At 45.3% G+C, this 548256-nt stretch overlaps 5 protein-coding genes and 1 long non-coding RNA gene across 19 annotated transcripts; 2 read left to right on the forward strand and 4 right to left on the reverse strand.

Moving 5' to 3' along the window:
- Positions 1-5006: 5006 nt before the first annotated feature.
- AKNAD1 (AKNA domain containing 1) lies at positions 5007-68075 on the reverse strand. Its single transcript, XM_075002664.1, has 19 exons — positions 67897-68075; positions 64144-65348; positions 63376-63435; positions 62770-62911; positions 62479-62624; positions 62305-62364; positions 60695-60828; positions 49751-49919; positions 48844-49016; positions 48296-48398; positions 47567-47673; positions 46197-46297; positions 45931-46075; positions 45108-45208; positions 43734-43835; positions 35241-35327; positions 20211-20295; positions 19309-19456; positions 5007-5812 (listed from the first exon to the last, which is right to left on the reverse strand). Exons 2-19 carry the CDS (start codon positions 65287-65289, stop codon positions 5660-5662), a joined length of 3162 nt encoding a protein of 1053 aa, XP_074858765.1. The 5' UTR covers positions 65290-65348; positions 67897-68075; the 3' UTR covers positions 5007-5659.
- A 525-nt stretch (positions 68076-68600) lies between these two features.
- Positions 68601-169541, forward strand: GPSM2 (G protein signaling modulator 2). 6 transcript variants are annotated; one of them, XM_075002412.1, is made up of 16 exons: positions 68626-68638; positions 74838-74915; positions 87624-87929; positions 125263-125484; positions 127095-127230; positions 130878-131020; positions 131782-131905; positions 132140-132255; positions 134023-134178; positions 145262-145370; positions 148082-148211; positions 150110-150180; positions 160711-160887; positions 163287-163443; positions 163591-163808; positions 167972-169541. In XM_075002412.1, the coding sequence occupies exons 3-16, from the start codon at positions 87868-87870 to the stop codon at positions 168146-168148; spliced, it is 1998 nt and encodes a 665-aa protein (XP_074858513.1). In that variant the 5' UTR covers positions 68626-68638; positions 74838-74915; positions 87624-87867; the 3' UTR covers positions 168149-169541. The 6 variants fall into 6 exon arrangements, with proteins under 6 accessions (XP_074858514.1, XP_074858513.1, XP_074858516.1 ...); XM_075002413.1 differs by lacking the exon at positions 74838-74915 and having other exon boundaries at positions 68601-68638; XM_075002415.1 differs by lacking the exon at positions 68626-68638 and having other exon boundaries at positions 74617-74915; positions 163591-163725; positions 167972-168119.
- On the reverse strand, positions 168748-210193 carry CLCC1 (chloride channel CLIC like 1). Of its 5 annotated transcripts, none has more exons than XM_075002419.1 (13): positions 209945-210183; positions 205496-205520; positions 203251-203361; positions 201686-201796; positions 194708-194929; positions 192772-192912; positions 189030-189123; positions 186014-186111; positions 185780-185926; positions 178899-179180; positions 176898-177170; positions 172290-172528; positions 168748-169651 (listed from the first exon to the last, which is right to left on the reverse strand). In XM_075002419.1, exons 2-12 carry the CDS (start codon positions 205517-205519, stop codon positions 172331-172333), a joined length of 1701 nt encoding a protein of 566 aa, XP_074858520.1. In that variant the 5' UTR covers position 205520; positions 209945-210183; the 3' UTR covers positions 168748-169651; positions 172290-172330. The 5 variants fall into 5 exon arrangements, with proteins under 5 accessions (XP_074858520.1, XP_074858519.1, XP_074858518.1 ...); XM_075002418.1 differs by having other exon boundaries at positions 201764-201796; positions 205388-205520; XM_075002417.1 differs by having other exon boundaries at positions 205388-205520.
- A 490-nt stretch (positions 210194-210683) lies between these two features.
- Positions 210684-256942, reverse strand: WDR47 (WD repeat domain 47). Of its 2 annotated transcripts, XM_075002409.1 has the most exons (16): positions 256708-256942; positions 255666-255765; positions 249775-249941; positions 246574-246657; positions 246022-246106; positions 235327-236129; positions 233675-233801; positions 231347-231525; positions 230143-230400; positions 225446-225521; positions 224449-224606; positions 222511-222680; positions 216194-216364; positions 215294-215425; positions 213891-214109; positions 210684-212940 (listed from the first exon to the last, which is right to left on the reverse strand). In XM_075002409.1, exons 3-16 carry the CDS (start codon positions 249930-249932, stop codon positions 212798-212800), a joined length of 2763 nt encoding a protein of 920 aa, XP_074858510.1. In that variant the 5' UTR covers positions 249933-249941; positions 255666-255765; positions 256708-256942; the 3' UTR covers positions 210684-212797. The 2 variants fall into 2 exon arrangements, with proteins under 2 accessions (XP_074858510.1, XP_074858511.1); XM_075002410.1 differs by lacking the exon at positions 255666-255765.
- Positions 256943-257184: 242 nt separating this feature from the next.
- On the forward strand, positions 257185-305004 carry LOC142017438 (uncharacterized). The gene is made up of 7 exons (XR_012646526.1): positions 257185-257686; positions 263392-263533; positions 265040-265167; positions 291319-291377; positions 293830-293902; positions 294032-294253; positions 304867-305004. It is a non-coding gene; the product is annotated as an uncharacterized LOC142017438 (long non-coding RNA).
- CAMSAP2 (calmodulin regulated spectrin associated protein family member 2) lies at positions 278784-464039 on the reverse strand. Of its 4 annotated transcripts, none has more exons than XM_075002276.1 (18): positions 463342-464039; positions 429942-430201; positions 367984-368145; positions 365541-365624; positions 345202-345234; positions 339592-339733; positions 336010-336149; positions 316318-316411; positions 314794-314887; positions 305779-305861; positions 305209-305278; positions 301790-304001; positions 300133-300269; positions 293326-293546; positions 292147-292219; positions 284933-285048; positions 282855-282973; positions 278784-281813 (listed from the first exon to the last, which is right to left on the reverse strand). In XM_075002276.1, the coding sequence occupies exons 1-18, from the start codon at positions 463478-463480 to the stop codon at positions 281508-281510; spliced, it is 4485 nt and encodes a 1494-aa protein (XP_074858377.1). In that variant the 5' UTR covers positions 463481-464039; the 3' UTR covers positions 278784-281507. The 4 variants fall into 4 exon arrangements, with proteins under 4 accessions (XP_074858377.1, XP_074858376.1, XP_074858379.1 ...); XM_075002275.1 differs by having other exon boundaries at positions 292147-292246; XM_075002278.1 differs by lacking the exon at positions 345202-345234.
- Between the last annotated feature and the right edge of the window lie 84217 nt (positions 464040-548256).

The following is a 548256-nucleotide window of genomic DNA, read 5'->3' on the forward strand; positions in this document are numbered from 1 at the left end:
AGCATGAGGGATAGCTCAGTGATTTGAGCATGGCCTGCTAAACCCAGGATTATGAGTTGAGTCCTGAGGGTGCCATCTAGGGATCTGGGGCAAATAGATTTAAAAAACAAAACAAAACAAACAAAAAAAAATCAGGGATGGTGGTAGGTCCTGCTGTGAATGCAGGGGACTGGACTCGATGACCTCTGAAGGTGCCTTCCAGTTCTGAGATAGGTATATCTCCATATATTAGTGAATATTTTCAGTTGAGCACATGCTGGTATTTACTTTTCCAGTGGTTTTCCTAGGAAAAAAGGTGCCAGAACTCTACCCTCCCCCCCCACAGCCCCAATTTTCAGTCATGCTTTACCCCCCACCCCTCCAGCCCAAACCTGCCGCCAGCCTTAAACCCTCTTCATTGTGAGGCTTAACACCATGTCCTTCCCACCCCACTGGCCAGGCTTTAAACCCAAGGCCCCAGTGTGCTGCTAGGCTTTAAACCCCCGCACCAGCTTTAACTCCTCCCCCATGAACAGTCTTTAGCCTCTCCGCCCCCCATCCTCCACCAACCTTTAACCTCTCCCAACTGCCCCCCAACCCAGGTTTCACTTACATTTCAAAAGGAGCCCCACAAGCTGCTGCTCCTTTGCCAGCCACCATGTTCCCTTCTGTACAGCTGTGTGGCTCCCTACAGCTCCCTATACCATGTGGCAAGGGCAGCTCTCTATCCTGCCATGCTGAAAAAGCAGGACTGGATTTAATTGTTCTAACAGCTGGTGCTGGCCATTTAAATGGAGTCCTGCTCTTTCATTGGCAGGCAGAGAGCTGGAAACAGAGCTGCAGTAGTGGCAGAAAACACAGAAATGCTTGTTTTCCTTTTCTATCTAGGAGAATGAAAACAAGGTGGGAATAGGTAATATCTAACTTTTCAAGATTCAAGGTTATGGGGCCAAATTTTCAACTTAATTCCTGTTGTTTTAATAGGAATTAGGCACCAAACTTGCTTGGATAGTTAAAAATTACTCAAAATACCTATCTTTGACAACATTACCATATTAGTCCAAAATAATAACCTAGTTACTCACCTTTACCACTTCCGCTAGGCTGTCATTAATAGTAATAGTCATTTCCTCCATTAGTTAAAAAGGCTGCATATGTATAAACCACAAAAAAATTAGTGGGCTCACTGAAAGTCAGAGTAGGGTGTGTAAAACTTGTATGAATTGTAACCATCTCATTGTCTTTATGGGACATGATATAGTTCACCATTTAACACCCCCCCGCCCCAAGTATTTCTCAGTATCCTAGGCCCTTGGTTTATTTAGCTGTGGACAGAATCTTTGAGACTAGTGATTAGACTTTGGTCCCTTGTGCATGTGTGGGGGTAAACAAAGTATGTATATATAAATATGTATCATATATACTTGTTCATAAGCCAAATTTTTTTGGTTAAAAATGTGAATGAAAGAGCAAAGGTCAGCTGAAGAATGGGGTGGGTTGGCTCCCAGCTTCCTAGGGAAAGCTATGGGCTCACCTGGACCTTACGTGAACCTGGAGCATTGGCAGGCATGGACCACTGGTCACAGCCAACAGGAACAGCTGGAAGTGGCAGTCAGCACATTCCTCAGCCTGTGTGGCTCTCCACAGCTCCAGCTGGCTGGGAGTGGCAAACGGCAGCCACTGGGAGCTGAAGAATTCCATGCCTGCTGCCATTCCAGGCGCACACCTTGTCCAGGTGCACCAGCAGTTTTCCCTGACAGGCTGGGTGCCAACATTTACTGACCCCGCTGTACTTTAAAATTTGGAGTCAAAAGATAAAGTTGTAGAAGATGTATTTTAATATAACAAAAACCCTGCTTCTAATAGCTGAACAAATAGGTATTCACATGCTGTCAAAATGTCAATGTTTTTAAAGAACCATTGCTGATTTTGAAGTCTCAGCTCATTCTAGTGTACTTATTTTAAAAGTCTTAAAATCCTTCAAAGTCTGACTGTCTCCCAATTCACCAGTTTAATAAACTCAGCTTCAGCCATAGCTGCTTCTGCATTGTCATCGTAGATGTCAGCAATGCCATTTTCAGGCAGATTCCTTATCAGCCTCCACAGTATCATCAACAAATACGGTGTCCTCTTCTGACCCATCAAGCACATTACTGATAGTGTTTCCGAATTGATTTTTGTCATTTCCAAGGGACTGGACATGTACTCATTCTTGACCTACTTGATGACTGGCTTGATTTTCGGCTTCATAGGATTCCCACCTTTTGTCGTCTTTGCCATGCCTGAGCACAGCCAGTCTGACCACATTTTGCATAGCTTCTGTTTAACAGTTTTAGCAGCTGTAGAACAGAAGTTAGCCTCCAGGTATTACAAGCAAACTAGCTTTCATTTTTTGGCCACATATTTATTATCTTTGAGAGGTACCTGTGTTGGTCTATATCTTCACAAAAAAAAAGGCAGTTCTATAGTACTTTAAAGACTAACTATAATTTATTAGGTAATGAGCTTTTGTGGCACAGACCCACTTCTTCAGATCTGGGCCCTGAGCATAGCAGGTTTCTTGAGAAGTGCTCCTGGTCTCTTATTCCACACTTGTTCCAGCCATTTGATAGTCCCACTTTTCTCCATCCATCCTTTTCCATGTGCATGTATAATGACACTTGCAGAAAACATTATTTTAAGAAGAACCTTGCCTAAAAATCAGTAAATCTTTAACAGACCAGAAATAACATGCTGTCTTCAGGCCCCCCACCCCCACCACCACCACCAAATAAATACTCCTGACTTGCCAGAGCCACAGCTGTCTGGGCTGGAGGACCTGACAGGGCTGCTGCTGGAGCCACCATATGCTCCTCCCAGCAGGGTGGGTGCTTGGACCAGACAGCTAGCAGAAGTCATGCCAGCTGGAGTGCTGGGCAGATGCATGCCTGCTCCAGGGAAACTTATTACTAGGGGAATGCCCAGCATTGGGCAGGTGATTGGCTTGTGGCAGGTGAACCCAGAGGCTCTGCTGTGTAATCAGCACAGAGCCCACTGCTGCACTCTCTCCCCCAAGCCCATTGCATTCGTCACAGATCTTGTTTGGAGTGCTCCCTAGTGCACCTTGCAAAGTGGCTCCAGTCCTGCGGATTCGGATTTAATAGCTGTTTGGCATTAATGGACACTCTATTAGTCTGTTAACTTGAGGGTTTACTATAGTCACAGGAGGGAGTGTTGACCCATTGGCCAAACATGATAAAAACCACTGTAAAATGGACTCCCCCCCACATGGACCGTGGTTTTAATTAAAACTTTTTTCACTAATGCCAGTTATAGTTCTGTTGCTGGGCAGCTCAAAGGTCACTGGGATGTCTTTCAGCATTTGCAGAGCACACAGACAAATTCCAGTTCTAGTGACACGATACCCATTTTGTCAACATTCAACAACTCAGTCAATGAGATCTTTCCCTGGCCAAGGAAATGAAGCACACCTTGTTGGATGTTTCTCTTGCTTCTTGGCGTGTCAGTGTTTTTTTTTTAATCACGCTCTTACCTGCTTCTCATCGATACAAATTTCAGCAGCAGCAGCACAATTATTGCTTGCTTCTGCATATTCAACAACAACTTTTAAGTTTGGCCACGGTAGCTTAAGCAGACCTTGCCTTTTGATTTTTTTACAATTGTTTAGTTTAAATACTAATATGAAAAGCTTAGCAAATAATCACTATAGGTTTTGTAGGACCTTTACCTAGGAATCTCACCAGTTATCACTGTCAAGTTTTTGTTCTTTGTTCATTTTTAAAGCAGCCCTGTAGGTTGGCATGTGGAGATAACAGGTGCTGCACATTTTATTGCAGATTCCATTAATTCTACACATTTTTTAGATTGGCTTGAGACTTAGGAGGTCCAGTGGTTGACATGCATGAAGAGATTAAATTACACAACAGCAGACTGATGCCATTGCCATAGCACTATTGGTTGCTTTTTTTTTTGTGATTGGCTTGTAAAGCCTAGCAGTTTATGAAATGCTGGTCAAATTTCATGCAGCCCTACAGCATGGCTTAGCTAGCATTCATTTCAAACCAAGCTATTTGACTAAACAAAGCCTTTGCAACATTAAAATTGCTACAGTTTTGCTTTCAAAATTATTTTACAATCACTTTAAATACTGTATGTGCTACGAAAGTACCAGCAATTATAATCTAGTATTGTAGCAGTATGATACTAGAAGACGCAATCCTACTACTAGGTAAATTTAACTTTAGGGTGGCACATGGTTTTTAAATGAGTTGTTTGTGGGCGTAAACTGAAATTGAGGGAATTACCTTTAAGTGATTTGTTTATGTGGGCATAAATGATATCGGTATACATACATTGTATGTATATTAATACACTTTTTTATCTCAAGTGTAAAATAGCAAATATACAATTTAAATAACATTTCAGCACTTTTTAAAAAGAAACTACAACGGGGTCAGGAAACTTTGGCTCTCACCCTGTCAGGGGAAGCCACTGGTGCGTTTTGTTCACCTGGAGTGGCAGCAGTCACTGTTCTCCTTAACTCCCTGTGGCTGCAATTTGCTGTTCCCAGCCAATGGGAGCAGCAGGAAGTCGTGTCGGCTGAGGGATGTGCTGACACCCCCCCCACCAGTTGGCTGGGAATGGTGAATTGTAGACACTGGAAGCTGCAGGGTTCCATGACAGCTGACACATCAGGTAAACAAAAAGTCCCTGGGCACTAGCTGCTTACCCTGATTGTCTGGGATCTGAAGTATGCCAAACACTGAAACACAGGGTTGGCTTACACTGAGTTAGAGCAAGTACCCACCTTTGGGGGAGAGGGGTCAGTTTACGAACAAATGGGCTAATGATCATTTTTTTTAATGGTATGTCTCCCTAATATGTGAGTTAGTTAAGAGGAACTCTAGTAGTGTTTCATTTGTATGACTGGTCCTTAAAACTAAATAATTACATTTTAGACTACATATACAGTCAATTTATTAGTGAGAAATTTCCTTACAGCCATAGGAGGCTTTTGGCCTATTTGCAGTTTTTTATTTCATAATGCTGAAATAGCTGTAGCTTTGAATTAGCTGTATTATGAATGCCAAATCCAACAAATAACATCTCAGTACAGATAGTGACATTTTAGAATAATAGCAGGGTTGATGAAAGACAATTTAGTGAAATGCACAAAAGGAAATATGTAACAATTCAAACTATTCTTTGAATATGTCCTTCAAAAATTGACAATGTCACAGGTAACATCTTTAAAAAAGATTATCAAAGAACAAAGGATTTCAGTCATTTCCCTGTATGATGTTCAGCACCAAACAGGATACAGAGCTGGACTTCTCTAGTGCTGAGAACATTCAGTGACAGACGAGATAACACCTTCTTGGCCCCAAATTACACATATGAGACACTGCAGTTAGGCTTGGTTACCTAAAACAATTCTATAAAGAATTACCATAATTGAAGGCTGAGGGAATTTTGCTGTATAATCATTCTTCACTAATAGATGTGACAAATTTCAAGGAATCTTCATTTATGAACTTGGCACTCCCGTTTGTTTTTCTGATCTTGAATCATTGCTACTACCCCACCTAAGGGCAGCTGCGCTTCTAACTTTTTCAATATTTGTCAATCCACCTTTTTCTCATCTGCAACATTCTGTCTTTACCTTTCAGCTGACAAAAATTCAAATGTTTGAAGTGGACCAGTTAAACAACTGCTTGCTTCGATGAGTTTTGACTTTAGCTAGATCTTCTGCAACTACTTGTGCCATTCGTTCCGTAGTTTCCTTCAAACAGATTGCAGTTTGTATGGCATGATCCAAAGTAGAGTTTAACATCTGGGTTTAAAACAGTCAAATTACTGAATAGTTGATATTTACTCTCTATGGTAATATACACATTTTAAAGATAAATGGTGCCACACATAGAACAACTGGCAAGGGAACAGAGGTGTGATGGGATAAATCGCAGAAATCTCCTTAGAGTTGTTCCCTGACGTGTTGATCATGCCACTGACGACTGCTTGCCTGTTCTCTGGGGCTCCCCACCCTCCCTGGCCTGCTGGGCCAGATCGTTTGCTCTTTCCAAGGCAAGCAAGAGAAGTGGGTTACCAAATCCCTGCAGAGCAACATAGACACTGAATTACTTTGGCTCTGGGAGGATTCAGCACCAATGGTCCCTCTATTTTTTAACATCTGGGGCAGACAATTTTGGCATGTGCGCCAATACGGAGATAAGGCGCACCTAGGCACCACCAGTACAAACAAACAAATGTATATATTTAAAAGTTCATAGACACGGAAGACTATTAAAAACAAGGAATAACTAACACAATACACCCATCCCTCGCTATACAAGCACAATTGGTTCCCAAATTTCTGCTCGTAGGCAAAAACTCATAAGAGCAACGCTAAATTCCCATTAAAATGCGTGTAGAAGTCTCCAGTTTGTTCCAAGTGCTCGTAACGTGACATGAACCAGTTGCATTTAGGTGCTTTTCTGATGTATTTGAATAGTTTGGCACCAGAAATAGGATGTAGTGTATGTACGTAGAGCTGGGGTTCCCAGCCTATGAGGCAAGACCCAAACATGGGCCCCAGTAGATTTGTTAAAGGTCGCCAGCTGGGCACTTCCCAGCTGCATGTGGGTGTTAAAAAAAAGCTATTTGCAGTTTCTTAACACTGCTGCCTCAGGCAGGTATCTATCAATAGAGAGAGCTGCTGGAAATGGCAGCTTTCTCTATCATTAGGGATAGCAATTACCTTATGCCTAGGTGCTGAAACCTTAACACTTGAGTTAATTGGTTTTAACCACTTATCTGCTGGGAGCAGGAGGGGTGGGGGAGCCACCCAGCTTAGCAGCCTGGGTGAAGAAGTTGTGGAGGGGGAGGAGGAGGCGTGGATAAGGCTGGGGCTGTTTAGGGATGCGGGGGAGTCTAAGACTGGGGGAAGGTTGGGGCTGCTAGAGGGTGTAAGGCTGGGGGTGGTTTGGAGCTGCTGGGGGGGGGTGTAAGCCTGGGGGCAGTGTGTGGCTGCAGGGGGAGTTGAAGGCTGCGGGCAGTTTGGGGCTAATGAGGGGCTGTAAGGCTGGGGGTGTGTCTAAGGCTGGGGGCAGTTTGGGACCTTGGGGAGGGGGGTTTAAAAAACCTGGTCACGGGTGAGGTCTGTGGGGCAGGTGGTGGGGATTAATACAGTAAACACTTGAGTTACCCAGGTGTTATTCCTGCAACCCCTGCGTAACTCCAATTTTCCTGCAAGGGGAGGGGAGCCAGGAACCACCAAGACTGGTAAGTTTCCTGTCTCCCAGAGTGGCAGGAGCTGGGAACCAGGGCCAGGCTGGTTCCAGTCTCTCCATGGCTTGCGGGACCTGGAAACTGATCAGCTCATGGCTGGTCAGTTTCACGTTCCTGCCAGCACAACAGGGAACCAGACAAAGAGCCTTCTCCCTTTCTTCCTCCAGCCGCAGGGCTGTCAGCTGCGTGTCTGAGGGAAGAAAGGGAGACGGCTCCAGATGCAGGACTGTGGGTCTTCCCGCCCCCACAACCAGGGACCCCATGGCTAGAGCAGAGCCAGCTGTGGGGCTGCAGGTCTCTCTGCACCCCAGGCAGGGACCCCAGGGTGGGCTTATATATATGGGGGGAAGTTCACTCATTTAGTGAACAAAGGGTGGTATTGTGTGTCCCTCGTTTTAGCAAGTACTCGTAAGTAAAGTACTTGTTAAATGAGGGATGAGTGTATATAGCTTGAGATATTTAATTGGAAATTAAATAAAATTAACACTGCTTTTGGAGTGTATGTATTTTATCATCCCTTCGAACAACTCAAGCTGGCAAACACACCGAAGTGTGGTACTCAAAAAGGTGATAACAAGGCCCAGTTTACTCCTACTTTCCATAAACAACCAAATCTCTCTCAAAAATGAAGCAATAACCAAAACAATACCATTCTCTGGATTTTAGCAGTTCACAAAACCATCCCTGTTATATGCATATCAGCTGCACATGTAGCTCAGCTTTAAGATGTTAAGTAAATATATGAGTCATCTAGAATTAGTTATGCTCTCATTGCAAGTATCAATAGTTTCTAATTCTGTAAGGAGAGCAAAAGGTATTCACTCAGGCTTATACAAATTCTAAGGGATACCAATTTAATATAATACCTCACAAACTATTTTAAAAATAAAGCAACACAGCACAAACAAATGAAAACACTAAATACAATGGGACATAAATCAAGTGGTTTGTTTTTTTTAAAGGATTGTTTAGAGCCCAACACTGCAAATGCAGAGAAAAGGCAAAATTTTCCCTGATTTCAGATTTTTTCACCAACTTAAAAAATCAGAGTAGATAAAGTTTCAAAATACCCTTTGAGAAAAGGGAGCACCTTAACATGCAGCTTTAGCGTTTGCCATCATGATTCTAAAAGCTTGCAAATATGGGCTTCATCCCAGAAAGCTTAATACCAAACCTCGCTCTTGCTACTTATGAGTCACTGAAGTGCTCTGAAGAGCCAGAACTAACCTAGATAACAAAGATCTAGCCTTAATGGTTTTTAATACCTGTCCCCAAACAAATTCTAAAACCTTATGGAAATCACCTGTCTGGAGTCTGAGTGATTTCCATTAAGTTTTAGAAATTGTTTGGGAAGAGGCATCTCTCCTGGACACTATCACTGCAGCCCCTGAGCTGGGTCTCAGACTTGACAGGTTAAAAACACAAGCGTTTGGATTCCTTTTAAAAACAAACCAAACACAGTTTCTGCTCCAGCCAGAACTTCTCTCCTCCCAGCCCGCACTGTGACTTTCAGTGTCTTTCAGTCCCCAGGCCGCCCAGATGAAGCTGAAAGAGTCAGATTCCCCTCTGCCTGCAGCTCCAGTGCAGGTACAGCTGGGACTTTCAGGATTCTGCCGCCAGCAGCTTAGCTGGGACTGAAATGAAGTCTTGAGACCCATCTGCCTGCCTGCAGGCTGCCACTGGCTTTCCCTGGCTGTCACAGACAGCTTGGCTGGGAGTGGAATGCCCCAAACTTAGTTCCCAATCCCACCTGATCTTCACTCACCTCCCTCCTGTCCTCCTATTCTGTCCCTCCCCTGCCCTCAGTTCACCCTCCTCTTCTTCTCTATGGTACAGGAGGCACCTAATTAGTGAAACAACAGGCGACTCCACTAGTTAGATGCATGGCCCTTCATTTCCTCTTGCATGGGCACACAGCTGCACAGCCTACAGGGAACTATGCTCAGCAACCAGGAAACCAACCCCCAAACGTGACAAAAATCCCAAACAAATCCATTTTACCCTGTGTAAAACTTTTACACAGACAAAGCTCAGAAGTCTTCCCTCTTGGTCAATGAAGGCGAGAGATGCACTGAAGTTGGTCCCTCCCCCAGGTAACATTTATTTACACTGGGGTTGATAATAAACAGAAGTGTTTTTATTAAATAGAAAAAGTAGGATTTAAGTGGTTGCAAGTTGTTCTAAACATCTATTTTACAAAATAAGGAGCCCCCTAGTTTGAGCCTGAGCCTTCCCCTGTTCAGTCTTAGATGTTTCTAAACAGCATCTTAGATGGTAAGGGGGTTGAGGAGGGGTGGTCTCCTGGTGTCTGGCAACTCTCTGTTGTTTGTCCCCCTTTCCCCATAGCTCTTTTCATAGAATCATGGAATCCTAGGGCTGGAAGGGGCCTTATGAGGTCATCTAGTCCAGCCCCCTACCTAAAGCAGGATCAACCCCAACTAAATCATCCCAACCAGGACTTTGTCAAGCTGGGACTTAAAACCCTCTAGGGCTGGAGATTCCAACACCTCTCTAGGTAAAGCATTCTTTTGCTCAAGGTGGGAATTTTTGTGCTTAGTTCAAACTTTTCTCACCTTGTGCAGAAAATTACCAGACCCAAAATGGATCTCAGAATCAGGTGCCCTGGCCACTTGTTTTTCTAGGACCAACCATAGCTTGGGTTTATGGGACAAACAAGGCTACTCACATGTTGACTTGATCAGGAAGCCATCCAGGTTCCAGGGTATCAGTGATGGCCTTCATTAGCACACTTAAAATTATATAAACAGCTCCACAGTTCATATTTCTAACTTCACATACAAGGATACATGCACAAAAACACAACCTACACATCCAGCAGATAGTAACATTAAAACTGATGTTATGTAGGATACTTAGTCTAAAGCATCTTTCAATTAATCATGTTCATAAGCCAATTTTCATAAAGCATGGGAGAGCCCTGTGGCAGGATGCTCAAGCTAAGATCTATGTCACATTCCACAGTTCTACTCTCAAGTATTTCAAGAGTGCTGCAGAGAGACTGTTTCTGTTGTTTTTTCTTGGCCAGAGCAGGTGCTTGTATCCGTTTGTATGCAGCTTATTCTGTAGCCACACATAAAGCTGTACAGCTAAGAAAATAATGCAGAGTGTGGGAGGAGGATGTGTACTGGAGAATACCAGGTCTGCTATATGTCATTCTCTTCTACAACTACAGAGAAACTCTTCCATAGCATAGAGAAGCATGATGCCCGCCCATTACGAAAAATAAGAGGGAGAAACAGGAGTAAGGGCTAATTTAGCCTCCTGATTCAAGGGATGCACTATATTAAACAGTGGACACTAACCAACCCCGGCACTACCACCTAATTCAGCTCCAGTCTCTAGGGCGGGGAGGCTGGAGAACAAGCAGCAGCTCCTGGCCTGCAGGGCCAGACCTGAGTGGTGTTTTGACCTGTGTTCTCTGTAAGCTGAGTGCCTGGGCGACCTCCCAAGAGAGATTCCACTGCCATGCAGCTGATTAGCAGAGCACCCAGAGTCACCCACAGCGGTCAGCATGTGTTGCTATTGCTGGTGCGCATCTGCACCTGCCTTGGTACACATGACAAAATGTATTCTGCCCATTGATGGAAATAATTAGCAGAAACACCGGCTGCAACTCTGTCAAAGGAGCTGGACAGAGCCACATACAACAGGGCTATGTCTACACTAAAGAGTTTTGTCAGTAAAACCAGGGTTTTATCGACAAAACTCATGGAGCGTCTACACACAAAATGCATTTTGTCAACAGTCTGGCGACAAAACTAGGCACTTCCTCCAGCAGCGCTCTGCCTCTCTGCAATGATGAACAACATCTTTCTTGACAGTCTCTGTTGACAAAAAATCCATGTAGATGCTCCAGACAGGGGCCTCTGTTGACAGACGGGGTTTCCGGTTCACTGAGCAGCCCTGTTTGCTGTGCTTCTGCTTGGCCATTCTGTTGAGAAAGTGGCCAGGAAGTGTGGCTGCTCACTACTGACAGAGCAGATTGCTCTTTTGATCAGCTTTTGTACGCGGAGACGATCTGTCAACAGAAGTTTTGCCAGAAGATCTCTTCCAACAGTAACTTCTGTCAACAGACGGGTGTAGTGTAGACATAGCCTAGTGGTTGCCAATATGAACTGAGCTTGCTCTAAAACCCACCACTACGCCTCCCCTCTGCACTGGGCTTGGACGAGTGTACACTGGGTTGGTTTTTGGATATTTGGTTTCCTGATTTGTGTGTGTGCAAATTAACTCATGAATTCCCACTAAAAGCCACCGCTGAAGTAATGTACACAAATGTTAGTTATAGTCAACATTAAATATTTGAGAATTAATCTGTTCCCTGCCTGTTGTGTGACACACTTGCCATGAAGACAGTGAGAGAACATCTAAAATAAAACTTTTGATAGTCCTGTACTACAAAGGTTAGAAAAGCATATCCTCAAATAACATTTTTTAAGTCTACATTTTGCCAATAAAATCTTGATGAAATTAATTTCTCAACTGGATCAATATAAATTGCTTGTCCATGAATGAGGACTCTTTTCTCCTCTGGCAGGGACTGGAAGAAAAGGATGCTAATGAGGGAGCTGTAAGCCATTTTGGAAGGAATGGATATCTAGTTAAGCATCTGAGACCTTTCTGGGGACTAGGAAAAAGCAGCAGTAACCAGAAGGCTTGTGGGTATTTGGTTCAAGAAGACAGCCAGCTATCTGAGCCTGATGGTGGGGGCAGGCTGGAGTCAGTAGTTGAGAACTTGGCTGCAAAGAACTAGGGGAAAAGCTGAGTAGAGACACAAGCTGTTAATAACAGGAAGCAGTATTCTGTGGCCAAGAAGCATGATGCAATTGCATGTACGAACAATAGGCAGGACAACTGAAAGAAGTCCTGCATGAGAAGAGACAATGTGACTGAATACTGGAACCAGGAAAGGGAGGGACTGTAAGCAATAAAAGTAAGTTGCCCTTCAGGTTACTCTTATGTGAAGTCCTGTGCTGGACTGCCTTGATCTAAGTTAGCCAATACTTTGTATTTTTTAAACTGTTTAACCCATCACACCCAGGGAATTTCCATACTTTTCTTGTGCCATTCCTACAAAGTATCCTTTCCCATTGCATGTGTGTGGCATTTAGGAGCCACGTAAGGCTATAGCCTGGTGCATGAGGTGTATGGAGTGTGACTGTTGCTTAGCTTGTGTTATATAAAGCATAACAACTGGGATGAGAGCTCTACTCCAGGTTTAGCTACTTTATTCTGCATGAAAGGACCCCTAAAATCCCTTTGTCCACCCAAAGAGAAGTTATTCACCTGTGTAGTAACGATGGTTCTTCGAGATGTGTCCCCGTGGGTGCTCCACAGTAGGTGTTGGGCTCACCCCGGCGCCGCAGCTCAGAAATTCTTCAGCAGTCTCCGTCGGGTCGCGCATGCACCGATGCGTGTCGGCTCTTCGCGCGCTTACGGTCACGTTTGCGATCCGGTCCCCACCAGTTCCTGATCAACCGCTCCGGACGTCTCTGAAAAACACAAACAGAGCTCCGAAGTGGGGAGGAACGGGTGGGTAGTGGAGCACCCACGGGGACACATCTCGAAGAACCATCGTTACTACACAGGTGAGTAACTTCTCTTTCTTCTTTGAGCGGTCCCCGTGGGTGCTCCACAGTAGGTGACTACCCAGCAGTAACCCCCCACTCCCTGAAAAAGGAGGTGGGTACCTGATTTATGCACAGCTTGCCCTTGAAAGGACTGCTGTCGACAGGCGTGTATCCTCATCAAGCATCCTGTGCATGGCGTAGTGCTTGGTGAAGGTGTCATAGGAAGACCACGTCGCCACTCTGCAGATGTCTCTCAGCGCAATTTCCTTGAAGAAGGCCGTCGACGCCGCCATCACCCTAGTGGAGTGGGCCCTGGGCGGAACTGGTAGAGGAGTCTTGCGAAGCTCGTAACACAGTCTTATGCATGACACAATGTGATTTGAAATCCTCTGCGAAGATAGTGCTTCCCCTTTTGACCTGGATGCAATGCACACCAGGAGTCTGTCCGTTTTCTGGAAAAGTTTAGTTCTATCGATGTAGAAGGCCAGTGCCCTTCTTACGTCCAGTAAGTGCAACCGTGCCTCTTCACTCGAGTTGTGAAGCTTAGGATAGAACGAGGGCAATACTATTGGTTCGTTGGTATGAAAGTCCGAAGAGACCTTTGGAACGAAGGCTGGGTGCAAACGTAAGACCACCGCCTCCTTTGAGAATATCGTGCAGGGTGGTGTGGACACTATGGCTGCAAGCTCGCTCACTCTGCGAGCTGACGTGATTGCCAGGAGGAAGGTTGTTTTAATGGTAAGTAGTCGAAGGGGGACCGTAGCCAATAGTTCAAAGGGCGGTCCCGAGAGCGTGTGTAGAACTAAGTCTGAACTCCATGACAGCGGTACTGGTTTCCGAGGGGGGTACAGATTTACCAACCCCTTTAGGAAGCGTGAGACAACAGGATGGGCAAATATGGTTGATCCATCCTCTTCATGTCGAAAAGCTGATATAGCTGCCAGATGAACCTTTATAGAGGATAGAGAGAGTCCCTTTTGTTTGAGTTGTAGCAGGTAGTCCAGAATCATAGGTATAGTGGCGTCCCGAGGTGTCAGGTGCTTGGAAGAGCACCAATTGGAAAAACGTGACCATTTGTGTTGATAACTCATTCTGATGGAAGTTGTCCGACTACATTCCAGGACTTGCTGCACTCCCTCTGAGCATGTAGTCTCTAGGGCGCTGAGCCATGGATTAACCATGCTTGTAGCCGGAGTCTTTGCGGGTGTGGGTGCAGTATTGACCCCCGAGCCTGTGTGAGAATGTCTGGCACTGTTGGTAAGGGAAACGGCCGATGCTGTGCCATGCGTAGAAGCAATGGGAACCATTGTTGCCGATCCCAGGTCGAGACTATGAGTATCATGCGTGCTCTCTCCCTTTTGGCTTTCTCCAAGACCTTGTGTATGAGTGTTGTGGGAGGGAACGCATAAAGTAGAGGGCCCTTCCATGGGATCATGAAGGCGTCCCCCAAAGACCCCTGTCCCATGCCCGCTCTGGAGCAGTATCGGGGACATTTCTTCTTGTCGCAAGTGGCGAACAAGTCAATTTGGGGAAAACCCCATCTGCGGAACACTTAGTGAAGCAGGTCTGAACGGATCTGCCACTCGTGTGTGGGCGCAAAGTGTCTGCTGAGTTGGTCCGCCTTTACGTTGTGGACACCCGGTAAGTATGAAGCTTTGATGGTTATATTGTGGGCAATGCACCAGTTCCACAGTCGGACCGCCTCCGCACAGAGTGTAAAAGACCTGCCCCCCCCGTCGGTTTATATAAAACATGGTGGTGGTGTTGTCGGTATTTACGCCGACTATTTTTCCGCGCAGATAATTCTGAAAATGCCTGCATGCATTGAACACTGCACTGAGTTCTAATATGTTTATATGCAGTGTCTTCTTTGCGGGGGACCGTAAACCTTGAGTGGTTTTGTTGTCCATGTGTGCCCCGCATCCCGTATGGGAAGCATCTGTTGTAATGAAAACAGTAATTTGTGGTTGGCGGAAGGGCACCCCTGTTAGTAGATTCTTGGGGTCTGCCCACCATGTTAGTGACCTTCATGTCTCCGTTGTGAGTGACACCATCTTGTGAACGGTATGGATTGATGGTTTGTACACGGTTGCCAACCAATGCTGCAATCCTCGCATGTGCAGCCTGGCGTTTTGTACCACAAACGTGGTGTTCGCCATATGCACCAGTAGTTGTAAGCACGTTAGGACTGAGACAGTGGGGCTGTATGTTATTAGTTGTAATAGAGACTCGATGGCACGAAAACGGGCATCAGGCAAATATACCCTTGACATGACAGAATCTGTCCGAGCCCCTATAAATTCTATATTTTGCGTGGGGTTGGTCTTTGACTTTGAGAAGTTGATGATGAGGCCCAGTGAGGTAAATGTGTTTGTGGTAATGTGTATCATCCGTAATACCTCTGCCCGGGAAGCTCCCTTTAGCAGGCAATCGTCCAGGTACGGGAAGATGAAAACACCCTGTCTGTGCAGGTATGCTGACACGACCGATAGGGTCTTGGTGAAGACTCTGGGCGCTGAAGAGAGGCCGAATGGAAGGACTCTGTACTGAAAATGATCTGTGCCAACAATAAACCGGAGGAAGCACCTGTGCTCTGGATGAATTGCGATATGAAAATACGCATCCTGTAAGTTGAGGGCTGCAAACCAATCTCCGTCGTCTAGTGCCGTGATTATTGAAGCCATCGTCGTCATCTTGAAGTGCTGTCTGCGCAGATATTGGTTGAGTGCCTGTAGATCCAAAAGGGTCTCCACCCTCCTGTCTTCTTCTCTGTCAGGAAGTACCTGGAGTAGAAACCTTTGCCTTGAAATTGCTCCGGTACTCTCTCCACCGCCCCTATGAATAGGAGGTGGTCCACCTCCCGCCTTAGTTCCAGTAGGTGAGAGGGGTCTCTGAGAAGGGGTGCGGTGGGAGCATTTGGTGGAGGTAATGATTGGAAGGGGATCGTGTATCCCGTGTTTACAATCTCCAATACCCACTTGTCCAAAGTGATGCTTTTCCATTGTGGGTAGAATGGCTTGAGTCGGTGATGGAACATGTACTGAGATTGGCACTGAGATACGGTCTTGGTTTCGCGACCCTTGACGTACCCGTCAAACCTGCTGTCTTATATTTTGCCCTGAGGAGGCGTTGCCTTGTTGAGGTCGATGTCTAGGGGCCTTGTAACGTGGCTGTTGATGATGTCCCTGATCATACCCCCGTTGAAAGTAGGTACGTTGCGGTTGGTAACCATAATGGTGTTGCTGAGGATAAAACTTTTTCCTTCTGTATGGTGGGGTGTATATCCCCAAAGTCCAAAGTGTCGCTCTGGAGTCTTTACTAGAGTGTAAGACTGAGTCGGCTGATTCGGCAAATAATTTCATTTTGTCAAAGGGAAGGTCTGCTGATTTTACTTGTAGTTCCTTGCGAATGCCGGAGGTGTGGAGCCATGATTCCCTGCGCATTACAACCGCAGTGGCTACGGCAAGAGCCGCTGTGTCCGCTACATCTAATGCAATCTGGACGCCTGCTCGAGAAGCCGCGTAACCTTCCTGTACAATTGCCTTAAGGATCGGCTTCTTATCCTCCGGGAGGAAGTCCATGAGGGCGGTAAGTTTGGAGTAGTTGTCGAAATTGTGGTTCAACAAATAGGCAGCATAGTTAGCCATGCGAAGCAACAGGGTAGATGATGAGTAGGCCTTTCTACCAAGCAGATCCAGTTTCTTTATATCCTTGTCCAGTCCCCCAGATTTATACTGGGACGTTTTGGATCTATGTTGAGAGGATTCAACCACTAGCGAATTTGGTTGTGGATGACTAAACAAGAATTCCATACCTTTAGCAGGGACGAAGTACTTTTTGTCTGCCCTTTTGTTGGTAGGAGGAGCGGAGGCCAGAGTTTGCCATATGTTAGTGGCTGCCTCCATAATTGCATCGTCCAATGGTATAGCTATTTTAGAAGAGGACGGGGGCCTGAGGTTTTTAAGAAGCTTGTGGTGCTTTTCCTGCACTTCCGCCACCTGAATGTCCTGAGATTGAGCTACCCTTTTGAACAGCTCCTGGAATTGTTTTAGGTCATCTGGGGGGGAGAGTGTCCCCAGGAACCACCGCTTCGTCTGGAGAGGATGAGGAGGCATCCCTGTGGTATCTCTCCTCCAGTTCCTCAGGATCCTGGCTGTATTCATATGGTTGCCCTTTTGAAGCTTCGAGGTGAGGCTCAAAATCTTTTGATCCAGCCTCTGATTGGGAAACTTGCGGTGTTCCCCCAGGTGGAAGCTGTGCACTGTGGCGTTGAGGAGAAGTTGACGGAGATCTATGATGAGATGCAGACCTCCTATGTTGATGTCCTGTATAATGGTGGCGGTCATAGCAACAGGGACAGGGTCCCGGTGATGGGGACCTGGACCATGACCCAAAGATCTAAGGGTGATGCAGGGAATGCCGTGACCGTCGAGATGACACCGATGTATGGTGAGACCCTCTGTGAGAATACTCATAGGGGTCTCTGCTAGATGATGGTGAGAAGCGTGCAACTTCATGAGATGGACTTTGGAGAAAGGGAGATGGACGTCTGTGGCAGGCTGAAGGTGTTGCTGCTCGTCGAATCTCTGGTGGGGATTGCGGCGATAATGGCAGTGCAATTACCTCAGGGGAGGGACTGCGGTGCCGGGTCTTTCCTTTAGCTTTTGCTCTTTCAGGCATCACGGGTGGTCTGATCGGTGCCAGAGGGCTCGGCACCGTAGTGGGTGCCGTGCTAGTTTCCGCTGCCCCTGGTGCCGTCATTCCCGGTGCTGCTTGGGGTGCTTCGCTCAGCCCCATAGGGCTTCGTGCCGAGTGTTGCTCCGGTGCCGTCGGAGCCGAAACTTTCGGTGCCGCACAAGCTGGTGCCGGTCTGTCCGGTGCCTGCACGGCCCTCGGTGCCGTTTCCTTAAGAACTGTGGGCCCCTGCGCGGGTGCACGCGCCGCGGCTTTCTCAGCAGAAGAAGCCAGCGTGCCCAGGCCCTTTGTTTCGCTCATCCCGCTCCCAGAGGTAACGGGCAGGGATCGAGCTGGAGAAGCTTTTCTCTTCTTCTGCACAGAGGAGGTCAAAGAGGCAGCCTTCCTCTTGTGCAATCCTGAAGAGCCCTCCTTATGGGCTTCTCTGATGAGGCAGGTTGTCTCTCTATCTTTCCTAGCTCTATTTGTTAATTTAGAACAATGGGAGCACTTCTGGGGAACGTGGGTCTCCCTTAGGCACCGGATGCATCTGCTGTGGCCATCCGAAGCAGGCATGGCCTCCCGGCAAGATTCGCACTTCTTAAAACCGGGGGACGACATTGTTAGAATTTAACTCTCTGAGTCCTTAAGTGTTAACAGCACACTTAACAGTCTATTTGCCAAACAATAGCAACTGTTGGCCTTTGAAGGCTTGACAAAACTAGCGGGCCCGCCCAGAGGTGGCCGCTCCAATGCTTAAAACAGTCTTGTACTTCTAAAACCAACTATAAACACGGTAAACTAATACTATAATAACTATGTAACTGCTAACTATTATTATTATAACTATTAACACGAATAAAATGAGTTTATCTGTCTCGGGCGTTGGAGCCGGAGAGGATTCCATCTGCAGCCGTTGGCGGTTGAGAAGGAACTGGCGGGGACTGGATCGTGCATGTGACCGTAAGCGCATGAAGAGCCGACGCGCATCGGCGCATGCGCGACCCGACGGAGACTGCTGAAGAATTTCCGAGCTGCGGCACCGGGGCGAGCCCGACACCTACTGTGGAGCACCCATGGGGACCACTCAAAGAAGAAGGGAGGATTCCCCCAGTGTAGGTGTTGCAGTGAACAACTGTAAGGTTGCCTTCCAAGGATACTTTCCCAAGTCCCAGTGCAGGGGAGGGACAAGTGTGATGAGGGAGAAGTTCTATATCGGAGATTCTGGGCATCCCAGGCAGATTGCTGTAGTTTAGACAGACCTCCAGGGCAGTCCAAATTCTACTGTAGGCAACAAAGCAGACCCAGAGATCTAGAAGGTGCAAAAGTGGCATAAAGCCACCTTTGCCTCCTTTCTACCTAGGCTGGAAGTTCTGTGCTGTGCATTTTAGAGGCATAGTACTCAATCTCACTTGAGATCTCTGAGTGACTGATGCGTCTCAAAACCCTCAAGGGCAACCCACAACTGGGTCAGTGACAATACCTTAGCCTTTTGTTGAAATTTATTTGGGAATATATTTCTTTTACTGGGGCAAAATAGAACTTACTGAAAAAAAAAACCCCAAAAGTTAAGAATGACAAGTTAACAAATAACACACTTTCATATTTGAAAGCCAATAAAACACAGCACCTGACAAAGTACTGAATGGGAGACAGGTTAGATTATAATCATTCGCATCTATGGGTGGGATTTTCATAAGTGCCACTGAAAGTCAGTGGGAATTGTTGATCCTCTGTCATTTATGCATTTTCTAAAAATCACACCCTAAATTCTTACCTTTACATCCATATCATTGGTGTGTCTGTTTCTGATATTGACCAATGAGTTACTTCCATAAACCTTCCTGTTGGGTAGGTATTGATGTGAAAGAGTAAGTGTATCATGCATCCCTGAGTAGCAGGTTTTGGGAGTCTCTAAGTTGTGTCTAGAAGGTAACATATAAAATATTTGCAAAAACATTTTATAGTTACAAAACAAAAACACCGTTTAAACAATGTGCATTCAATATCTGTAACTTTTTAGCATCCTTGCATTATAATTTCAGGAGGGATCCTCATTTGTTTAACCATAAAATACCACTGCATAATTAGTATTACATTTATAACATGTGTCTCTTACAGTCACAGACAAACAAACCTTCAGTGAAGGGGAAACGACTCTAGCATCAAAAGCCTAAAAAACTTTTAATTTTTTAGCCAACCTTCCCTACCTCTGCACACATTGTCATCCCCTGCCCTTCTTCAGATGTAATATTAGTAACATGTACAAATAACAAAAAAAAAAAATTCTGAGATAAATAGCACACTGCAATATCATTATTGCTTAAGACAACCTAACCATCACTACAAAGCTGGTTATCTGGAATGATAATGATACATTTACTTAATGAAAAGACACCTCTGCACTAAAAACTACTCTAAAGGAATTAGCTAAATTTCTAGTTCTTCAATGGTAAGTGAAAGGTTTCAAAAAAATCTTGTAAAATCTGTTCATGTTTTACATTTACATTATATAGTTTACTCTTATTAATTACTAATCTTCAAATATACAGTATAATATTGCATAGGCATGAAGTTGTGCCTATTTAGGACATCAGTGTGTACTTGGCTCACAGTGTATCTTCAATTGATCATCTCCTCTGTGGTGGTAATTTATATAAAGCTACTGATAACACTTACATGTCAGAAAGTCTGTATGCAAACTGATCTGGTTGCTCACTTTTGCAAACACTGCTGGGAACAATTCTTTTCTTCTGTGAAGAAACTGAATTTTTGGAGACCATAACTAAACAAAATATAACAAAATACATAGAAAACTACACTTTCTTGTATTTAGCACAATTGCTGTTTTTTTAAATGTGTGTGTGCTCAGTTACAATGGACAACTTCAGTAATGGCACAAATTAAGCATGGCATTACATAACACATTAGTTATGTATAATACAGACACAGCTTGTCTGTTCTTAGATATGTTAACAGAGAGTATCATACAATCCCTGCTATGAATTACAGTTGAATAAATGTTCAACAGAAGGTGGATTTTAACAGTTTGGTACTCCACAGCTTTGGCTCTCAAGATCTTTTGTGCTGACTGACATTTGCTAATTCAGCAGCTCCAGTCAATGGATTACGGCCAGACTGTCTCCACTGGAAATGCCGACTCTAGTTCTAATTTTCATTAGAAAAAATAGCAGCAAAAATACCCAAAAGAGGCATTTCTTCACTCAATTTAATAAATGAACCCAGCCGTCTTTAAACATGCTGTGTTGCCAACTTGCATGATTTTATCATGTCTTTATTATGACTACTGTTTCTCTTAAAGCTCCAATTGCAGAAGACATTCACATACTCCAGAATCTCAGAATTCATTTAAAAATGATCTTTCTAGTGCTTATAATTGTAGAGAGAAGAATGAAGTTGTGGCCTAAATGCACTCTAAATGTTTCAAAATGAGAAGACAAAATAACTCAATTTGTATTTTAAAAAATCACAACCTTTCAGGGGAGACCTGATTCATATTTTTTAAATATTTGAGGCTGGAAATATTCCATGTGAATGCATCATCATCATCTTTAGGAATAAATGTTGTACTGGATGATTGCTTCAGAAAACTGACATGAGAAAGATGATAAATCCTGAAAAGGCAAAAGACAAAGGAGGAGGAGGAACACATTAAAAAGGATGAGAAGAAACTGAAGTAAATGACAGGAAAAGAAAGGATAAGGTGAAATAGCTTGATCCACCTCTCATCTTTTTTCTTGCCTCTTCTCCTCCTATTCCCAATATACTGCATTCATCTTTTCTACTTTTTTATAATGTGTACTATGTGTAAGCTGTGGAAGTCAGGCCTCCCTCTTGAACAGCTCCCTGCACAGAGATTTAAGAGGTTCCCTAAATATCAACCAGGAAAACAGAAAGGAGTGTCTATATTATACCTCAATAATGTTCAGAGCGACCCACTAACTGGTAGTCACTGTGGGACCCTGCATTAAGAATAGAAAATAGCCTAATCCTAGATTCATTTCTCAAACTCCCTGTGTACCATATTTGCTGCTCATATAACCACTCAGCAGTGTTTCAAAATATGTGGCCTCTTTACTTTGTTTTCGCTTCTTTTGCCAAATCCATTCCTTGATCGAATCAGACCGCCATTTAATATGGTACGATTCATTAAAGGAGAGGTTACTCACCCTGTGCAGTAACTGGAGTTCTTTAACATGTTATCCTTGTGATTGGCTCCACCTTTATGTGTGTCAGTGCCTCTGCACCTACTGGCCATAGATTTGTAGGTAGAAGTGTCCCTCCCTTGGCAGCGCACGTGTGCAGGACACAGGCACAAGATGCCTTTAACACTTACTGTGCATGCGCAGGCAGCCAATTCCTCAATTCTTCTCTGATCTGGAAGCCAAAAAAGGAATCTGAAGCAGAGGGGAGGTGGGTGGGTGGTGGAGCAGCCACGGGGACAACATCTCAAAGAACTCCAGTTACTGCACAGGGTGAGTAACCTCTCCTTCTCTGAGGGTCCCTGTGGATGCTCCACTTTTAGGTGTCTACAAAGCAGTGTCATTTGAGTGTCACTCAAATTCATAGGGGCTCTTTTGGATTGCCAGACAGCCACAGTCTCGCTGACTCTACACAGACTACAGGTGATCCAAATCTACGGCTCACCTCATCATCATGCTGCAGGTCAGCCCCAGGAGTGAAAGTGTGAGCAGACGTCCACATCGGTGGACATGCCTCAGAGGAAGACTGCAGAGGCAGCCATTGCACATGTGGAATGGGCACAAATGCCCGCCGGAAGTTCTTTATTAACCTTATTGTAGGCGAGTCTTATACATCCCGAGATCCATTTGTACAGCCTCTGTTGGAGATAGGCATGCCAAAGGAACTTTCGGCTAAGGAGACTTCTGAAATGGCCGCATTCCCTGCAGGGAGAAAGCCAAGGCCCAAGGGACATCGGGGGTATGTATGGCTCTATCTCTAGTGTCAGTCTGCAGTTTAAGGAAGAAGACGGGTGAGTACACTGGCTTGTTGCAGTGGAAAGAGGTAAGTACTTTTGGGAGGAATTTTTGGGTGGGCGTGGAGGATCACTTTGTCCTTGTAAAAGGTTGAACACGGTGGTTTGGACATTAGTGCACTGCTCTCTCCCACCCTTCATGCCGAGGTGATTGCCACAAGGAAAGCTACTTTCATGGACAAGTGCAGCAAAGAGCAGGTGGAGATCAGCTCGAAGGGTTTGCCAGTTAGGGCCTTGAAGACCAAACTGAGGTGCCATGCGTGTGTTGGCTCTTTAATTGACAGCAAGGTGCTGTGTAAGAGAGAGAGACAGACACCACACTATGGGCTTGTCCACACTACCACCCTGCTTTGAAGGAAGGATGGTAAGTAGGGTGTTGGGAGCTTACTAATGAAGATCTGTGGTGCATACGCAGCACTTCATTAAGCAAATTCCCACCACCACCCCACGGCAACTTCGAAGTTTTAAAACTCAAAATTTTGAGGAGTAAAGGGACTTCGAAGTTGCCCCGACACTTCAAAGTACTGGCGGGTGAGCCGTGGCTAGACACGAGCTGCTACTTTGAACTTAAAACTTTGAAGTTGCCATGGGGCCGGGTGGGGGGATGGGATTTGCTTAATGAAGTGCTGTGTATGCAGCGCAGCACTTCATTAGTAAACCCCCAACACCCTACGTACCATCCTTCCTTCGAAGGAGGGTGCTAGTGTAGACAAGCCCTAAAAAGCGTTGCCATTTTTGTATGTGTTCTTTGTTGCAGGTCACCTACTGTTTACAAGGATCGTTTGGACATGAGGTGGGCAGTGCAGCTCTGAATCCACCAGCCCACAAGGAATGATACATGGCAGTGAAAGCAGCAGATGGCTGGGTGGCAAATGGACCTCTTCTGTTAAGAGTGAAAAGATGGAAGGAAGACAATATGGGGGACATCTGGACAGCTACAGATGTTCGAGGAACCAGGTCTGTGTGGGCCATCTGGGTGCTAGTAGTATAACCCAGCCCCTGTACCGCTTTATCTTCACCACGATCCTTTGAATCAGAGGGATCAGTGGGAATGCTGAAGGTGCACTCCATGTGATGTTGAATGCATCCCCAGTGAATTGCGGCCAAATTCACGTCTGGAGCAATAGTGGAGGCAGCATGTGTTGGCCCTTGAAGCAAACAGAGCCACCACTGGGAACCCTCATCTGCAGAAGACGTGGCACCCATGATTGGGAGGGAAACTGCGGCTGAGGTTGTCCATAAGTATATTGTTCTTGCATGGTATGTAGGCCGCCACCAGGTAGATATGTCCATGGATACACCATTCCCACAACTGCACTGCTTCTTGGCAGAGTTGTCTCAAGCGTACACTGTCCTATTTGTTGATGCAATGCATTGTTTGCTGTATTGTCCATCGTTATGAAGACTGTATTGTTGGTGATCTGCGAGATAGTGGGAAAGTGTCTCTGGAAGGAAACCCCTTGACATAGGTTCTGTGGCTGCATCCACCAGCTGAGGGAGCCTCTGACTGTAGCTGGGATACTCAGTGTTTTGTTCAGTGGATGGATATGGGGCCTGAACACTGCTCTGAACAAGGCTTGCACTGGTCTTATCCAGTGGCGTGCACGGGTGCAGAGGAGATTGCTGCTGCCATATGGCCAAGGAGAGACAGACACTGTCTGGCAGTTGCACTGGGGCTGACCTGCAGCATGATGATGAGGTGAGCCGTAGATTTGGATCGCCTGAGCTGCGTCTACACGTGCACGCTACTTCGAAGTAGCGGCACCAACTTCGAAATAGCGCCCGTTGCGTCTACACGCGTCGGGCACTATTTCAAAGTTAACTTCGACGTTAGGCGGCGAGACGTCGAAGTCGCTAACCTCATGAGGAGATAGGAATAGCGCCCTACTTCGACGTTCAACGTCGAAGTAGGGACCGTGTAGACGATCTGCGTCCCGCAACGTCGAGATTGCTGGGTCCTCCATGGCGGCCATCAGCTGGGGGGTTGAGAGATGCTCTCTCTCCAGCCCCTGCGGGGCTCTATGGTCACCGTGGGCAGCAGCCCTTAGCCCAGGGCTTCTGGCTTCTTCTGCGGCAGCTGGGGATCTATGCTGCAGGCATAGGGTCTGCAACCAGTTCTCAGCTCTGTGTATCTTGTGTTGTTTAGTGCAACTGTGTCTGGGAGGGGCCCTTTAAGGGAGCGGCTTACTGTTGAGTCCGCCCTGTGACCCTGTCTGCAGCTGTGCCTGGCATCCCTATTTCGATGTGTGCTACTTTGACGTGTAGACGTTCCCTCGCTGCGCCTATTTCGATGTTGGGCTGAGCAACGTCGAAGTTGAACATCGACGTTGCCGGCCCTGGAGGACGTGTAGACGTTATTCATCGAAATAGACTATTTCGATGTCGCAACATCGAAATAAGCTATTTCGATGTTGGCTGCACGTGTAGACGTAGCCCTGTAGTCTGTGTAGAGGCAGCGAGACTGTGGCTGTCTGGCAATCCAAAAGAGCCCCTATGAATTTGAGTGTGCATTTGGTGTCAGGGTGCATTTTGGCACGTTTATGCATGGACCCAGATTGAAGAATGGTGTTCTGATCACAGCTGTTGTCTGTTACTTCTGAGCTAAGGGGTGGCCTCTTTTTAGACAGTCATCTAGTGGGGAAAGATGGTTACTCCCTGTGTTTTTAGATATGTGGTGACCAGTGCCAGGACCTTTGAGAAAATCATTGGTGCTGTGTGAAGCTCAAAGGGCAGCACCTTATATTGGAAGCGTCATTTTGCTATCACAAATCTGAGGAATCATCTGTGCGATGGGTGGATGGCAACACGAAAATAAGCATTCTGTAGGTTAAGAGTGGACAGCCAATCCCCTTTCTGTAGTGCATGGATGATCGTGGCTAAGGTTGCTATCTTGAATCTTTGACAAAGTACACACTAGTTTAGATTTCCGAGATCTTGTATGGGTCTCCAACCTGCTGTTTTCCCCTGTGTTCAGTGGGTACCTCTTCTATGGCTCCCAGCTGTAGAAGAAGTTGTGTGTCTTGCACGAGGATGGACTCATAAGAGGGGTCCCTGATGTACAATCATTAAGACCCACTTGGTGGTGGTTATGGCTTGCCATTCAGGGTAGAATGCTGCTAGACTTGAGCCAAAGGTGGCATGTGGCTTGTCCTGGAGCCCACTAGCTGTGGGGCTGGGTGACTCTTGACCAAATGCTCAAAACGACTGACGAGGCAGAGCCTGTATGACCAAACTGTCTGTTTTGTTTACTGTTTGCAGCCACCGTTTGGATACCCAGAGTACGTAAGGTGACCCATGAATCTCTGGGGGAGTGAAGCAGCACATTAGTATTTTCTGTGAAGAATTGAGACATTCTGGAGAAAGATCCTCAGTGGTGGTTTGGACCTCTGCAGGAAATGCCAGATGGTTGTAGGCAGAGCACGCACTGCATTACCATTGCAGGCACTAGGGACCTAGTGACAGTGTGTGCTGCATCCAGAGCTGACTGTAATACTGTTTGTAAAATGAGAGAGCCCTCTCTCATGATGGCTTTGTATTGATCTTTTGAATTGTTTCAATAAAGGTGAAAAGGTGGTCAATGGCATGGTGTGTATTTTGCAAGCAATGCCCTATAATTAGCGATGCAAAATTTTAGGCTGTCCGATGGGTATGACTTTTTCCACCCCGGTATCTAGTGTTCTGATTCATGGCCTCTACCATCAGTGAGTTAGAGGGTGTGTGGGAGAAAAAGAATTCAGCACATTTTGAGGCCCCATAGTACTTTTGATCCAGCCTCTTCAACGTAGATGGAATGGATGTTGGGGTGTTCCCCAGAAGCCTGGCTGGATGCAGGAGGGCTTCATTAATTGGTATTGCCACTCTGCTCTGAGTGGATGAGTGTAAGGTATTAGACAGTTTGTAATGTGTATCCCTCAGGGTCAAGAGGGATATCTCAGGCCTGCCTAAGACCCTCCTGAAGAGGTCTTGAAAACACTTGGGGTCATCACCCGAGAGAGGAGTAGGTGCTGGTATTGTGGAGCCTGTGAAGGACGATGAGGGAGAGAATTGCGGTGCGGGTAGAGAATTCAAGTGATCATCTCCTCTAGTTTATGCACCATAGTCCTCAACATCTGAAAACTCCAACTTGTCCAGTGCCTGAATACTGGGCGGTCGTGGTCTGTATATCTGTACAGGTTGAAGTAACAGCTGGGGAAGGGGCTGGTGATGAGAAGCTGCCCACAGATCTCAGTATGGCCATCTGGCTGACACGGGTGATGGTACCCCCTACTGTTGCCACTGTTACAATTGTACAGGCTTTGACAATTTTCTCCCAATTCTCTGAGATGTGTCATCAACTGAATCAGAAAATCTTGCGGAACCAGACACTTGAGTAAGTCCATGCTAAATCCTTGAGCTGCGTAAAGAGCCTTCACTAAGCAGCAGGGTGCTCAGCACCAAGGTGATATACTATGGAATAAATGGCGGAGGAGGCATCAGTACTGGGACCCGCTGTGCTGCTGGTCCTGAAAGGCCAGGAGCGGCTATGGCCGTGCTAAGTGCTTTTGTGCACTTCACCGGTGCCAGTTTGTCAGTTTCAGCAGTTGCTGGCACCGGTGTATTGCTGGCAGAAGCAAGCTGTAGCTCCTTCTTTTCCAGCTTGCTCTGCAGTACTGGGATAGCGGCTGGTGTCAAAGAGATGCACTGTCTTGTGTGAGGATGAACAAGCCCTCTCCTCCTGTTGCTTTTTTGGCGAAGAACTCGAGGCTACCCCCTTAACCAGAGGGAGGGTGGCAGTGCGATGCTTGGAGCTGGTCAGTTTAATGCTGGGAGACAGACCTGAGGTGTGAGACTGTTAGCTCCAGGGGATTTCCCCCTTATCCCTAGGTCTTGTCATTGTCAAAGCCCTGTCAGAGATCTCGACCTCCTGTGGGCTATGCATAAGGGGGGAGTTGTTGTGGTCCACTGGTGTAAGAGCATGTTCCATCTGTCAGATCTGGAGCTGTTGCAGTTTCACTCTTCTGGACCGTTTAGTCAGTTTCCTACAGTGTAGGCAGCTGTCTGTCTTGTAGTCCTGACCCAGACACCATATGCAGAGAATGGCCATCAGAAACTGAAACTGAAAGGCCACAAGCAGAACATATTTCAAAAACCCCATCAGCCAGGCATGAGTGAAACTGACTTGCCTGGCTGTGCTATGGAGCAGAGCTGCTGAAAGGGGCTGGAGTCACTTGGGAATGACGTCTCTGTGGCTTTCCCTCATTGTCTGCTTGATCCTTGTTTTAAGTAGCTGTTTCAGTCTGCGACTGGAATTAACAGGCCATAAGCAGCTGCGCTACGGAGCGGAGCAGTTAGTAGCGCTGGTGCTGCTTAGAAGAAACTGTATCTGCGGTTTTTCTCTGTCTCCCTTTCCTTGTATTTCGTTGTTCCTTGAAGGTAAGTTATTCTTTTGATTTGACAACTTTTTTTTTTTCAGGTGACTGAGGTGAGGGACTTCTGTTGTGACCGAAGCCAGCAGCAATCAGAGAACTGAGTAGTTGGCTGCCTGTGCATGTGCAATAAGTGCTATAGGTGTCTCATGCCTGTGCCCTGTGTGTGCAGGCAGCTGAGGGAGGGACAGTGCTACCTACAAATTTACGGCCAGTGGGCACAGGGGTGCTGAGACACCTAAATGTGGAGCAACCATGGGGACACTCGAAGAAGAACCAGTGTTTCCCAAACTAATTTAGCCATGGAACACTTTTGGGCTTGGAATATATTAATGGAACACACGCACGCATGCGCCTCAGGCAGAGTCCATAACGAAAAACTGCTGCAGGTAATGCTCAACAATTGATTTAAAGGAGTTAGTTTTTTAAGATGTCTTTTATTTTACAAAAAAAAAAATCATCTGAATAAACAACTAATGTCCTTCTGATAGGAGGCATTCAGCAAACCTATAATTAAATTTAAAAATTACGTACAACCCCAAAACCAAACATCAATATAACAGGTGACCTGCGACCTGGTGCTGGAGCCTGCAACCTGGTGCTTGCGAACAGGGTGATTGCTAACAGGAGGGAGTTTTGAGAGGGCTGTCCTGGAGAAGGAGGAGGCAAACCACAGCAGCTTGGGGTAAGTGGCTCTCTGTAGCGTGTGGCTCTTTGTGTTTGGGGGGCTTGTGTCTGTCCATTTGTTTGGTGTTTGGAGTGCTGAGCTGTGTTTGTTTGAAAGGCCGTGTGCTCAGGGTGGCAGTTGGAAGCTGTTAGCCTTGATTAGGTTTGAATCGGAACACTGTGTGCTGATTGGCTGAGCTGAGCTGTAGTCAGAGGGAGGAGCTATCAGGAAGGCCAGAGCATATAAACCCTGCTGGCAGGCGACCAGGGTGATTGCTAACAGGAGGAATTTTTGAGAGGGGAGTTTAGAGGGAGCTAGTTATTCTATTGCCCTCAAACATAAATCTTTATAATAATCCCCCACCTGAAGCATTTACTTAAAATCCCCATATATAAAATTAAATTAAATTAAATTGAATCAGAGCAGGCAACGGAGGCAGAAGCCCAGCAGCACAGCGGGGGCTATCCTGTTTATTGTGTCGAGTGTAATATGTACAACTACCTGCCCTGTGGGTGGGTGGCATATGTGTGCACTCGATGCAAGGAACTCCTGACCCTCAGAGACCGAGTGCGGGCTTTGGAGGCCAGGGTGACTGAACTGGAGAAGCTAAGGGAGGCAGAGAGCTATGCTGATGAGGTTTTCTGGGACATAGTAGGGCTATCCCACCTCCAGTCTGACAGCCCTGATGCTGTTAAGGAGGATGAGAGGCTCGGGGAAGGACAGCAGTCAATGGGAGCACAGGGAAACCATCTCGTAGTTAGGACCCTCCTTCCAGACGGTGCTATGTTATCCTCTCGCGCCGAGGATGCCTCTCCGGGGGAGGAAACACCAGTTGTTAGGAAGAGGCAGCTGTTAGTAGTGGGGGATTCGATCATTAGAAATATAGATAGTTGGGTTTGTGATGACCGGGATAACCGTATGGTGACTTGCCTGCCTGGTGCAAAGGTTGCGGATCTTTCGAGGCATCTAGATAGACTTATATGCAGTGCTAGGGAGGAGCCGGTGGTCGTGGTACATGTAGGTACCAATGACATAGGGAAGGGTAGGAGAGATGTCCTGGAAGCCACATTTAGGTTGCTAGGAAGGAGACTGAAATCCAGGACCTCTATGGTGGCATTCTCAGAAATGCTTCCAGTTCCACGCGCAGGGCCAGGTAGACAGGCAGAGCTTCAGAGTTTCAATGTGTGGATGAGATGATGGTGTAGGGAGGAAGGGTTTAGATTTATTAGGAACTGGGGACACTTTTGGGGTAGGGGGAGCCTACACAGGAACGATGGGCTCCACCTAAAACGAGGTGGATCCAGACTGCTGGCATTAAACATTAAAAAGGTCATAGAGCAGTTTTTAAACTAAGAGATGGGGGGAAAGCCGATTGGTGCAGGGGAGCACGTGGATTGGACGGAGACTTCTCTTAGACAAGACTCCATTGATAGAGATTTCCTATCCTTTCAGTCAGAAAGAGAAGATGGGAGATGGTAAAGTATGGGCCAGATCAGATGAGAAACAGTCACATATAAAAAGAAAAAATCCAATGCATCAGTGAAGGGCAGACATATAGATAGTGGTAGTTTTTTAAAGTGCTTTTACACAAATGCTAGAAGTCTGTCTAATAAGATGGGTGAACTAGAGTACCTCATATCAAAGGAGGAGATTGACATAACAGGCATCACAGAAACCTGGTGGAATGAGGACAATCAGTGGGACGGAATCATACCGGGATATAAAATATAAGACAGAATGGGTCGTGCAGGTGGTGGAGTGGTACTATATGTAAAAGATAATATAGACTCAAATGAAGTAAAAATCCTAAATGAATCAAATTGTTCCATAGAATCATTATGGATAGCAATTCCTTCCTCTAATAGGACTATGGCACTAGGAATATATTATCGATCACCTAACCAGGACAGTGATAGTGATGCTGAGATGTTAAGGGAGATTACAGAGGCTATCAAAATAAAAAATTCAGTAATAATAGGGGATTTCAATTATCCCCATATTGACTGGGTACATGTCACCTCAGGACAGGATTCAGAGATAAAATTTCTCGATGCCTTAAATGACTGCTTCTTGGAGCAGCTGGTACAGGAACCCACAAGGGGAGAGTCGATTCTCGATCTAGTACTGACTGGAACGCAGGATCTGGTCCAAGAAGTAACTATTACAGGACCACTTGGAAATAGTGACCATAATATAATAACGTTTAATATTCCTGTGTTGGGAAGAACACCGCAGCAGTCCAACACTCCGGCATTTAATTTCAAAAAGGGGAATAATACAAAAATGAGGAGGTTAGTTAAACAGAAATTAAAAGGTAGAGTAACTAAAGTAAAATCCCTGCAGGCTGCATGGAAACTTTTCAAGGACACCATATTAGAGGCCCAACTTAAATATATACCCCAAATTAAAAAACACAGTAAGAGACCTAAAAAAGAGCCACCGTGGCTTAACAACCATGTAAAAGAAGCAGTGAGAGATTAAAAAGGCATCCTCTAAAAAGTGGAAGTCAAATCCTAGTGAGGAAAATAGAAAGGAACATAAACACTGCCAAATTAAGTGTAAAAATGTAATAAGAAAAGCCAAAAAAGATTTTGAGGAACAGTTAGCCATAAATTCAAAAAACAATAGTAAAATGTTTTTTAAGTACATTAGAAGCAGGAAGCCCGCTAAAAAAGCAGTGGGACCCCTGGACGACAGAGATATAAAAGGAGCAATCAAGGAAGATGATGCCATTGCAGAGAAACTAAATGATTGCTTTGCTTCAATCTTCACGGCTCAGGATATTACAGAGGTTCCCAAATCTGAGCCGTCCTTTGTAGGTGACAAATCTGAGGAACTGTCCCAGATTGAAGTGTCAGTAGAAGAGGTTTTGGAACTAATTGATAAGCTAAACGGTAACAAGTCTCCAGGACCAGATGGCACTCACCCAAGGGTTCTGAAAGAACTCAAATGTGAAACTGCAGAGCTATTAATGGTGGTTTGTAACCTATCCTTTAAATCAGCTTCGGTACCCAATGAACATAACATAAGAACATAAGAATGGCCATACTGGGTCAGACCAAAGGTCCATCCAGCCCAGCATCCCATCTGCCGACGGTGGCCAATGCCAGGTGCCCCAGAGAAGGAGAACAGAAGACAATGATCAAGTGATTTATCTCCTGCCATCCATCTCTTGCCCTTGTTCTGAAGGCTAGGGGCACCATACTTTATCCCTGGCTAATAGCCATTTATGGACCTAACCTGCAAAAATTTATCAAGCTCTTTTTTAAACCCTAATAGAGTCCTGGCCTTCACAGCCTCCTCGGGCAAGGAGTTCCACAGGTTGACTGTGCGCTGTGTGAAGAAAAATTTCCTTTTATTAGTTTTGAACCTACTACCCATCAATTTCATTTGGTGTCCCCTAGTTCTTGTATTATGGGAAAAGGTAAATAATTTTTCTATATTCACTTTCTCCACACCATTCATGATTTTATATACCTCTATCATATCGCTCCTCAATCGCCTCTTTTCCAAACTGAAAAGTCCCAGTCTCTCTAGCCTCTCCCCATATGGGACCCGTTCCAAGCCCCTAATCATCTTAGTTGCCCTTTTCTGAACCTTTTCTAATGCCAGTATATCTTTTTTGAGGTGAGGAGACCACATCTGCACGCAGTACTCAAGATGTGGGCGTACCATAGTTTTATATAGGGGAAGTATGATATCTTTTGTCTTATTATCGATCCCTTTTTTAATAATTCCTAACATCCTATTTGCCTTACTAACTGCCGCTGCACACTGCGTGGATGTCTTCAGAGAACTATCCACTATAACTCCAAGATCCCTTTCCTGATCTGTCGTAGCTAAATTTGACCCCATCATGTAGTACGTGTAATTTGGGTTATTTTTTCCAACATGCATTACCTTACACTTACCCACATTAAATTTCATTTGCCATTTTGCTGCCCAATCACTCAGTTTGCTGAGATCTTTTTGTAGTTCTTCACAATCCCTTTTGGTTTTGACTGTCCTGAACAACTTGGTGTCATCTGCAAACTTGGCCACCTCACTGCTTACCTCATTTTCTAGATCATTGATGAACAAGTTGAACAGGATCGGTCCCAGGACTGACCCCTGGGGAACACCACTAGTTACCCTCCTCCATTGTGAAAATTTACCATTTATTCCCACCCTTTGTTTTCTGTCTTTTAACCAATTCCCGATCCATGAAAGGATCTTTCCTCCTATCCCATGACCACCTAATTTACATAAAAGCCTTTGGTGTGGGACCGTGTCAAAAGCTTTCTGGAAATCTAGGTATATTATGTCCACTGGGTGCCCCTTGTCCGCATGTTTATTAACCCCTTCAAAGAATTCTAATAGATTAGTTAGACACGACTTCCCTCTGCAGAAACCATGCTGACTTTTGCCCAACAATTCGTGCTCTTCTACGTGCCTTGCAATTTTATTCTTTACTAGTGTTTCTACTAATTTGCCTGGTACTGATGTTAAACTTGTTAAAAATGTTAAAAATGACTGAAAGACAGCTAATATAACGCCAATATTTAAAAACGGCTCTAGAGGAGACCCTGGCAATTACAGACCGGTAACTCTAACATCAGTACTGGGCAAATTAGTAGAAACAATAGTAAAGAATAAAATTGTCAGACACGTAGAAGAACATGATTTGTTGGGCAAAAGTCAGCATGGTTTCCGTAGAGGGAAGTCGTGTCTTACTAATCTATTAGAGTTCTTTGAAGGGGTTAACAAACATGCAGACAGGGGGGATCCAGTGGACATAATATACTTAGATTTCCAGAAAGCCTTTGACAAGGTCCCTCACCAAAGGCTCTTATGTAAATTAGGTGGTCATGGGATAGGAGGAAAGATCCTTTCATGGATTGGAAACTGGTTAAAAGACAGGAAACAAAAGGTTGGAATAAATGGTAAATTTTCACAATGGAGGGGGGTAACTAGTGGTGTTCCCCAAGGGTCAGTCCTGGGACCGATCCTGTTCAACTTGTTCATCAATGATCTAGAGAAAGGGGTAAGCAGTGAGATGGCAAAGTTTGCAGATGATACCAAGCTGTTCAGGATAGTCAAAACCAAAGTAGATTGTGAAGAACTTCAAAAAGATCTCAGCAAACTGAGTGATTGGGCAGCAAAATGGCAAATGAAATTTAATGTGGGTAAGTGTAAGGTAATGTACATTGGCAAAAATAACCCCAATTATACATACAATGTGATGGGGGCAAATTTAGATACAACAGATCAGGAAAGAGATCTTGGAATTATAGTGGATAGTTCTCTGAAAACATCCACACAGTGTGCAGCGGCAGTCAGTAAAGCAAATAGGATGTTAGGAATTATTAAAAAAGGGATAGAAAATAAGATGAAGAATATCATACTTCCCCTATATAAAACTATGGTACGCCCACATCTTGAGTACTGCGTGCAGATGTGGTCATCTCACCTCAAAAAAGATATACTGGCGTTAGAAAAAGTTCAGAAAAGGGCAACTAAAATGATTAAGGGTTTGGAAAGGGTCCCATATGAGGAGAGGCTAGAGAGACTGGGACTTTTCAGTCTAGAAAAGAGGAGATTGAGGGGTGATATGATAGAGGTATATAAAATCATGAATGGTGTGGAGAAAGTGAATATTGAAAAGTTATTTACTTGTTTCCATAATACAAGAATTAGAGGACACCAAATGAAATTAATGGGTGGTAGGCTCAAAACTAATAAAAGAAAATTTTTCTTCACACAGCGCACAGTCAATCTGTGGAACTCCTTGCCGGAGGAGGCTGTGAAGGCCAGCACTCTTACAGAGTTTAAAATAGAGCTTGATAAATTTTTGGAGGTTAGGTCCATAAATGGCTATTAGCCAAGGGTAAAGTATGGTGCCCCTAGCCTTTAGTCAAAGGCTGGAGACAGATGGCAGGAGACAAATCGCTTGATCATTGTCTTCGGTTCATCTCCTCTGGGGCACCTGGCACTGGCCACTGTCGGCAAACAGGATACTGGGCTTGATGGACTTTTGGTCTGACCCAGTATGGCCATTCTTATGTTCTTATGAAAGAAAAATGGCTAGTGTCATTCTTTTGTACACAAATAGAAAGCACAATATTGCGCAAAAAGCATCTGTCCTTCCTTACAGCTTAAAAAACATTTTTATGACAAACACAAAACAAATTAAGTATGGAAAAATATTTTTAAGTTTTGTGTTTTTATAAATGTTTCTTTTACGGGAAACTACTGGAAAATAAAAATAAACATTCAACAGTTTTTTTTTTTAAATGGGAAGAGTGTTTTTGAATCTCTGTTTCGGCACAAATCCCATAATATTATTCTATAAATGCTATAAATATGAACATACCTGTAATCTAAATACTGTTCAAATAACTTAGTATTTTGGTGCACACCATAACTTCTTATTTAATATTTTGAAGAAAAATATCACTATCATTGAAATTTTTTTTACAGAACACCTGTTTGCATCATGTGGAACACCACATTTTGGAAAACACCACATTAAACTGTCTATACAATGTGTCTTTAAAAAGCTTTCACATGATCTATGAAGCATACCTGTCAAGCAAAATATTTTTAATAAAATTAAGACTGATGGTTTTAGGATTACTTACCAATATTATCCTCATCAGATTCCCTGGCACATTTGTTTCTTTGACAATTAGTGCAGAAATTTGTATTCCAGTCTTTGTATTGTAAGGCTGTTGAGAAACATACTGTAATGACAACTTAGCATTATCAGAATAAATACATTAATATGATGTAACACTTACATAACACTTTATTTTTCAAACACATACAAACATTATCTAATTTATATTCTCTGGTCCTATAAAGCATCCATGTACAGGTTGAACCTCTCTAGTCTGGCATGATCTGATCCTGCCAACATCCACAATCGAGCATGATTTTAATTATCCAGATGACCACTTATCATGTATTGGGGAACCCCAGCTGCAGGAGCCCCAGTACCACCGGGGCTAGGAGCCATGCGGGGGCGGGGGGAGGTTAAGCATGGAGGTGGTTTGGGGCTGCTGCAGGTGTGTGTGGGGAGGGGGCTAAGCCTGATGGGAGGGACAGTTGCATTACCTCTTTTATTAGAAATACTGCACGGGTGTGGCCAAGTTTCCCGTGGTCCCATAATGTTTGTTTACAGCCACCAGTCCTGGCTCTCAGTGTTCCGTGCTGTTAGTTAGCTCTCATTTACTTCTAAATATCTCCTAAGAACCTAATAAGCCGTGAAAGACAAGTTACTCACCGTAGTAACGGTGGATCTTCGAGATGTGTCCCCGTGGGTGCTCCACAATAGGTGTCGGGCTTGCCCGGCGCCGCAGATCGGATCTTCCAAGCAGTTTCTGCCGGACCGCGCATGCGCCGGCGCGCGCCGCTCCCTTGCGCGCTCCTGGCCATGTGCGCGATCCGGTCCCCGCCAGTTCCTCGACCAACCGCCTCGGGTGCCCCTGCAAAACACTAACAGAGATCCGAAGCGGGGAGGATGGGCGGGTAGTGGAGCACCCACGGGGACACATCTCGAAGAACCACCGTTACTACGGTGAGTAACTTGTCTTTCTTCTTCGAGTGTCCCCGTGGGTGCTCCACAATAGGTGACTACCCAGCAGTAACCCAAGATAGGAGGTGGGTAATCGGATTATGTGCAGCTTGCCCCCGAGAGGACCGCTGCAGAGAGACGGGTATCCTCTTGGAATACCCTGTGAAGGGCGTAATGTTTGGCGAAGGTGTCATAGGATGACCAGGTCGCCGCTCTGCAAATGTCTTTTAATGCAACGCCCTTGAAAAAGGCTGTTGATGCCGCCACCGCCCTAGTGGAATGAGCCCTGGGAGTGGCCGATAAAGGAGTCTTTTTGAGCTCGTAGCACATTTTTATGCAGGATACAATGTGCTTTGAGATTCTCTGCGAGGAGAGACCTTCTCCTTTCGATTTGGGAGCGAGGGAGACTAGGAGTCTATCCGTTTTCCGGAAGGACTTGGTCCTGTCTACGTAGAAGGCTAGCGCCCTCCTCACGTCCAGGAGGTGTAGGCGCGCCTCTTTGTTGGAGTTATGAGGCTTTGGATAAAACGAGGGTAGAACAATAGGTTCGTTAATGTGAAACTTGGAAGAAACTTTGGGAACAAAGGCTGGATGCAGCCATATGGTTACTGCCTCCTTGGAAAAAACAGTGCAGGGTGGCGTTGCCATGACTGCTGCGAGCTCGCTCACCCTACGAGCTGACGTAATTGCAAGAAGAAAGGTCGTCTTTATTGTAAGGAGGCGGAGGGGAACCGTGGCCAAGGGCTCGAACGGTGGTCCCATTAGCGTGGTAAGCACCAGGTCCAAGTTCCATGAAGGTGGAATCGGTTTCCGAGGGGGGTATAGGTTTACCAACCTGGTAACCATAGGGTGGGCGAACACTGTGTGCCCTTCCTCCTCATGTCTGAACGCCGAGATGGCGGCAAGGTAGACCTTCAATGAGGATAGCGAGAGTCCTCCTCTCTTGAGGTCCAGTAAATACTCTAGTATTGTAGGTATAGGCACCAAAAGGGGGGGCCAGCTGTTTGGTAGAACACCAAGCCGTGAAGCGAGTCCATTTTTGATTGTAGGTCTTCCTGGTGGAAGTCCTCCTGCTACTTTCTAGGACTTGCTGTACTTCCACTGTGCATGTGCTCTCTAGGGAGCTGAGCCATGGATTAACCACGCTTGCAGTCGCAGGCTTTGGGGGTGCGGGTGCACTATGGACCCCTGGGCTTGCGTGAGCAGATCCGGCGCCACTGGAAGAGGCATCGGTGGACGGTCCGACATGCGCAGGAGTAGGGGGAACCATTGTTGTCGATCCCACGTTGGGACTATCAGGATCATCCGGGCCCTTTCCCTCCTGGCTTTCTGCAAGACTTTGTGGATCAGCACTGTGGGAGGAAACGCATAAAGCAGGGGGCCCCTCCACGGGATCGCGAACGCGTCCCCCAGGGACCCCCATCCCAGTCCTGCCCTGGAGCAGAATCGTGGGCACTTCTTGTTGTGCTGAGTGGCAAACAGGTCTATTTGGGGAAAACCCCATGCGTGGAAAATCGGCCGTAGCAGATCGGGACGGATCTGCCACTCGTGTGTGAGTGCAAAACGCCTGCTCAGCTGGTCTGCCTTCACGTTGTGCGCACCCGGCAAGTATGAGGCTTTCAAGATTATAGTGTTGGCGATGCACCAGTTCTATAAGCGGATTGCTTCCGCGCATAAGGCACGAGATCGAGCTCCTCCTTGCCTGTTTATATAAAACATGGTGGAGGTATTGTCTGTACTGATCCTGACGACTTTGCCTTGTATGCGGTCTCGAAAGTGTCTGCAGGCGTTGAACACTGCTCTGAGCTCCAGTATATTTATGTGTAGTGACTGTTCTGTGGGTGACCACAGTCCTTGAGTCACCTCTTCGCCCATGTGCGCTCCGCACCCTATGAGGGAGGCATCTGTAGTGATAAAAACCGATATTTGCGGCTGGTGGAAGGGTACCCCTGTTAGCAGGTTCCTGGGGTTTACCCACCATTGTAGGGATTTGCGCACTCCGGCTGTGGGCGACACCACCCTGTGAACGGTGTGTACTGCCGGTTTGTATACGCTCGCCAGCCAGTGCTGCATGCTGCGCATGTGTAACCTGGCGTTCTGTACTACGAATGTCGCCGCTGCCATGTGGCCCAGCAGCTGCAAGCACGTCAAGACCAGCACCGTAGGGCTGAAGGTGATGACCTGCACGAGGGAGCCGATGGCCCGAAAGCGAGTCTCTAGTAGGTATACTCTCGCTGTAACCGAGTTTATGCGAGTCCCTATGAACTCTTATGTCCTGTGTGGGGTCTATCTTTGATTTTGCCAGATTGATAACCAGGCCGAGCGAAGAGAACGTGCCTGCTGTGACGCGTATCATGTGTAGTACCTCCTCCTCCGAGGCCCCTTTGAGTAGGCAGTCGTCCAGATACGGGAATATAAATACCCCCTGTCTGTGCAGGTAGGCTGACACCACTGCCAAGGTCTTGGTGAAGACTCTGGGGGCCGAGGAGAGGCCAAATGGTAGGACCTTGTATTGGAAGTGTTCGTTGCCTACCATGAACCGGAGGAATCGCCGGTGAGCCGGATGGATAGTTATGTGGCAGTACGCGTCTTGTAAATCGAGGGCTGCGAACCAGTCTCCATCGTCTAGTGCTGTAAGGATGGAGGCGATTGTGGTCATCCGAAAACGTTGCTTGCGCAGGTACCTGTTGAGGCCGCGAAGGTCTAAGATGGGCCTCCAGCCTCCTGTCTTTTTCTCCGTGAGGAAGTACCTGGAGTAGAACCCTTTGCCTTGCAGTTGCTCCGGCACTCTTTCCACCGCCCCTATGAGCATGAGATGGTCCACCTCCTGCCTGAGCCTCGCTACATGGGAGGCCTCCTGGAGGTGGGGCTTGGGTGGAGGTCGTGACGGCGGGAGCGACTGGAAGGGGATGGCGTACCCCGTGGCTATGATCTCCAGCACCCATTTGTCTGTGGAGATCCTTTGCCACTGGTCGTAGAATGGTCGGAGGCGATGGTGGAATAGTTGCTTCGGATGACCTTGTGCGATGGTAGTGATGGCGCAGCCCTGGATCTGTATGTCAAACTTGTGGCCTTTGGCTCCGCCCCGAGGACGCACGGCTCTGTTGTGAACGTCGCCTGGGAGTTCTGTACTGCTGGTGCTGTTGATGTCGCCCTTGCTCGTAACCCCTGTGGTACTGGGGGCGCTGTTGCTGGTACTGGTACCGTCTTTGTTGAGGGTAGTACCTTTTCTTTGTGTATGGAGGGGTGTAAATCCCCAGGGTCCTGAGTGTGGCTCTTGAGTCTTTACTTGAATGAAGGACCGAGTCGGTTGATTCAGCGAACAGCTTCTGCGAGTCGAAGGGAAGGTCAACTATCTTCGCCTGCAGATCCCTCGGTATACCCGAGGTCTGGAGCCAAGACTCCCTTCGCATCACCACTGCTGTTGCTGTGGAACGTGCTGCTGTGTCCGCAACGTCCAGGGCGATCTGAACTCCCGTCCTCGAGGCCGTGTAGCCTTCTTGCACTATGGCCTTGAGCACCGGCTTTTTGTCCTCTGGAAGCGAGTCCATGAGGGAGGTTAACCTGGAATAGTTGTCGAAATTATGGTTCGCTAAGTGCGCTGCGTAATTTGCCATGCGCAGCGTTAAAGTGGAGGAGGAGTAGACCTTTCTGCCGAACAGCTCTAGCTTCTTGGCATCTTTGTCTGTTCCCCCTGTCTTGAATTGAGATGTCTTTGATCTCTGTTGCGACGACTCCACCACCAAGGAATTTGGCTGTGGGTGGCTGAACAGGAACTCCATGCCCTTCGCCGGCACGAAGTATTTCTTGTCCGCTGTCTTTTGGACAGGCGGAATAGTCGCAGGGGTCTGCCATATCGTAGTGGCGGACTCTAAGATCGCTTCGTCAAGCGGTATTGCTACTCTGGAGGAGGCCGGAGGTCTCATATTTTTGAGGAGCTTATGGTGTTTCTCTTGCACCTCTGCTGTCTGGATGCCTTGCGTGAAGGCCACCCTCTTAAACAGCTCTTGAAACTGTTTGAGGTCGTCCAGAGGATGGACGTCCCCTGGGGCCGTAGCCTCGTCCGGGGAGGAGAGCGAGGAACCGCTGGGATACGTCTCTCTGGACCCTTCCGGTTCCTGCTGTTGATGGTACACCCTCTCGCTAGAGGTTTGGGAGGGAAAGTCTCGGGGTTCCATAGCCAGTCCCCCCTGAGATGCTTGAGTCTCTGTCCCCGGTCGCGATTGCCCTCGGGGGTACGGGATCGTCTGTGGGGATCTTTCCCTAGTAGATTGCCGATGGTGTCTATGCCCCGCGTGGTAGGGGCGACCATGGCAGTATAGGCACTGTTCTTGGGAGGGTGACCTAGACCACTCCCTTGGTGCATACCCTCTGCGTCTGGGGGAGGGAGATCGTCGAGACACCGGAGAGAGCGATTTTGCATAATAGTCCAGCGGTTCAAACCCCAGGAAGGGTGAAGGTGGTTCCAGCCAGGGTGAGGCTGGTTGCAAAAATGGAGAAGGGGGCTCCGGGTAGGCTAGGGGGGACCCCTGCCTTCTGGTTGGAGTCTGCAGCATAAGCGGAGGGCTGTGAGAGGGCAGCTTCACAGCCCTGTCCGGAGAGGGGCTGCGATGTCTCCTCTTGTGTGCAGCCTTCCCCCTCCCTGGAGGAGGTAACTCCGCCCCCTGACGCACGGGGGATGCCGGCCCCGTCCGCACCGTGCTAGGCACGCTCGAAGGTGGTGCCGCACGTGCGGTGTCCCTCGGTGCCTGCAGGCTCTGTGCCTGCGTGCTCTGCACCGCCGGTTCCCCGGAGGTCGGTGCTGCTGCCTGCGGTGCCGCCGGTACCGGCGCTTGTTTAGCCGCCGCCCTGCCTGCGGTGCGGGGCGGCTGGCTGATTATCGGAGGCTGAGCCGCTTCCACGTGGCTCTCCGTGCCGCCGCCGATCAGCTGTTGCTGCGGCTGGGGGCTGCTCGCTCCTCCCGTCCCGCTCGCTGTTGCTGCCGGCAGGGATCGGGCTGGGGAGGCTTTCCTCCGTTTTTGCGCTGATGGGGTGAGGGAGGCAGCTTTCCTTTTATGGGCCCCGGAAGGTCCCTCCTGCTGCGGCCGCTCCAGCACGTCTGGCTGGAGGGCCTTGTCAAAAAGCAGCATTTTAAGCCGCATCTCCCTGTCTCTCCTTGCTCTGGCTGTTAGTTTAGCACAGAAGGAGCATTTCTGTGCAACGTGGGACTCCCCAAGGCACCTTATGCATAGACTGTGCCCATCGGACGCTGGCATCGCCTCTCGGCAGGACTCACATTTTTTAAATCCTGAAGAAGACATTGTTGGTGAGTCTTTCAGGTGTTAAACGGGTACTTAGCACCTTCTCTGTGCTGTTTTCCCCCTTCGATGGCCTGCCGCAGCAGGAGGGCTGATGGCCCTATGCTCCTGGCCTCCGGCGCTTGTTACTGGGACTGGTGAAGCTGTCCCGCTTGTAGTTTGCTTTTGGTTTTTTTTTTTTTTTTTGTAAAAATAACAACCGGCTAACTTGCAGTAGCCTAAGTACTTGAAAGAAACTTTAAAAGAAACAGTTAAGTCGTTGAATACGCTACTTGGCCTTAGCCTAGTTGGATTCCGTCTGCAGCCGACGGCGGTTGAGAGGAACTGGCGGGGACCGGATCGCGCACATGGCCAGGAGCGCGCAAGGGAGCGGTGCGCGCCGGCGCATGCGCAGTCCGGCAGAAACTGCTTGGAAGATCCGATCTGCGGCGCCGGGCAAGCCCGACACCTATTGTGGAGCACCCACGGGGACACTCGAAGAAGAAGGTGTTGGTAATGTGCTAGACAATATTGACCTCACATGGTCTGACAAATTCTCTCGTCTGGCACTGGTCAGGTCCTGAGGGTGCTGGATGACAGAGGTTCAACCTGTACCATCATTTCCACTGTATGATGGGAAACCTGAGGCAGATATTTGAGAGACTTCAATGGTTGCTGCTGGTACTCAACATTTCTGAACACCAAGCTGCTTTAAAAGAGTTTGGTTTTTAGATGTCTTTAATTTTACAAAGAAGAAAAAATAATACGAGAAAATCATCTGAATGAACAACTAATGTCCTTCTGATAGGATGGATAGCAACCCTATAATTAAGTTTAAAAATTAAGTACAAACCCAAAAAAAACCCATCAATATAACACCTGAAGGAAGGATGGTTAGTTTTGTTCTTTTGTACAAAAATAGAAAGAAAATATTGTTTAAAAAAAAAGATGGTCCTTCCGTAAATGTTTAAAAACATTTTTATGAAAAAGAAATGCAAAATAAATTAGGTATGGAAAAATATTTTTAAATTTTGTGTATTTATACATTTATTATTTTTACAGAAAACAACAGGAAAATAAAAATGAGCAACATTTGACAGGTTTTTTTAATGGAAGAGTATTTTTGCATCTTGTGATTACAAATATGCTTAATATTAGGAATGATGCTGGAGAGTTGGAACCTCATACGAGGTGCAGCATTACATGATTTCTCTGAACATGACTCGTGCTGAAACAATCCGAATAGACAATAATTATTTCAGCATGAGTCACATAGTAACAACTATACTATTATGAATGTTATAAATATTTATATACCTCCAATCTAAATACTACTCAAATACCTAGTATTTTTGATACACTCATAATTTCAATATTTAATATTTTAGAAGGAAAAATATTACTAGCATCAAAAATTTTTCACAGAACAACTATTCACATTGTACAGAACACAGTTTGGGAAATGCTGCTCTAAACCACACTACATGGGGGCCCAAAACAAAGTGAAAATTTGAATAATGATGCCTGTGCCTTTGGTATTTTGAAAACATTGATAGAAAACTGGAAAGGTCATGCCTCCCACCAAGTGCAAAATGGATAGTTTCACTGTGGTTGTGAAAGAATAGAGGTGAGGCTAAACTATGGGTTACTGCTCCTTACGCAGCTTTGAAACAAAAGATTTAGTTCTTCTTTCAGAGGTGTTCCCTACATGTACTGCACATATGTTGAAGAAACCTCCAGTTACATTATATAACCTCCATTTACACATGGGAGCAGGTGTGTGATCCCATAGCATTCTGTTTTGTTAAAGGATTCTAATTTGCACTGAGCACACATGTGCTTCCTCCATCCTATGGAACTACGTAGTTCTCAAAGAGCAACTAACGTGTGTGTATAAAAAGTGAGTTTGCCAATCCTTCTCACCCAGGATTTATATACTACGCTGGACTTGTGCACTGGTCTGAGTTAGTACAACTCCACTGACTTCTGTGGCCCTTCAACTCAATGCTGGTCTATGCAGTATGGATTTATGCCATGTAAACCTTAGTGTGTGGTTTGTAACTTTTCTGGCAAGACACTATACTCATGAATTGAACTGTGGCTTTTATTTCTACATAAGGTGAAGGACTGTGCAAATTCTTTATAATTCCTAAGTTTAAACCAATTATTTGCTTCCCCAACTGTGCCGACAGCTGAGACCAGCAAACAAGTGATATAGGTAAAATATTACACTGCAAACATTTCCACATAAACATGTTTTGATAGCTCTGAAATCACTATACCTTTGCTTTGTTCTTGAAATCCTGCTCTTTGTGATTTATAGTTTTTAGTCCTGTGTGATTTATTAAAGGAATCACAGATTGAGATATCTTCCAGATTGCTGCCTAAAAAAATTGTATCAGAGGCATTATAAAAATATTATAGTTCATAAGCTGGACACAGCAGAGCTAGCTACCCAAAAGGCTTCCAGCACTCTAGGATCTGAGTGCCTCACAAACATGAGTGAATATGTCTCTGAAAAGTGTTATCTCCATTTTATAGAGGGGGCACTGAGGCACAGAGGGATGTGATGATTTGAAAAAAAGTCACAGATATGGCCTTTGTCGAAGCTAGGAACTAACCTCAGATCTCACTGGTTTCAGGCCTGTGCCTTTATGCAAGACAAGCCTCCTGACCTAAGATAGATAGTCCCACTGAAGTCAGATTTGGTAATTTTTTCCTTGAAATAACTGAATGTTGGACCTGCCCCTTTAGGACCAATAGAAACGCAGGGAATCACAAAAGATAGTGTAGGAGAATGATGAGTGTGGCATGCATATAATGACACAGATGACAACAGAAAATTATTAGCTCCCAATATTCATCTAAATAGAAAGGCATCACAGAAAAAACAGGGGCAAATAGCAACCCAGAACTCAGGTGAGACAAGCAGCCCACAACCTGATCTGATATCAAACCCAGAAACAACTCATGCCTTCCTATTTACACATGGAGTACACCCACTTTCCCGGTATCATTCCAAACCAGGACAGTGCAGCAGGAGGATGTAGAGTAAGGGCTGACTGCAGGTAAGACTGCCTATTGTCTTTCCTCTGCTCCCAGAGAAGTGAAATGAACTTTTTAGGTCTCTGGGGCTGCCCTACCCAATGGAGCACAGGATATTTTTGTCAGCATGGCTCCAGTGGAACTATTAAGGAGATGGGGAGGCCACAAGGGTTGTATGAAGGATCCATGAGGGATGCCAGGCAGAGATTTTTTCATCAAAATCTCCTCCATCCCCTTTTTCACAAAGGAAATAATTTCTGGCACAGAAATTTTGAAATGCTAAAAGGGGCCAACTTTTCAAACTATCCTCAGATATATGTTGAATTCAGGAGTGCACTAGTTAGCGTGTAGAAAAACCTGCATACGGCTGAGAAAAATAGAATTTTGTACATGCCAGTGCCTTTCTGCACATGGAAATGTCATGGGTGCTTTTTAGAAAACATACTTGAAAATGGGTGACTAAGTAGCCTAGCCAGTAAAGCTTGCTAAAATTTCATTAAGATTGTCATAATCGGCATGTCTTGTGAGATGGTATCAAATTGCTGTAAGGACTCAGAAGTAGTTAAATATACTCTTCTGGCCACTGCATCTCTAGATACAAAGGTTAGTACCTGACAAATCTAGCCCCACTGCTTTTTCCTGAATGAAGACTGAATATCTTCCAGATTTTGACTTGTCACTATCAGTTTTTCTGTCCTCTGTCTTTTTATTTCTATGAATTAAAAACAGATATGTTACAAGATCTGAATTAAATGTTAACAATTGTATGAAAGATTTGAAAAGATGTTTGCTATTCATACTGCTGAACTATTAATTCTGAAAAAGCAGATTTATTCATAATAGGAAATATAACCATACTACATGGTCTGATCTGTTACACCTTGAATTACACACACATCATGGCACTGAGACCCTGATTCAGGAGAGCACTTAAACACATGCTTAAAGTTAAGCATACACGTAACCCCACCTTTACATAGCAAAGCACTTAAGAAATCTTATGTGTGTATTTATACACATGCACACACACTGAATGCATCTACACTAGGAACTAACTTTCAAGTTCACTTCGAAGTTAGGCGCTACTTCCAAGTAGCCTGCAGAGAGCCTACAAAGTAAGGACAAATGTGTGAAGTTAATTTTGAAGTAAGGGAGCCAAACTTTAAAGTCCTTACTCCATTCCCAGGAATGGCATAGTGCCCTACTTTGAAGTTTAACTCCAAAGTAGGGTGTGTGTAGATGCTCAGCTTCGAAGTCTGTTCCTTCGAAGTTGTACTTCAAAGTAAGCAACTTTGAAGTTATTTTTGTAGTGTACACACGGCCGTTGAGAGGCATACTGGTTTAAAGGAGACAGTTGTTCCATTAACAATCTCCAGACAAGATTTGAGGTTTGTTAATGTTTTGGAACTTAGAGTGATAGTCAGACATGCTCACCTACTTATAGAACATGAATAAGGCTCTTTGTTTGCATTTTCTGACCAGTGTATTTTCCATTTAGGATATAAAGGAGCATCACGTGCATTTGAACAGTTTTCCACCCTTCCACAAAAAAAATGATCAGGGGGATGTGGAACATTTCCTAGAATGACAGGGAAAAAATAAAGAATTGGGCAGTGGGTGAGTTTAACCAGAGTTGTGAAATGACACAAATTACTGAATAAAATGGAAGGAGTCACACAGCATTTTCCTATTGCTCCTACCTTGCTCTTGCTGCACATTTATATTAATAATTTTGTGTTTCAAATTGCAGATATTGTAAGGCTTGGCTTTGGATGATTTCATTTGCCAAAAGTTAAAACTCCTGAATAAACAAAACAGCATTATTTTTATCACATTGGTGTTTCTGTAAGTAAAACAACCAAACTTAAGACTGAAGGTCTACACAAATGTATCTTTTACCTCGTGTTTGTAACTCTTCAGAGAAGTAAGTCCTTTTTTTAATTTGCATGTTGGAATTTGTCTCCAATATTTTTAATATGGTTTTAATTTAATTACCATGGGTGAAATTCAGTTCTGAGCAGAAGGTGAACACAGGACCCTTGTGCTACTTAAGCCCTTAAAATAACGTATAATTGGAACTTTAAGTGACACAATAGGCCTTGTGATTGTCCTCTGAGTATGGCTGAATTTCACTGAATGAAATACTGTCATTGAAGTCTCAAGGAGTATTGCCATTTTTTATGAAGTCAGGATTTTATCCTGTGTGATTTATTCCTTTGTAAAATGTAAAAGATAAAATTACTGTTTCCAACTAGATCTTCTCATATTCAAAGACAATCAGATTTACTTTTAGTTCAGCCTAGTAAAATGCATATACTCATTAATGCATACACTCATTTTGGCTTTTTACAACTATTTTCAATCACACAAAATAGAATCATAGAATCCTAGGGCTAGAAGGGACCTCAGGTCATTGAGTCCAGACCCCTGCCTAAAGCAGGATCAACCCTAACTAAATCATCCCACCCAGGACTCTGACTTAAAAACCTTGAGGGATGGAGATTCCACCACCTCCCTAGGTAACAGACTCCAGTGCTTCACTACTCTTCTGGCAAAATAATTTTTTCCTACTATCCAACGTACACTTCCCCCTCTGTAACTTGAGACCATTGCTCCTTGTTCTGCCATCCGTCACTACTGAGAACAGCCTCTCTCCATCATCATCTTTAGAGCCCCGCTTCAGGAAGCTGAGGGCTGCTATCAAATTGCCCTTAACTCTTCTCTTCTGCAAACTAAATAAGACCAAATCCCTCAGCCTTCCCTCATAGGTCATGTGCTCCAGACCCCTAATCATTTTCGTTGCCCTCCACTGAACCCACTCCAATGTGTTCACATCCTTTCTAAACTGGGGGGCCCAGAACTGGATGCAATACTTCACATGTGGCCTCACTAGTGCCAAACAGAAGGAAATAATAGCTCCTCTAGCTCTGCTGGAAATGTTCCTCCTAATGCACCTCAATATGCCGTTACCTTTCTTGGCTACAAGAGCATGATGATAACTCATATCTAGACTCTCATCCACTGTAATCTCCAGGTCCTTTTCTGCTGTACTGGTACATACAGTACTTACCCTTTTGGGTTTTTATGATGAGTGTTATGATTTTGACTTGATGTAAGTTGCCTATGGGATTCCAGGGCTCCAGTTCCATTGTCTGCCTTAAGTGGAAGGAAGCACTGCTGTACCACAAACCAGAACATAAGATTTTTATACACTTACTCACATTATTGTGTGTTTTTCAAGAAATACAGTGTGAGTCACATATATATTTGAATATATTTTTTTATGGCTTTAGCATTGTTTTTTCTTGCTTTACCATCCACTCCCAATTCTAGGCTATGTGAAGTGGACGGAACAGCTTCTGCACATTTATCCCCATTCTAGAGATAAGAAAAGTTGAGATACAAGTGAAACAACTTTGTTAGGTTGTCATGGATTCATTTTTTTCCTCACAGCCTTAAACAAACACAAACAAAACTTCTTAAATCTAGGAGATGTTTATGCATCTTTTTTCAAAACAGTTACCCTCAGAATAAAAGCACATTATGAATGTGTCACGTGTTTTGAGAGCAACATTCCTAAACCTCAATCATCATACTTGGCATTTGTACAGCACTGGTCTAATACATTGCGTACCTCAACAATCACAACAGTTGAGTCAGTCTGTTGTGCAAAGTTAACATCGGGACAGAAACTTAATAGTGGTACAGTAGAATATAATCTAATCTAAATTATACCATTGGATTAAATAAACAAAAAGCTCATCCAAAAATCATTTATGCATGAAAATAGACCTTGTACCATTACATCTGAAGAGTGGTTATTTGCTAGCCGTTGTGCTTTTTCCAGAGGTTCCTTTCCTTTTACAAAGGCAGATGCATCACTTTTTTGTAATCCCACCTGGCTAAGAAAAAGCAATCTTTATTTTAAAATGCTGTTTTTCTATACATATTGGCAAGATTACTATCATATGACTTTCTAATAGGGAAGGATTTAACACAGATGTAACTCATAGAAATATAAATATTCTCCTAAAGAATGGAATATGTAGTGATTTTGGATACTGACATACCTTTAAACTGTTTTTAAAAAAATTATTTAAGGGAATAATTATGCACTGGCAGGATGGTTGGATTAGGTCACCCAATAGGCCTTTTCCATCTTGAATATCCATAGCCAATCAAGGCCATGTGGTGGCATAATCTAATGGCCGATCAAATTAATTAATTATTTTGACTTCACCAGACATTTGATCAAATATGCCAAATATATTTCTTCAGATTTAGTAAGGAATTATAAATCTATTTTAGAAAGTGACTTCTTTATCCTTCACAAAGTTTAACACTTACATTTCAGGAAAAGGGTCACAAGTGTGATCTTGTAAAGAAAGCTGACTGTTTTTCTTAGGAATCACATTGATTGCATGACTTCTGTTCTCTCCCTTGTTCCTTTTATTATTATGAAAATCTACTTCAGTAGCAGACCTTTCTGGAGGATCACTGATGTTTGAAGCCAGGGAACTCTGTACAATGTAACCATATTACAGATCACATAAAGATTCTTACTATAGGTGGGTTATTTACTGTATTCCCTAAAATTTTGTCTCCTGCAACCCAAGACTTCCTGAATATCTAGACAATTCAGGACTGAGTGAAGAACTCTTACAGTATTTCAAACAATTAGAACAGTTCTTATACATTTGCTTGGTGATGAGTAGCAGAGTGGGTACCATCAATTTTCACTTTGCAAGCATATGATCCAGGACTAAATATTACCATTTTCACCAGCTTCTATGGCATAAAATAATGTGATCCTTTGAGGCAAACTGTGATTTTTATGGATGTCACCGAAACAGAAAGTTACCATTTTCATAGCTTTTCTCAATTACAGGATAGTGATTCACTTGCAAAAAGTGCTTTTCAATTTTTGCAAAGATAAGAACGTTTTGCTTTTCTGAAAATAAATCTGATTTTTTTCCCTCTGCACTGAGAATCTTTTCTCCCAACACAGCTGTCATCATATATTTAGGTTTTGATCAACATGAATAATGCGATATTTTAAAGCTTAAATTCTGAAATAAAATATATTACTTTATTGAATTAACATTCAGCATTGTAGTAAAGATATACCTTCTTAGAAAAACAAAGGCATATTCTTCTGTTTGCTATATTTGCACAATTCTGTTGAAATTAATACGGTTTCCATCAGTACAACTGAAAGAAGTGTTTGATTTGTAGATTACAGAACTTGAGTTACCTCATCAACATGAGAAGAGGGTGAACACACAGATTCACACACAGTGAGCAAAGGAGATGTAGGTGATGTTGTGAACGAAGATGGACATGGACTACATATATGGTCATCGATTTTCTCTTTCACATCTTCAAGCAGCATTCCAAGCCTAAATATTTCCCCCTCCAACTTTCTAAACTCAAATACAAACCACAGTGTCAGACAATCAGTCCTTCAATGAACTTTTGGCTTTTTGTATAATCACTACAGTAATAAAGTTGCAGGACTATCCAAAAACAAAACAGTAACATTATAGATTAAATGAAACTAGAATTAAGTGCTTGAATCTATAAAAAGGGAATATAAGGGCAACATAGGGAATTACAGACTGGTCATCTTAACTTCACTACCTGGAAAGACAACAGAGCAAATAAATGAGCAATAATTTTCAAACAGGTCGAAGATACAAAGGTGATAAAAGACAGTAACCTGTTCTATAACTGGTGTTCTTCGAGAAGTCCATTCCAAATTGGGTGTGCGTTGGTGCATGCCCAGTCACCAGAAGCTTTTTGCCCTAACCAGTAGTCACAGGGGTGGTGCAGTGTCCCCTAGAATGGCGCCGATATGGCAACCAAAATGTGTACCGCCACCCCCTGCCTGCTCAGTACCTTCTTGCCAGCTACTCCAATAGTGGGGAAGGTGGGAAGGTTTTGGAATGAGCATGAGCAACACATCTCAAAGAACACCAGTTACAGAACAGGTAACTGTCTTTTCTTCTTTGAGTGATTGCTCATGTCCATTCCAAGTTGGGTGAATACAAGTCAAAGCCTAGGAGGTGGGGTTGGAGCCCCAAACGAACTTCAGGACAGCCCTGCCCACCGCAGTGTCTTCCCGTGAGTGCTCTGTCAAAGCATAATGTGCTGTAAACGTATGAATTGAGGACCAGATGGCCATCCTACAGGTGTTCTGGATAGGCACCTGCACCAAATACCCCACAGATAATGCATGTGCTCTCATGAAGTGTGCCCTAAATGTCGGCAGAGGAACCCCCATGAGCTTGTAACACTCCTTGATGTATGTCATTATCCAGGACAAAATCTGCTGGGAGGAGACCGGAAGGCCCTTCATCCTGTCACTGATTGCCACAAAGAGTTCCTACGTCTTCTAAAGGGCCTAGTCCTATCCATATAGAAGGCCAGCGCCCTTCTAACATCCAAGGTATGTAAACATTGCTCCCTCGGGGAGGCATGGGGCTTTGGGTAAGATACCGCTAGGGAAATGTCTTAAGATGAAACGCAGAGACCACCTTAGGTAAAAACACAGGGTGCAGTGTCAGCCTAGCTTCATCCTTGTGAAACACTGTGTACAAGGGGTCGACTGAAAGTGCCCTCAACTCAGATACCCTCCTGGCTGAGGTGCTTGCCACCAAAAATGCTGTTTTGTAACTCAGAAATAGCAGGGAGCAGGTAGCCCGGGGTTCAAAGGGGGCCCTCATAAGCTTAGCTAACACCAAATTGAGATCCCACTGAGGCAGTGGTGCCTGAACCTGGGGCTTGATTCTTTCTAAACCTTTCAGAAACCTTTTGACTACAGGGGTTGAGAACACAGAAGATGTTCCATGATCCGGGTGAAAGGCTGAGACAGCTAAGTGCACCCTAACCAAGGTGAGGGACAAGGCCTCCTGTGCCAGACCCCATAGGAAATCTAAAATCAATGGGATGGGGGCTTGCAAGGGAGATAGCCCTCTGTGAGACACCCACACCGAAAACCTTTTCCACTTAGCCAAATAAGTAACCCTTATGGAGGGTTTTCTATTATTTAACAATACTTCCTTTATGGGATCTGAACAGGCCAGCTCCTGATCCCTCAGCCACAGAGCATCCACGCTTTGAGGTACAGTGACTGGGGACTGGGATGTTGCCATCTCCCCTCTTGCTGTGTCAGCAGGTCCAGCCAGATTGGCAATGTCATCGGCTTGTGGATCGACAAGTGCAGGAGGGTGAAGTACTAGTGCTGATGGGCCCATGCCAGTGCCACCAACAGGATCAGTGCCCCTTCTGAGTGAATCTTTGGGAGGACTCTGTGAACTAGCAGAACTGGAGGGAATTCATACATCCGCCTGCTCAACCAGGGACTCTGAAGGTGTCTGCCCCGGACCCCAGGCTCTGACTGCAGTAGGAGCAAAACGTCCTGCATTTCACACTGAGGTGGGAGGCAAATAGGTCCACTTGGGGATACCCCCACTTCCGGAAAAAAGAATGAACGACCTCCAGGTAGAGAGACCACTCGTGATCCGTGAAGGACCTGCTGAGGTGGTCTGCCAGTGAATTGTGCGCACTTGGCAAGTAAAGGGCCTGCAGTGTGATGCTGTACTGTATGCAGAAATCCCAGAGCATCATGGCCTCGTGATACAAGGGAGAGGAGCGTGCACCCCCGTTTGTTGATATAGTACATTGCTGTTGTGTTGTCTGTATTGACTAACAAGCAATGTCCTGCCAGATTGGCCTTGAAAGTCACACATGCTAGCCTGCTGGCCCTGAGCTCCTCCACGTTTATATGGAGCCAAAGGTCCGAAACACTCCAAAGAGCCAGGGTTCATAGCTGACCCCGGTGCGCTCCCCACCCCCGGTCTAAAGCATCCGTTACTAAGGGAAGTGAGAGCTGCTGAGGGGCAAAGGGAACTCCTGTGAGGGTGACTCCCTTGTCCAAACACCAGTGCAGGGTTGACAAAGTCTGTGTCAGTACTATAACCACCAAGTCTAAACTGTCTCTTACAGGGCGATACAGCGATGACAGCCATAGCTGTAGAGGGCACATCCTCAACCTGGTGTGCTGTACCACAAATGTGCACGCTGCCATGTGACGCAGCAAATGCAGGCTGCACCTGGGCGTTGTGGTGGGAACTTCCAGGATGTCTCAGATGATGGCTCCCATGAACCTGAACCTGTCATCTGGCAGGAACACGCTGGCACACCTGGCATCTAGTCATGCTCCAACAAACTCTATTGACTGAGATGGGACCAACACCGACTTTGCCTCGTTGATCAAGAGAGTGAGAGGCTTACAAAAATTTGATGGATCAACTGTACATGCCAAATCACCTGATCCCTGGAACAACCGTTCACTACACAGTCATCCAGGTACGGGAACAGCTGCATTCTTGGCCTGCGTAGGTGCACTGCTACTACCACCATTCATTTGGTGAAGACCACTGGGGCCGCAGACAGACTGAAAGCCAGTACTGTGAACTGATAATGGTTCCAATCTGCCACAGACCTGAGAAACTTCCTATAACGAGGGCAGATTGAAATATGGAAATATGCATCCTGTAAGTTGAGAGATACGAACCAATTCCCCCAGCTCCAACATCGGGAGTATGAGTCCCAAAGATATCATATGAAACTTTATCTGTTTTATAAACTCGCTGAGACCTCTTAGGTACAGGATGGGTCTCAAGCCCCCATTTGGTTTCGGAATTAGGAAATATTGGGAATAAAACCCCCGTCCCCTGAACCTGGGAGGAACTTCTATGGCCCCAGAAGCCAGTAGAGATTGCAATTCCTGCTATAACAGGATATTGTGAGAAAGGTCCCTTAAGAGGGACAGGAAATGGGGGTAGGAAGTGGGGTACAAAGAGAACTGAATGGCAGGTCCTGGATCATCTGGTGGACGTCATGAGGCAGGCCGGAAACCTGCAATCAAGCCCTCTTGCACATTGCCACTCCAGAGGCCATAATCCTCATGGTCGTGTCCACAGCCTCCAATGCTGCCTGAAGGGCCGCCCTTGAAATCAGTTTGTTCTCCTCCACCATGGCTGTGAAGTCCTGCTTGGCTTTGGGTGGCACCATCTCAGAGAATCTAGACAGGGCATTGACTGTATTATAAGCACACCTGCTAACCAGAGCCTCCTGGTTAGTAATTCTTAATTGCAACCCGCTCATTGACTTGACCTTCCTCCCATAGAGATCCAAGCATTTAGCTTCTCTATTTTTCGGGGAAGGACCCTGGAACCCTTGGCGCTTTCTATATTTAGCAGTATCCACAACCAAGGAGTCAGGTGGGGGGGGTGCGAGAACAAATGTTCATTGCCCTGGGATGGGACAAAGTACCATCTCTCATTCGTACAGGCCGTAGGAAGGGTGGAAGCAGGGATCTGCCAAACTGTTTTAGCCGTAGTGGCAACTGTTTTGATTATGGGCGGAGCACCCTGGTGGGGCCTGTGGAGGACAAAATGTCTGTGACAAGGGTCCATTTCATCCCAGACCTCCTCTGCTAGCAATCCCCAAGTTTTGGGCCAGTCTCTTATGGAGCTGTTGAAATGCCCTGCCATCCTCCAATATAGGTGAGGCGAAAGAGTCCACCACCATCTCACCCATGGAGGAAGAAGATGATAGCTCTAGCACCTCCATTTGGAGAGGAAGGGCAGTAGTGACCTCCTCAGGCACTTGGACCCACATGGAAATTATGGGCAACCCAGGGGGCACTGTAAACAGAGCTGGCATAGGCACTGGCTGACCAGAAAACCCCACAACAGGTGGCACAAAAATCACCATTACCGCTCCCTGCATTTGAGTTGGTGCTGGTGCCTGCCCCGTTGGCACTGGAGGTACAAGTATAGATGGCGCTGGCACCAAAGGGGTTTAGTTCTGCTGTGACGGTGGTGATGACGGCGTCGAGGTAGACACCAATGAGGTAGACCGAGACGGCTCCACGATGACCACCCCTTCCTATTGTTGTTCTGGTGATGAAGCGCCCAGCAACGCCGACAGTGACGAGTGTGGGATTGGCAGAACTCCCAGAGCTATTACAGGCACTCCAACAGCCTGGCCCTGCGCCTCATGAAATGCCCACGGGGTCCAGAAGGGCCACTGTCGAGTTGCCTTCGAAGCCGGTGGCCAGCCTGTATCACCCGAGTGACAACTATGGTACCTGCAACAGCTATGTTGCGACCTTCTCGAGCTCCTGCTCCATCCAGAGCTCGAGTAGAAGGCGTCTGACTCTGAAGTCGATTCAAAGGCATAGATGACCACAGCAGGGCCATGGGAGTCCTTGCTGATATGCACACCAAGGGTGATGCCAGAGCATAGGGCACCTGAAACTGACCCACAGTCTGCTGGCTCAGCACTGGAGCGCTGACATAAGCACAGGGTTTGGCACCGTTGTTATGTCCATGAGCCCCCATCGCTCTGTTTCAGTGCTACAACACCTGTCCTCCATAGACGGAGAAGGACCCAGCACCGTCATCTACAAAAGCAGTCCTTGTGACGCTCGAAATGCCTCCAGCACTGAAGGCAAGTCTAGTGCCTGCGGGCCCCCGCTCTGCACAGGTTTCTACATACATGCCTCCTGTCCTTCAGCAGTGCATGCCAGAGCCTTGGACTTGAGGCCAACCCCCTTTGACTTCAGCGAGCCATGCCTCTCATGCCTCTTCTTCTTCAGCACTGGAGACCGACTCCTACGGCGCCGAGAAGGTGCCAGTGCCTGCACTTGTTTCTAGTGCTGAGAGCCTTTAAGTGGTACTGTGGTCGAGGGCGCTAGTACACTTTGCACAAAGGAGGCTCCTTTCTCTTCTCCTGCTGGAGATTCTTGAGGCTTAAGAGCTGCCTCCATTAAGAGGACTTTAAGGCATTGGGCCCTATCATTTACAGTTCTGGGCTTAAAGGCCTTATAAATTGAACAGTGATCATGTAAGTGTCCTTCCCCCAGGCAAATCAAACAGGCTGAATGTGGGTCACTTTTGGGCATACGTCTACCACATTTTTAACAAGTCTTGAAGCCTGGGGAGCCAGGCATTCCCCAGTGCTGAGGCGCCAAGGGGGACAGAAAGCCCCACCTCGGCTATTAGTTAAAACACTATCAAATACTAAAACTATTAACACTTGAAGAACTATTTACACTACCATAGGCTACTAGCTAATTATTTGAATAGAGAAAGCAAGAGCTCCAACGACTGGCAGCGTGGCGAGAAGGAACTGAGCAGGGGTGTTGGGCAGTGCTTATATTGGTCTCCGTATTGGCACCACTCCAGGGGGTGTCACACCAACCCTATGGCTACTGGCTAGGGCAAAATGCTTCCGCTGACTGGGTGTGCACCAATGCACCCCCCAACTTGGAATGGACATGAGCAATCACTCAAAGAAGAACTAACAGTCAGCATTGATTTGTCAAGGACAAATTGTTCCAAACCAAATTAATAGCTTTCTTTAACAGGGTAAAGAGTTGTGAATGGAAGTGGTGTTAAATGGCATAAGGCTTACCAGTACGCGTACCCAGAGCCGCAGGCCCGGGGCAAAGTGGAAGTGGGTAGGGGCAAGAGCAGAAAGGGCTTAGGGGAGTCAACTCTGCCATCCACCGCACGTGGAGCAGAGGCACAGTGCTCTGCAGAATTTGAAAGGGGTCCAGAGTTTCAGCTACTGTGGTGGCAGCTGGAGCTCTGAGCCCCTTTGAAATGCTGGAACGAGGGGCAACTGCCCCCTGTGCCTCCCTGCACCCCATTGGCAGGCCTGTGATTAATTTGCTGGTGAATTCTGGTGGTGTCCAGCCATGCTGGGCTGGAGCAGCGCTGCCCATGCAGGGGCCAGCAGGCCAGGTAGTTGGGCTCCCTGGTTGCATCAGGATCTTACAACCACATCAGGACCAATGGCAGGACCATATAGCCATGACTGCAGTGGAGCTGGATGGCAGGCCCTGAGTTAAAATGATTAACTGGTTAACCAGTCTAATATCACTAGTGGATAAGAGGAACCAGTAGATGTGGTATAGCTTGAGTTTAGTAAAGTTTTTGATATGAGCTCTCATAACCTTCTCATAAATCAGTGGTCCTCAAACGATGGTGTGTGTGTGTGAGAGAGAGAGAGAGAGATGAGGCAGGGGAGTGCAGCCCCTATGGGAGGCAGGAAGACAATGGAGCCCAGCCCCACCCAGCCTTAGCTCCCACCTGGGGCTCCCCTTCTGGCTCTGGCCCCATCCTTGGTCTTCATACCCCACTTCATGTCCACACCCCAACTCACAATTATAGGCCACTTTTGGCCTGGTCTCTGCATGTGCATGTATGCAAGCATTTCCCAATTTAATTTGGCCATGGAACCTTTTTAAACTTGAAAGAATTTTGCAAAATCCCTAACAGGCGATTGCACCACTGACTGATTATATGCACAGTGCTGAGTGACATATTTGTGCCCACACTCTGGCTAAGTTGGCATTACACAGGGACACTTATCATGGCAAACACGAATGACAATTGTTTTTAATAAAATTCATAAATGCTCAAATATTTTTTAAAATCATAAAATGTTATTGTAATGGAATTTTCTCACAGAATGCTTATTTTCACTTTGTGGAACCCCAGGGTTCTACAGAACACCATTTGGGAAACGTTGATGTACGCAGAAAGGAGTAAGGGTGGCACAACTCTGAAAATTTGGGGAACCACTGTTATGTACTAAGGAAATACAATTTAGATGGAGGATAATATAAGATGGTGCATAACTGGATGGAAAACTATTTCCAGAAAATAGGCATCAGTGGCTCACACTGAAATTCAACGGACAAACTGACACTTGTAAAGTCTGAAGATGGTAGTAAGTTGGGAGGGCAGGTACTTTACAGCAGCATTTCCCCAACTGCGGTCCATGGCCCAGTACTGGCCCTTAGAAAATATACAAATTATCTCTATATAGTGTTAGTATTATGAATAAATACTAAACAGTAAAAAATTATTCATATTTCCTTTTTTATATGGATTTATATTTTTGGGCCACAAAAAATAATGAAAAAAAAAAACCAAGTCCCAAATATATAAAGTTTGGGAAACACTGATTTAGAGGATGGGATTAAGATTCAAAATGATCCAGACAAACTGGAAAGTGGTCTGAAGTAAGCAGGATGAAGTACATTAAGAAAAAAAAGAAAAGTATTCCACTTCAGAAGGAACAATCAGTTGCACAACTGGGAAATGACTGCTTAGGAAGGAGTATTTTGGAAAGGGATCTGGGAAGTCATACAGGATCACAAGATGAATGAGTCGACAGTGTAACACCGTTACAAAGTAATGTAAACTTCATCTGGGATTTCGCCACTGCAGTACTAGTGATTGGTATCAAGCGGAGTCCCCCAACGGTCCATCCTGGGGCTGATTTTGTTCAACACCTTCATTAATTACCTGGATGAGGGAATGGAATGCACCTTCAACAAGTTTGCTGATGACACTAAATTAGGGGGAAATAGGTAGATACGTTGGAGAGTAGGGATAAGGTCCAGAGTGACCTAGACAAATTGGAAGATTGGACCAAGAGAAATCTGATGAGGTTTAACAAGGACAAGTGCAGAGTCCTGCACTTTGGACATAAGAATCCCAAACACTTACATGCTGGGGACCCACTGGCTAAACAGCAGTTCTGCAGAAAAGGACCTGGGCATTAAAGTGGATGAGAAAATGGACATGAATCAACAGTAAGCCCTTCCAGTGAAGAAGGCTAATGGCATATTGGGCTACATTAGTAGGAACACTGCCAGCAGATCTAGGGAAGTGATTATCCTCCTTTATTTGACACTGGTGAGGCCACATCTGGAGTACTGTGTCCAGTTCTGGGTCTGCATTACAAAAAGGATGTGGATACACTGGAGAGAGTCCAGTGAAGGGCAACACAAATGATCAGGGAGCTGGAGCACATGACTTATAAGGAGAGTCTGAGGGATTTCGGATTATTCAGTCTACAAAAGAGAAGATTTGGGGGGATCTGATAGCAGCCTTCAACTATCTGAAGGGGGAGTAAAAAGAGGATGGAGAGATGCTGTTTTAAGATGAGAGATGACAAAATAAGGAGTAATCATCTCAAGTTGCAGTGGGAGAGGTCTAGGTTGGATATTAGAAAAAAAAAATTGTTCGCCAGGAGGGTGGTGAAGCACTGGAATAGGTTACCTAGGGAAGTGGTGAAATTTTCATCCCTAGAGGTTTTCAGGGCTTGACAAGGCCCTGACCGGGATGATTTAGTTAGGATTGGTCCTGCTTTGAGCAGCCGGTTGGACTCGATGACCTCCTGAGGTCTCTTCCAACTCTACGATTCTATTACTCTACTGAGTCTATTCCATGCTCATTAGGCCTTAATTGGAATATTTCGTCTGGTTCTGGCACCACATTTCAGGAAAGATGTGGACAAACTGGAGAAAGTCTAGAGCAGAGCATCAAAATGATTAAAAGTATAGAAAACAGGAGCCATGAGGGAAGATTGAAAATGTTGGGTTTTTAGTCTGAAGAAGAGAAGACTGAAAGGGGACAGGATAACCATTTTCAAATACATAAAATGTTACTACAAGGAGGAAGGAGAAAAATTATTCTACTTAACCTCTGAGGACAGGACAAGAAGCAATGGGTATTGCAGAAAGGAATTTTAGACTGTGTAACCCCAGAGGCACTGAGACCATTGACAAGGCAGGGTGAATTCCCTGCTCCACAGCCTAAGCTGAGAGGTAGCTGACTTTTAGCTCATGCTGTAGAGGAACGTGGCTTTAGCCTCTAAGGTTGCAGGTTAATTACTTTCTGCCGATTATCCAGGTCCATTGGCCTTACAAGTGGGAGCTTGTCCAAGATGAACTGCAGGGAGGTCTCAGAAGCTCAAGATATGTTTCCTTAGCTGAGGGAAATATGTAATCCCAGAAGCACTGAAACCACAAACAAGGGAAAGTAAAGCCTGCTCTATAGCCTAAGCTGAGAACCAACTGCCTTTTAGCTCATGCTGGAGGCATGTAGCTTTAGCCTCTAAGATGGCAGGTTCATTCCCTCTAGCCAATGACCTGGTTCTGACAGCCTTACAGATGGACTTTATGGAACCTTCCTAACTGTAAGAAATTAAGAATCAATAAGAGGAGTCAGAGAGACAGAAGCCAAAAAAGCAGAAAAACAAAACAAACAGGAGAGCCATGTAGTCGCCTGTGAGCACTGTCTGACCCTGGGGAAAACTAGAGAGAACTTTTGCGCCTGCTGTCTGAAGAGGTTTTGCTGTAAGCTACAAAACTGCTTCTTTTGTTCTGAGCTCCTATGTTTGCAAAAAGCAGGACTTTGTACATTTCTTGTAACTAAATAAGACAGCATAAAGGGAATACCAGACTCAGAAAAATTGACAAACTAGCCCCTCATGTTGAAAATGTGTAACAATATTATTTCCTGGAGGGGTAGCCGTGTTAGTCTGGATCTGTAACAGCAACGAAGGGTCCTGTGGCACCTTATAGACTAACAGAAAAGTTTTGAGCATGAGCTTTCATGAGCACAGACTCACTTCATCAGATGCTGGTCTTGAAAATCTGCAGGGCCAGGTATAAATAAGCCAGAGCAAGGGTGGGGATAACAAGGTTAGCTCAGTCAGCAAGGGTGAGGCTTACTACCAGCAGTTGATCTGGAGGTGTGAACACCAAGGGAAGGGAAGCTGCTTTTGTATTTAGCCAGCCATTCGCAGTCTTTGTTTAAGCCTGAGCTTAGGGCATTGAATTTGCAGATGAAATTTGCAGCTCAGAAATTTCTCTTTGGAGTCTGGGCCAAAGAGAAATTTCTGAGCTACAATTCACCTGCAAATTCGACGCCCTCAGCTCAGGCTTAAACAAAGACTGCGAATGGCTGGCTAAATACAAAAGCAGCTTCCCCTCCCGTGGTGTTCACACCTCCAGATCAACTGCTGGTAGTAAGCCTCACCCTTGCTGACTGAGATAACCTTGTTCTCCCCACCCTTGCTCTGGCTTATTTATACCTGGCCCTGCAGATTTCCAAGACCAGCATCTGATGAAGTGAGTCTGTGCTCACGAAAGCTCATGCTCAAAACTTTTCTGTTAGTCTATAAGGTGCCACAGGACCCTCCGTTGCTAATATTATTTCTGTACCTCACAGGGATATTGTGAGGATAAATTCATTAATGACTGCTAGATTCTTTTATACTATGGGAGCACAGACAGACATGTTATATAGCAGGCACCTCTGACCTGTCAGGATCAAACTCGCCAATGCTTATGGATTTGTGATTATAGTTCTGTAGCTGTAAACCACGATGCTCTTCCTTAGTAGCTAAATAATTCCGTTCCAATGTGTCAAGGCATTCTTTTAGTTCCTGTAGTACCTTCACCAATAAAAGAAATTAAATAGTGAATGACTTTCCCATTTACTTATTACATAATCAGACAGAACAATTACTAACACTCTATGGTCCATATTAGATGTACAAATAGAGGGTTACATTGTGGGGCTTAATGATGCTGAGTAAGGGCTGCCTTCATAAATGGAGAAGTTGCCTTCATAAACAGAGAAGCTACTTCTAAGCTGCTGAGAATTGTCAGCAAAAGATACACAAATTGTGGAAGGCATTTGCATATCTCCTGCCAACAGTTCTGTTTGGAGAGCCTTTCCCAACATTTGGCCCTTTCACACAGGGCCAAAATTGCGGAAAACCTCCTCTGCTGACACCCCGCTTCTTCCTTGTGGAACCTGGACAACCAAGATATTAGCAGAAGGTTCCTGGAGTGGCAGACTTCTGTCATGAGACCTCAGGGCTTCTGACAGAAGCCTGCAATCCAGACACAGCATTGGGTTGAGATTTTCAAAGGATTCTAGGAGACTGAGACACATACTGTCAATCTCAAATATGACCTTGGTCTTTTTCATGATTATAATTTAATTCTGGAATGGAGGAAAGGGGCTAATTTGTTATTTTTATTATATATATCTTTCTGAACCACATTAAAAGTTTCTCCATATTATAAATACAGGTCCAATGCCATTTAAAGCACTTTTTAAATCACTACAATATGTGTATGCAGGTCTTTTTTACCTGTCAGAATGCCCCAGAATGACATTCCAGCACCTTTTTCAGGGTGCACTTAAGTTGGCAGTGGTGCCATTTTAAAAGATGGCTGGGTGGCTCCATCCAAGATGTATGTGGCTCTTTACGAGCCATTTGTAGCTCTGTATGCTGCCGCCTCCAGCCAACTCCTCTTCAGCTCCCTCCCCACCCTGGCTGCTGCACTGAAATGCTGGCAGAGGGGAGCCATGCAAAGGAGGCGAAGACAGCAATGCATCAGAGTTAGGGTGTGAGGTAGGGTGGTAGGGCAGGGAGGAGTGGCTTGGGGGAATGTGGGGTTTAAGCTGGGAGGTGGGTTGTGACCACGCAGAGAGGTGGGATTAAGCTGCCAGGGGGCAGGTTGGGACAATGGGGCAGGGGAGGTTTAAGCCATTGGGAGGCATCCTGGTGCTAAGCTGCTGGGGGGTGGCTTGGCCACTCTTTGTGGGGGGTAGCTCAGGCCCCACCATGGGGCAGTTAGGTCACTGCAGGGGTGACTCAGGCCCTGCCAGGGGGCTGCTCAGCCACCAGGGAGCAGCTTGGGCCACGTGTGCAGGGTGGCTAAGCTGCTCAGGGGCAGTTTGGGCCCTGCACGGGGGGCAGTTAAGACATGCTGGGGGGAGGTATGGGTCCTGAACAGGAGGGATTAAGCCACTGGGCAGGGTGCTGGCCCTGTGGGTGTGGGGAGGTGGTTTGGGGCTTAAGTTCTGCCACTGTTTGTTCCTGGAAAAAAAGCACTGAGTGTAAAAAATAATTTACCAGACAGTGATCTTGCAATGGGAAGGCCTCCGGCGTTACACATTTAGAAAACTCTTCTACCTTCAAAAGAAAATTGGTAGATTTTGTTTAGGATTTTAGACTTTACAAAAACAACAACCACCACATCAGCACCAATATTAAGTAGGTGTTGAAACAAATCTCTTTTGTTATTACTTTAGCTTTCAGATGCTCTGCCTGCTCCTTTAGCCTTTGAGACATCTTTTCCCCTTCTGTTGTACTTTGCAATGAGTTTGAACAGTGTAGTTCTCCTGCTGCACTGGCTGATGGTAATGATGAAATCATTCTCCCAGATTGTAATCCTATACAACAATGAAAATAAAGTATATACTGGAATCTCTGTATACAGTTTTACATACTGTAGATCACAATAACAGAATGCACAAGTATGTAAAAGAAGGAATCTTTGTTATTTGTTACTTGCATAACTGCTGTGATTTCAACTACCTGAAAGAGATGCTTGGGACACACCAATCATAGGCTGGATAGGAACAGTAAGGGGAGAAAATGTAGAGTCTTCAGAAGCTGCAGCCACACATCTTGAGTGAGTCGAAAGTTTTGGATTAGGAGAACCTGAATGAGAATATATCTGCCACAAATATATAAAAGAGTATTTCAAAATAAAACAACAGCTTTATATATAAAAATATGCATTTGGAATACTGAAAGGAAACTATTTTTAATACTGTAAAACCTTACAGAAGTTGGTTAGAGTTATTCAAATTACATATAAAGAACATGGAATAAGGTATTTTCCCTTTTTTATGAACATATTGAGAAGTATCAACGTATCCATGTTTGTTTCCCATAAGTATACAGACATATGAACATGATATATCTAATTTGCCCATTTATGGTTTAGACATCTAAAAATCTCAGGTTATATAGCCAAATCTATCTTCAGAGAAGTTCTGTTATCAGGAACAACCATATAAAAGACAGTTTAGAAGATTATATGGGTCACATCAGATATTGAAAATTAGAGAGAAAACGTATGTACTGAGAAAAAGCTCCCCTAAACCATTTACCAATACAGTATTCTGGAAGTTTTACCTTTGGATCAAACCTCAAATGATCAATACGATTCTGATCCTCAGCATGTTTTGTCAGCAACTTTTATTAATCCAGAAATAAAAAAGAAAAAAGTATTAATATGTTGTAGTAAGTCCTTTTTATATATTAAGGCCCTCATCCTAACAAGATTTAAGGATGTGCTTAGCTTTACACATGTGGGTAGTCCCAATGACATAGTATAAATACAAAAAGTGACATTTAAATGATCTACTTAAAACCAAAATAATGGAAATCCTAAAATACCAGGACAACTAATTGAAAGGGAATCAACTGGGCAGCACAATGTTTATAAATTTTCAAGATCCATTGCAAAAATCACCATTGATGTAAATGACATCTGAGACAACTACAGCATTAACACAAATCTTTAATTATTTCAATAACAATAATTTTTGGGAAGGATTTAAATATTTTCTTATAGCACTAGAAACAACATTTTGCTAATATGTGAAACAAACAATGAAATTGACTATAATCAATTTCATATTTTGAAAGGAAATAAGTGATTAATCATGAAGATATCACTCCCAAACATCATAAAACATATCTGTTTATGAAAGTTATGGACAGAAAGTCCAATCCTACAAACCTTTACTCATATAAATAATTCTTAGTTAAATTAATAGAACTGCTGAGTTCAGCAGAACCACATAAAGGACTATGCATGTTATGCTTAGCTGAACTCTTTCACTTCCATTGGACTATTTTTTTAAATCCTGGACTGATATCTGAAAAGATCTCATTTACCTCTATCTGTTGTAAAAGTTCAGGTATTCTCATTCCTTCTTCTTGATTTTTTACTTCAACAGAATCAAAACCATTCATAGTTTCTAAAACATTTTTCACAGTTGATTTACCCACCAAATTAGGTGAGAATCTGGTTCTTTTCATTACGAGAGCTGATTTATCATTGTTATTTCTTTTTGGTATTTTGACTTTTGGTGCAACTTTGGAAAAGTCAGGAAGACAATAATTAACTTGGCCTTGGCCATACTTGAGTTCATGAGATGAACCTGTTCTTCGAAACAAACATCTTTTGGTGACTGTAATTTTTTTTCTTATGTTTTGGAAATTATCTGAATCTTCATTTTCAGCTATCAACTGTGAATTTTCTTGTATGCAGTCTTTTTCATTGTCATAAGAAGTAGCTTTGTCCTCTACAACAAATTTATTTTCAGCTAATAAATTTTTATCTTTGTAATCATCTTCATATATTTCTCCTTGACTGTTTAAATTATTGTCTTCAAAATTCTTTGCCCACCATTCTGTAAGGAAAGTGGCCTTTGAGCATTCTGAAAATCTACTTTTAGTGAGGACAGTTTCATCAACACTTTCGGTAAAAGATAATTCTGGGATAGTCTCACAATCAATTAACTGATTTGTATTTGATAACTCTTCTTTGGAAAAGTGGCGCAAAAGAAGATCAGAAATTTTGGAGTTGGTGTAATCTTCCTTACTATATGGGCTTCTAAAAGCTCCCCTGCTTAATTCTGTCCCCAAAGACATTACACTCACATCTGTTGCCTTATCAATTGTTATTCCATTTGTTCTTGTGGCAGGTGTACTGTGGCTCAAGACCTTTTCTTGAGGCAGCTGCTGCATTTCATAATTTATTTTTTCATTTACACTTTGGTTAATTTCAGAGCATGTCAAATTTAAGAAATTATCAGAAATATTTTCTACAGAAGCATAGGATTTCAAGTTACTGCATTCCTTATTGTGATGATAAATTCTTTCTAGATCTTCATCATAAGGTAAGTCTTCTTGTTCCTCATCAGTTGCATCCTCAGGACAGTCAATATTATCAAAAAATACATTATTTACTTGTTTTATCAGATGGTGAGTTTGGCTGTTTTTACTTGTCCTATTTTGTGTGTGTTGATTATACTCCATTTACATTTCATTTGTTCTCAGCTGTCATGTAGAGCTTGTACTATTAGACATATCAAGTTCTGTAATATATAAGAAAACCAGCTTACATTTAAATATATTCAATAATATATCAAATAAAAGTATAAGTATAAATTTTAGAACTGATCCTGAAGTTCTTCTTCACACAAATGTTCATAGTTACAGTGGTATAAATCAGGATCAACCCTTTTGAAGCTACAAGAGTCGCCCAAATATCAAATTACTGGGAAAGGATGTGGCCCACAGTCTACAGTACAGTTACCTGCCTTCACAAAATGAGTGAAGTCAGCAGTGGAGCCAAAAAACAGTAAACGCAACTATTTCATGCATAACAAGGTCCAAGATCAGCATAAAATAAAGCTGGATTTTTCTACACACAGAGTCTTCCCTCACTACAGCAGTAAAGGCACCTTAACTATCCAACTACCCATATAGTAGTATCAGGAGAAGATGCTGTAATAACTGCTTGCAGACAATTGCAGCTAGCACAATTCAGAGTAATCTGAGTGCAGTGTAGTTTGCTATTAGTCACCTTAAGAAAAATAACTTTTCTAATGAGCTAGAATAAAAAAAATCCTTTAATTGCATACTGAACACTTCACACAATAACTTACACAGTTGCTTTCTTTTTTATAGGTATTATTTTATAACCATTATTTGAGTGCTGTGTGTTGAACAAACATATACAGAAATATGGAGTAATACATATTCACATGCTTGAAAGGAAGAAAGAAAGTTAGTGTTTTAAATGTGTGAAGCTTGTAATTCTCTATCACTTAATTTGAAAGGGTTCTGGCAATGACAATTCCTATACTGAATTCTCACTGGGAATGGCAAAGAAGGAGGCAAATCACCAAGGGATCTTCTCTTTTCTTGCATCTTGACCCCTGAAATTCTAAGAAATCCTGATTGTGAGTAGAACTTTTAAAGGAACTTAACACTGGCCTGCTTCTACTCCAATAGCAACATTTCCAAGATCTTAGAACTCCTTGGGCCAAGGACCATTTTATCATTATGTGTGTGTATGGAGCCCAGCACAGTGGGTACCTAATCTTGATAAGAGCTTATTACCATTACAACAGTAATGATACTTCACTAGGAAAGCAGTCTTCCACATCATGTCTCTATCAAAAGTAGAATAATGTTATGCATCAGAATAATAGGACACAAAACATGTGTGACTGCTGCTCCCCTCCCATCAGAGACTATTATTGCTGCCTTAGGGAGGATTTCCAGAGATATTTTCAACCTTTGCGAGTACATCTATAATCGACTAGAAATACAAGACAAACACAGGGATTTAAACAGATGTTTTCTTCAGTCTGAATTAAATTTGCTATGTAATACAATTTTATTTCTCATTCGTCACTCACAGAGCATAATGCATTTCTTACACATCTGTACTCACGGATGATCCCAACAAAGCCTTTCTTTGAATCCATTCCTGTTCTCTCGTACTTTGTCACATAAAGCATTGTAGATTCTTTCAGCACACTACCCAGCAATCTTCTTAACTTTGTGAAGTAAGAGTAAAATTGTATAGCTAATATTCACACCATATTTGGGAGTAACATAAACTTCAGCAAAAATAGACGCAAACTTACTTCAGTCATTAAAAATGTTGACTTGAATTGATATGCTGCAGTAAGTGGAAAAAAACAAACAAACAAACCCTGAAAAAAGCTCCCATATAAATAACCCCTAATACCAATTGTAGGTGAATGGTTACATTTCCTTAGACCACTGCTAAACTTATACTAAATGCTTTAGAAATTCGTACCTAAAGTAGGTATTAAATTTTTCAGTTCTAAATACTTCAGTGTACACATATGATACTGGTGCCCTTGTGCACAGTGGGGCATTTGGTTACATTGGTTGTAAACTTATCTCTAATGCAGCCAGGTGAATACAAGTGCAGTTTCTCAATAACTGTAACCATATAACCTAGCTACCTGGCATGATTGTTCCATTCAGTTGTGGTTCATTGGTTTCAGCAAGGCACAGAAACATAGCAAACATTTGCCATTTCTTGGTGGGGAGAATAAATTAGATATATTCACTATTCAGTGACATTTTATATACATTAATATATATAAAAGTATTAATTTATATTATCTTATTTTAGGCCCCATGACAAGGAACAAATGTTTGTGGGATTCCTAGATTAGTACTTAGTAATTAGTAATTTTAATTGAGACAAAGAAAAATCCCTAACTTGTTTCCAAACTTGTGGCATCTGTGGAAGGAGTAAAAATTCTAAACATCATAGGGCTAATCTACACTGGAAATGCAGAGTAGCGTAAGTAGTTTCTCATGAGTGTGCAAAACCCACACCTCTGAGAGATGTAGCTATGCCAACCTAGCATCTGGTGTAGAAAACCCGAGATTGATAGACAAATTCTTCCTTCTACATAGCTATAATTCCTCATCCTTAGTCAATAGTGCAAATTCATTTTGGTATAAATATGTCGCTTAGGGGTGTGAAAAATCCACGTAACTGAGCGATACAATTACACCAACCTAACATCACTGTGTTAACAGGAGGCCCCTGCCCTGCCACAGCGACCGAGGCTTAAGGTAGAAAAGCACCTTTGTCAACTGCGAGTGCGGACAAGGCCTCAGAGAGATGGATACGCCACAGCAAGAGCAGAAGCTGACATGCAGGCGAGAGCGGTCCAGCAAATCTCCCTCCCTAGGAGGCCGGCCGGGATGACAACCCCAGGCACGCTCCTCACCCCGTCCACGGCTAGACGGTGGAGCAAAAGCACTTCTCCTATAATGCACTGAGGGACGGAGTCCCTCTCAGCCCTTCCTCCCGCCCTGACGGAAACTCCCCACTGCAAACCCTACTACTCCCCCCTCCTCGTACCCTGCCCAACCATCCATTCCCGGTCCTACTACACGGACCTTGCTTCCCACGTGACTCCCGTCCTCGAACAGGATCACAGCCCCACACAAAGCCCGGCATCCCATTGGCCAGTGTGAATGATGCCGGGCTCTGCCGGGCGTGAGAACGAACACTGGGAGGGAACCCTCGACGCAGGCGCAGAATGCCACAGTGTCCGTGCTGAGGACAGCCGTTAAACTCGCCCGTCACAGGAGGCGGGGAACGACATGGATGTAAGAGTGGCGGCGAGCAAGTCGCCGGCTATTGGCGGGTTCGAGTGTGAGGTGCGAGGGGGGCGGGGCAGCGTCAGGCTCTTCGCAACCTTCTCGCGCTGCTGCGGCGCTCGTGCTAGTGCTGGCCTATCAGCGAGGTGGGCGGGGAGGTGCTGCGGGGGTGTGTGAGGCGAGCGGAACCGGGGGAGGCCGGCGGCTGCGGGCGGCCGAGGTGAGGTCCGGTCTGGGGCAGGTGGGAGGGGGGTGTCGCTCTCCGAGCCCAGCAGCCCCAGGCAGAGCGACCCTGTGGGTGAGGCGTGGGGCAGGCCGGGGACGCTGCTGGGACAGTCTGTGGTGTCGCGTTGGTTGGGGTAGCTGAGGCGACAGCCGTACGTGGGGGGGAGGGGGCAAAGGGGCGGTGCGTGGCTGAGGGTGTCGCTGGAGGGACTGAGAAGGGTATCGATTACTGCCGCGGGGGCGGAGGTGGGCGAGGTGGGGATGGCGGACGTGGGAGCTGATTGGAGGGAGGGGGTGTCGAATATCGGAGAGGGGCTGGCTCGAGTTGGATGCTGATGGGTGGTGTCTGGCTACACTGGGGGAACCCATTAACGAAGGCACAGGTTGGCGCGGGTGGGAGGTGCTGATCCGCGGTGGATCGCTCCGGGAGAAGTGATGAATTGTTTCTGCGGGGTGAGGTACGCAAAGATACCTTGGGGCAGGAGTCGGTAGCACTGATGAATGTGCCCTTGGTTGTGGGCATGGGGCTACGGTTCCTTGCATGTTTTCTACTAGTGCAGCAAGCTGATGGACCTGGTCTCACTGAGAGGAACATTCTGGGCTCTTGCTCCCCCAAAAAACTAGGTAATTTCTCTGCATCTATTTTGCATCAATCTGTTCCCAATCACAGCATGAAGTCAGACCTTCTTGTGGCTGCTGAAGAGTCCTCACTACAGTACAAAGCAATGAAGTGTTAAGGCAAAACAATCTGGGGCTTTAAAATTATGATCAAACGGTAAACTCTGTCATATCCGGCATTCTGTTATCCAGAATTCTCAAATACTTGGCAATTTTAACCATAAGTAAATTGTCGTTACGTTTTCCATAAGTATAGTATAGTGAACGTAAATACAAATAAATACAGTAAACCCTAAAAATGCAAGATTTCAAAGTGCTCTTAACTTTCATTAATATGAGTTAAGTGCAACTCAAAATCCTGCTCCCTATCCCCTGCGTGGCTCTACTACAAACCCCGCTTCCCCTGCCCCAACTGCAGTTCAAACCCCCCTCATGGCCCAGCTCTGGCTCACTGGCCCAGCATGTGGCTCTGGCTCAACCTGCCTGGCCCCTGTTCAACCCTCCCAAGTGTGGCTCCAGTTCAACCCCCACATGGCCTGGCTCTTCTCTGGAGCATGGATCCAGCTCAACCCCTGCCCCCTTGACCTGGTTCAACCCCACCCCCCACGGCTCCAGCTTGCCTGCACCCCATGTGGCTCTGGCTCAACTCCGCACCCCCTCCCATCCTGCAGCCCTAACCCACCCGAGCCTTAATCCCCCTATCCGCACTCCCATGGCCCCAGCCCCCTGCCAGGCTTAACTCTCCCCAAGTCCCCCCCCCACCCCAGGACTTAACCTTTCAAAAGGAGCTCCAGGTGCTCCTGCTGCTTCCCTGGTTGCAGAAGGTGTGTTCTGTCGTGGGGGAAGCCCTCCCCCCACTTATGCGTAATTTGAGTTAGGCAAGGGTGTGTTGGAACATAACCCTCGTGTAACTTGAGAGAATACTGTACAGTGTAAGTTTACAGTGTACAATACCACTGTTGTTGGTAAATAAAGGACTCTGCATACATTTTTGTTTGTTTTTTTTAATGTATAATCTTGCTTTGATTAAATGTTTCGCATTGCTCCGTATACCTCTTTAGTATCCACGCTATTTGAATTTCCAGCAATCTCATGGTCCCGGGGCTGCCAAATATGAAAGAGTTTACTGTACTTACTAGCACCATAGTGTCACTTGTTTGAAAAGTGTAACTCATGAAAGATTTTGTTTGGCTGTGTCTGCTATACAATAATGAAAATATGATGGTGGTTAATTTCCAAATCCAAAGCATAGTACAGTTGTTTTAATAGCTTTGAATGTTTTGTGCAATTGTTTAATATTACATTCTGCCTTACAAAGCAATAGCAACAGTCTCTTGTAGACCCCCAAACAAATACAAGAAGGGATTCTGGTTCTGTCATTGCTTGGAAAGGAAAATTAAGTCAATTTGCCACCAAACCAGCTCTTTTTAAAAATGATCTCTGAAGCATTAACTTCTTGATTTCTCCAGTATAAGACACAAACATGATGGTATCACATTAAGTATTTTCTGTCCTTACACTTTCATTCAAAAAAGCAGTAAGTGTAGGTCGGGGAGAAATGAAATAATGAAATGAAATAATCAAGACTGTTAAATACACCATAAAACTAAAACAGTGATCTATATGAAGCAATCCTTAAAAATGAATATGGAGCAAAATCCGTAAAACATTTTAATAAACAGAAGTGGAAACTTTTACTAGTTCAGGTTGCAGCAGATGCCGTGGATCTAGTCCCTGGCCTCTTAAAAAAGGAGATACGTATACTTGGGAATCCTTGTGTTTTGCTTACACTTCTTTACCATTTTGGCAGTGTAGAGCCAGACTTGGACTCACATCAAATTGCAGCTCTCTTAGAGGTTTCTGGCTCCTGGTTAGCTTCTCCCCCCCAAAATGCATAGATCATGCAACTCTCCTGAAATGGTTGTATGAAATTATGGATCTGCCAACACTTATGTCACAAAAGTCTTTTAAAGGTGCACTATAAGATTACCCTTATTGAAAAAGTTGTGTAGGGGAATACATGCTCATTCTGGCCTATTTGTCTCTCTTTAGCTCCTTAGGTTTTCTCCTTTTATGTATGTCCACAGTAGTCTTTGCAAAACACTTCACTGGGAGAGGACACCACTACTTGCAGCAGTAGTGGGCAGTCTGTGGCCCACCAGGGCTCCACCAGCAGCCTGTGAACCCACTGGCTGCCCTCATGCCTCTTGCTTACTGGGACCCCAGAGCCCTGCACTTCCTATGCCTCCCCAACCCTCCAAGCACTTTCATAGGGGTGCAAGTCACCTGATATGTGCTCCATCTCTACTCCTCTCCCACCCTCCAAGAACTGGAATGCCATAAATCAGCTGTTTGTTGCGTTCCAACTTTGGGAGGGAAGGGAAGGGATGGAGTGTCAATTAGGTGATCCGCATCCTCTGAAAGTGCTTGGAGGGAGGTGGGAAACAGGCAAGTGTGGGGCTCCAGTGTGCTGGTGCGTGAGAGGCACACAGTAGAAGAGGGTATATGGGGGGGCTGCAGGGCCCACTAAGGTGAAGAAAGGCCACTCATGGTCCGAAAATTTTGTTTGTTTGCCTTTGCATTGTGTGCTTTTGAAGCAAATAGTGCTTAAAAGGAAAAAAAGTAACATATAAGCTTTCTTGCAGTAAATGAAGAAAGAAACAAAAGTTTTGATTTTTTTTTGTTTGTTTGTTGTGCATTCCTGACTTCAGTTCCAGAAACACCTTTTGTATTTCTTCTTGGAAGCATTTTGCTCTTTCCAGAAGTGCTACATAGTACACGCATGCCACTATATTCTTAAAATAAGATCTACTAAATATAAAAAGATAAAAAGTCATTCATATGAAATATGTCAGGTAAAACCTTTGCAAATGCCCAGACAGGCTTCTTGTAACTTAGTTACAGAGAAGGAAAGACTCTAATGTGCCAAAAAAGTAAGTCCTCATTGTGTGCATTCCTGCTCACTACAGTCAGAGTGACGGCTTCTTACTGCTATGTCCAGAATGACCTCTAATGACAGTCTTGAACCTTCTTATTTCCTGTTGATCCAAGACAGCACATCTCATTTTTTTAAATTAGTTTTTTCCAGATCTGTATACATGCAGCAGAAGTTGTGGGAGCAGCTGCACTCCCAACCCTTCAGGAAATGGACTACTTGGTGCAAGATAATCATCTGAAGACGGCTCATACATGCCTTTCAAATGCTTCTCTTCTGAACTCTAGTTTGACTTTCCACAGGTCCTTCTGTCTGGCTGCACTGTTCATTCAGCTTTTTGTTTCTTAAAAATTTTGTTTGTTTGCCTTTGCATTGTGTGCTTTTCATGCAAATAGTGCTTAAAAGGGAAAAAAACCCCAACATTTAAGCTTTGTTGCAGTAAATGGAGAAAGAAACAAAAGTTTGATTTTTTTTTTTTCTCTCCTTGTATGCTCCCCCCTCAGCCTATTAGTACCACTTTCCTCCAGAAGCAATCCTGTTGTTCCTAATCTTTTTCCATTACAATGGGACTAACTTGTGACTGCTCATTGTGAGTAAAGTTAGAATCTGGCTCTAAAATTGGACTATTAAATTAACTGAAAGATTTTGGAGACACCCAAACAGACCCTCATGATTGTAATCATCCACTTTTTTTTTGGGTATGTCAGTACGCCTAAGAACACTGATGAACTTCTTTCTGACCAGAGGTGGTAAGAAGCTCTTGCAATAGTTTTCTTAATTGAGAATTGCTTGTTTGTGACGTGAATAAAATAACTAGATCCCTTTGTGTAGATAGGAGTGAATCAGTATATTAATGTTGAGGTTGGTAACATGACTAATACTAAGAAGACTGCTTGGCACTTGTATAGCATTCTCTGTCATCTAAATACAGTGCAAACAAGACTCCCTGCCAGGTGAGGGAGGGAGAAATGAAGCATTATCCACATTTGGTAAAATTGAGTATACAGAGGTTGGATGACTTGGTGTACAGTCAGGATTACACTCATCCCTCGTTAAACGAGTACTTGCTTAAACAAGGGACACACTTACCTGCCCTAGTTCACTCTACGAGTGAACTTCCCCCACTCATATGAGCCTTACCCCCCTCGGCTGCCAGCCCTGCAGCTGCAACCTGCTGTAGCCTGACCCCCTGCTGGCCCCACAGCCTGACACCCCACTGCTGCCTGTACTCCCCGCAGCCCCAAACCTCAGTGGCCCGATGCCCCTGCCGGCCCCGCAGCCAGACCCCCACAACCCTAAACTGCCCCGCCCCCACAGCTTTAACCCCTCCCCCCGCCTCGTGTTTTCCCTGCCAGCCCCGCGATCAGACCCCATGACCACCTGTATGCCCTGCAGCCTGACACCCCTGCCAGCCCTGTGGCGGCCTGTACACCCCCCACGGCCAGACTCCACCGTAGCCAACCCCCCCCCCCCGCTGCTTGTATCCCCTCCCCCCCGTGGCCAGACCCTCCTGCGGCCACCTGTACACTCCCCCTGGCCCAACACGCCTGCTGGACCTGCAGCCAGACCCTGCTGCTGCTTGTACCTCCCGCAGGTGCCTGTACCTGCTGCGGCCCTGCCCCGCCTCCTGTAACCCCTGTGGCCCTGACCTGTGGCAACCAGGCCCCCTTACTGCCCCACAGCCTGAACCCCCCCCAAACCGCCATGAGATTTTAACCCTCCCTCCTGCTCACAGCCCTAAACTACCCCCAGCCTTTAACCCTCCCCAACCCAAGGTTCACTTACCTTTCAAAAGCAGCGTCACCTGCCACCACTCCTTCCCCAAGTTAGGAGCCCTAGGAACTAATCAGAGACTTTTACATGTAATTTAATAGTAATTTAGTGTCCCTCTTACGAGTTTCTGCTTACGAGCAGAGAGTTGGGAACCAATTGCGCTCATAAAGCGAGGGATGAGTGTACTGTTTGGTAGTAAAACAGAAGTTGTGTTATCCAGCTCTGTACCAACTTGAAAGCTTTGAAAACTGGTCTACCTAATCATCATAGGAAGTCCAGTTTATGGTGTGGTTGGAATAGGGCTGGCAGATTCCCTACCTGGATCATCTGCATGGCTCCCCAGAAATGTTGATGTGCCCCTTTTACTCCTGGTTAGTGGAATGTCTTTGAGGGGTTCAAGGTGTGGGATGGGGTTTGGAGTGTGACGGGAGTGTAGACTTGGGAGGGAATTTGTGTGGTTGGAGGCTCCTGCCAGTGGAATAGGGCACAAAAGGGGGCTTGGGGTTCCAGTTTCAGAGGGCATTCACTGTGGGTTTCTCCCTATAAGCAGTGACCTTTACCATCTGCTCCAAGGTAGAGGTGTGATAGGTGGCTTCGCAACCTATGTCTGCCTTGAGTGCTGGTTCCACAGCTCCCATGGACTGTGAGCTGCAATGGTCGTGCTTGTGGGCCCAGGCAGTATGCAGATCAAGAGATGTAAAGACAGGTGTGGAAGGGAATCAACTGAGAATCAGATTAATGTATAATTAAAATAATTGTGTATTAATGTTTCTGTTGGAAATGACTACTTCTAAATGTATCTTTTAAAAAGTGAGGATTATTTGTGATGCAGCTACTACCTTTTTCCTTCTCTTGGCAATCTCCCCAGGTCTGTGGGCTATTGGAGATAACATAGCTAACTAACTAGAAGCACTTCAAGTGTCTGAAGAATCCTTAATGTGAGAAGGTAACAACTCAGTCCTGTACTGCATTTGCATAATGAGCTCTGCAGATTGTTTTTGGCTATTAGTTTTGACATCTGCACGTTCAGAAAAAGAAACTAACCAGGTTTACATGTAGGAATAGCTAATCCTAATATGTTTGCCTAGCCTTAATCTGTCAGAATGGTTTGTTTCTAATCCCAGAGCAATAAGGCGTTAATGGATTCTTATAGAACAGTGGGCCTTTTTGGGGAAAAAAAAAGTTCAGACCTGTAATCATACAGTGGTGGAAATCCAGCTTTATGAAGTGTCTGGTTGATGAAACACCTGCATTGCTCAAGGAATAGACAGTCAAATGTAACATACTCAAAAGCTACATCTACACGAGGGTTTGTCCAGCAAAACTGGGCTTTTGTTGGAAAAACCCGCAGTGTCCACATGCAAAATGTGCTTTGTCAACCATCTGCCGACAAAACTTGGCACATCCGCCGGCAGTGTCATACCTCTCCACGTTCAATGTTCTGTTGAGAAAACAGCTGTGTAGATGTTGTTTTGTTGACAGACAGGGCTTCCAGTTCACTGGGCAGACCTGTTTGCAGAGCTTCTTGTCAGCCATTCTGTCACAAGAGGATTGGGCAGTCTCTCGACAGAGCAGATTGCTCTTTCAATCTGCTTTTGTGTAGACACAATCTGTCGACAGAAGTTTTGCCAGGGAATCCCTTGTGACAGTCACTTTTCTCAACAGATGTTTCTCGTGTCGACATAGCCAAAGAGTTTGAATATCTTAGGATGTTAGTGTACACCATTTTACTCCCTGTTTTTGGATGGTCTGCAGTGTTACATAAAATACATAATACTTATTTTTAAAATGTGTTCAACTAAACATGTGGATGATTGTAAAAACAAACAAAAAGCAGTTTGTGTGTTTTTCCACAACCATGATAAGCACACAAAACATTTACATTAGCATTAGTCTACATGTACGCTGGTCTGATTGTTGAGTGATCACACACTGCACCATTGTGCTGGGGCTCTTCTTCCATGTTTGAAGTGGCTAGAAGCTCTGTGGAACCTGCTTTCAAACATCTTGCAAAGGCGGGGTACCTTATATAGTTATCTAGTAAATCTGTGTCCCCTGCACTTTCCTTTAGGCATATCTGAAAATAATAATTTATTGGCCTCTGGAGAGATCTGCTTCCTACCTGTTTACTGGAAGAATATTTACCACAAAATGAGTCTCTTTACAGTTAGACTGTGTGTTCTCAAGATATCTTTCACTCTGGAAACACTTGCTTAATGTGGAACTAAACAAATGGGTAAGGAAGATGTCTAGTACAGTAAGGTCTCGGAGTATGCAAGGTTCTGTTCCACGCACCCTCGCATAAACTTGGATTTTGCATAAGTGGGGGTCTGGCTTTTTCCCTGGCAGAACACATGTTCTGCAGCCAGGAAAACAGCAGAAAGGTAAGTCCCGGGCTGGGGGTGGTAGTTGGGGAGGGTTAAACGTGGCAGTGGGTTGGGACTGTGGGAGGCGAGCGAGGGGGTGGGGAGGCTAAGCCTGGGGTGGGTTAGGGCTGCAGGGGGGTGAGCTGGGCTGCCGGGAGAGGGGGAGCTGAGCCAGAGCCGTGCCTCGGTGGTGAGCTGGCAGGGGGGTTGCACTGGAGCCATGGTGGGTGGCTTGTGAGCTGGCAGGGGGGTTGCACTGCAGCTGTGCGGGGTGAGGGGGGGGAGCAACGGTGGCGGATGGGCAGCTTGTGAGCCAGCAGGGATGGGGTCGCACCAGTGTTGCGCAGGGCAAGTGAGAAGCTTGTGAGCCGGCAGGGTGGGGGGTTCACCGGAGGCGGGCGGGCAGGCAGGCAGGCAGGCAGCTTGTGAGCTGGCGGGGGGTTCGCACCGGAGCCGTGGGGGGGGGCGGGGTGGTGGTGTAGCTTGTGAGCCAGCAGGGGAGGTCACACCGGAGCCCCATGGGGCAGGGGGGGCAGGCGGGCAGTTTGTGAGCTGGTGGGGAGGGTCACACTGGAGCCCGGCAGGGTTGGCGGGCAGGCAGCTTGTGAGCTGGCAGGGGAGGTTGCACTGAAGCCACGCGGGGCAGGGGAGGGTGGCTTGTGAGCCAGCAAGGGGGCTGTTCTGGACCCGCGCTGGGTGTCGGCTTGAACCAGAGCCGCTTGCAGATGGGTTAAACCGCACCAGGGGGTAGGGTCATGGTCAGATGCGTAAGAGTGGGGTTGTGCACTCTGTGTTCGCGTACTCTGAGACCTTACTGTATACAAAAAAAATTTTCACCAGATCAACACTTTCCTCAGTTAAATCTCAAAAGCATCAGTTAATTTGTAAAAGTACCTCTTTTATTCTCTCTCAGCTTACCAGCTGAGGAGAATGAACTTGGAACTCTTAAGCTGGTGTGGAGAAATTTTATAGTAATAAAAATTCCAGGGTGAATCACATTTCCTTTCTTAGTGCAGTGTTTTCTTTTGTCCAGAATCCATAAAGGTGTTCAAAACTATAGATAACTTTGAGAGACACATGGTGGGTGAGGAGATATCTTTTATCTATCAATTTCTGGTAATGAAAGATGTGTTTTATCTCCACAGAGGTCTTCAAATGGAATCTCAAAAGCTTGCCCCATTTACCACCTGCAGCTTATCCAGTAAAAGATATTTCTTCACCCACTTTCTCTCTGTAATCATAGGACCAAAATAGCCACAGTGGCATTGTAAATGACCTTGTTATGTCTAACCACCATGTGCTATTTTATATTCATGGTACACAAGTTTGTGTTGTCCAAACACATTATGAACAGCTTTTTGAGTTGCAGTCATGGAAGATCAGCAATTAAGAATGAATAATGAATATTTTTTCTGCTAATTGCAATACACATATTAAACTCAATGTGATAATGTTGCTTCAAATATAAAGCTCCATGTCTTTGCTTTAGTGAATCCACTGTTTGCCTCACTATTGAAATATGACTACCCTCATCGGTTGCTATACGAGCACAACTGGTTCCCAAATTTTTGCTCGTAGGCGAAAACACATAAGAGCGACTCTAAATTTCCATTAAAATACATGTAAAAGTTTCCAATTCATTCCAAGTGCTTGTAACTTGACATAAACCAGTTGAGTTTAGGTGCTTTTCTGATGTATTTAAATAGTTTGGCACCAGAAATATGATGTAGTATGTGTGTAGAGCAGGGGTTCCCAACCTACGGGTCGGGAACCAAACATGGGCCCCAGTAGATTTGTTAAAGGTCACCAGCTGGGCAGTTCCCAGCTACACGTGGCTTTTAAAGAAGCCATTTGCAGTTTCTTAACACTGTTGCCTTAGGCAGATATCTGTCAGTAGAGATAGCTGTCATCTCCAGCAACTGTCTCTACCACTAGGAATAGCAATTACCTTATGCCTAGGTGCTGAAACCTTAACACTTGAGTTAATTGAACAACTGTTACCTGCTGGGAGCTGGAGGCAGGAGGACTGGGGGAGCCACCCAGTCTATCAGCCCTGGTGACGAGGCTGTGTGGAAGGAGGAGGAGGAGGAGGAGTGTCTAAAGCTGGGGCTGTTTAGGGATGCAGGGTGGGGTCTAAGACTGGGGGAAGTTTGAGGCTGCTGAGGGCGGGGTATAAGGCTGCGGGCGGTTTGGGGCTGCTGTGGGGTGCGTAAGCCTGGGGGTAGTTTGAGGCTGCAGGGAGAGTTTAAGTCTGGGGGTGGTTTGGAGCTCCTGTGGGGTGTAAAGCTGGGGTCGGTTTGGGGCTGCTGGGGGGGGGTGTAAGCCCGGGGGCAGTGTGGGAATGCAGGGGGAGTTGAAGGCTGAGGGCAGTTTGGGGCTGCTGGGGGGCTCTAAGGCTGGGGCTGATTTGGGGCTGCTGGGGGGCGGGGTCTAAGGCTGGGTGCAGTTTGGGACCTTTGAGGGGGGTTAAAACCTGGCTGAGGCTGAGGTCTGTGGGGTGGGTCGGGGGACTAATACAGTAAACTCGAGTTATTCAGGGTTGTTTCTGCAACCCCTCCATAACTTGAATTTTCCTGCAAGGGTTGGGGAGCCAGGAACCACTAGGGCTGGTCAGTTTCCTGACTCCCAGAGTGGCAGGAGCTGGGAACCAGGGGCAGGCTGGTTCCAGTCTCCCCATGGCTTGCGGGATGGGGAAACTGATGAGCTCATGGCTGGTCAGTTTCATGTTCCTGCAATCGCAAGGGAGGGAATCAAGCTAAGAGCCTTCTCTCTTCCTCCAGCCACAGGGCTGTCAGACAGCTACATGTCTGAGGGGAAGGAGGGAGAAGTCTCCAGCCAAGAGGCTGCGGGTCTCCCCACCCCCCCAGGCAGGGACCTGTGGCTGGCTCAGCTCCAGCTGTGAGTCTGCATTTCTCCTCGCCCTCTGGCCAGGGACCTGGGGGCTGGAGCACAGCTGGCTGCGGGTCTACCCACCCTCTCGTCAGGGGCCTTGCGACTCTCATGTAAGCGGGGCAGGGTCACTTGTTTAGTGAAAAGAGGTAGGTATGTGTGTCCCTCATTTTAGCGAGTACTTGTAACTACAGTACTTCTTAAATGAGAGATCAGCGTAATTCAGAACAATTTATTTAAAATACTTTCATATTTTGTCTTTTAATTTCAATCTTCTAGTTCTTCTCTGTGTTCTTTGCACCATAGCCAATAGATTGTGCACAAGTCTAAAAATATGGGCCCATACTAACATCTAGATAAAGAAAGAAACCTGTCAGTATTTTTATTTTATTTTATTAGCTGCTTTGGTATGGTTTTATCTGACTTTAAATTCAGCAGTGCTTGCCAAATCTCTGTTTTTCAGATGATCTATTTTGAGCTTGCCTTTTGATTTTTTTTGTCATTATTACAATGTGAAATAGTAAATTCTTAAAGGAAAATTCTTTGTACTTCAATACATTTTTGCGTTGATTTAAGAATGATTAACACTGAAACTTTTTAAGCAGGAACATTTCCATCATTCCATCATTTTATGACTATTGGTCTCCCATATTATGCTAAGTATTAGAGAGGTAGCCATGTTAGTCTGTATCTTCAAGAGCAACCAGAAGTCCTGTGGCGCCTTATAGACTGACAGATATTTTGGAGCATAAGCTTTTGTGGGCAAAGAGCACCTTCATCAGAAGCATGAGTGAGGGTGGGGTTCAGAGGGTATTTAAAGGAGTATTCCAGTAAAAGGGAGGGCCAGAGCTGACAAGGTTTATTCAGTTAAGGTGGAAAAGGCCCGTTATCAGCCCATGTCCCCCTGTCTGATGTGACTTTTTTTTCCCTCTTTTGATACATACTGCTGATAATGGGAGGCAGGATTCGAGGTGCTATCAGAGCCCCAGAGACCATGGATGACTTCGGTCTAGACAGCAGACACCTGGGGACCTCCCTGTACTGGGTCCTCAGATACAGAGGGAGAGCCTCTAAGGCTGGCACGGAGTAGGTGTCCCTGCCTCTGGGCCAAGTTTCAGCACCAGTGGCACTGCATCCCTCTGTGATTCCGCCCTTGCTGGGATGGCTGCAAAAGTGATGGCCAGTGCTTGGGTGTCCTTGGAATTTGGGAGGGTTCACTTACCCTCCCAGATAGAATGCTTGACCTGGTGAGTCTCACAGTGGCCTTCACCCTCGCATTACCACTCCCCGGCAAAGAGTGACTGCTGAGAAGGGCCCGACGCTGAGCCAAAGGAAGCCAACAGCCTGCCCCACAAGAGGAGGAGACAGATGTGGTAGCATTGGCATCCACTTCATCCTACCTGCAAGAAGCTATTGCATGCCCTCTACATATGGTACTGCAGGAGGATGCCAAAGCGCATCAGTGGCTGAAGCAGGTAGCAGCTAACCTGAGGAACCAATGAAGAAGTTCCACCCTTGTGTCAGAACAGGGGGTTCTGTTCAAATATTTCCTAATCCCAAAAGCCAGGGGAGGCATGTGGCCAACCTGAGAGGCCTTAGTGTGTATTTGTGGAAAGTCAGCATGGTCTGCCTAGTTGTGATTATCCCCTCCCTTGATCCAAGAGACTTGTATGCCACCCTCAAACCTGGAAGGATGCTTACTTCCACATGGTGATTTTCACTGGGTACACATGCTTCCTCTACTTGTTGTGGGACTCTCCCACTACCACTTCATTGACCTCCCTTTTGGCCCCGCCTTGGCACCAAGGGTACTTACCAAGTATATGGTGGTAGTGGCAACCTACCTCACACATTTGGGAGTACATATTAACCCTACTTTGACAACTCGTTGGTCAAGGGCAGCTACAGATCCCTGGTCCAAACAGCATAGTGGTCCTTCTGGTGATTTGCCAGTCCTTGGGACTCCTTGTCAGTGACAGTCATTGTTCTTCTTTGGTCCCCATTGGTGCTCCACTGTAGGTGTCGGGCTTGCCCCGGCACCGCAGATCGGAGATTTCCAAGCTGTATCTTGTTGGATCGCGCATGCATTGATGTGTGTCAGTCCTTTGCGTGCTTCTGGTCACATGCGCAATCCGGTCTACACCAGTTCCTCTCTACTGCCAGCGGCTGCAGATGGACTTCGCTTTGGCTTCAGTGTCTAAGACAGATGAATACGTTATTAGTAACCATTATTAGTTCCTTGTGTTAAAAATCGTTCTCTTACAAACTGTTCTTAAAGTTATTCCTGTATATGTTTTTTTTTTCTGAAAAAAAAAAAAAAAGGGAAGGCGGGAGAGAGAGAAGGAGCATCCGCTTCTGTGGCCTGCTTATCTCTACAATAGACTGTTGAACCTTATCTGTTTAGTAGCTGTTAAGTACCCTTGTTAAAGTACATGTTGTTAAGTACTTATAAGAAGGAGATGTCTCCAGCGGGTTTTAAGAAATGCGACTCGTGCGGCCGCTGGCCATAGCGAGTGTATTCATTGTCTGGGAGAGACCCATGTTCCACAGGAATGTCCTCACTGCTCTAAGCTGATGAGAAAGGACAGGGAAATGAGACTGAAAATGATTTTATTTGACGAGGCTCTTCAGCCTAAGCTGTCTGAGACACCCCAAGGGGGATGGACCCTCGGGGCCACATAAGCAGAAGGCAACCTCTTTGACCTCCTCAGCACATAAGAAGAAGAAAATATCCCCTACTCGGTCCTTGCCGGTACTCCCTGCAAGCAGGACAAGTGAAGAACAGAGTCAGGAAGTGCTCGCTGTTAAGGGCAGCGCAAAGGCTGGAAATCATAAGACAGTGCCTGGTGCTCAGACTGGTAAAGAAGCGGCTCTGAGGATCCCACAGGCACCTAAACGGCAGGCACCAGAGGACTGTGGCACCGAGAGCACTGCACCTCAGGCAGAGGCACCGGGCGTGGCACTGATACCTGCACCGAGATCTCAGGCACTGGATGTAACATGCGTCAGCACCAACTAAGCGCGGGAAGGACTGGCGCACATGAGTGCATGCGCGATCCAACGAGATACAGCTTGGGAATCTCCGATCTGCGGCGCCAAGGCGAGCCAAACACTTACTGTGGAGCACCCACAGGGACACATCTCGAAGAACCATTGTTACTACACAAGTGAGTAGCTTCTCTTTAGTATTAGTCTAGAAGACAGAATCTGTTAATTCGATTTGCTTAAGGGTCCTCTTTCCCCAGACTGACTCCAAGCCCCGATGAACCTTATGAGAGATGTCTAAGTTTCCCCAGACCACAGCCAGAGTCTGCCTGCATTTGTTAGGTCACCTGGCAGCATGCATGAATGAGGTTTGCCACGCCAGACTTCATATGTGGCCACCCGAGCGGTGGCAGACCTCGGCTTACTCCAGTCTCAGGACCTCTTGGACAAGGTGGTCACAATTCCCTTACAACTGCTAGCTATCCTCTAGTGGTGAGCAATTGTGGACAGTGTTTTGGAGTCCTGTTTGAGGACCCCACTTCCTCTCTCATTCTAAGGTCAGACTCCTCAGATCTCAGCTGGGGAGCCCAACTCGGCGATCTCTGAACCCTGGGGCATGTGGGTCCCCAAAGAGATGAGGCTCTACATAAATATCAAGGAAATCAGAGCAATTTGTCTTGCCTGAAAAGTCTTTCTACACCATGTGTCAGGCTAGGTGGTCAGAATCTTCCTGGACAATACGACTTCCAATTTCTACATCAACAGGCAGGGATGGGTGTGGTCATCAGCTCTGTGCCAGGAAGTGACCTACCTCTGGGATTTCGTCAATCACATTATCCATTTGGAGGCTACCTATCTCCAGAGAGTTGACAGTGCTCTGGAGTATCACCTCAGCATGGACTTTTCTTGTCTTGATCTTTCTTGACCATGAATGGTCACTCCACCCATATGTGGCCAGTGCAATCTTCCATGGGTGGGCTCTTCTTCTTGTGCACCTATTAATCACTGAGCAAAACAAAAGATGCCAGCAGGTTTGCTCCCGTATAGGAGGAGAGCTGGAAAACATCTCTGTTTCAGACACATTTCTTCTGCTGTGGTCTGAAGATCTGCTGTATGCTTCTCCACCAGTTCTTCTCATCAGTTAGGTCTTGTATGGGATCAGACGAGACAAGGCTCAAGTGATCTTGATCGCTGCAGTACTAGTTTGGCATGCTCATGAGCATGGCATTCCATCATGCTGCCTTTGTATTAGCAAATGATCAGCTAATGCTACCAGCCACCACCTACATGGTAAAGCTCTTCATCTTTATTAATGAAGCTATTATCAGTCTATTAATGATTTTAAAAAGTGTCACCTGCACTGGAACCATACCTAGAGGTCAAAAGGTCAAATTTCAGCACTCTGCCTCAGAAAAATTGCTGACTGCTGTCCTACAACTACTTCCAAACTGTGCAAGCCACACAGCTACTCACACTGTGTCTCATTTCCTGCTCCCCTGGAAGCACGTGCTGAGCTGTCTTAACAGCTGCTGAGACTGGCTGTGCACTTCAAGCAGCCCCATTGGGAGCTCCATATCCTCATTTACCTCTATTGCTTCATTAATAATTTCATCCTCCAGATTTGGGCCTCTTACCACAGCCTCCTTTCTCTCCAAATAATCCACAGAGCTGTTAGTGGTGAAGTTGGGGTCATCACGGAGGTTAGTGTCCAGTTCCTTACAGGAAACAGCAGGTGTTAGGTGAAGCACCACGGTGGCAGTTTGCCTTCCTCACTGTATGGTATGCCCACCTCAGCACCTTTTATTTTTATTCAGCACTGCAGCATGTCCCAGTCATAGTCCTTTTTGCATAAGCTCATAAGTGTCTGAATTCCTGTGGATCAAGTGCAGATAGCACTGCGTAGTCTCCTCTCTTATATATACCAATCAGATCCAGCATCTCCGCAGTGGTCTCAGCTACAGAGCATTTGGTGTGCTAGCCAGCCGTAGTCAACAGGGAAGAGGTGATGCGACCTCTTAGTGTCAAGCCAGCAAGCTGACTTTGAAATGGCTTTTTCTTATCAAAAGTCTCATTACAGTGTGTATTCTGTAGAAAGGTGCCCCTTTGTCTTCATTTAGGTCCATCACCTTTGCCTCCCAGACTGTAGGGTCTGGGCTGCAGCTACCTCTGCTGTTCTGGTCAGTGGCCGGTCTCCTCCTCTTCCCCTCCCCACCAGCCAGGCTGACAGCTCTGGCAGGGAGAAGAGAACACCACCACTCCTCCCTCCCCAGCTCTCTTATGGGCCCCCTCTTGCCTCCTGATCTGCTTTTGATTTCTTCTTATCTCCCTCACAATGTCACTCAAACACCTCTACCACCTCTCATTCTCTCTCTCTCCCCACCCCCCAGCTCTTGTTTTCCTCAGCTGCTTTTAAGCCTGCTGTCAGCTCAGCTTGTCCTGGTTAATTGAGTGCCTGCTGCCACACCCTATTGTCTCCACCTGGAAGCTTAATTAACTTTGTTCTTCCCCTCACCCAGGCTGGGTCCTGGGCTTCCTTCCACTTGGGGTCTGCTGGCCTGACCCTGTTACCATACTCCGTGTTTTGTTGCCAAAAAGCAGTGTTTGTCAAGAAAACTTGGTAGAGTGGACAAGGTATAGGGTTCACCCACATTGCATAGACAAATCGAAGTCAGATGATCTAGGTGCTAAGACTGTCTGCCACATGTATTTCTCTATGTAGACATGCTTAAAAATGAGATTTCTCCCATTGGAACAAATACCACATTCACTAAATCACTTAGGTGCTTATATGGGTTTAGCTTTTCTAGTGGTACATTTACGCTGCATGCTATGCCTGGGCCTTCACTCAAGGTTTGAACCTAAGCCCCCAGCTTCTGTCCACATACAGTCTGACTTGGTCAGTCAGCATTTAGGACTCAGGTCCTAGTACCAGGGTGTGGGGAGGGTGTAGGGCAAGGTCAGAGGCCAAGTCCTGCTGAGTTTCTGGTTCAGGACCTGTTAATTTGCAGTCTGGATGCAGATCAAGCCAAAATGGTATGGATGTGTTGCCATGGCTGTGATATCTGGGTCCAAGAATTGTAAACTAAATTTATGATGCAGTGTAAATGCTCAACTGTGGGCTTGGAAATGCAGAATACACAAGCCTAGGCCCTGCAGATCTGGAATTAGTATGAAATGCAGACATACTCTTGAGTGTCTAGGGATTCTCATGTTTTCCTTTGGATTGTATTTTAAACAAAAAATTGTTTATTAGAATGTGATCATTGAAATTCAAATAGTGCACTTATTTTCAATTTCCTTTTGCTAGTTTTTTTTCAAAAATTCAGTATGCAAAATGCTGTGATATAGACATATATGTAATAATTGGATAATTTAAAGTTGTTGGAAACCACAGCAACTATAAATTGATCCCTTGTGTGTTCCTTTGTATTGTTGTTTATAACATGAATTTTTATAAAAAGCACAGTGTGCATACACAGTGTAGTTTGAGGAGGCTAAGTTATCACATGTATGGGTAATATAACTCCCTCTTTCCTGTGTATTCAGAATCTTAATCATGTTGTTGCCTTACTTGGGCAAGGCTGTTTTTTGTCACTTCTAATATCTAGGTTGTAACTAAGGCCTTCCCAATCTATTAGAGTTGCAATTATGTATGCGTTACACCCGTGAATTAGGATTACTAACAGGGCCCACCCATTTGTAGTGTCTACAGCCGAAGTACTTATTTGGACAGGTAGAATTAGTTGTTTTTGACATATAAGCCACCATATATCCTGTTGGTCCTTCAATAAACCAGGGGTGAGCAAACTTGTTACGTTGGGCCCCACTTTATGTCCCTGCAATTAGCAGTGCCCTGCTAATGTGAGGGAGGACCACAGGAGGAGGTGCTGGGGACTCGAAGGAGGGGCACATGGGGTAGGGTAACTTGAACGGGGGAGTGGGGAGCAGCGGAACTCCAGGGCCTTAACTTGCATCACTACCTCCACCTTGTAGGCATTGCTGCTCTAATGCCCATGGAACTTGGTGCCACTCTAGAGCACAGAGGTGGTGACCCTGGACTGTACCATGTTAATGGGTGGCAGCATCAGCATCCTGCACCGACACCCTACCCCCGGCGGCAACACCAGCCCCTCACTGGCATCTTGGGGGGCAGGGGGGTGCCCCATGTGCCAGCTGCCTCTGGGGAGTGCACTGCCTGCCTTACCAAGCCAGGAGCTTGCTGGCATCTTCAGCCCCAAGGATCTGGCCGAAGAAAGCCCAGCAGCCCCAACCAGAGGGGCCCAGCCAGGGCTGGGAGCTGGCAGGGACTCTGAGTTCTGCCAACAGCTCCAGCCCTGTGGAATCACTTGGGGAAAGCCCAGCAGCCCTGGGGCTGGAACGTGAAGTTCTGCCAGCAGCTACAGCCCTGGGGACCTGGTCATGTGAAGCCCAGCAGCTCCAGACCCAGGGATGTGGTCAGGGTTGTGGAACCCTGGAAGCCCTATCTCCAGGGACCTGGCCAGCAGCCAGGAGGGGCAGGGCTGAGCTCCCGCCACATACCATTACAGTCGGATGGATGGATGCCTCTCCTTTTATAATAGTATAGATGAATAATAATTACAGGCACTTATTGAGACTAGGACACTTGTGACCAAGTGTATGAAAGGTTGAAACAACTATCTGACTGGAAGAGGGTTGACACTTTGGTTATGCCTGGAGTGGTGGCCAGAGATGAAGTTTTGGCAGGACTGGGTAGCGGAAAATACTCTAGTGTAGGCAAATGGGAGCATTAGGTTGGAATTCTAGGTTATGTAAATAGTTGATTCTGGAATCAAAAATACAAAGAAACTTGGAGGGAAGAAGTGTATGTGGAGAGAAGGAAGGATGCTGTGTGGAAAATTTTGGGGCCAAGACTAAATCTATGAATTAAAGTTAGATCGAATTAGGAGCTTTAGAATTCCCTCTAGGTGTTCTGGTGAGTGTATAAAGTACTTGAATTTTGCTCTCGTATTTTGACATCTCTAAAATCTTTTGCTGGAATGCATAGCCGTATAATTCAAGAATACCTGTTTATGTGTAAATCATGCTGACATGAAAGGCGCTATATTAAAACCAAATTCATATATACATATATATCTTTTAAACTTGTCACTTGGAATTGTTCCCATTAACAAGACAAGCAACATAATGGTAGCTGATTCAAAATCTAGCTGAACACAGATGGCTTTCTGTTGAAACTTTCGTATTTTTTCAGCTACTTGCATACAAGTATTTTCATAGTTACAGTGAAATGCTTTGCCGATTTCACTTAAAGTGATTAATACGATTTAGCACTCAGCAGGGATAACTTTGCTTTTGCATAAATTAAAGGTAGCTAAGAGTTCTTCTTTTTGAAAATGAGACTTCAACCCATGCCTCTTGTGTTCCCTTTGTAGAAATGCAGCTGAGTGGAACTGAAATGGCCACAGACACAAGAATTCAGGACACGTTTATGGAGAGCTAAGCGGTGTGGCGCTGATCTCTTCTTCCTTATTCATAAAGAAGAGTATTTCAGCAGGAACTTAGAATGTATTAACTCCAACTTGTTAATATATTAATTGGGAATAAAGTATTGACAACAATTCTCTATACGAAGGCACTTGTACTGCCTGCAGAATGCTTTTCTGATAATGCAAGTCAATGGAAGAAAGTGATGTTTTGATAAGCATGCGTGAAGATCATTCCTTTCATGTTCGCTACAGGTAAGACTATGTAATGTTTTGTATAAAAATTTAAGTACCATATTTTACAATAAAAACCTTATGTGAATATTCAATATTATTCTTTTTAAAGAGTAATTGTAAAATTAAACATTTCAACAAGAACTAATTTTTTACTTACTAGCAGGGCTGTACTTCTAAAACTGAAAGAAATACGAGAATATTTGTTACTTCTTAATGTTTAGTCTGTTGGCTTTCTTCTCTTTTTTTAGCTAGAATAATAAAAATAAGCTGGTTGGTTGCCTAGATGATTTCATTTTTCCCCCTCTTCCGTTAATGTAATGCAAATGTGGAAAATATTTGCACTGGATGAGGGGAGCTTTTCTTTTTTTGGTTTTATCAAAGCTTGTTTTGCAAAACCTAAAATTTGGTTGAGATTAGACCTAATAGTTCCTTTCTTACTGCATGTGAGGCTGTTAGTATTGTCACTCAAATACCTGTTGCTATGTCATAACTCTCTAGTTTTCTTGTGTAAGTTAGTTGTAAAAAATTGGATTTGGAATAACCATTGTTTTAGTCAGTGAGTGTCAAGCAGTCTTCTGATAGAGAAGGGTTCTTCTCCTGCCTTTTTCCCCTACAGGGTTTAAGGGAATGAAAAAGTCCCAGGGCTTTAAGCAATGCAGAGACTGCTTAAAGTCCACATCAGTGAATGACCCTCACAATTCCTGCCTTCATTGTTTAGTGAAGCTTCTGAAACAGACACATGCTGTATCTGTAGTGGTTTGAAGCCCCAGACTCATAAGGAGCATGACTTGTGGCTCCATCAGCTCCTCATGTAGTTGGCACTCCAGCCTCTGTGGGAAGGGGTCTGCACTTCCTTCCTCGATGTGCAGCACGCAGTCTTTGGCTCCAGGCCCAGCACCAAGAAAGGACTCAACTTGCCTGAAGTGTCTGGTGCAGCACCAATCCCACTGTCTGGTATGTGCCTCTAAGACCCCTAAGTTGTCAGTACTGACACTATTTGGCGCAGAACGCACCAGATGCTCCAGGAGCCCAAGATCCTGATTCCCCAGCATCATGTGTACTGTGCCTCATCCTGTTCTCGTCCAGAGGTGAGCCAGTGCCGGTTGGTTCTTCATCGATACCAAATACATACTGGGTGGCAGGGATACTTATTAAGATGGTGAGCTCCCTGGTGCGTACAGAGTACCCTGTCCCTCAGCAAGTCTCTCAGTGTAAGCCTGCTCTTTTGGCCAAACCTGTTCATGCACCAGTGCCCAACTGTTTAGGGTCCTGACCTCTCTGAGTCCTGGCATGGCCATTTAAGAAGGGTCAGTTGCATTCACGGCTTTGATTTCCGTACCGCTTGATGCCTGCCTGTTCTCAGTCCAAGGCCTCTGTTGCGGGTGGAGCTGATTCTGGCTTGTCTGCACACTCTGCCTTCCGCACCTGCACTAGTTGCTGCTTTGTCAGGCCCACTTCCATCTTCTCATCATTTGACTTCTGGCTCCGGAATCCTTTTGTCTTGGCCTCATCCTGCAGCAGCTGTGGACATGCTTCAATACTTCTCATTCCAGAACTGGGTCCTGTTCTCTGCTCCACTGTGGTTCCACTTGTCAGGACCCTCACAGACAGCAGACACCAAGAGCGTAACCCATGGCGTGCAAGGCTCTGCCTTCTCAGAGCCGGTCCCATTCTTGCTGCTGTACCAGCCTGTGGCACTGCCCTTCATCTGGGCACCGATCTCATTCCTGGTCCCTGTCCCAGCACCTCTCTGCTTCTCCTTGTCCTGACTCCGTGCAGTGTTGTCTGTTTTTCAATGCTGGTCTCCTTCTCAGCACTGGTCCTGCTCTCAGCAATGCTCTTGCTGTCCTTACTGGTCTTGCTTGCCTTGTCAGTCTCATGGGCTTATGTGCCCCAAGCTCAATGCTGGCCACGTTCCTCCATGTCCTTCCCATTTGGCCTCTCTTGCCAACCCCATTTATGAAATTTCATGCCCTGCCCCCGGGGGCCTGTTCCCCACTTTATGCACCACTGGCATAGAAGGCTTGCTGCTAGGGACAACCCACTGCACTGGCCCTGAGCAAGCTTGCTCAGCAGGATTCAACAATGAAGACACCACACTGAGAGGTAAAGGGACTGGACATCCAGGTTGCGAAGGCAGCTGTGGTTCTGTGTGATAAGGTCCAGAAACAGGGAAAGCCAAATGGGCAGAAACACGGAGAGCTCCATCAGCATGAGGTACCATTGCTGACAAGCCCATGCTTGAGGATATGAGGCTCATGTCCACCCTGCCCCTGAAAACCTTGAAGAGCACCTTCTGCACAAAGGGATATGGAGGAGAGATATAAGGCAGTCCTGTGGTCTGCAGGATGAGGAATATGTCTGATATGGAGCCCTGGTGGTTCTATGATATGGAACCCGAGAGGATTCTGTGGTGTCTGACCCCTCTAACCTGAAGAGGACTCGGGTGCCTCTCACTGGCCTCCTTCACTGAGGCTGTTTTGAACACCATGGGCATACCACAAGGTGTAGGGCACTACACCTCTTGTTTGGTAGCTTACCTTGGCTACCTCACAAGCTCCTGAAGCTATAGTTAGCCACCTCCCTCTAGACTCTTTTCCTCCTGCTTCTCTGGAGGTGACGCCCTGTGCCCCGTTTCATCAGCCAGAAGATCCGGCACCAGTGGCGCCTCCCTTCTGTGATGTGGTGGCAGACGCATCAGTCTTGGGGCCTCTGACCACTGACTTCTGAACACTTCAAGGCCTCTTCTGGTAGGCATCTGCCAGCCTCAACCTGCCAATGGAGAAAGTTGCTGAATCTGTTGACCCTACCTGTGGCATCCTTATCTCGGAGGGACCCTCATGTATGCTCCTTCTGTTTAACAAAACCTTTATGGGTACCATATGGGAAATGCTGGTCTCCATTTACCCCAGTGATCATGGAGTGGAGCACAAATACTATGCACTGGTCAAAGGGTATAAATACTTGTATACTGATCACTTGCTCTGGTCCTTGTTGGTGGGCTTAATTAATGAATAGGAGCGTCAGGGTCAACGAACTTCAGCCCTGGAGCCCAAGGATGCTAGATGCTTGGACCTCATTGGGAGGAAGGTATATTCCACTGGGAGCCTAATGCTCTGGGTGGCTAATCAGCTGGTCATCCTGAGCTGAGTCCTGGATTGCAGCTCTCTTGTTCAAGAAGTCATTGCCTGAGGACTTGAGGGAGGAGTTCTTGGCCCTTATGCAGGAGGGTAAAGTGGTGCTTGCAGGCAGATGTGGAGGTTGTGGCAGCCCAATCTACCACCTTGGGAATTGCTATGCACTGGTTGAATTGGTTACAACTGTTTGGCCTTCCACTGGCAGCCCAGCAAACAATCCAGGACCACCTCTTTGATTGAGTGGGGCTGTTGGCGCAACAAACTGACTCTCGTAATGCTACAAAGTCCTTGGGCATGCACACCCTGGTTATGCAGTGGAAACCCTTTAAACTGTAGCAGCAGCCCAAGCCTTTTCAACCATGTGGGTGCTCAGACTTCTACTGGCTCCAAGCCCACTACTCTTGCCACAAGCCTTCTCCTCAGCAGTCCAGGGCTGGTTGTGGCCAGTCCAAGTTCTTCTCCAGGCCAAGCACTCCTTTTAATGTGGGATCTGTGACCGAAGTACCAACACCATTGGATCCTACCCTGCTATTTCTTGACAAACTCTGTCCCTCTCTCCCAGCTTGGCCAACCATTATGTTGGACCAGTGGGTCCTCAGGACAATTGCCTTTAGATACACTATACCTTTCCATCCCTCCACCCCTCTCACGGTCAGCTTCTCAGAGAGGTGCAATTGCTTCTGTACTGGGGGGCAGTGGAAGAGATGCTCCCTCCGTATAGTGGCTGGAGGTTCTACTCCTGCTACTTTCTGTTTCCAAAAGCAAACGAGGGTCTGCAACCCATCCTGGACATCAGATAACTCAATAAGTTCACTGTTTTGTATAGTGTCCATGGACACCATTATTCCCTCTGCGCATCCAGGGGACTAGTACAGTATGCTTGACTTAAAAGGATCTCCTGTAGAAAATTCCCATGGCTGCTGGGTTACATGGTGGTGTATACATATGTGGTTCAGTTTGCCAGACTTCATCTTTGCCCTCTTCAGATGTGGTTGGCCTTGGCATCCCATCCCATCAGGGATAGTTTATACATGGTCATCACAATGCTTTGTCATGTCTCCAATGCCCTGTAGCGGTGGCTGTGCCCACAGAATGTTCTTGTGGGTGTTCCCTTTTGTGCTCCTCAACATACCGTGTACCTAGTCATAGATATGTATGCTTTTGCCTGGGAGGGGCCCACCTGGGGTATCTCGCCACTCAGGCGAGGTGAACAGCAAAGGAATTCTCACCACATCCACATGTGCAAGCTCCAGGCCATTCACCTCACTTGCCTGGTGTTTCTACCGCCTTTCTGTGGCCGTGGTGTGGTGGTTGTGATGGACAATACTGCTGCCATGTATTACACCAATTGACTGGGGAGGGTGGGGGCAGTGCTCCTTCCCGCTCTGTGGCTGTGGGAACTTTGCATAGCCCACTCCATTAACTTGGAGGCATCCTACCTCCTGGGGGTCCAGAACCATCTGGCAGACTGCCTCAGTTGTTGGTTCCTTGCCCACAGTGGTCAGTTTGCGTGGGGACATCCTCCACTCAATCTTCCAAAAGTGGGGCTTTCCCCGGCTGGACCTCCTCACATCCCAGAGCAACCACAAGTATCTTGTATTCTGCACCTATTGGGCCTCAACCCAGACTCCAAATCAGACACAGTCTTCATCTTGTGGACTGCAGGACAGCTCCATGCTTTTGCTCCATTTCTCTTTGTGCACAAGGTGGTGGTCAAGGTTTTCAGGGACACGGTGGACATGAGACTCATATCTTCAGCATCGGCTTGTCAGCACTGGTACCTCATGCTGATGGAGCTCTCTGTGTTTCTGCCCATTTGGCTTTCCCTGTTTCTCTACCCTATCACACAGAACCACAGCTGCCTCACTACCCAGATGTTCAGTTCCTTCACCTCATGGTGTGGTCTTCATTGTTGAATCCTACTGAGCAAGCTTGCTCAGGGCCAGTACAGTGGGTCGTCCCTAGCAGCAAGCCTTCTATGCCAGTGGTGCATAAAGTGAGGAGCAGGCCCCCTTGGGAGTGGGGAGCATGAAATTTCATAAAGGAGGTGTAACACAATGGACTACTGGGTCTCAGGCTTATCCATCTCATTAAAAATGTTGAAATCTCATACTGTTCTTTATGTATGTGTTCACATTTTTATACCGATTTAATAAAGGGTTTTTTTATATTCTACATACTTGTATTTTTGCAAATCCCGAAAAGGCTTTCTCCGCCCCCCCCCAACCCCTATGAACATAACCAAAATTTCCATTTGTTTAGATTACATTAAACAGGTTGTGTGGTGTGGGGCTACTAAGTGCAAGGACAAAAGGTGGGGCCTGACATAAAAAGATGGCTCACCCTGGTCCATGTGATGGTCTTACTTGGTCAATTGGACATACTTCTCCTGCTGGTGCAGTCAGTGTAACCTTGCTCCTGTCTGTCCCTCTATACCACAGGGGCTCAACTAACTTGTTTCTCTGAAGTAGCAAGGCTTTAGTTCTTCCTCGCTTAACATCTGTCTGATGGCCACCTCAGCCTTCCATCCTGGAGAGGGCAGGCACGCGTTCTTAATTCACCCTGTGGCAGAGCATGTCCTCAGGGGCCTGGATCATCTCCAGTTGCTGGTCTGCAGGCTACCCCACTTCCCCCAGTACCTTAACCTGGTGCTCTGGGTACTTACGGGCCCTCCCTTCAAACCTCTGGCCACTTGTTCCCTCCTCTACCTCTCCTGGACTACTCTGATTTGAAGGACTCCATTTCTGAGAATGGAGACAGGTCACCAGTCCATCACTCCTCTTCCTCACCCAATGACACGGTCATCTCAGTCTTTCCACTGCCTGCCAACTCATGGTCTTTCCAAGAACTTTTTCGGAGGGTGGTATTGTCCTAGGGGAAGGACCTGCAGGAGGTGCAGATGAAACTGTACCAGCTGCTTTGCGTACCCTCCATCCACCCATGCCCTCCAGGATCACACTACCAGTGGCCCAGGGCCATTATGTATCCAGCAGAAGTTGTATGGCAGATGCTGGCTTCCATTGCTCCTACCAACAAGCGGGTTGACAAAAAGTACTTTGTGGCCTCTAAGGATGCTGATTTTCTGTTCAAGCATGCTCAACCTATTTCACTTCTGGTGGATGCAATCTGCCATAAATCTAAACAACCTTCCATCAAATCAACCCCACATGACAAAAAACAACAGAAAGTGGGATATAATGGGCCAGAAGTTTTACTCCTTAGGTCCCCCTTTCCTCCGGGCAGCGAACTATGCAGCCGTGCTGTCCGATTACAACCGCTCAAACTACTTCAAGCTTTAAGAGTTGGTCCTGGCTCTGCCAGAACACCAGCTCAATGTCATTCAAGAGGGGCATGTTATTGCCCGCACGGCACTTCAGTCCGCTATGGATGTGGCAGATATATTGGGTAGGATGACAACCTCTGCCAGTGGTAATATGCTGCACATCCTGGTTGCAATCTTCAGGGGTCCCAAAAGATCTTCAGCAAAAGGTGGAGGACCTCCCCTTCAACAGGGTGCACCTGTTTGTGGAAATGACCAGTGAGGTCCTTAACTCTATAAAGGACTCTTGTAGTACCTTGCTCATGCTTGGTATGTATGCTTGCCCCTTCAAGAGGGCCCAATACTCTTCCTATTAAAGACCCAGAGAGCAGTTGCAGCAGCAACCACAGTCTTGTGATGCCAGATAGAGGCACAGATCCCAGCGGCTTAGGTCTTGCTGCCTGCAACATCAGCTGTTGGCTGCTTCTCAACCCAAACCTTCCAAGGAATAATTTTGAGGCTTTTGCCAGGAGCCTAAGATATCTTCCTGTTCTAGCTGTCTCGTGCTCTGGTCACTAGCAGTTCCACTACCACCTCCATCCCGTTTTCCATCAATGGGCTGCCATTACATCAGGGAAGTGGGTCCAAAAACTTGTGGCTTGGGACTATTCTATCCCATTCATGTCTATGCCCCTGACCTGCCCTCTTACCCTGTCCCTCTTCAGGGGCCCTTCTCCCAAGAATCTATTTGATTAAGAGGTTCAACACCTCCTCTATCTGGGCCCTGTGGAACCAGTCCTAACGGAGCTTCAGGACAGAGGGTTCTACTTAATGTACTTCTTAAAAAAGGGGTTGGGGGGTGGATCTCATACTCCACCTCAGGAGGCTCCACAGTTACATCCTCTATCGGCATTTGAAGATGGTGACCCTAGCAAGTGTTATTCTAGCACAGGACAAAGAAGACTGACTCTCAGCTCTTGACCTACAAGACGCCTATTTCCATATCGCAGTGCACCCAGTGCACAGGCACTTCCTGCATTCCACAGTGGGGTCCCACCATTACCAATACTGGTTCCTCCTGTTTGGGCTTTCAGCTGCACCCAGGGTATTCTCAACGCCTGGTGGTCATGGCCTCGTAACTACAATGCCTTGAGGTCATAATTTTCCTGTATCTGGACAATTGCCTCATAAAGGGACCTTCGTATAGGGAGGCGCTTTGCATGGTCCATGTCACAACAGATCTGCTTAGCCTGGGTTTTCACATTAAACTGTGAAGAATCAACACTTCAGCCCACTCAGAATCTAGAGTTTATTGGGGCCCACATGGACGCTGCCAGAGCCAGTCTTCCCATCCACAGATGAAGCTCTTTGCAGTCTTATTCTGGTTGTGTGATTGTCCCGCTAGCTTCATGGTACGTGTTTGTCTAAAGCTTCTGGGACACAGTGGCCACTACATTCGTGGTCAAACCGTCCATACCGCTCAGGTGGTGTCTCCTGTCCAAGTCAGTAGCTGTTCCCCGTGTGTTCTTTCCTCCTTCCAGTGGTAGACAAATCCAGACAACATCCTAACTGGGGTGCAGTTTCATCAACTGTCTCTTTCTATTACCCTTACTACAGATGCTTCCCTTATGTGTGGGGGACCCATTTCCATTCCCTTACAGTCCAGAGCAAGTTGTCCTTCACGAAACCAGCTCTTAACATAAACCTGCTAGAGCGCAGGGTGGTCCATTATGCTTGCCAACATTTCTAACAACACCTCACAAGCAGGATGGTCATTATCCAGACAAAGCCACCTGCATGTATTACATCAACTGGCAGGGTAGTGTCCAGTCTGCCTCCCTATGTGTGTATGCTCTAAAACTATGGACTTGGTGCTTTCTGGCACTGCATCACTGGTGGCTGCATACCTCCCTGCGGTACTGAACATGACCCTTGACGCCCTCAGCTGCTCGTGCGGAGATTTCCATGAATGGGAAATAAGCATGGTGGCCCCCAATCACATGTTTAACTTGCGGGGGGGGGCAGCCTTTCATAGACCTGTTTGCAACCCAGGTCAACAGAAGGTGTTACCAATACTGCTCCTGAGTGGGTCTGGGGAAACACCCCCTCAGGGACACTTTCTCCATCAAACGGTATGTGCCCCTCCTCTAGATGTTTCTTCCCCTTCCCATGATCCACAGAGTCACACTAGACCTGGCTCGCCTGATCTTAATAGCCGCACGTGTGGCTGAGAGAAACTTGGTATCATTATTTCTGCCGGCTGTCCGTAACAGATCCGTATCCTTTTTCTCCCTGTTTCAGCCTTCTGTCTCAGGAGTTCGTCCTCATCCTTAACCCCGATCCACTCAGACTGTCTCCCCACAGGGGCTCCTCTGTGTCTCCAGGATGCTAAAATTGCATGCTCTGAAGGGGTGAAATGGATTCTTGTTAACAGTAGACAGGAGTCCACTCGTAAGTCTTACCTCTTCAAATGGATGAGGTTCTCCCAGTGGTTGGGCATGAATCATCCTGTGCCCCTTCACTTCATATTCCTTCCTGTCCTCCTTGACTACTTGTTGCACTTGTGTGAGTAAGTCCTAGCACTCAGTACTGTCAGGGTGTACACCACAGCTTTGGCAGCATTCCACAGAGTGGAAGACAGGACTCTTTCCTTGCCTATGCTATCACTACACATTTTCTGACAGGTCTACGAGTCCTTATGTGGGACCTTGACCAGGTCCTCAATTGCCTCTTGAGGCCACCCTTTGAACCCCTGGTGATGTGTTTCTGGCTTCATCTGTCAATGAAGGTTTTGTTTCTAGTCACCCTCATGTCAGTCAGGAGGGTCAGGGAGCTTGTCACTCTTATGGCTGAACCTGCGTGCACAGTGTTTTCTGAGGATAGGCTCACACTCCAGCCTCATCTTAAGTTGCTCCCTAAGGTTCCTTCTCCCATTTCATATGAACAAGCCTATTCACTTACATGTGTTCTCCCTGAAGCCACACTTTGATCCTGCACATGTGATGTGTTGTACCCTGGACATTTGTCAGGCATTAGCCTTTTACATCTATTGCACGAAGCCTTGGTGCAAGTGTCCTTGGCTTTTCCTCTTGTTTGCAGAATGTTCCAGGGGCCATTTGGTTTAATCTCGATGGCTTTCCAAGTGGCTCTCCACTTGCATACGTGCCTGTTACACACACTTCACTGGAAGGCTCTTCCAGGTGCCATCACCATCCAAACTACAAGGGTTGTGACCTCCACAACTACCTTTCTCAAGAAGGTACCCCTTCGGGATGTAAGCAAGGTGGTGATGTGATCGCTTCCTCCATCCAAACGGGTCAAGTAGTTCTATTGACTGTAATCATTATTGGGTTCCAAACCCAACTCCAAAGAGCGATTACTGCTTTATATTCACTCAGAGTGGAGCAACAATGGGGACGCTGCTTGAAGAAGAAAAGTTAGTTATTCACCTTGAGCACTAATGGTTGTTCTTCAAGATGTGTCTCTTGGGGGTGCTCCACTTCCCTCCCTCCTGCCTGCGCTTTGGGGTGTCCCACTCTGTTTGCTGGGGTAGAGAAGGAATGGAGGGACATGAGGAAACTATGGCTATTAAAAAATCTCTAAGCACTGGTGCGAGGATGCACTGACACCCATAGTGGAGCACTCATGAGGACACGCAGCTCGAAGAACCATCGTTACTGCACAAGATGAGTAATTTCCTCTCTTTCTGCATACTGCTCTGTTACCCTTCATGTGGTTTGCTCCACTATCACTTGGAGTCCTTTCTACAACAGACAGAGGATGGGAGACAAGGAAAATTACCTAGACCAACTTGAGAGGGATGTCTTTCTTCTGGACAACTCTTCATTGCATGCGTGTGGATGCTGTGCAATATTGTAGCTTTCCCATAGCGATTGAGTGGTTGCCACAGTACAAATTTGAGTAGTCCCAAATGAGGGGATTTGCCTGACCAGGAAAGGTCAGGCCTCCTTGCTGCCATGGGGGTGGGCTGACAGCCTGCTGCCTGGGCTCCCCTCCTGTCTGCTGTTGGCTCCATGTCCCCAGGCTGCCTGGAGGTCTCCACTCTGAAGGGGTCAGCAACCTTTCTGAGGCAGCATGCTGAAATTTGACTTTTGACCTCCTATGTACGGTCTGAGTGCCAGTGTTATTTTTTAAAGTTACTAATAATCCTCCTTACAATATCTTCATTAATAAATAAATTAAGATGCAGAGCTTTACCTATTTAGGTCGTGGTTGGTAGCCTTAGCTGGTCTTTTGTTAATCTACAGGTAACATAGCTTTGAGCAAGCTCCTGGCTGGCTGCATGATGGAGAAGGGGTGGGGCTGAGCTCTTGCCTCCTATGCTGGTGAAAATGGGCATGCGTGCCACTCTTGGCATCTGTGCCAGGGGTTACTGGCCCCTGACTCTGGTTCCTTGCTGCCAGCCACGGCTCCCTGCAGGACTCCGAGCTATGGGGCTGCCATTGGGTTCTGTGCCCCAGCTGAGCTCCTCAGCTGGTTTCCTGGCAGCGTGGGTGTGGTGCTGCCCTGGCCAGGCTCCCCGTTGCCATGGGGATTCTGTCAGAACTCCATGCCTCAGTCAGGCTCCCCACCCGGCTTCCCAGTGGTGGGGTTCCTGATCCTGATTGGGCTCCCTGCAGTGGGACTTCCTAACCCAGGCTGTTCTCCCTGTAGTAAGGCTCCTGGACCCAGCACCCCACCATGGGACTGCTCCTGGTGTTCTGCAGGGCTCCCTGGCACCACAGGGCTCTGCTGCAGCCCTGCAGCTGAAGCTTTGTCTCCAGGCATTCTCTGGTTCAGCAACATCTGTAATCCTCCTGGACCAGGGATGTTGCCTGATGTGAGAGTTTCAACTTGTAACAGTTTGCTGCAGCCAAAGGAAAGGATATTGCAAATAGTTAAATTGCAAAGTTTTCTGTTTTCTGGCTGCAGCCAAAGGTAATGAGATTCCAAATAATGAAGGAAAAAAGGGTATATTTTATTATTAGCAGAGAAAATTCAAAAGAGAAGATAAAAAGGGAGGGGGGAAAATGTGCCAGAGGCGATGAATTACATAGTGACAGAAGAGGGAGAGGTAATTTCACAAATAAGAATTTCTGCAAGAAAAGCAGGACCAGGTGTGTAAGTGGAATAATAAAATGAAACACTTGTGTGTGAATATTTCAACAAAAATTGTTAGAGCATTATGGGGTGGGATAGCTCAATGGCTAGAGCATTGGCCTTGAAAACACAGGCTTGTGAGTTCAATCCTTGAGAGGGTGCCTTTTGAGGTTTTGGAGCAGGTTAAATTAAAAAAAAATAGCAGGATGGTGATAGGCCCTGCTGTGAGTGCAGGGGACTGGACTGAATGACCTCTCAAGTTCCCTTCTAGTTCTATGAGATGTACATCTGTTTAGCTGGAACAGAATTTCCTGAGAAACACGTGAATGAAGCTTGTTCTCTAGTACTTCAATGTATCCTTTGTTATGCACTGGGTTAGTGAATAATGAAGTAATTCAAGTCTGACAATACAGCAGACAGGAAGAAATGAAATTACTTTCTCGTAACTATTTAATGACTTCTTAAAAAGTTGATAACCCAGCCTCACCTTGTCTGCCTGCATGCAATTTAGCCATGTTAGCAGCAGAAATTTAATCCTGCTCCAAGAGCATCCGAAAAAACGGGATGTTTTTGAAACTGAGAATAGAATGTATTCAGTAGTTCAGGCTGTTCCCATACCTAACTAATGGGAAGGTTATGTAAAATTCTGTTTTTAATGATCAGCTTTTAGGCACAGAATGTAAGTCTGTAAACAATATGTTGGCCCAAAACTACAAAGGTAAAATCTGAGCGCTGGATGGTTTTATGTCTAGGACAGATTTTTTTTTGAAACTGGTCAGTGCAGGCCCCTGAAATTAAGGTGAGACAAATCCTTCCTAACTATTAAGCCAGACCCCAGATTTGAAATAAATTAGTAAGACAGCAATCTAAATAGAAAGTAATTCTTGGATCTTGGCATCCACTGATTCCTCAAGCCAGCCTTAATATATTAGTCTTTATAAAAGATTAATTCAGACCGGAAATAAGGTGCACATTTTTAACAGGGTAGGTAATTAACTATTGAAACAATTTATCTAGATTTGTGGATTCCCCATCACAGGATGGTCTCATTGCCTGCATTGTACAGGAGTCAAACTTTCACATTGTCCTCTTCTGTCCTTATGAATCTACATAGCTGTGTTTTGTAGTATTATTTTTAAAAAACCTTAACTTTCTTGTGGTTTTTCCTCTGTAACTGAAACTACTGTTGCTCCCTGTTCTCACCTTCCGTAATGAACAGAGCTAAGCTCAAATATTACACTACAACTAATTTAGAATTTTTATATTTCAATAAGCTATTCAGTGCTCTTAAGTTCTGCTGCACTTTAATCAACAAGACAACTTGATAAGAATAATTCTTTGAGTGATTGTGCATGTCTATTATATTGTGACACATCCAGGGTACAGTCACCTGAAAATTTTCTTTCAGTGCTTCCCATCAGTTTATCCACCCCCTTGGTACCCTGAGCACAGAGTGCTTGTATAAAGGATTTGGCCAACCCTGCACCCTCTCATTTCCTTTTTACTGCCCATGACAGTTGCTGGAATCACTCTGCTTGCTTTAGCAAGCTGTTTTCAGTGGTCTTTGTTCTTCTTCTTTTATTCATATTTTGCATATATACAGTTAATATGTTTGTAGCTCTTTGAGTGTTGCATATGTCATTCCATATGTGTGCCCTGTGCACAGCTGCTGGAAACTGTTCCCCTAATGCAGTGTTTTTGCAAAGTGTGGTAGGCATACCACTGATGGTACCTGAAAGAATTTCAAGGAGTACGTAGCATTAAATAAATTACTAAACATTAGAAGATAAGCAGGAGAGGAGGTACACTGATAACACCGAAGTCCTGAAAGGGGTATGCACATATTTTAACTTTAGGAAACACTGCCCTAGTGAGCAACAAGAAGTCTCGTGGCACCTTATAGACTAACACATATTTTGGAAAGCCCAAGGTGCCACGAGACTTCTTGTTGTTCTTGAAGCTACAGACTAACACGGCTACCTCTCTGATACTGCCCTAGTGGTAGCTGTTGGGTTGACTCTGGTGCCCCCTGGTGCTCCATGTTTATAGTGCAGGGCCATGCTGAGCACACACTCCTCCTCAGTTCTTAGAGTGATTGCTCATGTGCATTCCAATTTGGGTGTGCGCTGAGCACATGCCCAGTTGCCGGAAGCTTTTTGCCTTAGCCGGTAGCGTTAGGGTCAGTGTGGCGCCCCTGGAGTGGCGCCCGTATGGCCACCCATATATGCACACCCCCCCCCGCTCAGTTCTTTCTCGCCGTTCTGTCGGTTGCTGGAGCTTAACTCTTGTTGAGAGTTCGCTGGTAGCTTTTGTTGTTTTAATTAGTTTTAAATAGTTTAGATCGTTATCTTTGTAGGAAGATAGTGCCTTTAGCACTTAGTAAGCCGAGGTGGGTCTTTAACCGCCTCGGCGCCAGGTGATGCCTGGCTCTCTGGGGTTTAAAAACTGGTCTAAATGTGGCAAACGTGATCAAAAGTGACCCGCATAAAGCCTGTCTGGGCTGCCTTGGTGAGACTCATCTCCGAACATGCTGCTCTATCTGCAAGGCCTTCAAACCCAGGACTCTAAAAGACTCTAAACTCAAGGACTGAAAATTCTTCTGATAGTCAGCCTTGTGCCTGGACGGTTCCTTGGCGGGAACGCAGAGCGCCACATCTTCGGTGCAGCGTGCTCCAGCACCATCGGTGCCGTAGGAGGGCTCCTGGCATTGAGAGCTGGAGTTGGTGCCTAGCGCCTCCCGGCGCCATAAGAACCAGTCCCCAGTGCCTCGTAAGAAGAGGAGACGGGACCGGGGCCGTTCTCGAGAAAGAAGAGGGCGAAGACAGGCATTGGGACAGTCCACCAGATTGCACCGTGAGCAAGGTCATGAAGTGCAGGTGTCGACTCCAGTGCGAGGCAGGAGCTTGCGCTCTCCCAGGCTGCCCTCAATGCCGGAGGCCTTTAGTGCTGCACAAGGCCTTCTGCAATTTATGGTGGCACTAGAAACGCCGCACCAGGAGCCTTCGTCACCCTTGCTCCAGGGACCCCGGCACGGTTCCCAATGCCGGTGGGACCCCAACAAAAGATTGGCACCGTGCAAGCGGTATAGAGCCCGCAGGAGCCAATGAGAGGTATGGGACTCTCGGCACCACCATGGTCGTCGGCGTCAGGGTCCGCATTGTAATCAGACTCCCTTTACTCCAGCTTGGTGCAGAACGAGAGTACAAGGTCATCTTGACGCAGTGGGCACCGGCGCCACTCCCCACGCTCCCTAGAAGGAGAGTGGCAAAGGCCCCATCAGGGGGCACCGCAGTGGCCCTTCTGGACCCTGTGGGCGATCCACAAGGAGCAAGGGCGAGATGCAGGACTCCCGTTCAGGGTGCCGGGCACTCCCCAGGTACTTAGATTGGTGCCAACAGCATCTCTGGGAGCCCCGCTGAAGGAGCAGGCGGAGTTGTCGACACTGGCACCGAAGGCAGAGCCAATGCCAATGGCAGCACCGGCACTGTCGTCGGCGTCAACGGGACAGTTAGAAGCGACCCAGGCATGGGCACCACCCGTATAGGCACTGGGAACTGTGGTGCAGTGGGCACCAGCGCCAACCGAACTGGTGCCATCCCAGGTGCAGAGTGGCCCCGTCTTCATGGCACCGTACCAGGGACCGCTAGGGGGCCCATCACCCCAGGTACCGAGCATTGCACCACATACAGTGGTGCCAGGGACTCAAATAGCAGTGTTGAAAACCTCCGCACCAGCGGGCTTGGAGGGCATATTGACCTCATCTTCGTCTTCTCCAGGTGAGGCATTAGCTGGATCCTCCGCATCCCCAGTACTGGAGGATGGAGGCGCGTACCAGCAACTATTGAGGAGGGTCGCCCAGAGTCTGAGGGTACAGGCGGAAGAGGTCAGGGATGAAGTAGACCCTGTTGCAAGCATCCTCTCAACCTCTGGACAATCCAGGGTGGCACTGCCCATTATAAAGACAATTGCCAACACAGCTAAGACAGTGTGGCAAACCCCAGCCTCAGCCTTGCCCACGGCTGGGAAAAACAAATGCTGATATTTTGTCTGGTCACAGGGAAATGAACATCTGTTCACCCATCCTCCCCCTGACTCCCTTGTTGTGGATGTGGTGAACAATAGGGAGAGACGGGGTTCAAGGGCCCTCCCCCAAGAACAAAGATGCCAAAAGACTGGACCTGTATGGTAGAAAAGTTTACTCCACAAGTGGTCTACAGTTGAGAATTGCTAACCAGCAGGCCATAGTTAGCAGGTATGTGTACAATATGGCCAGCTCCATCGACCATTTCACTGAACTGCTCCCACCGGACGCCAAGACAGAATTTACAGCCCTGGTAGCAGAGCAGAGGCTCATATCCAGAGCAGCACTGCAGGCTGCCCTAGATGCAGCTGTTGCAGCTACTAGGGTCATGGCCTCGGGTATTGCCATGAGAAGGGGAGCATGGCTTCAGGTCTCAGGACTATCGCAAGAAGTGCAGCAGTCCATTCAGGACCTCCTTTTTGAAGGTCCCTCTTTATTTTCAGAGAAAACTGTTAAGAGACTTCATGCATGAAGGACTCTTGGTCCACGCTACGCTCACTGGGTCTATACACACCAGCGACCCAGAGAATACAGTTTAACCCTAGGCCTCTGTTCAGGCAGTTCCCCCAGCAGCAACGGGATGGGAACAGGAGAAGGGGCTGCCATAATAGGAGGCATCAGGGTCACCAGACACAGGACCAGGGCCACCCAAAAACCCCTCCTGGGCCTAGACATCAATTTTGACGGGGCGGTCAGGAGCAATGCACAGTCCACTCCCATAGTTCCAGCCCAGAGTTTATTTTCACTCTGCCTATCCCCATTCTGCCATGCATGGTGCAGCATAACTTTGGACCAGTGTGTCCTCCGCACAGTAGAAAAGGGATATGCTATCCAATTTTCTTCTTACCCTGCCTTCACAACCCCTTTCCTTGTCCCTCTTCAGGGACCCCTCTCATGAGATAGTTCTCAGACAGGAGGTAGGAATCCTCCTCCAAAAGTGGGCTATAGAGGAAGTTCCCCAGGAATTCTGGGGACAGGGATTCTATTCCCACTATTTCCTAATCCCAGAAGTGAAAGGGTGGCTGAGGCCAATCTTGGACCTACGAAATCTGAACAAATTTGTAAAAAAGATAAAGTTTCGTATGATATCCCTGGGCATAATTATCCCAATGCTGGAACGAGGGGACTGGTTTGCCACTCTCGACTTACAGGACGCATATTTCCATATAGCAATTTATCCACCTCACAGGACGTTCCTCAGATTTGTGCTAGGGAAAGACCATTATCAATTCACAGTCCTCCCGTTCGGACTCTCCTCAGCCCCGAGAGTCTTTACCAAATGTGTGTCAGTAGTGGCAGCCTTCCTACACAGGTGGGGTGTGCATCTGTTCCCTTACCTTGATGACTGGCTGATCAGGGGTTGGTCACAAGGACAGGTGTCGAATCATGTACAGCTAATAAGAGCAACATTCAACATGTTAGGCCTCCTAGTAAACGAGGCAAAGTCTGTGCTTGCCTTGACTCACTTCATGGAGTTCGTAGGTGCACTTGTGGATGCAGAGCAAGCCAGAGTGTTTCTGCCACACAGCAGGGTCCAAGCAATGGCGTCTTGCATACAAGTCCTAATAATAAGGTTCCCAACCACAACAGCCAGGGGATGCCTCAGTTTGTTGGGGCACATGGCGGCGTGCACATTTGTAGTCCAGCATGCCAGATTACTAATGCGCCCCTTTCGGATGTGGCTTGCCTCAGTATACAGACCTGTCAGGGACAACATAGACAAGTTAGTCACAGTCCCCCCTGAAGCATTGATGAGACTGCACTGGTGGCTGGAGGACGGGTCAGTCTGCATGAGAGTACCCTTTAATCCCCCACAATCCTCCCTCTCCCTAGTCACAGATGCCTTAGACCTGGGCTGGGGAGCACATATGGGGGACTGCCAGACACAGGCCCTGTGGGGCATAACCAATGCTCATCTCCACATAAATGTGCGAGAGCTCAGAGTGGTTCATCTGGCATGCAAAGTGTTTCAGAACAAGCTGAAGGGGCACTGTGTTGCAGTCAGCACAGACAACACTACAGCAATGTACTATATAAACAAACAAGGGAGTGCACGCTTGTCGCCCCTGTGTCTAGAGGGCCTTGCCGTTTGGGATTTCTGTATCCAGCACCAGATTCTCCTGAGGGTGTTCTACCTGCCTGGGACTCACAACTCTCTGGCGGACCACCTCAGCAGGTCCTTCATGGACCATGAGTGGTCATTAGACGCAGAAGTACTGAATTCAATTTTCCAGAGGTGGGAATGTCCCCAGGTAGACCTCTTCACCACACATCTCAATGCAAAGTGCAGGACATTCTGCTCTTACCAGAACCGAAGTCCAGGTTCTTGGGCAGATGTCTTCAGCATCCGTTGGTCGGGCCCATTGCTGTACGCATTTCCACCGATACCGCTCATCCACTGAACACTGTTGAAAGTTCGGTTGGACTGAGCATCAGTAATCCTGGTGGCCTCGACAACATTGGTACTCAGCCTTCTTGGAGATGTCCACTCACGCCCCGGAGATGCTTCCGCTGCGCCTGGACCTGCTGACACAGGAAGAAGGGAGACTGCGGAACCCCAGTCTCCAAGCGCTGCATCTCACAGCATGGAGGCTCCATGGCTGAGACTAGTTGAGCTGGCCTGCTTGGAACCTGTCAGGGAAGTATTGCTGAACAGCAGGAAACCTTCTACAAGGGTAGCATATGTAGCCAAAATGAAAAGATTTACCATTTGGGCCACCCAGAAGGGGATGTTGCTGGGAGAGGCCCCAATTCCAAGTGTCCTAGATTACTTGCTGGCTCTGAGCCAGACGGGGCTGTCAGTATCCTCCCTAAAGGTACACCTGGCAGCCATTTTGGCTTTTCACCCAGGGGGCGGGAGGTTCTCGGTCTTCTCAGAGCTGGTGGTAAAAAGGTTTATGAAGGGAATGGAGAGAGTTAAACCACAGGTTTGGGCCCCCCTTCCAATGTGGGACCTTAGTTTGGTTTTGTCTAAGCTGATGGCTCCCCCTTTTGAACCTCTCGCCTCTTGTTCTATGTTGTTCATTACCTACAAGGTGGGATTCCTGGTGGCCATTACCTCAGCCAGAAGGGTGTCAGAGCTATGGGCCCTGCCAGTGGACCCAATTTATACAGTGTTCCACAAAGACAAGGTTAGACTAAGACCCCACCTGGCATTTCTGCCTAAGGTGGTCTCCCCTCTTCATATTAACCAAGACATCACCTTACTGGTGTTTTACCCAAAGCCCCATGCCTCCCTTAGGGAGCAGAGTCTACACACCTTGGATGTCTGGAGGGCACTGACCTATATGGACAGGACCAAACCCATCCTGAGGTCGCAGCAGCTGTTCGTTGCAGTGGCAGACAGGATGAAGGGGCATCCAGTCTCCTCTGAGCGGATCTCCTCCTGGATAGTAACCTGTATCAGTGAGTGTTACAAACTGGCGGGGGTTCCCCCTCTGCCAATCAGGGCGCGCTCCACAAGGGCACAGGCGTCTTCTGTGGCATTCTTGGCCAAAGTCCCTATCCAGGACATCTGCAGAGCAGCCACTTGGTCCTCCATTCACATGTTCACAGCGCGTTACGCAGCACGCACGGGAAGACGCTGCGGTGGGTAGGGTTGTCCTGCACTCCTTTCGGGGCTCCAACCCCACCTCCTAGACACTGGCTTGCATTCATCCAAATTGGAATGCACATGAGCAATCCACTCGAAGAAAACCCTCCATTCCAAAACCCTCCCGCCTTCCCCTCCATCAGAGTAGACGGCAAGAAGTAACTGAGCTGGAGGTGGGTCGAGCGGTGCATATATGAGTGGCCATACGGGCGCCACTCCAGGGGGCGCCGCACCAACCCTAAGGCTACCAGCTAGGGCAAAAAGCTTCCAGCAACTGGGCATGCGCTCAGTGCACACCCAAATTGGAATGGCCATGAGCAACACATCTCAAAGAACACCAGTTACGGAACAGGTAACTGTCTTTTCCTTCTTACAGTCTGTGACAGCTGTTGAAAGTTCAGTCCTTTCTTTGGGAAGACTCGGTTGGTTTTTCTTTCTACTTGGCTGTATGTGATCAAGTATTTATAAGTATAGAACTAATAGTAGTTTGTTTTTTGGGGGGAGACCACTTGATTGCTGGAAAGGTGTCTGTTCGCTGTCAACGTGATTTAAACCTCTCTCCTCTTGTGATAAGCCAGTGTCAATAAACACCCCATACTTGAGCTACCTCAGGTGTTTGGGGGGAATCCATAATACAACTATCAGATCTGCAGGGAGTTCAGACCCCACACTTAAAAAGACTGCTGTGAAACTGAAAGTCCTCCTTCAAGTCCGACTAGCCTTGGTGCCAAGTTTTGATACTGCTCTGAGTTCTTTTTGGTGCACTGTGCAGTCTTGGTATTTCTCCTCTTCATTAGTGTCCAAGAAGAGACGCTGTTGGCACTGGGACGAGAGCCTATCCTTAACGCCAAAGAGAGAAGGCAAGAGACAAAAGAATGGAGCAAGACCCATTCTGAGCATCTCTCTCTCTCCCCAGCACTGCTTTAGTCAGTGACCACATTGGTCCTGCATACTCCGCCTAGGAATGCACCACAGCCCACTGCTAGACAGCATGTGCAGAGCTTCGTGGTAGAGCTTCATGGTCTATGCCAGAAGCTTATGTAGCTGCTAAAGAGTAAATGATTCTTTTGGGACTGTGACTTTTAGGAGATCAAGAGGTGGCCCTGCCAGCAGACAGAGTGGTCTCTTCTAATGTTTCCTGTAAGCAGTACACTTGAGAGGACACTTGAGAGAGTCAGATACTTCCCAGCTAACTGGCCAACCACCCACAGCTGGCAGCATGTGTTTCTGTTGGTGGTGGTTATCCTCTCATGCCTTGGTCCATATAACAAAATTTCTTCTGCATGTGGATGTTAAAAATTAGAGGGAATATTGGTTTCTTCTACATTCAGACTGGTGCTGAGACTGGTTTCTAGGGGAACCCCTCCCTTGTACATCTTGCCTAGAGCTTCTCATTGATTCAGCTGAGATTAATGTATTGATTGTGCTTTTTGGTTACCAACCAGCAGTGTATCATTGGTCTGACCTGAAAACAAACAACGGGCAGACAAATAAACATGTTTGATTTCTGTTTTATTTGAAGTTTTAATTTACCATCAACAGAATGCTGTGTATATAAAGTGAAGTTTTCAAGAGCTTTGTTACTGCATTCTCTTGAGAGGCATTCCCCACTCCCAAAAATGAGCACATCAATACAGCCACACATGCTAAAATCATGAATTTTGGTTGACCCACACATGAGGTATACATTGGATTATTTTTATTTACCTTTTTATCATTAAGACTTTAGGACAGGCGGTGGTTCAGTACTGCTATGATTCCTCCAGCACTGGGTGGCTCAGTACTGCCATGATTGCTCCATTACTCTTTCATCCCCTCTTTGCAAGCAGAGTCCTGCTACTCCCAACTTTGGAGCTACTAAGAATGCCAGCACTAATGTCTGCACCTGCCCAGCCCAACTGGCTTGGCAAATGGCACTGTGGGGACCTGCACTCTTCTAGTGGCATTTTAGAGCTCTTGACAAGGCTTTGGCTCGAGGAATTCATGTTCTGTGGCCTTGAAATACTAAGCCCCTCCATTGTAGCAGTGATACCCTGGAGTCCATACCTGGTACCGATCACAGAAAGGAGCCCAGTATAGACCATGTGGAGAAACTGGGCACAGAACAACAGGAGCAGGACTTTTCTGGCAGAGGTACGGGTGTACATTACGCTGGTACCCCATGCTTTCTTCTCACCTGATGAAGCGTTGTTGGTGAAGAAGGACCTTCCCCAGTACAGGATGATTATAAGATAGTGACTACCCCATCATGTGTTTAATGGGCCGGCCCCATATTTAAGCTCTCTTATAGATGTCACACCATTTTCCAAAAAAAGACGATTCTCCCTAGTGGTCAGTCAGCACAACCCCAGGCACCTCTGCAGATGGTGGATTAATGGTGTAGGCAGTGGCCTGTGGGTGACAGCATGTGGTGCCTTCAGGCATGGTGCAGAAGTGGAAAGACAATGCCATATAGGTGGAGAGGCAGTCATCTGTGTGGTAGAGTGATAAAGGTGTGTGGGGGAGAGGCGAGTATGTCACCCTTCTTCTTCGAGTGTCCCCGTGGGTGCTCCACAATAGGTGTCGGGCTTGCCCGGCGCCGCAGATCGGATCTTCCAAGCAGTTTCTGCCGGACCGCACATGAGCCGGCGCGCGCCGCTCCCTTGCGCGCTCCCGGCCATGTGCGCAATCCGGTCCCCGCCAGTTCCTCTTAACCGCCGTCGGCTGCAGACGGAATCCGAACTAGGCTAAGGCCAAGTAGCGTATTCAATGACTTTAACTGTTTTTCTTTAAAGTTTTTCAAGTACTTAGGCTACTGCAAGTTAGCCGGTTGTTATTTTTGCAAAAAAAAAAAAAAAAAAGCAACAAACAAACTACAAGCGGGACAGCTTCAATCCAGTCCCAGTAACAAGCTCCGGAGGCCAGGAGCATAGGGCCATCAGCCCTCCTGCTGCGGTAGGCCATCGGAAGGGGAAAACAGCACAGAGAAGGTGCTAAGTACCCGTTTAACAACTGAAAGACTCACCAACAATGTCCTCCTCAGGATTTAAAAAATGTGAGTCCTGCCGAGAGGCGATGCCAGCGTCCGATGGGCACAGTCTATGCATAAGGTGCCTTGGGGAGTCCCATGTTGCACAGAAATGCTTCTTCTGTGCTAAATTAACAGCCAGAGCAAGGAGAGACAGGGAGATGCGGCTTAAAATGCTGCTTTTTGATAAGGCCCTCTAGCCAGACGTGCCGGAGCGGCCGCAGCAGGAGGGACCCTCCGGGGCCCATAAAAGGAAAGCTGCCTCCCTCACCCCATCAGCGCAGAAACGGAGGAAAGCCTCCCCAGCCCGATCCCTGCCGGCAGCAACAGCGAGCGGGACGGGAGGAGCGAGCAGCCCCCAGCCACAGCAACAGCTGATCGGCGGCGGCACGGAGAGCCACGTGGAAGCGGCTCAGCCTCCGATAATCAGCCATCCGCCCCGCACCGCAGGCAGGGCGGCGGCTAAACAAGCACCGGTGCCGGTGGCACCGCAGGCAGCGGCAGCGACCCCCGGGGAACCGGCGGTGCAGAGCGTGCAGGCACGCAGCCTGCAGGCACCGAAGGACACCGCACGTGCGGCACCGCCTTCGAGCATGCCGAGCACGGTGCAGACGGGGCCGGGATCCCCTGTGCGTCAGGGGGCGGAGTTATCTCCTCCAGGGAGGGGGAAGGCTGCACACAAGAGGAGGCATTGCAGCCCCTCTCCGGACAGGGCTGTGGAGTTGCTTTCTCACAGCCCTCCGCTTATGTTGCAGACTCCAACCAGAAGGCAGGGGTCCCCCCTAGCCTACCCGGAGCCCCCTTCTCCATTTTTGCAACCAGCCTCACCCTGGCTGGGACAACCTTCACCCTTCCTGGGGTTTGAACCGCTGGACTATTATGCAAAATCGCTCTCTCCAGTGTCTCAACGATCTCCCTCCCCCAGACGCAGAGGGTATGCACCAAGGGAGTGGTCTAGGTCACCCTCCCAAGAACAGTGCCTATACTGCCATGGTCGCCCCTACCACGCGGGGCATAGACACCATCGGCAATCTACTAGGGAAAGATCCCCACAGACGATCTCGTACCCCCGAGGGCAATTGCGACCGGGGACAGAGACTCAAGCATCTCAGGGGGGACTGGTTATGGAACCCCGAGATTTTCCCTCGCAAACCTCTAGCGAGAGGGTGTACCATCACCAGCAGGAACCGGAAGGGTCCAGAGAGACGTACCCCAGCGGTTCCTCGCTCTCCTCCCCGGACGAGGCTACGGCCCCGGGGGACGTCCATCCTCCGGACGATCTCAAACAGTTTCAAGAGCTGTTTAAGAGGGTGGCCTTCACGCAAGGCATCCAGACAGCAGAGGTGCAAGAGAAACACCATAAACTCCTCAAAAATTTGAGACCTCCGGCCTCCTCCAGAGTAGCAATACCGCTTGATGAAGCGATCTTAGAGTCTGCCACTACAATATGGCAGACCCCTGCGACTATTCCGCCTGTCCAAAAGAGAGCGGATAAGAAATACTTCGTGCCGGCGAAGGGCATGGAGTTCCTGTTCAGCCACCCACAGCCAAATTCCTTGGTGGTGGAGTCGTCGCAACAAAGATCAAAGATCAGGACAGGGGGACAGACAAAGATGCCAAGAAGCTAGAGCTGTTCGGCAGAAAGGTCTACTCCTCCTCCACTTTAACGTTGCGAATGGCAAATTACGCAGCACACTTAGCGAACCATAATTTCGACAACTATTCCAGGTTAACCTCCCTCATGGACTCGCTTCCAGAGGACAAAAAGCCGGTGCTCAAGGCCATAGTGCAAGAAGGCTATGCGGCCTCGAGGACGGGAGTTCAGATCGCCCTGGACGTTGCGGACACAGCAGCACGTTCCACAGCAACGCCCCTCCATACACAAAGAAAAGGTACTAACCTCAACAAAGACGGTACCAGTACCAGCAACAGCGCCCCCAGTACCACAGGGGTTACGAGCAAGGGCGACTTCAACAGCACCAGCAGTACAGAACTCCCAGGCGACGTTCACAACAGAGCCGTGCGTCCTCGGTGCGGGGCCAAAGGCCACAAGTTTGACATACAGATCCAGGGCTGCGCCATCACTACCATCGCACAAGGTCATCCGAAGCGACTATTCCACCATCGCCTCCAACCATTCTACGACCAGTGGCAAAGGATCACCACAGACAAATGGGTGCTGGAGATCATAGCCACGGGGTACGCCATCCCCTTCCAGTCGCTCCCACCGTCATGACCTCCACCTAAGCCCCACCTCCAGGAGGCCTCCCATGTAGCGAGGCTCAGGCAGGAGGTGGACCATCTCATGCTCATAGGGGCAGTGGAAAGAGTGCCGGAGCAACTGCAAGGGAAAGGGTTCTACTCCAGGTACTTCCTCACGGAGAAAAAGACAGGAGGCTGGAGGCCCATCTTAGACCTTCGCGGCCTCAACAGGTACCTGCGCAAGCAACGTTTTCGGATGACCACAATCGCCTCCATCCTTACAGCACTAGACGATGGAGACTGGTTCGCAGCCCTCGATTTACAAGACGCGTACTTCCACATAACTATCCATCCGGCTCACCGGCGATTCCTCCGGTTCATGGTAGGCAACGAACACTTCCAATACAAGGTCCTACCGTTTGGCCTCTCCTCGGCCCCCAGAGTCTTCACCAAGACCTTGGCAGTGGTGTCAGCCTACCTGCACAGACAGGGGGTATTTATTTTCCCGTATCTGGACGACTGCCTGCTCAAAGGGGCCTCGAAGGGGGAGGTTCTGCGCATGATACGCGTTACAGCAAACACGTTCTCTTCACTCGGCCTGGTTATCAATCTGGCAAAATCGAAAATAGACCCCACACAGGACATAGAGTTCATAGGGGCTCGCATAAACTCGGTTACAGCGAGAGTATATCTACCAGAGGCTCGCTTTCGGGCCATCGGTTCCCTCGTGCAGGTCATCACCTTCAGCCCTACGGTGCCGGTCTTGACGTGCTTGCAGCTGCTGGGCCACATGGCAGCGGCGACGTTCGTAGTACAGAACGCCAGGTTACACATGCGCAGCATGCAGCACTGGCTGGCGAGTGTATACAAACCGGCAGTACACACCGTTCACAGGGTGGTGTCGCCCACAGCCAGGGTGCGCAAATCCCTACAATGGTGGGTAAACCCCAGGAACCTGCTAACAGGGGTACCCTTCCACCAGCCGCAAATATCAGTTTTTCTCACTACAGATGCCTCCCTCATAGGGTGGGGAGCGCACATGGGCGAAGAGGTGACTCAAGGACTGTGGTCACCCACGGAACAGTCACTACACATAAATATACTGGAGCTCAGAGCAATGTTTAACGCCTGCAGACACTTTCGAGACCGCATACAAGGCAAAGTCGTCGGGATCAGTACAGACACAATACCTCCACCATGTTTTATATAAACAGGCAAGGAGGAGCTCGATCCCGTGCCTTATGTGCGGAAGCAATCCTCTTATGGAACTGGTTCATCGCCAACAATATAATCTTGAAAGCCTCATACTTGCCGGGTGCGCACAATGTGAAGGCAGACCAGCTGAGCAGGCGTTTTGCACTCACACACGAGTGGCAGATCTGTCCCGATCTGCTACGGCCGATTTTCCACGCATGGGGTTTTCCCCAAATAGACCTGTTTGCCACTCAGCACAACAAGAAGTGCCCACAATTCTGCTCCAGGGCAGGACTGGGATGGGGGTCCCTGGGGGACGCGTTCGCGATCCCGTGGAGGGGCCCCCTGCTTTATGCGTTTCCTCCCACAGTGCTGATCCACAAAGTCTTGCAGAAAGCCAGGAGGGAAAGGGCCCGGATGATCCTGATAGTTCCAACGTGGGATCGGCAACAATGGTTCCCCCTACTCCTGCGCATGTCGGACCGTCCACCGATGCCTCTTCCGGTGGCGCCGGATCTGCTCACGCAAGCCAGGGGTCCATAGTGCACCCGCACCCCCAAAGCCTGTGACTGCAAGCGTGGTTAATCCCTGGCTCAGCTTCCTAGAGAGCACATGCACAGTGGAAGTACAGCAAGTCCTAGAAAGTAGCAGGAGGACTTCCACCAGGAAGACCTACAATCAAAAATGGACTCGCTTCACGGCTTGGTGTTCTACCAAACAGCTGGCCCCCCTTTTGGTGCCTATACCTACAATACTAGAGTATTTACTGGACCTCAAGAGAGGAGGACTCTCGCTATCCTCGTTGAAGGTCCACCTTGCCGCCATCTCGGCGTTCAGACATGAGGAGGAAGGGCACACGGTGTTCGCCCACCCTATGGTTACCAGGTTCCTCAAAGGGTTGGTAAACCTATACCCCCCTCGGAAACCGATTCCACCTTCGTGGAACTTGGACCTGGTGCTTACCACGCTAATGGGACCACCGTTCGAGCCCTTGGCCACGGTTCCCCTCCGCCTCCTTACAGTAAAGACGACCTTTCTTCTTGCAATTACGTCAGCTCGTAGGGTGAGCGAGCTCGCGGTAGTCATGGCAACGCCACCCTGCACTGTTTTTTCCAAGGAGGCGGTAACCATACGGCTGCATCCAGCCTTTGTTCCCAAAGTTTCTTCCGAGTTTCACATTAACGAACCTATTGTTCTACCCTCATTTTATCCAAAGCCTCATAACTCCAACGAAGAGGCGTGCCTACACCTCCGGGACGTGAGGAGGGCGCTAGCCTTCTACGTAGACAGGACCAAGTCCTTCCGGAAAACGGATAGACTCCTAGTCTCCCTCGCTCCCAAATCGAAAGGAGAAGGTCTCTCCTCGCAGAGAATCTCACAGCACATTGTATCCTGCATAAAAATGTGCTACGAGCTCAAAAAGACTCCTTTATCGGCCACTCCCAGGGCTCATTCCACTAGGGCGGTGGCGGGATCAACAACCTTTTTCAAGGGCGTTGCGTTAAAAGACATTTGCAGAGCGGCGACCTGGTCATCCTACGACACCTTCGCCAAACATTTCGCCCTTCACAGGGTATTCCAAGAGGATACCCGTCTCTCTGCAGCGGTCCTCTCGGGGGCAAGCTGCACATAATCCGATTACCCACCTCGTATCTTGGGTTACTGCTGGGTAGTCACCTATTGTGGAGCACCCACGGGGACACTCGAAGAAGAAAGACAAATTACTCAGCGTAGTAACGGTGGTTCTTCGAGATGTGTCCCCGTGGGTGCTCCACTACCCGCCCATCCTCCCTGCTTCGGATCTCTGTTAGTGTTTTGCAGGGGCACCCGAGGCGGTTGGTCGAGGAACTGGCGGGGACCGGATCGCGCGCATGGCCAGGAGCGCGCAAGGGAGCAGCGCGCGCCGGTGCATGCGCGGTCCGGCAGAAACTGCTTGGAAGATCCAATCTGCGGCGCCGGGCAAGCCCGACACCTATTGTGGAGCACCCACGGGGACACATCTCAAAGAACCACCGTTACTACGGTGAGTAACTTGTCTTTCCCCCTGTGAAATCTAAAGCAAGGTTCCTCAATGGATGGTCCATCAGCCCTTGTAGTCCCCTCATCTGAATCATCAATTTCTGGTGCCTCCTCAGGACCGAAGGCATGGCACACAACACCTCCCACCCCTAGCCATGAGTTGCGGGTCTGAATTCCGGATTCTCAATGCTCCCTGTTGGAGAGAAGCTTCCTGAGCCCCTTGGCAGAATTGGGTGAGCACCAGCAAGTGCATGATATTTCAGGGGTCAGCCCCAAAGCTCCTTTTCTTCTCACCCCTGCTAGATTGGAGGCAGGAAGCCAGAGCCACAGAGCAGCTGCTGCTCTGGCTGGTGCCATGGAGCAGGTAGCAGTAGTGTTCCTCCTCTCCTGCTGGTGTAGGGTGTTTGAAGTTGCTCCTCAGCTCCCAGCCCCCTTTGCTCACACAAGCAGTAAGAGCTGCAGGGCTGGGGTACTTAGCTCTGTGGTTGTAGAGTCCTCAGGGTAAAGAGGCTTCAAGAGAGCTCTCCTTGTACACAGCCTCCAGCTATCCCTTCTCTGTACCCTGAGCTACAGCCCTGACCCTGACCCCCATCCACTGCTACCAGTTACCCCTCTTACTTGGCCCTGAGCTACCCTTTCATGGCACTCTGAGTTGTTTTCATATTTTCTCTTCAGGCTCCAACATGTGGTGCTGGTTTGAGCCCCATGACCCCTGTCAAGAGAAGTCATTCTAGCCGTCTGTGCTTGAGGCTCCAGCCTGAAGTCTCAAGGCTCCCTTACCTAACTGGATTCTGGTGTTTTTATAGCAGGAGGCTCAGGAAAAAAAGAACTGAGAACACTCGCCCTAAAGTCTTAATGATAAAAAGGTAAATAAAAAGAATCCAACATATAGCTTGTGTGGGTCAACCAAAATTAATGATTTTAGCATGTGTGGCTGTACTGATGTACTCATTTTGTGTGTGTGTGGTGGGGGAGAATGTGTCTAAAGAGAATACAGTAACAATGTTCTTGAACACTTTATATATACAGCTTTCTGTTGATGGTAAATTAAAACTTGAATATGTTTGGTTCCTGTTTCATTTCATTCGTCTGTCAGTTGTTTGTTTTCATGTCAGACCGATGATACGTTGCTGATTGGTATCGAAGCAGCACAATCAATATGTTAATCTCAGTTGCATCTGTAGAGGTTTCAGGTATATATTTGACAAGCCTGGCAAACTGGCTATGAAACCTTACTAGCTCATGCAAAATGTCTACTCATTTAGTAATAATAAATAAAACTAATATTTTACTGTTCTCTCCAAATTATTTTTCCAGGATGAGTAGAATCTTACAAGTCTGCATTAAAGGTTGTATTGGCAGTTACTCATATTATCATCCAGCCCCCATCTCTCCATTACTGGTGGAAGTGGTCAGCCACTGTGAGCACCAAGGCAAACCTGCCACAACTACAAGACTAGATCTGTGTGATTGCAATATTTATTCTTCTTCCAGCTTCCCATTTCATATGGGATATCATCAGGCCCTGATTGCCTGCTGTTATTTAAACATGTCATAAAATGTTAAAATTCAAGGCATCCCTGCTGGAGGCTACTAAGATATAGTTTTGGGTTCTCATTGATGAAGGGTGAGATGCGTTTCAAGCAGCATCTCATAATAGTGTTAGCCAATGGTCAGGTGGCGTACCACCTATGCCTTTGTTTTCATCTGAGTCTTCAACTGCTAGGACAGAATCCCTTCGCAGCGAGCAGCCCGGGCAGGCTGACGGATGCCCCAGGGTCCTAACAGCCGAGTCTTTAACTGCTAGGACAGAGTCCCTTTGCAGCGGGCAGCCAGGAAGGCTGACAGGTGCCCCAAGAGCCTGCTCCGTGTAGGCAGCACGACTCAGTGCTTGGCTCTCAATACACGCCACCAGTGACCAGGCTATTACAGCTGAAAAGCAGCTGGGCTCTTTGTTTTGTGTTCGGTTTGCACAGTAACAGGAGGAGTCAGGTTACTGCTTAATCAATTACTTGTTTATTTAACTAACGAGTTAAGCTCTTATGGTTACAAGGTTTATACTTTGATTACAAATAGCTAGCATACACTTTAATTCATAAATCTATACTTGTTAAATGCGCACAAAAGCAAAAGGTAAAATACCTAGGAGGTCTTATTCTCACCCCTGCGTTACCAATGTGGCGTGGCCAGGGTCTTCTCTCAATTGCTTGGGAAGAAGTCTTTTTCCCTTTTTTCGAGGAAACGGGCGTCCCCTGGGACCTCGGGAGGCAAAAACCTTCCTATCCAGCAGGCAAAGGTAATTGGAGCTCAAAAAGGGGTCTGCCAGACTCTCCTCTTATACCTCTTGGGTCACGTATGCTTCTTCCTTATCTAAAAGGGTCCCAATTGAATTAAATCGTCCCATGATGCTGGTTCTCACAGGGAGTTCAAGGGCTTAGTTAGCACCTGTGAGGTGGAGACAATTTAGGGCATATTTTCTTAATGGGCTGGAGAGTCCTCTGTCTGGGACCAAGTGGGCATATTAATCACCGGAACCAGTCAAGGGCAGCCTGAGGCCCTGGCGGTCTGTTAGTCCGTTGTCCTTTGTTGTCTGGTTTCGGCCCATTCAGGGTCAGTCTGGCTCTTGCTCCGGAGCATCAAAGACTTGTGCTAGGAGATAAGCACATCTGTGCTCTTGGGCATTCCAAGACTGGGCTGTTCCTTATAACACTTTCGTGCCTGAAGCACCTAAGGAAAGCAAGATGGAGTACATCAAAGGTGGGGGGGCTTTGTCTGGCTACATATAGCAGACTGCAGCATGATCAATGTCATATGCTGTATCCATGCGCCAAGCAGCATGGTTGCTTCTGTAAGAGCTATTCAGTGACCTGCAGCAGTCCATCTAGGACCTCAGATTTGATGGATTGGCCCTGTCGCACAGCTCACAGACACTAAATTGCATGAGCTAAAAGAGGCCCGTACTACCCCCAAAACTTTGGGCTTGTATGTCCTGTGGCCTGAAAGTAAGATGTTCAAACACCAGCCTTCTTGGACCAGAGGGTTCTACTCACAACAGGTCCAAGCCCAAGGAAAGACCAATCCTATAGTTGGAGGCTGAGTAGGCAGTCACAGTTCACTTCCCAGTTAGGCTTTAGCCACCCCAAGCCAGCTGACAAATGCCCCTTTTGAGGGTGTACCTGGGGGTGACAGACCTTTTGGACTACTGGATCCTCCCATTTTGTTTTCCTCCTGCCTTTCCTCCTTGCTTGGTGCTCTATTGCAGTGGACTGTTGGGTTCTCAGTGTGGTGCAGCATGGGTATACCCTCCAGCTCCTCTCTATTTCTTTTCAATGCCCCTCTTCCCCATTGCTCTCCAGGGACCCTTCTTATGTGAGATTGCTCATGGAGGCAATAAGGAGATAAAGGGATTGATTTGGATGGTTGTGGTGGTGGAAGTTCTACTCCATTTAAAAAAATGGGGCTTTTACTCCTATTATCTAGAAAGCTAAGGTGTGGGTGGGTGGGTGGGTGTGTCCTTAGACCATTCTGAACCTTTAAGAACTGAACCATCAGTCGTTAAACTCAGACTTCTGCTTAGTCTCCCTACCTGCTATCATGCCTGCTCTGGATCTGGGGGTTTGGTATGCCACCCTTCAGCTCAAAGATGCATATTTGCCCATTGCAATATTCAATGGGCATAGACACTTCTTTCAGTTTACAGTAGATGTCAACTATTACCAGATCCCAGACTACCGTTTGGTCTAAGAACCTGAGGATGTTCACAGAATGCATGTCAGTGGCTGTGGCTTATCTGAGCCATCAGGTTTACCCATATCTGGATAACTGACTTTTCGAGGGCAGTCTGTGGGGATGTCAGTATTTCTTATATGCACATACTGATGTCTGGGCCTCCTAGTAAACAACAAGCAGTTCATGTTAGTCCTGGCGCAGAGAATTACATTTTTTTGGTGCAATTCTGGATTCGATCTCTGCCAGGGCATTGCTACCTCAAGACAGGTTCCAAGTGCTGGCAGTATCATTACATAGTTCTCTACCTTTCTGCTGACCACTGCCAGAATCTGCCTTCACATCCTAGGCCACATGGCAACGTGTACTTACGTGGTGAACCTCACTACACTCAGGACGTACCCCCAACAGCAGTGGCTGCTGTCAGTCTACTAGCCTACTGGACACTCTCTCTATATTGAGTAATAAACATCCCATCAGAGTTCCTTTTCTCTACCTGTTGTGGTGAACTGCTCAAGAAAACATGACGGGCATACTATTTTGGACAGCATCACATTCTGCCAACCCGATGTCTGATGCCTTGAGTTGGGGTTGGAGCACCCATCTTGGCACCATGCCTATACAGAGAGTGCCGTGTCAGGACAAAATGGCTCATCTTATAAATGCTGAGTTCAAAGGGGTTCTTAAGGCATTCAAAGTCTTCCTCCCTCACCTCTCGGGCAGAGTGGTCTGAGTCCTGATGGACAACACGGCCATGATTTTCTACGTGAACAGAGAGGAATGGTACTTATAGTCCCAGCGTGGGACCAACAGCAATAGTTTCCCTTGCTCCTGTGCATGTCATGCTGCCCACCACTCCCCATCCCCATAGTACTGGACCCTCTCACACAGAGTCACGGGTCCATAGTGCACCCACATCCTCGAATGCTCCGCCTACAAGCGTGGCTAATCCGTGGCTCAGCGCCTTAGAGAACACATGCTCAGAAGGAGTAAAAGAAGTCCTGGAGTGCAGTCGGCGGGCCTCCACTAGGAGGACTTACGCGCAGAAATGGAAACAATTTATATCCTGGTGCTCGTCCAAGCATTGGCTCCTCTAGACGTCTCTGTTCCTGTAATTCTTGAGTACCTGCTGGAGCTCAAACAAGACGGACTTTCTCTATCCTCATTAAAGGTGCACCTCGCAGCTATATCAGTGTTCCAACATAGAGAGGAAGCGCCAACCATATTCGCCCATCCCATTACCACATGGTTCATAAAGGGGCTTGCAAACCTATACCCCCCTCGGAAGCCGTTACCACCTTCATGGAGTATGGACTTGGTCCTCAACATGCTGTCTAGACCACCCTTTGAACCATTGGCCACGGTACCCCTCCGGTTGCTTACCATAAAAACAACTTTTCTTCTCGCAATTACATCAGCCCGCAGGGTGAGCGAACTCGCAGCAATAATGGCAACACCACCCTACACAATATTCTCAAAGGAAGCAGTGATCTTACAATTACACCTGGCCTTCATTCCAAAGATTGCCTCAGAGTTCCACATTAATGAACCAATAGTTTTACCTTCGTTTTATCCTAAACCGCACACCTCCAGCAAGGAAGTGCGGCTGCACTTACTAGATGTGAGGAGGGCGTTGGTCTTTTACATAGACAGAACTAGCCCTTCCAGCAAACGGACAGACTTCTGGTGTCTCTCGCACCCAGATCAAAAGGGGAAGGCCTATCCTCACAAAGAATTTCAAACAACATTGTATCCTGCATAAAACTGTGTTACGAGCTCCGTAAGACCCCTCTGCTAGCTCCGCCCAGGGCTCGCTCCACTAGAGCGATGGCAACATCGACAGCCTTCTTCAAAGGATTTGCATTAAAAGACATCTGCAGAATGGCGACTTGGTTGTCCTACGACACCTTCGCCAAGCACTATGCGATGCACCAGGTGTTGGATGAGGATATGCGTCTATCAACAGCAGTCCTTTCAAGGGCAAGCTGCACATAAATTGGGTACCCACCTCCATATTTGGGGTCACTGCTGGGTAGTCACCTAATGTGGAGCACCCACGGGGACCACTCGAAGAAGAAAGAGAAGTTACTCACTTGTGTAGTAATGATGGTTCTTTGAGATGTGTCTCCGTGGGTGCTCCACTACCCACCCGTTCCTCCCCGCTTCTGCTTTGTGTCTTTCAGGAGCATCCAGGGTGGTTGATCAAGGAACTGGTGTGGACTGGATCGCGCACATGACCGGAAGCGTGCAAAGGATCAACACGCATTGGTGCATGCGCGACCCAACGAGATATCGCTGGAAATTTCCGATCTGAGGGGCCAGGGCGAGCCCAACACCTAATGTGGAGCACCCATGGGGACACATCTCGAAGAACCATCGTTACTACACAAGTGAGTAACTTCTCTTTTCTAGATCATTAATTATTTTTGTTGCTCTTCTCTGGACTTTGTCTGGTTTGCCCATGTCTTTCTTGAAATGTGGTGCCCGGAACTGGACAAAGCTTCAGTTGAGGCACAATCAACACAGAGCAAAGAAGAGAATTTCTAATGTCTTGCTTACAGCACTCCTCTTAATGCATCCCAAAATGTTTGCCTTTTTTGCAGCACTGTCATACTGTTAACTCACATTAACCTGTGGCCCACAACAGTTTCTAGATCTCTTTTTGCCTTATTCTTTCCTTGGGAGTTCATTTTACATTTTGTATGTGTGCAGCTGATTTATCAAGTTAAATGTTTATTTACTATGAAGGTAGTAATAACTAGGTTTCAGTTCATAGAACTGAAATCAAGCCATACACATAGCTTATTTCCCACAAATATGAAACTCCAGGACAAAGAAAATGGCAAACATTTTAAGCTAAATTCTACACAAAACCTTAGGTGATTGTGTGACATTCTAAATCTTAGCACCATATTTTCCAAACATCAAGTTAATTGGGTATGTCAGTTAACATGAGGTGCCCGGAGAGAACCTCTTGGGATAGGATTAGTTAAGATTACACAGTGAAGAGTGTTAAATCTTTTGTTGTTGATGGTATAACATACTGTACGTAATCATTTCTGGCTTTCCCTAAACAATGTTGAACACACAACCTGCAATAAAATGAAAGAAGATGGCTATGTGTCTGAGCAAATAGCAGTTCTTGTACTTGTCCAAACATAAAAGTAGTGGATGTGTTATGGATATCCATTCTGAGAAGTTGGGCCTGGGGAGAACTCCATGGTTGAAATATTTTTATTTTTCTTCAGCAGCTTTACTGGCTACCAGGCATACATTATATTTAATTACAAAAGCTAAGAATGTCTGTTATGTCACTCTGCTTAAGTTGTGGAATGTCAAAGACTACCAGGTACAGTACAATTTTGTTAACTCATTTTACTTATGGCCTATCAGTACTGTGGTTCTCCTGAAGAGCAAGCCAGTGGAGGATTCAAAAAAATACTTTGTTCCTGCTTAGGTTTATGAAAGGTTTTGTTACCTACTAATGGCTTAATATTTTTAATATAAAAGTCACATTAACCGTTTTTCAGTCCAGTGTTTGCCTTGATATCTATTTAGTATTGCCAATGAAATAGCTGTTGGTGTTTGGGTGTATTATTTTTAATTGCCAACATTAGTGATTTTGCTTTTTAATTTAAATATTGTTTTGACATTATATTAATTCTCACTGTGATAAAGATTTGCCTTGGTGTTAAATGTTTTCCAAGTCACTAGGGTGTGAGCACATAATTAACTGTAGTAGCTGCTCTGTGCAATAATACCACCAATGGTTAAATTCTGCCTGTATCTCCAGTTTAAGCAAAATATTATGTAACATTTTCAAACTTCTACGAGACTATGTTCTTATTTCCTCAGATAATAGTTTTGATGTTTAATAAGGTTCATGTCCTTGACAATAAAAACTTCAAATAATTTAGAGACCAAAGAGTTTTCCATTTAGCCTGGAAAAGCATGTTGCAGTTGTATAGAATAATTAGTAAATAATAGATTGCATCATTTAAAGAGTTACCACCGTTTGTGTGGAAAGGAACACTAATAATGGAAAATGTTTTTAATTGCGTTTAAATGTTGAGAATAAGCAGTTATTAGATTCTGAAAACTTGATTCTGGGAATGAAAGCTAGTTTGGTATCAAATAGCTGTTATCTTTGTTGTAAACAAAGTTAAAGAGTAATTTTTAGAAGTTACAGATATATTTTAACGAGTAGTTTTCCAGAATAATATTTTAGTCGGTGAAGTTTTTTCAGAACTATGGAATTTTATTTTATTATTGTAATTTATTAGCGTATACTTTTTAAATGCTTATATCGGTATCTATAAGATCTATCTATCTATCTATCTATCTATATATCTATATCTTTTTTCAGAAATTAATAAAATAAAGCAATGTCATTTGTAGCAGTAATTTGTTCCTACTTTGCTTTGTAATTCTTTTATAAATTGATAGTAATGCTATATTGTATGCAGTACAGAAAATAGCTATAGCTATTTGCATTCTTGGCTTACATTAGTGAAACATCTTCCAAGTATCAGATTGTGTGTTCAGAGTAAAATGACCTGCACTGAAATATATGCTGTCACAGTTGTCATCTCAGTATTCTGGTAGTTGGCACACTTTTTTTACAGTGCCATTTAGTTTCCATAAATTTGCATTGAGATTATGAAGCATCTAATGGCAAGTACCATTGAAGTGAATAGAAAATATTGTACCTAAAACTTCAGAAAAGTAGCCTATGCACTTGTTCAATAGTTAATTAAATGTTTCCCCATCAGCTTTTTTTAAAATTCATAAGACACTTTGCATGCAATTATGGTATCTAATTTAAGGTATCTTTTGAGGGGCACAATCTCAGCAAGGGAAGTCAGTGTAGCTCTGCTATTTACATCTAGTGAGCATATGTTAAACTGAATCCTTTGGAATTTCTTAGCTAGTCTGAATCATGAATCTATTAAAATTGAAATCATTAGCTTATACTTGGTCCAAACCAAATGACAGTTGATAATTTTGATGGTAGAATTCTTTAGCTTGCCTAAATAGTGTAACTTTTATAAATTTGTAAAGTGTGTGAGTCCTTAAGGTTTACATAAAGCAAACTATATGATAAATCTCTAGAAAATCAGTCTGAATTAAAGAAAAGAAAAAAAGCCAATACCTCTTTAGCTTTTAACAACACATTCTACTTGGTTCCAATATTGATATGGATTTAAGTTTGAGAATCAGCATATTTTAAAAATCCTAATTTGGTGTTGAACAAATCCACTTCTTCTCTTTACTTCAGATTGTTACATTTCCCAAGCAAACTTTTGACTGCTGAACACTAAAGAGGGCTCTATGGGACTTTGAAAAACCCACTCTGCTGCATTCTCCTGATAGAAATGGGCTGTGTCATAGGAAACTTTCATTTTTGTTGTGTGCTATGTAGTTTTCTTGCAAAGAACAAGAACAGGGTTGTGTGTTGTGAGTTAGATAAAAAGAGCTGTTGAATGGGCTGAATCCTGAGCTCCATTTTCTCTTTTCTCTGTTATTACTAAGGCAAAAATCCCATCTGATCTTAATAAAAGCTTGCCCTATGTAAGACCTTTGACTCGTTTCCAGAGATTTCAAAATTGTACTATAGTCGTATTTTTGGTTTTTTTTTGCGGGAGTGTGGGAGGTGGGAGTGGGAAAGAGGTTTCGTTTATCTGTCAAAACTTGACATGGTTTCTCTCAGTAATTGGCTAAGACATATATCCCTTTACCCAGATTTTTGGGTTTAGATTTTGAGAGATTTTTCTCTTACTTTGTGTAGAACATTTTGTATCCATTACCAGCACCATTTTACATAACATAAACATAGTAAACTTAATTCTTGATTGGCGATAAGGAAACATTGTTCGAAACAACCTTATAGAGTTTTCAATGTGTATGTATAATGAACACTGGTTTCTGGTATTAAGAGAGAGTTCCTGTGCATAAATGTTCTCATAATTCAGTCTCTTACAGAAAGAACTATGTTTAGGCTGAACATACGCTTTTTCTCCCTCAAATTGTGCAGAATGGAAGCTTCCTGTCTGGAGCTGGCCTTGGAAGGCGAGCGGCTATGTAAAGCAGGGGATTGTCGAGCTGGTGTGTCTTTCTTTGAAGCTGCAGTTCAGGTTGGAACAGAAGATCTAAAAACACTTAGTGCTATTTACAGTCAGCTAGGCAATGCTTATTTCTATTTGCATGAATATGCAAAAGCTCTGGAATACCACCACCATGATTTAACTCTTGCAAGGTAATTTTTTGTTCCTTTAAATATATTTTAAATCTCAGTCATCATCTTGTGAAGATGAACAATGGTTTGTTCGGTGAAACATTATTGTTAATGCTTGTTTGAGACATTGACGTGCTAGTGGTGGGAAATTGGACGGTGTTTAGTGTTGTGGCAAATAATTTGCCTATCACTTCAGTGGGGAGAGCTAGGTTGACAGATTTGTGGATAAGTAGATGGCTTCCTCTTTAATTCTATCCACTCTTCCCAGTTTCTAAATCTACTTCTCCAAAAATTAAGTTGCCCTTACTGTTTACTAGACATAACTCACTAGTATATTTTTCTTTAAAACTAGTAATGTGATGTTGATTAAAACAGGTGCATTTCCTTTGGTACTTCTACAGCTATCTTTCAATAATTTAGGATTTTTATTACTGTTTTAGTTCTTTTTTCATGCCCTTCTAGTCTTGACACTCATTAAAATTTTGAGTTTTCAGCAGCGTAATCTGAAGAAGCTGTTCCTATACAACAGTGAGGCCACGTCTACACAAGATGCATCTATTGACAGATGTCACTGCAGAGATGTCCCAGCAGGATGCCTGTTGACAGATTTCATCTATACGTAGAAGCAGCTCGAAACAGCAAGCCTCTCTGTTGACAGAGAGCAGCCAGAGTGCTTGGCCCTCTCTCGACAGAACAGCTGACCAGAAGCTCTGAAAGGGGTGTCCCAGGAACCAGAAGCCTTCTCTGTTGACAAAAGGGGCCCCGGAGCATCTACACAGCTGTTTTCTCAACAGAACACTGTTGAGATTGGCTTTATACCTGAACAGGGAGAGGTGTCATGCTGCTGGTGGATGTGCCAGCTTTTGTCAACAAACTGTTGATAAAGTGTGTTTTGCGTATAGATACTCCGTGTTTATTTTTTTTCCCAACAAAAGCCCATTTTTACGAGAAGAAGCCTCTCGTGTAGATGTGGCCTGAGAAAAAAATTATACCTCAAGTACAGGAGGTCTGGATAAGTATGTTGGACTGTTGCACTGGAAACTTTTCCTCCCTCATGAAGACAATTGTTTTAATAGAGTTTAAATTAGGTTCATGAGCAGGCACGAATGTAGTGCTATTACACCTATTCTTTGCCAACTTTGTATAGTAAAGGTTTTGAGAATTGACACACTAATTTTTGTTATTTCATTCTGGTCTCCCTCCCTGCCCCCTCAAGACAAATTAAAACAGGCAGAAGTTGTAGGTTCAAACCAGAGATTTCACATGTCCTAGAAAAAACGGATTCTATCTTAAGTACTTCCTAATTAGCTTGCAGGGTACTAGGTTATTTGGTGTAAGTAAGCAGCGCCATAAAGAGTCCTATAGTAATTTTAACAAAATTAAAATAAATGTCCCCCAAACGGTTTCTGTTAAGATGAATTCTGCCACTGAACACTTTATATGTGCATACACTGTATTTATAAAATTTAAAATAAACATAATCTCATAAATGGCGAACAAAACATGCATTTCATACTATTGTAGATTTTTCGTAGAAAGAAAAATACCTTCCATGTAATTCTGTTCACAGTGCATTGAACATAATCTGTTGCAAGTGTGCAGGATTTACTATTTTATTCTTTTAATTGCAGAACCATTGGAGACCATCTAGGTGAAGCTAAAGCTAGCGGTAATTTGGGAAACACTTTAAAGGTTCTTGGGAATTTTGAAGATGCTATTGTTTGTTGTCAAAGGCACTTAGATATTTCCAGAGAGCTTAATGACAAGGTAAGAATAGTGAACATTCAGTTGTTGTCAAGCTGACATTAATTTTCTAGAATAGTAATGATAGATGTACTGAAATATACTGATGAGCCCATGTCTAGTGGTCTTGAGTAGCTTGTTGCATAGTCACTTAAATTATAAAGATAGTTGCAAGTTTGAGTGCTCCTACTTTAGAATTACTACAGGCACAAGCACCATAGGTGTCACAAAAACAGGCACTGCTGCATAGTTGATCAGGCTGGCAGCAGGTCCCAGATAAGAACTCAGAGAACAATTAATTTCCATAGTAAAAATACTTTATTGTATGTAATTATGGTAACAGTTTAAAGACCATGTTTAAATTGAATAGTTAACAATTAGAAAGCAAATCAAAAATAATATGCAGCTTGAAAGGTTAATTGTTGAATTTTTATCTCAATTTAACAGCCTAATTTTTAACCTAATTAAATCTCTTGTCTTCTTGGTGGTCACTAGATAATGGTAACTTCATGTCACCCTCCTATTTGTGAGTCTCATCAGCCCGATCCTGAAGCTTTAGATCTTACCACAGAAAAGGCAGCTACTGGAGGGACATGGGGCAGTTTTTGACGTACTTTTTGTCTCTGCCTCTCCTTATCTGCATTGCGGCAGGATCTCTCAGATTGCTCCACTGCCTCACAGATTATCACTGTTCGCTGGGGATGGTCTTGAGCAAGGTTCTTCCAAGTGTGGACACTGATGCTGAACTTTTTCATGTGTGCCTTCAGCACATCCTTTTATCGCTTCCACTGGCCCTGAACACACTTCTGTCCATCCTCCAATTTGGAAAACAGAATCTGTTTTGGGAGGCACTGATCAGACATCATAACCATGTGACCAGTCCAACGAAGTTGTTGATGAAAGATAATGGCTTCTACACTGGTCATGTTTGACTCTTCCAGGATGCTGTTTGTGCACGTGTTCTCCCAAGAGATATTTAGGATTCTCCTGAGGCAGTGTTGATGATACCGTCCAAGTGCCTTCAGAGGGTGCTTGTATGTTGTCCAAGTTTCACATGCATAAGTAAGCTTTGGAACAACCACTGCACAGTATTCAAGGACCATGGAGTTCTTGCTTTTAGTTTTCAGTCTTCTGATGCTGAAAAGCTTCCTGTTCATTCTATAGACAGTCTTCACACCATCTGGAAGCTTGCCATCAATGAGGTGAAGGGTCATGATAATAAAGATGCAGAACAGTGATGTGACAATGAGACAGCCTTGGTTGACTCCCTTTTTGACCTCAAAACCATTTCTTTGGAATTCATTATTGCCGAATACTGTGGCAGTCATGTTGTCATGAAGTGCTACGATGTACTGCGTCTAATGTTTTGGTCAGGTTGATGAAACTTGTGTATAAAGCTTGGTTTTGTTCTTGACATTTTTCTTGGGGTTGCTGGGCAGTGAAGATCATATCCACTGATCCCCGGAATGATTAGAAGCCACACTGTGTAATTTCTTCTGAGAGTGGTAGGAGTCAGTGTGCAAAGATTCGAGCTAAGATTTTCCCTGCCGTTGCCAGGAGAGAGATGCCATAATAGTTTTCACAGTCTGAGTTTTCACCCTTCTTGAAAATACTGATGATCAGTGTGTCTCTGAAATCTTGTGGCATCTACTCCCTATCCCACATCTTGAGAATCAGGAAGTGGAGCTGATTGTGGAGCTCTGGCCCACTTTCTTTGAAGACTTGAGTCCATTTGCCTTGTTGCACTTCAGTGCTTTGCTTGCAACTTGGACGTCACTGAAGGTACGAAGTGTTCCAGCGTCATTTCTAGACAGTCGCTGAAGGATTTGGTTAAGGGATTCTAGGACCACACTGGAGGGGTGGTTCAAGAGCTCATTATAGTGCTCCCTCCAGGAAGACGCAATGGCTTCATTGTCCTTCAAGAGCTGGGTGCCATCCTTTGATCTCAGGGATTGATTCCACGGTTTCTCGGTCCATAAACAGCTTTGGTAGCATTGGAGAAACCTCTTGCGTTGTTGATGTCTCTGAAATGCTGGAGTTCTCATGCCTTCTCAGTCCATCACTGGTTTTTCTGAGTCCTTGTCTTATGTTGGACTTCTGCCTTGGCCTTGGCATGCGCTTCTCTCTTCATCATGCAGTTGCCAGGTCCTAAAGGCTTTCCATTTTGCCTCAATCAAGCATTCAATTTCCACATCATTCTCATCAAACCGGTCCTGATGCTTCATGGTCAGGTAGCCAGTGGTGTCTCCACAAGTTCCAATGATGGCATTTTTCAGTTGACACTGGTGTTCTTCTACATCCTCAGGGTGTGCTGTCAGCAGCTTCCTTTGGAGTGCTATCTAGAAGTCACTTCATCTTTAATCTTTTGTTGGATCTGTTTCCTCTGACTTCTCTGTTTAGTGATAATCCTAACTGCCATTGTAGATCGAATGAGGTGGTGATTGGTCCATCAGTCATCAGCACTAGTCATTGCATGTGTGAGGACAGCATGCCGATCCTGAATGCAGATGATGACGTAGTCTGTGAGGTGCAGTCCTGTGATCAAGGTTGTTGCCATGAGGTCTTAAATTTGTTTTTCTGGCAGAGCAGGGCATTTGTGATGACGAGCTTATGTTCTGTACATTACTTGCCTCCTTCTGTGTAATTCTGCTTTTCTCAGCATACCCAGTTTTGTTCTCAAAGTAGTAATGAAGCATAATTCACCAGGGCCCTGGCTTAGATCCTAAGTGATGAACAAGTTCATAATCCACCAGGGCACTGACTCAGGATGGCCTCTCTTCAGCCCACTTACCATCAATTCACTCATGTCAACCATTCACACTATTCACTTATGCTAACTACCCATGATTTGTGACACATTCTCCCTCTTGATACCTGAACCATGCTCATGTTACACTATTTAAGCTTGATAAGCATTAATATTTATGTAAATGTAAGAGCATTTCATTGTTTGTCGCAGTAGGAGCACATAATACTAACCAAGCATAGCAATACAAAGGTAAGAATAGACACTATATAGAGTAACCAATATGTACTTTTTGTATTTTGGGTAAGGATACAAAGTTTGTTATGAGGTGAGCCCAAGTGACCATATATGCGGGCTGCAACCAAAGCATTTGTCTGACTTGGGCAACCTTGGCTAAATCATTAAAATATTTAAATCATTTAGTACCCCTCAGTCCAGGAGGGTGTGTGCCCTTGACTGATTTTCAAACATCCTGCTTACGTCAGCCCAGTTTTGAGTGCCTCAGCCATTGCAGATGAACAACAGTGTCCTTGGTGTTTGTTTCTTCCTTGTTAACTTTTTATCTAGGAGCTTGTCTCCTTCTGTATAATTCTGCTTTTCTCAGTACACATAATTTTGTTCTCAAAGTGGTAAACAAGGCCCTAATCCACTGGGGCACTGACCTGGGATGAGCTCTCTTCAGCCCACTTACTATCAATTCACTCATGCCAAGTATTGACGTTACTCATTCATGCTAACCACCCAAGATTATTGACAGAGGCACAGGCACAGTTGCTTTGTTGGGATGCTTGGGATGTAACTCTACAAAATATTTCCCCATTAGTAGTTGAGAATCTTGCATTCTCTGTCCGATTTTAATCAATGGCACTGTGCACAGCTGCACAGGATTTCTAAATATTTTCAATGCACTGGTATTGTCTTCTAGGTTGGAGAAGCAAGAGCACTTTATAATCTTGGAAATGTCTATCACTCTAAAGGGAAAAATGTAGCCTGTGGTGGGACTCATGATCCTGGGGAACTTCCAGATGAAGTAAAGATTGCATTACAAAAAGCTGCTGATTATTATGAGTAAGTAATTATTTCAGAATGCTGTGGCTGGAAAAAGAGAATTCATTTGCTCAAGGTGCATATAAATGGTTTAAAATATTAGGAGAGCTTCAGCGTTGTGAATTAAATTATAGATTAGCACCAGTTAGTGGTACCAATTAGTTGCCATGGAATAAGTTAATAAAATATGAAAGGAGGAAAGAGTCATGCCTGGTTTTTTGGTGGAGTGAAGATATGGTGAGGGGTGACTTTGTTTTATTCCTGTAATATGCTTGTCTGTAGTACTACATAAGGATTGCATATTTCTACCTGTTATACATTACTGCAACATCTTGGGGCCCCTCCCATCTGCTCAGGAACCAACTAAAGAGAGGAAGAGGTAAGACCTGTGCATCAGCAAGTCTGAGTTGATAATCTGGTTTTTTTCCTTGATTAACCACTTCCCACTTTTGTGATGGAAATGCCACAGCTGTCATCTTGTCACATGAGAGTGGATGTACTTTGAGAGTGGCTAGCAGTTTCTGAGAGTATAATCTTCCCCTTTTCCATGAGCAGAGCACACTAATCTGGAGAGAATAAAACAGTCTGATATCTGTTGGTAACAGCCTTGGTAATGCTTAGTGCTCTGTCAAGGCCACCAAGTCAGCCAGCAAATGGAAAATAATCTCTTCATTTGTAGCAATGGGAAGACAGATTATTTAATGACTTGTAGTTTCCTATGAACAACCTAATATGTCTTTCTCTTTCTCTCTTACATATATATATTAAAAAAAACTAATCAGGGAAAATTTGATGATAGTGAGAGAGCTGGGCGATAGAGCAGCCCAGGGACGAGCATATGGAAATCTGGGGAATACGCATTACCTTCTGGGAAACTTCAGAAGTGCTGTTTTAGCCCATGAACAGGTACAAGACACTATTTCTAAAACAAAATTGTTTACTTGAGCAAAACTCTTTTTAGCTGCTGATTGATTCGTTGTATACATGTATTGTCTCTCTAGGCTTTTAAATATTAGTTTATTACACTTCATTGTTACTTTATAGTACAGATTCAAGCTCTTACACAATCTTTCAGGAGTTATTTGCTTGAAGAACAATTAGATGTTTAGAAGTGGTGAAGCCCTATTCTGTATTTTTCAGCGTCTTCTAATTGCAAAAGAGTTTGGTGATAGAGCAGCTGAAAGAAGAGCATACAGCAATCTTGGAAATGCCTACATATTCTTGGGTGAATTTGAAACAGCTTCTGAATATTACAAGTAAGTTGATTTATTTCTTATAGATACATATTACCAATCTTTTTTTTCCACATAAACAAAACAGGCAAGTTGTTAGCTTTGTTAATAGTAATAATGTTTAGTGCTTCAGGTTTTTACTAATCATCCTTACCGTGCAATAGGGAGCAAAATAATTATGTAATGCATAGTTGAATTTTTTTAATGTTTTAGTTGTTTGTTCAGCTGTAGTAGTAAGCAGTAGTAGACGGTAGTAAGAAGGAATTTGTAAAGTGATATTTATCAGTAGTATGGTTATGGCTTTCTGTTGATAGATTTTACAAACTTTTTCCTGGTCCTAAGCATGTTGCCTTGATACCCTCCAAATTCTAGGATGCTGAACCATAGAACTTAAGTACTTGTATTGTGATGGGTAGTGCATTAGGAAATAACTGAAACGTGCAAGAGGCAGTGTTGCATGCTGGGCTGTATACTCCTACTTTGTTCATGAACATCTTTTATCTCCTTGGCTACGTCTACACGTGCAGCCAACATCGAAATAGTCTATTTCGATGAATAACGTCTACACGTCCTCCAGGGCCTGCAACGTCGATGTTCAACTTCGACGTTGCTCAGCCCAAAATCGAAATAGGCGCAGCGAGGGAACGTCTACACGTCAAAGTAGCACACATCGAAATAGGGATGCCAGGCACAGCTGCAGACAGGGTCACAGGGCGGACTCAACAGCAAGCCGCTCCCTTAAAGGGCCCCTCCCAGACACAGTTGCACTAAACAACACAAGATCCGCAGAGCTGACAACTGGTTGCAGACCCTGTGCATGCAGCATAGATCCCCAGCTGCCGCAGAAGCAGCCAGAAGCCCTGGGCTAAGGGCTGCTGCCCACGGTGACCATAGAGCCCCGCAGGGGCTGGAGAGAGAGCATCTCTCAACCCCCCAGCTGATGGCCGCCATGGAGGACCCAGCAATTTCGACGTTGCGGGACGCGGATCGTCTACACGGTCCCTACTTCGACGTTGAACGTCGAAGTAGGGCGCTATTCCTATCTCCTCATGAGGTTAGCGACTTCGACGTCTCGCCGCCTAACGTCGAAGTTGGTGCCGCTACTTCGAAGTAGCGTGCACGTGTAGACACAGCTCTTATCTTGTGCACAGCAAGGCACATAGAGTAAAATTAAAATATCTGCATTCAGTAGGTTAGCTATGTGACCTACGTTTGGATTCAGATTTCATCTGTGAAGCTCAGACACCTCATGTTGTCAAAAGAGAGTGGCACTGACCTGAACATTGGTCGACCAGTTAACTTAGTAATTAAGACAGTCCTTGTTGAACAATAGGGACTGGCAGTCTGAGTAGCTAGGGAAGTGTCCTAACACTTCCTACTCCTATTGATTTTAGAATTTTTTGTATCTGTTATCTTCTAAAGTTGGCATCAGATTTTGTGTCAACTGCGCTCTGGATTTTTTTATACAGGGAAGAAAATCATCATAAATAATGCAGTAATGAAGCAGCTGGCTAAAGCTGGAATAGTCAATTTAAGGGCCCAGTCCTTCTCATTGAAATCAATGGGACTTCTTTTTCATTTCATTTTTCATTTTAGAGATAATTGGGAAGGGGAGAAACTTTAAATTATGCTCTTGTGGGATGATTATTAGCAGCTGATTTGCAAATAAAAGGTAGAATTTTATCATTTTACTCATGCACCTGTATTGATTTCAATGGAATTTCTTAAGTATGGCTTGAGAACAGAATTTTTCTTAGAGTGATTTGTGAGCCTAATAATCCATTCTCTTAGGAAGACACTACAACTGGCTCGACAGCTTAGAGATAGAGCTGTGGAAGCACAGGCTTGTTACAGTCTTGGAAATACATACACTTTGCTCCAAGACTATGAGAAAGCAATTGACTATCATCTGAGGCACCTTACCATTGCTCAGGAACTGAATGATAGGTGAGTCTTTGGAGTCAATATTATATTTTTAACTTAGATGGACAATAGCATTGGCCCTTTGTCTCCTGTAATTATTCTATATATGGAAGTTGAAATCAATGAGTTCCCAGCATGCATTGGTTATAGGATTATACACTTCTTAGGAACATGTTTTAGTCTTAAAGGGGTCATATTAATAAATCCTAAAATGAAAAGTGGACTTGTACATTTGTATTTGAGATGAATAGTAACCTGTGACTTATGGATTAACTGGTACACTTAGCATCACTTCCTCTTGTGTCAGCTTACTGGCACCTTCTTTACAAGCACCGCTCAAATGAGCATCCTCGGAGCCGAGATATAAACACTTGGCACTGGCACCATTGGCACCATCAGCTCCCTCAAGCCCAAAAATAGCTAAGGCAGGGTACACTAAGCCCACAAAGATGTTGGCTCTGCCCAGTCGCAATCTCAACACCAATCTGTGTCACCCTGTAAACCTAGTGTTGAAACGCTGCCCCACTCCTGTGACACCCAGCAATACCGGGCTAGTGATCTCTTGGTACCCTCTGCACCAAAGCATTGAGCACTGATGAAAGCAACAGCTGAAGCAGCACCTTGCACTCATGTGCTGCATCCAGCGCTGTCCCCATGACAGTTACCCTCTTTGGGGCTGCCTACTTCCCTGTGCCTTTCTCATCGCTCAGTGTCATCCTGCGCTTCCTCCACCAGACACCTAACTCCTGGTTCTTCTTCGAGTGGTCCCTGTGGGTGCTCCACAGTAGGTGTCGGGCTCGCCCCGGCGCTGCAACTCGGAAAATCTTCAGCAGTCTCCGTCGGGTCGTACATGCGCCGATGCGCGTCGGCTCTTCGCGCGCTTAGGGTCACGTGCGCGATCCGGTCCCCACCAGTTCCTTCTCAACCGCTAACGGCTGCAGACAGAATCCTCTCCGGCTCCAACGCCTGAGACAGATAAATCTTATTTTTCCTTGTGTTAATAGTTTTTAACAGTTCATAGTTAGCAGTTCTATAGTTATTATAGTTAGTTACTCTGTTAAAAGTTGTTAAAAGCTAAAGACTACCTTAAAACCGCAGCGGCCGCCTCCAGGCGGGCTCACTGCTTTTGTTTGTCGGCCTTCAAAGGCCAACGGTTATTAACATCACCTAACAGACTGTTAAGTGTGCTATTAGCACCTAAGGACTCAGAGTTAAGTTTTAACAATGCCATCCCCCGGCTTTAAGAAGTGTGAATCTTGCCGGGAGGCCATGCCTGGTTCGGATGGCCATAGCAGATGCATACGGTGCCTCGGGGAGACGCACGTTCCCCAGAAGTGCTCCCATTGTTCCAGGTTGACTAATAGAGCTAGAAAAGATAGAGAAATGAGGCTGAAGATGCTGCTACTTGACAAAGCACTTCAGCCCGCCTCATCGGAGGCAACGCATGTGGAGGGCTCTTCAGGATCGCATAAGAGGAAGGCTGCCTCTTTGACCTCCTCTGCGCAGAAGAAAAGAAGAGCCTCGCCTACTCGATCCCTGCCCCTTATTGTTGGGAGCGGGACGAGTGTAACAAAGGGCCCGCGCACGCTGGCTTCCTCCACTGGTAAAGCCGCGGCGCATGCAACCACTCAAGGCCCTGCAGCTACCGGGGAGACGGCACCGAGAGCCGTGCGGGCACTAGTCAGTCCAGCACTGGCTACTGCGGCACTGATCGAGACTTCCCCAGAGGCACTGGAGACGACGGCACCAAGGACATCGGCACCGGGATCAATGGCACCGAGGACGATGGCACCGGCAACAACGGCACCGGGAGCAAGGGAAATCAGCATGACACCTGCTCCGGTACCAAGTTCACCAATAAGACCATCCGAGAGGGTAAAGGCTAAAACGAAGACCAGGCACCGCAGCCCCTCTCCTGAGGTAATTGCGCTGCCTCTGTCACCACGATCACCACCGGAGATTCGACGGGCAGCAACACCTTCAGCCTGCCACAGACGTCCTTCTCCTTTTCTTCGGAGTCCATCCCAGGGGTCTGCACGCTTTTCTCCATCATCTAGCAGCGATCCCTACGAGTCTTCTCACAGAGGCTCTCCTCGTACGTTGGTATCATCTCGGAGGTCTCGACATTCCAGGCACCACCCTTACATCCTTGGGTCATGGTCCAGGTCTCCATCGCCAGGCCCCTGTCCCTGTTGCTACGACCATCATCATTATGCAGGGCGTCAGCATAGGAGGTCGACGTCTCACTATGGATCCCCGTCGACCACCCCTCAACGCCACAGTGTTCTGCTTCCACCTGGGGGAACACCACGAGTTCCCCAATCAGAGGCTGGGTCTAAAGGCATTGAACCCCACCTCGAAATTCCACAAAGGCAATCACATCAATACAGCCAGGATCCAGAGGAATTGGAGGAGAGATACCATAGTGATGCCTCCTCATCCTTGCCAGACGAGGCTGTGGTCCCTGGAGACATTTCTCCCCCAGATGACCTGAAACAGTTCCAGGAGCTGTTCAAACGAGTAGCTCAATCCCAAGATATTCAAGTGGCGGAGGTGCAGGAGAAACACCACAGACTCCTTAAAAACCTCAGGCCTCCATCTTCTTCTAAAATTGCTATTCCTCTGGACGATGCAATCATGGAGGCAGCCACTAATATATGGCAGACTCCAGCATCCGCTCCTCCTACCAACAAAAGAGCGGACAAAAAGTACTTCGTCCCTGCGAAAGGTATGGAATTTCTATTTAGTCATCCACAGCCAAACTCGCTAGTGGTTGAATCGTCCCAACACAGGTCCAAATTGTCCCAGTACAAATCTGGGGGATTGGACAAGGACATAAAGAAGCTGGATCTTCTGGGTGGGAAAACCTACTCCTCCTCTACTCTGTTGCTCCACATGGCCAACTATGCCGCTCATTTGTTGAATCACAATTTCGACAACTATTCCAAGCTTACTGCCCTCATGGACTTCCTTCCGGAGGATAAAAGGCCAATTCTTACAGCAATTGTGCAAGAGGGCTACGCGGCTTCTCGAGCAGGTGTGCAGATTGCACTGGATGTGGCGGACACAGCGGCCCGCGCCATGGCCACTGCAGTGGTAATGCGGAGAGAGCCATGGCTTCACACATCCGGCTTTCCAAAGGAGTTACAGGTCAAAATTGCAGACCTCCCCTTCGACAAAATAAAATTGTTTGCTGAATCGACCAACCTCAGTCCTACACTCGAGCAAAGATTCCAGAGCAACACTTCGGACTTTGGGGATATATACCCCACCGTTCAGAAGGAAAAAATTTTATCCTCAGCAATGCCGTTATGGTTACCAACAGCAACGTACCCAATTTCAATGGGGGTATGATCAGGGACGTCATCAACAAACACATTATAAGGGCCCTAGGCACCGGCCTCAGCAGGGCAACGCCTCCGCAGGGCAAAGTGCAAGACAGCAAGTTTGATGGGTATGTCGAGGGCCACGAAGCCAAGACCGTACCTCAGTGCCAATCTCAGTACATGTTCCATCACCGACTCAAGCCATTTTACCCACAATGGAAAAGCATCACGTCGGACAAGTGGGTATTGGAGATTGTAAACATGGGATACACGATCCCCTTCCAGTCTTTACCTCCACCAAATCCTCCCACCGCACCCCTTCTCAGAGACCCCTCTCACCTACTGGAATTAAGGCGGGAGGTGGACCACCTCCTATTCATAGGGGCGGTGGAGAGAGTACCGGAACAATTTCAAGGCAAAGGGTTCTACTCCAGGTATTTCCTGACGGAAAAGAAGACAGGAGGGTGGAGACCCATTTTGGATCTACGCTCACTGAACCAGTTCCCTCGCAAACAGCGCTTCAAAATGACTACGATGGCTTCAATAATCACGGCACTAGACCATGCCGATTGGTTTGCAGCCCTTGACTTACAGGATGCGTATTTTCATATCGCAATTCATCCAGCCCACAGGCCTTTCCTCTGGTTCCTTGTGGGCACAGATCATTTCCAGTACAGAGTCCTCCCATTCGGACTCTCTTCAGCACCCAGAGTCTTCACCAAGACCTTAGCGGTGGTGTCAGCATACCTACACAGACAGGGAGTTTTCATTTTCCCGTACCTGGACGATTGTCTGCTAAAGGGAACTTCCCGGGCGGAGGTATTACGGATGATACATATCACCACAAAAACATTTACCTCACTGGGCCTCATCATCAATTTCTCAAAGTCAAAGACCGACCCCACGCAAAATATAGAGTTTGTAGGGGCTCGGATAGACTCAGTCACGTCAAGGGTGTATTTACCCGAGGCTCGTTTTCATGCCATCGAATCTCTTGTACAGCTACTAACGGACAGCCCCACTGTTCCAGTTCTCACGTGCTTACAACTGTTGGGGCATATGGCAACCACCACGTTTGTGTTGCGAAACGCCAGGCTGCATATGTGAGGATTGCAGCATTGGTTGGCAACCGTATACAAGCCCTCAATCCACACCGTCCACAAGAGGGTGTCACTTACAACAGAGGCACGAAGCTCACTAACATGGTGGGGAAACCCCAAGAATCTCCTAACAGGGGTGCCCTTCCGCCAACCGTAAATTACTGTGTTCATTACAACAGATGCCTCCCATATGGGATGGGGGGCTCACATGGACAACCAAACCACTCAAGGATTATGGTCCACTGCAGAGAAGACACTGCACATAACCATATTAGAGCTCAGGGCAGTGTTCAATGCGTGCAGGCATTTTCACAATTATCTGCGCGGAAAAATAGTTGGCGTGAATACCGACAACACCACCACCATGTTTTATATAAACTGACGGGGGGAGCCAGGTCTCGTACTCTTTGTGCGGAGGCGGTCCCACTCTGGAACTGGTGCATCGCCAACAATATAATCATAAAGGCTTCATACCTACCGGGGGTCCACAACGTCAAGGTGGACCAACTCAGCAGACACTTTGCGCCCACTCACGAGTGGCAGATCCATTCAGACCTACTTTACCAGGTGTTCCGCAGATGGGGTTTTCCCCAAATCGACGTTTTCGCCACCTGAGGAAACAAGAAATGTCCCCAGTACTGCTCCAGAACGGGCATGGGACAGGAGTCTTTGGGGGACGCCTTCATGATCCCATGGAAGGGCCCTCTACTTTATGCGTTCCCTCCCATGACACTTATACACAAGGTCTTGGAGAAGGCCAGAAGGGAGGAAGCACGCATGATACTCATAGTCCCAACCTGGGACTGGCAACAGTGGTTCCCATTGCTCTTGCGCATGGTTCAACATCAGCTATTTCTCCTACCAACAGTACCGGACATTCTCACTCAGGCTCGGGGGTCAATACTGCACCCGCACCCGAAGAGACTTCGGCTACAAGCATGGTTAATCGCCTTAGAGACTACATGCTCAGAGGGAGTACAACAAGTCCTTGAATGTAGTCGGAGAACTTCCACCAGAAAGACTTATCAGCACAAATGGTTGCGTTTTTCCGAATGGTGTTCCTCCAGGCAACTAATACCCCAGGACGCCACCATACCTACGATTCTGGATTATTTGCTACAACTCAAACAAAACGGACTTTCGCTATCCTCTATAAAGGTGCATCTGGTGGCTATATTAGCGTTTCGGCATGAAGAGGATGGATCAACCACATTTCCCATCCTGTTGTCTCGCATTTCCTAAAGGGGTTGGTGAATCTGTACCCCCCTTGGAAACCAATACCGCCGTCATGGAGTTTAGACCTAGTTCTACACACCCTCTCCGGACTGCCCTTTGAACCACTGTCTACGGTCCCCCTTCGACTACTTACTATTAAAACGACTTTCCTCCTGGCAATCACGTAAGCTTGCAGAGTGAGTGAACTCACGGCCATAATGTCCACACCACCCTGCACGATCTTCTCAAAAGAAGCGGTGGTCTTACGATTACACCCAGCCTTCGTTCCGAAGGTCTCTTCAGACTTTCATATCAACGAACCAATAGTGCTACCCTCGTTCTATCCTAAGCCTCACAATTCAAATGAAGAGGCACGGTTGCACTCACTTGACGTAAGAAGGGCACTGGCCTTCTACGTCGATAGAACTAAACCTTTCGGGAAAACGGACAGACTACTGGTGTCCATTGCATCCAGGTCAAAAGGAGAAGCGCTATCTTCACAGAGGATTTCAAATCACATTGTGTCTTGCATAAGACTGTGTTATGAGATTTGCAAGACTCCTCTGCCAGTTCCGCCAAGAGCCCACTCTACTAGGGCGATGACGGCGTCAGTGGCCTTCTTCAAAGGCATCGCGCTGAGAGATATCTGCAGAGCGGCGACATGGTCTTCCTATGACACCTTCGCCAAGCACTACGCCATGCACAGGATGCTTGATGAGGATACACGCCTGTCGACAGCAGTCCTTTCAAGGGCAAGCTGCGCATAAATCTGGTACCCATCTCCTTTTTCGGGGCGGGGGGGGGTTACTGCTGGGTAGTCACCTACTGTGGAGCACCCACGGGGACCACTCGAAGAAGAAAGAGAAGTTACTCACCTGTGTAGTAACGATGGTTCTTCGAGATGTGTCCCCGTGGGTGCTCCACTACCCACCCGTTCCTCCCCACTTCGGAGCTGTGTTTGTGTGTTTTTCAGGGGTGTCCGGAGCGGTTGATCAGGAACTGGCGGGGACCGGATTGCGCACGTGACCGTAAGCGCGCGAAGAGCCGACGCACATCGGCGCATGCGCGACCCGACGGAGACTGCTGAAGATTTTCCAAGCTGCGGCGCCGGGGCGAACCCGACACCTACTGTGGAGCACCCACGGGGACACATCTTGAAGAACCATCGTTACTACACAGGTGAGTAACTTCTCTTTCTGAGTGCCCAGGTATGTTCTCCTTGCAACACTCCAGTCTGGTGCACTCCATATGAAAGGATGTGTTGCCCACCATGCTGTATCCACCCCAGCTGCTGTGGTTTGCTCATCACTACTCTCACCCAGAACAACAGTGGCCTTCATGGCATTCCTGATCTCCACGCCCCCACACCCAGTCAGCACCATCCAGGGCATTCAAACCTTGCTCACCATCACTGCAGCCATGCAACTCGGCACCATACCAACCATCCTTAGACCCCAGCACCAAGGGCTCTTTGTCTGAAGGGAAAAAAGGTCCCCCTTGCACCCTTCTTCCTCCTCACTGGATGATGCAGTGCTTACCCTGTCGTCCTGTCCTACGGATGATCCCAGGGCCTTTCAAGAGCTCTTCCCCTGGGTGGCACAGGACAAGGACACACAGAAGGTGCCTGTAAAGCAATATCGGCTTCTCCACACCATGCAACTGCCTTCCTCGTCCAGGGTGGCACTAATGGGCTAGACCATAAAGAACCTGGTCACAGTGCTCTGGCAAACCCCAGCATCCATTGCCCCTACTAGCAAACAGGCAGAAAAGAAGTACTTTGGGTCCTAAGGATCCCAAATTTCTATTCATAGACCCACAGCCCAACTCTTGTCATGGATGCGGTCCACGACAAAAATAGGTCATTTCGTTTGACCCACCCAAGACAATCAGCAAAAATGGGATATCATGGTCTGAAAGGTTTACTCCTCTAGCACCTTGTTGCTTCAGGTGGCTAATTACATGGAAGTGCTGGCTGACTATGACTATCTAAACTACTCTAAACTCCAGGAAACGGTCCCAGTTCTTCTAGAGCAGCAGTGTCAAGCCATCACTAGCGTTCTCAAGGAGGGGCACATTATCACCAGCTTTGCTGTGCAGTCCACAATATAACAATGTACATTATGGATATAGCAGCTCGAGTCAGAGTCGGCAGTGGTCTTGCGCCATGCATCCTGGCTCATACCCTTGGGATTTCTAAAGGAACTACAGCAGAAGTTTGAGGACCTCCCATTCGATCATCAGCACCTTCTTGCCAAGAAGATGGATGACGTCCTGCAGTCTGTGAAGGACTCCTGGTCTACCTTGCGTGCGCTCGGCATGTACACCCCCCACCCCTCAGTCAAATGGGCCTGCTATTTGCTGTACCAATGGCCTTGAGAGCAGTCCTGGGAGCAGTACTGTTTCAAGCCCCGCCAGAAGCATAGGCCTCAGTGCAGACAGTCAGGCAGGCGACACCAGGGCCAGCAATCCTCAATGCTTGATCCTCTGCTGCCTAAACAACAATTTTGAGGGTGTGGTCGAGAGTCTGATCCATTGTTCTCCAGGCACTACGTAGTTACAGCCATTCGATCATCGCCTTTGCTCCCTCCTTCCTCAGTGGAGGGCCATCACCACGGACAAATGGGTTCTAGAACTTTTGGCACAAGGATACTCCATCCCCTTCACTTCTACACACTCTACCTGGCCTTCTGCCCCATCCCTCTTCAGGGACCCCTCTCATGAGTGTATGCTCGACCAGGAGGTCCAGCATCTCCTCTGATTGGGGGTTGTTGAGCTGGTCCCCACGGAATTCTGGAGCAAGGGGTTCTATTCTACTTATTTCCTCACTCAGAAGAAAAGTAGTGGATGGAGATCAATCTTAAATGTCAGGAGGCTCAACAAATGTACCCTCTACTCATGTTTCAGGATGGTGAGTCTTGCTACCATTATTCTGACTCTGGATGAAAATGATTCTCTCTCAGGTCTTGACCTTCAGGATGTGTATTTCTACATCCCCATCCGTCTGGACAGGGACCTGCTGTCCAAGGTGGTGGCCATCCCACCACACGTTCTCACCTTTCTGCAATGGTGAGCATGCATGGGCAGTGTTTTCACTGGTGTGTCCTTACATTAAGCACCACTGTCCGTCACTCTCATCACAGATGCCTCCCTGCTGTGTTGGGAGGTGCATCTAAGTCCTTACGCGGTGCAGGGCAAGTGGTTATTCAACGGAACAAATGCACCACATCAACCTTCTGGAGCTCCAGGCGGTTCGTTACACCTGCAGACGCTTCCAGCAGCTCCTCACTCGCAGGTTGGTCAATAGTGTCACCGACAACACCACCTGCATGTATCAATTGCCAATGGGGAGTGGCACTTTTCTTGCCCCACCCGTGAACACGGAAGCCATAAAACCTGTGGAAATGGTGTATCCGGCATTGGGTACTCCCTGTGCTCACCTACCTCCCCAGAGTTCTGAATGCCTTTCACCTTCGGGGCAAACCATAATAGACCTGTTTGCAACCAGGGTCAACAGGAAGTGTCATCAGTGCTGTTCCAGGGGAGGAATCAGGAAGCACTCCCTCGGGGGTGCCTTTGCCATACCATGGCCGGTGCCTCTACTGTATGCATTTCCCTCTCCCCACCCCACCCCACTTCTGTTAATCCACAAACTGCTACTCAAGGTCAGGCAGGACTGGGCCCATCTCGTACTGGTGGCCCTGGCATGGCCTAGACAAACTTGGTACCCTTACCTCTTTCAGACATCAGTAGCAGCTCCTCATCCATTTCTTCCTCACCATGACCTTCTGTCATGGGACTTTGGCCACACTCTTCACACCAGTCCTTTAATTTAATATGGAGCTATACGTATCTCATAGGACTGGAAGAGACCTTCAGAGGTCATCAAGTCTAGTTCCCTGCTCTGACAGCAGGACCTATCACCATTCCTGACTTTTTAAAAAAAAAAAAAAAAAAAATATTATTTGCCCCCCACAGGTCCCTAAATGGCCCTCTGAAGGATTGAATGCACAACCCTGGGTCTATCAGGTCCGTGCTCAAACCACTGAGCTATTCCTCCTTCTCTCAAGCTGCATTTTCATGTGTGGCTCCTGCATAGCTTCAAAGTGCCCAAACTCCCTGTTCTGAAGGGGTGAAACACTTTCTCATTAACAGTAGACAAGAATCTACACGCAAGTCCTATCTTTACAAATGGTGACATTTTTCCCTCACACCATTCTCTTGCCTATCCTTCTGGACTGTTTACTCCACCTGCGTCAGTCAGACCTCAGCCTTACTACTGTCTGAGTGCATGCTGTGGCTTTGTCGGCATTACACCAAACAGAGGATGAGTTATCGTTTCTGTCCCAACCCATTACCAAACAGTTCCTGTTGGGTTTCCAGACTGTTTCTATCAGTTCAGTCCCCGATACCCATTTGGGACATCAGTTTTATTCTTCAGTGCCTCATAAAGACATCCGTTGAACCTCTGGTGACATTCACCTGTCCATGAAAGTCTTGTTTTTCGTGGCCCTCGCGTCGAGCCAGCAAGTTGGGGAGCTCACTGCTATGATGACCAAACCTCTTTACACAGTTTTTACTAAAGACAGAGTTACTCATCCCAAGTTTCTCCCTAAGGTTCCTTCTGCGTTTCACATTAACAAACCTATCCACTTACCAATGTTTTTCCCAAAACTGCATTCCGACCCCATTCATGCAGTGTGGCATACCCTGGGCTTCTGCTGGGTGTTGGCCTTTTACGTTGACTGTACGAAGCCACGGCATTAATCTCCTTGGCTATTCCTGTCTTTTATGGAGCAGTCTAATGGTCTGCCTGTATCATCCTAACAACTTTCCAAGTGGATTCCTACCTGCATCCATACTTGTTATGCAACTCATTATAGGGAGCTACTGGCTGCCATAACTGTCCAGGCAACCCCGGCGGTGTACTTGTCTACTGCCTTTCTCAAGAATGTACCGACATGGGCATTTGCAAGGTTTTCCAGTAGTATGTCTGTGAAACATTATGCTCTTCGAGATGTGTGTCCCCATGGGTGCCCTGCTTCCCTTCTTCCTTTCCCTGCTCTGGAGTGTCCTGCTGTATTTGTCAGGTAGAGAAGAAATGGAGGAGCCTGCACTGCATGTGCGCCAAATAGCATGAGGAGGCGCTGCTGCACACGCGTAGCGTGGAGAACTATGGCTATGGAAGAATCTCCAAACACTGGCATGAGAACACACCCATACCCACAGTGGAGCACCTTGGGGACACACATCTTGAAGAGTTATTGTTATTGCATAAGATAAATTACTTTTTCTTAAATCAATTGTTTAAATACTTTGTTAAATGTCTTTGAGTATTATCTTGGTGCTGGAAACAGGCATTTTCCTATGCTTACTGGGCCCAGCAACAGATTCTGCCCAAGAAGCGATAATATGAGACCCTGACTTCTTGTGGTTGCAACTGAATATTTGTTTAAATTGCATTAACAGAATTGGTGAAGGAAGAGCCTGCTGGAGTTTAGGAAATGCGTACACAGCATTAGGAAATCATGACCAAGCTATGCACTTTGCAGGAAAGCATTTAGAAATTTCAAGAGAGGTATGACTTGCATATTCTTATGTCTTGGCTGTTGGCTTTTCCTTTTGAAGCTCTAATGTCACACACCCAGGCTGTATGGCACATCGTGTTTGGAGGAAGAAAATAAAAAATCCATATCACAGTAATGTCATCTGGGTAGGGTAGTTGATTTGTGTATTTACAGTGATCCCAGTAAATATGTGTGAAGAGGAAAAATACTCAGGATGAAACATTGTGACTGTGCATGTTTGTGTCTAATGCATTAGTAATAGGATTCAGGAACAGTCTTTCTGTCTGGTGCCATAGATAAATAAAATAATCATGTTATGTTCTTGGAAAGCAAAACTATAGCATTTCTAGTTTTTTTAAAAAATACTGAGAAAAATTGGCAAAAAAGAGCAACATATGAGTTGTCAGTAGACTAATTCTTTGCTTTCTATTTTCTGTCTTCTTGTAAAATGCTATTTACTTTTTCTGGGTCACATTCTGCAATTGTGGACTGAGGGAGATACATCTGTATCTGTATATCCACATATCTCCCTCAGCCCACAACTGCATATGAAAAATCTCACACACACACACACGTGTGTTCTTGGTATGTGATTTTTACTCATGGGATAGGTGTTCAGAGCATGCAAGAGATATCAGTAGGCATCATTTTAAAAAATGGAAGTTAAATCCCAGTGAGGAAAATAGAAAGGAGTGTAAACTCTGTCAAATAAAGTGTGAAAACATAATAAGAAAAGCCAAAAAGAAGTATGAAGAACAGATAGTCAAATACTCAAAAAATAATAGCAAAATGGTTTTAAGTACATCAGAAGCAGGAAGCCTGCTAAACAATCAGTGTGGCCACTGAATGATCAAGAAGCTAAGGGAGCAGTCAGAGATCATAAGGCCATTGTGAAGAAACTAAATTAATTATTTGCTTCAGTCTTCATGGCTGAGGATATTAGGGAGATTCCTAAACCTAAGCTATTATTTTTAGGTGACATATATGAGGAATTGTCCAAATCTGAGGTGTCATTACAGGAGGTTTTGGAACAAATTTATAAACTTAGTAGTAACAAGCACTGGGACCAGATGGCATTCACCCAAGAGTTCTGAAAGAACTCAGTTATGAAATCGCAGAACTATTAACTGTGGTTCGTAATTTATCCTTTAAATCAGCTTCTGTACCTCATTGACTGGAAGGTAGTTTATGTGATGTCAATATTTAAAAAGGGCTGTAGAGGTGATCCTGGCAATTACAGAACAGTAAGTCTAATGTTAACTGGGTAAATTAGTTGAAACTAAAGTAAAGAATAAAATTGTCAAACACATAGATGAACATAATTTGTTGTGGAAAAGTCAACATAGTTTCTGTAAAGGGAAATCATGCCTTAGTAATCTACTAGAATTCTCTGAGGTGGTGAATATGCATGTGGATAGTGGGATTCAGCAGATATAGTTTACTTAGATTTCCAGAAAGCCTTTGATAAGGTCCCTCACCAAACCCTCTTATGTAAAATAAGTTGTCATGGGATAAGAGGGAAGGGCCTCTCATGGATTGAAAACTGTGGTTAAAAGACAGAAAATAAAGGATAGGAATAAATGGTAAATTTTCAAAATGAAGAGAGGTCCTGTTAGCCTTTTTATAAATGATCTTGAGAAAGGGTTAAACAGTGAGGTGGCAAAATTTGCTGATGATACTAAACTGCTCAAGATAGTTAAAAACAAAGTAGACTGTGAAGAGCTTCAAAAAGATCTCGCAAAACTAAGTGATTGGGAAACAAAATGACAAATGAATTTTAATGTTGATAAATGTAAAGTAATGCACATTAGAAAAAATAATCCTAACTGTGCCTACAAAATGATGGGGGCTAATTTACCTATAGCCACTCAAGAGAGAGAGATATGGGAGTCATTATGGATAGTTGTCTGAAAATGACTGCTCAGCAAATAAAAGAAGCAAACAATGCTAGGAATTATTTAAAAAGGGATGGAGAATAAGACAGAGAATATCTTATTGCCCCTGTGTAAATCCCTGGAATGCCCACATCTTGAATATTGTGTATGGATGTGGTTGTCTCATCTCAAAAAACATATATTGGCATTGGAAAAGGTTCAAAAAAGGTCAACAAAAATGATTAGGAGGTTGGAATGGGTGCAATATGAAGAAAAAATTAAGGGACTGGTACTTTTTAGCTTTGAAAAAAGGAGACTAAAGGTTGTTATGATAGAGCTACACAAAATCATAACTGGTGTGGAAAAAGTGAATGAGGAAAAGTTATTTACTTGTTCTCATAACAAAAGAAGTAGGGGTTACCAAATGAAAGTAAAGGGTAACAGGTTTAAAACGTTTTTCTTTACAAAGTGCATAGTAGGTTTGTGAAACTCCTTGCCAGAGAAGGTTGTACAGACCAAGACTTTAACATTGTTCAAAAAGAACTAGATAACTTAATGGAGGTTAGGTCCATCAGTGAGACCAGGATAGGTAGGTCCAGTACAGGTAGGAATAGTTTCCTTAGCCTCTGTTAGAGGTTGGAAATAGTTGTTAGGAGAGGGATCACTTTGATGATTACCTGTTCTCTTCACTCCCTCTGGGGCATCAGACACTGGCTTCTGTTGGAAGACTGGATACTGGGCTTGATGGAACTTTGGTCTGATCCAGTATGGCCATTCTTATGTTCTTATTAGAAATTTTGAGGAAGCAAATATAACAAATATAAATATTTAAATGCACTTGATTTCAGGTTGGTGATAGAACTGGAGAATTAACAGCTAGACTTAACCTCTCAGATCTCCAGATGGTGCTTGGTCTTAGCTACAGCACAAACAACTCCATGATATCTGAAATCCATGCTGTAGATAGTAGTTTGAATGGTAAGTGCTTCCTTCCAGCATACTTTTTTTTAAGTGAAGTTGGAAGAAAAAATATAATGCTCCTTTATTATTTACAGAGGCGCTCTTGCATTTGTTTTTACTCCCCTACCTCCATACCTTAGTGGACCTTTTTGTCCCTTGTTTGATAAAGGGATCTTTGTATGTTTGAAAGACCTGCATCATGATATCAGACAGGTCTGTAACACATTGTCCCTCTCCAGAAAATGAATAGCCTAACTATGAATTTAAGGAGGGAAGAGAAGCTGATGTTGCTAGGCAGCTCCTCCAGATATTTCTGTCCTCTAATAAAAAGGGAAATTGACAACCTGACTTTTCCAAATTAGAGGAAAAAATGCTTAAGCCAATCTCATTTTAAAAAGTAAACACATTCCTATGCATTTCAGTAGAGCTGGGAAAGACACAAAATTTTGGAAGGTTTTTGGTTTGTTTTTTTTGGGGGGTGGGTGTTGGACTTCATGGTTCACTGTTTACATTTCATCTATTTTAAACAGGAGCAAATATGTAACAGCTTTTCTAAACTAAAAAAAAAATCAAAGACTGATTTTTATGCACCAGATCTCAGGTTTTGCCTTGCCCCTTTCTCCATACCTTTCTTCCTGGCATTAGGGAGCTGACAACAAAAAATAGTGGGTTTTTCTGGTGTTCCTCTTCCTCTGTTGAGGTCCCTAATGATACCTTTCTCTCTCTGCCCCCAAATACCTTTGTGTAGCCTCTTCAAAACCAGAGTTGAAATCTGTGCCTGTGTAGTGTAATGCCAGTTATTTTTAGAAAGTGTGTGGTGTTTTGATGCCAGAGCATAGCATTCTTGGATATAAGAATCTTATCACAAAGAGATCGTCTGCATTTGTTTTTTTTTAAGGTATTTAGCCTTAAACTCTGAAGTGCAAGCCAATTGTGTTCAGCTGGGGTACTTTACAGATACTTATTTCCTGCTAATATTTTTGACTGCATAATTTTGGAGTTTAGAAAAATGCATCATTCCCCTTCATTGGCAACTCAGTTATTTAGTTATCATTTCCAACAGCTTAAGATAAGTTATTAATCCCCTTTATTTGGAACTGGTGAGGCCACATCTGGAGTATTGCGTCTGGGTCCCCCCAAGTATACAAAGGATGTTGATGGATTGGAGAGAGTCCAGCAGAGGGCAACCAAAATGATTAGGGGGTTGGAGCCCATGACCTGTCAGGAGAGGCTGAGGGATTTGGGCTTATTTAGTTTACAGAAGAGAAGAGTGAGAGGTGATTTGAGTGCAGTGTTCAGCTTCGTGAAGGGGGGTTCTGAAGAGCATGGAGGAAGGCTGTTCTCATTAGTGATGGATGGCAGAACAAGGAGCAATGGTCTCAAGCTACAGTGGGGAGGGTCTAGGTTGGATATTAAGAAAAACTATTTTAGTAGGGGTGCATCTACACTGGCAACTAACTTAGAAGTTAACTTTGAAGTTAGGCACTACTTCGAAGTAGCCAGTAGAGAGTCTACACACATTTCCCCTTACTTCAAAGTTAACTTTGAACTTGGGCTCCCTACTTCAAAGTTAACTTCGAAGTAGGGAGCCCAAGTTCGAAGTCCTTACTTCATTCCCAGGAATGGGTGTGCAGGGTGTGTTTAGACACTCAACTTCTAAGTTATAAGTAAGCAACTTTGAAGTTATTTTTGTAGTGTAGACACAGCCTAGGAGGGTGGTGAAACACTGGAATGTGTTACCTAGAGAGGTGGTTGAATTTCCATCCCCAGAGGTCTTTAAGTCCTGGCTGGGATGATTTAGTTGGGGTTGATCCTGCTTTGGACAGGGTGCTGGACGCAGTGACCTCCTGAGGACTCTACTATACCTAAGATTCTATGATTTCTATGATTTAGTCTTATTTCATCTCTTCCCAAAGGTGCAAGACCCAGAGTAGGACGTCGTCACAGTATGGAAAACATGGAACTTATGAAATTAACACCTGAAAAGGTTGATATTCCTTTTCTTTTCTTTCTATTCTGGGTAGAACTGCAGTAATGTTTCGTAGCTGTCAGTGCTCTGAAATGCCTAACATTTATCATTCAAATAAATTCTTCATTCAGATGATAGGAGCATGAGTGTCAGGCCAAGAGAATCAGAAATTGTGTATCAATAGCTAAATTGGCAGTAAAATCTTGATCAGTGAAATGAAGTGTCAGATACAATCTTGAGAAGTCAGAGCCATATTCAAAAACTGACTATGGCAAACAGTATTCATGTTCAAAAGCACAATGCTATCAATCCTGTATAATGGTTTACTGGAGGATGTTTCTTAGGGATGTAGGAGGGAAAATATTTTCTATAGTACACATGAGAAGAATAAAGCATTCTCTGCATTTGCTCTAAGAGCTTCAGTTTGCCTGGCAAGCCAAGAAGGGATTCAGAGGAAAAGGACAGGGAAACTGTTCAGAGACCTTGGTAGTACCAGTCGTTCTTCAGCTGTGAAACAATTTTGTCTTTTTATTTATTAATGTATCATAATTTGTATAATATATTTTGGCTGAGGCTCTCAGAACATTTGCAAATAATTAAGCTTTTCAACATCCGTGTTAAGTAGATGTATTATTTTAGAAATGCAAAAGGTTCAGTGACATCCCATGTTCACACAAGAAGTCTGTCAGAGCTGGAAATAGAACAGAGGTTTCCTGACTAGTAGCAATAACTCTTGCCCATGAGGTTAAGGTATATCTAAAGTGAAACTGTGTGCCTTACAATCCAAGTTGGAAAATTTGTGTAAATCCATATTTCCCAAAGATTTTAATAGGAGGTTGGAACTTCTGCTTCACCCTCCATCCTGGGACACTCTTCATCTCCATAATTTCCAATGGTACAAAACTTGTTCACTAGTTTTGCGGGTAAGATGATTTAATATCTTCTAGAAGTGACATGTTGGGTGGCTGATGGTGCTCAAGTTTTATTTCTTGCACTCTGAGCCCCTGCTGGCACTAAGTGGTTAAATGGTAACATCCTTAAAGTATATTCCACGGGGGCTCCAGCTTTGCATGGCAAACCAGCAAGTGGTCCTGTGCTGCTATGCTTACAGTTCCTGGCCATTTCTGTCTAAATTCCAGGTGGTGTTAGTTGCAGACTCTTATCTCAGAGTTTGCTGTAATAGTGAAGAAGGGTAAGGTGGTGATCAGGACCTCTTTTCAAGCCACCCTGGTCTCATCAGACATGCCCATTTGTGACAGGGCCATTCCTGTGAGGTGTTCACAGGCCAAGGTGGGACTGCCACCCCAGGCCTCAAGTTTTGTGGGCCCCTGTGGCATCTACCTTAGCCATCTGTGGATGGGGGTGGGAAGGATTACCTGGGGCAGGGCATGGGCAGGTGGTGACAGCAGCAGGGGATATCCTCCTCCACTCCCATCTTCCCCCACCCTGCAATCGCCAAGCGGTGTGAGCTGCAGCCTGCTCTGATCCACTGTGGCCTTCCACGTGAAGTTGGGTTCGGCAAACCAAGAGGCTTTGGTGGAGCAGAACAAGCTGCTTCTTGCATCCTGTGGTGGGGAGGGAGGCCAGGATTTGGTGACCCCCTGCTGCTGCTGCCACCTGCCTCTTGTAATCCCTGGTCAGATTGGTCAGGGGGCAGGCAGGGTGTGAGTGGAGTGGGAAAGGGGTGAGGCGTGCGGCACTGGGGAGATGCTGCCAAGGGTCCTGCTCCTGGGACACTGTGGAGAGGGGCTACTCCCCCTCAGGATAGCCCTGGCTTTAGGTGTCAAGGCTCCTAGCAGATATACAGAATGCAGTCCAGGACTTGCCATTTGACTGTGCTGAATTATTCACCAAACGAAAGGACTTGAGATGGAACTGTCTGAAAGATTTGAGGGCAACCCTCTAATCTTTGGGAATCCACATCCCAGGATCCCAGAGGAAGCTGTTTATACCTCACCCTTCCTCAGGCTTCTATTATGGATCCCCGAGGCAGGACTTTCATAAATGCTGGAGCTGGAACAATAGCAGCCGACCATCTCAATCCTCTCTCGGGCCAGGGTTCATCTAAGCAGTCCCCTGGCTCAAAGCAAAACTCTTGAAGATATACTCGAGTATGAAGCCCCATCCCCATATCTTGATCCTTTCCCTCCATATATGAACCATCTACCCCACTTCTGCCATGCCTGGGTCCAGATTATCTCTGCTTGTGGGGTCCTGAGAACAGTAGAGGTAGACTGTTCTATTCAATTCTGTTCTCTCCTCCCTACCGACACCCATTCCCTCTGCAGGGACTCTTCTCACAAACAGCTACCGGAAGTTTAATTGCTCCTCACTCTAGGGGTGATAGAGGAGGGCAAGTGGTTCAACTCCCAGTATTTCCTTGTCTCCAAAGCCACAGATGAGCTGAGCCCTATCATAGATCTGTGAGAACTCAATGTATTCATGTTATTCTTTCTCTGACTCCCATGGACTAGTACACCACCCTTGACTTGAAAGATCCAGACTTTCACATCCATATTATCCTGGCCCACAAGCAGTTTTTCTTTATTGTGATCAATGGCCAGCACTGCCAGTTCAAAGTGCTTCTGTTTGGGCTCTCAGTGGTCCCATGGATATTCACAAATTGCATGGCAGATGTGGCATCCTTCCTCCTCAGACAACAGGTGCAGGTCTTCTCATATCTAGATGACTGACTCATCAAGGGCAAATAATGATCACAAGTGGTGGAAAACAAGACACTGGCACATGCCACGTTCTTCAGGGTGGAGGTCATACTAAATGCACCCAAGTCAATGCTATTCCTGACTCAGAAAATAGCATTCATCAGGGCCTTCCTGGACTCCACCTAGCCCGGGCTTTCCTGCTTGAGTTGCACTTTCAGTGACATCATTGAAAGCCTCTGCTGTTTTCCAGCAACAATGGCCAGAACATGTATGAAACTACTGGGGCATATGTTGGCCTGCAGTTATGTAATCAAGCATTCCAGATTCTGACTTTGCCCCTACAGCATGGTTGATGCAGGTGTACAGACCAGTCAGGACTTGGCAGAATAGGCATGCTCCCTCCTCCAGTTCTCAAGTCCCTCTGTTGGTGGCTGCAGCCACAGGTGGTCTGCTTGGGAGCGCCCTTCTCCAAAATATAGTCCTAGCTATCATTTGACATGGATGCCTTGGCATTGGGATGGGGAGCTGTCAGGGCTGCTTCCCCACTCTGACACTCTAAGTGCAGAAAGTAGGGACCTGCACAAACCTTAAAAATGCCTTGCTTCTGTAGGCTCTGCTTTGGGAAAAAAAAATCTCCCCAAGGTCACAGATGCCTTGACCTTGGGAGATAGCTGCCAGCACCCAAGTGAGAAAACTCCTCTTTAGAACCCAGTAGGACACACTTGGGATGTCTCCCTGTGGGGTAACCACAAGATCTTAACCCTCCCTTACGAGAGAGCTTGAAAACAATGAGGAAGAAAAATTTTGCTGTAATCTGATAGCTGACCTTGCTTTTGGCTGGCATTCACACGTACTCTCTCTAGAACACAGAAATCAAAAACATTGCCTTACAAAAAGAAATTTATTCACAAAACAACAGATGGAAAAATACCAAGGAAATAACTAAACCCACTTTGTTGCTGGATATAATAAAACAACTTAAAATATTCCAGTTGCAGTATGGAGAATTACTTCCCTCGGATTCAGGTTCGAAGTTCCAGATTACAGGGGGAAAAAATCAACTCAGCCTGAGAAGTTCCACACCAGTTCCAGAAATAAACATAACCTGATCGTGTATAACTAAACATTTCCATTCTATTTACATATCTGCGCTCTGATTATGATGTGGCCTGGAGATTTTCTGGATTCATTCCAGCTGCTTAGGATCAGTCCCGGTTTTCTCTGCATCAGCCACACAAAGACCCCTGAGGCTGCAATTGTTCTCAGTTTAAAAGAATTTCTCTTTCTTCCATTGGCTTACCTGACTGCCCCAACAGAGAGATGCCTCTAAGGGTTAACCCTTTTGATATTGTTCATTCATGACAGGAGCACATCCGGACAATACCAGAACACAAACTTGTGGTACCAGGCAGAATGATAGTTGCACCTCAGTGTCAGAGAAGTGAGGGTGGTCTGTCTGGCATGTTCGATATTCCAGGCCCATATTTAGGGCAAATGTGCATCAATACTGATGGCCATCATCACAGAAATTTCTATTAAATGAACAGAATGGTGCCCACTCCTCTCCTTTGCCAGGAAGCCCTTGAGCTGTGGAACTTCTGTATTGTCCATTCATTCCAGCAAGAGGCATCATACCTGCCAGGGATCCAAAAGAAGCTAGCCAATCAGCTCAGCTGCTCATTTATCAGCCATGAATGGATATCAGAGTGACTATCACCCTCACTATCTTCCAGAGGTGGGGCTCATCCCACGTAGACTTGTTTGTTTTGTGGAACAACAGGAAATGCCAGCAGTTATGCTCCTTTCCAAGCATCAGCCCCAGGTCCTGTGAGGACAATTTTCACTTTTGCAGATATGTCATCTGCTATATGTGTTGCTGCCCTTCCCTCTCGTGTACAAGGTTCAGCAGGTTAGGGCATTGGTGATCTTGGTAGTGCCAGCACGGTCCTGCCAACACAGATTCAACAGCATGGTGAAGAAATCAGAATGAAAAATCCATGGTTGAACTAGTCAGAACTTCAGTGCTTGGATTCAGTTTTGGGAAGTAGAAAACCCTGCATTCAACCCATTCACTTGGCAAACTAGAAACAGTTCTTGCTCTGGTGTCTACAGAAGAATATACCTCCACAACAGACTTTGATTCCTTTTATTTTAGAATACGTGCTGGACCTGAAACAGCAGGGTTTGGTGACCTCGTTTATCAAGATATACCTGTTTGCCAGTTGGAGTCTTTCATCTGTGGTGGAAGGTAGTTTGCTTCCTCAAGGAATTGGACAGGCTACACTCACAGCCTCTTCCTCTTCGGGACTTTACTCTGATTCTCTAAAGGCTTATGTGTCTTGCCCCGTTCACCCCGCCCCCACCCTTCAAACTTATGGCAACTTGCTCTCAGCTCTATGTCAATGCTCAAAGATAGCTTTCCTGGTGACGATAAATTCAACCAGAAGGATCTTTAAATTCAAGTGGCTGACATCTGAGTCCCCCTACTCAATCTTTTTTTATAAGGACAAGGTGCAACTATATTTGCATCCTACATTTCACCTTAAGGTAGTCTCCCACTTTCATGTAAATCAGCACATATTTGTACCTGTGTTCTTTCCTAAACTGCATGTCAATGAAGGAGAAATGTGTGCCTCCATTTCCTGGATGTTAGGCTTGCCCTCACCTTCTAAATCAAATGCACAAAGAAAGTTTCCACAGTTCTTTGTCACTATTTCTGAGAGGGTGAAAGGACTTCCCATCTCTTGCTAACATATCTCATCCTGGAACACATAGTGCATCAGAAGGTGCTATGATCTGGTTAAGACTCCAGCCCTGAAATTAACAGCACACACTACAAAAGCTCAGGCTTGATATGCTGCATTTGTCATGCAGGTCTCCATTCAGGAGATATGCAGGACAGCAACATGGTCTTTCATCCACACTTTCACTTCACATTATACAATTACTCCACAGGCTACAGAAGACACAGCCTTTGATACGGAAATACTGCAATCTGCAACAGGGCGAACAACAACAAGGTGAATGCCTTTTCCCAGGGCATTGCTTGGGTGTCACCTAATTGGAATGGACATGAGCAAGCACTTGCAGAAAAAAGGTTATATATCTTATTGTAAAGACACTGTTGCTCATGTCCATTCCAAATCCAACCATCTCCCCTCTGTTGGAGTATCCCCACAAGCAGGAACTGAGCAGCTGGCAGTTTGGCAGAGACCAGTATAAAGCCCCATGAAAACACCACATCCGAGGCTCCCCAGCTGACTAGATGGGCACCACTAGGGCAAAACCTGATAATTTTGCATGTGGTGCATGTGCACACGCTTAATTGGAATGGACACGAGCAATATGTTTTGAACAACAGTTATGAAAAGGTAGTAATATTTTCCCAAGGTGTCTTTATAATACAACAAAACTCAGTACCATAGCTGTAACAAAGGACTTCTCTCAAAAATAGGTGGCATCTCCTAAAATTGGCACTTTCTAGTCCAGCAATATCCCCTGTCTAGCAGGATCAGAGATGTTCCTGGTTCAGAGTGCTGGGCAGTAGGGAAAGTTGCAGTCTTCATCCTCCAACAATCCGGAGGGGATGGAGCCAGCATCCCTGTCAGCCCCTGGGGGGGCAACTGTGTGGGTCAGAGCAACCCCGGGTGTGGGGGCACATCACAGACATCCCCACAGGTCTGGAGCAAGCTTCCCTCATCAGCCCTGTGGGGAGCAGCATAGGCAAGAGCTCCATCTAAAGTGCAGGCCTTGGCGCCCACCAAGCAGGGGGTGGGGGTGGGGGTGGGGTTGTGGCTAAGGAGCCAGTGGCTGGGAAACTCCCCTTATCCAGCAAATTCTTTTGTTTAGGATCAGTCAGGTCCCAACCATGCTGGACCAGGAGGGAGGTGCAACCTCTACTACTGTTACAGATTTGAAGTTTAACTGATGAGGTTCTAAGGCCCTAATAGGGGAGGGATGGAGAAGGCCCAGCATAGAAGCTTGTTCTCTGAATAGGAATCTGGTGTCTCACATTTACTCATCTTATGTTCCTGCTTTTTTTCTGTTTTGGTAGTTGCCTTTCCTTTCAGAGACATGCTGCTATCGTTGTCTGGCATCTGTGCAACAAAGGAGAAGTCAGGGTGAATTTTTGTTTTAGAAAATAATTTTGAATGGAATTTGTTGGAAATAGAAATTTGTTTTGTACTTTATTCTGTTAGGCGAAGAGGAAGACTGTGAACGTTTCCTTTTTGGTTGCTTTTGTGATAGATCACTTAGGCTGTGGCCACACGTGGCCAAACCTTCAAAATAGCCATGCAAATAGCCAAATTGAAGAATACTAATGAAGCGCTGGATTGAAATTCAGCGCCTCATTAGCATTCGCATGCCTTCGTCCATGGTGCTTCAAAAGCGCACAGCTCAGCGTGGCTACGTGGGGGTCCTTTTCGAAAGAACCCCGCACATTTCAAAATCCCCTTATTCCTCTCAGCTGAGGGGAATAAGGGGATTTCAAAACGTGCAGTGTCCTTTCGAAAAGGACCCCCGTGTAGCTGCGCCAAGCCATGCCTATTCAAAAGCAGTGGGAAGCGTGTGAATGCTAATGAGGCGCTGAATATTCAATTCAGCGCATCATTAGTATTCTTCGATTTGGCCATTTGCATGGCCATTTTAAAGGTTTAGCCAAGTGTGTTCATAGCCTTAGAGTATCTCCTTTATTGCCATTTTCTTCTCTAAGCCTGACTGCAGAGGACTTTCTGGCCGTGTCTACACTAGCCAAAAACTTCAAAATGGCCATGCAAATGGCCATTTCGAAGTTACTAATGAAGTAATGAAATACGTATTCAGCACCTCATTAGCATGCGGGCGGCCGCGGCACTCTGAAATTGATGCGGCTCGCCACCATGCGGCTCGTCCAGATGGGGCTCCTTTTCGAAAGGACCCCAGCTACTTCGAAGTCCCCTTATTCCCATCTGGTCATAGGAATAAGGGAACTTCGAAGTTGCCGGGGTCCTTTCAGAAAGGACCTGTTTGGACGAGCTGCATCAATTTCGAAGTGCTGCGGCTGCCCGCATGCTAATGAGGCGCTGAATATGTATTTCAGCGTTTCATTGGTAAACTTCGAAATGGCCATTTTGAAGTTTATGGCTAGTGTAGACATAGTCTCTGTGTTTTAGAGAAGAATTCAGTGTAAAGCTGGTTGGGTATATGTTGAGTCCTGCATAGTTATTTTACCAGATTGTTGGATTAGACTGGGCATTTATAATTCTAAAGTGTGGGAAATGTCAGCAGTCTGCCAAATCTGCCTGCATACTTCAGGCATCCATACTGAACAGCTTTCCTGCCCATTGTTATGTAGGAAATGCTTCCTGTTTGTTTCTAATGTAAATGTCGTCAAATGTGATGTTTTGTCAACCGGGTGTCAAATTATGATTCAAATATATTATAGTGTTTCCTGTTAGTGATGTGCAACTGGGTGTCAACTATGATGGGGGCTAATTTAGCTAAAACTAATCAGGAAAGAGATCTTGGAGTCATTGTGAATAGTTCTCTGAAAACATCCACACTGTGCAGCGGTAGTCAAAAAAGCAAACAGGATATTAGGAATCATTGAAAAACAGAGAATAAGATGGAGAATCTCTTATTGTCTTTATATAAAACCCTGGTATTCCCACATCCTGAATACTGTGTAGAGCTGTGGTCCCCTCATCTCAAAAAAAGATATATTTGGCATTAGAAAAGGGGAACTAAAATGATTACGGGTTTGGAACAGGTGCCACATGAAGAGAGATTAAAGAGACTGGGACTTTTCATCTGACAAAAGAGGAGACTTGGGTGGGGGGGATATGATAGACGTGTATAAAATTATGAGAGGTGTGGAGAAAATGAACAAGGCAAAAATTATTTACTTATTCCCATAATATAAAAACAACGTGACACAATGAAATTAACATGCAGCAGGCTTAAAATGAATAAAAGGAAATTCCTTCACACAACGCACAGTCAACCTGTGAAATTCCATGCAGAGGAGGTTGTGAAGTCTAGGACTATAACAGGGTTTTAAAAACAGCTAGATAATAAATTCATGGAGGTTAGGTCCATTAATGGCTTTTAGCCAGGATGGGTAAGGAATGGGGTCCTTAGCTCCCCTCTGTCAGAGGCTGGAAATGGATGGCAGGAGAGAGATATTACCTGTTCAGTTCACTCCCTCTGGGGTACTGGGCATTGGCCGCTCTTGGCAGACGGCATAGTGGGCTAGATGGACCTTTGGTCTGACCTGGTATAGCCATTCTTATGGTTCTTCTCAGAAGACAGGCTTTCAGGCTCCATATTCCCAGTGTCAAAATCTGAAACAGGCAGAACTAAATTCATCTCAGTGTAGCCAGTGGAATTGCATCTGATGAATTTGACCCATAAAGTTTGTTACAGATATGAAACCATTCATTTTTACAATCGTCTGCTGTGTAGAACTTGTACTGTTTGTAAAAAGACTTTGTTCAAGTTCCTGGCATTGCTGAATTAGAAGTATGATTAATTAGGGTTTTTATTATGAACATAATTTTGGGTGACTTAACACTGCCTACACTGTAATCTGAGAAATGCAGCAGTGTCAAATTTGGTGGTGTTAGGCTGATGTTTGTGCAGGTTGAAAATGAAAAGAGAAGCTACTGGTGTCCCTGCCAGGAGCCCTCCTTCTGGGAGGAAGGAAGAAGAATGGCCAATTCTGGCTTGAGGGGCAAGTTCTTTAGGTGCTGGTGGATTAACAGCACTGAAGACTCACAGATAGCACTTCTAATAAGGTTGTAGCTTGCGATTCAGCCCAGTGCTTGAGAGTAGAACCCTGAAAAGTTATGGATATCCACTTTCTATCTACACCTGCAAACCATCTGTGTGGATGGTGGCTGGATGTGGATACAAATTTTATATCTGATGACCTGTAAATTTGCATATATCCACAGATTTTTTTTGTGGATAGCAGATTGTTTGCAGATATAAATTCTGTATCTGCATAGGCTTCTATTTAGAAGAGTGAAATTAATCAGATGCCACACATGTAGGAATACCACTTTTAATTTCTGTTTGGAACTAGTGAGGGATAGAAGAGTAAATTTATATGTAGGTTTCTTTTAAAAAATAACATCTTAAAAAGAAAATCTGTGTTGCTTTTTGGAACAGAATTTGGGGATCACCAAATAAAATTAACAGACAGAAAGTTTAAGACAAAGTATTTCTTCACATAACATGCAGTCTGCCTGTAGAACTCTTTGTCACAGGATGTTTTGAAGGCCGATACTGTAACAAGATTAAAAAAAGGACTAAAGTTCGAAGACCATAGGTCTGTCTATGGCTATTAGCCATTAATAGGTAAGGTTGCAAAACCACCCTGTGAAGTGACCCCAGCATGCTGATTGCCAGAAGCTGGGAGTGGGCAACAGAAGCTAAATCACATGAAATTACCTTCTTTATTCAGTCCCTCTGAAGTACCCTACATTGGTCTTGTCAGAAGACAAGAATATTGACCTAGATGGACCACTGATCTGATCCAATATGGCTGTTCTTGTGTTTATGTTTAGGAGGTTTGACTGTCTGAGGGAATGAAAAGTTTACTACTACTTATGATACAGTACTAAATTTCACTGGCAAGATTTTAAGTCTATTACTGTCTCTGAATAGAATGTTCTTTGATTCACTGACATTGAGCTCATATCCTATAGTGTAGTAGTATTGTATGTTAGAGAGTCACAGGCCAAGTGATGTAACCCAACAGTTAAATATTGTTCATCCATCTACTGAAAAGAAAATGCGTAATCTAGAAATTCTTTACTGATGGGGAGGAGTGAAACTAATCAGATGATAGGCAGCAGCAAATGCAAAGAAAGTTTGTTTCATATGACTCTTATTTTCTTAGATTCAGAACTGGAACAGTGACATTCTTGCTAAACAGAAACCCATAGTCACCAAATCTTCAGCAAAGCTGCACTTTGTAAACCGACTAAAAGGCAAAAAGTACAAAAATGGCACATCCTCTAAAGTTCTGCAGGATGCCAGTAATTCTATTGATCATCGACTTCCAAGCTGTCAGAGGGTATGTTTGGAGAATTAAACAGGTTTAATTGTTTGCTTCATGAAAATTTCTAAATTACAAAACAGTGCTTCTCTCTGGAGCTGTATTAATTTTGGTTCTTATTTGTTCACTTGATTAGAAAAATGTGTGTGAAGTACAGAATTTGCTTTATCACAGGATTAATATATAGGTTCAGTTACACGTTATATTGTAAGAGAGAAGTAGCTGTTTTAGTCAGTATTCTAACAAAACAAGAGCAGTCATGTAGCACTTTAAATACTAACAAAATTATTTATTAGGTGATGAGCATTTTTGGGACAGACCTGCTTCTTCAGATCTATATAATTTCCAGTCCAGACCCAGATATATATAGTACAGAGGTCCAAAAATTGCAATAAAAACTGACAAATCAAATACATGAACTGAAAAGGGGGGTTGAGGAGTGGGGGTTGTTAAGTGTCTTGCCTGAGATCATTATGAACCTTGAAGGGATTCAGTCCTTGTAATGCATGAGATAATTCTTTGTCCATACCAAGTGTTAATGTGTCATATGTGAATATGAAGCCCAGTTCATAAATCTCCCTATGTAATATGTTTTTAAAGTCTCTTTGTTGTAGGACACATATTCTTAGGTCTTTAACAGAATGGCCCACTCCATTGAAATGCTCACTGACCGGCTTATGTGTACTGAGATTCCTGATGCCCGCTCTGCGTCCATTCATTCTTTGGAAAAGTGTTTATCCAGTTTGTCCAATGTACATTGTAGAGGGGCATTGCTTGGACATGAGGTACATGAGAATGAGCCCAAGCTTATAATTAACATGGTTACGTCCATTGCTGGTATTCCCAGAGTTAAATATGTAGACAAAGTTGGCAATGGGGTTTGTTGCAAGGAAAAGTTCCAGGATTAGTATTACTGTGGTGTAGCCTTGTGATTACTAGTGAGAAGCTTTCTAAAGTTGGGAGGTTGTCTTTTGGAGAGAACAGGTCTGGCACCTAGGGCCTTCTGGAGTGTAGCATCATGATCTAGAATAGGCTGTAGGTTTTTAATGATGCATTGCAGGGATTTGAGCTGCGGGCTATAGGTAATGACAAGTAGTGTTCTGTTATTGGCCTTCTTGGACCTGTCTTGAAGTAGCTGGTTTCTGGGTATTTGTCTGGCCCTGTCAACTGGCTTTTTTTAACTTCTCCCAGTTGGTAATTCAGTTTTATGAATGCTTGGTAGAGATCTTGAAGTTTTCGGTCTCTGTCAGTAGATCCAGAGTAGATGCGATTGTATTTAAGGGCTTGACTATAAATGATGGATTGTGTAGTGTGCTGGGTGGAAGCTAGAGGCATGCAGATAAGTGTAGCAGTTAGTGGGTTTCTGGTACAGAGTGGTGTTGATGTGGCCATCAATGATTTGTACTGTGGTATCCAGGAAATGTCTCTCTCGTGTGGAATAGTCAAGACTGAGATTCATGGTGGGGTGCAGGATGTTAAAATCTCTTTGGAATTTTTCCAGAGTCTCTTTACCATGGATCCAAATGATAAAGATGTCATCTATGTAGCATACGTAAAGGAAGGATAATAGAGGACAAGAGCTGAGGAACTGTTGTGCTAAATTAGCCATAAATATTGTGGGACCATGCGGCTGCCCATAGTCATGCTGGTAATCTGGACATATAAGTTGTCCCCAAATTGGAAATAATTGTGGGTAAGAACAAAGTTACATAGGTCCGTGAGCATTTCAGTGGAGCGGCCCATTCTGTTAAAGACCTGAGAATATGCATCCTACAAAAAAGAAACTCTAAAAACATATTACATAGGGAGATTTGTGAACTGGGCTTCATATTTAAATTCAACACAATAACACTTAGTTGTTGTCTTTGTTCATACCATCTCATGCCTTACAAGGAGTGCTTCCCTTCCTTTGAGGTTCGTAGTAATCTCTGGCAAGACACTTAACATCTTCCACCTGGTTCCTTCAGTTATATAAATCTGAAGAAGTGGATCTGTCCCACGAAAGCTCATCACCTAATAAATCACTTTGTTAGTCTTTAAAGTGCTACTTGATTGCTGTTTTGTTTTGTTACGTGTTTGTTTGCAAGGTTAAAAAAGAAAGTTAATAAGGTCAGAGAAGTGACTATTTGTGCTATGGCGAACTAGTGCATTATCAGAGAAGATGTCTCTGGCTGATAACCTGGCAGCTTCATTTTCCTGGTGACTACTAACTCTGCCAGATAATGCTCACTCTTCAATTGTTTTAAAAAATCTTGCACAATCGGACTTATTTTGTTTCTTGATCATTGTATTCCATTGTAACCTTGTGTTTAAACAATATCCCAGTATCAAACATGCATGGATTAAACTGCTGTATCTCCTGCATTAGAGTTCAGTAACAAACAATCATAACCCGACTTTCTTGCCTGTCTTTTCAGAAAAACAGCCCTGATATGACTGGAGATGAAGGGTTTTTTGACTTGCTGAGCCGGTTTCAGAGCAACAGAATGGATGACCAGAGATGCTGTTTCCAGGAGAAGTGCAAAATAACAGCTGCAGCAGCCTCCTCCACTCCACCCAAGACAATGAAAAAATGTACTTTTTTTATTGTTTGAAAACGTCCATCCAAATCATGTGCCTCTCTTAGGTCGATGTTAGTCTTTTAAACTGTTTTAACACACAAGATTTACTGTTTCTTGCACATTTCCTGACTAACATGTTTGCTTTTCCTTCTGTCTTCAGCCTTTTCTACTTCCATGGTGTCACCACATACTGATGAATTTTTAGATCTCCTTGCAAGCTCACAAAGCCGCCGCCTAGATGATCAGCGAGCCAGCTTTGGCAATTTGCCTGGTCTTCGTCTTAATAAGCACAATAGTGAGTCAGTCTTTGGCCACCTAATGACTAGCAACAACAGAGAAACAGATGATGACTTCTTTGATATATTAATAAAGTGTCAAGTAAGTCAATAAGAATAGTATGTGGGAAAAAATTGTGCTTAGTAACAAGGAGTAAGACATCAGACTGAAGGTCAAAAATGGGGATGATGACTATCTGTAGAGCAAAAAGTGCAAAGTGCTGTAATATGTGCAGATTGGAGAGAGAATTCTGTGAGTTGTTCATTTTTTTTAAATTTGTCACTGCTATATTTACACTCAACATCAGTGAGACACTGGATACTAGTAATATTAGGCTCTAATTTCAATCTGTTAATGAAAATTCCTATTTAATCTTGAAAACTGAGCATATTGAGGTTCTTAGAATGCTTGTTCATATCTATTCCATGTTAGATGTGTGCACACAACATGCACAGTTGCTGAGAATTTTTTTCCATAGTGGTATCTATCCTACACCTGGGGCCTGTTCACAGCAGCCATACTGAAGGCATCAAGAAATCTAGTATTTTTCCTAGTGTCACCCATGCCCTAGATCCTCAACTAGGCTGTCATTGAAGGTGACCCTTCCAGACAGAAATCCTCCCTCTGCCACCTCCATGGTCTCTGACATGGCATCTGTGTTCAGTTTCACAGCACTAATCCCCAGGTTTGTGACTCATATTCCCATCATATTCCCAGACTAATGGTGACTGGCTCCCCAGTACCACTCCAGCACATGGAAGCAGCAGTGGCTCTACCATGGTCTCTGTGGGAGGAATTCTCATTGGTGTTTAAGGAGACAGCAGCATTAGCCTTGTGGCACTGGACCCTCCTCAGGTGCTTGGCCATTAGAGCAGTGGCTGGTACAATGGCAAACATTGGAACCAAGGATCCTGCTCACACGTTGTCTTTGGTAGTGTCCCAAGAGGCAAAAAACAGCATCACCCCAGTTGCTGCTGAACTTGGACTCCAAACCTGGTACCAAGACACTGACAATGGTCCCAGTGGAAGCAACCCCAGCAGTGGAGGAACCAGCCACTCCGACAGAGGTAGCCTCTTTCATCTTCTTCCCCACATGGAGGTCTTGAGTCTTGCCAGTGTACTGCTTCCGTATGATTTCAGGGTTCATCAAGAGCTCTGCAAACTGGTCACCACAAGTTGGAGGTGGAGGAGCTCAATGGGAACCCAGGGATAGTTTGTCATTTTAGCTGCAGAGGTCCCTTCCTGCTTGGTTTTATCAGCCCATGAAGAGGTATTGATGCTGGTTAGGACACTCAGGAACACTCCAGCTTCCCTACCTCTGACCACAAAAAAGGCAGAGGAAAAAAAGCCCCCCTTTTAAGGGGTTCAAATGTATGTACTTGCACCTTCTTTTTCAGTTTTATAGCACAGTCTTTAATTAAGAACATAAGAATGGCCATGCTGAGTCAGACCAAAAGGTCCATCTAGCCCAGTATCCTGTCTGCTGATAATGGCCAATGCCCAGTGCCCCAGAGGGAGTGAACCGAACAGGTGATGATCTCTCTCCTGCCATCCATTTCCAGCCTCTGATAAGCAGAGGCTAAGGACCATTCCTTACCCATCCTGGCTAATAACCATGAATGGACCTAACCTCCATTAATTTATCTAGCTGTTTTTAAAACCCTGTTATAGTCCTAGACTTCACAGCCTCCTCTAGCAAGGAGTTTCACAGTTTGACTGTGTGCTATGTGGAGAATTTCCTTTTATTCATTTTAAACTTGCTGCACATTAATTTCATTTTATGTCCCCTAGTTGTTATTTTATGGTAATAAGTAAATAATTTTTGCCTTGTTCACTTTCTCCACCCTGTCATAATTTTATATACCTCTATCATATCTCCTCTTTTCTCAAATCAAAAGTCCCAGTCTTTTTAATCTCTCTTCATATGGGACCCATTCCAAACCCTTAATCATTTTAGTTCCCCTCTTCTAATGGCAATTTTTTTTTTGAGATGAGGGGACCACTGCTGTATACAAGATGTGGGAGTACCAGAGTTTTATATAAAGACAATAAGATACTCTCCATCTTATTCTCGGTTTTTCAATGATTCCTAATATCCCGTTTGCTTTTTTGACTGTCACTGCACAGTGCGGATGTTTACAGAGAACTATTCATGATGACTCCAAGATCTCGTTCCTGATTAGTTTTAGCTAAATTAGCCCCCATCATAGTGTATGTATAGTTCGTTATTTTTTCCAGCGTACATTACTTTATATTTATCCATATTAAATCTCATTTGTCATTTTGTTGCACAGTCACTCAGTTTTGTGAGATCTTTTTGAAGCTCTTCACAGTCTGCTTTGGTCTTAGCTATCTTGAGCAGTTTAGTATTGAAATCACAAAATTAGTGATTTAAAAGGAATGACTTGAGCCATACTTCAGATAGATTTAAATGTTTAGTTTTAATACATGCTGCAAATGAAAGAAAAGTAAGGTAATATCTAAAACAATCGAGCGTGGGCAAGGTGGTTGGTTGAAGCTACAACATAATAGTAGCTGCAAGCCCCTCTTTACAAGAAAAATATTCCTAATGAACAGAGTTCTGAAAAGAAACAGTTTTTAAGCGGCAAATGATGTGATCCAAGATTAAAATATTAAGGACTCGCACCTGCTCAGATAGCAAATATTGGAAGCTTTTCTTCTTTAATCTTCCTTAATGGCAATGTTTGGGTTCATTATGCTATCTGACCATAGCTCAGTCCAGTGTAGTCTCAAAGTACTCTGAAAGATGGAAGATTCTTCCACTACTGTCATCAGCTTTATGCTTCATTGGTGGTATGGCTTACTGAAGGAAGAAGATATCCAGCTTCCCTGTACAATTCATTAGAAGGCTGAGGAAGATTGCTTCTGCTTACTTGCATTAAGCACACACTTATTATGATAGCTAAATGCAAGTAGGAATTTAAAATATGGCTTGTATTCTACCTGATATTCTAAAAACATGAATAAATCTACAAAATAATTGGAGATAGTGGAGGATTTTAGTGAATTACAGCTGAACATGCTACTGTCAGTCTCAATGGAAATCTGGTTTTACCTAATTAACAATCTGGAACCTTAGAAGGACAAAACTTCATTTCTATTATTTCACATGACTGATCCAAAATAAAGATCAGGCTGAGTTCCTGAGCAGTAAAGAGGATTCAGTGGAATATAAATACTTTAGTTTGTCTTTTTAAATACTGAAGAGCCTGAATTCTACCCTAAGTCTGTTGTTGTAGCATCAGCCTTTGCATCATACTGATGACAAATTGTGGAAACAGAAAAGATTATGTAGATTTGTATTCACTTTTAAAAGTAACTGCACATGCTTGTGGTGCCAGCTTCACATTGATATAGTCATACAATTGCAGTAGGCTAGCTGTTTTAAAACAGGGGTAATCTTCTTTTGTTCAGGATCAAAATCCAGAGAAAACTGTGCAAAAACAATAGTAAAAGATGTTGTGGTCTGTTCAAAAGCATCTGGTGGTCTGGCTTTGGCCTACTGAGTAGCCCTGCAAGTGTAAAATAAGTTGGTAAAATCCATGGTTTTCCTGTTTGATTTTCCATTTTATGCCTGTGTTGCATAGTAAAACACACAGCTGACTTTTTTTTTCTGGCAGTATCCTTCATTATTTATAGGAAGGATATCAAATAGAGAAATCAAGATGAGAATGTAAATAGTTAATTGCCTAGCTTAAATGCCCGCATTTAATAGAGGAATGGTACCAGTAAGTGTGAGTGTGTATCTGGTTTCCACATCGATTAAAAAAATCGAAATACAAAACCAAAATAATTGTTCCCCTTTCTGTCACTAAGATATGCCCCTGCAGAAGAAGTTTTTAATACTTACTGCTCAGACCTCAGTCAGGTTATTAGAAACTAAATTTAATCACTTCAACATAGAGTGTGTGTACTAACATAGGATGTCTCTGAGACATCTTCAAGGGTAAGTTACACTATTTCCTGTCCAAGTGCAGCAGGGAGGGGTTTGGAGGGGACTGCACAACTGTATTAGGCAATATACCATTAGTATTAACTGTACTAGTGTTCTAGTTTTACAATTGTATTAAACGCTTATTTTACTAATAAGAAATCCTGATGGCTTTTAATGAATCTATTTTGTGCCGTAAGACAACAGCAAAAAAAAAGTGCTGAACGAAAACCGTGAAATAGTGATCTGATTGTATGAGCTTTTGCACAGCTCTAGCAGCCACTGGTTACTTTCTTGCTTGTTAAATCTTTAGGGTTCCAGATTAGATGATCAAAGATGTGCCCCACCATCAGTTGCCTCAAAAGGACCAACTGTACCTGATGAAGATTTCTTCAGCCTTATTCTGAGGTCACAGAACAAGAGAATGGATGAACAAAGAGTCCCTTTACCCTCCAGTATGAAGAGAGAAAATTCTAACAAAGACTGTTAGAAAGAGAAGGCTTGTTGGAATGTCAGCTACAGAACCAAGATCGGGGGATCAGTTTGTACTGTAATTTAACAAAGAATCTGTCACTTTCCTTTTGTGCAGGGAAAACTATAAACATGCCTTTTAAAGGAAAAGGAGTGTTTTTTGTAGCACTAACATGTAGATGTTCCATTCAAAGTGAATTATGTAAATAGCTTTACTTTTTTTAAAATAGTGCTAGTAAACTGACAGAACTATGCTCCTGTGATTGTTCTGCAAAAGGTACAGTTGCTAGTAGTGCTAGAGATTAACTGTATGTCAAAGCTAAGGCTCTGGCCCCACTTGGCCAAAACTTCAAAATGGCCATGCTAATGGCCAAATCAAAGAATACTAATGAGGTGCTGAATTGAATATTCAGTGCCTTGTTTGCACGCTTCTGGCCATGGCACTTCTAAAGTGCTGCTTTCGAACACGCATGGCTCGGCGGGGCTACACGGGGTCCTTTTTGAAAGGACCCCGCACATTTTGAAATCCCCTTACTCCTCTCGGTTGAGGGGAATAAGGGGTTTTCGAAATGTGCAGTGTCCTTTTGAAAAGAACCCTGTGTAGCTGCGTGTGTTTGGAAGCATGGGAATGCTAGTGAGGCGCTGAATATTCAGTTCAGCGCCTCATTAGTGTTCTTCAATTTGGTCATTAGCATGGCCATTTCGAAGGTGTGGCCACAGCCTAAAAGAGTCACTGAGGAGTACTTTAACTGTCTAAAGTGGATAGCATTGTCATCAGTAAAGGTACTCTGTCTCATAGCTGTAAATGTCTAGTTTTAAAATCAGCTTAAATTAACAGTAAGTATAGAACTATGAAATTTGTATATCTTTTGTAAAAACTTTTTTTCCATTTTATATGCACATTTCCTGAAAAGATCAAGTAGTCTCTAGACTTTTATACCAGTGGGTTTTTTTAGACCCACAAACTGAGGAATAACTTACCTCTCAGACTGAAGTTGCACCTGGAATCTACTGAAACAATTTAACTGGAATTGGGAAAAGTTCTATTAGGATGAGCTAAGACTGGTAGCTCACTTTGGGGGTGGGGCGTCTTTTTCCTATCTAATTTAGAACACACTTTTTACTGTATCTCCTAAACATTTATTCTTATAGCTTAAGTTGAAAAAAAATCATACACCAGCAGCTACTTTTCTGAAAAACAACCGTAATTAAAATAAATTTCTTGCTTTACAACCAGGCTTTGTTTATTTTGAAAGACAGAGCAAAAACAAAGCAACTTTCACAATACTTCTATAAAGTAGTGAAGATCCATGAGTAACACCACCACCTTGGAGGATGAGCATTCACTAGGAATCCTGTAAAGTGGCTGGGAACACACAATGCCTCACTTGAAAACTGGCATTTAGAAATTACTGTTTAATTGCTGCACTTTCACCTACAGGTATGGTTCCATTGTGCCAGTAAGTTAAAATTAGGTTGACATTTCTGGAAGGCTTTACATAGTAGTCTGTTGCCATTGTTCCTGTAATGAGAAAATTCAAAATTTATTAAACAGCAAGTGGATCCTATAAATTAAAAATATTCAAGTCTCATATCCCAAATGTTTTCTGAAAGTCAAAATAAATTCTACCAAAATGTGTAGGTATTTGCTGTGGATATGGCTACTTGTAGCTCTTTTATGGGCTCTTTAAATCTAACCTATTTTGATCTTGTTTTATTTCCCAGTTGATTAGAGCAGATGAGAATCACTTTACACCCTGCCCCTTCATACAGGAACTTATTCTCTGAATGTCTATAGCAGAACTAAATTAAGCTGTTTTTTTCAGATGACCAGATAATGGTTTTAGAAAAAGCAGTTAAACTGTAACACCTTTTTCATAATGGAAAATTATAAAGATCTGCACAGTTAAGTTTAATAGTGAAAACTAAATTATTCTAGGCTTAGATTAAATAACTATTAAAAATGTTCAATCATTAACATGCACTCAATGTTACTGTGTGATGCTATTCTCTTGGTCGATGTGGTGTATCATCTGCCAGGAGAATGCCAGCATTTCTGTTGCCATTTTAAAAAGTTTCAGGTAGGCATCTCTTCCTGAGGAGACTAACATTTCCTCTGTACTTTGCATCTGAATCACCTGCACTATAATTTATTTGTTCCCATTGCGGTCTGTCATTTGGAGGAAGTAAAGGAGATGGTTCCTGCTCAGGACTCTTTAAACTGTATCTACACTACAAAAATAACTTAGTTGAACTTCTACACACAGCCTACTTTGAAGTTAAATTTTGAAGTAGGGCACTACTCCATTCCTGGGAAGGGAGTAAGGACTTTGAAGTTGGGCTCCCTAACTTTGAAGTATGGGAAAATGTGTGTAGACCCTCTGCTGGCTACCTCAAACTAGTGCCTAAGTTTGAAGTTAGTTCCTCGTGTAGACATACCCTTAATGTAGCAACTAATTTTCCTGCAGAGCAGTAGAAACCCTAAAGAAAAATAATACACTGCTTTCTTAAACATTTACTTCTGTAACTTGCAGAGATTACTTCTTTCTTCAAAGATAATTTTACATTGCATACCTTTTCACATGGTAGTATGCAAAAGAAAAATTGCAGTATACGATTTACTATTTTCTCAAAAGCTTTCCTACCACAGAGAATTATTCTTCAGTTTACATATTAGTTTAGTAAGTGCATACTTTCACTACTTTGAAAAAGAGTTTAGAAACAAACTTAAATTAATGCATCTGAACAAGTTTACCTACTTTTGTTACAATCCCTAAGATTACCGTAATTGAAAGATTATTGGAAAAATACTTTCAGGTTTTACCGTTAAAGTCAGTGTGATTTCAGAGTGTGCTGTTCTCTACTGGTATGTTTTTTGGTGCTAATTTCTCCAATGCTCTCTTCTAATTACTCTTCAGTACAAAATGCCACTTTCTGTGGTGGCTCTATTACATGGTCCAACCAAAACTAATGACACAAAACTCATTTTCATTGTATTTCCTGAAGATTTAAGGAAGAGTCAATACAACTGAAAAAACAAACACTGATTTGCAATTCAGTAATATGTTGTCTTGCAAAAGGCTATAATGTAGCTATCCAAACTAAAGGAACTATGTAATTTCAGCTATATAGTTTAAATGTTTTCAGACTCAATATTTTATGTTAAACGATTTATTTAATTTATGGTAAATTCTATTTGGATGGGGATTCAAATGTAATTAAACACAGAAAAGCAGCACTTAAAAATGGTTTTAAATAAACCCACCTTAAAATGTGTTAGCATCCATCTATGTAACTGCAGCTCACTATGGCAAACATATCCATCAAACTAGAGTAGAGTAAGTTACATCTGAGTCTAGATCAAATCTGTGATACCGGCATAAAGGGGGCCATTCTTTACCCCAGTAGCCCTGAAGTGCCAGGTCACAGAAACAGCATTTCAGGTGTTTTATTTTGAAATTCTAATTGAAACATTCTGGAACTTTAAGATTCTGTATTGAAGCTCTAGCTTTTGAACAAAAGCTAAAGTTTAATTTGGGAGCTAAATTTTACTTATCTTAAAAAAAATGTACAGTTTGTATTCAGAGCATGTTCTTGCTGTTTAACAGAGAGCATTAGGGTTATTGTCCATATTTAACACATGCAGAAACTGGAGCACCATTGAATCAGCAATGATAACAGGCTCCCCTATCACAACTCCCAGATATTACAGGCCCACCTGAAGTAGGTGCCTATCTGACAAAGGAGTATTTGGCTCACAAGGACCTCACATCAACTATACAGTTTGGCTTAAGAGCATTAGTTTTTTTTATTAAGTTGGTAAACATCCATCAATAATTTCATGACAAAATGATGAAAAAGTATTTCCATTAATAATTAAAATTTACCCAAGGAAAAATACTGACAAAGAACCTATATGATGATATTTACTTTGCATATTTTGACACAATGTTGACTGTACAACTAACTTTTTAAATATCAAGGTATGTCTTTCAATAATTATCTGACCCACAAGTGTAAATTTAAATTTATAAAAATGAAAAGTTTAAAAATAATCAAATTCCACCAATGCTACCCCTGGTTCAATAACTTACTAACTGTAAAAATAAGTCCAAACAGCAAAGCAGACATACATTAATGAAAATGTTGACAAAACTTACAGCAGAGTTCAAAGATTCTTATGTTCCCTGTGTTCCTTCTGTTAATCCCTGTGAACTTCCCTTTTCCTCAAGATCTCCTGTTCTATCAGTTGAGTTTCACAGTTCTTTTCAGCTACTTGCACAATTCCATGTGTATGGGGTTTTTGCTCGTCACGTGCAATCTCTCCAACATGGCTCTGATCTGCATGGGTTTTTACTGTACAAACAGTCTGATCTTGAGACACAGGGTTCAATCTGCACTGTAAAAGAAATAATGTGTTGTTTGGTTAATTACTTGAACATATTATTTAAGCAATTTAACATGAGCTTAAGACCGGCTGGTACAGTATCACATGATCTAAGGCAAGGGCGAGCAAACTTTTTATGATGGACCCCACTTTTCATCCCTGCAATTATCAGGGCCACCACAACCTATCTAATGTAATCCAAACTGACAAACTTTTGGCAGATACAAGAAAATAAATATGTAAAACACAAAAACTTCATTTATCAGAATATAAATGTAAATGCACATACATAAAAACAGCAACGTATTTCAACAATTTTAATTAGACGGATGTGCCTGAGACCCAGCAGCCAATTGTGCTGGGCCCCCTTATGAAATTTCAGGCCCCCATGAGGGGGTCACCCCCCCACTTTGCACACCCCGATTGAAGTTATCAGATTGAGAAGTAGGCCTCCAAAACTTAAGATTTTTGTGTACAATACACATTAAATATGACCTACACATCACAGATTTGTCTAAGTGTCGGTTTCTTTAGTTGGCAATCCTCTTGGTCAACCTGAGGGTTTAGGGATGGTTCAGATAAGATTATTGCTTTGGGTATGGCTCGCCAATCTGATTTACAGATTAAAGGTTCACACCTCTGCCCTCAGCTGATCCCAGTTCCACAGCACAGCCTATGCTCTGGATTTGAGGAGGTCCTCAGTATCCCTGCGATTACACAAGCAATACTTTTTTATACTATCATACTGCTACAATAAACCAAAAGTGAGTAAGTACTTAGATACAAACTGAAGGGTACTGAGCCAGAGAGTCAATATCTGATTACACAATGAATTGACCATTCTAATACAGCCTGTGTACCTAACTACACTTTTGGTTTGCATGTATACTCCACACTGTAAGAAAACATACAGTCTTCCCCCGCCTTACGAGGGTAATTCCTTCCTGAAAAACCCCTCTTAGGGCAAATTCTTGTAAGTTGAAAACAATTACCGTTAATTTCAACATGAAAAAATTTTATGCGTTCCTGAGCCCCACAATTTACACCCATTTATGCTAAAACACCACCAAATCCCATTAAAATGAACACAATTACTTCAATAGTTAACATTAGTTATCATAACAACATAAGGCATTTTCCCTCCATTAATTACTCTATAATATGGCTATTTTCCTGCTTTCAGGGGGCAGTCCCAGGTGCAGAGATGGGGCTGTCAGGGGAACGGAAATCAAACAGTGCCTGGGAGGGGGGCACAAAGCCGGGTAGCTGCCCACAGCTGCAGAAGCGGGGCCAGTGCAAGTGGGTGGGCAGGGCAGAGCAGGGCGGGGGAGGCAGCCCAGCCTGAGTGCAGCTTAGGTTAAGCGGGGAGGGGGCAGTGCCAAGGGGCTGGCCATGCGAGGAGCTAATCAGGCACAGGGGACCCCTGGCTGGTGAGGGGCGATGCCTCGATCGTATGGGGCTCTGCGGCAGAGAGGCCCCGCCAGTGGCTGCCGAGGTGGCAGCGGCAGGCGAGCCAGGCACTAAATGGAATGCTGCAGTTGGCAAGTGGTACCCAAGGCGCAGCTGCAAGGGGTGTGGGTGGCTGCAGCCCCCTAGTCACCTGGTGGGGGTGAGCGACAGCGGTGGGACCAGGATGGGCTGCGCGCCCAGCATCCACATCTCACAGAGTGGCATGATCTACTGCTGGGACTCGGACGAGTCCACCTCCCTGCACCACGCTGCCGCCCCCCTGCACAGCCTCTTCGTCAAGACCGACATGGCCGACTCCATCCCCTCGGTGCTCGCCTACCAGAGCTGTCAGCCTCCACCTGGCCCCAGCCCATGCCGCCAGGCATGCAGGGAACCCACGGCTACTGGCCGGGCCAGGGTGCGCTGCTGCTGCAGCACTGAGGCAGATACCCAGACCAGCCACAGCAGTGTCAAGGTAAAGGCAGGGGTGGGCTGAAGTGCCCAGGGTGGCAGCTCCGCAGCTGGGAGCTGTCCCCTCCTCTCCCAGCTCTGGAGAGATGTGCCGGGCGGGCAGCTGTTGCCTGGAGCCGCAGCTTTTCTCCTGCTACAGCGCGCAAAACCCAAATCAGTCCTCGTAAATGCGAACAAATGCCTCATAAGCCAAAGTAGGGGTATTAAATGAAACTCCTTGTAAAGTCGAATTCTCGTAACCCGAATGGGTGTATCTCAGGCTATGACTGTACTTACTATTGCCTCAAAATCCTAGGAGTTGAGATCTGCTTCACTCCACAGACGGGGAGGGGAAACATGACAGCCCCAGTAGTAGTAATGGGTATGATAGAAGAGAGTGGAAGAAAGAAGCACGTAGGAGATTAAAAAGAGACTGGTACCAGAATACAGAGATTAGATCTTTAGAGAAAGAGCAGTGTGCTCAAGCGTGTGTGAGCCCATCACAGTCCCTGCCATTGGACCTTCTCACCACTAGCTATGGGGTATTATAGACTATTTTGCATCACTGACTCAATTACCAATACCAAATTAGATATATATACACCCTAGGAATTTATGAGTACACAGATATGATTGGTGGAATTAATTCAGGTATCATTTTGAACATGCATGAGGTGTGATGCTAGTCCTTGCGAGCAAATTTCAAGAAGAGATCAGGAGGGTACGATGATAGATATTTGTCAGCACTTGCTTTTCATCCCTTACATTTGCCATAAATAGCGAAAATAGGCATGGGCAAATAACAAAAGGAACACCCCTTCACCAAAAGCCCCTTCTTGCAGACTCCTCTGCAGTTTTCTTGCAGTTATTGCTAAATTGGACAGAGAAATAACTCTTGCCCTTTGGTACAGATTAACTAGACTACAATATATGCATAAACCTTATGGGATTAATAAGTATATAAGAGCAGAGGCTCTAATTAAACTAATGTGTTCTATAAGCTAGCAGGCTACATCATTCACAGAATGACTTGGAAGTGAACTCAGATCACATATGAAGAGATTTCAACTTTTAAGCCACTTTCGCTATCATTAAATTAAGTTAATACTTTGTAAATAAACAAGCAGTGTGTAGCATCTTAGGGACTAACAAATTTATTAAGTCATGCGTTTTCGTGGGTAAGACCCACTTCTTCCGAGGATTAGGAAAAAACATAGAATCCAGGCTTTATATAGCAGGAAGGGAGGGGGAGTTTTAAGAATGCTTGATAAAGATCTTTTAGGCTTTTACCTCTGTCTTTATCAAGTATTCTTAAAACTTAATTACCCACTTGGGTAAATAAAACAGATTGAAAGACCCAAAAAAGTACCCAGCAGTCACCTACCTCACAACAGACCCAAAAAGGGAAAACATATCATCACTTGTCATCATCACTAGAGGTTTTTAAGTACTGGCTTGACAAGGGCTTGGCTGGGATGACTTAGTTGGGGCTGATCTGCTCCTCAGGTCCCTTCCAGCCCTATGCTTCTATGATTCTAACAACCCAGGACAAGAAACCCCATTTCCAACTCTGTCCAAACATCTACACAAGTGACACCATCACAGGACCTAACCACGTCACCCATACCAGCAGGGCCTCATACACCTGCACATTTGTTAATGGGATACATGCCATGCGCCATTTACATTAGACCAACCGGACAGTCTCTGTGCCAAACGATGAATAGGGCAGAAAGTGGACATCAGAAATGGGAAGATACTTACAGGGGAACACTCCAAATTCCCAGGACATTCAATAATGGATTTAAAAGTAGCCATTCTTCCACAAAAGAACTTTACCACAAGATTACAGAAGGAGGCATCTCAATTGGAATTCAGTGCAAATTTGACACATTTGACCTCTGCCTTGACAGAGGTCTCAACTATCTTATACATTACAAGGGCAACTTCCCCACCTTTGATATTTGTAGGATTGTGACATAACCTACTTAATTTTCTTCATCAAGGTAACCTTCCTTCCCGCCCTACCCCCACTATATTGTGGGGTAGATTCAGTATTTTTGTCCTATTCTAACAATCTGAAAAAATGGGTCTTACACATGAAAGCTCTTGACACAATACATTTGTTAATCTCTAATGTACTACAAGACTGCTTGTTTTTTATGAAGTTATAGACTAACACGGAACTTAATACTCCATAGTGTTCATTCTTTCATAATGCTACACATTACCAGACATATTAATCAACAGACCACTCAGAGGAATTTATTTCCACATCTGTACAAGAACAAAATTAAGTTGCTTTTTCAGATGACCACATAACTGCTCCAGAAAGAGCACTTAAACTACAAACACCTTTTCAATATGATAAATTGAAACAAATTATCTAAACAGTGAAACTTCACAGTGAAAATTAAATTATTCTAGGCTTAACTTGAATAGTTATTAAAATGCACTACGGTTAATGTATGCTTGATGCTACCTTGTGATGCTCTTCTCTTTGTACATCTCGTACATCATCTGCTGGCAGAACTTCATGGTTATTGCCATTTTGAGGTCTCATGTGATCACCTCCTTTCTCATAAGGTTCTCTACTGAAGGGATCAACATTCCTTCTATAACTGGCATCTAAATCATCTGTACTACAATTTGTTCGTTGCCTTTGCTGGCTGTCACTTGGAGGAAGTGAAGGAGATGGTTTCCTCTCAGGAACTGTTAAATATTTCAATATAGCAGCTGCACCAATACACAAACCCTAAAAAAAAAATATTCTCCTTAAGTATTTCAGTACAAAGTTTACTCTTATACTAAGAGTCTTCCTCCCTCAGAAAGTAACTGTGAAATTGACAATGCGTTTTTTTAAAAATATAGGAAGTCATTGGTTTGGAATAGAGTTCAGGAATAAATGTATAACACTGCAGCTGATCAGACTTACTTACTTTTGTTACAACCCCTAATATTACAGTAACTGAAGGATTATTAAAAATTATTTTCAGGTTTTTACTGTCCCATTTTTTAGAACCAGGGATTTCACAGGATACTGCTCTCCACTGGTCAGGCAGTGTGGCTAAGTCTACACTAGAAGTATGTGTCTACAGAAGTTACTGTCAGAAGAAATGTTCCAACAAAACTTCTGTTGACAGATCGAATCTACACATAAAAACAGATCTATCTTCTGATCTGCTCTATTGACAAAAGAGCCCCCCAGTTTGCTGACAAAATGCATTTTGTGTGTAGATGCTCCGCAAGTTTTGTCAACATAACCCCAGTTTTGTCTATACTAGAGAGTTTGTAGACAAATGCACAGGCTATAACTGATTAGAGTCAAAGCTCCCCTAACACTTCCTGATAATTCCAATGCTGTCCTCAAGTACTAGGAGCCACTTTCTGCAGAGGTTCTGTTACACAGTATAGCCAGAACTGGTGAGACACTAAACCCATTTTCATTTATCATGCAGACTGGGATTTTGAACCCTTAACTGAAATAATTTTTGTGCTTATAAAAGATGAGAAACTTTTTTCACTATAATTTACATATCATTACTATGAAGAAAATTTCACATTGCTATGTTTTAAGCAGGAGTTCAACAAATACCTGAAAAAAATAAATCCAATAAATAACAATTTAAAGATCGTGCCAAAGGATGAAAGGACATAAATTGGACATCAGGAATGGGAAAATATACAAACTTGTAGGAGAACACTAACTTCGCTGGACATTCAACAATGGATTTAAAAGTAGTCATTCTTCTACAAAAGAATTTTACCATCAGATTACAGAAGGAGGCATTTGAATTGGAATTCATTTGTGAATTTAACCTATTTAATCTCTGTTTTAACAGTGATCTCAAGTATTTTATGGATTAAAAGGGCAATTTCCCCACCTTTGATATTTGCAGGATCGGTGACATATGCTACTTAAACTTGCTTTATCAACTGGTCCTACTAGCGACAGGTAACCTTTTCACCCACTTCCTTCCAGACTCCCTCCTTGCTATATAAACCCTGGACTCTGTATTTTTGTACTACTCTAATCATCTGAAGAAATGGGACTTACCCATGAAAGCTCCTGCAATAATAAATTTGTTAATCTCTAAAGTGCTACAGGACTGCATGTTAATTGTGAAGCTACAGACTAAGACAGCTACCCCTCTGGACTTAATACTCTGTGGTATTCATTTTTCCAGAACGCTGTATATTATAAAACCCTATACATGATCATAGCCAAAAAGTTGATTGATCAACATACCACCATTATAGAAATTTATTCTCTTAATATCTGTAAGAGAACTAAATTAAGTTGATTTTTCAGATGACCACATAACTGATCCAGAAAGAGCACTTAAGCTACAACACCTTTTCAGTATGATAAATTGAAACAAATTATCTAAACAGTGAAACTTCACAGTGAAAACTAAATTATTCTAGGCTTAACTTTAATAGTTATTAAAATGCACTACTGTTAATGTATGCTTGATGTTACCCTGTGATGCTCTTCTCTTGATGCATCTGGCACATCATCATCTGGCAGAACTTCATGGCTGTTGCCATTTTGAGGTCTCATGTGATCACCTCTTCTGTTGCGAGGTGCCCTACTGAGTGGATCAACACTCCTTCTGTAATTGGCATCTGAATCATCTGCACTACAGTTTATTTGTTCTCTTTGCTGGCTATCACTTGGAGGAAGTGTAGGAGATGGTTCCCTCTCAGGACTTGTTACGTGTTTTATAACAGCACCTGATCTTCCTGCACCATAGCAGAAGCCCTTAAAAAAAAAAGTCTCCTTAAGTATTTCAGTACAAGATTTACCATTGTCTTTCCTCCCACAGAAAATGTGTTTATTAGTTTTTTTTAAAAATACACAAAGTTTATTACTTTAGAACAGAGTTTAGGGGGAAAAAAAAAATTTATAAACAGTGCAGCCAAACAAATTTACTTACTTCTGTTACAACCCCTACAACTGCAGTAACTGAAGGATTATTAAATAAATATGTTCATGTTTTTACTGTCCGATTTTTTAAAGTCAATGGGTTTTCATAGGGTCCTGCTCTCCGCTAGTCAGGCACTGTGGGTCTAACTGATTAAGAGTCAAAGCTCTCCTACGCTTCCCGCTATTTCCAATACAGTCCTCAAGCACTAAGTGCCACTTTCTGCAGTTCTACTATGTGGTATAGCCAGAGGTTGTGTGACACTAAACCTATTTTCATTTATTATGCATGCTGGGATTTTGAACTATTTTAATTGAAATGTTTGTGCTTATACAAAAGGTCAGAAAGAGAAGTTACCCATCTGGGTGGTAACAATGGTTCTTTGAAATGTGTCCTCTTGAATGCTCCATATCAGGTGCTGGGCCAGCCCCGGTGCTGCAGATCAGAGATTTACAAAGCAGTTGCTGTTTGGATCGTGCATGCACCCAAGTGTGCCGGGCCCTTTGCACACTTCTAGTCATGCGCGTGATCCAGTCTGAGCCAGTTCCTCAAAAATGCCTTGGAAGTACACACCTGAAAGACATAAAGACAAACAAAGACAAACACTGAAGCAGGAAGGAAGAGTGGGTAGTGGAGCACCCACAGGGACACATCCTGAAGAACCATCGTTACCACCCAGGTGGGTATCGTCTCTTTCTTCATCAAGTGTTCCCCATGGGTGCTCCATATCAGGTGACTACGCAGCAGTGGCCCACCCAGGAAAATGGAGGTGGTACCGGAGTGAGATTTCAGTAGACACTGAGAGCACAGCTGTTGAGAGACTCGTGTTTTCAGCCATCTGCCGATGCATGGCATAATGCTTGGTGAATGTCATAAGACGACCATGTCACTGCTCTGCAAATGTCCTTCAAAGGGATGCCCTTGAAGAAGGCCATGGATGCTGCCATTGCCCTAGTAGAGTGAGCTTTAGGAGAAACAGGTAATGCTGTCTTCTGCAAAGAATAACATGTAGTTATGCATGATGTAATGATGTTTGAGATTCTCTGTGACAAAAGCACCTTGCCCTTAGATCTCTGTGCAAGAGACAGTAACAGCCTGTCTGTTTTTCAGAAGGGTTTTGTTCTTTCTAAAGCTCTTCTCACATCTAGACAATGCAGTCTTGTCTCCTTACTGGAAGTATGCGATCTTGGATAAAAAGACGGAAGTATGATTGGCTCATTCAAGTGGAACTCAAATGTGACCTTTAGAACAAAGGCAGGGCATAATCGAAGCATCACTGCCTCCCTGGTAAATATCACATATGGCGGAAAGGCCATGAGGGCAGACAGCTCGCTAACTCGATAAGTGGATGTGATAGCCAGAAGGAACACTGTTTTTAAGGTAAGAAGATGTAATGGAATAGTCGCTAATGGTTCACACGGAGGTCTAGATATTGTATCCAGGACTAGGTCCATACTCCAAGGTGGTGATATAGGTTTATGAGGCGGGTACAGGTTGATGAGACCTTTAGAAAACGTGCTGTGATCTGGCGCACAAATACTGAGGCCCCATCCGTCATGCGTCTAAAAGCCAAGATGGCTGCTAAACACACCTTTAAAGATGGCAGAGCAAGTCCCTCTTGCTTAAGGTAAAGTAAGCAGTCCAGAATGGACTGTATGGGGGCTTCTCCTGGATGCAAGTCCCGTGTGAAGCACCATGCCACAAAGCGTTTCCACTTGTATGGATATAGTCTCTCATGGAAGTTCGCCAACTGTGCATCCAAGTGTGTCTGACCTGTTCAGAGCACAAGGCTTCTGAGGGATCAAACCAATTGTCAGCCAAGCCACGAGGTGAAGTGTGTGCGGCTGTGGGAGTGTCAATAATCCATGGCTCTGAGTGAGCATGCCCAGAACGATAGGGATCAATGCTGACATGCACTGCAGGATTGAGAACCACTTTCGTCAAGTCCATGCCGGAGCTATGAGGATTAGATCGACTCCCTCCAGTCTGGCTTTCTCCAATACTTTGTGGATGAGGACCATTGGAGGAAAGAGGACTTTCCACGTGATAAGAAAAGCATCACTGAGAGACCCCCTGCCCTGTGCCTACTCTGGAGCAATAAAGACAGCATTTCTTGTTGCTGTAGGCTGCAATCAAGTCTATGGACAGTGTGTCCCAAGACCAAAAGGTAGGATGGAGAATGTTGGATTGTAACTCCCATTTGTGGTCTGGTGCAAATTGTCTGCTCAGCAGATCCACCATGACAGAGTTTACCCCAGGTAGGTATAAGACCACCAGTATTATACCATTCTGTATGCACCAGTTCCATAATCAGAAGGCCTCCGCACAGAGAGAGCAGGATCTCACTCCCCACTTGCAGATTTATATAATACTTTGTAGTAACATTGTTGGTGAATATTCTTACCCAGGCACCTTGAATGCAAGGCAGAAAGTGCTTGCAAGCATTGAACACTGCTCTTAGTTCCAGAAGGTTTATATAAAGGGCCATTTCCCATTGAGACCATCAGCCCTGGGCTGATATGCTGCTCACTTGTGCACCTGAGCCCACGCTGGATGCATCAGTGGTTATGGATATAGCAGGTTGGAGTCGGTTAAAGGGGACCCTGGATAACAGATTGCTGGGTCTTATCCACCACTGCAGGGATTGCAATATCTGTGCGGCTGGGGATACTCATTTGTAAATTGTGTGCCTGCTGGGCGTATAGATGGTTGCTAGCCAATGCCATAGGTACCAGAAGTGCAGCCTGGCGTTCCGTACTGCATATGTAGTGGCAGCCATGTGACCCATCAACTGTAAACAGGTCATTATCTGCATTATAGGACTGCAAATGAGTACCCTGATTAAGAACTGGATCACTTGGAAGTGTTGGGCAGGTAAGCATACTCTTGCTGATATCAAGTTGAAACAAGCCCCTATGCACTATGTTCTGCGTGGGCGCTCATTTCTCTAAATGGACAACGAGGCCCAAGGATTAGAACGTCTCTGGGGTGACAGATATCATCTGGAGGACATCCAACTGGGAGCATCCTTTGAGAAGACAATCATCCAGGTACAGGCACATTAGAATGTCTAGACGACGTAGGTATGCTGACACCACCATAAGGGTGTTTGAGAAAACTCTGGGTGCTGTCGAAAGGCCGAAGGACAGTACCCTGTATTGAAAGTGTTCTGTTCCCACTGCAAACCAGCAGAAGTGTCTGTGAGCCAGATGAATCATTATATAAAAATGTATGCATCCTACAAGTTGAGGGCTGCAAACCAATCTCTGTCACCCAACACAGTGCTTATGGAAGCAACAGTAATCATCCTGAAGCACTGTTTATGTAGGTAGCAGTTTAATGCCCTTAGGTCCGAGATGGGCCTCCATTCCCCTGTCATCTTCTCTGTAAGGAAGTACCAGGAATGGAAGCCTTTCCCTCTGTATTCATGAGGTATTCACTTCACCCCTCCTATCGCAAGGAGGTGGTTGACCTCTTAACAGGGTCTTGAGAGAGGGGTCCCTGAAGAGGGACAGGGTGGGTGAAGTAGTGGGTGGTACTGCATGGAATGAAATGGCATAGCCCGTTGTAACTATTTCTGCACCCATTTGTTTGTAGTGATCTTGGACCACTGATGGTAAAAGGGACACAGCCTATAGTGAAAGAGATGTTGAGCTGGTGGTTTGTGTTGGACCATGGAAATGTTAGCACAGACCTCAATGGGGGAGTCAACAGTTGCTGCCTTGGGTTTTGATGAGGTGGACTGAGCTGTTGATTACGCCTTCTGGGATGGCCTATGGGGTTGTCTGGATTGATCATCGCCCCTCTGCTGATAGGATTGCTGCTGGTACGGGTAATTGTATCGCCAATCATATAGGTAATACCTCTTTCTTTTATACAGTGGAGTACACATCCCTAAGGTTCTAAGTGTTGTTCAAGAACCTTTCCTGGAATGCAATACAGTATCTGTAGCTTCAAATAATTTGCTTTTGTCAAAAGGCAGGTCTTTGACCTTGGTCTGTAATTCTTTAGGTACACCGGAGGTCTGGATCCAGGATACTCACCTCATAACCACAGCTGTCACCGTGGAACGTCCATCAGTGTCAGTAACATCCAAGACTACCTGTACACCTGTATGAGATGCTGCATAACCCTCCTGAACAACTGCCTAAAGAATAAGTTTCTTGGAATCTGGTAAGTGATCCACGAGGGTTGTTAGTTTCATATCGTTATCAGAGTTATGATTAGACAAATGCGCAGCATAGTCAGTCATGTGCAACAGGAGGGTAGAAGAATAGACTTTTCTCCCAAACACATACAGCCTTATGGCATCCTTGTCAGAGACCATGTATTTATATTGGGGTGCCTTAGGACTCTGCTGTGATGCCCCTACCACCAGAGAGTTAGGCTGAGGATAGTTGAATAAAAATTCAGTCCCCTTGGATGGTACAAAATACTTTGTCTGATCTCTTGCTAGTGGCTGGAATGGAGACAGGGGTTTGCCAGATATTATTCGCTGCTTCTGTTATGGTATCATCTAATGGAATGGCAATCTTGGATGGTGCTGGAGGTCTCAAATTCTTTAAAAGCTTATGCTGTTTTTCTGAAACTTCGGCTATTTGAACATCCTGACTCTGAGCCACTCTTTTAAATAGCTCTTGAAATTGTCTCAAATTATCAGGAGGGGAAGAGTCACTGAGACAACTGCCTCATCAGGGATGAGGAGGATATAGCTGTCTGGTATGTTTCCATTCATTGCTTTAAGTCCCCGATTGGTCCTCCACCAGTTCCGATAGGGTGGAAATTACAGATTGGGCCTGTGGAGATGGAAGTGATGGTGGTGGCAGAGAGGTAGCTAAACACCTGTACCCTTGTCTAGATTAGGGAGAAATATCTCTAGATTTGCTGTGATAGTGGTATTGCTGCTGGTGACCCTTGTGGGTGTGGAGGTAGCAGCAGAAGCAAGTGTCTGGGTAGGAGGAGTGAGAGACAGAGCATCTCCTGTATTCATGATTATGATGGTAAGAGTAAGACAGCTATGACAACCTTAACGATGGCGGAGGTGAAAGGGACCTGAGGTAACCATGTCTGTAAGTATGGTGCAGTTGTTCTAAAAAAGGTGGTGGTGGTCTTTGGAATGGCAACGGAGAAGACATTGGATGTTGAAACAATGACAGTATTGGGAGGGAGAGCATGGAGACATGGGTTGAGGAGATCATGTCAGAATTGGTGAACATGGTATGGGATACAGTGCCGAGTCTTGGCCCGTGACTTCTTCCGTTCCCTCCAGGAGTCAGTGCCCATTGGCGCTTTATGAGGTGTCAGATAAATTGGTGCAGATAACCCTGGTGTCGTAATCGGTGCTGAGACCGTTGGTGCTGCCGGTAGTACTGGTACCAACTGATCTTTGTGTGTCGGCACCAATGAGCTCTGTGAACCCATCAGTTCTGGGTGGGATTCTTGCAATGACACCGGTGGAACTGGTTTCTTAGACTTAGGCTGCTTGTCTCCTTAGTTAGCAAGGAAGCTCGGTTCTCAATATGACTTGTCTAATCACCAGATGAAATGGGCAAAGATCGAGCTGGAGATTTTTTTTTTTTTTAAATGGCCTTCCAGGGACACAAGTGAGGCTGCTTGGCGTTTCTGACCTACTTCCATGCCTTCAGATGTTTGTTGGTCAGTGGTATCAGGCTGGAGAGCTTTTTCAAAGAGAATCATTCTCAGTCTCATTTCTCTGTCCTTTCTAGCTCTCACTGTGACTTTAGAGCAACACAGACACTTGTGAGGCACATGGGACTTTCCTAAACAGCATGCACATTGAGAATGGCTGTTGGAGGCCAGCTATGCCTCCCGGCAAGCACCACACTTTTTAATACCTGATGCAGGCATTTTAACAGAACAATAAAGCTGCTAACAGCTTAGCTCTCAGAACTGCAAACAACGAGGTAACACAAATATTAAATGTACTACAGACCATTATATACATATTTTTTTAAAAGTTAAAGTTGTATAACTAGTAAATATAAAACTACTACTATTAGAAATTTGTTAAAAACTATGAACAATAAATAAAGATCAAAAATTGTTTTTCAGACATGCTGCTGAGGCGCCCAGAAGGCTGTCTGCAGCAGAGAGCGACTGAGAGGAACTGGCACAGACAGGATTGTGCATGTAACTAGAAGTGTGCGATGGGCCCGGTGCGCTTCTGCACATGCACGATCCAAACGACAACAGATATGGAGCACCTATGGGGACCACTTGAAGAAGAAACATTTTTCCACTACAGTTCCTGTATCATTAATATGGAGAAAAATTCACATTGCTATGTTTTAAGTGGTTCAACAAATACCTGAAAAATAAAATATATCCAAGGAATAAAACTTCACAGTTTTAGCCTCAATGTTACCAACTGTTGTCCAGATCTATATATATAATGGGATCAAGAAAGTATACTAACCAGAACAGCCAGAGCTATGATGATTAACACTGGAACCTGTAGTAGCATAGGTATCTCTTTCATAAGGGCTTTAATAAATTCACCAATTCCTTGCCCTATGTATTTCAATGGTTCTGTTACAAAATTGGTAAATGTAACAGCCAATGCCTAAACAAAGAAATAACAAGATTATTCTTCTTCAGTTTCCAAGTACAAAATACAAGGGTGAATGATTTCTTTAGAAAAAGCACTTACCTTTGTTGGGGGGACTAACAAAATGGGATTTACTACTATCGTTTCATAGTACTTCTGACAAGGATCATCCTGGAATGTCCATGTACTTCTCCACCACTCTACAGTTTATGAGATATGAAAATAAAACAAGTATATAAAAAAAGCATCAAATGCATTTTATAATGTTGCAATCAAGGATTAGATGACATGTACATTTTATATCCGGTAGTCTGTTAATTTTAAGCCTTCCCCTAGAAAAATTACCTATAATTTTACAAACCTGGTTTTAAGCTCAGAAGTTAAATATATTTTCAAAAATGTCATCAATCCAGTTGAAAATTGAAGTTATACAAATATAGAAGGGAGCTGAAAGGAAAACTTTTCTTAACATTAAACCTTAGACATCAACACTTGATACAAATTAATCCTAAAAGAGGACTAAAGGGTCTGCAATTTTTGCATTATCAGTGATGAAATATCTGGCATATTTTGCACAGTCACTGGAGTTTGGGGCATTTCATTGTTATTTCTTGCATACCTGTGATGAACTGATTTTTGTGAAAGGTACTTGGAAACACTGTTGTAGTTTTGTAACTGTTAGGAGTTTGGCTCTGTCTCAAGGATGAGAGTAGAGGAGCATAAGTATATGTAAGGTCGTATTTACCTAGTTCAATACCTTAAAGCAGTGGTTCCCAAATTTGAGTCCATAGAGACTTTCAAGTTTGTCTGGGTTCTACGGATGTCTGCCCCCCAAGTCAGGGCTGAAATATGCTGCAACCATGTTCTACAACTTTTTGCACACACTGTCCACTGTTTTGTCCTCTGCTCATGTAACCTTGCATGCCCTATGCATGAGAGGCCATGGTGGAGAGGGGAGTTCCCATTCTGGCACAATAGTAGTGAAAATGAATGGGACTGGGGTACTTGGTAAGATGCCAAATAAGTCCTTGGAGAAAAGCTTGGGAACCACTGCCTTTAAGTATTTCCAAAGAGTCTTTTGTTTTGATTACTTTGGAGAATACAGCAATTAGCCACAATCAAATTTATTAAATGGTTATCAAAAAAGCCCTAACTAATATATGCACTTATTACAATGGCAACTACCCTCATTCTGAGTGGAATGAGCTGCTGAGAACATGTAATATTAATACCAGCATCTACGGGCTTATCTACCCTGCATAGCAGTACAGACCTAAGAGAAATGAAGCAAAAGTAACTGTGGATGCTGCTGATGTGAACTAAAAAGTACCTAATTTGTGCTAATGCAATTCTGTTTGAAAAAGGACTAGGGTAACACACCACCACAATCCAGGCACCTTATAGTCTACACCAGCTATATCCACTTAGAGCAGTTAGCACACAACATTCAGATAAGCTCGAAATTCTGACCCTTATAGTCTGTACTGTAGCTCCGTATTAGCTGTCTACAAGCGTTCCAGTTGATAGTTATCTTTTAAAACTTTAACAGATCTGCAACCTAACTTCCACCCTCACTCCCCAACTACTCAGATCTCTCAGAGACTCCTGATGTTAGTTACTGCACTGCCAGGGCCAGTGGGAAGGCTTTGGAGTGCATCTTCCTCCCTTTAGTATTCATCGCTGTCAAACCTAGCTAGCTTCAGAGCTAAATGGACACTCTTTGATCCCTCAGAACATGGTTGCTAACATTTTCATAGACAGTGAAATTAATTCTTTTGTGCTATCCATCATGGGTGGTTTTACAAAAGACACCACGGATGGAATATTTTAAACTTGTAAGATCGCTAGCTGTTATGGCAAGAAGTGCAGTATCAAATTAAGATAAATAATTTCAGCCATTTATTATGTAAAGTAGTTGGATTCATGCTGCAAAAATACCTGGCTACAGTTTGAGACAAAGAACATTTTTGTATGAATTCATTTGTATTGGTGAGTTAGTGTGGCCTATGTATTCACAGAGGCTCTGTCTATATGGACTCCTTCTGTTGACAAAACTGGCCGAGCATCTACATGGTTAAAGCACTCTGTCAGGAGTTTGTTGACAAAACACCTGTTCAGTCGGCAGCATTATTCCTCTTCTTGATCGGGTATAATGCATCTGTTGACAGTGTTTTGTTGACAGAGTGCCTGTGTAGACGCTTCTATTGACAGAGAAAGCTTCTGGTTCCCTGGACAGCCCTGTTTGCAGAGCTTCCAGTTAGCCATTCTATCAAGAGAGGGCAGGGCAGTCTGGCTGCTCTCTGTCGACAGAACAGCTTGTGTTTGATTTGCTTTTGTACATAGATGCTATCTGTCTACAGAGGTACTGCCGAGATTTCTCTGCTGACAGTGACCTATGTCAACAGAGGCTGCCTGTGTAGACATGGCCAGAGTGAAAAAACGAGAACAGAAAAGTGGAATTCAAGTCAGGGATTCCTTTTCTTAGTTTAAGATACTTTGTACTGAACTATACAGAACAGCTCTGGAAATGCACTAGAGAAAGATATTTTAGATACAGATTCCAGTAGTCAGTGCCAGAAAAAGTTTAAACAAAGGAACAGGTGACATACCATAAAAGGTTGTGATAATTATGTATCTAATAGTTTTAGAGACCAAATACAATACCATGCTAATTGTTACATGCCATGCCATGCTTATTGTTACATAAAGTAGTGGTTGACTCACTAAGTTATACCTTCAGAGAATTTTCAATTCAAGATTAGTTAAGATATTATCAAGCTACTTCTTGGGCGATATTGGATAAATTCATGGAGGTCAGGTCCATAAAAGGCTATTAGCGAAGGGTAGGAATGGTGTCCCTGGCCTCTAATTGTCAGAGTCTGGAGATGGATGGCAGGGGACAAATCATTTGAACATTGTCTTTGGTCCACCCCCTCTTGGGCACCTGGCATTGGCCTCTGTCGGCAGACAGGCTACTGGGCTGGATGGACCTTTGATCTGACTCAGTATGGCCATTCTTACGTTCTTATGACACCAGCACTGGCTCATGTCTTATTTTATCACTACCAGTTTTAATTTAGATAAAAGAAATTAGACAGGGAAAAATTAAACAGCTTACCAAACAGACTCCCTCTCCAGTCCATCTTCTCAGCACATACTTCATCAAAATTTCCCATTTTGGCTACATCAGCTTGATTCTGTGCAAAGGCTACCTGCAACAGAAGTCGAATTAACCTTTATAAATACTGCTTACACAAAATAAATGACTATTAGTTTCACTTTCTCCCATGAATCAATAAGTCATCTAAAACGTATTAAAAATAAAAATAGGCAAAAACACTAGAGCAAATCAAATGCAGCCAAAGCCTATGATCCCATAATGGAGGAGGGTGGGGGAAGAATAATTTTTTTGGCTAGATAAAATGCATGGACTGCTTCCTTCACAACAAGAAAGTGTGAACTGTAACTTCATCTCTATAATTGGGCTGTACCTTGACCACATACCTATATTACTGGACTATGAAGAAGATATAAGAAGTCAAATGAAAAACCAAGAATGTCCTACCATTTTCAGAGCCAAAACCATGCAACATTTTCATTGTTTAGTTTAAAATTCTAGATGTTAACACTCATCACATAATTACAGTTAGTTACAGTAAAAAACCTGTAACTCTTAAAAAAATCCTCAAGCTACTGCGTAACACAGTGGGTTACCATACTATGATTGCAACACTGAGGTTGGTAACATGCATTTTGGGGTTTCTGGTGTATTCTCCAGAATGTGCATTTCCATTAAAAATTTCTAGCTCTTCTGTTAGCAAAGAGATCCTTCTAACTATAAATAATTGTAAACTGGATAAAAAGGTACATATGATGAATTCAAGTTCCCACTTGTGATTATATAACAATGAATTTTACAAAAACATTATTTTGTATTACAATATTGGGGGTTGGTTAAGATAGCACAAAGGATTCCGAGATAAAAGTATTACACACAGAAGGAAAAAAAGAATGTATGTGGTATTATACCCAGCTATACATGACAAAACAAGTTACAATTTGTTTAAGCTCCCAATTGTTTCCCACATGCAACACAAATCTACTAGAAAGACTGTCAATGGATGCAGCAATCAGTAGGTTTAGCTCAAGATAAGCAGCATCCTAACTGAGGCAGTTATATAAAAATACCTTCTGAAAGACATTACCTCAAAAATATTTTCTGCACTAAAATTTACTAATCACGCTTGTATTAGTTTCCATCTCAGTTTTCATATGCAACAATACATGCAATGTCAATAAAGACAGCTGATTATCTTTTATTGCTACAAGTGATCAAACGTAAAGATTTTTCAAAATTTTATGGTTATTAGCTGCCCGAAATAACGAATACAGTGGCTACATCTACAATAGAAGCATCTGTCTACAGAAGCTACTGTCGGAAGAGATGTTCCTACAAAACTTGTTGACAGATTGTGTCTATACATCAAAAAAAGAGGACTGATCATTTGATCCACTCTGTTGACAAAAGGGCCCCCAGGAGCATCTACTACACAGCTTTTTTATTGACAGTTTCTGCCAACAAAAATACATTGTTTGTCTGCAGACACTCCACAAGTTTTGTCCACTTTCTAGACCAGTGTGACTCATTTTAAGAGAGGTCAATAAAACATTATTGAACATTGGTAGACTGCAGATTGTTTTTCACCATAAAGTTAAACAATTATTATTATTAACTATTGGGCATTAATAGGGAATAAATATATATATATATTTTCCCTTTAACTCTACTCTCCTTTGGATCTGTAGAAAGCCCCTCTACTAGTCACTTACCTGCAGCATATATTATATAGAAAACATGGACACAATAATGTACATGAAAGAGCAATGAAGAATTTCTTGGGGAAGAATCTAGCAAGCAGTTACCCTATTTGTGTTCTTTTCAAAATATCATTATAGCAGTTTTTTCACTTAAACAGCTCAACTTAAATTGACAAGTCATTTTTGTAGTTCTTCAGTAGCAGTAGACGTTCATTTCCAAGAGCTTCAATACATTACTTTTTAACTTTAGAGTTGTGTAAAAATTGTATTAAACATAAGTTTATAGCAGTGTTTTCCAAACTAATTTGGCCACTGAACACTTTTGGGTTTGTCACATTCTGATGGAACACATACGTGCTGGGCTTGGTCTTTTCATACTGCACATCTGCTACATGTAATGCTCAAAAGTTCATTTAAAAAATTAGGGTTTTTTTTCTGTCTTATTTTACAAGAACAAAAACAAGAGAAAATCATCTGAATGAACTACTGATGTCCTTCTGATAGGAAGATGTTTAGCAAACCTATTATTAAATATAAAAATTAAAGTACAAACCCCAAACCAAACACCAATATAAGACAAAAGAAGGATGGTTAGTCTCATTCTTTTGTAGAAAAATAGAAAGGACAATATTGTTCAAAAAACACTGTCCCTCCTTAAAGCTTAGAAAACATTTTTATGAAAAACACAAAAATTAGGTATGGAAAATTTTTTACATTTTGTGTTTTTATAAATTTGTTATTTTTACAGAAAACCACTGGACAATAAAAATAAGTAACATCTGCCAGTTTCCTTTTTTTTTTTTAAATGTGAAGCATGCTCTTGTATCTCTGTTTCAGCAGGAGTTGCATAATAACTACTACACTATTATGAATGTGTTATAAATATTAATATACCTCCAATCTAAATACTATTCAAATGCCTTAGTATTTTGATACATACTATAATTTCTTCGTATTTTAGAAGGAAAAACACCACCATCAATTTTTTTTTTTCATGGAACACCTATTTGCATCATGTGGAACAGCAGTGTTCCGCAGAACACGGTCTGGAAAACACTGATTTAAATGGGTATGTCCCTTGGGACTGCTGCCTGATGCACTGAGATACTACTGAACCTGCCTGTCCCATAATAACCTGGGCACTCTGCAATCCTATCTTGCAGAGCAGTTTTCCAGTCAGCCCCAGTGCAGACACACGGAAGAGCCAAGCCCCTCGGCTTGTAATACAGAGAGCAGACAATACTGTGAGGGACAAATTCTCAGCACACAGTTATAGAGACACAGCCTGAACTCTAGATAAAGCCATCGCATTCCATACTGAGATTTATACAGTATAAGCTTATGAAATTCACCTCTTTCTCAATGTAAAGAGAGAGATGCCCACACTCCTTGCCCCTCCCCCAGGCAACAATTATATATAGTGGGTTTAATAAAATCACTTTTGTTTATTAATACATATGAATAAAAAAGTAGGATTCAAGTGGTCACAAGAGATAGCACACAGAAAAAAAAAAGCAGTCAAGTAGCACTTTAAAGACTAGCAAAATAATTAGGTGAATAAAATAAATTATAAATAAATTATTTTGCTAGTCTTTAAAGTGCTACTTGACTGCTTTTTTGTTTTGATAGTATATAGACTAGCACAGCTTTCTCTCTGTTACTAGAAAAAAATAGGTTACTTAGCAAAATAGAACATGCAAACCAAGCTTAATATTCTAAAGAAATTAGCTGCCCTGAGTATTCTTGCCCATTTTTGTGGTCTTTCAACAATATTTCCCAATTTTAAAAATGTTTTCTCCCCTTGTTGATATGTAAAAGATGTCCACAATAAATCAAAGAAATTAACCATACACAGGAACAACTAATAAAACTAAACTAAACCTAAACTAATAATTTGTGCAAGCTGAAGTCTCTATCACAGTATTCAGTTTGGCAATCAAATGCATTTTACAAATGTAAGAAAACCAGCAACTGTGATTTAGCATGGTTTTAACACTTAGTCTGAAGGAAAAAAAAAGAGCCAGTATTGCTGATTAATTTACCTTATATAAGTAGAACCAGTTCCAACCAAAACTGATGAGAAAACTGACGAATAAAATACGTTTTATCTGAGTAACCCAACCAATGTGTGTCCACAGCTCAGTAGCTACAATTACCATAATGCACACGGAACACAGGAGTACCTGAAAAGGAAATGATGGAGGAAGTCATGAAGCAGATTTGAAATCTGTCACGCCTATTGAAAAATTCAGGCCAATACAACTGAGAGAGTTACAAACTTCTCTCCCTTTTCATCTTCATTTACCTAACTTGCTTCAAGACAGAGCTTGGTAAGTTTATGGAGAGGATGGTACAATGGGACTGCTCAGCCAATTTGCAATTGCTAGCAGCAAATATACTCAACAGCTGGAGACGGGAGACTAGATGGAGCTGGGCTCTGAGTTACTACAGAGAATTCTTTCCAAGTATCTGACTGGTGTGTCTTGCTGACAAGCTTAGGGTATAACTGATCACCAGTCATATTGGGAGTAAAGAATTTTCTCCAAGGTCATAGTGGCAACGACGCTATGGAGTTTTTGCCTTCCTCTGAAGCAGAAGGCACAGGTCATTTGCAGGATTAAGATAGTGTAAATAATAGATTCTCTGTAACCTGAAGGCTGTAAATTATGACTGAATTTCAGTAACTCAGACAAAGGTTAGGGTTCTACTACAGGATTGGGTAGGTAAGATTCTGTGGCCTGAAACATGAAGGAAGTCAGACTAACTGCTCATCAAAGGGAAAGTGATGAGAGGCCGAGAATGAGTGAGGAAAACGAAAGGGCACTGAGGAACAAATGGACAGAGGAGTTATGGGACTGAACAAAAAAAAAAAAAAAAAGAGGATCATGAGAAGGAAAAGAAATGTTGAGAAATAACGGAACAGATTCAACTCATCCAGACCACATTCACATTAGGAGACCGTTGCCTCTTTTGAAGAGCAGATCCTCTGCACTGTGGGGAAATATTTTCTATGCGATGAGAGTTACTACCATAGCAAAATACAAGAGTCATATCAAATCAGCACTGGAACAGCAAAATGTCTGATGCTCACAAACAGAGAATTGCATCTGCAGCATGCCAGCAAGGCAAAGCTATTGTCAGTGGTTTAAAGCAGAATAACAAAGTGGCAGCAAGACTCCTCTGCAGGGCCTTGCAGGGAGTAAAGGAGAGACAGCACAAGGAAAGAACAATGAGAAAGATAAAAAAAAGCACCAGCGTGGGCATGATGTATCAGATAAAGAATAATTAACCATCCAATACATGGATTTTTACTTTGAATCAAATACACAGGCACATTTTGAATTATAAAGACATTTAAACTTATGAATTTTAATTCCACAGAGTCTCTGTGGTGAATTAATACCTCTATAATCATATATGATTAAATCTAAAGACACAGAACTATCAAAAGCTACCACATTTAAACAAATCCTTCTATTTTTAACCCCACCATGAGCAAGCACATGCTATAAATCAACCCCAAGGGCAGAATCAGAGTCCAAATCATAGCTTTCTAAGGGTATCTCTGAAACCCTATAGGTTAAGATCCTAGGCCACAATATCTGAAACTGAAGACAGGTTCTAGGACTCTGAAAGATGCACAACGAAATGGGCCATGCCATACAAAGATCCAAAAGATGGAGGAGAAAGAGAAAAAACTGTGAGGCCATGTATGAGTTTCAAGCAGAAAGAGGGATGCGAAAAAGGTAGGAGGTAAAACAAAAATTAAAAATCCCAAGTTTTAGCAGATAAGTCATCTTTACCTGCTGGGATGGAAGACATGAGCAGTGCTCATCTAGCACTTTATGGGGAAAAGAGCACAATAAGTTTTATTTATTTTGATCTTCTTCTCTTTGCAGGATAGACTACTCAATGATGGCTTGGCCTATTAAAGAACCCTGGAAAATACAATAGTACTGAGAATCCCTTATTTCTTACCATAAGCATATTGTATGGATCAACTCCAAACGTGTCCTCAAACTGCCATTTCCACAATTCATAATCATGATGTTTAAAATTAATCAGAATATTACTAACAGCATCATCCAAAGCGCCTGATTTCCATTCCTCCTCATTGAGAAATCTATTGATCTCCAAAAGAGCCTGACTTGTAAGGATGATCTCGGCATCATAGTGCACAGTGTCAATGTTTCCATCAGGCTAAGAGAGAGAAATACAAACAATGGTTAAACAATCTATGTGCAATAACAAATCAGAAGGACAAATAAAAACCATGAAGAACCACAGAACACTAGAAGGAACCTCGAGCAGCCATCCAGTTCAGTCCCCTGCATTCATGGCAGAACCAAGCACCATCACACCATCTCTGACAGACATCTGTCCAACTTGCTCTTAAAAATCTCCAATCACCCGAGGCAATTCATTCCAGCATTTAGCCACCCTGACAGTTAAGTAGCTTCTCCTGATGTCCAAACTTAACTGCCTTTGCTGCAATTTAAGCACATTGTTTTTTTGTTCTATCATCAGAGATTAAGGAGAAGAATTTTTTCTCCCTCTTCCTTGTAACAACCTTTTAGGTACTTGAAAGCTATTATGTCCTCTCTGTCTTTTTTTTCCCCAGACTAAATAAACCCATTTCTTTCAGTCTTCCTTGATAGGTCATATTTTCTAGACCTTTAATAAATTTTTACTGCTCTTCTCTGGACCTTCTCCAATTTGTCTAGATCCTTCCTGAAATGTGGCACCTAGAACTGGACACAGTACTACAGTGGAGGTCCGACCACAGCAAAGAATGGAATTACATGTCGTGTCTTGCTTACAACACCCCATTAATACATCCCAGTATGTCTGCTTTTTTGCAAGGGTATCATAAGGTTAATTCATATTTAGCTTGTAGTCCACTATGACCCCGGATCTTTCTGCAGTACTCATTTCTAGACATTCATTTCTCATTTTGCATGTGTGAAACTGACTGTTCCCTACTAAGTGGTATACTTTGCATTTGTCCTTATTGAATTTCATCCTATTTGCCTTGCACTGTTTCTCCAGATCATTTTGAATTATATTATCCTCCAAAGCCCTTGCAACCCCTCCTAGGCTGGTATCATCCACACACTTATAAGTGTACTCTCTATGCCAAGGGTGCACAAACTGAGGGGCAGGGGGGAGAGGGGTTGTGTAAAATTTCAAGGGGAGGGGGCACAGCACAACTGGCTCCTCCACACATACACCCCACGGCCTCACTGCAGCCTCTGTCAGGTCTGCAGTGCTGCCTGCTTCCCTGCCTCCATCCGTTGGCTTCACTTCCAGTCCTTCCCCCACCCTCCTCACAGGGGCTTCTGCAGTCTTGCTATAACCTCAAGCACAGTCTGCCACCATTGTGTTGTGCCCCTTTTGTTATCAGCGATTTCTGTCTCAGCCCACTCCAGGTGCTACAGGGTAAAGTCCTGTTTCAACCTTCTGCACTTCCTCGCCCTGCCTCCCATGCTGAGGATGCCTGCTGGAAAGTGAAGGTCAAAACTGAGACACAATTCACACAACACACTTACCTGTAGCATGAATAGGTCTCTGTCTTTACAATTAGTGAAATGTTCTTTTTACAAGGCCGCTTAAGACTTCTCACGGATGACAAGGATTCAAACTGTGCATTGCACAAACCATCACTTATCCACACCAATTCACTGTGGACATGGCAAGCTACTGTCTGCTTCACTAGTGGTGGGTGCAAAGCAGGCTGGTGTCCTGGAGCAGGGGGAAAAGTTTTTTCTTTTGCTGGAGCAATCCCCTGAAAGGAAAACCTACCTGTACTGGGCATGCCAGTGTCTGGGAGCAGAATCTGCAGAGCCTGGCAGCTATGTGGTGAGGGGGAAGGGTTTGATTCCAGCCACATGAACAGCTGGGTGAGGAGGGATCCCTGTAAAGTGAAAAGAAATGCTGGGCAGGGAGCAGGGTGGAAGATTTCCAGGCACATGCCAGTTTCTTGGCAGGCCCCAGGGCAACTCTCAATCAGCAAAAAGACCACATAAAGCAGGGAAAACCAGCACCGGACATGCCGATGTGTGGCACCAGGGTCCACAGAACCCAGCAGCCACATGGCAAAGGAGAAGGGTTTGATTCCAGCCACGTAGTAGTAACGATGGTTCTTCAAGGTGTGTCCCCATGGGAGCTCCACATCAGCTGCTGGGCTCGCCCTGTCACCACAGACTGGATATTTTCAGAGCAGTGATTAGCTGGGCCATGCATGTGCAGGAGCGCGATCACGTGTGATCCAGTCTGAGCCAGTTCCTCAAAGCCATTTCAGAAGTGTGTATCTGAAAGACTTAACAAGAAAAAACTCTGAAGCAGGGAGGAAGGGCAGATAGAGGAACACCCACAGGGACACACCTTGAAGAACCATCATTACTACCCAGGCAAGTAAACTTCTTTTTCTTTTTCAAGTGGTCCCTGTGGATGCTCCACATCAGGTGACTTCACAGCAGTGCCCTTAAAACATGGAGAAGGGTACTGGAGTTAGATATTGTCTGTCACAGAAAGATGCGTGTCTTCAGCCAGTTGGTGATGTATAACTTAGGGCTTGGCAAATGTCTCGTAGGACAACCACATTGCTGCTCAGCAAATGTCCTTTAAAGGAACACCTTTGAAAAAGGCAGACAGTGCCGCCATTGCTCTGTAGCGTGAGCTTTGGGTGGAACAGGTAATGTCGTTCTATGCAACGAATAGCATGCAGTGATATATGAGGTGATAATGGTTTGAGATCCTCTGTGATAACAGTACCTTGCCCTTAGATCTCTGTGCGAGGGATACTAATTGCCTGTCTGTTTTTTTTTTTTAAAGGCTTTGTCCTTTCTAGATAAAATGCGAGCTCTTACTTCCAGAGAATGAAGCCTTGTTTCCTGACTCGAAGTATGCAGTCTGGGATAAAAAGCCAGCAGGATGATTGGTTCGTTTATGTGGAATTCAGAAGAAACATTGGGAACAAAGGCAGGATGTAGAAGGAGCATCATTGCCTCTTTGGTGAATACTATATATGGCGGAGTCGCCATCAAGGCAGTCAACTCGCTAACCTAATGAGCAGATGTAATAGTCAAAAGGAACATGGTCTTAAAAAGGTAAGATGTAGTGGAATAATAGCCAATGGTTCACATGGTGGCCTAGATAGTGTGTCTAGAACCAAGTCTAAATACCATGTAGGTGAGATAGGTTTGTGAGGAAAGTACAAATTGGCAAGGCCTTTCAGAAAATGCACCGTGTTCAGTTGTGTAAATACTTTGCTCCTTCACTCGTGGGTCTAAAGGCCAAAATGGCTGCTAAGAGCACCTTTGAGGATGGTAATTTAAGGCCTTCCTGTTTTAAGGTGGAGTAAATAGTCCAAAATAGCATGTACAGGGGCCTCCAGTGGACTTAAGGCCCTGGTAGGTATACTCTTGCTGCTGTAGAGTTGAAACAGGCCCCTATAAATTCTACGTTCTGCATGAGCTTGGTTGTTGATTTTTGTAGACTGATAATGCAGACCGAGTGATTGGAATATCTTCACAGTGACAGATATCACAAGAAGGATGTCTGAGGGTGAATGTCCTTTCAACAGGCAATTGTCCAGGTATGGAAATATTATGACGTCTAGTTGATGGAGATAGGCTGATGCTACCAACAGGGTCTTTGAGAAAACCCTGGGTGCCGTAGAAATGAAGAGTAAAACCCAGTACTCAAAGTGCTCTGTGCCTAGAGTAAACCGTAGAAAACGCCCGTGGGCAGAGTGAATAGTTATGTGGAAGCATGCATCTTGTATGCTGAAGGCTGTGAACCAGTCTCCGTTGTCCAGCATGGTGGTTATGAAAGCAATCAAAAACCATCTTGAAACACTGCTTCTGAAGGTAGCGGTTTAGCACTCTAGGTCAAGAATGGGTCTCCATCCCCCTGTCATTTTCTCCATGAGGATGTATCAAAAATAGAATCCCTTCCCCCTGAATTTGTGAGGTACTCACTCTACAGCTCCCACGGCACGGAAATGACTGTCCTTTTGTTTCAAAAGAATCTCGTGAGGGGGTCCCCTGAAGAAGGATGGAGTTGGGAGTGGGTAGGTGGAATAGTGAGGAATGGGATGGTATATCCCACATAAACTATTTCCAGTACCCATATGTCTGTGGTGATAATGAACCATTCTTGGTAAAAGGGTCGTAAGCAAATGATGGAAAAGATGTCGAGCAAGTGGTTTGTGCTGGAGAGGAAATATGGTAGCACAGACCCTGACTGAGGAGTCAAAGCTGCTGTCTTAGATTACACTGCTGTTGATTGCATCTTCTAGACAGCCTGTGTGGTTGTTCAGTTTGATCATAGCCCCTTTGCTGATATGGTTGTCACAGATATGGATAGTTATAGCACATCTGATATGGGTATCCTCTCTTTCATCTATATGGCAGGGTGTACGTGCCCAATGTTCTGAGGAGTTGTTTGAGGGTCTTTACTCAAATGCAGGACAATGTCAGTAGTCTCAGCAAACAGCTTATTTTTGTTGAATGGAAAATCCTTAACTTTGTAACTCCTTAGGTACACCTGAGATTTGGAGCCAGGAGACGTGTCTCATAAGCACCGCTGTTGCCATGTAACATGCAGCAGTATAAAGCAATATCCAATGCTATTTGGACCCCTGTGCGGGAGGCTGCATAACCTTCCTGGACAATAGCCTTCATAATAGGTTTCTTAAAGTCTAGTAAGTGGTGCATCAGTGCTGTTAACTTTGTATAATTATCAAAATTATGACTGGATAAATGTGCTGCTAATTAGCCACGTGCAATAAAGATGGATGATGTGTAGATCTTTCTCCTTCATTGGTCCAGTCTTTTAGCATCCTTGTCAGAAATGGCTGATTTGTAGTTTGGCGCTTTGGATCTCTGCTGAGATGACTTGACCACCAGCAAACTCGATTGGGGGTGATTAAATAAAAATTCTATACCCATCAACGGTACAAAATACTTTTTGTCTGATCTCTTATTAGTGGTCAGAATGGAGGCAGAAGTCTGCCAGATATCATTTACTGCTTCTGTTATAGCACCATCTAGTGGAATAGTAATCTTGGATGATGCTGAGGAGTCTCAAATGTGTTGTTTTTCTGGAACATCCATAATTTGCAAGTCTTGACTTTGGGCCACTCTTTTGAAAAGGTCCTGAAATTGCTTCATCTGGCAGGGAAATGTTGCCCAGAATAACAGCTTCATTCACAGATAAGGAGGAGATATCTATATGGCAAGCCTCTATTTATTCCACCGCATGCTCTTCCATTTGATCTTCCATTGGTTCTGATAGGTGGGCCGTTTCACAACTCTTCACCATGGGCACAATCTGAAAGTGGTGGTGGTGGAGTTCCTGATCATCTGTCTTTCAGCAGCGAATCGGGAGATCTGTCCCTAGACCTGTTGTAGTAGTGGTATCACTTGTGATGGTTTGTATACTGGTAAGCATGAGCATAACAACAGAAGTGAGCACCTGGAGAAGACGATTGAGAAAGAGAGTGCCTCCTATGTCCGTGATGATGATAGGAATAGAGTAGGTAAGAAAGTCTGGAAGACATTGGAGGTGAAGGAGATGTTCGATAAGTATTAACTGTGAACATGGTGTGGTTGCTTTAGAAAAGGTGATGGTGGAGATACAGGTAGTTGAATGACTGACAGTACCAGAGAATGACGAGACAGAGGTGACTGAGGAGAAAAGGCTGCCATGACTGACTGTGATGATGGACTACAGGGCCAAGTCTTGGCCTGTGCCTTCCTTGGTTCCCACTGTGAATTGGCACCTCTTGGTGCCATCTCTGGTACCATAGGAGCCAGTGTGGGTAAGTCTGGTGCCGGTATCACTGGTGCTGCAATTTTCAGTGAGGGTTCAACAAACGCTGGTGCCGGGGCATTAGGATACAGTGGCAACACAGACTGCATCAGTGCCGTGGAATCTTTAGCTGCCAGCACTGCTGAAGTTTGGAAGCCTCTCTGTTCTGAGTGAGATTTATGTGCTGGAACGGGGGCCACTGATCTCTTTACCTTAGGCTATTTGTCCTCCTTAAAAAACAAGGGATCTCGGCTCTCAATGCCACTCATCCTGCCACCAGATGAGATAGGCAACGATCAAGTGGGAGATAATTTCCTTTTCTTATGGCTATTAGGCAAGGCTGATGAAGCTGCTCCATGCTTCTGACTCACTCCCATGCCCTCAGAGGCTGGTAGATCAGAGGTGTCAGGTTGAAGGCTTTTTCAAAGAGAGTCATTCTCAGCCTCATTTCTCTCTTTCCACACTCTTGCTGTGAGCTTGAAGCAATGTGTGCACTTGTGAGGCACAAGATTCTCCCAGACAGTGTATGCTTTGTGAACGACCATCCAGGCCGGCATTGCCTCCCAGTAAGAGTCACACTTCTTAAAACCCGTCACTGGCATTATGAAAAAACAATGAATGCTAAAATTTTAAGATTCTAGTATTACTACTCTCCATTTTCTTTTAAAGTATAGAATTATTATCAAACAACTATGACTAATAACTTGTTAAAAAACTATATACAGCAAGTAATAAACATCAAAATTCTTTTTCAGACATGCTACTGAGGAGCACAGAAGTCTTTCTGCAGCCAAGGGCGGTTGAGAGGAACTTGATCAGACTGGATCATGCATGTGACCAAAAGCATGTGAAGGGCCCAGCACACTCCTGCACATGCCTGGTCTGGCTAACCACCACTCTGAAAATCTCTGGTCTGTGGCACCGGGGTGAAATGCAACACCTTTTGTGGAGTACCCACGGGGATCACTCAAAGTAGTATTTACAGTGAAGACAGCTTGATTTTTTACAACGTCACCACCTTATATTTGACTTTATCATGAAGTGTAGACATAGCCTGTAATTACTATACTGCTTTAAATTAGTAATCATGAAGTATCATTTAAAATTCTACCATGTTTTCATTAACACATGAATACTCACAAGGCCAAGTCTTCCAACCTCAATTAAAATCTTATTCAAGTATCTCCTAAAAACATGAATGCTATGACTTTCACTTAACTTGGTCTTCTCTTTCTTCTCATATTCTTCAATCTGGAGAAATAAAATAAATTCTAAATTACAGTCTTTATTGATAACACATTAATTTAAGCAAGGGATGAATAAAATTTCCAGTGAATGAAACAAGTTTCTACAGCTTACTGTAAGTTTGTTGTAGCTAATATAGCACATAAAATCAGAGATGAACTTAGGAACAAGTTTTTGCACTACTTTCCATAGCATTTGTTTCATAGTTGTAAATGCTGTGGACTTTTAAACCTCTGATGGTGTGGTCTGAATTCTAACCTCAGCATATCCAATAGACTAGAAAAAGTAAAGATTTGTTCAATCCTCTATATTTTGAAGTTCAGACCAAAAGAAGAGCTGTATCAGTTTAGTTATAAAAATAGTTATGGACCATATAATTATATTTATCTATCCTTTAAAAAGTGAGATCTGTGCTGCATCTAAATGGGCACAGCAGAGAACTCTCAACATGAGGTGAGATGTGTAGGGGATGCATCCAGATAACCATGATGGCTTTAAGCCATATTTGGAGGTCCTACATTGGGGGGCTTCTTTGCATGAGATAGAGCAAGAGGACTTCCACATCATTTATTTGCCCTGCAAACTAACCCACATTACAACAGTCTTCTGAGGCTGCCCTAAAGCTTGCAACATCGCCTAGAATCTCAGCAAGACTAATGCAGGGGGATAGTGCCTGGGAGTAGGGAGGAATGCAGAGCTCCGTTTGCCCCCAGGAGTGAAGTGCCAGATAAGTGCCCCAACCCCACAGTGTCCTCTCTGGCTTGACAAAAATCTTTATTTGGGCATCCTTATTTCCCAAGGTTGATGGATTTAAGAGGTTCAAGTTTATTACACAGACAGTGAAATGGAAGTAGGTCATTTTCCCTATTTCTACATAGTTTAACTTTTTAGTTCCCAAGAACTAACACACAAAATGGTCCAACACTTTAGAGCTGCCAACACTGAAGGGGAAGATTTAATTCCAACCAAAAATCTATTCTCCCATTACAATTTAAAATTTCACATACATATTCCTACTAGCATTATCAAGGTTTGCCTATTTAAAAAAACAATCCAGAATGTACACAATCACACAAAGAATATCCATTTTGGATACTACCTTCTTGACAATATGACAGAGCTTTAGCAGATTAATCAAATTAAAAGGCTGAAATATCAAGCACTTCTGCACAAAAATAAATTGAATGGCTTTAATCAGAAGCAGTAACACACACACTCCCCTCAAAAAAAACCAACAAAAAAAAAACCAACAAAAAAAACCCACCAGAAACCAAAAAGACACCACCAAACTGATTCTCAAGTAATCCATTTGTTCTAACATTTCTGAATGCTGAAGAACTGGTAAATGATGTCAAAATGGAAAATTCATGATTGTGTACATATTTTGTATGTAATTCTTCACATTTATACATGATTTCTCGGTGAAGTTCTAAATGATGACTATAAAGATATAAGCAAACCTTCTGACGTAAGGATTCTAATTTCCTATGGCACTCTGATAATCCTGCAGTGCTTGCCAAATTCACAACAGCATCTGGTATATTTTTATTCTTAGAGTCATCATAATTTACCTGCAGTTACAATAAAGAAAAATATTTGTATTACAGTTTTAGGCAAGATTTTGGTTAATGCAGGCTAAGGTTATCTTTTAATCAATCAAGTCATTTTATCCAATGCACTACAATGTAAAAGGAAAAGAAATCTAACAGAGCTAAAATCTGAATTTCAGTCCACACAACCTTCCTAAAAATCCCTTCGTACAAGAGCATCAGAGTCATGCTAAAAATAAACAGGTGGTTGGGGTTTTAAACTAAACGTTTGGGATCACAGGATAATCCTCTGTGATATTTTATGGCTCCCACTGAAGTCAACAGCAAAACTTCCACTGACTTTAATACATGTAAGCGCTCAAACTCTCCAATGCTTAACACGCTGACCAAAATTACAACCATCTAAAGGGATTTCATTCTTAACAAAATTGCAAATGACTCCATGATGAATATTCAGAACATCCTCAATTATACACTTATTAACATGAAACTTCCATTAACAAAAGTCTTCATGCTCAAAGAAATCTCTAAATTCCTAGTTTAATATATCAGCACAATTTATTGCTGTTGAGTGTAAATCTAATTTCTTTTTAGAAAAAGGAAAAATATGAAGATCAGGAAGAGGAAAGCTTTGCAAAGACTTGTTGAGATTATTACATCCTAGGTAACAGAAATAAAACGGTCAAAAAGCCTGTTTGTTGCTTCAAAACCCAGAGATCCCAGTCCTGACTGGCCCACTCCAACTTTTCTGTTCCTGTCTGTCAACTTGCTTCCAATGAAACATCTGCTTCAGACTGAGTTTTTGGGAAAAAATTAACTAGAACATTTGCCTGATTTCTGAGAATGAGGCCAGGGTAAAATACATTGTTTTAACCCAATTAAATCCTGGCATCCTGTTCTTTGCATCCTGTTTCTCTAGTGCAGTATTCCCCAACCTTTGTTTATAGAGTACCTCTTTTAACAAAATAAATAAATAAATTGTACATAGCCCCAGACTTCTCTTTTATACCCTTAAGGGTACACATACCACCAGTCAAGAAATATGTTCCTAACGTAATCTGAGGTCTTGAAACAAGTGCCATTCAACTCTTTCAGATTACCGTACCCTTCTCAGGAACCACATTTTTTTCTGCATACCATCAACTGAAAAATTATTTACAAAAACATTATACTGGAGCGTAAGATTTCATGGGCAAAGACCCACTTCATCAGATGCATCGAAATGGGACTCTGCCCGTGATAGCTTATGCTCCAATATAGCCGCTGGTCTACAAGGTACCACTGGACGACTTCTTGTTTTTGAGGATGCAGACTAACACAGCTACCCCTCTAATACAGAAACTACTGAATACTTACTATCATCTTATTATCAAAGAAATGAATTAGAATAGAAACACTGTACTTACATTTCAGCATAAAGTATGAGAAGCAACAGAAACAAGTGACTGTCTAAATGAATTTTTACATTGTATTGATTTACCAGTGAAAACAAAAAAGTAGTCCAGTAGCACTTTAAAGACTAACAAAATAATTTATTAGGTGATGAGCTTTCGTGGGAGTGGGTCCGTCCCACAAAAGCTCATCACCTAATAAATTATTTTACTCATCTTTAAAGTGCTCCTGGACTGCTTTTTTGTTTTCATATTATATAGACTAGCACGACTCGGTCTCTGTGACTTTACTAGTGTGTTTTATGTAGCCTGTTGGAAAACTAGGCGAATACCTAGATGAATATCTGGAAGACCTCGGTGTACCCCCAAGGGTATACGTACCCCTGGTTGAGGAACACTGTTCATCAGAAACTTATTAGAGCTTTGTAGCTAAACCACCCACTAAAGAGTACTTCCTCTGTGGGCATGATTCAGCCAGGGCATATCTGGGAGACAGAACTGAAAATATGGACAGTGAGCGACAGAACTGAGAGTACATACCCTGTGGAAAAAACAGAATGTGATCATGATCATAAATGCACTCAAAAGGGTAGGGAATTAATCATGTTTTTCAACATAAATCTTATTGGTAATATGAAGAGACAGACATTTTTAACCTTGGAAAGTTCTCTCATTCTTCCTGAAGCTGCATCATAATTGAGCATATCTGTAGGGTCAATCCATTCATCACCTTGAACTTCACAACCTCCTACAATGACACTTACATACAGTACCAAGGGAACCAGCATCCTGAGTACAAAAAAATCCAGAAGTTTAATTAAAACTGTGAACTGTATAGGTAGAAGTTGAAAAAATTTATAAGACATGAACATTTTTCGGAAGATTTGTACATACTTGTTTCATGTAAAACAGATTAATCTTTCACTTTGTATAAATAGTTTAATTGTTCTGGCAAAAAGAAAACGACTAATAATTTATACTGTATACACAGTGTTAGCTCACCAGACCATTCAAGAATTATAGGCTAAGAATACAAAGATCACCATATGCAAGAGTCCAAAGTTGACAGTGTTAAAAAAAGAAGTTTTACTTAACTTATAGATTACAAATCTCCCTTTGACTGCAATGGGAATACGACTGGGACCTTTACCAATAAGCAAATATCTTGACAAAGCCACAATAACTGAAAAAGACTAATATTCTACTAAACTCCACCAAAAAAAAAACCCTAAGTTAAAATCTAGATGTTTCCTCATTTGTTAGAAGATGAATTCAGTCTTACCACTAAGTTTTGTCTGATCACGCAAACTCCATTTCACAAAAGGAACATCCACCCACTTAATAAACCTCGTTTTCAACACGATTACTGCTATGAATAAAAGTCACTGCAGCCTGCAGGACTGAATACCAATTTTGCCTAATTTTTTTCCCTTAATTATGTTGCATTGGCTTTACCCATGTCATTCAAGGAGTGTGACCTGGACATGGGTGGGGTGAGGGGAGAAGGCAAAAAAAACCACCACCATCTTATTTTCACCAAGCCAACTACATGGCTTTAGCAAGATTTTTGAAGTACAAGCGTTTCTTTGAAGTGAAAAGTTCCAGCTGTCATCATTTGCTTTTGTAAATATTATTTCTATAAATTTGAAAACTAATAAATTGCTTCTTGTATATGTATAATGTACTGTAAATTTTGCATTGCCTGATGGCCCCTTCTTGTCTCGAGACACAGTGGTTTGCAGCGGGGGCAAGGATCTATGGGCAGTGTTTGAGTTTGCAGCTTCTCTTGTGGCTTATCTGTCCAATACTCGATTTGCACGGTCGACTGCAATAACTGCACATCAATCTATTTCCACATTCTTGAGTCAGAGTTTTTCCTTCTAAGATGAAGTTCTTTTGTGTGACTTGTACATATACTATCAAAGGATGATGTGCCCTGTCATAGCACTTGCTACCACATACTTCCATCTGATGATATAGATTCCCAGGAGTTTAGACAGATGTTGAATTTTTTCCTGGCATTTTTGCATGTATCCTTGACCCTCAGCTTGGTCGTCTTCTTGTTCTCAACCCACATGACAGTTCCACAAAGAGGATTTCTTTGGGAAGACATTTGTCAATCAATCAATCATTCTTCTCACATCACCCAAGCCATCATAGTCTTCTGTTGCTGAAGACTGCTACAAGGCTGATATAGTGGATCTTGACAGGACATCTGCATTTGAAAAGTTATCTTGCCAGTTGATATTCATAATTCTGCAGAGACAGCGAAGATGGAAGCCATTCAATGTTTTCTCCTGGTTTGACTAGGTGGTCTACATCTCAGATCCATATAGCAGGATACGCAATACACATGCCTGGTAGATTAGTATCTTTGTTCTCACTGTCAGTTTAGGATTGTTCCATGCTTGTTTTGTAAGTCTGACAAAAACAGTAGCTGCCTTCCCGATTCTGATGTTCAGTTCTTAATCCACAGATAGGTTTGTGGTGACAGTAGATCCAAGGTAACAGAATTGTTGAACCACATCTAATTGGCTGTTATCCAGAATGACACTGGGTTGCTGAGCTATACTTTGAGTGACTATAACTGTTTTCTTCATGCTTATGTCAAGTGAAAACAACTTGCAAGCTCTGCATAGAGAATCCATCAGTGACTGTAGCGTGTCTTTATTATGAGCAACACGAGCTGCATCATCTGTGAAGAGAAGTTCCCCGATGAGAACTTTCTTAACCTTAGTTTTGGCCTTGAGTCTTGCCAGGTTGTAGAGAGAGCCATCTAATCTTGTGTGGAGAAATACATCGCTGCATGAGTTTTGAAATGTGCAATTTAGTAAAATTGAGAAGAATATACTGAAGAGGGTAGGGGAAAGAACACACTGTTGTTTGACTCCACTGTTCATTGCAAACGGTTAAAATGTATGTTCTTATGTTTTCATGAAAGCATATTACGAGCATGAGTAGAGTCAGTGGGCAGCCAATATTGGTTAACACCCTGTAGAGTCCTGATCTACTAATTGTGTCAAACGCCTTTGTTAAGTTCACAAATGCTATGAATAATGGTTTTCCTTGTTCTCCGCATTTTTCATATAGTTGTTGGAGAGACAAAAATCATATCCATTGTTGACCTACCAGCCCTGAAGCCACATTGTGTTTCTGGATAGGTTCAAACTGCAAGTTTTTGCAGGCATTTGAGAATGACATGGGCAAATGCTTTTCCTGTGGAGCTCAGCAATGAGATGCCTCCATAGTTGTTGCAGTCACACTTGTTGCCTTTGTTTTTATAGAGGCTGATGATATTTGCATCCTTCATGTCATGTGGGACATCTCTCGCTCTCCAACATTTTAGGAGTAAGTCATAGAGTAAGTCATAGAGGAAAGGGGTGAGCAGTCTTATTTACCCTCAGGAATTCAGCTGGGATTCTGTTGTTTCCTGGTACTTCTCCATAGCAGGGAGCATCAAGAGCTTAAGAAAGGAGGCTTTGCATCTAGCTCAGATATTTCTGGAAGAGTTGAGATGAAGGTGTCAAGTTCAGGTTGTGCTGTACGCTTATGGGAATAAAGACTTGAGTAGTATTCCACCCATCTGGACATCTGCAGCTTTTTGTCTGTGATCACCTGTCTATTTAAATGCTTCAGTGGGGTGACTTTAGTAGTGTTTGGTCCAAGTGGTTTCTTCAGTCCATCATATGTAGCTTTCAGGTGGCCCAAAGCAGACGCCTTTTGAATATCAGAACTTAAATTGGCCCAATACTTGTTCACACACAGCCTGGCTTCTCTCTGAAGAACAGATCTTGCATGTCAAAGTTGATCTCTTATGCTTTGAGTTGTGTTCTTTATGTTATTCAGATGTGCCTTGTGTTCTTCAAAAAAAGAGACCTAACATCGTCAGCATTTTCATCGATCCAGTCTTTGTTAGAGAACTTGTGTTCCAAAGGCAGATTTGGCATATTCGTATATTGCCTCTCCCAGCATGTACCATGTTTCATCAACAGTTCGTTGGTCAGGTTTGCGTTCCACTTTGCGAGTGAAATCACCCGAGATGATAAAGCATTTCAGCACATCTCTGGCATTGAGAATACTGATCTTTGGCCTTCTGCATTCCTTTGTCATATAGAGTTTCTCTGCAACAATTTTGTCTCTCTGCTGATGACCACGGAGCGATCAGTGTCATACTCTGCGCTGTGGTATGTGCATGTAAATTTGATGGCATTGAGAGGTTTCTCCCATACCAGTTCAAGGTCAAGTTGATGCCAGTGACTGGATCTGGGGTGATACCATGAAACCTTGTGATGCTCTGTCAAATATTAGTGATGCAGAGTTGATTCTGAGAACTGAATTCAAGAAGCCTTTTTTGCATTAATTTTGCATTAAACACACATAAAAAGTAACAGGTATATAACCTCCTGCATAAGAAATCACTCAGAAGATTAAATAGGTATAAGCCAATACATGAAGGTATACGGTCAGATTTTTATTTACTGAACAATGGCACAATATAGCTCCCCAAGTCCTGAAAGTTGATCCTTGGTGCTCTATGTGCTTGGATAAAATTACAGGATTGGAACAACAATTTGTGAGGACACCAAACAAGACATTATCAAAAGGATTAAAATATTGCATGTTATACTAAGCAAAAATATTAAAACATGTCCTATCTATATTATGTTTTCCTTTTCCCAATTCTATGCATGTTGAGCACAGAGCGAGAAGGGAAATAGCGAGGGTGAGGTTTTTATTTCATACATGGGCATGTGTACAAGCACTGGACACTTATCTACAAATATGGGCTGTCTTTGCGTGCCAACTTCTGTCGACATTTGCTACCAGCAGTAACTCACACCGACCATTATTACTCAGTGACAGATAAAGAACAAACCGGGACCGCAAACAGCAACCTAACACGTGGAAGAAAATACAACTTCCCCTTGTTTTCTTTTCACGGCGCCACACTCCAGCTGCAGCCTGGGGCGGGGTATGCTACGCCCAGCCACCCTCTGCCGCCACCTGCAACAGGCACCAGCTCACTGGCATAGCGGGGAAGTTCCTTGCCCTGCCACGGCCCCCAGGAAATCGCCCCCGCGCCCCACCTCATCCCCAGCCCCTCGCCCGACTCCCACAACCCCCCGCGAGGGAGCGCCCAACACCCCCCTCCCCCACGCCGGGGCTCCTCAACCGCCTTCCTCAGACCGCCGCGTCCAGGCCCGTCCGCACACCTGCTCTGCAGGCAGGCTCGCGCCAGGCCCAGCTCCGCGCCCTCCGCACGAAGTGAGGGGGTCAGCAGCCTACGAGCACCGAGCAGGCGGGCTCCCAATCTATGCGCTCGGCACTCCTCGCTCTCCGTCACAGAGCGACGCCGGCGGTGATGGAAACCAAACTATACAGCCCAGGAAGCCAGCAGTTCGGAAGAGCAGGCGGGGAAAGTCGGAGCGGGTGGTGGAGGCGCCGGGAGGAGCTACGTCTCAGGACTGTCTGGGGGTAACCTTTGCCCAGGCTGTCTCGCCCAGCGAAGGGTCGTGTGACGCCACGACTGCCTCCGGGCGGAGGATCCGGGACGAGCTCCATCGTTCTGCCCGTCTCCGGTGGGTTGTTCTTGTGAACCGCGCCAATGGGGGCTGAGGTAGCCTACGCGCCTGGCGGTCGCGCCCCTGCGCGTCACCACGTCCGGAGCGCTGCAGAGCGCACACGACGCCGCTTGCAGTCAGATGTCAAAGGATCCGAGGGCCGTGGGGAGCTGTGGCTCGGGCCCCCGTGAGCGGTGGAGAAACTGAACTCAGTGCGTGACACGAGACAGCTACGCGCATGGAAACAGCTAAAACTCAGATTCACTGCCGAATCGGGGCTCCGTAGGTAGAGCAAGAACAGGCTCTGTAACCTAATTTGCAGTACTACAGTAGCGCTGCTGAATCAGCAGCCAGAGAGGATGTGGAAGGTGTAAAGGAGGGGTCGGCAGCCCGGCAGCTGTGCCTGGCTTGGCACGCAGGTCGACTTTAACTGGCACGGAGTGGGAGCTCAGCACCACTGTTTCCCTGTGCTGCACGGGAGGGGGCCAGAGTCTCTGCTGCGAGTTGGAGCCCTGGAAGCCCCAGCTGCAGAGGCCCATGCCGCAGGAGAAAGTAGATTCACAAAGCCCTGTATGCTGCCTCCTCTGTAACCAGCAGCGTCCAGCTTGAGGAACGTTTCCCCACCTGACCTTGGGCTGGAAAGATGGCATCACTAGAGCAGGCTAAAGTACTAAGGAGCAGTGCTCACAGAGCTTTGCTGTATGGGGCACGTATTACCATGGTCCCGACTGCAACAGCTTATTTAGCTGCCCCAGCAAATCCCTAGTAAGCTCCCATGGCACTGGGATGCCAGCTGGTCTTGCCCGTTCAGCATCCATTGTGGCCAGGCACCAGGTTGAGACCTCACCCCTCATTTTGCATATGGCTTTCAGACAGAACCAAATGAGGCAGAGCAGCCACTTGCAATGGTGCCTTTGTGCTGCCAGTGAGGCCTTTGGAGGTCCTGCTTCCCCAGGGCTGCCCAGTTCCTCCCCCTCAGCTCCCTTGTCCCCCAGCAGGTACCAACCCCACTTCTGCACAGCAGGGCTTTCCCTCCTGCCACCAGCCACAGCCAAACAGTAAAGCTCTGCCTCTTTATTTATTAATTAAGCTGTTGTAAGCAGGATTGTTAGTGACTTTAAAAAATATCGCCAGCACTTGGACCATATATAGAGGTCAAAAGGTCAAATTTCGGCACTCTGCCTTGGCAAAGGTGCTGGCCCCTGCTATAAAGTTATCTTTCAATGACAAACCTAGAGTTAAAGTTTGGAGATCCATAAAAGTAGTATGTGAGAGATCAGATTAGGAGAAAGTGAAATAAGCAGCAGTTCTGCTTTCAGGTGTCAGAGGCCTTTATTGGGATTATAGCAGAGATACACTTTCATAATAATTTTTTCACTTCTATACAAGTACTGAAAGTGCTTGCTAGAGTGAACCGATAATTTAGTAATTATTAGAACCAAATAACTGAATTTAAAATAAATAAGCTAAATTTAAAGTTTTAATTTAACTGTACATTATGAAAATATAACAATACTTAAACATTAGAATCTAAAGTTTCATAGAAATAAAACCACAATTCTGCATTACATAAACAGTGCAAGAAATAAAAATCCAAATACGCTTCAGGATTGGGAAGTTAAATCATTTTTAAATAATCATGCAGACAGCATTTTAAGCCATGCTGTTAATAAGTGTTAATGATGCCATTTTAATTTGAGAGAACAGGTACCGTTTAGCTTATTGTGACAATTGCTGCCGATCTATTCTCTTCTACAGTATATTATAAACAGAGGTATTCTGTTGCATTCAAAATGGAACATCACATGGTTTCTGGAGCAAACTGAACATTTTATTTTTTGTTTTCAATGTCTAAGCTTGCTGAAAACAATATCATGTAGTAAAACCAGCAACTTTCCCCTAGTTTAGATGAAAAGCAAAAACACACATATAGTGGACTATAATCAAGAAGCAGTTACTGCCTAGTCACCTTTAATTTTTACAGTTATATGTACTAAAAATGCTGAAAGTGTGGAAAGGGGAAAAGTCTGACCTCTGTTTGACAAGTGAGGCATTCATTAGAAGTGTGAAACAGCAGATGTAAATTTTTATCTTCTACATTTATGTGGAACTAATTACTGACTTGATTGAAGTGTAATTCGGTTTAAGTTTCTATATAAAACTGTCATTGAGGCAAAGACCAAGGAATGCAATTAATACTAAACTGTAAACACATCATTAATCTTACTTTGAGTGCACATTGACAACATAAGAGCTTGCCCAACAGACTGGCAACAAGACTACAATAGGTCACAGCAGCAAGAGTTCACATGGAAGACTGAAAGCACTGCAAAGTAATACTAACACACCTAGACCACTTAGCAATCAGAAACTCTGTGACAAGTGCCCCTTGGTAAGACACTCTCCTGGTCAGATGCTGCTCTTTGAATCTCTAAATTTTTAGTTTTAAGTCCAGTAATCTTATTTCTCTGTGCTTCATTTGCATACTTCGCCTTCAGTGGCACTCTAACCATTGTAGGTCCAAAGTGTTACAGTTCTGTCTGCAGAAGATGACAAGAAGGATAGATCTTGTGTATGCCACCTACACTGAATCACTTTGTCCTTATGTTCCCCTACCACCATAATAGGAAGTTGCTTAGTAAGGTCCCCTAGGAGAGAGGAATAGAAATAATTATTTGTTTCATGAACACATAATTTTCTTGAATAAACTCTACATATCTAGTCATAAAGGGGTAACTGTGTTAGTCTGTATCTTCACAAAACAAAAAAGCAGTCTTGTAGCACTTTAAAGACTAACAAAATGATTTGTTAGGTGATGAGCTTTTGCAGCACAGACCCACTGCTTCAGCTCTGGAAATTCGTATCTAATTCATTTGTTGAACAATTTACTTCCTTAAATGATAATTTAAAGGTACCTAAAGAATATGGTGAGAGGAAGAATTCACACAAACCCTTTCATTCATATTAAAGGGGAAAGAGTTTGGTCTGGAAGGCCCATGACAGTCTTCCTTTCACATTTTATACATCAATAATACAACTACTATAAATAAATATTTAATATTTATATTGTAGTCATGCTTAGAAGCCAAGAATACCAGGGTTCCTTTGCATTAGGTACCATGCAACTGTTTGCAACACTGCTATTTCATAACGTTTAAATACAAATTAATGGTCCAAAGGTTTATTGGAGAACTTGTTCAATTTCTTCCATTTGACTATTCTTGATCAAAAAAAGGTTAAACTAAGCATACATTTTGTTTTGCAAATTTGAGTTTTCTGTGCACCCCTCAAAGCAGAGGCCTAGTCATTATACTGCTGTGAGTTGTTTTCTTATCTGCACTTATATTCTTTAACCATATTTAGATGTCAGACTAGTCTTGACAACAATAAGAGTAATCTTTTGCGAGCTAAGAACCACCACAGGTATGTGTATTGTAAAACCTGTTACATTTCACTTTATAGCCACAACAGATTTCAGACTTGCTATATTATCAGAAATGAATTTCTCTTCATTGAAACTTTCTTACAACCTCCGATTTTAACAAACCACACTTCCCTGCTCAGTTTTGCTTAATGCAGTTAATCTCACATGACTTACCTTGCAAGTCTGTCACCTTTATTTTCATATCATAAGATCCTGTGAGCAAGTAGTGAGCCCCAGGAGAGAAGCGAACAGAACGAACATCACTGGAATGAGGATGATAGCTCTGTACCATTCGTCCTCCTCGAATATCATACAACATGCAACTAGAGTCCTCTTGCCCTGTAGCTAGGAGGCGACCACTAGGATCTACAGCTACAGATGCCACAGCACTACCTATAAGAAGAAAACACTGTCCATAAACTAATACAGACTTACCGAATACGTTCTATAGTCTTTTGAACACAGAAAGGCTTTTGAGATGTTTGTAAAACTGACAATATAAAAAAAGGTAAAGAACACATCTAGACAAGTTACATGTACTTTCATCTAATTTTGTCTATATTAAAAGACAAATCTTATGTTGTAGTGCCCTAACTGTAAAGTTTGCCTTGTAGTTCTTAATGGCAGAGTGGTAGCAAAGTCAGTTAAAGCTGCATCCAAAATTATATTTAATAGCAGAAAAATATTAGGAGTATCTCCTTAATGCAATACCATAGAAAAAAGGGACTATCCAAGAGGATTGCATGCTTTTAATTTTCTGCATAGTTAGAATCTATAACAGAATAATATATTTATAAATATATTGAAAAGAAAGAAATTGTTTTGGAAACAAGTTCTGTACCTGACTTGCTTTTTTCAAAACACTTGTGTAGATTATGGTACTTCTGTAGGTTAAACAAGCACCATCATTTGTTTGCATTTTGGAGTTTGAGAAAACATGTTTTTATTTCCTGACTTGAGCTGCATCAGTTTGGAAGTGGTGCCTTAACTAAACGAGACCATCAGTTGCTAGGTAAATAGTCTCATGGGTAGCCATATTAGTCTGTAGCACTTTATAGGTTATAATCTGAAGAAATGGATTTTACCCACAAAAGCTCGTGACCTAATAAATTTGTTAGTCTTTAAGGTGCTACAGAACTGCTTGACTTGCTAGATAGTGTCCTATGTGGTTTAGGCAACAGCAGATGTGCCAAATTCCAAGATCTAACTCCAAGGCTGACATTTAATAACCTAGTATTCCTTGCAGCCACAATGTTTACAATTAAATAAAAAAATCACTGATACAAAGAATGAGACTCTTTGTAAGGCAGTTTGTCAACCTAAATGTTGATTGGGGCAGAAGGTTTGTACATTTTCTCTATGTTAGAGAATCCTGTAAGTTGAACAGGGTACACAAAGAGCTTTTAATATCAAAAGAGCACAGAGCAAATAACCAGGATATACCAAGTTTCTGATTTAAAAATGAGCAACTGGGGATTATTTCGAACAAGCCTGAAGTGCTCAATTACAGTGCAAAATTCCTGTTTTCAACAAAACAAGAACCATCATTAAAATACATAATTGTGCAAAAAGTTTACCAGTTCCATGAAATGTTGTTCCAACTACGCGAACACAACTTGGTACTCTAAGATCCCAGAATCTTACAGTCTTGTCTTGTGAACCAGATGCAATCATCCACCCACTCCATGTATAAAGGGCTAAAATATGACCTGTGGGTAAGAACAGGTTTTACTTTACTAGTATTACTCACTGTTTAAAGATCACTACCCATTTCTCCACATATCATTATTCCAAATATGCACTTACATCTGAACTAGGGTCATCAACAGCACACAACTAGTAGATTAATGTTATATTTAGGTTTAAAGAAAGCAGTAGTTTTGGAGTGATCAGAGAGTCTGAAGTAATCAACTCGCTCCCTTCACGGTACGTCTATACTCACGATGCACCGCAATCCATCTTCCAGAGATTGATTCTGCCACATACGTAAAGATACAGCAAAATCGATCTCTCTGGACTTGGTGTTGACCCTGGTTCTCCACACTATTGCATGGTGAAAGGGACATTGGCATGTGCCCAAAGAGCCTCGATCTACACTATGGAACAAAGTCGATCCTGACACATCCCCAATGTAGACCAGGCCTCAGAGTTTTGATAAGCAGTTTCCTGTAGGTCTCAAGTTATTATTTGATTACATCACTTGCCTGCATCTCTTGGGAAAGGTTGCAATGTGGCATGCACTGAAGAACTGCCACTTGTACAATGACATACTGCTCTACATCTTCTCTAGCATTAACACAGCAGGGAGAAAAAGGGCTTAAATGTGTACAGTATAAAAGGAAAAAAAAATAAAACCTCTCGAGCTCACTGTAGATAGGACAGAAGTGCTGTCCATAAGAGTGTGATTTGATCACTGCTGTTACCAGTGCTTGTTAAAATGACAGTGCATAGATAATGTTGCATTTTTACAAACATACCAGTATGACCACTCAGAGCATGTAGGCCTTGACCTCGCTGGCAGTCTGTTGTGTAAATATTACAGTCTCCAGCTCCAGCACTAATTAAAATAGCACCACCACTTTCTGGGCCTTCCATAAATGCAAGATCTCTAATTGTCCCATCATGCATACTGAACTCCAAGTCTGGTCCTGAAATAATGTAAAATAAAGCCAAGGACAGAGTGAAATACACTTTGTTTAGTGCACATTAATTATCTAATCATTTAAGTAGTTATTGCGACAGTGCATCAGTATTAATTAAAAAGCCTGAGTCTGATACATGTAAAAATTTCAAAGTTGAGAATATAATTTCAAAAACAGATACAATTTCACATTGATCAGGCAAACTGATGATTTCCATGTAACAGAGTATAGCAAGTTTCTGTTTCTTCAATATTAGTTAATATCTCTGTGAGTGGGAAAATGAAAACATGGCTGACTTGTACCAGCTGACTTGGCTTGCAGGGCTCAGGCTGTGCGGCTGTACCCATTGCTGTGTAGACTTCTGGGCTTGTGCTGTAGTGCAAACTCTGGGGCCTTCCCACCTCAGAGGATCTTAGAACTCAAGCCTGGAAGTCTACTGAGCCATGCAACAGCCCTGCAACCCTAACTCCTTGAGTCAAAGTCAGTTGGCTCAGGCCAGCTGTAGGTTCTTCTTGGCTGTGTAGACATACCCTTGATGCTCACCCAAGAGTTTATTCTTAATGCCACTGCTAGATTTCAATACAGTAAACCCTCAACATACGCGGCTTCAAGCGGCGCGTAACTCGCTTTAACACGAGTTAAGCACAACTTCATGCTGCTCTGCAGCCCCTTCTCCCGGCCTTCCCCCAGTGGCACGGCTGTCAGACATGCTGCTGGGGAAAGGCAGGGAGAAGCAGCCAGGAAACTGACCAGACCTAGTGGGCTGGTCAATTTCCCGGCTCCGCAAGTAGAGCGGGGCTGGGAATCAAGCGGCAGCCTGGTTCCCATCTCCCCCTGACTTCTGCGAAAATGTGAGTTATGCAGGGTTTGTAGGAACACCACCCCCTCCCGTAACTCAAGGGTGTATTGTATGCTTATTCATGGTTTATTATTCCAGTTAACAAAAAAAAAAAGTTATCAAACTGAAATATTGTCAATACTAAAGTGACGTTAAAATAAAACGTATACTTATGCTTGCAACAGAAAGACCCAAGTCCCACAAGGTTACCAATACTTCTGCGCCTGGATTATGCTGTACTATATTTATCAAAGTTAAAAATAGGCTCATGGTCTTGAAATTTCTGACCAAAACTGTCATTCTGCTGCTTTATTATTTTCAAAAAAACCAGGCATCACAGAATAAATTCTCACCTGCATACCAGTCTATAGTCTGTTTTGCTGACTATCTTCTAACACGGGTGGGGAACCTTTTTTGGGTTGGGGGCCAGACTCACAGAAAAAATTGTCGGGAGTGGGATAGGAAGGAGCATATCACTGAAATGAGAAAAACACATGTAGAAATCCACAAAACACCGTTTTAGGGTGGTGCTCTTTTTTATTTAGTATTTTAGTCTGATGACTGACTTTGCTTTTCCTTGATGATTTGATATGTCTGCTGGAACTGAAGATGTTGCTATTTGTAACTGGTTTTCCAGGTTTTATGTCTGTTAATTTGGCGTACAGGTAGTTCTCCACGAAGAAAGTTTCGTAAAGAGATGCTCACAGCAGTATATACTGCCAAAGGATTCAATTTTCAGTGCACGTCTCCATTACTTTGGAAATTCATCAGCACCTAAGTAGGGTCTGTAGAAGTCCAGCAGAGGCAGGTTGTGGTATTTAGCCCTAAGTTCATCATTGCTTTGCATTTCAATAAATTCATGTTGAAAGAATTCAGGAACATTGACTACTTCTACACTGAATGGCCTGAAAAAAATGTTGAGATTCCAGTTCCTTTGATCTCAAGGCTTGAAACTGGACATAAAAATGTGTAAAGTAAATTTGTACACTCATTGGCATTTTCTACTGTTGATGAAGGCTTTGCTCCTTCAGTGATGGAAAAGGGTAACATGCTGCATGTCCCAGGTGCATCTACCACAGCTGTAATTTACCTGTGAATGTTTTATCAAAAAAAGAGTAGTCAGAAGCTGGTTAGGCCTTGCAATTTGGCACTGAGTTCTGACAAATACTGAGTAATGTCAACCATGAATGCAAGACTACACAGCCACTTGGGGTCACTCGGGACAGCCACAGGTTTTCCCCTTCTTCTCCGTGAAAAGTTTCACCTCATTCCTCAATTTATAAAACAACATTAGCATACTCCTTTGGCTCAGCTATCATACTTCATGATAATAAACCAAATCACTATACTCCACTGAAAGGTCTTTTTAAACTGGCAGCTCTACTTTTGATAAAGTTGATGCTTGATACTGCACTTGACATTTAAGATGCATGACCTGTGCACACAGATTCTCTTGATGAACAATGCAATGACACAGTCAACTTACTTGGATCAAGATCAACGCGATACATTTCTTGCTTGAGCAAGACAACTCACCCCTTCCGAGAACGAACTATAGCTGGAGAACTATCAGTAGTAAGACCACTCAATTTTTCAAATGAAAACTGAAGCCTGTGCAGTGTGGATGCAACCTTCTCAAAAATGTCTTCACCTCTAACCGTGTCATGCGTTGGTACTAAAGAAAGTAAGTCCTCTCAAACCTCAAAACCCGGTATGATTCCACAGAGGAAAATTGCCAGCTGGGCTGTACACTCATCCCTTGATAAACGAGTACATTATTTACAAATACTCACTTAAACGAGGGACATATTTACCTACCTTAGTTCACTCTATGAGTGAACTCCCCCCTGCTAATATGAGCCCCCTCCCCATGGCTCCAACCCACAAGCCACCCCCCCCCACCCCCGCAGCCCCAACCTGCTGCAGCCAGACCCCTTGCTGGCCCCACAGCCCCAAAGCGCAGCAGCCTGACACCCCTGCTGGCCCCACAGCCAGACTCCCACACCCGCAACCCTAAACAGCGGCAGCCAGATCCCCTTACTGGCCTTGCAGCCTGACACTCCTGCCGGCTGTAACCCTCACTGCCCCACAGTCTGATCCCCACCGCCGCCTGTAACCCCCATGGCCTGACAGCCTGAACCCCCTGCAGCCTTGTGCCAGACCCCAACAACCACCTCTAACCCCCACAGCCAGACCCCCCATTGGCTGAACTCCCCCCGGTTAGATGCCCTCCCGCCACCTATAACCCCCACAGCCCCGTGGCTACATGCTCCCCACCTGTAACCCCCATGGCCTGACCCGCCCCACAGCCTGATCCCCACTGGCCCCGCGGCTCCGAACCGTGGCAGCCAGACCCCTCTGACACCTGACCCCCATGGCCCCGCTGCCTGACCTCGCCCCCCCCATGGCCCCGCAGCCCCCAACAGCAGCAGCCAGACCCCCTTACTGGCCTGCGGCCAGACCTCCCTGCTGCCTGACCCCCTGTGGCCCCACAGCCTGACCCCACCCACCTCCGCCAGCCTCAAACCGCAGCAGCCTGAACCCCCCCGTAACCTGCCACCAGATTTTAACCCTCCCTCCCACTCACAGTCCCGAACTACCCCCAGACTTTAACCCTCCCCAACCCAAGGTTCACTTACCTTTCAAAAGCAGAGCCACCTGCTGCCACTCCTTCCCCGAGTTAGAAGCCCTAGGAACCTATCAGAGACTTTTACATGTAATTTAATAGGAATTTGGTTTCCCTCTTATGAGTTTCTGCCTACGAGCAGAAAGTTGGGAACTAACAGTGCTCGTGTAGCAAGGGATGAGTGTACTTGTTATGTCTGTCATATCAACATCCAGAGACAGAAGTCAAAATCAGCTGCAGGATATTTCAGAGATATTTCAATATTCTGAATTCTAATAATGTCTTACAATTTAAGCTCACTGTTTCAAATAATTTGAGTTTCTCTCGCGCCAGTAAAGCTGCAGCAGTAACGAGGCATTACTTTACAAACTTCCCTTTTGAAAGAGGCTGAAGGTTTTTTTTGCAATAAATTCAGTCAACACATGACTTGTTTGTGTAACACCATCCATCTCCTTTTGCACTTTAGTGAAAAATATTTGCTGCATAGACAAATTCTTATTAAGTTCCTTAATTTTGTCTCTATGTAGCTGTCCATGATATTCTTTGTATTTGATGCTTTGATTCGTAGTGTCTGTCTAGGTCTGATTTTTGAAGACAGAAATTGCTTCTCCACAAATCAGGCAAACTGTCTTGCATTTTACTGCCACAAAAAATTAGTCATTTTTCCATTTTTCATTAAAAACATAACACTGTGCATCTATTTTTCTTCTTTTGCTTGAAGCAGCCATTTTTAATTTGAATCTTTATTCTCAAGCAGCCACCTTCACCATCAACACATCTGCAATGAGGAAAGGCACTATGTGCTGAAAATATTACAGAAAGGTCAGAACCACCCCTTTTCCCCACCCAGAAATAAAAAACAAAAATAAAAGATAAAAAACCCTGTTGCAGCTGCCCACACTGGAGGAGAGGCTTGGGGGTTTGCCCAGCTGTGGTTGCCCCTTCCCACCTCCATTTTCACAGCATCCAAGCTAGGAAGGAACTCAGGGCTTTCCCAGCTGCGGCTGTCCCTTCCCCTGTGTCTTCCCAGCACCCACTCTGAGAAGGGCTTGGGGGCTTCACTTCCCTGCCACTCCCACAAGGGGTTCCCTCCCACTCTGTAACCATCCTTACCTGATTTCAGGAGGAGCTGTTGTTCCTGGCATCTTCAGCTGAATGCTGTGGAAGCTGCTGCTGGAGTCCCTGCTGCAGCCACTGCAGGTGGGAGAAGGGCTCCTGACGACCCCTTTTGCCTGCAGCCTGGGACAGCTCTGGGTGGGGAGTGCTCAAGCAGGGAAGGGCGCCTGCCTTGGCACTGGGCAGGGAGCGCTCTAGCAGCTCCTCCCAGGAGTGCAGAAGTGGCCTGGCTGCCCACATGGTTGCCCCTTCCTGTCACCTCACCTGCAGTCTCCTTGCCTACATGCAGGACAAGGAGCTGGAAGTGTCCGGCAGCAAAGCAGGTGAGTCAGGTGGATAGGAAGATCAGCAGCTTCCCCACTCTGGACCAGTGACTTCCCCTGCTCTTGGGGTCCAGATTCCACATGATCTTCACACTCCAAACAGAAGTGTCCAGGGGCCAGATCCAGACTGCGGCCTGGGAGTTCCCCACCCCTGTTCCAGCATTTCCCTTTCCTCCAAAACAGGAATAAGTTCAAATCAGGTACAGGTTATACTTCCCTGGTCTGGCATACTCAGAACCTAACTGGTCCTGAACCACCAAATCTGCTGGACCAAGTGAGGTTGATGCTGGTGCTTATGTTGCCACCAGCTGAAAGACTCCACTCTGGCGGCAACAGAGAGGCTAGAGGGTGGGGCAATCGAGGAGCCCAACCCCTGCAGCCATCCTGCCTCATCTCCTGAGTGCCCATCCCTCCAGTCCCCAACTCAGCCAATGATCCTCTGCTGTCACCAACTGTGGTGCTGCACTCCTGGCTCCTAGGCATGGCTGCAGCCAATATACCTCTTCCCTTGTGTGTACCCCATCTATGCTCCTCCCCTTCTCTCTCTGCAGTAGTCTGGAAACTGGGAAAGAGCAGGGGAGTAGATGCTGAGTGCGGGAAGGCCCAGCTTTTCCCCATGATTTAAAAAGTATGGGAGAACCCTTGGGGATACCGGACCACAGATATTGCCAGACTATGGAAATCCAGACTACAGGGCTATGGTTACACTACAGCAATCTGTCTACAGAAGTCACTGTTGGAAGAGATTTTCAAAAAAAAACTTCTGTCGACAGAGTGCAGCCATACACAAAACCCAACTGGAAGAGCGCTCTGCTCTGTCTACAGAGTGGCTGGACTGCCTGGCTGCTCTCTCAACAAAACAGGCACCTGGAAGCACAGCAGACAGGACTGTCCATTGTTCTGGATTCCCTGTCTGCTGAGAGAAGGCCCCCCAGAGTGTCCACACAGCTTTTTTGTTGACAGAATCTGTCAACAGCAGTGTTATGCCTCATGGCTGAGAGGCAGAACGCTGCTGCTGAAAGCGCTAAGTTTTGTCAGCAAAACTCGCAAGTGTAACCATACCCTAGAAGTCCACACAGTAATAAAAGCCACTGATCTGGAGCCCATGTTTGGCAGCATTCTAACTTCCCATTGGTTCAGGACTAGCTGTGATATTATAATCCACCTCATTACAGTAATTACAGGCATAGCTCAAGTGGTTTTGTCATTTGTCACTAACATGACCAACACACACACAAACAACCCTTACCTGTTGCATTACAAGTTTCTGCATTAAAAGGTAGTACTTTAACATATTTATCATTAGACCCAGTAGCCAATAACTGTCCACAGGGACTCCAAGCCACACAGTAAATTGATCCTTTGTGGTGTTTGTTCCTTTTGAAACGAATTGCTGGTTGTTTAGGGGTATTATAAGCACTGGGAAAAAAAAGAATTTATAAATATATTTTAGTTTGCTTATTCTGTAAGTCAGTTATATTATTTGATGTAATACAAAATCTGAAGTAGGTAAGAAAATTAGTCCTTTAAGTTTTGACTTTTTTATAAGATATTTGGTAGATCAAGGTCACAGGCCATGTCTACACTACAGCAATCTTTTGAAAGAAGTTCTTCCGGAAGATCTCTTCTGAAAAAAAACTTCTTCTGAAACAGCACATCCACACACAAAAAAGTAGATTGAAAGATACAGTTCAGCATCTAGACTTGATAGACAGTGTCCACAGAGCCCCTGATCTTTCAAAAAAACAGGCCAGGGACTGGAAAAATCAGGCGCCACGAAGACTGTTCTTTCAAAAGAAGGGCCCCATGGAGTATGTACACACACTTTTTTCTGAAAGACTCTTTCAGAAGAAGGTGCCCTTCCTGACCTGGGAGCAGAAGAGGGCCTCTGAAAGAAGTGCCCCATCCATTCAGTTTAATTTCAAAAGAACACATTTTGTGTGTAGACACTCCTGAAATCTTTCAAAAGAGCCCTGGCTCTTTTTGAAGGATCTCGCTAGTGCAGACGTGGCAATAGTGAAAAATTTAGTTTTACATACTTTTATCTTACAGGTTCATAATTAAATGTTTCACTGTTTTAATGTACTGGTTTATTTTCTAACTGTTAAATGAATATTTAAAAGCTACTGAAGAGAAAAGTCTTCCATGGATATTATGGCACTCCCGTGGCCATAGTAAGATTAATGTACATCGTAAATAGTCTATTGTGACTCAGAGAAAGCTGAACTCAGGGAAAACTAATCGCATTTGAGTGCATAGCAAGTCAAACTTAAGTTGATTTCCATTTCTCCCCCTCCACCAAATGGTAAGTGATAGAAGTTAAAACAAAAGTGTGCAAGGTGTAGTGTTTTGCTGCTACACAGAAACTACGTTCTCTGAACACACTTGAGCTTCCATGCATTATGCAGACCACTTACTGTGGTCTGATTCCTTACAAGCATAAGCAAGTACACTAAAGGGCAATGAAAATGGACAAGTGTGAACAGCAATTTAAACTTTTCCTTTAAAAGCATTTAGTTTTAATGCTGGACGCAGCTAAGAGTAAAATAGTGGGATAAAAGAGAAACCACCGGGCATGCTTCTCCCTTGTACTCCAATATTTCACTACAGAAACTGTCCACGTATGCCCTGAAATGGATTGCTACAACAAACACTGTCATACACCAACCATCTTGAAAAAAAACTTAGAAATAATCAACCAGAGGTATCTAGTTTGACACAGATAACACTTAGCTATTAATAAAAAGGCATTTTCTTAAAAACCAAAAAACAAACTAAACTACTCCCTCCCTCACCACAAAATACATTATTTTTAGAGTCTAGAACAGGTGAAAACAAGTAGTATTCCCTTTTACACAGAAGTTACGGGAAGGTTGCGTTCCTGGGCAACTTTGCATAACTTAAATTTCATGCACGTCAGGAGGAGCTGTGAACCAGGCAGCAGCCTGGCTCCCAGCTCCCCTGTGCTTGTGGGAGCTGGGAAACTGACCAGCACTGGTGCACTGGTCAGTTTTCTGGCTCCCAGAGTGGCAGGGAGCTGGGAACCTGACAGCAGCCTGGCTCCTGGCTCTCCTCCACTGGAAAGAAAGATTTGAAATAACTACAGACAGCTTTGAATATCCAGTGATAGGTAGTGGAATAGAAACGATTTTGGCAGGACAGTATGGTCATTTATTTTCCTTCTTACCTTGGGTCAATTACTTCTGGATAGGCACACACTCTCAGAGTTTTGGAATTTGAGCCAACAGCATATAAACTTCCACTTGGATGAAAAGCCACAGCTCTGACAGCTTGTGTGTCTTCTAGAGTATTAATACAAATGAACTGCTTTTTTGATTTATCATCCTGTTGTGTAAAAATTTAACAGACACAATAGGTTCACAAACATTTTAACAGCCTACACATATTTCCAATGCTGAATACAAAACTCCATCCCCATTAAAATAAATAATATATTGAAAAGTAAAACTTACAGGGGAAAAGAGTAGGAGGAACACCCCTTGACTGTGATATGTACAGTAAAGATATCATAGCATCTTGTTCTTAGCAAAATCATGGAAGGAAGAGATTTTCAAAAGTTCTTCTAAAACATCTACAAGAAGGCTCACACAAAATTAAATTGAAGATGGCCTTACCTCGCATATTTCTGAGCAAAGAACTTGAAAACCTTTTAAGGTTTTAATTATTAAAAAACACAGTGTTCATCTTTGCAAGTTGTTCTTCCTATTTCATTTACTTCCAAAATTGGCACCAGTAAAATGCTTCTCTTTCCTTCCTCAAAGCCATCCAACTAGTGCAGTTTTACAAAATTCATCCTAATATTTTATACACAGCTGTTAGCTAACCAAGAAACATGGAAGACTTGGGGGTTAAGGGAAAGGCTCCCACATTGATTGAGTGACATTTCACAAGCTCTGTTTTGTGCTACTTATTGTAGTCCACGTAGAGTTTCATGGAATAAAAAAGTTGCTTTGGGGGGAGTATGAGAGGGACCTGAAATTCTGCTGTATTCAGCCCCCTTGCACTTGAATTTAATTATCACCCCATCTGCATTTTTTTCCATATTGAAACTTGACATGTATTAGGTCATTACAAATATTATTGCTCTTAACATCTGATGTGTAATCAGATTCAAAGGCTGCATCCTGTAAGGATAACTTAAATACCCTTTTAAGAAATCTCACCTGATCACTTCTTGTCCTACTTAGATTCCCAGAAGAATCTTCAAGTTGTGGCTGAATGATCGTATGTTCTGGTATGCTGTTTAGTTTTTAAAAAAAAATAAAAAAAATAAATTCAGTGCAATATACAAGTTAAGCAGCTCTTTCTCATTTCTAATTTGTGTGTGTTATGAATGTGTTCTGACTAGAACAATATACAATCAGGCATTCAGAAATAAGTCATTAATTTATACGCACAACAACAGGACTTATATCTGACTCATTAACTAAAAGTAATTATTTTACAGAATTTTTAAATGTTTTTGCAAAGGCAAAGTAAAATAAAATATTAAATATGTAACTAAAAAGCAATACTATCATCTTGAAAATTACACTTGTCTGGGAGTGTCACACTCTTACTACAAGAAACATCTAAAAAAGGAAAGAGCAGGTTTCCTCCCTGACACTTTACTTTCTGCTTTATACAGAAGGCATATAGTCAGTTTTACTATTTCCCTGTGTAGGCAGTCATTCAGTAAAATGGAAAAATGACTGATAATATTTATATAAATAAGCTGTGTCTACACATGCACGAAACATTGAAATACATGGCCCTTTTTTGAAAGAACATGAGGAGCGTCTACACGTGCAACACCTTCTTTTGAAAGAAAATTGAAGGAACAGGGCACAGACGTTGAAATCTGAACTCTGATCCTGTGTCGGGTAGATCGTCCCCTTTCGAAGAACTAAACTGAAAGAGTACACATGTAGGCACTCCACATCCTGCTTTTTCAGGAGGGGTCTGCCATGGGACTGGTCAGCTGGAGCACGGGCTGCTCCAGCCAGCAGCAGCGGGGCTCTATGATCCCTGTGTCCAGTCACCTTAAAGCAGCACGTACGCAGGAACCCTGTGGCAGGAAGCTGAGAGCATACTAGGAGCATCCCTTGCACGTGCTCCAGCCCTACACTCCAAGGGCAAAGCCACGGCCAGTAGCTAGCCCCCATGTAAGCCCCATGGTCCCCCTGCTGCCAAGCCCTCACAGGGCTCCCAGAGTTCTGGGGGTGTGAGGGGGGAGAAAAAAAGCCCTCCCTCCTGGACAGGTCAGGAGCTGCGGGACCACCTGAGCCTCTGGAAAGAGACGGAGGTCCTCCACAAGATAGGGGTGAAGTGGCGCAATGCCGCAGCATTCGCTCACTTGGCCCAGGGCCTCCTCACAAGGAGCCACCCAGAGAGTACAACAGATATCTCCAAGGTGAAGGAGCTGTGGCAGGGCTATGCCTGGGCCCAGGACAAGTCCGGCCACTCTGGGGAAGCCCCAGCTGCCTACCCTATTTCGGGGAGCTCTGGGGCATCCCAGGGCCCCAAGACAGCTCCCTGCCCCCAGCACTCCTGGACACATTGGCCAATGAACCACAGCTGGAGGTGGAGAAGCAGCCCAGACTGGGGACTTATGAGGGCGAGGGCACCACAGAGTGGTTGAGCGAGGAGGGGGATCTCACCATCTATATCCACTCCCGCTCACCCAGCTGGGTGACCAGGAGCCAGGCATCCCTGGACGTCACTGAGGGACCCTCCAAACATGCACATGGCAGGGCACACGCCTGCTCTGTAGTGTAGGGGCAATGCACCGGCCAGCTGGCCATACACAGGAGTAGTAGTCCCAGGCCACACACATGCTGGCCCAGCGTGGTACAGGGCTCCCTGTGGTAGTCCACCAGCGATACCCAGGACCCGTCTCTAGTGGCAATCGCTGTGAGCCGCATGCAGAGTGGCAGCCAGTTGGTGCTAGACAGCACCTGGGGACTGTGCAACCCCGGGCTGGGAAGGCCCACCCATGTGAGAGGCCCCGTGGCTGCATTGCCACAGGTGGGCCTGCAGCCCTGGGGAGAGTGGCTTGCGGGGAGTTGACCCACAGCCAGACCTTCCCCTGGCCATGGCACATTACTGACATGCTGTCTCCCTCTCCATACAGCTGCATCATGCGTGGGCCAGGAAAGCCCAGCACCTTCGCTGGTCCCTGAGAACCCCCCGGTGGATGTCGGAGGCAGCCAGACAACACCCTGAAGCCAGAGAGCTCGCTGCCGGGCCATGGAGGACCCAGCCAGCCACTGCGAGGCCGAGGCAGCTGAGCAGCACCTGTGGCTCACGGAGGCTGAGCTGGAGTGGCAGAGGGCGGCATGGGAGAGACTGCTGCACACCCTGGAGGGCACTGGCCAGATGCTCCAGGAGCACGTGGTCAATGTTGCCTGCCTCCTGGGCCCCACAGCAGCTCCCCCCAACAAACCTGCTCCCGTCACCCCTACTGAGCACCCCCTGGCCTTACCTGCTGGTGCCCCCTGCCAGGGACCTCGCACCTGGGGAGCCAGGTAAGTCAGGGGCCAACGGGGCTCGTGGCCCACCAGTCTAGCCCCAGAATGGGGGACCCCCCACCCCTGTTCAGGTTCAGGGCCCCCCACCAGGTTCAGGGTCCCCCAACCTCCCCTCCATACCACATCCCCCCAGCTGTACATAGTTCCACATACCGTCCCGTTCTTGATAAATGTTTATTTTCTATACACCATCTTGTGCTGTGCTCCTCAGGGAGGGATGGTGGGTGGTGGATGTGTGAGTGCAGTGCTGGTGGGAGCGATGGTGGGGACAGCAGGTGGCAGATGTGCATGGGGGGTGATTGTAGGTGCAGGTTATAAGCAGCCATCCACAAAGCCTCCCTGAGGTCCTCCCTAATGTGGAGGCCGTCCTAGTGGGCCTGGCAGAAGTGGGCAGTTCCCAGCTGCTTGTAGCTGGTGCTGGCTGCATTCTCCTGCCTGCCCTGTGGACAAAGGCATCCCCCTTTCTCACCACAACATTGTGCAGGATGCAACAGGCACCCACCACCTGGGACACGTAGAGGATCCAGACCTCCAACCGCATGTGGAGGCACCTCCACCAACCCTTAAGGCACCCGAAGGCTGACTCCATGACTTTGTGGGAATGACTGAGGTGCTGGCTGAATGCCTCCCGGGTGGAGTCAAGGTGTCTCATGTACGGCTGCATGAGCCACGACTGGAGGGGGTACACCGCGTCTGCCACCATTCAGAGACACATGGTGACGTCCCGCGCACTGGGATTGACTGCTGAGGAATGAACGTGCCGGCCCCCATGTGCTGGTGGAGCCCAGACTTCTGGAAGACCTGGGCATCATGGGTGCAGCTGGCCCAACCCACACAGATGTCCATGAACCACCTCCTAGCATCCACCAGGGCCTCAAGCACCATCGAATGGTAGCCCCTCCTGTTGACATACTGGCTGGCCCTGGGTGGCGGGGCACAGGTGGGGATGTGCGTGCCATCCAAAGCGCCGACGCAATTCAGGAAGTCCGCAATGGTGATACCTGGATCCCCTAGGCGGACAACCCTGTGCAGCACCATCGCGTCGATGGCTCTGACGACCTGCATGGGTGGGAGGAGGACATGTGCTCTAGTTCGGGTGTGGCAGGCCGTCCCCTGCCCCTCCTACCCCTAGCCCTGGCCTGCCCCCTGCCATACTGCCCCCTGAAGCCAGGGGTTCCCCTCGCCCTGGCCCCCCCACTCACCCATGGAGGGCATGTGACGCAGGCCTGCTGTACCTCCATAAGTACGCCTTAACAGTGGCCTTGCCCACCCCGAACTGTTGTCCTGCGAAGTGGTAGGAGTCTGGGGTGGCTAGTTTCCGGATGGAGATCACGACCTGTTTCTCCAGTGTGAGAGCGGGCTGCATGCAAGTGTCCTGATGCCTGAGTGCTGGGGTGAGCCAGTGGCAGGTTTCCTGGAAGGTCTGCCTCAATGTGGAAGTTCCATAGCTACCTTTCATTGTCCCACTACACCAGCACCAGGTGCTCCCACCAGTCGGTGCTGCTGGGGTGGGTCCAGATGCGCTGGGGCAAAGTACAACAGCAAAGTAATTCAATCTGAGGCTTAGTCTATACTAGGAAAATATGTTGATTTCAGATATGCAGTTCTAGCTATGGCAGTGGCATAGCTAGAATCGATGTATTAGAAACTGACATACCTGATTGTCCTCACTAAGGAAGACTGAAGGGAGGCATTTCTCCCTCTGACCTCCCTTACTCCTTGAAATAGCGAGGAGTACAGGAGTCGACTGCCAACCCCAGAGGGACCGATTTGCACATCTTTACCAGACTTGCAAAATTGTACTCTGGAAGATTGACCTGGACTGGATCAATCTTCCTGGAAGTATAGATGTGCCATAAGTTATGCTACTCCAGCTACCCCAAATGACATAATTGGAATCAACATACATGAGGTTGACTTATCACAATGTCTACACGACACTGCATTGATGTGAAATGCTCTCCCATCCACTTATCTTATTTCTCTTGTCTCGCAGCAGCATTGATCTCCAGGAAGTGTAGACATGACCTAAAAGGGCTGCAAGCTCTAAGCATATTCACTTTGTAGCCTGCGCAGTGCAGCGAGGTGTCATCAGACAACAGGAGTGGACATGCTCCCTTCGCTGCAATGATTGCACAGCAGGAGGAGGAGAGTCAACCTAACATCTGTTTTCCAACCCAGTCAAGACCTTAACACTTTCAGTCAGGTTTCATCACAGTCAGGTCAGGTCACAGGGCTCTATACATCACCGCACATACATGAACATTCTAGTTTTCAAAATACAATACCCTTCCACATAGTATTAAGTGAAGATTAGCAACGCTTCCGGCTCTGAAAAAGTGAGTGCTTACACTTTACTCCCACGAACAGGTGATTCTTCAAGAATAGGTATCTGATTTGTTGATCCACATTTCTGAGGGGTGCTTGTATTAACATTTTGGATATCAGCACCTATTCTCTGCCTAACGTCTGGAGGTGGTGATATGAAGCTAGTTGCTGGTGTGTTAGATGCATGCCCTTTGTTCCCATTGCAATGCTGGCTGAGCATCTGCACATCATTTCCAAGAGTATCTATACCAATGTTCAACTCTCCCAACTTCTGAATAGACCTGCAACAAAGTTGATGAGAACAGACAAAAATTAAACAGCTTATAATATGGGAACTTCAGATTTTCAGAAAAGTGAAGCTGCACCCATATCGCCCAGTGGCATGGCAGGTATAATTAATCTGTGAAAAGTTTGAAGATTACAAGCAATTACAATGGTGTTTGACCCAAAGGCTGTTAAGCAGCCCTGTTAACTTAATGAATGATGATATTTTTGACATCTTTCCCCCATCACGGCAACAGAAAGACAAAGTATTCGCACATAAGTAAAGTGACAAGATGTCATAGTAAAACAAGCTTTCCCATAATTTTTGAGCAGTTAGTGGGTACTATATTTGAGGAAGGATTTATAGCTTTAGAACACCAATACATCAACAACACTCGTAATTTTTAGATCAAAATACCAAAATTAAGCCTGCTTTTTAGTTCATTATATTATAAAACACAGAAAAATGAAAATGAGCCAGTTATTTTAATTTCCAAAGAATATGACTATTAAAGCAGATTTGTTCTTGTTTAATTGTTGGTTGGCTTTCTTTATGATTTTCATATCAATACACCAAATCTTAGCCATGAATTTTTATGTAACTATAAACAACATGGAGAAGAGCTCTCCCAATTACTGAGTTATCTTACTACAAAACATTTAAAGAGACACCACAAACTCCTCTGACTATCTATATATAAGTTTGTTGCTATTTCACTAATTTGTTTAGTGAGTTATTTTTCATTCCTGCTCAAGACAGAAGAGTTTATTCTTCACAAAGGTGTACTGACAAGCACAAGTTTAGCCCAGACAGTTACTCTGGGGTACATCAGACAAAAAAAAAATCCATATTGGGCATTCTGAATATCTAAGAAATATTAAAGCAGCAGATTAGCATCCGGGGCAATTTACTACTGAGGCGCATAAGATAACATGTCAATGCAAGAGTCAACTAAAGCCAACCTGTTAAGAAACTGTTCAGTAAGGTTCTGTTGCTGGTCTGTCCCATCTTCTTGGTTTACTCCTCCTTCAAGCAACATTTGCTGATACATTTGTCGTTGTTGCTCTTTCTGTTCCAGATGCTGCTGGTACCGTAATCTTTGTCTATAATATTCTTGAAACTGTTCCGTTGAATCACGAAGCTTAAAGACGTAAGGGTTATTTGTGTTAGACACAATTAGTCTTTAGAAGGATTAGAATTTTAATGGTAAATATTGGTCAAGGTCCTTTTCACTCTACAAACATAATTGACAATTATCAATAATCAATATTTACAGATAGGCAAAGTAAGAAAATAGTCCTTGAGGAAACAGTTGATGTTTGCTCTATATATTTTAACATGTGATGTGACAATTTGTGCTTTAATGGTTAATATAAAGTTTTAACTTTTTGATAGCTTTAGAAGACTGAGGAATGAAATGATTTGGTCACTCTAATAAGCAAATAAGACTGAATACGCAACACATAAGAAATTAATCTGATGCTTAAAGATGCCATTTCTGAAGTTTTCAGAATAGTTTTATTTTACTTTAATAATATAAGTGAAAAGCTACAGCAACCCTACAAGACAAAAATTTCAAAACACTGGAATACCACAATTTAAGGTAAAAAACAAAATTAACCAGAAAAAAATATTTCATTCTTTTTTTCAGAAGCACTATAAGTGGGACTTCTTTTGTCAACCCATACTTATGCTTACATGAAACCCAAAGTACCAAGACCTTCATAACCCTTGATGCTGTATGCTATAACAAAATGTCTCCACACAACTAGACAAGCTGGTGGATATTTTATTGATACATTAAGAACAAGAATCTGTATCTTGTACAATTAGTGTCATGGAACACATAATCATACTGTAAATTCTAAAAATTGTTTTCTTAAAAAAAAGTTTCTAGTCCTAACAGTAAGTAAAAGATTCTTACATGCAGTAATGCACAGTGTCATCACAAACCCACAGGTGCCTTAAAATAAAAAAAGCTTTGAAAGATGCAAATTATTCCCACTCACCTTACCAAGTGTTAACTGTGATGTATAAGCTAAGTACAAATGGAAATGTTGTTGTCTATCATCTCCTGATCCAGTCATCCCTTCTGGATTGAAACCTGGCAGCTGTTAGTTTGATCCAGCTGCTGAATCCCACAAGCTTTTAGTGGGAGAGAGTCATTCAGTACTGATGGCTACCGACAGCTTAGTCTTCTTTGAGGTATCCCTCTAGCTTGTATTACCTTGCTAATGTCAGATTGGCTTTCAACACTATCTTATTATGTCTTTACTCACCATGGAGATTACAGCACAGAGTTAAGATCAGAATTAAAGTTACAATCACCAAGTGGTGTTTTCAGAACAAAACAGGATTCACACTTTGATCCACATACATGTCCAATTGGTCATTATTTCAATAACACTAATTTTAACACACATATCTAGCTAACACTGCAATCCATGGTTTTGAATAAAGAGAGAGATATTTGGGCAGTGGAAAGTGAAGGAGACTCTGTTCTGCGGAAGCAGTGAAATGAACAACAGTCATTTCACTTCCCTCTGCTGCGTGGAGAAGCCTTGGTAGAAGGCCCATGGACGTCCCTTGGGATCATGCTTAACACTTTCAGGTTCTGTCTGCTAAGTTTAGTTCTCTGGCCAGCTGATAAGTTTTTTTAAGCCCTTACAATACCTTTCTGAAAGTTTAACGAAACAAAGAAGTGGGATAATTTAAAACTGATTTACCTTTTAGTGAACACAGGTGACAAAGCTTCTGTCATTCACTGTGGGCTTGTCTACACTACCACCTTCCTTTGAAGGAAGGATTATAATTATGGTGTTGGGAGTTTACTAATGAAGCGCTGTGGTGCATAGGCAGCACTTAATTAATCAAATCCCCGCCCCCCCCCGCAGCAACTTTGAAGATTTAAACTTCAAAAATTTTGAGGAGTAAAGGGACTTCGAAGTTGCCCCGGCAGGGTGAGCTGTGGCTAGACGTGAGCTGGTACTTCGAAGTTTAAAACTTTGAAGTTGCCGTGAAGGGGAATTTGATTAATGAAGTCCTGTGTATGCAGCGCAGCACTTCATTAGTAAACTCCCAACACCCTACTTACCATCCTTCTTTCGAAGGAGGGTGGTAGTGTAGACAAGCCCCTTATGCTGCAAACATATCACTTACAGCAAAACAAGATTCAAAAGCATCTTTGTCACACACGGATGAACTTTCCAATAAAGCATGCAAATTGTTATGCAATTTGTCAGAGTGGGCAGCTCAAAAGGCCTTTTTATGTGGATATAATCAAATGTTACCTCATTTTTTTCTGGCTTGGCGGGTGCTTGATTCTGTGCTCCATTTGCTGGCTCATTTTCTGGAACTGAATTCTGGCACACTGTCTCACTGCCAATCGAATGCTGTGGCTCCACAGGAGTATCACTTCTTTCAGTTACATGGAAAACAGAGGTTTATCTGAGAAATCTAATAGAAAATCTTCTAATAAGTAAATACTTCTAGAATAAATTTTGAAATGACCATATACAATCTATTACACCAACAATTGCTAGCTTTAAAATAGAAGTAATATCCTTTGTTTTCAGCTTTTTAAAGTATATTTTGGAGGTCCCATTAGCTTTCATGTTCTATTTTTATGCCTTCCATGAAAGGCTGTCCATTCCTCAACAATCTAAATACCATCAACAAATTACTCAAGCTGTTCATTAAATTTTCAGCTATCTCCCACTTTTGAGGGTAATTACATTTCTTGGCTTCTCCCACTTTTCACTGAATTCTTAGGAGGGGAGAAAGCCTGCATTCATCACAAGGCACCTCCACAGCTGCCTCCCATTCTATAGTGGATAATATTTCTTTAAGCTACATTTAAATGACATTCCACATAAGAATCTTCTAGCTTCCCACTTAGCTATGCAGGGAAAAAAAAAAAGAGTGCTACTAAAATCTGTTCTCATTTAATTTTGTATTTTATAGGGACTTACAAAATTAGGGTAACAAGTATTTTGACGTGGAATTATTTCAGAAAACATTTCAGTAGATAGTAAATATGCAGAATATATTAGAAAATGTTGGAATTTTTGAAGAGTATTCTAACCAGATGCAATTGTGTATAGTTAATGGTTTAGAGCAGTGATTCGTTAAATCACATTTGAGTTACTGGTTTATATGTGCATTAGCAAAATCAATTTAAACTAATTAATAGACATGTTGGTTTTAAGTATTGTCCTTTTATCTACTGAACAAAACAGGAAATGTCTCTTTTACAGGTTAGGAAAAATGCCAAGAGCTCCCATTCTTGCAAATCTGGCCAGTTAATTTAGGTATCCATTCCCAGCCACTTGGAGCTGTGGGGGCCCACACCTGTGGATGGTCAATGTAAACAAAATGTTTCACAGCCAGACAGTGGATTATCCTCATGGGCTGTGTGCCAAAGGTTGCCAGCCTTTAGGTATATTTAGAAAAATATTCAAATATTTCCAAGATTACTTCTGCACTACACGCTATTGGTGCTGGCAGGTAGAGTGTGTGTTTCTACCAGCAACAGGGAAAAGCAGGTTGCATCTAGGCTGTAGCTATGTTTCAATAAAAGGCTCTGGCTAGGAAGAGGCAGAGGAAGAGGTTTCAGCAGCTCCCTACTGACAATAATTTCACTCAAACCAGGAAAGGAATTGTCAGCAGGGAAAGGCTCAACCTTTCTCCAGGAGAAGGAACAGAGCCTTTCCTTGCTGAATTTGCCTGTCATACCTCACCATCTATATTATTTATTCCCATGCAAGAGCAGCGATCAGAGTATATACTCTGCATGCTGCTGAAAGAAGCATGCAGTGTAGACATACTTGGGGGCTATGGTTACACTAACAAGTTTTGCTGACAAAACCCCAGTTTTGTCAACAAAACTGGTGGAATGGCATTTTGTCAACAGTTTAAAAACATGTAGTTAAGTGAAACTTACCGCTCAGGTGACTCCTCATAAATGCTATGGCAATCTGTATTCTCAAGCATGAGACTTCTGCTAAGATTCTGCACTCCTGGGTAATGGAAATTGGCAAAGGAGTGTGACATCGGAGAAGTTTTATTTCCAAGGTCTGTGATTCGCTTATCATGACTGGTTAATCCACAGGACAGCCCATCTAAGGCAGGGTTTAAGGAACGAGTCATGTAAGCATCAGCTGACTGAGGCCGTCTCATTGGGGATGATGGGTAAGGAGAAAGTTTGCTGATAAGAGGTGTCAAAAGATCAGCATATGCAGCTTTTGTGGGCTTCAAGAGTTTATCAACATGAATATTAAGCATCTTTTGTTCAAAAGCACAAGAGAAAACAGAAGCTGGCAGATTCTGAAGCCATGACAACAAGCTCAGGTCCAAGTCATCACATCCATTACCACATAAAAGATCAATGCCAAGCAATACTTCACTTTCTGTAATTTCTTCTCCTGTTGCTTTACTCTGACAGAATTCCACACAACATTCATAAAGTAATCCCTTCATTACGAGCTGAAATAAACGATTACTACTTGCTTTGAAACCAGCCTCACTTAGCTTCCTGTCAGCAGGAATAAATTCTGCAACCATGATGCAAGCTTCTTCAAAGCAGTGAACTCGCGCAGTGCTAGGGTTCCAGTCTTTGAATTCTGCATGGTTGGTCAGACGGGGCAATGTGAGTAACAAACACAGTTTACTATAGTCTTCTTTAGAAGGACAATATTCTTCCAATGCGTGGAGGCACTGTACAGCTTCTTGCATTGTAAATTCCAGCTATAGAAGAAACATTAAATACAACAGAACGTGGCTGTCTTTAACATTACCAATTTATTTTTCTACAATAAGCACAGTTACTTGCAGAAGAATAACATGCAATAGGATTTTCCTTGTTTTTCCTTTTGCTATTACTACTGTTTTAATTTAATTAGCATACAGGGAGTCTGCAACAGCTTTCATGACAGCAGGTCTAAGACCAAATTCTTCTTAAGGCACTCCAATTTCATATCAGTTGATTAATATAAGGAAGATCATGTTCATGGGGCTATTTACACAGAAGCCACTACTTGTTTTAAGCTTTCAGAATTTAATATCTATAGCTGAACAAAGTTGCTATAACGGTAGATTAAGGAGGCATTTCCACTTAAGGAGATGGATTTTCTTTTCAGAGCAAAAAGAGGAGAAACTCCATTTAAATTAGAATATTAAGCTGTCATACTGAGTGTTATTTGTTTTGATGTTTTTTGCTTATTCTCAGACAATACATGGTGTATGTGTAAAACCAAGTGATGAAAATCTGCATATCTCTTTGCAGATCACACATTCAAATAAACAGAGATGCGTTTGATAGAATTTGTGGAAAATTAAAAACAGAAGCAAGCTTAAATGCAACATTAAAATTGAAATTCTAGATTCAGAGAAAGGAAAAACTTTGAAGCTCTCAACAACTTTTCCTCCCAACGGGCTTGTCTACACTAGCTCCCTACTTCGAAGGGAGGATGGTAAGTAGGGTGTCGGGAGATTATTAATGAAGTGCTGCGCTGCATATGTAGCACTTCATTAAGCTAATTCACCACCATGGCAACTTTGAAGCGTTAAACTGTTGAAGCCGCCACGGCGGAGAATTAGCTTAATGAAGTGCTGCATATGCAGCACAGCACTTCATTAATAATCTCCTGACACCCTACTTACCATCCTCCCTTCAAAATAAGGAGCTAGTGTAGACAGAGCCAACGTGTATTATGATGACCTTTCATTACTCAATAGAATAGGATATATAACACTGTGAAATATTCCGCATGCAAAATTTCAAGAAAGTGCACCTTTTTCTACAGTGTTCTCCAGTAAGACCATGTAAAACTATGATTAGAGTATTGTATGTTTTAACTACATCCTTCTTCCAACCTCAAATGTAGAACGTTGTACTATCGCCTGCATGTGGTCAGGAAAAGACCCTTCCCTACCATACAGGGCAGTGGGACAAAGAAAGTCACCAAAGCAACATTATTATTTTAATTGAGTAAATAATACTCATTAGAAACATATTTTATATAAAAGATTCAAATGCCTTTGTGCTTAAAATGTTCATATATGAGCGATATATAAGGTACAATCCTATACAATGAATGAGCCAATAGCCTAATGATGCTACAGTTCTGGTTATCATTTAAAACCTTTTGCAAACTAAAACCCCTTATTCACAACTCCTCCTCTCTGCTGTTCATGCATCCATTGAACTCAGTCCTCTGTGACACTGAACAGCATTGCATCTTTGTCCATAAAAGCAGACACAGCTAAATACACTGAATATGTAAATTACACACTAACATCTGAATGATCAGTTCAAGCTTAAAGGGGAAGTCCAATCGACAGGTCAAAGCTATTGTTCCAAAACACTTCAAAAATATTAATCAAAGATTCCTCTTTTAGGGGATACAGAAAACAGGTAAACAAATTTAAGAAGCCTAATAAGATTCAATGTCTTTGCAAATTCCAAGTTATTAATCTAAAACTGAGTTCTAGATGGTTCAGTGGGTAGAGGTAAAAACTAACCTTTCACCTCTGCAGTCCTCTCTTAGACTATGTCTATACTGCAGGAACTTGTCAAAATAAGTTTGTTTTGGAAGATATCTTGCGACAAACTCCTGTTGACAGTGTGTGTCCAGACACCAAGGCACAGCGAAGGAGTGATCTGCTCTGTCACACAGAAAGCAGCCAGACAGCCTGACCGCTCTCTCGGCAAAATGGCCACCTTGAGCCATGTTAGCAAGGGTTGCAAGTCACCAGTTCCTTCCAAGAGCCGGTGATGGAGCCCTGTGGAGATGCACTTAAAGGGACCCCTCCCAACAGCTATTTCCTGCCCCTTCTGTGGGTTTGCCTAGTCCTGTGAGAGACAGCAAAGGTCTCCCAGTGCCCACTGTGCTTGCCCTGCATTTGCAGGCAACACAGCTGGTCCCTGGGTGCCATGTGGCCGGAGCTGCCCCTGGGATTGCAATAGCCCAACATGGACGTGCTGCTCAGCTTTCTGACAGATGCCTTCCTGTGCCTCAGTGAGGTGGACCCCAAGATCATCTTTGGGACCACTGTCCTGGCTGCAGGAGCTACACACTTGAACCCACCCCCGCTGGTGCACAGGCTGCTCTTGAAGCACCAGACCAGTTCAGACCAGTGGGACTGGCTGGACATGCAGCAGTGGGACAACCAGCAGTAGTTCCAAAATTTCTTGGAGCTCTGTGCCTGGCTCACCGCTGCCCTCCAGAGACACCACCCAGCTGCAGTCCTCCATCCCCATGAGAAAGTGGGTCACAATTGACTTCTGGAAGCTTACCAACCCCAATAGCTACCAGTCGGTGGGCAACCAGTTTGGCATGGGGAAGTCCACCATCAGGCCCTCCTCATGGAGGTAGCGCACCCTCAGGCTGTGGTCCCTGCATGGAGGTAGAGGGGACTCACTAACGGGCGACACTCAGGAAGCAGGGTTAGGAGTGTGAGGGGTGCAGCTAGGGCTGGGGTGAAGCTCTGTGCCCAGGGGATCATGCTGTCCCACCCTCACAAAGCCCTGCTGCTAGAAGGCAACCTCACAGGGGGTTCCTGGAGGGCCATGGGGGAGTGGACAGGAGGCGGCCAGGGACCCCCCTAAGGGCCCAGATACCCGCTTCCCTCAGTCCCTGTCATGTGTGTTCAGTTGCCTCCCTCTGCAGGTTATGAGGACCATCAACTCGATCCTGATGTAAAGGGTCATCCATCTCGGATACCTTGACCAGATTGTGGCCAGATTCACGGCCCTGGGGTTTCTGAATGGTGTTGGAGCCATCAATGGGACCCACATCCTGCGCCCTGGAGCACCATGCAGCCATGTTCATCAACAGAATGGCTACTTCTCCATGGCGCTGCAGTCCCTGGTTGACCACCATGGACAGTTCCCGCACATTTTCATCAGGTGGTCCTGCAAGGTGCACAATGCCCACGTGTTCCACAATTCCAGCTTGTGCTGGAGGTGGGCACATTCATCCACCACTGTGAGCTGGTGGCTGGGGACGTACAAATAGCAGTTTGCATCACAGGGGACATTACCTATCCCCTCATGCTGTGGCTGATGAAGCTGCACACCAGACAACTGGACCCCAGCAGGCAGCAATTCAACGACCACCTAAACCACACCAGGATGTAGGGTGAGTGCACCTTCAGCCGCCGGAAGGCACAGGTGACGTGCCTGCTGACCTGCCTTAATGAAGGGAGTGCAACATCTCTGACCTTGTGTTCGGAGCCCCCATTGGGGCTGGCCTGGGGCTGGGACTGGGGGAGGTACGGACAAGGTGGAGCTAGGACAAGGGCTGGGTTGGTAGGGGGATGGAGAGGCATGGGGAGCGGGGGAGGGGGCATGGCGATCGCCCAGGGAGGAGGGAGGGAGAGAGGGAAGCAGGCAGGCAGGCAGGTGTGGGGCAATGGGGGCAGCATGTCCCACCAGACTCTGGTGACTGAGTCACAGTGGGACACCAGCTGGTGCCGCGACCACTACTCCACATCCTCCTGGATGCAGTAGGCCAGGATGCACTGGATATTCTCGAGGATGGTGACATTGCATCCTCATGAACACCCCACCTCCTCCTCTTCCAGCTCCAGGGTTAGTCTAGCGGTGATGTTGGGATGGCCCAGCCCCCAGTCAATGCAGGTCAAGCTGTATGGAACACAAGGAGGAAGAGACAATGGGTCAGTCATGCAACACAGGCCCTGAGGCTGTGCCCCGCACCATGAACAGTGACCAACAACTCTTTGGACAAGGGAGGGGGATGTCCCAGGAGCAAAGCCATGTGTTGCCTGCTGCAGAGGGTTTCTGAGGTGCCTCAGGAATTGTGCTGGTTGCTGCCACCACCCAACACCAGTCAATGGGGTAGAGGCCAACGGGGGTGTCCGGCCACAGAGGAGTCTCCTCGTGGGTGGTGGGAGAGCTGGGAGCAGCTGTGCTGTCCCTGGGGCACCTCACACACCTGTCTCTTCCAGCCCCGCCTGCAGGAGCAGGTGCTGTCTCACACACTCAAGCACGTCTGTGTGCCTTGTGCTGCATGCCTCAGTAACCGCGTCTACACGTGCCAGCGACTTCGAAGTAGCCGCGCCAACTTTGAAATAGCGCCCGTCACAGCTACACGTGGCGGGCGCTATTTCGAAGTTGACATCGACGTAAGGCGGCGAGACGTCGAAGTCGCTATCCCCATCAGGAGATGGGAATAGCGCCCTACTTCGACGTTCAATGTTGAAGTAGGGAACGTGTAGCAGTTGCACGTCCCGCAACATCGAAATAGCGGGGTCCGCCATGGTGGTCATCAGCTGAAGGGTTGAGAGACGCTCTCTCCAGCCCCTGAGCTTGATGGTCGCTGCGTGCAGCGGCCCCTTAAAGCTCCCCGCCCCCTGCCTTCCTGTGCAGGAAGCTGAGAGCGCGTGCAGGCAGCAGCACAGCCACGTGGCCAGCCTGCATGCTCCTCTGCAGCCACACCAACCCCCCACTGCTGCGATGGCCACTCCCCAGCCCCCTAAGTGCCCCCAGGGCACCCCCCCCAAGGGGAGCCAGGGCTCCCAGACCGGCAGCCAGGCTGGGAAGCGGCAGTGGGGCCCCTCCTGGACAGAGGCCGAGCTTCGGGACCTGCTGGGGCTCTGGAGTGAGGAGGAGGTGCTCCAGGTAATGGGGAGGAAGAGGCGGAACGCGGATGCATTTGCTCATCTGACCAAGGGCCTGGCCGCCCGGGGTCACCCTGCCCGCACTCCTGACCACGTCAGGAGTAAGGTGAAGGAGCTGCGGCAGGGTTACGCCCGGGCTCGGGATGCGGCCGGCCGATCTGGGGCCGCCCCCGTCACTTGCCCCTTTTACAGGCAGCTCAGGGCCATCCTGGGCCCCCGGCACACCTCCTCCCCTCAGGCCATTCTTGATACTTCAGCTGACAAGCCCCAGCAGGACCCAGAGGCGGAGTCCGCCCCGGAGGCAAGCCCCGCACCCCGGGGGCCCCCCTAGGAGCCCACCCCTGGGGCACCGGAAGAGGAGAAGGAGGGGGTATCCTCCTCCAGCGATGGGGGGCTCTGGATCCACATCCCATCCCAGAGCTCCAGCAGGGCATCCGCCCATCGGGTGTCCCCGGACCGTGGGAGCGGACCATCAGGTATGTACCCCCCCCGGTGCACACCCCCGGGGTTGAGGGGCAGGGGTAACAGATATGACCAGGGCCCTCCACATGCCCAGATGACCATGGCCCCAAGGACAGCAGTGGCATGTCCCTCAGAAGAGTGCATCAGCCCCTGCCCCCCCAGCACGACAGTGCCATGCCCCATCCCTGGGGATGGGGGGAGCGGAACCTAGGGTCCCCCGGGGGGAGGGGGTGGGACACCCAGCAGCAGCAGCATCTCCCGGGGACGGGGATGGGGAACCAGCAGCAGAGGGGTGGGGGGGACAAGGGCCACAGCTCGGGGGCCACACTAACGGCTGTCTCCACTCTTCTTCCCCCCCGTGTTCCGCAGCTGCACCATCGGAAGGACCGGAGAGCACCGGCGAGGTGTCAGTGGTCCTGGAGAGCCCACTGGGGCCATCACTCCAGGCCAGCCCCTCGGCAGAGCACCAACCGGCCCCAGGGCGGGGACGACGGCGGAGCCAGCACCATCCGAGGACGGCGACGGACCCCCAGCTGCTGGCCATCCTCCGTCGGCAGCTGGAGGTCTCTGAGCAGCGCCTGCGGGTGGAGGAGCGGCGCCTCCAACTCCAGGAGCGGGCGCTGGCCTGGTGCCAGGAGGCATGGGGGGCCTTTATGTGCACTTTTGAGAGCATCACAGACTACCTGGCCCCCCATGTCGCTCCGGCCGCCGCTCTGCCCACCCTGCCTGCTCCACCCCCCGTCGCACCGCCATCCGCCACCGAGGGCCCTTCTGCCGAGGGGGACCTGGGGCCAGCTGACACCACCGGCCTTATCTCCCGGTCCGCCAGGCCCCCAGCCAGCCCCAGCGTGGGCTGCGGCCGAGGCGCGGGTCGCGGCCGCCCACCCCCAGCGCTGGACATTAGGGGGTGTGGGGCCCAGGACGTGGCCCCCCCCCTTTGTATATATCCCCTTCACCTATCTTTTGTAAATAGTTTGTATTAGACCCCTGTTCTGTTATGATGATACCTGCCCCCCCATGTAAATAGTTCTCCCCTTCCTTGTCTTCCCCTTTTTTTTCCTTTCATCTTATAATACATATATATATAATATTTATTTTGGCTGTACATAGTTATGATATAATAATGAGTTCAACATATATATTCTGGTTTGACGAAAAACATGTCTGTTTTTATTTACAAGAAAAGTGGTGGGGGGTGTGCTCTTGGGTGCTCTGTGGTGTGGGCGTAGGGGCAGGGAGTGTTGTGGAGGATGGGGGGGTGCAGTGGGGGGCCTGCCAGCGTTCACCCCGCGGCCTCGTCGAACTGGGCCTACAGGACCTCCCAGACCCGGGTCCCTTCTGGGTCCACCTGGCGACTGGGGGCAGCGGGTGGCTGCACATCGGCCCTGCCGGCCTCCACAGCCCAGCCCTGAAAGAAGGCCTCCCCCTTGCTCTAGACAAGGTTGTGGAGGGTGCTGCACGCGCCCACAATCTGGGGGATGTTGGTGGGGCCCGCATCAAGGCGGGTGAGGAGACACCTCCAGCGCCCCTTGAGGCGGCCAAATGTGCGCTCCACCACCTGGCGCACGTGGTTCAGGTGCATGTTGAAGCGCTCCTGGCTGGCTGACAGGTGGCCCGTGTACGGGTGCATGAGCCAGGGCCGGAGGGGGTATGCTGCGTCTGTGATGATGCAGAGGGGCACGGTGGTGTCCCCGCCTCCAGACAGCGGCACAGGCCTGAGTTCCGGAATACCCAGGAGTCGTGGGTGCTGCCAGGCCAGCCCATGTATATGTCCAAGAAATGGCCCCGGCTGTCCACCAAGGCCTGGAGGACTACTGAGTGGTAGCCCTTCCTGTTTAGGTAGCGTCCTCCACTGTGCTCTGGGGCGCGGATGGGGTTGTGGGTCCCATCCAGAGCCCTGAAGCAACTGGGGAAGCCCAGGGTGGCAAAGCCCGTGATGGCGGCATCCGGGTCCCCAAGCCTCACGAGCCTGTGGAGGAGCAGGGCGTTGATGGCGCAGACGACCTGCAGGGGAAGCACATGGGAGAGCACCAGTGAGGGGTGTGCAGGGTGTGCGTGGCCCTCCCCTGCCAGGGCCCCCCTCCCCTCCCCTCTCCTGCCAGGGCTCCCCTCCCATCCCAGGGCTGCCTCCCCCTCCCCCCGTGGGTCCTCCTACCTCCATGAGGACAGCCCCGACGGTGGCCTTGCTGACGCCAAACTGCTGGCCCACGGATCGGTAGCTGTCTGGAGTGGTCAGCTTCCAGACAGCGATGCCGACCCGTTTCTCCACACTGAGGGTACGCCGCATGAAGATGTCCTGGTGCCTCAGTGCGGGGGTGAGCCACTGGCATAGCTCCAGAAATGTCTGCCGGCTCATGCGAAAGCTCTGGAGCCAGTGGTCATCATCCCACTCTCCGAGCACCAGCCGCTCCCACCAGTCGGTGCTCGTGGGGTAGCTCCACAACCGGCGGTGTGTGAGGCGGGGGGGGCGGGGTGCTGCAGGGTTGGGGGTTGCTTCCTCCTCCCCTGCGGGCAGCTCCTCCTCTGTGGCTAGGATGTGATCAGCTGCCGCCTACATGGCATGGAGCAGGGCGAGCACTGCTCCTCCAGGGGCGGCTGGGTGGACCTCTGGCTGCTGCTGCTGCTGCTGCTGGGGGTCCATGACTGCGTCGCTTGAGGTGTGCGTGCCTATGGCTCTGCAGACTGCGTGCTGTGCAGGCTGAGTGTGTCTGGGAGGGGCCCTTTAAGGGAGCGGCTAGCTGTTGCCCCGGAAGCGCTAGTCCGCCCTGTGACCCTGTCTGCAGCTGTTCCTGGAACCCTTATTTCGATGTGTGCTACTTTGGCGTGTAGACGTTCCCTTGCAGCGCCTACTTCGATGTGGTGCTGCCCAACGTCGATGTTGAACATTGACGGCACCAGCCCTGGAGGACGTGTAGATGTTATTCATCGAAATAGGCTATTTCGATGTAGAGTTCACGTGTAGACGTAGCCAGTATGTCTAGGTTCATGTCAGTGCCCTTGTGGCTAGCCTGCTTCCAGCTATGGCAGGGGCTGGGAGGGCTGGGAACTGACACTCGTGCTGGTAGCAGAATACCGCCCATGACCTGGGGCTGTCTGTTGGGTCCAGGTGGCACACACTACTGCAGCGCGGGGTCCCACCCGAGCTGGCCAAGCGACACACAGAGTCCACCATGTCTGCGCCCACCTCCCATGCCCTGGGATATATGACAAACAGGGCACTCACCGGGGAAGCCAAGCTCAGAAGAGGCCCATGAAGCATCCTGGCTGCTGGGGACCAGGTCCAGGGTGATGACCAGATTGCTAGTCTCTGAATCCGGCTCCTGCTGCTGCCCCTATCGTGGCTGGTCCTCCTTGGGCTCCTGCTCAACAAGGAGGGTATCGAGCCCCGAGTCGAGGCTGAGGATGGGGGTGATGTGCTCCCCCCTGAAGGATGCAGTGCAGCTCCATGTAGTAGGGGGAGGCTAGGCATTCTGCCCCCGAGAGTCCTGAACCCACACTCACCCCTGCTGCAACTCCTTCACCTTGGCACGCACCTGTTCAAGGGTACAGCAGGGGTGGCCTCGTTGTGCCAGGGCATCAGCCATTCAGCTGTAAATATCACATTGTAGCACCTGGCTCTGGGGTACTGCAGGGTTTCTTCTTCTGCCTACAAATCCAGTAGGGCCTGGATCTCAGCCCCGCTCCAGAATGGGGCATGCTCCTTGGAGCCCTGGGGAGGATCCAGTGACCCTTGGGGTTGCTCCCCCAGGTGCATCTGTGAGGGCGTGGGGGAGAGCTGCATGCCACATGTCTGCTCTTATGCTCTCTGCTTCCTGCCACAGGGTTCCCCAGGCTCCCTGAGGCTTTAAGAAGGCCCAGAGGCAGGAATCAGAGTGCTGATTGCAGTGGACAGGGTGTCCACCAGGGCACCTATGTAGCACTGTGGCGGCCTCTGTCAACAGAAGGTCACCCAGAATGTCCACACCTGCCTTTTGCCAACAGATCTCTCTCAACAGAGGCATTCTTCTTCATGGTGAGTGGGGTGCAGCTGTCAACAAAACCATTCCATTCTGTTAACTTACTGTTGACAGACTGCACTTTGCAACATGGTTGCTGCCCGGGTTTTCTCGACAAAACAGCTGTTTTGTCAACAAAACCCTACAGTCTAGACATAGCCTTAGGTCATAAACATATACTAATTTAGAGGTTTCAGTTTAACTTTGCATATTTGCCCGCCTCATGCAACTGCTGCACTGTTTGGCACCATTGGATCAAGTAATGGCAAAGGCATTTTAAAGGAAATTTGAGTTACTCAGTTAGAATTAAATGGGCAGAAGTTGCCCAGAGTGCATCCAGTACTACTCCCAACTATAACCCTTCACTTTCAGAGAATGTTGTTTTTTTATGTCATACATAAGAACTTTTTGCTAAAAAAAAAAACCAAAAACCTACTATAAGACTTGAAGAACAACAATACCGTACTATTGATTTCCATAGTCTAATCAATCAATAAGAGGTTTACAAAGAATTAATGTAGCCAAGTATAAAATCTTACATGCTGAGGCTCATCTTCTGCTGACATTGCATTGTTCACACACAAGGCTTCTAAAAACTTCTGCTTCAGTATTATATAGCGAAACCTGCACAAAAGAAGAAGTGAAGTACAAGATCTTAGTACATTCCACAGATAACTGCAGCTGCAAAACCTTTGCTCTGAAAAGCCAGGTAATAAAAGAATTGTTTCTTTGGAGAAGATTTCTTTTTCCAACTACTTAGTTCCAAAAATATTACATGTTAAAATAATTGCTGATTCATAAGAGAAATGGGGAGACTGGTTGTGACTCTTTCTTGAATACCTGGATTACTCTAATTTGATCTACAAAAATCCCATTTTTTAAAAAAATCAAGCACAAATCAAATAAAATATCTGGATGTATAGACTGAAAAAGTCTATAAAGTCCTACAAATAGAATTATAAATTGTTCTCAGATTCAGTAGTTGCAGTTTATTTTTCTAAAAACTTTAAAAAGTCATATTCTTATTCTTAGACAGTTTCCACCTTACCACATGATTTATAATGCTACTACCTGAGAGTTCATAATTTTACCTTTTCTTATCAAATTTTTCCATACACTCAAGAGGCTGAATGAACTGAAGAACCTCATCCCACTGTCCATCAAGGATCAGCTGTCTATAAAAAAAAAAAACTCAGTTTAGTTAGTTAGACATTTCACTTTTATATTTTACAAATATAAATTTACATATAGCTTATTACAGCTGACCAGTGAGCTCTGTAAAGTTAATGTTTTGCAAAGCATATTTAAAACAGAGATAAATGTCAAACCCAAATCCTTTCTCAATACTACCTTTTTAGTTACATACTTGATTTCTAAAGGGACAAATGGAATGAATAAGATGTATGTATTTAAAGAGGTACAAGAGAGCTCTTCAGATATCTTCTGTTTTTATGCTTATAGGGATTTCTCCCAAGATGCTTCATTCTTTCTCCACAAATGAGATTTTAAGTCACCATACAAGACTGAAGACAGCCTGAAAAATGCTGGATATAGACCTAAAATTTGTAACTGCCTACAGGGGTCATGTGCAAACAGAACAGTTGTGCAGCAGGGAATTCACAGTACAGCAGAACCCAAAATTCTATTGTGCTAGGCCTTGTACAAACACAAAGTGGACGTAGCCCCTATACTAGGAAGCAATGTGTAAGTGAAGCATTTGTGGGAAATCTTAGTTGGATCTGGTGGCTCAAAACTCCAAGGGAAGCAGAAAACCTGTGGCCTCACCCAATAAATTGGAACAGCTGGCAGGGCTGCATTTAAGCCCCATCCCCCACTGAGTGGGAAAATACTCTTTCTTCATGTCCTCAGAATGTTTTCCCTCAGAAAGCCTATTAACTTTGATAGGGAAAGGAAAATTTCACCTTAAATGAATACTCCTGCTATCACTAAGAACACAGGTGAATTAAGGATGAAGACCCTCAGCCCAAAATTTGTCAATTTATGTACCTAACTTTCATATTTACTTAGCTTTAGCAGTATGTGCTAAATGCCCCACAAGACCATCATAATTGGGAGTGGGCATGAAATGTTAAAGAGATTTTAAAGATCATATTTAATATTATTTAAGCATAGCTACGTAAATTATTTCCTATGCTTGTGGTAAGCTATAAAATCGCTTAATATATTATAAACCTCATTTGTGCTTAATGGCTTCATCATGCAAATATGTATTTAGTAAATTTGAGATATTAAAAGCCTATTTATTGTGCCTGCACAGTAGTCACTTCTCCTTCTGAAAGGTATTATTATGGGAATGGTGATAGCTTAGAAGTAGTAATTATGCTTGCTAGCACAATACTGGTGAGGGCTCGTCCACACTAGGAAGTTTTACCAGAAAAACTTGCGTTTTTGTCAGCAAAGCAAAAATCCCAACTTAATCACCACAAATGTTAGGTTCATATTAAAACTTGTAATCAGCCCTATATTATTAAGTTTTCGCCTGAGGGAAACTGCTCAAGAACAAGGCTGGAATATCTGTTCAGCCACAGATGAAAAAGAGTTTTGATAGTCCAAGTCCAAGCTACCAGCATCCACAACTTCACCTTTCCCCATCTCCTCCACCAAACAAAACAAATTCCTTCCCTATATTTATTGCATCATTTAGCAATCTGTTTTCATACAAGTTGTCCCCCAGGTCCTTCCAGTAAACATTTTACTGTACAACATATACCATCAATGTTGTTTTGATAAGTAGAGTCCATTTCCAGAGTTAGACCTTAGAGAAAATCTCAGCATCTTTTTGAAAGACAGATGACATCTTACGGAAAACATTTGATTTAAAGATCAATGTCAATCTTAGGATTAGAGCAGTGGTTCTCAAACTTTTTGCCCTGTTGCCCACCCCACTCAGCCCAAACCTTTCCGTGGACCACCAGCCAGCCACCCATGATGATAAAATATCTTCATTTATCTCTAAACACCTTAAATACTAAACTATTCATATTAGGCTACTGGAACTATAACTTCAGGGGGTGTCTCTAATGGTAAGAATGGAAATATTAATAATCAAAATCATTAAATAGATTAGGCACTAACTTTATTATGGTCGTTTATCAAACTTCATTTAAATAAAAATATTAATTTTTGTTCAAAAAAGTTTCAATGTTGTCTTTATTTATGGCAGGGCAGGGAACCTTTTTTGGGTTGGGGGGGTCACTGATCTACAGAAAAATCAGTCATGGCCCACATAAGTGACAGGCATCCCCCCAAACAAACAGACAAAGAACATCCTCCAAGCCTCCCTGCTGTGCCCCACAACTTAGATATATCACTCCCCTGGTGCTCCAGAGCTACTGTGGTGGTTGGGAGGAGACAAGAAGGACCAAGTTTCAGGGCTTCCCACAGCCCAGATTAACTCTTTTGAGGTCCCAGGGTCAGTAGATTTTGTGAGCTCCCCCACAGCTCAGAGGCCAAAAATGAGGGGGTCAGTGCATGGAAGGGGGTTGCCAGGCAGTGGGATAGGTATGGAGTTTACGGTGGGGGTCTGGAGCAGGCTGGGAGTGGAGGTCCAGCCAGGAAGGAGGGTGCAGGAGCAGGCTAAGGGTGGGGTGTCTGGAAGGGTGTGAGGGTCTGGGAGTGGAGCATCTGGAAGGTGGGAAGGTGTAGGCAAGGACTAAGCGTGGGAGGTCTGGAAGGCAGATGAGGTGCTGCAGTGGGCTGGGGGTGGAGTGTCTGGCCAGGAGGTGAGATCAGGACCAAAGGTGGGTGCAGAGTCTGGCCAGGAGGAACGATGCAGGAGTAGGCTGGGGGGAGGAGGTCTGTCCAGGAGAGAGAGGGCAAGAGCAGGCTGGGAGTAGGTGTCTGACCACGGGGGAAGGTGCAGGAGCAAGGGTGGATGCAGCATCTGGCCAGCAGGGAGGGTGAAGGAGCAAGGGAGCCTAAATTTTGAAGGCTCCAAGAGCTTCATGTGGCTCAAGAGCCATATTCACCTGGCAAGTGGCAACCATACCAAAGATAGACAGCTCATCAGACTGAGTTACCAGAATATTTTATCAAAATATTTTACATTTTTATGAGCCTCTCAGGATATTTTAAAAGCCCACCAACATCCTAAGTGTTTAAATGCTACAGACAAGACAATTTACAATGGAGACACAGTACTTGAAGAGAGAATGGTTATAGCAAAAATGTTTCCACACTTTTCATGGCAGTCAATTTTTTTAGCTTTGTGAACACATGGCCAACAGATATTAAGTTACTTTATGTTGTACAAATTACATAAAAATTTCTACCTCAGAAAAAGCATGTCATCTGAGAACAGGCCATTAATGACTCCACTTTCTTTCTCAAGAGCCAGCATACTGATATGAAGTTTCTTCGAGTTCAGGAAATCTAAGATTAGTTTAATTATTTCAACTTCTTTTACATTCACTGTTTCTTCAGCCGTCATGATGGCAGCCTAAAAAGAAAAAACAATGTAAGTAATATGGTCAATATCTTGTCTTATACCTTGTCATCAAATGCTGTTAATCAGAGATTGCAAACATATGTTTGTTTTGACAACTCTGAATATTGTAATACTGTATTCCAAAATTGATTAGTGGGATTTAGGAAATCACCCTCATACATTTGAGCGTGCAACCATAACTCAGACTTGATCCTAAAACTGTGATTACCCAGTTGTATCCTGGCTCATTTCTGCAACATGTTAAATGTCTCATGTCTCTTGCATATCAGTTAGGGTTGAGGGTTCTCAACACCTTGGAAAATCTGACTCTAGAACAATGGCTCCCAAAACATTTTCCACTTGGCACTTGTTGGTATTCTGTAGAAGACTTGTACTTGCATAGTACCATCTTTTCAAGAGCTCTTCATTGTAAAGAGGAGCCTAGAGCAAGCTGCAAGGATATATCTAAACTGCAGCAGCAGCGCACCTCCCAGCCTGTAGGGAGGACTAAACAGCAACTTGGACATGGACCTTAGGCACTCAAGCGTACATGGCTCCCTGGTTGTCCACAGATGCTCTGCAAAAGCTTCAACATCCAGACTAATATTTTGAGTCCCATTAGCCCAACTGCATCTACTCAGGCTCAGAGGCCCATTCCCTAGTGTAGTATAGACTAGGGGTTCTCAAGCTTGTGGAACCCACAGTGGGTCAATGGGGTTGTCAAGGCTGGTGTTGGACTTGCTAGGGTGCAGGACTTAAGCCCAAACGCCTCTGCCTTGCAATGAAGCAGAAGCCCATGCCCCTGCACCCTTTGCGCTTCAGCTTTGGCCCTTAGCTTATGATGGCAGAACTCAAGTAGGCCCAGTCCCTCCTGGGATCATGTAGTCATTTTTTGTTGTCAAAATGTCACAGCGCAATCAAGTTTGAGGACTGCTTGTACAGAGTTATCCTAAAAGCAGCAGGCAACAAAAGAAAGGAAAGTGAAACTACTCTCAAGAGCTGAAGCCACCAGACTGTCCAGGAAAAGAGGGGACGAGTGACAGGAGGCTGGTCTGCAGAGGACAAGGGGTTGATGAGGAAGAAGAGAAATATGAGTAAGAAAACAACCAGAGAGAGTAAGATGAAAAAAGTTGCCTGAAGTAGGGAGGGCTTTACTTTTTTCCTCATTATTTCAAGAATGACAAAAAATACGATAGACATATCTAAAATATGAAACACTTTTAATGTAGAGGGGCTCCACTTAGCAGCAGGTAATTGGTAATACTTCCACTTTGGAAAATATTGAAAAATAATAAAAGGCAATAACTAAAAATTAAAAGAAGTTAGCTATGTCAAGTTTAAATAATCATTTTAGCTTGATTTTTCCAAGTAAAATCTGTTACGAGTGAACAGATGAACTATTTACCAGGGACAGTCAAGAAAAAAATTCAAATAACACACATTTGAATTTGAAAGCTCTCATTGCTCACAGTAAACTTAACCTGCTCAAGTCTAACATGAGAACTCAGAACTTTTTGTCATTCCACTTAAATCATAGCATTTTCCATATACCTCCTCCAGCTCTCTGACAGTCTATTTTAAATGATTCCCCCCACCCCACCAGGAACACTTGACTGAAAAATGAATTAGTTAACTGCCTAGTTTATTTTGTAAGACTGCATTTTTGGTCATGCCAGCTAGAATAGTTTGCCTTCTGTTTAAACGTGACTAGTTTTAATTCATATTTTAGTCACAGTCATTAAATATGCTGGTGACTCCAACAACAAGCAATCACCATTATTTAAGCCTACGCTATCAGCAGAAAAGAAAGAAAAAATTAAGAGTCAGGTGGCTTACAGAACTTTTTACGTAAATAATGGAAATAAACAGCATTACATACTTTTGTGTTTGCTTCAAAAAGCTGTTGTGCAGTAAGATATCATTCCCTCCCTATTGCCAACAGCTGTTCTTCTTTCATCATTATTCTAAATTGTCTTTCTACGACTGTGAAAGACTTTCTGGTCCTACAAAATAATCTAGTCATAGCCTTTCGGAGAGAAGTAGGAAACTTTCAACTATATCAAAATACCCACTGTAATCTTTAAACATTAATACCTGAATCCCTAACCACATTTTCTGAAGTAAGACTGTATATTTCAGGTTTGTCTTTTACTATGTTTTATGATATTATGATTCGTACTGAATTTTAAATAATTTCCTTGGAGTCAGTTAAAACTAGTTTCTTAAAATAGTCTCTTCAACAGGGTATTACTAGTACATTTCATGCAGAATAAAAACCTTCAGATGAGCAATGATGCATTTATTTTGGACTTCTATTGGGTTGGATGGCATCACAGATTAAAACTAAGCAGAAGGCCAGGCTCTACACACTTTCTACAACTACATTACAGTTAACTATTTACACACCTTATTAATGCAGACACAACATAACATACTACAACATTCTTGGAAGTACAATTACTTTAAGGCTGCATCTACATTAGCAAGTTCCTTTGAAAGCTTTTTCAAAAGAAGGGGGCTCTTTCGAAACATCCCGTGGAGCATCTAGACACAAAACGTGTTCTTTCTAAAGTAAATCGAAAGAAAGAAATGCTCCTTTCAAAATTGCTCTTCCTTTCCTGTTTCAGGAAGAGCGTCCCCTTTCGAAAACTTCTTTTGAAAGAAAACATGCGTAGATGTTCCGCAGGCCCTGTTTTTCAAAAGAACAGTCCTCATGGGGCCTGATTTTTCAATCCCCGGCCCAGTCTTCCAAAAGCGCGGGGGCTGTGTGGATTCTCTTTTGAAAAAGCCAATTGCTCTTTTGATCTGCTTTTTTGTGTGTGGACACTCTCTTTTGAAAGAAGTTCCTTCAGAAGAGATCTTCCGGAAGGGCTTCTTTTGAAAGATCTCTGTGGTGCAGACATAGCTTAAGTGAGAGATCTAATGACTGTCACACTAAGACAAGCTACTAGCACAGAAGACAGCCAGCTGTAAGCCAGGAACAGCCCTTTTTCTACAAAGTAATTCAAGAGAATTCTATGGCACTACAACATGTAAAACTATTAATGACCCACACAAGTAATTTGGATCTTTGAATGCAAGTATCAAGTTCTACAGCTATAAAATGTTTCTAGATTGGGGCTACAGAAGAGTAATTGTGCTGTATAGCTTTAGAGATAAGTAAACTAACAATTTCAGTGGATCAAGATTATCAGTTTTGGTTGTATTTTTTATAACGAGGCCAAAAATGCTACCTGTTTTGGGACACTGAATTTCTAAGGAAAAGATGCAATATGCTCGGAAATTTGCTAACATGACTCTGTCTGAAATCATAGATGAGACAGATACTGCAAAATTGCTAGTCCAATGACAATGAACTAGAAATAAATGGGAGATCTACTACAGGAGAGCTTTCATTTAATTGAAGGTTTTTAAGGGTAACAAGAAAGATTTACTACACTCACATGCATTTTAGGGTTCACTGACACTAGCCCCCTCCTTCGAAGTGGGCATGTAAATAAGCCAGATCGGACAATAGCAATGAGGTGCCGCGCTGCATATAAAGCACCTCATTAGCATAATTCCCGCCATGTGAACTTCTAAGTTGCTAACTTTGAAGTGTCGGCAAGCAGTGTAGCCGCAAGCACTTCAAAGTACCCACGCAACTTCCAAGTTCCCTTACTCCCAAAACGTTTTGGGAGTAGTAACAGAGAGAGAGCCATGCCAGTCTATACACTATCAAAACAAAAAAGCAGTCAAGTAGCACTTTAAAGACTAACAAAATAATTTCAGTAACAAAATGAGCTTTCGTGGGACAGACCCACTTTTTCAGACCATACCCATACCAGAACAGACTCAACATTTAATATTGCTATTCTCCGATCTGGCTTGTTTAAACTCCCCCTTCAAAGGAGGGGGCTAGTGTAGATAAGCCCATGCAGTTATAAAGTATGCAGTGTAAAAAATGCAGAGGTGTGCACACAGGATCGTGTGAGATGTGTGTTTACACATAGGATTTTGAAAACATTATAGCTATGAACACAGAGCAGCAAGAAAATTGATGGTTAGAGTTCAAGCTGCATCTTGTTACCCTGTATTGCCAGCACATATGGCACATGACGTCACCAATGACCTTATTTGATCAACCACTAATACTCCAGAAGGACTGAGGTGCAGGGCTAGAAGTTTAAAAATTCTTTCTTTGCAATTATACACCAAGCTTTCGGATTTTCTTTAAAAAAATGTAAAACAACAAACCAAAACCAGAGTGTTGTAAGTATCAGAAGGGGAGTAAAAAAAAAAAAAAAAATCAGGAAACATCTATTCTTGGGGGTGTAATTTAAACTTAAATGTTCTGTACAGGTTGCAGATAAATAGAATGGGAACACCAACTGTGCAACCTTGTATCTATGGCTTTTTAACACAATTTACTTAAAGAAATTCATAAGGGAGTTATTAAAAATTGTTCTATTCATTTGAAATAACAATGCATTTCTAAAGCAATGTTAAAGCCCTTAGAACACAATCAAATTTGAAAGTCCAAAATAATGGATGTTTGAACTGCTTCTAAGCAACAGTTATTTAGAAATATACAATTAACAAAAACATGTTCTTAATTTGCAGAGGATTTTGCAAGACAGAATATTCACCCTTCAATTTGTGCACGAAGTTATAACTCCAAAAGACCTCCAACATATTTCTTTTGTATTTTTTCTGCATACTACAGATATTTCTATAATGTCCACATAAATTTTTGTACACAGAAGAGCAATATACATTCGTAAGTCTTGTTTTCTTAACAGGTGTAAATCACTTGCTGTAAACCATTTTAACTTGCAGACACTTCTGAAAATACTCCATTAAAATAATAATTGCAGCCTGAATAATTTGAGCTCAGTAAGTAGTAATAAAGAGAAAAAAACATTTAAATAAAAAATAATAAAAGGGTTCACATCTTGATATGAAATATTAGACACATTTTTTACTCATTCTAGAGAATCATTGCCTGACTCTGCAATAATTTCCATGTGAGCACAAGAGTCTATCAATGCAGATTTCATTTCACAATCTGGGCCCAAGTCAGTAACCTGTGGCTACATTTTCATTGTCTTCAAAAATTATAAGAAGCCCTAAAGAAAAGCAAATAAATTCAGGATACATTCTATGGGCCAAGTTTTTATCTGAATTAATTCCCAAGAAATGGAATTATGTAGGTTGGAAATCACTAAAGATCATTTAGGCCTTAGGGACAATGCATCTGCTGGCCACAGACCGGGAACACACACGACACTCAGACTGTACGATACCGGAGTCTGTCTGGGACAGGGTAGGAGAGCTGGAAGATGAATGGGCTCTTGCCAAAGCAGCATCAAAGCAGCCAAGCTGTTGTCTCACCCTCCCTCTACTATCTGGCTCCCCCTTCAGGACTCTCACTGTCATAAAATTTTAAAAATCATGTGAACTACACTACAATACAGATACTAAGATTTTAATTTAAAAACCCTGTGTATAAGGAGCAATTATGCAATGCATTTCCCCCTTAATTGGCCCCCGAATGAACAGGATTTACCTCACTGGTTTAACATTTTTCCCATTCTGACGATCAGTTGTTAAAATTAAGATTCTACCACGCACCGTACTCTTCCTCCATACCCAAGGATAACATCACAGGGTTTCATTTTACAGGCCATTAGGAGGTGCTCCATGGCCCAGTGTAGAGAGATGCCATATACCATATTTAATTAAAATTTAACTTACTATGTTTGGTGCCTGACTGCCAGATTTCCTTGTATTTATTTCTTTTACATCCTTAATGTTCTTTGTCTAGATTATACATACATATTATTCAGAGAAGTGTCTGGATGGCAAAAAACAAAACAAAACAAAACAAAAGAAAGTGAAATTAAACCCTGCAACCCTATATATTGTGGTAAAGAGGGAAAAGGAAACAACTTTTACTAAAAATAAAACAATCTAGCAAGTAGCTAACATTTTCTGTCACTGGTGCATCACTTTTACACATCAGCATACTTCATTCCTTTTTTACCCCAGATGTAAGAGTATTTTCTCCTTTTTGCTACTCAAACCCCGGGACTTAAACAGCATCATGACACGGAGAATATTCCATAACGTTTACTCAGAAGGACTAAGAACATGTGGGATTTCACACTGAGATTGTGGTTCTTAAATATCAGGGTTTAGCGCAGCATATTTACACATCCCATGTGTCAGCACTAAAGGCAGAAAGGAAGCAGCATCTTGTCCCTGTAAACCCGCATAGTAGGAGTCGACTCGTCTTATGTCCAAGACACCGAACTGTGGGGGACGTGCCTGCGGACGCCACAACAAAGGGAAAGCGGCCCTGAGATGCCAGGATCACAACCAGAAATCAGGCTAGAGAACCACGGGATCCCGGCTATTGCCGAGGGAAACGCACAGCTTCCGCGAGCCGCAGACCGGGGAGAGCACCGCGCGCGGGGCGGAGGATAACGGGGACGGGCTGGGGAGGGGTAGGGGATGAACCGGCTCTGGCCAAACCAGCATCAAAGCAGCCAGGCTGTCATCTAGCCTCGTCCTCCAGCACCGCCTGCCCCCTCCCCCGTCAGGCCAGGGGCCCTGCCATCCCCGGGGCTCCCCCTTCAGGGCTCCCGCTCTCATCCCGCCCGCCCCGGACTCTCTTCTCCCCCTTCTCTGACAGGCCCCCGCCCGCAGCCACTCTCCTCCCCCGTGGCTCTCCCAGGCAGCCAGGCCTCCCCGGCACCAAGCCTGGGGCTGCTCCCCCGCGCCAGCGGAGACCCACCGGAGCCGGGTCTGGGACGCACGGAGCGGATGGGAGGGGTGCAAAATGGCGGCGGGTCCCGGGAATAAGGGGGTCTGGTCCGCGTCTGTCCCGGCCCTACGGCTCCGGCTCCCCGACTGCGGTTGTCAAGCGGCTCCGCCAATCGCAGCTCGGCAGCGCCTCCGCTCAGGCCCCTCCCTGGCCGCGCCGGGGCCGGGGGACGGCGCAGCCGCCGGAATGGAAACGAGGGGCGGGGGAGCCGAGTGGGGGCGCTGCCTACCTCCGTCCCTCCCGGGCCCGCGGGAGCTCAGAGGCGGGGCTGGGACGTTGCCGGCCCTGGGGGCGTTGCTGCAGGAGCACGAGCACGAGCTCGAGCTCGAGCTCGAGCTCGCCGGGAAGGTAGCTGAGGTAACGGCCGGCCCTTTGCAGGACGCCGAGGGGAAGTTGGTGTGACGTGGTCCCTGGGCTTGGGCAGGGCGGGAAGACGCGACTGCTGGCAGCCGCCTGGGCGAGGCGAGCGGGGACTCCCGCCGTTAATGAGGGAAACGGCCACCGCCTCGTCCGGGGTGTGTCTTTGCTTCGCCGCTGAGGAAACCAGGGCTCGTCTCCCAATGGCTCGTGCCGCCTCGCCTGGAGTCAGCTGCCGCAGCTACACATTTCAGCGTCCCGGCCCTGGTCACCGCTTCCCGGTCGCACGGACTGATCCCTCCAGCGCTTCTGCCCTGCGTTAGTCAGGGTGCGCCCCTTCCACCCCACCCGGCTACGATGAGCCTGGACGTGTAGGTAGGAGCAGGTGGATGCGCTGATGTGTTAGGCGGAGAGGCCGGTCGGCAGGGAAGGGTTCGTGGCTGCGGCAGTGGACTGGGACGTAGAAGATGTGGATCGTGTAGGTTTGGTCGTCACTGTGTGCCTCCCACCCCAGCTGCAGAAGGGGGTGACAGATGGAATGCAGTCTCCCAGGGGTCTTGTGTGGATAACTCTGTGTTTAGGAGGTGCCAAGGTATGTGGTGAATCTCTTGGAAAAAGTGTATGAATTACCCAGCAGCCAGGAACAAAAGTCCCCAGGTGTGGTACCCACTGCAATCGCCAAAGGGAAGGTAGCCCGCGAATGAGATCTTGCTTATAATTATAAGTTGATGGCATGTGCATCTGTTGTGATCTTTGTGACACATCCTATCATAAGACAAAGACCAGAAAAGTGTCAAAAGAATGAAGGCACGATCAAAGAAAAAGGTCCCTTAAAGCTTAGGTATCTGTCCTTAACTAGTCAATGAGTTGACCACCAGTCAACCTGTGGGAGTAAATTGTTAGCAGAGAACATCTGGAAGGATGAGGGCAAGGGCCCCTAGTATAAGCAAACTGCAATAAGGGATTGACAAAGGAGAATAAGTTTTAGGGCCAGAGACAGCTGGAATGCCTAACATTATTGAACTTTTATTCTGTGCTGCATATCACCATAGTGTTCTCTTTGTCACCCACCATGTATGGAGGTATATTCATACTGTTGGTGTGTATATACATTTACTCTCCAATTGTCCTGTATACTGGGGATGTGAAAAGTACTATCAGCTGCGTGGTGAGTTCCTGAACCTGCGTGCCATCACTGCGAGAGGTGGGGAATAGTTTGGCTTTTCCAGGAAAGAGCAGTACTGCCAGCTACAGTACGCAGTGTTGGCAAAACAACTGGCTGGCAAACACTTGCCTTTGAAGCTGTGTAGCAATGATGGATAGGTTATCTATCTTACCTTCTTTCTGCTTGTCTTTGTACTAACTTGAAGTATAATGGCTGCATGCATGTGCTTGCATGGGAATTACAATGCACTCTGTGTGCCCTGGTTTTCCATACAGCCCCAGATGGTAACTCCATAAAAATGAATCTTGAAACCTTTGTTGTATTACAATATAGCTTCTTAAATCTTTTTGCGGTTTGTCTGTACTATAACATTGTGTATGCTTGCTTAAATATCTTTAAAAGGACTGGAAAAAATCACCTATAATTACAGAATAGATGCACTTGTTTCCTTTGCAATAATACATTATGAACACCAAAATGTGAACACTGACTGTCATGCTGTATTTACCTTGCTCATGCAGTGGAGACTAACAGCTTGTTGGCAAAATATTTCATTAGTAGGTATGAGCTTCCTGGTTTCCAGGTTAATATTGGATCTCTCTTTTGCTGTGTACTACAGCAAATGTGTTTTGTCTTTTATTTAATTACTTAGAATTATTTACCTAGGATTGCTTGGGTCCTCACTCAATTAATTTTGGGGTTTAAAAAATACAATGAAAATGCACATGCTTCATTGAAATCGTTGCTCTGATATGGGGCTGGGGATGAGAAGTTCAGTATGCAAGCTGCCCTGTGGAGAGAGGACTTCCTTAGTCCTCCCGCACTGCAGCAGCTTTCAATCCAGGTGAGACATGCCTCTCGAGGGCTGTTGCAGCTCCAGCAGGCACAGCTTGGGGAAGGGTGTTTGTCTTCCAACTGGGGCAGGTCCAGGTTTGTCTAACCTCTGCACTCCCCAGCTGGTGAGGAATGCAGCAAACTGAGCACTTCCCCTGGCTCCCTGACAAAGGGGATGAGCCAACAATTTACCTATAGGAATTGTGTGGGGAAACATCAATTGGCACTGGGGGGCTGGGAGACTTGAGGCTGGGTAGTCCTGGATGGTGGGGGGAGGACTTTCCTTTCACCTGCCTGGTGAGTGTTTCTTTTCTGCATGGTTTTATGTATCCTGAGGCAATTTGGGAAAGAGGGGGCCTTCAGCATCACCACCACTACCACCTCCTCCCTAAAGTGCTCCAGGGGGTGGTGGAAGGCTTGGGGTTGATTCTCTTTTCTGTATGGTTTTATGAGAAGCAATCTCATTCCTAGCGTATCCCATTTTCCTGGCACAACGAAACCCTCAGCTTGTGGTGTTATAAAAGGTAGCTGTATACCAAATTTGGTGGTCCTAGCTCTTAGCATTTAGGAGGAGTTCTTGAACTAACAGACTTGCAGACAGATATACACTCATCCCTCGATAAACAAGTACTTTACTAAGGAGTACTCACTTAAACGAGAAACATGTTTACTTACCTTTGTTCACTGTAAGAGTGAATTCCCCCTGCTAATACAAGGCTAATCCCCTCCCAGCAGCTCCAACCTGCCCTAGTCTGACCTCCCGCAAGCCCTGAGGCTCCAACCTGCAGCAGCCTGACCACGCCCCCCCGGCCAGCCCGCAGACTGGCCCCGCGTCAGCCTGACCCTCCCCACCCTCTGTTTCCCCGTGACAGCCTTACCACCCCCCCCCCCCGACTGAGCCTGCAGACTGGCTCCCACCTCCCTTCCCCTCCCCACCAGCACAGTAGACCTAACCCACCACAGCCTGACCCCTCCCCCGCCAGACCACACACCCAATCTACAGCAGCCTGAACCCTACCCACCCACCCTGCATACCCAACCGGCTACCAGGTTTTAATCCCCCCTCCCACTCATGGCCCCAAACTGCCTCCAACCTCTAACCTTTCCCAACCCCCAAATCCCAGGTTCACTTAACTTTCAAAAGCCGTGCCACTTGCTGCCATTCCTTTGCCAAGCTCTAGGAATCAAATGGAGACTTTTACCTGTATTTTAATGAGAATTTAGTGTCCCTCTTAAGAGTTTTCACCTACGAGCACAGAGTTGGGAACGAACTGTGCTCATAGAGCGAGGGATGAGCATACTCTGAAATATATGGTAGATAACCATGCTTTAAAGTGTCAAACTGAGGCAAGTCATTCTTGAGACCTTTAATTTGATTAAATAAATGTTTTCATTTATTATATATTTTTATTTTTTTCATTGCTGGTTATGCATCTTTCAGTTTCTTAATATTAAATGAATTGGTTGCATGAGAGGAGGAGCAGAAAAGAGTACCTTAGGGTATTCATTGCAGCATTTGAAGAACAAAACACAATGTGCCAACACCACATGGACAGGTAATAGATATTTCTCACTTCTGACCCTTATGAAACAGATACATATAAGGACTTGGTGGTGGAGCGGGTAGAATGGGAAAATATGACTATCAAAGCATTCCATTGGTGTACTGGAAAGGTTATCTTTGATTTCAGTACCATAGGACTGGGACCTCTCTGGAGGCTGTCATTCTATTAGGTGCTCGATACTCCCAAAGAGTCATACCCTGAGGTAACAAGAAGTTTGTTTTATCTAAAAATAGACAACACGGAGGGAATAAACTGTGACCATAAGGACTAAAGCCCTGTGCTGGACCACGTGAGCTAAAAGCCATCTGGATTTCAGCCAAAGCTGTAGAGCAGAATTCACTCTCCTTTGTCAGTGGTCTCAGTGCCTGTGGGGTTACAGGTAAAAATATGAGAACTAGAAGAAGTCCTGTGAAACCTTATAGACTAACAGATATTTTGGAGCATAAGCTTTTGTGGGCAAACACCCGCTTCATCGGATGCATGAGTTGGGGGGGGGGTGTTTCAGAGGGGTATTTAAAGAGTGGGGTTCCGGTAAAAGGGAGGGCTAGAGCTGACAAGGCTTATTCAGCAAGGTGGAAATGGCCCATTATCAATATACATATCAAAAGAGGAAAAAACAAGTCAGATCAGACAGGGGGATATGACCCATTGTCAGAGTCTAATGGGGAGATGTTAACACCCAGGGCAGAGAAGCTGCTTTTGTAAGGTGTGAGCCACTCCCAGTCTCTATTTAATCCTTAATGGAGTCAAATTTGTAAATAAATTGCAGCTCAGAGATTTCTCTCTCCATCTGATGAGACCAAGGCACAAATGGTGGTGGAGCTTTGTGACTTTGTCCTCACCCACAACTATTTCAGATTTGAGGACAAATTATACCTTCAAATCAGTGGCACTGCTATGGGCACCCGCGTGGCCCCGAAGTATGCCAACATTTTTATGGCTGACCTGGAACGACGCTTTCTCAGTTCTTGTCCCCTAGCACTCCTCCTCTATCTGCACTACACTGATGACATGTTCATCATCTAGACCCACGGGAAGGAGGCTCTTGAAGAGTTCCACTGTAACTTCAACAGTTTCCACCCCACCATCAACCTTAGCTTGGACCAGTCCACACAAGAGATTCACTTCCTGGACACTACTGTGCAGATAAGCGACGGTCACATAAATACCACCCTATACCAAAAACCCGCGGACCGCTATGCTTATTTACATGCCTCCAGCTTCCATCCATTGTTTACAGCCAGGCACTAAGGTACAACTGTATGTTTCTGTCTGATGGATCAGAGCAAAAACATCTACAAGACCTTTACCAAGCTTTCCTCAAACTACAATACCCACCTAAGAAACTGAGGAAACGGATTGACAAAGCCAGATGGATACCCAGAAGCTACCTGCTATGAGACAGGCCTCGCAAGGAAAACAAGAGAACACCACTGACCATCACATACAGCCCCCACCTAAGGCCTCTCCAACACATCATCAGTGATCTGCAACCCATCCTGAACAATGATTTTTCACTCTCACAGACCTTGGGAGGCAGGCGTGTCCTCGCTTACAGACAGCCCGCCAACCTTAAACAAATCCTCACCAGCCAGTATAAATCACAAACCAGTAACTCTAAGCCTGGAACCAGCCCCTGCAACAATCCTCGCTGCCAACTCTGCTCACATGTCTACACCAGTGACATCATCACAGGACCTAACATCAATCATACATACCATCAGGGGCATCTTGACCTGCACATATACTAATATATTATATGCCATCATGTCCCAGCAATGCCCCACTGCAATTTACATTGGCCAGACTGGACAGTCTCTACGTGAAAGAATAAATGGACATAAATCAAAAGACATCAGGAACGGTAATGTACAGAAGCCTGTGGGGGAACACTTCAATCTCCCTGGACACTCAATAGCAGATTTAAGGGTGGCAGTCCTGAAACAAAGAAATTTCAAAAATCAGGTGGAGGGAGAAATCTCTGAGCTGCAATTTATTTGCAAATTTGACTCCATTAACGAAGGATTAAACAGAGACTGGGAGTGGCTCACACCTTACAAAAGCAGCTTTTCTGCCCTGGGTGTTAATATCTCCCCATTAGACTCTGACAATGGGTCATATCCCTCTGTCTGATCTGACTTGTTTTTTCCTCTTTTGATATGTGCTATTGATAATGGTCTATTTCCACCTTGCTGAATAGACCTTGTTAGCTCTGGCCCTCCCTTTTACTGGGACCCCATTCTTTAAATACCCCTCTGAAACCCACCCCCCCACTCATGCATCTGATGGAGCGGGTGTTTGCCCACAAAAGCTTATGCTCCAAAATATCCGTTTGTCTATAAGCTGCCACAGGACTTCTTATTGTTCTCAAAGCTACAGACTAATACAGCTACCTCTCTGATACTTGTCACCATGCAAGGTAAAAATATGAAGACTTTCAACCTTCTTATGTTCTCTTTATTTTCTAGAAAGGAAAATACATAAAAGGATGCTAAACCCTGTCCTGTGAAGAGTGATGCAGAGAGTGCCAGCTACTCAACAGCAACAAAGGGTCCTGTGGCACCTTATAGACTGACAGAAAAGTTTTGAGCATGAGCTTTCGTGAGCACAGACTTACTTCATCAGATGCTCATGATTGCATCTGATGAAGCGAGTCTGTGCTCACGAAAGCTCATGCTCAAAACTTTTCTGTTAGTCTATAAGGTGCCACAGGACCCTTTGTTGCTGTTACAGATCCAGACTAACACGGCTACCCCTCCGATACTGGCTACTCAACAATGACTCTGCAATTGAAAGCCTATGAGTGGGCAACTTCAGAAAGCTCTTTAGCAGGATTACAGTTCTGATATTACATTCCATGTAACTTGACTCTTAGGTAAGACAGTGAATGCCTCCATTTACATGTAAAACTATCACTCAGGTTCAGACCTCTCTTTTTGGAATGAATGGGCATTACCGGTGCTTAACAGAAACTATCACTTTTAAAATACTTAAATACACTAATTTAAAAAATGGAAATATTGCACAATACATCAGCAACTTGACAGTGCATAAGGAAATAGAAGTGTCTATAAACAACTGGGAACTGAAGCTATTTAGTAGTACTGCCCAAGTTAAGAAAAATGCAAAAAACTATCTATCAGCACACACTTTGAAAAGATTACTTCATGAAGTGAGTCTGTGCTCATGAAAGCTCATGCTCAAAACTTTTCTGTTAGTCTACAAGGTGCCACAGGACCCTTCGTTGCTGTTACAGATCCAGACTAACACGGCTACCCCTCCAATATTTGAAAAGATTAGATTTTTAAATGTTACTAATCTGTCAAAGCATTAGAAGAAACACAAATATGAACGAAAGGGAAAGTCTGCCTTGAAGTTTTATTGTGCCTAATCCAGGGATGGACAGACGTTTTGGCCAAAGGCCCACAATGAATCTAAAAACTGGAAGGGACCTCTCAAGGTCAAGTCCAGTTCTCTGTGCTCATGAAAAGACCAAGCACCAACCCTGGCGGATGTCTGTCTCACCTGCTTTTAAAAATCTTGAGTGATAAAGATTCCCGACATTGCCAGGCAATTTATTCCAGTGTTTAACTTCCCTGACCAGAAGTTTTTCCTTCCATCAGACCAAAACCTCCCTTGCTACAATTTAAACCCATTACTACTTGTCCTATCCTCAGAGTTTAAGAAGAATTATTTTTCTCCCTCTTCTTTGTGACAGTTCTTAAGTATTTAAAAATCTTCTCTTTTCCAGACTAAACAAACTCAGTTCTTTCAGTCTTCCCTCCTAAGTCACGTTTTCTAGCCCTTCATTCATTTTTGTTGCTTTTCTCTGGACCTTCTCCAATTTTCTTTCTTCAAATATGGTGCCCAGAACTGGACACACTACACCAAATGAGTCCTAAGCAGTGTGGAGTAGAGCAAAAGAATTACTTTGTCTTGCTTACAATGCTGCTGCATCCCAGAACTATGTTGGCTTTTATGCAACAGTGTCATGACTCTTAACGCTATAACTGTTAGATCCCGTTCTCTAATACTCCCTCCTAGACAGTTTCCCATTCTGTATGTGTGAAACTGATTGTTCTTTCCTAAGTGGAGTACTTTGCATTTGTCCTTATTGAATTTCATCCTATTTTATCTTAAACCAGTGGTTTCCAACTTTTTCACCTGAATCACCCTCCAAAAAACATTCATGAACCCCCACCAAAACCACCTGTAGCCACTCTGTACACCTAATTAAATGAAAAAGGAAAGTGTAACATAGCTCTTTGGGCAACAATTAATAACATTATTGGAAGACATTTAATTTAAAAAAATGATTGTAACTTTGCAATTTATTTAAACTTTTCTATGATCATTTTTATTTCTTCTATTGTTTTCACAGACACACCCCCCACATACCCTCATGGACCCCAAGTTGGGAACCACTGCCTTGAACCATTTTATCCCGGTCATTTTGAATTATCATCCTATATTCCAAAGCACTTGAACACCTCTCAGCTTGGTATTAGGGTAAGTGTAAGTGTACTTCCTATGCCATTATCTAAATCACTCATGAAGATATTGAACAGAACCAGTCCCAGAACTGATCTCTGCAGAACCTCCACTGATTATGCCCTTCCAACGTGACTGTGAATTATTGCTGACTAACGGAGGGGTCTGAGTGGACAACTCACTGCAGCAACCAAAAATCACAAGGCTACTCAAAGGCGTTCCACCAGTGGCAATCTGCCCCAGGTTTTATCCCGCAACCTGTCTCTATGTCAACGGGGTTCTAATCCAATAAGGTTTACAGGGTTGTGACGTGCTGCTCCGTTCCCAGGAAAGGACAACAGGGATGTGTTTAACAAAGAAAGCTATTTATTGGGAGTAGAAGTATTTGCTTCTTTTAAAATCATATATTTCTTTTATATTGAAATGAATTATGTATTTCTTTTACACTAAAAGCTACAACTAACTAATTTCCCTATCTTTCTAGGCCTAGCACAGGATTATTTTACTTATGGACTAATAGCCTTCAAATTAATGTATTATCACAATAACAACACGACTAACTAATGCCTCCTATTACTTACTTTGGATCCGGAGGTACACATATTACTCTTCTTCGCGTGCTGTGAATGGAAGAATTATTGCAGAGCTGTTTATTTTTCTTATTAATATCCCCGGCTCTTCCTGAGGTTCACCGGAGTCGCTCAACCCTAGGCCGAGTTACCTGGGGGAGCAGATCTTATAAGATAAATTTACCTATGCTATGCTATAGGATTTCTTCTTATATTAAAAGGGTTGCCCTGCTGGCCAAACAGGGCAGAGCCCGATAAATATAGGGTTTCCACAAAGGTACTTCCCTTAATAATGGGGTTTTCCTATTTAAAGGTTATCCCCTCAATTACCCTTAAAGGGTTGATATGCTGGGGTTATCCCAATTAATGGGTTTGCCCTCAGCTGCTCTACCCCTACTAAATAGTGGGGGAGCTGACAGCTCTGTATATAATGTAAATGACTAGAGGCTATATCAACCTATCTAATCTTCTATATGTATGTGTTATTTTCAGGCTAGGTCAATAAGACCGGCCTCCTGTGCTTTACAACCGGCCTTTAGAAAGTGAGGGTCACAAAATTTAAGACGCGTCTAAACTCTCTTTATATCCCTAACTCTTCATGCATATAACAACAACAAGGGATTACAAATAACAAAGTAACTAAAAGAACTAACATAGATAACACGAAAAACAAATATCCTGTATCCATTCCTAACAACAATCTAACAAACTTATCCAGTTGCTCATGTTACTGGAAGATCTAGTAATTTTAAATACCTCCACTATCCTGTTCTGTTAGTCCGGGCGCTGGGCCCGCGGGTCTCTTCCCTTGAGGCTAGGAAAGGATGACCCTCACGGCGCGCTTTTATGGCAGCCGCGGACAGGTCTGACAGGAAAGTGAAGGGGAGAGAAGAAGCCAGGAGGAAAAGACCGGCTTGGTGAACAAACACCTCCTGGAAAAAGGCAGCCTGTGTTTCCACCGCCGGCCTGCAGGGGTCGGCGGCTGAAAGGGCAGGGCTGCTTCCGCAGCTCACCCGTGCAGGGTACCTGCCAGCGCGGTCTGCCAGGTGAGCCCCCCAGATAAAAGCAGTGGGGCCTTTAAAAGTGATTTCAGTTCTTCGTAAGGCTGGAGCTCTTCAAAAAGGCTTCTAAGCCGGAGCTCTTCGAAAAGTCTTCTACAGCCCACGGCGGCTAGCGTACGATGATTTACATGACGCTCAGCTTCGGCCTTTTCTGCCTGGAATGTTCAGCTACAGGCGAGAGTCCAGCTCTTAGCACAGTCTCTTTGGTCTTCTGATCCGCTTCGTCCTCCAGCGGACTGCCTGGCTGCAGGCTGCGCTCCGGAATTTATGGAGCCAGGGCGGACCTGGTTGGACACCTCCACCTGCCAGGTCTGCACCTGCATTGCCCCAGCAACCAGGATGCATTCTCTAATTGAATATTCATGAGCATCCAAAATCTACCTATCAGGACACAGGATTTTAAATCTTAACTCATAAATATTCATTACCCTCATAAATATTCATTTTAACCGGCCTTTCCAACGGCCATCCTATATCCCTTACCTATACCTATGTGTATAATCACTTTATCATTGTATTTTGAGGAGAATTTTTCTTTATTTTTGTTTTATTTTCGTACGGACTGATAGAGAATAAAGTCAAAAAACCAAAATGTAGGTTTTTTATTTTTAAAATGCTCAGCTCCTCTAGGCTGCCTGAAAAGGGTAGTGGAAGGCACACAAACCTCACAGCCCATGGCCAGGGACATATTCTCTTAAAAGAGGAATTTACAACACTGACTGCTCTCTGGGAGTGGTTATCCAACCAGTTATGTACCCACCTAGTTAGTAGCTCCATCTAGGCTGTATTTTGCTAGGTAGTCATGAGTGTATGGAAATTCTGTGGAGGGCTATGAATGCTCATGAAATTGGAGTGTAGGTGAGGGCTCCAGCTGGGGTTGTAGGCTCTGGGGTGGGGCCAGAAAGGAGGAGTTCAGGCTGTGGGCTGAGACAGTGGGTTGGAGTACAAGATATGTCTGTATGTGAGGGCTTTTGTGGGAGTGTAGGCAGAAGGATGGGGTAAAGGAGGCGGCTTACACCTGTGACTAAGGGGTTTGGAGGGTTAGAGAGGGATTAGAGCTGGGATGGAGGAATGGGGCCAGGCGTTCAAGCTCTGGGTCGTGCTTGCCTTCTCAAGCAGCTCCCAGAAGCAGCAGCATGTTTCCCCTCCCTCTAGCTCCTACATGGAAGCAGCTCATAGGAGCTGTGGGAACAGTGCTTGGGGTAGAGGCAGTGCATGGAGCCTCCAGCTGCTCCTTTGTATAGGAGCTGCTTCCAGGAGCAGTGTAGAGCTGGGAGAAGTGCCCCACGCCTGATCTTAACCCAGCCCCACCACCTCTCTCTGCAGCCAGGAAAACAGCCCCACCCTGATCCTACCACTGCAATGGATGCAGCTCTTTTCCAAGGCCCTGGCCCCCAGCCTTTGAAATGCTGTTGGCCAAGGAAAAAAATCCCTGGCCCCAGTTCATGCTGGGGTTGGGGAAGAAGCCCACTGCCAGCAAAGAGTCCAGCCCTAGCTTCCAACAGAGTGGGGGAAGGTGCCTACCCCACAGGAGCCATAGTGAGGGCTGCAGAAGTTGGCCCAGCCCAGGGCCTCCCTCCTCTCCCAGACTCTGGAGCCAGAAACTGCAACATGGACCCCACTGAGGAGATCCTAGAGCTGGGTAGGGCAGCCTAAGCTCCGCCCCCCGCCTCCCTGGACCAGCTCCACCTTCCCTGCTGTGGTTGCCTGAGACCTCCCAACCCCTTGCTGCAAGCCCCAGTTCAGTAACCCTCTCCACACACTGAATTCTCTGCCCTCATTCCACTACCTACCCTTTACCCTGCACTCGCCAACAAAACCTATGTTGCATCCCCACCTGTGCCTCAACCCTTCTGCACAGTCTGAATCCTTTGCCCTCCTCCCAACCCCTCCCTTCCCCACACAAAGGCCATCCTTTCCACTAAAGCCCCTGGCCACAGCCCATCCCCACGCCCCACCAAACCCTCAGTCTTGCAGCCCCTGCCCCCTCTCTACCACACTCCCGCTGCCGGGAGCCACCCCCACTCCACACCACTGCTGTGACATCTATACCCCCACACCTTCCCTGACCCCCCCCCCACAAACACTGTGTTCTGAGTCCCCTCCAGCATCTCCCACACCCAGTCCTGAGCCTGCCACGCCCAAACCCCTGCCCTCTTTTCTGCCCTACCCTCAGCCCCACCACACAAGTCCTACCCCTACCACTCACCGTATGAGTGACTGCAGCACATTCTACCCCTGCTCTGCACCTCCAACTCTCCCAGCTCCCTAGTCTCACTCCTACACCATCCACCCCCTACCATCAGGCACCTACCCCCTCTATTTATTCTAGGAAAAGAGACTGTCCACTGACAAGCTCTGTGTAATCTTTGAATCACTTTGACATTTATTAATACAAACTTTTTTCCTTCATTTTCTAAAAATCGAATAATTTTCCTTTTATTTTCCAAATGGAGGGCGGTGGGGTGGGGGGGGCGCGGGGACCCTTACTTCACTTAAATGTCCGAGCAAGGCTGGGTCAATTTTCCTGTTTTACAATATAATTCTGATAGGTATTCATCAAATTAGTGGCGGCAAAACACGCGTGGTTTTTCTTTGCATGCTTTGGCTCACCACAGTGACTTGAAAAAGGATATACCTCACCACAATAGGGACAAGAAACTTGAATTCAGTTAGATGACATGCCAGGCTAAATGTGTTGTGATGGACACCAGCATCTGCTTCCTCTGATTCAGCCAGTCTGAGGGCAGTTGTAGACTTCAGCTGTTTGGTGTGAAACAGCTTAAAAATTGCCAATTGTGCACTCTGAGCACATTTCACATACTGGCTTCATGGCAACAGCAACATGATCTGTGCAAATCTGCCACTGATGAGCAGAGGCAGAGAACAGACTGCAGGTCTTTTGCAGCGTGATGAAGTGGAACATGGACTCTGCTGAAAATGTTGCAGCATTCCCCCAACCACTAGATGGAGTGAGTGGCATTCACATGGAATGAAAATTGCTCTTGGGTTTTAAGGATTCTTGCTGTACTCCCTTGTTTTTCCTTTTCATGTTTGCACCATTATCATAACACTGGCCCCAGCAGTCTTGGATATTTGTGAAATTCCTTCAGAGTAGAGAGTATAGTATCCGTTAGTCCTTCCACTTTGGACTCAGCCACCGTTTTATAATCAGTGACGTGTCACTTCTCCCTCTTAACAGTGAAAGATGTCTTTTTCAGCATGGCTCACATCTGAAGTGTAGTCCAATAGCACAAAGTTGCACTGGGCACTCCTTAACCCTTTAATAAGGTTTCTTCAGCTCTTTCTTTTCCAACAATTGAATTATCTCATTCTGAATTCTTTTGGCAGAGTCGTGATCTGTCATCCCCCTGGAAAGCATGGTTTTCAAATTCCCCTGCAGTATTTCATCATACTTTCCCAGTGACTTCACCAAACCCAAACAGCTCCTGTTGTTCATGAGAAGCACTGTCAGAGGAGCCTCGGAAAGCTATGTTACATAAAGTGTCATGAGTCACTTTATAACATTCTTCCTCTGTTTTGTCTCTTGTTTAATCACTCATTGAAGCTCTACATCAGTTCAGTTATTCTGTTTTAATATTTGCACTACTTCTACCCATGTTTGAAAGGAATTGGAGTGACTAGGTAGCTTTTCACATCACACAATAATCTGAGAGATGTTTCCAATTATTTGGAATATATGACCCTTCCAGTGCTAGAGGTGATTTTTGAATTCAAGTAGAAGAGCTTGCAGAAACAGAAAGCCCCATCAGTGGAGTCTGAGCAAAGCAGCCAGCCGCTACTGTAGAACTTCACCATTTTCAAGCTTTTTTATTTCAAGCTTTTTGAATAAAAACATTGTTGAAAAATGTTGATTTTTGCTTATCCTACTGCAAATCCATGTAGTTCCTTTATGGACTGTGGGGTCTTAGCAGATCTTTTTTCGGGCTGTTAGATTAGGCTATAAAGCAGGATCAGAAATGACATCACCACTGCCTAGTATGGTTGTCTTTGTTTCTCTTGTACTAGTTCATCTATGTTGAATTATGAATGACCTAGACGTTTTGTGACAGAGTCAGGCCAGAGAGCTGTAAGAGAGTGGTTGAAGAAAAGTATACTCACCCTAGATTAAATAAGTCCCTTTTCCAAAGGTGAACTAATTAGGGCTCATCGAGAAACAGCAGGGCAGTTGGTCCAATTTAGACACCTAGAATCAGTTAGGAGAGTTGCAGAATCAAGGGGGACTGGCTAGTCAGGACACCAGGGTCCAATGAAAACTCAATTACTACTGGTTGAAAAGGGCTCCTCTTCTGTTAGTTCACAGCATGGATGGAACTGGGGAGAGAATGGGCTGTAGGGAGTTTGGGTCTGGGAAGGACACGTGCTAGCAGATACCAGGAAGAAGAGCCTGTAGGAAGGAAGGTGCTGGCCAGGGCCACGGGCACGTGGCCCAGGGAATCACAGCTGACCCTGGAGATATTACAGACTATTGCAGTCACAGGGGCTCTGGGCTGGAATGCAGAGTTGAAGGTGAGGCCAGGATCCCTCCATCCCCAACTCCCTGTTTGCCCTGGGAGAGCTGATCACAATAGTGGGATGCACCACAGCCATATAAGAACCACTTTGGTCTGTTCAGTCCCTGAACCACTTGAAGGGACACCTCCATGAGAGGAACAGCTAACAACACTGGGTGGCTGTTTACACTGGTGCTTTACAGTACTGTAACCTGATGCACTGGGGAGGGGGATTCACACCCCTGAGCAAGAACGTGCCAGAGCAGTAACTTGCCAGTGTAGACAAGCCCTAAGTTTAAGGGCCTGACACAAAGTCATAACAATCGCATATTCTCCTCAGTTCCTCATGCTAGCAGCACGAATGCCAGTTACTTCCAGAGGATGAATGAGGTTTGTAGTATATTAAGATGGGAGCAGAGGTGAGAAAAGTACCCAAAAAGTCATTTTAGTAAAAGTGCAGCTACTTTGATTACAGTAAAATGTGACCTCTCTCTCTCTCTCTCTCTCTGTGTGTGTGTACACGTACACTTTTCCACAAGTGGTTTTCCAGAGGGACACTGATGACTTGTAAGTACAGTCCCCTTCTCCCAAAGCAGCTGTATTTCTATTCAAGTAACTTTTCAGGTACTTTTCCCACCACTGGATGGGAGTAAAAGAGAGGAGTTTCCTTAATTATTCATCTTGAGGCAGCATAGAAATGTACACAACCTGAGCACATAGGCTGGTTGAGACAGCTGTCCTATATGCTGCACTTTGGGGTCCCTGTAGGGGCCAGTGCAGACGGGGGAATTATTGGGTGGCCTGAGGCTGGCAGCAGGATCCTGGCCAGCTGCTTCGTTCACCACCAGTGAGTGGAGTGACCCTCTCCCAGACTGCTCTGCTCCACCATCTTCCACTCAGGGTGCTCTGCTTCACTCTGGTGGTGGACCCCCCCCCCACCAGTGTGAGGTTATGTGGGGGGGGGAGGGATTCAACTCCCTGCTCAGCATGATACTCACCTGCACAGAACTAAATGTGTACTCTAGCTCTGCCTGGCCTGGATCAGGTAGAATCTTTGGGGGAAAGACCGGGGTGTGCGTATGACCCCAACCTGCTACTAATACACAACTTAAATAGCAGGGCTACTCCAACCTCACAGCCAGGTAAGACACACACAAAGCCTCCTTCAGTACCACCCGCCCCCCACAGCCCATCCCAGATACCAAATTGGAAGCCTCTTTTAGCAAAGCCCCATCCACTTCCCATGGTTTCTATTGCAATGGGATTCTCTGCTCTGGGGAAGGGGGGAGCCACCCTGTGTAGCCACCCCCCTGCTGCTGCTTCCACCAGAGGTGTTAACTTGAGCAGGTGCCTTGTTAAACGGCAGCTTGAATGTAGGGTGGGTTTTGTTTTTTTTTTATTCTCCCTGGCAGGGCTGGCTTCAGTGCTTCCCTGGCTAGTGTCAGGTAAGGTCACATGGGCAGTATCAAATGTACATGCATATGTGTACACACACACACACACACCCACACACCCACACACACACACACACCCCCCCCGAGCGAGCGAGCACATTACCCTGGACAACTGCCCTGTTCACTTTGGTCAAAGGCTAGACACAAGTTGGTTCAATAAGACATCCTCACTTACCTCATCTAAGATTTGTCATCTGTAAAGGAGCTAGAATTGTTTACAACCCTTCAGCGAAACTTACTAACCTTTCATTTCTTTGCATTAACAATTCCAGTTTCAAGGTAGATCAAACAAAAGAAATATTGAGCCAACAAAAGATAATCTGCACTGGAGCATTTTAATAAGTGGTGACTTGTCAAGTCTTGTTATATCAGGAGTTCTGTCTCTGATGTTGAGGGATGGATGAGGCAAATGTTGCTTGATACTTTCATAGCTCTTCAGCTTTATGCCAGGCTCCATTAGCAGTGACATGCAAAACGTAAGTAGTTATTACCTGGTATGGTTGCCGCACTATATATACATAAATCTTCTCTACCCTACACCTAGTACTTTGTGACATGCCTTATGCAGCTCTCTCAATTTTTGTCTGGATAGTTATTGCTTTCCTGTAGCTGATTTAGAGTTTGTCTACATGGGAAGTGATTCCAAAATAGTTACGCCTGATAGTTAATCTGTGGATGCATTTAGTCTAAAATACAGTGATTTATTCTGCAGTCACTTAATCCATGAAGTAGATAAAGTACTTATTCCTGAATAAAAATCTGTTATATAGCAATTCTAGAGTTGGCAGAGACCTCAGGATGTGATCAAGTACAATCTGCTGCTGAAAGCAGGACCAATCCCACGTAAGCCAACCCAGCCAGGACTTTGTCAAGATGGGATTTAAAGACTCCTAGTGAAGGAGATTCTGCCACCTCCCTAGGTAATACATGACAGAGCTTCAGCTCTCCTAGGCTGTGTCTACACTACAAAATAACTTTGAAGTAAGCAATTTTGAAGTAGAGCATCTACACACACCCTACTTCTATGTAAGGTACTACATTTACAGGAATGGAGTAAGGACCTCAACGTTGGGCTCAAAGTTAACTTCAAAGTAAGGGAAAAATATGCGTAGGCTTTCTGCTGGCTACTTTGATATAGTACCTAACTTCAAAGTTAGTTCCTAGTGTATATGCACCCATAGTGAAATTGTATTTTTTCTAATATTCAACCTAGACCTCTTTGACCACAACCTGAAACCATTGCTTTGTTCTGCCATCTGTCACCACTGAGATAGCTACTACAATATAAATTCACAGCCTACTTATGCTTGATTAACTTTTGTGTGTAGTTGAGGCTGAGAGAGTTTTGGGAGGCATTTGCAGGGATTTCTTGTAAACATTTTAGTTGAACTCAGTAGAATCCCATTTCCCACTTTTCTGCCCTCTATCTCCAGTTCCCATTGCTTGATCAGACTTACTAGCAAGGAGGACAGCTCCCCTGGGAAGCTCAGTATCACTAGGAATCCTAGAAATCTGTTTGCCACAGACAAATGCAAAATTGGTGTTTTTAGAGAATCTTTAGTTTTTACATTTTGTGAAAAAATATATTAACTATTTAAATTTTACTGAAAGTACTAATGCCATTTACTCAGTAAATGCAACCTCCCTCTCTTGTGGTTGATTTTTGAATGTACATTTAATTTACAGAGCTAAACTCCAATAAATTGCTTCTGCTGTATACAGGTTAATATTTTAATGCATCACTTCAGCCTGAGTTAATTAAATATATGAAAAGATGACAAAAACGTTTAAAAATCATCCGTAAAGACAGTGTCATTGAGTTTGGCAAGAGCAAATTTCATGTTGATGTGAATGTCCTGTTCTATAGACAGCAGAGCTGTATATTACTTTTGAAAGCAAACATTCAACACATGAAGAGCACTAAAACTGAATGAAAAGAAATGACAACAAAAGACCCGAAACAGCAGTGCATTCAATGACACTAAATATACAATGCACTGTGACTGGATCACTCTTGCATTTTTGTGCATTTTAAAGAAATAGAGACTACAGACAGCAATGTTTGGTGTAAGAAAGAGACAAATTGCAGTTCTGTTTGATTATAATGATTAATGATACTGTTAGGCTTTGAAAATTGTAAATATAACTTTATAACTGCTACCCATTTTGGCTAGGGAAACCAAAGGTCATTGTTTAATCATGCAAAACCACAGATTTTTTTATGGGAGTTTTTAATCAGAGAATTTTGGCATTTTTATCATGGAAAGCTGGGATCCCTGAATATTACTTGTAAATTACCATGGAAAGTCACAAAAGAGTAAGGACTGAAGAACTCCCTTATCTAAAAACAGTTAAATCTGAATGCTTTGGCTCCAGTTGTTAAGCTCCTTAGGATAGCTGAAGAAATAAGAGCCATCCCCTCACGCGAGGCTGATCGGAACCTGAACTATGTGGGCAGAAGGGTTTTGCTGGGCATTGTTATGGAAGTATTTCTGGGAACAGGATTGCATCAAAGAAATTCATATGTTGTATTCAGCAGTATCTCCTCCAAAGAGAAACAACTCAACCTCCCGTACATTGGGTAACTGCTAAGGTGACATGAGTCATCACCCCTTACACAGGGGGCTATTTAGTGTCGAGTGGAGCTGAATGAATCAGGCTCACAGAAATTACCTTTAAATTAATTTAACCAGAATGTGTGGAGAGTAAGAAATTGTAACAATGAAAGTGCCTCTGAGTGCCTTTTTTGCCTTTGTTTAGCCAATGAGATTTTTCAGGTGCTCAACATCTATGAAATTCTGGCCTTTATAGCAGTCCTCCAATTTAAAAAAGAAAAGAAATTGACATTAACATTCTGGTAATAGTGACTATCATTTTTGGTAATTTCTTACTAAAATTACTTTATAGTGATTGTTGTAATTTTTGATATTCTTTGGCTTAGAAAAACCATCCAGATTACACAAGTATTGTATAGTTTTATGGTAAAATTAGTATTTCAATGTACTTTGTTGAAGTACATGAATGAGAATCCATTTGACCATGGAAGAGCTCAAATAAAAATTGTGCTGTTTCAGAATTCATGGTTTTGTGAGGGAATATACTCAATTCTAATTTACAAAATTAAAAATTCTAGTTATAAGAAAAAAATCATTTTTCAATTCCTTTGAAAATCATTGCCGGATTGTCTGCTGCCTAATAATTTATTCCCCAGATGTGTAGATATGTCAGAGAACAAAAATGTCCTATTTATCTCCTCTACAAGTTATTCCTTTGTATAAGATGAATTTCTTGGGTCTGCACTCAGTAGGCTTTTTCTGCCACATTGAGTAGAACCAAAATATCTCCTATAAGTTTCTGGGACCATCATAGAGGTGATTTTGCTCTCTTTTTGTAAAGATAATGTTCTTGAAATATCTTATAGTGCATATTTATAGAAACAGCTTCTAACAGACCAAAATTAAATACAAATTTTAATTTAGAATGTCAATGGGCTGCATGATTAAAGTTGTAATTATATTAGATAGAAGTTTGTGAATATTTGATTACATGTATCAGAGGGGTAGCCTCTGATTTTCTGATTACATGGTCAGTCATGCTAACAATTGTCACATGCAGTGTATCAGTATAGCTAGCACTAGTTGTAGATTTAGGCTTTTTACCTTACTTTCATCTGCTCTAGTGAGAGAAGAAACTTATGCAAACACTGTAAAAAAAATCCCACAACCAAATGCTTAACACAAGTGCATATAAGTATTCTAGAGAGTACTTGACCATCATTGTAGCATCAAATGTTGGTGTTTAATGAACCTGTACGACGAATCCCCAGCGGGAGGTTGTTTAATAGTTACCTTGCTGATTCAATAGCAGCAACATTACTTCCCACAGACTTGAACCACGAATCTTCTGGAATACAACCACCATGTCAGCTTATTTTAAAGTCTTGTTTGAATGAGGTCAAGCATTGCCCCATAACTTTGTATGGTGGACCTCAGAGCAGAGAACCAGTGACGTGTTTGTATCCAATTTCTGATCTATTTACAGAATTCTTACTTTCATCCATTAGATAGGTAAAAAGATGCTGTCCAGCAGGCTCTTTCTACCATGACCAGATTATCCAGCATATTTTGTTGTAATGTCTTTGGTGTCTGACTCCCCAAGAAAAATATCTGACTTTTGTTTTTGACTGGAATATAAGAATTTGAATGTGATTTTGCATTTTCAGGTTGTTGTTGAAGTTAACCAATTTATGTACTGCTTAACAGTTTTAATATATCTTTGTTCTGTTTATAGCTTTGTCACCCTAAAGTAGTACCTGATCAAGGTGATTTAGGTACCTTCTTCTAACACTCCTGCAGAAGCGAAGCCTCAGAATCAGTGATAGACAAACATATTTTAAGTGATTTTCTGAACCAGTGCCTTATTGAGTGTTATAACAGCTATTAGATTTCCTGGCTTCTCATATTTTTAGCAACTCCATAAACTAACAGGAGAGAGCTGAAGCCTCAGTTGAGTCTCTAAACTTGGCTGGAAAAATCCACTGGTGAGTTTTATATTTTGTAGATTTGAAAACCTAGCCCTCAAAATCAAGATCACTGGTATTACAGGAAAGTATGCAGAACAGACCATAAAGCTTTAAAAAATAAAATCCAATAAATGGCCATAGTTTAGCCCAAAATATTTAAATTCCCAAGGTACATATGTGGAAAAAGAACTTTTGGAAACTTCTTCTGACAAAGATACACATCATTTGGGAAGTACAAATGATTTCACAGAAAGCTGACAACTTTTAGGAAACCTTGGTTCATTCAAAAGGCAGCAGCCCTTCTCTGAGTGAACACCAATAACTGGGTACACTTTACCCCAGGTTCTGTCTTTCATACCATTTCCCTTTAAACAGCAATGAAGTACAAGACTTTAATTTCAAAAAACCCTCCACAGGATGAACCAAAGCTATTAACATGAAAAGAGTACTTTGAATGATAACCAACCATAATTAGACTAGTCCTTTAGAATAGTGGAAATTAACCACAAGAGTGAGACAAGTATACATGAGACAAAATTTTCTTGGCAACTGGCCTGCAACTGTGAACTTACTTTTGGAAAACATTAGGATTATGATTACATTTCATACTCTTCATTGCTCTTCTTCTGATTATAGAACACTGAGTTCCATGTTAAATAAAACAAACAAATACAAAGTGCTTCACTTAGGAAAGAATCAGTTTCACACATACAGAATAGGAAATAACTGTCTAAGAAAAAGTACTGCAGAAAGGGATCTGAGGATCATAGTGGACCACAAGGTAAATGAGTCTTGACTGTGACTCTGTTGTAAAAAACATACATACATCATCCTGGAATGTATTAATTAGAGTGTAATAAGCAAGACTAGAAATAATTCTTCTGCTCTAAGTCTGTGCTGATTAGGCCTCAGCTGGAGTACTGTGTCCAGTTCTGGGTACCACATTTCAGACAAATTGGAAGAGGTCCAAAGAAAATAACAAAAATGATTAATGGTCTAGAAACCTTGACCTATGAGGGAAGATTGAAAGAACTGGGTTTGTTAGGCCTGGAAAAGAGAAGACTGAGAGGAGACAGGATAATAGCTTTTCAGGTAAGTAAAAGATTGTTAAAAGGAGGGGGAAAAATATTCTCCTTAACCTCTAATAATAGGAAAAGAATCAATGGGCTTAAATTGAAGCAAGGGAAGTTTAGGTTGGACATTAGCAAATACTTCCTGTCAGGGTAGTTAAGCACTAGAATAAATTTTCTAGGGAGGCTGTACAATCTCCATCATTGGAGATTTTTAAGAGCAGGTTAGACAAACACCTGTCAGGGTAGTCTAAGTGGTGGCTGGTCCTGCCATGAGTGGGGAGACTGGACTTGATGGCCTTTCACAATTTCTTCCTGGTCTATAATTCTATGGTAAATGGAGGATGAAACGAAAAATAGAAAGCTGTATGTATTTTTTCTGAAATTTGTAAGGGGTCAGCTACCACAATGAGCATGCCTTGAACAGATAGGTAAATTGATTAATCACACTTTGAGTTTATTTTCAAACATAATACAAGAGAGTGTGAGAAAAATGTATGATTTTTGGTGCCATGCTTTTATTTAAATGAAAGGAAAAACTACACGGTACCACATAAGTAGCAATATGACAATATTTTACAGCACATTATTTGAAAAAATATGGAAGCAAAGATCCACAGAAGTGGACAAGCACACAATACACTGTACATTTCTCAACAGTGCCCCATTAAATCATAGTTAAATAGCTGAATTTGGCTTTAAACAGCCAAATGATAAAAACAAACAGTCACACTAAAATTTAAAACATGGTTTCAGTAGCAGTTATGACTGTTAGAATTTGAATTTTGCTCTGGAAACTAACTTGAGTGTTTGGCAAATTCAATCATAGCAACAATAATAATACCCCCTATGAAAGCACCAGTGTGTTCTGAAAAGATCAGTGATAAATGATGACCTTCAGAAAAACCCTTTTTCCTTGTATATTTTTTTTAAAACATGACCCAAAGATTTACTGTAATTAGAAAATGTACAGGCTTAAAAAGGAAAAAGCATCCATCTTCACTTTTCCTGTATTTAATAAAATTTTAGATTGTGAGCACTTAACCGAACAGCTGCATTATTCATACTCTACCTGTAGACTGCTTTTGTTTTTTACTCCATAGACAAATATGAACATAATACATTCAATTATAGTTTAAATAATTCAAAGAATCCATCTGGCATGTATTTTAACTCACTATCTTTAGATGGATGTCAATGTAATCATGAATGTTGCAAGTCTTCAGTCAAACCCTTGGTTAGTTAAAAAAAAAAAAAAAAGCCTCCCATGATAAACTTTTAGAGATGTATTCACCATATATATCCCCATCTCTTAATTCCATCCATTGGCAACTATACCAGCATTATCTTTTCTTGAACTAATTTTTATTACACACGTGTTCATATAACAGTAGTTTTTTGAGCTATCTTGCAGGCAGAATATGCAAACCCTCTTTTCCCCTCATATTTAATATTTTATAATATATACACTGTATGTATACACTTGAAATATAAGAGAGTTAGATTTCCTGATCATATACATGCAAACAATAAGAATCAGCTACCCACAAGTAATTCTCAGCCACATACATCTTTAACATGTATTTTAAAGTGTTCTTCTTTTTACAGTTTTAACAAATATACATACATATAAGAACATAAATTATAGTAAAATATTGACAGCATTTGAGAAAATGTTGATAAACAACCCAATGCGTTTATGCCTAAGGCCTTATAGTAATTAAAAAAGTACTGTTCTAGCTGTTTAAGGACATCTCATTCCTGTTACTCTTGTATAAGTAAATGAATACATGATAGTAGTGAGGCATTATTTCTCTCTAAGCAGTTCAAAGAGAGAAATGCACATAATTTTAATCTCTGCTCCCCATAAAATAGAATAAGCTACATAGTTATAGCACAATACTGTCCTTATGCATACACAATTGTCACAACACAAACAGAACAAGATCATAAACCATTCAAATCTTTTCCTGAGAATGAGTTTGCTCTCCTCCCACCAATTAATCCTCTGGTACACTTTGCCAAAAACCCACAGATCTGGGGGAGGTTTCAAGTCTGTAGTTTTTTTTGTTTTTTGTTTTTTTTAAGAACAATACTACACTGGAAATAATTATACAAAAAACATTAAAGCACAATAATGACTAATGTAAAGTAACGAAACACTGTTATGAAATTAAAGTACAGCCCTTCGTAAATAATACTGAAATATGTTGCAATGCCTATTTTCAAAAATGTTTATATTATAAACACTGAAATATCAACCAGGTTCTTTGCCATACTTATTTAAAATGGATCAGAAAATTCTTAAAATGTCATCTGTCAGAGTATGTAAAAAAGTGATTTACTTTTTAAAAATCTGGACAGACTGAAACCCAAATCAGCTGTCTATCCACAGCAAAATCTGTTTTAAGGCTGAATTAGATAGACCTAAGCTGAAAAGAACAGAATTAATTAGTGAAATCCGTGACTCTCTTGAATATTTTATTTGCCAAATAAATAATTTAATCTGAAGGAATCTCCCTTTAAGCAGCTCAAAGGATTCCCTTAATATTTAGTTTAAAAAATATACAAACTAGTACTCAGTGGAATGAGTCTTTCTGTAATCAGGAGAACATATGATGAGGGTCTTTCAGAACAAGACCAGGATATCTTTGAATAACCATAGAATGTTCTGTACCTCATAATAAAACATTTTTTGTTTGTATTTTAGGATGAGATTCATTAAGTAAAATTCAATGACATTGAAAATAATAAGCAACGTGAAAGAAAAAGTAGCAAGAAAATTAAATTTCAAGACAAACAAGCACAAAAGCATAAGGCAACAAATGTAAAAAAAAATCTATTTCAGTCACTGCAGATGAACAACATTCAGTGCTTATCTAACCAAAATATAGAGCAAATGTACCCTATAGTCTGCATAAACACATACAAATCTCCACACACAAATCAGACATTTCCATTGTCACTTGTAGTTGTATCACCTAAGTGACAATCTTCTAAAGTACTCCTAAATACTGTCTTTACATTCCAGTTGTGCACGATAAGGGCATTTTGTCCAATTTCAAGTTCTCTAAGTCTTGTTGGCAACTAGAAACCTATTTTCTATAGGCAGTAAAGAAGAAGTGCAATTTTACCAGAACTGTCTGAAGAAAATATTTTCTCCATCTACTATGCCTTGGTAGGTAAGAGTTTTTTAGGAGTTACTGGTCTCTTGGTTTGCCACAAATGGCTGTGAATGGTAATTGCATCAACACTGGCAGACATTGTTTTAGCAGGTATGTGGCTAAACTGCTTTCTATCAGAGTTGTATTTATATAGTCCCTCTATCATTTTCTTTGTGATTGATTTGGGGCCTATCCCAGTCAGCTTATTGATTTCTTCAGTGTCTGGGCAGTATGTATACAGAGACCTGAACTGGCATCCTGAATCCCGGAAGAGGATTAAGAAGTTATTGGCATCAGATTTCTCCATTTCCTTTAAAAGAAAAAAAAAAAGCGTTCACAATTTGAAATTTATTTAGCATGTAGAAAACCCTCAATGCAAAGTTGTACGAGTTTTTATTTTCAATTCCCAGTATGGGCTGAACTATAATAATTCATGTCATACAATACTTTCCATAAGACCCCATTTTCAGATGATTTCAGTTTTCCCAAACTTCAACTGTTGGAGCTGAATTTTTGCATGTTGGATATGTGCCGTAGGAAGGATTTTCAGTTTTTTAAATAAAATTAAACAAATAAGCTATGCCAGTTCAGCTGTTCCTAAGGACGTAAGGGGAAATAATTTGTTGGGTTTTTTCGCCCGGGTTAAAATTTTTTATACCTGTAGGATTGAGAAGGTCTAGCACCTTCCTGCTTGGTAGTAGTGGCAATCTGCAAGCAGAAGGCCTTACATACTAGAGCACCATGCTCATCCACAATCTGGAATCGAACCCAGGATCTTAAGTTTTGACATTGCTCTGCTCTCAGCAAATAGCAGTAAGGCCACTGGCTAAGTGTTTGTGTCATAACACTCAGGTGGCCCATATACATATTGAGGATAACAGTTTGCTCTCACTACCAGGTAGCTTAAATAGTAGACATTGGGGCTGTGGATCTAAAGATCCCCACTCTGCTGATGACTCATACAGGTTCCACAAAATGTGAAGTGCTTTTTTTGGTTTGCTTAAAAAAAACTTAGAAAATAACACTGTAAAGACCACAAAACAGGTGAAAAGAATGATGTTGCTAAATCAGGCATTTAAATTAGAAAACCCCAGAATTAAGATTGCCTGTGCATATAATTTAGTCTTCAGCATAAATATTATTATATTCTTTAATTACATGATCTTATCCAATTGTTTCCATAATATCTCTTGATCTTTTGTACCTTCAGGCTCGGGATCACAGACTATAGCCAGCCACAAAGCATTTACACAGCATTGGGAGGAAGATTTCTTTCCCCTCTTCCCTCCAACCTTTTGTCCAAATCAGGATGGATCAAATATTTTAATCATCAGAAGCAAAATTTTCTTACCTCCAGTATTTTCTTCTTCTGACCTTCATTTACTTTTCCAGCTAAGCAACAATGAGCCAGAGCATTCTGAATAATATGCTTATTGGATTTTGCACTGGGCTCTTTATACAGCTTTGGGCCTATGAAACAGAATTGACAAAGATCAAGCTACGTGATTCCACAAGCTATGTATAGAAAGCCATCTTGAACACTATGAATACATTCTCCATTTGTCATTTGTGTAGGTAACAATACAGTCCTAGCACCCACAAAGGAAATAAACTGAAAAAATATTAAAAAATGTTACTAGATTCACTCAACATTATGTCTTTCAGTATTACAGCATCTTCATAGGGGCAGTTTAGTAATCTACCTTGAAAAAGCCTCATAAAAACTAATTCACACCATAATATACTCGTGTTCAGATGTTTGTATTAAAAAAATCCTGTATTCAACTAGGAGGATGACTTGTTTCATTTCTTCTTTTGCCCCTAGTTTTCAAGTGAGAAACAGACAAGTTGTCACAGTGTTTAGGTTTACTAGTTTCTTGCCTTTTGAGATTGAAAGTGGAATCCCAGCTGTAATTTGTCTACAATGACAGCAGAAGGACTTGATGTGGACTCTGACAGGTGATTCAAGACAGCCTGAAGGGCATGTTTCATCAGGAATAACTAGAAACAGTCCCTATGACTAGAGCCATGCTACTGCAGAAGATCGACCCACTCAGGGTTGATCTTCTGGGGTTTTGTTTCATGCACGCGCACGAAAGTTCACCCCAGAACTCCTTGTGAGGAATAAGGAAGGTTGATGGGAAAAAAAGCTCCCATTAACCTTCCTCCATGTAGACAGGAATGGAAGTTGATTGCTGATAAATTGATTTTTAGCTACATAAATGTCTTTTTTTAAAAAAAATACTGCATTTAAAAACTAAGTCTGAAGAGTTAAAAAAAATCCAAGTTTTATGTAGTGGGTCTTGTTGAGAGAATTAAAGGAGACAACCTAAATTCAGTGTTTGTACTTGTATTACATTAAACTCTGAGGAGATGACAAGAAGCAATTAAGTTGGTTGAAAGTGATCTCAGAGGCTGCTTCTACACTCTCACTCTCCTGTCAGAGGTGGCATTGTAATGAGGCAATTAAAAGCAGGCTAATGAGATGCTTACATGCATATTCAACACTTCATTAGCATAATGACAGCCATATGAATTTCAAAGTGCAGACTGCGAATTGCAGATTGACAGGGTAGATGGGGGCAGCTTCAAAATAAGTGCCTCACTTCGACATTCCCTCAGTCTGATCTAGTTTTCGAAAGAACTTGCTAGTGTAGATGCAGCCCTAGAGTGGCACAGCCCCATAGATCAAAATTCACCTCTTTAAAAATTTGTTCATCTACAATACCCGTTGACACTTCAGACCTATATTTTTCTGGACTGTGCAATATTACACTGATAAAAACCACAGATTTTATTATTATAGTAATGCAAGATATTCTGTAGTATCACATGCTATACACAGAAAAAGAGGATGAAGATAATGTCATTATTGTTAAAATCATAGGGCAATGAAATATTAGAAAGCAACATTTTTTAATAAATCTTTAGCTTTTGAACAATTTATTTTAAAATATTTTGAAACAAGATGTACACTATGGTACATCATTGGGTTAAAAAATTCTTCAAATTCTTTTATATTTAAATTTATTTTACTGAACAGATGTTTTCTCCTGTAGTAATTTATATTTTTCTCTTTGAAGTTTTTTGGTTAAGTACTAATCCTATGTTTTTGACACTCTTTTCTCCCCTTGCCACAGAAACAATTTTAATAGAATGTACAAAAAATTACTCGTGCAATTGTTTGTGTGATTTGGCCTACTTTTGTAATTTAGTTTATTAAATCTACCACATTTCCTATAGTACCAATTTCTTTTTGTATATTTTGAATCATGCTATTTTTAGACAGTCTAGACATATATATTTTTATGTATATTATGCTAGATTAATTTCAAGCCTATAAGGAAGAGTCCTCAGTCACACTGTAGGAATGGCAAATGGAGAACCAAAATTACCCATACACAGACCCTTCTTATGCCTGAATATTACCTGTGTATTCTGTAGCAGAGGCCACTGAAGAAGTTGTAGATGCATTTTCCCAATCTTTTTCCCCATTGCGACTACCACAACGACTTGGAGATAAGAATCCTTCCACAGACTCAGACCTAAAAAATGTACAAAAATATGTTTTCCTTTCAGAACTAAGCAGAACGTAGCTATAGAAAAATCCTCCTTATTTTCAGCAGAGTGGCTTTTTAACATAGAAGGAAAACTTAGCCTATGTTACAGGTTGACTCTCCATAACCCAGACTTCCCTAGCTCAGCAACACTCTGGTCCAACATTTTTGGGAGTACTTTTGTGGAGAAACTGGCAGGCTGGGGCCAGGACTGTTGCTGCACTATGGGGCCAGGAGAATGGAGCCCTTGACTGCTGGGGGAAATCAAAGCAGACTGTGAAAAATAGGGCCTCTGGCAGCCTGAAAAAAATGGAGTCCCTGGCCAGCATTGATCTGCCGTGTTCCAGCAGATTCTCTGGGACTGGTCAGGCCCCATAGGTGCCAGACCAGAAAGATTCAATATGTACTATGCTCGAAGAAAGCAGGATATGAAATGTAGATTAAAAGCTAGAAGATGTAATACTACCAGAAGAATTAGAGGAGCAACTGCCTAAATTTATCTTCTATTGCATGCATTATTTCAAGTGTTCCAAAAAGATATCACTAAAAGTAACAGTAGTAGACTGTGTGTCAAGGAAAGAGTTCTAACAAAATCTGTTAAACTGCAACACAGTCTTACTGAATGTTGCTTGACTCATTTAGAACTATGCTGAAGAAAACATTGAGAATATTCCATAGGGAAAAAGCCTGCTCTTGAGGATAAATAACTAGAAATAAAAATTGTTTTCCCATTTCTACTGATGATGGCATTGTTATAGCAGTTGCCAGTAAGGACTGTTATAGTCAAGGTAGCAAAACAGTTTCCATTATAACCTATTTTCACAAACATTAATCTTTGGGGCTGAAAATGTTCAATACTTTATTTCCTTCAAATCAGGGGAGCCATGGAGCCAGAAAGGGAGTTTTCCCCCTTCACCTTTGTTTTCTCCCAAAAATGTTTCATAGCCCTACAACCAGAATTTGTGGGACATAATGTAATGACATACAATGTTTTATATGCTGACATATATAGAACACTCGGCTCCAATCAGTAACCCCTGTATTTTTATGAAATGACATCCTTGCTCAAATGTGAATATTTTTATTTATGGAAAGCGTGAGCAAAATCCCTTCAACGGTATTTCTTTTCAGTTAAATTCTAAATTTCTTTGAACAGAACAACTGCAAAAATTGTTCAAGTTTAAAACCTGGCATGGAGGTAGTCCTGAACAAGAGAAAGGCCTTATTTAGAGAAATTGAGAAAGAATGTGATTTAAAACTTTATCTGAGCACATTTAAACGACATCTGGTAAAATCTGAGCAGCTAATGAAGCTAATTTCACTTAAAATATTACTGTACATTGACTCTGCTTACTTGGGGCATGAAGGAGATTGCAAAGTGTGTTTGTGAAATTCACACAGTACAATCCTGAAAGAAACCCCCTCCATCTCACTGACATGAGAAAAAAGGGGGAAATTATGCAATTCCACCTTCTCTACCTCAACCTAAATAAATTTAGATCAAGGAGCCTGCAAATTACATGTCTCTCATCAATTTTTACTAGATTCTACAACATTCTGAAAATTCAAAGCTCTGAGTCAAATTTAAAACCATAGCAAGATGAATGGATGTAAGTCATTTTTACTTCAGTGCAGCATATCTGCACTAAGTTTTTGCATGAATACAGGTACGTCCATGTGGCTAATATGGTGTAAATAAAACCAGTGTAGCCAAGTCTATTTTCTTCTGTAGAATATCTAACTATAATTACAGTACACTTCCTAAAAGAAAAAAAGTTATAGTTGCAAGAGATTCCAAATACACAGTAAAAAGAATTTTTGCACTATTGTGAGAAGCAATGAGCCAGTGCTCACACCATAAAGAAAAGTGAGACAGTACCTCATGAAAGCTACAGTATAAAGTGGGGTTAAGTCTGAGATGAGCCTCAGAAGGAGAGGCTACTCATCCTGTGCAGTAACTGGAGTTCTCTGAGATGGTTGTCCCCATGGATGCACCTCCTTAGGTGTGTCAGCACCACTGCGCCCACAGGCTGAAGGATTTCCTAGCTGTGCCCCTCACCCAGCTGCCTGCACATGCAGAACACAGGCTTGAGACATCAGAGAGCTACTGCTCATGTGTGGACAGCCTGTCACCTGTGTTCTTCTCTGATCTGGACACCTAGATAGACATCTGAAGCAGAGGTGAGTGGGTGGTGGAGCACCCATGGGGACAACCATCTCAAAGAACTCCAGTTACTTGTACAGGGTGAGTAACCTCTGCTTCTTCGAGGGTCCCCGTGGGTACGCTACCTTAGGTGACTACAGAGAAATTCTGAGGTTTGGAGGTGGGACCTTCGGATTTTATGCGTCGGCCGATAATAGTATGGAGTGGCCGAACTTGGTCTGAGAGTCAGAATAGAATTGTATGGCATAGTGACATGTAAAAGTATGTGCAGACACCCACGTTGCTGCTCTGCATAGGTCTTCTGTGCATACACCCTGGAGAAAGGCAGCAGATGTGGCCATTGCCTGTGTGGAAGGTGTCCAAAGATTAGCAGGACGCTGTTTATCTGTGTTAGCATAAGTAAGTCTCATGCAGCTGGAAATCCACTCAGGGAGTCTCTGTTTGGAAATGGGCATGCCATGGGATCTGTCAGCCATGGAGACAAACAGTCGAGTTGTCTTGTGGAAATCTTGTGTTCTTTGCAGGTAAAAGGCCAGTGCTCGCTGAATGTCCAGGGTACGCAGGGACCTGTGCTCATCATTGGCACATGGTTTGGGGAAGAATACTGGTAGGTAGACTGTTTGGTTATAATGGAATGAGGTGAGCACTTTTAGGAAGAACTTAGGGTGTGTACATAGTACCACTTTGTCTTTGTAAAACATTGTGTAGGGAGGCTCTGACATGACAGCGCTCATCTCTTGTACTGTGCATGCTGATGTTAGTGCCACAAGGAAAGCTACCTTCATGGAGAGGTGTAATAGGGAGCAGGTGGCCCATGGTTGGAAGGTTTTCCCCATAAGAGAACTAAACTAAGGTCTCATGCCCGTGTTGGGTCCTTAATCAGAGGAAACAGGTTTTGAAGACCACTCAGGAATCGTTTGACTGAAAGGTGAGTAAAGACTCGGTGCTAGGACAACGACCCGAGCTCTGTCTCGCTTTATCTTGGCTATCACCCTCTGACTGAGGGGTGTCAGTGGGAATGCATACATTAAAAGGTGCATTCCATATGATGTTGAATGCATCCCCTAGAATTGCAGGCTGTTCCATGTCTGGAGCAAAACAGTGGGCAGAGAATGTTGGCAGCTGTAGCAAACACGTCTATCATTGGGAAGCCCCACTTGCGGAAAGCGTGGTGGATGGAGGACTTGTTGATTTCCCACTCATAGCCTGTTGAGAAAAATGAGACAGAGACTGTCTGCCGGTATGTTGTTCTTGTTCGGGATGTGAGCTGCAACAATGTGGATCTGATGAGGGATACACCACTCCCAGAGTAGTATTGCTTCCTGGCAGAGTTGTTTTGAGCATTCCCCACACTGTTTGTTTGTATAATGCATGCCTGTCACATTATCTGTTATTATGAGTACTGTAGTGTTGGAGCTCTGGGTGGAGACTTACATGCACATGTACTGAACTGCTCTCAACTCTAGGGGATTGATGTGTTGCAGCTGCTCATTTGGGGACCATGTACCCTGGGCTAATTGGTCCCCAAGATGAGCACCCTATCCCAAGAGGGAGGCGTCCAATGTGATCGTGAGTGTAGGAGGGAGTCTCTGGAAAGGCATTCCTACGCGCACATTGCTGGGTTGCATCCACCAAGTGAAGGAACTCCTGACCTTGGCTGGGATGCTCAGTGACTTGTTCAGTGGGTGTAGGTGGGACCTGAATACCACTCTGAGCCATGCCTGCATGGGTTTCATTCGTAAACGTGCATATACCACCGATATCGCTGCTGCCAAGTGACCTATGAGGCACAGGCATTGCCTGGCAGGTACAGTTGGTGAAAGTTGAAGACCAGTGACAAGGTCTTGTATCATCTTCAGACTGTGTGGTGGGAGAGAGGCTGTAGCAGTCTGGCAGTCTAGGAGAGCCCCTGTGAATTCAAGTCTTGGGGTCAGCGTACAGGTGCACTTTTAAAGATTTATGCACAGGCCGAGGCTGGAGAAAGGAGTTCTTGTAAACGACACTGTCTGCTCGTTCTGTGCCTGGGATTGGCCCCTTATCAGGCAATTGTCTAGACAGGGAAAGATAGTTACTCCCTTTGTTCTCAGGAATGCAGTGACCACTGCCACCATCTTTGAAAAGACCCTCAGTGCTGTACATAGGCAGAAGGCAAGCACCCTGTATTGGTAATGTTGATTTGCTATGGTGAATCTGAGGAACGTCCTGGGTGAACGAATATATGGAAGTATGCATCTTGCAGGTTGAGCATGGACAGCCTTTGCTTATAAGCACCTTGTATTGTTCTGCTTTGTTGTCAGGAATTGCATCAGAGAAGGTGTACAGCTGGTCAAAAACATGATGACTTAATCTGGCTAGCAGGGCTAAACTGCTATAATTGGCAATTTGAAATTGTAGGCTGGGTGAGGAATATGCTTTCTTCCCCATTGCGTCCAGCTTTTTCCAGTCTTTGTCCTCAGGGTTGACCCTGTAATTGTGTTGCTTTCCTCTCTGATTTTCTGCATCCACTATCAATGGGTTTCAGTGCGGGCAAGTGAGAAGGAATTCTGCACCTCTGGGGGCAACATAATGTTTGTGTTCTAGCCTCTTTGAGGTGGGCATGATTGAGGCCAGGGTATGCCAGAGGAGTTTGGCTGGCTCTAGCAGAGCCTCATTAATTGGAATTGCCAGTCTTTTATGTGTAGATGTCTGGAGAATGTTGGTCAATTTGTGTTTCAAGTCCCCTGATGTTGGAAGGGGTATTTTGAGTCTGCATGTGACTCTCTGAAAGATGTCCTCAAAGGACTTGGAATTGTCATCTGAGGTGGCAAGTTGTACTACTGAAGCAGTCAAAGACAGAGAGAACAGGTGTGGAGGCAGGGGAGAGGGCGAGCGGTCCTGCCCCCGGAGTGTGAGGCACATTCTTCAATCTCAGATAGCTTTGACTTAGTAGACAAATGCTTGCTCATGCGGGGTCTGCCCCTCCGCACCAAGAAAGGTTGTGTCATGGGCTGTGGCCAAGGCTGTCATCTGAACGCCCCCCGCCCCCCCCCCAATGGAACCCAATACAGCAAGGCTGGGTGTTATGGACGGGGGTGCCAAGTAGTGTTGCCAGTGTTGTGGCTGTGGCAGGTTAGGATGCCTCCTTGTACTGCTCAGAGGTGGCATGTAGTCCTCTGAAACCAAGGAACTAGAAAAACCAGTTGCAGGGGTGTCACAGTAGGAGAGCCTCAGTTCACAGAGCAGTGCTTGGAGTAGAGGTAATAAACAGCACCTCCATCAACATGTAAAGCAGGAATAGTGGGGTGGGGGGCATTGGTACTGGAGGCCCCACACTCTCCATACCAAGGGGAGAGAAGCAACAGTAGTGGCTGACAGAGTTTTGGTACTTCTCCAATACCACGTTCTCAGTGCTTCTCCCTGCAGAGGCAGGAGAAGTGAAAGCAGATGCCAGTGTGGGCTAGGTCTGCTGAGCTGAGGCAAAGGACTTGTGAAAGAGTCCCACTGCTTTAGACAAGGAGGGTTTGGACTTCTCCTCTCACTTCTTCCATGAGGACACCTGGGCTGCCCACTTAAGTGCACGGAGGGCAACAGCGCAGTGTTTTGAGGTGGTCTCTTGTGCTCTTGGGAACACAGAGCCCTATAAGGCATATGACCTCTTCTTGCCTCTGGGGGGATCTCCCCTCTCTTTGTAGGGCTTGCCTGTGCCAGAGCCCTGTCAGCGCTCTTGACCCCTGGTGGGCTGCATCTGAGGGGGGGCAGTCCATTTGCTCTGCAGGAGCCAAAGCCTGTTCCACAAGCCAGACGCAGTGAGGACAGCCTTCGGTTTTGTGCTGGTGTCCCAAGCACCAGACACAGCAAGAGGGGCTGTCTGACAGAGGGACAGACGCCACAGACAGAGCACTCTTCAAAGCCCAGGAAACTGGGCACGAGTGAGTGGCTGGCTGTGCTTTAAAGCGGACCAGGCAAATGGCTGGGGCAGTTTACGAAGCAGCCTTGTCAGCAGCTCTCCTTGCTGTGTTTCTTTCTTAAGCTTTCAAAGTCTGTTTCACGTTACAGAGCCTGTTTAAAGACTATTCTTCTTCTCTCAATTGATTGCTTGTATGTTTGTTTTTCAGGTCTGAGGGCCGGAGAGGGAAATGCCACTGGAGCCCGGGGCAAGAAGAGAAGAACTGAGGTGAATGACTGGCAGTATCTGTCACGGACATCTTGAGCTTGTGCTCTGCAAGTGTGGGCAGCCGGATGAGGGGCACTGCTACAAAAATCTTCGGCCTGTGGGCCGAACAGTGCTGACACGTGTAAGGTGGAGCACCCACAGCAACCCTCAAAGTAGTATAACACCTTCCTTTTTCTTCTCTCCTCTCTTTTTCAATTTATTTATTTAATTCAATATTTCACTATATAATTTTCAAATGAAAACCACAGTGATTTTTAACTCACAATATATTCTGGTGTTCAGCCTAGGCTGGTGGGGAAAAAAATGCCAGTTAAGTTCTGGTGAGCTCCTGATTACTTTTGAACAGCAGCTAGGAAAAAAAATGCAACCGACAAAAACAACAAAACCCCCCATCAGATCAGCAGAAAATAACTATGGCATATATGCTGGTAGTATATGAAAAAAGAATCTACAGGTTGAACCAAAAGCTCAAGGGAGGGGAGGTAGAGAGATCACACTGATAAAAATCCAGTGAATGTGCTCTTTTGCACTCATGTACAGCCACCCAACCAGTTTTATTAGCAGCACCTGGGAAAATTAACATATATGGCTCAGTTCTTCATCGTCCAACAATGTAAGGATCAGTTTCTCAGATCAGGAAAGAGTATCAGTTGTCAGAATACAACATATACAACTTGGTTACTTTGAGCATTTGATACAGTCGTGGAATGCCAGTTTCCTGAAGGTAAATATTAATTCATGATAAATAAAGGTCTTATTGCAGATTTACCTTGGTGTTCTCTTGCCTGACTGCAGACTTTCACTGTCTCCTGTGTTCAGCGATGCTAATGAAAGACTAGACACTGAAAAAACACGATAAAGTTGTGAACCTGGATAAAAACAAAGTTAAAATTTATGAACACACAGAAACAGCAAAGAGTCTGTTCATTAGATACAACACCAGCACAGGAAAATTGATAAATGTTCTTATTCCTATACACAGTATGCCTGCATGCATATGTCCCACAGCTAATTCAGGTATTTACATACAATACCAATGAAACTTACTTGAACCCAGAGTTTCCTGAGTCTAAACATTAATGTGAAATACAGAACTAAATCATGGGCGCTAGATGATTACAGCTGCAAAAATCAGAAAAGTGAGGCTAGCTAAAGTTCAGTTAATTACCCATTATAAACTAAAATTTTGAATGGATTGTCATGGAGTATTTTAATTGAACCAAAATGAGATGGAGGTAATAACTAGCAATGATACAGCACACATGACATGACAGAGAAGGATATGGAAGCCTTACTGCTAAAAACACAAAGAAGGAACCGCATACTTTCCTCTAACTGTAAATTGTTAATATTTTCTTTGAAATTGTTATTCTATATTATTAAATAATTAATCCCATGCCACAGTTTCCCACAGGACTATTTTCACAGGGATCACAAGTACACATGCACTAAATCAGGCGAGTGGGTGAAGTAGTAATAAAAACACTGGAAAATAAAGGTAACTTATCAGATGTACTTTAATTCTTGTCTATGATGATGCAGCAGCTTACAGACTCTTACCTTATGGTCACATTTTATTTATTAATATCACATCTCCGAAATGGTCTACTCTTTCTTAGTTCTACAGGTGCAAGGAAGAAGTTAGTGGCTGGAAAGAATACATGAGCATGCATAAAATTGTGCCAGACATTAGCATTTTTGCTTGTGTTCATCTAGCATACCTTTGTGTTTGTTTTTGTATGCATGCATGCATAATATAGCAGCAACATTTGTCATCTTTAACTTTCATTTGTAAATTCTACCTTTTTCCAATTCAGTCACATGCATCTTCAAAAATTGTACATCAGTTTAGCCTGAGAAGCTAATCAATGCACATTTTGGTTAGTACCACAAGTCAAGCTGGTGTTTTAGCATGAACAGACTCTTTATCTACATTGGTATTTGTTACCTGGTGGACCTTTAACTGGAGTTTTGGGTGATTCAATATGATCTCTATGAATAGATTTTGGACGTGGCTTTTTTTGTTTGGCTGAGTGGGGGCGTGGCTTTATTACAGTATCCATTTCTTCCATGAGCTTTAGCTGTTTCCGTCTCATATATTCTTGCTTAATAAATTCTCTGCGTGCTCTTTCATCTTCTTTCTTTTGACGTTCCTCTTCTGTCTTGCGCCTAAGAAATTATGAAATAAAGTTTTAGTAAAAAAATCTTTTCCTCATAAAGACCAGCAGTTGTAAACATAATGATATTAATGACATGGAAAAAGTGGCTATAGGATTTCCAGAATTTTCCAGTTCTCATATACAAAGAAGAGGAATTGGTCTAGTCACAGTTCTGGAACAGTTCAAAAATGTAACATATCTGAACATAGCTGCTATTGGAAAAATTAGTACCATGCTTCAGACTGTAGGATTTCTTTTTTAAATCCATTTATATTATATTTCTTTCACCATAGATTTTGGACATGATTTTATTTGTATCAAGGAAAGCAGAAGATTTGGGTCCAGATCTTCAGCTGATATAAATCTGTAAGTTTTCACTATCTGAAGACCTAAACTCCTCCCCCCACTGTAAATATAAAAAACAGGATGAGGAAACCCAGTTACTTTCCTCTGTAACTCTTCTTCAAAATGTGCTCCTTCTGTCCATTCCAACAGGTGTTCACACACCCCTGTGCACGACCAGCAGAAGACTTTTCCCTAGCAGCACCTATCTGATTGCCTGTGGCATCCCCTGCAGTGACATCTCCCTGATGTTGCATATATACCCCTGCTGATTCACACCCTGATCAGCTCCTCCTTGACAGAAAAGTCCGATGGAATGTGGGAGGGTCTGGAATGGACAGGAGCAACACATCTCAAAGAACAACAGTTGCAGAGGTAAGTAACTTTTATTTATTTATTTATTGCTTTGAGCACTTGCTCCTGTGCATTCTGATATGTGGCTTACCAGCAGTATGAGTGGAAGAGGGGTTGGGCCTCACCTAGTGCCAGACTGCAGCACCACTCTGCCAAACACAGTGTCGTCCCGTGCGTGCTGGGTGATAGCACAATGCATAGTAAATGTATGGACAGAAGGACACATTGCTGTCCTGCAGATATCCTGGACCAGAACGTGAGCCAGGTAAACTGCCGAAGAGGCATGAGTCCAGATGCAGTGTGCTGTCACCTGTGAGGCTTGAGTCTTAGCCAGGTCATAGCAGAGGTGATCCAGGATGACAGGTGCTGTGATGTGAACAAAGGCTCTTTGTATGTTCTAAAATCACTTGTGGAAAGGCCTAAGCAGAAAGCCAAGACCCACCTCATGTCCAGAGAATGCAGCACCTGTTCCCAGGCAGTAGCATGAGGAAAAAACACTGGGAGGAACATGTCTTGCTTAATGTGAAAGTTAGCACTGCATCTTGTCCTTACAGAACACAGTATATGGGTAAGGGTGCACCACATGTGGCTGAAGTAATACAACAGGTGGGCCAAGGGGCATGTGACCAATAGTTCAAATGGGGGAGCTATTAGGCATGAAAAAAACAAGTTCAGGTCTCATGGTAGATCGGAGCCCACAACTGGCGACAAAGTCTGTCTAGCTCCTTAAAAAAGCAGCTCGCCACTTGGACATCAAACAAGGAGCACACCCCCACCCCTGGGTGAAAGGCAGAGATAGCTGCTAAGTACACGTTAATGGATGTCACCACCAGCCCCTACTGCTTTAGGTGCAAGAGGTAGTCTAAGAAGAGAGAGCAACGAAGGGTCCTGTGGCACCTTATAGACTAACAGAAAAGTTTTGAGCATGAGCTTTCGTGAGCACAGACTCGCTCACGAAAGCTCATGCTCAAAACTTTTCTGTTAGTCTATAAGGTGCCACAGGACCCTTCGTTGCTGTTACAGATCCAGACTAACACGGCTACCCCTCCGATCTAAGAGGAGAAGCACCAGAGCCTGCACTGGGGAAGTGCTGTTTGGAAGGCACCACATGGAAAACCACTTCCACTTAGTGAGGTAAGTAAAACAAGTAGATGGTTTGCAGCTTCCAGAAGAACCTCTCAGACCAAGTCTGAATACTGCAGCTCATGATGGCAGAGCCATGGATCTACCAAGCCGTGAGATGTAATGTAGTGTGGGATTTGGATGCCAGAGGTGGCCATGGTCCTGCATAACCAGATCCAGGTAGAGGGGAAGAGGTATTGACTCAGCCACTGACAGGAACAGCAATACAGTGAACTCATATTTGTCTGCTTCAGTCCAGGGCTACAAGTACGACTGAGGCCCTGACCCTGCAGATCTTGAGGAGGACCCTGGGCAGGAGCAGGAATGGGAGGAAAAGCCTAAAGAAACTGCCCTGTCCATATTAGTCAGAAAGCCTCCATCAGGGAACCCCTGCTGTGGCCCTGAAAAAAGCCAAAGCGGACACACTTCCAGTTGTGTTGGGTCATGAACAGGTCCACCTGGGTACGTCCTCAGTGCTGGAAGGTAGTGAGGGCCATGTCTACTCTGAGCGACCATTCATGTGACTGAGAAGAGAGACTCGGGTGATCTGCAAGGCTGTTCTGCGCCCCCTGGAAGAGATGAGGCCTGAGGAAGGACTGAATGCTCCATACAAAATTCCCAGAATGAGGGCTTCCTGGCAGGAGAGAGAGGAACAAGCACTACCCTGTCTGGTGATATCAAACACAGCCATTGTGCTGTCCATCAGGATCACCATATATTTCCCCCTCACATGCTGCAGGAACAGCTGATGTACCAGGCAGACTACCTGGAAATCCCAGACATTGACGTGCAGTGACAGCTCTGCTCTGGACCCAGTGCTTGGATGTGCAGGTCAAGTAAGTGCACGTCCCACCCTGTGTCTGAGGTGTCTGTGACTACAGTGACCTCTGGTTGTGGAGTGACAAAGGGAACTCCCATAGGTATTACTTGGGCCTGTAGCCACAAATTGAGTAAGGCAAAAATCCCTGGTGGGATCGTGTGCACCAGTGTTCCCTCTAACTTCTTCCACCCCTGGGCAGAATAACTTTTGTTAATTGCATAGAGGCACGAGTGGATGTGCACCACCATAAAAACCCATGCTGCTCACTGTGGATGGCTGTGAGGGCTCTGCTAATCAGCTGGGCAGCACGTGAATCTCTCCTGGGAGGCCCCGGAGGCGCTCAGCTTACAGAGAACACTGATGAGCACCCTGCATGGGTGGTTCTGGGATAGCCTGAGTACTGATGCCAGACATCCTTGAAGCTGGCACAGGCAGAGGTGGGCATGACATAGGAAATAGGTGCAGACCACCATATATCCAAGTAGCTTCATGCAATTGCATGCTGTCATGATTGGGCAGCACATCAGGTCTGGATGAGACTGGCCATGGTACGGAAATGGGCCTTGGGTAGGGAAGCTGTCACCCAAGTTGAGTCGAGCAGGGCCCAATGAACTTGATTCACTGGATTGGTGATCAGGATGGACGTGGGCATTGAGAATAAGGCCAAGCTGGGAGAAAGTGGCCTTTGTGAGATCCATGTGCTGAAGCACCTGCTCCATGGAATCACACATAATTAGCCAATCGTTCAAACATGGGAACACCTGCACATGGTGCCTGCATAAGAAAGCAGCTACCAGTGCTATGCACTTTGTGAATACCAGGGGAGCTGTGGCCAACCTGAGGGGAGCACCCTGAACCGATAATGGTGGTTTGCTATGATGAACTGCAGGAATCGCCTGTGCACCAGGATAACGGAAATATGAAAGCATGTGTCCTTAAGATTGAGGGCAGTGAACCAGACCCCCAGATCCAGTGAAGGGATAATCAGAGCTGGCGAAACCCTGGTAGGAATGGGACAGACAGTTTCCAAAAAGAAGGGAAGAATCGGGTACTGAGCCTGGTGCTCTCTTCCTGGGTGCTCCCTCCAGACGCTATTTGCCTTGGAGCCGCCCTGAGGAGGATCGAGATGGCCCTCTCCTATTATTATTTCTCCTGCCTTTATGGCAGCCATTGTCTTATCTAGGAGTTTGAGAGTAGCAAGGCAGCAGCAATTGTCAGTATTGCCTCTGCTGTGGAACAGGAGTGTGGACTAAGGATTTAAGGATGATCCTTGAGACGATGCAAATGTGAGCCTGTCAAATGGCAGGTCCCAAATAGTGCACTGCTCCTAGGCTGGATACTTGGAGCCAGGAGGTACACTTCATGGCTCTGCCCATTGCCATAGTTCAAGCAGCTGAGTCTGCAGCATCAAGTGCCACCTGTAGAGCTGTCTTGGAGACCATCTGGCCCTCCTGGATGATCACAGCAAAAGTCCAGCCTCCCCTCATAGGGAAGTAATTCCTGGAATTTTGCCATGATATGCCAGGAATTAAATGCGTAATGGCGAAGGAGGGTGTGTTGGTTCAAGACCACTGGAAGAATAAATTTTCTTACCAAACAGGTCCAGAACCTCAGCCTCTATTTCTGGGCATGGAACCAGGTTGGCATTGGCATTTCTTATGGTTAACCACTGCCACTACCAGGGAACCCAACAGGGACTAGGTATACAGACATTCAAAAGTCCTGTGTGGGACAAAGAAGTGATGCTCCATGCCCTTAGCCATGGGTATGACCAATGGTAAGGTTTGTCACATGTCTTTAGTATTGGTTTGAATGGTCTTTATAACAGGGAAGGCCACCCTGCCTGAGCCCTCTGGCATCAGCATGCCCACAATCGGGTCAGCATTTGTCACGACTTCTTTGGCCTATGAGTTCAACCTCCGGGCCACCCATCTTAACAGGTCCTGCTGCCCCCTCATGTTCACAGACAGGGTGATAGGGATGTCCCTGCTGCCACATAATGTGCAGAAGACAATGAGGATGTGTGCAAAGGGACCTGATCCTCCTGCCCTTGTGGATCCTCCAGAGCCTCCATCTCATGTGGGGGAGCCTGAGTGATAACCAGCAGGAGCACCGCGAGGTTGGAACCTCATAAGGCGCTAGCATATCCAGTACTGGTAGGGGTGAAGAGGTCACTGAAATGACCAATGGTATAGCTTGGATCTTGCCACCAAAGTAGCCCTGGCTGGTGGATCTTGCCCCTGGCTCTGTTAGTAAGCCCATGGGGTCCAAAAGAGACACTGGGGCAGGGCCTACAACTGTGGCAGCCTCATCTGCACTGGTGCCCTTGAGAAATCTGGGCAATGGTGCCCTGAGTGGTGCTGGAAATGGTCACAATCTATACTAAGAGTTGCTGGACAGAAAGGACTCCGCATCTGAGGCTGACGAGTACTCCAACTCAGACTAGGATGGAGTAGATCCAAATGGTTGTGGGGAATGGTGCTGCGAAGGTCTCTTGTGCCATCATTGCTGGAGGGCCTTGGTGCTTTGGTGTCGGCCATGCTGAAACCACACTCAGTGCCAGCACAGGGAACAGAGGCAAAGAATGCATTGGGGGGCACTGTCACCAGTCTCTCTGTTGATGCCATGTGCACTATTGCTGATGTACTTGCAGTCCCAGTGTGACATCAGTACTGGAGCCTGCTCCAAGGCTGGTGCCAGCGAATGTCTTGGCATGGGCTGGTGAGGTGCCAAGGCTGTCAACTTAATAAGGTCCCATGCCTCCACAAATGTATCTGACATGGAGCGGAAGTTAAGCTTCCATCCACCACTGGGGCCTCCAGAGAGTCCCTAGATACTGGACTCAATGGCCCTGGCCTGGGCACCAAAATCAACTGTGCCAGGGCCAAGACACTAGGCCTCACTAGGGTTGGTACCTCATGGGCCACAGCCAGGGCCTTCTCCATGTGCCAAGATGGGAAGCGGCTTCACTTGATCTATTTCTTCTTCTTCAGCATTGGACAGAGTGAGCAGTGCTGGAAAGAGGAGCCGGTTCCACGTGAGCAGTTCTGGTGTCTGCAACACTCATCTCAAGGCAGCACCAAGGCCTCTCACACTAAGGCCAATGCACTGTGCACACAGGGAGTGGAGGCCCTCTCCTGTGACTGCAGCTGCATTGCTGACTCCATGAGGATAGGTTTAAGCTGTTGGTCCCTCTCGCTTTTAGTTCTAGGCTTAACCCCCCTACAAATGGAGCACTCATCACGGAGATGGCTTTCTCCCAAACACTTAAGACATGCAGCATGTGGGTCCCATGCTTTGAACCAGGCATGAAGCTATGGGGCTGCTGCTGCATGCCTAAAGAGCTCTAAAACAAAGCAGAGAGGGAACCCCAGGCTGCTAACTAGTGAACGGCGAACTACAGAACAATAAAACTAATCTACATTACAAACCTGGTGAACTAGAAAAATAATGAAGAACTTGCAGAGCAAGAACAAAGCTCCAATGACCATCACTGCAGAAAGAGTGAGGCGCAGGTCAGCAGCGAGATGTTGCCACAGGGGATGCTACAGCTCACTCAATGGGAGCCACTAGGAAAAAGTCTTCCAACAGCTGGGCATGCAGGCTTGTGCACACGCATACTGAAATGCACATGAGCAAGCACTCAAAGAACATATACTCGCATAGTATGAATGAAACTCTACGCACAAGTACATAAGAAAAATTATTCTTTCAATTAGGAACGGCTACAACAGAATACTGTCTACATTTTTAACTCATTTTGCAAACATAAGAACACCCTCAAATCAATTACGTAAAACGATTTATGTAAAATATTGGGCTCACCATGGGAAAAGGATTTGTTTCACAAAACAAAGAAGGAAGGGTGGCCTCAATGTCTGAAATTTTAGCCACAGCAAAGATTCTCAAATATATTATTACTGCTTATGTTGCACTCAGCATACACAAGTAGTTTTACCTCGTCTCTTCCTTCTTATGTTCTAGCTCTGCTTCCAACTGCTGCTTTCGAAGCAGAGTCTCTCTTTCCCTTCTCAATCGTTTCTCCAATAATGCTGCCCGTTTCACTGCCATATCATTTTCTTCCTTTTGATCATCCTAGTTGCAACAATATATATATGATAAAAAGATCAGGATATGTTAAGATAACCTCATTTTTCATATGATATACCTCGGCTCACTAAAAGTCTACATTTTAAAGACTGTTTTAATGTACTCTATTAACTGTCCATATTGATAACCTTCCAATGTCTTCCCCTACCTTATGGAAAACAAACCCCCAAAACCCTCTATCAGTACACTTGGAGTTTACTTAGGCGTCATATTTCACTTACATCAACAATGGACATATTGGCTTAAAACACCCCACATATCACCATGCATATCATATACCCTTGCAAGAAGGCTATGAAACAAATTTTAAAATGTTATTAACATTCATAGAGTGCATTGAACTTGTCAAATCCTGCACAGTTAACGTGACAGTCTTGGCTATTTTTATGATGTATTGGTGTCCTAGGAATTTCTTTCATCTTATTTCAGATGTCCCAGATTTTCAGTTCATCATGTGAAAGTGACTGTCTGTAAATTCATGATCTGAAAGCTGCTCTGAGGTTTGGAATGTAAGCAAATATGGCTGAGAGGCAGAAATGAGTTAGCAATCAGAATGCATCTGAGGAAGACTCAAGCATAAAATGTGCCTTAAAGTGACTTTATGCACTGAATAGTCTCACTGAATTCAGGGGGTCTGGATCTAAAGCCCTTTGAAGTCAATGGGAGAAGCAGGGTTCTTCCAGGTCTAGTGGTGAACAGAAGCACTGCTGCCCATTTCTATGGTGAAAAGGAAATTCTGCAGAAGTCTGCATTGCACAATTGCTCAGAATTCTCCCATGGAAATGTTTTAGTAAAAAGTGAAAAGGGGAATAAAATATGTAAAGCTGTGTTCATTGGTCATGAAAGGGCAGTCTTAATTCAGTATCACTTTACATATGGTATTCAAATGCAGCAATACATTATTTTTTCATGCCAAGAAAAATTCTGAAGCCCGCATTCAAAATAGGAGTGGCTTGCAGTGTCTAAACTGCCTTTTAAAAACACATATTTTGATTAAAAGATTGTTCCCATACAAGCATTTTAGTAGACATCACGTTCATTTCAAATGATATATATAAAACGTGACACTTAAAATACCCAGAATACTCTGAGTAATTTCTGAAATGATATTTAACTGGTTGTCAGGAGGTAAAGGACAGGAAAGAAACTTTTTTAAACATGGGCACTAAAGCTTGCGTTGAAAGAAAAAAAATAAGAGTGCCTATATTCAATGTGCTGCTTCTAGATTCCCGCCCCCTTCCCCCCTCCTTCCCGCTCTGCAATATCCCCAAGCACCCTTTACATGTCATGAATTGAAAGAGCTAGTGAGAATTGCTGGCAGAATTTGACAATCTTTGTGATCCCAAATCAACCAGGAGTCACAATGGCTAACACACTTTTAATCACTATATGCAGTTGACCTCAGTGGAAAGGGGTTACTGAAGGCCTCTTTGAAATAAAAAAACTTGAAAAACTAAAATGCATCCAACAGAGTTCAGACTCATACACTGTTCTTTTTCACCTACCTTAAAAAAGAATCCACAACACACTTTTTGGTCATCCTCGAATTGTTCTCTATCACTCTCACCTTCATATTTCTCAACAGACACTTCAGCCTTTTCTGGTGGTTTCAAATCTGAGAGGGAAACTTCAATTAGGTTAGCGGTTTTAGGAACTGGTGTTGGCAAAATGGGTTGGCTTAGCTGTTCTTCATTTGGGGTGAGGCAAACAGTTTCTGTGATGGGCTGAGATAACACTTCAGAAACCTTAGATTCAAAAGGCTTAATCTCCTTTTCCTTGATTTTTTCTTCACATTCTTCCAAAGCTCCTTTCTGCTGTTCTTCTTTTGCTATGTCTTCTGTAGGTTTGACTTCTTTCAAAAGATTACTTTGTAACTGAGGTTCAGATATACGTTCTCCATCATCTCCAAAACACACAAATGATCTAGTCTGAATGGGAACTTGACTTGGAGAAAACCTTCTCAAACGAGGAAGACTATCAACAGACCGTGGAGCAGTCAAAGTGCGATTAAAAGGTATTATTTTGAGTTCATTTGGCCTAGGAGTCCTTTGCATTTTAACAGGGAAAGAGGCATTCTTCCTATTAGAAGACTGTGGTGATTGATGAGTAGGGCGAGGAGATTCCAAAGTAAATGAAGCAATGGGAGATGATAGTCCTGTTTGCCTCAATGAAGATTTAAGCTCCCGGATTTGTTTCTGAGGAGAAGGTTGAGGAGGTGAAATAACCCAGGCCTGCTGCTCCCTCATTTGCATCAGCATCTCTTGCTGAAGAGATAGGCGTTGCATTTCCTGCTGTAGAAAATGTAGAGAAGCATTTAGCTTTTCAATAGATTTTGTATATTCTAAAATATCCCCTTCATTTAAGGTTTCCTCTGAGGGACTTGCTAAATTCCATTGCTTTTCAACATCTGTAGGCATGTTAGGGGACTTTAACCACTTGGTCTGAGAATTTTCAGCACTCTCCTTTATTACCTCTGCAGTCTTATTCATCTTTTCAACTGGTTTTGGTGTGTCTTTTTCTTTCAATCTATTACTATCAGTGACTACTTTTTCATCTTCGGCTCCAGCTGCTTCTTCTCGAAGAGGTGATATTCCATCACCCTTCTTTTTGACCACATTAAGGAACGCTGTCCTTCCCATTTTCTGCCTCTGCCTGGTAAAAGCAGCTTCCACTTTCTTCTTCTGTGCTTCTATGGCTCTCCTCTTTTCCTCCAGTTTCATCCTAAGATGGACCATTTCTGAAGCGAGCAACTGTGTAGTGTCTCTTCCTTGAGGGAGAGATGTTTCCTCAGGTATATGAGTCCAAGCAACAACATGAGGAATATTCAGCTCAGAACTTTCTGGGGTAGTTTTCTGAGAACTGCTTCCACTACTTCTGCTATCTGTGTTATTGAGTTTCCTGAATTTCTGCTCTGCAAAGCTAGTCATTTTGACTCCTGAGCTTGAAGAAGCACTGCTACCAGCTTGTGATTTGGTACTTATTGAACTTGGGCAGGGACTTAATAGCTCTCTGTGGTTGCTAGCTCGTACATCATAATCTTGAAGACATTTGGGCGGGTCTTCCATGTCAGAGTCCATACTCACAGTATAATCTCTCAAAGAAGAATCCTCATCCATAGTTTCTGGAATATCATCTGAAGGAACATGTATTCCAGTGTCCACTTCAGTATTGTCAGTCACAGGACTCAGAGCACCTTTTATGTCCGTAATGATATCAGGGTTTGGCTGATTTTGTTTAATATTTGAATTCAAGATGCTAATTTCCTGGTTATGAAGAAAGAACCCATTTGTAATTTGGTCTGGCTGGATAACACTGTGAGATTTTTCAGTATCATGAATTATCTGCAACGCCTCTTCAATGCTTGGAGTCTCAATCTGATTGCCAAAATCATCCATAGCTGCCCTGTTTTGCAGAGCTCCATTAGGAAGCTTATATTGGCAGTTTTCATTGGCATTTCTTTCATTTGTGTTAAGAGATGCACTGGCCTTTGGATCATTTTGAGGTACTACGTCCTCTTCTTCAATATCTTGAGTTTCCTCTTCTCCATTTACTGGCTTGAAGGACAGGTTTTTCCTAATGTGTTTGGACATGCGGTTGGTATTTAGCATAAGGCCTTCATTACTAACAGATCTAGTTATTCCCCTGTTTGGAGTAGGTATCTGAATGCTGTTTTCATTATCAAAAGAGATGTCAAAAGAAACTCCATGTGTAGAAGATCTAAAGGGAATTAAAATAAAGCTGTTGAACAACTCATTATTTAATACAACAAATAAAACATACATTAATGTGAAAAAATCTAAACTTGTAGTGCTTTATGTATACTAATGAGATAATTAGCTTCATTTGCTGGCATTACAAAAGTATTCAATTAAATAGATTATATCATCTGATTCAGACTAATGTTTTTATTGTTTATTCTACTTGCTTGTGTTAAATTATAACCATATGTATGCTTCTGTTTTCATATGAAAAATATGCTTATACATTTTGTGTGACTTTAGAGAGAAAAAACAACAATCCCACCAATCTGTAATAAATTTAAGAGATTTCAGGATTATAGGAACTGATCATATTGAATTGTATTAGCGATTCACTAAATCCAGCATCTTTTATTTCTGATTGGAGCCAATATCAGGGTATGTCAACGTCATCTGGAAGATCAACCCCCACAGGGTCAATCTTCTGGGGGTTTGATTAATGTGCCTGGTAGAGATGCGCAAAAATCGAACTATCTACAGGTGACGGTCAACCCCTGTACTCGTCGATACTGTGAGGAGTAAGGAAGGTTGACATGAAAGTTTCTCCCGTTGACCTCTCTCTATGAAGACAACCAGATAAGTCAATTGCCATAGCTAGAATCGCGTATCTGCCATTGACTTATCTGCCTAGTGTAGACCAAGCTGCAGAAACACCAAAGGAAGGGATAAAAAGCCATGCAGTGAATAACTGCTGAAGAAATTTTCAGAAGGGGATCTTATTCTAACTAATCAGCTAGATTCTGGTCTATACATACTACATAAAAGTTTATATCCCCTCTATTTTGTTCTGAAACCCTCTCTTATCAGTCTTTTCTCATCCACAGAAAAGTATCTACTCATCTCGTGATCTCAACGACTTCAATTCGTACTGTAAGTATGTTGTGTGCAAACAAATATATTTAACACCACCCGTTATAACATGAAATACTGGAGCATGCCAATCTTCACCCTTCATAAGGTTGAAACTCCACCAACTATCCTCACTTTTTTTTTCTGTTAGTTAGCGGCTACTCAGTGATACTACTTTATCTCCTGCTCAGCGTAATTTGGTTTACTTAAAAGTTTCTTGTCAAAGGTTTTTGAAAGTCCAAATATGCTAAATATATTGTTTAATGCCTGATCCAAAGCTACTTCTTAAATAAGCTTCTGTGTAACAATGGGCTTACCTTTTCTCTTTGGGCCAAGTCCCTACATATCCATCCACGTAAGACATAGATGTGGACCTTCTAATGACCCCTAATTGGAATTAAAATAGAGTATAATGTAACTAAGTTACAACTTATGTAAATAATTGGAAAAAATCAATTTAAAACAATCAAATCAGTTCAGCAAATCAGTTGGTTTCATTGTTTCAAACATTTCAAATGTAAACTATCCAATTTTTGGAGTTTTTTGGTATTATGAAATAATATTTTAATATAAACAAACATATGGCAATCATGTACATGAATTATATCTTATACACAATACACACCACTCAGTAAAGAGCTAAAAGTTAATAAATTGCTGAATACAATATTAATTATGTTACATATAACTGGTGAAAGCCATATTCCACTTAGAGGTGAAACAAAAAAAACACTCTCTTGAGTGTATGCTTATCACAAGAAGTTACAGACCCAACCTTGTACGCTAGCCATGGAAACTCTGCATGAAGGTATCCTGCAATAGTATCAACAAAACAATATTGATAATATTTTATCCAAAAAAAAAAACCCTCCTTGCTATGCTGTTACCTGGAGGAGATGAGTAAGGCTGATGGTGTGTATGCCTAACAGGTAGATGCTGATGTGGTAGTGTAGAAGCTGGCTCCTCCCCACTGTAAAGCAAAACAAAATAATTCAGAAATAATAGATAGAAGCCATAGAATACTGCCAACTTTGTGTACTAGGAGAATACAAGAAGTCATTTATATTTTGTATGAGAGTATACAGACGGATGTAATTTTGCACTTGAAATATAAATGTATTAAGAAAAAAGTACAAGCATCTTAATTCCTACTTCTAGAGCCAAAATAAACCTGCAAAGAAATTCAAATAGAAAGCTTTTCTGTAGTTTTCAAAAAACACCTATTTGAAAATGTTACTTTTTGGTATAATGTGAATTTTCACTTATTCTGTCCTAAGGTTCTTTTAATGAAGGTCACTTCTTTAGCTTTGATCTGGGTAATAAACATTACAACATAAAATGTAAACACAAAAGCAGAGGTTTCTTGCTGTCCACAAGATTACAAAGGTACTTTTGTCACAAACCCCTCTTTTTAGTTGCTATAACTTCCTGAAAATATTTCTTTGAGTCTGAAACTTTATATGTATTATAAGAAGACAGAAAAAAGAGGGTTCTACTGAGGAATATCTTTACAGATATAATGGAAGCGTGCACTATCATAACATTACTTGCAAATAATAGCTCTCTTTCTGCTGATTTTAACAATAGGTACTGATTTGTTTGATTAAAAGAAAAGGACTTTACTAAACTAGGATATTAGTTCAACTAGTTCATGCATGTGCTGTCTCCATGTCAAATGACAGACAGAAAACAGTATCTGGAGTGCTTCTAAAGTAACCAAACTCAATATACTGGATTCAGTATTATGTTTGGTATTCTGTTCTCATACATGAAGAGGAAAATAAGCAACATATTCCAGTTATTAATCTTCAATCTATCCTGGTTCTCCATGCATACTTCAAAACACTTTTTATTCTGTTTGTATCAGTTGAATAGAGCTGACATGTAATCTGATTTATTTACATGGCATAGAGGTCTATACCTTTATTTTAGATTTCAGTTTTAAAAATGCTTATTCCATAATCTAGGAACCTGTATATTATTACAAATGATAATCTCACTTTTGAAAAGATTTGTAAAACATTCTGTTCATCTGAAAAAAAAAAAAGTCCATCTGCTTGAAATCCAATCACACCATCCATTTAGGATAAGCCTGGTGTTGGCAAGAGCTATTCACTTTCTAGCATTATAAAACCAACCCCGTGGGACCGAGGCCATACATTTATTTGCTATGATGTACATGCACTATTGACATACTGTACAAAGTACTTAACTGACAAAATCAGACTCTGCAATTAAATAATCAGTTAGTAGGCTCATAATACCCCAAACACAAAAACTATACTTAATCCTTACAGAGATTTGGTCTTGTGAAATGGATCCTACTGTGAATTTAAAATATATGTCCAAGCATATGTTTGGGTAGCTTAAAAACATTGCTTAATTCTGAAGTCATAATAACAATAATAATAATTAAAAATAATAATAAATGTAAAGCTTTCTAAGATCTGGTATCTCTAGGACCATTTTACAAATGGAATTTGAAGTCTGTCCTCTTCATTCTGGAAGCCAAAATCATCTAGACACACAGAATTCCCCACACTGAATGCAAAGTGCATCTGTTTGGTATAACAAAAGTGCTTATGTCACCAAAAGACTATCAGGGAAGAAATAAATCCCTTCTAAAGGTCTTCAACTATTTTTAGGGAACTACAGTGATGTAAATCAGGAGCTAACTGAGAGGAGAATCAGGCCCTACTGCCTAATAGTCATTAGATATATTACCCCGTTTGATAGGTTTCTCTATACTATCACTCAGAAGAAACTAAACAGGATTAGTCAGATTAGCTAAATAAAGAATATACCAAAAAGCCAATTAACATGCTAATTTTATCCTGCTTCTGGGCCCCAAAGCCATAATCAATAAGCCTATTGTCCATATTGAAATAGGACTGTCATACAACTCCTGTTCAATTGAAGACCTTCTCTTGTGCCATCAAAAGCAAGATGAAGCAGGGATAAGTTGCAGTTTTCCACATGCATTGTACTGTGAATAACAGAATAAAATGGAAAGACGATGTACTATTACTCCACAACTGTACCTCAACTTAACTGAGAGATGTAAGTCAAAATGAATTTAAAGATTTTAATATGAACAAAACCAAAACATATTAGCTACGTCTACACTAGAGAGCTCTTCCAAAACAGAGTGGTTGAAATACGCCCTTTTGAAGGGTAGCATCTACACACAGGCCAGGGCTGGCACCATTGACAAGCACCGTCGAAAGGACCATGCACTGCACCAAAAGGGGCCACCCAGGATGTCGAAAGAGTGTCTATACTTATCAACAGCCTCTTTTGAAAGAAAGGGCCAGGAAACACTGTGGACAGGGTCGCAGAGCAGCCAAGCCCTTTCGGGGCCGCAGCAAGCTGCCCCTTTAAAGGGCGCCTCCCAAACACACTCGGCCTGCACAGTATGAGGCCTGTGGAGCTGCCACAAGCCCCACAGACACAGCGCCCAGAGGAAGGGACATGGACCAGTGGCAGCTGGCAACCCTGCTGGCTTCCACCAGCAGAGCAGGAGCCCTACTAGCCACGGCACCAGGGTCTGCCCAGCAGCTCCTGGCAGGGTCCTCCCACACCCCCAGGGCAGAAGAGGATGCCTCAGACTATGAGGTCCTCCACCCCCATCCCTGTGTGCTCCGCTGGCTCTGGAGTCACCCCTACAGCTCCGAGTGGTGGGAGCAACTGGTCATGGGGGAGTGGGATGATGACTGGTGGCTCCAGAATTTCCGCATGCAGCGGCAGACATTCCTCGAGCTCTGCCAGTGGCTGTCCCTGGCCCTGGGACACTAAGACAGCTGGATGTGGCATGCCCTCCCCATGGAGAAGAGGGTTGTGATAGCTATCTGGCAAATGGCACTCCGCACAGCTACCACTCCGTGGAATGCCAATTCGGTGTAGGCAAGACCACAGTTGGGGCCATCATGATGGAGGTAAGGAAGCCAGGGCGTGCATCCACCGGAGGGTGGGGGTCCCAGAGCGGGGCTGGGGTGGGGTCAGGCACATCCCATACACCCTCACAGGTGCCTATGTCCCTCCACCTCAGGTGGTCTGCACGCTAAATGCCATGTTCCTCCAGAGGGTCGTCCGCACTGGGGACCTGGACGTGGCCACCACAGGCTTTGCCACACTGGGGTTCCCAAATTACTTCGGGCCCTCAACAGGACCCACATACCTATCCGCGCCCTGGAGCACAGTGGAGGACAGTACATAAACAGGAAGGACTACCAGTCAGTGGTCCTGCAGACCATGGTTGACAGCTGGGGCCGCTTCCAGGACATATATGTGGTCTGTCCCGGCTGCACCCACGATGTGTGGGTCTTCCACAACTCGGGCCAATGCTGCTGGCTGGAAGCAGGGACCTACATCCCCCAAAGGGAGATCCCGCTGGGGAACACCACTGTGCCCCTCTGCCTGGTGGCTGATGCAGCATACCCACTCCAGCCCTGGCTCACATGGCCCTATACAGGCCACCCCACCCCAGCCAGGACCACTTCAATGGCCAGCTCAACCACCCCTGCCAGGTGGTTGAGTGCACCTTCGGCCACTTGAAGGGGCGGTGGTGCTGCCTCCTCACCCGCCTGCATGTCCTCATGTTGGAGCAGAAACACTTATTCTCTTTGCATATGGAGCAGAAATCCTTATTCACTGTACATCCATATTCTAAATTTGGTATTACAACACTAGATTGTTACAGACTAACACATTTAGCAATTTGTTCCTGTTATAATTACTTTTGTTAATCTTATTAATTGTACTCCTGTAATATTTCATATATGCCTCCAGTTTAGTTAGCTTAGTAAGTAAAAAGTTAGAGTTTCTAATATTGTGCCCATGTTAATGAGATTAGAAGAATGCTGGAGGCCAAAGCCTAGATGCTTGAAATACTAGGTACTTTGGAAGTCCTTGTAACACTGATTGTGTGTGAAAGTGGAATGCCTGTGTTGAGATAAAGGTGTGAAGAGTATCCTTAAAGCCAGACAGCCAAGGAGGGGCAAAGCATGGGTGAAGATAGATTCAGCAGGAGGTCAGGAAAGAACCATCAGTATAAGGAGTGGTTGGATTGGCAAACGGACGACTCTGAAGAATGGAGCAGACACCCCTAAAGACAATTAATTACAGAATGAGCCTCTTGGAAATGTTTTGGGAACAAATGATATCAGAGGGAAAACTATCAGTCACAGACTGACACAGCAAGTTCCACCAACTTCAACAAGGAAAAAGGATTATAAAAGCTGGGAGTTTTGCCATGGGACTTTGGGTTCGTCCTGCCACCAACGCCAGGAGAGCACTAGATCGCAACCGACAAGGCCCTGCTCCCCCTCTGTGATTGATCTAGCTGGCCACTAGATTGATCCAGACGCTGGACTGGTAATTATAACATTGTCTGGCGTGACTGTATGCATGCTGTGTGTATGTGATTGAAAAGCATATGCTGCTGCTGTATTCTCAATAAATGCGGCATACTGCCTTTTCCCCTTCAAAAGATCTCGTGTGCTTCGTTTAAGCATAACACTTGATGTCCCCCAGGTCGTGGGTGCCTGCTGCACATTCCACAATATCGTGGAGAGTCAGGAGGTGGCCTTTGTGCAGGGGTGGGCGGTTGAAGCAGGCACGAGCTACACCCAGCCACCAGGTCCACCGGGATAGGATCTGCATCTGAGAAGCCCTGCGCTGGTACTTTGACCAGGGGCCCCAGTGAGCGCCACCCTGGGCACCTCTGGTGGGCTTCCCAAACACTCCTCCCCACCAAGCACAAAGGAGTTTTGGAAAAATAAAGCCATGTAATGTCAACTGCTAAAACTGTGTGGGTACTACCTACTGCAAAACATAATGGAACGACCAACTATGTATAGTGGGGGGGGAGGCGCAAACTATTTACAGTGGAGGGGGAACCTAGATGGCTTGCCCAGTGGGCCATCACTCCGGGGCAGGGGTGGAGGGGCATGAACTGCACTGGCCCTGGGTCCCACACCCCCAACTCATCCAGGGTCCCTGGAGGGACTGAGTGGAGGTGGGGAGTATGGGGAGATAGGGCCGGGTAATGGTCTTGGGCTGGTGGTCCAGGCCAGCGGGGTCCTCTCCCTGGGGACTGGGGGTGCAGCCACAGCAGGAGGGGCAACGGGAAGGCAGCGGGGGGGCAGGGCAGCTGGGCCAGTAGCTCCCAGTAGGAGGCTGCAATGTCCCGGGAGTGCCCATAAACTCCCCCAGGCTGCCTCTCCCTCCTCAAACTGGAGCTGGCGCTCGGCTAGCTGCACTTGGTGCCAAATGGAGGCAGTGAGGTGGAGATCTTCTGCCAGCCATCTCCTGCTCCGCCATGACCGGGCCTGTCCTGGCACTGGGTTGACTCTGGCCGGTCACTGTCTCTCGCCTCTGTGGAGGCTGTCTGGGACCACCGATGGGGTGAAGCTATCCTTGCCCTCGAACAGTGCGGCTGTGGACACGGGGAAAAAGAGGAACAGGCCGTGAGTACTGACCCCTGTCCTGTGGCCCACGCCCCCCATAGGCACCGGGTCCCTGTCTCCTATCTGCCATTTGTGGGTGCAATGGCCCTGCAGGCAGACCCTTAATGTGGTCTGCCTCCCCACACCTCTCCCCGGGGCAGGGCACAGCGCTGTCCACGGGAGTGGATGTTGGCAGGCACTGGCGGCCGTGCCACTGTCCAGGGGCCATGGTCCGGCTGGGCCCAGGCAGGCTGGGGTCTGCTGGAAGTGTGGGGAGCCCTAGTCATGTATGGTGCCCCCACCCCATGATCCAGGGTGTGAGCCCTGTTGGGTACATACCTGAGTGTCGATCACGAGCTCCCGCTCCTCGCAGGACCAGTCCCCGGCTGAGGCTGGCCCAATCTTTGGGCCTGGTGGCATGGAGCTGGCCGACAGTTCCAGCTCCATCTCTTTGCCCAGCTGGGGCTCCTCAGCCACGGTGTCCAGGATGACCAGTGGGAAGGAGATGTCCTGTGGGCCCAGGATTCCCCTGAGCTCCCTATAACAGGGGCAGGCAGTGGGGGCAGCCCCCCATAGCTGGCTGAGTCCCGAGCCCGGGTGTAACCCTGCCAGAACTCCTTAACCTTACACCTGAGCTGGTCATGAGTGCGGGCAGGGTGACCCCGGGTGGTCAGGCCCTCGGCCAGCTGGGCAAAGGCAGCTGCATTCCGCTGCTTGCTCCCCAACATCCAGAGCACCTCCTCCTCCTGCCAGAGCCCCAGCAGGTCCTGGAGCTCAGCCTTGCTCCAGGAGAGGGCATGCTTCTTCCCCCCGGCTGGACCTTTGGGAGCTCTAGGTGCACTCAGAAGGAGGGCCCTGAGGCTCTTGAACTGCCTGGGTACTGGCCATTGCAAGCAGGGGGCTGCTCAGGGTCACGCTGAGGTGTGCAGTGGGAGCATGCGTAGCAGCTGCTGCCAGCACGCTCTCAGCTTCCTGCAGTGGGGTTTCTTGTTCCATGCAGCTTTAAGAGCCCCTGCATGCATGAACCATAGAGCCCCACAGAGGCTGCACAGCACATCTCTGCTTCACAGCTGACTGCCACCCTGGTGGACCCCACTCTTGCAAAAGAGTGGGAGGCGGAGCCTCTCCACGCATCCTTTTTCAAAGTAAGACGCTGAAGGAGCGGCCTCTTCCTATTTTCTGTTTGGAAGAGCAGTTTCAATTCTTGCAGTGCCTAACATCAACTTCATCTTCAAAAGAGTGCACAACATGCATAGATGTGCCGCGTGCTACTTTGACATGGGGCCTGGGCTTTCGAAGGACCAGGCTAGTGTAGACGCAGCTAGTCATTTCACTGCTCTGGACTCCCGCTGGTTTCACAATTAGGAATTTCCCCATAATAAACTATGCCACATTTTGGTTTTGCCTGTGTTAAGATTTCACAACTAAGAGATCATATAAAGATGTGCTACTGTGAGAACAGCATTTGGTCTTTTTCTGTATTGTTCTCTCTCTTCACTTTCTTTGCAACCTTTGGCAATACTGGAGCAAGCTATTTTCTTTGCATCACATATGTTGAACGAACCTTAACATAGTTCAACAATTGTCTGCCAGCAAGAAAAAATCAAACCTGAGATATTCTCCAAATTTCTGAGTGCAAATCTAAATCCCCCTCTGACACAATTATTCTACATCTTAACACCAAAGGTAGCATTATAAATCGTTTTCTAGAGACACCATTCACCACTATATCCAGGTGCACTATCAGTATGACTAGTTTGTGTGTGTTCCCCCCTGCACTCTCCATGAACGTGATCTCTAGCACTTCAAGAGGCTCTTCCATATTGAGGCACTCGCATTCCTCTGCTTTGAATGGCTAGTTCTAACTCACTGTTTTAAGAGCACATATTGCAAGAATACTAAAAAGCAACAAAACAAATAATCATCCTGCTGCTTAAACGCAGGTATTGGGATAGGCCAGGGGTCTGCAACCGAAACAGTGAGAAGAGCCATTATTTCAAATTCAGTTACAAAATCCATACTTCACAAGCTGCAATGCATGCAAATAAGAGACAGTCCATAATAAATAACATCAGACCATACTTTCTGTCAGCTCTATTTTAAGGACAGCACACACATATTGATTTGTACCAGTTAGAAAGCTGTTACCCCCACCTCCAGCTTTACCCACCTTCACCCTGAAATCTGTCCCTGTATCCCCAAGCTTTACTCCCATTGCTGCAACTCCCTCCCATCCCCATGTTTAACTCCTCTCAGCTGCAAGCCCACCCACTCCCGTCCCTAGGCTTAACACTAACAGCCCCAAAACCACCCACACCCCTGCACAGGTTTAACCCCTTGAGCCCCAAACCTGCCCCCTCCAAGCCCCAGGATTAACCTGTCTCAGCCAACCTGATGCTGCTCCTCCACGACCCCCACCTTTCCCCCCTCCACCTCCTCCATGTGCATGGCTGCGCAGCTCTGGTAGGGGCAGGCTCAGCTGCCCCTCTCCCTGGCTCTCCTGCAGGCTGACTTTCCCAACGTGGAGCCCTGCCAGCTTCCTCTTCCAGGGCTCCTGCCACTGCTGACTCCACATGTGGTGCTGAAGACTGCTGCCACTTAAACAAAAAACCCTAAATCCACTTTTACCTACGGGCTTTGTTTAAGCAGTGGCAGCCTCCAGAGCCACATGTGGAATTACTGGCAGCAGCTCTCAGAGCCACCAGTGGCTTCAGGGCTGTAGGTTCCTGACCACTGGGATAAGCTCTGATGCCTGATAACACACATTCAAGTCTGGAAGCTGCTGGAGTTGAACAAACTGACTGTTGTGATTTCTGAATCTCCAGATTCAAGGGTTCCTCATGGTACAGTATACATGAGTGCACTGGTGACAAGAGCTAATCCTCCAGATTATGACTCCTAGGCAACTAAATTTATTATTCCCATTCTAGTCTCCACTGTACATATGATGATGAAATGCAATTCCAGTACTGTGAGGTGCTAAGTAGATTCACTTTCCTCTTAAACTAGAGTTGCCTGCCTTCATGATTTGCAGGAAAAATTATAAGAAAATCTAGAACTGGAAATGCAAGTATGGCAACCGAGGCAGAGCTACGTGTGACAGTCTTCTTCCATGTTACAAGCAATTCTTGGTCTAGCTAGACCTATCAGTCTTGCACTTCTAGAATTAAATTTATTTTCAGAATTTAACATGGTTTCTCAATCTTTTCACATGTGATTCCTACATAGAAAGAAAAGGAATCAAGGGAACCAGGTTCAGAAAGTTCTATAATTGTTAGCTGTCTTTTGCTTTACGTTTACAGTATCACGTATATGAAATTTGGGTTCACCTATTATTTGTTAATGCACCCCCTGGATATTTCTGGAAAGGGTATCGGAAAATGTACTAATTTTCATGCTTGATTTGAGTGGAAAGGGGAGAAATGTAAAAAACAGTACCAAAGAGACTGATATTACCTGGCTATAAAGTCCGAACCACATGAACTAGCCATATAATTTCTTCTGTTGGCATTCAAAACAGGAACAGAAGATGCATCTTTCACAGCTTCAGCTGCAATAGAAGACAAAACATCCACATTATTTTAGTTTAGCATGCAATTCAACAAAGCTGGATGAAATATTTTGAAGTAATTTTTATTCCGTAAGTTTATAAAAGAAACCGTTTATTTAATTTATTCAATTTTTTTAAATAGAAAGTGTTCATTTTTAATTAGTCCCTCTTCTGTCCCATTTTTGCCATTATGCCAATGAAAAGGAAAAGTAGTAGGCACAAAGAAATGTTGATAAATCATAAAACTAAAAAAAGCCACCAAAGTATTTTGTTTTCAAATGAAAATTTCAAGAGTAAAATGATTCTTGCAAGTTTCTCATTTTGAATCATTTTCTGACAAATGATTTTTGTGCAATGATTTTATAGTCTGCTTAGTAAAAGTAACTGGGCTACATCTTAGCTTACTACAATTTGTCTTCTTCAGATGTTTTAATTATTTTACAGTTTGTGCATGGTAAACATATTAAGGCAATAAAGTCTAGACAACAGAACTGTGATCCTAAGTCTTGATTCCAAGACCTTGGGAGTACAGGCTGAACCTCTCTAATTCAGCGCTTTTTAGACCTGACCATTGCCAGACTAGGGGGAGGTCAGTATTGTCTAGCAGCATTACCAATGCTTACTAGGCTCTTAGAAGGCATTTAGGGGCAAATTATAGCTAAACAACACAGAACACTGAGAGCCAGGACAGGTGGCTGGAGACAACTTTATGAGACCACAGAAAACTTGGCCACACCCATGATAAGTGGTCATCCGGATAACTAAAATCTTGCCAGATAACGAATGTTGCTGGAGAAGAGTGTTCCGGATTAGAGAGGTTCAACCTTTACAGCATATTATTTTTGCCTTGCCTCCAGACTCTAAAAGATCTGCCCAAAAGGTAGATTTATCCATCTGAAAAATTGCTGAAGATTGTGCCTGAAATTATTTTTGCTTCATAGATGGAGAGTTTGGTCATCCCTGACTGCAGCTGTCCAAACCAGCCCTGAGTTATTTTGGTTTTGTGTCTCATTCTCAGCAATAGAAGACTGTGTGTGTGAAATTCTGCCCCCTGGCATGTCTTCAAAATTCCATTGCTTTTGCAGCGTTTGCACAGATATAAGTGAATGGAAATTAAGACTTATCTTGATTACACCAATGTAGTTATAGCTAGGCAGATTTTATAATCTAGAGAAGACTTAACATGTCTGTTGATGATGCATACCAGGGAAGAAGAATCCAATCAGTCTCAGTTTTATTGGTTCCTGAGAAATACTTAAGTTTTATACAAGGAAGCTTTCCTGTTTACATAGACTCTTTTCAGCACTTTAGAGTAGCCAAACTCCGTGAACTGAATTGCAGATTAAATCTCTTTCTACTACAGAAACATGAACACAATTGGGACTTGAACTGCACTACTTAAAATGACATCAAAACTAAATCTTAGTTACCTTGTGGATTAATGACAACACGTGGCTGTACAAATGAGGGCTTCACTACTTCAAACCACCAGAAAAGCTCTGCCATGAACACCAGATAATTACTCTATAAGAAATGAAGAAATTTAGGTAAAGATAGAACTGTACAAATCTTTATCCTAAATAAAATAATCATAGAACAGTGAGAAAAGGTCTCTATACTTACATGGCCAGATATATGTATATGTGTACAATAGGCTGATAGAACAACCTATCATTAAGGTTGCTGGATATTTTCCATTTAAGACTCTTCTGAAAAATTTACCAATTTTACCATGCTGTGTGTCTGCTGCAGAATGAATTTTACTGAAGTTTCAGCTAGAAGAGTAGACAGCCATTTTGGAAAACGAGACCACTGAAAAAAATATTTTGCCCATGCTGGGAGCCAGGTGCAGCTTCTCCCCATCTTCCCTTAGCTAGGGGAAACTGGGGAGAAGCCACAAAGCTGCAGCTGCCTGCCTGGCTTCCCCCAGCTGCACAGCAGCTTTTCCCTAGCTTCCCACAGCTGGGGAAGCCAGGCAGGCAAACAGAAGCAGAACGGCTTTGAGTTGGGCTTACCTCACATTAATGCAAGTTAAATGCAATTTGAAATCATGCATTTTGGGGTTTTACAGTATCAAAGACAATAACTCAAAAACAAAGGCATCTAACAGCATATCCAACAGCCTCTCTCACCACCTGGCAATTAAATTTAAAATGACTGGTAGCTTGCTTTTTCAGTTTTGAATACCCTCCACTCCATAGTTAGCGGATCAAGTTCTTCCACTATTTATCAGGAAAAAAAATTATACTGTGGTTAACCTTATGGCAGCAAAGTAAAATAAAATAAAATATTTTTTTCAGCAGTCTCTAGCAACACACAAACAAATAACTGCAACAATAGCAAGGTCAGAGTAACTTTTGCCTCTCCAGGGTAGGAAAACCCAATGCTCAGATGTGAGAGCTGATCTCACAAACTTTAACTGAAAGCTGTTCACATATCACCGCAGAATAAACTTGTGGCCAACTGCTGAACCAGCTGTTGTCATAGTTATGGAATACAAACTACAAATATCATTAGAGCAGTGTGTTTCCCAATTTTATTTGGGCATGGAACCCTTTTCAACTTGAAATAATTTTGTGGAACCCCATTCCCAGACTCTATCCCTGACAGCCCCCAAACCCGCCCCACATCTCCAAGCTTTACCTTCCTCAGCCCTCCAACCCCACCCATCCCTAGGCTTAACCCCTCTCAGCCCCAAACCCACCCTCCCACATCCCCAGGCTTGATTCGCCTCGGCCCCAAATGGGCCCCCAGGACTAACCCATCTGTGGCACTGGCTGGGGAGCCTACACCAGGCAGCCACATACACCCAGTGGAAGGAAGGCTGGGGTGGAGGTGTTCCACTGGCAGAGATGAGCCGAGCCATGCCCACCGGAGGGGTGTGGCTGCTTGGGTAGTGGGACAAGTGTGGGGTGTCCTGAGGCTACCTCTCTTGCCACCGCTGAAATAGTAGTAGGCATCCTTCAATCCCGAGGGATCATGGGTTTGCACCCCAGTTGGACTGATTCGAGCAGCATCTTCTGTGCCTATGCAATCCAATCCGGGAGTGGCAGTCCCTTCTGCACTGTGAGCAGCAGTAGGCAGATGTCGCTCTGGTATCAAGGACACGGATCTTCCTGAGGACTCTCTTGTCTTCTACTTCCTTCACCAAGGTAGTTTCATACATAAGAGCTTCCTTCATTCCGTTTCCAGGCATGCCTGTCTGAGGCGAGCAAATGCCAGGTGTTCACACTGATAGAGAGAGCACTGAGGTCACGCTTGCACGTGTCCTTGTAGTGCAATTTAGGTTGCCCTTTTGGCCTCTTTCCAGACGCCAGTTCATCGAAGAGGAGGTCCTTCGCTATTTGACCATCCGTCACACGTGAGACATGGCTCAGCCAGCGCATACACCTCTGTTTGAGAAGGGTGAACATGGAGGCAGTGCCTGCCCTCTCAAGCACTGCGCTGTTGGGGACCTTGCCCTGCCATGAAATACTGAGTATGCGCCTAAGGCAGCGCATGTAGAATGTGTTGAGCCACTGCTCTTGTTTTGAGCGCAAAGTCCATGTTTCACTGGCGTACAGCAGCATGCTCAAAACACAGGCTGTGTAGACCTGCACCTTGGTGTGTACAGTGAGCTTATTGTTAGCCCATACTCTCTTTGTCAGCCTGGAGAATGTTGTGGCAGCTTTTCCAATGTGCTTGTTGATCTTGCTGTCAAGTGACAAGTTGTCCGAGATCGTCGAGCCTAGGTACACGAATTCATGGACTACTTCCAGTTCGTAGTCTAGCACGTTGATAGATGGCTCGTTACTCACATTTTGGCCCACCACCTGGGTCTTCTTTAAGCTGATTGTGAGGCCAAATTCCATACATGCATCCGCAAAATGAGTTATGAGTGACTGTGGTTCCTGCTGAGTGTGAGGAGCAATAGCTGCATCGTCAGCAAAAAGGAACTCCCTTAGACGTTTCGTAAGCACCCTGGTCTTCGCTCTAAGCCTCGACAGTTTGAAGAGGTTGCCGTCCATTCTCGTGCGGAGAGAGATGCCCTCTGAAGCAGTTCCGAAGGCATATTTGAGCAAAACTGAAAAGAAGATGCCGAACAGTGTTAGAGCCAGCACACACCCCTGCTTGACTCCGCTGAGAATCTCAAAGGGTTCGGATGTGGATCCGTCGTATACGACGGTCCCCTTCATGCCTTCATGGAAGGCCCTAATAATGCTGAGCAGAGTTGGGGGACAGCCGATCTTAGCCAGAATCGTGAACAGACCTTTTCTGCTGACGAGGTCAAATGCCTTGGTCAGGTCAATGAAGGCAATATACAGAGGTTTGTTCTGCTCCCTGCACTATTCTTGTAGTTGCCTAACAGAGAAAACCATGTCTATGGTGGACTGTTCAGCTCTGAACCCACACTGAGACTCAGGGTAGACTCTCTCCGCAAGAACAGTGAGCCTCTTCAGAACAACACATGCAAATAGCTTCCCCACAGTACTGAGAAGGGAGATGCCACGATAGTTGTTACAATCGCTTTTGTCACCCTTGTTCTTGTAGACAATAACGATGTTAGCAGCCCTCATATCTTGTGGTACGCTGCCTTCTCTCCAGCATTGGCAAAGTATTCCATGCAGCTCTGAAACTAGGGTACCATTGGTGCATTTGAGGATTTCTAAGGGAATACCGTCTTTCCCTGGGGCTTTTCCAGAAGGGAGTGCTTTTAGCACATCTCTGAGTTCCTCCAAGGTGGGCTCAGCATCGAGTTCAGTCATGGTGGGCAGAGGCTCGATGGCATTCAGGGCTCTCTCTGGCATACAACTGAGAGTAGTGTTCCATCCAGCGTTCCATCTGCTTGGTTCTGTCCATCAAGACCTCTCCTGTGGCCAACTTAAGTGGGGCAGTCTTTCTTTGTGATGGACCGATGGCCTGCTTGATCCCATCGTACATTCCTCGCATGTTACCAGTGTCTGCGCCCTGCTGAATCTTGGAGCAGAGTTGGAGGCAGTAATCATTGGCACACCGCCGAGCAACCTGCTGCACTTGACTCTGAGCAGACTGGAGTGCCTGCAGGTTCACCTCACTGGGAGAGGACCTGTATGCAGCCAGTGCCTGTCTCTTCTTCTCAATCAGGGGCATCAGCACTTCAGTGTGGGCTTCAAACCAATCAGCAGACTTGACTGTCTTCTTCCCAAAGGTAGATATCGCAGTATTATAGATAGCGTCCCATAGTTGTTCCCATCTCTTGCTGATATCAGTGTCGTCCGGGCAGGGTAAGGCCTGTTCAAGTTCTTGGACAAACTTGCATACTTTGAAGGGTCACGAGTCTTGCCAGTGTCAATGTGCAGCCTCCCTTCCTTTTTGGAGTGAAAGAATCTTCGCAGCTGGATGTGCACCTTACTACACATGAGCAAATGGTCAGTGTCACAGTCTGCGCTGTGGTAGCTACGTGTCATCCTGACATTACCTAAACAGCTGCATTTGGCGAGGACGAGGTCAAGCTGGTGCCAATGTTTCGATCTTGGGTGTTGCCACAAAACTTTGTGTTGGGGTTTGACGTTGAAGAAGGTATTGGTTACACAGGTATTGGTATTGGTTGGGAGCAGAGTTCAAGGAGGCGCTTTCCGTTTTCATTCATCTTCCCTGTTCCAAACTGTCCCAGACAGGATGGCCAGCTGGGGTGGTCGCTGCCAACTCTGGAGTTGAAGTCGCCAAGGATGAATAGTGGCTCATGGGAAGGTACCTCACTGATGGCAATGCTAAGTTCATCATAGAACTTGTCCTTAACTTCTGGGGCAGAAGTTAAAGTAGGCACATAGAAGCTAAAGATGTTGACCATGCCCACTGGTGTTTGAAGCTGGATTTTCAGCACTCTCTCAGTTCCCACATTTGGTGGTATGACTGAGCCAACTAGGCTGTTTCTGATTGCGAAGCCAACACCGTGTTCCCTGGTCTCTTCTGGAGGCTTTCCATGCCAGAAAAAAGAAAAGTCCTTCTCCCTGAGACATCCAGAGGATGACAGCCTTGTCTCCTGGAGGGCCACGATGTCCATCCGCAGTCTTCTCAACTTGTTGTTAATGATTGCTGTCTTCCGGGGGTTACTAATGCTCTGTAGGTCTTCTGTAAGGCCCGGAGTTATGGTCCTTACATTCCATGTGCCCAGCCTGAAGGCTGGATTATTTTGTTGCTTGTTAGTTTTGCCTGGTGTAAGGTTAACAATCCACCTGTCGGTGATTCCCTAAGCCCCACACACCCAGTGGAGCAAGTGGACCGTGGCAAGGCAGCACCTACTTGGCTGGGGGCTGCCCAGTTTGAGGCGGGCAGTAGCTGCCCAATGAGATCTGAAGACCTCTCCCACCGTCGGATGCAACCCCTGGTGCCTCACTCTATGCCGATCACATGCAGTGGCTTAATACTGGTAACTGCTGCTTCCCGTGTTGTGTCACCACTCAGAAAGCGATGCCGGAGTGTTCTGTCCAGGGCGCAGGCCTGGGCAAGTAAGTTTGAAGAACCAGCTGATGCCCAGCAGCAGGTTCTCCCTCTCCACACCACTGATGTAATCCAAGGGAAAGGCGAAAGCCAGTACAGCTTGGCACCAATGTCATCGCAGGAGCTGCCAGAGTGAGATTGAGCACAATCTCAAACTGCCTTAGGGGCTCCATCTCCAGATTTTTCCTCGGGGTTTACTCCCGAAGCCTTTTCCATGACTAGGTATCGCCGCAAGGCAGTGGAGGTTTTAAATCAGAGTTTCCTTGTCCTAGGTGGGTGTTCTCCCCAGGCTGATGAGCCCCATCTGCCTGGAGCAACTGGTTTTAAGGCGCCAGTCACCCGCCTTCACCCCTTCTCCTGTCAGTGCAAACAGTTTCACCGGGCTTAGAAACTAAGCCACACGTGAAGGCCAGGAGCTGGACTTCGGTTGTCAGAGGCTATTGGAGATGCACGCCATGGGAGCATTTTATAGATAGTGGGAGCTTATCCCCACTACCACCCCCGTCTATGACAACCCTTGAAACTAAACCGCTGAAATAATGGAACTAAATTCAGTTGGTTTAACGGGAAGATCCCATCAACTGCCCTGCTAGCCATTAAACCAATTAAATTTAGTTCTAATGTTTCAGGGGCAGCAGGGCAGGGAGCAGCACAAGAGCCAACTATTGTAATGGAATTTTCTTGCGGAACCCTTGTTTTCACGCCATGGAACCCTGGCGAAACACTGCATTAGAGAAAAGCCCTGCCTTTCTATTCAGCATGATAATTAAATGAGGGAACAGTTATACTGACATCTTTTTCCACTGAAGAAAAATGTTCTGTTCAGCAATTCAGGGTTAGTATAGGGTATCTTCTGGACTACAACACACACTAGAGGAAAAAAATCAGACGTAGGTTTAGATAGAACTATGATTTTCTTCATGGGATAATTTCTATAGCAGGGATAAACCCTCAACCCAGGGATAAACTTTGCAGATACACACTACTACTGTAAACTAAAATGTCACTCTCATTTTGCCCTCATTTGGGATGATCCCTAAAGTTAAGAACATTACATTTACATATACCAAAAGTATGACTATACTGTGAAGAATTCACATGTCGTATGTCTGTTAATAATTTCTGCCTCATCACTGGCTGATAAAACATGACCTTTTTTCAAAAGTACGGGGCAACCAGCAGGTGTCATTGAGGTCAATGTGGAAAATGACACAGACAATGCAGAATAAGAAGTTATAAAACAATAGAAGTACCAAAAGAGCTCACTTTTTTTTTTTTTTTGATGGAACAGGTTTCTGTCAGAAAACTTTGTTTCACTGAAATCAAAATATTTCTTGTGAACATGCTTTGGTTGAAATTCTTCCATAAAAAATTTAAAGTGATTTGAAATCAACACGGAATATTTTTGTGATTTTTTTCATTGTGCCATCTTGATTTTATATTATATTAAATGTTAATATTTTATGGACATTTTATATTACATCATATATCAACACAGTCATTTCAATGTTCCCAAATCAATTTCAGAATTTCTGTTATTCAAAAATTCTATTTTTCTCCCTAGTTAAGGAGGAAATCAAATTTCAAAATATTGACATTTCCTCTAAGTGGAAATCCTATTTTCTGATCAGGTCTAGTTATTAAATAATGCATTAATAACTGATCCAGTACTATTTAAACACCCATAACAACTAATTTGCATTCTTAGGGGAAAAAGACATATAAACACCACAGCAGCTATTTCGCACACTCCAAAGGAACATAAAATGACTTTTAAAAAAAATGTTGCTATCAGAGGTCTGCAATTCTGTGTCTTAGTATTTACCATTGCACCTTTGTGGATACTAATGCCCCCCTTTGAGGGCAAATCCTGAACCCCTTTCTGGTACTTCAGAAATGCTGTTGCACCAAGATGTTATGCCATGATACCCCAGCCCAATGGGAGTACCTCTGCCTCGCAAAGTCATGATTGAATTTTGTTATGAGGAGAAGAGGGAGTAGCCTGAAACAGTGAGTTTGCCACTGCACAGCAGCAGCAGCAGCAAGTGAAGAAGCTGCAGGGATTACTGCAACTTCAGAACTATAGCAACAGCTATTGAGTGGCTTGTCTCAGCTCACACTTTGGGGGAAGTGAGAACATTTCTTTCCTATAGCCTATATGGAATTCCCATAAATAGCTATGTGAAGTTTTTCAAACAATCTGTTTACTTGACGAAAGATGCAGTTTCAATCAACCCAAAACTGTTTGTGAATTTGACCCTTCTTATGGGAAAAAGTTTTTTGGGGGAAGCTGAAGGAGAGAGGCAACCTGTGCTGGAGACAGAGGGACTTTTAGCCCACTGTTTAGGCCCTTACTCCCTACACTCACTTGGGGTGTGGAAGACCCATGTTTGAATCCCCTCTCTGGAGTACAGACTCCATCTCTCCCATTGAAACTGTTCCATTTGGTAGAAATATGAAAGTACTGATTAGAGCAGGGACTTGAGGCTCAGGTATCCAGCATGCCAAGTTGGTGCCCTAACTACTAGGCTATTCTGCTCTGAGTCTCTCCTTTTAAATCTGTTTTAGTTGGTATAAATATAAACACTGAGCCAGAGAGAGAGAATGACTTCAGCCTGGTACCTCTACTCCAGCTACACTATTCACGTAGCTGGAACTGCTTATCTTAAGTCGCCATTACCCCCAGTGTAGACCAGGCCTCAGTACCACCATCACCCTGACTAGCATCGAGTCACGGGTGACGTTATTAGGTTGACAAAGTGTCAGTGTCAATACTGCACTGTTACATGGACTGTTACTGGCCTTCAGCAGCTGTCTCTGAATCCCCCACACTGACAATACAAATCCATATAAGCACTCCTTGTGAGAATGTGCACCACTGACACAAGGAGACAAAATGCACACATACAAGCACTTTATAATTGCAACAACTGTAGGCCAACGTATTTTAGGTCAGCACAATTTAGCAGTAGACATGACCTAACTCATTTGTTTGTCTGCTTGCTTCAACCTTGTAAATAACTCGCTATTTTTTTTTTTTTTTTCCTATGTAATAAGTCTTCATATAGTTTACTGAAGGACTGACTATAAGCAGTGGCTTTGGCATGAAACCTAAAGTGCAACTCACCTGGGGTAAGTGACTGGCTCTTTGGGAGCGAGAATAACCTCAATATTGCTATGATTCCTGGTGTAAGTAACCGTCTACCATAATTTCACATGGGTGGCAAGACACAGCTGAGTACCCAAGGGACTGTGTTTGAACCTGTGTGAAGGCTGTCGTTGTGCCTAAGGAGTTTGCATGTGGAGCAGTTGGTTGACAAAATGTAAGTGTAGCATTCACAACTGTGACTGGGTGTAGCAATCCTGTACTGGGGCTACAAGGATTAACTCTGTTTACCTAGCGGAAAAGGCCCTGCCCCCACAGGCTGATGGGAATGCTTCAGCTGGAGACCAGCTATAAAGGCCTGTGGAATACTGCAGTCAGGGCTGATTGCTGCTGAGGAAGGTGCTGCTGTTGGTGCTCCTGAGGAAGAGCTGCAGACAGACCCAAACTGCAGGGACCAGTCAGTGAGAAACCACAGGAAAAGCCCCGAGTCTGGAAGAATGGGGCAAAGGCAACTAACAGAATCAGGTAAGAAGTAGCCCAGGGCAGGAATGACCCTTCCTGACAGCTTGGCATGTACTGGGTGGATCCCCTGTTGAGTTAGTGGATGAAGGGCCAGTCCACTGCTGACATGGCCCTGGGCTGGGACCTGGTAAAGACAGAGGGCTGGGTCTCTGTATCCCATCCTCATTAATCCCAAGAAAAGGACGTGGGGTGACGACAATGACACACTACAACTACTGTTGTTGCCTTTGGCCGCTAGGCCACTCTACCCTGTGCAAAGGGGTATTGATACTGAATTTGTGACTGTGGCTTCTAGGCTGCACTGCCCTAAAGGTAGGGAGCGTTATTACTGACTCTGGTCGCTAGACCAGCCTGCCACATAGAGCTGAGGTGTCACTGGACCCAACATGCACATATGATGGAGCACCCTTTGAGAGGCCTCAGAGTCCTAGTGCCCTACCCCTGAAGGGGATTGGCACACCCAACTGGTGACAATCAATTAGGAATGTGAACCCTTGTCTATCTGCCCTAAGGTTGTCACTCACGCTCTTGCATGACTGCTGGGAGCTTCAATTCCCCAACCAAGCGTTTGGCTGCCTTTTTATTTATCATCATCTGCATACTAATCTACAGTTAGTGCGGATGCATGACATCACTGTAATGGTAATTCATAACTGTGCTCTGAGCGCATTTCAGACTGGTTCAGATACTTAAGACTAGATGGCATACTTGCAGCTGTAAACATTTGGGTTTATAACTTTAATTTTCTAAATGGTTCTGAGCTTAGTTACTACTTTTCCGTTCTTGAGATTTCATGCCTACTAAAAGACTATGAATTAACTTGATGATATAAAAAATAGTTTTCTCGTGACTTTTGCTAGAGCAAAAAGAAATAATCTGTGTTCAGATACAGTAGTCAGAAAGTCAGGCCCTCAGAGAATGAAAGAGGCCCAGATTATTTTGAGTTTAGAGGCCCCAGCCCAGCCCCCGACATATTTAACTTCTCATCCACAGGGTCATACTAAAAACAAAAGAATACATGAAAATGAACACATGAGACATTTATTTATCAACAATTAAGTCATTATACCAATAGCCTGTATATTAAAAATGTAACTTCAAATTGTGAGTTTCCATTGCGACCAAAAGCTATTCATGTAAAAATACACATTAACTGATTTCATTAAAAATCTCTTCCCAGTTTATCAGGGGAATGAGCTCACTTAAATTGGAGTTGATAATTAGTATGACTGTACAAGAAAGAAATTGCAAGACAGAATTGGAAAGGGAGAGTGGTGTGTTGTTTCAAACATATTCTGTTGAGAAAGACAAAATTAAAAATTTAATTCTGGATCGTGTGCTTGGATTACAATGTCAGGCCCAATACATCACCTTGACCTACAGTAGTGCTACTGATACTAGGAGAGCTGTACTAACCTGGACCATATTTAGCAACACAACCATTCATCTACACTGCAGACTTAAAATATGAGCATTATTTTGAGCCACTGAGGGCATGTCCACATCAAGACTAAGTGTATGGCAAACCAGTGAGTGAATTTAAAAGGCACTAGCTTGCTGTACAGTACATCACAGCAGTATCCTCATGGCCACCTAGCGTGCAGCCAGCCAGTACCCTACATATTTACACTTAAATGCCACACAATCTCTCTACACAGACAAGCCCTGAACTGATTACATTATGAATATGTTTTTTATTCATCTAAGCAAGCGATTAACAAGTCAATCAGTACTATGTCAGCAAACGCAATAGTTCAAAACAGTATTCAAGAACAAATGAGTGCTTAGATACTGTTACTGTTGCAGTTAACTTTGCTGAAGGGGAAAAACCATTTCCACCACCACTATTTCTGCCCTTTACTTATCAAGACTTTTCTAAATGCAGTTACACTCTTTGTATGCTCAAGTTAGTAACCGCAGGCAGCGATTCATATGTGTGACTACACATCTAAATTATTTAAAGATCTGGTGAATACTGGATTTCAGACTTAACACTCTAATTAGGTAATGGAGGGTGTTCAGACCTTTCAGAACTGTTTCAGGCTGAGAATGTGTTACATCAGTTCACATTCAGAAAGCAACTTCTCAACATAAAGCGTCCATTCTGATGGATCTGAACAAGTCATGTAGGTCAGATAGGTTTAAGATTCTTGATTTAACAAAATCTTCTCTAAGACCTGGACTATGCTTAAAAATTAGGATCGTACAACTATGTCATTCAGTGATGTGATAAATTCACACCACTGAACAGCGACAATTAAACTAAACTAATCCCTACTTTAGTGTTAGGATAACAAGCAAATTCTCCCATTGTCCTAGCTATTGCCTCCAGGGGAGGAAGAACGTGTACTGTCAAGAAAAACCCTCCTGCTGGGGTGGGTAGTGTCTTAACTGAACTGCAATAGCTGTGGAGCTGTGCTACAACAACATTTTAAATACTGACAAGTCCTAAGAACTAGTAGAATGAACAATGGTAGTAAGGGGAAAAGGCTACATATAATGGCAAAAACTAGACTGGCTGACCCAAAATGTCTTTCCCACTCATGGTATGTAGATCTATAATTTTGCAATAGCTTTAACACATCTGCCAGATGGAGCATGTGATCTTTCTTTAGAGATAAAACATGTTTCCTCTGATATAGTCAGTGTAAATTAGGGTAGGAAGTGCAAGTTCTGGGATGCCTTACACTCAAGTTGACTACACCACATGGCTAGTAACGAGATTTTTCTGTGACTACTTAAACTTTACTTCTAACAGTTTTCTGGAAATTCTCATATTTGCATGGACTCATTCTTCTACCAGGCAGAACATGTGTCTGTGAGAAGAAATGATGAGCACTCCCCTTTATTCCCTCTTTTCTCAATCAAACTGACATCCCAGATGTGTGTATAGAAACATATGAGAAAACTGTGGCAGGAGAAAACCGCTCATAGGAGATGTGGGAACAAGAAAGGGCAATCTGATACAATCAAATTTTGCTAAAAAGAGAAGAGACACAAACTACTATTCTGGTATGTTTCTTGTCTGATGGAAAGCCTGATATGTACGAGGGCAGGAATTATTAGAAAACAAATTACTATAATCCTTATTCCACTATCTGATTATATTTTATATTATTCCTCACCATTTCACCACATTTTAACAATCATCTTTGTGTCGCAAAGTTAATAAAGCGAACACCCACTGGTCCACTTTGTAGTGCCTCAAACATCTCTTTTCCCTAGCACAGGGATGTTCAATTTAATTACTTTATGGTCACTATTTCCAAGCACTTTATACTTACCTCTTGGACCTGATCTTTGCTCCACTTAGGACTAAATCAAGAACTGCCTCTCCTCTCGTGGGTTCCAGAATCAGCTGTCCCAAGAAGCAGTCATTTAAGGTGTCAAAAGACTTTCTCTCTGTATCCCATCCTGTGGTGACAGCTACTCAGTCAGCATGGGAATAGTTGTAATCCCCCAATATTATTGAGGATTTTTTTAACAGCCTCTCTAATCTCCCTGAGCATTTCATAGTCACTATCACTACTCTGATCTGGTGGTCAGTAATATATCCCTACTGCTATATTCTTATTATTAGAGCACAGAATTACTATCCAGAAAAATTCTATGGAACATTTTGGATCATTTTAGATGTTTACTTCTTTCAATCCACCACCAGCACAACTTGCTCTGTCCTTTCAGTATATTTTGTACCCTGGGATGATTGTGTCTCATTGATTGTCCTCATTCCACTTGAAAGGCAATACAATGTGTCCAGCTTTGTTTCTATCTGATATCAAAGACAGAACAGAACATTATCTTCTTGGTTAAGTCAAACTCTGAGTTCTTATTTTACACATACATATGAGCCAACTTGTCTTTGTGTAACTGGAAGATGCAATGCCAAATACAGTTTCTACCTGACAGGCTGAACAAGAAATAGGGTATAATCAGAGACCATTTTCCATGGTCCTCAGCTAACCAGCTAGAGCAAGGGTGGTCAAACTGTGACCTGTGGCACACATGCACCTCTTTTACCATTCACGTGCAGCTCATAAAACCCCTCTACCTGCCTTCTCCACCTACTAGACTGGGGAGGCTCACCCTTAATGACTGTGCATGACACACTTTTGAGTCCCCAGGGTTCATGTGTCTTTTCAGAAAAAGTCAAACATCCAAAATGCAAATTAAACACAAGGCTATTCTACTTTGTCCTCCAGATTTAGACTGGGGCTACACTAACATATTAGGTCAAGCCAGCTGCGTTGCTCAGTGGACTGAACAACATAATGAAAATCTGTTCTAGTCCCAGTGTAGATAGTATTAGATCAGTCAAGAATTCTTCCATCAACCTTGGTACAGCCTCTTGGGGAGATAAATTAACTCCAGCAACATGATAACTCCTCCTGTTGCTGCAGTCAGTGTCTACACTGAAGCACTGTTGTGTTTTAAGTGTGGCTATAGCTGTGCTGACTGGAGTCTTGTTGATCAGGCCTGATAACGTACTATAAGCATACTATATTTTTCAAGTACATGTCCTACTTTAAATGGAGATAGCTTTGTCGGACACCGAAGCAATATCCTCTGAATCTCCTGGTTGAGTGAGAGGCTTCTGGCTGTAACAGGATGACGTGAAAAGAGGGGTAATAGTTAATCAAAAGAGAGCACAATAATGGAAAGCTTTTGGAAGTCAGAGCAGAGTATCTTGCTTCTTTTACAAGTCTGCTAGAGAAACTATGTCTATTCTGGAAGCTCAACTGTGATTTGTTCCTCTACTTTCCCATAAAATGCACTTTCCACTGGCAGCTTGGTTCTTTCTATTACTTTTGGTACCATTACCAGAGATTAACTGATTTCTAATAAGACAGTATCACCACCTGCTGTGACATTTTATTCACCTGACAAGTTGCAACAGTTAGGTCACACATGGAGGCCAGGAAATGTAGGAAGCTTTCCATCCTTTCACAAAAATGTGACTATGGCCCCTTTTCATCTCAAGAGATGGCGGTTAGCAGCACCCATGAAGATCTATGGGCAGTGTTTGAGTCTGCAGCTTCTCTCAAGGCTTATCTGTCCACTATTGGATTTGCACGGACGACTGCAATAACCGTGTGTCAGTCTACTTCCGCATTCTTGAGTCTGAGAGCTTTCTCTCCTAAGAGGAAGCTCTTTTGCATGGCTGGCACATATACTATCGAAGGATGATGTGCCCTTTCGTAGCAATCATCACCAGATATTTCCATCTGATGATGTAGATTCCCAGGATTTTGGATCAAGGTTGAATTTTTTCATGACATTTTTGCATGTATCCTTGAATCTTAGCTTTGGTCTTCCTATTGTTCTCAACCTACATGACAGTTCACCAAAAAGGATTTCTTTGGGAAGACATTCATCACCCATTCTTTTTACATGACCAAGCCATCGTAGCCTTCTGCTGTTGAGGATCACCATGAGGTTGGGTATATCAGATCTTGACAGGACATCTGCACTTGAAACTTTACCTTGCCAGCTGATATTCATAATTCTGAGGAGGCAGCAAAGATGGAAGCCGTTCAATTTTTAATCCAGGTTCGAGTAGGTGGTCCATGCCTCAGAACCATATAGCAGGATACTCAATACACATGCCTGGTAGATTAGTATCTTTGTTTTTACTATCAGTTTAGGATTGTTCCATGCTGATTTCATAAGTCTGCCAAAAATAGTAGCTGCCTTCCTGATTCTGATGTTCAGTTCTTCGTCCACAGGTGGGTTTGTGGTGACAGTAGATCCAAGGTAACAGAACTGTTGAACCACGTCTAATGGGTTGTTATCCAGAATGACACTGGGTTGCTGAGGTATGCCTTGAGTGAATACAACAGTTTTCTCCATGCTTCTGTCAAGGGAAAACAACTTGAAGGCTCTGAACAGAGAATCCATCAGTGACTGTAGCATGTCTTCATTCTGAGCAACGAGGGCTGCATCATCTGTGAAGAGGAGTTCCCTAATGAGGACTGTCTTGACCTTAGTTTTGGCTGTGAGTCTTGTCAGGTTGTAGAGGGAGCCATCTAATCTTGTATGGGAAAATACATCACTGCATGAGTTTTGAAATGCGCAATTTAGTAGAACTGAGAAGAATATGCCGAAGAGGGTAAGGGCAAGAACACACCCTTGTTTGACTCCGCTGTTCATTGCAAATGGTTCCAATGTAGATCCATCATATTGCACTGTGGCTTTTATGTTTTTGTGAAAGGATGTTATGAACTTGAGTAGGGTTGGTGGGCAGCCAATCTTGATTAATGTTCTGTATAGTCCTCATCTACTAACTATGTCAAACACCTTTGTTAAGGTCACAAATGCTATGAATAAAAGGTGTAAGCATGTTGGAAATCCTAATTTACTGTATTAATGATTGCCACTAAGGTCAAAGAAGCAACTGTGATCCAGAGGGAAGTTCAACAGATACAAAGACATTGTTTGCTGTTTCTGCAATTGCCAGAAGAGTGAACTGAGAGGAAGTAGACAGCTGGGATGCATTATGTCTTCCGAAGATATATACTTATATTTATGTTATACGTCATCTGTTAGCAAACTTCAAATTAACTATTCGAAAAATGTGTATTATATTGAAGTATTGAATCCTGCCCTTAACATATAAAATTTGTTTTTAATCACTTTGCTTCTAATTCAGAAAAAGGACTGAAACTACAAGCTAAGTGATAATCAATTTATGATAGTTTCTCTAAGCTACTCAGGAAGCACACTGAATTTCATAAGCTGGATGCAGAAATAAATCAGCCCAGTGAGCTGCAGGCTATGTATACTGCAGAAATTATGCAAACCATCCCCCTGCTGGCAAGCTGCAGTGCATTACTCAGAGTCCTGGCAGAAAGGGAATAGCATATTCCATTATACCCTTTTAGTCAAAGTAAGAAAAACAAGCTGTCTGTGCAGGACAGGGGGTGGGACACATGTTAATTGTGGAGCAGAAGAAAAAAAACGCAAAAGCATGCTGTTTTAAACCTATACAAAAATATATACAATCACATGGCAAATAAATCAAAAATGATTTTTTCTATGAAAATTCTTTTTGGAAGAGATGGCAAACAGAAAATAATTTTATAGGTTTACATCACACACTGGTGATATTCCGCGTAAATTTATAAAATGAGAAAACAATTTTCTGTACTACAGAACTTCTTAATAAGATGTGCAATACTTAAAGTGTCTACTCACAACATAAGCTTTTTCAAAGGGAAAACATAAATCATCACTGAAGTATATATTCTTATTAGAAGCTACTCCCAATGGATATCCTGAGCTACTTGGAAAGCCCTCCTAACTGTGAATTTATTTTTAAATCAGATGTCTTTTCTACATATGCAGAACAGAGCTTACAGCACCAGCTAGTGTTTCATGCCAAGACTTAGGAGGATAACTTGGCATCTTTTCTATGCACCATTTACATCTAAATAGGTATCGATGCCACAGGAAGTTTGTGAAAGCAGGACCATAATGAGGTTTTTCAATTTACAAATGTCTATATCTATGGAAGAGCTAAATCAACTATAAACAAATTATTCAGAAGCAGGAAAATTAGTCTATGTGATTTTTCAAGTGTATGATATAAAAGTTATTTATGAAGAAAAGATTATATTGAATTCTTGTTGGATTCTTAATTCTTAAATTCTGTGCTGAATATTGATTTGATTCATTATATGCCATGCACCTACCATACAAAATTTATTGTAATGGATTAGTTCAGCACAGCAGCAAGGAGTCATGGATTTCATATATTCTACTTAGCTATAGCCAGGGAAACGATTAAAATGCTTGGAAGAAGTTCATCTCGAGATTGGATGGGCAGAACTTCGACGTGGTGTGCAAGTCAGCTGCTGTTCACTTACCTCTGTCTGCTCTCACAGTACAAGTGAATAGATAGTCTAAACAATAAGAGATAACAGCGTAACAAACATGACAAGTGACTGTCTGAAGTGAAAGTTTTAAAGAAATGGACTGATGAAATTGGCTGCCTCTAGCAGTAATTGATGAAGTTTCAGTATGTAAAGTAAAAGAATAGTTAGCAAGAGCTGACCTTACTTTAGCCATTAGAGGACTGATCCTGCAGCTCTTACTGACACAGGCAGTCCCATTAAAACTGAGTATGACTACCCATATGAATAGGGCTAAGCTATAGGCATTCAGGATCCAGCAAACAATGTTGTGGCTTCCAGCCATTTTGACTCAGCTTGAGAAACTGATAGAAATGAGTGAGTTATTCAGAAAATTGTTTACATTCCATCTGCAATGGCTGTGCTGAAGCCACAAAAAGGCCATTTAATTGTTTGAAGACATTCAAAGGAGAATCTTAGGCAAAAAAAGGAAATTTAAAAAAAAAACATTTTAAAAAGAAGAACAACAAAAGAAAAAGGGAAGTTACATTTAGGAAAAAAACCATTTCATCAGTTGTCTCCAACTCTCTAAATTGACCTCAAAGAACATTAGATACCTGACTAGCAAAAGGAGGCACATTTTTTTCCTCTCTTCTCTTGAGAAGAGAATTCATTGCAAGATGATAGGTACCAAAGTACCAAAAGCTCTGCTCAGTGTGTGCGATACTCCACCATGCTAGAAGGATAAGCCTGCAAATATCTATTATAGTATCACATTATAGGCACAGTCTCAGTAGAACTTCCATTGCAAGTCTCAGTTTTCAACATATATAAACTTTCTGGGGAGAGACATATTTAATCACCCAAGCATAGAGGAAAATATTTTGTAGCCACAGAAATACTGCCAAGATATTTTTGGCACTTGTAAACTAAAGAACAGTTCCATCTACATCAAGAAAGAATTCATGTTTCTCCACGTTAAGAGGAAAGTATTAAGAAATAAATCTATAAAATGAACAAAAGCAGTACTGGGTGTGTACATAGTAGAATAAATTGCCTAGGGAGGTTGTGGAATGAATCTCTATCACTGGAGATACTTAAGAGCAGGTTAGATAGATCTCTAGCAGGGATGGTTAGTCTAGACAGTGCTTGGTCCTGCTGTGAGCGCAGGGGACAGGAGTCGCTGATGACCTCTCAGGTCCCCTCCAGTTCTAGTGTTCTAGGAATCTATACCTATTTTTCCTTAGGCCTTGTGTCCACAAATAAGTGCACTGATTTAGCTGTCAGTTTAGTTATACCAGTGCGATCCTCTATGTCAATATTCTAAAGGCAGGTCTGCACTGCAAACTTGCATCATTGCAGCTGCATTGCTGTAGGGCTTCCTCTGAAGCCCGTAGCGGACAGTTCTCCCATTGGCTTAATAATTCCACCTCCCTGAGAGGCAGTAACTATGTTGGCAGGAGAAGCTCTCTTCTTGACATAGCACAGTCTACATATGGGGGTTCAGGTCAGTATAATGGTGTCACTCAGGGATGTGGATTTTTCACACCCCAAGTGATTTATGTAGTTATACCACAGTAAGCATGGAATGTGGACCTGGGCTAAAGCTACATCTGTGCTATGAACACTGTTATATCAACACTGATACACTGACACAAAATTTTTGCCTCCCTGACAGAAGTGTTTTTTCTGTTGCTATATGAACACCATCCTCCTGAGCCAAGTTAGCTACACTAACACATACTTCGACACTACTGAGTACACTAGGAGACCAGCATAACTATGTCAGTGGGGTAGGGTTTTTCCACACCTCTGATGCTGCCATATCAACCTAACTTTTAAGCATAGACTAAGCCTTACTTTGATATGACTACTTCATTTCTATTCAACGCAAATCTAATTTTAAATTTTCTTAGTTAAACTAAAACAAGGCTTTGTTAAAAAAAAAAAAAGACCAAAAAGAAAAGTGTCTGCAATGCTTTTTCCACTGAAAAAAGATTAACATCCCATCTTAAGTTAAACTGGTGCAATACTGCATGTAACTAGGCCTCTAGAGACTAAGGCCTGGTCCACTCAACAGAGCTCGTGCTAATATAACTATGTTGATTGGAGTGTGATTTTTTAGCAACATGATAATGTCAGTGTGACCCCCCCCCCACAGTGTGAACACAGCACTATTGGTACAAAGATGCCAGAGAGCTGCATATTTCATTGTCCTTTCCCTAATGGAACAAGCTGCACCTACTAAATGCACATTTATGCCATTTACAGTACATCCACAATCAAGGGCTGTCATGCATTAACTACAATGTGTGGGTCTGTGCACACAAGGCCTTAAGTACACAGCAACAGTTCAAAATCCGGAAGGTACCAAGTGTGTCTGTGAACTGTAAACCATCCTCATGTGGGTGAAATCCGTGGGAGTTGCAAATGCTCAGAAATTAGCCATAAATGCAGTTATTCCGATAACACACACAGTAATTATAATTATACACAGAATTCTGTATACCTGTGACAACACTCAAGCACTTATTTGACTCTCATACTGTATGATGAACTTACATCCTCTGAAATTTAGTACAGTTTTCTGTTTTAAAGGTAAGGAAATTAAATGTACACTACTACAAATTACACTGCATAAGTGTTAGATTTTTTTAATTAACTTAATTCAAGAAATTCAAAGTTACGGTTTTCAGAGTAACTACAGTCTATCAAAAATTAACATAGTGCACACACAAAATGCCCAAGTTAACGCTCTCCCTATATTTTGCATTTATGTGCAGATGAGTAACGGGAGAGGAATTAGTTACTCTAGAAACCATAATTTTAAATCACTCTACAGTTTGAAAAACTTAGGACATCACAGCTACCATAACTCAATTGCATTTTTAAAGAAATATTGCAGATTTTGTATTTTAATTGGGAGAAAATGTTATGACAACCTGCACAAAAAGGAAGAATTTTATGTATTCTCATTTAAAATATATATGTATATTAATATACCATAAACAATGATGTAATATTTGCAACTGAAATATGCATTGTGTATACATTAAAATTTAACCACCATTTCCCAATAGATGCAATATTCTTTTTTGACGAACCATATAGCATAACACCTAAAAGCAGATAAAAATATTAAAGCAGACCAGAAGAGATCACTCTTTTTTCTCTTCTTTTTTTACCTTTATTGAAGCAGCAGCATATAGCATATCTTCCAGAGTGAAATGGCAACACTGGTTCAAATATTCCTGACAAAATTCTTGTATGAGCTGTAGATTATACAGGCTATCAGCCAGTGACATGGTCTCCTTCAAACAAATATCTAAAATGAGAAAGGAAAAGGAAAAAGTTAGGCACAATTACAGCTTAGAAAATAAAAGACATCTAGTATTTTGGAGGCAAATTAAAAATTATTTTCTTTGTAAAAAAAGATTTTTTAAAAAATCCAGTTTTGCATTAGATTTTAATTTCAGGATCTTGAGTTATGCATCTTATTTTTTATTTCATTGCATTTTTATAGGCTTGTTTTTATGCTATCAAAGTAGATTAACATCTTGAATATCTTGTAAAACACAGTATGGTTGTTTTTTCTAAAAACTATGAATATAAACTATGATTTTAATGATTTGCTGAAAATAAGCTATGAGCCAAACTATTTATTATTTTAGATATCATGATAAACTATAACTTAAACATACTGCATTGATCACAATGTCCCTCTTGTAAATACATTTGGACCCCAAGGATGCTAGTAGTAAGGTAAAAAGAATTACACATCTTTTATTGGAGTTCTCCAAGCACATTGATTTCTTACCACCAATCAGCTACTTTTGATAAAATGTGCCTCAACATTATCAACTCTATAAAACCATTATCAGTCTGGGTGCCATACACTCTCTTGTGCATCCAAATGTTGAATATGAGCTTAGACAAGGAATCTGGGGGCTTATTCCCTCCTTTCTTTTTACGATTCAACATACGATTTATAGTTATAGAAGTGGTAAAAATGGGTAGGTAAATGTGGTTCTGAAGCTACAATATACTCTGCATACTACACATAACTGAGTTACTTTCTTTTCTCCTTCAGTAAGGCTACATCTAGACTGTAACCGTAACTTGAAATAATTGTGCAAATTGCATACATTATTAATGTTAACTATGACAGGTAGCGGAAATGGAATACCATGCTTGAAATAGCCATGCTATTTCAAGTGTAGTAAGTAGCCATGAAGTTGCTTTTTCAGGATACATTTGTATCCCAAAATAGCAACAATAGTCTAGACATGGCCTACTTGTCTCTTGGGGGATAGTACTGCTAGTTTAACATCCTAGAGAAATGAGGGACTGAAGGAAAACAAAGGAAAAAATAAAAGCATCAGACTTCATTACAAAATTAAGGGAGGACTGTATAACTGAATGAAGATGTGAATGACACTTTATGTAGCAAGTTTTGCAGGTTTCAAGGTGGAGACACTTCTTTAGCATGCCAGGAGATATGTCTTCCAGCTATTAGGATGGGCTATATGGTAGAAGGATGTCCGTCAGTCACAGATAGAAACTAATCATATGGATAAATCCTTAAACTGAAACTGATACTAATGTGAATATGACCACAAAAGTAAAAAAATCTTGAAACCAAAGGTTCTTTCTTAAATTAGATCACAAATAAATTCACTTTTAAATGAAAATATGCAAGCTACATTATTTTGTTAAATTTGGTTGGGATAAAGACTGCAGGAGATCAACTGACAAAGCATTCAGAGGAATGTAGGATGTGGACACAGTGTGACTGCAGAGGAGCTGTCATAAGCAGCCTCACTTAGCCTGTAGACATAATAGCTATTGAGAATGCAGCTTTAGGGGATGGCGGTAGAAGTCTGGTACTCAGTCCTAATTTCAGGAAGAAAGAAGGCTCACACTAGAAGATATACAAGAATCATGCCTTATTCACAGTCAGATGAAGAAAAAATATTGTTCTCTGGACTGGACAATTACAATAAATTGCTAAGAGCAGTCAGGTGGACTTCAGCCAAAAAAGTCCAGTCATTTTATTTACTTATTTTATTTTGTTTATTTATTTATTTTGTTAAAAGAAAGCAAGTAGTCCAGAATACAAAGAATGAGAAGATATCGGATCTAAATTTCCTCTGTTTCCCTGTCTATTAAATCATCTTTCTTTTAGTGCATAACATTCCAGTAGCTGGTTTCTTCAATTCCGAAATGTCATGGTACTTCTCACATGAACACTGAACAATACTATCTAATAAGTGACAAGAATGATACTGTCAGATAAAGTAAGCCTCAATAAAGACTTTATGTTTTGGTATTTTCTACAGTGCTCAAAGTAGTACTCAATTACCTCTGACTTTACTTTGAGACAAAAAGGGGAAACTTCACATGCATATTTTAAAAAGGTGAATGGGACATCACCACCAAGAGATCCAAACAACAAAACCGAGGATACTAAGCTAGGGATTCAAGGAGGATATGAGTTCCGCCGTGCTTCACTGTTCTGAAATACAGAAAGTAGAGGAATATGCGGAAAAGCATGCATAAGATCCCAACTCCAGGGCCAAAAAGTGCATCAGTCTGAAATTCTAAATCTCTCTCCTCATACAGCAAGAAGGCAATGGTGTTAGCACTGGAAGCAAAGATCCAAGGAGTCAGCATTCATGGCAGATTTGGTTTCAATGCTTTTCTGATTAGAAACTCCATGCAGTAATAGCACATGCCTGGATCTGACACTTACAGAACCTAAAAGCAACTTTTTTCCATCTCATGAACCCAAGAAGAATGCCTGGAGTTTTTCTTTCTCAAATCTGGAGAACAGTAGAATTAAAGGTGTTCTCTGGAATGGTTTTGCATGAGGATTTAATTACTTTAGATCTGATCAAGCCTGAGATCCATGTGCATACCCCTTTGATTTCTTAGACCACATGTATTCCTCACAAGTTTGTATCTTCCATGGGGAGAATCACAGCCAGAGAAGGACCAAGGAGGACTGGATGCCAAGACATTTTAGTGCCATCTGAAGCACACTGTTTAAATCCAGTTTCTTTATTTTGTTCTGCCAAGAGGAAGATCTGATTTGAACAGAACAGCAGCATAAACAGAACAACAAAATAAAGTTGAACATTACAGTTGATAACCACCAGCTTAGAACTACATGGAGTAGATCAAACATTTTACACTGGGTATTTTATTTTTGTATTTATTAATACAGATATTGCAGCAACTGTAAACATGGACCCATGCGAAGAAACCACGTCATGAAATGCAGCTACGCTGTCATGGTTCTTAGACTGCTTATCTACTGCAGTAACAATAAAAATGAGGATAGTTGGGGCTGCAGCCCTTTTACATAATTCTGTAACTTGCTGAGGTCCATGAGAAAGGATTTATTTGACCCTGATGGTCACTGTTTTTCAGATAGTTCCAAGACTCATCGCACTGACAGATGAGCTCTCAAGAGTGAAGAATCTGCAAAGACTGTTCCTTCTGGAGTTATCTTTAAAAACTTATATTTGCTCGGTGATGTACTGAAAGAAATAGTAAACATAATACTGGGTGCTACCCTGGTACATGGTGCTCTCATTAAAAACGGAGATTTTATGTATTCAGGCTTTTAAGAAACTGTTAAATTTAACCTTTTACACATCCATGCTATTTTATGCCACCATTTTAATTCGTACCAAAGAAAAAGCCATTTTAATTTGTGTCACCATCTATTTTGTGGCAGAGAGTCATCTAACATACATACTCACCCTCCAGTTTGACAATTTCAGGACAATAAAAGTGGATCAGAGCAGCTAAAGCACAACCATCTGTACCATCCTTCAGGAGATTTTCTACCAATGGAATGCAAGGCAGCTGCTTAAGCAGTGTTTGCTCCTTTCTGTAACGAGCCTACCATGCAGAGAGAGGAGATTAAAATAGACGTATGCTCAGAAACATATGTGAAAACAGATTTAGACTGTGCAGTCTATCTCCCATTAGTGAATAAGCATTGAGTAATATCTAGCCAGACACCATTTTGTCAGTGATTACTTTCTGTAGATTAATATTTATGCTAAACAAATAGGCAAAATGTAGATTTAAAAGGAAATAAACCGTGCTACCAAAGTTTAATCAAATGCATACAATATTCTAAGTCATTCTGAAATAATATAATTTGTTTCTCACTACTAGGAGACATTCTGTGTCATTCAGTTTCATAAGCATTAAAAACTACTTATCTAACACAATGAGCCACATCCGCAGGTGGGGTAACTCGGCAAAGCTCCTTGAAAATGGACAGAGCTCTGCCAATGTACACCGTGGGGGATATGGACCAACAGAAGTTTCAGCTATACCAGACTTGCCGAGTTCAAAAGAAGCGAAGTCTGGATTTGATCAGCTCCATTTTCATTATTACTCCAACAGCACATTTAGAAAAAGGATTATACATTAGACCCCCAATTTACACATAAAAACAAAAAAGGAGTCAAGTAGCACTTTAAAGACTAACAAAATAATTTATTAGGTGAGCCTTTGTGGGACAGACCCACTTCTTCAGACCACAGCCATACCAGAACAGACTCAATATTTAAGGCACAGAGAATCAAAACCAGTAATTAAAGTTGACCAATCAGAACAAAATTATCAAGGTGAACAAATCAGAGAGCAGAGGGGTGGGGTGGGGGGAAGAGAGTCAAAAATTAGATTAAGCCAAGTACGCCAAAAAGCCCCTATAATGTCCCAGAAAATTTGCATACCGGTTCAAACCACGTGTTAATCTGTCGAATTTGAATATGAAAGAGAGTTCAGCAGTTTCTCTTTCCAAAGCAGACTAAAAATTACTTTTCCTTGCAACAAAGCCCACTGCCAGCTTTGTCCATATATCTATTCTGGTGATACCATCACTGGACCTAACCAGGTTATTCACAGAATCACAGGCACATTCTCATGTTCCTCAACTAACATCATATATGCCATCATGTGCCAACAATGCCCAGATGCTTTGTGTATTGGACAGACTTCAAACTCCCTCAGACAAAGAGTTAATGGGCACAAAACAGACATCAAAACATTCCTGATCCACAAACCAGTTAGTCTACATTTTAATGAAGTGGGCCATTCTGTTAATGACTTAAGAGTTTGCGTCTTATTGAAGAATTTTCAGTCTGCTTTGGAAAGAGAAACTGCTGAACCCTCTTTCATATTCCAATTCAACACATTAACACGTGGTTTGAACCGGGATGCAAATTTTCTGGGACATTATAGGGGCTCTTTGGCATACTTGGCTTAATCTAATTCTTGACTCCCCCCTGCCCTCTGCTCTCTGATTTGCTCACCTTGATAATTTTTTTCTGATTTGTCAACTTTGATTACTGTTTTTGGTTCTCTATGCCTTAATTATTATGTCTGTTCTGGTATGGCTGTGGTCTGAAGAAGTGGGTCTGTCCCATGAAAGCTCACCTAATAAATTATTTTGTTAGTCTTTAAAGTGCTACTTGACTGCTTTTTTGTTTTAATAGTATATAAACTAACTTACACATAGGTTGAGTTCTTGCACAACCCCGAGTAAGTCAAATTTTGCATAACTCAGGGGACCCAGGAAACTGACTAGCACTGCACCACTGGTCAGTTTCCTGTCTCCTGTGAGTGTTGAGCAGCTGAGAGGGGAAGAGAGGGAGAGGGAGAGGAGAGGCTGCTTACAGGAGAGGGGAAGAGGAAGAGAGCCAAGAGTCAGGCTGCTGACATTGACAGGAACTGGGAAACTGCTCCTGTCGGGCCAGCAGCCTGACTCCTGACTCTCACCACCCTGACAGGAGTGTTGGGGCTGCCACTCATGTGAGGGGTGGCAGCTGAGAGTCAGGCTCTTGGCTGCTGCCCCTGACAGGGGCCGGGAAACTGACCTAGCAGTATTTCACAATATGTCACCATGCAATGACTTTCTAGGAGAAAGCTTCCTGTCACTTAAATTGTTCAGACTGTCTTAGGAACAGTGTCTACAGACTTCTTATGTCTAACCTTTAATGTAGACCTGGAAGAAGATGGCTATCTGACAGACCAGAAATACCCAACTATGGGAAAAATAAGGTCAAGTCTAATAGATAGCGCATGGTATATTATGTATGATGTTTTAATAGAAATTTACTACACAATTTTGATAGGGTGACCATATCTCCCCTTCCTAAATATGGGACAGAGGTGAATGACACCATCATGGCCAAAACGGGACAGATGGTCACCCCACCTGGGAGTCAGGTGGTAGCATCCCTGTGGGGGCTGCCACCCTCGGGGGTGACTATGGGGGGCAGCTGCAGCTCTCGGCTGCACCATGACTTGGAGCACCAGGACCTGAACTTCTGCCCCACCAGCGAACGTCCTGGCTTCAACCAGCCAGAGGAAGCACCATGCAGGTCTGGCTTCCCCAGCTGGACGAAATGAAGCAGCAGCTACACCACTGCATGGGTCCAGCTCCCAACTCCCTGCCAGCTGGGGGAAACCAAGTGGCAGCTGCACTGCTACAAGGGTCCATCTGCTAGCTTCCTCCAGATGGGGGAAGCTGAGCAGCAGCTGTGCTGCTGTGGGGGTCTGGCTCCCAACTCCCCCCAGCCAGGGGAAGCCAAGCAGCAGCCACGCCACCATGTGGATCTGACTCCCGGCTGGGGGAACTTGGGCAGTAGCTGTGCCACCGCCTGAGTCCAGCTCCCCGCTCCCTCAGGCGCAGGGAGCCAGAATCAGGGGGAGCCACCTGTGCCAGTAAAAAAGTGTAATATGGGGTAATTAGCTCCTTTGGCAAAATAAATTAGGACTCTGGGATGGTGTCTGAAAATATGGGGCTGTCCCTCCCAAAAGGACAGATGGCTGCCCTGGCAAATGATAAACAGGGCAACAGATACTCTCCTAAATCAAGTTAGTGTGTAGCCACCAGTGACTTTTTCATTTTTAAATTTGGAAGAAAAATCTCATTTAATTATTTATGAAGTGTGATAATAAACATGGCCCAAGCAAGGAACAACACTAACTTGCTGGTATCATCTTTACAAAAGCAATGTTACAGCACAGCTTTTAATAACTGCACTGCAAATATAGATAATGTTTCTAATACACTACTAAGGAATGGGTAAACTAATTCCTTATGCAAAACCAGCTATAATAAAAGATTTATTCTGAAACACATCTTCACTTGCATTCTGGTTTTATGGAAAGACTGGATATCAGATTATATGCAAGGTGTACTTACACATCACATCTCACAGAGCTGGAAGGGAGCCTGAGAGCTCATCAAGTCCAATCCCCTGAACTCACAGCAGGACCTATTACTATCCCTGACAATTATTTTTTTCCAAATCTAACTTGCCCCAGGCCCTTGAAAAGCCCCCTCGAGGGCTGAACTCAGAGTTCTGAGTTTACAAGGCCAATGCTCTAACCATTCACCTATCCTTCCCCACTCACACACTTTATTTTTGTAATTTAATAAAAACCAAACATAACTCACTTGTGGCTTTACTTGCTCCCCTATGTTAGTTATTGCTGCTGTTCCCAAAATATGAAAATTTAAATGGCATTAAATTGTCCAGAACTGAATATTCTCTTTCAGTGCAGTGGGTTGGTGTGGGATTGGGAAGGGGAGACAAAACTGCAGAGGAGTCACTTGTATACTACAGACTTTAATGAATTTGGGTGCAATTGACTAGAAACAGAACAGCTGTAGCCTTTATTGTAAGCAGTGTTTTTAAAATGTTATTCTGTAGGCAATGTCCAAACTTTGTTTACAGTAAACAACTGCCTAAGCTCTTTTAAATCTCTTTACAGCACATCTATTATTAGTTAGAGCAAAACTATGTGAGGTTCTGTCCAACGTGTGTGTGATATGTTTGAAAGGTCAAAAGTACATCTTTGGACAACAATACAAATGGGAGACTATCAAGGAAATAAAAAAGCAGTAAAGTAGCATTTTAAAGATAACAAAATAGTTTATTAGGTGAGCTTTCCTGGGACAGACCCACTTCTTCAGACCACAGCCAGACCATAACAGACTCAATATTTAAGGCACAGAGAACCAGAAAAAGTAATCAAGGTTGACAAATGAAAAAAAAAATCATCAAGGTGAGCAAATCAGAGAGTAGAGGAGCGGAAGAGTCAAGAATTAGATTAAGCCAAGTATGCAAAAGAGCCCCTAAAATGACCCAGAAAATTCACATCCCGGTTCAAATCATGTGTCAATGTGTCAAATTTGAATATAAAAGACACAAAACAGACAAATACACTCCTGATCCACAAACAGGTCAGCCAACATTTTAATGGAGTGGGCCATTCTGTTACTGACCTAAAAGTCTGTGTCTTACTGAAGAGAAATTTTCACAACAGTCTTGAAAGACAGGCTACTGAACTCTCTTTTATATTCAAATTTGACATATTAACACGTGGTTTGAACCGGGACGCGAATTTTCTGGGTCATTATAGGGGCTCTTTTGCATACTTGGCTTAATCTAATTCTTGACTCCCCCCCCGGTCCCACCCTACCCCTCTGCTCTCTGATTTGCTCACCTTGATAATTTAGTTCTGATTTGTCAACTTTGATTACTGTTTTTGGTTCTCTATGCCTTAAATATTGAGTCTGTTCTGGTATGGCTATGGTCTGAAGAAGTGTGTCTGTCCCATGAAAGCTCACCTAATAAATTATTTTGTGAGTCTTTAAAGTGCTACTTTACTGTTTTTTTGTTTTGATAGTATATAGACTAGCATGGCTTTCTCTCTGTTACTATCAAGGAAATAGACTTAGTTTGTTATTAACAAAGCACAGAATTATTACATTTTTATATATGAACAGTTGGGTGAAAATGAATGCTTTGCTCCCCTAAATATGCATCAGTAATTGAAAAGAGAAACTCGGATAAATGGTGTGAGAGATACAAGCTTTTATTAAGTGTCCAAGGACTTCAAGATCCACTTAATGTCAACACACAAAGGTTGGCTTCTGAGGGTCTACATTCTTGGCAAAGTATACAAGCAGCTCACACTGAGTAAGAGCAAAGAATCTTACTAGACCATAAAGAGAGCATATTTTATATTCTGATGTGAGATACCAGAAGACAATACATTGTACTGTAAACAAGTAAAGTACCATACACACTACACATGCACGTCAACTGTCTTTAAACAAAACCCTTTTGATTCAATATTTTATGTTAAGCTTTAATTTTTCCTAGATTAATTTGAAGGACTGGATTCTAAACTATGTGCACACTAAGAACAGCAATCTAACATACCATAATCCAATTGATCTGATATAAATGAATCAATGAGTACACCAGCATGATTTGGAAAAAACCATTCTCGTTTTAAGCTATTAGATCAGAGGTGAAGCAGTTGGGCAAACTTACAGGAACCAGTTTCCAAAACCATTTGGTAGGAGACTTCAGAGGAAGCAGTAGAAAAAAGAAAGAGCAAAGAGCAAAAGGAAAAAATATATCAGATTTTATAGTTGATCCTTACATAGTAATCTTTAATTTAAACTTCTCTCATTTGTGTACAATGGCGAATTATGATTTCATAATAAATACTATTGGCACTGTAACTTTTAGACATGATAAAATACAATTCTGTAGCAGTAAACTAAAAATGGAAATGACAGTTTTCAGTCCACCACCAGAATGATTTTGCCACGGTAAAACCCAGATTTTTAAATCGGTATTATTTCATTTGATGTCCTCACACATCTAATTGCACCCAGGATATGCAGTCATTGTTACCAACTGTGGAATTCTTCTCAGGCTATGTTATCACAGCCTCAAAATGAAGTGACTCAGAACATAAAATATGTAAGCAAAGAAGCTAATACAAGATTTAGTAACAGGTCTAAACAAGTTTGTATGGGATCATTATAATTTCCCATGTTACTCAGTAGTGTTTCATTCAAGTTTAAAATATTTTGTAAATATAATCCTCTGAAAATCTTCAGAAAAATTGAAGTTGTGGGAAACAATAATGATTTTGCAATGACAAAGCACACTGGCATCAGCTACATGGTGGACAATGACCTGACAATGGCCTACTAGATGTAGTTTTCTTTCAGTAGCTTCTAGAGAAGAGGGAAAGATCAGAATTGGTAGATTTAATAAAAATCAAACACGTATAAAACATATATAAGAAGTGACTAGGTAACTGGATTTGCAATAATAAAAGTAAACTCACTCTAAATGCTTAATTCTTAGTACACTGAAAAGAGAGGAAATTATTTCATTAATTTCAAAGACGTTTAGATTGGTTCCTAATTGTGCTTATAGGCTTCAGAAAATACACTACAAAAGAAGAGTTACCCACTTATACAGTCATTGTTTTTTGAGATGTGGATGTAGATGTATTGGGGCATGTGTCCATTGTATCAAAGCTGGAAAACTTCTAGAGGCACCAGCATAGATGGCACATGTGCTCTCCAGCTCTCAGCCCCCTTCTTGGCTAGTTAAGGACAGTGCTACCCCAATGTCCCTCAATCCCTTTTCTCCAAATATCTAGATAAGACAGTGTCACGTGATTGGATTTTTATATTAGATATGAAAGCCATTTTATGTACCCGGTGTGTATATTGGCCTCAAATATTGTGCTGGGAACCACGTGAGGTGTCTAATGAAAGCTGATGACACCCAGAATCCATGTATGATACTTATTTGTCTCTACCATGTTTGTAGGTGAAGTTATAGATTTTAGCTATGTAGTTGTATTAGCAGTTTTAGTGATAAGATTTATAACAGGAGGTGTGAACTCAGCCCCAGCCAGGACATAGGGCTAAACAATAGAGTGGAAACCAGGTGCTCAGATGCCAAAATCACATCCCAGATGCTTGAGACTTGTCAATGGAATGTAGCCCGCTAGTCAGGTTACCTGGTCTGAGCAAAGTCATTGAAATTGGATGCCAAGGCATCATCCCACCTGCGACATAAATAACTGGGGTATGCTAAGAAAATCAGTGACCAACAGCAGTTTGCCACAACAGTCCACCTGGGTCCCTCTTGTGTCCAGGGCCTTATGGGAGGAAGAAAGGACTTTGTCCCTGAACACAAGAGGGAACCACAGTGTAGCTGTAAGCAGTATCTATCTGGGATCTTTTTGTCTTTTGCTACCTGTGCCTGTCTCCAAGAGTCCACGTTCCAGCATGTGGACCCCAGTGGGCCAGATCTACAATTCTCCAGTAAAGGAGGAATTGCAGAAAACACACCTTCACCCACATCTTGGAGAACAACAATTATGGTACAGGTAAGCAACCATTTTTTCTTTAAGTGGTTATAGCTGTGTATTCCACTCTGTTGACTCATAAGGACCATTTAAACGTGGTGGGACATGGAGTCTAACTCAATAACTGCAGAACTCCCTTTCCAAAGTTTCCAGCTGATCTCAATACAGTGCTAATACTACAGAACTTGGTAAAAGTATGCACAGAAGACTGGGTAGCAGCCCAACCAATGTATTTGACCAAAATAGAACTGAGGAATATAATTGATGTTGCTTGGGCCCTCAAATGAGTCCATAAACTCTAAGGAAGTATAGTTTGAGAAATGGCAACTTTATATGCTATTATAATGCAGGAAGTGATCCACCTGGAAATCATGTTTACAGTCTGCCTGACCCATCCTTTGCTCTGTATAGGAGACAAAGTTGAGGTGATAAATGAAAAAGCTGAGTCCTCTCTAGGTAAAACACCAAGTGTAGTCGCACGTCCAATGACTGGAACTGTGTGTCACATCCAATGAATGGAATTATTCATATGCATTTGACATGGTTTAGGGTTTAGGAAAGAATACTGTGGTTTAGGAAGGAATACTTTAAAATTTTACCTGTTTATGGTGAAATTGGGAAATGACTTCACCCTAAAACTTTGGATGTGGCTTTAGGGCCACTCTGTCTTTGAAAAACTGCTTATATGGGGGCTCTGCCATTGTGGCTTGCAGCACACTTACTGTCCTCAATGATGTTCTAGCAATAAAAAAGGCTCTACAATCGAGGAGAAAGAGAACAGGTTGTCATGGGCTCAAGTGAAAGCCCTTTAAGAGCAGCTACCATAGTATTAAGGTCTCACCAGGAAACTGGCTCTTTTTCTGGTGAATGGAGACAAATGTCTCCTCTGAGGAATTTTGCTAAAAAGGAATTGGAGAAAATTGACTTTGTTTAGCTCAGAAGATGAAATGTTATGATCAATAGTAGCAGACCTGCAAGGAGCTGAGAGATAAAAGAATTGAAAGTGTACCAGATAAATCAAAGTATCCCAAATGCAGGCTAACATTGGCTGAATCCCCTGGACTAGGGATCACACCATAAATCACTTCCATTTTTTTCAGCAGGAAGCTCTTGTGGACAGTTTTCTACTACTAAGCAGCACATGTTTAAAAGCTTCCATACAACATTTCTCTTCACTGGGCAATGCAGATCCATGCCATGAGTTTTATACTTTTGAACACAGGATCAAAACACAGCTGTGGTGTTGAATCAGTAGTTCACGATTTTAAAAAAGGGATGGGGAGGTCAAATTGACAGACTGAATAAATCTGAGAAGCAATATTGCCTTGTCTAAGCTGATGTAGTGGGAATTAGCTTGGTATGATCCACTTTTAGTCCAAGAATAATGAGCAGTACGTGGTACTGAGGAAAAGTATATGTCAGCACTGATCTCTGATTCCAATGGAAGGCATCTCTTAAGAAGGCTGGACTGAGACCCACCAGTGACCTGTTGTCACTTCTAGTTTTCTCTTGTTGCAAACTGATCTAGAAACAGGATGTCTCTTCTCCAGAGATGGAGGTCAGCATACTGGTCTCAGCCCTGGGGGGATTCTCAGATTGCACCATCACTCCAAATGCTATTAATTGCAGAACTTCCCAGGACTATTGTCTCTACAGACCACTTTGATTCTGGGAGAAATTCCTGCTGAGATGATTGCAGGACCTAAGGTAAACGAGTGGGAATTCTTCCCTTGATGCAGGACTGCCAAAATTTTATTACATCACATAATACCCAGTGGAGTTGTTGCTGGTAAGGATATGAACTGATACACCCCAATGTGATTCTGAAAGACTTGGCAAGTACTGTAAATAGCTTGAAGCTCCAGGATGTTGACATGAAAGGAAGTCTTGTTCCAACCACAAGCCCTGAATTTTCAGTGTCTCTCAACAAATTCTCCAATATATTGAGGAAGCATACCACACTCAAATGCATATAAACAACTATAATATTGGCTGCTGGAAAGCAAGCAAATGATATACCCTGGGATATGTTGCTCAGAGCTGTCCATCAGTTTAAGAAGTCCATGATCACCAGAGACACTTAGACAAATCTGGTCAACAATTGAAAACTCAGGCAATAGTCCAACTTCAACCACATTTGAAGACGGTGAAGGAACAATCGAACAGGTTGGACTAAGTGCATGCAGCCGTATGGTACAAACGTCAGGCACACCTGGAATGTAGCTGGAGGTTAGGTTTGAAGTGCCACGTACAGATGACAATTTGCTTGAAACTATATGTTTGGCAGAAATGATCTCAAACTTGCGAAGTCTAATTAGGATCTAATTAATCTCCCCCCCCATTAGCATTAATTTCAACCTTCAAAATCAGATCCAAGTGACTGAAGCAACATAGTGTGAATTGGAATGGCGGAGGACCTGTTCTTTGAATGTACGTCTATTTAACCAATCATGCAGGTTCGGGCAGACACTAATTCCTCTTTTGCTGAGTTATGCTACTACTAATACTATGCATTCAGTAAACACCCATGGAACAGAGGGAAAGCCAAAGGGAATCACAGTCTACTGATAATGCTGACCTCCAGTACAAATGTTACAATCCTCCTCTGACTTGGGAAGATCTACACATAGAAGTAAGCACCTTGAAGATAGAGGGCAGCAAGCCATCTGTTGCAATTCAAAGCAGGGAGAATAGTCCCTAGGACATCCGTATGCAATCTGATGTATTTGTTGAGACCAAAGGTGCCTGGGTCTCATCCCTCCCTTGGACTTGGGGATCAGGTAGCATTCTTTTCCTAGTTTTGAAGAGGAAACTCCTCTCTGACTCTCAAAGCATGGAGAGTCTGCACATGTGGAACGTCAGAGTATTGTGAAAGATGTCCCTGAAAAGGGAAAGACTAGGAGGGTAGAAAGGGTGAACAGACAGGAACTGAATGGCAATGCATAGGGCCCACTCATCCATAGTCAATGGCTCCCAAAACTTACAAAAAAGGAAAAGCCAGTTCCCAAACGAAAGGGAAATCGCATATAGCTTGAGAACTGGAACACTAACAGGTTGCTTGCCAAAAACTGATAAAGGGCAGGCAGAAGAGTTAAAACTGGGATCCGAAGACCTAATTCCATTAGATTTGTGCCCCTTTCTGAAGGGATTCTGCTGTGTAGAAGGATAATTCAAACTGAAGAACTGCTGAGGCGATATTGCTGCTCTGGGAAGTGATGCATCTTTACAAGGCAAAACCCCACAGGACATGCAAATTAACTTCAGAGTCTTTAAAGGGATGTGAGGTTTCATCAGTTTTCTCTGAAAATAAAAATTGACTGTCAAAAGGTAGGTCCTCAGTCTGCTGTTGGACCTCAGGAGCAACACCACAATTCTGAAACTAGGAAGTCCATCTCATAGTTACAGCAGAGACCACAGCTCTAGATGAAGCATGAGCCATGTCTCGAACTGAGTATAATGCTGTTTTTGACACCCAATGGACTTCTACAATGAAAGCTTTAAAATCTTCACTGGAAGATTCTGGCAATGTAGCTATTAATTTTGCCACTGCTTCCCAATTTACAAAAGTCATACTTAGATAAAAGTGCTTGCTAACTGGCAACATGCAGCTGTGAGGAAGCGGTAGAATACATTTCCCTCCCAAACACATCCAGTCTTGTAGAATGTTTGTTCATCAGCATCAGTTTATATCTCCCTATCAATCTCTTATTAGCTGCCATTACAACAAGAAATTTAAGAACTGGATGCAAATAAATGCACTCAAAACCATGTACAGGCAAGCTGTCCCTTTTAGATGTATATTTTGCTGCAGGCAGTAAGAAAGTTGGAATGTTCCACATAATCTTTGACTATTTCCAGGTCACTTCATTTCTGGGGAGTGCCACTTTCCTTGGAGCTGAGGACAGGAGGATATATAGTAACTAACAGATGTTTGCTGAGTACCTAAGGCTGAAACCAGGAGCCTCAGAAGGTCCTGACATGACTACATCTTCAGATAAAAGGGAGGAAGAGTCTGGCATCACAGAGTCATCTAGCAAAGGAGGAGGAAACAGAGCCAACAGAATCTCGTGTAAGGCCAGTAACTCAGACTGAAGAGTACCACTGGAGCAACTACCATCTGCAGCTCTGGAGCCTCTCCTCCTGAACCTTTTATCACTCAGGCTCAGGAGGAGAGGCTCCCAGTAGAACAGGAAACCTTGCTTTGGACTGCACTATGGATCAAAACTTTACTGACTGCAGCACATCCTAAGAATTCCAACAAGGCCATTGTGGGTAGGGGTATGGCAAAAGTACCCAATAGGAACTGGGCCTAGAAGTCCTATCGCTACTTCAGAAGTAGTGCTCCCACTAATATTTTCCATCTATGGGCAGAATAAATTTTGTTATGTGCACCACCAATAGAAACACGTCATACCCACTGCGTATGGCTGTGGAAACTTTGCTCTCAGCTGGGCAGCACTTGACTCTCCCCTGCTTGAATACCCCCAACCACTCAGCTTACAGGGAACACTGTTTGGAAGCATTACCAATATCAGTACCAACGTTGATCCCCAGGAGCTATCAGTGACTTTCAAGCATGATACCAAAAGACAATGGAGAGCCAGATGATGTCTCTAACCCCACAGAATATTCCACACTGACAATTGAGGCAAGAGACTAGTCTTCTCTGGTGGGGCCAACAAACAATCGGGTTCATAATGAGAAACAAAGCATTCAGTACTTCAAGCACTGATAGGGACCTTACATGCACTAGCACATAAGAATGGCCATACTGGGTCAGACCAAAGGTACATCCAGCCCAGTAGCCTGTCTGCCTACAATGGCCAATGCCAGGTTCCCCAGAGAGGGTGGACTGAAGACAATGATCAAGCGATTTGTCTCCTTCGGTCCATCTCCAGCCTCTGACAATCAGAGGCCAGGGACACTGTTCCTACCCTTGGCTAATAGCCTTTTATGGACCTAACCTCCATGAATTTACTAGCTTTTTCTTAAATTCTGTTATAGCCCTAGCCTTCACAGTCTCCTCTGGCAAGGAGTTCCACAGGTTAAGTGTGCGCTGAGTGAAGAAGAGCTTTCTTTTATTAGTTTTAAACCTGCTACCCATTAATTTCAGTTGGTGTCCTCTAGTTCTTGTATTATGGGCACAAGTAAAACAACTTCTCCTCATTCACCCTCTCCACACCTGTCATAATTTTTTATACCTCTATCATGTCCCCCCCCCCCCGCCCCGTCTCCTCTTTTCGAAACTGAAAAGTCCCAGTCTTCTTAGCCTCTCTTCATATGGGACCTGTTCAAAGCCATTTCTGAACCTTTTCCAGTGCCAGGATATCTTTTTTTTTTTTTTAGGTGAGGAGACCACATCTGTACACAGTATTCAAGATGTAGGCATACCATAGATTTATATAGGGGCAGTAAGACATTCCTTGTTTTATTTTCTATCCCTTTTTTAATAATACGTAACATCCTATTTGCCTTTTTGACTGCCTCTGCACACTGCATGGATGTTTTCAAGGAACTATCCACGATAACTCCAAGATCTCTTTCCTGATTAGTTATAGCTAAATTAGCCACCATCATATTGTAAGTATAGTTGGGGTTATTTTTTCCAATGTGCATTACCTTACATTTATCCACATTAAATTTCATCCGCCATTTTGTTGCCCAATCACTCAGTTTGATGAGATCTTTTTGAAGTTCTTCACAGTCTGCCTTTATCTTGACTATCTAGAACAGTTTAGTGTCATCTGCAAACTTTGCCACCTCACTGCTCACCCCCTTCTCCAGATCATTTATGAATAAATTGAACAGGATTGATCCTGGGACTGACCCTTGCGGGACACTACTAGTTACCCCTCTCCATTTGGAAAATTTACCATTTATGCCTACCCTTTGTTTCCTGTCTTTTAACTAGTTCTCAATCCATGAAAGAACCTTCCCTCTTATCCCATGACAACTTAATTTACATAAGAGCCTTTGATGAGGTACCTTGTCAAAGGCTTTCTGGAAATCTAATATATTATATCCACTGGATCTCCCCTATCTGCATGTTTGTTAACCCCTTCAAAGAACTCTAACAGATTAGTAAGACATGATTTCCCTCTGAAGAAACCATGTTGACTTTTGCCTATCAAATTATGTTCTTCTACATGCCTGACAATTTTACTCTTTACTATTGTTTCAACTGATTTGCCCGGAACTGACGTTAGACTTACTGGTCTGTAATTGCCAGGGTCAACTCTAGAGCCCTTTTAAAATATTGGTGTCACATTATCTATCTTCCAGTCATTAGGTAAGGAAGCTGATCCAAAGGACAGGTTACAAACTAGTGTTAATAGTTCTGCAATTTCCCATGTGAGTTCTTTCAGAACCCTTGGATGAATGCCATCCGGTCCTGGTGACTTGTTAACATTAAGTTTATCTATTTGTTCCAAAACCTCCTCTAATGACAACACTTAAATCCGGTACAGTTCCTCAGTTTCATTTCCCATAAAAAATAGTACAGGTTTGGGAATCTCCCCAACATCCTAAGCTGTGTAGAATGAAGCAAAGAAATCATTTAGTCTCTCCACAATGGCTTTATCATCCTTGATTGCTCCTTTTGTATTTGTCATCTGGAGGACTCACTGGTTTTTAGCAGGCTTCCTGCTTCTAATATATTTAAAAAACATTTCGTTATTACTTTTTGAGCTTTTGGCTAGCTGTTCCTCAAAATCTTTTTTGGCTTTCCTTATTACAGATTTACACTTAATTTGGTAGTGTTCATGTTCCTTTCTATTTACCTCACTAGGATTTGCCTTCCACTTTTTGAAAGATGCCTTCGTATCTCTTACTGCTTGTTTTACATGGATGTTAACCCATGGTGGCTCTTTTTTCAGTCTCTTAGCATGTTTTTTTTAAATTTGCGGTATACATTTAAGTTGGGCCTCTATAATAGTGTCTTTGAGAAGCTTCCATGCAGCTTTCAGGGTTTTTGTTCTAGCCACGCTGGTTTTTAATTTCTGTTTAACTAACCTCCTCATTTTTGCATGATTCCCCTTTTTGAAATTAAATGCCGGAGTGTTGGACTGCTGAGGTGTTCTTCCCACCACAGAAAGATTAAATGTTATTACATTATGATCACTATTCCCAAGAGGTCCTGTAATAGTGACCTCATGGACCAGATACTGCACTCCACTCAGTACTAAATGGAGAATTGCCTCTCCCCTTGTGGGTTCCCATACCAGCTGCTTCAAGAAGCAGTCATTAACGGAACTGAGAAATCTTATTTCTGCATCTCGTCCTGGTGTGACATGTACCCAGTCAATATGGGGATAACTGAAATCCCCCATTACTATTGAGTGTTTTATTTTGGTAGCCTCTCTAATCTCCCTTAGCATTTCAACATCACTATCACTGTCCTGATCAGGCGGTCGATAATATATCCCTACTGCTATATTCTTACTAGAGCTTGGAATTACTATCCATAGTGATTCCAGGGAACATTTTGATTCATTTAAAATTCTTATTTCATGTGATTCTATGTTATCTTGCACATACAGTGCCACTCTACCACCCACACGGCCCATTCTATCCTTCTAATATATTTTATATCCTGGCATGATTGCGTCCCATACATTGTCTTCATTCCACCAGGTTTCTGTGATGCCTATTATGTCAATTTTCTCCTTGAATACAAAGTAGTTTAGTTCACCCATCTTATTAGTCAGCCTTCTAGCATTTGTGTAGAAGCATTTTAAAGATTTGCGTCTGCTTATTTGTCTTCCCCTCCCAGATGTATTAGATTCTTTTATACGTGATTGTTTGTCTGATCTAGCCCATTTTTTGATATCTCCCCTCCTTCCTTTCTTTACTAAAGTCTAGAGTCTCTCTATTGATGGATTCTCTTCTAAGAGGAGTTTCTGTCCGATCCACGTGTTCCTCTGCACCAATCAGCTTTTCCCCATCTCTTACTTTAAAAACTGCTCTACGACCTTTTTAATGTTTAGTGCCAGCAGTCTGGATCCCCTTTGATTTAGGTGGAGTCCGTCCTTCCTGTATAGGCTCCCCCTCTCCCAAAAGCGTCCCCAGTTCCTAATAAATCTAAACCCCTCCTCCCTACACCATCGTCTCATCCATGAATTGAGACTCTGAAGTTCTGCTTGCCTACCTGGCCCTGCGCATGGAACAGGAAGCATTTAGGAGAATGCCACCTTAGAGGTCATGGATTTCAGTCTCTTTCCTAGCAACCTAAATTTGGCCTCCAGGACATCTCTCTTACCCTTTCCTATGTCATTGGTACCAACATGTACCATGACCACCGGCTCCTCCCCAGCATTACACATTACTCTATCTAGATGCCTCGAGAGATCCGCAACCTTCACACCAGGTAGGCAAGTCACCATACAGTTCTCCTGGTCATCACAAACCCAGCTATCTATGTTTTTAACAATCAAATCACCCACTACTAACATCTGCCTCTTTCTAACAACTGGCGTTCCGCTCCCTCCACCCCCCTGGAGAGGTACCCTCAGTGTTAGAGGATACCGTAACATCCTTTGAAGGAGGGTCCCAACTAAGGGATTGTTTCCCTGAGCTTGCAATGGCTGTTCTCTCCCCCTGAGCCTTTCATCCTCCTTAAGAGCACTGGGGCTCTCAGACTGGAGGTAGAACAGCACTACAGTGTTGCAGAAAGCCTCATCCACATACCTCTCTGCCTCCCTGAACTCCTCTAGTTCAGCCACCCTGGCCTCCAAAGCCCGAATTCAGTCTCTGAGGGTCAGGAGCTCCTTGCAATGAGCGCACACATATGCCACCCGCCCACAGGGCAGGTAGTCGTACATGTTACACTCTACTCAATAAACAGGATAGCCCCCACTCTGCTGTTGGGCTACTGCCTGCATTTTCTCTGTTGAATAATATGAATATAAATGGTGTTTTTATTTAAGGGCTTGGGATATATGTTACATGTCAGAAGGAAATTACACCCTCTAACCACCCACCTATCAACTCCCCTCTCAAAACTCCCTCCTGTTATCAACTGCCCTGTTCACAAGCTCCCTGGTTGCTATCTAGCAGGGTTTATAAAGCTCTGGCCTTCCTGATAGCCCTGGCCTCTGGCTACAGCTCAACCAATGAGCAGAGAGTTTTAGATTTCAATCCCAATTATGACTCTCAGCTTCCAACTGCTGCTCTGAGCACATGGCCTTTCAATCAATCAATCAATCAATCAATCAAAACAGCTCAGTGCTCAAAAACCTCCAAACAAACAGACAAACACAAGCCCAGAACACCCAAGCACAAAACACCCACACACTCCAGACAGCCGATTACCTCAAGGTGCTGGAATTCGCCCCTCCTTCACCAGGAGAGCCCCTCTCAAAACTCCCTCCTGTTAGCAATCACCCTGCTCTGAAGTTGAAGCCATTCCCATTCTCTCAGATGCAGGGTGCTCTGCAGTTGTCGCTGTCCCAGAAGACAGTACCTGTGCTCATAAACTTCTCAGTACAAAAAGGAGGGTGACCACAATTCTGCATCCTGAACTAGAAAAGGCACAGAAGATACTGCTGACAATGATGAGGGGACTGTAACCGGTCCAGATGGTGACAAGGACACTAAGAGCACTTCAGCTGAGCATTCTTGAACCAAAGGAAGGGCATGAGCAGACAGGCAAAGTAAAGCCAATGCCCCGGATATATCACCGGTGTGGGCAGTCTGGGCTGACATCAACGTTGTTCGTGCCAGAATCACCGGATGCCCTCTGAGAAGTGCTAGAGTTAATGGCCTGCAATCTATCAGCTCTCACCTTCATACCAAGAGCAGGTAGATGGTTATGCTCAATCTTGGCGTACTGGGTGAATCATGACATTGCTCTACACTCCCCTTAAAATGGCAGAAGGAATCTTGCCTAGGTTTGGAACAGCACCCATCTTTTTTATGATGCTTTCTCAAACAGAATCAAAGGAAGTGGAATAAGTTCATTTCCTCCTGGGAAAGGAATCTTATTCTGGCTGAAATTTTCTTTAATGTGGCCTCCTTCTTTCAGATACGAACACCATGTGCTGGGGTCACTAACAGGGATAGCCACTTTCCACCACATATCATAAAGGATAGCAACAAAAATTCTAAAAATATATTAGAAGAAAGAGGAAAACCAACGACAGGGTGGACCCATTACTCAGTGAAGAGAGAAAAACAATAACAGATAATGTGAAAATGGCTACGGTGCTTAATGACTTCTTAATTTCAGTTTTCACTAAGGTAGGTAGGTATCCAAGCACCATCACCACCACCAATAGAGAACATTAGAGAAAAGGTAGGTAAGTTCAGGAGTTAAAACAACAAGTTAAAAATTACTTACAAATGTTAGATGTCCTCATGTCACCAGGGCCTGATGAAATGCATACTAGAATACTCAAGGAGCTGATTGAGGAGGTATCTGAGCCATTACCTATCATCTTTGAAAAGTCATGGAAAACAAGAGAGAGATTCCAGAGGACTGGAAAAGGAAAAATATAGTGCCCATTTATAAAAAAAGAAATAAGGACAACCCAGGAAACTACAGCCCAGTCATCTTAACTTCTGCGCCAGGAAAAATAATGGAGCAAATAATAAAGGAATCCACCTGCAAACATATGGAAGATAATACGGTGATAAGTAACAGAATAGATTTGTACAGAACAAATCATGTCAAACCAACCTGATAGCTTTCTTCGATAGGAAAACAAACTTTATGCTTAAGGGGGAAGTGACAGATGTTGTGTACCTAGACTTTAGTAAAGCCTTTGATACAGACTTGCATGACCGTCTTATAAATAAACAACGGAAATAAAATCTAGGTGGAACTACTACAAAAGTAGGTGCATAACTGGTTAGATATTAATGGTTCACAGTCATGTTGGAAGAGCATAACAAGTGAGGTTCTAAAGGGATCAGTTTTGGGACTTGTTCAATTCAATATCTTCATCAATGATTTAGATAATGACAGAGAGCACACCTATAAAGTCTGTGCATGATACCAAGATGGGAGGGTTGCCAATACTTTGAAGATAGAATTATAATTCAAAATGATCTGGACAAACAGGAGAACTGGACTGAGGTAAATAGGATGGAATTCAATAAGGAAAAATGAAGAATACTTCACTTGGCTAAGAACTATCAGTTTCACCCATAAAAAAACGAGAAGATACTCCTTAGGAAGGAGTACTGCAGGAAGATATCCGGGGTCACAGTGGACCTCAAACTAAATATGACACTGTTGTGACATATGAAACTGTTTGACACTGTTGGAAAAGAAGCATACATGATTTTGGGATGCATTAAAAGGAGTGTTGAGAGCACGAGATGACAAGTAATTTCACTTTACTCTGCAGTGATTAGACCTCAAACTGGAGAAGGTCCAGTGAAGAGCTACAAAAATGATTAAAGGTCTAGATGGCATGACCTATGAGGGAAGATTTAAAGAACTGAGTTTGTTTAGTTTGGAAAAGAGGAGACATGATAACAGCTTTCAAGTACCTAACAGGGTGTTGTTAGAAGGAGGGAGGAAAATTATTCTCCTTAGCTTCTGATGATAGGATTAGAAACAATGGGCATAAGTTACAGGAAGAGAGCCTTAGGTTGGACATTAGGAAAAACTTCATGTCAGGGTGGTTAAGACTGGAATAAATTGTTTAGGGAAACTGTAGAATCTCAGTGGAAATAGACAAGAGCAGATTAGACAAACATGTTACAGGGATGGTCTAGTTGGTGGTGGTCCTGCCATGAGTGCAGAAGACTGGACTTGATGACCTCTTGAGGTCCTTTCCAGTTCTAGTATTCTGTGAGGCATTATCTAGGATAAATTATCTATCCTAACTATTCCAAATTAAATTCAGTAAACGTTATTAACTAATCAGTAACTAGATACAGTAAACTTTCATATCTGACAACCCCAGGACAGGGAGGTTCCAGATATTCAAATATTCTAGATAAGAGAGATATGCCTAGCAATGCATAATACTAAAGAGAACGAGATCAGATATTAAGCAACAAAAATGTATGCAGAATACTTTCCCTACCAGCAACAGTAGTATCATGCCCTGTAAACTCATACTGTATTTGATGTGTTTATTTGTATTTATTTCCACTGTACTGTACTTACTGAAAATGTAACTAAAATTTACTTAGGGTTAAAATTCTGGTTATTTGAGAATGCCAGATGATAGAATGCTAGGTAAGAGAGTTTCTTGTACAATATAATCCCAGAAAGACAAAGAAAAGCTTGAGGTAAAAATCAGACACAGAATGCTCTGACTTTAGCTATGGGTGGTTAAAAAGAAACTAAGGAGAGGTTAAGCAGTACTGCCATTAAGCAGCCAGGGAAGGGGCTAAAGGTCCAAGGTCTGCAGCCCTGTGCCTTCTGGTACTGCATGGGAAAGTTCTCCAGCTTCAGTGCACTGGGCACACAACACAACTGAATAAAATACATGTTTGCAAACCCTTGAAGAACCACCATTGTTATTGGAGTAAAGATGCATGGAGCAGTTCAACCAAAGGGTAAATTAACTTGATTATTCAAGTTAAAAATTTTAAGGAATCGTTATTTATAAGTGTGAAAAAAGTAGTGAAATGTGTGAAAGCTCATTGTTATTTTATATAGTAGTTTACTGTATGGTACATTGTCTTACGTACTTTTTAAACTGTGAGAGTAACTGTATCAAGGAAACAAATTTAATTTACTCTGATCATGAAATAATTTTTATGGGATAATCGCTCTTCACCAGGAGAGAAAATCTTCTGTTTTTAGAGAATCTAAGCCATTAAATTTTAGGTGGCACATGTACAACCACCTCTGGATCTGAATATTCCAACCATTCTTACTAAAACACCCCTTTCCAACTGTATTCAGTTCCTCTTCACTTCACTGAAATCTAATAAAACCCAAACAGAAGGAAAAAATTCATGTGGATTTGCAAAGCTATTATGTTCAAAGGACTCCCAGTTACATGTAAGTTATACTTACTGCTGGGTTTGTATAGATTAGGGAAAGACAATGAGGTTAGGTCCAGGCTATACAAGACTACATTAGCTAGCCCAGACAATCACATTTTTATTAATTGATACTAAATAACCCTTTGGGGGGGGAGGTCCCCAACAAAATACATATTTAGTTAGCATCAATGAATCATCAGTTTGCAAGAGACCCAAGGATGTCATCAAATCCAACCCCCTACTGAAAGTAGGACCAATCCCACCTAACCCATCCCACCCAAGGTTTTGTAAAGACCTCTAGGGAAGGAGATTCTACCCCCTCCCTAGGTAACACGCTCCTGAGCATCACTGCTCTTGTAGTGAAATAATTTTTCCTAATATCCAATCTAGACCTCCCACACTGCAAATTGAAATCATTGCACCTTGTTCTATCATCAGTCACCACTGAGAAAAGTCTTCTCCATCTTTCGTTGTCTACTCTCTACAGATTTATTGCAGCATCTCTAAATAAACTGAACGTACAACTGTCTGGCAGGCTTTGAGAGTTATATGCTCAATTTTCTACTGTTTCTGAATGGAGTTAAATTTATTGGAGTAGATAACAGAAGAGACTTTTAAAGTTTATTGAATAACTTTTCTGTTTACAGTATTAGCACATTTACCCAGCACTGCTTGGGTCCTAATTCAATTAAGTTTGTACACTTGCCCCTCTGTCCCTTGACAGTGACAAAAGGAAACAGACAGCAATGTTCCCATACAAACCTGGGGGTGGGAGACTTGGGAATGGGACAATCCCAGATGGGGTACGGTGTGTGCACACCAGCCACATCTGTTCAACTGCCTGTTGATTCTCTTTTCTGTATAGTTTAAGGAAAAGCAATTCCATTCCCAGCACATCTCATTTTTCTGGCACAACCAAACCCTTACATTGCTTTATGTTATGATAAGAGAAAGCTGCATGCCCAATTTGGTGATCCTAGCTCTTCACCATTTAGGGGGAGTTCTTGGACACAAACACTCTCTAAAACATAATACATACAAAATCTTGCTTTTGTTTGGCCAGGAACTAAAATGAAAAATAGGTCTTCAGGTGCTTGAAAGCTTTATATAAAGTCCATTTCTTCCCTTGTCTGCTTGGCTATTTGTGCTTACCTGTGACATGGAAACATCTGAACTGCTCCTTTTCCAGTTCAAATTCCAGACTGAGAAAAAAACCAGGGTCCCTAGACCATGCCCACCCTTGAAAGCCACATCTTAAAAAACACTCAGGAAATTTAAGGTCTCAGTTCTATATGGCCAGAGTAGCAGTCCATATGAAAAGGAAGAATCTTCAACAATGGTGACAGCTGTAGAACAAGGTACTTTTGAACTTCAAATCATGCTAGCCACATAGAGAGCCCAAATAATAGCAGAGGGTCCGAGTCTGGAAAGGGTGATGAAAAGAAGCAGAAGAGGAGCACTGAACCCCCGATTTAATAGGTTTTCAAGTTTTGTGGAAGCAACATGATGAAGGGGATAATCAGCAACAAGAAAGGTGGGCACAGTGATGGGTTCCATATATAGACACAGAGCTAGAATTGAATGAGAACAGGAAGATCAACATTTTCAAAATTCAGGAGCCTAAATTTTGGTAAATGAATAAGCCTCCTTATTTTAATAATGGTGACCACCTTGAGTTTTCAGCCCAGTACAGACTGTGTGGTCAGCATTTCTGAAAATCACGCCACTTAGATGCCTAACTTCAGTGTAATTGTGGGACTTCCTGGCTACGTCTACACGTGAAGCCTACATCGAAGTAGCTTATTTCGATGTAGCAACATCAAAATAGGCTATTTCGATGAATAACGTCTACACGTCCTCCAGGGCTGGCAACGTCGATGTTCAACTTCGACGTTGCGCAGCACCACATCGAAATAGGTGCTGCGAGGGAACGTCTACACGCCAAAGTAGCACACATCGAAATAAGGGTGCCAGGCACAGCTGCAGACAGGGTCACAGGGCGGACTCAACAGCAAGCCGCTCCCTTAAAGGGCCCCTCCCAGACACAGTTGCACTAAACAACACAAGATCCACAGAGCTGACAACTGGTTGCAGACCCTGTGCCTGCAGCATGGATCCCCAGCTGCAGCAGCAGCAGCCAGAAACCCTGGGCTAAGGGCTGCTGCCCACGGTGACCATAGAGCCCCACAGGGGCTGGAGAGAGAGAGTCTCTCAACCCCTCAGCTGATGGCCGCCATTGCGGACCCTGCTATTTCGAAGTTGCGGGACGCGCAATGACTACACGGTCCTGCTATCCCCATCTCCTGATGAGGATAGCGACTTCGACGTCTCGCCGCCTAACATCGAAGTTAACTTCGAAATAGCGCCCGACGCGTGTAGCCATGATGGGCGCTATTTCGAAGTTAGTGCCGCTACTTCGAAGTAGCGTGCACGTGTAGACACGGCTCCTATGTTTTATTTTGTTTAAGTATTTGGAACACTGCTTATTTTGACATGACATGTAAAGTATTTGCGGTATTCTAAAAAGTGTAATTACTTTGTTGTGGGTATTACACAGCAGAATTCAATGCTGTCTACGGATACCAATAAACTAGTTCTCAGGCAGGGAATGAAAGTGACATTAAAAATAAACATTATACTGAGTAGTCAGTAATGACAGCCACAACTGCATGTCAGCATCTGCAGAATGTTGGTTCAAGAGTATAACAAACTGCTGCACAACCATCAGTAGTAGACACTGGGGATCAGCAAGAAATACTGTAAATGACACTGTAAGTGGCACTGAGTTGTGAAGAAAGAAATTGAGAAAAGGGTTGAAAAGTCAGAGCTTTGCAACAGATAAACAGCATGTTGCACCCAAGTTTTGTGTGAATACTGAAAGACATTAGATATCATCATCATTAAATTGAGCAGTTAACCTGACCCTAGCACCTTAAAAGAAAGCTGTCAATGGAAATTCCTGGCAACTTGTTTAAAAGATGGGTTGAGCCTCAATTAAAAAAAAATCTTTAGTGTTCATAGAGTGAATTTGATAGTGTGACAAAAATATTTCTCCCTCAGATTGTGATGCATTTCAAAATCCCAGCATTAGTGTCTGTGTGTCAAAGTATTAACGCTAGTAATAAGTGATATCTAAAATACAGTATGTGAGGCACACTATACTTAGGCTTTGTGTTTCTGGCATAACAGGAGTAATGACTGGCAGCAACTTCAGTGTATCAAGTTGGACATTGGTCTAGTCAACCAGGAGATTGTAGGAGGTACCCATATTCAAGTAACTTCTAAAATCTCTAAAAAGTCTAAAAAAATACACATTGGTATATTGGAGTCCAAGAGCTTGTCTGTGCTCATGTAAACATCTAGCAAAGACATTTATACTGAATATCATAATTTACAGCAAAATAAATCATGTTATACCTGCACTGGTTGAGTGGTGTATAAAATTTCAGTGTAGACAAGGCCTTAGTTACAAAACCTTCCCTCATCCCCATGAAGTATATCACAATTGATAGAGACTTCGAAGCATGTGACTGTTCATTGGGATGTTTATAGAGTGCCTACAACAATGGGGCCTGGATCCATGACTGGGTCCCTGAATGCTACCATGGTGTAAAGAATAATAAAATAAGCAATAAATATAAAATATTTCATACAAAATACTATTTTAATATTGTACATGTATATGCTCAAAACTGCAGACAACAGTCTTTAAATTGTTAACAATAACATCAGATATTTCTCCTTTTTAAAACATAGGTAAGAAATTTCTGCTTCTATGAATCTTTTAGTCTGTTCATTATTTTATTTTTTTATTTAATTTATTTAAATCTCGACCATTTTGGCTCTCTCAGTATTTCAAGGAAGTCTGAAGTCATGCAGTCCTTCCTGCTATTTCATCTCCTTTTTGTAGTTATCATGGAAGACAACAATATATTCAAATTTAGCAAAATCTGATGAGTGAGCTTTTCTATAGCAAGGACATCCCATAGGATAAAGCACTATGCAAAGAAAGCTGGGGATAATTTCTGTCTTCCATATTACTGAGTCCAGATCAGATGTGTTATTTTTACTGTTGTAAGAAATCTCTCTGTTGTAAGAGGTCTCTCTTTCAAGGAAGCCTCATCTCACTGCTGAGTCACATTATTTTTAGCAATTAGGCTTAACTGTTCTAATTTTGGACCAGAAGCTATAAATAAGGGCACAATGATTGTATGATGAGCACAACTTCCTTCTACTCTATGTAACTTGAGAATGTTATTCCTACTTTGAAAATACTGCATTTCAGTTAGCTAAGAACGTATCACTGGTAACTAACTAAACAGTTTTCCGCTATAGCCAATATGAAATGACTGACCTTTCAACTACATTTTCAGCCATTTTGTCTACACTATTTCCTATTAATATCTTTAATTCGTCTGCTCATAAAACTTACTTAGTCCTGCTTAGGAATGCCAATCAGTATGTTGCATACATTAGCAATTAACCGTTCATTGTTTCACTGTTTTGTTGCTATTTTTTAAATTTATTCTGTTCCAGGGAGAGGAAAGAGGAGGAATTTTTTTTCCCTTACATTAAAAGAGAATGGGAAGGAATATAGGTTTGGAGTTGAATGGCAACTTTACTAACTTCTTTGAAATCAATACTAAAGCAAGTCTAGGGATAAAATGAACCCTCCCCTCCAATAATCGCTTCTCCACAGTGTGAATTGTGTCGTTCAGAAGCAAGCTCTCAAACCAGCTTCCATACTCTGGAATCCCACATACTTCTGCCTTTGTGTCATGAGTTTGACTCAGATGCTTTTTAGCTGAGTCAGTTCTAGGACAACTAGAAAAAAATCCTCACAGAAAAAAAGGATAGTATATAACATACTTTACAGCATTCATGTTTATGTTAGTAACCAATCATTATGCTAGACTGTAAACAGAGTGATGCTTCTTGCTATTCCGTGCTACTAGATTCTCTGAAAAAATACTATGTAATAAAAATACCACAACTGAAAGCTATGCCAAAATTTATGTTGCTTTTTGAGGGCTAGATCTGGTAGCAGCCTTTCTTTAAAAGTAGCATTTATTATATACACCATTCTTAGGACTAATATACCATATGCATATTACCACAAAGATGTTGCCACATGGTCAGACTGCTTTGACAAAAGAGGAGAACAAAGAATGCAAAGTATGAAACTCATTTTTTAATGATTTCACTGAAGAAGTGAACTAAAAGCCTTCTCTCATACTTTAAGATACTGTATGCCCTGATGTCAGCAGACATATCAGGACAAGAGTGAGATTGTTCGGGCTTTATTTAAAAAACAAAAAACAAAAACAAAGCTAAACAAAACAAAAAACACATGCTCCTAAGGTCACCAGGAATTCCCAAGAACATTTGGTGTGGGGTACTGAGCACTATTAGAATGCTCAATTCAATGTAGTGTTAGCTACATGTAATAAAGAATTAATCTAACTTTACATGTACAAAACTAAGACTTGTTTACATATGCATGTGCAGCTTCATAGCTACATATTTAAACATGTACACCTACCTTTTGACCTCCTGGAGTTTCTACACCATGATGCTCTTTTAGTTTTTGTTCCTGTTCCATAATATCTTTCAAATGTTCATTTACCTAAAGAGAGACATTTTTAAGTGACCTATTCTGTTTTTAAAAGAAGCGGTCCTCTGACTAGGTTTACAACTGAAACATAATAGTCAATATGGTCAGGGCCTGTTGAAACTAACCGAGAGCCAAATCGGAAAAGCTGAACTGGGCTGCCCACCGAAAGGCTCAAGATTCAAGGAGTAACATTAACGAAGCCCACCTCCTGCTGACTTCTTTCTGCCCCAAACTCCTACGATTGTGGTGCTCTGCCCTCAAATCAGTGTGTTTATGGAGAAACTTAGGACACTGTTCCCCAACTGACAGGTCCCACCTCACCAGTGATTCAAATGAAAGTTCTCACTGGGTTGTGGACCCAGCATACGGGGGAAGGCCTAAAGGGCAGGTGTGTGCATGACAGAATGTGAACCTGGCCCACAGTCACCATGCAGTAGCGGCTCCTGTTCCACTGGATTGGGCCTAGCTCTCCACACGCTGAATAGTGTGCCTGGCAGAGGGACAGCTGGGCCAAACCTGAGTGGTCCTATGATCATATGCACCAGGTTGAAACTCCAGGACCATGGGATCATACTGTATTTATATAAAAAGTGTAACTAAAATGTAGTTATAGTTAAAATGCTGGACATTTGAGAGTGCTGGATAACTTTAAGAAACATAGGTCTATGCCCCCTATGTGAAGCAGAAAAGGATGCCAGCCTATGACTTTGGGCTTTCTGAAAATTTTGGACACCAGGTAGGTTGCAAAAGAAAGGCAAAATGCAGTTGGTGGGCCTCCTTAGTAAAAAGTTTGTGAATCCCTGATTTAGCAAATGCTGCTTGAAGTTGCCAGTTGAACATGTTGAGGCAGAACCTGTGATATGCTCCAACTATGATCAATAGAAAAGGGAGAAATAATAAATTCAGGGGCCTCTAAAAGCTCACCATCATAGGACTTACTGAAAGCATCAAGCAATGTTTACCTCACCTCAGACAGGATTCAAACAGAAATGTAGGGCCACCTGTAACTAAGCATTTGGCAATGGTGTTTGATCTGTTTCTGAATATGCTAAATGCTGCCACCTACACTTTTTCCAATACGCTGCTATTATACTTGACAATTTTGTTCATTTGTGCATTAGTCTGCTCAATCTAGGGTTGTGAGCTCAGCCCTTAAGGGGGCTGTTTAAAGGGGGAGGGATAGCTCACTGGTTTAAGCATTGGGCCCCCCTAAACCCAGGGTTGTGAGTTCAATCCTTGAGGAGGCCATTTAGGGATTGAGGCAAATAGATGTCAGGGATGGTGTTTGGTCCTGCCAAGAGGGCAGGGGACTTGACTAGATGACCTCCAAAGGTCCCTTCCAGTTCTAGGAGATGTGCATCTCCAATAATTGCTATGTACTTATCTAATAAATGATCAGGTTGAAAACCTCATACTTAAGGTATGCTCAGGTACAACAGAGACCCCAGTTTCAAACTGAATATTGGGGTTCTCAACTTAATTGCACGGCAACCCCCCTTCTGAAAAAAAAGGTACCACATGATCCTGGGTGGGTGGGAAGGTAAGGGGACTGCAGCCCAAGCTTCATTGACCCAATTGGGGTGGAGCCCAGGCTTCAGTTTCAGTTCTGGGTCCCAGCAAGTCTAACACTGGCCCCAGTGACTCCATTAAAAAGGGGTCATGATTCACTTTGGGGACCTGACAACCAGCTTAAGAACTCCTACGCTACATAAACTCAAGGACGCAGTACTTATAGGTTCTGCCAAATGATTTATCAACCGCTTCAAAATGGCATCAACAATAATCATTAACTTGTGAGGTTTCATCTCTCTTACACTGTTTTCTTTTCCTCATGTTGTTTACTGAAGTCAAAACTCTGATTTCAATAGCATGTTTTAAATTACTATGAAATCTTACTTTATTCTTATCCTTCCTGGAAGTAAATAATGAACGCCCTATACCAGATTAAGTCTGGAAAATACAATGAAGCTTTCATATCCAGCAGCCCCAGGACAGGGAGGTTGCCAGATACTCAAATATTGTAGATAATAGAGAGGTATACCTAGGTATACAACACCAAAGACAAACAAGATTAGCTATTAAGAAACAAAGAAAAATGTATGCAGAGTACGTTATTTACCAACAACAGTAGTATTTATACACTGTTAACTTACACTTTATATAAATACAGTATAGTCAGAGTAAATACAAATAAATACAACAAATATAATGTAACTAAAATGTAGTTATAGTTAAAATGCTGGACATTTGAGAGCTCTGGATAACAGAATGCCAGATATGAAAGAGTTTACTATATACATTGCCCATTCATGGCTAGCTGAATCACACTGATTGTCTTTTTAATTGAAGCATATGTTTGCTTTGCTCTTACCTTATTTATCCAGTACATGACAGCATCCTCAATGTCATAAGGCAGGTCTGTGGCTTGGAAGAAGGCTGAATACTGTTGAGCACATGCAATCACTTTTTCAACACTGACCATCTCTACTGTATATGCCATCATTAGGGTATCAATCATGGCCAAATGAGCACTCTGAAAGAAAGCAGTTAAAATTATTTTATAAGTGAACATTTCTTTATTTTTCACAAAATTACTCTCTTCTCTGTTTTTCATTAAATTACTACTAGATGTACGTCTGCCTACAAAACCACCAAAAAACCGCCACAAGAATTCTGGAAACATGCATAAGGGTGTTAACAAGGTCAACACAAAGCATAAAGACATGTGCCTAGAAAAATACTTTTTGTAAAGTGAGTTGTTACATACAGATGACAATAACAATAGCAACAAGAAAAAAATAAACAAAAAATTGTGATTGTGAGGCAAGATGTAAAAACAGTGAAAAACACAGGAATCCTCATGAAATTTTAATGTCACAACAAAGATATAATCATTTAAAAGTTGTATTGGATGTCTGTAGCCAGACAAAATCTCCCCACTACAGACCAGCTTTTGCCTCCCTGCTAAGGTGCCTCAGAGCACACAGGGCACTGAACAGCAGTTAAACAGCACAGTCTTTGATGCCTTCCTAAAGGGGCCCAGACGTGCTGGCTCATTGTGACCCTGAGAAACAGAAAACAGATAGAGGGCTAGCAGGCTAACTGTTAACGAAGGGCCTCAGAGAACTGCCCTTGGCTGGCATTAATGGATTTGATGCGCCCACACTGCCATCCCAGAAGAGAAATCTCCGCCCTTGCAAAAGAATGTCCTGTACTCCCAAATTCTTTATCTCCTGTCTTACAAGTGCAAATTAAGTAAGAATTGCCCTTGTAAAAACTGGCATCCCAAAAGACAGACCAGTATGATCTGGCACCATAGATAAGAAAGAGAATACGTGACCCCAGGGTATAAAGATGGGCCCAGCAGCACTCTGACTCTGAGTGCATCTTCACCAACTACCTGCTGGTCAGGTTAGGTGATTGCCTCCCGGAGTCCACAACTGGGGACGCCCAACCTCATATTCGTTTTTCCGCGGAATTGAGTGACCGATCCTGGCTTGGCTATGCTGGTATCGAGAGACACAAGGAGGGTAAGATGTACCCACATTAAGGTCTCCTTTCAGTGTACACAGTTAAAGAATTAGAGCTCTATAGATAGATGTCGTTGTATTAAGATGTCGTTGTATTGAATTGTAACGTAACCTGTTAACACCTGTACTCTGCTAGCATGTAAGAAGTAGACAATAGCCTTTTGTAACTGCACGCTTATAACTGTAGCTTAATAAACTTGTAACTAGTTAAGATCTAAGCCTGACTGCTGTTACTCTCAGTCACTGCAACACAGCCGGCACAATCAAAAGAACTTTAACCGTTTGGTTACCACAGCCTGGCCATCGGTGAGAGTGCTAAGAGCCTAGCGTAGAGTCGTGCCGCCTCCACGGGGCAGACTCCTGGGGCGCCTGTCAGCCAATCCTGGCTGCACGCTGCAATGGGACAGTGTGTCGTAGCAGTTGAAGTCTCGGGTGTGGAAAGGCTCTTAGTGCTACCACTGGGGCGCCCGTCCGCCAATTTTGGCTGCCCGCTGCGAAGGAGCTCCCTGCTGTAGCAGTAAAAGACTCGGGTGTTTAGGACCCTGGGGCATCCGTCAGCCTGGCCCAGGCTGCCCGCTGTGAAGGAGCCCTGCGCTCTAGCAGTTAAAGACTTGGATGGTAACAAGGGCATAGTTGGTACCTCACCGCACATCACCCGGCCACCAGCTAACAATGTCAAAGGGTAGAGCTGCACAATAGACTCACCTTGATTACCTGCAAGATACTCAATGTATAAATGGAAATTATATATGTATGATGTTAAAATGTATCAAAAATAAAAACACAGAATGTTTCACTATACATGTTCATACAATGAAAGATCTGAGCTACAGTTACACTAGCCAATTTTGCTGGCAAAACCCCAGTTTTGTCAACAACAGTCATGGAGCGTGCACACACAAAATGGGATTTGTCAACAGTATCTGGACAAACACAGCACTTTCACTTTGATGCAGAACACTGCTGTGGACAAAAAAGCTGTGAAAATGCCCCCAGTGAGCCTCTCTCAAGAGATAAGACACCCACAACAATGGGCAGCCCTGTCTGCTGTGCTTCTGGGTGACTGTTTTTTCAAGAGAGCAGAGTGTTCACCCCATTTGCTTGTGTGTGTGGCCGCGCTCTGTCAACAGAAGTTTTGTCAGGAAATGTCTTTTGACAGTGACTTCTGCTGACAGAACGCTGTAGCCCTGGTGACTGTCTCTCTCCTGTAGCTTCAACTGGATTGTTAAACAAGTGGAGACTGGGTTTCAGATTGTCAAAGTGCCTGCAAATCTCTTGTTGGGCTCACCAGATAACTTCATTTTTTTCTGCAAAGCTTGAAAAGTCTGCTTTGATGATATCTGCCATCAGTTCACAACAAGAAGCAAGGTGTGCAAGATTATTCTTCCTTAAACAAACACTGCATAAACATAGTTGCAGCTTCTTATAGATTGTTTCCCAGCTAATTATACACACTGAAGCTTTCTGCTGCCCACCTTGTAACCTCAAGGTTCAGCACATTCAAGTGAACTGCCTGTCAGGAATGCTAAGGAGCAAGGAAAATCTTTACCCTGCAGTTGATTTTGTTACATGTGTTGCTAAATTGTTCACTCTGAAGATAGGGAAGGATTTCTTTTCAAAGAACGTAGAAATGCTGAAGAGTCTTCCCAGCACTCTGCCACATGACTTTTGAATGCAGTGGTAGGTCACTAAATTATGCATTCACGATATGAATTTCCAATGTCTGACATTTAATGCTGCCTCTAATTTAGTTACCTATGCTGACAACACCATGCATGACATCACTCATATGCATATCTTGCCACATCAAGCTTCTTGGTGAATAATGCAGTATGGTGTGATACAATCCACTCTATTTTCCTTCAATATACCAACGAACCCACTTTACTGACAGTCATGGCTCTTACACCATCAGTTACAATAGAGGAATACTTTTGAAATCCTCCACTTACAGCAAAATCAAAAGTTTCACAAATGTCTGAATCTTTTGAATTACTATCCAAAGGTTGCATCTTGATTAGTTTTTCACATACTATGAAATCTACAGCATATGTGAACATGAGCATTTGCTTGTGTCACTGATGTCTCCACTTTCATCATAAGCCAGTGAAAAGTATTTAAAATGCTTCATTACATCTTTCAGTTTGAAAGAAGTGTGCTCATCAAGCTCACTTACTCTTCTTGCAACTGTTCGATGAGGCAACAACACATAAATTTTCTAGCCATTTTATCTTCCTCAAACACTTGTACTGCCTTCACTGCACATTTCTTCATCAATTCCCTGTCTCTAAGTGATTTGTTCTTTTTCACAAGAATCAGAGAGAATTCATACAATGCAGTAAAGCTTGCAGGTTAAGGATTCCCACACTTTAATAGCACATCCTTTTGTTTCTGATGTTTGCTTTTCAGGTCCATCAAAATACCAGTTTGTGATTTTCCTACATCCTAGGCATACTGTGTCTTGTGTCTCATAATGCATAATATTCTTTCACCACAGCAACAGTTTGTAGACACATAAGATATAGTGGCTTTCCATTACTTTCAAAGAACAGAAATTCTTCTTCCCATTTCACATCAGACACTATCAAGAATCTGTCTTTGTCTGCTGATATTCATCTTGAGAGTTACGAATTAAAAATCACTGAGTGCACTTATTTAGTTATCAGTATGGGTGGCCCATCAAGTAAGGCACTTCTGCCTTCCCAGACTAAAGCCACAGAAGTGCAGGGGAATGCTGGGGCTGTGCTGGCCTGACGCCTCCCCTCTCCTCTCTGCTTTTCTGGGTGGTATTGCTATGTCATGTGTTTAGTATGGTTCAGGCAGATGGGAAGGCAAAGCAGTAGACGGTCACCTCAGCTGCTTGCTCTGAACCTGCATGAAACATATGCAAGGCTCAAATATTAGTGCAATTGGCTCCTCTTCAGACCCCGCCCTCCTTCCTCACTCTATCGCAGCCTGCAGTTTTGTTCAACATGCCTTCTCCAAAATATGTACGAGCCCTGCTCTCCAGAGACCACTCCACTCAGCTTGCTGGTTTCACCCCCTCCTTCCTCCTTCGCACCTCACCCATCTAGTCCGCCTCCCTGTACTTTAGCCCTGGGTAGGGAAAGTGGGCTTCCTCCTTGCTTCCTGCTCCCCCTTTGCCCTTTCCCTGCTCAGCTGGCTCCAGAGAGGTCTCTGTCCTGCTTTGCTCAGGATCCCTTCTTTGGTCTGTGTGGAGTTTCTTTCTCACCCCTCATTCCAGATGCTGCTCAGCTTCCTGCTGCCTGTGTCAAAGTAGAAAGAATTATATTGTAAGAGAGAGATGAATTATACTGTAATAATAGTATAAATTCAAGAACAGGAAAGAGATTATGTTAATGATGTTTGTAGGTATGCAGGGTGGATCAGAGCGGAGCCAGGTGTGTCTGGGATAAGAGAAAAAGGAACATTAGGTGTTAGACAGAAAGTAATTGAGATAAAGGAGAGATATGGACAGGAGATTGCTGAGGCTTGATATGGAAATGAAGATACTGACTAGTCTCATGGGAATCATGTGAGTCCTGCCCCTTTTGTAATCTTGTTAATTTTGCTTTCTTTCATCTGTATAAATCAAGGGGTTTGAGCTGTGGGTGGCACTCACATTTTCTTTGCTAATAAACAGCTTTGCTAATAAACAGAGTGGTCTGACAAATTTGTGAGTCCTGAGTCTGACTTTGACACCTGCTAGTGTGTGGTGTGGTGACGGGTTAGTTTCCTTTTCCCAGCCCAGATGCTGCTGAGCCCACTGCTCAGGGTCCTATTCTCCCCCCTTTATTCTCCCCAGACACATTCCCCATAGTCCCCTGTAACCAACCAGGCTTGGGTTCCCCAGAAACGAGGCTGCACCCAGAAGGTGAGTGCCATACTTGGTTTATTGAAAGCGCGTGACACCCGTGACGGGAGCCCCAGAGACGCCGCGGTTACCAGTGGGGGAAAACCCGATGCTTCAGAGCTTCGCTCGGGGAGAGGCTCTGTAACAGGCCTCCTAACACTAACTGATAAAGCTTAACTCATTAACATAAGATTGCCTAAAATTGCCTATGCATTCCTTATCACTATCTTTTGTGGCCTACTGCCAGCATAGCCCTGAAGTGTTGGCAAGCATGCTTTGTTTTGCAGGTGTTGTCATAGGATTTCTCTGAGGGTTCACAGAGGGGTCGGACTGCTCTCATGAGACCGTTACAAAATCTTCTCGCACCCTACACTCCTTCCCGTGACCACTTTGTGAATTTCGAGGCTAGTAGGAATTAAGTGAGGTGGTTGATGCTCTTCTGGCAACACAGCATGCACCTGTGGAACAGACTTGACAACAGCATATGAGAGTAGTAAAAGCAAAGTTACGCAAAAAGTTATAGTTCTGCAAGAGAGCAGGAGAAGCACTGACACCTATGAAGCATGTGTCCATGAGTTGTCCCATGGCCATACTGTGGGGCAGACAAAAGGCAGACGTGTTGATGGCAATCTGTGCCAACGTTACCCATACGTTGGAGCTGTTACTGATACGTGGGCCCCACTCTGAGGCCGTTGCTACAGCAGTTCAGAGATACCAGCGCCACAGCCAGGCCATGGTTACAGGGCTCGTAGAGTCAGTTTGTGGGAAGAAACACAGTGAGGATAGTCCTCACCATTAGGGAGGACCACGGCCATGCCCGAGCCTTCTGCTACGATAGTAACTGCTTGTATAGACCCCGAAGGCGCACCACAGTGCCAGGCACATTCTATGTGCGCCATCGTGGGCATCACAGGAACCAGCTCGACTAGGGGTTGCCCCACTTCCCAGACAACCGGCTGGTTGGTGTGGTTGTAACACCATAGTTCAGCCAGTGGAGGGCCATGGACTGACCAGTACATTGGGACCCAACTCAGCCCAGGTACTCGGATATTAACAGCAAAGAGGATCTCGGGGGTACACTTGAGTACGTTTGCTCCCACCCAGGGTCCGGCAGTGGTTAGGGGTGCTACAGTGTCCAGAGTCCCAGCAAGGAGCACCAGCTGGTGTACTTTCACTTGCACCTGCCCCAGGAGTGAGGCCTGCCTGACACGTGCTACGACTCTTTGCTCGGGGCAAGGCGCAGGTGATCATAGGGAGTAGTGGGTCCAACAGCCCAGTTGTTAAGAAGGAAAACAGCATGGTGCACCACCTCCCCCCACCCCTTCAGGGTGTTCGTGGGTGTTAGTTTGTGGATTTGCTCTTTCAGGAGTTCGTTCATCCGCTCAATTAGCTCACTCGCGGTGGGGGTATATGGCATGTGGAATGTTTAGGTTACCCATAGGTCGGCTGCCCAGTCACGGACACGTTGGGCTGTGAAGTGTGTGCCCTGATCACTCTCTATCGCCAGGGGGATGCCATACCATTCACTGAGCTGGGTGAGTGCTGTAATTGTAGCAGCAGTGTCTGCACGCTTGCAGGGATGTACAAACAGCAGGCCAGTATAGGTATCCATGGTGGTCAGCGTATGGAGCCACGAGCACGATGGAGGTAACAGTCCAATGTAATCGATTTGCCACTCACTACAGGGCAGGTGCCCGCGGCGTATGCTTCCTGTGGCTAGTGCTAGCACTGCTGGGGCCAGTTTGGTGCAGACGGTGCATTTCAGTCGGGCCGCCCGATACGCTACGAGGGGGAGGTTCTCACCCTTGGTTAAGCCGTACTGGCGGGCTGCATGAGCGCCTCGGTGCCCTGACTTCACATGTAAGGCCATGGCGCATTCTGTGATTGTGTGTCCTGCCATCTGATCCATGGCTGCGTTGAGTTGCGCCTCCCAAGTCATTTGTTTGGTATGGGCGTTAATGTGCCGCACTGCCAGGGGCTGCTGCCGAGCAAAAGCTAAGAGTTGTTGCCATAAGTCGGCGCCCCAGAGGGGGCGATCCGCTATCTTTCATTTCTTGGCTTCCCACGTTGTTACCCAGGTGCACGGACCCTTGTAGACTACCCAGCTGTCAGCATAGGTAAAGGTTTCCACTTGCCCAGCTTCCACCGCCAGCGTTGCCACCCACAACTCTGCCCATTGGCTTGAATTACCTGTTCCCCAGGCAAAGGTGATTTCATCCCTGTAGGGGGCGTATGCAACTGCTTGCCACTGTCTCTGTTCCGTTGCGGTGTACGTAGCAGACCCATCGGTTACTCAGATGCTTTCTCTCCTCTCCTCAGGCACGGTATCCAACGGAGGTGCCTCCGCCACCAGCGAGAGGGCTACTGGTGGGTTGATGGCGGGTAGCTCATCCGCTAGCTGGGGATCATGCTGAAAAGTAATGGTTCCCAGAAGGAAGGCGTGTGGAACAGTAAGCGTGGGGGCTCCCAAGTGCATGTGCTGCTGTAAGTAGTGTTTTCACTTGAAGTGGGTAGCTGCTTGGGCCACTCCCATATGTGAATGCTCAGAGGTATCCGTGACCCACCCCATTAAGGGGATCGGGGTCCGTACAGTAACATGGGGCAACACCCATGACCCGCTCAGTGTTCTGCAAAGTCCACACCACTGCTAGGATTTGCTTTTTCCAGGGGGGTGTACCCACCTTCGGCTCTGTGGAGGGCTTGTGACCAGAAGCCGATAGGTTCTTTTCGCTGGGTTCCTACCTGCTGCCATAGACCCCAGGATGCCAAGCTGCTGACGGTTGTTACCTCCAGTTCAAACGGTTGGCCTTGCAGTGGTGCAGTGAGGCGGGCATGTGCCATCACTGCCTCTTTGCGGAGATCGAAGGCTCGCTGGTGCTTCTCTGTTCAGTTTCACCGGGTGACTTTGCGCACAAGCTCCTGTAAAGGATGCATAAGAAAAGCAAGGTGCAGAATAAAAGCATGCCAGAAACCAAGAAGGCCCAGAAAGTTTTGCAACTGCTGTTTAGACAAGGGTGTGGGGAACGCCTGGATGGTATGCCGCACTTTTGGCAGAATGCATTTTTCCGCACCCATCCACAGTACACCCAAGTAGACCACACTAGTGGCTGGCCCCTGCACTTTCTTGGGGTTAATAGCCCTCCCCCGTTCCTGCAAACCTGTTACGACGGTGTTTAGGGCTGCCTGAACAGTTGGTTTTTCTGGTCCCGAGATCATAATGTCATTAATGTAATGGTAGCAGGCCGTCTGGTCAGGAAGGTCCAGTCGCTCCAGATTGGCCTGCACTAGCTGATGGCAGATCATTGGGGAGTGCTTAAAGCCCTGTGGTAACACAGTAAACGTGTACTGCTTTGTTAGCCACGTGAAGGCAAACTGCTCTTGGCTCTCGGGATGAATGTTAATAGAGAAAAACGCATTGGCCAGATCTATGACTGCATGCCACGGCAAGGGCACCATGGTGATGCGCTCCAGGATGGTAACCATGTCTGGAACTACGGCCGTCAGCTCCAGGATTACCTTATTGAGTTCCCGATAGTCCACCGTTATGCGCCACGATCCATCCGGCTTCTTCACTGGCCAGATGGGACGGTTGAAGGCGCTCAGCGTGGGGCGAATAATCTCTGCCTGTAGCAATGCAGCAATAGGGTCACTGATCTCGTGTTCTCCACCAGGAATGCGGTACTGCTTGACTGACACCGGGGTCTGGGGGACCAGCAGGCGCACAGGGTCCCATTTGGGATGTCCCCGCAGGAGGGGCTCCACAGTTCTGAGTGCCCGAATGTAGCGGGGGTGCCCAAAGGCAAACAGCCCATACTGTGTATCCACACACCGGCCACGCAAAACGTTCATTCCAATGATGTATTCACCCAAAGGTGCAGCCAGCACAGTTGCCCGAAAGGGAGGGGTTTTCCCCAGTGTTAGGGTGACCTCCACCGAATAAGCGGTGGTCTCCGCTCCTCCGAGGCCCTGCATGACCACCGCGTGACCCGCAGTCTGGGTAGAATGCAGAATGGTCACCTCAGCTCCAGTGTCTAACACAGCTAACACATGCTGCTCCCCTCCCCGGGGCCACTTGATGGTTAACGGGACGAATGGGCGCCGGCCCCCTGCTACCTGTCGCACAGCCACAGCCTGTACCACAGGGGACCTACCTCCCCGTCACTTTCTAGGGGGAGGGGTCCAGTTGAGGGGGGTGCTGGGTTGTGTCTTCCCCCCCTCCCCAGATCCTGTACCTTTTTCTGGTGCCTGGGTCTCGCCCGCTCTCATGGAGGCACACTCAGCCTCACTCCGCTGGGTAGGTGGCAGTTGTAACCAACGCTTGTACAAATCTGGTGTTGGTAGTCCATTGATTTCCTCACGGGGGACTCCTGCTTTCAGCAAGTCTGTCCACATGGTTCTCCGGGTCACCTGAGCATGCTCTTTTTCCTGCCCAGGGGCTGTCACCCGACCACCTTTTCCTTTTGCAGCACGGACCGCTTTTGCACCTATGACCGTTTATAACTGCATCAACGTTTCAATCAAGTCACCTATGTGCCCGTTCGCCGCCATGACCACAGCCATAAGGGAGGCCTTCAGCTTGGGGGTCGGGGGCGGCGCAAGGCGTAACAGAGCGGACTTGATGGATTTTTTGGACCTCTATAGTGTCCGGTCCTGCCTCGCCCTCTAAAGCCACTGCCCAAGGCATGCCCAGCTGCCGCAGTGCACTCACCCTGTCCGGGATAGCACACCAGGGCCTCACCAGTGCTTCCAGTTCCCTTGGAGAGGGGTAGACAGCATTCACCGCATGTAGCAACCAGCGGTACAGGGACGGCGCTTCCACGGGACAGCCCTGTGCGTCGGTTAAGCCTTGCGAGTTCTGCAGTGCCTGTCTGACCTGTGAATCCTGGGACAACACGCCCATCTGGTGGAGTTTCGCAAGCAACAGCAATACAGTGTTGCCCGTGTTGTCCCACACACGCACTAGCCAGGCCAAAAGGCCTTCCCCTGGCTCCTGCTTAAAAAACTCTTCACCATCTCCTGCAACTCACTTGTTTTAAATGTCCGCCAGATCTCATTGCAGTGACCTCCTTCTGCCCTCAGCTCCCAAATGGGGCGCACCTGTCTCAGGACGGTTTGCACAGCCTCCCCATTCACCTCCTCCTCCTCTTCAGATGAGGAAGAGCTCCAAATGTTACCATCCCAGGTCTCAGGGTCCCAAGTGGCTAGTGCAAGGACCGCACGCACTTGGGCCGTTAACCCAGTTCTTTCCCTAGTTTCACGCGCCGCCCATTCACCACTCTCGCCACCAACACCTCACACCGATGGGTTAACTCTTGCGTCCTACGGACTGCGAGGTAACCACCTCCTGCGCTATTGCCCGCACATCCGCCAAATCGCGACATTCCTGCTCCTTCCCCGCCAGTGCCTTCTGCAAGCGGAGAAGCTCCTCATTCAGGGCCCAGAGGGCAGTTAGGAAAAGCCATGCTACCTCTCCCGCCGCCCTTTTTTCCATCCCTGGCCAGCGGCTCAGCTGCAGCTGATGTAACGCCCTTCTACCTGTACCGGCGTCACACCTGCCACCTCCTGCAACTCCGGCCAGTCTGCCGGGGCTGCCCAACAGGCCACCATCCGCACTACTGGCCCCCATCGCTCCATCTAGGGCCATCCTGGTATGCGCTGCAGGGACAGTGCTGGCTTCCCTGCCTCCCCCGCTTTCAACCAAAAAGGCATCATACCTGGAGAACCCTGCTCGCTACGCCAATTGTAACCAACCAGGCTCGGGTTCCCCAGAAACGAGGCTGCACCCAGAAGGCGAGTGCTATATTTGGTTCATTGAAAGCGCGTGACACCTGTGACGGGAGCCCCGGAGACGCCACAGTCACCAGGGGGGGAAAACCCGATGGGTCGGAGCTTCGCTTGGGTAGAGGCTCTGTAACAGGCCTCCTCACACTAACTGATAAAGCTTAACTCATTAACATAAGATTACCTGAAATTGCCTGTGCATTCCTTATCACTATCTCTTCCGGCCTACTGCCAGCGTAGCCTTGAAGTGTTGGCAAGCATGCTTTGTTTTGCAGGCATTGTCAGGATTTCTCTGAGGGTTCACAGAGGGGTCGGACTGCTCTCATGAGACCATTACAAAATCTTCTTGCACCCTACATCCCCTTTTGAAATCACTGTTGGACAATTCTATGACTCAACTCTACCACAAAAATACAACTCTCCTTCATGCACACCCTGTTCAGCAATCACATTTAAGTCCCTTCCAGGAGACATTTGTTTTACAGATAAGGGAAATGGAAACTAAAATTTAAGGGAAGAAGCATGTGTTGGTGTTTGAAAGCAGAGCTACGGGTTTATTAGTGGCCCTATGGCTGACTTCCAGGGAGTCATCCAACCACCATTTTTTATTCCCAAATTCAGTGCTTTTAATTAAGCACCTTTTGCATGTCCAGTCTTCACAAACACCATCTGGCACATATGGAGCATGTTTTCCAATTTTCTTTAGAAATTGCATTAAAGTAGAGGTTTGGGTTTCTTTCCCCCCTGCTGTCTCCATACAAACATCCTTTTTCTAGGTTCACAGATTTGGCTGGATGGGGATGCACATGTGATGAGCTGGGTGGAGTCAGAGCACAAAAGAGATCAGAGACAGTAGACAGAAGGTGGGCCATGGGCACTAGGGGCAGGCTGAGAAGCTACTGTCTCCCCAGACAGAAGCTTCACACAAATAACTTCCAACTATCCCTTTATGTTCCTGATAAACCAATTCTATCAACTTCTCAGTGCCCTACCAAAGTGGCTGGGCTATACTGACTTTCATTGGCGTGAATCAATCTGTTTTGACTTCGCCCGGGTGTACGCTACCAAGTGAAGTCAATATAAGGTAGCTCACATCATTTTAACATTAATGGCTCGGCTATACTTACCAGAAGATCAATGCACTGGTCAAGACACAGCAAAAATTGACCTTTCTGGGCTTGACCGTTGACCCCTAAACTCCATGCTATCACGCTGAATAAGGGACGTCAACATGAGACTAAAGAAACTAGGACTTCAATAGGGAAGTAACAGAGGGGTAGCCGTGTTAGTCTGGATCTGTAACAGCAACAAAGGGTCCTGTGGCACCTTAGAGACTAACAAAAGTTTTGGGCATGAGCTTTCGTGAGCAAAGACTCACTTCATCAGATGCTGATCATGAAAATCTGCGGGGCCAGGTATAAATAAGCCAGAGCAAGGCTGCGGATAACAAGGTTAGCTCAGTCAGGAAGAATGAGGCTTACTACCAGCAGTTGATCTGGAGGTGTGAACACCAAGGGAGGGGAAGCTGCTTTTGTCCAGTTTGTCGGATGTATATAGCAGAGGGGCATTGCTGGCACATGATGACATAAAACTGGACAGTCTCTACATAAAAGAATAAACGCACACAAATCAGATATCAGAAATGGCAATATACAAAAACCCGTAGGAGAGCACTTCAATCTCCTGGGCCACACAGTAGCAGACTTAAAAGTAGCTATCCTGCAGCAAAGAAATTTCAAGACCAGACTCCAAAGAGAAATTGCTGAGCTACAATTAATCTGTAAATTCAACACCCTCAGCTCAGGATTAAACAAAGACTGCGAATGGCTGGCTAAATACAAAAGCAGCTTCCCCTCCCTTGGTGTTCACACCTCCAGATCAACTGCTGGTAGTAAGCCTCATTCTTCCTGATTGAGCTAACCTTGTTATCCCCAGCATTGCTCTGGCTTATTTATACCTGGCCCCGCAGACTTCCATGACCAGCATCTGATGAAGTGAGTCTTTGCTCACAAAAGCTCATGCTCAAAACTTTTCTGTTAGTCTATAGGGTGCCACACAACTCTTTGTTGCTGTTACTAGGGAAGTAAGTTGATCCTGATATGTTGATTGTAGCTATGCAAATGCCGTAGTTAGAATTGCATATCTGAAATATACTTACTTTCCTAGTATAGTTTCAGCTTGTAATGCAGCTTCCATCAATGTAATTTTCCCACTATACCAATTTAACAGCTCCACTGTCGCGAGAGGTGTAGCACTTAGGTTGATGTACTTAGGTCCATCCAGCGTCAATGCAGAGACACTGCATTGCTTATTTAGGCCACACCTACAGCAACAAGCTCACAGTGGCAGAGATACACCTTAGTTTTGCATGTACTCACACCTAAACATGCTTCCTGCTGACACAGGCCCCATCTTTTGTCAACCCAGTAACACAGCTCCCTGAATGACCAACCTATTCTCTCAATACAAATTACTGCATGACCCATGTCAACCCTGCTAGTCCTCTAACTACGCTCGTTTAGGCTCCATTTGAAGACACTACTGTATCTTTCGTTTAGCTGTAAAAGCCTCAGATCATTTAAAAACCCCATCCATTAAATTTACTTTTAAATTGCTTACTCTGGAAAACCATTTAGTAGAAATCTATGGAAATTTGGCATGTTATTTTCAAAGGTTCACAATTGTTAGCCATTATTACAATGCTTTACAATAACTTCTGAAAATTCAAAGTGAGTTTCACTTAACCTTAAGAACTCAGGTTAGCAGGTCGACTTGTGTATTAAAATAAGCTTATGTTTTAATGGTTAGTATTTATTTACACTGATAGTACAAAGGTAACAAACAAAGATATTTCAATTTTTTTGGTTTATGAAACTTGCAGTCCATGAAGACCCCCCGCCCTTCTGCTTTAATTATTTTATTTTATAAAAAGTCCCTCTTTGGAATTGAAAAATAGCAGCTCTGACCCCAGCCTGCTCATCTAAAAACTAGTCCAGCAGCACTTTAAAGACTAACAAAATAATTTATTAGGTGATGAGCTTTTGTGGGACAGACCTACTTCTTCAGAAATGGGTCTGTCCCACAAAAGCTCATCACCTAATAAATTATTTTGTTAGCCTTTAAAGTGCTACTTTACTGCTTTTTTGTTTTGATAGCATATACACTAGCATGGCTCCCTCTCTGTTACTACCTAAAAACTTAAGTGAGAAGGACTTCAGCTCTTGTCCTCTTAACATAGTGCCAATTAGCACATCACGCAGACACCAATAGCTTTCCCCCTTTCTCTCCCTCTCTTTGGCTATATCTAGACTGCAGGCTTCTGTCAAAAGAAGTTTTGTTGACAGAGCGTACATCCAGACTGCAAATCTGTCAGATGGGAGTATTCTGCAGGCATTGCTGTACATCTCGTTCCACAAGGAAGTTGGGATGTCTCGACAGAGGGTGCTTTTCTGACATTTGGCCCCATGTAGAAGAGCCAAATGTCAGAAGAGCCTCTCCTGACACAACTGTTGGCAAATTATATGCAAATGCATTCTACAATTTGCGTAGCTTTTGCTGACAGTTCTCAGCAATCTAGACGCAGCAGTTTATTTTGCTATATTGTTTTATTAAAAGTTGTTAAATTGATGCTGTCCAATTGTGTGGAAGAGGAAAAGACTGAATTAGTCAGTTTTCGACAAATCCATGGGATTTCTGATGTCATTTCACAGAAAATAAAGTTACACAAGTTGCTAGTGAGAAAACAATTTGTCCAAGAGACAAATCCCAAGAAAAAAATGTTTAAATTAAAAAAAAATCTGTGAGGGATGGTGACAGATACTACTGTGCGTGCAGGGGACTGGAATCGATGACCCCTCGAAGTTCCTTCCTGTTTGGGATATACATATCAGACATTTTTTGTTCGTTTGTTTAATTTTTTGTGGGAGGATTTTCACAAAGAGAAGCAGAAATACTGATTGGCACAGTTCTTACTCCTGGAACAACTCCTTCTGGGTGTCACACTAAATTGAAATGAATATTTAGCTCTCTCAACACTGATTTGTAGTTTGTTGGATCTATAACCAAGACTAGAAATACTGGGTACAGAAGATAGGCACAGGAAAAGAAATCACCTCATCATAGTACTATTGTCAAAATAAATTAAAGCACTTGCTGCAAGAGACAACTGTATACAACAGTAGTATATGACTAAAAAAACCTTCTTTGCTTCATTAAAATGGTTGGATTGGTTTTATTTCAACCCCTAACTCCGACCTTTAACATTCCAAAAATATATCAAAGATCAGCCCCAAATACTTTCATCAAATATTCCTGAGATCTCTTAAAAGCCATTATTTTGGTGCTGGCAGGTTTCCTTCTCACTTCCAAGCCCATCTCCATGGAAACTAAATGATTCTATAATGTGTTTATAGCATCAGACAGCATAGCTGTCATTCCCTATGAAGGAAGACTAAGTGTATTGAGCCTTCACTTTTATTACATTCGCATCATGTGAATTTACTTCAGTGATATTAAGCTTAAAATAGCTAACACCTTAGAGGAAAATTTATCTTTCCATAAATAAGTAACTGAATTGTTCCTACACAGGTCCAGATTTTTTTAAAAACATTGCTTAAGACCAATAATGTTTTTAATAATTTCACAACATATTTAATTCTAAACGCACAGAAAAAGTGTGTTGTTACTAGGGCTGTCGATAATGTGCATTAATACATATTAACACAGGTTGGCATTATTTGTGTTAAAAAATGAATTCACGCTTACCTCAGGTTAATTGACAACCCTACTCATAACCTCCCAACCTCCCTTCGGTGGCACCTTTAACCCCTGGGTCCCTGTCCCTGGCTCACACTTCGCGAGCTGGTAGCCATACAGTGGTGGGAGCTCGGAGCAGGGCACCAGGGAGGAGGAGGCAAAGCATGGAGATGTGGCTGCTCCAGCTGACCAGGGCATGGTCCCTGGCACCTCATACTATGGTGTCAGGCTGATAGGCAGCGCTGCTCTGCTGTCGGGGGGTCACTTGCTGTCAGTTGGATGCACCTGCCCAGGAGAGAACATGCAGAGATGGATCTCCAGCAGGGGCCTCATACTCTGGTCCCACACCACAACGGGGACTCTGCGGCAGGGCTCCAGCCTCAGCCCTGCACCATGGCTATGCTGTGGGGCTTCAGTCCTGCACTGTGGCTCCATGGCTAGGCTCTGCCCAGCCCCAGCCCTGTACTGCTGCTGTGTAGCAGGGCTCCAGCCTCAGTCCCATTCTGCAGCGGGGGGTCTCCACGGCTGTGGCTCTGACTAGAGGCGCATGCTGTGGTGGGGGCAGGGGGCGGCTCCATGGCTAGGGCTCCAGCTCCATGCCATGGTTCTGCAGCAGGGCTCTGGCCCCATGCTGCTTGGTTAGACCCTGGGACTGCACTTCTGGGAGCCTGCAGCTAGTTCCCAGGGCCAACAAGTCCAGGAAAAGGCTGGTCAGATGGGGAGGGCTCCGGTGAGAATAAAGGTTAGAAATCTGACTCCAGACTTGACAGCTCCACCAGCCTCTAAAAGCTTTGGCAAAGCAGGGGCAAAGTCCTTAGGCAAACTTAGGGTTCCCAGGGCTCCACAAGCCACAGGTTAGCAAAGGGGTGAGTGGAGCTCCATCTATCCATGCCAATGCAGGCAGCACATCTGGAATCAGGCTCCACCATGGAACAGGGGAAGGTCTAACTGATCCTGGTGTGAGATGAATGCAGTCAGACAAGATGACCCTTGCGACCCGGGCAGGGCAAACCAGGGGACAGCTGCCCAAAGGGTCCGTGAGGTCTGGGTCCCTCTGCTGTCCCAGCATTTGTAAAGCAAGAGGACTCATTTGGTGGGGATGGAAGGGAAGTGTCAGGAGGATTAGGGGCCAGACAGTGGCCTCTTGGGGGATTTTGATTTGTCAGCTGGATTTGAGTCAGGAAAAATTGGTGTGAAGTATCAAAAGCATGAACCAAAAGTGAGTGAGCGAGTGAGCGTGAAAGTGTGAGCGAGTGTGAGAGACAGTGCAGCATACGCGTGCATCTCCGCGTCCTCTGCTAAAGCGGATCGGCCCTTGTGTGCATATTGCTATACAGCGTCTGTATGTTCATGAATGTCCCTATGTGTTGCTATATACAGTGTGTGTCTGGAACTATAATATAGTGTGTGTATCTGTGTTGCTATACACTGAAGATACGTCTACATGAGAAGCATCTGCCGACAGAAGTCACTGTCGGAAGAGATCTTCTGGCAGAACTTCTGTCAACAGATCGCATCCATAAACAAAAGCTGAAAAACAGAAAACCTATTTTTGTGCAGATCCACCACTTTAGGCTGTGATCTAACCAGATGTCCAACTAAAACATATCGGCCATGCCTGCACTAGCCACAAACTTCGAAATGGCCATGCCTATGGCCTATGGCCATCTGCTCATAGGAATAAGGGGACTTCGAAGTAGGCGAGGTCCTTTCGAAAAGCAGCCCCATATGGACGAGCTGCACAGCAGTGAGCCACGTCAATTTTGAAGTGCTGCGGCTGCCAGCATTCTAATGAGGCGCTGAATATGTATTTTAGCACTTCATTAGTAAACTTCGAAATGGCCATTTGCATGGCCATTTCAAAGTTTTTGGCTAGTGTAGACATGGCCATCAAGTTAAGCTCAGTGCTTAAACTGAGAACTCACAAGAAAAATCTAGATGCTGCTAATGTGCCATACCCTAAAATGGTGTAAAGGTGTACTGTTCTGCTGCAGATATGAATTCTGCTCTCTGCAACAGTATAATTTCATGGTGGCCTATAAACATAAGCACACATACAACATAAGTTGTCCCACTATAATTTAACTGTCATAAAACTGAGAGCCTACCAACCTGTGGCCAAAGATGAATGAGAACCATTGAAAAGTGGAGATGTCAAAACCTGATGACCTATCATGGCCTTTGTAGTTTTGTCATTAACTTTGCGGGGGGGGAATAGGACCAGGTCCCAAATTCCAATCTTGGTAATTATGTTCTGCTAACCTAAAGTCTCCTGGCAGTTTTAATCGAATACAGTATTTTTTATTTTCCCCCTCAAGTAATTATGCTCTGTTGCCATGAACTGTTAAATAAGTGTTGCACTCCACATATTTTTCATAGACACGCATTTTGGAATTAAAAGGAATTTATAACTATTGTGTATAATTCAAAAGTTTTACTGTAAAGCTTGTTTTTCCCCAATTTGATATATTATAAACAATACTCCATAATGCATAATACACACGCAGAACAGAAAACATATAAACAGTTCCAAAACTGCTATTAGTCACAAGATTGGAATGAAAAGTGGATGTGCTTGGGAAATAAAAGAATTTGCTTTATTTTTTCTATTATATGTGTGTGTCATTTTACACATTAGCATTTACTAACATTGTGGAGAGGTGACAGTGTCCCCAGAGCTGGGTTTAGCTTTCCACCCAACTTCCTCAGGAAACATGTCTTCAGTTGAAATTCCTTACATGAACCTCTTGCTAAAAGAGAATGCTAGAGATAAGGTTCAGGTTAATCAGGCAAGACAGTTTAAGAAAGAAAAAGAATTTCTAACACGTAAGTGGATTTTACCTTTCCAGAAGTCATCGGATTTTTTTTTTTTTTTTTTTTTTTTTTTTTTTTTTGAGGATCATGTCCAAAGCCCCAGGAATAACTTCTGATTAGAGTTACTCATTTGGGCTCAGTGATATAGCTTTAGTTTTAGAATTCATGTCCTCAAAAATTTGAGCATCTGAGATCGAGGAAGAGCACCATTCCTTCATATACTATGATTAGGGTTTTTTTTTGTTTGTTTGTTTGTTTTTTTAAAAGAGGCTGTTCCAGGATATATGAAAAGTTATATTCATCTCGGACTGCTGTTACAGGAGCTACTATTCTTAGAACAGGAAGACAGGAAACCCTTTTTAGGTTTAGTTTTCTTTGTTGCTCTAGGAGTTTAGTAAAATATTAGCTAAAAGTATTCAGAGAATAACTTTTCTGATTATTCTAAGACATTGCTTTTTAAAAAGGGGGTAACTACCTTTAAGACTTTTTCCTCCAAATTTTCATACAAATCAACTCCAAACAATTTCCTTATTTGCTCTTTTCAACAACATGCACACAAAAACAAAACAAAAAAGCCATCCCATTCATCAGTGAAACTACAATTATATAGGCCATGATGATTAACTGGTTTTCTATGTATTTGGAATGACAGGATGACATAGCATTAGGAAGGGACAACAGAGAGACAACCTCCAAAAATACAGTTTCCTCTTACAATGTTCAGATCAGAAACCATTTCCTAGGCTCCAACCTAAAGGAAATGTATCAGCAGCATACGAGAAATTAAAATGGACACACAATTATACCAGTCAAAATAAGCTTGTTTCCCGTTGATCATTACAGTAATAAAAACCTTGGAAATAATAAGCTGCTGACTAGGAGAATTACTAAATCAGACAGCCGACCTATTCATTTCCATCGAGGAAATAAAGGACTGTGACAGGCCCTCCAGAACAGTGGAAGTCAGACAAAAGAAAATACTCTAAAAGAGAGATACTGTTCTAGTCGTGGGGGTGGAGCTGTCCTGTTTTATAAACATATTAATAGGTCTTTTCCCCTTTTGGCCCATTAGTCCAGGTCCCTAAGTTAACAACAAAAACCACCACCACCAAATCATGCTTTTAATCAACCAGAGATCAAATATTAAAGATAAACAAATGAGATTTCTTTAGTTTTAATAATCTTCAAAGAGCAAGACACAACAGTTTGTGAGCCTCTAAATTTATCTTCCTCCTTGCTATAGTCCAGGGGTGCAAAAAGTGTGGGGTGGGCCTCCTTGGAGGGCATGAAATTTCCTAAGGTGGGGCAGCACAATCAGCTGCTGAGTCTGAAGCTCATCCAGCTCATTAAAATAATGTTGAAATATGTAATATGCATATGTTTTTATGACTGTACATTAACATTTATATACCAATTAATAAAGCTTTTACTTTTTATATACTTCTTTTCTTACACGTTCTGAAAGGGTTCCCACCCCCTCCATGAAAGTAACCAAACTTTCCATTGGCTTCAATTATATTAGACAAGGTAGGGGCGGAGGGGGTGAGGGATGAATATTGTAGGGACGAAAAGTGGGGCCCAACGTAAAAAGTTTGCTCACCCCTGCCCTAGAGTACAGGGAGAGTTGAAGGAAAAGCGATTTAAATTCCTCCATAGAGAGCCTGCTGTGCCACTAACCTTTTTAAATAGAACACAGGCACATAGGGGACTCAATTTCATTTGCAAACAAGCAGTGCTTCTGCTTATATGGGACAAAGTGTTAACCCCATCCCTGTAAGTTACTATCAGTAGTCTGTTCAGCTCATCACAGGAACACTTACTGTACTAGAGATTGCTTGAACCTGTCAACATTTATTAAAATCTGGAATGAAGCCTAAAAGAGGAGCTTAACAATACTCAAAGAGTTCCAGTGCCAAACTGCAGCAGGCTTAAGAGCCAGCGTGCATATAAAATATATATCAACATTTCTTGGTAGGGTGAGCATCCATCCCGTATTTGGCAGGATAGTCCCATATTTGGGATGCCAAAAAGGCGTCTGTACTTATTTTTTAAAAGTGACCAATTGTCCTTTATGTGGGCCCTCCCCCCATGATCGTTTCCAGGCACAGCTCCTTTGGTCACTTCCCCGAGCCTCGGAGGATCAGGGATGGCTGCTGCATCCTTGTTGCTTCCCTGGGGCTCCGGAGGTGGGGGGGTGCTGCTGCTTTCCCAGGGCTCCCAAGGAAGGCCAGAGGCTGCTGCCTCCTTCCGGATACCTGGGGCTTAGTGGAGCCAGGAGGAGCTGCCCCTCCCACCCATACCTCCGTGTCCCATACTTAGAGATATTAACTCATTTTTATGAGAATAAGCATATGTATAGAATTTCTGGGATCAGATTTAATTCTAATTTATTTTTAAATGAGAAATTTAGTATTTTATTGATGAATTTAAAAAATAAAATCTTATTTAAATAAAAATGATTTTTAAATAAACCTTCGCTTTTTAACCAACCTTAGTGAGAGATACATAGGCATCATTTAAAAAAATGGAAGTTAAATACTAATGTGGAAAATAGAAAAGAAGTACAAAGTCTAGCAAATGAAGTGTAAATAGGAAGTGTAAATTAGGAGAGACAAAAAAGAATTATCAGTTAGCCAAAAACTCAAAATTAACAGCTTTTTAAGGGGGAAAAAAAACCCCAAAAAACCACATCAGAAGCAGGAAGCCTGGTAAACCACCACTGGGGCCACTTCATGATCAAGATGCTAAAGGAGCACCGAAGGACAATAAAGTCATTTTGGAGAAAGTAATTAATTCTTTACATCAGTCTTCATGGCTGAGGATGTCAGGGAGATTCCCAAATCTCAGCCATTCTTTTTAGGTGATGAATCTGAGGAAATGTCCCAGGCTGAGATGTCATTTAGAGTAGGGTTTGGGGGGAGAAAATTGATAAACAGTAATAAATCAGCAGGATCAAATGGTATTCACCAAACAGCTTTGAAATAACTAGGGTGAAAATGCAGAACTCCTAACAGCAGTTTGTAATCTATCCTTTAAGTAAGGGCTGCGCACATGACATTTTGTAAGGGGGGCACAGTGCAATTGTCCCCCGCCTTCCCTGCAGCTTCTTCTGCCTCCCCAGCCTTCTGATTTCAACTGTATAGCTTCTGCCTCACCAAGGAAATGTGCCCCCACACCTCTGGGCCAATCAGCATATGCAGAGACCCTGAGTCAAGCAGTGGGGCAGCCAGCGAGTTCCTAGATTTAAAAAGGTACCCTCCTGGGGTCATCTGCCCAAGCACCCCTCCCCATTTGGGGCACCCCCTGGAGCCTCCCAGTATCCCCTTCTCAAATACACCCCCCACATCCCTTCCTGTGGACCTCCCAGAGGTTGGGGGGGGGGGACCCGGCTAATTGCAGACCCAAAAAGTGTGTGGGGGGGTGACCTAAAAAGTTTGCTCACCCCTGCTTTAAGTCAGCTTCTGTACCAAATGACTGATGAATAACTAATGGGACACCAATTTTTTTTTAAGGGCTCTAAAGGTGACCCTGCCAATTACAGTTGGGTATGGCTAACATCAGTACTGGGAAAGTAAGTTATAGCTATAGTAAAGAAAAGAATAGTCAGACACACAGATGACCATAATTTTTGGGGAAAGGGACAACATGTTTTTCTGAAGAGAGATCTTGCCTTACTAATCTATGAAAATTCTTTAAAACCATCAACAAGCATGTGGACCAGGGATCCAGTGGCTATAGTGTACTTAGATTTCCAGAAAGCCTTTGACAAGACCCCTCACACTCTCTCTTATCATGGGATGAGAGAGAAGGTCCTCTCATAGATTCATTACTGATTAAAAGACAGGAAACAAAGGATGGGAATAATATGATCAGTTTTCAGAATGGAGAGAGGTAACTAGTGATGTCCCGCAGGTATCCATATTGGGCCCCACTCCCATTCAAAGTAATCATAAATGATCTGGAGAAAGGGCTAATCACCGAGGTGGCAAATTCTGCAGGTGATACAAAACTGCTCTAAATACACTCATCCCTCCGTGTACTAGCACAATCGGTTCCTAACTTCTTGCTCGTAGGCAAAAACTTGTAAGAGGGACACTAAATGCCTACTAAAATACTTGTAAAAGCCTGATTGGTTCCAAATGCTCGGCGTGGCAGCAGATGGCGCTGACTTTGAAAGGTAAGTGAGCCTGGTGTTGTGGGGGATTAAAGGCTGGGGGCAGCTTGGGGACACGAGTGGGAGGGAGTGTTCAGGCTGCTGCAGGTTGGGTCTGTGGGGCCGGCAGGAGGGTTAAGGCTGCAGCAGTTCGGGTTCAGGGAGCCAACGGGGGGTTTAAATTTCAGCAGTTCAGCTGCGCGGGGGCTGGCGAGGGTTTAAGTTTCAGCAGTTTGGGTGCACGGGGGCAGCAGGGATTTTAAATTTCATCAGTTCAGGTGCACGGGGGCAGCAAGGAGATTAGGTTTCGGCAGTTTGGATGCACAGGGCTGGCGGGGGGGTTCAGTTACAGCAGTTTGGGTGTGGGGGAGTTGCAGGGGGCTTAGTTTTTGGTGGTTTGGTGTCTGCAGGGCTGGCGTGGGGCGGGAGCGGGGGTCAGGCTGCAGCAAGTTGGAGTCGTGGGGAGGGAGTAAGTCTCATATTAGCGGGGGAAGTTCACTCGTTGATTGAACCAGGGGAGGTATGTGTATCCCTCATTTAAGCGAATACTCGTAAATAAAGTACTCGTTTAATGAGGGATAATTGTAGTTAAGAAACAAAACAGACTGAGGAGTTTCAAAAGGATCTAATAAAAGCTTGGAGATTGGGCAAGAAGATGGCAGATGAAATTCACTGATGATAAATACACAGTAATGCACACTGGAAAACAATCACATGTATACATATAAAATGATTGGGACTAAATTAGCTATTACTAATCAAAAGATTGATCATGGAGTCATTGTGGACAGTTCTCTAAAAATAGCTACTCAATGTGCAGCGGCAGCCAAAAAAGCAAACAATGCTGGGAACCATTAAAAAAGGGAAAGAAAATGAGACAGACTTTTTTATTGTCTTTACATAAATCCATGGAAAACATACATGTTGAATACCATGTGCAGACATGGTCCCATCATCTCAAATATCTTGGCTTTGGAAAAAATTCAGAAAACAGCAACAAAAATGATTAGGGATATGGAAGAGGTGCCATATGAGGGATCAATACAACTTGGACTTCAAAACTTGGAAATGAGATAATTAAGGGGAGCTATAATTGACATTTACATAATCATGATAGGTGTGGAGAAAGTTGATAAGAAGAGAGTAATTTATTCTCTCCCGTAACAAAAGAACTAGGGTCATCAAATAAAATTAACAGATAGCACGTTTAAAAAAAAAACAAAACAAACAAAAGGAAGTACTTTGCACAACACACAGTAAACCTATGGAACTTCCTGTCAGAAGATGTTTTGAAGGCCATGACTATAATAGGAACTGAAAAAGAGCTAGATAAATCTATGGAGGATAGGTCCCTCAACGGCTATGGGACAGGATGGGCAGGAATGGTGCCTCCAGCCTCTGTTTCTTGGAAGCTAGGAATGGGCAACTGGGGATGGATCACCTATTCCGTTCATTCCCCCTGAGGCCTCTAGCATTGACAACTGTCAGAAGACAGGACACCAGGCTACATGGTCTGACGCAGTATCACCATTCTTATGTGCTAAAGAAAAGACGAGATATGTGTAAGACAGGCATGTCTAAGCACAGGAGAAAACTGCAGAGGCAGAAGCAGATTCAGAAGGAAGATTTCAAGGAGCTCTACAGAAGAGTGAAAGACTTTTCAAGAGGAGCTAAACCATCACAGGTGATGCTGATCAGGGACTTTCATGAACAGATGCTGAAACTCATTAGCAATATGCCAAACAATGGGAAGAAAATTTCTCTCCCATATCTGACCAACCAGAATTGACAATCATGAACAGGTTCAAGAGAAATGTCAACGCTAAATATGGAAAAGAGGAGAAACTAAGAACACACAGTGAAATTAAAGTGGCCAGCAAAAGCCTCAAAGAAGAGAAAGTTACTGGGCTTGCCAGAATGCATGCAAAGGTGCTAAAGGTGGGAAGTGAAATTCTGAGTGATCAACTAACAAAATTTTATAAAGAAGTATGGATGAATGAAAAAGTTCCACAAAGCTGAAAAGATGCTGGCATTGTCCTCTCCACCCCCGCCCCCCCCCCCCCCCCAAAAAAAAAAAAAAAAAGAATCTTACTCTGTGTATGAACTGAAGAAATACTATATTGTCATCATACCCGGTAAAGTACTGGTTATTATGAAAAAAGCAGGGGTATGGAATAGTATAAGAACAGCCTGATTTCTTTCCAGGTGGATCATATTATAATTCTTTGATAGATCATTTGGGGGGGGGGGGGGGGGGGCAGGGAACTGTTGCTTGGCAAAAATTAACATTAGCTACTTCAAGAACATATCTGACGGTGTGCAGATAGCAACCCTACAGAATATAGTTAGTAGCTATGCAGACAAGCTGATGCAGAATACAAACTCATAACATAGAAGTAGATGAAATATTGTAAGATCAAATATGGGTCTAGGTGAGTGGCTCAAAAATTCCAGAACTACAGTACATGTGAATATGAGACGGTCCTTAATACATAACATAATACCATACTTTATGTAACCCCTATTTTAAGAACAGCGCACACACGTACCCCACATTACACTGCACATATTAAAGGGGGAGCTATCCAACATTTCAAATCACTTATCATTTGCTACTTAGATATGGGTTGTTCATTTTTTAGCTTTTAGACATTCACCAAAATATTGAAAATAATCAGAGTTTTTTTTGTTTGTTTTGGTTTTTTACACATTGCAATTATAGCTTTGGGAGCCACAAAGAAGTCCTTAAAGAGCCACATGAAGCTCCAGAGCGGCAGGTTGCAGAACCCTGATCTGGTCAAACAGATCTCCACATCGGTGCTAGAAGCAAGGACAACTTAGCCCTCTCACTTCTTGAAAGTGGATGGGCCTCACCTGCCATCTTTTCTTCCTCTTACCCAATATCCCACCCCTGCTGCCAGGTCTGCATGGAGCCCAAATGAGGAGATTGGCAACTGTGGGAGCCACACAGACCCTCCACCTCCCCAGGCTGCAGGTGTGTATGTGGTGGTGCTGAGAGCAACCCCTAGTCTATGTGTTCATTTTCCAGGTTCCCTACCTAGCTGAGGTCAGCTGGAGGGTCTGCAACAATGTGCCACCTCACCACCACTGCCCACACAGCTCTCCCTGAGCCAGCTCTGGCCACGGAGACCCAGCAGGGACTCAGATTCACCACAGCTACCCTTGCAGCAACTCCTGAGCTGGCTCAAGCTGGAGAGTAGGGTCTTGGAATTCCAGGTCAGCTATGATAAGAGCTGCAGCAGACTATTGGCCTGTCCATGATGCATGGGGCTTGCCAAGAGCTCTCCCCAACACATGTTCACACCCTCCCCAAATCCCACCCAGGGCTCATATAGTGTCCATGGCTTCTCATATGGCAAGAGCACTATATGAGTCCTGAGTAGGATTTGGGGAGGGTGAGAACATGGCCTGGGGAGAGCTCTTGGCAAGCCCCACACATCATGGACAGGCCAATAGTCTGCTGCAGCTCTTATCATAGCTGACCTGGAATTCCAAGACCCCACTCTCCAGCTTGAGCCAGCTCAGGAAGAGCTGCAAGGGCAGCTGTGGTGAATCTGAGTCCCTGCTCCTGCCCAGAGTACAGAGTTTGGGAAGGTAGAAACACTGGCAGGGAAAACTGTTTTTGGCCTCTCTGATGCCACTCTGGCTTCCAGTTTGGCTGGGAGAGTTTCCAAGGGGAACAGAAGTGGGGGAAGGCGGGGTGGCCCTTGGGAGAAGGAAAGGGAAGGGATGGGATGATGAGGGGCTCTGACACCCTTGTCTCCAAATCAAACCAAAGAACAGATTAAACTATCAAATTGTGCTGTGTGTATTACTGTACAAAGCAGAGAGTTGGCCCGTTACAACCGTCAACAAAAAGAGATTGCAGATCACTCATGACATATGGCTGAAGAAGATATTGCACATTGCATGGAAAGACAAAGCAAATTTGAGAGTAGAGCGGGGTATGAAAATACTGAAGCAAGAAGACTAAGGGGTTGTACAAGTACATTGTTTAGAAGATGGGAGACATGCAAAGCAAGCATTGAATTGGGTATAGCAGGCAGCAAAGTGAAAGTGAGAAAGGCCAAGAACTGCTAAAGGACAATAAAAGATGCTACTGAATGTTCTGAAAACACCTGGGAAGAAGCACCACAATTAGCAAGTGATCATAATTAGAGTTCTCAAGTGACTAAAAAAAAAGAATCACAATTAAAAAAAAGTAATCATGCAATTAAACATGCTGTTAAATAATAATCATATTATCTTCCCGTGAATACAGGGATGGGGGCACTTGTTTTTTTGATTCACATCATCAGGATTATAGCTACAGAGCAAATCCTGCACCTCTGTGCAAACACCTATTAAAAGTAACTGGCTAAAAAGAAGATACTAAAATGACTACAAAAGCATTTCAGACATGTAGGATGGCATTTTGGCCATTTTGTAGCCAATAGGAATGTTGCCATTGACCTCAGTGGAGCCAGTACTTAGCTCATAATATTTTAGAGAATATTAACTGGCTGAAAGATGTGATTTAAGTGTAAAACAATGCTAATCAAAAATACTTCTTGCATTCCATCATATAAAGGGATTCAATTTGATAAATACATACATGAACAATTTAAGAAAATCTATACCGGCCCCTATAAAATTAATTTTGGATACAAAAATTTCTAATATTTCCAAAGTAATTCATATATAATGGACACTTTTAGAAATGTCTGTTCTTGAGTATGTTACAGAAGCAAAAATATATGTTACTGTGTTTTGACAATATAATGATAAATTACATGAGCACATTAACAAATCTGTTATTTTTTTAACTAACTTATAATAGATACAGAAAAGCAAACAAACAGTTTTATATAATTAAAATAGTCTATTACATTTCTAACAGCTGCATCCTGATACTTAGGTTGCTTGGGGCTGGCTCCAGATGCAAGCGGGCACTGCAGCTAGTTGACAAGGCAGGGAGTGGGAGAAGAGGTGGTGGCAAGAGCTGCGGGCCGAGGCTGCCATGCTAGCAGGAGGAGCGAAGTGCCCCATACATGTGCCCAGCACCACTCACAGACTCTTCTCTGGAGTGGCACAGCATGGGAGCTCGGGGGAGGAACAGAGCTGGGCAGCACGGCTGTTGGTGCATTGCGCCAGAAGGCTCCCCGCCATGCTCCTGTGGCAAGCCTCCCCACCCAATCCTGCAACTCCTGTGCGCAGCCTGGGGAGAGTCCCCACACACTAGACGCTAGTGGTAGTGGTGCAAGGTCACATGTCACCCAGCCTCGAGACACCAGAAAGTTTTGCAGCCCTGTGAGCATGGCATCCAACTCCCCCTGCCACTACGTGCTCCAGTTCTGTGCCTGGGGACTGTCATGGAGGACCAGGGAGTCATTCGCTCCCATGCAAACTTTGGCTGGCTGCAGCCATGGTGGTCATGGAGCCTGAGGCAACTGCCATCCTCTTCCTGAACCAGAGCAAAAGGCCTTGTGGGGGGAATTCAACCTGCCAGGGCTCTCCAGAGAGCAAAAGGACTGCAAGCCCCTATTTGGTATCAGCATCAAGAACGTCCTCACCTTCATTGTTTTTCACTGATCTCCATTAGGGCTCTCAATTAAAGTTAACTGCTTGCTACTAATGCACATTAGTTTTTTAACACATTAATAGTGCCATGGGTTAATCAAGGCATTAACGTGCATTAATTGACAGCCCTAACAGTAATCTGTGGAAGAATGGACTGCCTGATGCGTCAGTGGCACAGGATGAACCAAGGTCTTAGGTGAGGTTGTAAAGACAAGCACTACAATATTAGGCATTGCTAAACTTGAGGTTGTCTATGCACCCCAGTACAGGTCCCTTCTGCTTATACTTTAATGGTACAATTTTTAATTGTACCATCACATACTATTTTTCCATTCCTCATCTAAAAAAGAGGGTTTTGCCCACGAAAGCTCATGACTTAATAAGCTTGTTAGTCTCTAAGGTGCCACAGGACTGCTTGGTGTTTTTTAAACAGTTAATATTTTTTCTGTTACAGTAATGCAGTAGATCAACCTCCCCTAGTGGCTTGGAGCCATGATCAACCTACTGTGAATAACAACACAACATGAGTCTGGATAGTAAATGTTAACACTAAGAATCCTCAAAGCAGCTGCTGACTGGCAATACCTCAGTCTCTGCACCAGTGACTACTTTGAGCACAACCGAAAACTAATCTGCCCCTCGGACACAGAACCAGACCTCTCAAAATCTCACACATGTTGAGATGACTTTTCTTGATTGCCCTCTTTAGGGAGTATACCTTGTTGCAAGCAACCAGCCCCACAGACCATGCCAGCTCCATGTATTTGATTATCTCCTGCCTAGAGCAGATGGTGTGGGGCTGGAGGGGGGGTAGGTATTGGCTTCCCTAGAGATGTGGGAAGAAGAGGCTGTGCAAACACAGCTATGGACTAGCCACAGAAATATGCACATCCATGAAGACCGTACTCATTTCTCAAGCCTAGACCTTTCCTTTTCTTCTGCTGCCCTGAAATATCAGATGAGAGCACTTCCCTGCACCTTTCATACTGATTATGGACAGAAGTGATTAACTGTAACTAAAAAGGCCTATACAGTGATTACTTTAATTCTGACTATATTATGCAAATTGATCAAAAATTCCCTTTGTCATGTATGAGCTCTTACAAATTAGACACTGAAAAGAGGAAAAATGTTTCTGATCTTTTTAATCTACAAGTTAAATGAGTGACACATACATAAGACGTCAAGCTTGAAGACAATGAATGTCATGACATTTGTTTTAATCTCTATGTTACTCATCTATGAAACTATTGCAAAAAATGACACCATACCACTTTCTATTTCCTGATATAAGACAAATGTAATTAGCTCACAAACTGAAAAATAAATCAAACCAAACATTACCTTCTTATCCTAATTTGGTCTTTAAATTTTACATCTATAATTTACACAGTCCAGATGAATGCTTTCAGCTGTAGTTTAAGGAAGCACTAATTTAAATGCCAGCTATGGCATACAATTAAATTTACAACATAGTAATTGTCAGTAAAACTATTTAATTGTTCAATTTTTTCAAACGGTATCTCAACATACCTTTTAAGTTTCTATGCACAATCATTCCCATTTTTAAATTGCTTATGTAAATTCAGCAGACAGCAGCTTTTGCAAACTATGAGTTACCACATATGCAAAAATCTGCAAAAAATGCTTTACCAACTACATACCATAGTAGTCTAGGGTACAGTCTCCTAAAATGTCATTTTTTACACCAGCAAATATAAGATAAAACTCCTGGTGACTGAAATATATTAACAGTGGTATAATCTAAAAAGCATATTTTCTGTGTATGTTTAATTTTAAAATATACTAAACTGCTGTCAATTATATCTACAATCTTTTAAACAAATAAATATAATAGAACATAAACAGAAAATATCTGCCCTCACCGGTTACTCATGTTAACTGCCTGGCTCTCTCTATCTAAATTTACTCTCCAAGCTAGAAACAAGCTACATTTGGAGATAAATTTATTGGGAGCCAAAAACATTATCGTGCAACTAAAATGAGGTAGAACCACAATAGCGTTTCACCTTTAAACAAAGTTATAGAAAACAGGGTTGACATTTTTGTTAGAAAAACTAAAATAAAACTATTTAGACCAGTCTAAAAACTGCAAAGAATTATAGCAGTATTCAAATTTTGCCAATTTCAAACTTTTTTTAAAGGCATTTCTGAATGTGTGCAGTATGTTTATATTTTGTGAGAAATTAATCCTGACGTCAGTATGAATGACGCTGAAAGTTAAAGTTAATCCAAACCATCAAAGAAACAAAGCAATATAGAAAATCTAAGGCTGGTTCTTTCTTAAACTGGAAAGAAAAAATAGTTCAAAGAAAATAGCCATTTCTATAACAAAATTATTATACTGCAGTACTTTGCTTTTGGACACTGTACAATTATGAACTTGAAAAAAAATACAAAAAATGAAATCATCTTCACCAAGTATAAAGTAAGTTGTCTCAGACTACCTCTTCCTAGGCCCACACCCTGTTTAACATTTTATTTCTAGGTCACTATGGTCCTTTTTTCCTTCTAAGCTTCCTCTCAGGATATTCCTCCATGAGCATCCTACCTGTTTTTCCTAACTCTATATTGGGATTCTTCAGATTTCTTCATTTTACTATGTAGCCAACTTCAGGGGATTAAAAAAACCCAATTTTTACGTACCAGAGTTAAAAATTAAAGCTTTCAGCAACCCTCTAATTATTACTCCCTGAGGAAAAGCTTAATCTTATAAAGCCTAGCGACCCATGTATTGCATGTCCAGAATTCACAAAAAAATGAAAGTTATGCATGTAAGCAATCTTTTTGTTTTGCTGGAAATACCTGCAATACCACTAGCTGCATCATGTCGCCTAGGCAACAAGACTGCGCAGGCAGTTGACTTTCTGACTGGCTGTGTGTGGGGGGAGAGAGCTAAGACATGTAAATATAGAATTTAATCACCCATGCTAGCAAAACCATCACACCCATAGGAAGGTTCGGGGGAGCCACGCAAGGCCCAGTGCTTTGGGGTGCCCCCACAGCATCCGTCCCAAACCATCCTATTGACAGGATGGTCTGGGGGATGGCCTGGGGGGCGGCTGGTATGGGGCAGCAGCAGCAGGGCAGGAGCAGGCAGCCTGCTCTGCTCCACCCTGCTGAGCCCTGTTTCTCCATGGCAGTAGGAAGCAGAGTACCCTGGGTTAGGGGCATGTGAAGTATCAGATAGTCAGTTCTCTTTGATCTTAAATTGATGTATAAATAAATCACAACCTACCTCTGGACTGCAGCCAGTCCCAGAGCAAAAAGTAAGTTTTTCAAGTCATAACTGAAAGTCCAAGACTAGGATATAAAACAATGAAAAGTTTGTGCTGGTGGAATCACAGAAATCCCCTTGAGCTTGTCCCCAGGTGTATTTATCATGCCACAGACACCAGCTTTTTTGTTGTCCAGGGCTTCCCACCACGCTGTCCTGCATGTCATCCCCTGGTCTCCCCCAGACTAGGCTCAGAGTTGGGGTACCACCCCCTACAGAGTTATACAGTGTGACAGTTCAACACTGCGAGGACTCAGTTCTAAGCGCTCAGCACCCACAAAACCAATCCCAAAAGGTACTAAAACCCAAATAAACCTGGCTAACTCTGTGTAAATGTTTTGCACAGAAAAAACAACTTGTAAGAATGTCAGCCCTCTGGATCTATGAAAGAAAAACATTCACAGTGATTTGCTCCACCCTGACCCCAGCTAAGAATTATTTACACTGGGTTTGGTAATAAATAGAAGTGTTTTTGTTAAGTATTAAAAGCAGGATTTAAGTAGTTGCAAGTAAAAACAGATCAAAGTTAGTTATTAAATTAACATGAACAAACACACTTAGCTAAATCTAATCCACTAAGAAAACTAAGAAAATCTAAATCTAAATCTAATCCACTAAGAAAACATGCAAGTTCTTCACAAAGGAGTTGTTCTGAACATCCCTTTCACAAGCTGAGCAGACTCCTAGTTTGGGCCTTATCCTTCCCCCTCTTCAGTTTTAGGTGTTTCCAGCAGGCATTTAGATGTTAAGTGGGGGATTGCCTGGCATCTGGTAACCCCCATTCTTTGCTTTCCCCAACTATCACATTTATATCCCTTTTGTCCAAGGCAGAATTTCTTTGTGCATAATTCAAATTTTTCCTCACCTTGAGTGGTAAATTATCAGATCCAAAATGGGCTTCAATATCAGATGGCCTTGGCCGCATGCCTTTCTAGGACCACCACAGTTTCATCTTACAAGACCAAAAGACTATTCATAGTTTGTTGCCTTGATCACTGAGCCATCTACGTAATGAGGGCCATCAGTGACGGCCCTCATTAGCACACTAAGAATTATAAAAAGATTCACGCTTCATATTTCTAGTTTCACATACAAAAAGGACAGATGCACCAAAATAGGATATATATATTCAGTAGATTGTAAAATAAAAATTGATGATACATGGGATACTTTGCCTACACTATCTTTGAATTATGCATATTCATATGCCAGTTTTCATAAAGCATGGGGGCCCATGACACAATTCACCTAAAATTACAAAGTATGTTATTCTAAGGCACACTGCTGCTAACTACAGTCTGAACAGGAAGCAAGGTTCAACCTCACCTTCTGTCCTGCAATAAGTACTGTAGAATGTGATGCATTCATTTTGCACATAATCCTGATTAAAATTTGCACTTTCTAGGTCAAATTCTCTCCTGGAAAGCTCAGCCAAAGTCAACGGAGTTGACAGCAGTTTACATCAGCAGAGAATCTGGCATATTTTCAGAAGTATAATTGATTTTAAAATTACACTGATCTTCAACTGAATGAAATGATCAGAAGGAAAATCTTATACCAAATGAACTGAAACATATGCATGTTGCATATTTTTTTCTACAAAGCAGAAACATTCATCATGAAATAACTATTTTAGTATGTTACAAATATTGTGAGGTCATATTAAAGTAACACAAGACTTTGTACTCACTTTATTGCTATGGTTCAGCTAACTTTCCATTATATATCCTGATTTGAGAAGTTTAATCTTGGTTGTTGCAAGTTAAATAAAGCAGAAACCTGGAATATATATTTTCTTGTTATATATCTTTAACACAGTTGGAAAATCTTCAAACTAATTATTACAGTGGAGGAAAAAAGTTAATATTTATTTGCAAAAGTAGGTTTTTACATAGTGTTAACTGTATTTCTGGACTAATATTCAGGCAATGGCCAATGAGTAAGTGTAACATTATGGAAAACTGCTCATACTTTCCAAGGTTTTTTTTCCTCCACCCCTCTCAAAAAGTAATGAAAATAGTACTAGCTTTCAGAACACCCTTTCTATAAACACAAATTCCTCCCCAGGAAAAGATACACACCATAAACCAGGGAGAGTGAGTAGATTTATGTTGAAGAATCCACATTTCCAAGTTAAAATGACTGCCATAACATCTGACTATACTGAGAAGTTTTATAGGTCAGCATTTCTCTCAAAAGTAGGTTGTTCAGGGAAAAAAACCATAGGAGCAATCAGGTTAACACTAATCTACAGCAGTGTGTCCAGATGAATAAACATGCTCAGGAGAGGAAAGGTCTTGAGCTCTAATCCCAACTCTGGCAGTCACTCACTACATAACCCTGAACTAGTCACTTCTGTCTTGATTTTCCCATCTGCTCAATGGAGATCACAATATTTACCCCCTTACCCTGGGGTACTGTGAGAATTAGTCATTGTGGAACCTATAAAGTGCTATTTAAGTGCATATTACATAATCTAGATTGATGTCATTAACAGGTGACATGCAGTTGGAAAAAGCAGATAAGAATTTGCATGCATATGTGCATCCACTTTCCTTTGGTTTGTAAATGAACAGAAACCTATTGGAGCTCTGTTATCCTTACATATACTTGGATGTCTTCCCTTCTAGGTATAACTACGTGGCTCCCGTGAGACTGAAGTCAGATCAGCATAGCGACTCTTGGACTACTGACACTTGCTGATCCTCATTCTGAGCAAGTCTGGGGGATCACTGATGTGTTGTGATCAAAGGACCATTACCTATAGGACACAGTACTGACAGGTAGTACAGTAGTCCTTCAAGTTATGTGATGGTTGCATTCCCACACATCCTCGCATAACTCAAATTTCGTGTAAGTCGGGGGGAGGTAGCTTTTTTCCCCAGCAGAACACATGTTCTGCAGCTGGGAAAGCAGCAGGAACTATCAGAGCTCCTTTTGAAAGGTAAGTCCTGCGATTGGTGGGGGAGGTTTAAAGCTGGTGGTGGGTTGGGGCCATGGGAGGAGGGCAAGGGGCTTAAGCCTAAGATGGGTTCAGGCTGCATGGGGGTGGACTTGAGCCCAGGCCATGCAGCCCTGTGGGGGGTTGAGCTGGAGTCAGGTGTGGGGGAGGAGTGAGCCAGAGCTGCAAGGGACCAGGAGGGTTGAGTGAGGGCCGAGGTGAGCGGGATTTTGAATTGCGCTTAACTTGTGTTAATGCAAGTTAAGTGCAACTCAAAATTGCGCATTTCCACACATTACTGTAAGGGAATTAGATGGACTGCTGTCAAAGGTACTGGAAGGAGAGAGGTATTTAATTCATTATTTGCATATAGCTTGGGGCATACCCTCAGCACCCTTACACAAGAGACGGGGTGTTTTTCTCTCCCCCACAGGGGATTCAAGCCCTAAACTAGGCTAAGAGCAGAGATGATCATAATTCAGGGGGTAGAGCCCACGGCCCTTTTGCGTAGTAGTGATGAATCAGGCAAGGTGAAAAATTAACACACTCCTTCAGCACTGGAAGGATAGGGATGGTTGATGGGGGAATGTTGGTCTCTCTCAGCCCCATTTTGACACCAAAGCACCGGGCCTCCTCGTTCTTGGCACAATAGGGCCAGATTTGTAGGTATGTTCGACATGCATATTTGTGATGGGATGCAAGTAGAAGGCGGGCATGGAAGATAAGTGGGGTGTAGGGTGCATGCAGGATAGGGACATGCGTGCAGATTGTCCAGATGGATGGCGTAAGAGGGATAAGCAGGGATGGGCATATAGAGTGTGTGGGACGGGGTAGTAAAGCAGAACTCAATTTGCACCAAGGCTTGCCAGTCCCTGAAACTCATTGCAAATGAAGAACTGTTTAAAACCCAATGTCCCTGCTCCTGTAGACAATGACAAAATGCTATCTTTTAGTTTACAGAATTTACCAGAACAGAAGAAACAGCCAGCAAAAAACTTGGGGAGACAATCTAGACCCGGGTTATGACAAATAAAAGATGGTGTTGACTTGTACTGCTGTTTTAAAAAGCCTGTAATTTCAAATCAGCCATGGAGTCACAAGATCTGTGCAATGCTCCAACTTCTGAGTAGTCTCTTGCAGAACCCACTCTTCTCTTCTCAACAGGTACTACTTTTCCTTTTGGGGCAAGCCATGCTGCCTCCAATTCAGTCTGTGGGCATCAGCACCCCAGGGACACACACAGCTCTACACAGCGAGTCCAACTGAGATACTCTACTGGTCAGAGACTTGTACATGCTTCTGGGACTTTTGTGATTTCTTCAAGTACACATCGTGCCACCTGACAGCAGTTTTCAAAACAAACAATGGTTTATTAGCCAGCTGGAACACAGCATAAGACCACCTTCAGCAGGTGTAGAGAAATATAGGTTAACATGTAGGGCTCTAGCTTGGCTAGATGCCATTAGCTAACCCAGCTGCTATGAATACAGTATCCAGATCTCTCCTCCTTTCTCAGACCCAGGTGAGAACTGGTGAGTCTCTCCCAAAAGCCTTCTCTTAAGCTTTGTCTACACTACCAAGTTCTGTTACAAAAACTGACTTTTGGTGACAAAACAGTAAGTGCATATACACTCTACAATGTGACTCTTGTAGTGAAAAATGCCTAATTTTGGTGACAAAATACTTTCACCACAACAAGAGTCTTTTCCTTACCCATTTTTATCAGCAATGACCCAGTGTAGACACCACACCTGTTTTGATTGCTTTATTTGACCTCCGGAAAGCGTCCCAAAATACCTATCCTGACCAATCTGGTCAGCAGATTAAACTCTGCTGCCTTGCAGCCAGGTGAATAACCATCCATCCCTCCCCCTTGCATGCCTTGTGAATTTTAAATTCCATTTCCTACTGGCTCCACGAGGAGAGGTCTCACAGTATCTTCCCCAATAACCACAGCTGGCTATCCCAACGAATGCTTTCCTGCATGGACCGCCCAGAGATGTTGGATCTGATAAGTATACAGAAAGAGGAGGTTGTCACTGTCCCAACTGTGTTTCATCTGTAGGAATCAGGCTATCTACAGGCACATTTCCTAAGGCCTATGTGAAAAGGACAATGACTGGGATATGCTGCAATGCAGACCGACAATAAAGGCATGACATAAAGTGAGGTAGGCCAACCGTTGCTCCAGTACTGCACCTAAGACTTCTCATTTCTACAAATAGCTGGACACTGTCCTTGGTAGTGACCCCATCTGCACTGCAAGAGCCCTGTGAATACTTTGCAGGGCGCACAGACAGCGAAAAGTGGACCTAACCTGGAGGACAAAGTTACTGATGAAGAGGTAGAGGTAGACAAGGATGTGGAGCTCACTGTTGGGTCACCCAGCAGAAAATACAGCCAGGAACTGTTCTCCACTCATGAGCACAACAGTTGGTTTCCCCAAGAGCAGGAATCTGGAGATGAAACACATGATACGTGGCTATGGCTTCAGTAGATCAGAAGTGGATTTAGGATCCGTCCAGACTCACATTTCTGTGTTCTCATGAGGTGGACATTTCCTTGTGTAACTAACTGTTATGGGGGAGCAGGATGTTGATGCATGCTGAGATATTCTAGGAACTCTGGAGATGTCTCCAGTAAAGTTACTTGGATGTACTCATTAATCCTCTGCCCCGGAACCTTGGTGGAGAACCTTTAGTCCTTCCCCCATGGTAGGGTACTTTCCCATAACATTCTGCACTAAATTTTACAGGGACCAAAGAGGCACATAGGTGAGCTGCACAGAGAGCAGGATGAAAGCCACGGGCATGAAGCAGATGTACACTCATTTCTCTGCTTACACTCAGCATTGAGATGTCTGCAAGAATGATCTCCACCTGTGGAAAGCATGTGATAATTTTACAAATTGGTCCTAGAATGCTGCATCCCAACCCTCACCAAAATTGTGTATTATTTTGTCCATGTGGAACCCTCCTACAATACTCACTGTCCTTTGTGCGTTGGCAAAGGTATATGCCTGGCAAGGGTCAGTGACTAAGTGATTGCTAAATTGCAAAACTGCATATAACTGAAATGTTTCAATGTTGGACTTAGATTTAACAATCCCACCTCTGTGCATCATCCCTTCTGCTTCACCAGATGTGACCTTCAGGAACATCCCAGGCACCCCTGCCAACCATCCCCTCACGAAAAGAAAGCACCCACAATACAGCAAAGAAGATATTTTCCAGGATGGACTGCAGTGCTTCACTGCAGAATAAAGGGAACAACAAGGAGTACTGGGAAGCTGAAAGTCAGAACAGACAAGAGTACTGAGCATTTGCAAGGGACACAACTGAACAGATGATTAAAGTAATGGAGGAGCAAACAGTGGATGCTCAAGCTTTTAGTAACAATGCACACTGAGTAGATCTGCAGCACTTTCACAGTTCTTTATCATACTGTCCCCACCCCAAACTCCACTCTGCCCACACATTCTTTCCACTTCCTCAGACTCCTCCGTTTCCTATTTACTCCACCCCTTTGGCCAACTTTCACAATGGTATCTGGACCGACACGTAGTTGTGAAGGTCTGCTGTGTACCAGTTCCTCCTTTCCCAGCAAGCATCTCTTCATTGGTGGATTTCAGTGTGCCATTTTTCATTCAATAAAGGCAAAGTTTTATAATGGTAAATAGTCTTTATTTTGTTTTCTAGAAATTCAGATTGCATACGCTACCAATACATGTAGAGGCATGTCACTCATTTTCTTACTGGGATGATTTGACCTCAAATGTCATCATAGCTTCATATAAAAACTACACAGAATGTGCCATTAAACACCTCTGACTAAGATATACACTACTGCTGCTCACTGTCAAAGTATTTCCTCAGAACTTCCCTAACTTCAGCTGCAGCCCTCTAGGCTCCTCTGACAGCCTTCATATCTAGCTGCTCAAACTCAACAGCCAGGCACTTTGCCTCAGCATTCCACCCCTGAACAAACATGTCACCCTTAGCTTTACAGAGCATAATCAAAGTACAGCATGCATCTATGACCACTGGAATATTATTCTCATTAAGGTCTTAACTGCTTTTAATCTACCAAAGGCACATTCAACTGTCCTCAGACACCTACTCAGCCTGCTGTTGAACCATACACTCAACCTGATGTTGAACCCATCCTTACTGCCCTCCAGGTGGTCCATGTAAGGTTTCATGAGCTGGGGCTGCAAGAGGTAAGCACAAACATGCATCTGATGAAGTGGATACGTGCCTACAAAAGCTTATACTCCAAAAAAATCTGATAGTTCATAAAGTACCAAAAGGACTCCTCATTGTTTTTATAGATACAGACTAACATGGCTACCCCTCTTTCAAAAGAAGCAGATGTACGTTCAGATCACCATTTGGTCATGATAAAACTCAAGTTCAAGCTCAAGAGGTACAATACAAGAGCAACCAAGGTGGGATGGAGATTCAACATGGAGCAGCTGAAGGATATAGAAAAAAGAGCTGGCTTCCAAGTGGAGCTGTCCAATGGATACGTGCGTCTGACAAATCTCATCCTGAAAGATGCTACTGTGGAACAAATTTGGAAACACATCAAAGTCCTGGAAAGAGATCTGTGATAAAACATTGGGAAAGAGGACAAGGCATCAAAAATAATAGATCAAATCAAAAACTCTGAGAAAAGTAATGAAAAGGACAGAAAAGCATCAGTCAAAAATAGCAAAACAAAAGCAGCCAAGACAGAAGCCCAGGGACTGTATTCAGAAGCCAACAGAGAAGTTAAAAAGACTGTAAAAAGGGACAAGAAGAACTTCGTGGAAAACCTTTCACATCAAACAGAACAAGCAGCAGGATACAGAAACTTGAAAGAGCTGCGAAACATGACATGGAAGCTAGCTGGGTCATGGCCTACAGTGGATCAGCCAGTAGAGTATAAAAAAGAAAGGTTACTCACCGTAGTAACAGTGGTTCTTCGAGATGTGTCCCCGTGGGTGCTCCACATTAGGTGTCGGGCTCGCCTGGCGCCGCAGATCGGATCTTCCAAGCAGTTTCTGCCGGACCGCGCATGCGCCGGCGCGCGCCGCTCCCTTGCGCGCTCCTGGCCACGTGCGCAATCCGGTCCCCACCAGTTCCTTGACCAACCGCCTCGGATGCTCCTGCAAAACATTAAACAGAGATCCGAAGCGGGGAGGATGGGCGGGTAGTGGAGCACCCACGGGGACACATCTCGAAGAACCACCATTACTACGGTGAGTAACCTTTCTTTCTTCTTCGAGTGTCCCCGTGGGTGCTCCACATTAGGTGACTACCCAGCAGTAACCCAAGATAGGAGGTGGGTAATCGAATTATGTGCAGCTTGTCCCTGAGAGGACCGCTGTCGAGAGACGGGTATCCTCTTGGAATACCCAGTGAAGGGCGTAATGTTTGGCAAAGGTGTCATAGGATGACCAGGTCGCCGCTCTGCAAATGTCTTTTAGCGCAACGCCCTTGAAAAAGGATGCTGATGCCGCCACCGCCCTAGTGGAATGAGCCCTGGGCGTGGCCAGTAAAGGAGTCTTTTTGAGTTCGTAGCACATTTTTATGCAGGATACGATGTCCTTCGAGATTCTCTGCGAAGAGAGACCTTCTCCTTTCAATTTGGGAGCAAGAGAGACTAGGAGTCTATCCGTTTTCCGGAAGGACTTGGTCCTGTCTATATAGAAGGCTAGCGCCCTCCTCACGTCCAGGAGGTGTAGGCGCGCCTCTTTGTTAGAGTTATGAGGCTTTGGATAAAACGAGGGTAAAACAATAGGTTCGTTAATGTGAAACTCTGAAGAAACTTTAGGAACAAAGGCTGGATGCAGCCGTATGGTTACCGCCTCCTTGGAAAAAAAAGTGCAGGGTGGCGTTGCCATAACTGCCGCAAGCTCGCTCATGCTGCGAGCTGACATGATTGCGAGAAGAAAGGTCGTCTTCATCGTAAGGAGGCGGAGGGAAACCGTGGCTAAAGGCTCGAATGGTGGTCCCGTTAGCGCATTAAGCACCAGGTCCAAGTTCCACGAAGGTGCAAGCGGTTTCCGAGGGGGGTATAGGTTTACCAACCCTTTGAGGAACCTGGTAACCATGGGATGGGCGAACACCATGTGCCTTTCCTCTTCGTATCTGAACGCCGAAATGGCAGCAAGGTGGACCTTTAACGAGGATAGTGAGAGTCCTCCTCTCTTGAGGTCCAGTAAATACTCTAATATTACAGGTATAGGAACCGAAAGGGGGGCTAGCTGTTTGGTAGAACACCATGCCGTGAAGCGAGTCCATTTCTGCTTGTAGGTCTTCCTGGTGGAAGTCCTCCTGCTACTTTCTAGGACTTGTTGCACTTCCTCCGTACATGTGCTCTCTAGGGAGCTGAGCCATGGATTAACCACGCTTGTAGTCGCAGGCCTTGGGGGTGCGGATGCACTATGGACCCCTGGGCTTGCGTGAGCAGATCCGGCACCACCGGAAGGGGCATCGGTGGACGGTCCGACATGCACAGGAGTAGGGGGAACCATTGCTGTCGATCCCACGTTGGGACTATCAGGATCATTCGGGCTCCTTCCCTCCTGGCTTTCTACAAGACACTGTGGATCAGCACTGTGGGAGGAAAAGCGTAAAGCAGGGGGCCCCTCCACAAGATCGCAAATGCGTCCCCCAGGGACCCCCGTCCCAGTCCTGCCCTGGAGCAGAATCGTGGGCACTTCTTGTTGTGCTGAGGGGCAAGCAGATCTATCCGGGGAAAACCCCATGCATGAAAAATCGGTCGTAGCAGATCGGGACGGATCTGCCACTCGTGCGTGAGTGCAAAACGCCTGCTCAGCTGCTCTGCCTTCACATTGTGAGTGCCTGATAAGTACGAGGCTTTTAAAATTATATTGTTGGTGATGCACCAGTTCCATAACCAGACTGCTTCCGCACATAAGGCACGGGACCGAGCTCCTCCTTGCCGATTTATATAAAACATGGTGGAGGTATTGTCTGTACTGATCCCGACTACTTTGCCTTGTATATGGTCTCGAAAGTGTCTGCAGGCGTTGAACACTGCTCTGAGCTCCAGTATATTTATGTGCAGTGACTGCTCCGTGGAGGACCACAGCCCTTGAGTCACCTCTTTGCCCATGTGTGCTCCCCACCCTATGAGGGAGGCATCTGTAGTAAGAAAAACCGATATTTGTGGTTGGTGGAAGGGTACCCCTGCTAGCAAGTTCTTGGGGTTTACCCACCATTGCAGGGATTTGCGCACCTCTGTTGTGGGCAACACCACCCTGTGAACGGTGTGTGCTGCCGGTTTGTATACGCTCACCAGCCAGTGCTGCATGCTGAGCATGTGTAACCTGGCGTTCTGTACTACGAACGTCGCCACTGCCATGTGGCCCAGCAGCTGTAAGCACGTCAGGACAGGCACCGTAGGGCTGAAGGTGATGACTTGCACGAGGGAGCCGATGGCCCGAAAGCGAGTCTCTGGTAGATACACTCTCGCTGTAATAGAATTTATACGTGCTCCTATGAACTCTATGTCCTGTGTGGGGTCTATCTTTGATTTTGCCAGATTGATAACCAGGCCGAGCGAAGAGAACGTGCCTGCTGTGACGCGTATCATGCGTAGTACCTCCTCCTTCGAGGCCCCTTTGAGTAGGCAGTCGTCCAGATACGGGAATATAAATACCCCCTGTCTGTGCAGGTAGGCTGACACCACAGCCAAGGTCTTGGTGAAGACTCTGGGGGCCGAGGAGAGGCCAAACGGTAGGACCTTGTATTGAAAATGTTCTTTGCCTACCATAAACCGGAGGAATTGTCAGTGAGCCGGATGGATAGTTATGTGAAAATACGTGTCTTGTAAGTCGAGGGCTGCGAACCAATCTTCATCGTCCAGTGCCGTAAGGATGGAGAGGATTGTGATCATCCGAAAGCGTTGCTTGCGCAGGTACCGGTTGAGGCCTCGAAGATCTAAAATGGGCCTCCAGCCTCCTGTCTTTTTCTCCGTGAGGAAGTACCTCGAGTAGAACCCTTTCCCTTGCAGTTGCTCCGGCACTCTTTCCACTGCCCCTATGAGCATGAGATGGTCTACCTCCTGCTTGAGCCTCGCTACGTGGGAGGCCTCCTGGAGGTGGGGCCTGGGTGGAGTTCGTGGCGGCGGGAGCGACTGGAAGGGGATGGCGTACCCCGTGGCTATGATCTCCAGCACCCATTTGTCTGTGGTGATCCTTTGCCACTGGTCGTAGAATGGTCGGAGGCGATGGTGGAATAACCGCTTCGGATGACCTTGTGCGATGGTAGTGATGGTGCACCCCTGGATCTGTGTGTCAAACTTGTGGCCTTTGGCCTTGCCCCGAGGACGCACGGCTCTGTTGGGAACGTTGCGTGGGAGTTCTGTACTGCTGGTGCTGTTGATGTCGCCCTTGCTCATAACCCCTGTGGTACTGGGGACGCTGTTGCTGGTACTGGTACCGTCTTTGTTGAGGGTAGTACTTTTTCTTTCTGTATGGAGGGGTGCAAATCCCCAGGGTCCTAAGTGTGGCTCTTGAATCTTTACTGGAATGAAGGACCGAGTCAGTTGATTCAGCAAACAGCTTCTGCGAATCGAAGGGAAGATCGACTATCTCTGCTTGCAGATCCCTCGGTATACCCAAAGTCTGGAGCCAGGACTCCCTTCGCATCACCACTGCCGTAGCTGTGGAGCGTGCTGATGTGTCCGCAACATCCAGGGCGATCTGAACTCCCGTCCTCGAGGCCGCGTAGCCTTCTTGCACGATGGCCTTGAGCACCGGTTTGTTGTCCTCTGGAAGCGAGTCCATGAGGGAGGTTAACCTAGTGTAGTTGTCGAAATTATGGTTCGCTAAATGCGCTGCGTAATTTGCCATTCGCAACAGTAGAGTGGAGGAGGAGTAGACGTTTCTGCCGAACAGCTCTAGCTTCTTGGCATCTTTGTCTGTTCCCCCTGTCTTGAATTGAGATGTCTTTGATCTTTGTTGCGACGACTCCACCACCAAGGAATTTGGTTGTGGGTGGCTGAACAGGAACTCCATGCCCTTCGCCGGCACGAAGTATTTCTTATCCGCTCTCTTGTGGACAGCGGAATAGTCGCAGGGGTCTGCCATATCATAGTGGCGGACTCCAAGATTGCTTCATCAAGCGATACTGCTATTTTGGAGGAGGCCGGAGGTCTCAGATTTTTGAGGAGCTTATGGTGTTTCTCTTGCACCTCTGATGTCTGGATGCCTTGCGTGAAGGCCACCCTCTTAAACGGCTCTTGAAACTATTTGAGATCATCTGGAGGATGGACGTCCCCCGGGGCCGTAGCCTCGTCCGGGGAGGAGAGCGAGGAACCACTAGGGTATGCCTCTCTGGACCCTTCCGGTTCCTGTTGGTGATGGTACATCCGCTCGCTGGAAGCTTGCAAGGGAAAATCTCGGGGTTCCATAACCAGTTCCCCCTGAGATACTTGAGTCTCTGTCCCCGTTCACTATTGCCCTTGGGGATACGGGACCGTCTGTGGGGATCTTTCCCTGGTAGATTGCCGGTGGTGTCTATGCCCCGCGTGATAGGGGCGACCATGGCAGCATGGGCACTGTTCTTGGGAAGGTGACCTAGACCACTCCCTTGGTGCATACCCTCTGCGTCTGGGGGAGCGAGATCGTCGAGAGACCTGGGACACTGGAGAGAGCGATTTGTGATAGTACTCCAGCAGCTCAAACCCCAGGAAGGGTGAAGGTGGTCCCAGCCAGGGCGAGGCTGGTTGTAAAAATGGAGATGGGGGCTCCGGGTAGGCTAGGGGGGACCCCTGCCTTCTGGTTGGAGTCTGCAGCATAAGCGGAGGGCTGAGAGAAAGTAACTCTGCAGCCCTTTCTGGAGAGGGGCTGCGGTGCCTTGGTTTGTGTGCAGCCTTCCCCCACCCTTGAGGGGGTAGCTCCGCCCCCTGACGTGTAGGGGATCTCGGCCCCGTCCGCGCCGTGCTCGGCACGCTCATGGGCGGTGTCGCACGGGCGGTGTCCTCCGGTGCCTGCAGGCTGCGTGCCTGCGCGCTCTGCACCGCCGGTTCCCCGGGGGTCGGTGCCGCTGCTTGCGGTGCCACCGGTACCGGCACTTGTTTAGACGCCGCCCTGCCTGCGGTGTGGGGCGGCTGTTTGATTATCGGAGGCTGAGCCGCCTCCACGTGGCTCTCCGTGCCGCCGCCGATCAGCTGTTGCTGCAGGTTGGGGCGGTGCTCTCCTCCCGTCCCGCTCGCTGTTGCTGCCGGCAGGGATTGGGCTGGGGAGACTTTCCTCCGTTTTTGCGCTGATGGGGTGAAGGAGGCAGCTTTCCTTTTATGGGCCCCGGAGGGTCCCTCCTGCTGCGGCCGCTCCGGCACGTCTGGCTGGAGGGCCTTGTCGAAGAGCAGCATTTTAAGCCGCATCTCCCTGTCCTTCCTTGCTCTGGCTGTTAATTTTGCACAGAAGGAGCATTGCTGCGTGACATGGGACTCCCCCAGGCACCTTATGCAGTGACTGTGCCCATCAGACGCTGGCATTGCCTCTCGGCAGGACTCACATTTCTTGAATCCTGAAGAGGACATTGTTGGTGAGTCTTTCAGTTGTTAATGGGGTACTTAGCACCTTCTCTGTGCTGTTTTCCCCCTCTCCGATAGCCTGCCGTGGCAGGAGGGCTAATGGCCCTAGGCTCCTGGCCTCCGGTGCTCCGCTTGTTACTAGGACTGGACTGAATGCCGTCCCGCTTGTTGTTTCTTTTTTTTTTTTTGAAAATAACAACTGGTTAACTTAACAGTAGCCTAAGAACTTGAAAACTTTAAAGAAAAACAGTTAAAACCATTGAATATGCTAACTTGGCCGTAGCCTAGTCGGATTCCGTCTGCAGCCGACGGCAGTTAAGAGCAACTGGCGGGGACCGGATCGCGCACGTGGCCAGGAGCGCGCAAGGGAGCGGCGCGCACCGGCACATGCGTAGTCCGGCAGAAACTGCTTGGAAGATCCGGTCTGCGGCGCAGGGCGAGCCCGACACCTAATGTGGAGCACCCACGGGGACACTCGAAGAAGAAGAGGCATGTGTTAACAAACCCAAGCGAGCAGCTCAGTAGATGGAAAACACACGTCGAAGAGCTACTGAACTGCCCTGTCCACATGGAATAGCCTGAGTTACTACTGCAAACATACCTCTGCAGATTAATAGCAACAGACTTACAAAAGAGGAAATCAGAAAAGCCACCGCCAGTCTGAAAAGCAGAAAAGCACCTGGTCCAGACAACATCCACAAAGTAATCAAGGCAAGTAGTGAGACATCAGCCAACATGATGTATAATCTATTTGGGATTATTTGGGACTCTGAGGGGATCCGTAAAATGGAAACTTGGCTACCTTATCAAGCTTCCAAAGAAAGGTAACCTGAAGGAATGCAAGAACTGGAGGGGCATCATGTTACTGTCTATTCCAGAAAAAGTGTTCAATATGATGCTTTTGGAGAGAAAGAAGACAGAAATTGATAGACAGCTCAGGGAAGAACAGGGTGGTTTCCAAAGCAAGAGACCCTGCATTGACCAAATAACTCTCCAAGTCACCACAGAACAGTCGCTTGAGTGGAACTACTCCCCTACATAACCTTCATAGATTTCAGAAGAGCCTTCAACAGCGTTGACAGAGACAGTTTGTGGAAACTGCTGCTACAACATGGAATCTCATCCAAAATCATTAACCTGATCCATTCAACGTATGAACCCTCGACATGCCAAGTTTTCACAATGGTGTCTTTGACAGAACCTTCAGCATATTCTCAGGACTGCGACAAGGGCACCTATTGTCACCTACTTGATCACAGTGGACTGGACTATGAACAGGACAACAGATGGCCATCAACAGGCCATTCAGTGGACACTTTTCAAACAGCTAGAGGACATTCATTTTGCTGACAATGTTGCTCTCCTTTCACACCAATATGAAAGCATGGAAGAAAAGGTTACAACACTAGACAAAACTGCCTCAGTGACTGAACTGAGCATTAACAAGGGAAAGACCAAAACAACAGAGATCAGTCAGTCCAACTCCCCCACCATCGCACTGGGAGGGGGTGACCTAGAAGATATGGAGCAGTTCACCTACTTGGGAAGTGTTATGGGCTAAGACAGAGGAACAGACAAGGATAATGCCAGGGTAGGGAAAGCAACAGCTGCATTCAAGACTCTTTGGCGCTTATGAAGTTCATAAATAATATCTGTGAAGACAAAACTGCGGCTCTTCAACACAAATGTGAAGTGTGACCTCTTGTATAGATGCAAGACCTGGTGTACTAAAAATCTTCAAATCACAAGCTACAGACATTCATAAACAATGCCTGAGGTCCATCCTTCACATCAAATGGCACTATTTGGTCACAAATGAGAACTTTGTAACAGCGTAGGACAAGAACCCCTTGACGTTCAAACCGAGAGAAGAAAGTGGGATGGTTAGGAAACACTCTCAGAAAATGCCACTGACCATCACATACAGCCCCCACCTAAGGCCTCGCCAGTGCATCATCAGTGATCTGCAACCCACCCTGAACAATAATCTTTCACTCTCACAGACCTTGGGATGCAGGCCCGTCCTCGCCTACACACAGCCTGCCAAACTTAAACAAATCCTCACGAGCCACTACAAATCACAAACCAGTGACTCTAGGCCTGGAACCAGCCCCTACCACAGTCCTTGCTGCCAACTCTGCTCACATGTCTACACCAGTGACATCATCACAGGACCTAACATCAACCATGCCATCAGGGGCTCCTTTACCTGCACATCTATTAATATAATATATGCCATTAGGTGCCAGCAATGCTCCACTGCAATTTACATTGGCCAAACTGGACAGTCTCTCCATAAAAGAATAAAGGGACATAAATCAGACTTCAGGAATGGTAATGTACAGAAGCCTGTGGTTGAACACTTCAGTCTCCCTGGACACTCAGTGGCAGATTTAAGGGTGACAATCCTGAAACAAAGAAATTTTGAAAATGAAATGGAGAGAGAAATCCCTGAGCTGCAATTTATTTCCAAATTTGACTCCATTAACCAAGGATTAAACAGAGACTGGGAGTGGCTCTCAGTTTACAAAGGCAGCTTCTCTGCCCTGGGTATTAATATCTCCCCATTAGACTCTGACAAAGGCTCACATCCTCCTGTCCGATCTGACTTGTTTTTTCCTCTTCTGATAAGTACTATTGATAACTGGGCCATTTCCACCTTGGTGAGTAGACGCTGTCAGCTCTGGCCCTCCCTTTTACTGGGACCCCACTCTTTAAATACCCCTCTGGAACCACTCCCCCACTCATGCATCTGATGAAGCAGGTCTTTGCCCACAAAGGCTTATGCTCCAAAATATCTGTTAGTCTATAGGGTGCCACAAGACTTCTTGTTGTTCTCGAAGCTGCAGACTAACGCAGCTACCTCTCTGATACTCCTCAGAAAACCATCATCTGAAAAAACCATAGTACATCAAGCATTCAAATGGAACCTGCAAGGAAAATGCAAAAGACGACAACCTCAGACAACGTAGAGAAGATCTACTGAGACTGACGGACAACAACTGTGGTACTCCTGGAATCAGCTAGAAGTTTTATCATGAGACAGAGTTCAGTTGAGTTAAGAGACTTGTGGATGACCTATGCTCCACTTGGAGTGAAGGGTATAAGTCAAGTCCATAAATCACTGAGATGTGATGGGAGAACAGAGTTGAATAATTTCATATAGTCACAGTCCACTGCTTGAAATTGAGCTCTGCAGTCATGCCTGCTTTTAAGTCATTTAACTTTAACTGTTGAAATTTCTTGGAAAAGTCAATTGATGTTTTAGAGAAGAGATTAAACACAAATTCAAATTTAAAGTATAGGTGAGATTAAAGTCACTGAAAATGAGGTGTTTTTTTAATTAAACCACAGCTTAATCTCACTTCAGTCTTAAAAGTTAATTACTCTAATCTGTTCCATGCACTTCACTTGCTGAGTAAGGAGTTAATTTGAATTTACTTCCCCCTTTTCACACTCCATGCACTGTTGCTTGCCAGTATCATAAAACACAACATATTTTTAAACTTTATTTTATATTGCATAGCAAGGAAATTGTGCACTGCCATTTTAAATTAGCAATTCACAGTTTCAACCAATTATTTTATGATACCAAAATTAAGGCAGAAAGACTTATCCCTTCTAAACACGCAGCTAATAATTTTATGTTGCTGGTTTTAGATGAAAATATAATATTGTCACAGTTTAACCACTAGAAAGGAATGGTTCCAAAGATCCATCTTCCTTCTGCAGTTCCTTTTTCTAAGAGAAACATACAGAAGAATGCTAAAATTTAGGATAAGAGAAATAACAGATGGGCTAAATATCTCTGCCTGATTCATGCAGCTCCTACGTTTTTAGTCTCTTATGCTGAAGTGCGTGATGAAAGAAAGCAGAATTGTATAGGAGTTTCTCACTGAGTCAGAAGTAAATATGCCGAAACTGACTAAGCTCCACTTAGGTGGAATTTCAAAAGAACGGTGTGTCAGAAAATTCTATATATTAGAAATTTGTAATTCTGTGTACAGAGCAATGAATTAAAAATGCAATTCCATCATTCCACAGTGTGTTTCCCACCAATTAAGAATGCAGTTTTGCACAAAATTTGAGGATAGATTAAGATAGCGAAATAACTAAACTTAGCTGAACTGACCACCGCTCACTGGCAGAGGATCAGGATGTGGGGTGGGGTGGTCAGTAAGAAATTTGCCTTTCAAGCTACTTCTCTGATCTCTTTCACTAAAGTGAAGCCTCAATCATTTTTCCTCAAAACATGCCTGCAAGGCAGGGAAGTATTATTCTGTTTTCCACTCAGACACAAAGAGGTTAAGTGAAGTTCTCAGAGAAGCATGTGACAGAGTCAGAAACTGAACCCAGATCTGAATCCTGTATTCACAGCACACTAGCCACCCTTCTTGTCTCTTACGACATATGGCAAAGTCAATGCGAAGAGATGGGGGCTTTCAGATCAAAGCTGTTTTTTCCCCTTGGTCATCTGTGCTTACAACCTGCAACACCTTCAGTAGTAACATATCTAAAATATGTGCACAATGGTAAACCTAAAATTACAGATCGGCCTATTGAAACATGTTTTCTTTTTAGGTAAAAGTAAACATTTCATTGAGAGGAATTGGGGCAGTTCACCTCTCTTATCTCTAAGCTATGTCAAGCAATCTAACACAAAGAAACACAAGAGTTGGAAACATAATTTTACCCTGAGTACTGGGATTCCTCATCCGTATACTTCCAGCTTCTGGAGTCACGTGTTATAGAAGAAATTTAGATATGATTTGGGGTCTGGGGGAAAAGATTTGTAGCTCTCATTGTAGCAGAGAATACTTCTAGAGACACAGAAGTCAAAGTAACAGAATAAGGGCACAGAGACTAGTGATGAAAGATTTAGACTGGAATACAACACTTTTTTTTTTTTTTGCCATTCACTTCCAGTGCTAAGTTATTATAGCCATATCTACACTGGCTAACTTTCAACAGCACATAGGAGTTATCATACTTGAACCTTCAAAAACAGAAGACACTCCTGGGCAAGCAGATCAGGCATTAGCCTCATCACACTAACAAAAAGGGATCAGAAAAGGTTGCTCATTCTGTCTGGCTACTACTTTGGAAAATTTGCAAGAATGCTCTGTGGGGCCATGCTTCCAAATCACTTACAGGTGACTTGGCAGGGTCAGATGTCTTAATGCTGAAGTAGGAGTAAATCAGATCTCCCCAAAAATCTCACAAGGAGAATCCACAAGACCTTCAGCTTTTTGTCAAAACAGGATGACTGCTCCATCCCCAGGCACATTAACAAGTTGTTCTACGGGAAAGGGGCATAGACTCTTCCCCCCCATGATTGCAATATGCTATTATCAGTAGGAAAAAAAGCATAACTACCTTAAGTGCATTTCTGGTAACTACCTCAATGCCTTGATTTTCCCTTGGCACTGCTGAGCATCCCTGCTGTGCTCTTTTTCCATCATGCCTAACAAAATTTTTGCAGAAGCATCAGCTTTTCTTTTGCTGGATTTGAGCTGAATGAAAATAGCTTCTTCACCCACACTGAGAAGAGACCCAAGATCACCTTATGGCTCCATGCTGGAGCTCTTTTGTGTTCCTGGGAACTCATGGCTATTAGGTGTGCTGCAGAGATGTGATCCACACATCTGCTTGCTGTCTGGTCAGAGAGGAAAGGAAACCTAATCAAAATTCCCAGGTCGATGACCACTGCTTCCTGTCCCCTACTTCTGACTCACCAGGAGAGCAGTTGGAAAAGATGCTCAAGTGGCACTGTGGGACAGCTTAAAGGCTAATAAATCGATTTTAATAAAGCTGCCATCTCCACCTGTATAGTTGGACTTTGCAAATTTGACTTCTCAAGTTACTTTGGGGGGAAGTCAGCATTACAGAAGTCAATCTTAGAGTCCCTTAAAATCAACCTGTTGAGTGCTGGGGTGTAGAGGGATAGTTTACAAAATAGAACTTAGACACTTAAATTTGACAATCTCCTAATGTAGACCAGGCCTAAGTGTATTCAACATAATAGCTTCTTATCAGTTTAAAGAAATGTACCATTGAAGCAGCTTTTGTAAACCTTTAAAGTCCTAAAAGGTTTGGGACCCACTCACCCAATGACTAAATTCTCTCCCTATGCCAAACCGCTTGGTGAAGAGTTCAAGATAAGACAACCTCACTAAAAAGAAAAGATGGAGCTACTGGCAGGCTATTTCCACAAGAGAAACTTGACTTTAGAACATTCTGCATTATTTGGTCAAACAGTACCCAGATATGTTAAGTGATGAGGAAGGCTTTTTTTTCTTTTTTTGCCTTCATCAGTCTAGGAGCTTGCAACCATTTCTGTCAAACAGAGATCTTACCACCATATCTTTCTCAGGTTTTTGAGGAAGACAGGCATGTACCAAGAAATGAAATGTGCATGCCAGGACTGGCAACTGCAGCTCTAGTAATTCTCATCTTGATTTTGGGAAGGGTGGTGTGCTTAATTATCTATGTACAAATACAAGTGTGTTGCTAATACATAGCAAAGGTGCGCAGAATCCTAGCCTGTTCCACCTATTGAAATGAAACAGACACTTGTTTCTGTAAGTTTGTATAAATTATATGGTTTTTAAACTAAGACAAGTTGATGTCTTAAAATTCATTTTATTCACCTAAGAAGCTTAGGATAATTGTTCTACCGTTTGACAGAGGGACAGTTCTCTCTTTGCAAAATCAGTATGCTAAAAGTATGAGACTTTTTATGTTTCAAGAACAAAGGCAACAGTTTTCAGAAAACAGTAACAAAAAGTTGCAAGTATATTTCTAGAAACAAACTTCAAAAAAACAGTATTCTTACCTGATATAACTTATTTGCATAGCAGCTCTACTGTATGCTTCCTTTAAGTTCTATAGAGCAATATTTTAAAAGTTAGAGGTCTCAAACTCACATGGCCGGAGAAGTTCCACAGTCCAGGTCACACATGACTGGTGGCCTGCAGCCCTGAGGGAGGAGGGGGTATCCATACTCTTCCCCAAAGTCCAGCCACTACTCCACTCCCACCCTACCTCTTCTCACTCCTCTTCCACTCTCTCTCCCTCCTATACCACCCCTTCCCTCAAGCCTCCTGCTGAGGGACACAGCCTCAGGGATTGTTGGGGGGCGGGGACTGGCATGGGGAGGCAGCAAAGGTCAGGTCTTCTGCACTCATTGTGGTGGCAGGAGCTGTGGGGAAGTGGAGGGACAAAGTAGCCTCTGCTCTGCTCCACTGTCATCTCCACTTCAGTGTGATGGTGGGGAGTAGCGCACCCCAGCCCCAGCACCAGCTGGCTTGGGAAATGGCAAAGGAGCACAGTGGAGGAGGCAGCTGTGTAGTTCTCCTTACGTGAGGATCCTTCTGCCACAGTGACTGCCCCCTGCTGCCAGACCACCCAAGGCCCCACAGGTTAACCTGAGCATGACGGACCATTCCCAACCATAGAAAATAGGATTTCATCCAAGGATAGAATGGCTCTCCACACGCGTCCCCTGGGCCACAAGGACCTGCTGGCAGTAGCACAGGGCTAGCAGCTGGAAGCTACTCTAGCCCTGCTACACGATCAGCGGTGATGCTGGGTGTCCTTGAGGGGTGCGTCTGCACTTGCACTTCTCTTTCGAAAGAGGCATGCAAATGAGGCACATAAAAATGCAAACGAGGTATAATTGTGCATATGTCACCTCATTTGCATATTACACTTTTGGATTCTCTAAAAAAAATTCAACAAATTCAACAGCAATTTATATCGTTACATGAAATGCCAGGATCTGTGGCATGTAGCTGCCAACTTACTGGCTGAGGATCCAAGTTGTTGGGCTCCCTTCCCAGAGCTGAGATACAGATTCCGCTGGTAAGATGGAAAGACAGGAAATGAAGACATTCTGTGAAGCAACCAAAATCTGTATCGGGGCATAAATTCTCTCACTGGATTAGAGAAAGCTGTAGACCCTGGCTACAGATATCAATACTGGCATGTTCCTTCCAGATGGTAAACAAACAACGTAATGACAACACTGGAGACTTCAACATACAAGTTAGCATTTTAATATGGCATGAAATCATTTTGAATAAATTTACTGTGTTTGGGAAAATGCTTTTAAGTTGCATTCTTCAGAGAATGCACTTTTTAAAAAGGGTATTGAAAAAGGTAATCAGCAACTAAATGGAAGATAATTAGGATGGTGTTTCAAAGTCTTTTTTTTCCTTAAATTTAAAAGCAAGCCTCGGCAAAGCCAGCAGCACAGTGCACAACTACACACACATATAAAGTGTAATTAAAATCTTGCTTAGAACCTCAAAAGTATGGTGATTCAGAGAACCTCACATCTTTTTCCTATTTATTAAAATACATTAAAATATAAAAATTGATGGTTCTGTCTATTGTAGAGAGAAACAACCAGTTTAAAAAACAAAATCTGTTAACAGGATTTTTAATCGTTCTAATACTAATAAGGCTGTGGCCATACTTGGCCAAAACTTTGAAACAACTATGCTACTGGCCAAATCCAAGGATACTAATGAGGCACTGAAATGCATATTCAGCACCTCACTAGCATGCAGCCGGCCATGGCACTTCAAAAGTGCCGTATTTTGCTCGTGTGCAGCTTGGCTACACTGGGGTCCTTTTCATGCCAGCTGATAGGAATAAGGGGATTTCAAAATCTGCGGCAGTGAAGAGGACCTCTGTGTAGCCGAGCTGCACATGAGCAAAATGCGGCACTTTTGAAGTGCCAATGCCAGCAGCATGCGAATGAGGTGCTGAATATTCATTTCAGCTCCTCATTAGTATGCTCCAATTTGGCCATTAGCATGGCCATTTCAAAGTTTTGGCCAAGTGTGGCCACAGCCCTAACAGAATACAGCAAATTATAAAATATATAAATAAGATTTAGTTCAAAATTTATCATGAAAATAGTGTAGAATGGAAATGCTGGAAATCATGGAGTGTTGAGATCTCATCTCAGGGCTTCCTGTCACTGGCATGATACCTTATTTGACTCACGCAATCCCTTTCTATTCATTTTATACAACTCTGCAAAGTGGGAGAATACTTGACCATCCTTATAAGGGTGTTTTGAGGATTGAAGTTTGCAGAAGCATTTATAGTTCCAAGTTAAATATTTTATAAATCACTGAGCATGTGTGAAATTTTAAGATTACTGCTGCTATTAAATAACAGGTTGAGTAACTGAGCAGTATTTTCCCAGATAAAAGTTCAAATTTAGCAGACACAAAATATTTATTAGATGATCCTTAGTATGTTCTTCACCACCTTCGCTCCTGTCTTCCTGTATCTCAATAACTATACATGGAAACATCGAAGCTATTTTTCTGAAGACAGGTAATGTTAGATGCAAAGTATGCTCTGTCCAAGATTTTCTAGACTCCAGAACGTATTGTGAAGCCAAATGTCTACATTTCCGTAGGCAAGATGAAGAGCTGGGAGGTGTTGCCAGGTGATCCACCTCTATGTGAATCCTTTGCTCCCGCCACCCAAAATGCCAGAACTGAAGGAGGGGTCCTTCGGGCTCTTTAATCCTCCATAAAGTATCGGCAGACGTGGCTGGAGTGAAGAAAACAACTGAATTTCAAATTCTTATCTTACTACAACCTTTGAAAGACTGGTGTCTTCAAAACAGAGTACTCTACAAGGATGAAGACTTACCCATGTCTGTAAAAATAAATAAATAAATAAACCTTGAAACCACTTTAAGGATTTTTGTCTAAATTGTTCTGTGCAAACTGCAGAGGAAGTAATAGGCCTAAATGTTTCCTGGCAATGTAAATGTACTGCAGACTAAGGCTACGTCTACACGTGAAGCCAACATCGAAATAGCTTATTTCGATGTAGCGACATCGAAATAGGCTATCTCGACGAATAACGTCTACACGTCCTCCAGGGCTGGCAACGTCGATGTTCAACTTCGACGTTGCGCAGCACCACATCGAAATAGGCGCAGCGAGGGAACGTCTACACGCCGAAGTAGCACACATCGAAATAGGGATGCCAGGCACAGCTGCAGACAGGGTCACAGGGCGGACTAGCACTTCCAGGGCAACAGCTAGCCGCTCACTTAAAGGGCCCCTCCCAGACACACTCAGCCTGCACAGCACGCGGTCTGAGGAGCCATAGGCACACAGACCCCGGGCGACGCAGTCATGGACCCCCAGCAGCAGCAGCAGCAGCCGCCGCCACCAGAGGTCCACCCAGCCCTCCCGGCAGGAGCAGGGTTTGCCCTGCTCCATGCCATGCGGGAGGCAGCTGAGCAGCTCCTTGCTACACTGGAGGAGGAGCTGCCCCCAGGGCAGCAGGGCTCAACCCCCAACCCTGCAGCACCCCGCCCCCCCACCCCGCCTCACACGCCGGCGGCTGTGGAGTACCCCACCAGCACTGACTGGTGGGAGCGGCTGGTGCTTGGGGAGTGGGACGACGACCGCTGGCTCAGGAACTTCAGAATGAGCCGGCAGATATTTATGGAGCTGTGCCAGTGGCTCACCCCCGCACTCAGGCACCAGGACACCGCCATGCGGTGTGCCCTCCCAGTGGAGAAACGGGTCGGCATCGCTATCTGGAAGCTGGCCACTCCCGACAGCTACCAATCCGTGGGACAGCAGTTTGGTGTCGGCAAGGCCACCGTCAGGGCTGTCCTCATGGAGGTAAGAGAACCCACGGGGGGAGGGCAGGGCAGGGGAGGGGGGCCCGGGCAGAGGAGGGCAGGGGAGGGGAGACCAGGGCAGGGCAGGGCCACGCACACCCTGCTCACCCCTCATTGGTGCTGTCCCATGTGCTTTCTCTGTAGGTTGTGCGTGCCATCAACGCCATGCTCCTGCACAGGCTCGTGAAGCTGGGGGACCCAGATGCCAACATCGCAGCCTTTGCCACCCTGGGCTTCCCCAACTGCTTCGGAGCTCTGGATGGGACTCACATCCCCATCCGCGCCCCGCATCACAGTGGAGGACGATACCTGAATAGCAAGGGCTACCATTCTGTGGTCCTCCAGGCCTTGGTGGACAGCCAGGGACGTTTCCAGGACATTTATGTGGGCTGGCCTGGCAGCACCCACGACGCCCGGGTTTTCCGGAACTCAGGCCTGTGCCGCCGGCTGGAGACAGGGACCTACATCCCCTAGCGGGAGATCCCTCTGGGGGACACCACCATTTCCCTCTGCGTCATCGCAGATACGGCATACCCCCTCCGGCCCTGGCTCATGCACCCGTACATGGGCCATCTCTCCGCTAGCCAGGAGCGCTTCAACGAGTGCCTGAACCACACGCGCCAGGTGGTGGAGCGCTCATTTGGCCGCCTGAAAGGACGCTGGAGATGTCTCCTGACCCGCCTGGATGCGGGCCCCAACAACATCCCCCTGATTGTGGGTGCCTGCTGCGCCCTGCACAATTTGGTGGAGAGCAAGGGGGAGGCCTTTTTCCAGGGCTGGGCTGTGGAGGCCGGCAGGGCCGACCTGCAGCCACCTGCTGCCCCCAGTCGGCAGGTGGACCCCCAAGGGACCCTGGTCCGGGAAGCCCTGCGGGCCCACTTCGATGATGAGGCCGCAGGGTGAACTCTGCCAGGCCCCCCACTGCCTGCCCCTTCCTCCACCACACTCCTGCCCCAATGCCCACACCATGGAGCACCCAACCGCACCCCTCTCCCACTTTTCCTGGACAAATGACAGCACGCACTTGTGGCTGAACTTAAACTTCTTTTTCTTTGAGAACTTTTTTTTTTTTTTAACTATAAATATATAAAACAAGAACAAACTATTTACAACATGTGGAACCAAAGTAATATGTAAAATAAAGCAACAGTAAGAAACAAGTGTCCTCATTAATAAAAAGAAAACCAGGGAGGATAAAGGGGAGAACTATTTACATGGGGGGGACGGGGCAAACGGGGTGCACAAAATAAAAAGTTGAAACTATATACAAGGGGGGGGCCACGTCCCGGGCCCCTCGCCCCTACAGTCCGGCACTTGGCGTGGGCGGCCGGGAACCCCGCCACGGCCGCAGCCCTGTCCGGGGCTGGCTGGAGGCGGGCCGGACTGGAAGATATGCCCGGCGAGTCTCAGCTGGCTCCAGGGGTCCCTCGGCGCTCCGGCCCTCGGCGGTGGGTGGCGGGGCGATGGCGGACGGGACGGCGACGGGTGGAGCAGCTGGTGGTGCGGCTGGTGGAGCAGGTACGGCGGGCGCTGCGGCGGCCGGCGCGGCATGGGGGGCCAGGTAGTCCACCAGGCAGTTGAAAGTCTCCATGTAGGCCCCCCATGCCTCTTGGCGCCAGGCCAGCGCCCGCTCCTGCAGTTGCAGGTGCTGCTCCGCGACCTCCAGCTGCCGTCGGTGGATGGCCAGCAGCTGGGGGTCCGTCGCCGTCGGCGCCGCGGGGTCCGCCGTCTAGCCCGCCGTGGGGCCGGTTGGTCCTCGGCTGAGGGGCTGGCCTGGAGCGATGGTCCCGGAGAGCTCTCCGGGACCACTGATGCCTCGCCGGAGCTCTCTTCCAGTCCTTCTGATGGTGAAGGTGCGGGACACAGGAGAGGAGGGGGGGAAAAGAATGGAGACAGGCGTTAGTGTGGGCCCCGAGCCGTGGCCTTTGTCCCCCCAGCCCTGTGCTGCAGGTTTCCTAGCCCCGTCCCCGGGAGATGCTGCTGTGATGGATGGGGTTCAGGGGTCCCCCTGCCCTGCACCCCATCCCCTGGTGGGAGCGACTCTCACTTCACTCCGCAGGGTCTGACAGCAGGAGAGGTTTCTTAGGCCACAGATGCCCAGTTTCTCCCAGGAGTGACAGCACCAGCTGTTGGAAGAGACAGTCCTTCCAACCCGTCGTGGGGAGAAGACCCCAAGGGATGCCCCTCTGGGATGCAGCTTTCCCCCTCCTCAGGCTGGCTGCCTTCCAGCTCTCCCTTCCCCTAGCCTCTACCTGTGGCCCCCGCCCTCCCCCCCCCAATTCCAAGCCAGCTCGGCTCCTCCCTCCCTCTTTGTTCAGGGCAGAGGTGTCACCTGCCAGCTGTGGCCCCACGATCATCCTTTGCCCCTGGGAGCTATTCGGCTCTTGTTGCTCATATGTAGCCTGAGTCTCCCTTTTGCACTCCCCCCACTCCATCACATGCTGCTGCTGCTGCTGCTGTGGGGTGTCCCACCCCCTCCTCCCGGGGGCCCCTCAAGGTTCCGCTCCCCCCTGCCCCGGGGATGGGGCATGGCACTGTCTTGCGGGGGGGGGCAGGGGCTGATGCACTGCTGTGAGGGCCATGGCCCTGCTGTCCTTGGGGCCATGGCCATGTGAGCATGTGGGGGGCCCTGGACACATATCTATTGCCCCCCGCCCCTCAAGCCCAGGGGTGTACACCAGAGGGGGGTACATACCTGTCGGTCCACTCCCACAGTCTGGAGATCCCTGGGGGGCGGAGGCCCGGCTGCTGCTCCGGGATGGCAGGAGGAGGATCTGCAGCCCGGATTCTGTGGAGGAGCCCCCCTCCTCCTCCTCCTCCTCCTCCTGCCGCGATGTCCCGGGGGTGGGCTCCGGGGGGGGCCCCGGGGTGCGGGGCTTACCTCCGGGGCGGACTCCGGCTGCAGGGCCTGCTGGGGCTCGTTGGCCGAAGTTTCAAGGGTGGCCGGAGGGGAGGAGGTGTGCCGGTGGACCAGGATGTCCCTGAGCTCCCTGTAAAAGGGGTAAGTGACGGGGGCGGCCCCAGATCGGCTGGCCGCATCCCGGGCCCGGGAGTAACCCTGCCGCAGCTCCTTCACCTTACTCCTGACGTGATCAGGAGTGCGGGCAGGGTGACCCCGGGCAGCCAGGCCATCGGCCAGCCGAGCAAACGCATCCGCGTTCCGCCTCTTGCTCCCCATTACCTGGAGCACCTCCTCCTCGCTCCAGAACCCCAGCAGGTCCCGCAGCTCGGCCTCCGTCCAGGAGGGGCCCCGCTGCCGCTTGCCAGCCTGGCTGCCCGCCTGGCTGGGCTGGCTGCCCTGGCTCCCCTTGGTGGGGGGTCCCCTGGGGGCGCTGCCGGGCAGCCATCGCAGCTGGGTGGGTGGCTGTGCTGGCTGAGGGACGTGCAGGCTGGCCGCGTGTCTGGGCTGCCGCCTGCACGTTCCCTCAGCTTCCTGCACAGGAAGGGAGGGGGAGGGGACCTTTAAGGGGCCGCTCCATGCGGCCACCAGTGAGCTGAGGGGCTGGAGAGAGCGTCTCTCAACCCCTCAGCTGATGGCCACCATGGAGGACCCGGCAATTTCGACGTTGCGGGACGCGCAACGACTAAACGGTCCCTACTTCGACGTTGAACATCGAAGTAGGGTGCTATTCCTATCCCCTCATGGGGTTAGCAACTTCGACGTCTCGCCGCCTAACGTCGAAGTTAACTTCGAAATAGCGCCCGACGCATGTAGCCGTGACGGGTGCTATTTCGAAGTTAGTGCCGCTACTTCGAAGTAGCGTGCACGTGTAGACACGGCTTAAGTCACATTAACTGTTAATGATCTCAGTTTAGAATGGAAAAAAAAAACTTACCAACTCAGTTTTCTAACAAATTTATTGCATGGACATATTTGTATTCACAGACCAGTGTTGCAGAAGTACTCTGACCATCAAAACTACCAAATGTTGTGGTAGCAGATTTCAGAAAGAGTCCAAATGCAAGAGATCCAGGTAAAACTGAAGTTGTAGGTTCAGCTACTGGGCTAAGGACTTTACCTAATCATTCCTCCCACTATGCAGCTACAAACAGGAATTATGAAAAACAGTCTGCTTGTAGACAATCTGCTTTCTAAGTAGAGGGACAGAAACAGAACCAAGCCATAGACATTAAATTACCTCTACTAGATTTAGCGATCAGAGACAAAATCCTAATTCCAATCAAGTTAAAGGGAGTTTTGCAATTGACTTTATTAGGGCTAGATTTCATTTAGGGTGTCCCAAATCTTAAAACCAGAGAGGTAGCCATGTTAGTTTGTAAGCTTCACAAACAACCAGCAGTCCAAATTTATTTATTAAGTAATGAGCTTTCATGGTTAAGACCACTTCCTCAGATTTCCTCATTGCATGGGTTGCATCTACTCATTTGTACAGTACTTCACACACTGATTGGGGCATCTGGCCAGTCATGGAATACAAATAAAATAATTTGTCTATATTTGAAAATTCAAGTTCTGCCATGGCTGCACCTTAAAGTGAGTGTGCGGCCGCAAAGGAGATTCCAGGAGAGAGCTCTCCCAGTGATTATTTAAACCACCTCCACAAGGGGAATAGCTAATAGTGCTAGAAACCCATTTACACTGGCACTTTATAGCACTGTAACTTACTGAGCTTGGAGGAGAGGGCGTCTTTCCACATACCCGAGCCACAGAGTGGCAGTTTAAACTCAGCCTAAGACTCTTCCAGTGGTTCAACTTTACGTACTGCAGTCACATTATTTCTTAAATACAGTTGATTCTAAATTATCTCTTATCTCGAACAATCATGCTTCATCTTTCACTTGTATATTTTTATGTTGCATAATCAACCAACACCAACCCCTTTCTCTCAGTCAAATATAAACAAACCCTGAGACAGCATAAGCTTTACTCTATCTTAACATATCCATTCTTTCACAGGTAAGTAAGCGTACATATAAAATTCTTACAAACCAAAATAAAAAAAAGCTGCCTTTACAGGATAGTAACTGTTGGAACCTAAAGTCCGCTGAGCTGATATTTAATTAGTACTTAATAAAAACTTATGTACAAGACTGACGATCTTTAACAGTTTTACCATTGTTTTGTTGGCTAGAATGTTTACACAGATTTAAATAACTGATAAGACTACTGTGTACTGTTCTGTGGAGCTATGATATTCTGTGAAGTCATTGAGAATTTGCATTTTAAAATGGATAAGGTTTTAAAAACTACTACTTACAAAAAAAAATTCCATTTTTCCAGGGTAGGTTAGCAAAACTGTTATCGGTGAATTTTGTGGGTTTAATCCAAACTCTGAACTTCGCCGCTCAATATACTAGCAGTTGAGGACTTGGAAAAAGTATTTCCTTTCATACACCAAATAAGAGTAATATACTTACCAAGGTAGCCAGTAAGAGGTACACAGCACACCAACTTCTTCTCTCCCTCCACAGACAATTATTTAAATTATAGCTCTTATACATCATTACCTGTCACTCAACATCCCTAAATATTAACTCTAACATGCAAGTAGTCTATAAGCATGTTTTCCTAGAGTCCTCTAACCGCAGGTTTTTCTGAAGAATTTCTTATGTAACATGCTGAAGCACTGCCATAAAATACTGCATTGGAAGTATAAGCAATAATGGAACACCCCTTTAAGAGGAAGCATTAGGATACACACCACACAGAAAAATTTGACAGACTAACGCTAATGTGTACATTGTCATCCTATTTTCCTTATTTCAGAAATGATCAAGAGATAAAAGCCCAAGCCCAGACAGTGTCCTTGACAAACTTCAACTGTAGCATTCAAAGAATAAGCCACTCTAGATGGCATTCTGATCTAGTGAGGCTAATGGCAAAACTGTCACTGACTTCAATACGAGCAAGATTTCACTCCCGCCTTTAAAGGCAACTTGGCTCTTTAAGCCATATCAAACTGTATTTCAACATATTTTACAAAGTGAAAACTAACAACTAACCATGTTAAGAAAGTTAATGTGTATATAAAAACATGTATTTCACAACTGTTCAGTGTTCTCCAGAATCAATAAGTTATTAGCTATTCTTCAGAGGTGGAGAGAACTGGTAGATGTGCAGGAACGGAGATGAATAGACAAACTGGGAAAGAGAGAAGTGGTACAAGAACAGAAACAACGATGACTCTTCAACTACTGGAGGACAAAATATTTTATATGTTGTCTGAAAGAGACTTTCAAAGACATGGCCTCTAAATTTTGAAATCCTCAACTCCCCATTTTGATAGAGAGAGATAAGACAAAAAGTTAAGTCAATATCCCTACCATAGGATAACTGAATCTAGTTCTTGAGATAAAAACAATGAGGTTGAAGTCAAACACGAATAATTGTACAGCCATTAAATGCACAAAGGAAGAAAAAAAGCCACAAAGGCCACACTCACCATCTGAATGGGTTTCTTGTGCAGATCTCTTTCAGTTACTAACTTCTCTTGGTCAGTGACATAAAGACCTTTCTGTGCCAAGGCCTGGATAACTGCATCATGACCCAAAAGTGGCTTTGCAGCATCACTCTTGAGAATAAGACTTCCAGCACGACAATAGAGTTCAGCAGATAGCAGCAAGCTAACAACAGGAGGCTTAATGTGTTCCTGGTCATACTGGTCTGTGTAAAATGGTTCTCGCAGTTCCTCTGGAACATTATCTGTAACAAACAAAAGATATTACTGAAGGTACATCACTTTGCATTAAAACGTACCTAACTGATACAGGCTTTACATAAAAATTAGGAAGTATCACTTTTTATATAAGGATTCTATATTATTTAAAAAAAAAATCTATGCTGGATCTATTATAGCATAAGAACCAAACAAAACAGTGCTAGTGAACGTTACTTATAAATGGAATGCAGTCAAACAAAATTAAGCCTCAGACATTAGTTTGCAGACAAAACCCAGAAATTTTACATTGCAAAGCACAACATGGATGGTTTTAAAGCAGCATTAGTTCCAACTGTCTCGACTTTTTCCAAGCTCATGGCCAAAACCTTCCTCCTTTTAAAAATCACATTTCATAGCCCAGCCAATAAAGTCTGAATGATGTCAGACTGCTGTGATTCAGCACAACAAGCTGTCTGGCTCATTCCGTAATTTTAGGGAGATAAAACAATAATATGTTCTATCATACCCAACTGTTCTGGAGGAAAAAAAAACCAAGCCACTCTTTTGCTGAAATATGTAAAGGCTGCCTCCTGAACTGCATAGCTGACTTCCTTTTAACAGAGTGCATTTCTTTTTCAATAGCTGCAGAACCAACAAAAAGCTACACGAGTATTTATCAAATCATGTTGCGTTTTTGGCACAGTGCTGTTTATCACAAGTTTTACAAGAGCAATGACAGCTTTCCAAGTACCAGATACCAGTTACTGCAGAAGCATGAAAGACATAAGATGTATGAATCAAATAATAGCTCATTTACCATTATACCTGAACGGCTATAAAATATTCCGAAGTGACATTACAGCAAATCAAAGAACAATGGCAGTAACATGAGATGGATTTGAATGTCACCTCAGGATTTCTACTCTCATATATAAAAAGGAAAGCAGTAAAATGGGATTTAGTGGTCACCTAACCTTTTGGGGGGGATCACAACGTTCCCTTCAATTTCTTACAGCCATATATGGACTAAATTGTTATATGCACCAAGGCACGCACAAATGTACATCACTAACAGAAATACATGCTGCTGGTTGTGGGTGCTCTGCTCATCAGCTGGGCAGCATTTTAATTTCTCATGGGTGGCCACCCAAGCATTCAGCTTACAGGGAATACTGGTTGGGGGCCACAGGCACATGCCAACCCTCACTGACCAGGTCCTCAAGTGAGAAGAAGAAAAAACATTTCACAGATGTGGCCCCAACTGAGAAGTGGGGAAAAAAAAGACACTCCTCACACTCCCCTCAAGCTCCAGCCCCACAGGGGAGAAGAAAGAGTAGGAGAAAGGCACTGAGGCTCAGAGCTTACCTGTGCCAGATTAACTCTTCGGGAGGCCCCAGGCTAGTATATTTTATGGGCCCTAGGCTCTGAGACGGGTCCAAAATGAAAGTGTACCAATGAGAGGCTGCCAGGGACTGGGCTGGGATGCAGAGTATGTGGGCTGGGGGAGTGCAGGAGAAGACAGGGGATTAGGGCACCTACCTGGCACAGGTCCCGGGGGAGTGGGGAGAGCAGGCATCTTCTGTGGCTCTGTGTGACGCAGGAAAGTGCTCCATGCAGACACACACACACGCATAATGCCCCCCCCGCCCCCCGCAATTCTAATCAATGGGAGATGTGCCTGCAGGGAGTGCTCCCCTGAAGTTTGAACAGCTGCTTCCTCTCCCCACTATACAGAGTCCATGGGCTGGATGAGACCCACAGCTTGCCTTGATTAGGGCTACAAGGCTTTGGGTTTCTACTGATTATTCTCTCATCATCTGAGCTAAAATTCATCAGTTAGCTGGATAAGCATGTTTAAGCTGTCAAGGAACTATCACCTTTGCAAAATACCAAGGAAATTGTAAAATTTTTAATTAATCCGAAATTTTATAGTTCAACACTGACAGAAACTAGGTATGGTTGATATGTGACAAACACTTCAGGAGCCATTAACGTTTCCTAACTCCTACTTCCACAAGCATGTGTTCTACTCTAATAGTGCCACCATAGCACAACATCCCTTCCCTTGAGCCTCAACACAAGTGGCTCTCAACTTAGATAGCTTGTGAGTATGGCAGAGGGGGAGGCGCTTGTCACAATCACCATGCCCTTTGTGCATCATTGAACAGATGGGCAGTGCCAGTATGGAACATTTTGAAAGCTACCAGTATATACATCATAAAGACTCCCTCACCAACTTCAGTGAATCTGAACATCCATCATTTCCTCACAGTACTCCACATGACTCTCCCATTTCCTCTCTGAAAAAGCATTTACTCGACAACTCAGCAGCTCAATAGTCAGTCCCATTTATTCCTTCTGTTCCTCCTGACTCACCTTTCTCATTCTTATCCCTCCTTCTCCCACCCCAGTGTCTGTATGTTGCCCATTTACATTATCATCTTTTTTGAAACAGAAACCTGTCCCATTCTGACACATTTCAAAGCAGTAGTCATGTTACTCCGTTTGAGCAAAAACTTCAAGGAGCCCAGCTATACCAAACGCTCATCCATCTGCACATCTATTAATGCAATATATGTCATCATATGCCAGCAATGCTCCTCTGCCATGTACAATGGCACAACTGCCGACTGTCTCTATGCAAAACAATACATGGACACAAACACCAAGAATGGTAACATACAAAAACAATAGTAACGGAGAAGGAGCCGTGCTAGTCCATATACTATCAAAAACAAAAAGCAGTCAAGTAGCACTTTAAAGACTAGCACGATCATTTATTAGGTGAGCTTTCGTGGGACAGACCCACTTCTTCAGACCATAGCCATACCAGAACAGACTCCAGGAAAACCATCCTTGATGTTACCACAGCCAATCTGGTGTCTGACCTCTGTAATTTTGTTTTCACCCACAATTATTTCCAATTTGGGGCAATTTATACCTCCAGATTAGTGGAACTGCTATGGGAACCCGCATGGCCCCACAATATGCTAATATATTTATGGCTGACCTGGAACGACGATTCCTCAGCTCTCATCCCCTATCACTTCTCCCCTACTTAAGATACATAGATGACATCTTTATGATTTGGACCCATGGTAGAGAGACTTTAAAAGAATTCCACAGAAACTTTAACAATCTGCACCCCACCATCAACTCATGCCTCAATTATTCCAGGCGAAAGATACATTTCCTGGACACTACAGTACAAATCATGGATGGCCTGATCGGTACCACACTGTACTGGAAACCCACTGATCGCTATACTTACCTACACGCTTCTAGCTTCCACCCTGCACACATAACTAGATCCATTCTTTACAGTCAAGCCCTTAGGTACAATTGCATTTGCTCTGATCCAACTGACAGAGACCAAAAACTACAAGATCTTTACCAAATATTCATAAACCTGAATTACCCACCAGGAGAAATAAAAAAAACAAATCGACAGGGCCAGATGAATACCCAGAGACCAGCTACTCCAAGGATCGGCCCCAAAAAGCCAAGAACAGAACACCACTGGTCATCACCTACAGCCCTCAACTGAAACCACTGCAAAGAAATCTGTTCTGGTACGGCTATGGTCTGAAGAAGTGGGTCTGTCCCACAAAAGCTCACCTAATAAATTATTTTGCTAGTCTTTAAAGTGCTACTTGACTGCTTTTTTGTTTTTACTAAGCTTTTCACTATTACAAAACACTGAAGAACAATGAAATATCTACTGTATCAATTTTCATATGTATAACAAAGAAGGCTGAACTGACTAGGACTCAATTCGAGTGCTGGGTCCAGTTCTGGGCAACATGTTGTCGGAAAGATAGAGAGAGAAATCAAAGAAAGTTCAGAGAGAAACAACTAAAACTAAAATGATTAAAGGTCTAAAAATATGACCTATTACAGAAGATTAAAAGAATTGATTGTGTTTAGTTTTGAAAAGAAAAGGATAAGTGGGCACAGGGTAGCAGCTTCCAACTACCTAAAAGACTGTTACAAAGAGGAGGGAGAAAAATTATTCTCCTCTGCCTCTGATACGACAAGAAGCAATGGGTTTAAAATACAAAAAGGGAGGTTTAGGTTGCACATTATGAAAAAAATCCTGTCAGGGTGGTTAAGAATGAGAATAAATTACTTAGGGTGGAGATATTCAAGAACAGGCTGGATAAATATCTAACAAGGATGATATAGATGATGCTTGCTCCTGCCACGAGTGCAGGGGACTGAACTTGATAATCTCCTGAGGTCCCTTCAAGTTGTAGTATTCTATGATTCTGTAAGGCCATATTCTCATAGTAGTTTCTAATTTTAGGAAAGAAACTTTACCAGCTACCATCTGATTTCGAGAATTAAATCCACAAGGTCACAAGACAATTGGCAGGAGCACGCGGACATGCAGCTCCTCTGGAAAGGACTATCTTTGCAAGCATTGTATGTGGTTTAAAAAATCATTAGCAGAGGCCTCACAAACTGTCTGACCAACAGAAATTTCACTTTTGTTCATATGAAAAAAGCCCTTTCAGCATGTGTAAGAAAATAAGAACATAGAATGTAAAAACTTTAGTAGTTGGTACCTAAATGCAAATACACATACATAAAAACTGATAACGTTTTACCATTTTTAGTTAGACGGATGAGCGAGAAACTCAGTCGCGAATCACATTACACCCTCCTTCTGAAATTTCATGCCTCTCCTCCGGCCTCTTTGCACACCCCTGTTCTACATTATAAAGAGAAGTTACTCACCTGTGTAGTAACGATGGTTCTTCGAGATGTGTCCCCATGGGTGCTCCACAGAAGGTGTCGGGCTCGCCCCGGCGCCGCAGATCGGAAAATGTCCAACAGTCTCCGTCGGGTCACGCATGCACCGATGCGCGTTGGTCCTTCACACGCTTATGGTCACGTGTGCGATCCGGTCCCCACCAGTTCCTGATCAACCGGTCCGGATGTCCCTGAAAAACACGAAACAGAGCTCCGAAGTGGGGAGGAACGGGTGGGTAGTGGAGCACCCACGGGGACACATCTCGAAGAACCATCGTTACTACACAGGTGAGTAACCTCTCTTTCTTCTTCGAGTGGTCCCCGTAGGTGCTCCACAGTAGGTGACTACCCAGCAGTAACCTGCCCCCCCAAAAAAGGAGGTGGGTACCCGATTTATGCGCAGCTTGCCCTTGAAAGGACTGCTGTCGACAGGCGTGTATCCTCATCAAACATCTGGTGCATGGCGCAGTGTTTGGCAAAAGTGTCGTAGGATGACCAAGTCGCCGCTCTGCAGATGTCTCTCAGCGCGATTCCCTTGAAGAAGGCCGTCGACGCCGCCATCGCTCTAGTGGAGTGAGCCCTGGGCGGAACCGGCAGAGGAGTCTTGCGAAGCTCATAGCACAGTCTTATGCATAACACGATGTGGTTTGAAATCCTCTGTGAAGACAGGCCTTCCCCTTTCGACCTGGGTGCGAGGGACACCAGGAGTCTGTCCGTTTTCCGGAAAGGCTTAGTCCTATCTATGTAAAAGGCCAACGCCCTTCTCACATCTAATAAGTGCAGCCGTGCCTTCTTACTGGAGCTGTGAGGCTTAGGATAAAAAGAGGGTAATACTATCGGTTCGTTAATGTGGAACTCTGATGAGACCTTTGGAACAAAGGCTGGATGTAATCGCAAGACCACCACTTCCTTTGAGAACACTGTGCAGGGCGGTGTGGCCATTATTGCTGCAAGCTCGCTCACCAGATGGGCTGACGTAATCGCAAGAAGGAAGGTTGTCTTCATGGTAAGTAACTGGAGGGGAACCGTAGCCAATGGCTCAAAGGGTGGTCCCGACAGCGTGTGGAGGACCAAGTCCAAACTCCATGACGGAGGTATCGGTTTCCGAGGGGGATAAAGATTTGCCAACCCCTTTAAGAAACGCATGACAACAGGATGGGCGAATATGGTTGATCCCTCCTCTTCGTGTGGAAAAGCTGATATAGCCGCGAGATGAACTTTTATCGAGGATAGAGAAAGCCCCTTTTGTTTGAGTTCTAGTAGGTAGTCCAGAATTGTGGTTATAGGGGCATCCACAGGTGTCAACTGCTTGGAAGAGCACCAGGAGGTAAATCGTGTCCACTTGTGCTCATGAGTCCTTCTGGTGGAAGTCTTCCGACTACACTCCAGGACTTGCTTCACTCCCTCCGAACATGTACTCTCTAGGGCACTGAGCCATGGATTAGCCATGCATGTAGGTGGAGTCCCTGCAGGTGCAGATGCAGTATTGACCCTCGAGCCTGTGTGAGAAGGTCCGGTACTGCCGGTAGGGGAAACGGCCGCCAACGTGCCATGCACAGAAGCAGCGGGAACCATTGTTGTCGATCCCAGGTTGGAACTATGAGTATCATGTGTGCTCTCTCCCTTTTGGCTTTCTCCAAAACCTAGTGTATGAGTGTTGTGGGAGGGAACACATAGAGTAGAGGGCCCTTCCATGGGATCATGAAGGCGTCCCCCAAGGATCCCTGTCCTATGCCTGCTCTGGAGCAGCAGTGGGGACATTTCTTGTTGTTGTGAGTGGCGAACAAATCGATTTGGGGAAACCCCCATTTGTGAAACACTCGGTGGAGCAGGTTGGAACGGATCTGTCACTCGTGCGTGGGCGCAAAGTGTCTGCTGAGTTGGTCCGCCTTTACGTTGTGGACATCTGGCAAGTATAAAGCTCTTAGGGTTATGTTGTTGGCAATGCACCACTTCCACAACCGGACAGCCTCCGCACAGAGTGCATGAGATCTGGCCCCTCCTTGTCGGTTTATATAAAACATGGTGGAGGTGTTGTCGGTATTTATCCCGACTACTTTCCCGTGCAGGTAATTCTGAAAATGTCTGTATGCATTGAACACTGCTCTGAGCTCTAGTATGTTTATATGCAGTGTCCTCTCCACGGGGGACCATAAACCTTGAGTGGCTTTGTTGTCCATGTGCGCTCCCCATCCCATATGGGATGCATCTGTTGTGAGAAAAATGGTAATTTGCAGTTGGCGGAAAGGTACTCCTACTAGTAGGCTCTTGGGGTTTGCCCACCATGCCAGTGACCTTTGCACCTCTGTTGTGGGTGATACCATCCTGTGAACGGTATGGGCTGATGGTTTGTACACGCTCGCCAACCAATGCTGCAAGCCTCGCATGTGCAGTCTGGCGTTTTGTACCACAAACGTGGTGGTCGCCATGTGCCCCAACAACTGTAGACATGTTAGGATTGGAACAGTGGAGCTGTACGTTACTACTTGTACCAGAGATTTGATGGTGCAAAAACGGGCATCGGGCAAATATACCCTTGATGTAGCAGAGTCTATTCGGGCTCCTATAAATTCTATATTTTGCATGGGCTCAGTTTTTGACTTCGAGAGGTTGATGAGGAGGCCCAGTGAGGTAAATGTGATTGTGGTGATGCGTATCATCTGTAAGACCTCCACTTTGGAAGTTTGTTTCAGCAGGCAGTCGCCCAAGTACGGAAAAATGAAGACGCCCTGTCTGTGTAGGTACGCTGACATGACCGCCAGGGTTTTGGTGAAAACTCTGGGTGCCGAAGAGAGACCGAATGGAAGGACTCTGTACTGGAAATGTTCTTTGCCTACTGTGAACCAGAGGAAATGTCTGTGCGCTGGATGAATTGTTATATGGAAATATGCGTCCTGTAAGTCGAGGGCTGCAAACCAGTCTCCATCATCCAGTGCCGTGATTATGGAAGCAATGGTAGTCATTTTGAAGCGTTGTTTGCGCAGATTCCGGTTGAGGGCCCATAAATCCAGTATGGGCCTCCAACCTCCTGTCATCTTCTCTGTCAGGAAGTACCGGGAGTAGAAGCCTTTGCCCTGGAACTGTTCCGGTACTCTCTCCACCGCCCCTATTAACAAGAGGTGGTCCACCTCCTGTTTTAATTTTATGTGGTGAGAGGGATCCCTGAAAAGGGGCCTGGTGGGAGGATTCGGTGGTGGCAATGATTGAAAAGGGGTTGTGTACCCCGTGGCTATAATCTCCAATATCCGTTTGTCTGTGGTGATGCTTTGCCATTGAGAGTAGAACAGCTTGAGTTGATGGTGAAACATATGTTGAGATTGGCACTGAGAGACGGTCTTGGTTTTGCAGTCCCCGACATACCTGTCAAACCTGCTGTCTTATGTTTTGTCCGGAGGGGGCGCGGCCCTGCTGTGGTTGACGTCTAGGGGCCTTGTACTGCTGTGGCTGTTGCTGACGCCCCTGATCATACCCCCATTGATACTGAGTCCGCTGTGGTTGATAAGTGTAATGCCGTTGCTGAGGGTAAAACTTCTTCCTCCTGTATGGCGGGGTATATATACCCAGGGTCCTACGTGTAGCTCTCGAGTCCTTACTAGAGTGTAGAAGTGAGTCCGTTGATTCCGCAAACAAATTTCTGCCTGTCAAAAGGAAGATCTGCAATTTTTACTTGCAGATCCTTGGGAATGCCGGACGTCTGGAGCCACGATTTCCTGTGCATTACCACTGCAGTGGCTGCGGAACGAGCCACTGTGTCCGCTATGTCCAAGGCAATCTGGACTCCTGCTCATGAAGCTGCGTAGCCTTCTTGGACAATTGCTTTGAGGACCGGCTTTTTATCCTCCGAGAGGAAGTCCATGAAGGAGGTGAGTTTAGAATAGTGGTCGAAATTGTGGTTCGACAAATGAGCGGCGTAATTCGCCATCTGTAGCAGTAAGGTAGATGATGAATAAACCTTTCTGCCAAGGAGGTCTAATTTCTTTATATCCTTGTCTGATCCCCCGGGTTTATACTGGGACGTTTCGGCTCTGTGTTGCGAGGATTCAACCACTAGTGAATTAGGCTGTGGGTGACTGAACAGAAATTCCATGCCCTTGGCAGGGACAAAATACTTCTTATCCGCTCTCTTGTTAGTTGGAGGGATGGAGGCTGGAGTCTGCCATATGTTAGTGGCTGACTCCATAATTGCATCATCCAGTGGTAGGGCTATCTTAAATGAAGCCAGAGGTCTGAGGTTTTTGAGGAGCTTATGGTGTTTCTCCTGCACCTCCGCCACTTGAATGTCTTGTGATTGAGCCACCCTTTTGAACAACTCTTGAAACTGCTTTCGATCATCAGGGGGAGAGATACCTCCAGGAACAACAGCTTCATCTGGGGAGGACGAGGAGGCATCGCTGTGATACATCTCCTCTAAGACCTCAGGTTCCTGACTCTGTTCACATGGTTGCACTTTTAAGGTTTCCAGGTGGGGTTCCAGATCCTTTGAACCAGTCTCTGACTGGGAAACTTGTGGTGTTCCCCCACGTTGAGGCTGTGTGCTATGACGTTGACGAGGCGTTGACGGGGATCTATGCCGAGACCCAGATCTCCTGTGCCGATGTCCCATATAGTAAGGATGGCCATAGCAACAAGGGCAAGGGCCTGGTGATGGGGACCTGGACCACGACCTAAAAGCGTAGAGGTGATGTGAAGAATGGCGTGACCATCGAGATGACACTGACATAGGCGGGGATCCCCTGCGATAGTATTCATAAGGATCCCCGCTTGAAGTTGGTGAAAAATGTCCAAGTCCAGGAGATGGCGGTTGAAGGAATGGAGATGGAAGCCTGTGGCAGGCTGATGGAGTTGCTGCCCGCTGAATCTCTGGGGGAGAGAGAGGTGATAATGGCAGCGCAATGACCTCAGGGGAGGGGCTGCGGTGCTGGGTCTTTGCTTTCGCTTTCCCCCGCTCGGGCGCCGCAGGTGTTCTCATCGGTGCCGTGCTGGGTTCCATGGCCCCCGGGGCCGCGCTCGGTGCCACTGTCCTCGGTGCCGCTCGGGAAGTCTCGTCTGGCACCGCTGGGCTCTGTGCTGACCTTTCCCGTGCCTGCACAGTCCTTGGTGCCGCCTCCTTAAGAGCCGGAGGCCCCTGCATGGGCACATACGCCGCGGCCTTCCCAGCATAAGAGGCCAGCGGGCCTGGGCCCCGTGTTCCGCTCGTCCCGCTCATAGAAGTAGCTGGCAGGGATCGAGTTGGTGAAGTCTTTTTCTTCTTCTGCACAGAGGAGGTCAGAGAGGCCGCCTTCCTCTTGTGCAAACCTGAAGAGCCCTCCTTATGGGGCTTTTCCGATGTCGCAGGCTGGAGGGCCTTGTCGAGAAGGAACATTTTGAGCCGCATTTCTCTGTCCTTTCGAGCTCTAGTTGTGAGCTTAGAGCAATGAGGGCATTTTTGGGGGACATGGGCTTCCCTGAGGCAGCAAATACATTTACTATGTCCGTCTGAGGCAGGCATGGCCTCCCGGCACGATTCACACTTTTTAAAACCCGTTGAGGACATTGTTTAAGTCTTTAAGGTCCTTAAGTGCTAACAGGGCACTTAGCAGTCAATCAAAGCGGCAACTGATAACCGTTAACAGTTAACAAAACAATGTTGAAGGCTTTCAGATAGCGGGCCCGCCGAAGGCGGCCGCCTCTGTCCTTTTTCTCGCTCCCTTTTCCTTTTAAAAACTATGTACACGCTAAACTAACTTACTATAACAACTAAACAATTAACTATAACTATAACTATTAGCAATAAGTAAAACAGAGTTTATCTGTCTCCGGCGTTGGAGCCAGAGTGGATTCCGTCTGCAGCCGTTGGCGGTTGAGAAGGAACTGGCGGGGACCGGATAGAGCACGTGACTGTACGCGCGCAAAGGACCGACGCGCATTGACGCATGCGCGACCCGACGGAGACTGCTGGAAATTTTCCTATCTGCAGAGCTGGGGCGAGCCCGACACCTACTGTGGAGCACCCATGGGGACCACTCGAAGAAGAACATATTCTTTCACATGAAAAAAAGTACACAATACACAACCAATTGAAAGAAACCATGTTCAAAGCAAGCCACTACAGCTGTGAATACATAACAAGAAGTCCAGACTGCATTCAAGCCACAGAAGTTCTGGATAAACTCCTATTCTTCATAACACATGGAGGCAAGATTTAATCCCATTCCCATAAACAACAGGATTCAATTCGAGTGGATAATATTTGAAGGCATAAAGAAACTAAAATAAGTGTTCCATGTATGGTTGAGAAAAATAAATGATTTTTTTAAAAGGTAAAAAAAATGCATGTTTTTATTTAAATTGGATCTTTTTGATTTAATATTAACATACTAAATTTCTCATTTAAGAATAAGAGTTACAATTAAATCTCATCAAAAACAGTCTACACCTACACTTAACAGGCTCGTAAAAATGAACTAATGGCTCTACTCCACCCATCTTAAACTACCAGCTCTTGCTTCTTTAAAATCGTGGGCTTCCAATTTCTGTTTCTTAGACTACAGTAACATGTGAAAGAAAAAGTGCAGAACAAAAAAACCCTATCCAGCCTGTGTCTATTTGGCGATGGACCTGGGCCAAAGTTAGTTAACACATTATCTTAAAAGACAGAGAGATAATATATAGTAAAGGACTGCGGCACTATAGAAAGGAACAGGGAAGTGGACTGGAGAGAAAAAGGGAAGACATTCAGCATGCACACACATGCAGTTTCTTATATTCTCCAACTCTTTTGCCACAGAAAACCTGTCATGGCTTCTACATGTAAGAGAGGCCTTACCTGGGAATATTTTGAGGAAATTCATTCCCTGGCTCCAAAAGCAAAATGTGTCAAATGTAAGCAGTGTAAGACAACAATGCAGGTCCTAGTTGCAAGAATTAAACATCTTAAGGAAAACTGCTTACTGAGAGAAAATGATGTGTGTGAAGATGTGGATATGGCTGAAGAAGAATGTGGCTTAACTGGTTAGTAACTTGAAAAAAGATGCATTGCAAAGTGAATTATGTAAGACTCCATGCCTTTCAGTAGAAATGTGATTTAACAAGTACATTCCCAAGTTGTTTGCTTTTGCAGTGCTAGAAAAAAAAGTTAAGCTCAGTCCAACCCTTATGGTTTCTTGGATAGTTATTTAGGTTTAGAATCCAACAGAGAGGTATCTGTGTTAGTCTGTACTCCAATAAAACAAAGCAGAAGAAATGTAGCACTTTACAGATTAAAAAATGGTTTACTCGGTGATGAGCTTTCACGGGACAGACCCACTTCTTCAGATCAATTTCACTTCCAATACACTTCACTTCTGTTCTGGTCTGGCTATGGCCTGAAGAAGTGGGTCTGTCCCACAAAAGCTCACCTAATAAACTATTTTGCTAGTCTTTAAAGTGCTACTTGACTGCTTTTTGTTTTGATAGTGTACAGACTAGCACGGCTTCCTCTCTGTTACTTCGAGTACAGACTGACTTACATAAGAACACAGGACCCAAAAAAAAAAAAATTGCAATAAAAACTGACAAAGCAAATAGGATAGAAAGAAGGGGATGAGAGGTGGGGGGATGTGAATTGTCCTGTCTGACATAATTATGAGCATCAAAAGAAGAGAAGCAGTCCTTGTAATGTGTGAGGTAGTTGATGTCTCTGCTCATGCCACGTGTTAATGTGTCGAATTTGAATATATACTCAAACTCACAAATCTCTCGCTCTAATCTGTTAAATTCTTTGTGTTCCAGATCACAAATTCTCAGGTCTTTAACAGAATGGCCCACTCAACTGAAGTGTTCACTGATCGGCTTATGTGTATGGCGTTTAGAATCTCTCACTCAAGAATATAGTACAGAAAGCTGCATTAACAGAAACCTAGAGTTGCCAGTTGCCACCGAGTATCATTTTCTTATTTTATATTACATAATACATTTTGGAACATCATAGTCACAGACCATAATGGTTGATGCCTTAAGTCTATTCCCTATTTTACTTTAGCATAATTCATCTTTTCCAAGTAAACCCTATACTTGTTTACACTAGTTTTCTTAGAGTGAGGAGAACAGAGACAAACGACACAAAACCATTTTTGAGTTTTATTTCAGGATCCCATTTAAGCATAAGAGAGTTAGTCTGTCTACCTGAAACACTCTACAGTCATCTGTTGGTACTTTTAGGCTACATCTAGGCTGCAGGTTTCAGTCAACAAAACTTCTGTCAACATATCATATGTCCAGACTTCAGATTTCTTGGAACAGATGTGCCAGTTGGGAGCATTCTGGCAACACCCCTGTACACCTCATTCCACAAGGGAGAAGGGATGTCATGACAAAGCGGGGTTTCCAACATTCGGACCCATGTGGTTGGGCCAAATGTCGGAAAAGCATCTCCTGACAGAACTGCTAGCAAACGATACACAAATGCATTGTGCAATTCGCTTATGTTTTATCGACAGTTCCTGGCAATCTAGACATAGCCTTAGAAGGAATGCTGCAACTAAACATATTTCATACAAAGTATCAGCAGCGAAAGATTTCAAATCATCCATGGATGGGCTGATAGTAAAGGTCAGCAAATATCAAGAAGACAACATAGATAAACAGATGGCTCAGTTCATTTATGCCAGAAATTCTCCTTTTCACATTGTTAACAATAAATAACTTCGTTGACATGGCTGAGACCTTATGACCAGGTTACACTCCACCTTGTAAAGGAGACATTGGTGGAAGGTTCCTAGACAAAGTGTAGGAGATGCAACTTTAATGTGCAAGAAATATTAAGAAGAAATTTGCCAGTACGTGATGGGTGGAGCAACATGTAGAATGATCCATTACCATGTGCCTTTACGACATCACAAGAGAATAGATAGAGAAATTGGGAAATTGGGAATATGCATTTCAGCGCCTCATTAGTATTCTTCAAAATGGCCATTAGCATGGCCATCGCGAAGTTTTCTCTAAGGGGAGACACAGCCCAGCAGAGTAAAAATCATCCCCCAAAAACTCTGTATGACAAAGGAATGCAGTAAGCCAAAGATCAATACTTTCAATACCAGAGATGCGTTGAAATGCTCTGTCTTCGCAGATGATCTCACTCACAAAATGGAACACAAACCTGACCAACAAAATGTTGATGAAACATGGTACAGGCTGAGAGATGCAACATGCGTATGTGCCAAAATCTGCCTTTGGAATATGTAAATTCTCTAACAAAGACTGGATCAATGAAAATGCTGACACTCTTAGGCCTCTTCTCAAAAGTAAAACACAAGGCAAATCTGAATAAGAAATAACCCATCACAAAGCACAAAAGATCAACTTCAACATGCAAGATCTTTCTTCAGAGAGAATCCAGGCAATGTGCAAACAAGTATTGGGTCAATCTATGTTCTAATATTCAAAAAGCATCTGATTTGGGCCATCTGAAAACTATGTATGATGGACTGAAGAAACCACTTAGACCAAACATTACCAAAGTCACCCCACTGAAGCGTTTAAGTAGACAGGTGATCACAGACAAAAAAGCTAGACATGTCCAGATGGTTGGAGCACTACTAGAGTTTTTATTCCCATGAGCATACAATACAACCTGAACTTGACAACCTCATCCCAACTCTTCCAGAAATGTCTGAGCTAGATGCAAAGGCTATGGAGAAGGAACTTTCTGAAGCTCTTGATGCTCTCTCCAATGGAATAGCACCAGGAATTGGCAGAATCTCAGCTGAAGTCCTAAAGACGAACAAGGCTGTGCTCTTCCTCTTCCTCCACAATTTACTCCTAAAATTTTGGAGAAAGGCAGATGTTCGGCATGACATGAAGGATGCAAACATCATCACTCTCTATAAAAACAAAGGTGACAAGGGTGACTGCAACAACTACAGAGGCATCTCGTTACTGAGCATCACAGGAAAAGCATTTGCCTGTGTCATTCTCAAACGCCTGCAAAAACTCGCAGATCGAGTGCATCCAGAAACACAATATGGCTTCCAGGCTGGCAGGTCAACAGTGGATATGATTGTTCTCTCTTCGACAACTATATGAAAAATGAAGAGAACAAGGAAAACCGTTATTCATAGCATTTGTGAACTTAAAGGTGCTTGACACAGTTAGTAGCTCAAGACTATACAGCATATTAACCAAGACTGTCTGCCCTCTGACCCTACTCAAGCTCATAACATCCTTTCATGAAAACATGAAAGCAACAGTGTAATATGATGGATCTACATCGGAACGGTTTGTGATGAACAGCTGAGTCAAACAAGGATATGTTCTTCCCCTACCCTCTTTGGCATATTCTTGTCAGTTCTACTAAATTGCGCATTTCAAAACTTATGCAATGTATTTCTCCACACAAGAATAGATGGCTCTGTCTACAACCTGGCAAGACTCAAGGCCAAAATCAAAGTCAAGGAAGTCCTCATTAGGGAACTCCTTTTCACAGATGATGAAGCTCTCACTGCTCATAATGAAGACATGTTACAGTTACCGATGGATTCTCTGTTCAGAACCTGCAAGTTGTTTTCCCCTGACATAAGCATCAAGTAAACTGTTGTATTCACTCAAGCCACACCTCAGCGACCCAATGTCATTCTGGATAACAGCCCGTTAGATGTGATTCAACAATTCTTTTACCTTGGATCTACTGTCACGACAAACCTATCCATGGATGCAAAACTGAACAAGAGAATGGGGAAGGCAGCTATGATTTTTGTCAGACTTACGAAACAAGTATGGAACAATCCTAAGCTGACAGTGAAAACAAAGATACTAATCTACCAGGCATGTTTACTGAGTATCCCACTATATGGTTCTGAGGCATGGACCACCTACTCAAACCAGGAGAAAAAACTGAACAGCATCCATTTTTGCTGCCTCCACAGAATGATGAATGTCAACTGTCAAAGTTTCAAATGAAGAGGTCCTGTCAAGATCTGGCATACCCAGCCTCATAGCAATCCTCCACAGCAGAAGGCTAGGATGGCTTGATCACGTGAGAAGAATGGGCAACGAATGTCTTCCCAAAGAAATCTTCCTCAGTGAACTGTCATGCTGGTTAAGAACAATAGGAAGACCAAAGCTAAGATTCAAGGACACATGCAAAAACACCATGAAAAAATTTAATCTTGATCCAAAATCCTGGGAATCTACATCAGATGGAAATACCTGGCGATGACTGGTACAACAGGGCACATCATTCTTTGACAGAATATGTGCAAACCCCACAAAAGAACTTAGTCTTAGAAGGAAAAGCTCTCAGACTCAAGAATTCGGAAATAGACAGACATGTGGTTATTGCAATCGACAATGCAAATCCAATATTCGACTGATAAGCCATGATGGAAGCTCCAGACTCAAACACTACCCACTTTGAGACAAAAAGGGGCAATAGCATAGCCAAAGACTTATGTATGTCTTCTCCACGAATAAAAGAAAATGCTGTTGAAATTGCAAAATGCTTCCATAGCAACCCTTTTGCTTCAGTTTCACTGAAGAGAGCAAGAGGAGCCAAATGAATTCTCCTTCAAAGAGCTCAATGGAATTCCATGGTTAATTGCTGTAAACAATTTTATTAAGAACTGGCACATTCTCATAAAACTGTGAAGGAAACCATGATTAAACAAATAGCTGCTCCAATGCTCATGCTGTCAAAATTTGGGTGGAGCTTCAATAGACATTGACGAAAAAAATAACTCAAACATTTAAACTATAGGCAAGAAAAAAGCAAATGGATCAAACACTGACATTATCTACCCCAGGTATAAAGGTAGATATCTAACTTCTGAAGATGCCTCTGCTGCCATTTCATGGGCATTTCAAAATAACTCCTCGGTTATGCCTGTCATAATAAATTTCAGTGATGGAGCAAAATCATATAATCAGTACATGTTTACTGATGATGTTTTGAACAAATGGCTGCCAAGAATTGGTGGGAATCATTAGCCAAGCACCTTGAAACAGAGTTTCTTCATTTGTTGAGGCAACTTTTCACAGCAACAGCAACCTTTGCAGGCATGGAGAGAATACTGTCATCCTTCAGTATCATTCACACAAATCTAATAAATTGACTGGGAGTTGAAAAAGCAGGAAAACTCATTTTTCAGTTTCAGTCTATGAATCAAAATGACAGAAGAAGTGGAGGTGACAACTACTTGTAGAAATTTTAAGGACACCATACATTCAGTATTCTGAGGAGATGTCTGTTTATAAAATTTGTGTTAATAAAACTTGAATTTTTTAAAAAAGAGTTTAAGGACAGCTGTCAGCTGGCAATTCAGACAATATGAAATGTTTATGTAATATTTAAGATTTAGTTTAATAAAATAAGTGCTATTGTATTTGTATGTGTCCTTAGTTCTTGCTATTCCTAATGTACTGCTGACACATCAGCAGCTTGACACAGGTAATGAGTGTTATGCACTATTTCTTATGCTAATTAAAATCAAATTATCTAAAAAAATTACACAAACTATAACCTCTTAGATATTGTAAAATGCTATACTGAGAGGTAACTTAACACGTTTTAGTGATCAGATTGCACAATTACTTAAGAAATATGTGTCGAAGCATCAATGTGATTCGTGGCGATTTAAATTAATGATTTATATTGCCTTGATTTAAATTAATGCACCCTGGCATCACACAAAGGTGAAAACAGATAAATTAGTTTAATAGAATACTACCTGAGCAAGTATCATTACAGAAATGTACAAAAACACTGGGAAACTATAGAAGGAATTAACTTTTGACACAGGCAAAGTTTGCCACAATATCCAAGGATGGTTTTTGAGGAAACCCACACCGAATAAAATTCTCCATGTCACAAAGAGGAGTGTATATGTATTTGTGCCATATATGTATTGTAAGAAAACAGAAATCATAACTGGTCTTGATAACAGATCAGTGGATTTTTCAAGTTTTGCAGTTTGCCACTGTTCTGTATAATTTAGAACAATGCACCTGCCTGTCCATTCATTTTGTTCAAGAACACTTCCTAAATCATACCAGCACGATTATAAAATTTTGTATGCAGCTTCCTTTTCTCCTAACTGACAGCAAGGTCAAGATTTGGTTGTGCCAGGAAAACAAGATCTGCCTGGACTGGGACTTTTTTCTGTAACACAGAAAGGGAGGGGCACACAGACAGACAGCAGTACTGTTTAGTGGCCAATGGGGGAAACCACACAAAAAGAGTGGTCAGCTGGGCCTGGGACTCACCATTTTGCCAGCCACTGGATCAGCTAAATGGCCTGCCTGCTCTGTATCATTCCCTGGCCCTCGGCTGCACTGCCAGAGTAGCAGGAAAGGGACAGGAGGAGGAAAGAAGCTTTCTATTTGACCAGGGTGGGCAGAAAGTCAAGACCCCTGCCCAACAGGGGATGGGAGGGAGGCAAGGAAGGAAAACAGTGCAGGATGAAGGTGAGAAGGCCCGCACCTCCCACATCCCTAGCTTCCTGTCCTGTGCCCCCTGCACACCAAGGCCCTGCCCCTTGCATCCCCCACACTGCCAGCCTCCTGCTCTGAAGGACCCAGGAAATGCCAAGTAAATCTTCTAGTTAAGAACTGTTTCGTAGGATACAGGCTTGCTAGAACTACTTCTTTCATTGCTTTCCTGTGGTCACGCTCTGCCAACAAGCTGTGGATGGCTAGATCTGTTCGTGTAGAGCCTTCAAGTCAATGGAACTCCATATGTGTAACGGAAGGCCTGATAGATGCAGTAGCCATGAGAGGCTAATTTTAGTAAATTAATACTTTTGCTTCCCCCCCCTTGCCCTCAAAAGCATCTGAGGGTCAAGCTTTGAAGTTAATGAGTAGTTTTTAAAAGAAAGTGTGGTTGTGCGCTGCTGCCCAAAAATACAGCTGTTCTTTAAACCATCTCTGAAATACACAGGCATCACCTTGGGCTGGACTGACATATTCTCAGTAAGCACAAACCACAAGGAGAATTACAAATTCTGAATTTGGGATTACAGTTATCACTGGTCCTGGGCTACCAGGAGGCCAATGAAAACACACACACACACACACACACACACGCTGAGTTTACAATTTTGGGGCTTTTGTGTTTTTGTGTCTGTAAGACTGCCACAAAACGAAATTAATTGGCTTAATCCACTTCATTTACATGGGTCCAATACTGGGATGATGGGGCTGTGAGTAATTTTAGTCTCTCCTATACTTTGCAATGGATGGAATGCACAATCCTGCACATGTTTATTCATATGTTAACTTCACATACTCCAATTCATCCTATTACTTCAGTAGGATTACTCACAGCACCAAAGAAAAAGCGCACAGAACATATGCAGAATCCAGGCATCTCTCTCTCTTAAGACAAAGATTTTAAGTTACATAAAATTTTTAAAAAGATAATCATGCTATCCATTTTCAACCTATACATTTTCCTTCTAGAGAGTATTTTGATACAATCTTAGGTCTGGAGGTAAACATTTGAAGTCCAGGTGCACAGACAGGGACCACTCAATAGTTTCCTTCGCCCTTCATCAGTATTTTGGCAGAAAGCCAACTAATACAACTTTGTTAAAGAGGTAAAATAAAAACAAACAAGCTAATATTTCAGATACGTAAAAACAGTTAAAGCAATATAATGCTATCAAAACAAAAAAGCCGTCCAGTAGCACTTTAAAGACTAACTAAATAATTTATTAGGTGATGAGCTTTTGTGAGACAGACCCACTTCTTCAGATCATAGCCATACCAGAACACACACAATATTTAAGGCACAGAGAACCAAAAATAGTAATCAAGGTTGACAAATCAGAAAAATCCTGCAGGAACACCAATCCTGGAACTTTTCCTCGCAACAAGGCCATTTGCCAACTTTGTCCACATATCTATTCTGGAGACACCATCACTGGACCTAACTAGGTTATTCACAGAATCACGGGCACATTCTCATGTTCCTCAACTAACATCATATATGCCATCATGTGCCAACAATGCCCAGATGCTTTGTATATTGGACAGACTTCAAACTCTTTTAGAGAAAAAAATAATGGGCACAGAACAGACATAAAAAACACTCCTGATTCACAAACCTGCCAGCCAGTGCTTTAATGGAGTGGGCCATTCGGTTAACGACCTGAAAGTCTGTGTTTTACTGAAGAGGAATTTTTACAGCAGTTTGGAAAGAGAGGCTGCTGAACTCTCTTTTATATTCAAATTCAACACATTAACACATGATTTGAACTGGGATGGGAATTTTCTAGCTCATTATAGGGGCTCTTTTACACACTTTTTTTATCTAATTCTTGACTCCCTCACCCTTCTGCCCCTCTACTCTCTGATTTGCTCACCTTGATAAATCTGAAAAATACTGTCAACCTTGATTACTATTTTTGGTTCTCTGTGCCTTAAATATTGAGTCTGTTCTGGTATGGCTATGATCTGAAGAAGTGGGTCTGTCTCACAAAAGCTCATCACCTAATAAATTATTTTGTTAGTCTTTAAAGTACTACAGGACTGCTTTTTTGTTTTGATAATATATAGACTAGCACACCTATCTCTCTGTTACTATTCAATATAATCCTATAATTTAAATAGAAAGTGGTAGCTATAGGCAATTATCTTTCCCTCTCTGAATCTACCGAGTGTGAATTATTCACTGAAAGAAACTGACCTAGATTGTTGTGGAGAGAGTAAACTCTCTTTCAAAAGTCAAGCTTGTTTTTCGAAGACTTTCCAGACAACTAATTGGACAATACAACATCTCCCCAAACTCCTGAATTACATCTTCAGAATGTTTAAATTACTAAGTGCACATCTGAGTAGCAAAAGGGGGATGAAAGCAGTTAACAAATCTTCAACTATTTTCTTGAAGGTACCATTTAATAAACAAGGTAGTAGTTCATAGTACTAGAAATCAAGCATGAAATATCCCCATTTTAACCTAGCCCAACAATTTCAACTGGGGAGATCTCCCTCCATTATAGGTTTCCTACCAGTAAGAAAACTGATGAATCGCATTTATGAAGAGTGCTGACTGTTGTAATAATTAGGTGTATAAATTTATCTTCATCGTGACCTCAAATATAAAAGGTTTATAAAGTGACAATGTCCACTAACAATAACTGATAGAATCACAGGACTGGATGAGACCTCCAGAGGGCATCTAGTCCAGTTCCCTGCTCTCATGGCAGGACTAAGTATTATTTAGATCATTCCTGACAGGTGTTTGTCCTACTTGGTTTTAAACATCTGCAATGACTGAGATTCCACTACAGAAAATTTATTCCAGTGTTTCACCATTTTGACAATTAGAAAGTTTTCACAGAAGATAAAAAAGGGAGACCAACTGAATTTGTCTGAATGAAAACTCTTACTAATGTAATTTGCTCAAGTCTAGTAAACAAATCAATGAACCAAAATTGATACATCAAAAATTAGGCCTCATTTTAGAACAAAATAAGGACAGTATGGGCTACACTCACCTATTAGTTCCTTTGGGGATTTCTTTAGGAGTTTTACATTCAGTGTCCCTCAAGTTCCACAAGTGCAAAGGTACGTGAAAAAAAAACTCAAAGTTCGCCCGGATCCAGACAGACATCATCTCTCTGTCCAAATGCAAGAAAACTAACATTGCACCCAAGGGACTGACAGTGAAAAAAATTTTTTTGAATCTGTAAAGCGCTACATGACTGTTTTTTTTTTGTTTTGATAGGACACAGACTAACACGGCTATCTCTCTGTCACTACTCAAAGTAGTTCTGTTCGTGGTATTCCAATTTGGACCTAACTGATGACAGATGGAATGACGTTTTGGGATGTTAAGGAAGACTGAGGCACGCAGCCTAAAAAATCTGGCTTCAGGAGGCCTCTAGTGCTCAATGGCATAATTATGAGTTATTTCTATTATCTATTGATCTAAGAAGAAACAGAGAAACAGAGTCTGGAATTCTCACCTTCTTAAGTGCCTGGAGAAAAGTACCCATGACTATTAGGGATGGGAGTGGATTGTTTTGCAAAGCCATTTCCTGGCCCTTTTGCTCTACCAGTCCCAGATTCTCTCTTTTGAAAATATGTGGTACCCTAACAAATGGAGAGATTTCTTGTGTCTTCTGATTTTATTACTAATTCACAAAAGAGGGTCAGCAACATAAGCTCTTCTGCATATTTTGGAGAGGCACCATTAATCTTTGTGGCTGATGTCTACCTTCCAGGATCAGAGAGAAAAATACTGCTAATTATCCTAGCTCTATTTTCTAGTTAGCCTTTGCGCAGTATATATTTTAGATACTTAACTTTTTGGGGCAGGGGGTCCTCCAACATGAAATCAGCTCTTGACAGGATAATTCATTCAAAACTGTTGCCAGCAGCAAAGCACAGAGGGTCACAGAATATGACTTGCTCATAATCAGATTCCCAGGATGACCATGGATTCACTCTTGGTGCATTCAGGCTCAAGTTTTACTAGTAGAAGCACTCTGAGATTTTAGTTTATTCTTGAGCCCTGTTAAACGTCTTTCTGAAAAACTGTTGTCTTCAATTGTTTTTCCTCTACTTCTTGCTTTGCATGGAACCTTTTGTACCAACTAAATTTGCTCAAGTCTGCCTTTTTGAAATCCATTGTCTTTATTTAGCTGATCTCCCTCCCACCCTTCCTCAGAATTATGAGCTTTGTTTGGCTAGAGTAGGAAATCCATGTGTTGGTTTCTACAGGTGTCTATACTTTCTCTGTTGCTGTTTAAATATGTAACTAAATCTCCTAGTTTAAAGAGACTTTAAAATAGTGACCTTCAACATCACAGACCCTTTTGTCAAACTTAATGGCACTTTCTGCCCCTTCCAAGAACTAATAAAGGTGAGAAAGCAGAGGCAGGGAAACTGACTCAGAACCAGTTTTTATGAGATTGAAATGAAATAATAAAAGGAATCTGGTCTGTCCCACTCCTCCAGATGCAAGTGTATGTTCCAAAAACATTTGCAGTCTCAAGTTCACATTTGATCCACTACTATTCTATCATGTAGTGCCTTTTATTTATGGTTGTCCAAAAGGCTATGATCATTGTCTCTGACAAGGACCACTAAATAACCATGGCTTTGTTACATGAATGCTAAATTAATGCAACACACTCATAAAGAGGTTAGCCTTCGCAGAGTACCTTGCAGCTGCAGCTCATGAAAACCTGACTGGTGTTAGCTACTATATGCATACAATATCAACATTCTGAGTCAAGTCTGAGGGCAGTTCAATTTATCAGCTAGAACTTATGCAGCTCCAAATGGCCTGTTGAAAACAACTCCTGTGTCTTGATGCAAAACTTATTTGCCCTTGTTCACTACGATCACTCTCATCCTACACTCGAGTTCAACTTTAAGACTGAGGGCAAAGAATCTGCAGTGAAGACTGCTCTGAAATTCACTCAATCCACAGTACAAATGTTTAATTTTCAAACTGAGCAGGCTCTACATGCTTTCTCAAATTTGTGAGGAAGTTATATAGATTTGATTTAATGCACTCTCAAACTGCACCACACTCAATAGTTCTGGGATTAACAAACCCAGAAGGTGCACTGAAGTTGGCAGATGTTCAAAATTTATACAAAAGTGAACTCAAAGTCTGTTACATGCAGACCTTGGTACACCTTACCAATTCCATTACATCATAAGCTTCAGTTCAAACTTCAACGTGTTTCATGTTAGTCCTTTTAAACAGTCTTAAAGACAAAATTAAAAAAAAATTACAACAGAAATCAGGTGCTAAAAGACTAGGAGAGTCTGTTAATATTACAAGTATCAGAAAGGTAGCCACGTTAGTCTGTATTGTCAAAAACAGCAAGAAGTCCTGTGGCACTTCATAGACTAATTGATTTTTTGGAGCATAAGCTTTCCTGGGCAAAGACCCACTTCATTAGATGCATGGGGTGGGGGGTGCAGTTCAGAGGAGGATTTAAAGATTAGGGGGTCTCAGTAAAGGGGAGGATCAGAGCTGACAAGGTCTATTCAGTCAGGGTGGAAATGGCCCATCATCAGCAGTTAAGATGGTGTTGTGAGCATCAAGTGAGGAGAAAACAAGTCAGTTCATTGGGGACATGTGGCCCATAGTCAGCTGCTCATGTGGAGGTATGAACATCAAGAGCAGAGAAACTGCTTTTGTAACGGGCCAATCACTCCCAGTCTCTGTTCAATCCTCCTCCTCTGGAACCTCCTCCTGCCACTCATGCATCTGTTAGTCTATAAGCTGCCACAGGACTTGTTTTTGTTAATATTACAGCTAAATAATGTACAGATTATTTCCATATCTGCAAGTTAAAGTATCCCAAAAAGGCATTTGACACAGTCTCACATGATATTCTTATCAATAAGCTAGGCAAATACAACTTAGATGGGGCTACTATAAGGTGGGTGCAAAACTGGCTGGATAACTGTACTCAGAGAGTAGTTATTAATGGTTCTCAATCCTGCCTGAAAAGTATAACAAGTGGGGTTCTGCAAGGGTCTGTACTGGCACAAGTTCTGTTCAATATCTTCATCAAAGATTTAGATATTGGCATAGAAAGTACGCTTATTAAGTTTGCAGACGATATCAAGCTAGAAAGGGTTGCAACTGTTTTGGATTATAGAGTCAAAATTGAAAATGATCTGGACAAATTGGAGAAATGGTCTGAGGTAAACAGGATGAAGTTTAATAAAGACTTATCCAAAGTGCTCCACTTAGGAAGGAACAATCAGTTTCACACATACAGAATGGGAAGCGACTGTCTAAGGAGGAGTATGGCTGAAAGAGATCCAGGGGTTATAGTGGACCACAAGTAAAATACAGTCAACAGTGTGATGCTGTAGCAAAAAAAGCAAACATGATTCTGGGACGCATTAACAGCTGTGTTGTGAACAAGACACGAGAAGTCATTCTTCTGCTCTACTCTGCGCTGGCTAGGCCTCAGTTGGAGTATTGTGTCCAGTTCTGGGCACCGCATTTCAAGAAAGATGTGGAGAAATTGGAAAGGGTCCAGAAAAGAGCAACAAGAATGATTAAAGGTCTAGAGAACATGACCGATGAAGAAAGGCTGAAAGAATTGTGCTTGTTTAGTTTGGAAAAGAAAAGATTGAGGGGGGACATGATAGCAGTTTTCAGTTATCTAAAAGGGAGTCATAAGGAGGAGGGAGAAAACTTGTTCTTCTTGGCCTCTAAGGATAGAACAAGAAGCAATGGGCTTAAACTGTAGCAAGGGAGGGTTAGGTTGGACATTAGGAAAAAGTTCGTAACTGTCAGGGTGGTCAAACGCTGGAATGAATTGACTACTGAGGCTGTAGAATCTCCATTTCTGGAGATATTTAAGAACAGGTTAGATAAATGTCTATCAGGGATGGTCTAGACAGTACTTGGTCCTGCCATGAAGGCAGGGGGCTGGACTCGATGACCTCTTAAGGCTCCTTCCAGTCCTAGCATTCTATGATTCTACGAAACAACTTCAATCTGTAACCATACCACCAAATAATGTGTACTTAAATATACCAGAAATTTTTATACCAAGGTACCTCACATCTGCACTGGCAAAGCTTCAGTCCACATCTGCTCTTACACACAAGTGTATCAAGCATATGAGCAACCCCCACACAACCAACATCATTATGCTTATCCACTCTTACCAGTGGCTATTGGCTTAGATGGGCAAACATGGAGTCCCTAGCTCCTATTTGCAGGAAGTGGAGAATAAGCCAGAATGGATGGATCACTTGAAAATTACTTGCCCTATTCATTCCCTTTGGGGCACCTGGCATTGGCCACTGTCAGAAGACAAAATATTGGGCTATGTGGACCTTTGGTCTGACTCAGCATGGCCATTCTTATGCTGCCTTACGTTGTGTAGTTTATTTTACTATGCCAAAACATCCAGTTATTTTACTATATTAACTTTTAACCCGTTTAAAAAATCTCCAATGAGTACATTCTAGAATCTCCCAAAACGATCCAGACTATTTACATTTCTTCCCACCACCCACCAATACAACATCTGCAGGATAATTCTGAGAAAGTGAATTTTCAGATAAAAAATTTTTAGAATTCCCACTTAACACAAGCTCAAGAACAAAATTATTTTGCATCCGTTATTGCAGTACATTCATCCCTCACTATACGAGCATAACTGCTTCCCAAATTTCTGCTCATAAGCAAAAACTCATAAGAGCAACACTAAATTCTCATTAAAATACATGTAAAAGTCTCCAGTTCATTCCATGTACTTGTAACTTGACATAAACCAGTTGAGTTTAGGTGCTTTTCTGATGTATTTGAATAGTTCAGCACCAGAATCAGAATGTAATGTATGTATTTAGAGCAGGGATTCCCAACCTATGGGTCCCATTAGATTTGTTAAAGGTCGCCAGCTGGGCAGTTCCCAGAGGCATGTGGCTGTTAAAGAACCCATCTGCAGTTTCGTAACACTACTGTCTCAGGCAGATAGCTATCAATGCAGACAGCTGCCATTTCCAGCAGCTATCCCTATCAGTAGGGTTAGCAATTACCTTATGTCTAGGAGCTGAAACCTTAACACTTGAGTTAATTGGTTTTAACGACTGTTACCTGCAGGGAGCAGGAGGAAGGAGGGCTTGGGGAGCCACGCAGTCTAGCAGCCCTAGTGAAGAGGCTGCAGGGGGCAGGCAGAGGAGGACTGTCATCTAAGGCTGGGGTAATCTAGGGATGCGGGGGCGGGGTGTAAGGCTGGGGGCAGTTTGGTGCTGCTGGGAGAGTTTAAGGCTGGAGACAGATTGGGGCTGCTAGTGGGGAGTAAAGCTGGGGGCGGTTTGCTGCTGCTGGGGAGGGTGTGAGCCTGGGGGCAGTTTGGGACCTTCGGGGGAGGGGTTAAAACCTGGGCAAGGGTGAGGTCTGCGGGCTGGGAGGCAGGGACTAATACCGTAAACCCTTGAGTTATGCAGGGGTTGCAGGAACAACCCATGGGTAACTTTTATTTTCCTGAAAGGGGAGGGAAGCCAGGAACCACTAGGGCTGGTCAGCTTCCTGGATCCCAGAGTGGCAGGAGGTGGGAACCAGGAGCAGGCTGGTTCCAGTCTCCCCATGCCTTGCCGGACAGCAAAACTGATCAGCTCATGGCTGGTCAGTTTCATGTTCCCACCAGTGCAGGGTAGGGAACCAGGCTAAGAGTCTTCTCCCTCTCTTCCCCCAGCCAAAGGACCGGCAGACAGCTGCATGTCTGAGGGGAGGGATGGAGGAAGGGAGAAGGCCCCAGCCACAAGGCTGCGGGTCTCCCTGGCCAAGGATCCTGTGGCTGGCTCAGCTCCAGGGCTGCATGTCTCCCTGCCCTCTGGACAGGGACCCCACAGCTGCTCCGCTCCAGCTGCAGGGCTGTGGGCCTACCCGCCTCCGGTCAGGGACCCCGCAACTGTCTCATATAAGTAGGGGAAGTTCACTCATTTAGTGAACAAAGGTAGGTATGTGTGTCCCTCATTTTAGCGAGTACTCCTAAGTAAAGTACTTGTTAAATGAGGAATGAGTGTATTACTACAGCATAAATTAATTTGGAACAAACTTTTATATTGAATTTAAGTTGCTTTTGCAACTTCAATGCTTGTATGCAAGGACTTTAAAAAAAAAAAAAAATCTGATTCCCCTGGATTGTAAAGTATTTTTCTCTCCTGTCTTCACCATCCAGTTGCCTTTTAAAATTCTCTCAGGATACAGTTCATTTTCTAGTGTGGCTATGGTTCTAAGAAAGAGAAAGAACACAAACTATTGAGGAGAGGTCATCAAAATTGGCAAAGGCCTGAAGCGGTAAGTCTGGTATGTTGTGTTACAATGTATTCCATGTATTTCCACTTGTCAGATCCATACTCAGTTAAGGTACATGAGGAATAAAACAGGCAGATTTCAGTTCTTTGGTATGGAAAGTAGATTTTCTAACCAGAAGACAAAGTTCTCACTTTCTTCCAAAATGCTAATCTCAGTAGTAGTCTGTTGAATTCAAAATAAATTTACCATATAATTATTTGAAGATTTAAACCCAGCAGCTGTCCTTTCAGAATCCTAATCAAGCTTCACTTTTCAAGTCCCAAGAATTTTTGAGTCTTACTTTTTGTGAAGCGTTCCCTTTTGAAAAACTAGTATAACGAAGCCACTAATACATCTCAAATTCTTTAACAATTAAAACACTTCTCCATCCCAGCACTAGGCTGGCCAGGTGTCCATTTTTAGACTAGAATGCCCATCTGAAAAGACTTCTTGGTGGCTCTGGTCAGTACCACCAAATCAGATAATTAGAAGTCCAGTTGCTGGCACAGTGGCAGCTTTCTACTTTCCCAGACTACATGCAGGCCCCAGGAAGTGACTGGCTGAACCCCATTCCTCCTGGGGTACAGGGAATCAGGGATGCACACATGCTGCCCCTGCCGAGAGCACCACATTCGCAGTTCCAATTGGCCAGAAACTTCAAATAATGGGAAGTGCAGGATCAATGCCTTCGGGTGCTGGTGACACACAGCCTCCATTACCCACCAATTAAGAGTTGCAGGGACTTGCTGGCAGTTTGCTGGAAGATACCTTAGGTAAGTGCTGCCCAGATCCCACATTCACTCCCAGACCCCACATCCCAAACCTGAGCCCTCCCTGCACCTAAAAGGCCTCATTCCAAGTTCCACCCCAGAGCCCCCACCCCCTACACACATGCCTCCCTGACGCCCTGTACTCCAGGAGGCATGGGGATCCTACCAATCACTTCCTGGAACCTGCATGGAGTCAGGTTATACATAAAAAAGCTTAAGCCCTGAACCCCCTCCTGCATCCAAATTCCCTCTTAGAATCCTCACCCACTTCCTGCACCCCAAAGCCCTCAGCCCCACGCTCACCCCAGAGCCTGCATCCCATCAAGAGCCGTCAACCTCCCCAACCCCATCCCAGCCTGGTGAAAGTGAGAGAGGGGAGGAGGGATTGGAGTGGGGAGGCAGGGGGCCCGCGGAAGGGTCAGGACAAACATTTTTGGTTTTGTGCCATTAGAAAACCAACAGCTCTGTCTAGCATCTTCAACTTTCTAAGACATTCCGTTCCTTATGTTAGATAAAAAATCATCACCTGTAAAGATATTTTTCAAAAGACAGACATTTCATCAAGTCTCTTCTTGGGAAACAACAACAACAAGTCCCATGGCACCTTACAGATTAAGATATTTTAGAGCATAAATTTTCATGGGCCAAGACCTGTATTACGGGTCTTTGCCCAAGAAAGCTTAAGCTCCAAAATATCTATTAGTCTGTAAGGAGTCATAGGACTTCTTGTTGCTTCCCTAGGAGAGACTTTTCAAGATACAGAGTAACTCGGCTATCTCTCTGATACCTCTACAGAAAGGCAGATTTAACTACAAACATAATGTAATAAATCCAAATGGAAATATTTCCAAATCTCAAACACAAAAAGAAATCACTCTCCCACTGCACTATGCTTAAGTTAGGGAAAAATCTGAGCTAAATACATTTTGTTTTAAGTTCATTTGACCACTACACACTGACTACTAAATTAGAACCATGTTTTATCCTGAATAGCCACTGTAAATACAGTTCATAAAAAAATAAGAAAAGTATATACTTTCAAACTGTCTCAGACCTAAAGTTTCTGTATCTATTAGGGTTTAAAAAAGAGCTTGATAAATTTTTGCAGGTCAGGTCCATAAATGGCTATTAGCCAGGGATAAAGTATGGTGCCCTAGCCTTCATAACAAGGGCAGGAGATGGATGGCAGGAGATAAATCACTTGTCTTCTGTTCTCCTTCTCTGGGGCACCTGGCATTGGCCACCGTCGGCAGATGGGATGCTGGGCTTGATGGACCTTTGGTCTGACCCAGTATGGCCGTTCTTATGTTCTTATGTATTTACGAATGAAATTATGCCTGATATTACCTGAACTCTAAAGAGCATTCAAGATTTTAAGAACCAAAATAAATCATGTAATTTGTTTCAGAGGAACCCATGCTAGTCTGTTTCATTGAAAACAAGGAGTCCAGTGGTACCTTAGAAACTAAATTTTATTATCGCTTAAACGTCCATCAATATCATTTTTCCACTAGTCTGAACCATGTTACTGAATACATGTACTTGTAGCAAAAAGCTAAAGTAATGATTTTTTTTTCTTTCAAATTTGAAGAATGAACACAATTTTTAAATTAAACCTCTCAAGTATCATCAAGTCAATACAGGCTTGTGACATATCTGCTTGCATGTTGGATAACATGCTTGATATCCACATATGCCAAATTAAGACTATGAACTGATGCAGCCACATAAGTGCAGATATGGATCACAGAATAAGGTTGTGTTTCCTGTTAAGTCTGGAAAAAAATGAAAATGGATGCTGAAGGAGATAAAGTAAGATTGAAAGAAAGGCCTTGTCTACACTCACCAGCACCACTGAACTACTTCAGCAATGCAAATAGCACAGCTGAAGTCAACATACCTACCGCATTCAAGACACTGCGGTAAAGTCGATGGGAGCTCTTCTGCCATCGACACTGCCTACTCTTCTTGTCTTGATGAAATAACAGTATCAGAGAGCGACTTATTGCATCGACAGAAGATGTGATAAATCAACAGCTGGTGGATCAATCACTTCAGCATCAAACCACCATGTAATGTAGACAAGGCCAAAGTATGAATTCCTAACATGGCTTTTATACCCAAAATCCTTTCAATCTCATTCATGCTGCATACATAATATTTTTACATGGTCATTTCCCATGTACATCTTCTGTTTGTTTGCTGTATGTCTGTTTAACCTGTCTTTACATATGAGTCAAAGTCTACTCTTATCCTTGCATAACCTAAATGAAGCTGTTATTGCACAGATATAACAGAGCTGAATGTAGGACTTCATGTTTGTTTATTGTCAGTCCCATGGACATCAATCCAACAATGACAGCACTGACTCCGATTTTGGTAAATATAAGTGCCACCATAGAATATTCAGAAGTCCTCTTGGGGAGGATGTGTTCTTCTAATACAGCACAAATAAGTTGCCCTTAAGACTCCCCTGAACATTTTTGTTTTTCTTGTACCAGAAGTTTAAAACCAAGCACAAATATAGAACTCCAAGAGCTTTATTTTTTCCATATTGCGTGTATGTACATTATGGCTGAAGAAAATAAAGGTTTTTATATCACAAAAGGAACAGTGTGAAATTCCCCAAAATAGAAATCGGAGAAAAGTTGCATCCTTCCACCCAACTAAGGAATTATTTGATGGAGAAAGCACTATTTTTACTAGGGAACACAGAACAAATGAAGAAGCAAAGACCTATCACTCTATATTTGCTGTGAATTTAAGACAAAATTCTAAGAGGCTTTATTTACGTACTGACCAAATTCTGTCACTTAAGATTTTACATGTGTGGAACGAGGGAACCACACACACACACACACACACACACATACTAACCTTCCTGTACAGTTTCTTTGGGTAAACATATGATAGCAGGTACTAGAAATATGGCACTCTGTGGAGAAGTTGTAATCTGTTTCAGAGAGCTTAAAAAGATTTTTTTATTCCTTCCATGAAAAGGAGAACAATCCTTCAGTTCTGCTTGTGTTTCACATACATTTCCTTTCCATGCAATTCAAACATACATCATGTATTATGTATACTTTCATGCTCTCACTCAAATTTTCCTTTGGCGAAGGAATCACTATCATGAAGAACACTGACTTGAAACTATTCACAAAATTATGCTCTGGAAGACTTTAATGATGTATACAGTTCTATTTGACATTATTCCCATTCACTGTACTAAGTGGGTCAGACACTAGCAAATGAGCCTCTAAAAGGCAAAACAGATATTATTTGCTCTTAACTGATGACTGGTTGCATTTACTTGCATAGCTCAGAATAAAAACCATGGGGACGGATAAGTAAAGTAATTTGATTGGGATCAGACTTTTACTGCAAGCTAAGTAGCAGGAACCTTCACATACCCAATTCAAACTCATTTCATAGAAATTAAAATACAGTAGAACCCTGAGATGCACTTGAGTTCCGCATAACTCAGGTTAACATGACTGAGTGGTGAGGAGCCTGGCTCCCAGCTGCCTGCCACTCAAGGAAGCCAGGAAACTGACCTGTGAGCAGCCAGGAGCCCAGAGCCAGGCTCTCAGGTCCCCCAAGTTAGGCAAAATTTGACTTATGCAGGGTCGCACAAGAACACAACCTCCGTGTAAGTCAGGGGTCTACTGTATTTCAAAATCCTCAAGATAAAGAATTTGCAACACCACATCAGAATAAACACTTACGGTATTTAAATCTGCAGAAAGTGCATATTCTATACCTCATATAACCATTTTGGGTACATAAAATAAAATTACACTTGAAGTTAAGATGCAAGCAAGCCTACAAAACTGAATCACAAAGGACATAAACTTACATTATCACTTCTGAAACCCCCAAAGCAAATTCTTCCAAGAATTTTCACTCATTTGCATTGATTAAATGAATCTGAGCTCTGCAAAACAGTTTTTTTTTTTTTTAAATATGTTGCTTTGCAATAACCATAAAAGGTTATTACAGACAGAAACAGGTAATGCACAGCACTACCAGTAGTCATGGTAACTTTTGTAAAAAAAAAAAAATATAAAGAGAAAGGTTAGTTAGATATGGTGCTCTTAATGGCATCATTAAAGTATCTTTTAGCAATGTTACATGCAACCGTTGCAGAATTCCAAAAGGGAAAACCTTTTCCTGTTATTCTACAGAGAAGGAGAGAGTGAGGGTGAAATGACTGATTGTTCCTGAACACACCCGCTCTCAAAAATGCCAAGAAAATTGTTTTGTGAAGTTGAAAATTAAATCATGATGTAGCTAAACTGCATATGTTTGTATTTTTGAAGCATGTGCCCTCAAAAGATACAAATATTAATGATAATAATAAGCCTGGTATTCCTCAAGGCCCTGGTTTTTAGAAACACTGAACTAATACTTTCCAGAAGCATTATAATAAACTGACCTTATATGTTCAGACAAAGAGAAGTCTAAGCAGTGTTGACAGAACACTTAAGGTCAAATGTCATTCCCCTAAATCCAGATTGTTGCTTAATCCTCACCTCTCTGACTGGAGGTTTACTGTCACACGTATCAAAACACACATCCATTCTCCCACTGTTTCCTACCTTTTAAACAGAAAGCAACATTATTTTTTGGATTACAAGAAAAATGTGAATGGAAAAAACACACACACATATGGTAAGGCTGACTAGCCACAAATAAATGCCATTACACACACAAACATGACAATTACTCATTCATGGAAACAGCACTGACGTAAGAAACAAAGACAACACATATTCGAAAATAAAGCCCACATGATCAAGCAATAGATCCATATTATTGTCTCCCCTCCAATTCCCTTGGGAATAGCTCACATCCGCAGCACTGGCACAAACAGATAGGAATCAGCATCAAAGAAAGGGCAGAAAACGCCACCTACCTGTCCCAAAGGCTTTGGCCACCAGCCATGCCAGGTTACAGGCGATTTTAGCTCTAGTGAAATCATAATGGTCAAAAGGTTTGATGGCAGGAACAATGAAAGTCTTTCGCATTTCCTTGGTGTCTGCCGCATCCCCCATCTTTTTACAGCACCTCCGCTAATTTCATTTACATGATTCCTCCTTCCCACTCGCACACAAAAGAATAATAAAAATGGGGTACAAGCAGGAGCGGCAGCAGCCGGGGATGACGGGCTCAGCTGGCCATCCGGGGGTGATGCCTCCTCTGCACAGGAACGGAGCCGCCTCTTCTTTCTCCAGCCCTGGCTCTTTGTCTCCGTTCAAGACACACCAGGCCCCCAGCCCCAATGACAGGCTTATCCCCGCCACTGCCTCGTCTGGGCCATGTCCCCCGCCAGGGCGGGTCCCGCGGGGACTCCCGGCAGCCCGGCCTGCCCGGCGCAGGCTGGACGGAGCCCAGCGGCAGCTGCCAGCCGTGATTTACCCGCAGCGGCAGGAAGCAGCTCCCGGCCCTCCCCGCCGCGGACACACCCGCGATACCGGGCGGGCCGGCCGGCCGGGGCGCGGCGCCTTCGCCCCCTCAGCAGCCACCCCGCGCGAGCCCCGGCTCCCTTCGGGGCCTCCCCTAATTACCGCCTCCCAGCTCCCCTCCTGTCCAGTCCCGCCCCTCCGCTGCGGCTTTCCCCGGCCGCTGCCGCACTGGATGGCAGAACCGCTCGGCGCATGCGCCCATAGCCCCCTCCTCAGCGTGAGGCGACCCGGGGCGGGGCCTCCCTTGGCGTCATGTGGCCGGCTGGACAATGAGGCATTCTTGACGCCGGGCCAAGGCCGGGCCGCTCCCAGGCGCCCAAGAGCCTCGGCTTCGGGGACTCTGGTCGGCTCGAGGCCCCGGTTGTAAAGGGGCAGCCCCCGTCTTGACCCCTCCCCTGTCGAGGCCGCTAGCTGGAGGGACTGTTCATGTTGGGCCTGGGAGATCCGCTCTTGTCCACCTGCCTGTTAAGGTTTCTGGGGCGCTTCCCACCAAATCATCTCTCCCGATGTTTGGAGTAACCTGAGCGCCCCGGGCACGGACTAGTACTCGCTGTGCCAGGTGCTGTGCAAGCCCATCAGAAGGGTGGGCCCTGCTTCAAAGAGTTTAGTCCAAGTAAGTTTACCATTGCTTTGGTTAGTTGGCTGTTACTCCCGGTTAGGTTGTGTTTGGGTGGAGCCCCTTGTCTGTAACTTGTCAAATGGTTTGAGTTGGAAAGGGGTTATGAAGAAGAAAAACTCATTCCAGAAAGTCTGTGACTTTTATTGTGTAGATTAAGGTTTAATTAAGAGATTCTATCATGGATCTTGTGTAGTCCAACTCATAAATATATGGACCACTTTCTTTGTAACTGCATGAAATCTTTTGGACAAGTACCTATAATACTATTGTATTATTAAACTAAATAGATTATTTAGTTTGGTTGGTCATGAGGGTTCAGCTAGTTGACATCCTGAGGTTTCATCCAGCTCCAGTCTTCTGTGATTATTGCATGTTGTTCAATATGGTTTATCAGATGGCAACAAGGAACTAGCACTATTGTAATAATAAGATATGGAGATACACATCTCAAAGAACTGGGAAGGGATCCTGGGAGGTCCTCAAGTCCAGTCTTCACACTCTGTACCTGAACTACTGTCCTGCGTTTTTTATGTGCAGTTTAGATGTTAATACTGTTCTGGACTGGACTGGAATATTGCTTTGTTATTTGCCTTTTGAGGTACGGTGGTGTAGCCAGTATGGTAGAGGTACATGTGCCCTTACTTCAGGTGGGCATAGTATGATGGACCTACCTCTCCTTCTCCAGCTGGCCTTGTGGCAGAGTGGAGTGATAGACATTCTGGCTGGGGTCCCTTTGAAAATATTGGTCCCCATAAAAACATGCACTTCATGCTTCCTTACACATTTTGCTGCTCCTGCTACTGGTGATCAGGTGACAGGTAAGTCAAGAGACTACCTTGGCTTAACCAGGCGATCTTGAATTATGTAAACATGAAAAAGGAGTCCTGTAAAAAAGTAGAAACTAGGTCACAGTATAGCGGATGTATGTAGGCAAACAACAGGAGTATGTTGGGGCAAAATTTGAAAGATAAAGGCATAAAATCAGTTAAATCCAGGTGGAGACCTAAAGGGTAACAAGAAAACATTCTGTAAATATCTTAGAAGCAACAGGAAGACCAAGGACAAGGTAGGTCCATTGCTCAAAGAAGAGGGGGGAAACTGAAAATGTGGAAATGACAGAGGTGCTTAATGACTTTTTTGCTTAGTTTTCCACAAGAAGATTGATGGTGATTGAACACCTGGCCTAGTGAATGCTGGGGAAAATGAGGTGGGTTCCAAAATTTAAAATAGGAAAAGAATAAGTTAAAAATCAGACAAGTTTGATGTCTTCAAGTCACCAGGGCCTGATGAAATAAACCTAAAATATGCAAGAAGCTGATTGAGGAGGTATCTGAGACATTAGCTATCATCTTTGAAAAATCATGGAAGATGGGAGAGATTTCAGAAGATGGGAAAAGGGCAAATATTATGCCCAAAAGGGAAATAAGAACTTAGGAAACTACAGACTAGTTATTTTAACTTCTGTGCCAGGAAAGATAATGGAGCAAATAAATAAGGAATCCATCTGAAAACATCTGGAAGATAATAAGTAACAGTCAGCATGGCTTTATCAAGCACAAATCGTGTCAAACCTGATAGCTTTCTTTGATAGAATAACAAGCCTTGTAGATAATGGAGAGGCAGTAGACATAATATACCTAGGTTTTAGTAAAATGTTTGATACAGTCCTTTTTTAGCTTCTTATCAATAAACTAGGGAAATACAGTCTGGAATGTGGATGCATAACCAGTTGGATAACTTTTCTCAGAGAGCACTTATCAGTGGTTCACAGTCATATTGAAAGGGCATAACAAATGGAATTCTGCACGGTATGCGTGAGACAAAAGACAACAAATGCAACCGACAAACTGCCCTCTTGCTTCCCCGGTGGATATGTGCTAGCTAAAGAGATGCACAAGATTGCCCACTAAGGAGATACACGATCAAGGACATCACCTGCTTCCTTCCCAGATGGACTGTGTACGTTCCCACAGGTGACAGGCAAGAGTTTTTATGAGGAACCCTGATGACTGACCGAGACCACCAAGGGGAAATGCAATTGCGGTCAGCAGCCACTCTGTTCCCCAACAGACTATATATCTTACAACAGATGCAATGCGAGACCACCAATGAGGGATGCTGACATATGACTGAAGCCACCAAGGAGAGACAGTGTCAGCGAAACAACCTACTTCCTTCCCTGATGGCTCATGTATGTTTTCCCAGAAGACGCTGACACACCAACGGACACAGTCTGCCTAAGGATGCACTTCAGCCATGCGCCTACTTGCTCCACCACCACACACTTATACCCTTTAGTTGTGTCTACACGAGCCCCTTCCTTTTGGAAGGGGCATATTAATGAGCGAGTTTGAAAGATGCTAATGAGGTGCTGCCATGAATATGCAGCACTTCATTAGCATAATGGCAGCCACGGCAAGTCGAAAGTGCGGCTTTTCAATTGCACACTGCCCATGGAGACAGGGACCTTTCAAAAGGACCCCCCCCAGTCTTCGAAAGCCCCTTCTTCCTAACACCAGATAGGAAGAAGGGGCTTTTGAAGACTGGGGGGTCCTTTTGAAAGGTCCCCATCTTCACGGGCTGCACACAATTCGAAAGCCGCACTTTTGAATCGCTGCAGCTGCCATTATGCTAATGAGGTGCTTTATATTCATGGAAGCACCTCATTAGCATCTTTCAGACTGGCTCATTAACATGCCCCTTCCGAAAGGAAGGGTCTCATGTAGACGCAGCTTTTATGTGTGGCATCCTGAGTACACTTATTCACTGACTCTTGGAAAACTCTCCCACCTCCAGCTGGGACAATGTGGATTGTGTTTGTTATGTATCTTTGTTAACTGTGTGAAATAACCCTGTATTCCCCCACAACCCAAACCTGAGCCTGAATTCAAAATGCCTTTGTTTTCAATTTCTCTCTTTTATAACTATCTTTAAAATGTTCACTTCAATAAAAAATTTTGAAGCTGTTCTATGAAAATCAGGGGGTACATCTGAAAATGTAGACCTAAATGATTAGCCCAGCATCACAGAGTAAATCTGCTGCAGAGTGGGAGTAGAACTTGTGTCTTCTGTCTATTAATGTCTTACTCTGATCATGAGACCGTACTGTGTAATGGAGTACACATGAAGTACTATTGCTTTTCTTTAATGAGGAAAACCTCTGAAATGTTTATTTTGTATTCTGTTCCTAACAAAGTGCCTTCTGCTGTGTTTCTAGGCATACTGTATCATGCTATGTTAGGTGTATCAGATTGTACGTTTCATTGGGATGTCTGACACAGAGGAGCATTGGGATGGTAGAATAGCAGCAACAAGTAGTAATGGATCCCTCTTTTTCTAGAGGTTCACAAGTAGGGGTGGGAGAAGGACTTAAAAAGTAGTGATACTTTCCCAAGCATCAAGTTCCACCCTCTTCAGAAGGCAACATATGAGATTCCACTTACAGTAAATTTCCATAACATAATACTCTTGAGTGTTTTGATAAGCAGTGAAAAAATACCAATTAATTTATCTTTAGACTTCAGCATCAACAATATTTTCCTATTAATATGGCAGTGGGTGGCAGCTCAGAGTGCTCTTGGAGTTGTTGTCAGGCTGCCACCCTGTATTACAGTCTGTTCACATTTCTCAGCCATAAGGTCCTTTTGTTTTTAATGATAGCTTAGGTTCTGGAGCACAAATTGACAGCCTCCAGAATATAACATATGTTCACCAAATCACTATGAAATGACCCTGTCCAAAATCTTTTGAACTGAAAGGCAAAAATGCTTGTAGGTAAGGCGCAAAGTGTGTTTATGGTAAAGATAACTGAACTACTAGTAGTAAAATAGTAAAAAGAAACTACGAATGCCATGGTGGATCTCATCTTTTTTAAAACAGAACGCCAGTGGGGGAAGGAGCAAAGGAACATTCTAAGGGGTTGTCTGCGGTGGAGGTGGTGGTGGTGGTGGAAAAAAACCTTTTTTTCTCAAAAAAATCCCCAAAACATTCACACACTGAAGCAGGATAATTTGAGCTAAGCAGGCTTTTCTGTTGAAATAATTACTCCAGCTCCAGGTACAACTTTTGCCAGCACCCCCAGGCTTCCAAGGTTAAAAACGACCATTTGTGAACCAAGCACAGGTATTGTTGACTTTATTGGCCTCCAGCCTTCCCAGCATGCCCAGCAAGGTAGTTACTCTAGTCAATGCTGTGGACTCTGCTGCACTTTTCCCAGGTGACCCAAAGATGCCTCATTTCACCCCACCTCACAAACCCTAGGAATTTTAAAAGGGATTTCCCCAGGTTGTCAGTGCTACAAGCTCTGCTACTTTTTTCTTCAATGAGCAGAAACTGGCCTGCCCCTTCGCTGCAAGCCATATGAATTTCAAAAGCCAGTTCCTGCCCCATCCTCGGCCATGTGGCATCCATTCACTCCATCTGCTGGCTTTCTCTGCTCTCATAGCTTCTGTAGATCAGTCTTCCAAGGGTGGCTGTCGCTCCAAAAGGGCTCGTGCTTGGAATCATGCTGAGCTGCTTGACCTCCTGAGCTTGTGGGGTGAGAAGTCAGGTTTTAACCAGCTGCCTCAGAAATAGAAGAACAGGGACACCTATGGACTGATCTCACGTTCCTTGCAAGAAAAGGATTACGACAGAGGTAGAGACCAATGTTGGGCTAAGTCAGGGGTCTGCAACCTGCAGCTCTGGAGCCACATGTGGCTGTGTAAGGAATTCTTTTTGGCTCCTGACACTATAAATGCAAGGTTTAAAAAAAAACAAAACAAAAACCTCCCCTGATTATTTTGATAAAAGGTGAATATGTAAAAGTCCCAAAATGAACGACTCTTCGAAATAGCAAATGCTGTGTGATCTCAAAATGCTGGCCAACTCCCCCTAGTGTCCTCCAGAGAGTGAGAGAAGATTCTGGAGCAAACGTCAGGAAGACAGTGGTACTAGCACACTCGTAAAGTGTGAAGAAATAGAATATGTAAAAAGTTTTGAGAGCGTCCTGTAGTAAACATGTATCACATTACAAATTATGTGTGCACAGTTTTTAAAATATGGGTTATAAAAAGTATGGTGTGATGTTATTTATTAAGGATCGTCTCGTATTCACATGCACTGCAGCTCTTGAATTCTTTTTTTTTTTACTGAATTGGAAAGAATGGCTCTTCCTATTTTGGTTGCTGACCTGTGGGCTAAGGTAAAGGAGCTTTGCCAGTCATAACACAGGGCTTGGAAAGCAAACAAGCACTCCAGAGCTGCCTCAATACGTGCTGCTATTATAAGCAGATGGACTCAATCCTGGGGACACAGCCCATAGCAAAAGCAAAGAGCCCTATGAATCCCTGTACTGGGGAGTCACAGCACAATCCAGGTCAGCAGCAGGGTGAGCATCAGGCTTTGGACAAGGCTCTCTGCAACCAAGACTGGACTCTGGGCTCTTAGCCCCCAGTGAGCAGTCAGTAACTGTTCAGTGTCCCAGGTGAAAGGTACACATGACCAAGCCTTGAAATGCAGCAGATGAGCACGCCACAGAGAAGACAAGAGGCACATACTTCAGGTACATTCCTGTTTGTGCAATATTTGCCAGGAGATGAGAGAGGCTGGGGGAGGGGTACTGCTGAGAGTGGCTTCTGGTAGCTGGCTGAAAAGATGGTAGTGGAGCCAGGCAGTGTCCCAGAAGTGCATTAATGCTGCCACATATTGCCATGTGATCATGTGCTGCAATATTCCCACAAGATCTTCTGCGTACTTTTCGGTTTTCTCTTTGGCCATGTCTACACTGGCAAGTACATTCAAAATTAGGATCGGAAGACCGAGCTCTTTCGAAAGAGCCCGCGGAGCATCCACACACACCCTGTGCCCTTTCGAAAATAACTTCAAAAGAACTCTCGTGTTCTTTCGAAGTCGGTCCTCCGTTCCTGGGATGGGAAGAGCGCCCTCCTTTGAAAGATAATTTCGAAAGACAGCAAGTGTAGATGCTCCGCAGCCTGCTCATTCAAAAGAGGGAGTCCTCCATGGCGGCGATCAGCTGGCAGGCAGCAGCTCGCTCACAGCACAGACGGAGCTCTATGGTTCTAGCGTCCGGCCGCGCTTAAGAGGATGCAGGCTCCTAGAAACCCTCAGGCAGGAAGCTGAGAGCGGGCAGCCAGCAGTGAGGCCACGCTGCTCTCCAGCTCGCCAGCCACCGCGACAGCCAGCCAGTCCCCCACACCACCCAGACCTATGGCCAGCCAACCAGAGCCCTGCCCACCCCAGGGGCCCTCCAAAGATGGTAGGGAGTTGTCCCAGGAGGCAGGCCAGGCCCCAAAGCATCGAGCCCCCTTCTTGGACAGAGGCCGAGATGAAGGACCTCCTCTTCCTCTGGGAGGATGAGGAGGCCCTCCAACAAATGGGGGTCCGTCGTCGCAATGTGGTCACCTTCCAGCGGCCGGCAAAGGGGATGCTCGGCCGCAGCCACCCCACCCGCACACCAGACCAGGTCCGGTCCAAGGTAAAAGAACTGCAGCAGGGGTATTGCAGGGCCTGGGATGCAGCCGGGTGGTCGGGGGCAGCCCTCACAAGGTGCCCCTACTACACAGAGTTCCACCGCCTCCGGGGGCCGAAGGAGGACGGACTCCCCACCATCTTCCTGGACATGTCGGTCAGTGACACAAAGCCAGAGATGGCGACTGAGGGCGAGGAGCACCCGGGGTCGTTAGCCAGCACCAGGCAACCGTAGACAGCATGACCACTTGACCTGACCAGCGATGACGAGGTCTCAAGCAAGGGGGCTCGCATCATCAACCTCCCATCCGGGCCATCCAGCCAGGCACTGTCCGACCATGCCTCACCTGCTTTCCCGGAGGGACCCCTAGGTAGGTGGCGTGCACACCAGCCTCCCTAGTGCCCAGGGAGGGAGTGTCAGGTCCGACCCGGGGTGGCCACAGGCATCCCATACAGCCACCAGTCCAGGTGCATGTGGACCCTGTACAGCTATGTTCCCCGGGCTCTCGGGGATGATGCGTGGCACTCAGCACCTCATAGATGGGACAGCATGAGGGGCTGCCCAGACTTGGAGGGAGCAGGAAACAGCGTGGAGGGGGCGTGTTCCTCGTACCCCTGTGGGGCACCCAGGGACATGTGCCCTGGTGAGGGGGCAGGACACAGGGACCTGCACCTGGGACTAATGGCCCATTCCCCCCTCCCCTTCTGTCTCCACAGCTCCTGCAGCCAGTGGCTGGACCAGCCCCACCCCAGAGGGCGAGGGGGAGCAGACAGCATCCCAAGCAGGGCCCATGCGGGGTCGCCGCCGGGCCACCCACTGGTGCCACCAGGGCGGTGACGAGGAGGCAGGGGACACTGCCCATACCGCAGCTTTGCAGGACCTTACTGGCATGTTGCAGGAGTGGCTTGCCATGGAGTGGCAGGCCTGGGACTGGGTCGTGGCGAACATGGACGCCCTGACCCGGGCCATGGTGGGCCACCTAGACCTAGCTGCCGCCCCATTGCAAGCTACTCCCACCCCTGCCCCCACCCCCACCCCACCATCCCTCATCCCCCCGTCACCCAGCCACCCCCCCACCTCCCCAGTCAGCCTCCCCACCCCCGACCTCAACCATCTGCCCAGTCCCCTGGTCAACCTCCCCACCCCCGACATCTCCTGCCCCCCTCAGTCTCCCCCCCACCCCACACTTTGCAGCGAACCCCTTCCCACAAGCCCAACTTCTCTGCCCTTGTCCCAACCCACCTGCCCCCATCTGCCCTGATGCAGCTGGCCCATATGTTGATAGCCTGGGCTGGCCAAGGTGAGGCCATTCCCCCTGCCCCCCACACCTCCCATGCCGACCCCAGGGAGACAGCAGGGGCCTGTCCCCAGCAGCGCCCCTACCTCCCCATGTCATCTGCCCCAGCCCAGCCATGACGGACCACCTGGGTCCGGGGGGGAAGGGGTGGACGTGGGCGATGGGGATCCCATCCCTCAACCCCCATAAATGAATAGGGCCTTCCACCCTTACCTTCAGCCCTCCCAGGGCCCAGAGGGTGACCACCTGGGGCCGCAACACCCCTGTATATAGTTCCCCCCAGCCTCCCTTTCTGGGATACCCCTCCCTGTACATAGGTGGCAAAGCAGTAGTATCGGTTAAGTAAAGTGTTTATTTTGTGGTTCCATCTGGGTCTGCTGTGCCTGTGTGGGGGTGGTGTGGTGTGTATGGGGGTGGGATGATTACTGCAGTTCCCACTCAAAGGCCTGGCGCAGGGCCTCCCGTACCCGCACCCCATCCTGCTGGGCCTGGCAGCAGGGGCTGCTCATACCCGTGCCCTGCCTCAACGGCTCACCCGTGCATGAATGGTTTGTGCTTTGCCTCCACAAGGTTATGCAGGTCACAGCAGGCCCCAACCACTGCCAGCACACTGGGGAGGCCAATCTCCAGCCTTGTGAGGAGGCATCTGAAGCGCCCTTTCAAGCGACCAAATGCCTGCTCCACCGTGTTGGGGGCCCAGTTCAGCCACTCATTAAAAACGTCCTAGCTGGGCTGTGTGTGTCCCGTGTATGGCCTCATGAGCCAGGCCTGCAGGGGGTAGGCCCCGTCTGCCATGATGCAGGGTGGCATTGTGGTGTCCCCAGCAGGGAGCTCCCGCTGGGGGATGAAGGTCCTCTCGGCCATGCAGCGGCCCAGTCCTGAGTTCCAGAACACCCTGGCGTCATGGGCACGGGCGAACCATCCCACACAGATGTCCTGGAACCGACCGTTGGCGTTGACGAGTGCCTGCAGGACCACAGAGTGGTAGCCCTTCCGGTTTATGAAAGCCCCGCCGCTGTGCTCTGATGGTTGTGTGCATGCTGTCCAGGGCCCTGAAGCAGTTTGGGAAGCCCAACTCCTCGAAGCCCCGGATGGCATCGTCCAGGTCCCTGACATGCACCAGCTGCCGGAGGAGGACCCTGTTGATGGCCCGGATGACCTACAGGGAGCGGGAGGAGGATGCACTTGTAAGCATGGGGTGGGGTGTAGTGTGCCTGACCATCCCTGTCCCTGACCATCCCTGTCCCTGTCCCTGTCCTGTCCCTGGTGGGGGCTGCCCTGTGGTCCTCGATGGTGCCCCATGCTGGAGTGCCCCACATCCCCTGGCCCCTGCATGCGCATGGCTTACCTCATTGAGGATGGCCCCAACGGTGGCCCTGCCCACCCCGAACTGATGGCCGACAGATCAGTGACTGTCTGGAGTGGCCAGTTTCCAGAGGGTGATGGCCACCCTTTTCTGGAGCGGGAGCACTGGCCTCATGCAGGTGTCCTGGTGCTGGCGGGCTGGGGCAAGCCAGTGGCACAGCTCTAGGAGTGTCCCTTTGGTCATCTGGAAGTTCTATAGCCACCGGTCATCGCCCCAGTCCTCCGGCACCAGCTGGTCCCACCAGTTGCTGCTTGTGGGGAAGCTCCACAGGTGGCGGATGCCCCGGGGACCGGCTGGGGACGTCGCACCCTCTGGATGACTTCCAGGAGGGTGGCTAGTAGGCTGGCTGCCACTAGCCACTGCTGCATGGCAGCCAGGACGGCAGCCAGTGCACTGGCCATGGCCTCGATGGGGATGGGGGGATGCTTGGGTTCCAAGAGGGCTCAGGGTGCCTCCTCTGATCTCCTCAGTGTGCGAGCCTGGGGACAGGTGGCTGGCCGTCGATGTGTGCGGGCTGACGTATGGCATGGGGAGGGCCTTTAAGGGGACAGCGGGCCATGGTCCCAGAAGGGCTCATCCGTTGTGTGACCCTGCCCGCGGGACTTCCTGCGCCTGTACTTTCAAAAGAGCACCCTGCGTAGTGCGGACGCTCATTTTCAAAATTGCACTCCAGGACTTTCGAAAGAGCGGATCGCAACTTCGGTCTCTGTTTGTCTGTGTAGATGCTCCCTTTTGAAAGAACAGCTTTCAATGTTCTGTTTCAAAAGCCATGCTTTCGAAAGGGGGCTGTAGTGTAAATGCAGCCTTTAAGATTCCATGGGAGTGTGAGGATCTGGCCATCACCGTGATAAGTTACCCTGCCAATCAGTTACTGCAGCTGCGATGGTGCACCAGGCTAGCAGTGTAAGGGGCAATTCTGAACTTGCTGCTCTCTAGGAGAAGCTGTCTTTTTTTTTTTTTCTTGTCAACTTTCACACGGAAATATCCCCCACTTAAATCTGGCCGCCTGTGGAAAAGGGAAATGATGGGGTGTTGAATGCTGAAGTGGCTGCTCCTTGCGTCTGCTGTATTGCCCCTGCTGTATTGCCCAGCATTAGCAGTCAGTCGGATTCCACTAATCACCTTTTACTTGGCCCAGCGTTTACCCAGCCCTAACTTCTATTTCCTCCTCTTTGCTCACCATCCTCCCAAAAGCGGGGCTAAATGCTCACCATCTTCAGGTCTCCACAGTCATGCAAAGCTTGGCAGTTCAGAGTGCAATGGTGAAATAAAACATCGCAAGACAGATTGGAATGCAGGCATGTTTGATAAAATGTTGTAATCCCAGTAGGTCTCCTCTCCCATAATAGAAAGACATTATTATGAGATACAGAGGATTATTTTTTATTTTTATGTTTCCAACAGCTGTCTCCAGGATGATTAACACATTTTTTTAAAGAAACCCACCGTCTTCTGCCACAAAAACAAATTTAAGACCCCTGGATGAGATCCTTGATCAACGCACTGGCACCTCATAGACTGTGTCATCATCTGCACTTAGGATTGGCATGATGTTCTTCTCTTATGTGCAATGACTAGCGCTGATGACTCCTGGACTGATCACCTCCTTATTTGATCCACGATGGCAATTAGGATTGTCACCAAACTGAGAGGAAACTGATCCAACAAAAGATCAATATACAAGGCTTGAAGGACCCCATCAGATGAAATGGTTTCCAGATAGCACTCCAAAGGAAGCTGCTAACAGTACACTTTGAAGATGTGGAAGAACATTGGTGTCAATGAAAAATGCCATCATTGGAGCTTATGGAGAAATTATTGCCTACTAGTCCAGGAAGCATCAGGACTGTTTTGATGAGAAGGATGTGGAAATTGAACACCTTACTTAGGCAAAATTAAAGCCATTAGGGCCTGGCAAAGTGACATCAACTGCACAATGAAGAGAGAAGTACATGCCAAGGCAGAAGTCCAGCATAAAAGAAGGACTCTGAAAAACTAGCGGTAGACTGAGAAGGCGCGAGAACTCCAGCATCTCACAGACATCAATGATACAAGAGGTTTCTTCAACGCTACCAAAGCTGTTTATGGACTGAGAAATCATGGAGTCAATCCCCTGAGATCAAAGGATGTTACCCAACTCTTGAAAGACAATGAAGTCGTTGCCTCTCACTGGAAGGAACACTATAATAAGCTCTTGAACCGCCCCTCCATCATCGTCCTATAATCCCTTGGCCAAATCCTCCAGCAACTGCCTGGGCACAATCTTGCAACATTTCCTGCTCTGAATGAGGTCCAAGCTGCCATCAAAGCAATAAAGAGCAACAAAGCAATTGAACTAGATGGAATCTCTGCAGATATGTTCAAAGGAGGGAGGCCAGAGCTCCACAAACAACTATGCCTCCTGATTCTCAATATTTGGGATAGGGAGCAGATGCTGTGGGAATTCAGAGACACACTGATCTTCAGTCTCTTCAAGAAGGGTGTTAGCCGATGGTCAGGTGAGATGCCACTTATGCCCTTGTATTAATGCGAGATTTCAAATGCTAGGGCAGAGCCCCACCGGTGACCAGGCTTAGAGCAGCTGAAAAGCAGCTGGCTTCTTTGTTTTGTGTTTGGTTTGCACACTAACAGGAGAAGTCAGATTACCACTTAATCAATTACTTTGTTTATTTATCTAACAAGTTAAGCTCTTGTGGTTACAATGTTACTTTGTTTACCTAGCGAGTTAAGCTCTTGTGGTTACAATTGTTACAAGGTTTATACTTTGATTGCAAATAGCTAGCATACACTCTAATTCATAGATCTATACTTGTTAAATGCGCGCAAAAAATAAAAAGTAAAATACCTAGCAGGTCTTATTCTCACCCCTGCATTACCAACGTGGCTTGGCCAGTTTCTCTCAATCCTTTGGGAAGAAGTCCTTTTTCCTTTTTTTTCGAGAGTCAAATGGGCATCCCCTGGGACCTTGGGAGACCACACCCTCCTGTCTGGCAGGAAAGATGATTGGAGCTCAAATAGGGGGTCTTCCGGACCCCTCTTTTATACCCATTGGGTCATGTACACTTCTTCCTTGTTTTAAAAAAAATGCCAGTTGAATTAAACTGTCTGATGCTGGTTCTCACAGGGAGTTCAAGGGCGTAGTTCACACCTGTGAGGTAGAGACAGTTGAGGGCATTTGTATTTTAATGGGCCGGAGATTTTCCTCATCTGGGACCAAGTGTGCAGGCGAATCAACTGATGGTAATCAGCCAAGGCCATTAATTAGCCCATTGTTCTTATCAGCTTTGCTCTGGAGCTTCAAAGACCATGGCTAAGATAAGCACATCTGCACTCTCGGGCATTCCAGGACTGGGCTATCTCTTTTAATCCTTTCGTGCTCTGAAGCACTTAGGGAAGGCAAAATGGAGTAGAGCAAAAGTAGGGGTTCTGTCTGGCTACAAAGGGTGACAAGTTGGACTGTGGAAACTGTCATGGAATCTCCCTCTGGCAATGTCAGGGAAAATCCTGTCTTGGATCCTTGCAAACCAACTCCTGCCACTTTGAAAATATTCTCCCAGAATCCCAGTGTGGCTTCCAACCATGCTGAGGAACAGCTGAGATGATTGTCATTGCCCAACAACTGCAAGAAAAACATTGCAAACAAACAAAAAAAACCCAAGCTTTACACAAGTTACATCGACCCGCCCAAACTGTTCGACTGAATCAGTCATAACACCCTGTGGACCAGCCTCTCAAAGATCGCCTGTCCCAAAAAAGTCATTAGCATCTTGAGGCATCACGTGGTTCAGATGTCTGTTCTGCACCGCCCAAACCAGATTCTGTTTTCGAATTGTAGGAAGGCCAGAGGAGTGTTGGAGGCCAGAGGAACCAATATAAGGACATGCTGAAGGCACATATGAAAATATGCAGCATCAGTGTTGACACTTGGGAGAACCTTGCCAGGCCTGTCTCCACTAGAGAGTGGTAATCTGTGAGCGAGTGGCATAATTTGAGAGGAAACGAGAAGACGTAGAGAAGAAGGAGATGAGGAGTGGTGGAGAAGAAGAAAAGAGCATCAAAACTGCCCCAAACCCCTCCAACAGCTACCAACTCCTGCCCCTTATGTGATAAGGCCCGTGGCTCCATAATTGAGCTGGTCAGCCATCAATGGACTCACAGATAGGAGTGGGACAGGAAGAAGTCCTCCTACTCATTATCAAGTGACTGCCAAGAGAGACTGGGATGAATCTCAGGCAGTATAGGAAGAAGGCAACAGAAAAGATCTTCAAAGAAATCTTGGGCATGTCTGACCAGAGCATGGCAGCAGAAGGGGGAAGAGTGAAAGCGATCTAGAGATGACAGACAAAGCCTGAGGCAGCACAGCTGCATCTCAGGGCCCAAGCCAAGCCACTGACAGAATAGTCTGGTCAATAGAGGAGCAAACTCAGTTAATACACTCCATAGCCTGGACCAGTGATCAGCACTGGCAAAGGTTACCCCACTTTCAAAGCCCAGCCTAATTCTGCTGCCATCATCTCTCCAAGCACTCCAGTGCACAGCCCACCTTGGCATGTCTGCTCACTCGCATTCACCTTCCTGAACCACTCGACCCACCACCACAGCTATGAGCAGGGAGATATCTGGTCTCTGACACAGTTGTGATCCTTTACCCCTTTGTTCTCATTCCAGTATCCATAATCCTTTCCCCATTGCTTCTATGTTTTAGGTTTGCACAGCTAGATTAAAGAAAACATGAAGCTATGTGCAGCATCTTTATTCTTAAAACTAGTCTGGGGAACATAGGTAGCGAGGTGGGGAGGGGAAGGACAGTGTCACCCAACCCCACATACCCACAAATTCTAGAACGCGGTTTCCCAAATGGGGGGGCAGGGTGCTGAAATTCCAGGGAGGGCATGAAGCAACTGACCCCTCCCCCACATTATTCTTACCACCCAAAGAAAAAGCAGGCCTTTGCTTCTGGCTCTCAGCCCCTGCCATTCTACATGGGCAGCCTGGCGCAGCTGCTATAACAAGCAGGCATCCTGCAAAGACCCACATGGAGCTAGCTGTCTCTTGCAAAGGGGAGTGAGTGTGGGTTGGGGAGGGGAGGGAGAGGAGGAGAAGGATGGGGTTAGATTGGGGTGCGGATGCCTGGCTTGCAGGAGAGGGATGGAGTGAATGGGGGTGCCTGGCTTTGGGGGAGGTGAGGGGAGGGGCTTGGGCAGGGGGGTCATGGGGCTTGGGTGGCTGCCTTGGGCGTCTCGTGGGGCTTGGGCAGCTGACCCCTGCATTGCAGGGCTTGGGCAGCTCAGGCTGGTGCTGGTGGGTGGGTGGCTGGCCCCGGCACTGCAGGGCTCGCTCAGCATGGATGGGCGGCTCTGGCAGCACAGGGCTCAGGCAGGCAGGGAGCTGGGGCTGTGCCAGGCACTTGCAAGGGGCCAAGAAAAACTATTTGTGCTTATTTTTAATTTCAAATAACATTTTTGTGTTTATTCCAAATTACAAATTGAATTTTTTGTTACAAGTGGGGTTGGATGATGGTAAAGAAGAGGTGGGGGGGTGTAAGGGTTTCTCAAAAATCAAAAGGGGGAGGTGTGAAGCCAAAAAGTTTGGGAACCATTGTTCTAGAATAATCTGAGCCTTTGTGTTTATCAAATTGGTTCCTCAGGGCCTCTGTGATATTAATGACCACCGTATGGGTAGCCCTGACAACATGAGTGTCTGGCTGCTCAAACACATCAGCCAGATGCTCTGCCTCTGCACTGCAGCCATAACCAAATGCTTCCCCCCTTACTCTCACACAGATAGTGAAGGCAACAACCTGTGGCCGGAACCATGGGGATAAGGTCCTGAAGCAGGTCAGGCCTCCCATACAAGCATCTCCATCATACCTTCAAGCATTCGCATGTGCATTCAACAACCATTCAGCATCTGCTGAGCCTGTTGTTGAACAGCTCCTTGCTGCTGGCTAGCAGCCCAATATAAGGCCTCATGAGATAGGTCTGTAAAGGGTAAGTAGAGCCCCCAGGATCACTATAGGCATTACCACCCCTCTCCCAAATTTATTTTGCAATCTGGAAAGAACGTGGTTTCCTGTAGATTTCTGTACAGACCCCTGTTTCTGAAAATGCAGACATCAAGCACCTTTTTAGACCCGCCCCCCCGTTTATGTCTGTAAAACAGCCACTGTGATCTACAAGCAGTTGGAGCACTGTCAGGAAATACCTCTTCCTCCTGGTGTACTCTGAGGCTGGTGGGACGGGAGGGGCACAGCGATGGAATATGAGTCCCATCGATTGCCCCTCCACAATTAGGGAACCCAGTTTCTGCAAAGCCATCCACAATCTCATCCACATTCCCCAGAGTCATAATCCCATGCAGCAAAACAGAATTGATTGCTCGGTATATCTGCAGAAGCACTGTCCCAACAGTAGACTTCCCCACTTCAAACTGATCAGTAACCAAGCAGTAGCAGGTATATGTAGCTAGCTTCCACAGAACAGTGGCAACACACTTCTCCATGGAGAGAGCAGCTCTTATTTGGGTGCCCTTGTAGTGCAGCTCAGGTGACAACTCAGCACAGAACTCAAGGAAGGTGGCTTGAAGTATCATAAAGTTCTGTAGCCACTGTTTGTGATCCCACACCTTCAGGACAATGCAATCCCACCACTCCTTGCTGCTCTCGCTGGCCTAGAAGCGACAGGCCACAGTGAACAGGCTGTTGTGACAGAGCAGGATTTGTGACTGCTGCCTGTAGATTCTGGCTTGCTAGGCTAGCTCTGGCAGTTTCAAATGGTGCTCAAAGGAACTGGAGGGGGCGGGGGAGCAGGAAATCCAGAAAGAGCAGGCACTAATGGAACAATTAATTTCCTCATTCCCAGGAAAACTTGTGCTTCCTGTTCATCTCCCACAATGCCTGGTTAAGGAAAGGAGACACTAGGCATGCTGGCATACATGACCAAAATGCATTGCTCTTCTTTTCAAAATCAAGCTCTTTAAATGTGAAGACTCCGTTTCAAAATTCTATGGTTGTGTGAATGCATTTTTTTTTACCTTTTTTCGATGTTAGAACATTGAAATATGTAACGTCAAAAAAACCCTTCAGTATAGCTTGTCAAAGAAGCAAGAAGAGAAGTGCTGAAATGGCAGAGGACAGATAGTTTGTTTGATAGCCTAACCATTGGGAGATTTAGTCCTCTAGCCACAGGATGCTGGTGAAATTGTGTAATGCAGGACATCATTACTGCCAGCCAGCATCATCTGCCAAAATCAGGAGTTCAAGTAGACCTTGGCTCAGAAAAGGTAAAAACAAGCTAAGAGGACAACTGGGATCATGTTTACCCAATTGGAAAAAGAGCTCTGTAACCAAGGCATAGGTCCCTAGACCAAACTTCCCACTCCTTTGCACCACGGACTTCGGTTTCACTGCACAGATGTAACTCATAGGAGAATTTGGTTGCTGGGAACCAGACTATGAACAGGATGAAGAGACTTGATAGAAAACAGAAAAGCAGTGAGGATTTATAGCACTCATTTGTTTGTATTTTGGTGGTACCTAGAGGTCTCAGTCACGTGTCAAGGCCCCACTATGCTGAGCACTGTGCAGACACATCCAAAGATTGTCTCAATAAAGAATGCAGAGTAACAGTGGCAGTGTTTTGACATTGTCCTGCTACTCATAAGCAAGTTTCTGATTCCATTACTTGCTCTCATTCCATTTCTTAAAATGGAGGAGCCAGTCACTGTCTTACAATATGTCTTCGGATCTTGTGGATTGTGAAGCAGAACATCAGTGTTGTCTACAAGGAGACCCCAGCCTTTCTGCTGTTGTTGCATCTTTGGCAATTCTCCTTGCTTCTGTGGACGCATCCTATTGCAGCTTCCAACACACACCCTACTTAAAAGAAGAGGGCTCAGTGGTAGACCAGGGAGCATGAGGCATGCAGTTCAGCCTCTCACTGCATTACATTTCTGCCCTGAGCTCTGCTGGTTGGTACAGGGCTGAAGTGTGTTACTCTTAGTGCCAATACTGACCAGCCCACTCTTTCTCGAGCCACACACAGCCTGTTGTTGGGGAGCAAGGGGTAATACTGCTGCAAAGACATTTAAAATTCTATTTTTGCGTGGTAAGTAGTCAAACAAGGAAAGCCTCTTTTAGTCACAGTCATAGGCAATAGCTGGATCCAGGCTGTGGGGTGGTGATGATCATAGTAAGAGTCTCCTAACAATTATTTGGAAGTTGCAAAGGACCACTAAGTAGCTAACAGAAAAAAAAAAAGTAAACACTACTTCTAAGAGTTAAGAAAAAAGAAGAGTCTGTTTCAAGAATCAAAACAAGTTAATGTGCTTCAACATAGTGCTGGTGATGCAGAAGAACTCCCAGAACACAGAGTAAAAATAACACTTATTTTAAGGAGGAGAAAATACACAAACATCAGGACATTGCCAGATGTGGTCTGAATAGAAATCATGGACAGCTGTTGGGAACCTGCCAGACGTGAGAGTGATCTACAGTTGAAAAAAAACCACACACTAGGCAAGGCTATCCAAGATGATGACCATGGGATAGATAAGTAGATGGAGCACCATGTAATCAAGAACAACAAGTAAAACTTGTGCATTGCACAGCAGATTTGTTCATATGTAAAGCATTAATACATTTAGCCCCTTCATTGTTGCATTTCACAGCAGCTTCTGTGCTGCTTAGGACAGGCAGCAGTTTGCATTGGAGAATTCCCTCAGTGTAAAGGGAAACTCTTTAACAGTTTGAAATTGGCTTCTACACCACAGCTTCCTACAACTCCTCCGTGTTAGCCGGTGGCCAGATAATGTGTGTGAGGTACCAACTATGCCCTTGTTACCATCCAAGTCTTTAACTGCTAGAGCGCAGGGCTCCTTCGCAGCGGGCAGCCTGGGCCAGGCTGACGGATGCCCCAGGGTCCTAAACACCCGAGTCTTTTACTGCTAGAGCAGGGAGCTCCTAGCACTCTCACCTGTGGCCAGGCTGTGGTAACCAAACGGTTGAAGTTCTTTTTATTGTGCCGGCTGTGTTGCAGTGACCGAGAGCAACAGCAGTCACGCTTAGATCTTAACTAGTTACAAGTTTATTAAGCTATAGTTATAAGCGTGCAGTTACAAAAGGCTATTGTTTACTTCTTTATGCTAGCAGAGTACAGGTGTTAACAGGTTACATTACAATTCAATACCACGACGTTTTAATGCAACAGCATCTATCTATAGAGCTCTAATTCTTTAACTGTGCGCACCAAAAGGAGACCTTAATATGGGTACATCTTACCCTCCTTGCGTCTCTCGATGCCAGCATAGCCAAGCCAGGATCGGTCACTCAGTTCCACGGAAAGATGAATACGAGGTTGGGCGTCCCCAGTTGCAGATCTCGGGAGGCAATGACCCGACCCGACCGGCAGGTAGTTGGTGGGAATGCACTCAGAGTCAGAGTGCTGCTGGGCCCATCTTTATACCCCCTGGGTCACGTATTCTCTTTCTTATCTATGGTGCCAGATCGTACTGGTCTGTCTTTTGTGACGCCAGTTTTTACAAGGGCAATTCTTACTTAATTTGCACTTGTAAGACAGGAGGTAAAGAATTTGGGAGTACAGGACATTCTTTTGCAAGGGTGGAGATTTCTCTTTTGGGATGGCTGTGTGGGTGCATCAAAACCATTAATGCCAGCCAAGGGCAGTTCTCTGAGGCCCTTCGTTAACAGTTAGCCTGCTAGCCCTCTATCTGTGTTTTCTGTTTCTCAGGGTCACGATGAGCCAGCACATCTGGGCCCCTTTAGGAAGGCATCAAAGACTGTGCTGTTTAACTGCTGTTCAGTGCCCTGTGTGCTCTGAGGCACCTTAGCGGGGAGGCAAAAGCTGGTCTGTAGTGGGGAGATTTTGTCTGGCTACACTCCGGTATTACGCTCTGTGCTGGAAACCAAACTTCAGAATAATAGAAAATAGTGAGTAGGGTATGGTCCTGGCAGGGTGTGCAGTAAAGTAGGGCCTTAATGTAGCCAAAACTTAGGCCAGTGACATGAAAGTAAAGCTGCTCCCTTTCAGTTTTAGCTTACTAGTTTTATTTTGAATCCAGAGATGACTGTTCATATGAATAAAGCCATGCATATAGTGAAAAGTTTTATGGCTCAGGGTCCTAAATTCAGAATGACTCAACAAGAAATAGTGATTTAAAAAAATGGAGGGTGAATGGGAGTGGTAGTAGGACAGTTATATAGTAACGCATGTATTGTAATAAGGTGATGACAATATACTAGAGCCCTACTTGGATTCAAAGTTTGTATCTGAATCTGATTCAAAATCTGCAGACATGGTCTACAGATATCTGTGTCCATGATGCAGATATTGACAGATTTGCAGGGCTCTACCTATTACATTCAATTTAAAAAATATTCATTCACCTTTTCCATTTTTATGATCTAATGGAACATCATAGTTTACATTTACCATTAGACTATGACAGAGTGGCAATATGTGTATTGTAGTGCAGTGAATTCAAAGATTCGCTGGAGCAAGCACTCTAGAATACACTGAAGGTTGTGATACTATCCTGGGAAAGAATCATAGAATCATAGAAGAGTAGGACTGGAAGGGACCTGGAGAGGCCATTGAGTCCAGCCCCCTGCCCTCATGGCAGGACCAAGCACTTTCTAGACCATCCCTGAAAGCCATCTATCTAACCCTTCTTAAATATCTCCAGTGATGGAGATTCTACCACGTCCCTTGGCAATTCGTTCCAGTGTTTGATCACCCTGACAGTTAGGAACTTTTTCCTAATGTCCAACCTGAACCTCCCCTGCTGCAATTTCAGTCCATTGCCTCTTGCTCTATCCTCAGAGGCAAGGAAGAACAAGTTCCCTCCCTCTGCCTTATGACACCCTTTTAGCTACCTGAAAACTGCTATCATGTCCCCCCTCAATCTTCTCTTTTCCAATGCTGTAAGGTGATTCCTGGCCTAACATGTCTTTCCCATCTCTGTTTTCTGTGGCATCTAATCAAATGTTCATGCTCTTCACAGCCACAATCAACTTTATTTAGACAAAGAAATTTGCATAAAATGTGAACTATATGATAAGCTGAAACAATTTTGAATTAGAGTTCAGTCCTCATTCTATAGATATTTAGGGTATTCCTATACTGCAGCTGGATGCATGACTCACAGCAAGTGTAGACACACTTGTTCTAGCTGCACTTGATTTAGTATGCTAAGTATAGTAGTATGGACATTGTGGCTTGAATGGCAGCGCAGGATAGCCACCTGAGTATGGACCCCGAGAGCTGAGAAGTCTTGTACTCAGGTGACTAACCTTGCTGTAACATTCACACTGCTACATTGGGCATGCCAACTTCTACAGAACTAACATGAGTCCGTCTACTTGAGCTGGGAGACTATACCCAGGTGCAGTGTAGATGCACCCTTATGCATATTGTGATAGATCACAGCCTGCAGCAGGCTACAGTAGCCTCATGAAGGGCAGATATGTGGGCAGTTGGGTTTATGCATTTATGTTTTCTAGAGACTCAGGCTTATCAAGAATAAATGTGCAGCAGCGGGCTAAACCAGCACATGCTGCTAATACAGCACCTGTGGCCAATTGAACCTGTGGAACCCTTTAAAGGCCTCCCTCAGGTAAGGAAAGGGAGAACAAGATAGGGGATGGATGAAGAAGAGGCAAGGAATGTGAAAGGAGAGCTCCCATGAAGAAAGGATTGCAGCAATCACCTCAGGCATGGACCAGGGAAGTGTCTGATGGAAGTGGCCCAGGGAGGCAATTGCTGCACTGGGGAGGAGCAGGGAGGAAAACCCATCTAGCTGCAGCTGCATAGGGTCCCTGGCTGGAACCTGGAACACATGGGAGGGGTCTGGGTTTGCCCCAAACTGCCCCATGCCCCTGGGCAGTCCTAGGGGTAGGAGGAGACTGGACACACCAAGGATTCTCCTCTACTAATGACTGTAACATTGACTGTACCAATGCTATATCCCAGGCCTCTGTGAGTGCCAGAGGCAGAGCAGGGATACTTCAAGCCTCTGAGGCTTCACCTCAACTGCCACAAAGCACAGGACCCAAGGAGGGCAAGCTTGGGGATTTGTCTCAATATGCTTAACTTGGTGCATGTGACTACAAGGGGATTTTGATCTTCGCAAGGTCCTTTTGAAAAGGACCCCCACGAAGACAAGCCAGATGTGAGCAAAACGCAGCACTTTTGAAGTGCCACAGCCAGCAACATGCTAATGAGGCACTAAATATTCATTTCAGCGCCTCATTAGTATGCTTTGATTTGGCCATTAGCATGGCTATTTCAAAGTTTTTCCTAAGTGTAGACATGCCCTAGGACTACTTAGGTAAAAATGTTAGCATGTGTTTGCAAGAAACATTTCCTAAATTTGTAAAAAAACGTTTGGCTGTATTCATCTTCATTGTATATTTAATCAAATCTGCTGAGTTATACCAGGAACAGATTTAGTCCACTGAATTGTTCAATGAATGGGGTCCTCTGAGTTGTTCACAACTTATTTAAAAAAAAGAAGAACAAAAAAAAAACCACAATTGCATGGGGGAAAAATCCTGTCCTGTGCATACACATCAGTCTTCTTGCAATCTTTAATACTTTAGACCTTCTTAATTCCAAAGGGATTAGATGCCATATAATAGAATACAAAGTTATTTCTTATCTTAACTTGTTTTAAAGTGACATAGCTACAAAAGGCCATCTAAAAATGGCAAACATTTTACACTTATCTAACACAAACATTTGTAATTGGTTTTAAATTTTGCAAAGAAAAATGGTTTTAATTTGGAATTTTTTGAGTAAAGTTTATAAAGCAAATTTTTGCAGCTAAATTAAAAATCCCTGCAAACTTCCTAGTGCTTGTCAGAATCCTGTTCTTAGCAACACAAACAAAACTGTTGTTAAAGAGGCATTCATGCTTTTGGCTGCACTACTATGGTCACCACCTAAATATACAACTCCTGGTGTTACATCTTATTTAAAAGATTCAAAGGCATTAATGGGAATCAGGGACAAAATATACAGGGCAGACTGCTGTCATGTTTTTGTAGACTCATCTTTTGTTATTAAATACTTTGATAATTATTGTTCTTCATCAAACTGAATGAATGGCATATCTAAACACAACAAACCAACAGAATTAAAGGAGCAGAATTAAAGTTCATAAGGATAAATCTGTTGCTTCAACTACAAAACTTTGCGGTCTAGAAGCTAATAACTAAAACACAGACTGACAATATAGTACCACCATATCATGAGAAACTGGGATCTGTCTGGTTAGTATTTGTAACAAATAATGGAAAAATATCATAAAGGAATCCGAGAAGGAAAAACCTCAGCAGAAAGTAAACTACCTACATTTTTTAATGTTTTTAGTGATCAGACAGAAAGGGCAGAACAGGTTGGAGTTCTGGTTCCATCTCTCCCTGGTCACCACGGAGTAGCTAGCTGGCTGACAGAAGCAACCTGCTTCACAAAAAGGGGTTGTGTGATGGGGCACACTAGTGGGCCCCTGCTGAGACTTGTGGCTGTGTCCTGTGCATAGAGGATTCCTCCATAACCAGAGAAGTCCTTCAAGGGGGCTAGAGTGGTGTCCAGAAGAAGCAGCCAATCAGGAGCCAAGAAGACTTGTGAAACGGAGCTACAGCAGCAGGGTCAGTTTAGTATGACTGGAGACATTGCCGGGGAGGACCTACCTCAGAGAACTCCATGTGGACAGCTGGCGTTATGGACCACAAGCAGTGCTGATGGACTGCAGGTAGAGCCCGGAGAAGAACAAAGACTCAGTTGAAAGCCATCAAGGACTCTATTGAGAACCATTATAGAAAGGTTAAAGAGACGGGCCCTGTTAACAGTTCATCCTGGAATAGGTTTGTATCTCCACAGAGTACGTCTCAGCCAGCGGGCTGAGACTAGAAAAGCAATCTCGTTGGTATGGACTCTGGCTCTGCGAAGGTGGCTGAATGATTGAAAAGACTAATTGCTAACTATAAACTGTAACATAGCCAAAAGCTAAGTAACCAAAAAATATTATTGAGGTTTGGGGGAGTGCAGGCACCCACACCCCCACAAACTGGGAGGGTGGTTGCTCATGAGAAATGAGACAAAGCCCAATACAGGATGTAGTAACTTATTCTTTTTTAAGTGCTTACTCTTGTCCATTCCACAATATCATGTATGCTCATCCCCTGCAATTGTATCAGAAGTTTTTCCCCGGTGGATCTTATAGGGGAGCACCAGTATCTACCTCTGGAGTGGCACAGTGTAAGTGGCACTGTGCGCTGTCCCCACACTCAGTTCCTTCTTGCTGCCGTCAGTGGTGCAATGGAGCAATTTCACTCCAGCTATCTGCTGTAGTCTTCTCCCCTTCTGATTTGTTTTTAACTTTGTAGTTAGTTCCTTGTACTAGTTAAAATTTTCTGGTCCCCTTTGGGACTTTTGCCTGGATTGGGTCCTGCCCTGATCTTCGGGCTTACGGTCTTGCCACGCTGCAAGTGACCCATGCTGGTCAGTGACCTATACACAAGTTGTCTGAGCTGTTTTGGTGAAGCCCACATCAGTGACAGTTGCAAGATTTGTAAATCCCTAAAACCAAGGACCAAAAAGGAGTGGAACATTTGGCTTCCTGCCCCTCTTATGGAGTTCAGCCTGAGTCCAGCACCTGTGCACCGATTGGATTCAGTACTGAGATCTCAGTAGGTAGTGTACCTGTGGTACCATCCACCAGCTGGCACCACTCCTCTCTCTTGTTCCAGCGAAGATGATGATATGGAGGGCTCATGCACCCCATCTTGGAAACAATGAGATAAAGCAGCACATGAGCATAGATCCACATGAAGAAGTTTTCATTCTACCTCGGGCATGTGTGGCCTGGTGCAGGTAGAACGGAGAACCCCAGCCCACTCTGCATCTCCCTCCCCAGACATGAACAGACCCTGAGCCACATTTGGGTGCCCTATACTGGAGGGCCTGCAGAGCACACAAGAGATATTGACTCTGCCATTGGCAGCCACCCAGGCCTCTGTGATTCCATGCTCTAGGGGCAAGGTGAGTGCCCATCATGATGGCACTGGACTTATCACGGAAGAGTCCAGGCGCCCACTCTGTGTCATGTGACTACCAAGAGTCACACTGGAACAAGCCAGCTCTACTAACCTCTTTTGATTTGTAGAGCTGGGAACCCAGGCACAGGGACTTATGACATGGCTCTCCATCATGAGAGTTCAGACCTTTTGGAGACACATGCTGCCACTCCAAGAACAGGGCCACCGATACTGAAGATCAATGAGTCCTCGGGACCATCAGGCCACCAGCTCATGTGACACAGGCCCTCATATGGGCACCCATCACCTTGCAGCTGTCAACCCAATACAGGCACCGATCCTGCTTCATCTCACAGTTCAGCTTATGATCTTGGAACCATTTAAGAAATGCACATTGTAGAGCCTCCAGCCACAGCTATTTCAGGAACAGTTGATCCTGGAGGGAATCCAGGTCCTTAACACTGGACCTGCAGTCTTGATCCTAGTACCAATTTAATGCATATACACAGGCTCCCTATCACCAAGTAGTGGGCATTTGTGCACCAGCTCCGCTCTGTCCAGGGCTCACATACAGTACTGGACCAGCCTTCCCAATTGTGTCTCCAGCACCGAAGGCATCACAGCCAGTACAATGCCACCAGGCACCATGGTCAGCACTGTGGTGCCACTGGCATCTACGGAGTCTCACCCACCCTTCCCAAGTTACCCATCAGTGGCCCAAGCTTCAGAGAAGCATTTGACCCCCACCACTCAGCCCTGCAAGGAATCTTCTATGAAAGCAATTCTTCAGCCCCAGAAGATGGGGAAGGGGCAGGTTGATGCTTTCAGATCTCTGGCACTGGGGGAAGCACTGGGCATGTTAGCCGGCGGCCAGGTAATGTGCGGTGAGGTACTCCCCTGGGTCCTAAGCAACCCAGTTTTTTACTGTTAGAGCAGGCAGCTCCTAGCACACTCACCCACGGCCAGGCTGTAGTAACCAAACGGTTAAAGTTCTTTTGTTGTGCCGGCTGTGTTGCAGTGACAAAAGGGTTAACAAAATAGTTAGGCTTGGATCTTAACTAGTTACAAGTTTATTAAGCTACAGTTATAAGCGTGCGGTTACAAAAGGCTATTGTTTACTTCTTATATGCTAGCAAAGTACAGGTGTTAACAAGTTACATTACAATCCAATACAAAGATATCTGTTATCATCTAACACAATGATACCTTGGCACTAGTTACAGAGCTCTAATTCTTTAGCTGTGCACAAAAAAAAAGTCAGAGACCTAGCATGGGTGTATCTTACCCTCTCTGCGTCTCTCGATACCAGTGTAGCCAAGCTGGATCGGTCACTCAATTCCGCGGAAAGACGAATACGAGGTTGGGCGTCCCCAGTAGTGGACCTCGGGAGGCAATCACCTGACCCGACCAGCAGGTAGTTGGTGGAGATGCACTCAGAGTTAGAGTTCTGCTGGACCCATCTTTTATACCCCTTTTGGGTTACGTATTCTCTTTCTTATCTATGGTGCCAGATCATACTGGTCTGTCTTTGTGACTCCAGTTTGTTACAAGGGCATTTCTACTTAGTTTGCACTTGTAAGACAAGAGATAAACAATTTAGGAGTACAGGACATTCTTTTGTGCGGGCGGGGCACGTCCCCTTCTGAGTGATTGTGTGTGTGCATCATATTGATCAATGCCAGCTGGGGTGATTTCTTGAGGGTTCACCCCTCCCTCTCATGTTGACAGTCTGGCCTGTTAGCCTTCTAGCTGTACTTTCTGCTTCTCAGGGTCACGATAAGCCAGCATATCTGGGCCTCAATGAGGGCATCAAAGACTGTGCTGTCAGCAGCCATTTCCGTGCCCTGTGTGCTCCTCAGTGGAGGGGGGGCAACGAGCAAGCTGGCTTGTAAGGGGGAGACTCTGTCTGGCTACAGCATGGTGCCATTAGCCTCATCTAGAAATAAAGAGGATATCACAGCTCCCACTCCGTACATCCCTCAGGAGGATATGAAGGACCATCAGGAGCAATTGAAGATGGTGGCCTCCAACCTTAACTTGCAGGCAGAGGAGCTTGAGGAGCCCTCATACTCCCTCTTCAGTGTGGTTTGTGCTGCAGCACCAGCCATAGTGGTCTTATCACTTTATGATGGAGTAGCAAAGCTCACTAAAGCACTGTGGCAAACCCTGTCTTCCCTGGCCCCGAACTCCAAAATGGCACAGTGTAAATATTTCATGTCCTTTAAGGGCCATCAATAACTCTCTATTCTTACCCATTCTCTAACTTTCTGGAGGTGGATGCAGTAAACCACAGGGTGAGTCTGCATGTGGTTTTATTAAATGCCACTGTTGGATTAAAGGGAAAAAAGGGAACTGGGTTTCAAGCACGCACACATAGCTTCCTGCACTCATACACTTACACAAGCCAATTCACGTGAGTGAAGAGTTACACAGAGATAGCAAAAGAAGCCAAGGCATGGTGGATTCATTGTGTTTGGCTGCAGTCATGAATCTCCAGGGGAGAACCAATTTGTATGACCCCTTTGTCAGCTTGCTCTTTCAGCTTGCTTTATTGTGTTGTACTCAGGAGCAGTCAGTGCCATCCATCCTGAGAAGGGAACGGGACCAGGGCCATGGGCCCTCCTCCTGCCTCCTCAGCCAGCTGAGACTAAGTTCTGTGGTGATGATGGCAAGAAGAAGAATTTGTATGGTTTTGCAACCATCTTTTTAAATGTTTCAGTCCAATAGCAGTTTCACTGTGCCACTGTCGCAGAACTCTGTATGACCATAAGTCATGAGCTAACAGCAGATGGGACTTTGATCTTCTCTTGATGGGGCCTCCCTCTCTTTCTTGGGTGGCTTTTTTTTTTTTTTGGCAAGGCTCAGCTTCTATTATTCTCTGTCCATCAAGGTGCTGTTGGCAGCTGCATGTCCAGACATGCTGGCTTCATGGACTGATTCCATTGTACACTTTCCTCAGGCTGGGTCTACACTTACCTTGAATATCGATGGCTGCTATTGTGTACCAAAAATCAATTTTGCAGCTGTTGATATTTGTCCCTGTCCCCAGTGCAGAATGCCGATGGGAGTGCTCCTCCCATTGACATTCCTTAATTCTTGCAGCTCGCAAGGAGTTTTGGGGTCAACAGTGACTCCAGAACATGCCATTTTGTGTATGCACGAAACAGCACCCTGGAAGATCGAACCTAAGTGTTCAACCTTCTGCAGCGAGTGTAGACCTAGCCTCACCCACCCAAAAGATAGTTTCCTTCAGAGAAATAAGTCTTGCCTACAAAGGAACAGCCAGGATTTCGCACAAGACTTATGTCTATAAAGTTTCTTAGTAACTAAAGAATACCTAATATAGATTTAGCAGCTGCTACAAAACAAAGTTTATGAAACAAAATATAACTATATAGAACAAAACTAAATCTGTAAAACAAAGCTACTGTCACAAAACTCAAGTGTTATACAGGCAACAACTGCTGCAAAGCTTAGAGAAAGTTAAAGGACTTAATATCTACACTGTACCAGACTGAGCAGAGGCTTTATACAATATTTCCCCCCACCCCCCATGTTACAGTTTTTAAAACATTAGTTTTACATATTTATATACCATTTCCCATTTTCAGTATATCCATGAATATCTTTGTCTGCTCCTTCCTTACATGGTGGGTTAAATTACTGTGAATGACCAACGGAAAGTTTGTCAATCCAGTGCCATTTTGAACTTCTGTCTGTGCCTGCCCTTCCTCATCACTGAAAAAAACATTACGATATGCACAGATTTGCACCCTTAATCGTACTAAATCCAGTTATGTGATGTAAGGGTACCTAGACAATATTCTACGTGAACCATATCAATATTATGTCATGTAGTTATTGCAACACACAATATTATTCTGTAAACTTGCGAAGCTGCACCTCTGTCCTTTATTTTCAGTTATATAAGTAGAAGTTCTGAAGACCCTGCCTGTTTTTGTTTGTTTTATATAAACATTTGACTTGCAATGATGCAAATTCTGGTAGGAATTTTAGTCCATGAGTTTTTCACTACCATTTTCACATGGTCAAGGGAACACTTCATTTATAGCAAATACGAGAAATGCATAAGATGCCTGTGTGCTTTAAGCTACATATAATTCAAGTACATAGATATTTGCATCCCATTTTTTTTTAACTGGGAGGTGGGGGGAGTCAAGGGCAGCCTTGTATAGGGATGATTCTGACAGCAGAAGACTCACATTCTCTGACACGTAGCAGCAAGACACCCTTCCTTACCCACCCCTGAAGTCCCTGCCATGAATTCTTGTAGTGTTCCCTGAATAAAAACAATTAAGCTCAAAAAAGTCTTTTAGTGCCTGGGATGGGGTGGGAGGTGCTTTAAGGGCATAAACGTATACATCACTTGGGGGAATTCCTTAATAGCAAAAGACATGGCCTTCATGTCACTGTCTGGTCACTACATAAAGTTTTTTTCAAAGTATCTCTGATTTTCAGTGCCACTTACTGGGCTCTCCCTATTGCCCTTGTGCCTGGATGCTCATTGTTACTCTGCAGGTGATCTGCCTCTGCCCGTGAGCCTGGCATGAAATTTACTCCCTTGGTCTTACACAAATTATGTATGAAGCACACAACATGCTCCCACCACCAGGGGAATGGTGTCTTCACTGAGATCTTACTGAGTCAGAAGGCTCCTGAACTTGGCTCTTAAACTTCCAAATGCCCATTCTACCACCATTCTGCACTTGCTCAGCATGTAGTTGAAGAGCAGCTTACTATGGTCCCGGTTGCCTGTGTATGGCTTCGAATCTCCACATCTCCATTGCCCCATGCAAGTTCAACAGCATGAGGACTGCATTGGGGGTACTTACGCCACAGTGCCTTAGACTCAGTTGCTTGTGGGTGTTTCATGTTATAATCCCAGAATTCCAAGCACTGTCCCAGAATTCACTGTGTGAAAAAAAGAACTGGAGATCATGCCATTTCCAGATGCATCGTTCCAGCACAGCCATGGATCCACAAATGCTCCAATTCATAGCACAGATCATTTCAACAGCCACAGCAACTGTCACACAATTTGTCCTTTAATTCTAAAGCTCAATGACTCTTGGCTATCCTGCTGCTGCTGCTGCTGCTGCTGCTGATGGTTTGGAACAGTAATTGTCCCAACTGCGGTCCAAGAACTCAGAGCTGGTGGCTGACATGACTACATTGCTGACAGTAGAGCAGTAGTTTTGGACTTGAGAGACCAGCACACACTGGTGGGATCACATCATTTTGGAGTAATGGGACGACCAGCAGTGGGAGCAGAACTTCTGCCTGTGCAAGTCCACCTTTATGGAACTTTGTGATGTGCTGAAGCACAGCAGCACCAACATGAGGCAGGCTTTGATGGTTCAGAAGCGAGTGGCAATTGCACTGTGGAAGTTTGCCGTCCTTCACAGTTACCGGTCAATGGGAAATCAGTTCAGGGTGGGCAAATCTACAGGGGGTTCCGTGGTAATGGAGGTGGCCCATGCAGTCTGTAGGCATCTCCTCCTGAAGACTCTGACTGTGGGAGACATACATGCTATAATGGATGGCTTTGCTGTCCAGGGCTTGCCTAACTGCAGTGGGGTAGTAGATGGCACGTATATCCCCATCATGGCCCTGGCCCACCTGGTCTTGGAGTACATTAATTGAAAGGGGTACTTCTCCATGATCATGCAGAGGTCGGTATATCACAAAGGTCATTTTACCAACATCAAAGTTGGCTGGTCAGGGAGGGTTCACTATGTGCACATATTCCAAAATTTGGGACTGTACCAAAAGCTTCTGGATGGGACTGTTTTTCCCTGATCAGAAAATCAAGATTGGTGATGTGGAGATGCCCACTGTTATATTGAACAACCCTGCTTACTCTCTGCTTCCCAGCCTTTTGAAACCCTACACAGGAGCTCTGGGCCCCAGCAACAAAAACTTTAATCACAGACTGAGCAGGTGCAGAATGATCATGGAATGAGCCTTTGGATGTTTGAAAGCAGGGTTTAGATCTTTATTGACCTGTCTGGACATTTCTGAAGCTAATGTCCCCACCGTTATTACAGCATGCACAATTTTGCACAACTTACATGAATCAAGGCTGGAGACTTTCTCGTCTGTCTGGAATTCTGAAGCAGAGGCAATGAACAGGGCTTTCTCGCAGCTGTCTACACTGCCTTTCACCAGTAGCCACACTCAGGCTGCAGCAGTAAGGGACACTTTAAGAAACAGCGTTATGATTGATCTGTAGTGCACATGCTATCTATGTATGTTTCTGCCATAATGCCAATAAATCATACTGGGCCATAATGAATGAATGTTCTTCTTTGGTGGTAAGGGGTTAAGTTGCAGTAAATAGAATGCATGTGGTGGGCAACTGTGCCTTCATTGCTCCCCACAACCCACTTGGTTCCCTCAACCAAGCATCTGCTGCAGACAAGAGAGTTTCACTGGCCAGCTGTGCCTTCAGTGGCACTCCCCCTCCCCCCATCCATCCAGTTCCCTCAGCCACGTGTCTGCTGTGGACAAGGGAGTTTCACTTCCATCTGTGCCTTCAGTGACACTCACCTTCCCGCCACCTGCACAATTACCTCAGCCTCATGTCTGCTGCAGACCAGGGAGTTTCACCGGCCAGCTGTGCCTTCTGCTCCACTCAAACTCCCCCCCCCCCCACCTGCCTGATTTGATTTGTATTCCTCCCTCCACACTCCTGCAGGACAATAAATCACACCGAGCTCAAAGGAATGATTTTATTGTGGGGAGAGGAGAGGTTTAAGTGGCTGGGAAAAGCCTTCTCAAGGGTGCTTGAAAAGTCTTTTGCAGTGTCTCTTGGGGCCGGAGTGGCAGAGTAGCCTGGTCCTCCCTCCCCCCATGTGGGCAACCACAACAATGGCGAGTGGGTGACCTCTCCTCAGAGGACTCTGGCCAGTGGGTGTCAGCTGATGCCCTGCTGGGTTGGGAGTGCCGGACCTCTGTCTGCTCAGTAATGGCCTTTATGAGCTTTGCCATGACCTCGGTCTGCTTTGCTGTAGCCTCATTTATTTTCAACAATTGCTTCTGCTGGAGGTCAAGCATTCTCTCATTAAAATTTACTTGACTCTGACACCACTCAGCTGTACTGTGATGCCACTGAGCAGTGTCGTTTGTCAGGTTCTTGTGCTTTGCCTCAGTGTTTTCCATGTGCTGCAGGATCAGATCTTGTTTTCATTTCTTGCATCTCCTGGTTTTCTCGGGAATGCTGGGCAATGGGTCTGGAAAATGAAGGTCAAAATTAAGATACAATTGAAATAATGTGGTTTGAAATGCAATGACTGGGTTTCTGTGTACTATTAGTGAAAGTATACTTTTGAAGGACACATGGGTTATTAAGGATGGGATGGTAAGCATGCATTTCACAATACCTCACTTGCCATCACTTATCCATCACATTGCTTTGTGGATATGGTAAGTTATAAGCAATTGTCCTCTCTTGGTGGGAATGGGAAGGTCTGCAAAGTGGAGATAGCCACCAGGTGTCCAGGTCGGGTGTCCTGTGGCAGTGACAAATGGACAGCTGTGTGTGGGGCTTTGATAGACAATAGAAATAATGTAAAGAAAAAAATAACCAAAGAAAGGCTGGATGTAAAGGGACATGGGAAAGGAAAAGCACAGCAGAGGAACCCCCCACATGGCGCAGGGGGATTGCTGAGAACTGAAAAAGAATGGTGCTTGGAAAGGGACATGGGAGAGGAAAATGCCCAGAAGAGCCTGGCAGCTGCGTGGCACCCGGGAGTCCTTGAAAATCAAAAGAAACTCTGGGGGTGGGAGGATTGGGAGGGGAAATGCCCAGCAGAGCCCAGCTGCTGAGGGGCACCGTGGGAGCCCAGGAAAATGCAAAGAAATGGTGGAAAGGAAATGCTGGGGAAAGGGGGCATGGGATGGGAAAAGCTCAACAGAGCCCAGCATCAGTGTGACGTGGGAAGGTCATGAAAAATTAAAAGAAATGCTGGTTGGAAAGGGACATGAGAGGAAACCCCACAGAGCCTGCAAGCTGCATTGTATGGTGGGGAATGGCATGCCCGCTGGCTGCTGCAGGCCAATGAAAAGGAGCAGGAAGCATGTTTGAAAAAAAAAAAAAGATGTGCATTCCTGTGCTTCTGCAGGTTGCCAAAGGCATCACCCTCCTAAAACTAATAGATGTGGAGAAAGACCAGCTACTTCTGCTGTGTGACCAAAAGCCTGGAAAATTTGCTAAAATGCTGTGTGGTGCCATGACACCAGATTGCTATCTGGGTGCCTGGCGTGGCAAGGTGTGCTACTGTGGAAGCCACAACAGGTCAGGCTTGACCAAGATCCTCCTGAAAAAAATACAAGAGTGCCTGGATGAGACCTTTGAGGAGATCTCCAAAAAGGAGAAGCGCTCCTTCCCAAGAAACAGTTACATGTTGTTTTGAGGGGAACAGAAGCACAGCTAGCAAACCTGAACTTATACACAATGCTGTAGCTATACTTATCCCCAACCTGCTTCTAGAATGCAGAATAAATATTTACCTGAACTGCTTGCTTCAGGGGGCTCAGGGACTGCCATGGAGGGGACCGGTTCCAGGTCAATGGTGAAGAGCCGTGAGCTGTCTGGAACAACTTCCTCTGTCCCCTGCTTGTTGCTCCTTTCCTCCTCTCCATTGTCCTCTTTCCCCAGGCTACCATGCTCCTCCAGGCTCCCCCGAACTCCATACCAGGGCCTACATAAGTGTCATAATTCAGTCCGGGCTCCATGGTGGGGTCGCTCCCCAGAAGCATGTGGAGCTGTTGATAAAAGCTGCAAGTCTGTGGAGCCGCCTCGACCGCAGGTTGGCTTCACAGACTTTTTGAGGCCTGATGGAGTTCTTTAACTTTCACCCGGCATTGCATAGAGTCCCAGGCCCTTGGGCAGCCATCTCGTGCACCATCTGATCATAGATGGCCATGTTTCTCTTAGCCACCCAAAGTCTCTTTGCCACCGACTGGTCTCCCCAGATGTCAAAGAGATCAAGAATCTCCTGGTGGGTCCAAGCTGGGGCTCTCTTGCAAGCCTGGGAAGTGCTAGTCAGGTCACTACCCTGCGTGCTCATGACTGCAGTACAGGGCTCCTGATAATTGCTACCTATGCAGTGTGAAGTGATGGGCAAAGGGATTTTTTCAGAATGGATGCCCTTTTTATTTGCCAGGCTGGGCTGTGAAATTCCAGTTCAAATTTTAACTCAAATTCAATCAAAACTTCACGGGCTTACTTTGTCCTTCCTACACACCTGACAACAGTGCACAACCAAGTGGCCATACTTGGAGGGTTGCTGCGTAGCTTTGTGGGATGCATACAAGACACTGCAGAAGGCTAACAAATTCGAATTAAGGACATGGTGTTTCCACACTTGCCTTGATCTGAGATTTTAAATTCAAAATAGGCACTATATCTATCCTGTAATATTGATATTTTGTAATCAGTATTACAGCTCAAGAAATCAAGTTAACAGTATTACGTGTGAAGACAGTCATGTTTTAATATCAAGCTAAAGCCTTGAAATTTGAATTTTTCTTGTAGTGTAGATGCAGCCTTAGGCTCTGAATGAACATAGTGCAACACAATGCATGAGGTGATCATAACACTTTCTACAACAGCTCCAAGTTTCACCTCCTCCATGTTAGCCTTGTAATGGTGTGTGCAAGGCTATGTAAAAACTTTGTGAAAACACTTTTTGCTGTTTGCTTTCAAAGGGAGCAGGAGGGGTGCAGTGCACTCTGGGATGCTGACATCCAAAACCACTTGTGGCACGTTTTTCCCCTAAGACACTGGGACATAAACCCACAATGCAATGAGACATGCATTGCTGACTCAGTCAAACCTGGAAAACTAATGGGAACATGCTTTGTTGACTTTCTGTGCAAGTGTGGACCTTCAACTTTACAAAATCGGGTGCTATAAAGTCAGTCTTAACAAATTCAACCTAATTTCCTGATGTAGACATATCCTAGGAATGCCATTTTGATGCAAAACATTTTTTAAAAAATGAAGGCAAAAGGCTTGGGAACATTGATTTCACACAAATGTGGCACTATTAGGACTCTTTACCACAGCTTCCCCTAAATGGCAACCTCCACAGTGGCTTGCTTGGAAGTGATAAGGCATAGGCCATCATGGATTGAATTTTTTTCTTTTAAAGGGAGCCATAAGCATTTACAGAGAAGATGCATGAAAGTTGATCTTCTAGGCCCTCAATTTACATTTTTAAAAATAGCATGTTACAATTTACTGTGTCAGGAAAATCTACTCCCAGTGTTTTAACCTTTGTGCCATTCTGTATTTAAAATTGGTGGGTATGCAAATCCATAGTTGTCTATGGGCATGATTTGTGAATGTTGCAGGAGGAACTACCAGTGAGGGAAAAAATACTTCCTATGCACATAGAGTTTGTTGGAACAATCAGCTACTCTGGTTTTGGAATGAAAGTAAGGACCCGAGATTAGTTTGTTTTTTTAACTTTATAGTACTAATGTGGGGAAAGGGAATAGTTGGCGTTGTTTATTGCTTTAAAGATCATTAAGCTTGACCAGTTTTCTGTTGTTTGTTGCTAAGTAATTGACATTATTAAAAGTAACAGGAGTCTTGAGGAATGAGTACACGGATGAGAATTGAAAACTCTTGACTCCACCAATGTCTGAGTGACCCTGGGCAAATCAAATTGTCTCAGTATTCCCCTATACAAATAGGATTAATAATGTACCAAACTGATAGAGGTGAGGTGAATATGAATTAGTAAAGCTGGACTAATAATAACATCTAGAACATTTGTTTCAGTTCAAATACCAATTTGTTATTTTTAAGCAGCTTTAAAACTTTAGCCCTTTTTGGTGTGCTTTCTGCCAGCATTGTGGCAGTTGAGTTTGACTTGTCTGAATTATCAGTTTAATTTATCAGTTTGCTCCAAAATCTCCTCTGACACCTCAGTCTAGGACAGTCCCTTGGATTTGTCACCAAAAAGTAATGGCTCAGGTTTGGGAATCTCCCTCACGTCCTCTGCCTTGAAGACCTATGCAAAGAATTCATTTAGTTTCTTCACAATAGCATTATCATCCTTGTGTGTTCCCATGGGTAGCAGGTGTGGTAGGCAGAGGAAGGTAATGCCTTGTCCAACTGCTTCACCTGGCACTACCTGTGCTCTGGGGAGTGCTTATGGGGATTGCACTGCAGGTCTGCTGGCTGGTCAAAGCTTCAGGTCTGCATTATTACAGGCTGGGGCCCCGGTGGAGTGGGGGGAAGGGGATGGGGAGGACTGGGCAGAGACCAGTTGTCATGGTGGGGGGTGAGGCCTCAAGCAGGGGGTGGGTCTAGGCATGCTTGCAACCAATCACATGTTCCACAACATGAAATTACTATCCATAGAGCTTGTGTGGAACAGTTTGGTTCATTTAATGTTTTTTACCTCTTTTGATTCTATGCTTTCTTTTACATAGTGCCACTCCCCGACCAGCACAACCTGTTCTATCCTCCTGTTATATTTTGTACTATGGTATTACGCTATGATCATCCTCATTCCAAGAAGTTTCTGTGATGCGTGTCATATCAATATCCTCATTTAAATGACCCATCTTATTATTACTTAGACTTCTATCATTCTTTTGGAGGACTCATCTATGGCAAGGGGGATAGGGTCCAGCAAGGCCATGAGCCTCCAGAAAGGGGCTTCAATGTGCAGGCTGCCCCATCACACTGTCATTACATGATGTAATTCAATGGGAATCTTTTTCATTTGACTGTTTCTGATCTACCTGCTTATCATCATTTTCCATTCTCCCTTCCTTACTAGGACATAGAGAATCTCTATTAATAGCTCTTCCCCTTAGGGATGTCTCTGTCCCTACCATGCGCTCTTCCCTACATTCCCAATCTCTCTTCCCTACATCATCATCTCATGTACTCATTGAGACCCGACAATTATGCCTATCTATCTGGCCCTACTCATGGAATTGAAAGCATCTCAAAGAATACTACCGTGGAGGTTCTGGACTTCAGTTTCTTACCTAGCAGCCTACATTTGGCCTCCAGGATATCTCTCCTGTCCTTCCCTATGTCATTAACATCTACATGTACCACAACCACCGGCTGCTCCCCAGCACAACACAAAAGACCACATCATGCCCCAAACTCACAGCTCACCTATTCATGGACCTGTAGAGAGCAGTTATGATACGAGAGAATATCACTGGCAGAGCTGAGAATAAAAACATGTAAGTTCTCATACAAAAATCCTCCTGCCATCTGGTATATTTAAGTATACAGAAATGAAATTCATTAGCTAATTAAGATCAGTGCTACAGATTTACCCCCCAAGTTATTTGACAACAGCATATTATATTAGCAGTGTTTCTATTGTGCTGTGCTATTGAATGAATGAACGCTACAAGCATATCCAGCTCTTGGATCTTACTCTAAGTCAATGAAAGAGTGCCCAGTCCTTAGAAAAACACTGATTTTTTCAGGTCAAGTTGTGGTGTATTGCAATCACAATATTAAATAGTTTCATTAAGGAGCAAGAGTTGGAGGAATTTATCTGATATATCAATGTATACTGCTGAGTTTCATGGTTTTTATGTGCAAAACCACAAATCTAGAAAAAGTAATTAAATTGTCTCTCTAGCTGTTTGATTACTCTTCTTATTAAATAATATGTGACAATAACTTCCTCTTGTGTTGGCAATCTTTGCCCTCTGGTGGTTCTTTCTTTTTGTGTGAGACCTAAGAATTTTACATCCACATTCTTGAAATACTGAATGTTATTTAATGAAAGGGGAAGAGTCCTAAGACTCTATACTATTACATTCTATATAACTCAGGACTGGGAGTCAGAAAATCTGGGTTTTTCCATGTTTGGTAGATGAATTACATGGACTTTAAATGACCACTTCTGCAAGTCCATTCTTGTATATAAATGCAAATAAAATGGTCATAGATGTCTAAATATAAATACATGAAATGATCATATATAAATGAATGTATATCCTATGTATGTGTACGTATTTAAAATTCAAAAAACACATTTATAAAATTTTCATCTGCCCCACAGTGTGTGTATAAATGCTGGAGGCACCAATTACAAGGAACCCAATAAGCCCTTAAATGTTAGAAGGTATGCAGGAATCCAGTTAATTTCCTATTGTCATGTAACAATTGCCTATTTATTATCACTTGAACTAGTTTCTACCACCAAATCAACTTAAATTTTCCCCAGTTCCACAGCCCTGATCTTTCACAAGTGTTTTTGTTACTGGAATAGAATAGTCTCAATGTGTTATTTATCAGAAAACGCTATCTGCTGAAAGTATGTAGCCAACCAAACTAAAATGACACCTGGAAGCAAGTCATGCAGACTTAACTAACAAACCTTGAGTTTTTTTCATTCAAAAAAGATGAAATGAAACATCAGAATGTGATTCTAGTTAAATATATAAGCATCCCTTCAAAATCACTTTTAGCTTCTTATCAAGTTGCATACAGAACTGCTCAGTGCAAAAATCCCCACAGATTGGAGAAAATTTAATACTTCCATCAGCTATTGAAATGGTTATGACTATGTTGGGGGAGTCTAGTGCTAAACAGCTTTTAAGTATCATCATCATCAATATCCGTGGGCTTAGCGCTCATTGGTGTCTGATGCTTCTCTCACTACTCCTTTCCATTATTCTGTGTCCACATCTAATGACACTGTTTGCTGCCAGATTGAAGATATGGCAGAAGATCTTAATGAGCTACTAAAAGAAAAGATAAGCAAATCATTTGCCATTCAGACAGTTGAGGCAATGGATAACGCGAAAGATGCTCATTTAATTACATAGGTTAGTTGATGATGGTAAAATAAATGAAGATTTACTCTTCTGTAAAGAAATTACAGGGATGAGTAAAGCTGAGGATCTTTTCAATACAATTGATAGCTTTATGAAATCACATCTCTTACAGTGGTCGAACTGCGTGGGCATATGCACTAACAGAGTATGCTCTATGTCAGGCTGTTGTAGAGGACTTCAGGCATTAACACGCCAAAAATCTCCTCGTGCTGTTTGGACACACTGTATGATTCATAGGCAAGCTCTTGCTTCAAAAGATTTGAGCCTGGCATTGGAGAATGTTCTACAAGCAACCATAAATGTTGCGAACTATATAAAAAACAGGGATGTGTACAAGGTTTTGCAGAGAGATGGGCACTGAACACACTTCCTTGCTGTTTTATTGAGAGTCAAGATGGCTGTCTTGGGGAAATGTTTTGACACATGTTTTTGAACCAAGGAATTAACTTCACCAATATATATTTGAGGAAAGCCATATTAGTGCACACATGTTTATTGACTCTGATTTCAATATGCAGTTAACATATTTAAGTGACACATTCAATAAGCTGAACACTCGTAATTAACGGAGGGGTCTGAGTGGACAGCTGAATGCAGCAACCAAAAATCACAAGGCTACTCAAAGGCGTTCCACCAGTGGCAATCTGCCCCAGGTTTTACCCCACAACCTGTCTCTATGTCAATGGGGTTCTAATCCAATAAGGTTTACAGGGTTGTGACGTGCTGCTCCGTTCCCAGGAAAGGATGACAGACAACAGGGATAAGTTTAACCCAACAACTATTTATTAGGAGTAGAAATATTCTTTTTGTTTTAAAATTATGTATTTCTCTTATACTGAAATAAATTAGATGTGTCTTTTATACTAAAAGTTACAACTAGCTAATTTCCCTGTCTTTCTAGGCCTAGCACAGGATTAATCACTTATGGACTAATAGCCTTCAAATCAATGTATTACCACAACAACAACACTATACTAACCCCTCCTATTACTTACTTTGGATCCGAGGGTACACATATTACTCTTCTTTGCGTGCTGTGAATGGAAGAATTATTACAGAGCTGTTTATTTATTTTAATAGTATCCCCGGCTCTTCCTGAGGTTCACCGGAGTCGCTCAACCCTAGGCCGAATTACCTTGGGGAGCAGATCTTATAAAATAAATTTACCTATGCTACGCTATAGGTTTTCGATTTATATTAAACGGGTTGCCCTGCTGGCCAAACGGGAGAGCCCGATAAATATAGGGTTTCCACAAAGGTACTTCCCTTAATTACAATGGGGTTTTCCTACAAGAGGTTTTCCCCACAACCACCCTTAAAGGGTTGTAATGCTGGGGTTATCCCAATTAATGGGTTTGCCCTCAGCTGCTCTACCCCTACTAACTAGTGGGGGAGCTGACAGCTCTGAATTCAATAATAATAATAATAACAATAGGCTATATTAATCTATCTAGTCTTCTATTTGTATGTATTATTTTCAGGCTAGGTCAATAAGACCGGCCTCCTGTGCTTTACAATAAGACGCTAGAAAGTAAGGATAACAAAATCTAAGACGCGTCTAAACTTGTTCTGTATTCCTAACCCTTCCATGTATGTAACAGCAACAAGGAATTATAAACAAAGTAACTACTAGAACTATCATAAACAACAGGAAAAACACATACCCTGTATCCATTCCTAACAACAATACAACGAACTTTTCTAGTTACTCATGTTACTGGAAATCTAATGGTTTCTAAATACCTCTACTATCCTGTTCTGTTAGTCCGGGCGCCGGGCCCATGGGTCTCTTCCCTTGAGGCTAGGAAAGGATGACCCTCACGGCGCGCTTTTATGGCAGCTGCGGACAGGTCCGACAGGAAAGTAAAGGGGAGGAAAGAAGCCAGGAGGAAAAGACCGGCGTGGTAGACAAAAACCTCCTGGAAAAAGGCAGCCTGTGTTTCCACTGCCGGCCTGCAGGGGTTGGCGGCTGAAAGGGCAGGGCTGCTTCTGCGGCTCACCCGTGCAGGGCACCTGCTGGCATGGTCTGCTAGGTGAGCCCCCCAGATGAAATCACTAGGGCCTTTTAAAAGTGATTTCAGCTCTCAGTAAGGCTGGAGCTCTTCTGTTCTTCTCTTGGTTTCTTCTCTGGCCCACGGCGGCTAGCGTGCGACGATTGACACGACGCTCAGCTTCGGCTTTTTCCGCCTGGAATGTTCAGCTACGGGCGAGAGTCCAGCTCTTAGCACAGTCTCTTTGGTCTTCCGATCCGCTTCCTCCTTCGTCCTCCAGCGGACTGCCTGGCTGCGGGCTGCGCTCCGGAATTTATGGAGCCAGGGCAGACCTGGTTGGACACCTCCACCTGCCAGGTCCGCACCTGCGTTGCCCCGGCAACCAGGATGCACTCTCTAATTGAATATTCATGAGCATCTAGAACCTACCTATCGGCTCACAGGATTTTAAATCTTAACTCATAAATATTCATTAACCTCATAAATATTCATTTTAACTGGCCTTCCTAACGGCCATCCTATATCCCTTACACTATACCTATTTGTATGATCACTTTATCATTATATTTTGAGGAGAATTTTTCTTTATTTGTATTTTATTTTCATACGGATTGATAGAGAATAAAGTTAGAAGAATAAAAGTAAAAACTTTTTATTCTTAAAATGCTCAGCTTCTGTAGGCTGTCCGGAAAGGGTAGTGGAAGACACACAAACCTCACAGCCCATGGCCAGGGACATATTCTCTTAAAAGAGGAATTTACAACAGTAATACCTCACTGCAATGTGGCAATAATAATATTCTTGAACTCTGATAAATTGAAAGCGTTTATTAGGAAAGTTGAACTGTGGCAGAGCAAAATGGAAAATTCAAATTTAGACATGTCCTACTTTAAACAATTTATTGAAAGCAATAACACTCATATTAGTGAAGATGTGAAATTTTGTATTTTAAATCACCTTTCCTCTTTAAAATTTCACTTTAAAAACTATTTCTCAGATATGGATATTGAAAAATTTGATTGCATAAGGAACCCATTGGATGCTAAATAGGTGGTACGCTCACTACTGCTGCAGAGGAGCAAATCATTGATATCTCTTCTGACACGACTTCAAAAATAAAATTCTCAACCATGTCTCTCTCTGAATTTTCTGTCAGTGTGCCAAATGAGTACAAAGAATTAGGCGAAAAGGCTATGAACATACTGATCCCATTTGCAACATCTTATTTGTGCGAGTCAGGGCATTCTGCAGTTGCTGCTATAAAAAGCAAATAAAGATCAAAAGTAAATGTGGAACAAGAAATGAGAGTGGCTATCTTGACAATGAAACCCAGATTTCAAAAATAATGCAACAATAAACAAACTCATCCTTCACATTAAACAATATGATTCCAAATTTGATATTTTTGTCTATTTCCAATAAAAATTTAGTTATCAAATGTTATTGGGGTATTTATTTCTTGTCCAATCCTAATCCCAATAAAATGATTACCTTTACTTGTGGAGCAGGGAGGGTGAGGTCATATGAATTCATTTAGAATTTTAGGTGGTCGCGGTATCACAAAGTTTGAGAACCCCTGTGGTAATGTATATGTTATGACAGGGAGGGTGTATTTAAATATTTGGTTGAGTGCTAGTTATAGTGCTGGTCAACATCCTTTCAACCATAATTATGTTTTAAAAATGTTTTCTTGTGGGGGAAGATACTTGTGTATATCATTTGGATGTTTTGAAACTTGATTCGTTAATAGTTTTTAATTACCTTTATATTCTGTGATATGCAGGCATGATAGAAGTGCGAAGTATTACTGTTACCTTTACATAGTCCATTTCTGCTAAAGAAGTATTCAAGCTGAAACAGAGAGCCATTTATTAGCTGCCTGGTAAAATAATCACCAAGACAATTAGTTTTACTAAACTGCTGCACATTGTCAAGTCACTGCACATTGTGACCTCTCTACTGTGAATGTGACATTGACATCAATAGGCCAACAAAGATTGCTATTGCTTAGAGTAAGAAATTTAGAACTTGTTGGAGTGGATTGTAATATCTACAGTATCATACCAGGGAATAATGAGGCTGATTTAATATTCTCAAAGTTTTAGAGACTCAGAAGTTAAGATGCTATGGAGGTGGTATTATAGAGATGAATTTCAATTCAAAAGTAAAGAATAATGACAAATCAAAAAAGGTGTTCCAGCGTGGTGGGGGAGATATTACTGGGTCAATATCACATTGCATGGAGAAAAAAATTAGTCATGTGTTGAACAATTTTCTATGTTTTAAAAGCTTGCTATTCTTTCTGTGGGAGGGATTTTTTCTATAACACATGGGGATCTGAGTCAGATTAATTAATCCTAAAGGAATATCTGTAAAGTAAGTGTCATTAAAGATGAGTACAGTACCTGTGTCATGTGATAACAATAATCTGTTATACTAAATGTTTATCTATAAATTAGAAGAACTCCAATCCAGATCAGTTTCTTTCCTTGGGTTCCTTCCTGTATTACCCCTGTTCAAGATGCTGCAGCTAACTCCAGATACAGTTTTCTCTCTTTAACCTCCAAACATCTAATGAACCTGTGCTACACTGCAGCTCTTCTTTCATAGCCTGCTGGGCCCTGCTTGGCTGTTCCTCACAGCTCTTCTCCGATTGGCTGGTTTTTGTGCAGCCTCCAAAGGGCTTTATAAACCTCTTATTTGCCAGTGTGGTGCAGAAACCCAACCACACCCATGCACAGTCTCCTCCACCTCATCCCCCGCCGGCCAAAAATATGTTTTGCCAGGAAGACACTGAAATTACACCTTTAACCCACCAGGAGCTACTGTAGTGCCATGAGAGTGGCCAGCTAGGTAATGGGCTTGAGCAGCCAGTGGAAGAGAGAGAGAGAGCTAAGGCCAAGTGAGAAGTGTGACAAAGTCAATCCAATTCCTGGGCCTCTGTCCTCTGGTCAGTCCATTAGGACCCCTTAAGGGCCCTGTTGCCCTTTTCCTCTGCTTCTCTCAAACCTGTTTTCTTTATACTCCTGTCCCCTTGCATCAATCTGCTCACCTCCCACTCTCTCCTGCTGCCCCTCCCTCTGTGGAGGGTTTTAAAGGCCTCTCATTGGCCCAGTCATTGGGGCCAGCTGGCTTTAATTAGGCTCAGCCATCTCCCACCGAGCTGCCTCTGATGGCCTGTGGGTCCTTCTGCTTGGCTGTGGGTGCTCCTGCTGGGCTGTTGCTGCCATGGGACCCCACCCCCACGGTTAGAAGGCAAGCTGCTGGGAGCCGGCCAGCCCCTGGCTGCCTGGAGCCCCCACAGGGCTGTCTTCCCCCCAACCCCTTCTGGGGTCAGCTTCCCTCCTGCCTCAGGCAGGGGGGTAGGCTCTCTCCTTCTCCCCCGCTCCTCCACCCTTCCAGCTAGTTCTCTCAGGAGCTGCTGGGTGGGTGGAGGGTGGGGGACTCTCGCCCCCTGCCCTTTGGCAGGGGGTTCCCTCCTCTCTTTCCATCTTTTGGGGGAGGAAACTGCTGGCCCCCCATTTGGGCCCACCCTTCATCTGGCAGTTGCTGCATCCTCACCACCTGGAGAAGGTAAGGGGCTCTCTCAAAGCAGCGGTTGGGCTCCCTCCACAGCCTCCTGTGGAGTGGCTTGGGGAGGGGTGAGTTTGGGCAGGGCCCCTCTCCACCAGGGCTCCAGGGTGGGGCTGCATAGCCAGGGGTGGGGTGTTAGGGTGTGGCCCCTGGCCCACCCCTGCAGCCACCCCCTCCCTTACTGCCCTCCCCACACCCAGCTGCCGCTGGGGCCTCCCCCACCTGGGCCCCCTTAACCAGCTGCCCCTTCCTTCTGCCCCGGCTTCTCAAGGCTCTGCAGCGGCTGCTGTGGGCCCACACCTCAGGTGCACGTGGGCACACCCCTTCCCCCATTAACCCCCCCTGCTCCCCCTAAGTTGGCTGTGCCACCCCTCCTTCCCACCCCCCCACCACGTGCCCACGCCCCCCCTTTTTTTGTTTTACTTAAGCGCCTGAGGGCCTCCCCCTCCAACACGCACAAACTTTGATTCCCTCCACATCCCAGTGCAGAAACAGGAGCCATCTTACCATCTTGTGCTGGGAGCTGTGGCCTTTTTTTGTTTCCCTTTCCCTGACCTCAAGCTCCTTGCCCTGCCCTGCCCCCATCTGACTGGGTCCTCAGCCCAGCCAGTGGGGAAGGGGCAGCCACGCCTCACTCCTTCCTTCCTTCCCTTCCACTCTCCTCCCCCTCCCCCGCTCTTTCTTAAAGGCCCCCACCCCCAATAGACTTCCTTCCTCTTAGACCCACCAATATGACCCCCACGCCCACTGGAAGGTCATCTGGTGACCCCTCCCTCCCTCTCCCCTCCACTGTCACCCCTCCTACCCCTGAAATGGCGGCCCACTCGTCCAGGGCTGCCCGGAACTCTGTCACCATGTTGGCTGAGGGTGCGGGCGCAGGCTCTGGGGCTCCTACTGCCTCCGCCGCGGTGCCCCCTGGTGACCCAGCCCCAAACCCACCCCCCTAAAAAGGCAGGAAGGGCCAGGGGAAGAGAATGGGCAGCTGGGGTGAGAGTCCCCGCCATGGGAGGTTTGGCCTTCTGGGCGGGGCTCTTGCCCTAACACCCACTGCAGCCTCCCCTTCTTCCCTCCCCCATGTTCCCTCCACCGCTCCTGGGGGCCCCGACCTCTCGGCCCCCAGGTCGTATGCCCAGGCGGCGGCCGCCGCCCCGCACCCTACTCCTTCCGCCTCTGCCGGGACTACCATCCCCGACGGTCGCGGCCCCCTCCCTGCGCTCACCAGGAGGCACAGAGTCCGCTGCCTCCTGGTGGCTGCCTCGCCCCACGTGGAGACCTACGTGCGGGCGTTGGCACGGGTGGTGGGGCCCACGGCCGTGGTGGTGGCCTCCCGGATGTTCGGGAAGCTCATCTTCTTCCTGGCTGCGGAGGCTGCCGCCCAGGAGGCGGTGGAGAGGGGCCTGGCGGTTGGGGGCGTGCACGTGCCCCTGGAGCCGCTCGAAGACCTGGGCGTGCAGGTGGTTTTTTCTTCTGTCCCACCCTTCCTTCCCAACTCGGTCCTTCTGCCCTTCCTCACTGCCCTGGGCCGGCCTTTGACGGTCCTGAGTCCCCTCCCCCTAGGCTGTAAAGACCCTGCCCTACGGCACGTGCTCTCCTTCCGCCAGCAGGCCCGGGTCCAACTGCTGCCGGCGGCAGGACAGGGCGGGGTGGCCCAGGAGGGGACTATACTGGTGCCCTATCAAGGGGCCCAGTACTGGGTCTTCTATACCCTGGGGGAGGCCCGGTGCTTTATGTGCTGGGCAGCAGGGCACGTCCGGAGGGATTGCCCCCTGGCCCGGCACGAAGGGGAGCCCGGGACCTCCTCCGACCCGGGGGGCATCAGCCACGAGATCGGCGGCGCCCTGACCGCGACAGGCCCTGGAACCGACCCTCCTCCTCTCGTCCTGGACGGATCCATCGCCGCTTGGGCGTCGGAGGATGCCCGGCCGCATGGTGCCGGGCAAGAAGAAGCAGGCGCTGGCGCCCGAGCGGGCACAAGAGCCGGGCCTGCGGAGGAGAGGGAGGCGGGGCCGGCGGCAGGACCAGAAGAGGGCCTGTCCCGGGGCGGGTCGTCCCTCTCCCTTGCCGCCCCGCCCCCCTCTTACCTCCCTTCCTCCTCGGTAGCTCTGTCCCCTGGCCCCTCCTCCTCTACTGCCCAGCCCGCCTCCTCAGAGGGCTGGGTGCTGGTGGGGGGGAAACGAAAGAAAAAGTGCGCGCACCTGGCACCCCACCCTGTTGGAGGACGGGGTGGAGGCGCCGCGCAAAGCACTAAAAAGAGCTGCCAGCCTAGACCCACCTGCCGAACCCAGGGCTACCGATCCTCTGCTGGGGGCGACGGGGGCTGCTGCGGTGGCGGCTAAGAAAGGTAACATCCCCTCTGCCCCGGAGCCAGAGCCTGAGGAGGCTGAGAAGGCCTTTTCTGCACCCGTGCCCTCCCCCGACACCCCTCCGGCCGCCACCCAGACTGCTGCTGCGGAGCATCCGGAGGAGGTGAGCCTCGGCCTCGCCCTCCTCTCGCAGGAGGTCGAGGCCCTAGGCCTCACCCCGGTGGCCCTGGACGTGGACAGCCTCCTACTGGAGGTCTGTGGGCCGTCCATCCACTCACCCCTACCCCCTCCACTCTCCCCCTCCCCATCTACCAGCGACCCCTCAACTACCACCTCCCTCTGCCTTGGGATGTCCCAGGAGGCGACCCCCCCCTTAATTAGGGATGACCTCCCCGCGGGAGTCGGCCAGCCCCTGGGCGCCCTGGGGGAAGCAGAGTTTTCCATGTCCCCCGCCTTTGGCCCCGAAACTAAAGACCCCAACACCCACCCCCTTGACCAGTTGGCACCTCCTGCTGAGCATGTCGGCACCTCGCCCCTACTCCCCTCCCCCGCCCCACCATCTGAGGAAGCCCCTCCTCCCGAGACACCTTCTGTCCATATCCCCGCCCCTGCTCCCATCTTAGCCCCATCACCTGCCATCATCCCCGTACCTTCTCCCAGCCAACGCCCCACCCCAGAACTTGCAATCCTACCCCCTCCAGACCCTCCTCTCCTTCCACTTCCTCCTTTTCCTCCTCCCCCTCCCCCACTGCCCCCTCTCCCTCCCCCTCATGAACCTTCCCTTCCCCTGATGAGTCTCATCCCCCCTGCCCCCACCCCCACCCCTCCTCCTCCTCCCCCTCCCTTTGATCCCTGCCCACTCATACCTGCCCCTGAGACCATAATCCCTCGGGAGGCCCCCCTTATATTGCCCTCTCCCAGCACTTCCGGGGCTGCTCTCCCTCTGCCACCCTCATCCCCCACAAAACCAGACCCCAGTCCCCACCCCAATCTTTTTTCTGGCCGTGGGGCCCAAAGAAACACAAGGCCGACGGGTACTGGAGACCCCGAGGCCTCGGCACCCCATGCGCTGGTGGGAGAGATGCGCCGGTTCTTGGAGGACATTCGTGGCTCCAAGAACAAGGTTGCTCTCGCCCTCCAGCGCTGGGGGGACTTTCATACCATCTTGGAATCCGTGAGGGCCCTTCTCAAGGAGGGCAAGGGGACCGGGAGGAGGGACGCCACGGCTTACCAATGGGCCCACAGCTTCCGTGACACCCTCGTCACCTTCGGGGTTGGTCACGGTTTGCTGCGTGGCCCCACGGGAACCGTCGGTACTCCCTCTGGTGAGGATCCTCCCCAGCCCTCCAAATGGTGCCGATCATCTTTGCCACTCTAAATGCCAGGGGCTGCGGGTTGGGTCTCCGTAGGTGCCAAGTGCTCTCCTTCCTTCGGGGTTGGGTATTCGGTCACCTTCCTGCAGGAGACCTACACTACCCCAGCCGCCAAAGCTAAGTGGTGGCTGGAGTGGGGAGACGGTGTCCACTTTGGTTACCTCTCGGCCCACCGGGCCGGGGTGGTGATCCTGTTCTCCCCAGACCTGCAGCCCGAGGTGCTGGGGAGTGTTGAGGTTGTGCCCGGCCGCCTGCTGTATCTCCGGGTGCAGGTGGAGGGGCTGCCTCTCCATCTCGTCAATGTCTATGCCCCGACACTCGGCCCAGAGAGAACACCCTTATTCCGGCAGGCGGCAGCCTTCCTCGACACCATCGATCCTCGCGAGTGCCTGGTCCTCGGTGGGGATTTCAACTGCACCCTCGAGGAGCGGGACTGCACAGGGACCGAGCACTGCCAGGCCACTGCGGACGTCCTCGGGGAGCTTCTCATCCATCGCTCCCTGGTGGACGTCTGGCGCAGCCACCACCCGGACAAGGACGCTGGTTTTACCTACGTCCGAGTGGTGAGCCATAAATCCGTACACTCCCGGTTGGACCGCATTTACATCTCGTGGCACCATCTTTCCCGGGTCCACGTCTCCTGCGTGCGGCCGGCCCCCTTCTCGGACCACCACCTGGTGGCCGTGAAGGCTTCCCTCTCACCGGGGAAGCGGGGGTCGGCCTACTGGCATTTCAATAACAGCCTGCTGGAGGACGTGGGCTTCGTGGCGTCCTTCCGGGAGTTCTGGCTGGCCTGGCGCGAGCAACGGGGCGCGCCTTTCCCTTGGCACGGCGGTGGTGGGATCTGGGAAAGGTGCGCGCGCGGCTCTTCTGCCGTGACTATACTTGCGGGGGTGGGGGGCCAGCCGGCGGCGGGATGCGCTGATAGGGCAGCTGGAATGGGAGGTCCTTGAGCTGGAGAGGCGTTTAGCCGCCAGCCCCGGAGATCCATCCCTCTACGGCACGTACCAGGAGAAGAGGGACGAGCTCAGGGCCCTCGACGCCCTTCGGGCACAGGGGGCCTTGGTGAGGTCGCGAATCCAACTCCTCCGGGAGATGGACCGTGGCTCCCGCTTCTTCTATGCCCTGGAGAAAAAGAGGGGTGCCAAAAAACACATCCTCTGCCTTCTTGTGGAGGATGGCACCCCTCTTACGGATCCGGTGGAGATGCGTGAGAAGGCTCGTGCCTTCTATGCCACCCTTTTCTCCCCGGATCCAACCGATGCTGACGCCTGCAGGGCGCTCTGGGACCAACTGCCGTCAGTCAGCACGGGCGACCGGGACCGGCTAGAGCTTCCTCTCACTCTGGCCGAGCTCTCGGAAGCCCTCCGCCTCATGCCCACCAACAAATCCCCGGGCATGGACGGGCTGACGGTGGAGTTTTACCGCGTGTTTTGGGACGTCCTCGGCCCAGACCTGCTCAGCGTCTGGGCCGAGGCCTTGCAAAGCGGGGTCCTCCCCCTGTCATGCAGGCGTGCCGTCCTCACCCTGCTGCCCAAGAAGGGGGACCCCCGCGACCTCAGGAACTGGCGTCCCATCTCGCTCCTCAGCACGGACTACAAGATCATCGCTAAAGCCATCTCCCGTCGCTTGGGGTCCGTGCTGCAGGACGTGGTCCACCCCGACCAGACCTACACCGTCCCGGGCCGCACCATCCTCCATAATCTGTCCTTGGTCCGGGATCTCCTAGAGCTTGGGTGTAGGGACGGCCTGTCGTTCGCCCTCCTGTCCTTGGATCAGGAGAAGGCGTTCGACAGGGTGGACCACGGGTACCTCCTGGGCACCCTGCAGGCCTTCGGCTTCGGACCCCGCTTCGTCGGGTTTCTCCGGGTGCTGTACGCTGCCTCGGAGTGCATGGTCAAGCTCAACTGGACCCTGACCGCTCCGGTCAGCTTCGGACGGGGAGTACGACAAGGCTGCCCGCTCTCAGGACAGCTGTACGCTCTGGCCATCGAGCCCTTCCTCTGTCTCCTTCGTCGGCGGTTGATGGGGATGGTGCTTCCAGAGGCAGGGCTGCGGCTAGTCCTGTCGGCGTACGCCGACGACGTGCTCCTCGTGGTTCAGGACCCGGGAGACCTGGCGCGTCTGGAGGCTTGCCGAGCTATCTACTCGGCAGCCTCCTCCGCCCGGGTCAACGGGGTCAAGAGCTCTGGCCTGGTGGTCGGGACTGGATGGCAGACGAGCCGCCTCCCGCCCGCGCTTCAGGCCATCCGGTGGAGCGCGGGTCCGCTGCTCTATCTAGGCGTCTTTCTATCCGCCACGCATCCCTCTCCGCCGGAAAACTGGCAGGGTTTAGAGGACAGGGTTGCTGAGCGGTTACGGAGGTGGACAGGGCTGCTCCAGTGCCTCTCCCTGCGGGGGAGAGCACTGGTGCTGAACCAACTCGTCCTGTCCATGCTCTGGTACCGCCTCAGCACCCTGGTCCCACCCCCGAAGTTCCTGGACCAGCTCCAGAAGTTAATCCTGGAGTTTTTCTGGCCAGGACTGCACTGGGTCTCTGCAGGGGTACTCCACCTCCCCCCGGAGGAGGGAGGACAGGGCCTGACTTGCATGCGCACTCAGGTCCATGTCCTCCGCCTCCGGGCCCTGCAGGGACTTCTCAACGCCAACACCAACAGTGCAGATAGTCCGGCATGGAGTACGCTGGCGCACGCTTTCCTCCGCCGTCACCGAGGGCTCTGATACGACCGGCAGCTCTTTTATTTATCTTGGAGAGACCGTCCGTGAGGCCTCTCGGAGCTGCCGGCCTTCTACCAGGACCTCCTCCGCACTTGGCGGCTGCTCGCAGCCTCCAGGTCTTTAGGGGCCACCACGGGGGAAGACCTCCTCGCGGAGCCCCTGCTACACAACCCCCACCTTCGTGTGCAGGTGGTGGAGTCTCCCGTGGTGCGCCGGAGGTTGGTCCTAGGTGGAATCACCAGGGTCGGAGACCTCCTGAACTACGACCGGGGAGACTGGATGGAGGCCCCGGCGCTCGCCCAGCGCATGGGGCTCTCCAGCCTACGTTCCCCCCGTCGCGTACTCGAGGAGGTGAAGGCCGCCCTGCCGCCCACTGCTCACGTTTACCTCGGCCGGGTCCTGCGAGAGGGTGCGCCCCGCCCCCCTCTCACTCCTAGCCCTCCGGACCTCTCCGTGGGCCCCCGGCTTCGCGATCCTGCCCGCCCCCCTCCCCTCCACCACCTCAGCCGGCTGCATACCATGCAGCCGGTCCCCTTCCGAACCGCACCTAGGCATTTTCTGTACGCGCTCGTGCTTCACACGCTCCACTTCCCCACCCTCGTGTCCCGCCCCGACCACAAGTGGCGGGACCTCTTGCCGCCATCGGAGGGTGGGGAGCCCCGGTGGGCCAGCCTCTATTCCACCCTGGTCCCGCGGCCCGCCGGGGACGTCAGCTGGAGAATCCTCCATGGAGCGGTGAGCACGGGCGTCTACCTGGCGCGGTTCACCCCCATCCCAGACACCTGCACCTTCTGCGGCATGAGGGAGAACCTGGCGCACATCTACGTTGAGTGCGCCAGGCTGCAGCCCCTCTTCCGGCTCCTCCAGAACCTCCTCTTGAGGTTCTGGCTGCACTTTTCCCCGCACCTCCTTATCCTGTCACACCCTATCCGCGGCCCCACAAAGTCGCGGGACCTCCTCGTCTGCCTCCTCCTGGCCACGGCCAAAATGGCCATCTATAAAACTAGGGAGAGGAGGCTGGCAGAGGGGGCGACCTGCGACTGTGGGGCCTACTTCCGTTCCTCCCTTCGCTCACGAATCCGGGCAGAGTTCCTCTGGGCGGCGTCCACCGACTCCCTGGACACCTTCGAGGAGCGGTGGGCGCTGTCCGGGGCTCTCTGCTCGGTATCCCCTTCCGGCTCCCTCGTTCTAAACCTTTGACCCTCACTCCCGTCCCTGTTTTTTTCCTTTGTTGTCCCCCGCATTCATTTGGTGACTGGGTGTTTTTAGTGGGCCCCCCCCTCACTGTGAGAGGGGCCTTTTAGCCATGGGCAGGCCATGCCTGCCCACCCCCCCCCCCCAGTAACACCAATAGGAGCAGGCGGCCAGCTGCAGGTGCTCCTGCAGGGCTGCTGCTGCTGCTGTGGGACCCTCTCCCACGGCTGGAAGGCGAGCATCTGGGGGCTGGCCGGCCTTGGCTGGCTGAAGCCCCCACAGGGCTGCCTTCCCCACCGCCCCCCCTTTCTGGGGTCAGCCTCCCTCCTGCCTCGGGCAGGCAGGCTCTATCTTCTCCCCCCAACCCTCACCCAGTTCTTTTAGGAACTGCTGAGTGGGTGGAGGGTGGGGGCCTCTTGCCCCCTGCCCTACAGCAGGGCCCCCTCCCCTTCTTCCATCTTTTGGGGGAGAAACTGCTGGCCCCCCATTTGGGCCCACCTTCCATCCAGCAGCTGCTGCATCCTCACCACCTGGAGAAGGTAGGGGGCTCTCTTAAAGCGGCGGTTGGGCTCCCTCCACACAGCCTCCTGTGGAGTGGCTTGGGGAGGGGTGAGTTTGGGCAGGGCCCCTCTCCACCGGGGCTCCGGGGGGGAGCTGCATAGCCAGGGGTGGGGTGTTAGGGCGTGGCCCCTGCCCCACCCCTGCAGCCACCCCCCCCTCCTACTGCCCCCCCCACACCCAGCTGCCGCTGGGGCCCCCTCCACCTGGGCCCCTCCAATCAGCTGCCCCTGCCTTCTCCCCTGCCATCTCGAGGCTCTGCAGCAGCAGCTGCTATGGGCCCACCCCTCAGGCGCACATGGGCAACCCCTCTCCCCATTAACCCCGCCATCCCCCTTAAGTTGGCTGTGCCTCCTCCTTTGCCCCCCCACGTGCCCACGCCCCTTCCCCCCCCTTTTCTGTTTACTTAAGTGCCTGAGGCCCCCCCACAACCCACACACACACACAAACAAACTTTGATTCCCTCCACACCCCAGTGCAGAAACAGGAGCTCTCTTACCCTCTTGTGCTGGGAGTTGTGGCCTTTCTTTTGTGTCTCCCTTTCCCTGACCTTGCTGCCCTTGCCCTGCCCATCCCCCATCTGACTGGGTCCTCAGCCGGGCCAGTGGGGGAGGGGCAGCCACACCTCACTCCTTCCTTCCCTTCCACTCTCCTCCCCCTCCCCCGCTCCCTCTTAAAGGCCCCCACCCCCAATAAACTTTTTCCCCCTCAAACCCACCAATATGGCCCCCACGCCCACTGGAGGGTCATCTGGTGACCCCTCCCTCCCTCTCCCCTCCACTGTCACCCCTCCTATCCCTGAAACGGCGGCCCACTCGTCCAGGGCTGCCCAGAACTTCACGACCACGTCGGCTGAGGGTGCGGGCGCAGGCTCCGGGGCTCCTACTGCCTCCGCCGCGGCGCCCCCTGGTGATCCAGCCCCAAACCCTCCCCCCCAAAAGGGCAGGAAGGGCCAGGGGACAAGAAAGGGCAAGAGCCCCGCCCGGAAGGCCAAACCTCCCGTGGCAGGGACTCTCCCCCAGGCTGCCCAAACACCCAGTGCAGCCTCCCCTTCTTCCCTTCCCCCTGCTCCCTCCACCGCTCCTGGGGGCCCCGACCTCTAGGCCCCCAGGTCGTACGCCCAGGCGGCGGCCGCCGCCCCGCCCCCTGCTCCTGCCGCCTCTGCCAGGACTACCATCCCCAACGGTCGCGGCCCCTTCCCCGCGCTCACCAGGAGGCACGGAGTCCGCTGCCTCCTGGTGGCTGCCTCGCCCCACGTGGAGACCTACGTGCGGGCGTTGGCACGGGTGGTGGGGCCCGCGGCCGTGGTGGCGGCCTCTCGGATGTTCGGGAAGATCGTCTTCTTCCTGGCTTCGGAGGCCGCCGCCCAGGAGGCGGTGGAGAGGGGCCTGGCGGTTGGGGGCGTGCACGTGCCCCTGGAGCCGCTGGAGGACCTGGGCATGCGGGTGGTTTTTTCCTCTGTTCCACCCTTCCTTCCCAACTCTGCCCTTCTGCCTTTCCTCACCGCCCTGGGCCGGCCTTTGACGGTCCTGAGTCCCCTCCCACTAGGCTGTAAAGACCCCGCCCTCCGGCACGTGCTCTCCTTCCGCCGGCAGGCCCAGGTCCAACTGCCGCCGGCGGCAGCACAGGGCGGGGTGGCCCAGGAGGGGACTATACTGGTGCCCTATCAAGGGGCCCAGTACCGGGTCTTTTATACCCTGGGGGAGGCCCGGTGCTTTATGTGCCGGGCGGCGGGGCACGTCCGGAGGGACTGCCCCCTGGCCCGGCACGAAGGGGAGCCCGGGACCTCCTCCGACCCGGGGGGCGTCAGCCACGGGATCGGCGGCGCCCCGACCGCGACAGGCCCCGGGACCGACCCTCCTCCTCTCGTCCCGGACGGATCCATCGCCGCTCGGGCGTCGGAGGATGCCCGGCCGCATGGTGCCGGGCAAGAAGAAGCAGGCGCTGGCGCCCGAGCGGGCACAAGAGCCGGGCCTGCGGAGGAGAGGGAGGAGGGGCCGGCGGCAGGACCAGAAGAGGGCCCGTTCCGGGGCGGGTCGTCCCTCCCCCTTGCCGCCCCGCCCCCCTCTTACCTCCCATCCTCCTTATCGGCCCTGGCCCCTCCTCCTCTACTGCCCAGCCCGCCTCCTCGGAGGGCTGGGTGCTGGCGGGGGGGAAACGGAAGGAAAAAAGTGCGCGCACCCGGCACCCCACCCTGTCGGAGGACGGGGTGGAGGCGCCGCGCAAAGCGCTAAAAAGAGCCGCCAGCCCAGACCCACCTGCCGAACCCCCGGCTACCGATCACCCGCCGGGGGCGACGGAGGCTGCCGCGGTGGCGGCTGAGAATGGTACCATCCCCTCCGCCCCGGAGCCAGAGCCTCAGGAAGCTGAGAAGGTGTTTTGTGCACCCGTGCCCTCCCCCGACACCCCTCCGGCCGCGACCCAGACTGCTGCTGCGGAGCATCCGGAGGAGGTGAGCCCCGGCCTCACCCTCCTCTCGCAGGAGGTCAAGGCCCTAGGCCTCACCCCGGTGGCCCTGGACGTGGACAGCCTCCTACTGGAGGCCTGTGGGCCGTCCGTCCACTCACCCCCGCCCCCTCCACTCTCCCCCTCACCATATACCAGCGATCCCTCAACTACCACCTCTCTCTGCCTTGGGACGTCCCAGGAGGCGACCCCCCCCTTAATTAGGGATGACCTCCCCACGGGAGTCGGCCAGCCCCTGGGCGCCCTGGGGGAAGCAGAGTTCCCCATGTCCCCCGCCTTTGGCCCCGAAAATGAAGACCCCAACACCCACCCCCTCGACCAGTTGGCACCTCCTGCCGAGCATGTCGGCACTTCGCCCCTACCCCCCTCCCCCGCCCCACCACCCGAGGAAGCCCCTCCTCCCGAGACACCTTCTCTCCATATCCCCGCCCCTGCCCCCATCTTAGCCCCATCACCTGCCATCATCCCCGTACCTTCTCCCAGCCAACGCCCCGCCCCAGAACTTGCAATCCTACCCCCCCCCAGACCCTCCTCTCCCTCCATTCCCTCCTCTTCCTCCTCCCCCTCCCCCTCATGAACCTTCCCCTCCCCTGATGAGTCCCATCCCCCCTGCCCTCCCCCCTACCCCTCCTCCTCCTACCACTCCCCCTGATCCCTGCCCACTCATACCTGCCCCCGAAACCGTAATACCTCGGGAGGCCCCCCTACATCGCCCTCTCCCAGCACTTCCAGGGCTGCTCTCCCTCCGCCGCCCTCATCCCGCCTAAAACCAGACCCCAGTCCCCACCCCAATCTTTTCTGTGGCCGTGGGGCCCAAAGGAACACAAGGCCGACGGGTACTGGAGACCCCGAGGCCTCGGCACCCCATGCGCTGGTGGGAGAGATGCGCCGGTTCTTGGAGGACATTCGTGGCTCCAAGAACAAGGTTGCTCTCGCCCTCCAGCGCTGGGGGGACTTCCACACCATCCTGGAATCCGTGAGGGCCCTTCTCAAGGAGGGCAAGGGGACCGGGAGGAGGGACGCCTCGGCTTACCAACGGGCCCGCAGCTTCCGTGACGCCCTCGTCGCCTTCGGGGTTGGTCACGGTCTCCTGCGTGGCCCCACGGGAACTGTCGGTACTCCCTCCAGCGAGGATCCTCCCCAGCCCTCCAAATGGCGCCGATCCTCTTTGCCACTCTAAATGCCAGGGGCTGCGGGTCGGGTCTCCGTAGGTGCCGAGTGCTCTCCTTCCTTCGGGAGGGGGGGTACTCGGTCACCTTCCTGCAGGAGACCTACACTACCCCAGCCGCCGAAGCTAAGTGGCGGCTGGAGTGGGGAGACGGGGTCCACTTTAGTTACCTCTCGGCCCATCGGGCCGGGGTGGCGACCCTGTTCTCCCCAGACCTGCGGCCCGAGGTGCTGGGGAGCGTCGAGGTTGTGCCCGGCCGCCTGCTGTATCTCCGGGTGCGGGTGGAGGGGCTGCCTCTCCATCTCGTTAATGTCTATGCCCCGTCACGCAGCCCGGAGAGAACCCCCTTCTTCCGGCAGGCGGCAGCCTTCCTCGACACCATCGATCCTCGCGAGTGCCTGGTCCTCGGCGGGGATTTCAACTGCACCCTCGAGGAGCGGGACCGCACGGGGGCCGAGCATTGCCAGGCCGCTGCGGGCGTCCTCAGGGAGCTTCTCATCCATCGCTCCCTGGTGGACGTCTGGCGCAGCCACCACCCGGACGAGGACGCTGGTTTTACCTGCGTCCGAGTGGTGGGCCATCAATCTGTACACTCCCGGTTGGACCGCATCTACATCTCACGGCACCATCTCTCCCGGGCCCACGCCTCCAGCGTGCGGCCGGCCCCCTTCTCGGACCACCACCTGGTGGCCGTGAAGGCTTCCCTCTCGCTGGGGAAGCGGGGGTCGGCCTACTGGCACTTCAATAACAGCCTGCTGGAGGACGTGGGCTTCGAGGCGTCCTTCCGGGAGTTCTGGCTGGCCTGGCGCGAGCAACGGCATGCCTTTCCCTCGGCGCGGCGGTGGTGGGATCTGGGAAAGGTGCGCGCGCGGCTCTTCTGCCGCGACTATACTCGGGGGGCCAGCCGGCGGCGGGATGCGCTGATAGGGCAGCTGGAACGGGAGGTTCTTGAGCTGGAGAGGCGTCTAGCCGCCAGCCCCAACGATCCACCCCTCTGCGGCACGTACCAGGAGAAGAGGGACGAGCTCAGGGCCCTCGACGCCCTCCGGGCACAGGGGGCCTTGGTGAGGTCGCGAATCCAACTCCTCTGGGAGATGGACCGTGGCTCCCGCTTCTTCTACGCCTTGGAGGAAAAGAGGGGTGCCGAAAAACATATCCTCTGCCTTCTTGCGGAGGACGGCACCCCTCTTACGGATCCGGTGGAGATGCGCGAGAGGGCCCGCGCCTTCTACGCCACCCTTTTCTCCCCGGATCCGACCGACGCTGACGCCTGCAGGGTGCTCTGGGACCAACTGCCGTCGGTCAGCACGGGCGACCGGGACCGGCTAGAGCTTCCTCTCACTCTGGCCGAGCTCTCGGAAGCCCTCCGCCTCATGCCCACCAACAAATCCCCGGGCATGGACGGGCTGACGGTGGAGTTTTACCGCGTGTTTTGGGACGTCCTCGGCCCAGACCTGCTCAGCGTCTGGGCCGAGGCCTTGCAAAGCGGGGTCCTCCCCCTGTCATGCAGGCGTGCCGTCCTCACCCTGCTGCCCAAGAAGGGGGACCCCCGCGACCTCAGGAACTGGCGTCCCATCTCGCTCCTCAGCACGGACTACAAGATCATCGCTAAAGCCATCTCCCGTCGCTTGGGGTCTGTGCTGCAGGACGTGGTCCACCCCGACCAGACCTACACCGTCCCGGGCCGCACCATCCTCCATAATCTGTCCTTGGTCCGGGATCTCCTAGAGCTTGGGTGTAGGGACGGCCTGTCGTTCGCCCTCCTGTCCTTGGATCAGGAGAAGGCGTTCGACAGGGTGGACCACGGGTACCTCCTGGGCACCCTGCAGGCCTTCGGCTTCGGACCCCGCTTCGTCGGGTTTCTCCGGGTGCTGTACGCTGCCTCGGAGTGCATGGTCAAGCTCAACTGGACCCTGACCGCTCCGGTCAGCTTCGGACGGGGAGTACGACAAGGCTGCCCGCTCTCAGGACAGCTGTACGCTCTGGCCATCGAGCCCTTCCTCTGTCTCCTTCGTCGGCGGTTGATGGGGATGGTGCTTCCAGAGGCAGGGCTGCGGCTAGTCCTGTCGGCGTACGCCGACGACGTGCTCCTCGTGGTTCAGGACCCGGGAGACCTGGCGCGTCTGGAGGCTTGCCGAGCTATCTACTCGGCAGCCTCCTCCGCCCGGGTCAACTGGGTCAAGAGCTCTGGCCTGGTGGTCGGGACTGGATGGCAGACGAGCCGCCTCCCGCCCGCGCTTCAGGCCATCCGGTGGAGCGCGGGTCCGCTGCTCTATCTAGGCGTCTTTCTATCCGCCACGCATCCCTCTCCGCCGGAAAACTGGCAGGGTTTAGAGGGCAGGGTTGCTGAGCGGTTACGGAGGTGGACAGGGCTGCTCCAGTGCCTCTCCCTGCGGGGGAGAGCACTGGTGCTGAACCAACTCGTCCTGTCCATGCTCTGGTACCGCCTCAGCACCCTGGTCCCACCCCCGAAGTTCCTGGACCAGCTCCAGAAGTTAATCCTGGAGTTTTTCTGGCCAGGACTGCACTGGGTCTCTGCAGGGGTACTCCACCTCCCCCCGGAGGAGGGAGGACAGGGCCTGACTTGCATGCGCACTCAGGTCCATGTCCTCCGCCTCCGGGCCCTGCAGGGACTTCTTAACGCTAACACCAACAGTGCAGATAGTCCAGCATGGAGTACGCTGGCGCACGCTTTCCTCCGCCGTCACCGAGGGCTCCGATACGACCGGCAGCTCTTTTATTTATCTTGGAGAGACCGTCCGTGAGGGCTCTCGGAGCTGCCGGCCTTCTACCAGGACCTCCTCCGCACTTGGCGGCTGCTCGCAGCCTCCAGGTCCTTAGGGGCACCACGGGGGAAGACCTCCTCGCGGAGCCCCTGCTACACAACCCCCACCTTCGTGTGCAGGCGGCGGAGTCTCCCGTGGTGCGCCGGAGGTTGGTCCTAGGTGGAATCACCAGGGTCGGAGACCTCCTGGACTACGACCGGGGAGACTGGATGGAGGCCCCGGCGCTCGCCCAGCGCATGGGGCTCTCCAGCCTACGTTCCCCCCGTCGCGTACTCGAGGAGTTGAAGGCCGCCCTTCCTCCCACTGCTCACGTTTACCTCGGCCGGGTCCTGCGAGAGGGTGCGCCCCGCCCCCCTCTCACTCCTAGCCCTCCGGACCTCTCCGTGGGCCCCCGGCTTCCCGATCCTGCCCGCCCCCCTCCCCCCCACCACCCCAGCCGGCTGCATACCATGCAGCCGGTCCCCTTCCGAACCGCGCCTAGGCACTTTCTGTACGCGCTCGTGCTTCACACGCTCCACTTCCCCACCCTCGTGTCCCGCCCCGACCACAAGTGGCGGGACCTCTTGCCGCCATCGGAGGGTGGGGAGCCCCGGTGGGCCAGCCTCTATTCCACCCTGGTCCCGCGGCCCGCCGGGGACGTCAGCTGGAGAATCCTCCATGGAGCGGTGAGCACGGGCGTCTACCTGGCGCGGTTCACCCCCATCCCAGACACCTGCACCTTCTGCGGCATGAGGGAGAACCTGGCGCACATCTATGTTGAGTGCGCCAGGCTGCAGCCCCTCTTCCGGCTCCTCCAGAACCTCCTCTTGAGGTTCTGGCTGCACTTTTCCCCGCACCTCCTTATCCTGTCACACCCTATCCGCGGCCCCACAAATCGCGGGACCTCCTCGTCTGCCTCCTCCTGGCCATGGCCAAAATGGCCATCTATAAAACCAGGGAGAGGAGGCTGGCAGAGGGGGCGACCTGCGACTGTGGGGCCTACTTCCGTTCCTCTCTTCGCTCACGAATCCGGGCAGAGTTCCTCTGGGCGGCGTCCACCGACTCCCTGGACACCTTCGAGGAGCGGTGGGCGCTGTCTGGGGCTCTCTGCTCGGTATCCCTTTCCGGCTCCCTCGTTCTAAACCTTTGACCCTCACTCCCGTCCTTGTTTTTTTTTTCCTTTGTTGTCCCCCGCATTCATTTGGTGACTGGGTGTTTTTAGTGGGCCCCCCCTCACTGTGAGAGGGGCCTTTTAGCCATGGGCAGGCCATGCCTGCCCATCCCCCACCCCCAGCAACACCAATAGGAGCAGGAGGCCATACCGGCTCACTACACATGCCAGCATCACCGATTTCAAGAAATGTGACACATGCCATGAGGCAGTGCCCATCTCAGATATTCTAACCCTGTGTCTATATAAGCCCCTTCCTTTTGAAAGGGGCATGTTAATGAGTGGGTTCAAAAGATGCTAATGAGGTGCTCCAATGAATATGCAGTGCCTCGTTAGCATAATGGATGCCTCAGCGATTCAAAAGTGCGGCTTTTCAAATCGCACGTCGCCCAAGGTGATGGGACCTTCCGAAAGGAACCCCCCCAGTTTTTGAAAGCCCTTCTTCTTATCTGGAGTTAGGAAGAAGGGCTTTCGAAAACTGGGGGGGCCTTTCAGAAGGTCCCGTCTTCACAGGCAACGCGCAATTCGAAAAGCCCCACTTTTGAATCGCTGCAGCTGCCATTATGCTAATGAAGCGCTGAATATTCATTGCAGCACCACATAAGCATCTTTCGAACCTGCTCATTAACATGCCCCTTTCGGAAGGAAGGGGCTCTTGTAGACCCAGCCTAAATGTATTCAATGTTTGGGAGAGCAGCACATTCCCCAGAAGAGGCTGCACTGTTCAAAACTTACTTCATGGGCTCAGAGAGACAGGGAAATGCGGTTGCCAATGATCTTGTTTGACAAGGCCCTCCAGCCGTCTTCTCTTGAGAGTGCTGAGCCTTCTGAAGATAGCCAGCACAAAGCACAGGGCACTGTCCTCTGAAGCCACCGTGCACAAGTGGCCGAGAGCTTCCCCTACTCAATCACTGTCTAGTCTGCCCAGAGGAATGACAAGTGAGACTGAGGATGTAACCAAAATGGTCTCTGGCCTGTCTAAAAAAGGCCAAGAGCAAGAAATCTGTCCCTTCAACAGCACCGAGATATGAAATGGAACCAGGAACCGGACTAGCTCTGGACCATTCCAAGTCAGCACTGGAAGCACCTGCTCCACACTTATCAGCACTGACAGGCCTGAGCTCAACAGCACCATCCGCCCAGCACCAATTGCAGCACTGACAGTGGCACGACTTGTGCAGTGCTGACAGCAGCACCGGTCCACATGGCACTGACGGCAGCACCAACCCGTGTGGCACCTGCAGCAACGGCACCTGCAGCAAGAGCACCCAGCTGTGAACCCAGAGTGCATTCACCATCGGCACCAAGTGCCCTGGCACCAGCTACTTCTCAGCCTACCACGGAACCGACTAAGACATCAGCACCTGCACTCACACCAGACAGAGGCTGTAAGCATGCCAAAGCCGCTTCACAATCCAAGCACAGGCTTACTCCTGAGTCTTCTCTACGTCGCTCACTATCACTGCCTGTCTCTGTCACCTCACAATTGTCTCCTAGATGGTATTCAGTTCCATCTCCATTTCTCCATCCTGCCTCACCATGGCATAGATCAAGGTCGCCATTGCCATTTTTGAAACTGCAATTTCCTTCATTGTATGAGGTTGCGTTACAGCAGCACCAGGAGAGCTGTTTTGCCACCTCTTTCATCAAGGTGATCACATTTGTATTTCTCATGACGCTACGGCTATACATATCACTCCCCGCACAGGTGCTACTCTCATGCGAGGCATCGTTATTACTGTTCTAGATTCCAGGACCATGAAATGCATTATCATAGGGACCGGGATGTGCGTGTGCGGCAGGACTGACCAGAGAGGTGTTCAGTGCCATCCCGGTCACCCAGCCCATCTCTGGTAATGCCACCACCATCAGAGCCTCAACCTCCATACTTTTCCACTCCATCAGGGGAGGAGAGGCTCACTTCTCAGACACTGATGTGCCTCCTCGAGCACCCTCCCCTACTGACACCAGATGAGGGGGTCATCCCTGATGATCTCAGGGAGTTTCAGGACCTGTTCTGGAAGGTAGCCACTAGCCAGGGTGTTAAACTGGCAGAGGTTCAAGAATGAAAGCAAGGAACCTGAGACCCCCGCTTTCTTTGAAAATTGCCATCCCTCTTGGAGAGGTCATCATGGAAGCTGCTAATAATATATGGCAGATGCCAGTGTCTGTCCCTGCCCCTAACAAAAGGGTGGATAAGAAATACTTCGTCCCTTCTACTGGTGTGGATTACCTGTTCACCCACCTCCAGTTGAACTTGCTCGTGGTGTAGTCTTCTCAGTAGAAGCTAAAGTGCCTCAGTATAAGTTGACGGGCAAAGACTCTAAATGTCTCAACTTCTTCAGTCAGAAAATCTATTTTTCTTCAACTTTGCTCCTCAGGATGGCCAACTGTGCAGCACACATCTCCAACCATAATTTTGACAACTACTCCAAACTTACGTCTTTGAGTACTTACAGGACTCAAAAAAGCCCTTGGTTAACATGATTGTCCAGTAAGGCTATGCTGCTTCCAGGACCAGTGTCTAGATTGCCCTTGATGTAGCTGATATAGCGGCTCGATCTGTGGCCATGGTAATAGTTATGAGATGGGCGTCTTGGCTTCAGATGTCAGGCGTCCCAAGGAGCTCCAAAGCAAAGTGGGGATCTGCCCTTTTAACAGACACAAGCTCTTTGTCGAATCTATGGATACAGTATTACATCTGAGCAAGGACTCTCATACCACCCTGAGAACTCTGGGCATGTACACCCCGCCTTTCAGGCACAGTTGCTTTGGAGCTGATCGAAGGAGATATACCCAATCATTCCACACGCAGTTCCAGCAAAGACAATTTGATCAGTCTAGACCTCCTCAGAGACCATTAAGGCATAGGAACAACAAGAGTCATAACCAACAACCTAGACAGCAGGTTTGACGGTGTCGTTGAGAGCTGCAGTCCCACCAACGTCAACATCTCATCTCCCTCCATGAAGTTATTTCACCACCATCTATGACTATACTTCAGTCAGTAGTCCCAAATAACAGACAGATGGGTGTTGGAAATAGTGTCTTTGGGTTACATCATCCCTTTCATGAGACTGTGCTATGACAAGAGGTGGATCACCTCCTCACCATAGGGGCAGTGGAACCAGTACCGAATGAATTCAGAAGGAGAGGTTTCTACTCCTGATACTTCCCTCTCCTTGTCCAGAGAAGGATCGGCTGCTCTGCCTTAATAAATTCCTTGTGAGTCTATATTAAGAGCGGATTCTGGCAAAATGATAGAATCCCTAATGCCTCCTCTGTGGGCAAACTGGTGATAAAGCATTGACTGAAAGAATTTTCTTCTGATATTTTCACAGCCTTTCCAGCTGCCCATAGACAAGTCAGGTGAGGCAGATCCATACTCTTTCTGACTGCAAATTATGCAATTCATGTCCTCAGACATGGCTAGTACATCATTCTTGATTAAAACATCAATAGGAAGTAGATTTCCGATACACAGCTCCTTTAAAATCCTACAGTCTAAACAGACCTTGGCCAAAGGTACAGTTACAAAGAATTTGGCCAAAGTTCATGTGTATAAACTTTTACAAGAAAGCTTGTCTTCCTCTCTTATCAAACTGACTTGGAATGCGGTGTCCCTCCAGCCCTTTCAAGTTATCCTGTTTACTATAGCATTTTTAATTAATTCTTCGTTGCCCTCCTACTACTCAGTCCTAATATAGTTCACTAGGATTTTCTCTTCCTCCACCACTGCCTGTGGAGTTAACGGTAGTGGCATTTGCTGGGATGGATGGAGGTATGGATCGTAAGGTTACTTTGAGCCTTGCACACTTTGGTTTTGTATAGTTAGGAGCACAATGAAGGCAGATCATTTTCTTTCCCCTCTGATGTGTATTCTTAAACCCAGGGGTCCCTCAGGACTCAGCTGTTTTTGTTTATCACTGTTGGGGTTAAGTTTATTTCCAATCCTCTTTTCCCACTTAACTGGGGTGACATGCAGATTTTCCTTCTCCTGGTTTTTGTGTTCCCTGATGGCCCCTGAGTCTGTAAATTCATTAGCAAATCTGCAGCCTCTGAAACTGTGGATAGCATTCTGCCTTTATGTCATCTGTGACTGCACATAACAGTTGCTCCCAGACCAACAGATCAAATGGTTTTCTATAATCATCTTCAGTCACCTCATTACCTATTGTATGTACATAGTTAATATAAGTGATATTGGCTACGTCTACACTAGCCCCAAACTTCGAAATGGCCACGCAAATGGCCAGTTCGAAGTAGGCGGGGTCCTTTCGAAAAAGAGCCCTGTCGGGACGAGCCGCACAGCGGCGAGCCACATCAAGTTTGAAGTGCTGCGGACTCCCGCATGCTAATGAAGCGCTGAATATGCATTTCAGCGCTTCATTAGGAAACTACGCAGTCCCCTTATTCCTATGAGCAGATGGGAATAAGGGGACTTTGAAGTAGCCGGGGTCCTTTCGAAAAGGAGCCCCGTCAGTACGAGCCGCGCAGCGTCAAGCCGCGTCAATTTTGAAGCGCCGTGGCCGCCTGCATGCTAATGAAGCACTGAATATGCATTTCAGCGCTTCATTAGTAAACTTCTAAATGGCCATTTGCGTGGCCATTTCGAAGTTTGGGGCTAGTGTAGACACGGCCATTGTCAGACATTTTGAGATTTCTATGCAACAGCTGATCTCAGAGATAATCTTTTCCATATACAGACATTTTATAAATTTTCATACACCTTAGCACCATCTCTTCGATGCCATTAAAACCTTGCCCTATTTTGCCAGTTTATCTATCAAATTAATAGAAACTGACAGTCAGGCTTGTAGATCCTAGGCCGTGTCTACACTAGCCCCAAACTTCAAAATGGCCATGCAAATGGCCATTTCGAAGTTTACTAATGAAGAGCTGAAATGCATATTCAGCGCTTCATTAAAATGTGGGCGGCCACAGTGCTTCGAAATTGACGCGGCTCGCCACCGTGCGGCTTGTCCCGACGGGGCTCTTTTTTGAAAGGACCCTGGCTACTTCGAAGTCCCCTTATTCCTATGAGCAGATGGGAATAAGGGGAATTCGAAGTAGGAGAGGTCCTTTCGAAAAGGAACCCCGTCGGGACGAGCTGCGTGGCGGCAAGCCGCATCAATTTCCAAGCGCTGCGGCCGCCCGCATGCTAATGAAGTGCTGAATATGCATTTCAGCGCTTCATTAGTAAACTTCGAAATGGCCATTTGAATGGCCATTTCGAAGTTTGGGGCTACTGTAGACGTAGCCCTAATGGGGAATCTAAACACAGTGGCAATCTTTGATCACTGTATAGCTACGTCTACACTGGGATGCTACATCGAAATAGCTTATTTCGATGTAGCGAAATCAAAATAAGCTGTTTCGACGAATAGTGTCTACACATCCTGCAGGGCTGGTGCCGTCGACGTTCAACGTCGACATTGGGCAGCACTACATAGAAGTAGGTGCTGCAGGGGAGCGTCTACTCACCAAAGTGGCCCAAATCGAAATAAGGGTGCCAGGAACAGCTGCAGACAGGGTCACAGGGCGGACTAGCACTTCCAGGGCAACAGCACGCCGCTCCCTTAAAGGTCCCCTCCCAGACACACTCAGCCTGCACAGCACACAGTCTGCAGAGCCACAAGCATGCATACCCCATGTAAGCAGCATGGACCCCCAGCAGCAGCAGCCAGAGGCCCACACACCCGCTCCTGGAGGAGCAGTGGTTGCCCTGCTCAGTGCCATGCAGGAGGCAGCTGACCATCTTTTATTTGAGGAAGATGAGCTGTTCTCGGGGGATGAGGAAGCAGCCCCAGACCGTGCTGCCCCCCCCGCCGCCCCCACCGCACACGCCACTGGCTGTGGAGATACCCCACGAGCACAGACTGGTGGGAGCGGCTGGTGCTGGGCGAGTGGGACAATGACCACTGGCTTCGGAACTTCCGAATGAGCCGGCAGACATTCCTGGAGCTCTGCCAGTGGCTCACCCCTGCCTTATGGCACCAGGACACCCCCATGCAATGGGCCCTCACTGTAGAGAAACGGGTCGGCATTGCTGTCTGGCAGCTGGCTACTCCAGGCAGCTACCGATCCGTAGGGCAGCAGTTTGGCATGGGCAAGGCCACCGTCAGGGCTGTCCTCATGGAGGTAAGAGGACCCAGGGGAGCCTCTGGGGGGGAGCCCCACCCTGCACACCCCTCACCAGTGCTCAATCATGTCCTTCCACTGCAGGTCGTCCGCGCAATCAATGCCCTGCTCCTCCACAGGCTCGTGCGGCTTGGGGACCCGGATGCTGCCATCGCGGGGTTTGCCAGCCTGGGCTTCCCAAATTGCTTTGGGGCTCTGGATGGGACCCATATCCCCATCTGTGCCCCAGAGAACAGTGGAGGACGCTTCCTCAATAGGAAGGGATACCATTCCGTGGTCCTCCAGGCTTTGGTGGACAGCCAGGGCCGCCTCTTGGACATTTATGTTGGCTGGCCTGGCAGCACCCATGATGCCCGGGTGTTCAGAAATTCGGGTCTGTGCCGCTGGCTGGAGGCGGAGACCTACATCCCACAGTGGGAGATCCCTGTGGGGGACACCACCATGCCCCTCTGCGTCGTCGCAGACACAGCGTACCTCCTCTGGCCCTGGCTCATGCACCCTTACACGGGCCATGTCACAGCCAGGCAGGAGCGGTTCAACATGCGCTTGAACCATGCGCGCAAGGTGGTCGAGCGCACTTTCGGCCGCCTCAAAGGGCACTGGAGGTGTCTCCCCACCCACCTGGATGCAGGCCTCACCAACATCCCCCAGGCTGTGGGCGCTTGCAGTGCACTCCACAACCTGGTGGAGAGCAAGGGAGAGGTCTTCTTCCAGGGCTGGGCTGTGGAGGCTGTCAGGGCTGACATGCAGCCACCCACTGCCCCCAGTCGCTAGGTCAACCCTGAGGGGATCCGGGTCCGGGAGGCCCTGCGGGCCCATTTTGACCATGCTGCTGGGTGAACGCTGGCAGGGCCAGCTGCGGGTGAGCCACCCACTGCACCCCCCCCCCTCCTCCACCACACTCCCTGCCCCCACGCCCACACCACAGAGAACCCGAGAGCACCCCCCCCCCACTTCTGTGCAATAAAATGGAATTTTTTTTAAACAAAACCCTGCAACCTTGTATTAATTATTAACAGAAGAAGAAGGGGGGAACTATGTACAGGGTGGGGCAGGTACAAAACGGGTAGAACAAAGACTATTTACAAAGATGGGGGGAATAAGTCCAAAGGAGGGGGTCTTGGGGGCAGGCCCCAGGACGGCTGATGGTGGAGGGACGGCAGACAGAGCGGCGGGTGGAGTGGTGGGCGGAGTGGCGGGGGGGGCCAAGTGCCGTGCGATGGCATGGAAGGTGCGCATGAAGGCCCCCCAAGCCTCCTGGCACCAGGCCAGCGCTTGCTCTTGGAGATGGAGCTGCTGCTCCTCCACCTGCAGGAGCCGCTCGGACACCTCCAGCTGACGCTGGAGAGTGGCGAGCAGCAGGGGGTCTGTGGATGGCTCCGCCACTGTCAGGCTCATCCTGGGGCTGGCCTGTGCTCCACCGAGGGGCTGGCCTGGTGGGATGGCCCCGGTGGGCTCTCCAAGACCACAGACAGCGTGCCGGTGCCCTCCAGCTCCTCCAATGGTGCAACTGCGGAACAGAGTGGGGAAGAAGAGTGGAGACGGCTGTTAGTCTGGGCCCCGACCCATGGCCCTTGTCCCTCCACCCCTCTGCTGCTGGTTCCCCATCCCTGTCCCCCAGAGATGCTGTTGATGATGATGATGGGTGTCCAACCCCCCCACCCCAGGGGACCCTAGGTTCCGCTCCCCCCATCCCCGGGGATGGGGCATGGTGCTGTCCTGCTCTGAGGCAGGGGCTGATGGACTCTTCTGAGGGATGTGCCACTTCTGTCCTCGGGGCCATGGTCATCTGGGTGTGTGGAGGGTCCTGGTCATGTCTCTTGTCCCCACTCCTTAACCCCAGGGGTGTGCACCGGGGGGGTGCATAACTGACGGTCCGCTCCCACAGTCGGGGGGCACCCATCGGGTGGATGCCCTGCTGGAGCTGCGGGAGGGGAGGTCGATCTGGAGCCCCCCCATCACTGGAAACCCCTCCTCCTCCAGTGTCCCAGGGGTGGGCTCCTGGGGGGGCCCCTGGGGTGCAGGGCTGGCCTCTGGGGTGGACTCCATCTCCAGGGCCTGCTGGGGCTTGTTGGCCAATGTGTCAAGGGTGGCCGGAGAGGAGGAGGTGTACCGGGGGCCCAGGATGGCCCTGAGCTCCCTGTAAAAGGGGCAAGTGGCGGGGGTGGCCCCAGATCAGCTGGCCGTGTCCCAGGCCCGGGCATAACCCTGCTGCAGCTCCTTTACCTTACTCCTGACAGGCAGGGTGACCCCGGGCAGCCAGGCCCTCGGCCAGCCGAGCGAACACATCTGCGTTCTGCCTCTTGCTCCCCATTACCTGGAGCACCTCCTCCTCGCCCCAGAGCCCCAGTAGGTCCCGGATCTCGGCCTCCATCCAGGAGGGGCCCTGCTGCCTCTTCCCCCGCTGACTGGCAGGCTGGGAGCCCTGGGTCCCCTGGGGGGGGGTGCCCTGTGGGCGCTTGGGGGGCTGGCTGGATGCCATGGGGTGCAGGGTGGTGGGTTGGGGCTGCTGAGGGACGTGCAGGCTGGGCACGTGGCTGTGCTGCTGCCTGCACGAGCTCTCAGCTTCCTGCACAGGAAATAAGGGGGCAGGGAGCTTTAAGGGGCTGCTGCATGTGGCGACCATAGAGCTCAGGGGCTGGAGAGAGTGTCTCTCGACCCCTCAGCTGATGGCCGCCATGGAGGACCCCGCTATTTCGATGTTGCCGGACGCGGATCGTCTACACGTGCCCTACTTCGACGTTCAACATCGAAGTAGGGCGCTATTCCCATGTCCTGATGAGGATAGCGACTTCGACGTCTTGCCGCCTTACGTCAATTTCAACTTTGAAATAGCGCTCGCCACGTGTAGACGCAGCAGGCACTATTTCGAAGTTGGCGCGGCTACTTCGAAATAGCTGGCTAGTGTAGACGCGGCTTATCTGCGTCAAAACAGTTAACTGACGTTGCAAAGGGAAAAGAAGGGCATGGTAACAATTATAATGACTCTTCTACCACTGCATCTAACTTGATAATTAACAAATATCATTATCTCATAGGCCTAAGTTTTATAACTCAGTTTTACAGAAAACAGAACTTTGGCAAATCCAGTGATACAACAGCATCATCATTATCATCGTCATCCACTAATGAGTTGTTGAATCTTGGAAACAACAGATACTTCTACATTCAAACTCTGAAGCTTTGAATAATATTCTCTGCAGGATAAAAAAACTAGAGAGTATGTATTTATCTATCAGCATGATCTTGCTATTCTAAGCTGCAAAGTACAGGAATTTTTTTAATCTAATATATGTCTTTCTGTGGAAGGAATAATGTAATCACTGGGTATCTGTTCTTCTTGTATTAAGCAATGATTCATCCCTTTCCATTTTTTGACTCTGTGCTGTACATTGTTCCATGAGCATTTATAATGCAATTGTCTTTTGGTTAGAGGTGACATTTTTCTGATCAACTGTTAGCTATAAATGCAACATAATGGCCACGTCTACACTAGCCAGCTATTTCAAACTAGCAGGCACAACTTTGAAATAGTAACAGAGAGGGAGCCGTGCTAGTCTATACACTATCAAAACAAAAAGCAGTCAAGTAGCACTTTAAAGACGAGCAAAATAATTTATTAGGTGAGCTTTCGTGGGAAAGACCCAGTTGTTGGTCTGAAGAAGTGGTTCTGTCCCACGGAAGCTCACCTAATAAATTATTTTGCTCGTCTTTAAAGTGCTACTTGACTGCTTTTTGTTTTGAACTTTGAAATAGTGCATGTCACATCTACACACGCAGTGCACTACTTCGAAGTTGAAGTTGCTGTTAGGTGTGGAGACATCAAAACTGCTATTCCAATGGGAAGATGGGAGTAGCATCCTACATCGACGTCTAACGTCGAAGTAGGACACGTGTAGATGGTCTGCAACCCGTTACTTTGAAATAGCGGGGTCCACCATGGAAGCAATCAGCTGGGATGCAGAGACATGCTGTCCAGCCCCTGCGGGGCTCTATGTTCTCTGTGCCCAGTGGCTCTTAAAGCCACATGGTCCAGGAAACCCTGTGGCAGGAAGCTGAGAGCGTGCAGGCAGCAGCCATCACACGCGGCTACTCTGCACACCCTAGCGACACTCCCTGCAGCTCCAAGTGCCACGGCCAGCCAGCACCTAGGTGAGCGGTCCCCAGGCTCCCCCTCTGGCTACCCCCACAGCTCACAGGCCTCCAGCCGGGGCGGCAGGGAGCACTGTCCCTTATGGACTGAGGCCAAGCTCCAGGACCTGGTGGGGCTGTGGGGTCAGGAGGAGGTGCTCCAAGTAACGGGGAACAAGTGGCACAATGCAGCCACCTTTGCCTGGCTGGCCAAGCACCTGGCTGCTGGGGGTCACCCTGCCTGCACTCCTGACCATGTCAGGAGTAAGGTTAAGGAGCTGTGGCAGGGTTATGCCCAGGCTCGGGACTCAGCCAGCCAGGCGGGGGCCACCCCCACTGCTTACCCCTATTACCAGGAGCTCAGGGCCATCCTGGGCCCCCGGGGCTCCTCCTTCCTCCCCACCCCAACCATCCTTGACATCATGGCTGAGGAGCCCCAGCAGGTCTCGGAGCAGTAGCTTGGTGCTGAGGCCAGCCCTGCTCCCCTGGGCCCACAGTCAGAGCCAGCCCCCGAGGCGGAGGAGGGGTCAAGCGAGGAGGGGGAGCTCGTGATCAACATCCCCTCTCATAGCTCCAGCTGGACATCCCCCCACTGGGTGTCCCCTGACCACAGCAGTGGACCATCAGGTATGTACCCCACAGGGCACACACCCTTGGGACATGGGGCGGGGGCACCATACATGGTTGGGGTCCCCCCACACTCCCACCAGACCACGGCTTGTGAGGGCCCAGCTGGACCACAGCCTTGGGACGTGTGGCATGGCTGCCAGCACTTGTCAGCACCTGCTCCCATGGACAGCTCTGTGCCCTGCCCCTGGGGGGGAGTGGTGGGGGGGGTGGAACACACAAAGGGGTCCCCCCACAGGGACACTGCACCCACAGCTCGGGGACAGGGGAGGGGAGCCCAGTGCTCACGGGGGATTATGGGGGCATGGGCCACAGGGCTGCGCTCGGTACTCACTGCCCTCCTCCTGCTTCCCCCTTGTTTCTGCAGCCACACCATCTGAGGGCCATGACAGTCTCACTGCATCCATGGTGCTGGACAGCCCCCAGGGTAGTCAGACCACGCCAGCCCACCAGGCCAACCACCAGCACCAGGCCACGCTGGAGCCAGGCGCAAGCGACTGTCAGCCCCCATGTCTTCACCACCCTCCGGCGCCAGGTTGAGAAAGCGGAGCAACACCTCTGTTTGGAGGAGAAGGAAGCTGCCTGGTGCCAGGAGGCCTGAGGGTCCTTCATGGCCACCTTCAATCGGGTGGTGGCCTTATTCGAGGGGTTTGTGGCCCAGCTGCCACCCCTCACCATCCCCCTGCTGCTCCCCCTGCCAGTCCCCCAGGGCAGGAGTGCACTGGGGCCGATCGTGGGCTGAGGACACGATCTGCCATACCTCCCAGCCAGCCTCGCTAGGGACCCCAGACAAGGTGGGACCTGCCACCCAGTCCAGATAAGGGTTGCGCCCATCCACCCCTGCCCCGAAGTAATGGGCCATTGGCTGGGCCATTCACATGCTCCCCCTCACGTACATAGTTATCCCCCCATGTACATAGTTGTGATCATTTTTTTCCAAAATCATACTAAACACACTTCAAATAGTTAACATATTCACAGTTTTATTGTTCCCAAACCCCTGTGTCACGTGTGATCCTGGGTGGGGGGGGCAGTGTGCAGGTGGGGGGGGCAGTGCGTAGGGGGCCCACCAGAGGTGGCTGAGGTGGCACTCACCGGACCCCTGATCAAAGTATTGCCGCAGGGACTCACAGACCCGGACCCCCTCCTGGTGGGCCTGGTGGCTTGGGGCGGAAGCTGGCTGGGGGTAGCCTGTGCCGGCCTCAGCTGCCCACCCCTGAATGAAGGTTTCCCCCTTGCTTTCCACTAGATTGTGGTGCATGCAGCAGGCACCCACAAGCCAGGGGATGTTCAGAAGGCCCATGTCCAGACGGGCAAGGAAGCATCACCACCGGCCCTTTAGGCACCCAAAGGTCTGCTCAACCACCTGCCCAGGCATAGTTAAGGTGGGCATTGTAGTGCTCCTGGCTGGCATTGAGGTGGCCCGTGTAGGGGTGCATGAGCCAGGGCTGGAGTGGGTAGACTGCATCTCCACCAGGCAGAGGGGCATGGTAGCATCCCCCAGTCTGGAACACATGGGTGTCATGGGTGCTGCCAGGCCCTCCCACATACATCTCCTGGAACTGGCCCCAGCTGTCCACCATCGCCTGCAGGACCACCGAGTGGTAGCCCTTCCAGTTTACATATTGTCTCCACTGTGGTCTGGGGCACGCATAGGGATGTGGGTCCCATTGAGGGCCCCGAAGCAGTTCAGGAACCCCATTGCAGTGAAGCCTGCAACGGCCACATCCAGGTCCCCGACTCAGACGTCCCTCTGGAGCAGCAGGGCGTTGAGCACGTGCACTACCTGCAGGGAGGGGATATTGCACCTGTGAGGGTACTCAGGGTGCACCCTCCCCAGGCCTCCATCTCCAGCCCCCCTTCCCCGGGCCCCCTCACCCCAGCCTCCCTCCCCAGCCTCCCACCCCCACAGTGGGTGCATGCCCAGGGCTATGTCTACACGTGCAGCCAACATCGAAATAGCTTATTTCGATGTTGCGACATCGAAATAGTCTATTTCGATGAATAACGTCTACACGTCCTCCAGGGCCGGCAACGTCGATGTTCAACTTCGACGTTGCTCAGCCCAACATCGAAATAGGCGCAGCGAGGGAACGTCTACACGTCAAAGTAGCACACATCGAAATAGGGATGCCAGGCACAGCTGCAGACAGGGTTACAGGGCGGACTCAACAGCCAGCCGCTCCCTTAAAGGGCCCCTCCCAGACACAGTTGCACTAAACAACACAAGATACACAGAGCTGAGAACTGGTTGCAGACCCTGTGCCTGCAGCATAGATCCCCAGCTGCCGCAGAAGCAGCCAGAAGCCCTGGGGTAAGGGCTGCTGCCCACGGTGACCATAGAGCCCCGCAGGGGCTGGAGAGAGAGCATCTCTCAACCCTCCAGCTGATGGCCGCCATGGAGGACCCAGCAATTTCGACGTTGCGGGACGCGGATCGTCTACACGGTCCCTACTTCGACGTTGAACGTCGAAGTAGGGCGCTATTCCTATCTCCTCATGAGGTTAGCGACTTCGACGTCTCGCCGCCTAACGTCGAAGTTGGTGCCACTACTTTGAAGTAGCGTGCACGTGTAGACGCAGCTCAGGCCTCCTTACCTCCATCACAATGGCCACAACTGTGGCCTTGCCCACACCAAATTGGTGGCCCACAGAGTGGTAACTGTCTGGAGTGGCCAGCTTCCAGACAACAATTGCAACCCTCTTCTTGACAGTAAGGGCGTGCTGCATCCATGTGTCCCAGTGCCTCAGGGCAGGGGTCAGCCACTGGCAGAGCTGCATAAAGATCTGCCGCCACCTGCAGAAATTGCACAGCCACTAGTCATTGTCCCACTCCCCCATGACCAGGTGCTCCCACCACTTAGAGCTGGTAGGGCAGCTCCAGAGCTGGCAGAGCACCTCGTTTGCGGGGGGTGGGGGGGACAGGACAGCCCCATAGTCTGGAGCATCTCCTTCTGCCCCCAGGAGGGCTCCCGTGCCAGGAGCTGCTGGGCGGCTGCCTGTGCAGTGTCTAGCAGGGCGCCTGCTCCGCAGGTGATGGCTTGCAGGGTTTCCAGCTGCTGCTGCTGCTGCTGCTGCTGCTGGGTGTCTGTATCTGCGGGCACTGGGTCTGCGAAGCTAGTGGCACCTCCACAGGTCTTGTGCTGTGCAGAGCAAGTGTGTCTGGGAGGGGCCCTTTAAAGGAGCAGCTTGCTGTTGCACTGAAAGGGCTAGTCTGCTCTGTGACCCCGTCCGTGGGCTTTCCTGGCCTTTTATTTCAAAAGGGGCTGCTTGTGCACGTAGACACTCCGTTTCCGCGCCTGGAGCAGCCCCTTTTGACGTACCATGTCGCTACTTCAGCGTTGCAGATCGACGGAGACAGCCCCAGTGGGTGAGTCGACGCTAAGCATTGAAGTAGCGTATTTTGACATCGCTCCTTCAAAATATGCTACTTCAAAGTAGTGTTCTAGTGTAGACGTAGCCAATAGCAATAGCACACACTGGCTACGTCTACACGCGCACCCAACTTCGAAATAGCTTATTTCGATGTTGCGACATCGAAATAGGCTATTTCGATGAATAACGTCTACACGTCCTCCAGGGCTGGCAACGTCGATGTTCAACTTCGACGTTGCTCAGCCCAACATCGAAATAGGCACAGCGAGGGAACGTCTACACGCCAAAGTAGCACACATCGAAATAAGGGAGCCAGGCACAGCTGCAGACAGGGTCACGGGGCGGACTCAACAGCAAGTCGCTCCCTTAAAGGGCCCCTCCCAGACACACTTTCATTAAACAGTGCAAGATACACAGAGCCAACAACTAGTTGCAGACCCTGTATATGCAGCACGGACCCCCAGCTGCAGCAGCAGCAGCCAGAAGCCCTGGGCTAAGGGCTGCTGCCCACGGTGACCACAGAGCCCCACAAGGGCTGGAGAGAGAGTATCTCTCAACCCCCCAGCTGATGGCCGCCATGGAGGACCCCGCTATTTCGATGTTGCGGGACGCGGATCGTCTACACGTCCCTACTTCGATGTTGAACGTCGAAGTAGGGCGCTATTCCCATCCGCTCATGGGGTTAGCGACTTCGACGTCTCGCCGCCTAACGTCGATTTCAACTTCGAAATAGCGCCCAACACGTGTAGACGTGACGGGCGCTATTTCGAAGTTACTGCCGCTACTTCGAAGTAGCGTGCACGTGTAGACGCAGCCACTGAGATTCTTCCATCAGAAATACTGCCTGCAACTACATCTTTGTCCACTTAGCAGCTTTCTTTTCTTCATTGTTTAATAAAGTAGTAGATGAATTTATGATTTTCCATCACAGTGGTATACTGCATCAAGAGGTAAAAGCAGATCACAGAAACATTTTAAATCTAAATATTTTAATATGCTCTGTTAGAGGTATCATTATAAAAAGACTAAAAGAAACAGTACTGAGTAATCTGGCGGATTATTTTACTAATCCAAAAAAGAACTGTAAAATGCTCATATTTCTCACAGCATGCTGACATGTCTAGAAACATTTATGTTGTTCAGTGTTAGATTTGATTATGAAATATTTCTGTGATCCAAACTGTGTTCTGAAAATGTGTATTCTCAACTTTACAAGACAACTGTAAAGATCCTTGAATTCTAAAAAAATAAAGCATTTGAAAATTCTATGACCTATAAACATTCTCAGTAAACTCTGGAAGAAATAAAAAACTTGGATTTTGTTCAAGAAGCATAATTTTAGACTGTAAACAATTTGAGTAAAAACATACACTCAGTCATTATATTTTCAAGTCTGAAGTTCTGCCAATATATACAATTACAGAATATTTCTGTGGTTTTCAGACCATCATATGCACAATTTGATTGGATTCTTCTCGTTCTATAGTCATGCAATTCTTAGCTATGAATGTTTTCTTTTAGAGGACATATGACTTTTAATCTACATTAAATTGTTTAGTCATTTTATTATGTTCATGGTGCAACATATTTGATATCTTTGAAAGCACTTTTAAACAAGAAAATACTGGGTATGTTGTCTCCAAATATAGGAAATTTGAGTCTGTGTTTCTGAATCAATTAAAAAACACAACACAAACATATTGTAGTTATCTCACATTGTTTTATTTTCTATCCCAAGACTTTAGTCATCTTAAAGGTGCAGTTATTATCATGGCTACCTAACACATAAATTCAACAATTCTTACATTAATGAGTTCTTCCTGGATATACTGTAAACAGCATATTCCCCTATTCAGTGTACCTTCTAAGGCTGTGCAGAGGTGCCTATAAAATTTTAAATGTTATGGAAGAGGAAAAATTCTAAAACAATAGATAGTTAACAAGGTGTACACAACTTTAAATGCTTAATATGAACTCACAAAAGAAAATTAATACTACAATATTTTCACTAGTCCTTGGATATCTTACGTGCATCTGTGCACTTGAGGCATAAAATGAAATTGTCCACTTTCATGACAGCAAACAATATTTTATCATTAATAGTGATGCATGATATAATTATTACATTTTATGCTTGAAAGTAAAGATTATGTCTTTTGGCTTGACACATGAAAAAGCTATCTAGTATCTTGTTCAGTGGAGGACAATGAAAATGATTAAGTGGCTGGAGCACATCACCTATGAGGAGAGGCTGAGGGATTTGGGCTTATTTAGTTTGCAGATGAGAAGAGTGAGGAGCGATTTGACAGCAGCCTTCAACTTCCTGAAGGAGGACTCTAAAGAGGATGGAGAGAGGCTGTTCTCAGTAGTGACAGATGGAAGAACGAGGAGCAATGGTCTTATGTTACAGAGCGGGAGGTGTAAGTTGGATATTAGGGAAAACTATATCACCAGGAGGGTGGTGAAGCTCTGGAATGTGTTACCTAGAAAGGTGGTAGAATCTCCATCCCTAGAGGTTTTTAAATCCCAGCTTGACATAGTTATGACTCGGATGATTTAGTTAGGGTTGATCCTGCTTTAGGCAAGGGGCTGGACTCAATGACTTCTGAGGTCCTTTGCAGCCCTTGGATTCTATGGTCTTTATATATGCACAAATCTATATATATAGTTCCGTTTGTTGTGACTTGTGAAACATAAAATTAAACATTTGATTTTGATACAAGAAACTACCTGGAAGGGGAAAGGGCACAGGGAGGTGCTAAGTTCATTCAGAAGCAGCTGAAGATATGCCGCTGCTGAGGATGAAACAGAGTGACAGGGAGATGCTGCTGCCTTTATGTGGGGCAGGTGGCTGAAGGGACAGGGAGATGCCAGGCTATTACTAAGCAGCCCAGTATGTGGGGTGGCTGGGGAGGGAGGGGTGAGGGCTGAGGAGACAAGGAGACGCAGAGCTATTGTTAAAATAGCCTTGCATGTGGGGCTGCCTGGGAGGGGGCAGTGGAGCATTGCCCCTTTTGGCCACACAGTGGAGGCAGCCCAACATCTGGGGCAGCCTGAGAAGCAGGAGCTGGAGGCGCCCAGGAGAGAGTAAACTCTTAGGCTTTGTCTTCAGTGCGTATTTTTTTGATGATACTCTTTTCAACCTTCCAAGGTCAAAATAAATAAAGTAAAATAATTGTGTTCGCACAGCTTCAGCATCATGAAACGGAGCATTTTCATGTACAGCCATGGTTCACAGCCACAGCATTGCAAAAAGAACGTTCACATAAGCTGACAGTAGCTGTGCTTTGTTCACATGCGTTCCTTTTCAACCGTAAAAGGGTGGGGGGGAGACAACAGTTATCCACAGAACTGGAATTAATATTTTGAGGGGGAAAGCCCTCTTATCTCGACTTTCCATGCATGCACTGTGAATGCTCCACATTGTTGGGTTCTTTTTTTTTCCTGGAGAAAAGTTTTCTTTTTCAAAAAAAAAAAATCCAACCCTGGCAACTGTAGATAAGCCCTGCAAGTCACCTCTCTTTCTGCCTCATTATCTCTGTACTGACTCCCTCCACTCATGCCCACCAAATGATTTTTAACACTTTCTCTTGACTGTAAGGAAAGGACCCAGAACAAGGCAGCTATTAGTGGAGACACGTTGCACGGCTCCACAAATTAGTCGAGTGAGACTCAATTACTTCCTGTGCAGCTGCATAGCCATTTTCTTTACAGGGAACTGTGGTCTCCAAGTATCAGAGTCAGCAGAATAGCCTTGTCACTTTGCAGGTCGCTGGTCATTTCAGAATGCTTTCTAAGCTGATGAGAGTTGCTGGACCAATGCAAAAGTAGGTAGCTATAGAAAGTGGCCAGCATCTCCAATCACTTTGGTGAATTTTGTGAGGTCAACAGCAACAGGTATCAAGAACCATCTTTGCAAGAAATCAGATTAGAGTGTACCCAAATGATCTGCAAATCACAGCTGTAGCTTGTTAGACTCTGTAGGCTAGTTTTGATGCAGACTGGGACCATGAGTAAAATAATTTTAACTGGAGCAAATTTCAGCTAGTCTTTGACAAAACACAAAGCTGTAGCACTCTATTGAATGTAGTGATAACACTAGTGTAGTAGCCTGGCTTGTTGCAATAAATAAGATATATCTGCAAATGCAAATTTCTATAAAAAATGGAGATGCCTGTATAGCAGATCCTAACCCATTCTTGTTAATCTGCATTCCTTTCTGATTTACTTTTCCTAATATTACATCATCTTGGATTGAAAAGAAACTTCCACATTTGAAGGAGAATTTTTATGTAAGAATACTAAGAGAATGTGTTTATCTCCAATTTTACAGTGGTCTGTCAACGTATAACATAATAGTGTATAATAGACTATGGAAGTTGCGAATTTATTTGGAGAATGTCACTGTACTGGGCTTTCTCTAGCAGAGAGTTAAAACTTGATTATCTCATCTTCAAACGATTCTACTGGCCTCAGGATCACAAGAATCTGCCAAAACTAATTAATGAAAGAGAAACACACTTCCTAGGAGAAATTATATTCTAGAAGCAGGACTGTCCCTAGGGGAGTGCAGGGCCTGGGGTAAATCATCTGAGTGGTTCCCTGCTTTAACATTTTTATACAGGCTTCCTCACCTGAACCCCCAATCTTTCTCCCATCCCCTACGAACCATCCCCACTTACCCCCCTCCTCACAATTCTCTTGCTCCTGGCCCCACACCACTCTCCCTTTAATTTTTCCACTCTTCTGGTTCCTAATACTGGTCCTGCCTCAGAAGCATTCACATGCCTAATATTCGTCCCCCACAAAACTGATTACAATTTCATCAGAATCAAATTGCCACCCATAACTTTCAAATTGTAGCACCTTATTGGCACCTATTCCAAAACTCGTGGTCCAAGTCTACACTAGAGAGTGTTGTCGATAAAAATGGGGTTTTGTTGACAAAGTTCGTGGAGCCTCCACACACAAAATGTGTTTTGTCCACAGTAAGTCAACAAAACTCAGCACTTGTGTTGACAGCACTCTGCCTCTCTGCCATGAGGCAGAACACTTTTGTTGACAGATTCTGTCAACAAAAAAGCTGTGTGGACAGCCTGGGGAGTCCTTCTGATGACGGAGAGGTCCTCCATGGCATTGGCCAGCTGAAGCACTACAATCACAGCTCTATCCTCTCTACCTTCGGTCACTTTGAAAGGCACAGGGAGCCCTGGAAACCCTGTGTCAGGAAGCTGAGTGTGTGGAATCAGCAGGCACACAGGCTGCTGACTCCCACACTCTTGCACCCACCCACCGCAGCAGTATCAAAGTGATTGTTGGCAGCCAGTAGCCCCACGATCTCCCAGGGACCTCAAGGGAGCCACCAGAGGGGTCAAAGGAACACCTGCCACAACTGGAGCACAAAATACAGAGCCTCTTCCTGGGTGAAGCCCAAGCTGTGGGACCTCCTGAGCCTCTAGAAAGAGGAATTTCTGCTCCTGGACCCCACTGTGAAATGCCAGAATGCACCTGCCTACACCTGGCTCGCCACCGTCCTAGTGGCATGGGGCCACCATGTCCAGACAATGGAGCAGGTCCAGGCAAAGGTGAAGGAGCTGTGGCAGGGGTATACCCAGTACCAGGGTGCAGTGAGGAGGTCAGGGGCAGGACCCTCCACCTGCCCCTACTACAAAGAACTCCACAGTCTCCTTGGGGATGATCACAACTCTCCTCCCAACCATTCTGGATATGGCTGTGGAGGCACACCCAACTGCCAACTGAGCCAGTGCTAGAGCCAGAGCCAGAGCCAGAGCCAGAGGAGGACCAGCCTGGGACCCTACCACAGCCAGAGCTGGATCCACCCTCGGACCCCAAGTCCAGTGATGGGGCCCTCATGATCGCCAGGGCCTCAGGATCCTCGAGCCAGGACATGTCTAGCAGGGCATCCCCAGATCTCTTTGAGGGACCTTCTGGTAAGTACCTGGCACACTGCACACCCCAGAGTGGGAGGATGGGCACCCACCCTGCCCTGGCTGGAAGCGGACCAGCTACATGGGCACCAGCACAGCCCCAGACACACCACGGAAGGCCTTGACTCCCAGCTTGTGGGCATGCCCTCCAGCAACAATCAGCACCCACTCCCATGGACAGTGCCATGAGTTGCTTGTGCTGGGGCGGTGGTGAGGAGGGCCAGGCTGTGCCTGGTGTATGCACCAGCTATGCAGGGAACCCCTCTAAGGCTGGAATCCCCCTGGGCCACTGGCCCAGAGCACTGGAGGAGCAGGGGTTGCAGCGGTCATCCTGGTCCCTGTGGCACTGCAGGATCCCTGTGCAGCAGGGCCCGCTGTGCAGCGTACACATGCCAATGCCCTCAGGACATCTCCATCCCTTGGCCCAGGGCGTGTTGGTTACTGCTCATGGGGTTGGAGGGCAGAGCCTTAGGGGCTGTGGTGCAGGAATGACTCACCATCTCTCCCCGCTCTCTTCCTTGTAGCTGCACCATCTCAGGGCTGGGCCATCCCCACCATGCCACAAGGGCCAGCCAGCCCTGTACACAGACTGGAGACAGGTATTCCAGGTGCAGCACCAGGGAGGGCCAGTACACCACCACCGCCAGTGTGGGCCCACAGCCTCAGGGCCCATCGCTGCCCAGAGGACAATGCCCTGCGAGCCTACACAGCCACCTTCAGGAGGCAGAAAGGCCTGCTGGAGTGGCAGTTGCAGGAGGACCGGGCACGGTGGGTGGGAGCCTCTGCCAAACTGATGTCCCACCTGGCCACCATCACCGACAACTTGTGGGACCAGATGGCTCAGCCACCTGCACCTGCTGCCCCATGCTGCCCCTGCCCCGGCCCCTCTGTCCTTTCCCCTCCCAGCATCCCCCAGGACTTCATGGACTTTGCCCACTGGCTGATGGCCATGGTCACCTCTCTCTGTCCCCCAGGGTCCCCTGCTCCCGAGACTCCTCCCACTCCCCCCACCAAGCCCAATCCTGTTGAACCCCTCCCAGGCCTGTACCTCCCCGTGCTCCCTGCTCCATCCCAGCCCTGACTGGGGACCCTGAATCTGCAACAGGAGGGGATCTTGCAGCCGGTGATGCTCGGGGTTCTGCTCCTCCTCAGGGTCATGGTCCCTCCACCCTATCCCTAGGCTGAGGCTCCCACCCCCTTTCCCAAGCCCCAACCCCAATGTAAATAGTTCAGCACCACTGCACGTTGTAAATAGTTTTTTTCTCACAATTGTTTTCGCACAAGTTCATCTGTTAAAAAGTAAAGGTTTATTTGTTCACAACCCGTGTCCCTCATTATTGGGGAGGGGTTGAGAAGGGGTGAGTGGACAAAGGGAGGGTCCCTGGTGGGGAGGGGGCAGGACTGCAGGCCCAAGGCCCTGCTGGGGTGCCCTGGGAAGGGTCATTAGGGGCTGTGGGAGAAGCTCTCCCATAGGGCTTGCGGATCCACACCCTGTCCCTGCGGGATTGGCAGTTGGGAGCTGTACCCGGTTGTTCATAGCCATGGTGATCCTTGGCCCCTTCGCCCTGGGAAGAAGGCCTCCCCCTTCGCCTTCACAATGTTGTAGAGGGCACAGCACACCTCACAACTTGGGGAACACTGTGCTCCTCCATGTGCAAGTGGGCGAAGAGGCACTAAACTGTTCCTTCAGACAGCCGAAGGCACAGTCGACCTGGTTGTGCACCCAGTTGAGGCGGGTACTGAAGGGGTCCTGGGTGGGGTCCACATGGCTAGTGTAAAGCCTCATGAGCCAGTGTGTGAGGGGGTAGGCGATGTCCCCCACAATGCACAGTGGCATGTTCATGTCCCTGATAGCCAGCTCCTAGCAAGGGATGTAGGTGCCCATCTCCATCCTCTGTGCTTAGCCTGACCAGCTGACATGAATGTCAAGGAACCATCCTTGGTGGTTGATCAGGGCCAGCAGCACAACGGACTAATATCCTTTTTGGTTTATGTATTGGGCTGTGCTGTGGGTCCCATCTTTCACTCCAAAGCAGTTGGGAAACCCCAGGACAGTGAAGCCAGCCATGACCATGTCCTGGTCTGCGGTATGGGCAAGCAGGATGGTGTGGATGGCCATCACTACCTGCTTGGGGTGGAAACCAAACACGTGAGGAAGGGTGTTCTTGGTCTCCAGGGGGAGGAGGTCTCTGGCCCTCTCCTGTCCACCTGGCCCACCGGGCTCTCTGGCCACCTCCCCTGGGTCCGCCCCCCTCAGCAGCAGGTCTGTATGAGGGTGGGATGGCACGGTCCCCTCGGGAAGGGCTTTCCCCCACCTCCCCAACCCAACTCCACCCCTCACACCTTGACCCTACTCAAGGGTCCCCCTTGGGTGGGACCACCTACCCCCATTCCTCCTTTGCAGGGTCTGTAGCCGGGAGTGCCTTAACTGCATGGAGACAGCTCTGACGGTGGACTTCCCCATACCAAACTGGATCCTAACAGAGCAGTACCTGTCCAGGGTGGCAAGCTTCCATGGGGTGATGGCGACCTGCTTCTCCAGGGAGAGGGTGGGCCACATTCGGGGTTCCTGTCTGCAGAGGGTGTGGGGGCAAGCCAGGCACAGACCTCAAGGAATGTCTCCTTCCCCATGAGGGAGTTCTGGAGCCACTGCTGGTCATCCCACTGCCCCATGACCAAGTTGTCCCACCAGTCAGCGCTGGTGGTGTACCTCCAGATCCACCTGGTTTCCCGGGGTGGGGGGCAGGCACAGATGGGGCCATGGGGCACCAAGGGCATGTGCCTCAATCCTGGTGGCAGCTCTGTCCCAGTGGAATTGATGGAAGGTGGCTGCAATCAGGGTAAGCAGCAGCTCAAGCATCTGGGAGAAGGTCTAGTGCGAGCCTGGGAGCTGCTCTGGTACCATGGCTACTTGTCTCTCAGAAAGTGTGTGAGACCTACACTAGCTATGCTGTCCTTTGTGGAGGTAGGCGAGCCTCGCATGGGCAGGGCAGGGAGGCCTGGTGGTGGGAGTCCCTTTAGGGCACACTGGCCCTTTAAGATAGAGGAACAAGAACTGCCCACAGTAGTCAAGGTATGGGTGTACCACGGATTTATATAATGGCATTATGACATTTCCTCTCTTATTATAATCCCATTCCTAACATTAGACTTTTGCTGGCTCCTGCACATTGAATAGATGCAGAATTATATATACCTATTTACAAAGACATCACAATCTCTTTTTTAAGTGGGCACAGCTAATAGATCCATCATTGTACATGGATATTTGGGATTTATATTTTTCCAATGGGCATTATTCTGAAGTTAAAAGTTATACATGATATATATGAAGTTATTTATATATGAAAATAAGCTACCATCGAAAGACGGTTGAACATATAGGTATGGTGGTGTGTACCTGGATACAGAACACCAACGTTAGGTTTTTCCACAGTGAAGTAAGTGCAATATAATAGCTATGTTCATGAAATTATACGTCTTTAATTACAAGCCCAATTATGAAATAAACAGGGCTGCCTGCATTTATAGGGTAGGTGTGTGTATAACCAGGTATCTCTGTCTTCCAAGTGAGTTTGTTACTCCATGAAGACAATGATGTACTTAAATGACAGCTTATATGTTCGCAATATGGTATTTTCTATCAATATTTCCGTATCTTCTCAATTCTTTTCCCTAAGCGTAAGCCAAGGCATGTGTTTCTTTTCAAGGAATCATAGTCACATTTCAATTCTTTTCCCTAAGCGTAAGCCAAGGCATGTATTTCTTTTCAAGGAATCATAGTCACATTTCAGTTATTCCAGAGCAAGAAAAGCACCTTTGAAAGCTGAAGAGCAGCAGTAATTCAGTTTCAGCTACAGAGTTTTATAAATGTCCCCAAAAAGGTGTCAAGTATCAGAGGGGTAGCTGTGTTAGTCTGGATCTGTAGCAGCAATGAAAGGTCCTGTGGCACCTTATAGACTAACAGAAAAGTTTAAAGCATGAGCAGCATCTCAAGAAGTGAGTTAACTCACGAAAGCTCATGCTCTAAACTTTTCTGTTAGTCTATAAGGTGCCACAGGACCCTTCGTTCCCAAAAACGTGGTGGCTAAGGAGAAATTTCAGGCCCAAGATATTTTTCCCACAGAAAGGTGTAGTGGCCTGAGCAGAAGGGCTCAGCCTGACGAGCTCCTGCCTTCACTGTAACTTCAGATCTGCTGCT

This window comes from Carettochelys insculpta, chromosome 9, assembly GCF_033958435.1.
Source record: "Carettochelys insculpta isolate YL-2023 chromosome 9, ASM3395843v1, whole genome shotgun sequence".
In the NCBI taxonomy this organism is placed as follows: Eukaryota; Metazoa; Chordata; order Testudines; family Carettochelyidae; genus Carettochelys; species Carettochelys insculpta.

Coding starts and splice junctions, on each gene's coding strand:
- CLCC1 (XM_075002417.1), bottom strand. CDS start 205,519: ATGCTGGTTCCCTTGGTACTGTATGTAAGTGTCATTGTAGGAGGTTGT. Junction 203,362..205,387: donor GAATGAGAGAACTTTCCAAG/GTTAAAAATGTC, acceptor TTGTAACTGCAG/GTAAATTATGATGACTCTAA. Junction 186,112..189,029: donor CTGGAGAGGGAGTCTGTTTG/GTAAGCTGTTTA, acceptor CATAAACTGTAG/AGTGGTGGAGAAGTACATGG.
- WDR47 (XM_075002410.1), bottom strand. CDS start 249,932: ATGACGGCTGAAGAAACAGTGAATGTAAAAGAAGTTGAAATAATTAAA. Junction 246,658..249,774: donor GATGACATGCTTTTTCTGAG/GTAGAAATTTTT, acceptor TTTTTTTTATAG/ACAGCTGATCCTTGATGGAC. Junction 230,401..231,346: donor ACTGAACAGTTTCTTAACAG/GTTGGCTTTAGT, acceptor ACTTTGTTGCAG/GTCTATTCAGAAGTTGGGAG.
- AKNAD1 (XM_075002664.1), bottom strand. CDS start 65,289: ATGGAGTATAATCAACACACACAAAATAGGACAAGTAAAAACAGCCAA. Junction 62,912..63,375: donor ATTTGAGGTTTGATCCAAAG/GTAAAACTTCCA, acceptor TATTTGTGGCAG/ATATATTCTCATTCAGGTTC. Junction 43,836..45,107: donor AGTGGGGCTAGATTTGTCAG/GTACTAACCTTT, acceptor CAATTTTTTTAG/GCAGCAATCTGGAAGATATC.
- CAMSAP2 (XM_075002275.1), bottom strand. CDS start 463,480: ATGGGGGATGCGGCAGACACCAAGGAAATGCGAAAGACTTTCATTGTT. Junction 314,888..316,317: donor TGTTGTCATTAATCCACAAG/GTAACTAAGATT, acceptor CTTCTATTGCAG/CTGAAGCTGTGAAAGATGCA. Junction 281,814..282,854: donor AGAAGAAGAAAATACTGGAG/GTAAGAAAATTT, acceptor TTTCTTTTAAAG/GAAATGGAGAAATCTGATGC.
- GPSM2 (XM_075002413.1), top strand. CDS start 87,868: ATGGAAGAAAGTGATGTTTTGATAAGCATGCGTGAAGATCATTCCTTT. Junction 131,021..131,781: donor AAAGCTGCTGATTATTATGA/GTAAGTAATTAT, acceptor AAAACTAATCAG/GGAAAATTTGATGATAGTGA. Junction 131,906..132,139: donor CTGTTTTAGCCCATGAACAG/GTACAAGACACT, acceptor TGTATTTTTCAG/CGTCTTCTAATTGCAAAAGA.